The sequence below is a fragment of the Lacerta agilis genome, chromosome 17, assembly GCF_009819535.1.
Source record: "Lacerta agilis isolate rLacAgi1 chromosome 17, rLacAgi1.pri, whole genome shotgun sequence".
Lineage (NCBI taxonomy): Eukaryota > Metazoa > Chordata > Lepidosauria > Squamata > Lacertidae > Lacerta > Lacerta agilis.
In genome coordinates this window covers 12,594,219-13,100,598 of record NC_046328.1, presented here as the reverse complement: position 1 = coordinate 13,100,598, position 506,380 = coordinate 12,594,219, and the positions used below count along the sequence as shown (strand labels likewise).

At 45.1% G+C, this 506,380-nt stretch overlaps 9 protein-coding genes across 24 annotated transcripts; 3 read left to right on the top strand and 6 right to left on the bottom strand.

Annotated features, from left to right (window-relative positions):
* The first annotated feature begins 6,260 nt into the window (after nucleotides 1-6,260).
* LOC117039063 (thyroid adenoma-associated protein homolog) lies at nucleotides 6,261-51,275 on the top strand. The gene is made up of 31 exons (XM_033136103.1): nucleotides 6,261-6,385; nucleotides 7,456-7,630; nucleotides 9,058-9,147; nucleotides 10,655-10,682; nucleotides 11,102-11,250; nucleotides 14,185-14,307; nucleotides 15,573-15,744; nucleotides 16,674-16,816; nucleotides 18,550-18,625; nucleotides 19,543-19,679; nucleotides 20,849-21,046; nucleotides 22,096-22,804; nucleotides 24,362-24,514; nucleotides 25,401-25,510; nucleotides 26,048-26,208; nucleotides 27,165-27,331; nucleotides 28,274-28,459; nucleotides 31,398-31,546; nucleotides 32,213-32,350; nucleotides 33,888-33,992; nucleotides 34,744-34,944; nucleotides 35,872-36,022; nucleotides 38,553-38,802; nucleotides 40,744-40,983; nucleotides 42,228-42,453; nucleotides 43,281-43,487; nucleotides 44,841-45,082; nucleotides 46,218-46,394; nucleotides 47,388-47,666; nucleotides 49,418-49,623; nucleotides 50,238-51,275. The coding sequence occupies exons 1-31, from the start codon at nucleotides 6,261-6,263 to the stop codon at nucleotides 50,489-50,491; spliced, it is 5,727 nt and encodes a 1,908-aa protein (XP_032991994.1). The 3' UTR covers nucleotides 50,492-51,275.
* A 1,116-nt stretch (nucleotides 51,276-52,391) lies between these two features.
* LOC117039062 lies at nucleotides 52,392-60,636 on the top strand. The gene is made up of 4 exons (XM_033136102.1): nucleotides 52,392-52,508; nucleotides 53,922-54,051; nucleotides 57,286-58,224; nucleotides 60,431-60,636. The coding sequence occupies exons 1-4, from the start codon at nucleotides 52,392-52,394 to the stop codon at nucleotides 60,634-60,636; spliced, it is 1,392 nt and encodes a 463-aa protein (XP_032991993.1).
* Nucleotides 60,637-70,876: 10,240 nt separating this feature from the next.
* LOC117039172 (somatomedin-B and thrombospondin type-1 domain-containing protein-like) lies at nucleotides 70,877-99,160 on the bottom strand. Of its 2 annotated transcripts, none has more exons than XM_033136240.1 (5): nucleotides 98,398-99,160; nucleotides 87,951-88,136; nucleotides 85,843-85,933; nucleotides 74,102-74,260; nucleotides 70,877-71,214 (listed from the first exon to the last, which is right to left on the bottom strand). In XM_033136240.1, exons 1-5 carry the CDS (start codon nucleotides 98,627-98,629, stop codon nucleotides 71,109-71,111), a joined length of 774 nt encoding a protein of 257 aa, XP_032992131.1. In that variant the 5' UTR covers nucleotides 98,630-99,160; the 3' UTR covers nucleotides 70,877-71,108. The 2 variants fall into 2 exon arrangements, with proteins under 2 accessions (XP_032992131.1, XP_032992133.1); XM_033136242.1 differs by having other exon boundaries at nucleotides 87,951-88,133.
* A 7,765-nt stretch (nucleotides 99,161-106,925) lies between these two features.
* On the bottom strand, nucleotides 106,926-147,061 carry SLC25A1 (solute carrier family 25 member 1). Its single transcript, XM_033174698.1, has 9 exons — nucleotides 146,888-147,061; nucleotides 120,496-120,603; nucleotides 116,321-116,420; nucleotides 115,948-116,086; nucleotides 114,040-114,124; nucleotides 111,993-112,097; nucleotides 109,364-109,479; nucleotides 108,914-108,987; nucleotides 106,926-107,304 (listed from the first exon to the last, which is right to left on the bottom strand). The coding sequence occupies exons 1-9, from the start codon at nucleotides 146,988-146,990 to the stop codon at nucleotides 107,190-107,192; spliced, it is 945 nt and encodes a 314-aa protein (XP_033030589.1). The 5' UTR covers nucleotides 146,991-147,061; the 3' UTR covers nucleotides 106,926-107,189.
* A 5,203-nt stretch (nucleotides 147,062-152,264) lies between these two features.
* On the bottom strand, nucleotides 152,265-206,908 carry LOC117061943 (clathrin heavy chain 1-like). Of its 8 annotated transcripts, XM_033174945.1 has the most exons (35): nucleotides 206,585-206,698; nucleotides 193,917-194,124; nucleotides 193,302-193,304; nucleotides 187,501-187,769; nucleotides 187,054-187,215; nucleotides 186,150-186,263; nucleotides 185,046-185,219; nucleotides 183,959-184,156; nucleotides 182,342-182,542; nucleotides 181,355-181,507; nucleotides 179,879-180,001; nucleotides 179,095-179,232; nucleotides 178,709-178,873; nucleotides 178,039-178,219; nucleotides 176,498-176,661; nucleotides 174,995-175,120; nucleotides 174,568-174,710; nucleotides 172,411-172,645; nucleotides 170,393-170,515; nucleotides 169,729-169,874; nucleotides 167,416-167,599; nucleotides 166,118-166,310; nucleotides 165,513-165,670; nucleotides 165,223-165,387; nucleotides 164,292-164,399; nucleotides 163,226-163,393; nucleotides 162,311-162,460; nucleotides 161,510-161,641; nucleotides 160,976-161,086; nucleotides 160,277-160,447; nucleotides 159,552-159,773; nucleotides 158,393-158,413; nucleotides 155,027-155,102; nucleotides 154,157-154,189; nucleotides 152,836-152,935 (listed from the first exon to the last, which is right to left on the bottom strand). In XM_033174945.1, exons 1-34 carry the CDS (start codon nucleotides 206,624-206,626, stop codon nucleotides 154,164-154,166), a joined length of 4,953 nt encoding a protein of 1,650 aa, XP_033030836.1. In that variant the 5' UTR covers nucleotides 206,627-206,698; the 3' UTR covers nucleotides 152,836-152,935; nucleotides 154,157-154,163. The 8 variants fall into 8 exon arrangements, with proteins under 8 accessions (XP_033030838.1, XP_033030839.1, XP_033030834.1 ...); XM_033174947.1 differs by lacking the exon at nucleotides 154,157-154,189 and having other exon boundaries at nucleotides 152,265-152,935; nucleotides 206,585-206,908; XM_033174946.1 differs by lacking the exon at nucleotides 158,393-158,413.
* A 17,418-nt stretch (nucleotides 206,909-224,326) lies between these two features.
* On the bottom strand, nucleotides 224,327-239,160 carry SNAP29 (synaptosome associated protein 29). The gene is made up of 6 exons (XM_033174977.1): nucleotides 239,087-239,160; nucleotides 232,078-232,446; nucleotides 227,173-227,369; nucleotides 226,561-226,646; nucleotides 226,105-226,209; nucleotides 224,327-224,636 (listed from the first exon to the last, which is right to left on the bottom strand). Exons 2-6 carry the CDS (start codon nucleotides 232,300-232,302, stop codon nucleotides 224,479-224,481), a joined length of 771 nt encoding a protein of 256 aa, XP_033030868.1. The 5' UTR covers nucleotides 232,303-232,446; nucleotides 239,087-239,160; the 3' UTR covers nucleotides 224,327-224,478.
* A 1,647-nt stretch (nucleotides 239,161-240,807) lies between these two features.
* On the top strand, nucleotides 240,808-322,757 carry PI4KA (phosphatidylinositol 4-kinase alpha). The gene is given in 63 exon segments (XM_033174826.1): nucleotides 240,808-241,073; nucleotides 248,033-248,110; nucleotides 248,112-248,150; nucleotides 249,159-249,252; nucleotides 250,480-250,568; nucleotides 252,670-252,742; nucleotides 254,145-254,251; nucleotides 254,253-254,351; nucleotides 254,353-254,406; nucleotides 255,619-255,676; nucleotides 258,238-258,299; nucleotides 258,301-258,330; nucleotides 258,332-258,389; nucleotides 259,769-259,864; nucleotides 261,371-261,445; nucleotides 261,448-261,498; nucleotides 261,501-261,560; nucleotides 261,985-262,085; nucleotides 263,271-263,400; nucleotides 264,464-264,477; nucleotides 264,480-264,598; nucleotides 264,933-264,972; nucleotides 264,974-265,029; nucleotides 265,317-265,500; nucleotides 267,100-267,203; nucleotides 267,949-268,117; nucleotides 268,536-268,586; nucleotides 284,232-284,340; nucleotides 285,461-285,597; nucleotides 287,007-287,140; nucleotides 288,211-288,293; nucleotides 289,067-289,137; nucleotides 290,326-290,450; nucleotides 290,607-290,688; nucleotides 291,632-291,715; nucleotides 292,860-292,949; nucleotides 293,212-293,331; nucleotides 294,093-294,185; nucleotides 294,816-294,972; nucleotides 295,602-295,729; nucleotides 297,489-297,647; nucleotides 299,030-299,181; nucleotides 300,508-300,615; nucleotides 301,346-301,473; nucleotides 301,564-301,683; nucleotides 303,256-303,335; nucleotides 303,849-304,042; nucleotides 304,502-304,592; nucleotides 306,317-306,484; nucleotides 307,482-307,535; nucleotides 308,350-308,470; nucleotides 309,204-309,333; nucleotides 311,503-311,573; nucleotides 312,082-312,154; nucleotides 312,372-312,442; nucleotides 313,825-313,934; nucleotides 315,119-315,223; nucleotides 315,649-315,774; nucleotides 317,275-317,395; nucleotides 318,498-318,657; nucleotides 319,033-319,122; nucleotides 320,968-321,051; nucleotides 322,031-322,757. Coding segments are annotated over 63 exon segments (6,240 nt in total). The 5' UTR covers nucleotides 240,808-240,905; the 3' UTR covers nucleotides 322,083-322,757.
* SERPIND1 (serpin family D member 1) lies at nucleotides 272,442-282,470 on the bottom strand. The gene is given in 9 exon segments (XM_033174825.1): nucleotides 272,442-274,074; nucleotides 275,795-275,939; nucleotides 276,710-276,983; nucleotides 278,625-278,768; nucleotides 278,771-279,077; nucleotides 279,079-279,228; nucleotides 279,230-279,273; nucleotides 279,276-279,508; nucleotides 282,396-282,470. Coding segments are annotated over 8 exon segments (1,329 nt in total). The 5' UTR covers nucleotides 279,349-279,508; nucleotides 282,396-282,470; the 3' UTR covers nucleotides 272,442-273,882.
* A 62,432-nt stretch (nucleotides 322,758-385,189) lies between the features above and the next one.
* Nucleotides 385,190-505,438, bottom strand: HIC2 (HIC ZBTB transcriptional repressor 2). Of its 8 annotated transcripts, none has more exons than XM_033135944.1 (4): nucleotides 505,235-505,437; nucleotides 422,329-422,377; nucleotides 398,480-398,627; nucleotides 385,190-387,539 (listed from the first exon to the last, which is right to left on the bottom strand). In XM_033135944.1, the coding sequence occupies exon 4, from the start codon at nucleotides 387,500-387,502 to the stop codon at nucleotides 385,781-385,783; it is 1,722 nt and encodes a 573-aa protein (XP_032991835.1). In that variant the 5' UTR covers nucleotides 387,503-387,539; nucleotides 398,480-398,627; nucleotides 422,329-422,377; nucleotides 505,235-505,437; the 3' UTR covers nucleotides 385,190-385,780. The 8 variants fall into 8 exon arrangements, with proteins under 8 accessions (XP_032991835.1, XP_032991837.1, XP_032991840.1 ...); XM_033135946.1 differs by having other exon boundaries at nucleotides 398,480-398,601; XM_033135949.1 differs by lacking the exon at nucleotides 505,235-505,437 and adding an exon at nucleotides 504,474-504,594.
* Nucleotides 505,439-506,380: the final 942 nt, after the last annotated feature.

The following is a 506,380-nucleotide window of genomic DNA, read 5'->3' as shown; positions in this document are numbered from 1 at the left end:
TGTAGATTTGAGGTGGTTATGAGGTCCATTGTGTCGGAATCCTCCCGTTCAAATCGGGGGGAGAGAAAAGCTGTTTCTCAGGCCCAGAAATGGCCCAGAAGGATTAAGTCCTTTTTTAAAAGAGAGAGAGAGAGAGAAGCAAATTATCCTTTTCTTTGGCCAAATGAAAGCTTTCCCATCAAAAGGGAACTGTCATATCGCACAATATGGAGCGGGATTGGAAGCGAGTGGCGGGACACAGGGAGAGTTTAGCTTGACGATAGAAAATCGGCACCAGCAGCCAAAACACTTTGCAAGCCAAGGTCTTTTCCCGAAAGCCAACTTATTTCCCCATCCCGAGAACTAGAAAAGTTGTCAAGTTGTGGGATGTTTTCCCAAAATGATACAGGTTGTCTTTTTAATACATAAATACCCAGGCAGTCCCGGACAGATTTGGACAGTCCTCACATCTAGCCGGGGCCGCCTGTGGTTTCGGGGACCGTATCAAAACATCACAACTTTTCCTGACATCCTAGGACTTTTTGCATCCTTCATAATCTGACGGTTCCCTCCCTGCGAGAAGTGAGGCTACAGGGAACCAGGCAGAGGGCCTTCTCGATAATGGTGCCTGCCCTGTGGAATGCCCTCCCATCAGATGTCAAGGAAATAAACAACTACCTGACTTTTAGAAGACATCTGAAGGCAGCCTTGTTTAGGGAAGTCTTTCATGTTTTATGTTTTATTGTGTTTTTAATATTCTATTGGGAGCCGCCCAGAGTGGCTGGGGAAACCCAGCCAGATGTGTGGGGTATAAATAATCATAGAATCATAGGGTTGGAAGAGACCACAAGGGCCATCCAGTCCAACCCCCTGCCAAGCAGGAAACACCATCAAAGCATTCCTGACAGATGGCTGTCAAGCCTCTGCTTTAAGACCTCCAAAGAAGGATACATCATCATCATCATCATCTTAACATTGTGAGAAATGTAGAGCTATGCTTATTCCTATAATTGCTTTTAAGATGTGTGGGTTTTTTTTTAAATTCCGTTTGTGGGTTTGTCCCACTGGGCTCCCACTGGAAGGAAGGATGGGATATATATTGGAAAAATTGAAATAATCTACAAATAGTGACATGTAGGCTGCCATGTGCATACATCTTCATGTCTTTTTAAATGTTTGCTGAGCTCTTTTTATCATGCCTTACCCAGAGACGTCTGTTGCAGGGGGAATAAATGCAAAACTGGGGGAGTGAACAATTCAACAATGGCAATTGTTGGAAACTACACCCCCCAGACAACAAACATTCCCTTTGAACTATTTTTGTGTCCTAAATGAATGAAATAATGAATGGGGGGGCAATTGTTGATAATCATGAGGGTAGCGTAGGGCTCTGAGCTGACAGATGGAGATCAGCAGACCACCGAAGCTGTTGGGTACGAGGACCAGGAGAACCTTCCGGACCACTAGGGTTTCTGTGACCAGACCCTCTTGGTCACCTTCCCTCAAGGAACCAAGCACCTCCCATGAAGTGAGGTAAGGTAGTCACCTCAGGTGGCAAATCTGGTCTCCTCCATGCCCACTGGCCACCTCCTCTACATCTGCCCACTGCTGCCACCACCATTCCTGCGTCTGGCTAGTGATGGGTAGCAATGGGTGTGTGTGAAGGAAGTGGCCTTCTGTGACAGGTGAAGTGGAGGAGGCCGTGATGAAGCCAGACACAAAGGAGAGAGGTGGCAGCAGGCACCACACGAGGAGAGAGATGGTGGCAGGGAAGAACTTGGGTTTTTGGGAGCTGTCCGTGGTCCTGAAACGTCTATCCAGTCTTGCCTGCCCATCCTTGCTGCTTTCTCTGTGGGACCAGAACAGGACCATGGGGATAAGGGGCAACAGATGAGATAGAGTTGCCTAAAGGCTACCAGAAAAGCTGGATATTAAACAATAAACCAGTGTGGAGGGACTATGGCTCTCCAGGTATTGCTGGACTACAACTCCCATAATCCCTGGCCATTGATCATCAAGGTCAGGCTGAAAGGAGTTGGAGTCCAACTGGTTTGCCATTTATCTCCTTGACATCTGATGGGAGGGCCTTAAAAGAGGATGGGGAAAATTCATGGAGGCGAAAGCTATGGATGGTTATTAGCCACCATGGCTATGCTCTGACTCCACGGTCTAACACAGTAATGCTTCTGGGGGGGGCAGTTCCTGGGAGCTACAAAAGGGAAGAGTGCTCTTGTGCTTGGGTCCTGCTTGTGGGTTTCCCACAGGCATCCGGCTGGCCACCGTGAAAACAGGATGCTGGACTAGATGGGCCATTGGCCTGATCTAGCAGGCTCTTCTGTACTTCTTCATTGGCCTTCAGAATATGCCTGCAAGAAACGCCATTCTGGAGAGGCCGCAATGAATTGAATAAATGGGGATGGAGAGGGAGAAAGGACACTTTGTTGAAAAGGAGCCTTATCACCCTACAAGTATGAAGCAGGATTGGGGTGGGGCAGCTGGCCCAGTTGGCAGTGGTAGTAGCAGTCATACAACCTAAAGCAGAATGATTCTCCCCTCTGCATGCCTGCTCATACGCACATCATCTGCAACAAAGATTTTCTCCCGCACGCACGCCCCCAATCACTAGTTTACCCTCCCCACCTCCCTAACCATACAGGGTCCTATACACTTAGCCTATTAGTCCTTCTGCTGATTGCTTTCTTTCATTCTCCCCATACCTTTCACTTTGGGCAAAATAGACTGGTAATGCTTCTTTTATCAAAGAATTATGGGATTTAAGACCCAGATTTCACAAAGAGGACTTTTGATAGCAGCCGGTAATCAAAACCCAATCGCCTGGCGCGTCTCTGCAACCCCTGGTCCCTGGAAAAGGGCAAACAAGTAAGAGGGGATTTATATTGATGTTGTGTTTATCGAGATAAGATCTCCCGGGTTATTCCATATTAGAAAAAAAAGAGAAAGAGAGGGGAAAATAAAACAAGAGGAGGGGGGGTAGAAGGAGAAATGCAGACAAGCCGGAGACAATGTAGAGATATGGATAAAGAGAATAGAAAAGAGGGGCCTTTATCGTTTTCGTATTGGGGAAAAGAGATTCTAAAACCATTATAAGGATTAGCAAACATAAAAAAAGTTAATCTGCTTTAGCTGTTCGTTTGTCAAAAGTGAATTCACAGGGTTGGAAAATCCTTCCTGTGATGAAGCTCGAGTTGCCTCTCTCCCCCCACCCCCCAAAACTCCATTCTTCAGCAACAGGGTCCTCTGAGCCTGAGGAAAAGAAAAAGACCTGTGTATGTGGGTTTTGTCCAGAGGAGTCAATTCAAAATAAAGCAGAGCTTTGACCCTTAAAGAATAATTTGAAGAGCATTCACCTAACCCAGGGTTGGGAGACATTTTCCAGCCTGAGGGCCACACTCCCTTTTAGATAACTTTTCAGGGACCACACAGAGTGGCTGCGGAAAGTCACTTAGATGGACAGGGTATTATTATTATTATTATTATTATTATTATTGAATATGATGTCCCTATTTCCCTCAGAGAAATGTTGGAGGGTACGGCATCCATGCATTGGAGAGGTGCATGAAGGAATCCTGACTTTTAGAGGACACCTGAAGGCAGCCCTGTTTAGGGAAGTTTTTAATGTTTGATGTTTTATCATGTTTTTAATATTCTGTTGGGAGCTGCCCAGAGTGGCTAGGGAAACCCAGCCAGATGGGCGGGGTATAAATAATAAAGCATTATTATTATTATTATTATTATTATTATTCTCCTCTTTGCAGAAGTATGACTACTGGGCCAAGCAAAAAAACCCCTTACATGTTCACCTTAAATGTTCACTTGCCTGCTTTGATCTGCTGAACTGGCACTATTGCAGGTGCTACAGGATGCTCACCCCACGCTTGAAGGAAAGAAATATTTCAGTATGTCACCTTTGACATTGGGCAGCCACCTTTGCCGTAACTCTTTTTCAGCACTCGCTTTAAAAAAATGGTCATGACTTCAGAGTGATGTAACCACCAACCCCCTCTGGGAATTGTAGCTCTGTGAGAGGAAGATGGGCCTCTTAACAACTCTCAGCACCCTGAACAAACTACGGTTCCCAGTATTCTTTGAGGGGAAGTCATGGCTGTTTAAAGTGGTAGCATCCTATATTTAATGAATGGTACTGATGCAAACTTGTATTCATAACAATAGCCAAATGGTGGGGAAAACTTAAGAGGACAATCTAATGAATGAATGGTATCAGCAAATAAATTACTTTAACAGAAAAAAATATCTCTGCAAATGAAAGACGGGAAAGCTTTAACAACAACTAAAAGGCCATTCCCTGACAGCATGATTCAGTTTTATCATTTATGTTGCACAGAAGGAACGTGATCCTCCTTCTACACATGGACTTCTGTGGCAGGATGTTATAGGATAACTCCTATTCATAAGAAAGCCTGTGAGGTGCAGTGGTTACACTGTCAGACGAGGACCTGGGAGACCAGGGTTCAAATCCCCACTTGGCCATGAAACTCACTGACTGGCCTTAGGCAAGTCACTGCCTCTTAGCCTAACCTGCCTCGCAGGGTTGTTGTGAGGATTAAACAAGGAGGGGGAGAACCATGGTGCGCTACCTCAATCTCCTTGGAGAAAGCATAATGAATAAAATAGTAAGACTTGACTATTTAAGCCAAAATATAATATTTTCACCCAATATATTGCACGCTTTGGGCTTTGTATGTACGCTCAAAAGAAATGACAGCGCTTACAAACCAACTACAATAATAATGGAAAGGTAAAAAGGTAAAGGTAAAGGTAAAGTCATGACTGGAGGAGACTCTTGAGAGTCCCATGGACTGCAAGAAGATCAAACCTATCCATTCTCAAGGAAATCGGCCCTGAGTGCTCACTAGAAGGACAGATCCTGAAGTTGAGGCTCCAGTACTTTGGCCACCTCATGAGAAGAGAAGACTCCCTGGAAAAGACCCTGATATTGGGAAAGATGGAGGGCACAAGGAGAAGGGGACAACAGAGGATGAGATGGTTGGACAGTGTTCTCGAAGCTACTAACATGAGTTTGGCCAAACTGCAGGAGGCAGTGAAGGATAGGCGTGCCTGGCGGGCTCTGGTCCATGGGGTCACGAAGAGTCGGACACAACTGAACGACTGAACAACAACAAAAGGACCCCTGGACAGTTAAGTCCAATCAAAGGCGACTATGGGGTGTGGTGCTCATCTTGCTTTTAGGCCGAGGGAGCTGGTGTTTGTCCACAAGTGGCCAGTGTGACTAAACAGCTTCTGGCGCAACAGAACACCGTGACGGAAAGCAGAGCACACGGAAACACCATTTACCTTCCCGTCACAGGAGTACCTATTTATCTACTTGCGTTGGCGTGCTTTTGAACTGCTAGGTTGGCAGGAGTTGGGACGGAGCCGACTTTCTGATCGGCAAGCCCAAGAGGCTCAGGCCACAGTGCCACCCGCGTCCCAGAATTCATGTATACAATCCCAGCCAGGCAAAACTCTGAAGTAAGGTGGGAAGCAGAGCTGGAGAGAGATGTGGCCTGCGGAGGGCAGGTGTGTTTGGGGAAAGTTCTAAGGGCCAGATATAAATAATTGGAGGGCCAAATGTTGCCCTCAGGCCTGAGCTTTCCTGCCCACAGTTCCACCCGTGCCCGTAATAAAGGAAAGGCTTAATTTGAAAATTGAGAAGGGTGGAAATTCTGCTTTGCATGCAGAAGGATCCCAGATCCGGTCTCCGGCCTCCCCAATACAGTGGTACCTCGGGTTACGAACTTAATTCGTTATGGAGGTCTGTTCTTAACCTGAAACTGTTTTTAACCTGAGGTACCACTTTAGCTAATGGGGCCTCCCATGCTGCCACGCCGCCGCCGCACAATTTCTGTTATCCTGAAGCAAAGTTATTAACCTGAGGTACTATTTCTGGGCTAGCGGAGTCTGTAACCTGAAGCGCCTGTAACCCGAGGTACCACTGTATATTATTCTCCACCTGAAACCCTGGGGAGCTGCTGCTGCTGCTGCCAGCCAGTGCAGGCAACACTGAGCTAGGTGGACCTTTCGTCCGACGGCAAGGCATCTTCCTACGGTAGGAATAGCGGCCAGGAGCAGAGATGCCGTGCGATCGCTAGATGGCGCTGGAGTGCCCCCGAAGTGGCTCCGCTCCGTGCTGCGCGCTCTATGGCAGAAGCCTCTTCCTCCCTGCTCCATGCTGGAGTTTTTGCGGACGTGCCAGGGGATTCCTGGGATCTGCCTTGGCTTTTCCCGGTCCTGCGAGGACCATGAGCGCAGAGCAGGAGATGGAGAGCTGCATCAAGCATTATAAGGCTCTGGGGCAGGAGGAAGGCGCCAGGAGCACCTGCCAGGTTTTGCTCTTGGTCCTGGAGAAACTCAAGCAGTTTGCAGGGTAAGGAAGGCATGGTTGGCTGAGGATGCACGTGGATTTTTGCAGAGTATTTGTTTGTGTGTGTGTGTGTGTGTGTGTGTGTGTGTGACGTTTAAGCTTTAAGTATAAGCTAAACAAGGGACGCTGGTGCCGCTGTGGGTTAAACCACAGAGCCTAGGGCTTGCTGATCAGAAGGTTGGCGGTTCGAATCCCTGCGACAGGGTGAGCTCCCGTTGCTCGGTTCCAGCTCCTGCCCACCTAGCAGTTCGAAAGCACATAAAAGTGCAAGTAGATAAATAGGTACCGCTCCAGTAGGAAGGTAAACAGCGTTTCGATGCACTGCTCTGGTTCGCCAGAAACGGCTTAGGCATGCTGGCCACATGACCCAGAAGCTGTACGCCGGCTCCCTCGGCCAGTAAAGCGAGATGAGCACCGCAACCCCAGAGCCGGACACGACTGGACATAATGGTCAGGGGTCCCTTTACCTTTACCTTTAGGCATAGTTGTATATACGTATCAGAGTGGTTAGCAGCAGTTGTATGCAAACCCATGCAATAAAAACCATATAAGAATTATAAAATCGGCAATGAAGTATTGTTTATCTATATGTATCAGAGCGGCTTGCAACGGTCTATACATAAAGCCATAGAATAAAAATTAAATTAAATTAAATTAAATTAAAGCAGAAGTTGGTTAACTGCTATGGAAAGATGTATTCTTTAGTTACCTGCAGTTTTCAGCAGGCGTCTGAGAGCAGAAGGTGCTCGTTGAATCAATTGGCAGGGAGTTCCACAGAACTGGGCTGACGACACTGGAAGTTCAGCTGGTGACTGTTCAATGAGCCTCGCCAAATCGGAGAACGACCAGTAACAATGATTATTATTATTGATTTGAACTTTTTAGTTGCTTGTTAAACGAAAAGGTCCCCAACCGACTTGCAACATATTTAAAAGCATATACACAGGTAGAAAACGTGTCATCATAAGAACACATCACACAAAACGCACTTGTGTAAAATGCATGCCATTTATAAAGCTTGCATACACACACACACACAGCTGCTAATCATGCTGGTCTTTGATATTTTTCAGAGGTTCTGTCAAGAGATGTAGAGAGAAAAACCTGGAGGAGGCTTTCCAGCAGTTGGTGCAAGCGAGCAAAGGACTGCAGGAACTGAGCTGTGAGGATTCTCGGCCTCTGCTCCGCTGTGTGCTCGCTTGCCAAATGGAGACGGCGGGCTCCAGCGCTTTCCATCGACTTGAGAAGGTGTGCTCATGCGCAGATTGAATTCGTTGGCAGCCCAACGCGTGGATGAATTGCGGAACTCCCTGCCGTGAGAAGTTGCGATGGAGTCCACGTTGAACAGCTTTAAAACGGAACACCAGAAGAGCCGGCTGGATCAGGCCAATGGCTTACCTAGTCCAGCATCCTGTTCTCAACAGTAGCCAAGCAGATGCCTGTGGGAAACCTGCAAGCAGGACCTGAGCACAAGAGCCCTCTCCCGTCCCGTGGTTTCCAGCAATTGGGATTATGATTATTATGATTATTTTAGTCTCTTTATCTTGCCCAGAGCCTAGTAGTCACTGATAGTCCTCTCCTCTGGGAATTTGCCCAGTACTTTTTAAAGCCATCCTTGTTGGTGTCTGTCGCTGCTTCCAGTGGGAGGGAGTTCCACATTTTAACTATATGCTGTGTGAAAATGTCGTTTCTTTTATCTGTCCTGAAACTTCCAGCATTCAGGTGCATTGGATGTCCCCCGAGTTCTAGTTTGAGAGGAGGAGAAATAACTTTTCTTCTGTACACTTTCTCCATGCCGAGCATAATTTTTATAAAGTTCTCTATCATGTCACCTCTTACTTGCGTTTTCTCGAAACTCTGAAAAGTTCCCCCCCAAAACTGAAAAGCCCACTTAATGAAAAGGAATTGTGGCGGTGGAACCATGGAGGAAATGGCCGAAAAGTGCTAATAGTCGCAGTGGCTATATGCTGTATGCTCCGGGAATAGTGGCAATAAGCCTCTGGATACCAGATGTTCAATAGTAGGAGATCCCTGTGGCACTGATGTTCCGCTTCTGGGCTTCCCATAGGCATTGGTTTGGCCACTTTGGGAAACGGGATCCTGGAATAGATCGACCAAGGGTAGCCAGTAAGGAGCTTGCCCAATGTTGGGCTCCCAACTCCCATCAGCCTCAGCCAGCACCATCAAGGATGATGGGCATTGTAGTCTCTTGCATTGACTACCCTTGAGATAGGCCTTTGATTTGATCTATCTTGTGCTCTTAGGTGGTTAGTCTCATCAAATATATAGGTCGTTTCTTGCTTTCAACCAGCCATTGGACAGCGGATCCAGCTGTGCCCCTTGCCCTGCTCTCTTAAAATGGCCAATGAAGCGTCTAGGAACCTAGCAACCCTAGTTGATGGAGCGGGGGAGAGAGGAAGAGATAATGACCCTTGACTTCAACGAAGCAGAAATGTCCAAGACATTCCCCTCCCAGAGCTACAATTCTTCTTCCCAGGGAACTCTGGGAATTGTAGTTCTGTGAAGGGAACAGGGTTTGCTTTTTTATAGCAACTCCGTGCACTCGGAACAAAATACAGCTCCCCTAATACTTCTCATGGCTGTTTAAAGTGGTATTGTAGTGGGTGTGAATGTGGCCATAGTATGTCCAGGATTGATTCCCTCTTCTCCCTTAGATTGTTGCAAAACTGTCGGAAGGGAACAACGAGTCCTTGGTCACCGAGGAGCTGAATAGATGCATGGCCAGCCTGGCTGAAGATGAGGAGGTGAGAGAAAATTTTGTTTCACCCTCTTGAAAATATCGCCTTCTTCAGGCATTGTTTACTTCATCATCATCATCATCATTTATTATTTATAATAAATGCCACTCTAGGCGGCTTCCAGCAGAATATTAAAAACACAATAAAACATCAAACTTTAAAAACTTCCCTAATCAGGGCTGCCTTCAGATGTCTTCTAAAAGTCAGATAGTTGTTTATTTCCTTGACAACTGGTGGGAACGCGTTCCACAGGGGGGGTGCCACTACCGAGAAGGCCCTCTGCCTGGTTTCCTGTAACCTCGATTCTCACAGTGAGGGAACCCGCAGATGACCCTCAGAGGAGGACCTCAGTGTCTGGGATGAATGATGGGGGTGGAGACGCTCCTTCAGGTATACTGGGCCGAGGCAGTTTAGGGCTTTAAAGGTCAGCACCAGAATTGTGCTTGGAAATGTACTGGGAGCCAATGCAGGTCTCTTATGTTATGTGTTATGTGGTCTCGGCGGCCACTCCCAGTCACCAGTTTAGCTGCCGCATTCTGGAATAGTTGTAGTTTCCAGGTCACCTTCAAAGGTAGCCCCACATGGAGCACATTGCAGTGGTCCAAGCAGGAGATAACTAGAGCATGCACATAATTCACTCAGTTAAGGTCACATGGAGAAAAAGCAGGTCTGTGACTCTCTGGTCGCTCTGGTCAGCTAAAGGGACTTGAGCCACCACATGCCATTCAGGAAAGAATGCCAACAAGGGAAGATCAGCCTATCTCCAACTACAGGCTCCCCCAGCCTGGTGCCCTCAAGATGTTGCAAGACTGCAGCATCCATCAGGCCCAGCTAGCATGACCAATGGTTCTCCCATTGCTTGTTTGGGCAGGGCCATTATTTCCCGAACAGGATGTCTGCTTTGCATGCAGTTGGTCCAAGTTTTGATCCCTGGCGATGACTCATAGTCAAGTAAGATTGTCTTCCATTAACACGGACTTAATGGAAGTGAGGACATAGGTTTCTGGGCAGGAGTTGATCATGGTGAGGGTTTGCCAAGAGTGCCTTCCTCTTAGCACGTTTCTCCCTTTCGTCCTGAGTTCAAGCGTCTTCAAAGCTCACAACACCTTTGGTAAAGGCTGTTCTCCAACTGGAGCGCTCGCAGGCCAGTGTTTCCCAGTTGTCGGGGTTTATACTACTTTGGGGGGGGGGATTTGCCTTAGAGAGTCTTTAGGCCTCTTTTCTTGACCTCCAGCATTACGCTTTCCATTGTTAAGTTCAGAATACTGTAGTTGCTTTGGAAGACGATAATAGGGCATCCAAATGACATGACCAGTCCAACAAAGCTGATGTTGAAGAATCGTTGCTTCAACACCGGTGATCTTTGCTTCTTCCAAGTACATTGCCATTAGTTTGCCTGTCTTCCCAAGTGATGTGCAAAATTTTTAGACTAAAGCTAGGTGGACCAGTGTTCTGACTTGGTGTAAGGCAGCTTCCTGTGTTTTTGTGTAACATGCTTGTTTCCTTCTTTCAGGCAATGCCTCCTGGATCGCTTCAGACAGGTTAGTTTCCAAACTCCACCCACCCTGTGCTCACTGCTGCTCTGTTTTTTTTTGTACCAGAGGGACACAGCCAACTAGCACATTTTGTCCCTGAAGTGCTTGATTTACATGTGCCGGAAGCAATTCAACCTTTATGCTGGGATGTGGTACAGTCCCCCGCTCAGACCTGAGGACTGTACCACATTGTCTTATGCACAGTTTAAATTGGATGAATGAACAGACCAATATAATTCAGTGCACAGTTATGCTTCCCAGCACCAAGATTCCCCAGCACAACTGGTCAGTGTCAGGCTTTGGGGGCTTGGCTTCCTCCCTTCTTGGCCGTAAATAAGCAGTACAAAGAGAAAGCAGTCTTACCAGTAACAGAAGTGTTTAATGAACGCAGCAAAAGAACAAAAGAATGGTTCCTTACTCCGCAGTGTGCATGTTTGTCGAGGGGAGTGTGTTGGGACGATGCTACTGGAGAAACAACCTGGTACCTCTCCTGAGATGCATCGCTGCCACGTTTGACATGATCCTGCAGGACCAGGTAGCCGGGAATGAGGAGTGGCGTTACATCACGGTGAAGGTGAGGAATGGAGCTTCTCCCCAGCGCTTTAAGCTGTCATCCTATATGTCAGGGTTTCCCAACCCCAGGGTTTCGCCAGCTGCTGTTGGACTACAAATCCCACCATCCCTGAACCCTAGTCCTGCTAGACAGGGATGATGGGAGTTGTAGTCCAACAGCTGGAGAACCAAGTTTGCATTTCTTAGTGCAGAAAGTATTGATCTGCTGAGTAGAGATCTTTCCTATCCTAATAAATTCAAGAGGGTTCTGGAAGCTTCCCTGTGTGAAAGAACAAGCAGAAAGTTTGTGACGTTTGGGTTATTCCTTCAGAGAAGCTGAGTACAGCTGGCTTAAACTGGTTCTGTTATCTCTTCTGTCAAGGTCATGCTGGCTATAAAAGTAAGGCCAGAAGGAGCCTGAGTTTCACTCTATCGCTCTCCCTTCTGGTGTGGTGTTCTGTACATAGTATGCTTAGTGTTGAGGTTTAGACTTATTATAAGTTATTGTAAGTTTAAGTTAAGTCTGCTGCATCTGGATTTCTTACGGACAGTGCCAATCCTGAATGTATTTGGATTTGTGACCATTATGCTCATTTGCCTTCAGTAGCAGTAAAGCTCTGCTGGATGAAATACAATTGCCTCTGGTCTACTTTTGGGGAATCCTGCAACGCGTTTAAGTTGTTACTCTGATAACTATACATTGGAATCTACTCTGGATCAATATTGAGTAGAATTCCATGACAGGGAAACTCTGCTATATGCGCTTAACACAGGAACTCAATGGGACTTCCTTCTGAGCAGATGGGTCTAGGATTCACCAGTTAATCCACCTCCGGTGCAATCTGGCACACATTTGCTGAAAAGGAAGCAGGAGTGAGGTCCATACGTTTACTCAAAAGGAAGTAGCCGTGGGTTCAGTGGAATATGGGTCTAGGAATGTAGGGAACTGCCTTATATCAGGCAAGATCATTGGTCCATTGGACTTGGTGTAATCTGCACCAAGACTGATGTACCTGTCTATACCTTGGGCCCCCAGGCATTGTTGGACAACAACTCTCATTATTCCCACCCAGCTTGGCCCAATGGACAGGGTAGCCCAACAACATCTGGGGATCCCCGGTTGAATAAACGCCAGTCTACACTCTCTGGCGGCTGCTCTCCATCTTTTCATACCCTCCCAGCCCAAGCTGGCGATTCTGGGGGTTGAACCCGGGATCTTCTGCATGCAAAGCAGGTGTTCTGCCACTGAGCCACGGCCACGGATCAGTTAGAGAATTATAGCCTTGATCAGCAGAGGTTTAGCAATCAGCCCCTCTTCCCAGGGAACTCTGGGAATTCCCACTCTCTGCGAGGTAACAGGGGCTTTCTAACAAACTCTCAGCACCCTGAACAAACTCCAGTTGTTTATATGCCCTTTATACTGTGCTGTCCGGAAGAATTTATTGTTACCACTAATTCGCAAATTGTCTGGGCACCCGGCAGATTTCCAGCTTACTTTCTTATTGCAAGATCAGTTTGTAACTTTACAAATGGTGAAATTTTTAACTTCCGTTTTGACATACAAGAGACGTAATGGGCTGCTGTTTAGGAGCTGAAATCTCCTTATAATATTTATCTAATTTTACATGCTTAATACGTCTTTTATTGTTACCAATTTTAAATCAAACAGTCAGTGCGTGTGTTTTTGCCTTGTATTTGCCTTTGTTTTTCTATGAGCTTAAAGCTGAAATAAAATCGATGGATTGATTAAAACTCCAGTTGCCAGGATCCTTTGCGGGAAGCCATGGCTGTTGAAAGTGGCATGACGCTGCTTTAAATGTATAGTGCATATGAGGCCTAATTCTGCTCGCTGTGCCATCTCCTGCGAATTCAGTGTGTTGGGCAACCAAAATGGTCAAAGGCCTGGAAACGATGCCTTATGAGGAACGGCTTAGGGAGCTGGGTATGTTTAGCCTGGAGAAGAGAAGGTTAAGGGGTGATATGATAGCCATGTTCAAATATATAAAAGGATGTCATATAGAGGAGGGTGAAAGGTTGTTTTCTGCTGCTCCAGAGAAGTGGACACGGGGCAATGGATTCAAACTACAAGAAAGAAGATTCCACCTAAACATTAGGAAGAACTTCCTGACAGTGAGAGCTGTTCGGCAGTGGAATTTGCTACCAAGGAGTGTGGTGGAGTCTCCTTCTTTGGAGGTCTTTAAGCAGAGGCTTGACAGCCATCTGTCAGGAATGCTTTGATGGTGTTTCCTGCTTGGCAAGGGGTTGGACTGGATGGCCCTTGTGGTCTCTTCCAACTCTTATGATTCTATGGTATGATGGGAAAAGGTACCACGGTTGGAATTCTTACAGCCGTGAGCACTCACCCAGGGCTTTGAAGCACCAGACCTCCCACCCTCCTCCATCGACGCAGTACATCCCCATCAGAGCATAAAGCGTTCCTATGACAGATGACAGCTCTAGCGGACTTGGGCAAGCAAACCAAGTGACACATGACAGGGGCAGGGGGGGGGAATTAAAACTCGGAGCATCTGATTCAACGGGCACAGGGGACTTTTTCCAGCCAGGTTCCCCTGCAAACCTGTCCTGCCACATTGCGAAGGAAGATCCAAGCAGGGCTTGCTGTCACTTTCAGCAGTGACAGCAATCCCTGCTTGCCAATGAATATTTAGGAGAGTGCTTTCAAGGCTCCCGATTCTGCCTTGGCAGTCACTTATGACGTCACGTGTTGGGTAGGTGGTTGAGGTTTTGATGGGGAAACAGCCTCCCATGCCACATTAGGGCCCGGGCCCACCCCTGCTAATAAGAAACCTAGCCTGTGATCCTATGCATCCCATTACCTGGGTTCCAAGCCCCACTGAGGGCAGCAGGGCTGACTTCAGAGTTCAGTATGGATTGGATTGAGCAGAAGCAAACGGGCCATCCTGATAACGCTTTGTGCTCTCTGTTCCCTCTCTAGGTGTGCCTGCAGCTTTTCAAGTGGATGCCGGAGGAGATTTTGCCCCATGTGTGGGAAGGAACCGAGAACAGCAAAACCCTTCAAAGGATTTTGAGCTCTCTGCTGCAAAGCATTGTGGGAAAGGTGCCTGTTTATGAACCGCTCTGGCTTTTAGTCTTGTGCGGTCTCCTTTTTTTAAAAAAAACCAAAACCAAAATAAAAAAGTTGTTTTTGCCTGCCTTTCACACGCAGGTCGTAGGGTGGGTTGAATACTGAATTTAAAAATTCAGTATTAAAAATAGTTAAACTGCAATCATGGGAACAGAGACCTCACTTGCAAACCTAGATCTCGGTTGTCAACAGGCCAGGGTAAAGAGGTACACCCACTTACTCTGTATTGAACACCCCCCTTGTCAATCAAGGTGTGCTTTACACACACGCTTCAATAGAACCGTGTCAAATGATTCATACAATAAAATACTTAAACACAAATCCAGGTACATAACATAAATCCCTGCATATTTTACATAAACTAAACCATTCAGTATTCCATTATTGCATCCATCAAAACTTATTTACACTGCTGAATTTATCTGACTGCTGCCAACGTTTTCAGTGGTTATTCTGTGAACCACCCAGAGACCCCTGGGTATAGGGCAGTATATAAATTCAACAAATAAAATAAACTAAAATCCCCCTCCCATATATTCAATAAATGTTTTCCAATCTTCTTTAAACATACGTTCTTCTTGTTCTCTTATTCTATATATTAGGTCCGCAAGCTGCACATATTCCGTCAGTTTAAGTTGCCATTCTTCTTTGGTTGGGGCCCCGCTCATTTTCCATTTTTTGGCTAACAAAACATGGGCCACAGTAGTAGTATATATAAGTAACCTTTTTTGACACCTGGGAATTTCCGTCTGAATTATCCCCAAATAAAAGGACTATGTTGTTGGTTTCTGGGAAAAGTGCTTTTAAACATTTTTTTTCAATTCATTATAAATTATTTCCCAATACTCTTGCCCTTTGGCAGGTCCACCACATATGAAAGAACCTCATTGCATCTCCAGCACTTACCTGATTCAGTCTCATACATCTTAGCAAGCCTATTTGGAGTTAAATACCATATGCAAATCATTTTCAAGTAGTTCTCTTTCATGGAATAACATGCTGTAAACTTCAGGTCGCTCTTCCAAAGTTTTTCCCAGAGATTAAAATCTATTATTATGTCCTATACCTATTGCCCAATGTGTCACAGAGGCTTTGACAAGCTTGCCCACCCCAGTCTAATAACAGATTGTACATTTTAGATCAAAAAGTTTTTCTTTATTTTGTATAAGATCTTCTTTCAAATTGTGAGCTTTGGTGCGAGAAACCAGTCTTGTTCACGGGGTTTACCTTCGCCATAGAAAAGCTGCAAGGACACTCGGCTGCTGGCTGCTACTGCTGTGAGCATGCTGGTCAACACAGCACCAGAGCCCCAGAGAGGAGCCATGGCTGTCCTGGATCTCTATCAACTTCTGGACCTCAGTGGTTGCTCTGTTGCGCAGAGACAAGATGCTAAAGCAGCCGGCCACCAAGGTGCGTTCAGACGCCGCTTTCCTTGCTGCACAAATCCCTCTGTGTTTCAACTTGTGCGCCTGCGAGCTTGTCTCGATCTGTGTGACTGCAAATGAAATCTCCCAAGTGTCCTCTGTCTGTAAATAAAAAGTGTTTAGCGCTCGTTTCTGCATTTGCTTCCAAAAAAGGAGAAATGTTTGCAATGAATGCAGAAAGGAACAGTAAACGTGCATCATATTCCACTAACTGTCAGTGACCGGACAGAGGAGGAGGAATGGTGGAGACCGCCTCCCCATCTTGACCCTTCCCGGGAGGGGGAAGAGGAAGACAGTATAGATTTATAACAGGGGTTTGAGGGAGGTCACAGCTCAGAGGCAGATGAGGGGGGAAGCTGGGAAATCATGGGAGAGTTGGAACAACACCCGGCTGACAAGTTGTCACTAGAAAGCATTCCAGACCCACCATCTCCCAGAACCTGGCGAGCCTTAAAAGTAGGAGAGCAAAGAGTGCAAAGACAGAGGGCACATAGCAGCACCCGTAAAGGAGATGAATGAGGAAGTGGGAGAGACGGGGTGGAGATTCACTCAGGACAACACCATTATCCAACAGCGTAATTGTTAATGGTGCGTTTCTGTTTAATTTGCTGCTGTTTGATTTTATTGTGTACTGTTTTATTCTAGTGGATTATTGAATATTTCTTTATTTGATAGAATTCGTTTATTTTAAAGTTATGCTTTTTTATTACGACATTTTTGTCGTGGGTCAGATTGTTCTGAGGTGCGTGGCCTTTTTCGGTTCCTTCAGCTTGTAAAACGCCTTGTGTATATAGAAAGGCGGTGTGCAAATTATCGTAAAAGTGAGACGAGATGGAAATGCCGCTCTGTGAACCTGAGCCGACGTGAGGACAGATTCCTTTGACTGACTCTGGAGTAATTTCTTTCCGTGACCAGGAGAATGCTGTTTTGGCGCGCTCCGTGTGCCCCGACCTCCTTGGAGCCCAGATGGACTGGAGAGGGTAGTACTCACCCGGGGCTTGTTAGCCTGTTGCAAGAAGGAAGTCCTGAGCTGCCGGCTGGATGATACCACACAAGAGGTAGGCTTAAGGAAAGAACTTCTGCTCTTCCATAAACCCAGAGGCAAAATTTGGTAAGCGTCAGGTGCCCAGGGCAAGGGTGGTCCGTCTTGGGAGCGTTAAGGCCAACAACCTCTGCAGTGGCAAGGAAGTGTCTAGGGCAGGGAGACCAGCGTTTGAATCCCCACTTGGCCATGAAGCTCACAGTGTGGTGGATTAGCCACTGCCTCTTTTTTATATAATAATTTTTATTAATTTTCAATTACCATCCAATAATGCCCTCATTGTGGCTCTGTGGTTTAGACTAGGGCTTGCCGATGAGAAGGTTGGCGGTTCGAATCCCCCCAACGGGATGAGCTCCCGTTGCTCGGTCCCTGCTCCTGCCAACCTAGCAGTTCGAAAGCACATCAAAGTGCAAGTAGATAAATAGGTACCGCTCCGGCGGGAAGGTAAACGGCGTTTCTGTGCGCTGCTCTGGTTTCGCCACATGACCCGGAAGCTGCCTGCAGACAAACACTGGCTCCCTCGGCCTACAGAGCGAAATGAGCGCCGCAACCCCAGAGTCCTCCACGACTCAACCTAATGGTCAGGGATACAAAATAAAATAAAAAATTCCTTCCAGTAGCACCTTAGAGACCAACTAAGTTTGTTCTTGGTATGAGCTTTCGTGTGCCAAGAACAAACTTAGTTGGTCTCTAAGGTGCTACTGGAAGGAATTTTTTTTATTTTATTTTGTTTTGACTATGGCAGACCAACAGGGCTGCCTACCTGTAACTGGTCAGGGATACCTTTACCTTTACCTCTAATACCCTCATTATAACAATACCAAATTATAATACAATTACTAATACCAATCATTCAGATACCGAATTGTATAATTTAGGTGGCCTCCTGAGTGCCAGAATTGATGGTTTGATTTCCCCCCCCCATTTTATTTCTGCGTTCCAAAACCTTATTAATTTCATTTGCATTCCGTGTAAAATAATGACCCCTTATACAGCAACTGCAATGTTAAAAACTTCTATTTGTGTTGACACGTTAAATGATTTCTAAAGCTACAAGTGAGGCACTCAAACTATATCCTTGTTCTTCCTGTGTGTGGCAGTTATTCTGTCCGTGGTGTTTCTTCCTGTCCTTGTAAAACGTTATGTCTATCTTTAGCTGGTTGTTGCTGTTCTCTTTGATGCCTTGGGCGGAGCAGATATCCCATTGCTGTTTCAGAAATTTCTCCATCCCTCCGTCCCGTGCTTCGTTGTTTTGCAACTTCAACAACAGCTGCCAAAATCGCTCTGTCCATAAAGAACCTCTTTTCACCATTTCCCCTCTCAGGCTGGGAAGAAGAGCGCTCTGTCGCTGCCTCTTAGCCTAGCCTACCTCTCAGGGTTGTTGTCAGGATGAAATACCAGAGAGGGAGAACTGTGTGGATGCCACTTTGCAGGAACGGTGTGGGGATGTAAATGTAATAATAATTAAGATAAATAAAAAAGACCATCTTGTTATTAAAATGCCCTGTGTTTTTTCTCATTTCGAGGCTTTTTTCTGTCTCCTTCCCTGAGAGAGATGCATGGTTTCTGTTGGCTTTTCGTAATACTGGTCCTGAAAAAATATACTGTGGTTGGTTCCTCCCTCCCCACACACCATTTCCCCCCCTATGGAATCGTAGGAGTGTGGAGCTGGGAAGGGTCCCATCTCATCCAACGTCCTGCATTGCAGGAATTGCAGCTAAATCACAGCCCTAATACCCTCTTCCGCAGGCTTGTCTGTTGCTGGATGTCCTGTTCCCAGCTCTTTTGGTACTGATCGAGGAGCCAGATTACTACTGCTTCCAAGGTAGGTGGTTTGCCCTGAAGTCATACATCCAGTTCAGGTGGTCGTGGCCAAAGGAGACCCAATTCTCAACCAGGAAAAAAGCACGAGTCTAATTATTATGATTGTTGTTATTATTATTATTATTATTATTATTATTATTATTATTATTATTATTATTAATACCCCACCCATCTGGCTGGGTTTCCCCAGCCACTCTGGGCGGCTCCCAAAAGAATATTAAAAACACGATAAAACACCAGACATTAAAAACTTCCCTAAACCGGCCTGTCTTCAGATGTCTTCTAAAAGTCAGATACAGTGGTACCTCGAGTTACAAACGCCTCAAACGCTTCAGGTTACAAACTCCGCTAACCTGGAAGAGTTACCTCGAGTTGAGAACTTTGCCCCAAGATGAGAACGGAAATCGTGTGCCGGCGGCGCTGCGGCAGCAAGAAGCCCCATTAGCAAAAGCACGCCTCTAGTTAAGAACAGTTTCAGGTTAAGAACGGACCTCCGGAACGAATTAAGTTCGTAACTAGAGGTACCACTGTAGTTGTTTATTTCCTTGACATCTGATGGGAGGGCGCCACCACTGAGAAGGCCCTCTGCCTGGTTCCCTGTAACCTCACTTCTCGCAGTGAGGGAACCGCCAGAAGGCCCTCGGAGCTGAACCTCAATGTACGGGCTGAACGATAGGGGTGGAGACCGCTCCTTCAGATATACTGGGCCGAGGCCATTGGAGAACCTGTGACCCGCCAGGGTTTTCTGGACTACAACTCCCATCCTCCACTGGCTATGCCAACTGTGGCTGATGGGAGCTGGAGTCGCAGCAACATCCAGATTGCCACAAGTTTCCCACTCCTGCTTTTAAAGCATTGTGAATGCAGAACGAGGGAGTGGTAGTCATTGGTGTGATTAGCTTGGACCTCCGTTTGCAGTGTTTTCTCTATGGCTTCGACGCGTCCGAGAAAGTCTGGAGGAGATCTGGGAAGGGAAGAGGAGCCGGGTGCTGGCAGACCAGTCTAGACTTCTCGAGAGACTGACCCAGTTCCTCTGGAACAATGCGGAGAGCCCGGTAATGGTACCTTTTTCATTTAACCTGGGCCTTCTTGTATCCTGTCAAAGCTGCACCTGCGGAGGAGGCTTAACGTTAGTTTTTAAGAAACCCAAACACCTATATTCCACAAAAAACAGTCTCGTGCAGCAGGAAGAGCTAAGCAGACCGAAAGTCAAGGGTGCAGCTACAACGTTTAATAAATTTTAACCACTTAGCTCAGAGGGTATTCAATGAGGGGCCCTCCAGATGTTGGGCTGCAGAAGGGTGGATTTGATTTAAATCAAATCTATTTAAATCGCGATTTAAATCACGAGTCAGTAAGACTTGATCTAAATCATTTTTTTACAAAATGACTCATTCTTGCTGGTATAATTTAATATTTACAACCAGATAAAGGTTTCATTTTTGGAATAATAAATTTTCAGAGTAGTTTTTACAGTTACATCAAAACTACTGATTTGGTTATACTATTAGAAATGCATAGACAGATAATTACAAAATTATTGTGAGGTTTAATAATTTAACTGTTTATATTTGGACAACTTTTCGTCCTTTATTGGAAGGAGAAAAATAATCATGTCCTTAATAACAATTTGAACAATTTATTTAACTAAAACAATAACATTACAGCATATGTATCTGTGTTCGTTAACTGATGTGGTTAAACAATTTTAAAAAAACCCCTCAGGCTGAGTTTTAGCACACATGAAAAACTTAAAACAAATCCTTATTTCCTGATGAATAGCCTTTGGACTATAATGTAACTTAAATAGAAAACTATAGAAAGATTTTTTTTCATCCAAAAGCATTTTATTTTTAAAATCCAATTTAAATTTTAAAAAATCTGATTTTAAAAAACTGATTTAAATTAAAAAAACTGATTTAAATTAAAAAAAAACATGATTTAAGTAAAAAAAAAGTTCAATTTTTATTTTTTTTTAATTTAAAAAATTGATTTTTTTATCCACACTGGACTGCAGCATGGGATAGCTCAGTCAATAGAGCACGAGGCTCTTAATCTCAGACTGTTAGAAAGTTGTGGGTTTGAGCCCCACGTTGGGCAGAAAGATTCCTACATTGCAGGGGGTTGGACTAGATGACCCTCGTGTTCCCTTCCAACCCTACGACTCTATGATTCGTACATAATAATGTTGCTTTCCCACCCCTCCTCTGCCCACACTGTTCAGGTGGAAGGGGTGTCTGATTTCATCCACAGCTCCTTCCAGCTCCTCCTGGAGATCTACAGCTTAGAGTGTGATCGCTTTGAGGACCTGGAGAGACCCCTCTATGGGCAGTTCCTCCAGAGGGTCATCCTTATGCCCTGGCAGGCCAGAGCCCGGTATTTTCCTCTCATTTCGGTTCTGCCCTACCTGGGTCCTGAAAAGGTAAGGGGGGTGTGTGAGTGTGGAGCTCAGCCCATAATACTCTGAAAACAAAAGGGTTAGGTAGCTAGAGATGGAAGTTGCCCTCTTTGCTAATTTCTTAAAAACAAAACCCATCAAAACATTTCTTTTTTTCACTTTTTTCCTACGTGCCATAATACGAGCCTATTGCACCTGTGTGTTTCTATCACCAGTGCTGTAACAGATTATACAGTCATACCTTGGTTTTCAAACGCCTTGGGAGTCAAACGTTTTGGCTCCTGAATGATAAAAAACCGGAAGTGGTTGTTCTGGTTTTCGAATGTTGTTTGGAACCCGAACGTCTGACACCACTTCCGCGGCTTCTGATTGGCTGCAGGACCTTCCTACAGCCAATCGGAAGCTAAGCCTTGGTTTCCGAACGTTTTGGAAGTTGAACGGACTTCCGGAACGGATTCCGTTTAACTTCTGAGGTACCCCTGTATTGTTACAACTGTGTTTGCCAAACTTGGGTCCTCCAGCTGTTTTTCGACCACAACTCCCATCACCCCTAGCTGGCAGGACCCATGGTCAGGAACGATGAGAATTGTAGTTCAGAAACGGCTGGAGACCCAAGTTTGGGAAACATTTGAGTTAAATCAATAACCACTTTCAGTGTTTACAGGTCCTATTGACTTTAGCAGTGGGGCGTAGCTCAGTGGTAGAACACCTGCTTTGCATGCAGAAGGCGCCAGCTTCAATCCTCAGCATCTCCAGGTAGACCTTGGAGAGACTCCTTGCCTGAAACCCTGGAGAGCTGCTGCCGGTCAGTGCAGTCAATACTAAGCCAGATGGACCAGGGATCTGACAGGATAAGGCAGCTTCTCCTGTTTCTCCTTAATCTAGCCCTTTCTTGTGAATCACGAGGACTAGAATCTTACTCTCTTTTTTGCCAGCGCTAAGCAAGGGCCTGGCTCAGTACAAGGCAGCTTCCTGCGTTTCGTGCGGTTTGGTGATCTTCTCTTGTGTTTGTGTAAAGACCCCTGGCATCCTGCCGCCTCCTGCATCTTCCTTTTCCCTTCCATTCTGCCCAGGTTCTGGATGCTTACAAAGATCTCCCGCAGCACCTCTTGAACTGCCTGTCGACCAACCACTTGTGCCCTGTCGCCTCCGATTTGTACAAAACGATCCTTCGTCTGCAGCGCAGAGTTTGGGCCGAGAGGCGGGAGCAGGTCCCAGAGGAAGAGTTGGCTCAGGAGTGGGGCCACTGCTGGCTTGTGGTCCTCTCCAGTGCCTTGACTTCTCCCTCCCCTTCCCTCCAGAGCAACGCCTCCAACTACCTCCTGGGCTGGACCTTGCGAGTTTTCCCCGCCTCTTACTCTTTGTTGGACGAGAGTTTTAGGAGCAGGGAGCCCTCTCAGCTGCGGGCCTGGGTCGCCTTGCTGAACGCCCAGAGGACGATCTCAGGGGCCTTCCCCTCCAACGCGGAGACCCTCGAAAGGCTCCCCTCCTGCCTCTTCTCCAAGGAGGAGAACGTCCGCTTGGCGGCGCTGAGTCTCCTCTGCTCCGCCCCCAGAACCAACCAGGCCTTGTCCGAGACGGAGGCCCAGCTCCTGAAAGAAGCTTTGCCGCTCAACTTGAACTGCGATTCCTCGTCCTTCCGGCAGCTCCTCCAAACCATGGTTAAGAAGGCCCTGGTCAGGCTGAGGGACAGCTCTCTTGCCCTGCTACGGAAGCAGGAATCAGACAAGAAGGAACGCTGTGGCGGGAAGGATCCGGAAACAGCTTTGGGGCAAGCTGTGGGTGAGTTGACCCGTTCTCCACACACCTGTTGTGAGAACAGGATGCCAGACCGAATGGGGCCCCTGCTCTTTTCACGTTTTTAAATACAGGCAACTCCCAACTCGCGTGCGATTGGTGCTGCGAAATAAGTAAATAATTCAGTTCCGTCCCAGAAGTGGCGGGATAAAGCTGGAAAGTCCCTGTGGCTTGTGAGGAGACCCTCCCTAGAGCCCAAAGAGTCCAGAAATTAAGGCTTAAAGGGCTTTAAAAACACAACCTAACACCCTATGGGCTCCAAAATGGTACATGGGAGTTCTTGCTGCTGTTGCTGCTGCTGCTGCGCTGCCCCGCTCCACAGCTGTTGGGCAGGAGGCTGAATTGCAGCTGGCCTGAATGCACTGTTTGTTGCTCTTTCTGGCAATCTGGAGGCAAAAGTACCGTAGAAAAGAAAAAGTGTATGGATCGTGTTATAAAGGTGGTCTTTGGCTAAGGGGCCGGGCAATTTCTAAAGCAGGCATAGGCAAACTTGGGCCTCTAGATGTTTTGGGACAATAACTCCCATCATCCCTGACCACTGGTTCTGTTAGCTAGGGATGATGGGAGTTGTAGTCTCAAAACATCTGGAGGATCGAGTTTGCCTGTGCCTGTTCTAAAGTTTTATAAATTTCTTGGAACGCCTTTGTTCTGAATCCTCAACTCCCTGCGAAGTGGGGGGGAACTCTGCTGAAACAGTAAAATAAAGATCTTGCTTGCTTTTCTTCTACTGGTTCCTGCTTCCATCCTTTCTTCTCTGATCCATCTTGGACTTAGGAGACTCAAGAGTCTCTTGGGGAGTTGGGCTACAAAAGCAAACCCCAAATGTTTCTACAAAAAGAGCAGGTAAAAAGTAGGGGTTCAGAGGGTGCTCCTCACTTGAAGCTCATTTCACTCATGTGGGGGGCTGGTATGTAACCCCATGTAAGTGAGGAGTTGTCTAAAATACCGGTAATTGCCACCCTCTTTTCTTAGGCTGCCCTCTGCCAGAGAAGGGACACCAATGTTTGTGATGTGGTGCTTTTGTCCTTCGCTTCCTTCTCCTGGTGACTTCTGAGCCCTCCTGTTTCCCTGCCTGTCAGGGACTGGGCAGAGGAGGAATGGTGGAGAGGAAGACAGTATAGATTTACAACAGGGGGTTGTTTGAGGTCACAGCTCAGAGGCAGATGAGGGGGAAAGCTGGGAAATCATGGGAGAGTTGGAACAACACCCGGCTGACACATTGCCACTAGAAAGCATTCCAGACCCACCATCTCCCAGAACCCGGCGAACCTTAAAAGTAGGAGAGCAAAGAGCTCAAAGGCAGAGGGCATGTAGCAGCACCGATAGAAGTGATGAATGAGGAAGTGAGAGAGATGGGGGTGGAGATTCACTCCCAATGCCATTATCCAAGAGGCTGGGTTCTATAGCCTTCCTTTGTAAAGAATGAAATAAAAAAGGACGATAGGAAACTTTCCCTTGTCTTTATACTTTCCTGGGCAACCAGCCGGGAGCCGCTGACAGCACCCTGACACCGCCTCATTAAAAATCTATTTCCCGCCGTAGATTTCATCGAGTGGCTGCTGCAGCTTTGCATCTCCTCCCTGACGTCGGGCTCCAACTTCCAGAGGAGGAAAACCGCCCTTCTTCTCCTGGCGGCCATCATGGAGACCTGCACGGACACCTGGAGCCCGGAGAGAAAGAAGGGCCAGCCTCCTCGTATGTTGATGGGGAGCCTATGGCCTTGTGGATGGTTTTTTTTGGACTCCAGTTCCCATCAGACCCAACCAGCAGGGCCAAATGGTCTGGGATGATGTGAACTGGAGTCCAACAACATTTGGAGGACCTCAGGTTCTTCCTCTCTATTTTATGCTCTCCTACCTGCCCTGCCCTGCCCTGCCCTGCCCTGGCATTCCATGGGACAGGGAAACAATGCCTGGCAGAAGTTTCAGGACCACGGTTAGCTCCAAGCGAGCAGGATACCAAACCGAGCCATTTCAAGCGTTTGCTCCCACTCCTCTGCCCCCTTTCTGGAGAACTTAGTTCCTTAAAGGTTTCTTTAGCCTGGAGATAGACACCCTTCCTAGTTATCTAATTTTATTTCATAAAAATTATTCAGGGTACTTCTTCATGCAGTACAATTAAACTATGGAATTTGCTCCCAAAGGAGGAAGTGATGGCTGCAAACTTGGATGCCTTGAAAAAAAGAATTGGGCAAATTCCTGGAATAGCTCATTCGGTAGAACGTGAGACTCCAAATCTCAGGATTGTGGGTTGGAGCCTCACGTTTGGAAAAAGATCCCTGCTTTGCAGGGGGCTGGACTAGATGACCCTTGTGGTCCCTTTCCAACTCTACAGTTCTATTCTATGATAATTCATGGAGGGGAAGGCTATCAGTGAGCATGATGGCTGTGTTTTACCTCCACTACCAGAAAGCAACCCCAAACAAGCTAGTCTTGCACCAGTTATTTAGCCCTTTTCAAATGGCTCCAACATGCAAAGATGGAAGTGGAAAATGCTTCGTTCCTGTTATAGTCCATGTGATTTCTCTACCCCCCCCCCACCTTACTTTCTCCACTCACACCCATACTGTACTACTCTGCAGGCAATATGGCAGCGCTACTGAGCTGGGCAAGAAGCAAGGGCTGCTGGGACTTTTTCTCGAGAAGCAATACATTGGCACTGCTGAGCTGCTTGCAGGACAGCACAAATGAGGTGCGTCATCCACCCATCCTCCCGTGACTCCTGGGCATGTCTGTCTGTGAATGGCAAGAATTTACAGGTGGGGGTGGGGGGGAGTCACCAGAGTAGCACTTGGAGGCACACTGGCACCACCAAGGTCTTGCCCCGAACACCCATACCGCTCACTGGCCCCTGAGGTGGTGAGAGCGGTACCTTCTTTCGCACAAAAAACACATAGAGCTGAAGGAGGAAGTTGGGAAAGTGACGCTCTGTCCTGCTTCCTCTTCCAACTGTATGTGCTTTTCAAGGCTCAGATTTAGTTCTGTTGGATCTCACTTCACTGATAAGTGGCCAGAGGGAGTGGTCTGTGGCACTTGCTAAAAACCCCAGATGTGCCCCCCCATCCTTAAAAAAAAAAAAAGGTATATGCTCAGCTTCAGAGTCTGGTGATTTTCCTTCGGCACAGTAGGAATTTTGGATGCAGCATCTTTCTTTGCACGTAGGCCAAGCAATGTTCTGAACATTGCCCATTGTCCTCGTTTGACTCGTCTCTCCCCTCTTCCACTGCAGATCCGTGAGCTGGCGTCTGAGCTGCTCGTCCGCTACTTCCCACCTGCTTTCCCAGAATCCATTGCTGTGGCTCTCTTCAAACGGGCGCAGGAAGCCATGTGCAGCCCCAGAGTCCCAGAGGCGGAATCAGGAGCAGTGCTGATGAAAACCACCCTCCAGAAGTAAAATATTTCTTCTTTGAACCCTTTTTGATGACCATCTCAGCCTTTTACAGAATTTAACCCTGTTTGGGGTTGGAAGTTTGGGAGAGCTATGAAGGAGTTTGGCTCAGGAGGGTGTGTTGGACTACGGTTGGGCGATGTATCAATAATATTGTCCCATACTGAAGTCCATATTGTGATACCGGTTTCGTAATTTTTGACCTGGCAATATATCTTGAATCATGGTGTGTGTGTGTGCGCGCGCGCATGTGTGTGCGCCGTTCAAAAATCACAATGTGGGGAAAACCGTGGAGCCAGCCGATTTCTGAAGCCCCTATTAACTCTGCCGACTCCGCTCTCCCCTGCCTCATGCAGGGGGGCAGCGAATCCCAAGAGCAGGCGCCGGCAAAAATCACGATGCAGGAAAAACCGTGAAGTCAGTCAATGCCTCTGCGTAGCTCCATCCTTATTCCAGACATTGTGATATATTGGTATATCACGGTGTTTAGCATGTAATGTTGAAAACCAGATACAGTACCACCCAGCCCTATTGTGGACTGAAGCCGGAGAGGCCTGGAAGTCTGTTTCCCAGCCTATGGCTGCCCTATCCCTGTTTGGGGTTATACTTTTGTTTGTTACTCTGCTTCTCCTTGTCCACAATACAGATGTACCTTGGAAGTCAAAATGGAATCCGTTCAGGAAGTCCATTCGACTTCCAAAACATTAGGGAACCAAGGCGCAGCTTCCGATTGGCTGTTAGGAAGATTCTGCAGCCAATCAGAAGCCCTGCCGGACCTTCAGCTTGCAAAAGAACATTCGAAAACTGGAACAATCACTTCCGGTTTTGGATCGTTCGGGAGCCAAAACATTCAGCTCCCAAGGCAGTTGAAAACTAAGGTACGACTGTACTTCAGTTTTTGAAGGAACAGCTGCTCCTTTTCCTCTTCTAACTACCTTCGCTGTTTTTCCTCCACCAGAACAGACAGTCTTGCGTTGAAACGAATGTTGCCGGGGGCAAAGGAAGATCCGCCTGGGCCATGTCTCTATCAGGCCTTCCTCAAGCATCTCCTTGGCGTGCTGCGGACACATTTGGCCAGGGCTGGTCACGACTTGTTACTGGCAGCCCACACCTCACCGATACATGGTCAGCGCCTTGGGGGTTGAGGGTTTGCTTGAAGCAGGGTAGGATTGCTTGGGAACAGAGAGAGGGAGGGAAGGAGGGGTTGCAACAGGGCCTTCTCTGTGGTGGTTCCCTGTTTATGGAATGATCTCACCAGCGAGCTGCGCTTGATCCCTCTCATTCCTTTAGAAGGGATTTCTTAAAACATTCCTTTTCACCCAGGCATTGGGTGGCTGAAACATACTCAGAGTAATTAATGGACCTAAGTTATCCACGTTCATTTCAATGAGTCTTATTTGAATAAGGCTCGTGTTGTTTCTGGCAACCCATTGTATTTGGCAATATTGGAATGAAAAGTTGTCCTAATATTTGGCTTGCTTTTAAAAATTAAAAAACCACATTATTTTCAATGCTTTTTATGCATTACTGTTACTACGAGTAATAACAATTTCCTCACGGGGCCGCGAAGATCACTGAATAACCTTGGGCTAGTCATCTCTCATAGGCTACTCATACCTCACAGGGCTGATGTGAAAATACTGTGGGGGGAAATTTGCGTACAAAAGAAAAAATCTTAAAGGGAAAGACCCTTATGGAGAACAGACCCCCTCGTGGAACTCATGAGGGGCATGGAATATTAACTGACATTTTTGGGGGACTCTTAGACCCCATTTGCACTACACATTCAAAGCAGTGTTGTACCACGTCCAACAGTCATGGCTTCTTGCAAAGGATCCTGGGAAGTGTGGCTTGTTCAGAGTGCTGAGAGTTCTTCGGAGACCCCTCTTCCCCTCACAGAACTACAGTTCCCAGAGTCCCCTGGGGAAGGAGACAGATCTGTTAAGCCACTCTTCCAAGGATTCTCTGGGGGGGGGGGGGGAGAAGCCATGACTGTTGAAAGTGGTATCATACTGCTTTAAATGTATATGCGGACGTTGCCTTAACCAGCATGCTTTGTCCCAGCAGGGGTGATTTCTGCTCTGAGGCAATGTCTGCTGGAGGTCCCAGAGGTGGCAACCTCAATGTTGAAGCCAGAGCAGGTGGAGAGCTGGCGGCTTTTCCTTAGCAGTTTGGTGAACACCGTGAGAGACGTCAGCAATTTGCTTTTGGGAGTTTTGCAGAGCAAGCGGCCCTCGAGTTTAGACCAGCAAGGTGAGACCAGGCCGGGATAGAAAGATGTGAAACAACTGCCAGCCCATTCAACTGTAAGCCTTTCTATGCAGGTCTTCCAAACAGTGTACAGTGGTCTTCATGCTCTCCCTCCATCTGGATGACCCATCCCTTTTTTTAATCCCGTTCCCTTCCCTTCCTTCCTTGGTGCCAGTGTGGTGTAGTGGTTAGAGTCTCAGACTAGGACCTAAATAAAACAATTGTCCAATAGCACCTTAGAGACCAACTAAGTTTGTTCTGGGTATAAACTTTCGTGTGCATGCACACTTCTTCAGATACACTGAAACAGAAGTCACCAGACCCTGGGAGGGTGGGGTAGGGTTTTTCTCAGAAGGGTAGTAGGAGTGGGTGATTGACTGAATGAATGGGTATGGTAAACCTGTTGAGGACTGTTAACGACTGCAATTAGGAAAAAGCAAGGGATAGTATGCAGATGACCAAAAAGCTTTAGCATATGTAATGAGACAAGAATCCAATATCTCTGTTCAGACCAGGTCTCTCCATAGTTTTCAGTTTAGTAATAAGTTGTAATTCAGCAACTTCTCTTTCAAGTCTATTTCTGAAATTCTTTTGTAATGTGACAGCTCCTTTGAGATCCTGTATTGAATGTCCTGGAAGATTGAAGTGTTCTCCTGCTGGCTTCTCTGTCTTGTGATTCCTGGTGTCAGATTTATGTCCATTTATCCTGTGGCGTAGGGTTTGGCCTGTTTGTCCAATATAGAGAGCTGAAGGGCACTGTTGGCATTTGATGGCATACACAATGTTAGAAGATGAGCAATTAAATAGGCCTGAGATGGTATGTGTGATGTTGTTGGGTCCAGTGATGGTATTGTCTGGGTGTATGTGGCAGCAAAGTTGGCATCTGGGTTTATTGCAGGCTCTGGTACCAGTAAGTGAGTAAGTAAGTTTTATTTACGGCCATTGGCCCAACACATAAAATACAATTCCAAAACATCCTATAATATTTAAAACCTTCGCCAGAGGCTGAAACCCTCTGCTCGTTACTAAATAAAAGCACAGACTGTCCGACTATCTATTTTCGCATTTTGGCTCCTTGATTAGCGGGGTTCTCCTGAGCATATCAGAGCCCTTTTTCCTTCTTTAGAGCTAAGACTCTGTTCAAGTATTTGGCAGCAGTGCGTGATCTAGATGGATCTTCGTCGTTCAGTAGAAATCTCAGTTTGGTTTCTTTGGCATCACCCGTGCATCCCACTAGATATGGAGCAAGTAACTTACTCCTGAGCAAGGAATAATGAGGACAGCTAAGGAGTATGTGGTGCAGCGATTCAGGTGATCCACAGTGACAATCACATAAAAGAGATATCTGACCATTAGAGATTCTACTTTCCATTACATTGGAAGGGAAGACGTTGAATCTTGCCTTTATAAAGGCATATCTGTGGGCTGCTACCGAAAGAGAATCCAAGTATTCAGGGAGTTTTTGCAAGGGTAATAAGCCAAGGTTTAAGGGAGAGCAAGTGCCATTACCCAGAGCCATCTTCTGCTGCAAATCTATCTCATCTAGTTTATAAATTACTGTTCTTTTGGCTGAAGCTAGGTCCTGCTCCAGTAGATTTGATGGGGAGAGTCCCATAGCCATAATTCTCAGTTGCAGTGTCTTAACCCATGGGCTTTGCAAATCATCCCTCCACATACACTGTATCAAATACAGATTTGAGAGATTATGCCAGAGCGATACCCAGTGACAGAGTATATGTTTCCAAAGGGCATTTTCAAGGGTTGTGGCTAGTACCAGTGTCCATGTTAAGTATGGTTGCTACCTACCTGAATCTAGACTAGAACCTGGGAGACTAGGGTTCAAATCCCCACTTGGCCATGAAGCTCACCTTTCAGCCTAACCTACTTCACAGGGTGGTTGTGGGGATTAAACAAAGAGAGGGGAGAACCACCTTGAGCTCAATGGAGAAAAAGGTATTATATCAAGGTAGTATATACATAAAATAATTCATCCGGTCTCACTCTTCACCATCCATTTCACTTAATCACTGCAGCTATTCACGACCTCAGACATCACCTCTATCATCCCTATTTTATCTACCATAAACCGCTCTTGAAATCTTCAAGTGGTCCGTTAATTGCATCGGGACTCCTATGAGTAGGAGTTAGTTGGTACAAATCCCATTCATGCACGAAGCTCATGGGTTGCGCTCTCTCTCCCAACCTAGCTCCTACCTCGCAGGGTTGTAGTGAAGATGAAACAGAAGAAGGAGAACCGTGTGTTCCGCTCGGAACTCTTTAGGGAGAGGCGAGATATAAAGATAATGGATGAATCAATTTAAAAGACAATACCAGATGGTGGCATAACCATGGCTAGAAAGAGCCTCGCCAGGGGAGTTGATTTGATAAGCAGCTCAGTTAAATCCCCTTCACGCACACACCCGGAACCATGGTCCCTATCTGGTTCAGCTCTCCTGCACCAATGGATGTGTTAAATTTTTAAAAGGAAGACTTGCTCACAAATTTATTGACAGCTGCACGAATTATTATTATAGCCAGGAAGTGGAAGGGGCAAGCAGAATATAAAATGGAAGAATGGTATAAAGAGGTGTGGGGTATAGCTATTAATTATAAATTAACATGTGCCATTAAGGTAAGACGGGGAATATGCAGGAGAAATGATTTTGAGGAGATATGGAGGGACCGTGTTTGTAGAATTTGTACTGTTAAAACTGAAAGGGGTCAAACCATCGCAAGAGGTGTTGAAATTTTGGGAGGCTGGGTAGTTACAATGGAATGGTCTTGGTGGTGGGGTGCACATTTTTATTCTTATTTATTTATGATTATTACTTTGTCAAATATAAATAAATAGGGTTTCTACTGTGTTTTAAACGTATAACTTGGCTGCTGTTTCTCCGCATTCTTAGCACAACTTCCTGATCCCCCCTTGGTTTGATTGCAGCCGCAGCTCCTTCATTTGCAGACATGGGGAATGCGATCAGTTTCCTTATCCATATGGGGAAGGATCCTGGGCTGCCTAATGAGGACGATTCAGTTCTGCTCTCGGAGGAACACAGTCTGATCCTGACCTGTTGCTGGGTCTCAGTGAAAGTGAGCGGTTTTGAGAGTGTTTCAGGTTTTTAAACATGGCAGGGGGTAGGGAGTTGGGTTAAATTTGTAGCTGAGGGTGGGCACCCCCAGCATCAGTTGACTGAGCTGGCTTGACAGCTGGAAATGTTCTGTTTCTCAGAGAACTGCCATTTGCAGGCTGGTCTCTGTGAGGGAAAGGGACATGGTCAGTTTGGCTGGGGTCGAAACCACAGAGAGAAACGAGCCCAGTACGTTGTGAAGTTAAGCAACAAGGAGCCAAGAGGCTCTCCCGATAACACTAAGGAGAGTAGCAAACTGACTCAGAAAAGTAATCTAAAGAAAGGGATTGATGAATAAGGCCTAAGGAAAAGGACTAGAGAGGAGCAAAACTGTAGCATAGTGGGGCTAATGGGAACTAGGCTTTGAAGGAACTTCACAACACTTTATTTAGATGAGGAGGGGGTGTTTCCTATAGGGGTGGGAGACAAGGAGTATTAGGGAGGCTGATCAGGACCATATAGGACCATAAAGCTTAAAACCGCCACCCAAATTGCAACGGTATCATGGCGCTCTCTGGTGGAATTAGACGCATTGGACCCATCCCCAACACAAGAGAAGAGAGGGCTACCTTATTCATCAGCTTCTCCCCTCCCAACCTCACAAATTCTGTTCTTTTTAACTACCAAGGAAATCGGGCTGCTTTTGGGAGGCCTAGCAGAGAAGATTCTGCCCCTAGCGCCCCCGACAGGCCGTCTCCTGCCGCTCCAGGTTGTAAAGATGGCCGCCGAGGCGTTCCAGGAAATCTTGCTGACGTGCCGCCATTGGGTAAGGCCATCTTCCTGCTGGTACAGCTGAAATCAAAACGGGCTCTCCAAAGCCTTGCATCGATTCGTGTTTTGTACGTTTACAAGTATCTTATAGCAGCAGCAGAGCACACAGCACCAGTTGCTGGTAGCTGCCATTTTTTTCACCACAGAATGCCTCAATTTGGTGTCATTCTGGGGTTTTTTTGGGGGGTGGAGATGTGGTTACTGCCAAAAATAGGGGCTGCCATGCTTTTTGTGCTGTCTGCCATTTTGCCCCTCAATATATAGGGTTGCCAGGTGTCCACTATTTGAGTGGACAGTCCACTTTTTCACATTATGTTCACTATTTTTTTCACAAAATAGTGGACATTTTTTTATTCAAAAGCTTTATGATGAAATGGTATTTTAATACGTGTTAAAATGTTTGTAAGGAAATATATAATTTAATTTAATTTAAACCCCCCCCCCCCGCTTGTCTGCTATTTTTTGGAAGCAGACCTGGCAACCCTATCAATATACTCCCTGGTCACATCCTTTATTAATACAAATGGCTTCCCCCATAGAATCCTGGGAACTTTGTTAAGGGTTCTGGGGGGGGACCGTAGCTCTGCGAGGGGCGAGCGACACATTTCCCACGAGTCTTTGGAGGAAGCTAATTGCGTTACATGTATGATGTATACTGTGGCCCTTAATTCACAAGGCTAGTTTGGGGCATTGGGGGGGGGGGAATTAAAATGGTGGTTGCTAAGAACTGCTGTTCATGCCTGCTCTGGCTTCTGCTGGAGGCAGCCGGCATTTCAGGTGGTCTGTTAGATCCTTGCACCAAAAAATAAATAAAAAATCACTTTAGTATTCCAAGAGTTCAATTGTAGCATACACATTGCTGCACGCCACCCTGATATTCCTGGGAGCTGTAGTTTGTTAAGGGTGCTGAGAGTTGTTAGGTGGTAGGCAAACTAAGGCCCGGGGGCTGGATTTGGCCCAATCACCTTCTCAATCCGGCCCGCAGATGGTCCGGGAATCAGCATGTTTTTACATGTGTAGAATGTGCCCTTTTATTTAAAATGCATCTCTGGGCAGAGGAATTTGTTCATTATTATTTTTTTCAAAATATAGTCTGGCCCCCCACAAAGTCTGAGGGACAGTGGACTCGCCCCCTGCTGAAAAAGTTTGCTGACCCCTGTGTTAGGAGATCCCTAACAGAGTCGCAATTCCCAGAGTTCCCTGTGAAAAAGGATGGATTGTTAAACCACTCTGGGAAGTATAGTTCTGATAGGGGAATAGCAGCCTCCTAACAACTCTCAGCACCCTTAACAAACTACAACTCCCAGGATTATTTGGAGGAAGCCGTGGCTGTTTAAAGTGGTATCATACTGCTTTAATACATGATGTAGATGTGGCCTTATCTTGTCCCCTCTCCTTCCCATCTTTTTATCGTCTCGCTTTCCACATGTCTCAAGTTTCTTTATCGGTATTGCATGGATTTTTAAGGTTGTCCTTTGGCAGCCTTCTGCTGAGCAGTAAGGGAGCTGACTCGTTTGTTGTCTTTTCTCTAGGGAGCGGTGGAAGGCTGCAGCCTGGGATTCACGAAATTCTGTGCCACTTTGCTAAGCCACCCGGACCCAGAGCTCCAAGATATACCAAGGAAAGCGCTGGAGAAGGTACCTTGGCAGTTAAACATCCCATCTAGGTTAAAACATAGGAAGCTACTTTATACTGAGTCAGACCACTGGCCGGGTCTCCCCAGCCACTCTGGGTGGCTCCCAACAGAATATGAAAAACACAAGAAAACATCAAACATTAAAAACTTCCCTAAACAGGGCTGCCTTCAGATATCTTCTAAAAGTCAGATAGTTGTTTATTTCCTTGACATCTGATGGCAGGGAGCCACCACCGAGAAGACCCTCTGCCAGGTTCCCTGTAACCTCATTTCTCACAGTGAGGGAACCGCCAGAAGGCCCTCGGAGCTGGACCTCAGTGTCTGGGCTGAACGATGGGGGTAGAGACGCTCCTTCAGGTATACAGGGCCAAGGCTGTTTAGGGCTTTAAAGGTCAGCACCAACACTTTGAATTGTGCTCAGAAACGTATGCTCCAGGGTTTCAGACAGAGAGCATGCTCGGTCCCAGCTCCTGCCAACCTAGCAGTTCGAAAGCACGTCAAAGTGCAAGTAGATAAATAGGTACCGCCCCGTCGGAAAGGTAAACGGCATCTCCATATGCTGCTCTGGTTCGCCAGAAGCGGCTTTGTCATGCTGGCCACATGACCCAGAAGCTGTACGCCGGCTCCCTCGGCCAATAAAGCGAGATGAGCGCCGGAACCCCAGAGTCGTCCGCGATTGGACCTAATGGTTGGGGTTCTTTTACCTTTAACCACTTCTCAGCTGAGTTGGGTGTGCTTCTTTCTCTCTCCAGGGTTTGGCTTTGTTAAGCAGCCCCAGGAACTGCTCCATCACCCGCAGGGCAGCCGGCTTCCCCTTGCTCTTCCTGTGCATCGTGGTTGGGGAAGACCCCTCCAAGACGCGTCCTCTCCTGGCGAACTGCATTCAGAGGCTGCTGGCTTTAGCCAGCGAGCCTCTCCCTGGAGATTGGGACCAGACGGTGGACTTGCCTCAGGTAATAGAGAACAAGTAATGGAAGGTCAAAAAAAAGGTGGGCAAGTTTTTGGCAGGGCAGAATCTGCTCATCGATTTCATCGCTAGCCAGGAAACTGGAAGGGTCAGTTCCAAGTAAATGGAAAATGTTTTGGCCTTTTTACAGCATCAGTCAAAGAGGGGTTAGATGAAGTAAGTAAGAAAAATTGAAATGCGGATCCCAGTAGTGGAGTAATTCATTTTGATTTATAGGTCACAAAGAACACCCTAAAAGAAAAATTAGTAATTTGAATACAGTGGTACCTCGGTTGTCGAATGTAATCTGTTCTGGAAGACCGTTCAACTTCCGAAACATCCGACAACCAAGGCGCAGTGGGCGGTCGGCAAAATCCATTGAGAAAATGGAGAAAGGCGCTTCGGAAGCCGTTCGACCTCCAAGGCGTGTTCAAAAACGGAAGCATTCACTTCCAGGTTTTCGGCGTTCGGAAACCGAAACGTTCAGCTTCCGAAGCATTCGACAACCGAGGTACCGCTGTACTATTTTGAACAGAAGATTTGTAAAATATATTGTGTTTTAAATAATCCGAGTCCTGGGGTGCCGTTCATGGATGGGAGGGAAGTAATTTGTGTCTCTCTCTATATTTATACCCTAATTGACGTTGCTTTCGGACTTGAACATTAAAAAACAAAATGAAGCGCAGGAGATCATACGCATAGATGCTGAGCGCATAATAAAACTCGCGCCGGTTTTGTTTTTAAGGCGAGGGAGCAGAACGCCTCACACCCCAAAAAATAATTTTAAAAATGTTGTGTTTCCACCCAATTCACTTAGGAAGGGTGTTAGTAGCTGCTGGTGTGGTGGAAAAGAGCAGCACTCTTAACATGGCACAACTGCAGCTTCCCTGTATGTTAAGCTGCGAAACAATCTCTCTTCCTTTTTCCTGTGTAGGTTTCGGCTCTCCACGTGCTGCAGACTCTGGTCCGTGGCTCCGGTCTTGGCACAGCCCTGAACCAGTACGTTACGCCCATGGTGGTGTTATTTCTCGAGGCGCTCCGCTCCCCCAGCTGGGCCATGAGAAACGCAGCCATCCAGCTCTTTGGTAGGCAGTTCCCTTCCCATTACCCCAGGGGTGGGAGCCTCTGTGCTGTAGTGGTTGCGCTGTTGGTCTCCCAAGGCCCACATCCCCACTCAGCTGTGAAGCTCGCTGGGAGAGCCAGTGTGGTGTAGTGGTTAAGAGTGGTAGGCTCATAATCTGGTGAACCGGGTTCGTGTCTCTGCTCCTCCACATGCAGCTGCTGGGTGACCTTGGGCTAGTCACACTTCTCTGAAGTCTCTCAGCCCCACTCACATCACAGAGTGTTTGTTGTGGGGGAGGAAGGGAAAGGAGAATGTTAGCCGCTTTGAGACTCCTTCGGGTAGTGAAAAGCGGGATATCAAATCCAAACTCTTCTTCCTCTTCTTTGGGCCAGCCCGTTGTCTCCCAGCCTGTTCTACTTCGCAGGGTTGTTGCTTGAATTAAATATGGAGGGGTGAGTGGGGAGCCACGTACGCCACCTCAAGCTCCTTGAAGGAAAGAGGGAGTGTAAATGCCATGAAAAAATTAAATGAAATACGCCAGGACCACATTTCTTCTGTACATACTCATAGCCAGGATAGGCAGACAGGTTGCAGGCTGTTCCATCAGGGCAAATGGGGCACTGCCCCACCAACCTGCCTTTAAAAAAAGGAATTTTTTTTTATTATTTATGCTTATTCAAAGATATGCAAAAATATATACCCATTGCAAAGTATTTCTTTTATAACATGCTGAGATAAAACAGCTACTTAGTCTAAAAGAGGACGAAGTCAGAAGACAAGGCAAGGAGAGGAGAAATCTAAAGGAAGTGAGAGAAAAGGAAAAGAAAGGAAGGCTAAAGAAGGAAAAAGGAGAAGAAAATAAAAAGAATTCCAGCTCTCTGTCCTATGACATTCATTCCTTAAGATCTAACCATTCTGTCTTCTATAAACCATTATTTTTCGCCATCTCCAAATTCGTATATTACAAGTTGGTTTTCTCCTTCATGCAAAAAGTAGGTAAGAACTTTCCAATCCTTAACAAATAATCAGTAATGATTTGCCTCTGATTAAACCTCAGCCAAGCCCAATAGTTTTATCAGCCTCTATAGTGGGTACAGCTCTGTCTTCCCATCTTTGTGCATATAGCAATCTCGCCTCTTTAATCATATATTGAAGTAATCTTCCATAATCCTCTTCCAGTTGTCTGCCCTAAAAAAAAAAAGCTTCAGCTGAACATTAACCTTTAAAATCTGCTGTATTAATGTATGTATTTGTATCCAATTTTTTTTAGTCATTTTACATGTTACCTGTCTTGATTCTTCCAAGCCCACCTAGCTTCTTACTTCTAACCAGTCCAGAGGGGTTGCCCTTCCTGGTTCCTTTGTCCTCTTTAGTCACAGAGTTGCCTCTGTAGAATTCAGCAGGGAGGAGGGTGAGAAGAAAAAACTAGAATTTGTTGGCTTCATTCTTTTCTTGGCCACCGACTGTTTGGGCTCCCTGTTTCCTACCTTACCAGTTCCACCCCACTGGAGATATATCTATTTAGGTACAGATAAAAGACAAGATTGAGGGACGTGGGTGGCGCTGTGGTCTAAACCACTGAGCCTAAGCCTTGCCGATCGGAAGGTCGGTGGTTCGAATCCCCACGACGGGGTGAGCTCCCGTTGCTCTGTCCCAGATCCTGCCAACCTAGCAGTTCGAAAGCACGTCAAAGTGCAAGTAGATAAATAGCTACCGCTTCGGCAGGAAGGTAAACGGCATTTTCGTCCATGCGCTGCTGCTGGCCACATGACCCGGAAGCTTTACACCAGCTCCCTTGGCCAATAAAGATAGAACATTTTTTATGTATGCCAGTACAGCTGCTAGGATTTTGATAGCTAAAAACTGGAAAACTGAAGAATTACCAATGGTGAAAGATTGGCAGATGAAGTTGATTGAATATATGGAACTCACAGAACTGACCGCGAAACTCCAAGACCAGAGGGAAGAAACGGTGCAAGAGGATTGGAAGAAATTTAAAGGCTATTTGAAACGATGTGAAAAGATAGACATTTGAAATTGAAATCAGAAGGACATTTAAGGCTTCAGTATTGTTAGAAGTTAGTTTAAAATAGAATATAAGAAGTAGTTAGCATTTTGTTATGTGGTTTTATTAGGAATATAATAGAGTTATATATGGATTAAGGTTATATTGTTAAGATTAGGTGAGAAAGAAGATTATATAATGTTATAAAGTTACTAAAGAAGATTAGAAATGAACGCAGAAGAGAGGATGTGAGGAAGTCCCAATACAATGTGATGAACATGAAAAAGATAATTAGATTTTTGTATTTTTGTAATTTTTGTATTTTTTTGTTGGTTGTTGTTTGTATTGTTTGTTTTTATTGGAAAATTTAATAAATTTCTTATAAAAAAATAAATAAAGCAAGATGAGCACCGCAACCCCAGAGTTGTCTGCGACTGGACCTAATGGTCAGGGGTCCCTTTACCTTTAAAAGACAAGATTCCTGGTGCCATCACTAGATATAACATGGCTCTGTGTTCTTTTCATCCTGCTGTTATTTTTTCCCCAGGTGCCCTGACTGTCCGTCTGCTCGGTCGGACGCGGAGCTGGGACGATGGCTGCGATCAGGACGGGGTGAGCCCTGAGGCCCTTTTCAGCCGCTACCCTCAGCTGAGCAGCATCCTGCTCAAGGAGTTGGCCGTGGCTGCAGAGGAGTCCACAGGGGCCCAGAGAGGGAGGTTTCGACTCTGCCCGTCCCTCTACGCCATCCTCACTTTTCTGGCAAAACTCCAGCCTGGTGGCACCGATACATGGAATAGGTAGGCAACTCAGGCAGAATCTCGCCCATGGTGGGAAGGAGGCACCAAAGGCAGTGCTGGATTTATGTATAAGCTGAACAAGCTATAGCTTAGGGCCCCACTCTCTTGGGGCCCCCCAAAAAAATTAAAGGGAAAAAACCACTGGATGTACATTTCCAAAATATAAGATAAAAAAACATGAAACAAAACCTACATACACAACAGTGTTTTGTGTTGTGTAGGCTCCTATGATGTAAGTAATGGGCCCCACCTGCTTGCCTGCTCCCTAAAATATCACTGGTTTGCTCATTTCTATATGGCTTTAGGTACCTATTGGGACCATAAATTACCATATAGCATATATTCAACACAAAAAAACAGCAATAATTTGTTGTTGACGAAGGACAGCTGGACATATAAAGCACCCCATTACCTCCAGTAGCTTAAGGTAAAGGTAAAGGTACCCCTGACCATTAGGTCCAGTCGCGGACAACTCTGAGGTTGCGGTGCTCATCTTGCTCTATAGGCCGAGGGAGCTGGCGTTTGTCCGCAGACAGCTTCTGGGTCATGTGGCCAGCATGACTAAGCCACTTCTGGCGAACCAGAGCAGCGCACAGAAACGTCATTTACCATCCCGCCGGAGCAGTACCTCTTAATCTACTTGCACTTTGACGTGCTTTTGAACTGTTAGGTGGGCAGGAGCTGGGAATGAACAACAGGAGCTCACCCCATTGTGGGGATTCAAACCGCCGACCTTCTGATCAGCAAGCCCTAGGCTCTGTGGTTTAAACCACAGCACCACCCGCGTCAGTAGCTTAGGGCCTCATCAAACCTAAATCTGGCCCTGACCAAAGGTCATCGGACAGTCACAGTCGGGTTTTGTGCAGGTATTTTTGCTTGCACACCAATGGATGGAGCTCAGCTCAGGGTTGTGGGTCAAGCCCCAAGTTAGGCAAAAAATAATAATATTCCTGCATTGGAGAGGGTTGGATTCAATCGCCCTCGTGGTATCAGATCAAATATTGTTATGAGCGGTGACTAGCGTTAAAGAAACAAAATACGAAATGTGTTATCCAGAGGTGTAAGTAGCCTAGAGTGAAATAAGATTGGCATGAACACTCGAAAAGTAAGGGTCACGTCACAAACTCTAGACCTGGTGAGTTTTGCTTGCTGCAGCAAAGAACTTGGCCATACTGAGGGTGATCTGAAAGACATAGTAGGACTCGCACACTGAAAGCTAGATAGATACACTTCAGGGGCAAGGAGCCTGAGGCCTGTAGTTTGTTAAGGGTGCTGAGAGTTGTAGCTCTGCAAGGGGCAAACTATAATTCCCAGTATTCTTTTTTGGGGGGTCGGAAATGTGCTTTCAATTTATGGCCAGTACATTAGAGGTATAAAGTACATGAGCCAGTGTGGTGTAGTGGTTAAGAGCGGTAGACTCATAATCTGGTGAACCGGGTTCGCGTCCCCGCTCCTCCACATGCAGCTGCTGGGTGACCTTGGGCTAGTCACACTTCTTTGAAGTCTCTCCGCTTCACTCACCTCACAGAGTGTTTGTTGTGGGGGAGGAAGGGAAAGGAGATTGTTAGCCACTTTGAGACTCCTTCGGGTAGTGATAAAGCGGGATATCAAATCCAAACTCCGCCTCTTCTTCTTCTTCTTCTTCTTCTTCTTCTTCTTCTTCTTCTTCTTCTTCTTCTTCTTCCTCCTCCTCCTCCTCCAAAAGAATCCTGGGAGCTGTTGTTTGTTAAGGGTGCTGAGAATTGCACCTCTGTGAGGGGCAAACTATACTTCCCAGTATTCTTTTGTGTTGGAGGTAGTGAGAAATGTGCTTTAAATGTATGGTCCTGTGTGTTTAAAGCACACGGGTTGCCCTGAAGAATCCTGGGAACTGTAGTTTGTTAAGGGCACCGGGAACCGAATTCTGAAAACTCTGCCTTTCGTCCGTTCCTTCTTCTGCAGTGATACCAACGCCTGCTTCCTGGAGCCCCTCGTCCGGCTTTCCGGAAACCCCATACATGCCGTGAGGGTGATGGCAGCCAAGGCCTTGGTCCCGTTAGTTCCTGCGACGGAATATGGAGGTGTCCTCTTCCGACTGGCCTCGGGTTTGCCGCTTCCGGGTGATGCACTTTTCCACAACGCGCTGCATGGCTGCCTGCTGCAGATCCAGGCCGTGCTGGCTCAGGCCCTGAATGCAAACTGGTAAGAGTGGCTCTCTGGTAGTGCCACCCCTAATACTTACCTCTTTTCAGAGGTAAGTCACGCCGGGTTCAAGGGAAGCTTACTCCTGGGTAAGCGTCTGTGGAATAGCAGTCTAATTCTGCGTACATAACCATACCTTTTGCAGGACAGGGCTTCCCCCAAGGAATCATAGGATGTGTGGTTTACTGCTCGCAGAGCTACAATTCCCGGCACCCATAACAAACTACAGTTCCCAGGATTATTTGGGGGGTAGTCATGTGCTTTAAATGTATGGTGCATACGTGCATTTTTTTTTCATTCGGACACCTTCTGTCTGTAGCTGGGTTTCAGGGTGGTGAGACCAGGGGCCAAATTTTGGGAGGTTGGATAGTTAGAATTGAATAGTCTCGGTGGTGGGGGCACATTTTTATTCTTATTTATTTATGATTATTACTTTGCCAAAATATAAGATATATAAGAAAGGGAAGCGGAAAAAACTTTAAAATAGAGGAATACATAAAAAAAAAACCAGTAACCTGCCAAAATTAAAAGATCACTTAACTATTTTAAATACCCAAATAACAGGCCAGGAAGTCTTAGATGCAATTAGCTGAACTAAAAATGGCAAGTCGCCAGGACCCGGGTGGATTAACAGCAAAATATTATAAAAAGTTTAGTGAACAATTAGTAAATCCGATGAAGGATGTGATGAATGAGATTTTAAAAACAGGTGAAATCCCAGGAACATGGAAAGAAGCTTATATAACAGTGGTCCCAAAACAGGACCCTGATTTGATGCAGATCAAAAATTACAGGCCTATTTCACTACTAAACAATGATTATAAATTATTTGCAAACATTTTAGCAAACAGACTGAAGAAGGTTTTAGGCGAATATATACATCAAGACCAGGCAGGATTCCTACCAGGTAGACAAATGAAAGATAATATAAGAATTTTTTTTAATATGATAGAATACCTGAAGGTAAAAAATGGCAGGGGGGGGGAAGCTGCAATGATGTTTATAGATGCTGAAAAAGCTTTTAATATAAAGGAAGGAAGGAAGGAATCAAGGAATCTCCTTCGCTAGATATCTTCCCTGTGACCAATGTTAGCCAGTCACGCGAGAACTACTAGAGAACTCTCCAGATTTCCGTTACCAGCCAGTCCAACCTATACGCATCACAACGCATGCAAGCATTTACAATTCCAGTGAATTAAATGACTGTGCTTAACACTAATATGGTGGTCTTAACTTCCTTTCAGCCTTCCCCCCAGCGTGCTGTCCTCCATCGCCAGCCAGTTGGAAGACCGTCTCTGGTTGCTCACCCCGACACAGCCATCTCCCCTCGTTCGCACAGCCTACCTCCAAGCCGTTTCCCTCCTGATTGGACGCTGTTCTCGAGATTTCGAGCAGCGAGTTCGAGAGGTGGTGAGCAGCGAGCTGGCCAACTCTGAGCCCGTAGTGAAGCCTGGTGCATCTCAGGTTCAGGTATATTTTACACCTGCCAAGGCGGTAGTCATTCAGGGCCGACAGAACTGACAAACAGAAGTGGAGTCCAGCTGGAAACGCTCCATAAAATTTGGCAGGATATAAGATGGTGGTTGACGACTTTTGGGGGTCAGCGTGGGCACATTTTGGTTTTTTTTTTTGCTGGGGGTGGGGCGCGGGGATGGGCTGGGGGCACCGGTCACAAAATGGCTGCCATGGGACCTAACATAAAATGGCTGCCATGGGGTGTGTGGCACAACACACGGCCGCATCCAAAAGAGCAGGAAAAAGAGACAGGGATGCATAATGGTGCATTGTGTGGATATTAGAGGGGTATATTTAATGGGATATTTTGCAAGCACCATAGGAGGGACATGCTTGTAGATGCAGGACTGGCATTCCCTATGCGAGGAATAAGGATGAAATTGAGATGCTTCATTGCAGCAGATGGTGGCAAATAAGACCAAAACAATCCGTAAGAAATTTAGGGTTGTCCCATTGTTTCTTGTACTTTTTGTTTGAATGCTGACGCCTACACAGTTGGGTTTTGATCCTCTATCCCTGCCTCCTGCTTTTATATTTTTACAGAAATATTTCCTCATAATTTCACCGTCCTTCCAAGGAGCTTTGGGGCAGCGTGCACGACACTCTCGCCCTCAATTTCACAACAACCCTGTGAGGTAGACCTAGGGCCAGTGCAGGGAGCTTCGCGTCTGAGTGGGGATGTGAACCAGGGTCCCTGCAGTCCTGGTCCAGCACCCTAACTGCTACACCGAACAGGGCTGCCTGAATATACCCAAACCCTGCTGTTCTTGGTTCTCTCCCAGATCGGCCTTGCCACATTCCGCCAGCACGGGGCCTGCTTCCTTTGTCACGAGGCCTCGAGATCAGGAGCTCCTGAGAGAATTGGCGAAGTTTGCTTGCTCCTGCAAAGGGGCGACGTCGATGTGCAAGTAGCCATTCTGACCTGGGTGATTGAAAAGGAGGAGGAAAACTGTCTGAATTCTAGGAAGGAGTTGCAAATAGTGTTACTGGTGAGCCTTGGCTTATTTTTTTATTTATTGGCTTTACGGTATATACTGCCCTTCATCACAAGATCTCAGGGCGGTTCACAGAATAAAATACAGGATAAAAACAAGTACCGTATTTTTCCGGCGTATAAGACGACTGGGCGTACAAGACGACCCCCAACTTTTCCAGTTAAAATACAGAGTTTGAGATATACTTGACCGCAGATTCTCCACCCAGCGTATAAGACGACCCCCGACTTTTGAGAAGATTTTCCTGGATTAAAAAGTAGTCTTATACGCCAGAATATACAGTAAATAAGTAAAACAAAACAGCAAAACAATAATCCACCCACCCCTTCCCACAGACACATTTAAAGGATGTAGGATATTAATCAGCCAAAGGCCTGGTTGAAGTTTTTGTCTGGTGCTGAAAAATATATAGTGAAGGTGCCAGACAAACTTCCCTGGGGATTGCATTCCAGACGGGGAGCCACTGCAGAAATGGCCCTGTTTTTGTGTTACCACCCTCTGGACCTCACGTGGAGGAGGCACACAAGGAAGGGACTCAGGTGATGAACGCAGAGTCAGGGAAGGTTTATATGGAGAGAGGCGGTCCTTTCAGGTATTGCAGCCCTGAGCCATTAAAGACTTAATGGTACTATTAGTAGTACTATTTATTATATTTACAGATCACTTTTTTTTTTACAGGTCTCATGCTCTACCAACTGAGCTGTTGTTGAACAAATTTGTTTTCTTAATTTTGGGGCTGCAGAGGCATGTGGGTTGGTTCTCTGTATTGGGGGGGGGGCTAACCTGTGGTCCTCCAGAGTTTGCCATGCTACAATTCCCATCGTCCCAAATGTTGGCCATGCTGGTTGGGGCTGATGGGAGTTGTAGTTCAGCAACATCTGGAAGGGCAAAGGTTCCTCCCCATCATGTCCTAGGTTATAAAACTTATTAGGTAAAGGTAAAGGACCGCTGGACGATTAAGTCCAGTCAAAGGCGACTATGGGCTTGCGGTGCTCATCTCGCTTTCAGGCCGAGGGAGCCAGCGTTTGTCCACAGACAGCTTTCCAGGTCATGTGGCCAGCAGGACCAAACCGCTTCTGGCGCAACAAAACACCATGACAGAAGCCAGAGCACACAGAAACGCCGTTTAACTTCCCGCCACAGCCATACCTATTTATCTACTTGCACTTTTTGGCGTGCTTTCAAACTGCTAGGTTGGCAGAAGCTGGGACAGAGCAACGGGAGCTCGCCCCGTCACGCGGATTCGAACCGCCGACCTTCCGATTGGCAAGCCCAAGAGGCTCAGTGGTTTAGACCACAGCGCCACCTGCTCCCAATGTGAAATATGTTTCCCTTCTGTTGAATTAGGAGAAACTTGGTCAGGTGCTGAAAGGAGGGACCAACAACGTGCTTCTGAAGTTATACCTAGAAGCCTGTGTGCATCTCTGTAGCAAGCTGAGCTTTCGGAGCCCGGCTTCTTCTCACGAGCTGTGCGGAGCTGTGCTCGCAGAGAGCAAGAGAGACCTGCTCTCCATGGTGGGGAACGATGACCTCAGCCCAGAGCTTCTGGGACATGTGCTGTGTCTTACAATTTTGCTCCTGACTCCAAGGTAAGTAGATTAATTGCCAGAGGAACTGTTCTTCTGAATACCTGCAAGTCGCAGGTGGGCAGACTGCTGTTGTGCTCATGTCCAGTTTACAGGCTTTCCGCAAACATCTGGTCAGCCACTTTGAGAACAGGATGCTGGACTAGATGGGCCGTTGGCTCGTTCTTGGTATATTTTGTGTCTTTGGTGGGGAACTTTGGCCTCCCAGATGATGCTACACTGCAGGAATGGCACGCGAAATGGATGGGAAATGCAGAAATGGCTAAATTAACTGATAGAATAAGAGATCAGGAAGAAAGAATATTTAAGGAAGATTTGTAGAATATCTGGAAAACTATTGTAAACAAAGACATTGGCAGGTTTAGAATAAATTCAGCAGTATATAGTTAAGATTGAAAAAGAAAGGAACGTGGATTGATTAAAATGTGCAGCAAAAAAAAAAGGATGACCAAAACAAACCATGGAAGGGGTGGAAGGTAAGTCCATATTAAACGTATGATAGGTGTTTTGGTGATCGTAAAAGTTTTTAAAATGAAAAAAAAAATTATATTTTCTTTTTATTTTTTAAAAGATGTCGCTACACTACAGCTTTCATCACCCCTAGACATCAGTCATGCTGACTAGGGCTGATGTGAGATTGAGTCCAGCAATGCCTGGAGTGTCACTGTTTCTCAGCACAAAAATATACAGGTTCTCCCTGTTCCCAGCACAAAAGTGTCCAAAGGCAAGGGTGGCATGGAACGAACTTGAGGGATGGTTTGCTTTCAGTTTTCCAAAAATAACATACCTTGGAAGTTGAACGGAATCCATTCTGGAAGTCCATCCAACTTCCAAAATGTTCGGAAACCAAAGTGCGGCTTCCGATTGGCTGCAGGAAGCTCCTGCAGCCAATCGGAAGCCCTGTCAGATGTTCGGCTTTCAAAAACAGCTCGCAAACCGGAACACTCGCTTCTGGGTTTCAATCGTTCGGGAGCCGATTTGTTCGGGAGCCAAGACATTTGCGATCCAAGGTACAGCTGTACTGGAAAAATGACCTCCTGACATCGTAAGGGCCACGTGCTAGAGACGGACGCTTGGAAGTTAATTAGTGTTGGCCTTCACTCTCACTTATTACAAATGCTCTTTCCTCCTTGGACAGTACTGAGGATTATCCTTTACTGGAACAGTGGTGTGCAATCATCGACCAGTGCAGCAACCCCCTGTCTTCAGAGGTACTCAGAATGGCTGTGGCAAAGTCGCTGAGAATGTGTGGAGCCGATGTGCTCTGGACAGCCGAAGAATCCTCCAGCTCGTCCCTTCGTGCCCTGGCTCTACGGTATGTAGCTATGGGGCCAGGGGGCCAGCATCCTTGGGAAGCTGCCGGAGCACTGCCGACACCTCTCTTGCCCTGCCTCTTTCAGCACCTGCGTTTATTCCCCAAGCAGCACCAAGGGGCTTGATCTACCTACCCATTTTGTTTCCCCCACAATGAAACTCTGACCTGGTGTTGCTGTCGGAAATCAGAAGCTATCTCAGGTTAGCTTTGTGTTCCTTGCAGAGGGCTGAGATCTTTTGAGACCTCGCCTTCCTGCCGCCCGCAAAATCGATTTTGTTTTGATTTGAATTTTGAATTTTATTTTTTTATTTTCACCCAGGAAAAACACACAAAAAGAAAATGCAAAGGGGAAAAAACTTGCAAACATCACATACAAAATCCACAATTGTTTTCCAACACATACCAAACATTATTGTTGCACCAAATATTATAAATTCCCTCGTAACCCCAACTCCCCCTCATCCGTGTGTGATCTCAATACAGTGGTACCTCGGGTTAAGAACTTAATTCGTTCTGGAGGTCCGTTCTTAACCTGAAACTGTTCTTAACCTGAGGTACCACTTTAGCTAATGGGGCCTCCCGCTCCGCTGGAGCACGATTTCTGTTCTCATCCTGAAGCAAAGTTCTTAACCCGAGGTACTACTTCTGGGTTAGCCCAGTCTGTAACCTGAAGCGTCTGTAACCCGAGGTGCCACTGTACTTTATTTCTTCTGTTTGTTGTGTTATTTCCCTTTAATTGTTAATCATCTTATTCTATTATTCTTTTCTTACTCATCCCTGCACATTTCACATATTATCTATTAATATTTCAATCCCGGAACATTGTTTTTTCACGTATTCCTTCACTCCTTCCCATTCTTTTAACTATTCCCCGATTTGAGTGGCCCCTAATAATTGCCGTCAATTTTGCCGTTTCTAAAAACTCAAGAGTTTGTTTTGCCATTCTAATAATCGATTTTGTTTTGATTTGAATTTCACTGCCTGATTTCACAGCCTGATTGGGGTGGCCGTCCGCCTGCTTCAGGACGAAGACCAGGAAGTGAGGCACGAGGCCTCCATTTTTGCCAGCCTTGTGGCGCAACGACGGCAAGTGTCCTCGGGGCTTCCCCCTCAAAGCGGCTGCATCTTGCTGCACAGCAACAAGAGCCTGGTTCTCCTATTGCAGTTCCTGCTGGAGAAGTTTGGGGATTGCCCAGAAGCCTTTTCATCTCTGGTGTGTCACCTTCCCTCCATGGACCTCGGAGTCGCCTTGACAGAGTTAGAAGCCAAAGGGTGAGGAACAGAAGGAGCCACGGAACTGGAAGGAGGGGGGGATAAGAGAAATTTGTTTCAAACAAGGAAGAAGCTGCTATATACTAAATTAGACCAATTGGTCCATTCAGTACAATATTGTCTACCCTGGTGGGCAGCAACTCTACAGGGTTTGGGGCAAGTGCTGGGACCACCACAACCCTTCTGGTGAAGGGCAGTTAATACCGTATTTTTCGCTCCATAAGACACACTTTTTTCCTCCTGAAAAGTAAGGGGAAATATCTGTGCGTCTTATGGAGCGAATGGTGGTCCCTGGAGCTGAATTGCCCAGGGGCCAAAAGAGGATCGTGCTTTTTATTTTACAAAGAGAAAAGGGAGTGTTGAAAGGACCCCGCTCAGCAGCTGATCAGCAAGAGATCGGGAGAGAGATAAGAGTCCCGGCTCCCTTTCAGCCCCGCCCTCCATTGTTGAATGTGCTGCAGAGGGAGGTTGTTTGTTTCCCCAGCGACATGTGACTGGCTGATTAGATTATCTGTCTGGAAGCTGTAGAAAAGGCAGAAATGTGAGTTGAACCCCATAAAAATGGGGCTTTTCCTCTTTGCTTTTCCCCCTTTGCAAAAGGAGCTTTGCTTTTCCCGCTTTGCAAAAAAAAAAGCTGCAAAATTTTTAGCTGATCCTCAAAAAAAAAACCAGGGTTTTTCCCTTTGCAAAAAAGCTGCAAAACTTTTAGCTGATCCTCAAAAAAACAGGGCTTTTAGAAGAGGAAAACCAGAAAAAATATTTTTTTTCTTGTTTCCTCCTCTAAAAACGAGGAGCACCCTATGGTCCGGTGCACCCTATGGAGTGAAAAATATGGTAATCTAACCACAAGGACTTCGGTATGTTATTGGACTACAGTTTTCATCACCCCTATACTGCTGAGACTGATGGGAGTTGGAGTCCAACGACATCTGGAGGGCACTGAGTTAGGGAAGGCTGCTCTGGAGTCTAACCCAGTGAATTTCTTTGTTATCTTGCTAGGGATTTGCTAAGGAAGGCCATATAGCTCAGTTGTAGAGCATCCGCTTTGCATGCCAAAGGTTTCAGGTTCGATCCCCGCACTCTCTAGGACAGGCATAGGCAAACTCCGGCCCTCCAGATGTTTTGAAACTACAATTCCCATCACCCCTAGCTAACAGGACCCCTAGCTAGTCAGGGATGGTGTGAATTGTAGTCTCAAAACATCTGGAGGGCCGGAGTTTGCCTATGTCTGCTCTAGGAAGAGCAGAAGATCTTAAATGAGAACTTCATTTAAGAAAAAACCTGATGAAAACAAAGAAAGTAATACAGTAATCTGGAACTGTGTGTGAAAAAGTAATGGAAATAATAATACAATGAGTCTAATTGGAAGTCAAATGTGTTTATTTCCCCCCCCCCCATTTAATTCTTTCTTTAAATCTTTCTCCCCCCCCCCTTCTTTTTCTCTCTACCTTCTTTTTTTTTGGTCCTTTTTCTTTTTGATCTGCTAAGAAAGAGATAAAGAGATAAAAGCTAAATATGAAAATTTGAGTAAGTTAAAGTGATGCTCTGTAATTTTTCAACTATTGTTAAAGATGGTCAATTGTAATGAACTGATGTAGTAGTTATTGTGGATTTTTTTGTTATTGTTGAATCTTAAATAAAGTATTCAAAGAACAAAAAAAAATAGGAAGAGCAGAGGAAAATCGTTGTTTAGCTCGCTAAATCAAATACAGTGCCTTGTAAGCACATTTCTCTCTCTCTCTTTCTTTCAGGGTCGTCAGTCTTTACAAAGAGGACGAGCCCAACGTTTACGCAGAACCAGTTATCCTTTCTCAAACGCTGCTGCCTTTTCTCCTCCAGCTGCTTGGCAGAGTGCCCACCTCCCTGAAGCTCTGGGTACCGATGCAGCACTGGCTAAAAGCCACTGGGCCTGGAGTCTTCTCCAGCCTCCATCGCTGCAGGCTGTGGTGGAGCCAAGGTGGGTTTGAAACCTGCAGGGCAGTTGTTACTATTATTATTGTTAATTCAATTTATGTACCGCCCTTCGGGACGCTTCACAGAATAAAATACAAGATAAAACACAAGTATGTAAATAATTAAAACAAAGACTACAAAATAGTAAACCCTCCCCTTGCCACAGTCACGTTTAAAAAGCCATAGGATATTAATCAACTGGGAACATTTCTGCCTGGCACCTAAAATATATATACCTGAATGAGCGTCTCCACCCCCATCGTTCAGCCCGGACACCGGGGTCCACCTCTGACGGCCTTCTGTTGGTTCCCTCACTGTGAGAAGTGAGGTTGCAGAGAACCTGGCAGAAGGCCTTCTCGGTGGTGGCTCCCTCCCATCATATGTCAAGGAAATAAACAACTATCTGACTTTTAGAAGATATCTGAAGGCAGTCCTGTTTAGGGGAGTTTTTAATGTTTGATGTTTTCTTGTGTTTTTCATATTCTGTTGGGAGCCACCCAGAGTGGCTGGGGAAACCCAGCCAGATGGGCAGGGTAATAATAATAATAATAATAATAATAATAATAATAATAATAAGGGCTGGCCTCTGCGTTCAAACGTGTCTCCTGCGTCTTTCAGCTGACATCGCTTCTCTGCACTTGAAGGCTCTGGGTTGTCCAAAAGTCCACGTTGCCATCGCAGCACTGCTGGTCAAGGCTGTCCTTGTTTCAAACATGCTGGAGGTCCTGGAAAAGACGAGTCAACCCAACGTCGAAGGAATTGACTTCACTGCCCAGAAGCTGAGATGTGTGGCTTTGTCTACTCAGAAGCTGCTGGCTCAACAGGGAATGACTCTTGCAATCAACTTAGAGACAGGGCAAGAGTCATTCTGATTTATTTCTTTAGTGACTCACCAAGGGCTTTAAAAAAAAAACCCACAAAGGAGAAAGAGGCTGCTATTTGGGAGATCACCATTGCACCCTCTTACCCAAAATAGAGGGACTTGCTGCCCCAAAATACAAATTTCCATTGATGCAGGCTGCTTCCAAATGGCCAGGACCAAATGGAATAGCTTTCCTTCCACCTAAAGATGTTTTGGAGGTTTCTCAAGATGAAAGGCTTGCATGTCAGACCTCAGCTATAAGATGCTATTGGGCAGGAGGTGGGAAGTCAAGCCAGGAAAGACCACGCAACAGACAGGAAGTCTCTATGGCTCTTCCTGTTGAGGCCAGTCAGTAGCCTTGGTGGGTGGAATCATGCCAGTGCCTAGCGATCCTCTGCTACAGGCAGGGAGAACTGTTGGTGCTCCAGATGTATTGATGAACTACAACTCCAGCCCCAGCAAGCATGACCAATGGCCAGGCATGATGGGAGTTGTAGTTCAGCAACATCTGGGGGGTGGGCAAAGGTTTCTCCTTCCCTGCCCTAAACAGTATTGACTTCCCCCTTCCCCCCAGGCAAACGTGCTTTCAGGGTAAGGAGGGCAGTCTGCAACTTAACAGCCTGCACTTCTGTGGGGTAGGTTTTTACTGTGAATCCAGCTCAGTATTTTTCTCAGCTGGCTGCATTTTCCTGCATCCATTTTCAAGGCTCGCTTCTTTGCTCTTGTTCTAAGGAGCTGAAGATCCCGCTAGAGGGCTGAGAAAAATAAACTTGTCAAGCGGAATATGAACAAAATGAGCTTGTACCAGATTTTCTCATTTTAATAGAGTGGGATTTTTAAAAGGAAGGAAAGAACGAACATGAATGCTGTTAATTCCTGTTAATTGATTCATGTGTGTGGGGTGGGGTTTCAGTCAGTTAAGAATGGAGACATGACATAGTCATCATGACTTATTGGCTCCCATTACGCTTCCAAGCACAATTCAAAGTGTTGGTGCTGATCTTTAAAGCCCTAAACGGCCTCGGCCCAGTATACCTGAAGGAGCGTCTCCACCTCCATCGTTCAGCCCGGACACTGAGGTCCAGCGCCAAGGGCCTTCTGGTGGTTCCCTCACTGCTAGAAGTGAGGTTACAGGGAACCAGGCAGAGGGCCTTTTTGGTAATGGCACCCTCACTGTGGAACGCCCTCCCATCAGATGTCAAGGAAATAAACAACTATCTTGACTTCTAGAAGACATCTGAAGGCAGCCCCGTTTAGGGATGTTTTTAATGTTTGATGTTTTATCATGTTTTTTAATATTCTGTTGGGAGCTGCCCATAGTGGCTGGGGAAACCCAGCCTGATGGGCAGGGTATAAATAAATTATTATTATTATTATTATTATTATTATTATTATTATTATTATTGAACTGTGAAAAATTCAGAAACATATGGAGTGTGTCTTGTGGAATGCTCTGCCAACGGAGATTCAGCAGGAGCCTTCTAAATGTCTGCTAGGAAAAAAAATTATTCCGTCAGGCTTCTGCAGGCAATTCGGAACACACCTTTCCATAACAGCTAGTTTTCTATTTTTATATGGTTTTTACTGGACGGGTGGCACTGCTTTACACTGGTTCCGGATGGTCGTTTCTAGAGGGCAATGCTTGGGGAGTGCTCATGGGCCCCATGGAGCCTTCAATGTGCAGTTCCTCAAGGATCAATTTTATCCCTCGTGCTGTTCAACATATACAGTGGACGCTCGGGTTGCGAACGTGATCCGTGCGGGAGGCAGGTTCACAACCCGCAGCGTCGTGTCTGCGCACGCACGGGTCACAATTCAACGCTTCTGCGCAAGCGCTGAAACCCGGAAGTAACCCATTCCGGTACTTCCAGTTTCGGCGCGGTGCGCAACCCAAAAACACACAACCTGAAATGGCCGTAACCCATGACTACATGAAATCGCAGAGTGGGGTCACCTGGCGTTTTGGAGCACCTTGTCAGCAATATGGTGATGACACACAGAGCTCTCCTTCTCCTTTACATCTGCAGGTAAGGCAGTGGAAGTGCTGGACCGGTGTCTTGCCTCGTTAATGGACTGGATTATTTAGCCAGCAAACTGAAGCTCAATCCAGATAAGACTGAAGCACTGCTAGTGGGTGGTTCCCTAGACCAGATGGATGGGAGGTTGCCTGCTCTTGTTTGGTCACGTAACTTGCAAGTACTCCTGGATCCTTTGCTGTCACTTGAGCATCAGGTAGCCTCAGTGGCCCAGAGAGCCTTCCATCAGTTTTGGCTGGTGACCCAGCTGCGCCCCCTATCTGGACAGGATTAGCCTGACTTCTGTCTGTCTATGCTTTGGTAACCTCTAGGTTAAATTACTGCAGTGCGTAATCATAATCATAATAGAACTGTAGAAGACGGAAGGGACCTCAAGAGGCATCTAGTCCAACCTCCAGTTAGTGCAGAATTAAGCAGCCAGGTTGCTCACTGGGGCAAGACGGTTTGACACCAATTGCAGCCCAACTGGACTGGCTACCAGTCAGTTTCCAGGACCCATTCAAAGTGCTCGTTTTGACCTATAAAGCCTTAACGTTGTGAACCACCGTGAGATCTTCGGATGAAGGGCGGTATACGAATTTAATAAAATAAATAAAACAGCTCAGGACCACCACTCCCCATATAAACTTACCCAGACCCTGTGATCAAAATCCAAGGCCCTTCTCCGTGTGCCTCCAAACAGCAGCAAAACAAGAACAGGGCCTTTTCTGCTGTGGCTCCCCGTTTGTGGAATGCTCTTCACTGGAAGGCTCACCTGGTGCCTTCATTACATATCTTTATGTGCCAAGCAAAAGCATTCCTCTTCTTCCAGGCTTCAGCTAACTAAACCATCTGTGGCCTTTTAAACTGGGTTGGGGGTAGGAGGAGGAGGTTTATTATTTTTTCCTACCACGGTACCTATTTTTGTGACTTTATATCATAAGCCACCCTGTGATCCTCTGACGAAGGGCAGCGTATTTAATAACAAGCTAACTCGTTTTACGTACCATATGGCTGTTGCAAACCACTCTTGATATTTTATGAACAGCAATATGCAAATATATATATATTTTTTAAAATAGCCTTTAAAAACAACAACAGACCAAACCTTGGAAGGAAGAACACACAGAGCCTACTTTCCCGGGTTGTTGGGATTAAATGGCTCCTTGGTGTAAATTAAAACAATAAATGCAAAATAAACAAGCAAACAAGATTCATTCCTTTTCAGTGGTTCCACTGTGGTCAGAGCTCAGTTGCGTGCGCCCGGATGGGTCTACTCGTGAGTAAATGCTAGGCTCTCTATTTTTTAAGGCTCCAGCGAAGTGGCTGAGGTCAGTTCCACGTCGGCCAGCAAGGCGGTGAAGATCCCGTGCCTTGAGCAGAGGAGGGTTAATCCGGACCCCTATTTGCCTGCCCCCTTTGCAGAAGGAGTCCCAAAGGCGGATCTTGGCTGCTGCGTCCGCACTGCGCTCCGATCGCGCACAGGCGAGTTCGCCTTGCGCGCTCCTGCGCTTGGAGCCGCCTCTCGCCTCCTCGCCCTTCTCGGACCAAAAAGGTGGGAGAGGAAATACCATCGAGCGAGAAAATCTAAGGGAAATACCGCGTGGCTTTCTCCGGAGCCATTTCCTCTCCCTCCTCCCTTTCCCCCCCTCTGTGTTGTTATTATTATTTGTATGGTTTGTTACTATCATTGCTTTGGCTATCAAAAACGACCGGAACGGGGCTCCCCCCTCCTGCATCCTCGCCGCTTTGCACATGCTTTGCACCAGCACTTTGCACATGCTCAGGGGGCTTTTAGCTCCAGAAGTTGCGTTTGGTAGGAAGTGGCCAGAAGGGAAGCGGGTGGGTTTTGTTTTGTTTTTTTATGTGCGTGTTTGGCTCTACACACAACACACAGACACGCAACGCCCCTTGTTCTTCTCTTCGGAGCGTGTGATGAGGACGAAGGAGACGTGAGAGCCCCGAAACCAAGCGGGCAGGGAGGCGGTAAGTTATAGCCTTTCCTTCCTTGCTATGTAATTCGGTAAAAATCGTTTTTAACGATTTCTTTTTTTTAAAGCTAGATCAGGGCGCTCTCGAGACATCAGTGTGACTAAATCACAGTTAGGCAAACCGCAGTGCTGGGAAGTGAGCAAAACAGCCAGCGGGGAGACCCACGCAACTGATCACACGTGTGAAACAGCTTGTGAAAAGTTACGGGTCCCAGAGAAGAAGGAATTGCTCAGAGCTGGTGCATCTGATTTGCACAACGCAAAAGGTCCCAGGTGGCACCAGCACTTCGCACATGCTCAGGGGCGCTTCCCTTTAGTTGCGGTTGGTAGGTTCAATCCAGGAGATACTGAGTCCCTGGAGAGCTGCTGCAGGTCATTGTGGGCAATACTGAGCTAGATGGGCCAATGGTCTGGCTTCAGTAGAAGGCAGCTTCCTATGTTCATAAAGGAGAGGCAGCGTGGTGCAGTGGTTAGTGTGTTGGACCAGGACCTGGGAGATCAGGGTTCATATCCTCCACTTGGGTGATCTTGGGGTACTTGCTATCTTGATGTATCTCATGGTGTTGTGGGGGTTTAAAGGAGGGGGATAACCATGTGCTCCAACTCCCCCCCCCCATTTTGCTTTTCGGGGAGTAGTTAACTTCATTGGGACTCCGGACAGAGTGAGGGCAAGATTGGAACAGATATTGTGTATATTATGAGGTGAAAGAAGCATTCGATGCTAACACTTCCTGTTTTGTCAGTTACTTACAAATACTGTACATCTAAAGCATGTGACACCCCCCCCCCCCCAAAAAAAATAAATTCTGGGAACTGTCGTTTAAGGGGATTTTTTTTTTAAAGGAGGGGTATTTTTAAAAAATCATTATTGAATGATTTCCCCCCCAAAAAATCCACAACATAAAATAACAGTAAAGAAAAGAACAACTTAGAACAGGTGAAGCAGCAAGTATCGTAAAATCATACGAAATAAAGTGGGGCATAGAATGGAAAATCAAGCAATATTGAGCATTACACTGAACTTAAGCTAAAGAATGATATAAGAATTAGAGACCCCAGGTGCATACAGTAGTACCTTGGGTTACAGACGCTTCAGGTTGCAGATTCCGCTAACCCAGAAATAGTACCTCAGGTTAAGAACTTTGCTTCAGGATGAGAACAGAAATCGCGCGGTGGCAGTGGGAGGCCCCATTAGCTAAAGCGGTACCTCAGGTTAAGTACAGTTACAGGTTAAGAACGGACCTCCAGAATGAATTAAGTTCTTAACCCGAGGTACCACTGTATTGTGATTTGAATGTTTTAATGTGTTGTTTTAATTGCATTTAACCTCTTAGATGGAATGATCTGATAAAAGGTTTTCTTTCTGTGCAAGAATCTTGTGGGCCTGCAGTTTACAACCCTTTGCTCTCGAGCCCATAAACAAGAGATTTTTATCTATCCCTGGGAATGCATAAACAGAGGGCTCAAAGAGGTTGTTCTTAAGTCTCTCGAGAGTTAGCAACTACAGTGTTAATCAGAAATCCCCGCAGCTTCCTGAGAGGTAGATGGAAGAAATGTCAAGACTGATCATGGGCTAAGTTGCCATGGTTACGTGGCACATCTGATACCTAAATTGGGCAAATGGCCTGAGCATTTCTGGTCACCTCAAGATGGGGAAGCTGAAAGATGAAATATGCCATACATGTTTATTAATCACATGACCTGTAACTGTTTTTTGTGTTTTTGGGGTTTTTTTGGCATGTAAAATTGATGCTTTATGTTGTGAGACTGTTTTGATGTTTTATGGCTCTTTGTGTGCTCTGCCTATACTATATAATCTGCCTTTGAATTCTACTTGGGGAAGACACTTGGCTTGAGGTTCTGTTAAAACACCCAGGTTAATTTGAATTCTGCCCTGTTGCAATTGGATAAAGTACTGGGTCCCTATCTGGATGCTGGGCCCACCTCTTTATTCCTTGGCTCCTAGGGATGCAGGTGGCGCTGTGGTCTAAACCACTGAGCCTCTTGGGCTTGCTGATCAGAAGGTCGGCGGTTCGAATCCCTGTCGCTCTGTCCCAGCTCCTGCCAACCTAGCAGTTCGAAAGCATGCCAGTGCAAGTAGATACCGTAAATAGGTGCCGCTGTGGCGAAAAGGTAAACGGCGTTTCCGTGTGCTCTGGTTTCTGTCACGGTGTTCCGTTGCACCAGAAGCGGTTTAGTCCTTCTGGCCACATGACCCGGAAAGCTGTCTGTGGGCAAACGCCGGCTCCCTTGGCCTGAAAGTGAGATGAGCGCCGCAACCCCACGAAGATCCATCTAGATCACGCACTGTTGCCAAATACTTAGTCTTAGCTCTAAAGAAGAAAAAAGGGCTCTGATACGGTCAGGAGAACCCCGCTAATCCAGGAGCCAAAATGTGAAAATAGATAGTCGGACAGTCTGTGCTTTTATTTAGTAACGAGCAGAGGGTTTCAGCCTCTGGCGAAGGTTTTAAATATTATAGGTTGTTTTGCAATTGTATTTTTTATGTGCTGGGCCAATGGCCGTAAATAAAACTTACTTACTTACTTACCCCATAGTCGCCTTAGACTGGACTTAACCATCCAGGGGTCCAAACAAAATAAAATATAAAATAATTCCTTCCAGTATCACCTTAGAGACCAACTAAGTATGAGCTTTTGTGTGCATGCACACTTCTTCAGATACACATCCAGGGGTCCTTCACCTTTTTACCTCTACCTCCTTGGCTCCTACCCACACACTCTCTGTGCAGGCTATTTTTCAATATACCAAAATTCTGCTTGTCTTTTGAACTGCAGGGGACAACATGGCAACGGCCAAGGCGAAGAGGATCAAGTTTTCTGATGAGGAGAAGTTCCTGATCCTGGAAGGATTTGCTCTCCGCAAGGACATCCTGATCCCGAAAAGCGGCCGCTACAGCAACACCGCTGCCCGCCAACGGGCCTGGGAGGAGATCGCCGCGGCCGTCAACTCTCTGAATCCTCTCATTCAGCGCACGCCGCAAGAGATCCTCAAGAAGTGGAAAAACATGGTGGTGGACGCCCGCAAAGGTCTAAGCGTAGAGAAGCACCCTCTGCTGCAGAAGCAGCCCCGGGAACGCCTCTTCCGCGATATCGTCGCTCTCCTCAATAAAACGGACACCGCGCTCCCCAGACGGTTGCTTTGCCGTCCTGGCTCGAGAGCTGAGTCTCCGGGCAGCCCCAGAGGAGACGCGTCGGCGACAATCCGCGCCGAGGTGCTCTCAGGCTCGCCTTGCCTGTCGTATCTCCGCAGCGACAGCCACTACCGGCAGCCGTGCCGGATTGAGGCTCCCGGAAACCCCAAAGCTAACGGGGGTTCACCGCAGGCAGATTTACCAAGGCAGGACTTTGCCAGCCTCTCGCAGTCCAGGGAGGGGCTTGAACGACGTGCAGAGGGGGCTCGAGAGAGAGAGGAAAAGACGTCGGCGGAGCCCTGCAAGGGGGTCTCGTTAAGCTACGTTCATCACTCAGACCAGCCGCACTGTGCACAAATCCCCAGGATGCTTTTGCCACGAAGGGGGGAATCCGGGCGGTCCAGCGTTTGTAGAATGCCAGAACCTAGTACCTGCCCGTCAGACCTCCCTTTGGCATGTAAGCTTGAGTGCCCTCTCAGCCCCGAGCTGGAATGTCCTTGTCTGGGAGCAGCCTGCATCCCCTTGATTCAAAGCAGTGGCATTGGGAGTTCCAAAGCCACCCCCTCCGCCCTCGATGATCACGGTGAGGATCTCTACCCAAATCAGGTTGAAACGCTTGTCTGTTTATTACAGGGTTCGGGAACCCTTTCCAGGCCAAGCCCACAGTCAGTCACGCCGGGTGCAGAAGTGGGCAAAGGAATGCATATAAAATTGACCTCTAGTTTCTGGAATGCATATAAAATTGACCTCTAGTTTCTGCACACACTCGCAAAGCCCTGTCAATCCTCTGCAGAATCATAGAACTGCAGAGTGGAAAGGGACCCCGACGGTCATCTAGTCCAACCCCCTGCAATGCAGGAAATATGCAGGTGGCCTGTATGGGGACCAAACCTGCAACCTTGACGTGATATGCGTGGATAGCGCAGTTGGTTGGAGCGTGGTGCAGATAATGCCAAGGTTGCAGGTTCGATCCCTGAATGGGACAGCTGCATAATTCCTGCATTGCAGGGAATTGGATCAGATAATCCTCAGGGTCGCTTCCATCTGAGCGAACTGCTAAATGCAAGAAGCATTATCAGTCCAGTGACACAGTCAAGCGGTTGTGGCCTGAAGCAGGGCCAGTGAGGGGGCGTGGCCTGTCAGTGGGGGTGTGGCCTGGGGAGAGGGGTGTGGCCTGGGAAGAATTCCAAAGGCCAGGCCAGGCTTCCTCAAACTCGGCCCTCCAGATGTTTCTGGCCTACAACTCCCATGATCCCTAGGTAGCAGGACCAGTGGTCAGGGATGATGGGAATTGTAGTCTCAAAACATCTGGAGGTCCGAGGTTGAGGAAGCCTGGGCCAGACAGATAAGGCTAGAGAGCCTGAGGTTTGACACACTATTTTAATGAATGCAGTTATAGTCCACCATTCCTTCAGAGAACCAAAGGTTCTCCCCATCCTCATTTTGTCCTCACAAACAGCCCTGCTTGTAGCTCCTGCTCCTGCCCCAATTGGGCCACAGAAGCTTCATTTTCTGAGGTAACTTGTTTGGCTTGTTTTAACTCTGTTGCCAAATCAACTCCCACCCCTCCTTCGTCTGTTTCCATCACCATCCCATACCGGGTACGGTCTATAGTCCATTCGTGGGAGTGCAGGCTCTTCAAGTTACTTATATTGTCAGCTTTAGGTTTAAAGTAGTATGAGATTTTAGACTGCTTTTCTCTTGTGGGGGGTTCAGCCGCTTGTGTAAGGGGGATTCCCAGATCTTTATAGGTTTTCCTTGTTAGCACCATCTCAGGACTAGCTTTAAATTGCTTTTCCCAGCTGAAAATATGTGACCTCGTTCAAAGCGAACTCCAAAGTTATAATTAATCTTGATCAGACCAGAAAAGGGGCAGAAGGTTTAAAATACCTCCCGGCGACTCCCGGGATCCTTACCTGGCTGGAGTATCTGACTTGGAGTTCCATGAGCTTACCCAGGGTCCATGTTTTCTTTTGGGAATGTTGCGGAAAATGGCGTGGGAAGCAGGTCTCCTGTGTGTCTCGACTGAGTGAGTAAGAGCTTTTCAAATATCACAAACAGCCCTGTGAGGTAGGTTCAGCTGAGAATTGATGACTGGCCCAAGGCCACTGAGGGTGCATTCACTGAGAGTGGGGAATATTGTGTTTGTATTCCTGATTATAATACTAGTGCTCCTGTCTCGTTTTCTAATTTATTTCCCCCCACGCTGCAGCATTTCTGTTCACCCGCGATTCCCCCGTCAAAACAGCAGGAAAGAGCTGCATTCCAGTGTGCTGCCCCAGTTCTCGCCACTTGACCCCCGTGATTTTCCAGGTGAAATAGGCTGCCCACAGATTCTTTCTGGAATCAAATAACCTGGAAACGAGTGATTGACATGCTATTTACTGTCAGGAGATTGAATACACTGCTGTGGGAATGCAGCCCTGGTGAACTTTGTGGCCAAGTGTTTAGTATGCGGTGTCAAATGAGGGAACTTTTTCTCAAACAGTTTAATGTACAGCGGGTTCTGTAGTTCTAAGGTTGCATATGCTGGAAGTATTGCTGGCTTGAGACTGTAAAACCCATGATGCAGTGCGATCATGACCGATAGGACACCTGCACTGGGAGTGGGAATACATGATCTGTAAGTAAAGCCAGCAATTATAAACAGAGTAAGTATGGGAGAACAGATGGGCTTAGTTGAAGTTTTGACTGTTTCGTCTAAGTTTCGCCTTGCTGGCGTTTCAGACAGTTTGCCCTGGTTCTCTGCTTTAACCTTCTTCTTTTGGGGGGCTTCTGTTTGCTTGCAGCTGAAGATTTGCATCCCAGCCAGAAGGGTTGCAGCACACTAACAAGAGGCCCATTCAGAGAGCTTTTGGAGAGGCAGAGCCAGCTGCAAACCGAGGTTCTAGAACTGCAGAAGGAGACCCTCCAGCTGCAGAAGGAAAAGATCGTGCTGGAGAAAGAGAAACTGTTGCTGGAAATCCTCAAGCTCCGCCGTGAGCTGGGCACATGAGAACAGTGTCTTAGAAGTTGTTCTCTTCTCTGAATTTGAGCTTTCCACCAGAGGGAGGGGAAAGACTCAGAGCCAGAATCAGTGTGGGTGGGTGTGAAATCGCCACCATCATCACCATCACTGCGCCCTTGAGCATGCACAGAGTGCCTTTCTCATCACCAAGCGCCCACAAATCACCGATTGGCTTCTGGGCTTAGGAACAGGGCTTTCAGAGGAGTCTGGCGACTCCAATCTCTTTGCCCTTTCCATATATCCCATTTTGCCCTCCAGATGTTGATGGAACACAACTCCCAACAGCAAGGGATGATGGGAGTTGAAGTCCAGCCACACCTAGACAACCACACATCTCCCGACCCTGCCGTTTGTCAAGGAGACACGCTACCGATTCAGAGCATCCTTCCTTCTCATTCTTTCCAAATGAGACGTTAAACGGTGAATTGTTGGAGTTGGCGAACACCAACGTTCTCCTTTCTTACAGGGCCGGGGAACCCCGAGGGCCTCATTCCCCATCTAGGAGGGCCAACCAAGGACTGCGTGTTTGTGGGCGGAGCCAGAGGCAAAAGTGGGCGGGCGCTTCCACCTTGAGCTGCATCCTCCCTCCTGGAGAGCCTTCCGAGGACCAAACGGCGGGGGTGGGCGGGGCCAGAGGCAAGTGGGCAGGGCAACAGATGCTGCTCTCACTTTGCATGGCAGGGACAGGAGACAGGGGAAGATCAGTAATAACTCACGTGGTATCAGTGAAGCGAACTATGTATTCAAAGAAACAAACGGCTCAGGAGGCCACACTTAGCAAGCACAGCAAATCTTCCCGGAAGGTCTTGCCCCAGTTGTGAGGACTGAAGGTTCCCCTGCCTTCCCACAGCTGCCTAAGCCCCCTCCTCTCCAGGGTTTCCCCCAAGCAGTCATAGACTGTGCTTGCGCATAAACAGCTCCCATGCTCTGCACGTTCCAATTGCGCTGTGTTCCGGTTACGCAAAAAGTCTTCTGCACACCCGTGCCCGGATCTCCACCCAGGCGAGCAAGAGCCATTATTGCAGTTCACGGACAAATTCCAGCCAGGATTTTTAAAAATGTATTCGCTAAAGGAGGGCGTGGAGCAACGTCAGCAAGAGGCATAGCCTGTGGGTGGGTTTGCGGCCCAGGGAGAGCCTCATGGGGCAGTTAGAAGGCCTGGAAAACACTGGGCCCGAGGTTCCCCACCTTTGCTTTGATGCTAGATAGTTCAATAGGCTTGTCCACCTGTTTAGGAACCTTAATCAGGGTTCCCCACTGTGTGGACAAGCCTATGCATGCTAAATGTGTGGGTGCTGGGGGGGGCACATGGTCCTGCTTCCCCCTTGTGGAACGTGTGAGAAGGGGGAGAGGATAGTCCCTGTTTTTGTTTTTTGTTTTTTGTTTTTTTAAATTTGGTTTTTCAGATTAAAACTTTACATTCACATACTGAATGTACAACATAAAAACAAGATTCCAAAGAATCTATAGGACTTCCTTCCTCCCCTTTGTGGATCCTCTTGTTAATCATTTCCTCCATCTTTTATGATAATCCAAATCTTTGACCTCTCCCTTGTGTCCAAAATTGTGTCCAGTATCAACTACAAGTGTTATTCCAATCCTAACTGTTTACAGTGGTCTTTAAGGTAAGTTATAAAAATTTTCCCCATTTATTATTAAAATGTTGGTCTTCCTGATTTCTGATTCTTCTGGTGATTTTAGCCATTTCAGCATAATCCATCAGCTTGATCTGCCATTCTTCTCTGGTAGGGACTTTATCTTCTTTCCATCTCTTGGCCAATAACATTCGTTTTGTTTTCAAATTAGTTTTTGCTAAATATTTTCTAGTGTAACAAACAAACAAACAAACAAAGTACATAGAGCATCTCCACCTTCCAATTCATAGAGTGTTTTCCAGAGTTTGTTGGCATTCAGTATGAGGAACTGTTGCCATGTATATTGACCTTATTTTAAAAGCTCTGGCTTGCCCTTAAAAATTCCTGATTGACGGTCCTAATAAATGAGAGGACAGACGCAAGGAATGTTTCGTTTTTCTTGAACTCCTCCTGCCCTTCTAACTATTATTTGCATTTATCAGCCGCTTTGTGCAACGAAAAGTCCGAAGGCCACTTGACAAGGTTTAAATCATTAAAAAAACAAGATCCATCCGTCCCACTAAAAGGCGAGCACCACCCTAGGCGGCAACACTAATTAACCAAAGGCCACAGATTATCCCCCCCCAAAAAGGCCTTGGCATGGGACCAAAAGACTGACAAGGACGGCACCTGGCGTGTCTCCCCGGGGAGAACATTCCAACGATGGGAGGCCACCACAGAAAAGGCCTGTTCTGGAGTGGCCGCTCTCCATCCCTTCTTTGGGGTGGAGCACAAGGAGAAGGGCCTCTGATGAACACCACAGGGTCCAGACAGATTCACGTGGAGAGAGGCAGCTTTTTCCTCTCTGCAATCACATGGACTAGAAACTTAGTTAATGGATACCAGGAGTTCAATAATAATAATAATATATTATTTATACCCCACACATCTGGCTGGGTTTTCCCAGCTACTCTGGGCAGCTCCCAACAGAATAATAATAATAATAATAATAATAATAATAATAATAATAATTACAGGTGGGTAGCCGTGTTAGTCTGCCATAGTCAAAACAAAATAAAAAATTCTTTCCAGTAGCACCTTAGAGACCAACTAAGTTTATTCTTGGTATGAGCTTTCAGATACACTGAAACATAATAATAATAATAATAAAAGCGATAAAACATCAGATATTAAAAACTTCCCTAAACAGGGCTGCCTTCAGATGTCTTCTAAAAGTCTGGTAGTTGTTTATTTCCTTGACATTTGATGGGAGGGCGTTCAACAGGGCGGGTGCCACTACCGAGAAGGCCCTCTGCCCGATTCCCTGTAACCTCACTTCTCGCAGTGAGGGAACAGCCAGAAAGCCCTCAGTGTCCGGGATGAACAATGTGGGTGGAGATGCTCCTTCAGGTATACTGGGCCAAGGCCGTTTAGGGCTTTAATGTAGTATGCATGGAGAAGACTATATAAAACGCATTCTGGGATCCAGTTTGTTAAGGGTACTGAGAGTTGTTCGGAGACTCCCTATTCCACTCTCAGAACTTCAATTCCCCTGTTCTCCTCAAAAAAGAGAATAGGGGAATTGTACTTCCTCAGGGAAGAGGGATTGAGCGTTGAACCAGCTCTGTCAGAGGAATAGGGGGTCTCTTAACAACTCTCAGCACCCTCAAGAAACTACAGTTCCCAGGATTCTTTGGGGAAAGGCATGACTGGTTAAAGTGGCATGATGTGGCTTTCAAAGCATAGTGAAGGTGGGGCCTAAATTGCAAATAAAAGTTTCAAAGTTTTAATATGCATGTGAGCCCAGCAGAGGGCGATAATATGCAAGCTGACAAAGTAGCTTCCTTTCCGGTGTGGTTGGTCTGTCTCTAGCCCAGGGGTCTGCAACCTTTAAGACAAAAAGAGCCACTTGGACCCGTTTCCGATGAAAAACAACAACAACTGGGAGCCGCAAAACCATTGCGACATTTAAAACAAATGTAACACTGCATTTTATTTTTTAAAATCCGATTTAAATTTTAAAAAATCTGATTTAAATAAAAAAAATCCATTATTTTATTTTTATTTTTTTAAAAAATCATTCATTTTTATCCACCCTGGGGACCACTACCAGGTCACAGCCTGATCCAAGGTGGGTTGCAACAGCATACAAATATTTGATTTGTTGTTGTTTTTTTAAAAAAATGAGTCCTCAACTGCACACTTGTGTTAAATGTTTGTCCCATGTCTAATTGAAGACTGCTGGCTTTTATAATAATCTTAGTGTCTTTTACCCTTAATATTCCAGACCAGAGGTTATGCTCACCTCTTCCAACCTCCTCTCTTGCTAAATAAAGCACAGAATTGCACCAGAGAAGCCTGTGATGTTTGTGCTGACTTGCATACAGGTGGCTGTAGTAGTTCATAGGGTTCAAACCTTTTTAGGGGAGTTCCCTGCCCCCTTAATGACAATGGCGATAGATTTTGCACATGAACACAGATCCAAGTTAGGACTCCTCTCTTCCACGCCAACAGGTGCTTTGTCAAGGCTCCCCTAACACACACTCAGGACAGAGGAAAAACTGCAACCTTTTGGGGCGTCCCGGCCTTGCTCCGGGGCGGAGAGAGACGTGCACCCGCGAGAGCGTGGTCTGAGGCTGCGAGCGGAACCAGGAGCGAAGGAGGCAGCGGCAGGGAAACAGGTGCCTCGACCATTTTTAAAAAGAGGGCTTCCCCCCTCACCCGCCACCCGCCGCCCCTGGCCCAGCCCACAGCTGCCTACCTCGTCGTCGCCTCGACGCAGCAGCCAGCAGCAGCTTCACGCCAGCAGCAGCAGCCACACCTCCGGAGGGAAACTGCTGCTGTCTGCTGCTGCGCCTGCGCTGGCAGAAACGAGGCACAACACATGAGCAGAGCAGCACAGCAGCAGCGCCCTTCGCCTCCGGAGGGCTGGCTGCCGGCCAGCTGGAGGGCGGCCGCTGCCGCTGGCCAGCTGGAGAAGTGGACGGGCGTATCCGCCCTGGAGCCGCGGCAAAGGTGTAAAAGAGCTGCATGCGGCTCCGGAGCCGCGGGTTGCTGACCCCTGGTCTAGCCCCACATTTCCTGCACTGCCTGGCAGCAGCTCTCTAGCTCCTGCACAACCCTACCAGAAAACAGCAGGGATTGAAATTGGGATCTTGTGAGCTGCAGCTCTTTCCCTGAATATAGCAAGAGGCCTTATATTACTCATTTATTTATAGGATTTCTTATCTAGCCTTCACCATATGGTCTCAGGGCAAGTTACAGCAACAGAATATCTGGACAAGGCTAAAACCTCTGGACACTTTTTAGATTATCGGTATTCCTTTATTACATATACAGCAGAAGAATCATTTCCAAGACAACCCACAAACTACTTGACAATCAGGGAACACCACTAATATTCTCCCTTCGTGTGAAGACTATTCTTATTTTCTTTCATGACTTGGACTTTTGTTATTTAACCCACACGTAACTGCTTATTCTACCTGCCTGCTTTATGCTTTCGTTTTTTACATTTTAATATTCACCTGTCCTTAACAGTGTGACTGTGACCCTACTCTGAGTAAACCTACTGAGATGAATGGGAATGTCTGACTTTTGTTTCATTCATTTCCATGGATCTGCTTTGAGCAAGACTATTAGGATAGGACCAACCCTCATCAGAACATCAATAACCTCCTTTCATTTGAATATATGCTATGCCATGTATACATGCGTGTGTACGAATGTGTGTGCATGTGTTCCAAATTTCCTGGTTAAAAGGTAAAGGACCCCTGGATGGTTAAGTCCAGTGAAAGGCGACTATGCACAGGGGTCAGCAAACTTTTGCAGCAGGAGGCTGCTCCCCTGTCCCTCAGAACTTGTGGGGGCTGGACTATATTTGGGGGGGGGGGCGGAAACAATGAACAAATTCCTATCCCACAAATAACCCAGAGATTCGTTTTAAATAAAAGCACACATTCTACTCATGTAAAAACACCAGGCAGGTCCCATAAATAATCCAGAGATGCATTTTAAATAAAGGGAGACATTCTACTCGTGTAAAAACATGCTGATTCCCGGACTGTCCACGGGCTGGATTTAGAAGGTGATTGGGCCAGATCCGGCCCTGGGCCTTAGTTTGCCTTCCTTTGGACTATGGGGTGCAGCGCTCATCTCGCTTTCAGGCCGAGGGAGCCAGCGTTTGCCCGCAGACAGCTTTCTGGGTCATGTGGTCAGCATGACTAAACCACTTCTGGTGCAACAGAACACTCTGACAAAAACCAGAGCGCACGGAAACACCCTTTACCTTCCCGCTGCAGTGGTGCTTATTTATCTACTTGCACTGGTGTGCTTTCAAACTGCCAGGTAGACAGAAACTGGGACAGAGCAACGGGAGCACACTCCGTTGCAGGGATTTGAACCGCAAACCTTCCGATTGGCAAGCCCAAGAGGATCAGTGGTTTAGACCACAGTGCCACGCACGTCCCTGTAAAAGTTCTTTGAATACTACCCTGAAGTCCATTTAGGGTTTTGCAGTTTGCTTGTATTTAGTGGGAAATAAATAATTTGCAATTCAAACCGCTGGTTTTGACCTATAAAGTCTTACATGGCTTAGGACCCTAATACCTCAAGGACCACTTATGAACTGACCCCGACCCTGAAATCATCACCTGAGGCCCTTCTTTGTGTACCCTCTCCACGGGTGGTCTGGAGAGTTACAACCTAAGAATGGGCCTTTTCTGTGGTGACTCCCCATTTGTGGAATGCCCTCCCCAGAGCGCCATAATTAGATATCTTTAGGTGCCAGGCAAAAACATTCCGTTTTAATCAGGCACAACCATTTTTTGAATGGGTGGGATGTTTTGATGCAGAACTGTCTTTCAGATTTGTCCCTGGCCCCCAATGCTGGTTTTAATGTGTGTTTCCTTCTCACTTAAAATATTTTAAGTCTCTTTGAGTCGCCATGGCAAAAAAGAAGAAGCAACTAATAAATTTAGTAAATCATAATAACGATAATCAATAGCTGGGATTTATTTTCATTTCTCTCTGCCCTTCTGTTGAATATCCCCCCCCCCTGCCCCAGTCCTTTCATTCTCTCATCCAATAACACCTCCTCTGAGTAAGGGGTTCATGTGACACCAAGCTTTCATTTTGCAAATCATGCTCCACCGTGACACTGCGGAGAGGCGGGGAGGGAATGTGCAGACAGCATGCCAAACATTTGCACACAGCCATCAGGGATTTGCCTTGCAAAGCACGGCTCCATTGTTCCCCCCCCCCCCCGTTGCCAATATGGCTGCAGCTATTCAGATGTGCCAAGCTGACTTTGGAGGTGTCAAATTAATTTGCAATATCGCCCTCGTCTTTTTAGTTGACACCAAAGGAAAAGCCCTGGACTCCTTGGGAAGGGAAATTAGGCTTTGCTCAGGAGAGAGAGACTTGTGCTTAACTTTGCTAGTGGCTCCTATGTTAGATAAATTTCTGCCTCCATTGTTTTGCCCCTATTTCTGCAAGTAGTTTCTGCTTTGCGGGGCAGTGGGGGATTTGGTTAGAAGTTTGAATTTAGTTTAACTTTAAAATATATATTTTAAAGGGACACCAGACATATATGTGTAGAAGAAAAAGACTCATTTCACACTTGGGGGTATTATGGTGAATCTACCATTTGCCCAAGGATTGCATCTATTCATTATTTTGTTCCAAGATAGTCACTGATCAAATAGGATTTGCAAGTTTCTGAAGAAATGCAAAAATGGAATGCGCCCCAAACGGAGGGAAATTATTAATCCTTAAATAGCTATCTTTGGCAATGTTTTCTTTCTTTCAATGTGTTTGGAAATTCAAGTACCGCCACAGGCTAGGTGAAAAACTTCACCATTGATTCTAGCCCTTATTCCATAACTAATTTTAGCTGCAACCCCATGCCCATTGACTGGGGAGCAGGGGGAATAAGAAGGCACCATTTCACCACACCCAGCGCTCTTGTTTTGCTGCAGTTCACTTTCTGCCAAAAAAAAAATGACGTTATTTGTCTCACTGTCCACTGTGGCAAAATTTGCGAAGTTAATTACGTAAATTTACATTGCTGTCACGTGATACTGCTCCAATCGTTTCAGTGCCGAGGAAACACAATGCAAATATGAGGCAAATCTCCGTTTTCATTGCTGCCTGAATTCTCAGACATCCCTTACCCGAAAGTAAGCCTTATTGAACTCGATGGGGTGTATTTTTCAATAGTATGTATGGGGTGTGCTGCTAGTGATTTGCAGCCATACCTCTTTAAGTCTGGTTAATTCTGATGGGTCTTGTTAAGTACAAACTACATTTGCTAGACTGTAAAACTAAGAGATAATAAAAATGATGAACTTTTAATGGAAAAGTGGAGGCCTTCTTTTGGACTTTCCGATGAAGCATTATAGCGATATGAAATCGTGAGCAAGATTCGAGATATGAACGGCAGGAGGCGGGGAATAAAAATACCGATAAGATGGTGTTAGGGGGTTTGGTAACAAGTCGGGTTTTTCCCAAACACATCCTCTTCATCAGGCTTAAAATTTCTGTCCAGGTGGATTTTTAAAATTTGGCAAAATGTCCGGTTTTTTAAAGCAGCGTTTTAAAACCTAGTAGCAAGTATAATGCAGCAATCAACAAAGGGAAGGGTGGGAAGTGAAAAAGAAAATTTAAGATACATGGTATATTGTCTTGTTAAAATCTTTGAAAACTTAAATTAAAAAACCAATTGAAAGGGGGAGGGGAGAGAAGTCCCCCAACATTCCCACATGTAAACTCTCCCCCTTTGTGTTTACGGTTCAAGAAATGAAGAAGCAGGCAGCTGCTGGTTGCTTCTTGTCTTAAATCAGGATAGGGCCAAGTGCGGCCCTTCAACACCTCTATACCTGGCCCCTGGGAACCTCCCCAGGCCACCTCCCTCACTGCTTTACACACCCTTTGGTGTTGTTGTTGTTGTTGTTGCTTTTGCCTAGGTGGACTGTGTACTTGAACTCTGATCATGCTGCTTGTTTGCCTAGATAGATGGAGGATAGAGAGGGGCATGTTACTCTCTCTCTCTCTCTCTCTCTCTCTCTCTCTCTCTCTCTCTGTGTGTGTGTGTGTGTGTGTGTGTGTGTGTGTGTGTGTAAACAAGCCTAATGTGGGATGTAACATAAGCAATCAAGTACAACACTTCCTGTTTGCCCAGAGTGGACAGGGGTGTTACTCCTGTAAGTTGTAATCCACTGGGAGCAGTCAAGTATAACATTCCTTGTAATGCTAGAGAAGACATGCAACAGAATGTCTGGTCCAGCCAGTTGAAAATTCCTGTTCCTCCCGGCTGGACCACCCTTCCTTTTGCATGTGATAGAAGGTGGGCGTGACCTTACCTGTCCAGGTAACAAAAGGACGAGTCATGCAGCACACCTCCCTCTTTTTCACTTCGTTTGACCAGCTTCTATCTAGGACTGCTCTGCTAGCAGAAGCCCAGGGATCATCTCCCCATATGGGGTAGATCCACATGCACATATTTGTAACTAAGTCTGCCTTCAGGGATAACAATGTGCTCTGACTGATGTAAGTAAACTTATTTTATTGACTTATGAATAATATTGTGGCGTCTTTATTCTTTTAAGAGGAATTTAAAGGAACGTACAATTCAAACTTACACAGACTGAAGCTTACACAAGCCTGCAACCAGCTATCTGCTGTGCATGTAAAAAGGGAAGTGTAAACTCTGCTAAGTAAAGGAACTTGCTAGTGCAAGTTAGGAAGGATATTAATAAACAATATATCCTCTCCTGCCACCCAAAACATTCCCACAATTCCAAGCCAGGAGGACTTCCTGTCACACCTGGTCTGGAACTTCCTCCCCCTGCGTGTGACCAGGTAGGTGGGCGTGACCCTCGAAGGCCCCATAAAAGGGGCTGGTCATGCAGCCTTCTTCTTCTTCTTCTTCTTCTTCTTCTTCTTCTTCTTCTTCTTCTTCATGTCATGCTCCCCGATACTGATGTATTTTTCTATCTGCTGGCTCTCAGCCAGCAGGACATGAACTCATTCCCATATGGCATGAACTCAAACCCTCTTCTGTAACTCCAAGCTAAAGCCTGCCTTCTGGGATCCAACTGTGAACTGAATGTGAGTAAACCTCTTATTACTTTTAAAAGAAGATTGTTGTGTCTTTATTCTTTTTAGGAGGGTTAAAAGGGGACTTGCTAGGAACAGAACCCAATCTGGACAAAGCCAGATTAGATTGCTTAAATCAGGGGTGCCCAAGCTTTTTTCAAAGAGGGCCAGATTAGATTGCTTAAGTAAAGAGATTCAAATGAATCTACCAACTTGCTTCCTGCTGTATATTGGGAATGCACTCTGCAGCTGACTCACAAGCATGAGTTAGGAAGGAGGCTATTAAATCAATATATCATCTCCTAGTATCCACAACATTCCCACAATGCGCAAATATAAAATTGACATTCATTGCTCTGCCCACTTTTGACTCTGGTTCCACCCATAATGGAGATTTGACCCCAGAAGGGAATATGTTTCTTGGGCTGGGGGGGGGGGGGAATTTTCCTGTCTTAAATAAAGTCTTCCATTTTAGCGGCAATTGTGGAGGTAGCATACCTTTTCAGAGGTATATAATGTATATGTATATATATGCAGTTCTTTTCTTTTCTTTTTTTAACAAAGAGAGATTGAATCAGACGTTCTTGTGCTTGGAAACAATACACGGTCAGGTGTCCAGAATAAAACAAGTGGAAACCATGAGTGTCGGTGCATAATGGCTGCCAAAATGTAGCTTGAGTATTGCCATTCAGCTCTCTTCTTTACCAAAAGAAAACACCCCAAAACAGCTGCGGCTGGTGTTTGGTCTTTCCTCTCTTTCTTAAGATTGCCATTCAGCCCGACATGACGTCATATGAAGATAAACGAGAGTTGAGGGCACACACATTTTTCCTGTAGAGACTCCTGCACCCAAGATCCTTGGCAGCCAGCGATGGACGCCGCAGTCCAGAATGTTCTAGAGAAAGACAGAAAATAGGATTGAGTCGGCGAGCTACAGTTTCCAGGTCCTTCTTTTATTTTTTTAAAAAATTGATTTGTTACAAAAAGCAATATAAATAAATAAAGCGCAGAGATAACAAAAATGAAAAAAAACCAACAACGAATAAAATAAATAAATGCAGTGGAACCTCTACTTACCACCATAATCCGTTCCGGCGACCCGTCCTTCAGGCGAAACGGGTCGCTGGTGGAAGCGCCGTTGTGCGCAGGCGCATTCGGCAGCAGCGCACTTCTGCGCATGTGCAAACGGGCAGAAGCCGCTTCTGCGTGTGCGCGGATCGCGCCAAACCCGGTATTTACTTCCGGGTTTGACGCGGTCGCAACTTGGATCGGGCCCAAGTAGAGGCGGTCGTAAGTAGAGGTTCTACTGTAAATCAAATCATAATGTTTCACAGCCTGGAAGGACAGAAGTTCAACACTACAGCACGGCTTCAAAGGGGTAATAAAGCAGTAACTCACACAAAAGACTCAGCTACATTAGTAAACAAAAAAACAAAAAACAACCAGCGATTTGAATGTGTTATAAACATGCAACAGCAGATGGCGCAGGAGAGCAAAAATATTATTTCTAAGCGATTTTCCATAGGGTTTTTTATTATCTTTTGCTATAACCATTTAATTTCTGACTTATTTGTAGCGGTTTTTTCCCCTTTTTACCCCAAAATTCCCTTTACAGAGAATAAATATTTATGAAAACCAAAGTATTTCTCCGCCTGCGAGTTCCATTGTTGAGAATAAAGACTTAAATATAGTCTTAAATGAGCCAGGCATTTGCATATACTGATAGCACTGACCGTGTGCCTCAATCCTTGTATAAGAAAGAAAACCCCTGCCCCATTCCCCTCAGAGATCTACAGCAGAAATTATAGTACATGCTTTGATAGATAGCCTGCATGTGAAGAGACGTTAAAAACTGTAAAAAGAGAGTGTGAAAGGATATTGTCAGGAGGAATCTGCATAATTGGAGTGTATTAACAATATTTGTGCAGGATAATAGCTATCTAAATGTGCAATCTGTTGTTAGATTAGGAAACAAAAGACGAGCTTTTTAAAACTTCCGTGACACACTGGGCAATATAGGACATAATATAGAGTTGAATCTCTGGGGGAGAACTTTGGAAGAGCGATTTGAAGTTCACAGCATGTTATTCATTGAAGGAGAACTACCAGAAAATGATTTCCAGATGGTATTTAACTCCGAGTAGACTTGCTAAAATGTATAAGTCCGAATCAGATAAGTGCTGTAAATCAGTGTTCACCCAACCTTGGGCCTCCAGCTGTTTTTGGACTACAGTTCCCATCATCCCTAGCTAGCAAGGCCAGTGGTCAGGGATAATGGGAGTTGTAGGCCAAAAACAGCTGGAGGCCCAAGGTTGGGGAACGCTGCTGTAGATGTAACGAGGTTGAGGGTATGTTTTGTCATATACGGAGGACTTGTAAAAGGGTAAAAGGTGCTTTCCTAAAAAAAACACAAAGAGTCCTTTCTGTGGGGGATAATTCAGACTGAAATTCCCAGGTGTCAAAAAAGGTTGTTTATGTATACTACTACTGTAGCCCATGTTTTGTTAGCCCCAAAATGGAAAACGAGTGAGGTCCCGACCAAAGAAGAATGGCAACTTAAACTGATGGAATACGTGCAACTTTCAGATTTACTGTATTTTTCGCTCCATAAGACACACTTTTTCCCTCCTAAAAAGTACAGTAAGAGGAAATGTCTGTGCGTCTTATGGAGCGAATGCATGGTCCCTGGAGCTGGATTGCCTAGGGGCCCAAAGCAGATTGTGCTCTTCTTCTTTTTTTTACAAAGAGAGAAGGGGGTGTTGAAAGGAAGCCGCTGAACAGCTGTTCCGCAAGTGATCAGAGAGAGATAGGGCTCCCTTTCCAGCCCCGCCCCCTTGCCCATTGTTGAATGCAGAGGGAGGCTGTTTGTTTCCCCAGCGACATGTGACTGGCTGATTAGATTATCTGTCTGGAAACTGTAGAAATGGCTGTAGGACTAGAAGCTGCAGAACTGTGAGTTGAACCCGATAAAAACGGGGCTTTTCCTCTTTGAAAATGAAGCTGCACCACATTCAGCTGATCCTCAAAAAATCAGGGCTTTTCCCTTTGCAAAAAAAGCCGCACCACTTTCAGCTGATCCTCAAAAAAACAGGGCTTTCCCCCTTTCCTCCTCTAAAAACTAGGTGTGTCTTATGTTCAGGTGCATCTTATGGAGCGGAAAAATACGGTAACATATAGAATAAGAGTACAAGAAGAATATGTGTTTAAAGAAGACTGGAAAATGTTTACTGAATATATGGGTGAAAACTGTGTTCATTTAAAAACGTTGTTAGCCTAAAGATAAATTCAACAGTGTACCGGTAAATAGGTTTTGATGGCTGCAACAATGGTTTACTGAATGGTTTAGTTTATGTAAAATATGCAGGGATGTTTGGTTTGCAAAATGAACCACGGAAAGAGAAGAAGGGAAGACACTAGTTAATAGGTTGTTTAAATGAATATTTTGAAATGCAAATTAGAAAATTTAATTTAAAAAATAATATTTGTGCAGGAAAAGACACAGCCACGAGCTAGCCTGGCAGAGAGTCGGCACACTGTTCTTGCTGGGTCAGGTATCCAGCTCTGACAATGCAGACAGGCTTTCCCTCTGAGAACATGACTTAATTTCTATGCACGTGTAAAACTAAGGCAAGGGAAAACCTCGGTATAAGCCTGTGTGATTTATAGGCCTGCAGAGTCCGCTTTTGTGGGTTCCGCCAATGGCCGCTGTTGCTCTGGACCAAGTAAAGCTGCCTCAATGATCACAGGGGGTCTGTTTATTGAAGGAATCTGCAACCACACACCTGGCCCCCTGCAGACCGTCCCCTTGGCACCGTTTCTTGCTGCCCACGGCATTCCCTTGGCACTCCACGCAGACACGACGCTCTCTCGCTAGCGGCCTGCTCCAGAAATGCAGGCGGCAAGCAGGGCTCACCTGCGTCAGGCGGAAGTAGATGCAGTAACTGGAAAGCACAGAGAAGGAGCAAGGAAAGGGTTAGATCTCCATGCTTGGTTAAATTGCCTTCAAACCATTCCATCCCTCTGCACCCCAGACATACACAAATGGAGGTCATCGTCTCTAGAGAAAGATGGATGCCACCAACAACAGGATTGCAGGGGGCGGGGGGAGAGATGCAATACAAGGTGGCAGCATTTGGGACTTTTTAGTTTAAAGAAAATGTGAGCAAGAGGTGGCATGATAGAAACATATTGTCAGCCTACAGGAAATCGGCTTCTTTCCCCCGTGGCAGTAGATAAGCAGAACAAAGGAAAAGGAGTCTTCTTACCAGTTACAAACTTTCATAATCACAGCGAGAGAACAAAGAACACATCTCCTAGAAATGGTGGTGCTCCCAATTAAGGATCACAAACCCCTTCAGTCCCTATTAATCTACGCGACTCCTACGTCTTGTAATCTGAGTTTGTACCCTCTGTGCTTTCTGTTCTGCCACTTTCTGAGCTCTCTGTGACTTTGGAGAAGGGGGGTGAATGCTGTCCAGAGACTGAGAAAGAAAGAGAGAAAGAAAGAAAGAAAGAAAGAAAGAAAGAAAGAAAGAAAGAAAGAAAGAAAGAAAGAAAGATGAATACACAATTTACACACCAAAGGTCAGTGCTAGCATAAAGGAGACAGGGTTGGCCAGATGTGTTTGTTCTTTTTCTCTGTTTATAATATGGTGGCTGCATCGAGCATGGATAACTTGCAGGGATGACCAAGGAATGCTACTTAGGTATTTCTCTTGGGATTCATAATCCAAAGCTTCTTATTTGCTTCTGCGACTTCCTGTTTATTCCTGGCTCCCAAACAGCATTCCCGGAGGCAAAACAGACCATCCTGTTCTGTGGTGGTCCAGGCCAGACTAAAGCTCTGTCAAAGGAACAGGGGCCTCCTAAAAAAACCTCTTAACAAACTACAGCTCCCATAATTCTTTGGGGGAGGCCATGACTGTTTAAAGTAGTATCAGAGAAGAAGAAGAAGAAGAGGAGGAGGAGGAGGAGGAGGAGGAGTTTGGATTTGATATCTCGCTACCCGAAGGAGTCTCAAAGTGGCTAACATTCTCCTTTCCCTTTGAAAGATACTCGGAGTCCAGTGTGACTTTCATGCTCTTTATTCAGCTCATAGTAGTGAGGAGTGTAGTTCCCCCAAAACGTTTGCTTTATATACACTATTTACACAATGGGCCCCACGTGATTGGCTAATTCCGGGATATTCCTGTATGCCAATCAGAGTGCGGATTCACTTCCACCTGGAGCTGGATTGGGTGGCTCCTGCAGACCAATCAGACTGCTGCAATCTCAATCCTATTGTTCTGGGACCAGTCAGACTGCTGCAATCTCAATCCTATTGTTCTGGGACCAGTCAGACTGCCGCAACCTCAATCCTATTGTTCTAGGACCAATCAGACTGCTGCAGTTTGGATCCTATTCAACTCAGTACATAACACCCTTCCTCCCCCAAAACAAACACTCTGTGAGGTGAGTGGGGCTGAGAGACTTCAAAGAAGGTCACCCAGCAGCTGCATGTGGAGGAGCAGAGACACAAACCCAGTTCACCAGATTACGAGTCTACTGCTCTTAACCATTACACCACACTGGCTTTAAAGGGCTTTAAAAGTATGGCGGAACCAGACCCGGAGAGCCCTTCAAACATAGAATGCTTTCAGATAGAGAACTGTTCTCTGTGAGGTAGGGCACACAGCCAATTTCACCTCTGCCTTCCCTGCGTGGGAGTAGATACACACATATCTCCATCGGATTGGGCTGCAAATTTATTAAGTAAATTTCTGTGCCCCCCACCAAATGAGGTGTGTTGGGTGGCTAATGGAGACAGGGCCTTTTTGGTGGTGGCCCCTGTTATGAAATGCCCTCTCAAAATAGTCCTGGCTCCATGCTATGGTTATATAGCTAAGGATTGTATTCCTTACAACGATAAGTATGCTGTTCCAACAGCACAAGGATATCTCCTTACACAATGGAGTATTTTCACACTTTCCTCCCCCTGAATTTGTTTCGCACCCAGCCTTCTGGCATAGCTTTGGAGATGGCACAGGACACCTGGGTGGGAGTCCTATTGTTGTTGTTGTTCAGTCGTTCAGTCGTGTCCGACTCTTCGTGACCCCATGGACCAGAGCATGCCAGGCACGCCTATCCTTCACTGCCTCTCGCAGTTTGGCCAAACTCATGTTAGTAGCTTCGAGAACACTGTCCAACCATCTCATCCTCTGTCGTCCCCTTCTCCTTGTGCCCTCCATCTTTCCCAACATCAGGGTCTTTTCTAGGGAGTCTTCTCTTCTCATGAGGTGGCCAAAGTACTGGAGCCTCAACTTCAGGATCTGCCCTTCTAGTGAGCACTCAGGGCTGATTTCTTTGAGAATGGATAGGTTTGATCTTCTTGCAGTCCATGGGACTCTCAAGAGTCTCCTCCAGCACCATAATTCAAAAGCATCAATTCTTTGGCGATCAGCCTTCTTTATGGTCCAGCTCTCACTTCCGTACATTACTACTGGGAAAACCATAGCTTTAACTATACGGACCTTTGTCGGCAAGGTGATGTCTTTGCTCTTTAAGATGCTGTCTAGGTTTGTCATTGATTTCCTTCCAAGAAGCAGGCGTCTTTTAATTTCGTGACTGCTGTCACCATCTGCAGTGATCATGGAACCTAAGAAAGTGAAATCTCTCACTGCCTCCATTTCTTCCCCTTCTATTTGCCAGGAGGTGATGGGACCAGTGGCCATGATCTTAGTTTTTTTGATGTTGAGCTTCAGACCATATTTAGCGCTCTCCTCTTTCACCCTCATTAAAAGGTTCTTTAATTCCTCCTCACTTTCTGCCATCAGGGTAGTATCATCAGCATATCTGAGGTTGTTGATATTTTTTCCGGCAATCTTAATTCCGGTTTGGGATTCATCCAGTCCAGCCTTTCGCATGATGAATTCTGCATATAAGTTAAATAAGCAGGGAGACAATATACAGCCTTGTCGTACTCCTTTCCCAATTTTGAACCAATCAGTTGTTCCATATCCAGTTCTTACTGTAGCTTCTTGTCCCACATAGAGATTTCTCAGAAGACAAATGAGGTGATCCGGCACTCCTATTTCTTTAAGAACTTGCCATAGTTTGCTGTGGTCGACACAGTCAAATGCTTTTGCGTAGTCAATGAAGCAGAAGTAGATGTTTTTCTGGAACTCTCTAGCTTTCTCCATAATCCAGCGCATGTTTGCAATTTGGTCTCTGGTTCCTCTGCCCCTTCGAAATCCAGCTTGCACTTCTGGGAGTTCTCGGTCCACATACTGCTTAAGCCTGCCTTGTAGAATTTTAAGCATAACCTTGCTAGCGTGTGAAATGAGTGCAATTGTGCGGTGGTTGGAGCATTCTTTGGCACTGCCCTTCTTTGGGATTGGGATGTAGACTGATCTTCTCCAATCCTCTGGCCACTGCTGAGTTTTCCAAATTTGCTGGCATATTGAGTGTAGCACCTTAACAGCATCATCTTTTAAAATTTTAAATAGTTCAGCTGGAATATCATCACTTCCACTGGCCTTGTTGTTAGCGAGGCTTTCTAAGGCCCATTTGACTTCACTCTCCAGGATGTCTGGCTCAAGGTCAGCAACCACATTACCTGGGGTGTATGAGACCTCCATATCTTTCTGGTATAATTCCTCTGTGTATTCTTGCCACCTCTTCTTGATGTCTTCTGCTTCTGTTAGGTCCTTTCCACTTTTGTCCTTAATTGTGGTAATCTTTGTACGAAATCTTCCTTTCATATCTCCAATTTTCTTGAACAAATCTCTGGTTTTTCCCATTCTGTTATTTTCCTCTATTTCTTTGCATTGCTCGTTTAGAAAGGCCCTCTTGTCTCTCCTTGCTATTCTTTGGAAATCTGCATTCAATTTCCTGTATCTTTCACGATCTCCCTCGCATTTTGCTTGCCTTCTCTCCCCCGCTATTTGTAAGGCCTCATTGGACAGCCACTTTGCTTTCTTGCATTTCTTTTTCATTGGGATGGTTTTCGTTGCTGTCTCCTGTATAATGTTACGAGCCTCCATCCACAGTTCTTCAGGCACTCTATCCACCAAATCTAAATCCTTAAACCTGTTCTTCACTTCAACTGTGTATTCATAAGGAATTTGATTTAGATTGTATCTTACTGGCCCAGTGGTTTTTCCTACTTTCTTCAGTTTAAGCTGGAATTTTGCTATAAGAAGCTGATGATCTGAGCCACAGTCAGCTCCAGGTCTTGTTTTTGCTGAGTGTATAGAGCTTCTCCATCTTTGGCTGCAGAGAATATAATCAATCTGATTTCGATGTTGCCCATCTGGTGATGTCCATGTGTAGAGTCGTCTCTTGTGTTGTTGGAAAAGAGTGTTTGTGATGACCAGCTTGTTCTCTTGACAGAACTCTATTAGCCTTTGCCCTGCTTCATTTTGAACTCCAAGGCCAAACTTGCCAGTTGTTCCTTTTATCTCTTGACTCCCTACTTTAGCATTCCAATCCCCTATAATGAGAAGAACATCCTTCTTTGGTGTCATTTCTATAAGGTGTTGTAAGTCTTCATAGAATTGATCAATTTCAGTTTCTTCAGCACTGGTAGTTGGTGCATAAACTTGGATTACTGTGATGTTAAAAGGTCTGCCTTGAATTCGTATCGAGATCATTCTATCATTTTTGAAATTGCATCCCAGTACAGCTTTCGCCACTCTTTTGTTGACTATGAGGGCCACTCCATTTCTTTTACGGGATTCCTGCCCACAGTAGTAGATATGATAGTCATCCGAACTGAATTCGCCAATTCCTGTCCATTTTAGTTCACTGATGCCTAGGATGTCAATGTTTATTCTTGCCATCTCATTTTTTACCACATCCAGCTTTCCAAGGTTCATGGTTCTTACATTCCAGGTTCCTATGCAATACTTTTCTTTACAGCATTGGACTTTCCTTTCGCTTCCAGGCATATCAGCAACTGTGCGTCCTTTCGGCTTTGGCCCAGCCGCTTCATCAGCTCTGGATCTACTTGTACTTGTCCTCCGCTCTTCCCCAGTAGCATGTTGGACGCCTTCCGACCTGAGGGGCTCATCTTCCAGCGTCATATCTTTTATATGCCTGTTGTCTTTGTCCATGGAGTTTTCTTGGCAGGGATACTGGAGTGGCTTGCCAGTTCCTACTCCAGGTGGATCACGTTTGGTCCAAACTCTCCACTATGACCTGTCCATCTTGACCTGTCCATAGCTTCCTGAGTAATTCAAGCCCCTTCGCCACGACAAGGCAGTGATCCATGAAGTGATCCATCCTTGCTCTGGCACAACTACTTAGTTGAATAATACCCCAGGAGAAGTCCTTTAAAAAAATAAATATTGCTGGCATTTAAAATTGTTCAGGTCTTTTGTAAAGTTTGCCACTGGTGGGTTTATCATCTGTTTATTGTGTTGGTTCGGTTTTTTCTTTCTTTTTTAAAAATATTTATACTTTTCAAGTTTATACGTTTCACTAATTTTACAATCATTTTGACGTTTCAAAGGTGTGTCAACCTGCAAGGGAGCAGATTGTGTACAAGTGTGTTTTTGTTGGGAGAGCACATTTTGGAAGAACTAAACTCAAAGGAGCAACAAGGAGAAATGATGGATCTGACCTAAATATTTATGTAAGATACAATAAAAAATAAAGGTGTGACTAGTTCTGCACACACAAATGAAAAAAAACCCAAAACTTGACTTCCTTCCTCTTCTTTCCACAGTTCCTTAAACTTGTTTTTAATACCTACTGCATATCCAAATGAACTTAAGGTAAAGGTAAAGGGACCCCTGACCATTAGGTCCAGTCTTGTCCAACTCTGGGGTTGCAGCGCTCATCTCGCATTAATGGCCAAGGGACCCGGTGTACAGCTTCCGGGTCACGTAGACAGCATGACTCAGCTGCTTCTGGCAAAACAGAGCAGCGCATGGAAACGCCATTTACCTTCCCGCCGGAGTGGTGCCTATTTATCTACTTGCACTTTGACATGCTTTCGAACTGCTAGGTGGGCAGCAGCTGGGACCAAGCAACGGGAGCTCACCCCGTCACAGGGATTCGAACCGTCGACCTTCTGATCAGTAAGCCCTAGGCTTTGTGGTTTAAAATGAACTTACTTTGCTCATTTATTCATCTTCTTTAGATATATACTCTTATGAAACTGCAGGTGGTTACAATAATCCTGCCAATGTTTTTTTTTTATCTGTTTACAATTCATCTGTAAATATTCAACAAACCATTTCTATTCTTTTAAAAAATGTTATCTTGATTTCTTATTCTTCTGGTAAGTCCCGCCAGTTCTGCATATTCCATAAGTTTCTGCATTCACGGTTTTTCGTTTCTTGTGTACGAAGGAGGCCTATTTTGCCAGATGTCACACAACAGCTCCGGGAGCAATGCACAGACATCGCAAAGCCCGCCTGCTGTATCTCAGCGACACCAAAGCTTCTCCCTGTCGGAGCCGTGGGCTTTGATTGCGTCTCCCTAATTAGGCCAGAATCTCTGGCTGGCACGACACTCTGGTGCAAGAATCCGGCGACCGGAGACAATCAGTGGAACATCAGAGGGGAAGGCGACATCATCCAGAAATTGCTTGGCTGCTTTCCTCTCTCTCTGCTCTGGTTCTGTTCCAAGGAAAAGAGAGCCGGGAAGAAGTCTAGTAGCTCTCCCAAGTAACTATGCAACAGAGGGGCCTCTCCCCTCAGTCCTCCAGGCCAGGATTAGATGCTGCTTGTGTGATTGATCCAGCAAACAGTATACTCTCCAACATTTCTCCAATAAAAAATAGGGACACCCTATTCTAATAAATAATAATAATAATAATAATAATAATAATAATAATAATATATTTATACTCTGCCAATCTGGCTGGGTTTTCCCAACCACTCTGGGCGGCTCCCAACAGAATATTAAAAACATGATAAAACATCAAACAATAAAAACTTCCCTAAACAGGGTTGCGTTCAGATGTCTTTTAAAAGTCAGATAGACATATTGATTTGTATGCTGTCGGTAGATTTTTGTCATTGTCTTGTTGGGCTGTGTGTGCGATGAATAATGTCTCAACAACTAAAATTGATCTGTAAAAATGTTTTATGGAAAAATACGAGAGACATTACACACACTTTGTAAACCAAGAAAATCTTTAATAAAAATAAAAATTAAAAAAGTCAGATAGTTGTTTATTTCTTTGACGTCTGATGGGAGGGTGTTCCACAGGGCAGGCGCCACTACCGAGAAGGCCCTCTGCCTGATTATAATTATAATTTTATAATTTATACCCTGCCATCTGACTGGATTGCCCCAGCCATTCTGGGTGGCTTCCAACACACACACACGCACACACACACACACACACACACGCACACATATATATAATAACATATTAAACATTGAAAGAAAACCTTCCATACACAAAGCTGCCTTCAGGTGTCTTCTGAAGGTTGCATAGTTACTTATCTCCTTGGCTTGAAGAAAAGAGGGACGTCCTAAGGAAAAGCGGGACATTCTGGGATCAAACCAGAAACTGGGTCAGCTTTTGCAAATCTGGAACTATTGCTGCAAAATAGGGACACTCGGAGGGTATGAAAGGCTGGTTCACTAGGACAAATGGGGCCCTGCCCTACCAATCTGTCTGGATCAGAGGTGCAGTGATCCAGGGTCAAGTGGGTGGGTGGGTGTCAAAGACCAGAATCCCAGAACCAACAAATCAGCATGGAAGGGGCGCTTTTTAGCCACTGAGAAGAGGTCTTCTCCCGCTTTGTGCTGATTGGAGCCAATCAGAGTAAAAGGGGATGAGTCAGCCACTGAGGATTGGCTCCCAGGGCCATTCTGGAGGAGGTGAATGTAGGGAACAGCAAGGATGAGTTGCTCTGTATCCTCCAAACGTAAGCATCGAGGAAAACTGAAAACCCAAAACTGCTTTACTTTAAAAAGAATCATTTCCCAACAACGCAAGCCTTGTTACGTATAATGGAACTTCAAGGAAAACACAACCTCCTCCTCCTCCTCCTCCTCCTCCTTCCTCCTCCTCCTCTTCCTCTTCTTCCTTCTCTTCTTCTTCTTCTTCTTCTTCTTCTTCTTCTTCTTCTTCTTCTTCCTCCTCCTCCTTTTCACTCCCATACCGCTTCATATTTTTAAGGGGGAGGGGAGAGAATCTCAAAGCAGTTTACAACACAAATGCATAAATGCACACATTTTTGCAAAACCATTTTCCTCGACGCAATGCGCTTTTGCACGTGGTTTTCACATATACCCAGGTATGTGCATTTTGGTACGCCTTAACGTAGCCTGGAGAACCACATTGCAAAATCCAGAGAAATGATAATATCGAAGGGCAGCTTACCTATCATTTTTAGAAAGTGTGGATTAGGGAGATGAACTGATTTGAATCCCTTCTCCATTTCTAACTGGGGGTGGGCACAATTTGATTGATCCGAAAGAGTCAAATGCTTTCTTTCTCACAACATTCCTGCCCCCCCCCCCGCGCCCCCCAGCTTTCCTGGCTTCCTTCTCTTTTTGCAGCAAGCTGGCCCTGAACTAAAAGGACCTCTATTTGAGGTTCAAGCCATGCAGGGAATTTTTTATCCCCTCCCCCCCCCCACCACCTCACTAGCAAAGCCAGCCAGCTATGCTGAACATGTGGCCTAGCACATGATGCAAACTGGAGCCAAACAATGGACTTTGGGGCTGGCTGCTCAGTTAACAAGGCTACCCTGAGCCCTCCGGCAACCCCTCCCCACAGAAACAAGATCTGGCTATGTTCCATGTTATGCACGGGAGACAGCGAAGAAGAATACTGTACGTGACCCAGCCACTCCACACTTTTTCTCCTTTTCTTGCTTTTACTTGGAAAGGCCTCTCCCAAATAATATCCTGCTAATGATGCTGCTTAAAATTCCATCCTCGCATTTACTAAAGCCGGTTACTGAACGAGGGGAGGAGGAGGGAGAGAAGGGGAGGAGAGCAACAAGCCGGAGATCTCAAGATGAAAGGAGGAGATGCTTTCACAAGAACGGAAGAGCTTAAACGCCTCAGGACCGCAATACCTCAAGGATCGCCTCTTCCCATATGAATCTACCCAGCCCCTGAGATCATCTTCTGAGGCCTTCTTTTGTGTGCCGCCTCCTCCTCGAGACGTGTGGAGGGCGGCAACACGAGAACGGAGCCTTCTCTGCAGTGGCTCCCCGCCTGTGAAATGCTCTCCCCAGGGAAGTACGGCTGGCGCCTTCATTATAACGGTACACCTTTAGGCAGAAGGCAAAAACATTCCTTTTTAACCAAGCCTTTGGTTGACCTGACTGACATCCTATACCCTTTTAAAATGTGGCTCTTTTTGGGGGGGGGGTGTTATTGGGTTATTGTTCTTATGTTGATTTTATATATTGTGATCTTTTCTGTGAACCACCCTGAGACCTCTGGGTGGTATCAGGGCCGGATTTAGGTTTGATGAGGCCCTAAGCTACTGAAGGTAATGGGGCCCTTTATATGTCCTTTGTCAACAACGAATTGTCGCTGTTTTTTGTGTTGAATATATGCTATATGGTAATTTATGGACCCGAAAGGTATCTAAGGCCATTTGCAGTCCATGCAGTCCATGCAGAATGTAGGCACCCTATATATAGAAATGAGCAAACCAGTGATATCTTAGGGAGCAGGCGGGGCCCATTACTTACATCATAGGAGCCTACACAACACAAAACACTGCTGCTGCATGTAGGTTTTATTTTATTTTATTTTATATTTTGGAAATGTACATCCAGTTTTTTCCCCTTTAAATTTTTTTGGGGCCCCCAAGAGAGTGGGGCCCTAAGCTATAGCTCGTTTAGCTTATACATAAATCTGGCATTGGGTGGCATATAAATCAATCAATCAAGCAATGGAGAGCCTGCTGGATCAGGCCAGTGGCCCATCTAATCCAGAATCCTGTTCTCACAGCGGCCAGCCTGACATTTGTGGGAAACCTGCAAGCAGGACTCGAACACAAGAGCGCTCTCTCTACCTGTGGTTTCCAGCAAATGGGATTCAGAAGCATTAAGTCAAGCCCTCCAACTGTGGAGGCAGAGGGTGGTCATCATGGCTAGCAGCCACTCATAGCCCTCTCTCTTCCGTGGATTTGTCGAATCCTCTTCCCAAGCCATCCAAGTTAGTGGCTATCCCTGCCCTCCGGCACGAGAAAGTTCCAGAGTTTAAACTATGCTCTGCGAGAAGAAGGACTTTGGTTTTTCACTCCGCTTTCAATTTGTGTGTCTCCTTTCTGTGCTGCGATACACAAGGCGGTTTGCAAGCTGAGGAAACAACAAAGACCGCACACCTTACAATGACCCGATCCAACACGAAAAACCTCAGCTTCAAACAGCTTATATCAAGTGAATCAATATTAGAAGGCAACGCAACACAATAAAATCAAAGATCAGCAAATAATAATTGAACAGAAATTTGCTCTTAACAATTACAATAAATAATTTCCAAACCATGATCAATAAAGATAACAGCAAAGTATTTTATCTGTCCCTGAATCTTCCAACATTCGGCTTTACTGGGTGTCTCCGAGTTCTAGAGTTATGAGGGAGGAAGGGAAATTTTATCCACCTTCTTCATCCCATGCCTAGCTTGTAAACTTCTATCATGTTCCCTTTTATTTGCCTTTCCTTTAAGCTAAGAAGCCCCAAACGCCACAACCTTTCATTGTAGTTGAGCTGCTCCATTCCCTTGATCGTTTTAAGTTCAATGCAGACCCACTCCTGTTCCGAGTGCCCTTCTCTATCTGCTAAGGAACCAAAACAGCTTGCCAATTTGTCCAGGGCAACGGACGAGACTCTGTTGGTCTAGCTAGCACGCAGATTAAAACGAGAGAAAAGGATAAAACGTTTTGGGTGGTTTAAGAGTCATTCCCTCTGTTGAGATGGATGAAAACACAGCTCTTAAAACAACCAGCTCTTTACTTCAGCTCTGAGTCCTGGACTGAACAACAGCTTAGCCACCTGGCTTATATAGTACTCAGTAACTTGCAACAGTAACAAACTCCCTCTAGCTACCCAATCCGTGAACGGCACTCTCAATCCTTCATTTGCATGTTGGGGACCTGAGTGAGAACTGCAGCCAGGGTGGCCAGAATGAGTACTGCAGTTAAACTTATTACATAACACCCTCTACCCAGGGGACTCTGAGAATCGTAGCTCTGGGAAGGGGATAAGGGGTCCTCTTAACCCGTCCCAGCACTCTTAACAAACTACAGCTTCCAGAATTTTTTAGAACTGAGATTTAAATGTCTGGTATGAATGTGGCCAAAAGCATATTGCAGAATACTGCAAGAAAGCCCACCAGCTGGAGGGGCCCTATAGCAATTAGGTTTAAATTTGCATTTATCCTTATAAATCAGCATGCCCACGTCCCATGCAAATCATTGTTTTCTCCTTTTTAGTGAAACAATTCCACCCTTTTTTTAAAAGAATGCGTAAGTGTCAGTCCTCTGCAGAACACAATGTACCGCGTTTTGCAGGGAGGCTAATACAGCTTGGTTTCTTGGCCAAGCCATGCCTACCTTGGCAGCTTCTCCCTCGTTAACATGTGAGGTCTTCTCCAGGGGTCCTTGAAATCCCTTTTAAAAGAATCGGGCAGGATCTTAGCCACCTCTGTCAAAAGAGCCATGGAAAGAAAAGGAGACATTATCTGATTAAAGACACTCATCGTGTCAGGCTAGCACAGAGCATAGCTGTCAAGTCTACCTTTTTTGCGGGAAACTCCCTTATTCCAAGCCGTTTCCCGCTGCTATCCCTTATTGTTGATATCCCTTAAATTTCCCTTATTTCCAGGAAGGAGAGTTGGAGTCTGGGGACTCCTTGGGTCCCTGCATTTCTCAGCCCTGCCTGCCTACCACACAGGACTGTTGTGGGGATTAAATGAGGACTAGGACCAGGGAGCTCCTTGGAGAAAAAAGGTGGAATATAAATACCTAATAACAAACAGACAGACAGACAGATATATAGAGAAGAAGAAGATAAAATAGGCGAATGTTTCTCGGCAACAAGTGCTCAGATTAAGCATTGCTGCCCCTAACTGGAGGCAGGGCAGAGCCAACCTGGCCAGAAGCCATCAGTGGTCCTCTCCTCCTGCATGAATTTGCCTAATCCTTTTCTAAACCATCCAAGTTGGTGGCCATCGCTGCTCCCTGTGGCAGGGAGTTCCAGAGGTTAACCATGTGCTGCGTGAATAAGTGCTTTCTTTTCTCCCGGTCCTGATTTCTCTTTCCTAGAGCTCTTTCCTAGTGTAAATTAATGTGTAGCCTGGGGGATTACCATAGACTGTCCCCGGGACTGGTGAGGGTGCTGATCCCTTATTTTCAAATCCGAAACTTGACAGCTATGGCACAGAGAATTTAAGAGGAAAGAACAAACTGAAAATTAATCGAAGGGGCACAATGTTGACAGCATAGCTAGAGCAAAGTTATTTCTTATTCTCATTAGGAGCACCATAAATTTACATACAGGCACTTAACTGCCTTTCAGTACTTCAGAATCTGCAAATTAATCAGCATTTACTTTATTTAAAACCAATCCATTCACATTTGAGCAAGTCAAATTATAACCATTCGTTGGGAAATTGTTTCTGATTACAACCATCTTTGAATCTCAAAGCATGCACCATTTGTGACTTAATGACACCATTTTGATGCTATAAAACACAGTGCTATGTAAATCTTCCAAAGAATTGTTCACAGCAAATGAATTTGGGGAAGGAGACATAGCTGTCAACTTTTCCTTTTTTTTAAAAGGGAAATTCCCTTATTCCGAATAGGATTCCTCGCAAGAAAAGGGGAAAGTTGACAGCTATGGAAGGAGAACAGGGCAGTGTAGACACAAATGTTGTCAGTGCATTTCTCACCCAAAGTTACTCAACAGGCCAGGTGATGAAACGACTGCACATCCTTGATTGGTTTTAACAAATGTTGCTTAGAACAAACCACAGTTCCCTGGGTTTGGACATACTGTGAAACCGTGGCTTGTTCCAAAGTCAGCTTGGGAGATTTTGCTCTCGCTCACAGAAGAGGAGGAGAAGGGATGAGGAGCGGGTTAGCTCAAGGCTCACTGCAGGCAGGGAAATTTTGCTGCCTGAAATGAATAACAGGGTGACGGTGATTCTCCTTGCGTGTACAGATAATGAGGCTGGCAACAGAAACTTAAGGCTGTTGCACAACAATCTTCCGTTTCCCCCTGCACCACCTTGAGCTCCTGGGAGAAAAGGGAGGAATATAAATTCCATAAATGAATAATAGGTAAATAATCGCTACATATAAAATTGATTTTATACAGTGGTACCTCAGTTTTTGAACGTAATCCATTCCGGAAGACCATTCTACTTCCAAAACGTTCGAAAACCGAGGCTCAAAGGGCGGTCTGCAAATTTAATTGAGAAAATTGAGAAATACTCAGTGGAAGCCGTTCGACTTCCGAGGCGTGTTCGAAAACGGAAGCATTTACTTCTAGGTATTCAGCGTTCGAATACCAAAACGTTTGACTTCCGAGACATTAGAAAACCGAGGTACCACTGTATATGCAATTGTTTTAATTGCATTTAGATATGTACCTGTTATATATACATGTGTTTTCATTATATAGTAAATGCATCTTGTCACTGCTATCAGCATCGTACCTTTTGCTGTATCGCAGGCCGAGTTCTCCCCAAGGCACCCCCGTCTCTGCTTTAGGTCTGGGCAGGGGGTTCCTCCATTTCGAGGTGGCACAGTGACCTGGCGAGTCCGGTCTTTGCTGCCCGTACCGCAAAGAGCATTGCATTCGCTCCAGGGACCCCAAGGGCCGACCACACAGTCAACAGCTGCTAGAGATGAGGGAAGAAGGGGGTGGAATAGGATAAACGGGGGGGGGGGGGGCGGGAGAGAGACGGTAAGGACAGTTGTGGCCATGGGAGATCCCAAAGTAAGAAGTGGGGAAAATAGGAGAAGTGTTGATAAACAGCAGAATGAATCAGGGTAGGAGCAGTACATGGATTGGGGAGGGGAGAGAAAGATGGGAAACAGATCAGTAGAGTCACCAAAGTTGGCACAGAACATTTCTCAGCTGTAACTAGAGGCAGGCAAATCTATCTCCATTTCTCAGTTCCTCATTTTTCTAGACTTCTATTCAGTTCTCTATCTGTCCTCAGCAATAATAATAATAATAATAATAATAATACTTACTTAAACTTCCTCAGCATTTTAGTGCAACTTTATCCTAACACATTTTTGCAAACAGTTTCCTCTAATACCCAATGGTTTTTATTTACAGCCATACCTTGGATCCCGAACGCCTTGCGTGTCAAATGTTTTGACTCCCGAATGCCGCAAACCCGGAAGTGAATGTTCCGGTTTGCGAACGTTCTTTGGATCCCAAATGTCTGACATGGATTCCGCGGCTTCCGATTGGCTGCAGCAGCTTCCTGCAGCCAATCGGAAGCCGTGCGTTGGTTTCCAAACGTTTTGGGAGTCTAAGGGACTTCCGGAACAGATTCCATTCGCCTTCTGGGGTACCACTGTATTTATTTGGTATGATACAGTCATGGACATAAGCACAGACATTTCCCTTCTACATATGCATTGTTGTACACTGTGTGGTTCGAAAACTGCAACTTGAAAGTTAGACACGTGTGACTTTCCAAGGGTAATTCAAAGGATAGTGGCATACCGGTTTGAGAAATGCGAATCGGGAAGCTTCGCGTTAAAATACAACCAACGTTGAATTTCTCCTAGATCTCTAGCTGCGACGAAGCCACAGAAAGCCCCACCTTTCCTCCCTTCCCACCCCCTGCTCAGCTCATGGCTCATGTCTGACTCGAATGGGCATCGCTCAAAGAGACAGCCCTTGGAATCCCGAGGATTTTGGCGAGGCCAAACAGACCCGGGTATCCCCGTCGAGCAATAAGCCCCCTGTCTCCACTGGCAAAACATGTTAGCTTGCCCTTCCTTCTGACTCACTGCATCCAGTTGTCTTCTTGAGGCCTCATCCCACGGCTGTCTAGCCTGCTTGCTTGGAAATCCCACGCCCCGCAGGGGAGGGTACCGTTGGCAGCCCAGCCCCCATACCAAGCCCCCAATCCGCTCGCAATCTCTTCCACTCCTTCCCCTCTCAAAAAAACATTCAATCGGGCAAAATGGAGATCTCATCTCGAGGCAAGAGACTTTCAGGACAGTTCACAACCCAGGAGAGGCTGCGTTTGATCCCTGTCATCCGAGAGGCTGACAAGAATGGAGCAGCATGCAGACAGATTCAGTGATGCAAGACACATCTTTGCAAAAGATCCCATCCTTGCTTATATTTTTGACTGGTTTACCAAGGACCATTGTGACTTCTTGGTCCCTCTATCATTTCCTTTGCTTTTTACCACCCTCTCATCTCTCTTTTTGCCTCTGAGAGAGATGCCTCCTTAAAATTTTAGTAGCGCGAGTTTGCTAAAATTGTCCTCTTTCGGGGTTGAAAGTGGGATGACGCTGCCTTAAACGTAAAGTGCAGATTGAGGGGGGACGGACTCCTAAAACTGGCACTCAGGCTGCAACCTACAACTTCATTACATATATGTTAAGTTCTTTATTTAGAGAAAGAAAATGTCAATCCATGTGTATGTGTGGTATCAATCACTTCTTTAGTGTTTTTTTCCTCCTTCCCCTCTTCTTCTCTTCCGAATGTCGCCGTCTGAGTTGATATTTTATCCGTTTCCACGCCGAGCGGCCCAATCTAAACATAAAACGCTATCCCCAAATTATGCTACTTCCGCCATCGGTCCTTAATCCCTCTTTCGTGAGAAATTCCAGATGTGTTGACATCTGCTTCTCCTTTGCCAGGCTGAGAATAGGTTGTCTATCCATCGTACGGAGGCCCCCATTGTCCTGAATTAAGCAGAGAGCGGCCAGTTAATTGTCAAAAACTGCCATATTGGGTCAGTTCAAAGGACACAAGGCCGTGGTTCTTAGGGGCTGAGGAGGATTAAGCTGCCCTCAGCCCCCTCATCAACCTTTGAGGCCACTGACACTAGAATGGTCCCTTCCTGAAGGCCATGTAATGAGATATACTTTCATTTCTTTTTTATAAGCACTTGAAAACTCCACAACCAAGGGAAGTGGTGGGTACGGATTTGTTTGGGACACAAGGGCTCGTAGATGGAAAAAGATGCCTTTGAAGGAGAACCACTGGAAAGGATTAGATCGTGATGACAGGGGTGAAGTGGTGAGAATGTACTACTATATGACCTGGGAGACACGGGTTCAATTCCTCACTGAGCCATGAAGCTCACAGGGTGACTTTGAGCCAGTCACGGTTTCTCAGCCCAACCTACCTCGCAGGGTTGCTGTGCGAGGATTAGATGGGGACGAGGAGAGCCGTTTATGCCGCCTTGAGTTCCTCGGAGGAACTGTGGGATTTATATGGAAGGATAAATAAATTAAGTAAACTATCGAGAGTTGGGCAGGGCGAAAGCAGAGATGCGTGCATTTGTCAGTTTTGGTTTCTCGGTTCTTCTGCCTTAAGTTACGTTACTCCACATTTCTGCATCAGTTTGCAGATTTCTTGTTTAAGAAGCTGTCACGAAAACTTGTCAACATCTTAGAGGGCACTTGCCCAATATTTTGAATGCGGCTTTAGAATGCAAAAAGACAGTAACTCACTAGTACAGCACCTCCTTTGCATGCAGAATGTCCCAGGTTCAAGTCCTGTCATTTCCAGGTAGGGCTTGGGAAAGGACCCGACCTGAAATCCCAGGCTGTCCCTGCCAGCCGGTGTAGTCAGTACTGAGCTAGATGGACCTGTAATTTGACTAAGACAGTTTCTTGTGTTCTCACTGTGTCCTATGTCCTAATTTCTCCTAACCCAAGCAATTCTACCTCAATGAAATGCATTTTTGGCATGCTATTTTCACACACAAATATATATGTATTTATTTTATTTGTTTATTGAATTTATATACCGCCTTATACCTGGGGGGATTTCAGGGTAGTTCACACACAAGACCACAACATATAAAATCAAACCAAAAACAATAACCCAATAACACACACACACACACACACACTGCAAAAAAGCCACATTCTAAAAGGGTGCTGGGTGTCAATAACATCTACCAAAGGCTGGTTAAAAAGGAACGTTTTTGCCTGGCACCTAAAGGTGTATAATGAAGGCGCCAGCGCCAGGCGAACGTCCCTGGGGAGAGCATTCCACAGGTGGGGAGCCACTGCAGAGAAGGCCCTGTTCTTGTGTTGCCACCCTCCGGACCTCTTGAGGAGGAGGCACATGAAGGAGGGCCTCAGAAGATGATCTCAGGGACCGGGTAGGTTCATATGGAAAGAGGTGGTCCTCAAAACCACAAAATGCACAATAAAAATAAAAACAACAACCCAATAGCCCCCCCCCCCAAAGCCACCTTTTAAAAGGGCATAGGAAGTAAATCGTATCAACCAAAGGCCTGGTTAAAAAGGAACATTTTTGTCTGGCACCTAAAGGTGTATAATGAAGCTCAAATACTTGAACATTTTTATGCACACTGGAGAACTGGCACCCCCAAATTTGGAGAAGTGCAAATTCCAAAGGATGACTGCATAATTTTGGATGGTATCTTTCTTCAGAAGGGCAAACTGAACTAAATTCTCCCCAATCCCTGCACCTTGAAGCCTTCTTGATGCCCTCAACTTAATGGCACTAGTAACTAACCACAGAGAAACTGAAATGGACAGATTTCCCCATCCCTAGTTAACAACGGAAACTTTCCCATGGCGAAGCCTCGAAACACGAAGGGTACCCATTCTTTCCCCCTCCCAGCCTCCAGACAATTCAGCCCCTCTCTTTTTCTCCCACAGCTCTGTTCAGTCATTCATTCATGTGTGGTTCATCTGACATCAGCACTTATTTGCTCTGGCCGAGAGAGAGACCCACAACTTCTCCCAAGAGTTTCACACGTGGTTTTCCTTTGCTGAGGAACAATCTGCAATGCCCCGTTCTCTGCATCCGATTCCGTTTAGCTAAATGATTTGGGGTGGGGGAAGACTCTATGTTCCCAACACAATGCCACCCCGCTTTGCAAAAAAGAAGTAAGCATTGAGAACATGAAACGTCTTTGCTGGCTTCCTAGTTTCCAGGAGATTAAAACAATACTCACCTTACCATATCAACAGCGGAGCTCAGCTTGGAAGCCTGCCAAAAATATTTTGTTTAGAGGGATAACTGAGGACACCATTTCGTAGTCCGATTCCAATAGTTCACAGGTGAAAACAGGGATGCACTTGGAACACTGATCAATTTTGTTCATAATTTAATGAGAAAGTACCCAATTCACACTTCTCAAATTATTATTATTATTATTATTATTACCCTTCATCCGAAGATCACAGGGCAGTTTACAATGTAAAAATGCAAACATACATACCATAATAGCAAACAAAAACAGTGGCCCCCCCCTACAGTATCACATGATTTCAGACTCCAGCTCTTCCCTTCCATTTCAAATATACAGACGGAAACACAGCTACCCTTTGAAATTCACCCTTCTCTGAATTTCGCAGTGCAGTTCTCCAACCAAAGAAAATGCATATGTTCAGGGGCAAATGTGGCTAAAAATGCATATTTTGGTGAAAATTACATACAGATGCATGTCATTTTCCCAATTATGGGAAATTGTTCATAAACACTTTGGGAAAAACTCCATTCAGATACGTAAATGTGAGAGCAAGTCGCACTAAAATGTTGATGAATGTATATGAGGACTTAAAAAAATGATTCACAGACCAATGCTGAATTTAAGATTGGAAGAATGAGGGCAGGCGCCACCACCGAGAAGACCCGCCAGTTCCTAATTATTGCCCACTCCTGAGGCCCAAATCTTCTATCCAATCAGAGTTCTTTCTTTCCTGTTCCATTTCCTCCTTATTTTCCCTGAAGAGGTGGTTATTATTATTATTATTATTATTATTATTATTATTATTATTATTATTATTATTATTTTAAGTGTGCCCTTTCTAGAGATGGGTGGATCTTTCATTTCTGGGCCACATTAAAAGCATTATGTAGCTTCTCCAAAGCATTCAGGGAGCTACAGTTCCCAGGAGTTGTTAGGAGGTCCCTATTCCCCTCACAGAGCTACAGTACTCAGAGTGGCTTAACGATCAATCCCTCTTCCTAGGGAACTCTGGGAATTGTAGCCCTAGAAGGGGAACAGGTGTTCTCCTAACAACTCCTAGCATCCGTAGCAAACTACGGCTCCCAGAATTCTTTGGGGGAAGCAATGACTGCTTAAAGGGGTATTCGGACGCTTGTTTGTATTTTGTGTTTTTATGCTGTGAACCGCTCCAAGATCTTCGGGTGAAGAGCAGCATACAATTTTAATAAATAAATCTTAAAAGTATACTGTGAGTGTGGCTACTCTCATTTTCTCAATATTCATCTCGGGGATGGAATCTGTGAGCACTTTTGGTACCCACAATGCCCCCCCCCACAAGTGGCTTTGACCCCGGGCATTGTGGGAAATGAAAACAGTGGCGCCTGCAGTTCCTTTCAGCGACCAGCAGCCCTGTTTAGGGAAGTTTTTAATGTTTGGTGTTTTATCGTGTTTTTGATATTCCGTTGGGAGCCGCTCAGTGTGGCTGGGGAAACCCAGCCAGATGGGCAGGGTATAAATATTATTATTATTATTATTATTATTATTATTATTATTATTATTATTATTATTATTATTATTATTATCTGGCTAGGGGGAGCATACCAGGGGTCCCATCAAACTGTCCTTTGCCAAGGGGTCCCTGGGTCATCGGTATGAGGAAAGGGAAGCAGCGGTCATCTCAGCCGCTCTCCCTCTGAGTTTGTCCATGCTCTCAGGAGTGAATCTGTTTCTAAACCAACAAGGTGCTGCTAGCGTGGTTTCTAGCTTCCTGACTCTTTTATTCACTGGCAGAGACCATTGCTTGGTAATCGAGCTGAGTTGTGACTGGACTAATCTCCCTGGAGATCAGGGGTGGCTTACTGATGGCGTTCCCTCTCCTCCCCCAAATCCCTCATTCCAACCGCGCTGTGTGAACATCAACAAGAGACGGATTTCTTTGCAACAGACACTCTCCAAAAGGCAGGGGCGGCGCAGAGACTTCCATAGGAGCCAACTCCCAGGAGCCAAGGTCCCTTCGGGTGCCTAATAAATATCTGAGGGGGTCATGCTTGAGGCTTTATGTTATTGTTGTCCTGGTTGCTATCATCATCATCATCATCATCATCATCATCATCATCATCATCATATCACTACTACTACCCTAATTTAAGGGACACAGGTGGTGTGCTGTGGTCAGTGGTTCGAATTCCTGTGACAAAGTGAGTGCCTGTTGCTCTGTCCCAGCTCCCGTTGCTCTGTCCCAGCTCCTGCCAACCTAGCAGTTCAAAAGCACGCCAGAGCAAGTAGATAAATAGGTACCACTGCAGCGGGAAGGTAAATGGTGTTTTCCGTGCACTCTGGTTTCTGTCACGGTGTCCTGTTGTGCCAGAAGCGGTTTAGTCCTGCTGGCCACATGACCCAGAAAGCTGTCTGTGGGCAAACTCCGGCTTCCTCAGCCTGAAAGTGAGATGGGCGCCACAACCCCACAGTCGCCTTTGACTGGACTTAACCGTCCAGGGGTCCTTCACCTTTTTCTGCCCTGATTATCTAGGGTGGGTTACAACCATTTAAAAATTCCAACAAAGATAGTGACAAGGCTAGGGTGGGTGCTGAAAACACGTGTCTCAGGTGTCAGGCCTTGGTAAAGAGGGGAAAGTGCCAGGCATGCCTCTGTGGGGAGGGAACGGCCACAAGGATGCTCTCTCATGGGCCACCCACCCCCAAGAAAACCCTGAGGGTGGTGAAATCACCAAGAAGGCCGCTTCTGACAAACCTGAACACCCAATAGGTTGTGAAGGAAGTAGTTTTTTGGGGGGAGAGTTCCTAAGTGAAGACCTAATGCAAACACCTTGGATTGGGCCCAGAAAAGAACGGGAAACCAAGGCAACTGTTTTAAAACAGGAATTAAATGTGTTCTCAAGTGTTGTGGGGATTAAATGGGGAGGCGTAGATCCATGGATAGAATCATAGAATTGGAATTCAAATGGTGTGCGTGTGCCACATCTTGCGATCGATTCTGCAGGGTGGGGGCCAACCTGACCCCCCCATATTTTATTCAAGTGGGCACCCCTGGAGACTTCCCTAAGAAGCTGCCTCAAGCCGTGTCAGACTCATGAGTCCGTCCAACTGTGTGTTGTCTCCACTGACTGGCAGCAGCTGCACAAGCTTTTGAGATACGAGCCTTAGCTGGAGATGGCGAGGATTGAACTCGGGACCTTCTGCATGGAAAGCGGATGATCTATCACTGAGCCACGATCCTTCCTCTAAAAATAAAGCAAGATTCTAGCCCTCGTGGTTCCAAAGCAAGCGCTGAATTTTAAAAGACCCAGGTATGAAATCCTGGAGAGGCACTGCCAATCAGTGTAGACCAGTGTTTTTCAACCTTTTTTGGGCAAAGGCACACATGTTTCATGAAAAAAATCACGAGGCACACCACCATTAGAAAATGTTAAAAAATTTAACTCTGTGCCTATATTGACTATAATATAAAGTAATTCTCTTGAATAGGAATCAAATAAACAAATTTTCCCACGGCACACCAGGCAACATCTCGCGGCACACTAGTGTGCCGTGGAACAGTGGTTGAAAAACACTGGTGTAGACAATACTGGCCGACTCAGCAGGTATTCAAAGGCATATTCCGTCTGACATGACCGGGTTAGTTGGTGTCGACCATTGTTATAATTTTATACTTGTAAAACCAAATAAAAAATATTCCAAAATATTGTAGGGCATCTCCACGCACGCGCACACACACAATCAGATCCTCTTCCTGCCGCATGTCGTAAGGCTGTGTGAGCTCCAAACTGGCCTCGCTGCCTTTCTGTTGACGGTAAACCTGGACTCTCCGCATCAATGTGGGAAGCCATGTGTGAGAACGGAGGTGCCAGCCCTATTCAGGACCATTCACAAGCTTGGCCGGAGGCTTCCGATTGGCCAGGGAAGGGGGCCGGTAAATGGGAGGGAGAGGATTTGGGTTTTAGGGTGAGTCGATTGCTGGGCTGAGAACGGTGCGCTACAAACCGACTGCATCTATTCCACAGTTCTGTGCTGAAAGCTTGGGACCACTGAATGCAATCAAGGTATACTTAGAGAGAAGACTTAATTGAAATTTATAGACTTCAGTTAAGCCCTGTTCATTAATTTCAGTGGGTCTACTGTGCAACTTAGGCCCCATCCACAGTACACATTTGAAGCTAGATCATACAACTTTAAACAATCATGGCTTCCCACCCCTACCCCCCAAGGACCTTGGGAACTGTAGTTTCTTTAAAATGCCGACTTGCTCGCAAATTTATTGACACCTGCATGAATTATTGTAGCCAGGAAGTGGAAGGGGCAAGCAGAATATAAAATGGAAGAATGGTATATGGCTATTAATGAAAAATTAACATGCGCCCTTAAGGTAAGGCGGGGAATATGCAGGAGAAATTATTCTGAGGAGATATGGAGGGTATTTGTGGAATTTATACTGTTAAAACAGAAAGGGGGTCAAACCATTGCAAGGGGTGTTGAAATTTTGGGAAGTTGGATAGTTATAATTGAATGGTCTTGGTGGTGGGGTGCACATTATTATTATTTGTTTATTATTATTACTTTGTCAAAATGAAATAAACAAACAAACAAAAAATGCTGAGTTAGGAGACCCCCTATTCCCCTCAGAGCTGCAATCCCCAGAGTAGTTTAACCATCAGTCCCTCTCCCCAGGGAACTTTGGGAATTGTAGTTCTGTGACAAGAATAGCAGTTTCTGAACAGCCCTTAACAAACGATAGCTCCCTGGATCCTTTGAGGGAAGCCACAACTGTTTGAAATGGTATGATATTGCTCTGAATGTGTTTAAGTATAGGTAGGGCCTTAACCAACATGTTTTGTCCCAGCAGGGGTGATTTTATCTTCTCTCAGGTCTTTGGCGAATTAAACAACCCATGGCTTTTTAATTTTTGGGAGGCGGGGTATTGTTTTTGTTTGTTACTATGGTACGTATTTTTGTGTTTTTATAAAGTAAACCACTCTGTGATCCTAAGATGAAGTTAAGAAATAATAACAATAACAATAATAATAAGATGTTGATGATGATGATGATGATGATGATGTCTAAGGTCAGCAGAGAATCCCAAATGTGATAGGGTTAGCTGACTTTGTTTTGAAGTAAATGAAGTCATCCATGTTACTGTCTGTAGAGGGACATCTCCACAGGCCATTAAGTTCAGATTCTAAAATTATCTAAGTGCTCCCAGCTATGAGTGATCTACCGTGATCCCAAGCTGTGAAGAGCTTTAAAAATATTATTTGTTTGCTTGTTTGTTTATTAAATGAGGCCCCCTCCTTTAATACGACGACCCAGCAAGGTAGGCTAGGCTGAGATGCAGCGACTGGCCTCCAAGGTGAGCTTCATGGCCAAGTAGGGATACAAACCCTGGTCTCCCAAGGTCCTAGAACTGACGCTGTGACCACTACACCACATGGCTACACGGGAACCAGGCAGGGGGTGGATGTATATGCTAATTTTGTTTTCTGTTTCTTATAAATTAAGTCCCCCATACCTGAGTGAGAATTCATCCCAATAAACCCATTTTTTCACGAGCCAGTTCCCACAACGAAATGCATTTTTATACATCTATTTTCTCTAAGAGATGCAGTTTAACACACGCTTTCCCCTAACATACATGTTTCTGGATACTGTATGTTGTTTGGTTGGGGAACCGCACTACAAAATTCAAGGAAATGCGAATTCGGACAGATCACTGTCATTTGTTTCAGGCTGCGTTTTGGGAGTGCGAATTTGGACATTTCGTATTAAAATTTGTCCTGAACTGAATGCCTCCCCCATCTCTAGCACCAGGACACGTTGGAGATTCCCCCTTCTGGAATCTGTTCTGCCTGAGAAGCATCCACAGCTTCCTGAAGGTCGAAGGGCGCATTGCACAGCCACCGAGAGACATCCCTCTGCTGTCATCCCTTCTCACCCAGAAGTGCCAACTCACCCGAGATCTGGCAGACGGAGTGATAATCCTCGCAGCAATCCCCGGTTTTCTCGCAGTAGGTGTCACAGTAACACGGCGTTCTCCTCGGAGAGAAATCGGAGCAATCGTTATTCCGGCCCGGGCAGCATTTGTGGGCCTCTCGGTCGCCGCATCCACCCTCGGCGAGGCCGTGCACCAGAAGCCACACGGAGAAGACTAGATAGTACCCCACACCGGTTCCCGGTTCCTTCATGACTGTAGCTTTGGCTTGCCTTCCCTACAAAACCGGCTGCTAGGAATCGCCGAGTGTGGATGACCTTTCGTCACCACAAGTCACACCGGACGGCCTTCAACAGCTCTCCAGACGTTTCGCCCGGTTTCTCCTTCTCTTTCGCACTCGCTCCCGCTCCAAAGCCAGGGCCTCCACAGAGGGAATGGGCTCCCCAGGCAAAAGGATTAAAGTGCCATGATCTCCCACGACGGAAGCGACTGGGTGGAAGCCTCAAACTTCTCATCTACCCGGCCGACGGAAGATGCCTCTTTAAAGAGACCGGCGGCATTGGCAAGCGGTCCTCAGTGACTGAGCATTGGCATGTGGGTCGCTGGAGAGATTTTTGCTGCTTGAAGAGAAGTCTCTTTTCCTTTCCCCTTTCATGGACGGGTGGGTGGCAGCAAAAGCTGTCACCGCTCAACTGGGCTTCGAACTGGTGGTGGCCTTTTATACAAGAAACAACATCGAACGGGTGTTGTTCCCAATGCACACAAGGGGATTGGCTGGACATTTACCACCCCTTCCAAAAAAAAAAAAAAGTTATTCCCCTCCTTTCAGTTCATGTGTAAAAGTTTCTCCTGGGTCATAAAGCCAGATTCTCTAAGAATCTGGAAATACTTTTTTTTAAAAAAAGGCAAAAGACCCTCATGGTGATTTATATATGCATATTCCAGGCAACCTGCTTATTGACTCTTCTTCTTTGCAGGGAGATTAGATGACATTGGGTAATTAATTAGCATTCTTTCCAATTTGTTTGCGGGGAGGTTACATGCTGTTGCGTTATTGTCTTCTCGATTATAATGGATGTATGTAGGGGGGTTTGCTTGTTTTCTTTGTTTTTTGGAAGTCACTGTGAGTTGCCGCGGCAAGAAAAAAAAGCGACTAGTAAATTGAAATAATAATAATGCTGCAACAAAGTTTGCATTATCTCACCCTTTTCAGATCCCCGTCACCTTCCATATCACAAAAGTCTTATCTTAACTCGAATTTCATTCCCTAGGAAGAGGGATTGATTGAATGGTAACTTGTACGTGTGTGTGTGTGTTTTAAAAAGTGTGTCCTCTCTACAGATGGGTAGATCTATCAATCAGTTTTGGGTCTCATTCACATGTGACCCCCCGAGCAAGACATCTGAAGGCAGGCCTGTTTCGGGAAGTTTTTATTTTTTGATGTTTGATCGTGATTTTCATACTCTGTTGGGAGCCGCCCAGAATGGGTTGGGCAACCCAGAGCGATGGGTGGCATACAGACAACAACAACATTGAAAGCATTATTATACCACTGTAAACTGTCATGGCTTCCCCCAAAGAATTCTGGGAGCTGTGGTTTAGCGAAGGTGCTGAGAGTTGTTAGGAGACCCGTTCCCCAACAGAGCTACAATTTGCAAAGTAGCTTAATGATTGACCCTTCTTCCCAGGGAACTCTGGAAATTGTAGCCCTGGGACTAGATGGAGGTCTCTTAGCAACTCTCATCACCCTCAATAAACCACAGCTCCCAGATTTGTTTGGAGGAAGCCATGACTTTTAAAGTGGTATTGTGTGAATGTGGCGGAGTTGTCCCTATTGAGTGTTTCAGTGGCTGGGAACATCAGAGGCTTCTGGTTCCTTGTTCTTTACCGTGCAAGTCTTGGTGTCCTCTCCTTGTTCGCTGAACCCATTGCGATATCGACTGTGGGTGACTGCCTGACCTTGCCCCCAGATCAAATTTAGGCCTAGACGGATTCTATGGGCTTGGTTGGACTGTACAGCCCTGCCCCCAATGGTGAGCATTTTGGTGAGAGCCTGTTTGGACTGAAGATACAGTGGTAACTTGGTTCCTGAATGGCTTAGTTGCCGAACAAATCAGCTCCCGAACCCGGAAGTAAGTGTTCCGGTTTGCGAACGTTTTTTGGAAGCCGAACGTGTTTTGACTGTCAGCATTGTTTCCGGGGTCAATCAGCCAATTGGCTTTTGAACATTTTGGAAGTCGAACGGACTTCCAAAACGGATTGAGTTCGGGAACCAAGGTACCACTGTACTCTGTGGAGCACAACACATTCCCACACCTCCCAGAAGCAAACAAAAGTCAAGAGCGCTCTTAAGAGGTGGTTCGCAACCTAGCAGAACCACCTTTGTCACCGGGGTCTGGTAGGGACCCCAAGATCTCCTGCAATGCTTTTGCAAAGTTTTTTGCAGATAAAGTCGCTCAGATTCAGAAGGAGGTAGACTCCACCGTGGGAGCAGGGCCGGGGCGGGAGAGTGTTAGAGCCCTGTCTAGTCATGTTTCATGGGATCAATTCCAATCTGTTACCTCCGAGGATGTGGACAGGCTGCTTGGACGAGTGAAACCGACCACCTGTCTCCTAGATCCTTGCCCATCCTGGCTTATAAAAGCTAGCCGGGAAGGGCTGGGCGATGGGCTCTGCGCGGTGATGAATGCTTCCCTCTGCGAGGGAATCTTTCCAGACCCACTGAAAGAGGCGGTCATTAAACCGCTTCTTAAAAAAACATCTCTAGACCCGGCCAATATGGCCAACTATCGCCCAGTCTCAAATCTACCATTCTTGGGCAAGGTGATTGAGCGGGTGGTTGCTGAACAACTCCAAGCACGCCTGGAAGATGCGGACCATTTGGATCCCTTCCAATCAGGATTCAGGCCTCATCATGGGACTGAAACTGCCTTGGTCGCGCTGGTAGATGATCTCCGGCGGGCTAGGGACAAAGGTGAGAGCTGTTTCCTGGTTCTGCTGGATCTCTCAGCGGCCTTTGACACCATCGACCATAACATCCTTCTGGACCGGCTAGAGGGGTTGGGAGCTGGGGGCACTGTTATACAGTGGTTCCGCTCTTTCCTCCTGGGCCGTGTTCAGAAAGTGGTGGTGGGGGATGAGTGTTCAGACCCCTGGGCTCTCACTTGTGGGGTGCCTCAGGGTTCTGTCCTCTCCCCCATGCTTTTTAATATCTATATGAAGCCGCTGGGAGAGATCATCAGGGGGTTTGGGTTGGGTGTTCATCAATATGCAGATGACACCCAGCTCTACCTCTCTTTTAAATCAGAACCAGTGAAGGCGGTGAAGGTCCTGTGTGAGTGCCTGGAGGCTGTTGGAGGATGGATGGCGGCTAACAGATTGAGGTTGAATCCTGACAAGACAGAAGTACTGTTTTTGGGGGACAGGAGGCGGGCGGGTGTGGGGGACTCCCTGGTCCTGAATGGGGTAACTGTGCCCCTGAAGGACCAGGTGCGCAGCCTGGGAGTCATTTTGGACTCACAGCTGTCCATGGAAGCGCAGGTTAATTCTGTGTCCAGGGCGGCTATCTACCAGCTCCATCTGGTACGCAGGCTGAGACCCTACCTGCCCGCAGACTATCTTGTCAGAGTGGTGCATACTCTGGTTATCTCCCGCTTGGACTACTGCAATGCGCTCTACGTGGGGCTACCTTTGAAGGTGACCCGGAAACTGCAATTAATCCAGAATGCAGCAGCTAGACCGGTGACTGGGAGTGGCCGCCGGGACCACATAACACCGGTCCTGAGAGATCTGCATTGGCTCCCAGTACGTTTCCGAGCACAATTCAAAGTGTTGGTGTTGACCTTTAAAGCCCTAAACGGCCTCGGTCCTGTATACCTGAAGGAGCGTCTCCACCCCCATCATTCAGCCCGGACACTGAGATCCAGCGCCGAGGGCCTTCTGGCGGTTCCCTCACTGCGAGAAGCAAAACTACAGGGAACCAGGCAGAGGGCCTTCTCGGTAGTGGCGCCCGCCCTGTGGAACGCCCTCCCGTCAGAAGTCAAGGGAATAAACAACTACCTGACATTCAGAAAACACCTAAAGGCAGCCCTGTTTAGGGAAGTTTTTAATTTGTGACTCTGTATTGTATTTTGGTATTTGTTGGAGGCCGCCCAGAGTGGCTGGGGAGACCCGGCCAGATGGGCGGGGTATAAATAATAATAATAATAATAATAATAATAATAATAATAATAATTATTATTATTATTATTATTATTATTATTATTATTATAAGAGCTGCCAAGAAACAGCAGTTAGGAGAGAGTGCTCTTGCACCTGTGTCCCACTTGTTGGCTTCTTCGAGGCACCTGGTTGGTCAAAGGCAAGAACAGGATGTTGGTGTCGATGGGCCTTTGGCCTGATCGCCGGAAAAGTTCTTCTGATCTTAATCATGATGTGTGTTAGGGCTGGGCAGTATATCATCCCAAACCAGTTTCAAGTCTATCTCATGATATTGGTTTCGTAATTTTTGACTTGGCAATGTATTGCAAATCATGGTGTGTGTGTGCACGTGCTATGCAAAAATCACAATGTGGGAAAAACCGTGAAGCCAGTCATTGCTCTACATAACTCCATCCTTATTTCAGACACTGTGATATGTCAGTAAGTACATCACAATGTTTAGCTGGGAGACATATCACAGATGTTTAGCTGGTGATACATCACAGAGTTGAAAACCAGCTCCATCCTTATTTCAGACATCGTGATATATCAGCATCTCATGATGTTTAGCTGGTGATATATCGCGATGCTGAAAACCAGATTATTGCCCAGTCTTAGTCACAGTGGCTTGGCTTTGCCCTTCACCGTTGGAGACAGGAATGCTTCTGAATACCAGAAGGAAGAGGGTTCTTGTGCTTGGGCCCTGCTTGCGGGTTTCCCATGGGCATCTGGGCCACCGTGATGCTGGGCTAGAAGGGTCATTGGCCTGATCCTGCAGCCTCTTACGTTTGTGTGCATGTGCAAAGATTGAGGAGCAGGCATTCATTGCCCGCTTGAGGAGCAGGAATTCCTCCTGCAAGGCAGGGAGAGGAAGCAGGTGCCGTGCCCTTCCAAGTGAACACACAAATTGCCAAGCGACTCACTAAAACAGGCAACTTTGGCTTTATTGGTCAGCGTCCTTGCCGCAGGGCTGAGAAGTTCCCAAACCATTCTGGTGTCAGGCTGCCGGTGCAGACAGTGAATTAAAATAAAAACAAAACAAATAAAACCATCCAATTCAGAAATCCTCGGTCTGTGTAAAAAAAACACCAAAAAAACCCCACGCACCCCACAAGCAACAAAATCCCCATCCCAATGCATCACCTGCCTTTGCTTGCCACACGGTCAGCACAAAAACATAGCCTGGACACCTGTTATCCAAGCCTGTAGGGCAGTTAAGAGTCTAGATGTTGGTTGGCTACAACTCCCTATCATCCCTGGCCATTGGCCATGCTTGCTGGGGTTGAGGTTCACCAATATCTGGAAGCCCAAAGGTTCTCCGTCCCTGCCATAGGAAGTGGAGCCGTCTACAACAGCACACCTCCATAAATGGTTGGGGTGCACATGTGTGGAAATGCGGGCAGGGAAACAGCCAGGATCCCCATTTCTGTGAGATTGAAATTATGCAGCAAATAAAGTCTACTGTAAGAAGGAGGAACCTGTAAGTTCTCCAGATGCTGCTGGAGTACAGCTGCCATCACCCGCAGTCAGGGATGATGGGAATTCTAGTACAGCAATCAGGGAAGTCTGCAGCCCCCCCCCACCTCTGATTTATCACTTGCAGCCAATATGCTCATAAAGGTATGTTTGGACAGATGAAGCTTAATTCTCATTCAAAGGGTTTCACGTGGTGGTGCAGCTCCAGCCCACAGCTTCCTCAGAGCAGGATTATCGTTTTATTAGTTTTGCAACTGGAAGGCACCTTAAAATATGTGGTGGTAGGGAAACAGACCTGCCTGTGATTTGTTCTCTAACCCTGAAGGTGCCCTCCAGCTGCCTTCAACTGAAGGTCCCATCAGACCCAGCCAGCAGTGCCAACGGTCAAGGATGATGGGAAATGTAGTCCAGCCCACACGGAGGGCAGCACACTGGCGGTCCCTGCACTAAACGCTTCCCCTGTCAACAGCTGGCTGCATTGAGTTAGCCCACAGTACATAGCTAGCAAAGACCGGAGCAAAAGGGGGGAGGGGAAGGCCCCCACGTTGTACTGAAAAAGGACGAGAGATGCACAAAATTTGGCACAGATCCGTAACGGGATTGTCGGCGAGTTTCCTTGGCACCTAGGGAAAGGTCCCTTCCTAGTACAGAAAAAAGCATAAGCGAGCGAGAGTAGTGTCCGCAAAGCCTACATGTATTCTCAAGCGAGCCATTGTGGTCTTCAAAAGGAGGGGAAAAAGGGAGGAAACTTCCAAGGAGAGAGGGAGGAGAAAAGACAATCTGAAAGGGAGCATTAGGCAGCAGAGGGGTGGTACTGCTCCCCTTGGCTCCTAACATCAGTGTCACTGCCGCTTACAGCGAGCGGGCGAGGCCACAGCGGTGCAAACACACCAGCAGAGCCAGTCTTGTGCTCCTGCAGACGCGCTTGCACCAACCTCACCCCTGCTTTGCCCACCCTTCTGGGTAAGCCTCAGCAGAGCCAGAGAAAGGGCAGGTAGGTCCCTCTGACCAGTACTCTGTTTAGGTGGGGAGTCCCTTTTCCACCTGGGACACGAGAAACTGGTTCTAGAAAGGGGCTATCACTTCTGTTTTTCATATCCCTCCCCCCCCCAAGTGAATTCTATGGAATGAGTTAATATTACAGGCTGGGTGTGTGCGTGGGAATTAATTCGACTCTCCCGACTCAGCAGAAACATTTATGGAGGTCAGGGGAGTGGGTCCCCCAACTTTGGTTCAAAAGAAGCTTTTATTAGCGCGAATAAGAAAAACACCAATCGCGACAGATCTTTGGGATGCGGACTTTAGCAGGGGGGGAAGCACAGAAGACATGAGCGTAGGGTGGGGAAGGGCGAATCATGACACCCCCACCCAGGGCTGGTGTTAGGAGTCAGCAGTGGCAGGCCACTGCCAAGGCACCCAGTACAGACTGCCCTTCCATCATCCACTGCCCCATTTCTATGGGGTGCCGGGAGAACCAGGCCCTCCTGGGGCTAGGGGTGGCCGACGCCCATTGGGACTGGAAGGGCAGAACGGCATGGAGCCCCAACAGTAGGCAGTGAATTCTAATCCGTCTGCTTGCGTCCTACAAGGATGACACAGAGAGTAAAGTTGACAGGCAGGGCTGCTACGGTTGCCTGGTTGCAAGAAGGCAGGCGGTGATGGGGTGGGGGCAAGCTGAGGTTGATGGGGGTAATTCCCCATTCACCAAAATGGACCAGCTTCCACTTCTGAGGCCATTGTACTTCGGAGCCTGTAGAGGTGGCAATTCTTCCTCCTCCTCCTCCTCTACGTCATCCAAGGAGAACCCAGATGCAGAACCAGAGGCCTTCAGCTGTTGCTGGGTTCCTAACACCCACCAGCCCCAGCTACGATGGTCCAACGGGCAGGGATGATGGGACTTGTTGTCCAGCAACACCTTTTCTAGGGACTCCCACATTTGGCAAAACCAAGAGCGAGCTGGCGAGAGAATACTATTGGAGCATGACTCATGGAATGTACTCAAGTATTTTTTTTGGGGGGGGGTGTGCATGTGTGTCATGACCTCCAAGCCTTTCTTCTCTGCTGGCAGCAACTTGGGGAAGGGGCATAGGAAGGACTGACAAACACCCAGATGTCTGATGTCCTTTCGCTACCTCTGCAAGCTTTCTGAGTTGGCACCGTCGGTCAACAATTTGCGAGATCTTCTTTGGCTGGTAAGCTGGAGCTCAATGAACTGGCAATTGCCTTCTGGTAAACAACCAGGGGCTTCTTCTTAGGTCATGTTTCAACACCAGCTTCTCAGAAAGACAGCAGAGGCACCCCAGAAGTCACTGGACTCCAAGTCCCATCAGCCAGAGCCACCATGTCCAATGGGCAGGGATGATGGGAGTTGGAGTACATCAATATTTGAAGGGCTGTACTGCCACAAGATCTGGAAGGCCATTCTTGCTCTAGATCAGAGTTTCCCAACCTTGGGTCTCTGGCTGGTTTTGGACTACAATTCCCATCATCCCTGACCACTAGTGCTGCTAGCTCGGGATGATGGGAGCTGCAGTCCAAAAAAACAGCTGGAGACACAAGTTTGGGAAACTCTGATCTAGACCAGCGATTGGGAACCTGTAAATTCATGTGTGTGTTTGTTTCTAAAAGGGAAAAAAAGCATCTTGAACTTTTATTCTAGTGGGTGTTGGGGTTGGTGCGGGGGACGGGGGTGTGGTGGGGTGGGGAAACGTTCCCTTTCTCTTTCTGATGGCCACCAGTCGAACTCGCCCCACCCCTCCACCCCGTTCCCCCAACTTTAGCAGCTGGAGATGTAGCATGAAACCACCCCGTCTCTGTTCCCCCATCCAATATGGTCACATTATCATATCATCAGTAATTAAAAAACAAGCAACAACCAGCAACACGGCCACAGTTCATTCGGATATAAATAAAACGTGTCATTGAGCTTGATATGAAGGCAGCAGGTCGGGGACGTGATCCGTATCCAGATCCCACCTGTGGAGCTGAAGGAGCCCTGGAATGCTGGCACTACTTGCCGGGTGGGCGGAGTTGTGGGTAGGGCCGCCCCCCTCGTCTGTGGTGGGTCGTGCCTTCCCCTCCCCTCCCCGCTGTTGCCTGGTGGGTGGGGAGGAGGTGGTGCCACCCTCCACGGGCACTCAGTCCGTTTTCCACACCTTGTTGAGTACCTTGACCACCTCATCGTAGATGATGAACACAATGGCCACGTCTAAGCAGACCCGGCCCAGGCGGGGGATCGTGCCCTTGTAAAACCTGCAGAGGAATGGACAGAGGGGAGGGGGTGAGAAAGGGGGCATTTCAGAGAATCCGAGCAAGCTTTGGGAAGAGTTGAGCCAAGCAAGAGACAGTCTGGTACAGCGGTTAGAGCCATCTGTCCGAGAAACAAGCAAGGAAGCTTGGGCCTCCCCTCCCTCAACCGCCACCAGAGAGCAGAGCCCTTCCTTCAGATGGCCTCAATGGGAGAGATTGGGTGGGGGGGAGAGAAGGGTTCACTCCAACAGCTCTGCTGTGGAAGACCAGCTTCATCAGGAACCCCCTAACCCTGGACTGTGTCAGCGGGCCATTACAAGAACAACTGACTTGATGATGATGATGATGATGATGATGATGATTTATACCCAGCCACCCTGGGCGGCTCCCAACAGAATATTAAAAACACGCTAAAACATCAATCATTAAAAACTTCCCTAAACAGGGCTGCCTTCAGATGTCATCTAAAAGTCAGGTAGTTGTTTATTTCCTTGATATGGGAGGGCATTCCACAGGGCGGGCGCCACCACCAAGAAGGCCCTGGTTCCCTGTAACTTGGCTTCTCGCAGCGAGGGAACCACCACAAGGCCCTCGGAGCTGGACCTCAGTGTCCAGGCAGAACGATGGGGGTGGACACGCTCCTTCAGGTATACTGGGCCGGGGCCTTTTTTTTAGGGCTTTAAAGCTCAGCACCAGTACTTTGAATTGTGCTTGGAAACGTACAGTGGAACCCCGGGTTACGCATGCAATCCATTCTGGGTCGCCGTGCGTAACCCAAACGCACATTAAAAAAGAAAAAAGAAAAACCAGAAGTCGCGCGATTTGAGTGCTTCTGCGCATCCGGAGGTCGTGCGAGCTCCAGAAAACACTTCGGGGGGGGCGGGAGTGCGTATCCCACACGTACGCAACACGGAGCGTAAGCAACATGAGGTATGACTGTACTGGGAGCCAATGTAGGTCTTTCAGGACCGGTGCTATGTGGTCTCGGCAGCCACTCCCAGTCACCAGTCTAGTTGCCACATTCTGGATTACTTGTAGTTTCCGGGTCACCTTCAAAGGTAGCCCCACGTAGAGCGCATGGCAGTAGTCCAAGCGGGAGATAACTAGAGCATGCACCACTCTGCCCCTCTTCCCTCCCTGCCTCTTTTTCCTTGTGTGCCATGTCTTTTAGATGGTATGCCTGTGGGCAAGGGACGGTCTTGTTTTACTTGAGTACAGGCAACTCCCCATTTACATGGGGGTTACGTCCTGAAGCGCTTACCGGACTCCCTCCAAACCTCCGTGATCAAGCTCCAACTCTCTACAGGCCTCAAAGGCTCCTGAGATTGCACTTGCAAAGCTCTTGTGGGATTGCTAGATGCAGTTTCTGTAACCATTCTTGCTGTTTACGTGCTTTTTTTGGGGGGGGGGGAGTTTCCGCCCTTTTAAAAGTGCCACTTCCAGGTTCACAGCGATCCACACAGTCACTTGAATGGGGAGTTTGCCTCTATAGGCAAGCCATAAATGGGGAGTTTGCCTCTATAGGCAAGCCACGCTGGGAGCCTTTTGGGCTGAGGAGTGGAGCACAAATGCTCTAAATAACTAGATAAATATAAAACCAAGAGATACTCACGCAAGAGGTCCTTCATATTTCATGATCTGATAGGCACAGTCCCAAGTGCTCTTGTACTTGTGAGACTGCAGGCCCTGTATAAGAAGATTGGCAGGGGGAGGGAGAGATCAGGTATATATAGGGATTAATTACCTGGTGGGGAACCTCTGCTTCCTGGGCTTAATCTGCCCCTCCATTTCCAGCAAACTCCACCCACATGGACCACCTGACGTCACCTGTCAATCCTTTAGATCCGCCCTGTCACAAACCTAGGGTTGGGCTTTCCCTTTCACATGCGCCATTCCCACTCACATTTATATAAAAGAGAGCAGGTAAAATGCATTTTTAACCCTCCCCCCTTTTGCCTCTGGCCCTGCCCACCATTCAAATATGGCTCAGTTGGAAGGTTGGCCCAGTTTGAATCTGACCTACAGGCTTCCCCTGAAGAGAGGTTTGGAGATTTGGGCATACCTGCATCCTGGTCTTCACGACATCCAGTGGCGTGTTGCCAAAGACACTGGCTGCACCGGCGATTGCCCCAAACAACCCAGTGACAAGCGGGTTGATGGCTTTATTTGGATTATCTCCTAGAAGGGGAAGGAGAAGGAAGATGAGGAGGAGGAGGAGGCATGTGAGGAAGCAGAGTAGAAAACAAAGGGGTCAGGAGCCAACTCACTCCGAAATGGAAATCTGGCTTGAATTTAAAAAGTGTATGTTGTTGTTTGCATTTATCTCCCACCTTTTTCTCCAAGGAGCTCAAGGTGGCTCTCCCAATCCTTATTAAATCCCCACAACAACCTGCGAGGTAGTTTAGGCTGAGAGTAAATGATGGGCCCAAGGTCACCCAGAGAGCTTTGTGGCCCATTCAGGATTTGAACCCTGGTCTCCCAAGGTCCTAGCCCGACACTCAAACCACTAACAACACCCTGCCTCTCAGGACGATGATAATGTTGAAAATACTAATAATAAATAATTAAACTTCATTAGCTGCAATATTGCACTTAAGCGCCTCAAAGCGACTTACACAGTAAAAATAAAACAATGACATTCAAACCAGCAACAAACTAAAAACTAAAACACTGATCTGAGAACCTTTTGCGAAGCAACAAGTCCCAGCCACCTTACTCAACAGGTAAGCACAACAAAGGCCACAGATATATCAACCTATTCCCCCAGTTAAAAATCGTATGCCTGGGTAAACAAGAATGTTTTCACCTGGCACCTAAAATGACACAACACTGGTGCCAGATGTTGTCCCCTGCAGAGCAGGGAGCCAACACTGAAAAGACCCCTTTCTTCTGCTGCCACCTTCGGCACTTCCTTCACAGAGAGCACATGAAGAAGGGCCTCTGATGATGGACTCAGTTTCTGATCTGACTCACATGGGGAGAGCCAATGTTTGAGGTATTGGGAGCCACAAAAGTCTTGATAGGTCAAAACCAGCACTGAATCTCGAAAACTAATTGGCAGCCTGTTATTGGCACCACACTCTAACCAACCGAGCTACTGTATTTATAGGAAACTCCAGTTTTGTTTGTTTGTTTGTTTGTTTAAAGGTAGAGAACACTCAATCGACTCAAGAGCAGAGGAGAAGCACTGAGTTTATCTGGATCTAAAGACCTGCTTTTTGTTAAATGTGGGGTGTCTTCCACCCCACCACCACCCCTGAGTTAAGGGAATCTATTTTATTTTTAGAACACCACTTTCCCCAAAGGTGGATTTTAAAATACATTAAAAAATGAACAGGTGGGCATAATTTGTTTGGGTCTTCTGCTTGCCACTCAGCTATGCAACACTGAACAGGAAGCTGGGTGAACAGTGCCCCTTAGTGGCTCAGCTGCAAAGAACAGTATGTTATTTACATGCTATTATTTTATAACGTGCGTGGTGCTGTGGGTTAAACCACAGAGCCTAGGGCTTGCTGATCAGAAGGTCGGCGGTTCAAATCCCCGCGATGGGGTGAGCTCCCGTTGCTCGGTCCCTGCTCCTGCCCACCTAGAAGTTCGAAAGCACATCAAAGTGCAAGTAGATAAATAGGTACCGCTCCAGTGGGAAGGTAAACAGCGTTTCCGTGTGCTGCTCTGGTTCGCTAGAAGCAGCTTAGTCATGCTGGCCACATGACCCGGAAGCTGTACGCCGGCTCCCTTGGATAGTAAAGCAAGATGAGTGCCGCAACCCTAGAGTCAGACATGACTGGTCAGGGGTTCCTTTACCTTTACCTTTATTTTATATATAAAGCCACCCACTAACACTGTTCTCTGTTCCGGCATGTTGTCTACCATCTCCAACATATTTGGTTTATGTTGTTACTGTTGTCGTACTGCTATTTTACTGTTATACATGTACATATGACCTAAAATGTTTAAACTCCTAAAAAAGAAAAAGACAAAACACTGTTCTCTAAGTGGCAAGCAGCATATAAAAACATCGAATCGAATGTTTCTGCCTTGCTGGGATGTGGTCCTTGAACCCTGCTCATGACTCTTGCTTGGAAGAAGAGAAGAGGAAGAAGAGTTTGGATTTGATATACCGCTTTATCACTACCCGAAGGAGTCTCAAAGTGGCTAAGATTCTCCTTTCCCTTCCTCCCCCACAACAAACACTCTGTGAGGTGAGTGGGGCTGAGACTTCAGAGAAGTGTGACTAACCCAAGGTCGTCCAGCAGCTGCATGTGGAGGAGCGGAGACGCGAACCCGGTTCACCAGATTATGAGTCTACCGCTCTTAACCACTACACCACACTTGATGGAGGGTCGAGAAGGGGGTGCGTAGAAACTAGCTACTATACAAAGGTGAACATTCACACTGGTTGTTCAGCCTGCTTACACCTCTGGCCCACTGCTGGCATATGGCCCCTGGAGAGCTGCACAGCAGGGAATGTGGCCCTCAGGCTGAAAAATATTATCCAGCCCTACTCCAGATACGTGGGACAGAAGCTGTTGACCAGCATCAGTGCATGCTGGGAAAAGAAAACCCAGGTCTCCGCTTGGATATTATTCTTTTTACCATAGCAAAAGCCTTCAGGTTATAAGATCTGGGACACTGTTCAGATTACCACCCAGAAACAGAAAGATGATATCCGAAAAGTGGGTTCCAAATACCTTTGTACCAATTCCTGAGAGCTGTCATGACGAAAAAGCGAATAGCCTGGTTGGATCCCTGTTTCAGGACAGTCGCTGTTAAACCCTGGTAAGTTCCCCTGAAGCCTGCAGCAAAAATAGAAAGAAAAAGAAGATCAAGAGGAAGAATAAGGCAGCAGGAAAACCACACTGGTAGTAATATTTATTTATAAAAAAATATTTATAAGCCACTGACTAGTCAAGAGAATACCAGAGAAGTTCACAACAACTGTATGTAAAAACCATATGAAAAATTAAAACCAGAAATCAGCCAACTATTGTGGAAAGAGATACAGTATTATTCTTAAATGCTTGCACAAGCCTGATGGAATAGAAAAGATTTCTGCAGGCATTTAAATGCTGAAACAGAAGCTGCCTGCTGTCTGTTGGCAAGAGAGTTCCCATAAGGCTGGGCTCACGACATGAAAGCCTCGGTTCCGTGTTCCTGTCAAATAAGCCTCGCCAACTTGGGGAACAATCAACAAGGCTCCAGCAGGTGATGTCACACAGTGACTTGAGCTGGGATATGAATTCAGGTGGCCGCCGAGGTACCCAGGGACCGAAGTTGTACAGGTCTTTGTAAAAGAATACAAGAACCTTGACCCTGGCTCGGCAGTGGATGGCCAGTCAGTTACAGATGCAATGACAGATGAAGTTGAATATATGGAACTCGCTGAACTGACTGCGAAACTCCGAGACCAGAGGGAGGAAGCGGTACAAGAAGATTGGAAGAAATTTAGAGACTATATGAAAAAATGTGAAAAGATACGAGATTTGAATTGGAAATCAGCGGAAATAACGGCAACAGCATAGATTATGTTTAGAAAAAGTAGGATATAATTGTTAGAATTGCTAAGGTATATAAGAATGATATAAGTTGTTAAAGTTAGAGATAGGATGATAGAAAAATAAGGTTTAGATTAATTGTGAATGAAGATTTAAAGTTGTTATAAAGTTACTAAAGTGAATTTGTAATGAACGCAGCATAGAAGATGGGAGGAAGTCCATTAAGTAAGAATTAAATGAGTATAAGGATGCTTAGGATTTATTTGTTGTGTTTTTGGTGTTTTAGTATTTTGTTGTAAAGCGTAGTTTTTTTTATTTTTTTTTAGATGTGTAGTGTTTGTATTTGTATTTTGTGTTTCATTTTTTGTCTTTTTCTCTTTTGTTATTCTTGAAATATAATAAATTTTCATTAAAAAAAAAGATCAGTGCACCTGACTGTTAGCCAGAAGGTGGGTGGTTTGAGGGCACCAAGCAGTGGTTATGGGCAGGGGCGGCAAGCCAAGCGGCACCCCTGGGGGCAGGGCGTCGCTCCGTGCGCATGACGTCATGACGCATGCGCACGGAGCGACGCCTCCGCCCGGGCCAGCTGGCCTGCCCCTCTCCTTTCCCCGCGGACTCTGCTCAGGGAGCGCAGCGGGTTTTTCTGCTGCTGCGCTCCCTGAGCGGAGCCGTCCCGGGGCACGGAGAGGGGTTGGGCCAGCGAGGGGGGTGACACCCCTCCTCGCTGGCCCACCCCTCTCCATTTTCCCCCACTTCAGGGAGCGCAGCGGTGAAAAAAGCCGCTGAAAGGGGGAAAGCCCCCTTTCAGAAGCTTTTTACGCCGCTGGCTGGAGGCGGGGATTGTGGGAGGCGGCCCCCCCCCGAGTGTCACCACCCCAGGGCGCTATCCGGGGCCCCCCGCCCCCCCTTGCTACGCCCCTGGTTATGGGCAAGATTCCTGCATTGCAGGGGGTTGGAAATGGAACACAGGTCCTAGTCTAGCACTCTAATCATTAAGTCACACTGGCTCTTAATTATTCCCCTTCATTTTATGGCCATTGGACCAGGAGTAGCAACAAGATCTGGAGGCTCAGAGGTTCCAATACAAGCAAAAGAGCACCCAAGAGACTCCAAACTGAGAGATGGGAAGCTTCACCTGCTTGCGATTTGAAGGGAGACAGCTCCTTTCTCATTCCCAATCATGCAAACCCCCAAAGCTCTCCTTGCCAAGGACGTCTCCCTGCTAACAAACGCCACGTCTCACCTTGTTGCCGAATGATCTCCCGCACCCCATGGAAGAAACCTCGGTATTTTGGCTGCGGAGAGCACTGATCGTGGATGAACTTCACCTGTGGAGGAACAGCCACCAGATCACTTACTGGCAAGTCAAGAGATATTTTTTTTAACTCACTCAGCCCCTTCTAGACTGGTTTGTTTTCGAAAGGGGCAGCTGCATTCTGTAGCCCATCACTCACACAACAATAGCACATAAGTGGTGGAAAAAAACTCCCTGAGAACTGTAGTTTGTTAATGGCGATGATGCTGTTTTTAATCTCCACAACTTTTCACACGCACTCTAAAGGCGGCAAGCTCCTGTTTCTCTTTCTGTGTGGCAATTTGAATCAGGAAGATGAGCTTCTTTCTCCCAAGCCCAGATAACAAAGATGGCCAGACCCCCAAAAGAGGAGGGAGATGGTTGGGAAATGTCCTTGCAATGTCTGCTGTTCACCACAAGGTGGGTTTTGATTTTAGGAGGTCCCTGATGTTCACCCTGATGTGCAGCTTCACAAAAGATTCACGCAAAAGATTCCCCCCCCCTTTGGGAGCTGTGCGGGAAACCGCCCCGTGAAAAAGCTGCTTGAGCATTTATTTTGCTGCAACTGCACGTCTTCAGAAGGTTGGCGTGCTGCCCTTTTCCAAACAGGTCATTCATTCGGCGTCTCTGCGTTTGTGTGCAGCAGCTTGAACAGTGTGCGAGGATGTGTGTGCAAGAGAGTGTGTATCTTAAATAGGGAAGGGGCGTAGCTCATTGGTGGAGCATCCGTCTTGCATGCAGAAGATCCCGGGATCAAGCCCCTGGCATCTCCAGCTGGGGCTAAGAAAGACCCCTGCCTGAAATCCTGGAGTGTCTTCAAAGCCCATGACACCTTTGGTAATGGCTGTTCTCCAATTGGAGCACTCGCAGGTCAGTGTGTCCCAGTTGTCGGTGTTTATACTACATTTTTTTAGATTTGCCTTGAGAGATTCTTTAGACCTCTTTTGTTGACCCACCAGGCACCACGCTTTCCATTTTTAAGTTTGGAATAGAGTAGTTGCTTTGGAACACAATAATTAGGCTTCCGCACAACATGACCAGTCCAACAAAGTTGATGTTGAAGAATCATTGCTTCGACACTGGTGATCTTTGCTTCTTCCAGTACACTGGCATTAGTTCACCAGCTCTAGCCAGTCAGCAGTTTGTATCCTACTGAAATTAATGGACACAATAAACTTAGGTCCATTCATTTCAATTGGTCTGCTATGAGCAGGACTTAAGTTTGATGCCACATGGTATCAACACCACTGAGATAGATCAACCAATGATCTCGTTTGGGAAAAGGGCAACTTCCTATAGGATTATTATTTCAGATATATATATATATACACACACACACACACACATACACATATAATACAGGTGAAACTCGGAAAATTAGAATATCGTGGAAAAGTCCATTTATGTAAGCAATTGTTTTCATTAGCTACTGGAGTTTAATATATGAGATAGACTCATGGCATGCAAAGCGAGATATGTCAAGCCTTTGCTTGTTATAATTGTGATGATTATGGCATACAGCTAATGAAAACCCCAAAGTTGAAATTGTTAATTTGGGGTTCTCATCAGCTGTACGCCATAATCATCACAATTATAACACATAAAGGGCTTGACATATCTCGCTTTGCATGCCATGAGTCTCTCATATATTAGTTTCACCTTTTAAGTTGAATTACTGAAAGAAAGGAACCTTTCCATGATATTCTAATTTTTCGAGTTTCACCTGTATATATGTGTGTGTGTGTGTGTGTGTAAATTGCTTTTGGGAGTAGTTCTTGAAAAGCTGGATACACATTTAATCAACCCCAAAACAAACAAACAAACACATTTTGTGTGCATCTTTGTGTTTTTGTTTACTTTTATGGTTTCCATAGGGCACACCACAAGCACCGCTTCAGCCACGCCAGCCCCCAAGCCAGCCAGGAGCCCTCGTTTGCTGTCCAACTTCCCTTCTGCGTCTCTCATGTGGTTGCTGAGGAATTCAAACATGCCAAACCTGGAAAGAGAAAGAAGGCAGCTCGTAAAAGCAGAGAACAGGCTGCTCTTGCCATTATTATATTATTTATTCAATTTATTCAGCGTTCGCTGCTTTAAGGAGTCTCTGAGCAACTTGACTAAATTCCAGTATACATTTTGCATTTTAAAAAGTGACTAAGAAGTCCAATACAACAACAACTACTACTACTACTACTACTACTGAATAATTGAATAAAAATCCGAAAGTGATTACCTCACAGCAGCTTTTGGTATGGAACCGTAAACCAGAGAGCTGAGGCCACGATAGAGCCCCTTGATCCCATGATCTCGGACGGTCACTTTCACACAGTCCGCTGAAAAAGGGGGAAAAGAGTAATGTGACTGGGGGGCGATTTATTGTTAATAATACTGCTTCTGCTTCAACAAGAACATGTGCCATCTCCCAGCCCACACCAGAAATATATATTACCAGGTGGAGTGAAATAAATCCAGTGAAACATAGGGTAATCCCTGCTTAACATATAAGCCTCATCCGCACAAGTTTTATAGCTTCTCCCAAAGAAACCTGGGAACTGTAGTTTGCCAAAAGCTGTTAGAAGACCCCATGTACTGCTCAGGGAACTACAACTCCCAGAATTCCCCGGGAAGAGGGGTTCACTCCTACACCACTCTGAGAATTGTAGGCCTGCGAGGGGAACGAGGGAGGGTCTCCTAAAAACGCTCAGCAGCAATAGCAAACTACATTCCCCGGGGATAATTTGGGGAAAGCCACGACTGTTTATGAAGTGGTATCGTAGCTCTTTAAATGGATAGTGCGGATGGGGCCATAATCCTATACCAGGGATGGGGGAACTTGCGGCCTTCTGAGTGTTGCAGGACTACACCTCCCATCATCCCTCAGTGTTAGCCGGCCTAGCTGAGGCTGATGGGAGCTGGAGTCCACCAGCATCTGGAGGACCACAGATTCCCTCTCGCTGTCCTATACAATACAACATGGAGTCCTGAAGAAAAATTGGCGTATGCCTAAATAAGCAGAACTGGAACTAACAAGCCTGAGAAGCTCACCAACCACGATTCCCTCAGCAGATGCCAGGCTAACATTATTATTTTTTAGGACGAAGGTTCTAGAAGGAACTGAGGCAGCTTAGCCACTGCTGAATTTCTCTTATTTTTTCAATAATGCTTTTCCTATTCTAAAAAAAGGCTGGCTTTCCTGGGTCTGAACTCTCCTGCTTCTTGGTCCATAAACTTCAGCAAACCATACAAATTACTGTTCCCATTTTAATTTCTTCTGACATTTTAAAACAAAGTTGTTGCTTTTTACCGGCAACAAATCCCCATCCACACACAGCCTTTAAATAAATCTTGTCCAAACGTAGCTATTTCTTTCAGTCTCCTTGGAAGGTTTTTGTCATCCCTAGACACTTATCATCGGCTACGTATTCTGTCTTTGCAATTAGATCAGGCTTTTCGCGAGGCTGAGATGAATAACAAGAATCAAACTGGGATATTTTTTTTGCTGGGCCATAATTAAGAAAGATTCTCATCTCATCTCACTTCTGAGGACTGCGTGTAATTCACCCTAAGCAAGTTAGACATTCTGTGCTAAGGAGGAGAGAAAAAAGAATTCTATTTCCTGAACCAATTCTTAAATCCACCTAGTCCATTTTAGTTATTTTTTGCATTTATACCCCACCTTTCCTCCAAGGAGTTCAAGGCGGCGTACACGGTTGGAGCGTGCTGCTGATAACGCCGAGGTTGCAGGTTCGATCCCCGCGTGGGACGACTGCATATTCCTGCATTGCAGGGGGTTGGACTAGATGACCCCCAGGGTCCCTTCCAACTTGAGATTCTACGATTCCCCTCTTCATTTGATCCCCACAACAGCCTTGTAAGGCAGGTTATTTATTTATTAAACTTCATCTGAAGGTCTCAGGGCAGTTCACAAGATAAAAATACAGGATAAAACCGCAAAACGGATAGTTAAAAAAACGAAACAAAACACTCACCCGCCGCCCCCCCCCCTTCCACAAACACATAGATGCCTTCTTGAGCTCCTTGGATGAAAGATGCGTTTTAAATGTATACAAAAAAAATAAAACAAAAATGAAAAGGGAGAGTGGGCAGAAAAGAGAGCATATATTTAATGCACTATGAAAGCACTTTAAACAGTCATGGCTTCCCCCAAAGGATTCTGGGAGCTGTGGTTTAAGGCTGCTGAGAGCTATTATTCCCCTCACAAATCCCGTAGCAGTTTAACAATCAATCCCTCTTCCCAGGGAACTCTGGGAAATGTAGTTCTGTAAGGGGAATAGGGAGGCCTCCCAACAACTCTCAGCACCTTTAGCATACTACAGCTCCCAGGATTCTCTGGAGGGAGCTGTGGCTGTTTAAAGTGGTACCTCAATGCTTTAGCTGTATGGTGTGGACATGGTAAAGGTAAAGAAGGCAAAGTCCAGTCCAAGGCGACTGTGGGGTTGTGGCGCTCATCTTGCTTTCAGGCTGAGGGAGCCAGCGTTTGTCCGCAGACAGCTTTCCGGGTTATGTGGCCAGCATGACTAAACCGCTTCTGGCGCAACGGACACTGTGATGGAAACCAGAGCGCATGGAAACACTATTTAGTTTCCCGCCGCAGCGGTACCTATTTATCTACTTGCACTGGCATGCTTTCAAACTGCTAGGTTGGCAGGAGCTGGGACAGAGCAATGGTAGTGGCGCCCACCCTGTGGAACGCCCGCCCATCAGATGTCAAGGAAATAAACAACTATCTGACTTTTAGAAGACATCTGAAGACAACCCTGTTTAGGGAAGTTTTTAATGTTTGATGCTTTATCGTGTTCTTAATATTCTGTTGGGAGCCACCCAGAGTGGCTGGGGAAACCCAGCCAGATGGGCGGGGTATAAATAAACAACAACAACAACAACAACCTCTGTTGCATGGATTCGAACCGCCGACCTTCCAATCAGTAAGCCTAAGAGACTCAGTGGTTTGGACCACAGCTAGGTAGTCTGACCTGACCTGATATAAACCAGCTTCTACTGCTTCGGCCCACTAGCTCTCTGCAGGGTGGTCAAGGTCGGCCCTGAGGAGAGTTTGCAAAGCAGGCCACACCAGGCCGAAAACGTAGCAGCCTCTCCTGTGATGACCTACAAAGGGGAGCCGAGTGTTTATCCTGCCAAATCAGAACTGCTCCGTATCCTTGGCTACCCCCGAGCCCTTGCTTTTAAACCGTGTGTTTTTTGGCTACGTCAAGGGGGACGGGGAGGGAAGATGGCACATTAAGAGCAGCGGTACACCAGAACGGCACAAAGCCCACTTCAACGACCCCTTTCTCCATGCATGAATTGAATGTGGGCACACAGCTCTGAAGCCTTCCCACGCAACTCTCCCGATCCTTGCCCCAGCTCAGGATGCAACCAGCCGCTGCTACCTGCAGAGTGACGCTGGTGCCAAGCCGCTAAGGGGGTTCTGCAGCACAGCGTGTCTCATCGGTTGCAAATCTAGTCACGCTCCAGCCGGGCTGGAACACCGCCAACCTCCTTAGCGAGTGAGCCGGGCAAACAGGCTAGGCGATGAGTCATCAAGCCACTGCCTGCGGCACACGAGGTCCCCCGTCGCTCCTTTCCTTCTTGCTATCATATGGTAGAACGGTCAAGAGCTCAAGGCTATATTAAGGGGTGGGTGTGGGTGGGAGGGGGACATCCGTCAGGCTCAACTCAGCAGCTACATTGCACGTCACCGGTGAATGCCGCAAGGGACAAAGTGGTCCTGAAGGGCTTTGTTTCCTTGGGCTGGATAAATAAGGGAGGGGGTGAAACCACCCCCCCCACCACCATGACATGTGGCACCACAGGGACTGTGGGTGCACTCAGACACCGGTTTCCCCCAATTATAATGCTGATATTTCCGTCCTGTTTTCACACTGAAGCACCTGTTGAGTGCTGTATCTCGGTGGTTGGGCATCTGCTTTGCACACATTTATTATTTATTATTATTTATTTTTCATGCATGTGAGAGAGAGCCAGGAAGCCACAGTTAGAACTGGGAAACTTTGGTCAACAGCTTCCAAACTAGTCAGGATTCATAAGCCAACTTTTAACCATCATTTCTTTGAAAGCCTTTGAACCATAGTTTCCCAGTTCACATGTGAACAGGAAACTGTGGTTAACTTTGGCTTCCGGGCTTGTGCCCCCACCCACTTGAAGGGCTGCATGAAGCTAGTATAACCCAATATTTAATTGTTTAAATAACCAAGTAAATAACCACACGTTCATCCACCTGCAAAATGTGACTCTTCCCCCATGGCACCTCTCAGAACAGCCTGGCGAGGGTCACGTTTTGGTTTGCTTGCAGGAATCGGTTTGGAGCGGACAACGGACAGTGAGAGATCTGGTGGATTTCAGTCCTACTGCCTGGTGAAGACTTACCAATTCCTTTGTAGCGGGGTGGGTTTGCTTTCTCGTCCAGCTGAAGCTGTGTTTTCACATACTCTGTGGGGAATGTAATGCAAATCTCAATGCCGCCAGCGATGCCACCTAGGGGTAAAAATAAAGCAAAGCAAAAATTTTAAAAAGCCCCCGTTTCCAAAAGAATCGCAATCAACACTCTTTTCTCCTTCTGCCTGCGTGAGCATACCTCTGTCATGGAAATTCTACTCAATAGTGATCCAGAGTAGATTCCAACGTATAGTTAGAAGAGTAAAAACTTAAACCCGTTACAGGATTCCCAAAAAATAGACCAGAGGCCATTGTATTTCATCCAGCAGAGCTTTACTGCTACTGAAGGCAAATGAGCATAATGGCCACAAATCCAATATTCAAGATGGCACAGTCCATAAGAAATCCAGTTGCTGCAAACTTAACTTAAACTTGCAATAACTTATAATAAGTCTAAACCTTAACACTAAGCATACTGTGTACAGAATACCACACCAGAAGGAAAGAGATAGAAAGTGAAACCCAGGTTCCTTCTAGCCTTATTATTATAGTCAGCGTGACCTTGACAGAAGAGATAACAGAACCAGTTTATGCCAGCTGAACTCAGCTTCTCTGAAGGAATAAGCCAACCATCATGAACCTTCTGCTTGTTTCTTTCACACAGAGAAGCTTCCGGAACACTCTTGAATTAATTAGAATAGGAAAGATCTCTACACATCAGATCAATACTTTCTGCACTAAAAAATGCAAACTGATGTCAACCCATAGAGAGTAAAATTTACAGGGTTGGAGTGAAAGTGAATTGCACTCAGTGTAGACCAACTGAAATGAATGGAAAAGGTTACATTTCATTCATTAATTTAAATGGGTTTACTCCGAGAACACAATTATCTTTTTTGTTGTTCTGTTTTGTTTTCTGCATGGGTGCTACCGGTATTTCTTGTTACTTCTTTTTTGTGTGTGTCTAACTCTATGCAGTTGCTATTTTGGACATTTTTCATTTCTCAGTAAAGAATATAAAGTAAATGGGTCTATTCTTGAGTAGATCTCAGTTGGATACAACCAATGGTGTCTTTTTTTTAAAAAATAAATTTTTATTTGATTTTCAAAAATATATACATATAACAAAATCAATTCCAAATCCAAATGTCAAGATTACTCTTAATCTCCTGTCTTCCCCCCCATCCCTTCCGTGGGTCCTATTGTTACTATTTTCCACTGCATATCAATACTACTGTACTCCAATTTTTAGTCTTTCTAAATCATCCATACATTCTGTTACATTAAAAGTGTGTTTAAAATCCTGCTAATGTTTTAACCTGCTTACAATGATCTTGTACAGAAATTATACACTTTCCCCATTCTTTTTTAAAGTTCTTGTCGTCTTGGCTCCTGAGCTCCCCAGTAACCAATGGTGTCAAAGTGCCACCGTTGTATGATAAAGAATTGGGAATTGCATCTGTGCCCAAGTTCGCAAATTATTGAGTGGGGATTTGAACCCAGCTTTGTTGCCAACCCCAGTGCAAAATTCTGACTGCTAGACCCCACTGGCAAGAAAACAGCTCTCCTCATAACTTTTAGCACAGTCATGTTCCAAAAATCAGGAGCATCCGGCAGCCTATGCATCTGAACAGCTTTGATGTGGTATATTTTTAATCTCCAGCTGGTTGGCCCACACACAGAGACCTTCCTGAAACCTGACCTCCCTCTCTGGCTATGAAAATCCGCCTTCACGTCCTGACCCTGTCAACTGGCCGAGTCATTCTTTCCCCTACTATCATTCACCAAGAGGAACGCACCCCCAAGCATGACTCGGCACGAGGCATGCCCAGTCAACGCTCAGGCCAGGAAATCAGGATCTACATCAGCATCAGCTGAGCAGGCTTCCAGGTCTCACGGATGACTACAAAGCTGTCGGCGGGTCCGCAAGGGGAAAATATTCCATGCATGCTGAAAAATCGTTTAAATGACCAATTGGCCCCCGGGACTGGCTTTCGGAATTGAAAGCACCACAGATTGTTCCCGCGCCAGACTTTGAGAGATGGCCCACACAACCGCTGAAAGATTTTTAACAGGGGAGGGTGGGTGGAAAAATTATAGAACTGCAGAGTTGGAAGGGATCATGCGGTCATCTAGTCCAACCCCCTGCAATGCAGGAATATTTTGCCCAATGTGGGTCTGGCGTAGGACACTTAGCTATTGGCTTCGCCTAAACTCAAATCACATACACACACACACCCAGTCTAATATCCCTTGTGCTGCAAGGTTGTCACAAGAGCGCCTGGACTAAAACAGTCTATTAAAAACCCCACTCTTAGTATTTACAATTAGCCAAATTGACCAGGAAAATTAGAGTGGTGTCAGATCAGGAGGTGTATGGAGAATGGAAAATATTTAAAACATACCTGAATTCATATTGTACAAATGAAAGAATACTTGCAGAATTAGAGTGATACTTGTAAGCAAAAAAAAAATGAATCAGATAATGCACAAGGGTACATAACACAGTAGATCTATATAATTTATAAATCTGTGTAAGAAAATTAGGATAGCATCATAGTATAGTGAGAACGACTGGAAGTCATTGATTTTAAACTGTTAGTTAAATGTAATGTATCATTAGTATTTGTCTCTTCTGTTTTGTGTATTTATTTCTCTTATTGTAATGTTTTTGGTTTTGTATGATTTATTATCTATGTTACTTATGCTATTAATGTTTGTCTGTAATATTAATAAAGATTCTTAAAAAAAAAAAACTCACTTGTGGCTTATCACTACCAACAGCTACTCACTCTGGGTTTTAGTAAAGCAAACAAGTCTACAGTGGTACCTCTGTTTACGTACTTAATTCATTCCGGAGGTCTGTTCTTAACCTGAAACAGTTCTTAACCTGAAGCACCACTTTAGCTAATGGGACCTCCCACTGCACCGCCAGAGCACAATTTCTGTTCTTATCCTGAAGCAAAGTTCTTAACCTGAGGTACTATTTCTGGGTTGGCGGAGTTTGTAACCTGAAGTGTATGTAACCGAAGGTACCACTGTAATTTGTCAGTGCCTAAATCGTATTGAGCGTCAGAACAACTTGGCCACAATAAGGAAATTTTGCCCATGGTATTTTGCACCTTCCCATTTCAACTCTCTGGCACCCTATCTGCACCACCTAACAATTCTAAAATATAGATGTGTTTTTACCCTCGCAAGATTGAATGTATTGCCCTCGGCTGTACTTGAGGGGCGATTCCAACAGATTCCACACGAAAAACGTTTATGGGTCTGTGGAGATGGCAGAACCGAATCGGTGGCGCATGCCCTTCTGGCTTGCACTCTTTATAAAGACTTGAGGAACAACATTTTCACCCCTCTTTTATTGTCCATTCCGGGTCACCCAGCCACTGCCACAGTCTCCTTTCTCTTGGCAGATCAAGATGAGCAGGTGACAGCAAAGGCTGCAAGGTTTTTAGCTGGGGCAATCAGAATAAGATCCACTATTTGACTATTGATTCAAAAACCTAAAATGTATTTTATATAATTGACTTTTAATTTCTATTCTTTGTATATTGTACTGTTCGTTTTATTGCTATGGCTGATGGCCGACGCAAATAAAGATTCATTCATTCCTCATTCCTTTGCCCAATGTGAGTCTCGAATCCAAGACCCTGAGAATCTGTGTCTCATGCTCTTCTAGCTGATCTATCCCAGAGATGGCCCGTTTACAGAAACGAGAATTTCAGGTGGCTTAGGGTGGCAGAAAGAGGCTCCCATCTGAATATTCAAAGCAGCATCATACCACTTCAAACAGCCACAGCATCCCTCCAAGAACCCTGGGAACCGTAGAGTTTTGTCCAGGGCGCTAAAAGTTGTTGGGAGATCACCCAGTCCCAATACAGACCTACAATTCACACAGAAATGGGATTTCTTGGGAAACCACACTGGGAATTTTAGCTCTGTGAGGGGGACAGGGGGCCGCTTGCCAAATTTCTGCACTCTGAACAAACTACATTTCCCAGAATCCTGGCGCAAGCATGGAAACGCCAGCGAGATCGCGTTTAATTTATTTACAATATCCGTACGCCGCTTAACGCGTGAAATCCCTAAGCTGTTTACACAAAACATAACACCATCATTTAAAAAATGGAAAAAAGGAGGTGGGGAGCCTGCTGTGCCCCAGGAAACTTTTTATTATTTATGAATCACCTAATTAAAAGAACTATTATTACGTTGATTTTTTAAAATATATTGATTCATTACTGAAAGAGATCTCTGAACGACACCCAAAAAATATCGCAGAACAAAGTCAAATTCAAAAAAGAAAAAGAAAGAATTGCAGGAGCACAGAACAGGAACGCTAACAATATTTTAATTTTTCAGAAGTCTTCAAACCGGGCAGCACTTTAAAAGGACGATGGCCCCCCGTGAATTAGACCACCTAGCTACCCTAACATTAAATCTCTGCTGAATGGAACGTGTGTTGTGTTGTTGTTTTTTAGAGCAACAAGATTTGAAGGCGCCTCTCACTAGAGAGATTTCTTCAGGGCAGGGACTGAATCAAGTCTATTTGTATGCTTGTTTCTGGCTGCTTATCCTGTTACCTGATAAACTAGTTCTGGGTGCACTCGGAATAAAACAGCACCCATTCCTCCTCCAGATTCTTCTCACGCCCCAGAAGACTAGGAGCTCTCTCTTCTCCTTGACCTGATCTAGCAAAAGATTATGCCTGCTTTCAAAAGGTTCTTCCATTCTTAAAAAGGCAACAGGGTTCCAAAGTGAGGCCTCTCTATTATTTTCGGGTTGGGGAAAACCCCCCTACATTGATCTAACTTGTTCCTCGCCGCAGAGGGAAATATAAAAGGCTGGCCTTTGGGAGTTTGCCAGCTCAGTTATTTCTCACACCATAGAAGCAAGTTTCTTCAAACCCTCCAATACAGTGTCAGAAACCCAGATATATAAAGCTTATCGCCAAATGGCACCTTAAACCTAGGTTACACTCGCCACAACGGAATAGTCTAACCACTCTTTTATTTAATTTTTTTGGAGTGAAATTATTATTCCTTTCATTTCTAGACTGCTTTATATTTTAAGGAGGGGGTGTCAAAAAGGTTTGCAACACATTAAAATACCGGTAACCAACGTAACAACCCAAAATAAAATGAATTCAAGGTTTGAGGAAAATATTTCAGATCCTGCTCTAAGTGACATTTTGCTTTCCACATATTTATTTGCCTACAGTGGTACCTCGGATTAAGAACTTAAATTCGTTCTGGAGGTCTGTTCTTAACCTGAAACTGTTCTTAACTTGAGGTACCCACTTTAGCTAATGGGGCCTCCCGCTGCCGCACGATTTCTGTTCTCATCCTAAGGCAAAGTTCTTAACCTGAGGTACTATTTCTGGGTTAGCGGAGTCTGTAACCTGAAGCTTCTGTAACCTGAGGTACCACTGTACTTAATTTATACAGCTGCCCCATAGCAGAAGTACTCTAGGAAGGCAGTGTGGCGTAGTGGTTACAGTTTCAGACAAGGACCTGGGAGCTGAGGGTTCAAATCCCCACTCGGTCATGAAGCTCACTGGGTGAACCTTGGAGTCAGTCACAACCTCCTAGCCTACCTCACAGGGTTGTTGTAGGGATTAACTGAGGAGGGGTGTGAGGAACCATGGGCTCCTTGCCGAAAATGGTGTGCTACACATGCAATAAATTAGCTTTTCTGCTTTAAAAAGCTAGAGAGGCCAGTCAGATGGAGATTTCAGTCACCAACCTGGCATCCAGATATCTCCACGTGGTTGCAATTGGACCCACATCTCTCTCTTTTAATCTTTCTTCTATTTCTCTTTATTTCTCTCCCCCCCCCCCTTTCTTTTTTCTTTCTTTCCCTTGGATCTATGTATTCATTTTATCTAGGTTAATGTTTTAGTCTGGACAACAAAAATATATTTGATAATAATCTTTGTATCTCTGATAAAATCTTAAAAAAAATTATTCCCCCCAAAAGAAAACATCCCTGGTTCAAGCCTGTCTGTTACTCTGGAGAGCTGCTGAGCTGGACTCCCTCTCATGTTCCCATTTAATTTGGTCCCTTTGTATACAACCATGAGGACTAGAATCTTTCTCTAGATCTTTTTTAAGGGGAAAGGCCACTCAACATTCTGCTCAGGCTTAAGCATTAGAATGCATGTGCCCCAGGCAGACCTAGCACTGCTTGGCTCAAACAATAGGTGGTTTTGACTTTAAGCTGCTAAATCTTTCCCTATTGTGTTGTTGTCTTCCAGGGCTGTTGTTCAGCAACTCTCGGCTCCCCCAAGAAAGAAACCGCTGAACCCTGCATTGCACAGAGTGAGCTAAACAAAAGGATCTTTCTTCGGGCCGACTCTTTGGGATGCAATACTCCAGGAAGCCCGAAACTCAACTATGACAACACAGCCCAGCCTTGAGTAAATGCTTCTTGCAACAGAGCTGTATCCCAGTTCAGTAAATCTTAGCTCTTCTGGCTACTATAAATCCCAGATTGATGAGTGCGGGTTGTCTGAAAATGTGGATCCCAGGACCACAGTTCACTGCGTCCTCGACTGGCTGTGTATGCACAACTGGAGAAGTGCTTATTTATTCATTTTTATTTTTGTAACCAAAGGAGAATGTTGGCACAAACTTTAGCTTAAAGGATTAAACGTCCTAGGAATATCACAATATACTGATATATCAAAATGCCTGAAATAAGCATGGAGCTATCTAGAGGCTTCACAGTTTTCCTCACATTGTGATTTTTGCATAGCGCGCACACGCACACGCAGGACTCAGCTGCATTAGCCAAAAAACGTTTTGAATGTGTTATAAACATGCAACACCAGATGGCGTTGTAGAGAACAAAACTTTTCTATGCAATTTTACATAGCGTTTTTTTTTCCTTTTTCATTCGTTATACAGTAACAATTTAATTTATGACTTATTTATAGCAGGGGGGTTTCCCCCATGTGTAGATCCACCCATCATGATTTGTGATCTATAGCCAGGTCAAAAACTATTAAACCAGTATCACTATATGGACTTCAAACTGGTTTCAGATGTTCCAGTTACAGGTAGGTAGCCGTGTTGGTCTGCCATAGTCAAAACAAAATAAAAAATAAAAAAATTCCTTCCAGTAGCACCTTAGAGACCAACTAAGTTTGTTCTTGGTATGAGCTTTCGTGTGCATGCACACGTCTTCAGATGCACTTCTTCATGCACACGAAAGCTCATACCAAGAACAAACTTAGTTGGTCTCTAAGGAGCTACTGGAAGGATTTTTTTATTTTTTATTTTGTTTTGGTTTCAGACGATATTATTGATATATTGCCCAGTTATTAGCATCTGCTTAAAATATTTTGTGCAGGGACGAAAGCAAAGATCACCTTGAGAATATTGTTGCCCCAGCCTGTATAACAAAGGTAAGGAACTTATAGCCCTCCAGATGCTATTGGTCTCTAACTACCATCTGCCCCAACCAGTATGGCCAACACTCAGGGCTGTGTTAGCAAAGTCAATTAAATAGCATAGATGGAGTCGAGAAAAAGAGGCATGGGGGGCATTTAGTCTTCTGGCCTCAGACTCCCCATCCCTGATCTATCAAGCTGGTGGGTGGGTGTTCTCCACAAACTGAACAAAAGCATTTTATTATTTGAGGAGAAAGGGAGAAATTTCATCTGTCTTACTTCAGGCCTTACACATAGCAGGAAGACAGTCAATCAAATATACAGAGGGAAAACTCCCTCAGAACGACACAATCATGTGCTGCCTCAGTGAATATCGTGCTGCTCAGGTTGGTTGCTAAGCAACGCTTCAACCAGTTCCCACCTTTGGGCTAGCTGACTTTAGCACTAACAGAATAAAAACTGAATGATCCCTGCTGCACTTCCAATGGGATGAGGGGACCTGGGGCTCCAGCACTATCTGAGGGGGGTGGCTCAGGTTCCCCATCCCTCCCACACAGGAAACTTTTAGATTGCTTCCTAGAAAGGGGAGAAAACCACCAGAACTGACAATTTATATTTATTTTAGAGATGAGCAGGTTTCCAACAATATTTATTTTTTGAATCTTATTTTTCTATCTTTATCTTTTAACCTTCCTTCCTTCCTTCCTTCCTCTCTGTCTATCCCCTTCCCTTCCTCCCTCTATTCCAGGGGTCAGCAACCTTTTTCAGCCGTGGGCCGGTCCACTGTCCCTCAGACCATGTGGTGGGCCAGACTATATTTTGAAGGGAAAAAATGAACAAATTCCTTTGCCCCACAAATAACCCAGGGACACATTTTAAATAAAAGCACACATTCTACTCATGTAAAAACACGCCGATTCCCAGACTGTCCGTGGGCCGGATTGAGAAGGCGATTGGGCCGCATCCAGCCCACGGGCCTTAGTTTGGGGACCCCTGCTCTATTCCTTTCTCTCTGCCACCCACCCCATTTTATGTTTTATTGTATCTAGATCAGTGGTTCCCAACCTTTTTTGGCCATGCCCCATTTAAGAATCTCTAAAATCCTGATGCTCCCCCCCCCCCCTTGTGACATATAATTATTATTATTCAAAAAGTGAACTCCAATTCACATGGGGGAAGCCTAAAAGGCCATTCACTGTTAATAACTCATTCTCGAATTGCCCCCCTTAAAAATCAAATTGCCCCCCTGTGGGGTCTGTGCCCCACGTTGGGAACCACGGATCTGGACCAAAGTCGTCGTTTGGGTAAAAAAAGGGAAAGATATTAAGTTTTGTAAAAAGGGAAAGATACTAAGTTTTGTATTTTTCTCCATAAAGCTTAATCAAATAAATGGTTAAAAACCACCAGGAGTGGTGGTGAAGGATGTAAATCTGACAAATAAAATAACGGCAAGGAGCAGAAATCTTGTGGACTTCAAAATAAGCAAGCTTCCCTGAAAATAGAGGAAAATCAAGGCGAGGGGAGAGTCAGGCCCCCAGGTCCTCCCAGCTGAAAACCGGCTTGTTCAAATCTTGGGTGTGTAAGCAGGGAGCTTTGGGTAGGTGAAAAGCCGTTCCTTCCTTCAAGCAAAGGATTATATACAGGGCTTGACACGATTCAGCTGGGCACCGTGCCCGCCAGTCGGAAGACTCTTAGCACAACCGCAGCACCTTGCCCCTCTCGCTCGGAGGAAAGGTTTCTTCTCGAGTGCCACGATTTGGCAATCGTTTTTTCCAGCTGGCAAAGCTGCCTTGTGAAGCTGGAAACAACCAGTGCCCGGGAAGCGATTCCCATGCAGAGACTTCAGCCCCCGTTTTCAAAGCCTGCCTCTGCAGTCATGAGAGCTAGCAGCATGGATTTATTTTATTATATATATATATATTTTAAAAAAGTGGTGGCCAAGAGCAACTCACAAGGAAAACGTCTCAGAGGACACCAGAATTTTCATGGAGAAGTCCATGAAATGGCGGAAATGACCGTGAAAATCAGAAATCAGGAAGAGGGGAACTATAATAAGGAATGGGGGGAAATTTTGCAATTTACTTAAGAGAACACTGTAATCAACTAAAAACTTTGGGCAGGATTTGAGTAACGCTTGCACTGTACTGAAAACTAAAGTAAAAAATGGATTATTTAAGAAAAATAGAGAAAATATAATTAAAAAATTCCTTCCAGTAGCACCTTAAGAGACCAACTAAGTTTGTTCTTGGTATGAGCTTTCGTGTGCATGGACACTTCTTCAGATGCACTTGAAAGCTCATACCAAGAACAAACTTAGTTGGTCTCTAAGGTGCTACTGGAAGGAATTTTTTATTTTGTTTTGTTTTGACTATGGCAGACCAACATGGCTACCTACCTGTAACTGAGAAAATATGTGATGCAGTTGAAAAAGACTGAAAATGGGAACAATGGAAGGGTGGAGGGGAATCTAAGGAGTCAGGGAATCCTAAATGCTGATGGTGATGTCTAATGTTTGAATTTAAATGTGTAGTGTAAAACTGAATAAAAAAGGCTGCACAAGAATTTTCATGGAGAAAACCACTTCCTTGCCTCCAACATTTCCTGCTAACTATCCACAAAAAAGCCCAAGTGGGGAGGTTTGGTCCACTAATGCAGCAGTAGGGGAATATTTTTTGCAGCTCAGGGGCCGCATCACTTCTCAGCAATCATCCGGGGGCCGAATGTTAAGTGATGGGAGACAAAAGTGATCGGAGCAATTACTGTTATTTTTTTTTTAAAAAAACTTTATAGTGTAGGATCATTTCTACACCATCACACTTCTGAAGGGACAAACAGAGCAAGATTTCAAAGGCCAGACCAGAGGTCTGGAGGGCCGCCTTTGAAACAGTAGGACAGTGTTTTTCAACCACTGTTCCGTGGCACACTAGTGTGCCGCGAGATGTTGCCTGGTGTGCCGTGGGAAAAATTTGTTTATTTGATTCCTATTCAAGAGAATTACTTTATATATAGTCAATATAGGCACAGAGTTAATTTTTTTAACATTTTCTAATGGTGGTGTGCCTCGTGATTTTTTTCATGAAACAAGTGTGCCTTTGCCCAAAAAAGGTTGAAAAACACTGCAGTAGGACATGTTCTGAAATGTGAATGGCAGGGGAGACAGACAGAGGGGGGACTGACCCCCTGGCCTTTCATGATGGTTTCACCTGAAATGACTATTGTGGTGTGTGTGTGTCATGATTTTGCTAAAAGCGGTGTGTGTGTGTGTGTGTGGTGGATCCAGAGGTTAGGTCTGGAATGAACCCGTGGTTTCAAAAACTCAGTTAAAAACAAAACAATGGCTAGAGTTTCTTTCCAAAAGACACCAATCTTAATGGGAAAGTTTAAATGAGAATTACTGTTTAAGGCTTTTAAAAAAGTCTCTCTCTCTCTCACACACACACACACACAGAGAGAGAGAGAGAGAGAGAGAGAGAGAGATTGCACACACAGGGGTCCAGAACCTACAATGCAAGCCGGTTTAAAATCCCTGCTTGTCAGCTGATCAGCAAGGGGCTAAATCCTGCTCAGTTTGGCTGCCAGCTCCTTCAGGAAGGAGTTTGCACAAAATCTCCCACTAGGTGGGAAACTCCATTTTAGCAAAGGGGTTTCGATGCAAACTGCTTCCTGAGATTAGAGCTATTTCCATGCAGGTTTCAATCCCTGGCCTCTGCAGGTAGGGCTGGGAGAGGGACCCCTGAAGAGCTGCTGCCGGTCAGTGCAGACAATACTAAGTGAGATGGGCCAATGGTCTGACACTGGACGAGGGAACTTTCTTATGCCCCGTGCTGAAATTGTTAAGTTGTGGGTGGACACAGCAGACGACACAGTGATTTCCAAACAGCTCTTGTTTATTCTCAGGCTGGAACAGAAGTGAGCTGAAGGGCTCAGCAACCTGCTTATATAGAACTCAGTTACAAAGCAACAGTAACAACTTTCTGTAGTTACCCAATCCCTGAACGTCACTTTTCAATTCCTCATTTGCATGTGCGGACCTGAGTGAAAACTGCAGCAGAATGAACTATATACACACACCCCTAGTGGCCTTGGGTGAGAACTTCAAAACATAACAGAAATGAAGGCGGGGGACAGGGACAGACCCTTCCTCTGAGCAGTGCGCTACTGCAAGATAATTTGAAGTCCTGGTCATTGAAAACACACCCACCTGTCGAATTTGGCCCAGGAGGCCAATCCTGAGAAGGATCCGGCCAGTGGAGCCAATAAGGTTGCGCACTCCTACATGAACCGACTACAGAAGACCCCTAAGAAATGCTGCCATCAGCCTGCATTAAAAAGCCAGCCCTTCAAAGCTTACCCCAAGGGTGCTCTTAGCTTTCCCCATTAGTGACTCCTGCAGAGAACCTTTGCCACTTGCCGAGAGACAAGTGGGGGGAAAAGAGGAGAGAGAGAGAGATATGCTGATTGGCAATTGCATAAAAGCTCTGTTGTAACCTCCAGCCACCCTCCCCGCAAGCACATACACACAACACAAAAGCCCTGCACTTAGCTTATAAAACTGCAAATAATAAAGTCATGCAAAGCACCAACTCTGGCTAGGACACGCTGAAGCACAAAAGGCGCCACAAACTGTGTTCCGAAAAACAGTAGAGAGATTTACCAAGACCCACAAAGCTTCCCACTGTGCATTCAACTCATCTTCTAGATTCTCTCACAATTGCTCAGGTCCTGTTTTCGGGCTTCCCATGGGCCTCTGGTTGGCTACTGTTGAGAACAGGATGCTGGACTAAATGGGCTTTTGGTCTGATCCAGCAGCTCTTCTTAATTTGTTTTGTTATATGCTGCTTTTGGGGGGGGGGAGAGGCAGGATGCAATTAAAAAAACAACACAAACACATATAGGGATTAGTAGAAGCGCTTGTGTGCCTTTCAATACTACCAAACCCATGGTGCAGCTGAGTGCGAGCAAAATATGAATGGAAAGGAACTAGAGTGCAATTAATTGTAGAGTATACGTATATCCCCCGAAAGCTGGGCTAATAGAATCAATGAAAACTCCAGGCAGGTTTCTCATGCAGTCTATGGTTGTGAACTAGCAAAGCAGAATTGTTAAAGATTTTTTTTAAAGGACTAATGCGTTCCTATTTGGTGGTGATGAACGGGGCTCCCCACCAGCGCCATTTTAGCCTGAATCCTTGCGTAGCACTACACACAATTTAAAACGTGGCTTACAAAATTCCTCTGTGTTCCTTGTAACCCACAGAATTAATACAAGCACACCCAATTTGCGTAGTTTATACCGTCACAAAGTCCAGCTTTCTTTTGTGCTAGATCTAGGTTAAGTTGGAGCAGGGTATGTTTGGCTTATTAATTATTATTATATTATTATTATTATTATTATTAGTTATTGGAGAAGACAAAAGCTCTGCTAACTTCTTCACCAGCTCTAGAAATAGGTCAGAAGAATACACAATGTGAATCTACCCAATTTGTTCTTCTTCAACAATATGCACACCGAAAACTCAAGTCATCCTTCAAAATCCACACTTCTCCAACCAAGTAATGTGTACACAGAAATGCACAGACGCTAGATAAGTGTGCATAAAATGTATATGCCAGTGAAAAGTATGTACACAAATGCACTGTATTAGGGGAAAACCACTTGCAAAAATGTGTTTATTACAGTAAAAGTGGCATGCAAACATTCTGAGAATTCCAAACTAAAACCCATTCCTACTTATTAAGGCTTTTGGTCTTACTAGGAGAAACTGAACTTGAAGGGACTTCCTGCAAAGTAAAAATGGAAGGGAAGGAGCTATAAGATTTCTGGGTGCCCTGCTCCAACTTCCATTGGTGCATGGAGGTCAAAATTGGCACCAACAAAGTGCAGGGTCCCAATGGTGGTGACACCCAGGAATTAATTAATTAATATTTTTTTAAATTTATGCCCCGCCCATCTGATTGGGTTTCCCCAGCCACTCTGGGCAGCTCTGAACAGAATATTAAAAACATGATAAAGCATCTAACATTAAAAACTTACCTAAACAGATTCTTGCAAGAGGCTGGCTAAAGGATGTCTCTGGTAGCCTTCAGATGGGGCAGCAAGACGTAACACACAGTACAGCGTTTGGGAGTTGGGGTGGGTATTTGCTAATAATAATAATAATAATAATAATAATAATTTATTATTTGTACCCCGCCCATCTGACTGGGTCTCCCCAGCCACTCTGGGCGGCTTCCACCAAACATTAAAATGTCTTTAATGTTTTATTTTTGTGTCCCTCAAAATTCCATGGGCACAGGTCTGCTGGTGGTGGCTGTTGTTGTCCAGAACATCTGGAGGGCACCAGGTTAGGAAGGCTGTGTTCAACCATGGCTGAGATTTTGCCCCCCATTCTCGTTTTTTTTTTTTTTGTCTCCTTTTAAGAGCCTGAAACTGCACAGCTGGCAACTCATCAGTGACAGGCATGAGGTCCTTTTCAAGACTCCAAGAGGAAAATTAAAAGGACTAACTGTGGGAGGCTGGCATCTGGAGCCATTTTTATGCCTGGAACAACAAACAAAACCCCCCAGTGCTAATACAAAGGTTCCACCCTGGGATTTCGCTGCAATTAAAACCCGACCCTTGACTAAAGTGGAACCATTTAGCCCTTAACCATTTCGTGCTATTAACAGGGATTTGCATTTGAGAGAAAGTGTTTCGAAAAGGCAACACTTTTTAAAAGTAAAATGATCCTGAGAACATCAGGCCAAAGCCAGGTTCTTTTTTTGGGGGGGGAGCAGGGGGGCTTTGCCAAAACTATTTTCTGGAGAGAGCTTGGTGGTTATATCATTGCACGCCACCCCAATCTCTGAACGGTGCGAGGTTCCTGGGCTTCCACGCCATTGGCCTCATCCAGCAGGCTCTTATATTCTTAAGACAGCATGATAGGATGGGAACAGGCTGTGGTACCCACTGGATTGCGTCCAGCCAGATCCACGGGGAGCCAAGCGAAATCTCTCTGCCAGTTTTGAAACAAGCAAAAGAACAACACAGAAAAAACACCACCCTGAACAGTTGTTGGTAGGGGAAAGGGCAATTCTGGTGTCAGTGATCTCAGGCGACATTTTTCACCGCCAATGAGATATAACCGGCCGTGACCTTCAGCACAGTTTCTCCTTTGGCTCCGAGCTAAAGATTAAGCACGCACAGTCCAAACGCCACTCATCTCCTGCCCCGGAGATTGCAGAAGAGGGGATTCAAGTCGAGGACTTTTGCCCCATTGCGAGAACCAAATCGATGGGTTCAAAGTCCTCATGGGAGGGAGAGAAACACACAGGACATGAAACGTTTCTGCAGTTCCACTAAGCATCACATATCAGGGGCTATTTGAGCCAGGTGGGGTGCCCATTCTGTTCAAAGAGGCAGTGTGGTGCAGCGGTTAAGAGTGCCAGATGAGGACCTAGGAAGAGCACACTTCAAATCCTAAGTAATTTGCTTTCTTAAAAACTACACAGAAGCAGGTTCAAAGGGAACCTGTCTCTTAATTCACCCAAGCATGCACCACTCTGAACTTCACTCTGCCGTTCAGACAACACACAAACACACCCAGTAAAGTACGTGGGCTAGAAATGAGATGCTAGCCACATGCCTCAACAATGACTGGGCCGCCGGCCGAGCCCTCATCAACTGCACATTTGATGTATGACCAGGTGACAACTGCAACAAAATGTTACAGCACAGCGTGCTTCCAGTCAGGAGACTCTATTCTTCTTTAAAAGCAACACCCAATATATTAAAAAACGGCACAACGCAAACTCAAAATAAAAGCCACATTTCTATTGCCAGGACTTGGCAAATGTCATCGTAACTCGTGGACTGTTTAATCCTAGCGCATAATGCACGGTCAAGGAAAGAACAATGCTGTCCAGGGTTGTAAAGACTGCGGAGAGAATAATTGGGTGCACTCTTCCCACCTTGGATCAAATCTATGCCTCCAGGTGCTGTAAGAAAGCTGCAGAGATAGTGCAGGATAGTGCAAACCCCAGAAATGATCTCTTTCAGCTTCTGCCTTCTGGAAGAAGGTACAGGGTTATAAAGACCAGGACTAGCCGCCTGAGAAACAGTTTCTATCCAAAAGCGATTTTGGTTTTAAACGCAGTGTAAGGCAGTCTCTAAGGCAGTATCTGTATCTGTGATGTGGGGCATCAGAGTTTTTAGGGGGCTAACCAGGTAGGGTATTAAAGTTTAGGGGCTTAATTTTGCATAGGCGGCATGGGGAATGAGTCGACAGGCATTTTCAGGATAGTAGGCTTGTTGGTTTTTGCATGTCTGATGTAGATTTTTCAATTTCGTTGTTCTGTATGGGACAATGACAATAAAGATTATCGTATCGTATCGGTTGATATGTGATGTTTCACAGATTATTTGCAGGATGTAAAGGGGGATAGGGCTCATGTGCTAAAATCCTGCTTGCAGACTTCCCCCGGGATTCTGGTTGGCCACTGTGAGAACAGGATCCTGGACTAGTTGGGCCACTCGGGGTCTTCGTGCTCTTAAATGGCCCAAACAGATACCAGGAGAGGGGAGGTCTGCCCTTAAGGATTGGGCATTTGACACAGTTCAACATTATTATTTTTTAAATCACAACCGGTTCTCTGCTCACCCTGTCGTTTTGTTTGTTCTGCAGATGATGGCTTTCCTTCCCCGGGGAGAAGCTTCTCGAACTGCCAACTCAGCAGATTGAGGGAAAGCCAGAAAAACAGAGGCAAAAACCAATGTCTAGGAGGAAAAAGCAGAACAACCGGGGGCAGATTTGAAGGGGACCGTAGGAAGCTGCCTTATTCCGAGTCAGGCCATTGGGTCATAGAACCATAAGAGTTGAAGGGACCTGAAAAACACTTGCAAACACTTACTTCTGGGTTTGCGGCTTTCGGGAGAAGATTTGTTCAGCAACTAAGCTGTTCGAGAACCAAGGTACGACTGTACCTGTAAAGAGAGGGCATGGCAACCATTCTAACCTTCCTAATCTCACTTGCCAGCATTGAAGAATCCACCACCCCACCCCCCAAAAAACCAGGCACTGGCACTGGCCCTGATCCTGTGACATCAAGGCACCAGCAACTGCTGGCAGGAAGCAAAGAGATAAGGACAACAGGGCCTCCTCTGTAGTGGCCCTGTTGGATCCAGCCAAGGCCATTCAGTTCTCACAGTGGCCAATAGGTAGTCCACAACCAGGACCTGAATGCCACAGAAACTCGCCCAACTTGTGTTTTCCAGAAACTGGTATTCAGAGGCATACAGAGGATATAGTATGCAGCCATCTTGGGCTAGAAGCCATTGATCACCTTCCCCTCCCATGAACCTCTTTTAAGGTTATTGGTGGTCATCACTACGAACTCCGTTTTGTTCCAGAACCATTTTTTAACTTTTGTGTTTGTTTTCTACAAGTAGTTTCATGCTGGCTATTTGATCCTCCTCTTCTGCGATTTTATCTCCGTTATTGCAGTTTTATTGCAGTGCCGTTTTATTGCAATTTCTTTTTATAAGTTCCATTTCGCAAGCTGGCTCCAAGCAGTTTGGCTGGAGAACGGCCAGCAGGAAAAACTAACCAGGTAACTTTAAAAGAATGGGGGAGGAAAAAGAGAGAGATTTGTCAAGTCACATACAGGCATGCACTTCAAAGCTGGCTGGCCTGTTGTTGTTTGTGGGCCTTTGGCCAAGCTGGGGCTTAAATTAAGCCTGCAATTCGCCCCTGAACCCATTTTCAATTCCAGGACTTGGTCCTCCATGAAGTCATGTAGCTGCTGGAAGTGAAACAGCAGGGATCATTCAGTGTGCAACTTAAGGGTTAATCATATTAATGCAAAAGTCAACTAGCAAGGGGAGGGGCAGCGGAGGTGTTGGTTAACAACCAGGAAGAGTGGCTTGATCCTCACTGAGCCAGTACCGCGCTCTGATTGGCTGCACAGTTCTGAGGTAGTTTACTTCTGTATGTTTGGTTGAATGCCTCCCTGCTATGCACAAGGCTTGATCTAAGAAAGACAAAAGCTTGTTGAAATTACATGGAGTAGTATATTTTTTGGGACATGCTTGCATTTGTTGGCTTTCTTGGTGAAGGGGGTTTAACGTAAGTGAATTGGAAAAATCTGCACATGAAGTTTCGATGACAGACAGGTTTAGATAAATGTTGTTGGTATTAAAACTCAATCAAGATTACATTTAAAAAAAGACTAAACCTCTCACTTCCTTTCCCCTCAAATTATACGCTGTTTTTGTTCGATTTGTTCAGTAGAATGCCAACAGGACTTTTCTCCCCAGACTGCATCTGGTTATTTAAACAAATCTGCTAACAATAATAAGAATGAGCACCTTTCCAACACTGCAGAAAACACACACACACACACACACACACACACACACACACACCAGCTCTATGGATCATGGATGCTTTAGCTGAGATCCCTGCATTGCAGGGGGTTGGACTAGATGACCCTTGGGATCCCTTCCAAGTCTACAATTCTAGTATTCCATGATTCACATCCAATGCTTCTCCCACTTTTCCCTCTGTCTACCTCCAGCATGTGGCCCCCAAAAGCTTGCCTAAAAGCAAACGAGGCCCCAAGCTGAAAACATTCCTCCCAGCCCTGCTATCGATCAAGACTTTGAAATAAAAAATGTAAGCGTGCAAGGTGGATATCCATCAAACACCTGGGAGAGTGGGGCAGAAGGAGGGGGATAACGCTCCAATCTAATCAGACGCCTTTGCTATAAATCAGATGGGAGAGTTCTTCATTTGCAGTGCCGAATCGGCTTCAAGCCCCTGCCAGCATCTCTCCTTTCCAGCAAGTCCTGGGGCCTGTCACTTAAGATGTTACAGTCCAATGATAAAAGAGCCTTTTATGCCCAGAACACAATGCAGCCAAGGCAAGAGTGGAAAGTACTGGAAAGCACGAAACGGCAGCCTTCTTCTGAGCACACAGTTACAGGTAGGTAGCCGTGTTGGTCTGCCATAGTCAAAACAAAATTAAAAAATTCCTTCCAGTAGCACCTTAGAGACCTTAGAGAAAAGCGATGACAAACCTAGACAGCATCTTAAAAAGCAAAGACATCACCTTGCCGACAAAGGTCCGTATAGTTAAAGCTATGGTTTTCCCAGTAGTAATGTATTGAAATGAGAGCTGGACCATCAAGAAGGCTGATCGCCGAAGAATTGATGCTTTTGAGTTATGGTGCTGGAGGAGACTCTTGAGAGTCCCATGGACTGCAAAAAGATCAAACTTATCCATCCTTAAAGAAATCAGCCCTGAGTGCTCACTAGAAGGACAGATCCTGAAGTTGAGGCTCCAGTACTTTGGTCACCTCATGAGAAGAGAAGACTCCCTAGAATAGACCCTGATGGAGGGCACAAGGAGAAGGGGACGGCAGAGGATGAGATGGTTGGACAGTGTTCTCGAAGCGACTGGCATGAGTTTGGCCAAACTGCGGGGAGGCAGTGGAGGATAGGGGTGCTTGGCATGCTCTGGTCCATGGGGTCACGAAGAGTCGGACACGACTGAAGGACTGAACAACAAAAATCAGATCATCTGGGTTCCTTCTTTCCCTTCCTCCTCACCACCAAAGGAAAGCAGAACCATACATTTGGCACCAGCTTGGCTGCAGGAATTGCTGTTTACTCCTTAGACTTTTCTTTTCCTGAAGATATCCTGCAAGGCAGCGTAACTTTAGGATCATAGCTTTCCTTCCCCTCGATGGGCTGCCTTCCGAGGTTGACGTGCCCCATCTGCCGTACTTTGTGTGTATTATATGATATTTTGGGGTGAGATTGTCTTATTTGGTGTTTTCCTTTTATTTCGATGTAATGTTTTCTGGCACTTTACAGCACAGGGCGGGTTTACAAATAAGTCACGCTAGTTGCTGGGGAACGCCAGCGGGAAACAGTGGTTGCTCTCAGGCCCTGTTTGTAGGGTCCCCATTTGCATTTGGTTGGCCGATATGAGATCTTGCACTGTTCTGTTCTTCTGAGGATTCAAGGCCTGGGGGGGTGGGCTTTAGCTAACAAGTCAAAATCCATAAAAAGCAGCCTTGAGCCTTGAGCCCTGTGCCTTGAGCTTTTTCGCATCCTACGTCTGAAATGCTAGGGAAAAAAACCTTTGTCATACTTGCTAATGCAATTTTCCCCCCTTCTTTAATAGCAAAGAGATTGTGCAAGCGAGAGACACATGAAGTACTGGCCAGTTCCTGTAAAGTGAGGGACAGGACAGGTTGCTTCACCCTCCCGGTGTTATCTCCTGCATTTGTTGACCCACCGTGTTTGCCAGTCCAGTTTTCTGAGCAAACTGTGTGCTCAGAACAATATAAAAAATAAAAAATAAATTCTTTCCAGTAGCACCTTAGAGACCAACTAAGTTTGTTATTGGTATGAGCTTTCGTGTGCACGCACACTTCTTCAGATACCACACACACGAAAGCTCATACCAAGAACAAACTTAGTTGGTCTCTAAGGTGCTATTGGAAGGAATTTTTTAATTTTTTAATTTTGTTTTGACTATGGCAGACCAACACGGCTCGTCGTCGTTCAGTCGTGTCCGACTCTTCGTGACCCCATGGACCAGAGCACGCCAGGCACGCCTATCCTTCACTGCCTCCTGCAGTTTGGCCAAACTCATGTTAGTAGCTTCGAGAACACTGTCCAACCATCTCATCCTCTGCCGTCCCCTTCTCCTTGTGCCCTCCATCTTTCCCAACATCAGGGTCTTTTCAAGGGAGTCTTCTCTTCTCATGAGGTGGCCAAAGTACTGGAGCCTCAACTTCAGGATCTGCCCTTCAAGTGAGCACTCAGGGCTGATTTCTTTAAGGATGGATAAGTTTGATCTTCTTGCAGTCCATGGGACTCTCAAGAGTCTCCTCCAGCACCATAATTCAAAAGCATCAAAAAAAGCATGATCTGATAACTTAAAGCAAAGCATTAATGGCTCACTAAAAATGATACATTGACTCAAGAGTTTACAAGCAAATCAGGTTTGGCATTAGGGGTGGATACATCTGTCAATTTCAGCTCCCTCTCCATTTTTTTTCACTCAGATTCAGTTCTCCTAATTTTTGCAGCAATTAGCAACTTAAAAAAAAAAAATCTCGTGCAAATTCACCAGCAAATCTTAGTGCAAATTTCTCCTAACGAAACACGCTTTTCATAGGCTGACTGTCGCAACGTACTGATTTTTGCAAGCCGTTTCCACCCCCCCCCCAAGATAAAGCAATTGTATATGTTAAGTTTCCCCAATACATGCGTTTTCGTGCACACTTTCCCCTAATATGTACACGCTATTTGGCTGGAGATTTGCACTGCAAAAATTCAGAGAAGTGTTCAGTTGACATGCAGGTTTGAGTTTTAGCCTCATTAAATTACAAATTCCCTCGCCCCCCCCCCCCCGGGCTGCCCGCAACACTGCAAGTAAATGGTTGATCCACCAGGCCTTTTCATAGGATTACTGTTATCGGCAGATGGATTGTCCCAAAGGGGGCTGTTGGATCACCAAAACCCATGGTCCTCTATAAAGAACAGCCATGGCTGCATGTTGGGGGAACTCAAGGATGCCCTGTTTGTGCAAGCAAAGGGAATGCCCAAGAGACTCCCATGTGTTTTGGGGATACACACATTCTGCTCACATCCCAGAATCCTCCGCAATATGCAAACAATCCTTGACAGATGGATCGGCATAAATAGCATTCCTTGGCAGCTGAAAAATCTGAATTCCACCGGACTAGTCTGTGTAAAAAAAAGAAAACCCCCAGCTTTTCAAGACAGCCTTTGTTCTTTTCACTGCCACAATCAAGCCTTTATTACACCCGTTTTGCCGGATTGTCTGCCTACCCACACAAAGCCCACACCTTAAAAGGGTCTCCCTTTCTCACCTCTATGAAACCCCCACTCTCCCTGCCCCCCCAAGTGCTCTCAAACCCTTCATCGCTCAAAACTATTCCAAAATTTTGCACGGTCACACAAAACAAGACTTGTAAACGTGCTCTCTCGTCGGAATCGCTCTTTTAGAGTGTTCTGGGCACGGAAACAAACACCCCTTTTCTCGTATTCAGAGCGCGCAACCTTTCAAACTGAAAAATGAAGGGTACATGCTGGTAACATCAGCTAGCTGTCAGGAAGAGGCGATCACAAACGCGAGGGAGGGTGATGGATCATTTCAAACCTGTGTGCGCTCACAGAATAAAACCACCAAAGGCCTCTCCAAAAAAGGGAACTGGTTTTAACTGCTACCTCCCCGGGACAGAGAAATTTAAGAGCCAAGCAAACACGTTGGTGGTGGCAAGGGAAGTCTTGACCCACTGGCAGGGTGTGCTAAAAAGATTGAGATTAAAAAAAAATAGTGGCAAACTAATGTGAATTCATTCCACCCCTCCCCCCGAAAAAAATATGAATGTGTTTAAAGAACGACAAGAAAAAAGCAACAAACATCTATTTATATCCTAAACAAAAGAATGCAATCAGTTGTCAAGTAGGCGGCACAGAGACCCATAAGGAAGACCAAGGTCAATGTGTTTGGATTTTGTGACAGTTTGTCTTCCTATATACATAAAAGATGTAGGATGTTGACACGCTCTGCAGCCACACCAACCGCACCGTGGGGAACAGTGTAGATCAGAGCTAGCCAACATGGCGCCACTTCATTAAGTTGCTGGACCCCAACACCCATCAGCCCCGGTCAGCATGCCCAATGGTCAGGGAGGACGGGAGTTTATTTATATTGAATATGTATGCTGCCCTCCATGTGTAGATTTCGGGGCAGTTCACAACATAAAAATACAAGATTTTTTTTTTAATGCAATGCACGTGATAAAAACAAGAACAGAAACCAACCAACCACACAACTTCCAGAAGGACATATATTCCCCACTCGTACTTTATGGGGAGGGTCTCAGCTCAGTTTTAGAGCGCGTCCTTTACATGCAGAGGTCTCAGATCTATCTCCAGCAGTGTTCGAAATTAGCCAGGTGCCAGGCGCGTTTTGCAACTGGCGCAGGTCCAATTGCGACGAAGTGGAGATTTCTGGCGGCCAGGTTGGCAACCACAGTTCAAAAACATCTGCCCTACTCCATAGTTAATACAATTTCCATTTCCACTGTGTGCGTTTCCCCCTTCTTGCATACTGGGACTAGGGAATTGTTGTCAAGCTACAGCCAAGCAATGTAGTTGGGATAATATAAGCGTAGAATTGTAATTAATTAATTATTATTATTACTTATACCCTGCCCATCTGGTGGGGTCTCACAACCACTCTGGGCAGCTTCCAACAGGATATTAAAAATACAGTAAAACATCAACATAACTTCCTTCAGATGTCTTCTAAAAGTCAGATAGTTGTTCATTTCCTTGACATCTGGTGGGAGGGCGTTCCACAGAGCAGGTGCCACCACTGAGAAGGCCCTCTGCCTGGTTCCCTGTAACCTCACTTCTCGCTGGAAGGGAACCGCCAAAAGGCCGTCGGAGCTGGACCTCAGTGTCCAGGCTGAATGATGAGGGTGGAGACGCTCCTTCAGGTAGCACTGGAAGGGATCTCGAGGGTCATCTAGCCCAACCCCGCTGGCCAATAGACATTGTGTTGTGGCGGCCGCAACCTAGATTCTAGCTGCCATTTGGCGCCCAGGTTATATACCTGAGTTTCTAACGCTGAATTCTCCAGGTAAGACAAGGAAAGACGCTTGCCGGAAACCCCGAAAAGCTGCTGCCAGTCAGTGCAGACAATACTATGCAAGATGACCACTGGTCTGACTTTGTACAAGTCTGTGCTCCTCTGATATTGGGGAAGAGCCACAGCTCAGTGACAGAGCATCTGCCCTGTCTCCAGATTCAACTCTGTCTGGTTCAATTCCCGGCATCTCCAACAAAGTTTGGGAATGTTTCCTGTCTGAATCCCAGGAAAGCTGCTGCCAACCAGTGTAGGCAGTACTGAGCAATATAGACTCATGGTCTGGTTCGATGCAAGACAGCCTCCCATGTTCTTGGCCGCTCTAGAGTTGGATAGGAAGCATTTTTAACAAGATAAAGGCATCCCCTGAATTAATTCCCGCCAGTCTAAGAGGACTGGCGGCTCCCCGCTGGCCAGGAGGCAGCTGATTACCTTTCTCTGGCAGATCAGCCTGTTTAATGCAATTAAGCGCTGGAACAATGCTAGCCATGCGCCCTTGCTTGCTTGCAGACATTTCGCAATTTTGCTTTGCAAGAAGGGGAGAGCCCAGCTGGTTCAAACAGCCGTGCCTACGGAGCTGGTGCAAGATTAATGCCGAAACACAAACCCCACAGCAGCCATCACTGGGGGAAACTCTGCTAAAATTAAGAGAAAAATATGCATTCTAATATTGGGAAGGAAGCTGGAGTGAGGGAATCTTCCCCACTCCTCCCCTCAATTTTTTTTTAAAAAGGGATCAAGAAAATGGAGTCATTCTATAGGCTTAGGCTGAGTGCACACCATACATTTAAAGCACCTAGAAAAAGCAGCACCTGGGAAACTGTAGTTTGTTAAGGGTGCTGGGAGTTATAGCTCTTTGGGAGTCAGCTACAGCTCCCAGAATTCTTGGAGTGTGTGTGCTTTAAAAGTATGATATGCATACAGCCTTAGATAGCTTTAATAGGGGATACAACAGTTTTATGGAGGGCAGAGATCTACCAACAGTCCAAAACATTCATATTAATATACGTGCTGCTAATTTTCTCTTCCTTTTTATTATGCTGCTGCTCTAATAAAAAAACTGTTTTGTTATGAAAAACTGCATTCCATCGCGCATTTCTTATTATAATAATTTGGTGTTTTATAACTGTTTTCATTTCATCTGCAAAAGAAGTTACACACAACTATTTAAAATATTAACAAATAATTACAAATGAACCATATGCTAAAAAGCAGATTAAAATACATGTCCACATTTTACATTTCTGGATGGACTTGCCTAAACAAACATTTAATAAAATAATAATAATAATAATAATAATAATAATAATAATAATAATAATTTTATTTATACCCTGCCCATCTGGCTGGGTTTCCCCAGCCACTCTGGGTGGCTTCCAGCAAAATATTAAAATACAATAATTCATCAAATATTAGAAGCTTCCCTAAACGGGGCTGCCTTCAGATGTCTTCTAAAAATCAGACAGGTGTTTATTTTTGCAGGGACCAAAAAGAAAAAAGTAGTGAAGGTGCCTGCCTAGTGTCAACATGCAGGGAGTTCCAAAGTCTATCTGTGCTGCCACTAAAATAATTGATTTCTCACAAGTGCAGGTGTTCTGTGTGGAACCAGTAACTGTGCCACTTTCTCAGATCGAAGCAGTTGAGTTGGGAATACATGGGAGAAGGCAATCTCTCAAGTAAACAGATCCCAAACTGTTAAGAGTTTTGTAGTCCATCGTAAGATGAGTGGGATCAGACCAATGGCCTATCTAGCCCTCGAAACATGGTGTTAGAAAAAAATAAAGAATAAACCAAAACAGAAATTTGTTTCAAAATGGGAGGTTTTTAAAGCTTATCTGAAATATAATTATAGTAGTTTAAATTCTGTTGCAGCATTTGAAGAATTTCAGTAATGGTTTCAAGTTAGACATGAGACTTAAGATATATTTAGAATTAGTTAAATTCTGATAAAAGTGTGTTTGGGCAACAAGTAATAAAATAAGCAACAAACGGGAGGCCGGATCTATAATCCTAAGATCCAATTTTCGCTTTATTATTTAGTTAAGAAATATTTTCATTGTTATTTTTATTGTTTTATTGTTATTTTTGCTCTCTTTCATTTTTTCATTTGTATCAATAAAAAAATTTAAAAAGAAAGAAAAGAAAGAAACATGGTATTAGAAATTATTATTTTTAAACAAAAACTTTTTTCTGTTAAGCACCTGTCTTTATCCTCAAGGACCAGCAACAGCAAATAGTCATTTTAACTACTACCGGTAATCAGGAAGAAGACACTTCAAAATCAGTGTTGTGGAGCAGAGACAGACAAGTCTTTGTAAGCAGCCAGATTTTTAGGTGTCAAAACAGAAGCACCATGCATTGCATTAAAAGTCCAGGGAACATTAGGTGCATTTCACTGGACATTCATCAGTTTTATTTGCACCTGCAAAAGTTTGGGGGCTGTCGCACATACTTCCTTTCCAACCAGCGCAATATCCTAGAACTTCCTGATGAAATCCTATAGCTTTTCATACCACAAATGTTCTAGGGGAAGAGGGGTCCCCTCTCTTGCTGTAGCCACTCCATACAATATGGTAGCCACAGGGAATTAACTAATAAAAGGCAGGAATTAAATCCGCCCTCGATGCGGTGTTATCTCATCTAGAACACTTTGCAGAACGCACCCACAACGGAACACCATTGCGGAAGGGCCCATTAACTGTTTCCCCAGAAGGGCGGCTACTCCCATAGCTCCTGAGGCAAGCAAACCCCAGGGACTAGGAACTTGAGCATTCAGCCAACTAGCCAACAACAGAGAGGCTTGCGGGGACGCAGCCCATTCCGATCGGCCAATCAGCTCTGAACAGCAGCCGAGAAGGGGCGGGGTCGCGAGTGGCTTGTTGTTTCATGTACTACCGGGAGGGGAGAGATAATAGACGCTGCACAAACACAGATACTACACACCCCTAGCAAAAGTGGCACCATCTGATCTGTGCATGACTCCTTCCACCAGCCCAGGCTTGCTCTTCCAAAAGAGAACTTGCCCCCATCAAGAAGCAGGGCGCCAAGCAACAGGAGCTCTTCACAAAATCTGCTTTGGAAGGGGGGAAGTTTTGAGTTGCAAACTTTTCCCAGAGGGCGGGGCGCAGTACGGGGGGGGGAAGGGAGAGAAGAGAAGTTCAAAGCAATTTTTTTGCTGCACGTTTAAAAAAACATTAAATGCAGCAAGCCTTGAGAGCCGATCCACTTTAGAGCAGACCTTCCCCCCCCCCTCAGCCCCGTCCAACAAAGTCACAATATATAAGGTTGCTGCTGCCGTCGGTTTGTTTACCTGCTAAGATCGCTTTGCCCGGATGGGTAAGTTTGGTCTTGCCCGCCGGAGCCGCTGCAGCCAGGCAGCGAGGTCTGGCGAAGGGCGTCGAGGATGGAGACATGATGGTTGCAGGATCCGCCCGACGGGACAGTTTTGCAAAAGCAGCGGCTCCCTCGCGGAACTGGGGGTGTGGGGGGTGTGGAGTTGATCCCGCCGCAGCAAAGGAAGCAAGAGCTGGAGGAAATGCCAGATCGCTGCAGCCGGATCCCCAGCCAGGGCTTCTTCTATATACTGCGGGGAGCCGAGCCCAGCCAGCCAGCCAACGCGGGCGCCGCCGCCCCCTTTTCCCGGGAGCGGAGGTGGGGCAGCCGCTCGCCACGCAGCCAGCGTCACGGGCTCGCCATTGGTTTCAAGGCTTGAAGGAGGGACGGGCGGAAAAGAAAAGGAGGTGGAGGCAGCTGCCAGGGGAAGGGCTGGCTTGCTTTTGCTTTCCCCCGAGCTGTGTTTCGCGAAGATCGTAGATTTGGAAGGGAACACCAGGGACCATCTAGCGCAACCCCGTGCAATGCAGGGATTTCCCACCGCAACGTGGAACTCGAACCCACGACTCTGGGATTAAGATTCTCACGCTGTGCTATCCAGTGAGTGCAAGCGATCCGCTTCTCGGGATTAGGTGGGGTGTGTGTCCGGTTTGCTGGGGTGTTTTGTTTAGTTTTTGCAAAGAGAAGCATGATGTTAGCGAAGGCAGCGTTGCAGAGTTCCTGCTTTGGAGCAGCTCCATGGGCCGGGCAGTTGCTTGGCATGCAGAAGGGCCCGGCTTCAGTCGGAGGCATCTCCAGGGACTCCATTGTTTGAAACCCTGGGGAGCTGCTGCCAGTCAGTGTAGACAACACTGAGCTAGGCAGAGCGGTAGGTCTGACTTAGGAACACAGGGAAGGGCTTTCTTGCGAAGTCTGCTGCTGCTGCTGCTAGAGCTTTAAGAACCTGCCTACTATTTAAGGTGGCGCTGCGATTTCTGCAGGGTGAGCAGAAACTACGGAGAAAGTTGCATTTGTTTTGGTTTTGTTTTTAAAAAAAATCATACTCGCTTTTGTTTATGAATTAAATTTAACACTTCTATTCTCCCACTGGTTGAGGCAATAACGCAGAATAAGCTAGGCACCTTCTTCGGGATGTTTCTCCTTAATGGGGTTTGCCAGTAAAACGTTCAATAACTTTGCATTGTCAATTTCCCAGAACGCTCCGTTAGCCTGAATGAAGTACAGAGTGTATTTTATTTTCTGTTGGGCTAATTAAATACCCGTTAATTCCACGCCACTTTCAGGTTTCCTACTTCTGCACTTAAGAAGAGATTCATTTTATAGGGAAGACCCACAACTCGGCGATAGTGATGGGCTTTCCTGGAATCTCTCATTAGGGTCAGAGGGTTAAAGGCTTTCCCCAAAACCTACCAAGATTGCAGAGAGTAAGGGCAGCTCAGGATAGGCAGGTTTGGACTACATCAGGGAGCCAAGATGCAATCAAACAGGATCTGGAAGGTGCAAGCTTCCATCTCTGGCGCCACCTACTGGTGGCCTCCTTGCCTTCCGCCCTACCAGTAATGGGCAACTGCCACCACAGCCCACTTCCTAAATACTGTAGTAGGGTCTGTTCAGCACCCCAGTGTTCGAGGAACACAATGAGGTTAAAGGGGCACTGAATGAATTTTGATTACAAGTGGCTATTAAATTTATGCTGGCTCACAGCATTTCAATTAAGGTATTGAGACGGGAAACTCACAATTAACAAAACAAACTCTAGAACCGTGGTGTGGTGTTGCAGCTCTCCTAACAAAAGGAAGCTTAATTATTTTATTTCAATTTATTAAAACTTGTGGGAATGACGGTATTTCTAAAACAAGCGTTTTCTTTTGTACGATGCACACATATGCAGAGGCAGGCACAGAGAGAGGTTAAATGGCTCACTGGCTATGGTGCTTGCTTTCTGCAGTTTCTAAAAAGCACCTGTAATTATTGTACTTCGTTTTAGTTCTGCTATAAAATCATGGCACTTTGGTTCCTAACACAGACACCAATTAAAATGCGGCCTTACAGTTTAGGGAAATTGAACTTCAGGTGTGCTGTGCCCATGCAAGGATAAACCCACCACTAATTCCCATCTTGGCAGATGCCAGGGACTTGGAGCATCATTGCAGCCCCTTCTATTAACCTCTCGACAGTGAATCCCTGCCTCCTTCCCATCAACCCTAATCCCTTTTATCTGCTGCTTTGGCAACTGCTGGCACAGTAAAGCGTTGCACAACCATCTCAAGTCCTATACAGTTGTACTTTGGAAGTCGAACAGAATCCGTTCTGGAAGTCTGTTTGACTTCCAAAACATTCGGAAACCAAAGTACAGCTTCTGATTGGCTGCAGGAAGCTCCTGCATTCAATCAATCAGAAGCCACGGAAACCCTGTTGGGACGTTCGGCTTCCAAAAAACACTCGCAAACCGGAACACTCACTTCCGGGTTTGTGGCATTCAGGAGCCAAAACGTCCAAGTTCCAAGGGGTTCAAGGATCCAAGGTACGATTGTAAAGGGCTGGAGAGACCCTGTTGCTGATGTCACTTCTGGGTGCCGTCTGGTTAGCATTGACCTGTGACGGGGCCTCTTCAGCCATAGTTCACCATTTTTGTATGGTCTTTCCTGGTGAGGTGGTCTTGGTCATCGTTGTCCCCACATAAGAGACAGGAGGAATTTAAAAACATTCAACGTTCATGTTTACCTGGACAACTGGTATCTGAAAGAAACTGTTCTCAGCCACCTTGAAATTATTATTTTGTGAATATATGAACATTTACAAATGTTTTTAGATATTAATGCTTTTGTTTCCTTTGATTGTATGGTTTTGCTGCTTTTTTGTTTGCCAGCCTAGGCTCCTTGGGGAGGAAAAGTCAGGACCAAAGTTTAGTGACAACCACTATGAAAATCCTACTGTGAGTGGCTATGTACGTATAAGTCTCTTAAAAATAAATAAATCAGTTTTTCACTGGGGGATTTGTGTTTGCGTGTGTGTGTCTCACTGTAACACTTGTTTTTACTTTTTAGTTCAATTGCTTTTTGCTTACTTATTGTAAGCTCCACAAAAATCATTGTGTTAAGGGCCAGCATACACATGTCATAAATCAAGTTTCATTAAAGACAAAGTAAAACCCACAACACCTTTGAACTTAGGAATCCTGTACACAGGACTATTGAATGCCTGCCTGCGGAAAATTATTCGCCATTTTATTCAGTTTAGCACGGTTTTAAAAAGGAAGAACGAACAGAGGCGGCATAGGAAAAGGGAATTCACATGTGGCTGGTGAGCCTTTTAACCATCCAGAAACTAAAAGCATTCAGTCGAGCTTAGTGTTACAAGCTTTCAAGGAGCTCTTGCTTATTATGGTAAAATAGGACCTTGCAAGAGACCAAGATACTTTCAAGGGCAGCAAATCCCAACTGTTTTTGTGCTGACCTAGACTCAGCCAGCGTCTTTGCCACCACATACAAGGGAATAATATTTGGTAAAGGTAAGGCTTGTCTTTGGACTCCAAACTCCATCAGAATTGACACCCCTGTGCTTCATGGTTCCCAAATACGAATCAATGGGAAGTTTGGTTTTAACCTTAGGTGCCATATTCTCTTTCGTGGGAGCAGGGAGAGCATTAAGAAAGCTACAGTGGGGAAACAAGCACACTGAACGGTAAACACATCACTGCAAATTGAAGGCAGTTGCTAGATTTGACAGTAGGGCTGGGCGATACCCGGTTTTCAACATCGTGACTTATATCAGCATATAACACAATATTTAGCTGCTGATATCAGAGTGTCTGGAATGTATCTTGGCTGCGTCACCCAGCCCTACTGAGGAAGCCCCCATACCGCTCAGGCTCACGTGAGCCAGAGGGGCTCCTTCTGCCCCCCAAGCTGAGCAAGCCCCCATACCATTCCAGCTTGTATGAGCTGAAGCGGTGGGGGGCTTCCGCAAAGGCACAAGCAGGCAGGACAACACAGCCTGCAAAGGGGCTCGCCGAGAACCTTCTCAGGCCGTCCATCTCCCTGCAGGCAATTTGAGCCGGAGCAAAGTATTGCCAGCTCAATTGTATGAAACTGATATTGCGATCTGACGCCATACTGGTTTCAGACAATTTAGAAAAATGCCGCCCAGCTCTGACACTCACCGGTTTACTAGCACAGCATTTGGGGCTTATGTCACTTTCCACGATTGCATAAAAGCTGTTGCACTTCCACATCTATGGGAGCCAAAGCTTAGCTGACTCCAGTTCTGACTTGGAAACAACCCCTCTGGTTTAGTTCTAGAATAAGGCCAAGGAAAAGAATTGTGTGCATTTACATGCTTGCTACAAGCACCCCCTTAGGCTGACACAGCACCTCCCCTCCAGCCCCCTTGTTTCAAACCACACAGTGGACACTGGTTTGATTTATGTTTATAATTGGACTTTCATAATATCCATGATTAGCACAAGAGTCATAAGCCATAAATTATACATTATCTAGTTTTAAGTACATAAAATGTTAATGATATATGTCTCTGAAGAGTGGCACAAAGTAGTACATCCCTGTTGGCATTCTCTATTGGGAAGAAGAAGAAGAAAAGCGAGAGTGCGTTTGGTGGGCAGACCATCTGACCTCACAGAATTCCTGCACAGAGCCAGAAGAGGGGTAGGGTGGATGGGAACTGGAACTGTTGCCGGCTCAGAAAAGCATCTCCAAATGCCCAGAGGGTTTTACAGCAGGAACTGGGAACTTGGGGTCCTCCAGATGCTGTGGACTCTCCAGCTCACCTCAGCCAGCATGGCAAGTGGTCAGGGATGATAGGCGGGGCAGCCCGGAAGGCTGCAGTTCCCCAGAGCCTGCTTTAGAGCTTCAGGCCAAATACAGCCAGCATAGCAGGAAGACTCGCTTTCAGGGTGAGACTTCAAGTCACGCAAGGAGGTGCACCCCTACTTCCCGGGGCTTCCAAACCCATTTCTTACCAACACGGTCCTCTCTGCCCCACACGTTTACAATACTTATGGCTGCCCAGGCAACACACTCTTTGACATTTGCTTGTCAGGAAAAAAAAGATAAGTCACATAGCCAAGTTATGCTGTTGAAAATGTGTACCATTTGATGCCAATGAGTATCATGCTATTACGTACTACAGGAAAAAAAAATATGGGGAGTGTCTGCTCTGAGATATGATCCAATTTATTCTCCAAGGAAGGTTTTGTTTTAAAAAAAGAAAAGAAAAAGAAAAACACAAAAAATTCCAGAAGGCATAGATGCTTTTTTTTTTTTTGCAACATTCTGTAAACTGTCACCTCTCCCCCCATCACCTCCAAATACACTTTTTATTTACTTTCCTTTTTTTGCACAGCGCTACAAACAAATGGGGAGAAGGTGTGTGTTACATAGAATTTTCATATATCCCACCAGTTGGAAGGTTCTGCTTCATCTGTTACAGTACTTTTTAACACGTTAACAGCTTGGTGCCAGAGGACGCCCCGGCATGCACGTGGCTAGAGAGAGGACTCTGGAAGGAGGGGGGGGGGGAAGCAGCATGAAAACGCCCAAAACCACCACCAGAACTCCTCCTAGCCCCCAGAAGTTATTGCTGGGTTGTTGGTTTTAGTTGGAGTGTTGCTTCCGCTTCAGAGAGAGCCTTGAAATGTCGCTAATGGAAAACAAGATAAAAAGGGGGGGCTGCCTTTTGAGGTTGAAATGTAACAGGACATAGCAATAAATAACACAGTGTCCTTTGGGTGTCTCTGAACCAAGGGGGTGGGGTGGGGGTGGGCTGAAAAGGGAATTCAAGCCAACGCAGGGAGTCATCTGTGCCTTCTTGGAGAAAAAGTAAAAAAAAAGGAAAGAAAAAAGGGACGGGAAGATGATGATCGGCGACGGTTAAAGGTCTCGCAGCGCGAGTTACATATTGAAGCCGTAAACTGGTGGCTGGGTGAATCCTGGCGCCGTGTAGCCATAGGGGAAGTTTGCCTGTGGAGGTACTGTGTTTGGGCCTGCTGTTAGCATCAGCTGCTGGCCTGGAAGAAAGACAAGAGGGGTCCGTTTAAGTCACTTGGAAGTTAAGGCCTTTTGCATACCCCAACCCACAGAATCCAGCAAATCCCAATTCAAAATGCAGGCGTGTGTTTGTCTGTCTGTTTTTTTAAAAAAAGATTGAAACAGAAAAAGCAAAAGGTACATTTCCAGCTCTAACATCACACGAAGCTGCCTTATACTATGTTAGACTATTTGCCCATCTTTATTTGTGTGTGTGTGTGTTTGTTTTATATACTGACCTTCACCAGCGGATCACAGGGTGGTTTACAGGATAAAAAAAGCACACGTAAATACTGTCTAATCTAACTAGAAGTAGCTCCAAGATCTCAGGTAAGGAGTCTTTCTCCAGAACTGACTCCTAAGCTGGCAAAGTCAAAAGGACTGAACCTGGGGTCTCTCCTGTGTGCTGCTGAGAGGCAGTGCGGTGCAATTGGTCGGATCCTGTAATATGATTGTGGAAGATGCAGGTTCGAATCCCCACCCCCTCAGCCATGAAACTAAGTGACCTGAGAAAACCACCGCCTCCGATTTACTTTACAAGGATCAGAATGGGAATGTAACTGGTGGGTTCTACTCAGAGGAGACCCAGTTAATGAACATGACTTATGTTAGGGCTGGTAATTTCAATAGGTCTATCTTGTCAAATGCCCCCCAATGATTCTACTGCTGAGCGAAGGCCCTTCCAGATGTAAAAGAAGGGCAGGCATGCAAAACAGTAGCAAGGGACAGTTCTCGAAATTCCACTGGAGCCGCATGTTTGAGCTCCCCGCCCCCTTTTCATGACTGGGAAACAGCCAAGACTTCCTGAGAAATCCTTGAATGAACAGCTCCCATATGATATAAAAATAGCTCGGGGTTTCTGTTTTTTTATAGTAAATGCCTCCCTGCTCCTTCCCTGCGATGAAGTAGTGACTGAGTCAGGATTTTGTTTCAGTTGTCTGGCACTTATTAGGTCCTGAAAAAGCTACATTAAGAGAATCTTTCAAAGTTCAAGCAAAAACCCCATATGATGTACATTTGTACAGCCAAGAGTTTTAAACACGTTGCTGTTAGATCTGTTAGTCGTATTTCCCCAGCCTATGCTTATTAATTCTGCCACAGACCAGACACACATTTGTTAAAACTCTACTAAAAAACTACGCATGCCTCATGCATTGGAAAACTGAACTCCCATTTAAAACCATTCCCAATAGAAAACTGACCTCGTCATCATGAACTTCCTTTAATGGAGGGACCTAGAATGCAATTGTCAATAAAGTCTACCTTTTGCCAAAATAAAGACTTTTTACACATTTCTGGAATAGAAGCACCATTTTCTCCCTTAATGGGATTTTGTTTTTCCAGAAGATTTAATCTCAAAGAGTCTTGCCACCCACAGAAAGGAAGGTTTTCCCCTACCATAGTTCAGACGTACCAACAACACCCTTGCCCATCTGGAGATACTGCACTTCTTGAAATGGCAAAACATTTTAACTAGAGAGGGTGTTTTCTACTGGAAAAAGGCCAAGAGCTGGATGTAGTGTAATATTCCATATCTACAGGACTTCTTTTGCACACCCGCACACTTTTCTACAACCATGCAATTTCTTCCAAGCTTTCAGGAGCAGGATCTGCCTAGTTCAGCCTCCACTCACGGATCATATAAATGAGAAATAGTTTTAAAACCATAGCTGTTCTGTCCCAACACTGGTTCATTATGTATGTGTGTGTCCAATAAACCTCTTTGAAAAGCATCCAGAATCTGTAATGGCTGGGGTCCTAGAGAGAATTCCTAGGAAGTAAGCCCTCTTCAAGTCCGTTTACTTCGGTAGTGCTGCATGGCTGCTTCCAGGACAGCTAGAGAAAACCTAACATAAACTAGATTTCTTCTGAAACACCGATATCTTGAATTATATTGTGATGATGACATGGCAGTCACTAGCTGCAACAGAATTTTAGTTAGATCCTATGGAGAAATCTCAAGTTGTTCTATTTCAGCATTAACACACGGGGGGTTGTTAAAGTACCAGTACTGGATTTCTGGAAACGCTTCTGTGGAGGGCCTCACAAAAAGAAAGCAAGTCTTCACCTACCAAATACTATTGGAGTGGGTTCAGTTACTTGTTCCTCTTCTTTCCTTAGGCTTTCAGAAGCATCAAGTTTATCCACCTAAGTTGTAAAGTGAAAGGAAACTCTCATGAAGGAACTTCTTAGCGCCTGAGTTCTGTGACAGATGCCCCCCTCCCAAGTGTTTCCATTCCAGCTTTCATTTAAAAATATTTATGTCTCAACGTGTCAGCGGATCTAGCACAAGTTACTGCTGGTGATCTACTTTCAGAACTAAGTCCAGTTTCAGCATTTGCTCAACTGCCAGAGACCAACTCTTTAACAGGATGGCCTGTGGCACAAGCAAAAATGCACGGTCAAGTTCACAGAACAATTAAGACGCAGGGAGCTTCGAACTAGATTCATCTTTCGAAACACCCGTTACCTGCAAGAGCCAGTTCCCACATTCCATCAAGTAACAGAACCCAGAGCTAACCCAATGAGCCCCTAACTTACTTCAATGGTCCCTTAGGACAAATTGGCAGAGCACTGAAAAAATAAAAAAATCTGGACAGCTGTAGGGAGGTGAAACGTGTTTCTCGTGCTGGGCATGAAGTTCACCAGGGGCAAGCTTAATCCTCGCACCAATGGTGTCCCTGAGTGCATGTTGTTACTTCCTCCCACCCATAAGTCAATGGCTATGGCATTCATTCCTGCTTTCCCCTAAAACGGGGGAAAGCAGGAATGCTTTACTGGGATGGGGGCAACAGTGTGCCACTAGCACTGGGTGACCTAGCCATCAGACACGGAGGGATAAAGATAAGAGAGATGTAGGCAGCACACTCAGTGCACTGTTAAGCTTCTCCTCTTCCCCAAACCAGCTTTTTCTTTTTGGAGGGGGCGGGGGAAGCAAAGAGCAGCATGGTCCCCTTCTCCACCTGCATTCTGAACAGAGTTCCCAGTTGATCGAGGGGAAACGTGATAGTGGTACCTCGGTTTAAGAACAGCCCTGTTTACGAACTATTCGGTTTACAAACTCCGCAAAACCGGTTTGCAAACTTTACTTTGGTGTAAGAACGGAAGCCGAATGGTGGAAGGGCACTGGCGACGGGAGGCCTCATTAGGGAAAGCACGCCTCGGTTTAAAAATGGACTTCCAGAACAGATTAAGTTTGTAAACCGAAGTACCACTGTACTTCAAAGGCTTCTTTGGTTGATGCAAACAGGAGCCAAGGCCAGACGTGACAATTAAGTCCTCACCCCAGGTAGATGAGGACCTGGACATCTCTTCTCATTGGAAGAAACTGTTCCTTACCTATAGAATCTGATGGGAATTTTACGGACAATGTGGTCTGGTTTTACTATCAACATACAGTTTCGGTGGCACAACCCCAAAGAAAGTAGTTTGTTTGATCCAATTCAGAGCTGCCAGGCCAATTAGTGGGGTTTCTGCAAATACACTGCAAGCAACATTAACAGCTGCCGTTACAATGAGGTTTCACTTTGCTTTGGATTGGAAGGCAAGCTCCTGGAAATTTAAAGTCATACCAGAAGAGTCTGTTTAGGTTCAAGCTGTCATGTCAGCATGTCTCCTTAACGTACCACTGTAATGTCACCATCATTGCTTAGGGCAGCTTAAATATTGAAGTTTACTCAAGAGGAAGCATTTCCAAAACTGGAAGAGGGTTTGCTTTTTGCTAAGCCAGACAGCTGAAGAGCAGTTGCATTCTCTTGGATGTGAGCATAAACTCCTCAGTCTAGTTCTGTCTTATCCAGGGGACCAGGCTGCCGTTACATTTTTCAAATACAATTCACTTCTGTAAGTGATTCCTATGTAAAAGGCAGGGTTGTGATACCAGTCAGTAGGTTCCTGCCACTGTGTGAAGGCCAGAATGTCTTGGGATTCTTGCCGTTTCATGTCTTGGTACATTTGAGCAGCAGTCCCTTTAATTTTATTGTACAGTGGTGCCCCGCTAGATGAAAATAATTCATTCTGCGAAAATTTTCGTCTAGCGGGTTTTTCGTCTTGCGGAGCGGCAATGGCAGCCGCGCTCCGCAAAACGGAAAAAAAGACGAAAATTTTTTGTCTTGCGAGGCAGCCCCATAGACTTTTTCGTCTAGCGGGGCGGCCTTCCGCTAGACAAATGCCTTCGTCTAGCGAGTTTTTCGTCTAGCGAGGCATTCGTCTAGCGGGGCACCACTGTATTGCAGAAGTTTTAATGGTGCACTTGGATTTCCCATTTTTGGATGGAGTTAACCCCCCCCCAAAGGATACTTTTCTCTGGACAGGAACCCCAGTACCATTGCTAACATAATCGGTCCCATTAAGAGGAGAAATCTAAGCTCTCTTGGTTGCTGTTACATTCCAACACTTTAAAAAAATTCAAGCCTTGCAAGTGTGGCATCTGCTCACCCACTCAACAATCAACGATGGGTCTGTCAACAGAATAGTAATACTTTCACAACAGAAGCTGCAGCACTCCTACTGGACGTTAAAGGCTACTGGCCCAGGAATCTGATCATAAGTTCTCCCCACACCCAAGAGGTAGTTCCCGTCAGATCTGAGATCCATCTTCCACCTACAGCCTCTTGCATATCCACCTTTGTTATCTCCTGGGGTATCGGTTTCTATCCCTACTTTTTTTTTAAGGGTGTTCAAAAGTTTGTTAATAGGAGGCATGTATTTTGGTACAGGGATGCACATCTTGCTGTTAGGTACACATGAGGGGAGTTAAAACAATTATTTACATTAAAAATGGGGAAATGTGTTCTCCAATTAATTACTACCTCCATGTACTAGATTAGTTCTTATTTTAAAACCAGTCTTTTCATGCATGCTCTTTCTGGAAGACTGAATTATTTAGTAGACACTTGCCACTTGTAAAATCCAACCAGAGTTCAGCTTGACAAAAACATGGTAGCGCTCATCAGATCTAAGACTTAGTTATATCCCAAGTGTAAAAAAGGGGATTATTATTATTATTAATATTATTAGAACTTCATTTTACACACTTCGGCCCCCCAAGACTAGCTTGTTAGGGCCTTGCTAGGCCACCATGGGAAGCCTCAACTACCTTGATATTGCATTAGACTTGGAAGTTTCAGATGCAAACTTTCTCAAATAATTGGAGGCACTGTAGGCAGATAAGCATCTTAAAGATGAAAATTTGGCTGCCGTGCTTAAAACAACTGAATTCTGACCTACTTTGCAGCTAGCGGGCACACAGTAAGCTAGGTCTGGTTGGATTTTCCCCAAGCTACTGTGGAAGAGATATTTACTATGGTATTAGTTAGACCAAAGCTAGATTATTCTGCTTTTCAGCAAAAGCTACAGTTAAGACTCCCAAATAGGCTTAAGATATGTTTTAGGGACACAAATTTAAAAAGCCAATGTAAAACCAGAGCAACGGTCACCTTATTAAACAGACCATCAACCTGCAAGAAAATTCAGAGGGGAACACTTAAAATCAATTAAGCCAGAAAATCAATTTCAAGAAAAAGCAAAGATCACACAAACATGGGCAGGGGATTCTGCAGGGAGAAATGGGAAAGGAGACCCACACAGGAAAGAAGCATACTCAGCATTTAAACCTATGGGAAACCAATATCTTACTTAACACAAAAGTGACAAGTTTATATACATGGAAAGCTTACTTAGCATTACAATACTTAATCAGCAATGCAGTTTCAGAGATGACCTATTAAAAAGGGTTGTCTTGCACAAATCCAAAACCTACACTGTACTTGTCATACATCAATAGGCTTGCACACTAAATTAATGAAAGTTATCAGTAACTACAATGGTTAAACCTGGGATGATGTGGGGAAGGGCAAAGGGATAACCAGATTTTTGCTGGCAGAAAAGTATTATTATTTTAATATCCAGGTGCTGACAAAAAGGCTGAGTATGTAAGTAGTCCCTTTGCCCTGAAATACATGCTTATCAGTTACAGACCTCCAAGATCCAGGCAGCTTTCAGCATCCCACCCTGGGGGCTTTTTTTTAAGGCAGTCAAAAAAATAAACAGGGAACAGCAGATCCATGCAGCTCACAGAGAGCAGCGTGTGAGCACATTCGTTTCCAAAACACAGTATTCCAAGTAGGGGAAAGCATCTAAAAGAAGGCGTTTTAGCCAAGTGAGCTAGTAAGAGTGAAGTAGTCCAAATGTTTAAAAGTGAAAAAGAATAGAGATCAACTTCTTCATGAAAGAAAACCAAAATCTTAAGGTTTAGCAGCAATGGGAGCACCCAGGAGAAGTTTTGCCTAGTTTGTCTGGCCATCTGTAGTGGGAGACTAAAAATAAAATAATAAAAAAGAGTAAATCTACTAACTAGGTGTTGGCAAGTTCCAGAAAACGTATGCCAAGAACTAGTCCTTTTTGTAGTTCCCTTCATTTTTTCAGGCTGGATCTCAGGATTCCTGCAAGTCTCCACCCCCACCATTCGCAATATGGCATTTAAAGCAATTCGGTAACTGAAACGTTTTGCCAGGTCTTTTTAAAGGCAAAATTTGAAGCATGTCACCCAGGACTTGAGATCAAAGCAACAAGCCTTTCTAGAGAAGCTACACTTACTTTGGTCAGGTACTCCCTCATCACCTGGATAAAATAAGGCATCGCAAAGTCCATAATGTTGTGCCTCCATGCCAGCTCAAGGACCACGTCCGGATGCAACAAGTCGTAACATGTGAAGAGAGAAGCTGCGAAACACTCTTTCTTGTCTTCTTCCAGAAACCACTGAAGCAGTTTCTCTGCCAGCTCAGCATCTTTGGATTCTGCGGCATACTGCATAGCATCCTACAGAACACCAACACCAAGAAGAAGAAGAAGAAGAAGAAGAAGAAGAAGAAGAAGAAGAAGAGTTTGGATTTGATATCCCGCTTTATCACTACCCAAAGGAGTCTCAAAGAGGCTAACATTCTCCTTTCCCTTCCTCCCCCACAACAAACACTCTGTGAGGTGAGTGGGGCTGAGAGACTTCAGAGAAGTGTGACTAGCCCAAGGTCACCCAGCAGCTGCATGTGGAGGAGCGGAGACACGAACCTGGTTCCCCAGATTACGAGTCCACCGCTCTTAACCACTACACCACACTGGCACCACATGAAACTTATTTAGAGCCATGAAGTAACTACATCAGACTTCTCATGCATGATGCTAGAGCACGATGCATAGGCGCAAAAACAGATGTAGGACTGCTTCATCTTCTGCAGGCTTTTGCGATAAAAAAATTGTTTAAAATTCCATCCCACGTGCTCCCAGTACAAACAAGGATGAACTAACAACGCTAAACAAAAACAGACCTTATATAAGCGATCTTTCTTGCAGAGCTCCACACTCTGCTTCCATCTGTTATTGCCTTTGTACAGGTAAGCAGCAATGCGCCTGAACTCAATCAACTCATGTTTCTCTAGACGCTGAGCCAGTGTAATGTTATCGAAGTTGTCGTAGGCATCAATGGATGCTCGCAAGCCCTATTTGAAGGCGGAGAAAGTTATAGTCAGGCACATGGAGGAGCAAATTAAATTGCTACAAGCGATGCTAAGCCTACAGTGCTGTATCACGGAGGTGGCTGCAAGTTTCGGGCTACAGATTTACATCAGAAAATACTCTGCACGTACTTAAAACCACTGGCCTCCGATCTGTTTAGTGCAGTGATGGGGAACGTTTTTCAGCCAAGGAGCCTTCTGGGCAAATGGGTGTGTGTGTGTGTGTGTGTGTGTGTGTGTCAATTTATTTATTTAATTTATATACCGCCCTTCATTCTGAAGATCTCAGGGCAGATCATGAGTTTAAAAAATACAGGGTAAAAGCACAAAATAGTTACAACAAAAATTAATAATAACCACACCTCCCACAAACACATTTAAAAGGCCATTGAATATTAATTAATCAACCAAAGGTTAAGCATTTTAAAGTAATGAATTATGTGGTCATTTTGCATGCATACTATAATTATGCTTCTATAGAAAAATGCCAAATCACTGTTCCCAGAAACTCACCTGGTAGTCTTCCTCCTCCGTCAGAAGATTGTTCAGCGCTTCATTGACTCCTTTATTATTATGATTCTGGACCGAGCGCAAGTAAGGTTTCACTAGAGGCAGCTGATTAACCTAGGGGCAATGCAATTGTTTAGGCAAAGAGCTGTTCTTGCTGAAGGGCCTCCTACAAAGTACATCTCTAAGGTATTAGGGCCCACCCAATTAAGTCACATTAAACCCCTAGAAACTAGTCATCTCCCAAAACAAAACCTTATTGGAACAAATGGTATATCCACAATTTTAAAAAGTCATTTTATACAAATTTATGTGTGCAACAAGAGGATTTAGAAACAGGGGGGAAAGTTAGTCTAAGGAAACCCAGCCAGATGGGTGGGGTATAAAAAATAATTAATTTTTAATTTATTATTATTATTAGGTCTTGGCATGATAAGAGATGAAACCCCTTTTGCCTTGAATGTACAATTCGAAATGGAAAGGTCTTCAAGAGAAGTATGTAATTTAGCTCATTTTAAATCTGTGCCTCCTCTAACTCACCTTGGAGAAAAAGCTGACCGTCCTTGTGTGATCCAGCCTTGGAGATAATACCAGGAGGAGATCATTGATCAGCAGTGGTTTATAATCCAAGTAAAACTGCAGTGCTTTGTAATATAGCTCCACATTGGCCACCTAGAGAACAAATTCAAACTGTGAGGTAATTGGCTGCCCCTGAGAGTGATTTAACGAACAGCATTTAGTTAACTATGACCCTCTTATTTGGTGCTCAAGAGTCTTTAACAGCTCTGCACAGCAGTATAAAAAGTTAGAGCAAATAAATAAATAAATCTGCAAGCTTTATCATGCTGCCATCCTTAGAAAATGGAATCAATAGTTGCTAACTTAAGTGTACCTAAGAAGTGATGCATGCCTGATGCTGGATAAAAGAGTTAATAGTTTTCAAAACCACATGAAACTGCTGGGAGAGCTTGCCTGGAGCTTTGAGGTTTGGTGCCACCAGTATGCAGATGATACCCAACTCTCTCTCTCTCTTCTTTCCATCTAAATCTGAGGAAGCTGTTTTGGTGCTAAAACAGTGTCTGGTGTCAATAATGGACTGGATGAGGGCGCATAAGCTCCTGTTTCTCAGAGAAGCAACTTTAGAAAATCAGAATGTATTATTAAGAAGCTGAATGATGTATGGTGTTTCTGCCACAGGAAGATTTGGCCATGTCTTAAGGTCCCTTGGCCACCTGCTGGGTTTTCAAGACACGCTAACAGATCTGAATACCTGAACTGGTGTGAAACTCAACATGCTTTGGGAGGTCAAACTGAGGAATTGTTACCATTATAGCTGCTTACCTTTGCAATTATGTCCTTGAACTGCCCTTCCTTCCATGCATCGGTAGGGTGGTTCATCATTGTAATTATTGCGTTGTCATATTCTTCGTATTTGTCATAGAGGAAAACCAGCTCTCCCCAAAGATGGGCCTGTTCTGCTGCCCGAAGCACCTTGTGGTGAGAGGAAAGGTAAGGTACAAATCAGGCAGTAGACAAAGCAATGTTTTAAGTAGAGCCTGCTGAAAAGACAAGAGTTCAGGCCACTCGCTCTGTTTAATTCGGGGTCCGATTAAAGTATGTGATCTTTGACAATACAAGCCTTAAATAGCCGGAGGCCAGGATATCTGAAGAACTACTTCTATCCACATGAACTTGCCCAGTATTTCACCACTGGGCAGTGGCGGAGCTTCATGCTCTGGCACCGGGGGGGGGGGCAGAGAGCAGGCGGGGTGGGGCTGGCACGCATCCTGGGGGGCGGAGCACGCTGCCTGCAGGGGTGTGGCGCCCAGCGCAGGCAGCCACAATGGCACCCCACCAGGATTGCACTGCTGGGGGCAGTGCACTCCACCCACACTTCTCTTCCTCCGCCAGTGCCGCTGGGTGCCACATTTTGCATTGTCCTGCTTGTGGAAATCGGAAGGTGGGCAACTAAGCAGGTCAGGATCTTTTCTCCATTTCCCCCAGGAACTGCCCACTCCTCTCGCCCGCCATACCTGGCCCCCTCACTCCCAGCTTTCCACAGTAAAAACTTTCTTCTAGAATGTCTTTGGATATTAGCCCTGACTTTTTTTTCCCTGTGTCCACTACTGTTCTTATTTTATTTAAATTGACATGTATTTTTGTTGCTAGGAAAGCAGAGTAAGTGGCATTTTTACAACAACTTTTAAATAATTTGTGTTATATGATTGACTCAATTGCAGGTATATTGTCAAATACCTTGGGAATGTTGACTCTGGACCAAAACAATTCCAGGTGCTCTCTCATCTTCTGTGGTTTGTATTTAGAGTACAAGATGGCAAGTTCAGTGAACATCCCCATGTGGGCACGCTCGAGGCCCAGAGCAGCTTCTAAGAGGGCAATCAGCTCTTCAAAGTATCCGCGATCCTAGGATTAAAGACCACAGCATGTTTAAGAAGTGTATACCTCACTTGTAAAGAAAAACGAAAAAAGCCTTGCAATTTTAAAACCAGTGATAATGCTTGAAGAAGGAATGTATTAAGAAGATTGCAGAAGGGACTGTTTAACTTGGATATAGGATGTTCTAAACACCTTTAGGCAACAGTCAAAGTTAGTAGTACAGTAGCACCTTGGTTTTCGAGTGTCTTGGAAGCCAAACGTTTTGGTTTTCGAACGCCAAAAACCCAGCAGGAAATGCTTCCATTTTTGAATGCACCTCGGAAGTAGAATGGCTTCCACTGCGTCCCCCGCCCCCCCCCCCCCCGCCAATTTTCTCCATTGAAATTGCAGGTCACTTCTGCAAGACCCTTTGCGCCTTGGTTTTCAAACGTTTTGGATGCCGCACTGTCTTCCGGAACGGATTACGTTCGAAAACCGAGGTATCATTGTAGTTCATTAAGTGAAGGATAAGGTATGTGGGCCATTTAATATGAAGCAGCAGTTGGGAACTAGAAGGCCCAACATTTTGAGTATGACACACTGACGACACACGTTGGTGCATCTGCACAGCCATTTGAAGTGGTTCTCTAGCCTCCTTATGAATGTGCAGAATATTCTACTGAAGCAAAGAAAACTCGTGGCATAGCATTAATTCCTCCAGCTACAGTTTTCTAAAGATGTACACCTGGCTTTAGCCCTGTACATATTGGGTATCAATTAACATTAAATTAAGCCACAAATACTATGCATCTTTTAGCTTGCGTTAGCTGTCTTAAGCTCGTTGGAGGAAAGGTGGGGCATCGGGTTTTAAATACTATAATAGCACTGCTGCAAACAAGCAGCCAAGGGCATTTTACACTTTTAAAACAGTTAAAAGGAATCCCACCTGATAATAGCTGATCAGCTCTTCAAGCTCATCAGCATGGATTACTATGTGTAAGCCACAAATCTGCGCAAGCCGGAACTCCTTTCCATCCACACACGCAAAGCACACCTGCAAGTGGGAAACAAAAAATGCTGTTAGCAAACTGCATTACAAGTCAACTTGCCCAAATACCTTATATCCAAATACCTTATATCAGGATTTGAGCCAGTCCCCCACATGGACGCTTATCTGAAATATTTTCCACAAAGTAGGTATGCAGGTTGTGTTGACCCTAATGTGGACTGTTGCAGAAGCTTTGCTAACACCATCTTGGTAGTCAAGATAACCCCACAATTAATTGGTCGTGGTTGTAGCAATGAGCTCATATATGTTTATTCACTTGCTTTAATATAAGCTAATTGGCTCGCTTGGATGTTATCCTTATCCTTGGGCTCGGGGGTGCTGGGCTCTGAGCCCAGAAAGGGGAACTTGGGTATTTGCCACCTATGCCCTCATCTGGGCAGGTGAAGTGTGGGGAGGTCCTAGACAAAGCGGCGTATGCTGCTTTGTGTATAAAGAATGTATGCACGTTTGCTTGGGCAGGGAGAAGCCATCTCCTTGCTGCAGTGTCCGCCCTGCATCTGCAAAGGCTTGGAGAACTGGCAGACAGCTTTGCTGTAAGTCCATACCTTCTTTAATAAAGCACTAGAACAGGCCATTCTGATGTTCTTAGCATCCTTCTTTCGTAACCCTGCACCCAACCACTACCACAAGCCCTCCCCTTTGGTCCTGCGGTTCAGAACAGAAGATGCAATTGATTCTCTTAAAAAGGTATTGCCTTTTGCACTAGGGTGGTTGTTTTTTGTTTGTTTTTAAACAGCAGCCATTAGTTTGTGGCGAGATCTTTAACTGCTAGTCTTAATACCTTCCCTCGCAGCACAAAACGAGTTACCTCCTTCCATGTCCTGGTGCTGTTGGCTTTGCGGCCACTATCAACAGCTGCCTGGTACTCCCCAAGATGAACCAGAGTGGATGCCAGGCGAGCGAAGTTAGACACATTGTTGTAGAGAAGTTTGGCCGCATCGTACATGCCCTCCTCATAGCAGCGATCGCCAACCTAAAGATGAAGAGTTTGTGACAGTGAAGGAATGCTGGGGCACAAGAGCTGGAGCTGGTGTATTTCAAAATCCATGTCGGAAGTTAGCTTAGCTGGAAGTGCTAGCATTTAAGTAGAAAACGTACCTGCTGTATGTGAGCATTGTTTGGGCCGCTGACAAACTCTTCTAGCTCCGAGAGCCTATTAGTTTTTGCCAAGGCAAATATAAGTTCAGTCTCGACGTAAGATTCCCTTGCCTTTTTCCTAGCCATTTGTAAAAATTTAACCAGATCCTCCCAGTTATCTTAACAAGCAGGCGAGGGAAAAGAAGAGGATAAAGATAAATTAATTCCCTTGATTTTTATTTTATTTATTTATTTATTTTGTTCCCTATACTTGCAAAGAAGCAACAATATGCTCCACCTGTCAGCAGTACGAAGATACTTTATGTATACTGTACTGAAAGACTGATCCTAAACAGGATGGATATTTTAGTAATTCATTTATCTGAAGTACCTTTTAGCAGTGTTTTTAAACAAATTTAACATATTTCCATTTATTACCATGAAACCCTTTCAGAATTAGAGGTACATACTGAAGAGATCTGGCTCAGATGTTTTTCAACATAGCATGAGGATGTTTTATATAACCCAGCCTTGTCAAATGATGGTCTTCCCAAAGGATTCCCGCTAATCGAGCAAGGATGAAAATTACCACATCCTGCTAAGTGAAAAGAACCATTTGAGCTTACCATTTCTGTTGGCTGCCTGGACAACTTCCATGTAGGCAGAAGGATCGTCAGCCTTTATGTAAGAATCTATGGCTTCCTTCACCAAGTCCTTTTGGAGCTGTGCTCTGGCCAGCTGGCTCCAAACTGCTGGTTCATTACATCTCTCGGCAAATTCATAAGCACGATCCAAGTTGCCAATGTGTTCTATCAACACCTAGGAGGTTACCAAAATTAAAGTCTCAATAAATGTCCAGTGGGCACCACAGTTGTTTTTTTTTGGGGGGGGGAGGGAGAAAGAAAAAGGAAAAAGAATGATTCAAGTCTAGAAAAAGGTACAAAGTCCAAACAACCTTAGAACATCACTAGAATCTTTTGTTTATTTAGATGGTTTATACATTGTCCTTTACACTGATGAAAATCACCCTGTGGCTTGTGTAAACACAAAAAAAGCATAAAGTAACATAATCCTTTAAAAACACACAACAAATCACTGAATTTGACAATTTATACACGAAGCAGTGTTCATATAGCGTGGGTTCAGATTTGAGATACAGTGGTACCTCTAGTTACAAACACCTCTGGATATGAATGCTTTGGGCTACGCACGTGGCAAACTTGGAATTAACAGAAAGGTTTCCGCTGGCCGCGCAGAAGTGGGCTACTGTCGTGCGCATGCGCAGAACAGGCGCCTCTGGATGCGAATGTTTCAGGCTAAGAACGGACCCCCGGAACAAATTAAATTTGTATCCAGAAGTACTACTGTATAAAGCAGTGTTCCATAGACTGTTGCATTATATGGGCAGAACTGCTCCCCATTCATCCATATAGGAATGCATATATTTGTACATATCTAGTGGATTTACTGAGCAAATAGAAAGCTTGCCATCTTGAGGAAGAAAAAAAGAGTTCAGCGGCTCACGTAGGTGAAGACAGTTTCTGGCAAAGCCTCAGACATCACTGAACAGGTTTATATAAATCTACCCAATACACCCAAGGAAACAGCCACTGACACTCATCCTTGAAGTTAGACTCCCTTCTTGCTCTTCAAGTATAGAAACCAGGCATAGGCAAACTTGGCCCTCCAGCTGTTTTGGGACTACAATTCCCATCATCCCTGACCACTGGTCCTGTTAGCTATGGATGATGGGAGTTGTAGTCCCAAAACATCTGGAGGGCCTAGTTTGCCTATGCCTGATATAAACATTCAAGTGTGCTACATTTTGCTGACGTTTCATGCATAAGCATTACAATATTTAATTTTCTAGGTCAAGGGAGGTATCTGCAAGACACACTAGCTGTCGATCTGTACCAAGCCTCACCTGAATTGCAGAAGTATTCACATCAAATTTCCGAAAGATGGCAAAAGCTTCTTCATACAGCTCATTGCTAATGGCAATATTTGCAATATCTGGGGCATCATAGTTGTCTAGGCGGTTTATATACTCCATCACGCGTGTTCGGTCTGCTTTAATGGCCGTCAGTATTAGGAGATTCTGAAGATTCCTTTAAGGGCAAAGAATGAAATAGTCAAGAAATAGATTCAACTAGCAGGCTTCCCTGCAGTTTTTGTGTAAGAGTATTTTAGGATTTTATGCAGGAATAAAAGACAACTACGTGTGGGCAACAGTAACCAGTTTTAAAAGTGAGCATTAATTCACTTGAAACCAAAACTAGCTTCTAGCAGCTGAAGTCAATGCAACTTCACAATGTAATACAAAAATGAGCAGCGTTGTGTCCTGTCACACTATATAACTGGGGTGGCTAGCCATTTTCAGCACAAGAGTCACATTGGTACATTTCTCCTTGTACAGGGAGGCCAAGTGTGAAAGCAAGTGTGGCAGAGGGCCAAAAGCTCAGTAAGAATTCATTAATATTTAATTTAACAAATCCATTAATATTTTATTGGCTCTTTGTCTCTTTAATAAGTAATTCGTTTATTTATTGTATTTATTGTAAGGAGCACTCTTGATTCATCTGTGCTACCTTCCCAAGCCTACAGAGGATAGACTCTCCTAAATTTAAAATTCATAGCAAACTCATGTTTTGAAAAGCTGCCATGTACTCAGTTTCACATGCTGATTCACAAAACAATTGATACTCAGTAAAAATTTGCTGAGCAACTGAAACAAGATGCTTGTTTCAGGATGCCCTGTATACCTGAAGGAGTGTCTCCACCCCCATCGTTCTGCCCAGACACTGAGATCCAGCTCCAAGGGCCTTCTGGCGGTTCCCTCACTGCGAGAAGGGAGGTTACAGGGAACCAGGCAGAGGGCCTTCACTGTAGTGGCGCCCGCCCTGTGGAACGCCCTCCCACCAGATGTCAAGGAAATACACAACCATCAGACTGTTAGACGACATCTGAAGGCAGCCCTGAATAGGGATGGATGTTAAGGATAAGATGTTTTACGCTGTCTGATGTTTTAATCTGCTGAAAGCCACCCAGTGTGGCTGGGGCTAACCAGTCAGATGAGCAGCTAATAATAAACAAGCAAACAAGCAAACAAACAAACAAACATTATTTATTGCTATTATATTCACAGTCCAAACATCTCTGCAACGAACTATGCACCACTGTTGCCCCTATCCACAAGGAGACTGTTAGCAGTTTCACTCCTCCGATGCTGCAGATGAGATTGTTGTAAATCACATGCCTGTCTGGGAAAACTCTGGGAAAGGAAGAAGTCTTATCTCTTCCGCTGCGGGTACTTTTACACTGTACTTTCGCTTTTATTTCTTTTTGTTTGCTCTCTCAGAGCTGGAGAGAACAGACGCCATTATGCCTTTGTCTGTACATAATTGTGTAAATAAATACAGTGGACGCTCGGGTTGCAAACGTGATCCGTGTGGGAGGCACGTTTGCAACCCACAGCGCCGCGTCTGAGCACGCACAGGTCAGGATTCGGCGCTTCTACGCAAAGCACAATTTAGCGTTTCTGCGCATACACAAGCGCCAAAACCCAGAAGTAACCCGTTCCATTACTTCCAGGTTCGGTGCAGTGCGCAACCCAAAAACACGCAACCTGAAGCGGCCGTAACCCGAGGTATGACTGTAGTAGATTAGATCTATGATGTCTCACTCTTCCTGCTGTGTTTTGCCAGAAGATTAGTGTGCATATACCAGCTGGTATATGTCGCTGAGCGCACTGGAGAAGAGGGGAAATGCCTTTTCCAGAGCTGCGTATACCAGAGGACGCTCAGAATTTCAGGGGTTTGCAGGCACCCCCAGGGTGTTTTTCCAGGTATTCTTCCTGACCCCAATGGAAAAAGTCTTTGGGGTCTCCCATTTCAGGGCCCCTGAAATAACAGCCCCCAACACAGCTGACTTCCCTTGCAGTTCCAAATGATCATGCCAACCATGAAACAGCTTGAAGCAAAGGGCAAGGAGGATGGGGCACTGGCCCAGAGAAAGAAAGAAAGAAAAGGATTGTGCTGCCACAGCTAAATATTGGGAAGGGTCCCATCTGAAACTGCTGCGGGGGGCGGACAATTAGGCTTGCAGTGGCTGGTCTACCACTTCTGCTATATATAGTATATCCATTTTAGAGCAAACCTTACACTACGAAGCCTAGCACATAACATTCATTTCCATGCATATTTAGTGTAGTGGGGAGGGAGGGCCTTCCCTTTCCTACCTGTGCTCACTGAAGACAGAGTTATCCAAAACAATCTTTTCCAGTAGCTCAATGAGCTCATTGGGCAAGTCAGCTGTCATGAAAGCTTTGACAGTCACAGAAACCTCCTCTGGATCCTGCGTTTCTGATAATGCGGTTTGGACAACCTGAATGTTTTAAAAAAACAAAACAAATGTCTGCTAGTGCCATGAAGAGAGTATACTAGTAGCCTAGTTTTAGGAAGCCAGTTAGGAAAGGAGAGCAGGAGTGCATTTAACTTTCAAGGAACAAAGTTCAGTTTATGAAGGAAATAGATGGGTCTGGAAGAAGTATAAGCATCAAACTATTCGGCTTGCTTGGCATGTATATCTAACACAGAATCATGAGCAGCCTTCCCCACCAGAAAATAAAGAGTTCGGCACGGAAGGGTCTTTGGAGAGAAAAAAATCATAGGCAGAGAAACAAGGGGAAAACAAATGATACTCTTATAGAGCAAACAGGCGGGCAGGCAGGCAAAGAGCATCAGAGGGGAAAGGCTGATCTCATTTAGAGGAGAACTATGGGAAATGAGGGACGACGTTAAGATCTTTGGCAACTGCTACCCTTTTCAGAGCACAATGCTGAAGAACAGTCACCAACCACTAGATTCTACCTATTTTGTACAAATTCAGTCTACTTGCTATACCTGATCAATGAGCGGCCTCCTGAATGGATTGTTTTCCTCCAGAACGTTTACCCACAGTTCTGGATCTTTCCTGCGCACCAGATAGCGAGCTTCGCTCTTGAACAAGGAGTTCTCATTGCAGACCTGAAAGAAACAAAGGAAAAGGACAATAAATGCATTGAGTATATATTTGGACTAAAAGCAGCTATTTACAGGCAGCTATTTCCAGATTCACTAGAAGCCGTAATTAGGCTGTAATTCCATTTAATCTGCAACGCTTCCAATTCTGTGGCACCTTGCTTTTAGAAGCTGTCCTTTTCAGAAAACTCATGGACACACAGCCTTTACTGGGAAGAGATTCACCAAGCACAGATCCAGAGGCTCAAGAGATCTGATTGCAGGACAGAACAAGGAAGCAGCGGGATGAAGTGCAAATGTTGAGTGTCCTTTCAGTAACACACTCCATCTTGTTCAACTGAATAAACCATCTTGAAGAAGCTGCGTTAAGTTGAATGCCAACAAATGTTACTGTAAAAGCATCCACAGAATGTCAGTTTAGTAGTCAGTACAAAAGTTAGATTTTATTTTGAGACAGTGTCCCATTAGCTAATCAGCTATGAGCCATAACTTTATCTCAAATGGCTCATCATATTCCATTTTATCACTAAAAGCTTATTTTGAACTATATTTATTTGGGTAATAGGGAGAGTGCCTTATAATGTGTCCATGGTATGAGCTCCAGTAGATGTCAGTCTTTACCCCTCTCACTGTAACACAACTAGTATCGAGACCAGCTCGATGCTTGAAGTGCACATACCTTTGTAAATCTGTGCACGCTTGCTAATATATGTTAAACCTGCAGAGCTTTCCAAACTGTATGTTGCAACATTAGTGTACCGGCTGCAGTGTGTAGGTGTGTCATGTGAACGCTCCTCCCGGGGCTGGAAAGGGGTTAGTTTTTAACCTCCAGTTTGCTAGTAAAACTGAATTGCTGTGTCGCGAAATGATGCGTGTGTAAAAAGTGTGTTGCCAACATGAAAAGTCTGGAAAACTCTGTGTTAAAGGGTCAGTTCATCAGAGAAACACAATGTGTATTTGTAACCCAGTCTTGTAGTGAGGAAGTTGTCTGTACCTTTTATGCACCACCATTTGCATTCACCACAGTGGTTTATAAATTCGGAGAAAGGATTCTCTAATGCTACACTGAACTACCTGCCAAGGAACCTCTGCATATCTGCAAGGGAGCAACTGTCCACTGCGGAAGATGGTGGGTACCACTCAAGGACAAGCATACTGTTCATATAAGGCAGTTTCCCAACCTGGTGCCCTCCAGATGTTTGGAGTACAACTCCCATCAGCCCCAATACAGCTACATTGGTTGGGCCTGCAGAGCACTGGGTTGGAGAAAGCTAACAAGGCTTATATTAGCATCTCACCATTCAAACTGAGTGCATTCCTTAGAATGCACCCAATGTTTCCTTGCTGCCATAGGGAAGTTGTCCTTTGGACCTCCAGATATTCCTGAACTACAACTCCTATCACCCCATGTCATTTGCTGTGCTTGCTGTGGCTGATGGGTGTTGTATTTTAGCAACACCTGGAGAACAAAATGTTCTGCACACCTGCCATATGGAAAGGCTAGCAGCAGTGAGCAAACAAGTCTTCCAGGAAATTTGTTTTAAAACTGACTGGGGAAGGGAAGATATCTGAACTAACAGGTGGCTCATCTACTATTCCTGATCTTTTCATTGAGGAATAATGAGGTCACCCAAAATATACAGTTTGAAAGCCACCAGCTAAGAGAAGCTGCTTTGCATACACAATCATGGCTTGTGCACCAGAAGATGTCAACCACAACCCCTTTGAACGTTCTTAACTATGAGAAAATAAGAATTAGATTTGACAGATTTCTTAACCACTCTTCATTACAATTGCTATTCCAAATGCATGATACAATCAAATCCACTTACATGATACATGACACAATTGGAGGAGCACAATACAGATAGGTAAGTTACAGCAAGACAACACTAAAGTACCTTTATGAGTTCAAGGTCACACTGCCCCCTCTCATAAGCAACACACGCCAAGTGTGGGTCCCTCTTTTCACAGTATTTGCCTACAACACGGCTGTCGTAAAAGGGGTTCTCCCGCAGAAAGCGTTCTGGGTTGTTGTTGCTGTCAATATAGATTTTAGCCAGCGCATTGTGTGTTGCTGGTTCTTCGCAGCCTTCATGAATTCGAGACTCCAGCCAAGGCAGCAGCAACTTAAGCCTTAAATAAGAATGCAACTAATTAATTTTCTACGCTATCCTCCAACTTTTCCCCAACAGAATCAGCTTCCATCTCTCTCTCTCCCCACCCCCTTCAGCACTTATCATAAAGAGGGTGGAGGACCCCTGCTAAGGAGCTAGCCAAATAATACAAAATGTAAGCATTCTGCAGTGAGAGGAAGAGGATTTTATACCAGCTAATGGTGGAACTTTATTCTATGAGGGAACATTTCTTCCAACTCCTAAGTAAAGCTGCTCAAGTTTGGCTTCTACTGAGTTTTTGCCTTGCGCATCACCTAAAATTAAAATTTCCACCTTTGCTAATATAAAGGACTGCCTACTTTCTTTAATGCCTGTTCTCCATCTACCAAGGAACCCTTGCCTAAGGATGGAGACAAACAGCCACATCTTCCATTTCCGGAGATGGCAAAATCAGTCATTGTTAAATGTTATTTTTCCCAGCGAGCCTTGGCAAAACCCAATACTTGCATAGCACCTGAAAAGCCTCACTTGAATGTCTACTATTTCTTCCCCTATTCCATCTTGGGACTGGGACCCAATGGCTTCACCACCAGCCATTTTTCTTCCACCCTCACTGCTGTTTACCATTGAGCAGGGTGTGGTGCATTGGTTTGGCAGAAGAGAATGGCAAGTGTGGTTCAAGGGCAAGCAAAGAAAATTTTTAACATTTCAGTATATTATAATATAGTGTAGTGTCAAGAGGAGTGCCGCAACCCCAGAGTCATCTGCGACCTATCACTCAGGGGTCAGTATCAAGAACTGAAAAGGGAAAGGTTTTTTTCTGTTGATGAGGAGATGAGAGTTTGTTTGTCTCAAATTAAACCTAATATTGTAGTAAGGTTAAAGCTTACTGGGAAATGATATGTAATGATTTGAAAAATATGTTTAAAATAATGTTTGTAAAAAACCAATTATAGGGACAGAACTACCCAAACTGTAAAGAAATTTATTCATGTATGCGACTACAGTGGCAAAAATGTTATTTGCCCAAAAACTGAAAGTAGTACTCCCAGTGAAAGAAGAATGGATACAAAAACTTATGGAATATACAGAAATGGCAAAACTTACTGGAAAAATGAGAAATCAAGACAACAAACTTTTTATAAAAGAATGGAAATTGTTTATTGAATATTTACAAATAAACTGTAAACAGATAAGAACATTAGCAGGACTATTGTAATAACCTGAAGTTATGTAAGAATATATATATTTGAAGTAGATATATGAGTAAGTTAATTTGGAATATGCAGAAAATATAAAAAATAAATTTAAGAAACCATAGAAAGAGGGGGAAGGAATTCGAGTTTTGAAATGTTAAAATGATTGTAAAATTATTGAAATGTATTAAACTGAAAATCATTTAAAAAAATTAAAATTAAACCTAATATAATGAAATTTCCCAGAAAAAGCACCTCTCATTGAGTTTGTACACATACTTAAGGTTCATAGGAAAAGAAGCTTGTTTGTATTTTGGGAATGATTCGTGTTCTTATGTAGCTGCATGGTTTTATATTTTCCAGATGTCCCATGATCATATCATAAAGTAGTTGCATTCTGTGTTACAAATCAAGTGCTGCCAGGAGTGGTTTCTTTTTGTTTTCCAATGTATTTCTTATCAATTTAAAAACTGGTATGGCGGCAGCAAATTTTTATTCTGAACGTGTGGCCCAAAGAAGAGACTTTGACAGCTACTGATGTAAACTGATGAAGACCTAGGAAGCTTCTACCCTATTCTGCAGTATTTTGGTTGGTCTAATAAGCATACTGACCTAAAGTGGTTTTTGAAGCATTTTGATAAGTGGTTTTTTTACAAGCACATAGCTTTGCAGTTGGAATCTAAGGAGTTTTAGGAATAAAGGAATTCTGAACTGGAACTAAAATGAGTTTGTCTGCTTGTCTTACCTATTTCTTTTTTCCACTTCAGCTACCAGTTCATCTGTTGAGAACTGGCCTCTCACCACCATGATCAAGTTCTTGATAACATCTTCAGAACAATCCACATCTAGAAGCCCTCCAACCACGGCTGGAATACGACTTGGGTTTACCTAGAAAAAGGCATTATCTTTAGTTTCAGGTCTCGCCAAAAAATGTCCAAACTATTGTTATACAGACACATTGGTAAACTGCAGATTTCAACCAATTCAAAAACATCATTAAATAAAAGGCCATTTGTAGCTATGCTTAACATTTCATATTGAGTATCCTCTGATTACTTCCCCATCACATTTTCTGCTGAATGCCTAAGGTGAGTAAGGATTTGCTGTCACTGAAATCAAAAGCATGTTCTTAAAAGTTATGAATCAAATTACCGCATGTGTAGATACATTACCTTTTGAACGTAGATCTCAATGTATTTCTGCAAGTTGTTACGGTACAGATAGAGAACCAGGTCATGGACGAAGTCAAATCTGTCACAGACGATTATGAGGGGAAGCTGGTCTGTGAGCTTAGCTTCCTGTACAAACGGAGAGGAGCAAATGCAGCAATTATGAGAAAGAGAGCAACAATATGCATTATGAGAAAGAGAGCAACAATAATGTACAAGCAAGAACAAAAGTCCAAGAAAGAAAAACTTGAATGGAAACCTGGTTAATTACAAAAGAACCCAGCTCAATACTGTGGAACAAGGACTACTTATGTGACACAGGCAAACAACATGGCTGCGCTTCTCCTTCCGGAAATTACACGGTTCCTCTGCAATAGATTACCAAGGGCCGCTATGTGCATTTATCGTCAATGGAATGGAAAGGTGTAGCCCTCTTCAGTGCAGAAGGACATTTTTATCAGAGTTCAGTAAGCAACACCCATTGTGCATAGGCTCTCTTTTTTTATCTGCACCCCTAAGCGCTCTCTTCATTCTGTCTCCGAACTCTGCCCATCTGAACTCTGGGATGCATGTCCCCTTTTCTCTGTTCTATCACAGGTTTAAAGCCTTGTCTCTACTAACATCCCACACTACATTCTAGAGCAGTCTTCCTATATCAGAGGTCTCTCTGCTCTCTGGTCATATTTGCTCCTCAACTCATGAAAGGAGAGTGGGGAGCTTTCCACAAGAGCACTTCAGACAAAATTTCCCTCTTGTCCAACATCTGGTTTTCCCACAGCAACAAACAACCTGCCTGTGAGGAACTCACAACCAAGAAGGTCGGTAGCCCTCTCCTGCTAGCGTTCTCTCAGCACACTGTATTCAGTACTGGAGGCAAGATATACTGTATTTACTCGAGTCTAATGCACCATGGAATCTCATGCGCACCTCAATTTTAAGAACATTGAAACAAGAAAAAGTACTTGCTGGAGAATGCAAATGCGAATCCAATGCACACCTTAATTTTCTCAATGTAATTTGGCAAAAAAAAAAGGTGAGCATTAGATTCGAGTAAATACGGTAGTCATCAGGGTTTAGTAGCCGTATCCTCAACAAACTTGCCCAATCCCCTTTCAAAGCCATCTTGTGGAAGGGAATTCCAAAGGGTAACTATGCTCTGTGTGAAGTAGTACTTTTCTTTGTTTGTCTGAAATGAATTCTCCCCAATATTCAATTTAATCAGGTGATCTCAGCTTATATTATGAGAGATCACCGATGTGGTATTAAAGTAGCAAACCCAAGAGGGCAGTAAAAACAGAATTAAGGACTGAATCATCACCATCACCATTATTATTAATATTATCATCCCACCCTTCCCCCCAAAGGAGACCAGGGCGGCAAACAAACATAGAAAGTTAACACAATTTAAAATAAAACAAACATATTGAATAATAAGGGCGACACAGGAAAAAGTCTAAACAGACATTTAAAATACCACCACTCAGTTTGGTACTGTGGGTGTTTTACCTTCAGAAAGTTCTTCACCCGTTCTGGATTATAACAATTGCTTTCTCGGCAGATTCTTTCTACCTCTTTGATTTGGCCAGTCTTGCAAGCTGCCTGGATATACTTAAAGTGGACATCTGGGTCTTGACTGAAGTTCACAATAGAGCCCAGGAAATAAAACAACCCTAGAGAGACAGGTTTTAAGTGGTTGGGGGGTGTCCACATTGGGGTGGAGGGGAAGAGAGAAAAGAAAGGCACCTCTACAAGCATCAAATATAAACAGCTTCAACAAGGCATGGTTCAAAAAAACCCACAGCGTTTGAAGACAAAGGACCAGTCGCCCAACAAATTATGATCCAATAGCCAGTAATGAAAATGGCCTTAATCCATGCTATAAAATTAGGAAGCGTTTTCAGCATTGCATTCCTAACTCAGAGGTATAAACAATTCATTTGATTAAATTCTTTTAGCAACTTCCAGAAATAAGTATTGTTTTTCTTTATTTCCTCCCCTCATTCTAGCATCTTTAATAGTACTCCTTCCATGATTGGTTAAGTTTCCATTTCTTACAAATCCTGAGAAAAATCAATTAATTACACTAGTCAAGTCAGGAATAACTGTTTGCAGCCAATGACCATTACAATATAAACATAAAATAAATGTCCAAAATATAGGGAGATAATCAGTCCAATAAGACAGGACTAAACCCTGTAAATACAGGATTTAAAATATTTATTTAGTTCAAGACTACCCTTAACATTCCACACTATTATGATTTTAAAATGCCTCTTTTATCTTTTTTGCAGCAATGCAAATTAAGCTACCCTATAGCTGATGAACTCATCAGCCAGCAGGCATCTTATCTTAAAACTATCTGTTTGGCCTTCTAGGAAAGTCTGAAAGGAAAGAATGAACTTAGCCCTTGGTGAATTATATAAAATACAGTATAAGATACAGTGCACAACATATTCAATTTGGCCTGCTCTAAATACATTAAAATGTTACTTTACTGACCTATTAGAAAACCTATTAGCTAAATATTCAGTAGGCATGTTTGGGAATCTAAGTTGTTCAAAAGATACGCTAGCCATTATTTCAGGCAAATATTTTAAGAATTAGAAACTACCTTTTAAGACAGGACTTGTAAGTTCCTTGCTGCTTGCAAACTGCTTACTAGAGCCCCATCCCTTTTAATATTAGAACTACCAATGTAGACATGACTTTAGGCTGCACTGTAATAGTTGCAGTGAAAATCCGCTGGGAAAGAAAAATATTACTTTTACAACCTCTAAACTATACAAATTTACTTACATGCGTGCCTATTACGCACGATGTATTCTACTTCTTGCCCTGCCTTCAACCACAGTCATGGTTTTAGCTTTGACAATATTGCTACCCTCTCACAGGGGCCAGAAACATGTAAAAAATGCATTCCTGCATTCTGTTTATTTTTCAGTGCTTGTATAAAAACAGCCTCCCGCCTCCATTAGCTGAACATTCTGCAGTCTTCGGCAAAACACGTTTAAGGGAAGCGAGCACTATTCTCTGCTTCCGAGGCTTACCTTCGTAACTTTTAAAGGATTCAAACAGCTCCACAAGAGACTGCGTGCCCAGCTGCTCGTGGTATTTAGACGCCACTTGCACACAGAGCTGTAGGTTTTGGCGGATGTTGGCGGACAGCATAGCACGTAGGCACTCAACAGAATCTTCAACTGATAAAGAGCCAAAGAAGTTCACAAGCCACTAAGGAAAGAAGCAGCAAATAAATCAGCAGGTTCACACCATGACATGAATGGCTACCGTATCGTGAGTTTCAATTATCTACCAATCTAAGGGAAGCACAAAGGTGTATTAAAGCACTGAGGTCCATTATCATGTTTTGGTTGTTTCAGGAGAGCCAAGGGGAGAAGCCTTCTTTTGCTCCCTTCGTTTTATCCTCACAACCACCCTGCAGAGTACATTAGTGTGCAGCCCCAAGTCATCAGCAAGCTTTATAGCCAACTAAGGATTTGAACCTGGGTCTCCCCAGTCCTGAGCCAGCACACTAAGCATTATACCACACTGGCTTGTCTAGAAGCAGAAGATCACTGGAAGCAAAAGGGGGTGGTCTGAACGGTCTGTAAGAAGGGAAGCAACCAACTAACCAAAGAACACAAAGGAGAACAGTGCAGAAGGGAGCATGAACCCTAACTGGTTAAGTGTGCATTTATGTTTGGCTGCACATTATCTTACCTCCGGGTTCAAAAGATGGGTATGAACAACAGCTCGCTTGATGTCGTAAAGATCAGTGTAGTGTTCCAATGCTCTCTGTAACAAGCCTGCCTTTTCACAAAGTTGGGCAATGTGGGCACGGTCATAATGTGTGAACATCTGGTTTCCCAGGATAGCATCTGCAACCTAGGGATTAGCAACAGTGCAAGTCAATTTATAAAAAAGAGGGAATAGTGGATTTAGTGCTCTTAAAACACTTGTAGGTGATCTACTACATGAAGCATATGGGTAGAATGTTATACAGAGCTGTGCTTGGCAAAATAACAACTGCTTCCCTCAAGAAGGATTTAGAAAGGGAGCCTTCAAAAAACACTACCACAAAACCCATCCAACCCAGGAGAGTTTACCTGTGGAGCATGAATGAGGTTCATCTCAAGCAGACGAGTCTGGAGGTGGCCTTCGGCAGGACGGTTATTTTTCAAGGCATCCAACAAAAAGGAGGTACACTGCTGAATCAAACTGTTCTCCATGAATACATCAACAATCTACAGCATAGGAATCAAACAGATGGGGCCATCAGACTCGTAAACCATTGCCTAAGTGTGCTACAAAACTTATTTTATTTTATGCATGCAAATATATTGTACCAGTTAGTTGTAGGTCTAAAAAATAAACAAATCTTTAATTCACCAAATACAGACTTTAATCTCCCAATGTTTCCAAACCCCAACATAAGAATATAGCTGAATTCAATGTTTCCCCCAAAAACATTATTTGTTCCATTTCATGTCCAGGTGCCCATCACATATCAAGTATGTTTAATCTTGCTTCTCTTCTGAAAAACTGTAGTTTTCAGTATCAGTTTTACCCAGTTCTTTATGGCTGTAGTTCTTGCCAAAAAGGAGTTGGTCGAAACAGAATCTCTTACATGTAAATTTGAGTTGTCACTGCCTATAGCTACTAAGGTATAATTCCTTACACTTTTGATAATTCCTTACACTGCTTTGAAACCTATAGCTAACAACTTTTGCAATCAGGTAAACTGATTAGTTTTCCAGAATTGCCAAGACCATGACAAAAACTGTAGACATTTAAACAAGATGGGTATTCATTTAGCTGTATTAGGACTCGAGGGCCATTTTATTCCAGCTTTTATCTTCTAGAATTGCAACAGACCGAGCTAGTGCTTACCTGATTGATGTTGGCTAGTGGCTCTTCATCCTGTACCAACATCTGAGCAAACTGAAGACCCTGATCTGGGCTGACCCTCATCACACTCCTCAGTAAGAAAATCCAATCTGGAGTATAACCAACCTAAAAGGTCAAATTTCAAGGTGTTAAGTAAGTTTTGCTTTAACTCAAGATATTTCTGCATTTTGCTAATATATTCCAAAAGCAAGTAGGCCTCAGCAAATTACACATAGCTAAACCCAACCTAACATCTCAAGTCAGGTATTTACTTGCTTCATATGACATTAGGGCAAGAAATTGATCGGCCCATTATTCAACGTACAGATTCGACTGTTACAGTGGGGTTGCTGTACAACTGATGTACAACTGATATAAGATACAGCTTCTCATTTGTTGGGAGGGGACCAGTCCAAAGGGACTGTTTTTGTCGGTTCAACTTCACAATGACTTCAGTAGCTGCTAAGCTCTTTCCAAATTCCAAATTCCATTCAATACCTAGCTTTTATCCTCTATACCCTTTGGGATCTGGAATCACCCACTTTTATTTGTCCAAAGTATTAGTATCGCCTTTCAGGTACCCCAAATTCAAGGGTATCAGGCACATTACAGCCAGGGAAAAATACCTTCATTTGTGAAAACTCATCTGTGGAATGCACTCCCCAGGGAGGCTCACCCAATACAGAAGAAGAAGAAGAAGAAGAAGAGGAGGAGGAGGAGGAGGAGTTTGGATTTGATATCCCACTTTATCACTACCCTAAGGAGTCTCAAAGCGGCTAACAATCTCCTTTCCCTTCCTCCCCCACAACAAACACTCTGTGAGGTGAGTGAGACTGAGAGACTTCAAAGAGAAGTGTGACTAGCCCAAGGTCACCCAGCAGCTGCATGTGGAGGAGCGGAGACGCGAACCCGGTTCACCAGATTACGAGTCCACCGCTCTTAACCACTACACCACACTTTTATGCTTTTACAACACTGGGCTTCCAAGTCTTTTGATCACTTTTAAATCCTACAGATTGTATTATTTTAATATTAACTGAAACCCACCCTGGGAGTTCTGAAACAGAAAGGTGGAGTTTCTTAACATTTTAAATAAGTGAACTTGCCAGAGATTAGCAAGACAACCATGTTAATGTGCGCAGCCCATCCTAGTTCAGTCCTTTAAATTGAAAGACATCCAAAAGCCTATAGAATTTAGGGTGCAAGTTTCATTCACCTGCAGGAAACACCCTGAGGTACTGAAGCTGATTTTTGTCCACAGAATAGTCTACTGAATGCTCCAAAGACCACATGACTTAAGCAATTGAAACTTTACCAAGTGAGGCCGTTGCATATCACACTTCAGATATCCCGGAATGTTCCGAGGCTTTTTCTTATCTCGGTAAAGATAAAATTTAACTGTGCGTTCAGAAAGCTTCTGGCTTGCAAAGGTAAGCATTACACAATCACATACTTTTCGGGGGGGGGGGAGATAGTTACCTTTTTGGCATAAAGAACTATTTTCTGGAATTGACCAGTTTCTGCAAAACACTGAATTACTTTGTTTGGTACATTCGCACGGAGATAAACGCTGAGGGCAAGGGTTGGGTCAGCAGCCTTTACTAAGTCTCCTAGCTCCTCAGAGCATTCCAGCTGAAACAGAAACAACATTTCAGAATCAACACAGATCCAAGTGTTAAGCTGCAATTTGTTTGCTGGCATCAGACGTAAGACTGCAATAGAACCAGCATTTCAAAGTTATTAACACCACACCCAGCTCAGCAAATGCTGCCACCCACCCCTGCTTATGGCAAGCAAATGTAGTTGCTACTGTCTGAAGATATAGGTTATGCCTGTCTGGATCTCAGTGATTTACCTCACTGTTTAGGGAGAAAACTCTGTGGGAATTATAGAAATGCAGCCCAAAACTCGTATTTCAAATTAGTATTTTAGTGATGTCTTTGTTTACAGCAACACAACAGAGCGAACTAAAATAATACTGGGAAGGGTCAGATGAGTGAGTCAGTGCTGATAGTTTTGCTCATTTTCAATTTAAATGGATATCATAAAATAAATTGGCAAGTATCAAATTTTTGCAATCTACAGAACGTACCTAGCTCATGTATGGTCCATTGGTGGATTTCTTGGGACTATGTTTATTTTCCCAGTACTAAAAAATGGTGTATTTGGTGACCAACAGGGCATGCCTAATCCATTTTCACTGCTCTAGGGTAAGTGTCTACACAACAGGGAGATTTCCCATCAATGATATTTTGCCTGTAGTTAGAGCAAAAAGCCTGCAGACCTCTCAGTTGGATGTAGGTGGGTAATCAACAAAATGCACTGTTGTCACTAACAAGGCTTTTTACTACTTGGCTAAGCGTGCCTAAATAGGAATGCTAGTTAATTTCAGCATAGGCAACAGAACCACGACTGTTTCAAGCAGACCACAGCGTAGTAGATTTTTGAAGAGGTCCCCTGCTTTACCTTGTCTTCTTTTAGCCATTTTTCTAAAAGCTGCTTGCGGCCTTGCTGAAGAACAGGACGGCAGAGTTCCAGAGACTCAAATTTATTGAGCTGGCCTTGATCGAGGAGGATACCGAAGTACTGGAGCAAGGGAGAGGCCTGCCCAGGCTGAGCTGGTACACTCTGGAACTTTCGGATGGTATCACTTGTGCGCAAGATTCCCTGAACATTGAAACATGATTCTATTAAAAAGTCTCCCTTAAGGGAAAATCCAAGGCAACGAGTGCTTGCTCAGCTTGCCAGCTGAGAATTCCCAAGACCAGGGTAGATTTGATTTAAACCAAATCAATTTAAATCACTAGTCAGTAAGATTTGATTTAAATCATTTAATTTTTTTTACAGAAAGACTCATTCTTGCTGGTATAATCTTAATATTTACAAACAGATGTAGGTTTCATTTTTGGAATGATACATTTTCAAAGTAGTTTTTTACCGTTATATCAAAAATTACTGATTTGGTTATAATATTAGAAATACATACGACAGATAATTATGAAATTACTGTGAGGTTTAATAAGTTAAATGTTTATATTTGGAGACCTTTTCTGCTGTACATTATTGGAAGGGGGAAAATAATAATTTCCTTAATAACAATTTAAACAATTCATTTAACTAAAGCAATACCTGCACAGGTATCCATGTTTGTTACTGATGCGGTTAAACAATTTTTTTAATTAAAAAAAACTTAGACTGAGTTTTAGCACACATGAAAAACTTAAAACAAACCTTTATTTCCTGATGAATAGCCTTTGGACTATAACGTAACTTAAATAGAAAACTATCTTCAGAAATATTTTTCCTCCAAAAGCATTTTATTTTAAAAATCTGATTTAAATTTTAAAAAATGTGATTTAAATCAAAAACATTTGGGGGGGGGGTTAATAAAAAATATCATTGATCTTTATCTACCCTGCCCAAGACCAATGTAAAAATCCTGCTAGATCTAGGTCTGTCATCACATTTACCACAAGTGAAGAATCGAGGCAATAGCCTTCTCCTAACTCTTGCTCCTCCTACTCCGATCACATGAGCAATTGGTAGTCAGGAGAAAACCTGCATCAGAACAAGAGGGCTCCATAACATTATTTCTTTCATTTATGAATCACTTCCCATAAAGTATCCTGAAGTTATTGATGGACTTATTATTATTATTGTATTTATTTATATCCTGCCTTCCCCCCACCCCTGACAGTGACTCCATGATTACCTGATCCCCATTTAGGGCTGCAATGCTAAGCAAGAATCCAGTGGGGCAACCAGTTCATAGCTCTGGTCAGTAACACCCACCGTGGATTTTACCGTGTATGAATGATAATAAGTATAAGGTAAACTGCTGGACCTTACTTACGTCATGTGCATTCATTTCAATGGGTCTACTCTGAATACAACTTACGTTTTTAATGCCGCCCTATCTTTATAATATAATCGTCGATGTCTCCCTCAAGGAAGACAGAACCATTGCTCTCGTACAACTTGGGATTGCCTGTTGCTTCAAACAAAGGTTAAAGGCTACGAAATTTGTTCGGAGTGCACCCCCAAACCCCTTGGCCAAAAAATAATTTTAAAAAAGATGCTTACCTTTGGTGCAGATGCTGCCACTTTAGCTGCTTCTGCATAATTTCCCTGTGCAAAAAGTGTATTAAATTTCCTGGCAAAGAGTTCTTCGGCCCCAGCTAAGTTACTCCTGATCGCCATGCGCAGACCCAAATCAGGGTTCTGGAGAACATTGGTGGCGTAATTTACAATGTTATCTTCCTCCACACAAACAGAGAGTACCTATAAGAGAAAGAGTCAGTGAGCGTACAGTAAAGTCTAAAAAAGGACAAGGCACACTCTACAGCAGGCTTCCTCAACCTCGGCCCTCCAGATATTTTGAGACTACAATTCCAATCATCCCTGACCACTGGTCCTGCTAGCTAGGGATCATGGGAGTTGTAGTTCAAAAACATCTGGAGGGCTGAGGTTGAGGAAGCCTGCTCTACTGTATAAAAGGAGCATTACCGATCTGGAGGAAAAGTGGCAAACATTCAAAAATTTCAATTTATAATATTATAAATAAGACTAGGTACCACCAGGCCAACTGCTACCAGTTAGGTACAAGATACAATACTGTTCACCACTGAAGTTCTACTTTAAGATTCTCCTTTCTTTCTTTCTTTCTTTCTTTCTTTCAAAGCCTTCCTTACTGACTGCTCAGTTGTCATTTCAACAGCTTTACTGCTTACATTAGAACTTCTACTGGAGAAATCTATTCCATCAGTCCTCTTATCTGTGCTTGATGCAGTGTTCTGTTCAGTGATCATAAAGGAACTACCACGTTAATCTCAGAGTTATCTGATTTGTTAACAGTAAGAGAGGTTAGCATACGTGTGCATGCACCGACACCTCCAATGCAGGCTGTAATCCGGATCATTAGAGAATGCATGCTTGGGAACTTGAGGTCTTACTTCAGGACATTACATGGCATCTCTTTCACCGTTTTGAACCAATGAGCTGAAATCCCTAAGCATCAGTGCAGAGCCCAGCAAAGTGGTGACTTAAGGAAAGCCGCCACCTGGATCTGATAAAGCAGTCAGGATTCAGAGCCTAAATGAGAGCATTACAGTAAGCAGACACTGAAGTGATGGCTAATCTACAGCTGAGAAGTTTCATGCATCATTCTTACCTGTCCTTTTTTATTTACACCAATAATTCCTGAGGTAGGTTCATGAGGTGCAGTTACAAAGATAGTGTCTGCACTAATACGGTTCATGTAGATGCACACTCCAGATTCCAAGTCATACATATGAATATATCCATATTTTGTGATCAGATAGATAACACCATGCTTTGTTCCAATCTACCAAATGTACAAGAAAGAGACAAGGTTAAACAGGACAGTTCAGAAGTTACTTCACTAGTTAACTCAAGCTTCTTCCTAGCACAGCAGCAAAAACTCAACTTATTGCACAAGTGGATTATTTCATACTTATTAACAGCTACTGCTATCTTTAGACTGGGGAGCTGAGCATTTATGCCAATACAAGTCAATCTCTAGTTCAGTTGAAATTGAAGCACTTAAGACCTTGGGCAAGCCACTATGGCTGCAAGAAGCTCAGAGCCAGCTTTCAATTCAAAGAATTGTGCAACTCTAAGGGCTTGTGTATATTCAGCAATTTTGAACAGCAGGCCTCCACCCCTCCTCCACCATCCTGTCATAAACAGATTAGGCTAAGCAGCCTTTAAGTTTAAGACTGGCTTCCCCTATAGGACAACAGCATCCAATCCAGCCTAGTTATATGCTTGTTTGGATCCTGGTCTAGCAGTGCTATAAACTCAAATTGCATTAAACATTGGCCTCGCTCAATTCTGTGTCATTTAAACCAACTGCACACACTGATATGGTAATTTGGAGAGTTATATTCAATTGTGTCTGGATACAGTTGCAGCTGACAGCTGCCTAAGAGTTACTAACTCGCATTGCCATCAGAGTGGGAGTAAACAGCATCCTTGCACCTGTTCATCATGCCTGGATACAGCTCCATTCAAGAGCCCCTGCTATGTATAGGACACTGAATGATCTTGAATACACACACACAACTAATCTTTTGCAAGGCACCTTGGGAGGGCTTCACCCTGAAAGGCAGCATGTAAGCGTTTGGAACAAAGTCCATATTTTTCTGACACAATAGTTGTTTATGGGCTAAAAAGGGCGTGCAATACTACCACTGCACTTGATATGCTTTGGCCATACCACCGGAAGTCTTAAACACACTCCTCAATTCATTACCTGCATTGCCACTGGGAAATCCGTTTGAGCCTCTGGAGGGAAAAAGACATCAACAGCTTTCTTGACAAAGGGTTGGTTTCCAGCAGCAGGTTGACCCACTTCAATTATATGCAGCTGGAGAAACACCACAGGGTTATAAATCAATTGTTTAGTTGAAAGGAGAAAAGCTCACTCAAATCAGGTGTTCCTCAGAATGGAAAACTGCTAAAAATGTTTAAATGTTCTATAGCAGGGATGTCCGACATGTTGATCATGATCTACCAGTCGATCGCGGGGTGTCCCTGGTCAATCCTTGTCCTGGGACCCTAACTGATCGCCCTCCAAAAAAAAAGCTCTTCCTCCTCCCAAAAAAGCTCCACAACTCTGGCTCATCCTCTCCCCAAAAAACACAACAACTCTGGTCAATCCAATGGGTAGATCATTGCCAGTTTTTTAAAGTGGGAGTAGATTGCAGTCTCTTGGAAGTTGGACGTGCCTGTTCTATAGTATTAGCTCTACGTCCCAAATTAAGGTTTGTTTACTGGCACTTTGAGAATACAATTCAAAATGGTGTATTTTGGTGAGACACCTTAAAGCAGAAAAACGTGTTGCACACCAGAAGTTTTGGACTACAACTCCCATCAGCCTCAGCCAGCACTGCCAATGGCCAAGAATGATAAGAGTCCAGCAACTACCGGATGGCACCACATTGACTACTCATGCCTTAAAGAGAGGTGCAGTATCAGCATCAAGTGTTCCATCCTAAATCCTGAAGCGCAGCTAATATCTCTTGATTTTTCACAAGGTCTTGCACAGACTACACTGGTGCAAGCTCTTATTACAGAGGGGTTGAGGAACTTCATTTAAATGGTTTAAAAGCAGCTGTAAGCAACAAGGACAATGATCAAGTATAAAAGGCTTTTACCTTGCCTCCTGCAGGGCTTCGCACAGCAAAACAGAAGAGAGTGGAGGGCTTGGCATTGCCTTCTATTTTGAATTCTGCAAAGGCTGCTGCATGTCCCTCTATAGGCTGGGAAACTTTTCGATCCACTGAGTACAGCTGCATGGCACCAACCACACGATTTTGCTAATGGAGCAAGCATCACATTCGTTGAACGTACAGCAAGCACTTAAGAGCCTGAAGTGTCAATATTCTTAATCCATTCAGAGCCTCTTATCCTGCACCTCCCATCAAGAGATTCAACAGAATAGCTGAATCACTAATTCAACAGAACAGATGCATCCCCATGTCACAGCTTAAAAGTTCACTGTATGTTCAATAGTTCTACATTCCAGCTCTAATCTCCAAATTTCTAGTCCACATGCTTCAATGCATGCTTTTGTACCCTCTGCACTCCATAGCTTTCCTTACCTGGGCAGAGATTCCTATCAGGAGCAGCCACTTCTGATTTTCATCGGTTCTGTAATTGATGATTTGGCAGCCTGCAAGACTGGCGTGCCTGTCAAACATCTTTTGGGGCAGAGAGTCTCCTTCCATACTCCAGTGATAAACTGCAGTCTCTGTCACTAAGGCAACGGTATTCACAGAAATCCATTTCCAGAAGATCACTTCCTCTGCCATCGTGTGTGCTTTCATTTTGCTTTTCATCTCAATGTTAAAGATCTGCAGTGTTTTCCCCGCTGGCATACAAGACAGAAAGACAAAAAGAATCATAGCCCTCCAAAAATGTTAAGCAACAGCTATCCCTACTCCAACACAATCTTTATGTAGAAAGACGTTTGGAAATATCACTAAAGCTACCAAGTCAAAGGCCTCAGCTACACATGCAGCAGAATGAGGTGCTTAAGAAACTGGGCAGCACAACTTCAAACAGCAGTTGAGAGGAAACCATATTTTTGTAAGCTCTCCTACCTGTAGCTGAAGTAGCACAGTTCATTTTACCACTTTGTAGTACCGGATGTGTGGATCCAGCATAATTTAGAACGTTGCAAGTAGAGGATGAAGGATCACTGATACCAAACTGACAATAACGAAGTAGAAATTTACCCAATCCCATATATTTCAGTGCCCGCAAGAGGCAGTGATGACTACCAACTTGGATAGCTTTAAAAGAGGATTAGACAGATCCACATAAAATGACAATAACAATGGCTACTAGCCACAGGGGCTATTTTACCTCCACTGTTGGAGGCAGCATGCCTCTGAATACTAGTTGCTGGAAACTGCAGGAGGGAAAAGTGCTGTTGCGCTCAGGCCCTGCTTTCGGACATCACATAGGCATCATGTTGGCCACTGTGAGAACAGAATGCTGGACTAGATGGGCCACTGGCCTGATGCAGCAGGCTCTTATGTTCAGTCTGGCCATAAGTTTATCAAGTGCTTATTTTTTTTAGCACTAAGCCTTGTGCTAACTTGTTTAGAATTCAAGGAAAGTGTAGGATCCCCATGTAGAACGTAAAACATATCTGGTAATATCTGCACACTTCACTTCCAGTCTTTCAAGACAAAGCCCCGTTAGGAAAGTTGGGTGAGAGAGAAGGTAGGTAGGAATACTGAAGTTTATGGCATAGTGGCAAATGAGGAAGCCAGGAGATAAACTCTTCAAACATTCACTTTCAACATTTTGCCTCAAAATCCCAAGTTTCCTTGGGGCAAAATCCCCCCCCTTCAAAAGTAAAGGTAGATTTCAAAATGGGGTGTTTAGAGTGCAGCATACTTAAAGAAATCAGCCCTGAGTGCTCACTGGAAGGGCAGATCCTGAAGTTGAGGCTCCAGTACTTTAGCCACCTCATGAGAAGAGAAGACTCCCTGGAAAAGACCCTGATGTTGGGAAAGATGGAGGGCACAAGGAGAAGGGGACGACAGAGGATGAGATGGTTGGACAGTGTTCTCGAAGCAACTGGCATGAGTTTGGCCAAACTGCGGGAGGCAGTGGAGGATAGGGGTGCCTGGCATGCTCTGGTCCATGGGGTCACGAAGAGTTGGACACGACTGAACAACTGAACAACAACAACAACAACAACAACAACAAATACTTAAAGACATTTTTTGATACTGGTCAGAACAGGATCCTTATTCTTAGGATGCCAACTGTCCTACTTTTCAACCCATTGTCATCATTCAGTAACACACCAGTGTGAATCTAAGTGGCTCAACACCATAAACAATGCTGTTATGTGCAATTTTCTGTTACTTGAGAAGGGTAGCATTGTGTCATCTGTAAGACATTAGAAACCCAGCAGGTAAGGCAACCAAAAAAGGAAATATGACATTTCTTCAAAAGGAGGACAAGAACTCACTGGGTTTCCTAAAGATGCAACCTGTGACTTGGCATCCAAGGAAGCAGAAGTCAATATTTAGTAGACAGGATTTTGAGAAGCAGACATTAAGCAACGCTATTCCCATCAGATGAAGGTCTGCTTGGTGGAGGGGGGTGGTAATTGCTTAATATCTTTTTTCTCAGAAGCATAACCTAAAAGTTATTTGAAAACTGGCTTGTTCTACAGTTAACTGTGATCAGTTTACTGCTGTCGTAAGCTAAAAAAACTCCAGAAGCTTTTGAGTCTTGCGTTACTGACAAATGTACAATGTCACTGAAAGTTACTAACCAGATCCCTGATCTCTCAGTTTTTTTTAATCAACTTTCAGGGTGCACAGTGTTATTGGTGGGTGTCAAGCAGTATGACACTATTGACACTAGATCCAATCAGCGTCCAGTAGTCCAAGCAGAGAATTCTCATTTGGAGATCTCCTCAGATATTACCGGTACCTGGAAGCATCTGTGTCAAGAGTAAGGAGATTTGCGTGTATCACACAAACACACAATTCCTTCCCCAAGTTGCCATTTCTTTGCAGATCTAGAATGTTATTGAGATCAGCAAAGAGTAACGATTCCCATACAGAACCAAGACTGATTGGTAGCTACTACTTTCCTCCAGAGGCTAAAGGGACTCAATGCAGGGGAGTAAGAGGAGGAAAAGAGAGAGGAGACAGAAGGGAAAGGCAAATAAATAGGCAACAGTAGGTGAGGCACCATTTCTTTCTGGTGGCAAAAGACAAAGAGAGCTATCCTTGCATGCCATGGTGCATGTGAAGCAGCGCAGCTGGACGCCTTCACCTGCCCTAGCTGCAACAAAACATGTCTCTTCTGCATCGGTCTCTACAGCTACAACAGGTGCTGAAACCTTCCAACAGCTTAATCCCACCCCCAGAGGCGCACTCCTCCATTGTCCCCTGAGACAGATGGATGCCAACATATACTTGGGCCATTGCCCGAAGTAATTCATGGCTGCTGAGCAGGACTGCTGCACATGGGCTAAAAGGGATCCAGGAGGACACAGCTTTTTATAAATCTTCCTAAGGGAATGCAGCTGTTTGCAGATCCTTAAGATCAGTGCCTGGAGTGCAAGGTGCCAAGCTCCCCTTATTCTCCAAGAGTCTCCTCAGCTACAATTTACAAGGTGGGCCTGATTGGCAAACATTAGTAGTAGTCAGGGTAGGGGTTTGTGCATTTCCTTAGGAACCCCATGATATTTCCTCCTACAACTTACCTCAGGCATGCCAAAGAGTCACCGCACACAATCAAAATCTTGTTTTTTCACCTCTGCGTATAGTGTCCTTGAAAGGCTTGAATCTCATTGCATTCCTCAGCTTTTACTTTTTATTTCAACTGCATGCAGGGTAACCTGTTGAACCTTGACTGGGGGGGTTGAGCTTTTTTTTCTAAGCTGGGGGAGTTTTCTTGGCCTAAACTAATTTTATGCCTAATTTTAGACATCTTTCCTCACAGGGTTCTTTGACACATATGTTTGAACTACTGTGCCAACTCCCAACTTTATGAATGCAGCCCTGCTATTAAAGCAATATAGTGAAGATGACTACTGCTGTCAGATTTAAATACAAAAAAAAGTACAGTGGTACCTCGGGTTACATATGCTTCAGGTTACATATGCTTCAGGTTACATACTCCGCTAACCCAGAAATAATGCTTCAGGTTAAGAACTTTGCTTCTAGATAAGAACAGAAACTGTGCTCTGGCAGCGCAGCAGCAGCGGGAGGTCCCATTAGCTAAAGTGGTGTTTCAGGTTAAGAACAGTTTCAGGTTAAGAACGGAGCTCCGGAACGAATTAAGTATGTAACCAGAGGTACCACTGTACTGTAAAGCACTTGCTCTCCAGCAGTGTGTTCATGAAATGCAACTGAAACACGTACAATTTTTTTACCAAATTTCAAGGGATGGCAGTTCTGGTCTCTTGCAGCAAAAACAAAGTCTTGGGGAACCTTAAAGGCTAGATTATGGCTTAGCCTTCGGTGGGCAAGAGCCCAAGTCAGATGCATAAAAAGTTGCCCGCAGTTGTGGAGTTTATTTACACATACAGGTACGGAAGGGGGGGGTGTAGACAGCAAGGCAAAAGGGGCCACGAGACAGATGCAAGCAGATTCTATCCTCCCACTTGGTGACAATGGTGGCTTTTTCAACTACAATTTCTTTGCACAAAACCGTTATGGAGAGAGCATGCCAAGAGCAGGAAGAGCCCTAACAAGCACACTCATGTTTGAGTAGGCTGCTAGGACTGGAATGCTCCAACAGAATTTAGGGGAAGAGCAACATGCAACAATTTCACCCCCACTCTCAAGTAAAGTTTCTTCCAGCAGAACTGATCATATGTCATCATCCCACTACAGAAGCTTGCCCACGATGGATTCTCACCTCAAAAAAATAGTAAGTATAAAGCAGCAAGTTGTTTTTTTTTATAATAATATGAAGAACCATTTAATTACATTGCTTATCTTCATTAAAAGCCAGACATCTACTCAGGTGACAAATTTGGGAGAAGGGGGAGAGGCTTTATGAACACTTTACATCTCTGCAAGAGTAGAGTATGAAATTGCCTTTTTGCATTCCCATGCTTTGTGTATGGAAATGCCCTATGAAAAGTACTACATCCCACCATTCTGTTCCAACATAGATTATTAGAAGTGCTCTCACGGTACATTACAAACACAGGATACATCCATACAAGGACAATAATGCTTTGATCACTGTAGGAACGCCACATGCAATCCAGAAATGCAATTTGTATGCACGCACCATACTCTTATCACAGTTCTGAGAAGCATTACATTTCTGAGGGACTGGTAATGTACGTTCACTGTTCACACAAGGAACTTGAGCTTCAGGAAAGACATAATGCCCAGTTAGTTCACCAGCACCACACTCCCACCTGCAGGGAACATTTAAGTGCTTTTCTAAAGCAACATTTCCTCAGCATTTTAATACAAGTCGGTCTACGTTTCTGTTGGGATGCTAAGTTTCTGGGCAAGCTATAACCCTGCTACTGCTCCTCCTAAATAACTGTGTGCTGAAGAGGTGCTGTCATGGCCACTCATTTGAACACTTTTATTTCTGAACACTCTTTTAAAGAAGAAAGTGGGAAGTGATGTGGTAATGCTGCAAGAGCTCTTGATGGAGGTTGAGGGAGGAGATGAGACACTAAGTTATGTTCAGTTTCTTGCATCTGTGGGGTTAGCACACGTGGTATAGCAACAAAATAGTGTATTAGGTAGTTATGTCAAGGACTATCACAAAATATTAGCTCTTCTGGCCAAGAGCTTGATTCACAGGGGGCCAAGACAATTAGAATTAAAGCACTGTGTGTGTACTGAATCTTATGTCAAAGTTAACACTGGGGTTATTAATCCCATGTTGTTCATTCACAGCCCTCTGCTACCAACAGGGTGTTTTGGTGAGCTTGGGCATTCTAAGTGGCAGCTGCCTACATACTTCCGAGTTGTTCACAGATTTTCAATGCAAGCCAATTTTTGAGGTAGCATCGTGGACCCCTGCGAGCATTGCCATGGACTTTTAAGACCAAGTACCACATTTAAAATAAAAGAAGTGACTAGCACACAAGACACCATGCCAGCAAAGGTCTCTCATAAAAGTATTGCGACTTGATTTTGTCAGTTAACTGTACTGTGGTTAAGACTGGGTTTGACCATCTACTGGTACAGTTACTCCCATCAAGTCACAAGTGGTTCCAGAGGATAAATAGTTTTGTTTGCCCAAACTCAAAATTTTAGCATCTAGATTACAATTATCTCTACAAGTGACATGCCAAATTGCCTCCTGCAGAATTTAGTACTTTTTATGAGATGAGACCATTCCAATACTATTAAACATGAAGTGTGTCAGTACACAGTTAACTCACCATCTGTTTTAAGACAAGAATGCAGGAAAGAAAGTACACAGTCAGTGAAAGTGAAACCATTTTATATATTAGACACCAATGAGTTTCTGCTTGGGTATGGATATTTTTACATGGTGATTAGGCAGCACCTGGAAGATTACATAGCTCCTAGGACTAGCTGCAACAGAAGCTTGACTTTTTCAGTTTTAGGACTTTAAGCCAAACATGCGGCACAAGCTTTATTTAGTAGAAGCTTCCCTTCCCTGCTGCCCCACAATACTGCCCTGCAAAAGCAGTACTTGGCTGGAAAAGATACTCAGAGGTATAGAAATTGGTGGTGCCTATAGATTTTCCCAGCCTTGAAAAAAACAATTCAAAGCTTACTGTACAATACCAATGTCATCTTAAAATTAATCTAATAATTTGCTTTGACAAGTCCTACATTAAGCAAACTTTCCAAACCACTTCATTCCTAGTAAAACTCAATCCCATTATTTACAGCATTCCCTGACTGATACAATGATTACCAAATTGCAACCAAATCTTAACATACTGCACACTGGTTCAAAGCAGAACCAAAACATGTGCTGCTGCACAACAACCCTCCCAAGATAATGCAAAGAAAATAAAACTCACCTTTCAGAGCAATTACTTTAGAAGCTGGATTCATGATGGCACTTTCTGCAGAGATTGGGCGTCTGATAGGAGTGGTTGGATCGCTCATGTCTATGATCACAACCTGTGCTTGCTCACCAACTTTTTCTCGAATACATATGAATTTATCAGATTCCATTGTTAAAGTACTGAATCCAATGTTTGCTGGATTAATTCCAAGATTTTGGAGCTGTTAAAAAAAAAGAAGTATTGGTAAAAACCTTGCATGACCACAGACAAAGACTGCTTGGCAGGGAAATCTGCACATGTGGCAAAATGCCACCATGCCATCACTGCTATTCCTAGAATAGACACTTCTCTCTGGGGAAAGTGGTATTAGGAGCAGCTGACTACACAGGTTTTACATATATCTTTGTGATCAGAAGGCAACTCACTGTGAACATGGAGTTGGGTGTTTCTTCGTAGTGTGGCTCACTTAAACCTTCAAGAACTACTCTATTACATTAGGTGTGGGGGCAAATAAGCTATTTGTGAATACGGATCAGGTATATCTATGCAAAGATTTGCAATGTTCATGGGACTGCTTCACTATGCATCATGTTCATAACCCAGTCCTTTGACTATTTACATTTTTAACAACCAGTTGTAGGTGGGATGCATAGCCTGCACCCAGTGAAATAAATAGTAGTCGGATTCTCAAACCTTTACTGGCATATGTACAAGATTCCAGTAGGGTTCAATACAGAAAAACCACTCACCCCAAAAAACCAACCAACCATCCAACCAACCAACCAACCAACAAACAGCCTTCATCTAACACTTAAGTCAGTGTTGTACAGCATTCATGAATCCTCATTGCGTGTTACAGAAACCTGGCTACTATCTCCATCTTATCCCCATCCTGAGTAAACATAATGAAGGCTACATTACATGTGAAATAGTAGTCAACAATCTCTTCAAACCAAGAACTAGATCCAATCAATTCCTACAAGAACAAAGAAGTGTCTTGTGGCACCTTCAATACTTAACAAAAGCATTAGGTCATAAATATTTGTGGGCTGGCGCCTATTTCATCAAATGCATGAAGGACCTGGTTGTGGGCTTCCCATAAGCAACTGGTAGGTCACTGTGAGAACAGGTTGGAGGGCTAGATGGGTTTTTGGTGTGATCCAGCAGAGCTCTTCTTGTGCTCTTCTCTGGTGAAGTGGATGCGAGACCATGAAAGATTATGACAATTCATTTGTTAAATCTTTAACATGTTGTTTATTTAAGGTACCACAATATTCTGTTTTTGCTTCAACACAGCCTCAACACACCCACCTCTCTGGAAATAGATTCCTAGTTACCAGAGCAGTTTGTTAATATATGTTGACTCAGAGCCACTGGCATCTCTGGCATGGAAACCCTCCGTTATACACTATATCACATGGTACCAATTCCCCCAATATTGAAGCAGGGTTCAACATTTCGAGTTTCGCTTGATCTAGTTGCTTTATTCCAGATTTCATAGCAACTTGCACATCTCAAACACACGACCTTCTCATTCTTGCTGAAGGAATGTTTTTGCAGGGTTACGTTCCAAAGCTATTGTGCTAATCTTCCCCATATTTATTATTCCAGCGTTTATTAGCTGGATTGTTTGCCATAAATGGCAACATGCTTAGTGTATAGCAAGTCTATACACTGAAGCAAGTTTATCCGCACCAACAGGAAGTAGAACGTTGTGGCCCGTGTGCAGCTGTGTTCAGCCTCATTTTAAATCCACTCAGTGAATGGGACAGGGAAAGTTCCTTGCTTTAAGTTTTCCGTCAGCAACCCTGTAGGCTTGTCCTAGAAAGAAAGGAACCTGCTTGTACAGAGTCAAACCATTGGTCCATCTAGCTCAGTACTACCAACATTGAGCACCAGCAGCTCTCCGGGGCTTCAGGCAGGGAGTCTTCCCCAGCCCTACCTGAAGATGCCAGTGATTGAACCTGGGACATTCTGCATGCAAAGGAGATGCTCAACCACTAAGCTATGATCCTTCCCCCAATAAAGACAACAATTTTCAAGCATTTTGCTGTGGGGAACCAGCCAGCAACATTGTACGTCTGTCAGTAGCACAAAACTCAAAAGCTTCTACTGAAGATTGTCTACTTAAGATATTTAGCTTTAGACAGCAGTAAACTGATCACAGTTAACTGTGAACCAGGAACCATCAAGACACAGAAGTCCAACAAAAAGCAACAGAAGGACCCACTAAGCCCTTGAATATGATTATTTCTTTCTAAAATTATCTAGCAAAACATGCATTAAAAATGAGAGGAACTAATAGCTGAAAGGTATGCAGGTTGGAGGATCTTAGAGGTGCTGTATTAATCAATTTTTAAAAGTTTCTCCAACATCCCGCTGAGAGGGTATGATAAGGAAGGACTGGGCTTGCAAGTTCTTACATTTAGCTTGTCATATTCACATTAGATTTTTTTATAGCATAGATGTTCAATTACATTCCTTGGTACAATTGTCCCAGAAAAAATTTACGAAGAGCCATCAGTTTGTTAGGGTTGGAGGTTCATTCAATCAATTTTGTCTGTTTTATCTTTGTCTTTTGCTGCAATCTGGGATATACATCTTACCCGTAGACCTCTTAATTGCTGAATTTAATTTTTAATTTTCCAATTTTCCATATTATATTGTCAGTATTCTAATGTTTAATACAGCTATTGTGAGCCTGGGGGTGGGGGGAGATGCCTCTCTGTTGGAGGGGCGGTTTAAAAAAATGGAGTATCTAGGCTCATTTTAATCTGGGTTTGGCGCCTTGATCACCCCAATTCATGAAGTGTTCTGGGAGACAGATGGGAGGAATGCAACCATTGTTGATTCTCCTGGATCTCTTTGTGACGTTTGAAACCACTGACCACTGTATCCTCCTGAGGCAGCTCTGTGGGTTGAGAGACTTGACCCTCTCTGTAGGACTGCAACCAAAGAGTAGCATTGTGAAACTACTGCTCAACTCCATGGTGTTTATGCTGTGGAATCCAGTGTTACCTCTTGTCCCCCATGCTGTTTAGTATCTGTACAAAGCCACCAGGTGAAGTCATTCAGGGATTTGAAGTATAAGTTCATCAATATGTTGCGAACACCCAACATGATCTTAAAATCAGGAGAAGCTGCACAGGTGCTAGATGAGAGCCAGTGAACTGAAGCTGAATCCTGACAAGACTTGGGACCCAAATACATGAAGGAGTGTCTCTTCCCATACCTGCTAACTTAAGCATTGATATCTGATGAGTTGTCCCTTCCATTGCTTAGTGACACAGGAGAAGGCCTTCTCTGTAGTGGCACCTGCTTGTGAAACTACGGTACCTACTGTTTGAAATGCAGCTGCCTCCCTCTTTGCCAATCCTCCAGCATGAGTTAAAGATGCATTTCTGTTTTACCCAGGCATCTGAGTTACATCTAAAGCCTCACTTTTATTTTATGGCTGCTGCTCAATTTAGTGTCCTGTTTGCAATGTTCATGTTTTAAGGTTGCATCATTTTTATATCCTGTATACACTGCCCATGGAGTCTATGGAATGAAAGGTGGCCTAAAAACAGTATCAAAAATACTGTGCTCTCAATTGTATTTGTCTGCTTTCTGTCAGCAGCTTTGAGCGCAGTGTATATACAGCACATAAGCAAACTGATTACTGATGAGAGGGACAGACATATTTCCAAGTTTTATCATGGAACACCAAATAAGCAAGAAGAGGTTACCCCTTGCCATATTTGTTTGCCATCCAGTTATGGCAATGTTCCATTCTTACATCAACAGTCAGTTTTTACTGCACTTACATACTGTTCTCAGGAGACATGACTGGAAACGGTTTGTAATAGGCATAAAAATAGCAGCTAATAGAAATGTTGTATTACCCCTTCTATAATTCAAAGTGTGCTTCCTTCTGCATACCATCTACCCCCCCCAAAAAAGAGAAGTAATTCCAGAACTAAAAATTTGATCGCACCTTTGTATGAAATAAGGGCTGCTATCAAAACAGTCCCTTCTGGTTTATCTGGTACAGCTTTCACAAAATTTTCAGGTCCTGCCCACAAATACATCAGTGTACTTGTTGTACCACCTTTAGATCTGCAGAGATTATTCAATCTCATATAGTCCTGCAGAGATCATTCAATCTTGTATAGCCCTAATTGGGCTGACTAGAGGTGACAATTCCCATGCAGAGAAAATCAGATCATGCAGAGTCTGTGTTCCACATTCACAAACATGAAGAGTCTTAGATTCTTCAGTAGCAATGGCAGAAGCATGGGAAGGTATCAATTATATAAGCTATTTTCAGAAAGGTGGAAATCTGAAGACCCTAAGGAGGCCTTTAATCTGGCTCAATGTTCTGGGCAGGTCACTTTATATCCACCCCAGGTGTTCCTATTAAATGAAGTTTTCTGTAGTCGGACCAGCTCTGTAACTCTACCAATATTCTACTAGCTGACAAAGATAGATGAAAGGCCAAGTAATCCCCAGGGGAAACTGCAAAGAGAGCAATTACTGCAATAGTTATTTTTTTCACAGACCTGTAAATATTTGGACACTTCTCCATTATACACACTTTTCTTTTTCCAATTCAGTCATGAACCTTTTTGCCCAAGGTATTCCACAGTGATGTACAGTGTTCCACAACTGAAGTAACTGAAAAATGTACAGAGCTTCTAAAACCTGTCTTAAAGCTGCAACATCCAGTTTCATTTTTTCTACTACAGCTTCTTTATTTTCTCCACCCCTGTTTTGTGTAACACCTTGCACAATGAATAGTGAAAAGCTTGCCACTATTCTGTGACATATTGCCTGGTCCCAGTGAAGAAATTACCCAACCTTTTAGAGCATATCTAGTTATTACAGCCTGAACAGCCTTTCCCCTGTAATTGCCTGAGGTGGTAGTGGTGGAACAACTAAACTCTCAAAATGGCCTGTCAAGCCATAGCTGTCAACTTTTCCCTTTTTTAAGGGAAATTCCCTTATTCTGAATAGGATTCCTCGCAAGAAAAGGGGAAAGTTGACAGCTATGTGTCAAGCTGCCCCCAAACAAAGGTCATTCCCTCTGAAGGGCTTGCAAGGCTTCAAGTTTACTAAAAGACAAAGCTGATTCTGATCAGTCATTGTGCTGGGGGATGGAATGAACAACTATTCTTCAAGCCTCTATGCCTGCAACCCGAGCCAGACATATCTAGTCATCTCCCACACATCCCTCTTCAGTTTCTGATTCAACGATTAACAAGAACTTCAGCACATGTAACGCAAAATCACAGGTAGCCCAAACCATACTTTGCAAGCACATTTTAGCCATGGTTAGCAGATCAGGATGGAATTCTCCCATACACACCAAGTCACACAGTCTTGAAGACCAAAGTGTCTTGAAGGCTAAATAAGACCATCCCCTTGACTATTGTGTAGCAGAGAAGTGGTCTTCACAACCAACTCTGTACTCTTGCAGAGCCTTTGAAGTGAAGGAGTGAGCATCTTCAGGAGAAGCACTGCACTAATATTTTCTGAGTAAATGTGAAGAGGCCTGAAGCAGCTTAGGGAAGGAAGAACACAGAATCAAAGTCTCCTTGAGATTATGTTTTAGATACACTGCAGTAAAGTGAGCCCTCCAGATACAACAGGAGATATACAACTGGGGGGGACTGCGGGTGGGAGAGAAGAGGCCACATAACATTTACAGCAGTACACAAGGGGCTACTTTAGTCAAGGTGTTGGCTGCTTTGTTTTATTTAATTGCATTTAATGTTCATATGTAGGAAAAAGAATACCCCCCACCCCAATACAGAAGAGATTCTATACACAGATTTTATCCCTTCCTATATTATTCACGTACCCAATTTCCAGTGGGAATTATGTGCAATTATGATAGGTAGCCAGCAAACACTCCTACAATATAGGAATGCAAATAAAAATGTACTTTGGGATCACACTGGCTGTCTCCATGTGCAGCTTCAAGGAATTAACTGAACTATTGTGTGCATGCAGCCTGAGTGTTGCTGCTTTACACTTCTCGTCTTGAGTAGGGATACATACCATAAGCACGAAGTTAAAACCCCGATTTGTTATGCCTAAACAAACCACAATCAGGAAGCAATGGTTTCTTGGTCACCTCCCAAATATGGCTTGTCTGGGCAAAACAAACCACAAGCATGGGTTCAGATGTAACGTTAAGCCAGCCATTTGTGGTTTTCTTCCCCATTTGTGTAAGGTTGGAGCAAAGCAGGCCACTTAGGCTGTATTCACAAGATAGTTCAGTAAGCCATGGTTAATGGCTTAGCTGTTACCAGTGTTTGAAACTCCCAATGTTCTAGGCACATCCTAGGCGCAATGTTCTTGGTCTCCACCCCCATCATTCTGTCCAGACACTGGGGACCAGCACCAAGGGCCTCCTGGCAGTTCCCTTACTGTGAGAAGCGAAGTTACAGGGAACCAGGCAGAGGGCCTTCTTGATAGTGGCACTTGCCCTGTGGAACGCCCCCCCCCACCAGATGTCAAAGGAAAAAACAACTAGCAGACTTTTAGAAGACATCTGAAGGCAGCCCTGTTTAAGGAAGCTTTTAATATCTGAAGGACTACTGTATTTTAATCTTTTGTTGGAAGCTGTCCAGAGTGGCTGGGGAAACCCAGCCAGATGGGTGGGGTATAAATATTTGTATTCATATTTTCATATTCATATTCATATTTTGCAACAGGGAATTTCATTAGCGCAAGCAGTTTCTGAGCTCTGGGAGCAGTACTGCACCTAAGATTTTAGATTAAAACTGCAGAGTAGAAGAAAAGGGGGACCTTTTTCTGCCTCCCCACTTACAGCTACTCTCTGAAGACTGGAGAAGAGACTTAGAGAATATTAGGGGCTGGGCAGGGGAAGGACTAGACCATGTGAAAAATGAACATAATATTTTAGCTGCATAGTATTTCAGCTTTTTATTTTTGTTATTTTTTTTAAAGCACGCCTAGACATTCCATTGTTGCACCCATAACCTATGTTTAAAGTGCCATTTAGCTCTAAGCTTTCATATCTCAGTTTCTAACATTGGCTGTAACTGACTAACAAAGCCCATGCAAGTAAGTGGTTTGCTACTACACAACCATTAGTGAGAAAATATTGACAGAAAACTTGTAAATGAAAACTATTTCCTGGACTTCAACTAGCTATTTGTTCCTGCACAGCTGGATGGAACTGATGAAGAGAATCAATGAAGTCAGTTTTGAAGCCTTGGTGCTGCTCCTTGAACTTTCAGCACGACTGCATTCTCCTTAGGAAATTATTCTGTCAGTGAGGGGTTCTATTCAGATAATGATTTTCCATCTACTCATCTAGAAGAATGTGTAGGTGTGTTCATGGCATTTTTGTCATAAGATGCTGGCAGACTTGAAATGCTTCAAGTGCTTTGCACCAAGGTTCTTGCTTTAAGACCATAACCTTGCATGTTGTCTTAGGAATGTTTTAGACAACTCATCTCACAGGTAGGCTACCTGATCTAAACATCAGAAATTCAAGGAATGCTAGTAGATGCTGGCATGCAGTTGTTACTTATGCCAGGCTTTCACAAAAGTAATAATTAAACATCAGAAACTATTTTAATCAGAAGAACAGGATATTCTTCCACATTTCCATTTCATTTTCGAAGAGGTTTAGCTCCTCCAAGACTCTCCAAAAATCAACACAACTGAACTAAAGTACCATGGCGTTCATAGCTTTCTCCGTGCCTATGCTACATCCTTTGAATGAATTGGAACTTGATTTTAGTCACTGAAGAGCAGCATAGTCATTACAGGTGACACCCCACTTACGCGGAGGTTACAATCAGGGGCCCCATGCACATAAGCAAAATGTGTGAAAGTGGGGGAACACCCTGGAGGGTCCTTGTGGCTCACAAGGTGGTCCTCTTCGGGCTCTGGGGATGGTCTCCTCGCAAGCTAGAGGCACAGCAGGGCTTTGTTGAGGTTATTCAGCCTTCCCACCTAGCAGCTGACATATAGGGTAGTGCAGCAGCAGCAGGCACTTTCCCACGCATCAGCTGTTAGGCAGGTAGGCCGAGCAGCCAAAACGAAGCCCCTCTCTCTTCTCTGTCCTCTTCAGGCTCTGGGGAGGGTCTCCTTGAGAGCCTTGTGTTCCCACACATGTGTGCAGTCACATTCAAATAGATTGTGCACAAGTGGGGAGTTGCCTGTACTTTGATTTCCCTCTTACACCATGATCTAGAAACAAAAATGCAAATACTTCTAGGACAGAATTCCAACTCAATGAACTCCACATACACTTCAAAAATGTTTCTTCAGGCAAAAGTTGTGGGTCGGCTGCTCAACAACGCACAGCTTTGGGGTAATATTAATCTGAAGAAGATTGGATCCATTCAAAATCAGTAACTGAGCACCATATGGTATGTCATCCTTTCTGTTAAGAGACAAAGCTAATCTACTGAAGTTGGCATCTTTAGTAAATAGTAGGACTATTACTGGATTATGTTATCCAAAACAAATGGGCAGCCACAAAGCAGCCAGAATATCAAAGGTAGCCAGGAAAACAAACATATATAGTTTGGGGCCTGATAAGGCAGTGTATCATGGATTTAGGTTTATGAGTTATTGGCAGAGATTAATATATAAAGACTATTTCCTTTCAACCTAAAGCTGAGTATCAAGAGTTTTCTTCTACCATACAGAACCAAACTTACCTATGCAAAGTGTGCAAGAGTGATTTTCCTGGCAATATTGCATAAGACAAACTATTTGCTTACATTAGGACAGTTCAAAGTGACACCCCTATAATAGTACAGTCTATATATTTGCCCTGGACAGGAAAAGTCACTGAGTGTGGGAAAGAGGCTCGATTGGGAGAGGGCTTACTGGACTTTTTGCTGACAAACCAGATCATATTTAACTTGTCTATCATTCTATCTGCTGTTTTGTTTATTAAATGGGCAAAATCCCATATGATCGCCAGCAAGATTTCAATAGCGAAGAGAGATGAAGAATGTCAGATAGTAGGGGACTGTCAACTCTGTTATTAAAGTGTTGAGTTAAAAAGTAAATGAGTAGGGATTTTTTTGTAGCTAATGTTATAGTAAAATACCGGTATATTGGATATTGCAATGGCTTATGATTACATATGAAAATCCTGTATGCAATATGGATTTTTAAAATCCTAATAGCATCTTTTTATATTATGATTGGCAATGGCATCTCTAAGCCAGAGATGGGCAGCCTGTGACCTTCCAGGACTCACAGTTCCCATCAGCCCCTAGCCAGCTTGGCCAGTGGTCAGGGATGATGGGAGTTTTAGTCCAAGAAATTCTGGAGGGCAACATGTTCCTCATACCTGGGCTAAGCAATAAGGATCTATGGAATTATAACTCAAGAAAGTAGGCAAAAAACCCCACAGATTGATATAAGGCCCTCTACATATTGCACCAAGTTGTCCAAAACAACAACAACCTTGAGGTATTCTGGAGTCTATTTTAAGAGTGTTTGTAACCGTATTATCTTCCAATTAAAATACAGTTTAAAAATGTAATTTTTATCTCATTTTCTGTTGAAACACAAGTAAAAGGTTAAATACCAAGCCTACATGATAATAAATTGGTCTGCTCCCCCCACAAAAAAACTTTGAGGATCTGAAAGTCTCCCAGGAAGTTGTGTAGGACAACAGAATACCCAGAGTACCCATTCAGAAGACTGATTAAGTTATTTACCCCACAAAGAAAGATACTGAGAGATGAACACACCATACACACCAATCTGTCAGTACTCCCCCTTCTAAAACTATACCTGCAGCTTGTGTCTGGTTAATATACAGAAATCCAGCATTTCCAGTCTGAACCTTTTCCGTTTATATATGGAATGCCAGCGTAACACTGTCTTGTTACAGCAGTGACCAACCAGTATTTAGTGCAGTCACTCATGTTCAAAAATGAAGTACTGTACAACTTTTCCTTTATTGCACTTATGGCAGTGATGTTTCCATCACTCACTGACCAAGCTGGTGTTATGGCTTGTGCAAGTTCAGCTAAGTTAAAACATTGCACAGGTCCCAGCTAGTACAATGTAGTGGTTGAGTCAGGTTAGGACTGGGGAGACCCAAATACATAGCTGTCAACTTTTCCTTTTTTTAAGGGAAATTCCCTTATTCTGAATAGGATTCCTCGCAAAGGTAAAAGTTGACAAGCTATGCCCAAATATAAATCCCTACTCAGCCATGTACTTCACTGGGTGACCGTGTGGCAGCCACCATCTCTCAGTCTAACCACCTCACAGGCTTGCTGTGATAATAAAATGGAGAGGGGGAAGGGGCTATGTACCATCTGGAACTCTTTGGAGGAACAGAGCGACATAACTGAAATAAATACAGTGGTACCTTGCAAGACGAATGCCTCGCACAACGAAAAACTCGCTAGACTAAAGGCATTCGCTAACGAAAGGGTGACTCGCAAGACGAATTTTTCTATGGTCATGCTTCACAAGACGAAAATTTCAATGCATTCCTATGGGAATTAAATTCCTATGCATTCCTATGCATTCCTATGGTCGTGCTTCGCAAGACGAATTTTTCGCAATACGAAACGACTCGCAGAACGAATTAATTTCGTCTTGCGAGTCACCACTGTATTGGGAAGTTGAAGGAGCAGAAAGCCCAGGGGCTAATGAAACCGAAGAAATTATGCAGAATGTGAAATCAACTGAAAAGGGAATCTGGAAGGTGATTAGCTGAAGAACAGTGGTTGAATTAAATCAGAAGAATTTTTTAAAGAAAGTTTGAAGATAGCCATAGAATCAAAGTGATTTGCAGTGTTAAGGAATCTACTGGAAAGTCAAACTGAATAGAAATGTGATACTTCTGTGCAACTAATACTTCCTGTGAATCCAAATCTGAGCCTTAACTCATGTGGAGTACAAATGTTGGGAGAATTTTAAGGATGCAATCCTAGGCATGTCTCATTGAACACAGTGGAACTTACTTCCAAGTCAACATGCACCTGATTCATGTCTCATTGAACACAGTGTCTCATTGAACACAGTGGAACTTACTTCCAAGTCAACATGCCCTTATTCATTAAGCTTACTCCCCCACACCCCAATTTCATTTTTACTGTATTTTGTTGGTGTTACTCAGCTATATGGAGAAATGTCTATAGGACCAAGTGTATAATACAACTACATATTGTGTGCCTGGGAACTATGAAGCACTTAGCTCATACCACTCACTAGGGGAAACCTAAGATGTGTAAACAACACTAAAAGAGAAATGCGAAATTCAACACACAGTACTAAACACTAACAAAAGGCATGGTGTCACCAGGCAGTTCACATTTTGAAATGGATGCCTCTATCCTAAGAGGGGAAGGGAGGGGTAAAGGAGGGAGCATTTGCCAAGTCCACTTCCTGTTCTCTCATTCATTTAGAGAATTCCTTTAATTCCTGCCATAAACTGTCTTTTCTTAAGCAAACACTTCCCCCTACACTTGATTCAGAGCAATCTCTCTCTCCTCTCCCCACCCCAAATAGCAGTTCTTTCACAGAACTATCTGCAGTCTTTGCCTCACTATGAGAGACTGGGATCAATTCCCTTAAAGCAGCCCATCCTCCAAGTGAGTAGCGTTGTGTTCTTGTTTTTAAAGTAGCATCATGAATGCTTCTAGAAGAGACAGAAGTAGAAGGGAAATGATTTTCAGAGCTTTGCCGTTCTTGGGAACAAGATGAAATCTATTTGCTCAATCCTTCCCCATCTTGCAGATCCATTTGCAGGGCTCAGAGGTTCCCAATCACAAGCCGTGTCCACCACCCCACAACCGATGGATCGGCCAAAAGAAAGAAAAAACAGAAATGCAGGGACGCAGATGCGGCCCCTTTTCCATGCTCTAATGTGAACATGTCCTTCTCTGCACTCCCTTCCCCACAAATATTCCTTATGGTGTAGTAATGCAGACAAGCAGCTCGGAGCCTCCCTCTCCATACACACCAAAAAAAGAGAGGGGGAGGAGGAGGAGAGCCAGTCATTCAGGCAGCCAGTGACTCTGCACAAATACCCGCAAAAGGCTGCCATCAAAAACTAGGAAACCACAGCAAGCCAGAATCAGGTGCAACAAGGGCAAAATAATTGAAATGAAGAGCACAACTCTGATTTTCCAATATGCATGTGAGTGTGTATATATATGTGTGTGTCTCATAATATATATAGTAAATGTATGTTCCCCACCACCATTCCCCTAGCGCCAAATTAAAAAGCCAGGGCAGGCTTTGCGCCATCCTGCCTGAAGGAATGAATAAAGGGTTATAAAAAGGAAACAATAAAAGGTTATCAAACAATAAAGGGTTGTAAAAACGAAAGACAGCTCCCCACCCCAACCCCACCAACCCAGAGATGCCTGCCTGCCTGCCCCACAATTCATTCTCTCTGGCCCTCTTCCCCACCCCATCCCACCCCCCTAGAGGGGAACCCCTCGCCCTTTTCCAAGGAGTCTTCCCGCCCCTCAACCCCATTCAAACCCCTCCCCCAGGTGGTGGTGGGGGGGAAGCCCAAGGCCACACTAGGCCGCAAGCCACCCACCCACCCTTTCCCCTCCATTCCCCATCCCCGAAGCCGCCCCTCAAGGCTGAAATGAGGTGGGGGGGGGAGGAAAAAGGAAGATGGGGGGGGGGGAATCCCTTTCCCTTCCCAAATAGTTGCTCACCTGAAAGTGCTCCTGGAATCTTATGGGGAGTATCTGAGCCATTGTGGGGGGTGGGTGGGGGGAAAACAGCCCTCTCAGAGAGGAAGAAAGGGGGGGGACTCCCAAAAATAAAGAGAGAGAGAGACGCGCAGGAAGGCTCCTGAGGTTTAAATTAAAAAAAGGAAAGGAAAGGGGAGGGGATGTGGGAGGGGGCACGCTGTGGGTCCGGCGGCAGAGAAGGGAGCCGCTGCCTGCGTCCCCCACACACACACATACACACGCGCGCGCGCAAGGGGAGGTGGGGGTTTGGCTGCTCCGCGAAGGCAGGCGGGCAGGCGAGGGCGCGGACTGCGCAGGCGCGCCGCTCACCGCCCCCCCCTCCTCTTCCCTCACCCCCGTTCCGAACGCCGCTGCTCCATCACCCCCGGATCCCTTTTCTGTCTCAGGCTCCCCGGACCCTATCACCCCGTTCGGAAAATCCCTCCGCCCCTCAGGCCAACAAAAATAAAATCGAAAATAGATATCTGTCTAAAAGGAGCGAAGGCGGCGCAACGGCAGGGGTCTCTCCGAAGTGCAAATAGTCCCCTCTATGAACCGCGTTTTCTTTTATTTCGTTCTTCAAGTTCCCACCCACCCCTCAAAAAATAAAAACAAAACGCGCACGCTGCTCATTTTCTTCTCAAGGGGGAGGTCGGTCGGGAAAAGGGGGGTTTGGGGGTGCTGAGTTTGAAGAGGGGGGCACTTGTTTCTGAGGTGAGCTATAGATATATCCTTCCGCCCAAGGCGAGAAGGGTCTGGTCCCTTTCCTGCAGCCGCTTAGGATGGCTTCGATCAGCCCACAATTGTGCTCAACCTGCACCCCATTTCCAGGCTATTCCCCTCAGTATGGAAGGAGACTCGTCCTTTGAGGAGGCAGAAATAGCTTTATCGAAGTTGTTATCAAATCACACAACCCTTCTGTTTTCGTTGCGTCTCTCCTAATGCAGAGATGAAAGCGCTTCGGGGCAGAGACCTTCTTACTTCGCTCCTTATTTGTTGTAAAGCGCTATGTTGCATATGCACAACCACCCCAAGGCACCGTTGACTATGGGATCGTGTCTCTTGATGATACCCACGAGATTTATTTCTGAGCTGTTTTTAAGGCATGGTTAGGATTGTGCTGTGACGTTGGAAGGAAAATATATTTTCTTGCTGGAGAAGGGGAGATGCTATTGTGACGTTCCAAACAGTGGTGTGGGGGTAAAAGTTGGGGTTCAGGAGCCCCAACAGCCCCAGGGAGAGTCCAATAATTGCAGACAGCTCTGCCGATCCATTATTCACCCCCAAATGCACACGCCAAAGAATAGCACATGGCATTAAACTCAGTTTATGAAGATCAGAATAAGTGCCATTCCTAAATGTATAGTTTGGGTTTTTTAAATATAATTTTTATTAAATTTTCTGTTTTACTATTTAAAATACTCATTTTACATCCTTAAGGTATCAATGACTTCCCTTCTTCTCTTTCCATGGTTTATTTCACATATCATAAATCCCTGCATATTTTACAGAAACGATACCATTCAGCATTCCATTATTGCATCCATCAAAACTTATTTACACTGTTGAATTTATCTTAATGCTGCCAGTGTTTTCAGCTGTACACAATTATTTCCCACACATTCAACAAATGTTTTCCAATCTTCTCTAAACATATGTTCTTGTTCTCTTATTCTAAGTCTGCAAGTTGTGCATATTGTGTCAACTTAAGTTGCCATTCTTCTTTGGTTGGGACCTCGTTCGTTTTCCATTTTTGGGCTAACAAAACACAGCCCGCAGACTGTGGCATACATAAATCACCTTTTTTGACACCTGGGAATTTCAGTCTGAATTATCCCCAACAGAAAGGACTCTGGTTTTGGGGGGAAAGTTTTTTGGGAAATGTTTTTTAAACATTTTTTTTCAATTCATTTTGGATCATTTCCCAACACCCTTTTACCACTTTACAAGTCCACAACTTATGAAAGAACGTTCCCTCCCTTGAATGTATTGTCCGTGCTGAACTCAGTGGTGCTGACAGTCCTGAGTGCATCCTTTGGGCTTGTGAGACACACCTGAGCTTTGACAAAAGACTTTAAGCCGCTTAAAACTCTAATTAGCCGGTAACTAGACATGCAAACTCAATTGCAAAGACACAATAGCACTTGAACTGCTAGCATGAAGTAAGGACCACATCAAAGAAAAGGAAATAAGTTTCTAGCCTCTGGTTCATTGTCTCCTTTCTCTTGCTTAGCTCCCTATGCTAGCCTCATTATTACCTCACTTTCTTATTTTTATTCCACTTTCACACTCATTGAGAATCTACAGGACTGTAGCTTGTTATGGGTGCATGTGCATTGTAAGGAATAGAACCCTTAACAAACTGCAGTTCCCAGGAAACTTTGCGGGAACCCATGACTGTTAAAATTGTATAGGAGTTCTTTAAATGACAAATGACATCATCACTCCTGCTCTGAACAAAAATGAAGTCACGGAATTCTGTGTGTTCCTCTCAGCTATTATTATTATCACCATTATTTTATGATTATCATCTCCATTTTATTAACTGCCTTCTTATCCGCCATCTAAAGGTGACTTCTATATTAGATAGTTCAAAACAGGTTAAAACAACAAACAAATTTAAAACAAGATTAAAACCCTCACTTATGGTAAATACTCATTTATGCTGCTGGGAAAGCCTGTCGGAACAAAAATGTCTTCAATTGTTTCCGGAGATTGCAGATAGTGGGCGCTTGTCGTATCTTGACAGGAATGCTGCTCCAAATAATAAGACTGCGGTGTAAGCAATCCCATAAATGCTTATGTGGGAGTAAGACCCATATAATTCAGTGGGACTAACATCTGAGTAGACGTGTCTACAAGCCTACAGCTGCAATCCTGTTGCATACTTAAGTGAGGCAGTAAGTTCCCATTGCCCTCGGCTGTTCAAATTTAAAGGCGAACTTGTTTAAACGTTCCCAAGCAACACGCAAACAAAACCGCGCTTCTCTGAATTTTGCAAGGCATTTTTCAAGCCAAGTAATGTGTACAAAAGTGCTTACACTCAGGAAACATATGCCTAAAATTGCATCTATAATGGGAAAAATAGCGTACAAAGATTGTGTTAAGTTACGGGAAATTGCTTTGCCAAAAAATGTGTATATTAGGCAAAATTGCGGACAAGTGTGTGTATTAAGAGAAATTTGCACTGAAAGGCTGGTGGATTTTCAGGTGGACTTTAAATATGTATATATCTCTCAAACTGATGTGGGAATGTGGAGAAGTGAATATAAGATTGGAAAAATGGTAAATTGATAAAATCTGAAACCGACAGATTCACTGATCCTTGTGACAGACTTACAGTGGCAGAGTCTTTGGCCAACGGGTGCCTAATTCATCAGATAAACCTGATCTTCAAGTGATCTGGGGGGGTCATTCATTCAGCCCTGGCTCATGCTTTTGGGGTGCTATTTGGATAGGCCAGCAGTAGGAATGTCCCCCATCCTTCATTGTTGCACCAGCTCTTCACTGCTGTCAATCTTTCACTTGCCGTCTTCCTAATCCATAGGCTACTGCCCCTTCCTCTTAATCCTCAAAGCCCCTTAAACGTCATCCACACCATACTTTTAATGGACTCTTACACCACTTTCACCGCCATGGCTCTCCCAAAAGATATTGGGAACTGTAGTTCATTAAGTCTGCTGACCTCACGGACCTATGGTTCCCTTCCCAACACCCTTAGCAAACTACAGTTCCCAGTAATCTCAGTGACGTTTGAAAAGGTATAAAGAGGCCTTTAACTCCACCAAAAACTTATGCCACAATAAAAAATAAATTGGACAGGGCAGTGATTTTTGGGGGGTGGGGACGCAGGGGTACGCATACCCCTAAACACTTTGTGAATCTTTGTACTTTTGTCCATTTACTGTATTTACTTTTCCGGATTTGAACTATAAAATGGTTATTTTCTTGAGTCAAAATAAGAGTACCCCTAAATATTTTTAAGAAAAAAAGCACTGGGACTGGGGGAGGGACCCTCGGGGTGAAAAAAGTTCCCCACACCTGGGCTGTAGGCTCAGGTGCCAGGTAAACAGTAAATTTGCTGCTTTCCTCCGCTTCATTGTGATTTATTTAACAAAAGTTAGCTAACCAAATTGATTTGCTGCTTGATTGTAAACAGAACAAACCTGACGGAAGCCGCTTTTCATGTTATGCAGGCATCATTCCCTCGTGAGGCTGCTGCAAGGAGACCGTGCCAAACGTGGAAGATGTTCCCCAAACCACCAGCTTCCCTAGCTTTCCAACGGGCCTTTGATGAAAAAAGTGGTGGTTTGCCTCGGAAGGCGATGGGAGTGTGCCAGTGGCATCTTGTCGCGCCGCAGAATGGTTGGAAGTACATCAGCTGCCAAGGCTCAGCAGGCCTTGCTGCGTACAACCACAACTGTGTTTGTGATCCAGCGAGTGGGCAAAACCACAAGACTTCTTAAAGTAACAACTGCAAAGAAACCAGCCCTCTGCCCTTTATAGACCTTGAGTGGGCAAGAGTGGCAGAGCTGGCACTAGTACTGCTGGGATCCCAGCCTCCTCCTCCTCCTCTTCTTCCTTCTTCTTCTTCTTCTTCTTCTTCTTCTTCTTCTTCTTCTTCTTCTTCTTCCTTCTCTGGCGATCACTCATAGCCAAGTAAGATTGTCTTCCATAAACACGGTTTTAACAATGAGTCCGTAAGTGATTGACTGTGGAGGCCAATTCTGGATCCACACATCCTGCCACAGTGGGGACATAGGTTTTCGGGTGGTAGTCGATCATGGTGTGGATTTGCCAAGCGTGCCTTCCTCTTAGCACGTTTCTCCCTTGCGTCCTGAGTTCGAGTGTCTTCAAAGCCCATGACACCTTTGGTAAAGGCTGTTCTCCAATTGGAGTGTTTCCCAATTGTTGGTGCTTACTACATTTTTTAAAATAGATTTGCCTTGAGAGAGTCTTTAAACCTCTTTTGTTGGCCACCAGCATTACGCTTTCCATTTTTAAGCTCGGAATAGGGTAGTTGCTTTGGAAGACGAGAATCAGGCATCTGCACAACATGACCAGTCCAATGAAGTTGAAGTTGGAGAATCATTGCTTCAACACTGGTGATCTCTGCAGCATCCTGGCAGGGACCACCGTTGATACCGGCCCAAGGCTTTTAATTCCTTCACCTGCATTGCTCCAACCAATGCTCTGAGCAGCACTGGGAAGCTGAATCTCTCAGCTATTCCTTGTGAGATCGCCTTACTCCATATATGCCCACTGGACCACTTTGATCTGTGGAACTTGGCATTGTTACATTTGTTCTGCGTTTGTAAGAAAATGATATTTCAGTGTGGCGGCACTTTGGAACTCCCCGCCTAATGACATCATGGAGGAGCCTTTGCAATACTCTTAAAAATAATAAATAAATAAATAATTTATTGGGTTTTACACCTTTTTTAACATTGTCACTACAAACAATATAATCACAAAATAATTTCCCAGTTACCCCCTCCCTCACGACACCCCTCAACTCCCCCTCCTGGTTTCTTACACATTTGCTTCTCCTGCTTGTTGTCTTATCTCTTATTTTGTTAATTGTAAGTCTTTTAGTCAAACCCTGCTAGTGAGTTAATTTCCTTACGTTGTTTCTGTAGATATAACATAAAAGGTTCCCAGTCTATTTTGAAGTCTCTATTGTCCTTGTCGTTAAGTCTTTTTGTTAACTTTGCCATTTCAGCATATTCCACCAGTTTTTCTTGCCGTTGTTCTTTTGTTGGTATTTAATCACTTTTCCATCTGGGCTAGCTTTCTTCTTATCTTTTGTCAAGTCTTCATCTGAAACGCCTAAAAAAAGAAGAAGCTTCTGGTCTCCTAACAAAGGTTATCTTAAACATTCATTTCATTTCATTATAAATCATTTCCCAACAGTTTTTGATTAAAATAAAAATAAAATAAAAATTATTACGGTCAATGACCAGCACACACACACCAAAATACAGAATTGATCAGAAATACAACTTAAACATACAAATCAATATGGCTAACCTGATCCAAAACACCCACCCACCCCACTCACACAGGAAACTAAAGATCACCACAGCCAACCAAAAATGAACAATCGCACCCTACGCCAATCCTGACCTCTCTCACTGCCAAAGAAACACAAGCGAACAACAGAGAATCAACGCTGACACCAAACCCTACATATATTAAGGAAAATAGAAACATTGTCACCCCACCTCACCCATCCCCTCCAACCCACCCACCTCTTTCCCCCCTTCTCTCCCTAATGTCTCAATAACCAAAACCGATTTGTAAAAATGTTACATGGAAAAAATACGAGAGAGACATTGCACACACTTATGTAATTCAATAAAATATTCAATTAAAAATGAAAAACAACTTAAAATATACTCCAAAAATCTAGCCTGACAAGTTGTCAGTTTTTGATTATTTTACAATTCCTCCACATATTTAAAAATGTACCTTCCATTTCTTTACATTTCCAACACTTATTAGAGCTTGTTCTATACATTTTTGCCATTTTCGCAGGTGTAATATATCATTGATACATCATTTTCATATAATGCGCTTTTAACAATATACAATCAGTAAATTTTAAATTAACTTTCTAAAGTCTTTTTCCATTCTTCCATTTGTATATTATGTCCTATATCTTGTGCCCATTTAATGATTACCGATTACAGCCTTTGCAATACTCTTGTTGGTTCCTGCTAAAAAAACATTTTTTGTTTTGGGAAGCCTATCCAGACGTGCAGGATGTTGACATGCCTGGTTTTCAGGTTTTTGTTGATTCTAATTCTTTTTGATTATTTTAAGTAGTTGCTTTAAACGGTTGTTTCGTTCTTTCTGTACACCAATTCGAGGTTTTATTACAATCAAGAGGTATGTGAATTTTGTGAAATGAACAATCTTAAATTTCCCCAAAGGCAAAGGTTATTTTTTATCATATGTGGTGTTCTTGTAGTAAGGTTAAAGCTTACTGGGAAATGATATACAATGAATTGAAAAGGATGTTCAAAATAACTTTTGTAACAAAAAGAAGAAGCAGCTTTTATTTTGGGAATTATAGTGACAGAACTACCTATATAAACTTGTTCATGTATGCAACTACAGTGCCAAGAGTGTTACTTGCCCCAAAATGGAAAGAAGCAGAAGTCCCAGTAAAGGAAGAACGGAGACAAAACTTATGGAATATGCAGAAATGGCGAAACTTACCAGAAGAATAAGAAATCAAGATAACAAACGTTTTTATATAAAAGAATGGAAATGGTTTATTGAATATTGACAGATAAACTGCAAACAGACAAAGATATTAGCAGGATTATTATAATAACCTGCAGTTTCATAAGAATTTACAGTACATTTTAAAGTAGATAATTAAACGAGCAAATTAAATGAATTTGAATATGCATAAGACATTAAAAAATAAATGTAAGGAACGGCAGAAAGAGGGGGAAGGAAGTTAAACTTTGAAATGTGAACTTGATTGTGAAATTAATGAAATGTATAAATTTGAAAAAAGTATAAATAAAAACTTTAAAAAATAAGAGTTTTTTGTTTTAGATTTTGTATATTGCGTATTTTACTGTTAAGATGCATTGAGACCTGCATAGTGAAAAGCAGTTTAAAAAGAAAGAAAGAAATTTCTTTCTATAAGAGGCACCAACTTGAATAGCTTTAAAAGGGGATTAGACCATGGGTAGGCAAACTAAGACCCAGGGGCTGCATCTGGCCCAATCACCTTCTAAATCCGGTCCGAGAATAAGCGTGCTTTTACATGAGTAGAATGTGTCCATTGATTTAAAATGTAGCTCTGGGTTATTTGTAGGGCTTGCCTGGTGTTTTTACATGAGTAGAATGTGTGCTTTTATTTAAAATGCATCTCTGGGTTATTTGTGGGGCATAGGAATTCGTTTATCCCCCCCCCAAATATAGTCCAGCCCCCCACAAGGTCTGAGGGACAGTGGGCCGGCCCCCTGCTGAAAAGGTTTGCTGACCCCTAAAAGTAAAGGGACCACTGACCGTTAGGTCCAGTCGCAGACGACTGTGGGGTTGCGATGCTCATCTTGCTTTACTGGCCGAGCGAGCCGGCGCACAGCTTCCGGGTCATGTGGCCAGCATGACTAAGCCGTTTCTCGCTAACCAGAGCAGCACATGGAAATGCCATTTACCTTCCCGCCGGAGCGGTACCTATTTATCTACTTGCACTTTGACGTGCTTTCGAACTGCTAGGTTGGCAGGAGCAGGAACCGATCAACGGGAGCTCACCCTGTTGCGGGGATTCGAACCGCCGACCTTCTGATTGGCAATCCCTAGGCTCTGTGGTTTAGACCACAGCGCCACCCATGTCCCTATATTAGACAAATTAATCTAGGACGAGGCTATCAGCAACTACTAGTGCCAAGATGACTATGTTTTATGTCAACTGTTGGGGGCAGCATTTTTCCAAATACCAGTTGATGCAAGGCATAGGAGGGCAGAATGCTGTCGCTACCCATATCCTGCTTGCTGGTTTCCCACTGTGAGAATAGGATGCTGGCCTAGATGGGCCACGGGCCTGATCCTGCAGGCTCCCCTTTTGTTCATAGAGAACTCCCTGCATCGGATGTGCAAAGGAAATCAGGAACTTCAGTCGGCGCAAGTTCTCAGAACGTACAGCTTTGCTTGTTTCTCAGTTTGCACACACATGCACAGAAACCCATCTGTTTTATCCCCAATACATTTATTTAAGGCATCGACGCGATACACACAGGAGACGCAAAGGAAGCAACTTATTTGTCTGCCTAACTTTTCTGCCTTACCGCTAGTTTCTACCGTGTCACAACTTTAATTGCCTCGTAGGCACCAGCTCTCCACATCATGTGGAGTATCGTTTTGGCAGGGAGGAAAAGTTAATGGGCAGATAGGAAAAAAGGAAAGAGATAACACACACACATGATATAAGCCAGGGGTAGGCAACCTAAGGCCCGTCGGCCAGATGCAGCCCAATCGCCTTCTCAATCCGGCCCATGGACGGTCTGGGAATCAGTGTGTTTTTACATGAGTAGAATGTGTCCTTTTATTTAAAATGCATCTCTGGGTTATTTGTGGTGCATAGGAATTCATTCATTCATTCTTTTTTCTTTTCAAAATATAGTCCGGCCCAGCACAGGGTCTGGGGAGCAGTGGACGGGCCCATGGCTGAAAAAGTTTGCTGACCCCTGATATAAACAAAGAACAAAACCGGGTGCCTGAATGCTTTTAATTGGAGGGCGGGGCTGCCACATTTGAATGGGAGCCAAGCCGAATGCTTATCTGTGCTGTACCCCTGCCATTTTCACTTATGGGGTGTTAGGGGAGGGGTAGTAACTCTGGTGGGGGACATGTCATGCTCCTTCTGGGGTAATATGTCCACCTTTGGTCCCCTCCCTGCACTCAGTTCTAGGAGCCTAGAAACTGTCAGGGTGTGATAGAGACCCACTAAAATGGCCCGCTAAACCAGCTGAGGATAGCTGATGGGTATCAAACCCTCGGTGAGTCATGGACTCCCCCTGCATGTGAAGACAGGCTCTGGTGGATTGAGTGGATGAGACCAGTAGTGGGTCCAACAGTCAAGATGGTGTTTTCTACACATGATGTACAGGTCTAAACCACGGAACCTCTTTGGTTTGCCAAATGGAAGGTCGGCGGTTCGAATCCCCACAACAAGGTGAGCTCCTGTTGCTCTGTCCCAGCTCCTACCAACCTAGCAGTTCGAAAGCACGTCAGTGCAAGTAGATAAAAAGGTGCCGCTGTACCTATTTTGTACCCGATTGGAAGCCCGGCGGTTCGAATCGCCGCGACGAGTTGAGCTCTTGTTGCTCTGTCCCAGTTCCTGCCAACCTAGCAGTTCAAAAGCACGCCAGTGCAAGTAGATAAATAGGTACCTCTGCGGTGGGAAGGTAAACGGCATTTCCATGTGCTGCTCTGGCTTCCGTCACGGTGTCCCGTTGCACCAGAAGCGGTTTAGTCCTGCTGGCCATATGGCCTGGAAAGCTGTCTGTGGACCAATGCCAGCTCCCTCGGCCTGAAGTGAGATGAGTGCCGCAATCCCACAGTCGCCTTTGACTGGACTTAACCGTCCAGGGGTCCTTTACCCTTTTTTATTATTAAACGGGGAAGCAATGGGCAAATGGGGCTTGTCAGCCTGGGAAAGTAGCCCATCTAGGAGATGGAAAGCTGCGATCCTAAACCTCTGCTGCCCTGGAGGACATCTTCAGGAGAAGAAAAAGCTAAGGAATAAACCCACAAATCTGGCGCTAAGATGGTTAGATGGCATCTTATAGAATCATAAGAGTTGGAAGAGACCACAAGGGCCATCCAGACCAACCCCCTGCCAAGCAGGAAACACCATCAATCTTGTATGTCTCCTTCCAGCAACTTCTGCAGCCAAGCTGGTGTCATAATGTCTTCCTCTGCTTTCATCTGGACCACATCAGCGAGGCCGAGGGGGTGTGTGTGTCTTGTTGTCTGGGTAGCCCAGGACCTTCATATATACCACCCAGACTTGTGCCCCAGGGAGGTCACTTGGGTGCTGCTAGCAGGTTTGGCTTCCCCCCTGGAGGTGCGCTCTGTTGTCTCTAGAGACAGACAGATGCCACCAATACCCAGGGCCACAGTTCTCTTTGATTTCATAGATCTATGAAGCAGGGCACTATGCGTTAAGCAGTTTGTTCCATTGGAGTGACCTGGAGGGAGATTCTGTTGGCTAGGAAATGAGGACCTATTGCAACGTTGTTCTGCAGGTCCCACTTGTGCGTTAAACAGAACCTGTTCAGCCTTTATAGCATCAAGAGACTTGATGTTATTGATGAAGAATGGGCTGCTTCCCTGTTAATACCAACATTTTGTAACTGACAAGATGATGATGATGATGATAATAAATTTTTATTTATACCCCGCCCTTCCCAGCCAAAAACCGGGCTCAGGGCAGCTAACACTAATTAAAATCACAGCAAAAACATAAAAACAATCAATTTAAAATACAGATTAAAATACAAATTCAAAATTAAAACTGCAGTCTCATTTTCAAATAGCCCACCAATAAAAGAATGAAGCATAAGTATCAAACGGAAACCAACCCAAAGGCCAGGTGGAACAGCTCCGTCTTGCAGGCCCTGCGGAAAGATGCCAAATCCCGCAGGGCCCTGGACTCTTGTGACAGACTGTTCCACCAAGTCGGGGCCAATACTGAGAAAGCCCTGGCCCTAGTTGAGGCCAACCTAGATCTTTGTTGCTCGGGCCCTCCAAAAGATTATTATTTGAGGACCTTAAGGTCCTACATGGGACATACCAGGAGAGGCGGTCCCTTAGGTACGAGGGTCCTAAGCTGCATAGGGCTTTAAAGGTCAAAACCAGCACCTTAAACCTGACCCTGTACTCCACCGGGAGCCAGTGCAGCTGTCTTCCATCCTTCCAGCCTTGTCAAGAAACAGGAGACAACTGATTAACAAGTATCTTTTATTGAGCCTCAGACTATTTAAAAAAAAAAAGCACACTTAATGCAGCTTAGCACTGCAACGCTACATTTCCGTCCAAACTATCCACTAAAAATGAAAGCACTCGTTAGTATAAAAGTTGAACAAAGTACGAGTTTAGCTTACAATGAAGTTAAATTGGAGACGTGGATATAATTTTAGTTTCACGGATTTGTGCTGCTAAATTGCAAAGATAAAAAACACCGAGAAGAGTTAGTTGGCTGTACAGCCTCCTGCAGAATTCCTTTTTGCAATAGATTGAAAGAACACACCAACATTTTTTGACGGAGAGTTCAAGGCAAACTGTGTTCTTAAAAGGAAGTCAGTGGGTGATTAAGTGAACTGGTCAGATATTCAGTCCATGAATCACATTTTCCAAGGAACGGATCATATGATTTCAAGAAAACTATGAAGTCTAAAATGCAGCACCTTGGGTGCCTCAGAAGGGATTGTCTGCAATTCTTGAGTTACTCAATTCTGGAGAATTCAAAGCTACAACCAAGATGGCTCTTATGAACTGGTTAACTGCAGCCTTTGGGCACCAAAGAATAAGGAAGGAATTGGTAATGCAACTATACTGCATCACTTCCGAAAGTTTTGGTGCAACACTTTCACATTAAAATCACTAATTTTCCTAAAGCCTTGTTCCCTCCAAGTATTGGAAGAGGGCTTGTCAATTTAGGAAGACCAATGTCTGGAAGTTCTAAAATGCCATTTTCCCCAACAATGAAAAAACGCCAAGGAATGTCGCAAAAGCATCCAGCAGACACACACACTGAAATTTAGGAAGACACCTACTATGCGATTCATAGTGCTGGGTCTGTGGGTGGGATCACAAACTATAAACACAAGCCACCAAGCAGTGCAAAATCTAGTCCTTTCAATAACAACTTCTGAGCAAGGTCAGTTGAAACGGGAGAATGCACAACAGCTGAGCTGGGAAGACTCCTCTGTATAATCTGCTCCAGCAAATGCAATCCACGCTGTGAAGAAACCTCTCTGCTGGGCAAAGGGTGGGGGAGAAGAGAAGACCAAAACAATGCTATAAAACGAGGAGTTCTCACCGACTGTCTGGGCCATGGCACCTTGGACTGGGGGAAGGAGGGGGCTTATGGCTTGACTTTTCTGTACAAAATAGTACCTGCTTGAAAAAAGCTAGCAATTCCAGGGAGAAGGCGCTAGGATAGACACAGTGCCAGATTTAGGGTGGTACCGGCAGTTCCCTTGCACATGGCACCAAGCAGAGGAGTGGAAAATTGAGAAGATCCATAATTGAGAAGATCCATTTGGGGGAGCCTAATTTTGGCCTTGCGCTGGGTGCCATATTACAAAAAGTCTGCCCCTGCTAGAGAGCTTCTTCACAAATCTAGCTTTCTATGTATTATTATTATTATTATTATTATTATTATTAGACGGAGGATCTATCTTGTGAAAACTAGGCCAGAGACCCATTTACTCCATACATGTCTACTAGGACAATTTTCTTCCTTCGGGTTGCAAAATTATACAGTTCCTCGAGTTTTCTGAACCAGACAGGGCCATGTTTACTTTTATCCACAAACATATCACTAATGAGCATCTTTTAAATAAGATCAACTCTATTATCGGTAGCGACTAATAGTTTAATGTGATTACTGTGTCCCAGACAGAGATATTAAGCAGCTATTTTAAAAGATGAATTAAAAAAAACATAGACATAAATAGGAACGAAAAACCCAAACAGAATTCAGATGTTTTCTAGGAGGGGCAAAAAGTCAGAGCCTTCATCACTTTCCTTCAGTGAAAACAGCTATTTTTGCTAGTTATGGAATTGCATCATTATTACAAAACAGCCTTATTTCTTCCGCCCTGTTAACTTGTTTGCCTTCGTCAACAGCAGATGGTGCAATTACGTAGTCTACCAAAAGGAGGAAAATTTGTGTAAGCCCAAGCATAGCCTCTCTCTCTCTCCCCATAGGACACTCCTAACAGTGAAAGCATCTCTAGACATAGCCCATAGAGTAGAAAACTCCACGTTAGCAGGACCCAAAGAGCAAGCTCATTTCACAAAGTCAGGATAGGAAAAGAGTGGAACCCTATAACGAAAACCGTTGTCAGAAAAACGTAGAAAGTGGAGCAGAGGGCAAGGGATTTCCATTCAGAACCGATGCTCTAAATGGAAATTTACACCTAGCATTACGATGAAGAAAATATCTGCGTAAATTTCTCAGCCTAATTAACAAACAGAAGTAAATTTAGCATAAGGGGAAGCGGTCCCCCTTTCCTTCCTTTGCAGCAGTTTGCCCCTCCTCACACCAATACAGTGGAACCTCGGTTTTCAAGCGTCTTGGAAGCCGAACGTTTCAAACACCAAAAACCCGGAATTGCTTCCGTTTTCGAACGCGCCTTGGAAGTCAATGCAATTCTGGGCTGCATCAATAGGGGTATAGCATCTAGATCAAGGGAAGTAATAGTGCCACTGTATTCCGCTCTGGTCAGACCTCACCTGGAATACTGTGTCCAGTTCTGGGCACCACAGTTCAAGAAGGATACTGACAAGCTGGAACATGTCCAGAGGAGGGCAACCAAAATGGTCAAAGGCCTGGAAACGATGCCTTAGGAGGAACGGCTTAGGGAGCTGGGTATGTTTAGCCTGGAGAAGAGAAGGTTAAGGGGTGATATGATAGCCATGTTCAAATATATAAAAAGATGTCATATAGAGGAGGGAGAAAGGTTGTTTTCTGCTGCTCCAGAGAAGCGGACACGGAGCAATGGATTCAAACAACAAGAAAGAAGATTCCACCTAAACATTAGGAAGAACTTCCTGACAGTAAGAGCTGTTCGACAGTGGAATTTGCTGCCAAGGAGTGTGGTGGAGTCTCCTTCTTTGGAGGTCTTTAAGCGGAGGCTTGACAGCCATCTGTCAGGTGTGCTTTGATGGTGTTTCCTGCTTGGCAGGGGGTTGGACTGGATGGCTCTTGTGGTCTCTTCCAACTCTATGACTCTAAGTCGAACGGCTTCTGAGGTGCGTTTCTCCATTTTCTCAATGGAATTTGCCGACCGTCCATTGAGCCTCGGTTGTTGAACGTTTTGGAAGTCGAACGGTCTTCCGGAATGGATGTTTGACAACCGAGGTTCCACTGTATTGCAACATTCATGAAATCTAAAGCTGTGACTATTGCCAATCCTTTCCAATAAAAGATCCTGCTCTTTACTTTTTAGGAAATTCTCAGTGCTAAGTTTAGGCACCGTCCCCAGCTCTGCTCAGCAAAAATGCTCCTTTGCTTGAATACGACACGAGTAACAAGTATCCTAGCTGCTCCTAAAGTCAAACTGCAGGTGGATCCTTTACACCTTTTTCCTCCCCGCAACGTGCCTAGAAATCTGAACTCATGAATGTCTACTTACCAACAAGCATTTGGCATAATAAAATATAATAACTGAAATTGCGACCATGAAGTGGGTGCTTCTCCTGGGTTGTTAAGAGCCGATGGTACGCAGTTACCCTGCACAAAATCCTCAGCATTAAAGTTGAGGGATAAAGGATAAGTGTAATAGATCATCGTTAAAAGAAAGCAACCTCGTTTGTCCTTCCCAAGTTCAGTTCTTTGATGTATTTCTGAAGATCGTGGCAACGACGACAGAAGCTGCTCAGATTTAACCTTGACTAGGCGTAAAGTAAATTAAGAGGGAAACTACTGTAACAAGCATGACAGCACTGATGTGTTGATACCATAGAACTGAGACTTCTGCCAAGTTTCCAAGGCATTGGTTAAAGCCAAAGTCAGCGTAAAGGCATACTTCCTGTCATTGAAACTCAAAGGTCACCAGCTGGAACCCAATAACCAGTGCTATGTGACAGCAGCAATTATATTAATTATTGCAGTTACCGGCATTTCCTTGTTTCTGTTACAAGTCACCAAAGGGACTCAAGGGGTGGTGTTTCCCAGTAAGCACAGCTTTAAGCTTATTTTACTATCAGGTAGACAAAGAGGTGATCCTGTGGATTATGATTATATTATTAAAGGAAAGCAGTTTACCTTTATCCTGTACAGATAATAGAAGCTATGTTGCAGGATTTATAGACAGCAGTTGGGCAGGTAAGTTAAAGGATGCCTGGACGGTTAAGTCCAGTCAAATGCGACTATGGGGTTGTGGTGCTTATCTCCCTTTAAGGCCGAGGGAGCCAGCGTTTGTCTGCAGACAGCTTTCCGAGTCTTGTGGCCAGCAGGACCGAACCGCTTCTGGTGCAACGAGACACCGTGATGGAAACCAGAGCACACAGAAATGCCGTTTACCTTCCCGCTGCAGTGCTACCTATTTATCTACTTGTGCTGGCGTGCTTTCGAACTGCTAGTTTGGCAGGAGCTGGGACAGATAAATGGGAGCTCATCCTGTCGTGGGGATTCGGCAAGTGCAAGAGGCACGGTGGTTTAGACCACAGCGCCACTCATGTCCCTAGTTGGGCAGTATGGTGCCTATTTTAGCAATGGGACCCTTGTAGGACAGGAATGGGGAACCCTTTTGGTTCTACAGGGATGGGTCTTGCGAGCCTAATCTGACACATATGTGGCTGACAACCTGCCAATCACCCGTCAAGACACAATGATGTCAGCTGCAAGATGCTTTGAAGTTGGAAGGTGCTGCTAAAACAAAATTGTTTTTTGCAAGAGATTCCACACAACCACCTTCCTGAATCGGGAAGGGGTTTACATGGAATCATGGCAAACAGAGCAAGATTTAAGTCCCACTCATCAGAAACTCATCAAAACCAGAGTGGCTGGGGAAACTCAGCCGGATGGGCGGGGTACAAATAATAATAATGAATAATAAGAGTTAAATCCTGCCGCTTTGGCTGTGCACATCTGTACCCTGCTGGGAACAGGAACATGCAACCAACACAGGATTTAACCCTGCCTTCCTGCCCCATCAGCTGTCGTCATGAGAAAAATGGCATAGCAGGGCTAACTGGACACAAACACACGGCAGGCCAAGATCTTTGCAGTCTGGAGCCCCCCCACCCACCCATTGTAAGCCTAGATAGAAAGATCTCAAACTAATACCACAAGCAGGTACAAAGCAGATGGCTGCAGGTTTTGGTTAGGACTCATGAGTTCCTTTAGACATGACCAGAGCAATAAGGGGAAGTCTGCATGCCAGACGGCACACTGGTTTTGCAGCAGCACTCTGTTGCAAAAGCATTTTTGTTTTGGGAAAGCAAAGGTCCAAAACCACACAGGGCATGTGGTTTTGTACCTGCAGTGTAGAATTACAAGCTTTGACATATCCAATATGCAGTCCTGGCAAAGTGCATTCTTATTCACACTGGCACCACTTAAGTATTTCAATGTTATTAGAGAGGGGAAATCGCTGGAACCACTGATTTATTAATATTGTTGCACTGTTTCTAGGGCACGGCGTCCGATTTTCATAGGCCGCTCCTGAAGCTTATCGGTGTGCCCCAGCTTTGAAATGCAAGATGAATTCATTTAGTGCTGCTCTGCTACTCACATAAGAGTGATTTCCAAGAATGTAATGAACGAACAATGCCTGTTGTGAAACAAGGCAATGCACACACTCTCACTATACTGAACACTCACTACAATTAAGGCCAAAGAGCACTTAATAGATGGCATATACTGTGTCTGGAATTGAGGCATATACAGTGGAACCTCGGTTTCGAGCGCCCCAGAAGCTGAACGATTCAGAACCCAAATGCCGGAAACCATTTGTAGAGTTATCATTGTAAGTAGGATAGTAGTAAGAATTTTTTTTTTTGTTTGATAGTTGTAAGCAATGGTTGATTTAAGAAGTATAATGTTAAGTTATAAATAAGAAAGCCATGTGAAGGGGTTGAGGGAAGTCATGGCTTGTTAGCCAAGGATGAATGTAAGAAAGTTTTTGTTTGAATGTAGTATTAATCGTAGTTTAATGTAAAAATAATAAAAATTATATTTAAAAAAAAAACAAATGCCGGAAACCTGGAAGTAATTGCTTCCATTTTTGAACATGCCTCGGAAGTCAAACGGCTTCCACGGCGTGTTTATCCATTTTTTTCAATGGATTTTGCCCACTGATCCCCGGTTTTCGAATGTTTCAGAAGTCGAGCGGTCTTCCGGAATGGATTGCGTTCGAAAACCAAGGTTCCACTGTACCCCAAAATCAGAAGCTTAAAGAGGCAATGGTTAAAAGTACCCTTGGGCATGCATACGTAAAAGAAGGTGGTTTAAAATCTCTCATATTGCACTTCAGGTTATTCGTCTTTAATCACAAGGCAAATCAGTCACATAAACCCATTTTTCGTATGCTGGTTGTTTCCCAGATAGCAAGATGATCTCCAGCTGTATAAAAGGAATCAAGTTCTTGTGTGTAGGCGAGAGACTTGGATCTCCCTTAAAGCTCCTTGATCTTTTTGTCCGTGCTTTTAATATTGATGTCCAGAGTCCCCACCTTTGTGGTGAGGCGATCCAGAATTTCATCCTGCTCGTCAATTTCAGACTGTAGGCCAAGAGCGAGGTTTTTCAGGCGGCCCAGCCCAGAGGACATTTCATCTGCAAATCGACGGAGACAATGGAGCAGGGTTAAGAGCAAGGATACAAGGCAGGAAATATGTTTGGGAAGTCAATTCATAATAAAGTAGCTGCTCCGAGAATATTCTGAGCGAAGGAGCCAATAGTTAAAGAGGATGGTTGTTCTTTTTCTGTGGCTTCGGAATAATAATAATAATAATAATAATAATAATAATAATAATAATAATAATAATAATTTATTGTTTATACCCCGCCCATCTGGCTGGGTTTACCATTCAGGGTGGGCTCTTGCAATTGTTAGCCTTTACAGTGTCACAGGACTATTTTTTTGTACAAATTAATGCAGCTACCTCTGTAAATAATAAATCATGATTATGGTTATTTATACCGCACCCACCTGGATAGGTTTCCCCAGGCACTCTGGGCGGTTCCCAACAGAATTAAAAGCACAATAGGACATCAAACATTAAAAACTTCCCTAAACAGGGCTGCCTTCAGATGTCTTCTAAAAGTCAGATAGTTGTTTATTTCCTTGACATCTCATAGGAGGGCACCACTACCAAGAAGGCCCTCTGCCTGATTCCCTGCAACCTCACTTCTTGCAGGGAGGGAACCGCCAGAAGGCCCTCGGAGCTGGATCTCAGTGTCCGGGCAAAACGATGGGTGTGGAGATGCTCCTTCAGGTATACTGGGCCGAGGCTGTTTAGGGCTTTAAAGGTCAGCACCAACACTTTGAATTGTGCTCAGAAACGTTAAGGTAAAGAGAGCACTGCTGCCTTCAAACATGTTCCTATTTCTGATCCTCTACCAGCTCACGACCACTGTCTTTTTGAGCAGCAGTTAGTAGTTAACCACATCCACTTAATTTTTGGCAGTCAAAAGTGCAACTTGCAGAATCTAATGAGAGCAGCTGCTATTGTGCATCCCTTAATTTTTGTACAGCAAGGGAGAGGAAGCTTTGCTCCCCTGCCCCCCCAATGTTGCTGAACTACAACTTCCAATTCCCCTGGCCATTGGCCATGCTTGCTGGGGATGATGGAAGTTGAAGTTCAGAAACAACTGGAGGGCCAAAAGCTCTTCTACTCCCGTTGTGCAGGGAACAGAGCTCTTGTTGACAATTTTGCAGGAGGAAGCATTGCGCAGCAAAGCAACCTGTCTGTCTGCTGTCACCCTGCCATATCCTTTCACTACTCCAGTTCCTTCTATACCCCCTGATTAATCAACAGAGGATGACTAATAACTGTCCTACATTCTTGTTTTTCAAGTTGTTTGAGGACTTCTTATGTAGCAAGCCACTAACTGAATTATTATTAATAAATATTAATGTTAATCATTTCCCCATCACCTCCTATTTCCATGAAATGAGAATTGAAAACAGGAACACATGCTTCTCTCTGCTTGGGAGAAAGGCCCAAAGGAATCAAAGAGACTCAATTTCAGGTAAGGAGCTGGGATTAAGTGTTACAAAGTTCAGGCTGTCACTACTCACCTAAGTTGTTATCGACTTTCTGATGGTAAGCTCGGAGGTGTTGATTCCTTGGGTAACTATCAGGTGGGAACGAAGACTCTGAACTGGTTCCAGTGGAACTATGCTCTGGAAAGGAGAAAAGGTGAGCTTTTAGACATTCACCAAGCACCAGTTGATGGCTCCAGTTCTTTTATTTTTTTAAAAGAGAACTATTTTAATGTAGCATGTGTGCCTTATGGCAAGTATGGCTTTATACTGAATTACTGGAACACATAATTATTAATTTAAGGTGGTTTGTAATTGGGAATGAACAATGCAATCCTTTTCTTACTTGCAGACCTGCCAAATCACTATTCCTGCTTTTGCAGCCTAGTTAAGATGCAAATTTGGCTTCTATCAAGAACTGCCATACCAAAAAACCCTGAATGTCCAACTCCTCCAGGCCTGGCATGGCCCTTTAAACAAGTTTAAACAAACCTGAATTATCCAACTTTCGTAGGTTTGGATGACTCTCCTGGTACTTTGACTCCTGTTCTTTGCTAATGGATATGGCTTCTTTCAATCTGGAGATAGAGAAAAGATAGGTACCATTTCCAGTGTCCAAATAGGCACTGCATTAAGGGCAATGGCTTAAAAAATATTATTTCCCTTTCTGCAGTGTTTCCACACCCACACACATTTGCTGTTGTTCCCTCACCTCCCTGGCTCCTGATCAGTTCAGAATTAGTCTACAGGGTAGGGGGAAAACCCTTTTCAAAAGAAACATGGGGATGCACTGATCTTAAAAAGTCCAAGGATGGAACTACCAGGAAAGCAAAATGTCCAAAAGGCCTTGCTTCAAATACTACATTTTGATGCCTTTTGCATCTTTCCTGACTTTGCTGAGAATGGTCCAAAGGTAAACGTAAGTACCACGTTCTGATGTGATTGCAATGTGATTTGAATCTTTCCTAGCCCCACTGAAGAATGCTGGGATGAAACTGAAGTCCAAACCTCCACCTGCAACCTGGGCTTCCACCCCTGCTCTCTGACTCCCAGGTGCCACGTTTTATACCTTTCCTAGCTGGGAAGAGAATTTGGGCTGCTTACTTGTTGCTCGCTTGGTATTCGGCAGCCCCGTTCTGCTCAATCTTGATCTCCTGTGGCTTGGCTTTGAAGTAATTCACAAAGCCACCAAACACACTCTTAATGCTGTTGATGTGTCTCTGACTTGTTTTCAGATCTTGATCCATCTTATCCACCATTCGTTCGCTGCGCTTCAGTACCTCGCCTTGCCGTGTGAGCTCCTACGGAAAACAAAGAGTTTTTAGCGGGGCTGAAGGAAAGCACCGCGAAATGTTTTAACTTCGCAAAGAACCGGGTTTCGAGAATTGCACTCCCTGGCTGTATTGCCACTCAAGAAGAACATGAGAAGAATATGCTGGATCAGGCCAATGGCTCATCCAGCCCAGCATCCTGTTCTCACAGTGGTCAACCAGCTGCCTGCAGGAAGCTCTCAAGTAGGACCCGAGCGCAAGAGCACTCTCACTTCTTTAGGTTTCCAGCAACTGGGATTCAGAAGCATCACTTCTTCTGACCATGGAAGCACAGCATAGCCAAAATGGCTAGTAGCCAATGATAGCCTTTGGCTCTATGAGTTTGCCTAATCCTTTTCTATTCCCCCCCCCCCGCAATTTTTTAAATTAATTTTTAACAATACATAAACAAACAATACAAACAATAAAAAACATTACAACAAAATACAAAAAGAAAAATAATAAAAAACACTTATTTAAGTCTATCCTTCTTTTATATCATTGTAATTTGACTTCCCCACGTCCTCTCCATCTGCGTTCCTTAAAAATCATCTTTGGTAATTTCTTCACATTTTATATTCTCATGTTAATACAACTATCACCTTGTCTTATCAAATAACCTTAACATTACTTCATCTATTTTTACACCTTATCAAACTTCTATATCTGCTGCCTATCTAATCTTCCTGCTTATTTTTTAAATACTAATCTTAACATAGTTCTTTAGATATACTTTAAATTTCTTCCAATCTTTCTCCACTGCGTCGTCCCTCTGGTTTCGGAGTTTCCCAGTCAGTTCAGCAAGCTCCATATAGTCCATCATTTTCATCTGCCATTCTTCTATCGTTGGTATTTCTTTTGTCTTCCAGTTTTTTGCTAATAAAATTCTTGCTGCTGTTGTAGCATACATAAAGACTGTTCTATCTTCTCTTGGGATTTCATGGTTGTCTAATCCTTTTCTAAAGCCATCCAAGTTGGTGGCTATCACTGCCTCTTGTGGCAGTGAGTTCCACAGTTTAACTATGTGCTGTGCGAATAAGTGCCTTCTTTTGTCTCATGCTAATCCACAATTTAGCACAAGCTGGAACGAACCCAAGCAAAGCCTTGGGTTCCCCCTTTTCCCTCCAGTATAGCTGGAATGAGTTCTTCGCCAGTAGTTCCCCTTACCCAGAAATCTGGATCGTCATGTTCTGAAAACCAGAGACCGTTGACTTAAAACAAACTCCGATCAGTTTCAGAACAAAGTCGCTTCAAGTCATGGGTTTGGCTTGTTTAACTAACCAGAGTTTGTTTTGGACCGTAGTCTGTGGCTAGAAAGAAATGACAAGGCAAGACTCTGGGAAAGAGGGATTAAATGCTTGCGATGTCCCTCCTTCTGAGTATACAGGAGTTGATGACGATCAGGAAAGTGATCCCAAGGGTTTGCTTGGGGTTCTTTCAGATCATGCATGTGCACTAAACAAAGATTTAGTACGATGTGGAAAAGAAGCCCTTTGGTTCACTAGATTTCTTTAGCAAGTTGCTGCGTAATGCTGATGTGATGGTGATGAGAAATACTAAGCAGTAATCCTTTCTATCTCCATGGTATTTTCTTGAATTCTATTTCTTCTATAACATTTATGCAGTAAGATTTGCTGAAGGCACGAGGAAGCTAAGATGTGAAGACTCTGCTGATGCCTAATTAAACCTCACCTGCCTACAGAAGGGCACCTGCTCATTTCATGATCTGCTCCTTTTAGCTTTTTTTTAATTAAAAAACAACAACCAAACCACTACCTGGAATATTTGCCGGTCCAAATTCCTACGGTACCTACAAGTGAAGAACAAAAGACTGCAGTCTCTCTGCCCAATTTCCCTCTAGTCTGATCACAAGACTCTTTCAGATAAGGTCTGATAATTTTCCCAGGGAGCAGGAAAGGCTCCTTTTGGCTTCAGCTTCAGCCTCCAGAAAACACTGCAGTTCAGTTAAAATGTAGCTTCTCTATAGACTAGGAAAAACAACAACTTGGATAGATTTCAACCTTGATTATTATTATTACAGTCATACCTTGGGTTACGGCCGCTTCAGGTTGCGCGTTTTCGGGTTGCACACCGAACCGAACCTGGAAGCAGGGTGCATTTGATTTAAATCAAACTGATTTAAATCACGATTTAAATCACTAGTCAGTAAGGCTCAGGGCCGATTTAAATAAAACCCCCTGATTTAAATCAGATTTTTTTAATATATTTAAATCAGCCCTGAGCCTTACTGACTAGTGATTTAAATCATTTTGATTTAAATCAAATCCACCCTGCCTGGAAGTACTGGAACGGGTTACTTCCGGGTTTGGCGCTCGCACATGCGCAGAAGCTCTAAATCACGCTTTGCGCATAAGCGCCAAATCGCAACCCATGCATGCGCAGAAGCTGTGCTGCGGGTTGCGAATGCTGCAGGTTGCGAACATGCCTCCCGCATGGATCATGTTCGCAACCTGAGCTTCCACTGTACTTAAAAAATATTTTTATGAGCTTGTTTCAATTTTCATTTCCTAGTTTTATAACACAATCTGGGACACAATTGTCATATGATCTGAAGGAGATGAACCAAGTATACAATTTCATTTGCACCACACTTGAAGAAATCAACACCCACGGTTGGAGAGGACAGAACTAGCACTCATTCCTAGTGCTTTCAGAAGTTCAAAACACTTCACATGCAGCATCTTCTTATAATATTCCTAACAACAATGCAAGCCAGGCCTCTACTGTCCCCATATTGCAGATGGGGGGGCTGAAGCCAGCAATGGCTTGCCTCAGTCCACCTGGAAAGATTGGAACCAGGGATGCTCCAATTCAGGGTACTCAGTCTCTTGGACTTTGGTTTAAATATGTATATGAATGGAATAATTTGAACCCAGAGTTAAGCACTTGTATGGCTGGAGAGCCAAGGCCCCACAATAAGCTTATTAGGATAAAAGGCAGCACAAGATTGCCCCAATCATACCAAGAAAAATTGAAGAACAGCTAATAACTGCTAGTCCAGGGGTCCCCAAACTAAGGCCCGGTGGCCGGATGCGGCCCAATCGCCTTCTAAATGCGGCCCGCGGACAGTCCGGGAATCAGCGTGTTTTTACTTGAGTAGAATGTGTCCTTTTATTTAAAATGCACCTCTGGGTTATTTGTGGGGCATAGGAATTCGTTCATATTTTTTTTTTCCAAAATATAGTCCGGCCCCCTCACAAGGTCTGAGGGACAGTGGACCAGCCCCCTGCTGAAAAAGTTTGCTGACCCCTGTGCTAATCTTTTGATTTACAGTGGTACCTTGGTTCAAGAACAGTCCGGTTTAAGAACGATTTAGTTTACAAACTCAGCAAAACAGGAAATAGTGTCTTGGTTTGAGAATTTTACCTGTCTACGAACGGAATCTGAACAGTGGAAGGGCACCAGCGGTGGGAGGCCTCATCAGAGAAAGCGCGCCTCGGTTTAAGAACGGACTTCCAGAACGGAGTATGTTCATAAACCGAGGCACCACTGTATTATTATTTTTTTTAAAAAAAAACAGCCTCACTTCTAGAAAGACAATCCAGGAGGCCTTATATTTGTGGTTCTGCCTACCAAAGATGCCTAGCAGTGATTCAAGTCTTGGCTTCATAATTAAAGGAAATGATTAATAGGAAAGACTATGTAGTCAGGTGTGTGCAGGAAGTGGCTGAAGTTGGCCTGCTCTCCTTTCTAGCCACTGGCTTAGAAATCAAGCACATTTACAAATGATAGGTGCAATGTACATCTTCAGCAAGTCTCAGATATATATATATCTCAAGAAACAAGACATCGTGATCTGAGACAAAAAGTCCATCTCCTTGAGAGAGATGTCCTTTTACACCTGCTCAATTCCACTTGCCCATCACAATCATTTCCCAACAAAATTTATTGCATGAATGTACTGTCACGTCTTCAATGAAACCAAGATATAAAGGCATATGGTGCACAGAACCAACGACTTGAGATGTTGTAACTGGCACGAGCTGGTCCCTTATACTTTGAAAGAATGTTGGAAATAAACGTGTGGACAGACTCTGAAAGTCTGCCATTTCTGAAAGGGCATTTGAGTATGTACTCAAAATCATCATGCGGCTTTTATCCCTAATGAAGCATCCAGGTTTTTTTTTTGTCAGTTCTCAGACTCTGATCCTAAACACTTGCACGTAAACTGCACTGAAATCAATCCACTCACTTCTAAGTAACACATAAAGGCAAAGGTACCCCTGACCGTTAGGTCCAGTCGAGGACGACTCTGGGGTTGCAGCACTCATCTCGCTTTATTGGCCGAGGGAGCCGGCATTTGTCTGCAAACAGCTTCCAGGTCATGTGGCTAGCATGAGTAAGCCGCTTCTGGCAAACCAGAGCAGCGCATGGAAATGCTGTTAACCTTCCCGCCGGAGTGGTACCTATTTATCTACTTGCACTTTGGTGTGCTTTCGAACTGCTAGGTGGGCAGGAGCTGGGACCGAACAACGGGAGCTCACCCTGTCACAGGGATTCGAACCACTGACCTTCTTATCGGCAAGCCCTAGGCTCTGTGGTTTAGACCACAGTGCCACCCACGTCCCTAAGTAACTCATAAGTTGACATTGTTATAGGAAAAATATTGAAGAAAGTACTTTTATCAAATATACTCCCCATAAACTACGGCAAGGTCTATCTCAAGATTCTTGTTTACCTCTGATGCAGCTACGCCAATATGCTCAGACTCATAAACGAGGGACAGGGCGCGGTTGCTGCTGTCCACAGTGGCCTGGGACCGCCTCAGGACTTCTTGCTGCAGGTACCTCTGTCTCTCCGCCCCTTCCCTAGGGGGCTCATTACTTTCATTCCACTTGACTGGCTTTAAGTCCTCGTCCTCATCTTCGTCAAAAGGATTGTAGCTTTTTGAGTAAGCCGACATAATTGCAGCTCGGAGTTCAGTTCTTTTCTATGCGTGAATGTAGACAAAAGGCAGACTAGAACGAAACCAGACCGATGTTTTCAGACCCAGATCGATGCCTTCATGTCAGAGATCGCCAGCAACGACGGGATGGAAAGCCGGATTCTGTGAAAAGAAGTGAGTTGTAGGTAAATTTAAACACAGATTGAAATGATTTGACAGAACACATAAGAAGAAGAAGAAGAAGAAGAAGAAGAGGAGTTTGGATTTGATATCCCGCTTTATCACTACCCGAAGGAGTCTCAAAGCGGCTCACATTCTCCTTTCCCTTCCTCCCCCACAACAAACACTCTGTGAGGTGAGTGAGGCTGAGAGACTTCAAAGAAGTGTGACTAGCCCAAGGTCACCCAGCAGCTGCATGTGGAGGAGCGGAGACGTGAACCCGGTTCACCAGATTACTAGACTACCGCTCTTAACCACTACACCATATAGGAACATATGAGAGCTCCTCCCCCAGCTCAAAGCTATTGAAATACAGTTTTGCTCCACTTTTCTCCAAATTCTGACAGGTCATGCAGTTCGGATTAGTGTGCCAGAGGCTTGTTAGATGAAAGGGCAAGTCAATTATCAAGTCAGGAAATAGCAAACTGCTCCAGATGACCCAAAATGGATGGAACCAAGCCACATTCTTGCCTTCCTCCGTACCATGTGGCTCAACTCATTTGCTTCAAACATCTCAAACTGCCTGCTTTGCCAGTGTGTTTTCATAGCTAGAGTACCTGCCTTTTGACAGTAGTGTTTTCTCAACATGCATTGTATGTTTAGATCCGGGCCATTCCATTGTCACGGGTGGGACACTTGGACCATGTTTTTTGGTATTCACACATGTGTAAGAATGTAAATACACAATCAGAAAAGTGATACTGAAACTTCAAGTTGAAATTCTCATGAAAAAAAATCCAATTCTTTCTTTTTTTTGGAATATTGCACTTTAATATGTTTAGTTAATGAAACTAAGTAAAATAAGTATATTTTAAAAAACATTTTTTTTCTTATCAGGCTCATTTTTCATGGAATGGCCCATCCATGGAAGCAGGAACTAGTATGTGGATGTGGGAGAAGCTCAGATCTTATCAGCTTTCGATTTATACCAGTCCCATGGTATACATTTGCCTCATCTTTCCATTTAAACCACTTCCGATGCTACAAAGAGGTCACCTTTCAAACTCGATGCATCCTTGCTTTAAGCTGGTTGAAAAACAGAGGAGGTTGCGGTAATCATGGATCAAACTATCCTCAAGCAGACACTAATAGAGAATTCAGCTGTGCTGCAAGTTCTGCCACTAAGACAAATGGCTTCCCATTTTGGCCATACTGTCAACATACCCCTTTTGCAAACCCTAGAAACTTTACTGGAGGTTGTTTTTTTTTTGGTGTAGGGTCCTTATCAGCACAGTTAAGTTTAAAATGTAAGAGCACTTCCTGGCCTAATCTCAGAGCTTGATTAACCGTTCCTTGTCTCAGGACAACCTGAGTCACTGCATTGTGCAAGCCCCTCCTGACCAGATCAAATAGCATTTTGAAGGCCTATATTGCTCACATCTCTCAATCAATCAATTTATTTATTGCATTAGCCACATGGCCATAGCACATAGTGAAAGACCAGGCAGTGGCCTGGCACAATTATACAAAAAATACAACAGATACAGTTAAAACATTGGAAGTAAAATCGTGCTGGAAAATACAAATAAAATAAAGAGCAATAGCAGGGCATGACGACAGAGTCCATTTCAGGAAGGTACATAGGACTAAGGCTAAGGGAAGTTAGCCAAAAAGGTGGTCCCGAGTTTCAGGGCCTGCAATATGTAGATGGCCACTCCATGTGAGATCAAGGGGTTGGCATCCGCCATTCCGCCAGGAAGTATTTCACATCTCTCAACAAGACTGGTCACTGCAGCCTTAAGGGAGGCACTCTGAAGTCTGCCCCAACATGGCCACCCGAAGCACAGCCTTAGCAATGTTTTACTTACTACAGGTATGTGGGATTTCCTACAGGTATGTGGATATTAGGTCAGTGGTTCTCGAAGGGTGTGTCAGGAGAGGATGGCAAGTGTGGTGGGGAAATTCAAGGACATTTAAACATATCAGTTGTTAGGACAGTCGTACCTTGGTTTTCGAACTGCTTAGTTCTTGAATGTTTTGGCTCCTGAACGCCGCAAACCCGGAAGAGAGTGTTCTGGTTTGCAAACTATTTTTGGAAGCTGAACGTCCCACGGGGCTTCCGCGGCTTCCTGCAGCCAATCAGAAGCTGTGCTTTGGTTTCTGAACATTTGGAAGTAGAACGGACACCCGGAACAGATTCCGTTCGACTTCTAAGGTACGACTGTATATACCTGTATATATTTGTTTCCAGAATATGGGTATCTTTTCAAAATGAGAGCAAGAGCATCAAGTGATACGGAGGACAACCCTAGTTGCGATCCAGAATTGCCATTTGAACAGTGCTGGAGAAGACTAATTGAAAACTATATTTTGGATATCCAATGACTTCGCTTCTCTCCTTCCATGGTTCATTTTACGTATCATACATTCCTGCACATTTTACTATATTATAACTATTCAAATCAGTTTTCCACTTTTGCATTTGTCAAAAAAAATTTACTCTCGAAGTTATCTTAGTGCTGCCAGCGTTTTCAGCTGTATATAATTTTCCATATATTCAACAAATGTTTTCCACACTTCTTTAAATATATGTTCTTCTTGCTCTCTTATCTTATGTGTTAAATCTGCAAGTGCTGCATTTTCTGTCAACTTAAGTTGCCAATCCTCTTACTTGGGACCTTGCTGACTTTCCATTTTGGGGCTAACACAACACGGGTCGCAGTTGTTGCATACATAAACAATCTTTTCTGACACCTAGGAATTTCTGTCTGGGTTCAAGATGAACAGGCGACAGCAAAGGTTGCAAGGTTTTTTAGCTGGGGCAATCAGAATAAGACCCACTATTTGACTATTGATTCAAAACCCTAAAATGTATTTTTTATAATTGAATTTTTGTTTCTATTCTTTGTATATCGTATTGTTGTTTTATTGCTATGGCCGATAGCTGACGCAAAGAAAGATTCATTCATTCATTCTGTCTGTCTGGGTTATTCCCAAAATATTTTTTTCAATTTATTATAAATCATTTCCCAATATACTTTTACTTTTTTACATGTCCACCACATGTGAAAAAAAAGTTTCCCTCTGCTTCTTTACACTTCCAATACATTTTATACTTTCTGGATGTTTCATGATCATATTATGTCAGGCTCCCCCCCCCCCCTTTTGGCTGTGCATCAGCAGAACAAAGCAATTAAGAGTCTCTTAGCAGTTTAAGAGTGTTTAATGATCAGAGCAAAAGAACGCAGCCCTTCTTGGAACGAAGGTGCTCTCAATTAAGCTTCCCTCTTACTTCCCCCTGAGTCATCTGCGTCACTTGGAATCAGTTATCTCTCTCTCTTCCTGTTCTGCTTCTCCTGGTTGTTCCCCACTCAGCTCTGCCCAGCTGTTGTTTTCCGAACTATGTCCTTCTGCAAACCAATTCTCTAAATCTATACTGCTCCACTGTTTCAGGGCAGCTTCAGGATCCTGGTCGGAAGCAGGAAGAGGGGGAGCTTCCCACCATTCCTCATCAGAGATGTAATCCTCAGCCTGGTCTCTGACATATTATAAAGTAGCTGTGTTCCAAGTTATATATAAATCAAGCACTACTAGTTGTTTCCTTTTGTTATGGCAACATATTTCTTATTAATAAAATTTTTGGTGATCAATTTTTTATTCTGAAAGTTGTGTCCCAGAGAAGTTTCAGAACCATTGTTAGGTCCTTGCTAAAGACTTCTCTGTTAATAGCCTTTTCCTGCCCTGTGATCCAGGTGGAACTGTGGGTTTAAACCACAGAGCCTAGGGCTTGCCGATCAGAAGGTCGGCGGTTCGAATCCCCGCACCGGGGCGAGCTTCCCGTTGCTCGGTCCCAGCTCCTGCCAACCCAGCAGTTCGAAAGCACGTCAAAGTGCAAGTAGATAAATAGGTACCGCTCCAGCGGGAAGGTAAACAGCATTTCCGTGCTCTGCTCTGGTTCGCCAGAAGCGGTTTAGTCATGCTGGCCACATGACCCAGAAACTGTCTGCAAACAAACGGCGGCTCCCTCGGCCTATAGAGCGAGATGAGCGTGCAACCCCAGAGTCATCCACGACTGGACCCTAACTGTCAGGGGTACCTTTACCTTTAAAGACTTCTCTGTTTAACAGCCTTTCCTGCCCTGTGATCCAGGCAACGTGCTTGTATTGCTGAAGCAGGCTTACCCAAATATACTAGCTTTAGGATCTGATCACATGATACAGGGCACTAGGACAAGAACATCACACAAGCTAAGAAGAGGCTGACTGAGTAATAATAAACTAAGACACCAAGGATGTTACAGGATGATCCTTATCACATGCACTTGGAAGCAAGCCCACACAGAGCAATGAGACTCATGCTATTGTCAATTGGTAGTTGCCAAATTCTTTGGGACTTACTTTGCAGGAAGTGCAAGTAACAATGCAGATGCTCCTGGGCCCAGCTCCAAGTGCTAGTTTTGACACTTTTTGGCATTTCACACAGCTTAGAATCAAGGTAGTAAATGATCAACTAGCTCCATATGTACCTGCTCAAATCTTAAGACAGTCTTCTGAAGCCCTCTACAAGGTGCCCCCACCAGGTGAAGTGTGGCAGGATACAGAGAAAGGGCCTTTTTAGTAGTGGCAATCCCAGCTATGAAATGCTCCCCTCCAAGAGGCCCACTTGGTGCCCACCTTGACATCATTCCAGGACCAGACACAGGCATTTAAAATCTGTTTCAGTGTTTAATTTCATTTTTATCACGGCTACTATTATTATGCTATTTTTTATGTTTGATTAACTTATTTTAGCCATTTTAAATTAGCATTAATTTTTGTTAAAATCTACCCTGAGAACATAGCCAATGGGATGGCACCTTACCAACATTTTAATAAACAAATTAAAAATAAATACTACCCACAGACCTATGTCAGGTGTTGGGCTAGCTAGCAGCAGCCCTAACTTTGTGTTTAAAAATAAAATACAAATAAGCCACTTTGAGGACTATTTTGGATCAAACAGCAGGACAGAAATAAAACCAGTACGCCAATGGAATTACTATCATGAACCTAATTACTCATCACCACTAGTTTATTACCATCAACAAAAACACACACCATACAATGCAACATAATCTTAGTACTGAGCAAAATACAAAGCAAAGTATAACTGGAGGGCAAAGGGATAGAGGTTTTTTTTTAAAAAGCGATCTGATGAAAGAATATCCCCACCTGTTTCGAAAAGGGAACCTGTGGCCCTCCAGATGTTGCTCAGCAACAGTTCACATCATCCCTGGCCCTTGGCCACGTCGGCCAAGACAGATGGGTGCTGGAACTGAAAAGCATCCAAAGAGCACCAGCTTGCCAATCCATGGTATAGAACAGGGTGTCCTGAACTTGGGTCTCCAGCTGTTTTGTTTTTTTGACTACATACCAATACCAGATTGCTTTAAAAAACTCTCTATCCCTTTGCCCTCTAGTTATACTTTGTATTTTGCTCAGTACTTAAGATTATGTTGAACTGCATGGTGTGCATGTTTTCGTTGATGGCAATAAACCTGTGGTGATGAGTAATTAGGTGTGTGACGAGTAATTCCATTTGCGTACTATTTTACTCCTGTCCTGCTGTTTGATCCAAATAGTCCTCAAAGTGGTGCACATATACACACAAACATATATATCATCTATCTGTCTCATATATACATCTATCTATGTATCTATCATATGTGTATCTGTATCTGTATATGTGTATGTATGTGTGTGTGTGTGTGTATATATATATATATATATATATAAACATATAAACAGTATATCATATTTCAGGGTCAGCAAACATTTTCAGCAGGGGGCCAGTCCACTGTCCCTCGGACCTTGTGGGGTGCCAGACTATATTTGGAAAAAAAGAACGAATTGCTATGCCCTACAAACAACCCAGAGATGCATTTTAAATAAAAGGACACATTCTGCTCATGTAAAACACGCTGATTCCCGGACCGTCCACAGGCCGGATTAAGAAGGCGATTGGGCCAGATCCGGCCCCTGTGCCTTAGTTTGCCTACCCATGATATAAACCTCAACATGAGGCTGCTGCTAGCCCAACCCCTGGCATAGCTCTGTGGTAGTATTTTTTTTAAATTTATTTATAAATGTTGGTACGGCACCTATCCCATAGCTAAGTCCTCAGGGTAGCTTTTAAACAAAAACAAATGCAAATTTAAAGTAAGTTAATCAAACATTTTTTAAAAATAGCACCCCGATGCCCTGGTGCTGTGGTGCAGTGGCCCCTGACCTAAAACTGGGTAGGACCCAGCTGTCAAATCAGCAACAAAGCTCACTGGGTGATGTTGGATCGATGTGTTCTCTCTGCACCTCCAAAGGTGGGCTCTTAAAAGCCCCCAGGAAGCTCAGCCAAGGAGCCACCTTAACTCTCAGCCCAACCTACCCCGCAAGGCTGTTGGGAGGACAAAGAGACTCAGATCCATCCACCCCTCGCAGGGTTGTTGTTCTGAGGATAAGAAAACACGGGGAGGGGTGTGAGCACCATGAATATTTCCTTTTGCTGGGGGGGGGGTATAAACCTGGTAAATAAGATGTAAATAAATCACTCTAAGGAGGAAAAAAGAGAAAAAACTGCTTTCTTGCTAGCCCCCCCCCCATTCACTCACCCACCAGCAGCGTCCCCCGCTCTCCGCCTTCTTGCTTCCTGTCACGAGCCAGTCAGCTTCCTCTCCTTCTTTTCCTCTGGCTGGTCAAGCGGGCCAAACCACTTCTCCAGCTAAGACGGGGGGGTGGGGGGTGGAGAGAGAGAAAATGGGAGGGGCAGAGAGAAAGGGAGGAAACAAAAACAAGATGGACGCGGTCGGACTGAACCAACTACCGCTTGAGAGAGGGGGGGTCTGAAAGAAAATAATAATAAAAAAAATAGTAATTTCAAACCTTTTCGATCCTCGGAAGAACAGCTCACGGTGGGCGGAAGCAGACATTGGATTTGGTGAAAGGAGAAAAAGTGGTGAACAGGCTTTGGGCACATACACACAAAGTCTAGTCTGAGTTAGTTCGTTGAGTCTCCGTTTTTTTTTTTTTTTTAAAAGGTTGGGATTCCAGGAATGAAGCCGCTGCGGGCGCCGCCATGTTTGTCACGTGCTGTAGAAACATAGCGCCGTGCCTTTAGACTTGAATAAGTGGATCGGCACTTGATCCGTTTAATCTCCGTTCTTTTCGATCGGAAGGTGTTGGGATTCAGACTTGGTCATACTTTACAGTAGGCTCACTGAAATCAAAGTATTTAAGTATGTATTTTGATTTTAGGGGGTATGCTCAAATCTGATTTAGAACTCACTGACCAATTGAATTAAATGCTGCAGCTGAGTAGATATGGTTAGAATCGGGCCTGTAAAGTACAGGCAACTCTTGACATATTTTCTTACGACTTGGGTTACAACAATCCACGTTTTGGGCAGCCAACGAACGTTTATCGCGTAATAAATTTGTTGCATCTTTGCTGGGTCTGCTTATGGCCATGGTAAAGTTTTGCTGTAAGGTATTTTCTCTCTCCCTTTTTTTTACAATTATGCTGCTGCCTTTGGCTCTTAATTTCTTTGTAAGTCGCTTGAGGACTCCTTTGAGATGAGCGACTCATCATAAGTCAAATAAATAATAACGTTATACAGTAATTAGAGCAACGACTGAAGGTGCCTAACCACTTTCTGCAACAGATCGCTCTCCTAATGCGAAGTACTGAGCAGCTTCCTCAGTTTCTGAGTCCCAGATATACAGCTCCCATCGCCTTAACCATTGGGCTAAACTGGCTGGGTGAGGTCCTTGAACAGGCACATTTTGGTTAAAGAAACACAACCCTGCTCAGATTATATTTATTTGTTATTTATTTCATAAAATTACACACCGCTTGGTTGTAAAAAACAACAACCACCTCAGCGGTTTACAAAAAGGTAAAACCATAAGATCACGGGGGAGGGAATGTAAGATACCTTAAAACATACCATGCTAAAAAGGATTAAAATTCACACCAGCATTTCTAAACATAAAACACTCCAAAAGTCGCTCGCTTTCCCATTTATTACAATATTTCTTTTATCTTTTAACCACCAGTTCAGCTTCGTGTGCCGCTCTACCCTCTCCGCCCCTCACGTCTCTCTATGTGCAAGGTTGTACATTACTGTACCTCGAGAGCAGCACACGTAGCGCCTCCCATTCCCCGCCCCCAGAAGCTGCTGAACTACAACCCCCGTCAGCCCCGGCCAGCACAGCCCTCGCCAAAGAAGAAGAAAGGCAGCAAACGATGCGGGAGCTGTAGTTCAGCGGGGGCTGGTTCGTGGTGGCCGGAGCCGTTCTCGCGAGAAGGTCCGACGCGAAGCCGGGCTGCCGGCTGCCGCTGGAGAAGAAGGGAAGGGATGAGGGGAGGGGCCGACAGGCGCGGCGAGAGGCCGCGAGTGACACTCTTGCTGTGAGGAGGTTCCTCGCAAGATGTCGGCTCTGGCCGTGGCGACGGCGGCGGCTGCCACCGCGGCGGCCGTTGACCGCGGCGCGCTCGGAGAAGCCAGCAGCCCGGGCTCCTCTAGGGGCTTCTACTTCAACACGGTGCTGTCTCTCGCCCGCTCGCTGGCCGTGCAGAGACCCGCTCCGCTTGAGAAGGTGAAGGAAGGCGGCGCTGCCCAAGGCGACTGCCTGCTGCTTCTGCTCCTGCTCCCAGTTACCTCAGGGGTGGGGTGGGGGGTCTCGCTTACGTCACCGCGTACGGCGTAGGTGCGGGGGTGGGTCTGCGCTTCGCTCCTTGGACGACTTGCTTATGTTATTTCGTTTCAATCCGTGAAATTTGATTTGCAAAACAACCATGCACAACAGAAAATGCAACACCTTTAATCATCATCATCATCGTCACAGTGCTTTAAAAAAAATATGTTTAGGGCTACTCTCATTTTGACTCAAGAAATCACCATTTTATAATTTTAATTCTGGAAAAGTAAATACAGTAAATGGACAAAAGTACAAAGATTCACAAATGTTTAGGGGTATGCCTACCCCTGCGTCCCCTCAGAAAAAAGGCACTGATAAAAATAATAATTTCAAGACGTGCCTAAAGAATTGCCTCAAGTTTCCTAGATCCCTGATCTGGGTAGGCTTAAGCCTTCAGGATCTTTCCTGGCCGAAAAGAGGGCAGTTGAAGAAAAAGGTGCCTGCTTCGGATTAAGTTGATGGATTATTATGCCGAAATGGCAAAATAAAGGACCGGAATAATCAGAAATCCGGAAGACCAAGGTTTTAATAAGGCATGGAGGGAAATTTATAATTATCTTGAAAAAATCATTGCAACAGTTAAAATTGTTATTAGGATTGAATAACACTGTAGTTCAATGGTGAATTTTGGATAAAAGATTTGGATTATTATAGAAGATGTGAGAGGAAATGACTACAATGGGGAACCCACAAGGGGAGGAGGGAAGTCCAGGAGATGCTGTTAGAATTTTTATGACTGTATGTTGGATATGTGATTCTAAAACTTTAATTCAAAAAACCAAATCAGTATATTAAAAATAAGAAAAGGTTCCTGCTTGGTCCTCATAGGCGGGGGAGTTCCAAAGGGCCTTGCATAAATGGCCGGCTGCAGGGTTGACAACTTGAACGAAATTTTGGGGCTCTCAGGTAAAGCCCTTGCCTCACATAATGGATCAATGGCAATGCCCATCAACTTTGGAAGAGGGTAGGGTTTGGCTCCTACAGCCAGCCGGGTTTTTACAGATGTGGGAGAAGGTATTATGTGCACCTGTGGTGTGGGCCGGCTTACGAGGCAAGGTGAGGTGACTGCCTCAGGCGGCAGGATCCGTAGGGCAGCAGATCCTGTATGGTTTATTGCTCTTCATGTAGGTCTTCACTCGCCGCTTTTTCCCTGGAGGGGAGTGGGGCCACCGTTTTGTGATTTGCCTCAGGTGCCGAAATAGTGGTGCCGGTTCTGCCTCCAATTGAGGCAGATCTCTCTCTCTCTTTAAATATGCTTTTCAGGTTTATACATTTCACTAATTTTACAATTATTTCAAAACTTGACTTCCCCCTCTTTCTGCAGTTCTTTAAATTTATTTTAATATCTTCTGCATATCCAAATTAACTTAAGTTGCTCATGTGTTCATCTACTTTAGATATATGCTCTTATAAAACTGCAGTTTATTACAATAATAAGGCAGGTTGATCACGTAGGTAAATTGGTCCCAGTTTGTTAAGCTTGTGCACTGGTTTTCTTTGGCAAGTACAACTCGATGTCTCAGGGGTGGTGATGATGGAAGAGGATGACTTCTTCACCATCTACCACAAGGATTGCCTGGTCTAGGAAAGTTGTTATTCCTTTACCATTTAGCATTTTCCACTAGGATTCCCTGGACAGGATTATTATTCTCATTTGAAACATAATTTCAAAATCATAACCCCTAGAAACTGCCACTCCTTGTTGGTGAATGGGGATGGAGATAAAAACAGTGATAATTATGAAATGGCAATAGATGATAATAGCAAGATACACTTATTGTGATAATTTACAACCAGTGTTTAACACCACAATGATTGCCTGATGTAAGGGTTATTATTTTTAATATTATATTTAATGTAAGAATAATCCTGAGATGTGGTAATCCTTTGGCAATGGTGATGGTGAAATGTAAGAGTGATAATCCTGAAAATAATAATTATAATAAGTTTGCTATTACTATGTCTTCACTATTTGTCACTGTGATTGTGTTCCTTGTAGCAAATGTTTATGATGAAATATGGTAGTGATAATAACCTTGAAGTAATAATGTGCCTATTCAATCACCACTAAGATTGCTGGGTCTCAGGATTCTTATTCTTATTCTTGATTTTATATATATATAAAATAACCCTGAGACTTAGTGATCCTATTGGTAATAGTGATGGTGAAATTTAATAGTAGCAATCCTGAAATCTGGTGGTTCTTGTGGTGATGGTGAAATCGTAACAATATTACAAATACTAATCTCGAGGCCTGACAATTCCTGTAGTTAATGATGATGGGGGAAATTATAATATTGAATTTTTATTGTGACTGTTCAGGTTAGAGTTTGCTTCATGTTGCGGATTTTGGGTTGTGAATGCGGCAAACCCGGAAGTGTTACTTCTGGGTTTTGCTGCATGTGCAGAAGCGATCTGCGCGCTGCGCACATGCGCAGAAGCGCTCTATTGCGCACGTGCAGTAGCAACACTCTACTTACGGACTATTCAGGGTGCGAACGGCACCCCGAAATGGATCGCGTTCGTAAGTAGAGGTACCACTGTACTTTTCTTTTACGTCAATTGCTCTGGAATTTTTACTGCAGAGTAGTGTAGAAGTAAAAGTACAATAATACGCAAATCCCCAAGACCTTGTGGTAAACGATGATAGTAAAATAAATGTCTGGAGGTCCAGAGAATCTTGAAAGACCTGAAAAGACCTGGAAACCCTACTGCTGTGTGAAGGCATCCTTGCAAAGCAGGACATTGGCTCTTAACTGATGGATTTGGATTAGGGTTGCAGGTTTCAGGGTGCAGTATGACATTTGAGGGATGAGCCACCTCTCATTACCACAATTAGACTTGGGATTTTTGTTACTGACAGCCTGGAATTGGCTTGTCCTAGCAGGCTCAGCTGCTGGATCCTATCCGTGTCACAGGGCACTATTCCAAGCTCTTCAAGGGCCAGCAAGCTTTGGCCCTGATTTACCAAATACCACTAGACCACCCGCCCCTGCTGCACAAGAGGCGTAGAATTGTTCAGTTGGAGGGGACCCTGAGAGTCATCTAGTCCAACCCCCTGCAATGCAGGAATCTTAACCTTGATCATATATGACAGATGGCCATCCAATCTCTGCTTAAATACCTACAGGGAAGGAGAGTCCACTACTACTGTTGAACAGCTCTTGTCAAAAAGTTCTTCCCAATGTTTACTCGGAATCTCCTTTTTTGTAACTTAAATCCATTTGTTTGGGTCCTACCCTTCAGAGAAGGAGAAAACAAGCTTGCTTCATCCTCCATGGGACAACCCTTTGGACAGGCTAAGCAGTGGTTTCAACTAGAGAAGGTCTTTTAGATAGTACCTCTGAACTGTAATAGCCATTCAACACAGAAACAGTTCAAGAACTTGCATAAAACCATGCTTAAGGAAACATAACTATTGGTGTTTGAATTTACAAGGCAGCATGAGAAACCTGATTTGACATGGGTTTGCACTTCATGGTTTGTGCTAATTGTTTTGCTATGGTGTTTGAATTGATAAACTATAGCTATGACCATCACTGCCTCCGGACATGGCAGCTCCTAGAGACTGAAGTGATGAGCAGAAGGAGAATAAAAGCAGACAGCTCAAAACTACGGTGTGCCTAGATGTTTGGAAATCATGTTTTATATTCTCACTGGTTGTTGGTGCAAACCATGTTTTTAGTGGGTTGCCTGAAATGAGCGTGTATGAGAATAAAAGTAGTGGAGTCTTGATAAAGCTGTATCAGCAAAACAAAGGCACATAAAACCAAAAGTTGTCATTTTTTGAACTGTTCTGTAGGGTAATTGAATGGTCTATCTTTTTATTACAGCTTTTTAGTAGTTTTGCATAGCTTGGCAAATTAATGATATATGAAAGTGAAAGGACTTTATTATAAGATTTTCTTTACAAAATATGAAATTTATGGGAAGTTGTTTAAAATATGTTTGTTATGAGGATCACTGAATTGGTTGAACTCCCAACATCAAAATGTTTTTTCTCTTCTATGTTTAGTGCAGGGCAACATCAAAAGGGGTAGTGGTTTAGCATGAAGTTAGATATGCAGCATATATAATAGGCATGTCTGACCAGTCAGGTACGAGCTGATTTTCCTTGTTTGTTTGTTTTAGTGTTAAACAAACAAACAATCAAAACCTGAACAATTTGACATTGTTCAGATTTCTGTAACTTGTTATGTGCAGAACTATTAGGTAAGGGCAGGCTTACTGGAATCAGATCATGGGTCCTTTTTGGGTGTGTGTGTGCTCTAAACACTAGAATATCATTAAGGATGTATGATGAATCGGCATATAACGTTTGCGGAAGGCTCTTTTTCTAATCAGTTTAATATGAGAATTTAGAAAGAAGTACCTTCAGTTGCAAAACCCTGGCGAGACTAATTTTAGTTTGGGAGAGTACTAATCAAGGAAGACACTTAGTACTCTTATGTAACAGTACTGAAACCACGATTCCTTTTAGAACTTGCAATATAATCCATTTGCCTACTTACCATTACAACAAGTGGATTATATTGCAATGTTGTAGATCGGGGTGGAGAACCTGTGGCTCTTCAGGTATGGATGGAATAGATAGAACTGCATCATCCCCAATGTGCTGGTTGGAGGAGAATTGGAATCCAATATCACCAGGGCCACAGGTGTGGTCCCCCCCACAACCCCTCTTGTAGCTGAAGTTAACATATGCAGTGCATGCCTATGTATGTTCACTCAGAAGTAAGCCCTGCTGAATTCAGTGGCTCTTGTTTCCAAGTAGATTAAATCAGATTGCAGTTTATGGCAGTCCTGCTTATGTCCCATTGAAATGATTGCGACAAGTTAGTCATGACAAGCTTAAATCCCATTGAAATCAATGGGACTAACTTTGGCTGCAATCCTGTTCCCTCTCACCTGTGAATAAGCTCCTTTGAATTCAGTGGGACTTCTGAGTAACATGCATAAAATTGCGCTGTAACTTAGTCTGGATCCAATATGCTGGGTTCTGTGCAGCTTTCTTCCATTTTTATTTATTCATTTATTTATTGGCATTTATATCCCACTTTTTCTCTCTCAAGGTGGTTCTATGGTTCTCCTGCTCCTCATTTAATCTTCACAACACCCTGTGAGGACAGGTAGGCTAGGCTGAGAGGCCTAAGGTTCACAACCGAGTGGGGGTTTTGAACCCTGGCCTCCCAGGTCCGTGTCCAACACTCATTACTATGCCACACTGGCTCTCGGGGGAAATTAGGGCTGCAATCCTCTACACATATCATACCTGGTAGTAAGCTACTGTAGGCCAGTAAGGCTGAAAGCAATGTGGTTTATTTCCAATAAACATGCAGTAGGATTGTGTTGCTAGTCGCTTGATTTTTTTTAACTAATCACATTTTATGCTCTTTTTAAATGCTACTAGGCTTTTGAGAATACTTGCTTTAATTCACTATGCAACGCCAATCACACACAGAATTTGTTTCGAACACTGGGTGAGAACGAACACAAGATTTTAATGCTTAAATATGGCAGGTTTATCTGCTGTTAAATTGTGAAGATTTAATCTATAGGCACACCTTATTGGGAAACATTGTGTGCTTTAGCAATAGCCATGAGCATGTAGAATGTGTTGGCTCAGCAATACTAGTATCACTGCATGGTCAAGAACAATTTCTCCCTACAAAAACCGAGCCATGGCTGAACCATGTAATTCTTACACACACAAGTACCTTATGGATCCTAAAAAGCTACTAATAGAATAAGACTGCATTTTCTGGGAGTAAGCATCAGTGAAACATAGTGGATTTACTTCTGAGTAGGCATGCCTAGGATTGCATTGTTTGTTTGTTTAGAGGTAGGCGCTTCTGTTCCAAGTCCCATTGCATGAACAAAACCCCCTTCTGGGTGTTTTTTTGGAGGGGGGTCTGAAAGCTGTTCAGTATTGCAGACTAAAATAACATAAGTAAATGTTGCTGTAGAAAGCTAAAGTGGAGGAAAGGAAAGAGATGGATGCAACTGCCTGGAGACAAATTATTTCCACCTTGTTGTTTGTTTCCCCCGTGTACTTGCATTTCTCTTCGCCAGACCTTCCTTAACGCCATTCTCCTCCCATCTGTCTTTCTGGTACCCATCTGTTTAATCATTTGATTGTTTGATGCTATCCAGCTGCATGTGAAACTGCCCATGTTTGGTACCCTGCTTTATTGAGTTGGGGGTCTCTTTGTTGGTGATGTCCAGGCTCTGAACTCCTTCCTTTTGGGAGGCTCATTTGCACACACACAACACAACACAACACACACACCACACACACACACACACACACCCTGCTGGTTCATCATTAGCCACCAAGGCAAGTCCGTGTTGTTCCAGCCTATGTTGACCTTGTGCTCGATACTGCTACCTCTTCTGCTGGTACCTAATGCTTCTGCTTAGTTATTACTTAAAGATAAATTAAAACCACCTTTCAGGGCACATGCCTTCACAAGGAGAAGTGCAAGACTCCAAAATGCATTAATATGCAGTTGCCAAACCTGCACATGCACTCAAATCCTAAGACTCATCTCCATCAGCAGGAGTATTTGGGTATGGTTGCTTCCACCCGCAACTTTTAAATGGAGCCATGGCTTAAAAGGACATCGTTTTGTTCCTGTGGGTATATAGGGAATGGGTGGTGAGATGATTGTGCTGCTGATATTTTCATAGGGATTGCTGAGCTTTAGCATGGCGGTATGGAAGGGGCTTAGAGCTGTAGATGAAATGTTCAGGTCTTTTTTAATCCTAACGTGTAATGTTTTTGCTGGCATATGTTTGGGAAAAGTATGCCTTTTAAACAATAGATATTTTCACACACCCTGTTTTGCTTCTTATAGGTACAGAAACTACTCTGCATGTGCCCAGTTGACATCCACGGGATCTTTCAGCTGGATGAACGTCGCAGAGATGCTGTTGATTGCTTTGGGAATTTTTCTGATCGAGTCTGACTTGCAGGGTACAATATGCTTCTTACCCTAAAATATGTTGTTTACATTGAGGGATTTATATAACCTCCCATTACAACAGCTTCCAAAAAGTTGTAAAATCCTCATAAAACTAAATAAACAAACAAAAGACCCTGTAATATAAAAGGAGTAGCATAAAAGCAATACTGAGGTTTTAAAAGCCTGGTAAAACAAAACTGTGTTTTCTTGGTGCTGAAATCACATCTAGGTAGCTGTCTGGTGGGCCTCCTTGGGAAGTCTTTCCACAGTCAGGGTGCCACCACCAAGTAAGTGCTTTTTCTTTGTAGCTGTTCACTGCATCTCAGTTGGTGGGGTACCCAAAGAAGGGCCTCCATTAAAGCTCCTAGTGGATATAGGATAGACTGGAATATTTTAATTTGATCTGTAGCATCAGATTTAGTTAGTGATTTGGCTTTGAAAGGATATTAAAGCTGTGTGGCAATAAATATAATCCCTTTCCTCTGCATGCAATATCTAGTTTCACAATCTTCTTGCCTTTGCCTTCAAAACTTTCCATGGCCTCGTCTCTTTGTATATCCTGTTGCATCCTTTCCTGTGGATTCGGCTCCACACATACTGTTGTCTGAAGATGTCCCACTCCAGAAATCACTTCACGCAATTCCGCTTGGTGCCTGGTACTAACTATCTCTTTGATATGCCTCCTTGCACCCCACGCGCTTTATTTCTGTGAAGTCCCTCCTCAAGTTGCCTTTTTCTGGGAGACCTTTGTATCATCCCCCCTAATCCCCATGTCTTATCATAACAAGGCAAAGTCCATGTAATTGAAATAATCACATCTTCCCCTGTCTACCCCCCCTCGGCATTACTGTATTCCTTTGCTGTTTGCCTGAGTCTATTTTATATTGTTGCCCCCCCCCCCACTTGGGGCAGGAACTGTCATACCTGATTTTGTAAACGCACCATGTACATAGATGGCACTGTGTTAATTCAGTAAATTAATTCAGGTGGTTCTAAAATTTCCTATTTCCATTCTCAGCATAAAGATACTCTTGTTCCTTATCTTCTCCGGCTGTTAAGGGGCCTTTCCAAAGTCCAATGGATAGAAGAAAGCAATTCACGCAAAACCAGAGGTGAAGTTTTACATTCTTGTTGTCAGAATGTGGTTCTTGGTGCCCCTTTTTTTGTAAGTAAACAACTAAGTTTTGTAAGTGCAATCCTATGCATACCTGCTCAGAAATAAATCCATTTGCGTTCAATTAGACTTACTCCCAGGCAGGTGTTATTTTGGTAAAAAAGATGAGGTACTGGTACTCATATTTTGATAAAAGTGCTGTGGGTGCCAGCGTGAAATACTTTAGTTGTCTGGGCAGCAAAGAAAAGCAGTGATGTTTCTCTGTACTGGTGAACACTGTCCCAAACAAGAAAGCTGTGCTCCAAGGTAGGTGTGCAAATAAGTGGTGGGGAATCTTTTTCAGCCCAAGCAAGATACTGTGGTTTGTTAAACCACTTTCCCCCTCATGACATCCAACTGGAAAACTTGCACTGTTAACTAATCAGGAGCCAATGCTGCTTTGATATTCGGGTTTAAAAGCCACGCTTAAATCATGGTTTCCTATGGGAATCTGTAGGGGACGCAGGGTGGCGCTGTGGGTTAAACCACAGAGCCTAAGACTTGCCGATCAGAAGGTCGGCGGTTCGAATCCCCGCGACAGGGTGAGCTCCCGTTGCTCGGTCCCTGCTCCTGCCAACCTAGCAGTTCAAAAGCACGTCAAAGTGCAAGTAGATAAATAGGTACCACTTCCGGTGGGAAGGTAAACGGCATTTCCATGCGCTGCTCTGGTTTCGCCAGAAGCGGCTTAGTCATGCTGGCCACATGACCCGGAAGCTGTACGCCGGCTCCCTCGGCCAATAAAGGAAGATGAGCGCCGCAAACCCCAGAGTCGTCTGCGACTGGACCTAACGTCCAGTGGTCCCTTTACTTTTAGGGGTCAGCAAACCTTTTCAGGCAGGGGGCCAGCCCACTGTCCCTCAGACCTTGTGGGGGGGCGGAAGCTGTATGCTGCTCCCTCGGCCAGTAAAGCGAGATGAGCACCGCAACCCCAGAGTTGTCCGCGACTGGACCTAACGGTCAGGGGTCCCTTTACCTTACCTATGGGAATCTGTAGTTTAATAATCACAGTATCTTTTTCCAAAGCTGTGCTATCAAGGGGATGAATGAGGATTGGGCACAAGACTAACTCTCAGTCCAATAAACCATGGTTTGTCTGAACTCAATCTTAAAAAATTGTGACTTGTGGTGGATTGCAGTTGTTGCTGTGTGCTAGTCCTAATCTTGATGTGTCTTTATCATACTTGTAGCATGCTTCCGATTCCAGAAAACTTCAGTTTCTGTTTGGTGACTTTGTTGTCAGATGTGGCTTACAGGGATTCTGTTCTGAGAGAACAGGTAAAATTCACTGAAAAAAATGGGGCATGCATGTTTTGGGTAGTAAAATAAACATTTCCTGTATTAATCATAGTTCCATAACTTGTGTATCAACAGCTTTTAAAAAAACAAACAAACCCCGAACAACCCTGAAAATATTTTATTGACTGAGGCAGCTCAAGTAATGACATTTGAATAGATATATAAATTATTAAATAATAATCTATGAAACCAGGAATTGTCTTCCTTCTTTTTTCTCTGTCCCCACCCCCAGCCAGGGAATTAATGTACAAATCCTTCTAAATGTTCTCATTCTTCAGTGTATTAATTACACTAAAAGCTTTAACGGAGCAAGTCATAGGAGGGCTTCTAAATGTGGACAGTTTACCAAACTTTCTCCCTTTTGCTAGCTATTCCTTATAAGTCAGCACTTTTTTTAGCAGTCTGTTTAGGGAAGTTTTTAATGACTGATGTTTAATGTATTTTTTAATCTTTTGTCGGAAGCTGCCCAGGGTTGCTGGAGAAAACCCAGCCAAGGTGGGTGGGGTATAAATAATAAATTATTATATTATACAGTCGTACCTCGTGTTGCGTTCACTATGGGTTGTGAACGGCACGGGTTACGAATGCGCCGAACCTGAAGTAACGGAATAGGTTGCTTCTGGGTTTTGGCATGCAAAGACGTGTCAAATGACGTCATGCGCAGACACTCCAAAGTGGCGCTGTGGGTTGCGGACTGCTCAGGATGCGAACGGGGCTCCAGAACAGATCCCGTTCGCATCTGGAGGGACCCTGTATTGTATTGTATTGTATGTCTAAAGGTAAAGGGCCCCCTGACCATCAGGTCCAGACGTGTCCGACTCTGGAGTTGCGGTGCTCGCTCTATAGGCGAGGGAGCCGGCGTTTGTCTGCAGATAGCTTCCGGGTCATGTGGCCAGCATGACAAAGCCGCTTCTGGTGAACCCAAAGCGTCGCAACGGAAACGCTGTTTACCTTCCCACTGGAGCGGTCCCTATTTATCTACTTGTACTTTGACATGCTTTCGAACTGCTAGGTGGGCAGGAGCTGGGACTGAGCAACCGGAGCTCACCCCGTGGCAGGGATTCGAACCGCCGACCTTCTGATCAGCAAGCCCTAGACCCTGTGGTTTAACCCACAGCGCCACGATGCTGATCATTGCAAAGTTCTCAGACCATTACGGGACAGGTTTTGGGTGACTTTACATACATTGATTTCATTGACACGAATGACAAATAAGATCTAGTAGAATCTAGAATCCTATCATAGTAGAGTCATAAGATCTACGTTTTGTCGTTTGTCCCCTTGTATATCAAGCAGTGATTGATTTCCCATATATGCTAAGGGTGTGAATTATCATATTTGAGGAAGTGTCCCTGATAAGAGCCCCTTTCAGAAGTGTTCCTTCACATGTTCTTTTTTTTTTACCTTAATTGCATCGATACAGAAGAAAAAAAACATTGAAATAGAAACATTGACTAAAGAAAAATAAAATTTAAAAATTACAGATTGAGTTCTTCCTTAAATAAAACCTCAAATATATACAAATAATACAATCCTATATACCTAGATTAAAAATAATACAAAAACCAACATAATAACATCCGATTCAATATTCACATGTTCACTGAGCGTGGAGAAGGAGGGCATGCCCAGTGTTCCTTCTTCCGATGTAATGACCCTGATCCTTTGAAATGGGGCCTTCATGCATGCAGCTATTCATGTGTAGGCTTCCCATTCAGACCTGTTGCCATATATGCAGAGGTTAAGAGTGGGGCTGCTAGGTGTGGTAACATTGGTGGGTTGGGCCGGCGGGTACAACCCTGTTTCCTCTCCACACATTTGGTTAACATGTAAAGAGCACCAATGAAATTGGATCTAAAGGAAATTGCTTTGTAAATGGTTATTTCCTATAATTCTGTTGTCTGGGGATAATCTGCAAACTTAATTTAAATATTAATACCCCCCCCCAAAAAAAAAACCTGGCAGAAATTATAGAGTACAATGCTAAAATTCCCACTCCTTTTAGGTGCCATACTCTTGCACTGCAGATTGAAATTCATCCCATCTGTAGATTTTTAAAATGCCTGTTTTGATTATTTAGATTTTAGAGGCAATTTTGCAAGTGATGCAGGTCCTCCTGGGAATGTGCCAGTCCCCAGAAATCCAGGATAAAGGTATTGAAAAGTTCCAGTAGGTGCTGCTGTTTTTATTATTACAAATGTAAATTCAATTGTGCAGTCTCACTTTCTCTCTAGTTACCTTCATGCTGTATGTTATACTTCACGGTGGTCTGATTTCCCCTGAAACCTGCTTCCTTGAGGTTCCTCAGAATGTTTCTGAATAACCTTGTGGTCCTTGCAAATTGAGAGTCTGGTTCATTACAGCACCCTCTTATTGGCTTCTTCCATTTTCTGTGTCCAGATTCCTCCCTTTTCCATCTCTTGGATTCACCACTGTTCACAATTAATACAGAAATTACTCCTCCTCGTTCCCTCGGCACCATGCTCCTTTATTCACCTCATCAGACTTCCCTTTGGCTCTTAGGAACTGAGGTTGACATATTTCTTGGACTATATCACCACTGACCCTGGCCATGCTGATTGGAGCAGATAAAGCTGAACTCCAGCACCTGACTGGAGAAGGCTGATACATAGGCTCAGTTTAGATGTAACTGGAAACCATGGCTTTCCATTATGTAAATGAGCAGGGCTGAACCTTGGATTTACCCCCATTCTCTGTCCTTTTTCGTGGAAATGGGAAAAAGATCAGAAGCATTTTCTCTTTGTAGTTCCCTGGAAAAATGTTCCTGTGGCTTGCTCAAAGTCTACTTAGTGCAGGCATAGGCAAACTCGGCCCTCCAGAAAGTTTTGGGACTACAATTCCCATCATCCCTGACCACTGGTCTGTTAGCTAAGGGTCATGGGAGTTGTAGTCCCCAAACATCTGGAGGGCCGAGTTTGCCTATGCCTGACTTGGTGAAATCAATTCAGGTTCTGAAAGTGAACCAGACAGAGGGCCTTCTCAGTAGTGGCGCCCTCCCTGTGGAACGGCATCTCTTCAGATGGCAAGGAGATAATTACACAACTTTTAGAAGACACCTGAAGGCAGTCCTGTATCGGGGTTTTTTTAACACTTGATGTATTACGTTTTCAAATATTCTGTAAGCTGCCCAGGGTGGCTGGAGAAACCCAGCCAGATGGGCGGGGTATAAATAATAAAGTTGTTGTGATGATGATGATGATGATGAAACCCCAGTTTGATTCTGATTTTGTTCTCAGTAAGTAGAATGTAAACAAGCCACAGTACCCTAAGTTCAGATTGTAACAAAGAACTGTGGTTGCTTGAAGGCGGAAGCAGATGCTTCTGATTTCCTTGCAGCTTCAAAAGAAGGAGATAAATGGTGGGATTTGAGTCTCCCTGCAACACATTTGCAAAGCAGGAAAAAGAATGGTTTCCATGATGTCTGAACTGGGACATAGTGATGGTAATGCTGTTTAAAACCAACGTTGCCTTTTCCAAACTGGAATAAGCAAACTCTTAGAAGCCCAAGATAAATGAACTACTTTTGTTTTCCAGAATATTTATGCAAATACGCTGTGCCATGCTTGCTTGGAATTTCACGAGCGTTTGGGCGCTACAGCAACTCGGAAGAGTCTCTCCTGTCAAAGCTTTTCCCTAAAGTTTACTCCGCATTCCCTCAGAGACCCACATGAGTTGGATGGTATTCGTAGACGCTCTTTTAATGACTTCCGGTCGATACTTCCACATTCTCTACTGACAGTCCTGCCAAGAAGGATCTCTAAAGAGAAAGACCAGCAGCGTATGCAGCATCACACAGGTTAGTTCAGTTGCTTTGGAATAAAATTAACCTATCACCTCTTTCTGATCCATGGATTAGTTTTTAGTATACAGGATATCACTGAATTTAGTTTTTCTTATTTTGAGGAGTGTGATATGAGACATGGGCCTGTGTATTAGAGAGGGCCCATAACTCATGGAAAGAGCACATGTTTTGCATGCAGAATGTCCCAGGCTCAATTCCTGCTATCTCCAGTTGGGAAAAGATCAGCATGGCAGGAGATGGGAAAGTCTCCCAGCCAGGAGAACCACTGCTGGTCAGAGTTGACAATATTGGGCTAGATCAGGCATAGCCAAACTTGGCCCTCCAGATGTTTTGGGACTACAATTCCCATCATCCCTGACCACTGGTCCTGTTAGCTAGGGATCATGTGAGTTGTAGTCCCAAACACCTGGAGGACAGAGTTTGCCTATGCCTGGGCTAGATGGACAGCTTCCATTATTAGCATTTTTTCTAGAAACAGATGTTTTCATGATCTCAGAAAACTCATTGTAAATTCCGCCTAGCCTCTCTGTGTTTAAAGAGCTGAGGAAATTAAAGCAGATTTTTTTTACATCTGGAAGTTTCTAAAGGGATGAAACACTTACTATATATCCTGATCAGGTGGTTTGGCCACAGATTCTAATTACCATTGGGTAGTACAGTTGTACCTTGGTTCTCGAACGCCTTGGTACTGGTACGCTTTGGCTCCTGTACACCGAAAACCTGGAAGTAAGTGTTCCGGTTTTTGAATGTTCTTTGGAAGCTGAACGTCCTCCGCAGCTTCCAATTGAGTACAGGAAGCTCCTGCCTGCCAATTGGGAAGCCGCGTCTTGTTTTCAAACGGTTCTGGGTGTTGAATGGACTCCCGGAATGGATTAAGTTTGACAACCAAAGTACCACTGTGTCTCAGAGCTAATGTTCAGCATGGAAGTTATATAGACTCTTATAGAGCTGTCTGCAGGGTGAGGAGTGTGGGCTTATCTTTATGGGTTGTTGGGGTTTTTTTTCCAAAGAGGGATTGGAATCATTGGTTTATATGCAGGCCTGAGATGCTTAGATTTGCTGGACATTTTCAAAATCCTATCAGCTTCAAGGAAATTGGGCTATGGCTACTCTTCTTGAAATTTCAATCATAGTACATGTGGGGTTTTTTTGTATATTGAAAAGTGACCTCCATGATCGCATTTATGTCCATTGCTAACATTTCAGGTCAGTCCCGAACGTGGGATTCCTCCTCCCAGTTCCCCCGGGAGGCACTACTGGTGCAGTACTTTGAAAGGATGTTTTTTGCTTGTTGGCGTAAATTATTTTGAAACAGGGGCATAATAAGAGCTATTGACCTAGACCAGTTTATGGTATCCTGCAATGAACATTCTAGGGGTGATTAGAGGAAGGGAAATGAGTTTCTTTGTTATCCATTTAAAACAGTTATACCTCACTTTCCCGCCATACGAGGTTAATAAAACAATGCAAGCAAACCAAATATTAAATAACACAGCCTAAAAACAAGCAAACATTGCTAAGAGCAGATCCAATGTCAATTGCTCTTAAAGGCCTGAGATAGCAAGTCAGACTTTGCTTGGTGTCCTGGAAGGTAAGGGCAGTGACAAGCCATTATCCTTGGGAAGGGAACTTAACTATCAAGGTTTCACCTTAGCTCAAGTCTTCCACTCTATGATTCTAAGTAGTCATCTTTGAAGGTGGAGAGGCCCAGTTCAGAGCTTCTTGGCTGATGGGCAGGATGGTATGGGGTGGCAGTGTTAGAAGAAAACCCCACAAGATGCCTGCACCCAGTTGTGCAGCTTCCTGGTCCAGTGGAGGGCATACATTTGAGGTGTCTGAAACAGCTTGCCCCTCTCTGTATTCAGGAGGAAGCCAGTGCCTATATATTTAGCTAAGGTGCTCATCATTATTTTTAGACTAATCCTATACACATCTATTGGGAGTCCATAGCTGTCAACCCTCCCTGCTGTTTCCCAATGGTATAATAAGGGAATTCCCACAAAAAAAGGGAAAGGTTGACAGCTATGGAGTAAGCACCTATGAATTCAGTGGGAGTTACTTCCAAGTAAGCATGCATAGATTTGGATTGCACAGCAGCAGTCCAAAGTTTATTACCTCTAAGGAAGTTTCCTTGAAATCATCGGGACCTCTAAGTACGAAAAGATAGTGGTTGGACTGTGAGCTGCTTTTTCTCAACATTCCTAGGTTTTAAGGGTAGGCTATAACCTTCTGTTGCTTCCCAAGTGCTTAGCTGCAAAGAGCTTTGTTGTACTAGCTAACCGTAATTTAGAAGATTAACCAGACTAATCTTAAAACAAAACAGATTGTGTTCAGCTTTGCTAAATGCCTAATGAGAAAGGAGGGATCTTGAATTTCCTTTTACAGTTGCAAAATAAAGTTTTATTGCGAGTGCAGTTTCTCATGCCATGGTGAAAAAACCATACCTGATACCCTTTTTTCTGTGCAGCTATTAAAGATAAATGAACTCTGTGCTCTTTGCATCTATTTACTCCCCCTTTGTTGTCTCTCTGCATCTCTCTTTTCACTTCAAAAGAAACCCCAAGCAAACATACAGTAGAATGGCAATTAGCCTCTTTAGGTTGGAATGCAACCCACTGTGGTGTGTGTCCCCCCCCCCCAAGCTCTCCCACTGAAGCCAGGGCTGGCTCCAGAGAGTGGCAAAGTTGGGCATTTTCCCAAAGCCTAAAAACTAACAGAGGGCCCAACTACCCTTACAGTGCTTCCACTTCCATTTTGCATGGAGTTTCCAAGATGATCATCTGATGCAGAGAAACCACAATTAATGTGTCTCACCTTTTCAGGTTAGCACCTGTCAGCACACACACAGAGGGCTGCTGTGTCGGTGCTCCCCCCCCCCCCAAATTCTGGATTAGAATTGACTAGAAGGGTAAAAGTAAAGGACCCCTGGATGGTTAAGTCCGCTCAAAGGCGACTATGGGGTTGTGGCGCTCATCTTGCTTTCAGGTCAAGGGAGCAGGCGTTTGTCCACAGACAGCTTTCTGGGTCATGTGGCCAGCAGGACTAAATCGCTTCTGGTGCAACGGAACACTGTGACGGAAAACCAGAGTGCACAGAAACACCGTTTACCTTCCTGTTTCAGCGGTCCCTATTTATCTATTTGCGCTGGTGTGCTTTCGAACTGCTAGGTTGGCAGGAGCTGGGACAGAGCAACGGGAGCTCACCCCGTTGCGGGGATTCGAACCGCTGACCTTTGATCAGCCAAGCCCAAGAGGCTCAGTGGTTTAGATCACAGCGCCACCTGCTCCCAATTGACTAGAAACTATGCACTGGCTGAAGGCCAGTAAGTTAGTTTGTTAATACCCCATTACAGCTAGAGATCATGCAGATACTGTCTAGGATGTTCGTCATCTCATCGTCTTTTTCCTTTGTATTCTGAATTTGGTTTTGGAATGTGTATAATATATAGCATGTATATAGCATGCATGTGTATATATATGTGTGTGTGTGTATATATATATGTATATATATAGCATGTATATAGCATGCATATATGTATATATGAAATTACTTATTTTTTATTGTTGATGGTTTTGATTCAACCTCTTTGAGGTATTTTATAGAAAATTATTCATAAATGGAAAATAAGTTTCCCCCCTTAATGAAGATGCTGCGAATCAATGGAGCTGGCATAGCCCTGTTGACTCTTTAGCCTCAAGTGTGATTTGTTTTCTGTGTTCTTTGATTAATGGGCTACAGATGGCATAGGAAAAGCAGTAATAAAATAATAAATTCAATGTTTTCTGCCTCTTCCTTCTCCCCCACCTTTTTTTTTTAAATAAACAGGGTCCTACCTACCTGATGGGAGTGCGTTAGATCCCGATTATTACTTCTCTACAATCAGTTCCCAGCTTCTCCGTCTCGCCTCTCTTTAACGGCAATTAGCAACAAGGAGTTTAACATTCCACTGGAAAATGCTCCGACAGCTGCTGAACATGGTATGCCACGAGGCACTTAGGCCAGCCTTCAGTAGCCTGGTGCCCTCCAAGATGTATTGGACTACAGGTCTATCAGCTGTGCTGGCTGCGGCTGATGGGAGCTGTAGTTCAAAACATCTGGAGGGTGCCAGGTTGGCAGAGGCTGGTCTAAAAAATAGCAATGTTGCTAGCATGCCTGTTAGAGCCAGAATGCGCCAGGGCCTAATTTGTGGGTTGAACAAAGAAACACTTTTAATAACACTATAGAATGTCTAGCTTTTGTTTTTGTGCATGTAGGTAAAGCAGATTGTTGGGGATTCGGTCCTCCGAAACTTGGATGCTGTTGTCTCTGAGCTTTTTGAGTATGTTAACTTCTTCACCACATTATTATTTTAAAAGAACTTAGTTTGCTGCTTACTATTGTGAATTGGACGGGCTTGGCTCTTAGAGTTTAATCGAAAAGTTAATACCTACAGAGGATTTTCCACACATATTATTAACAAACATATGGGGAGGAAACCCCTAAAAATTTGGGGTTATCTATAGCATTAACAATGTAATGTTTGAACTCTATAGATTAGTTTTATGCCCCATTTAATTCATATATATATATATATATATATATATATATAGTAAAATCTGTTCAGAAAGCAATACCTCAACTTACGAATTTAATCCGTTCCGAATGCACATTCATAGGTAGAAAAATTCGTAAGTCGAAAAAAGCGATTTCCCCATAGGAATGCATTGGAAATGAAAAATTCGGAAAAAATTCGTATGTCAAGTAAACCACATCTAAAATTCGTAAGTCAAGTAAACCCCATCTAAAACCGCCAATGGATGTCCTTTGGATGTCGAAAAATTCGTAGGCATGCGGGTACTTTTTTCATTTGTAAGTCGAAAATTCGTATGTTGAGTAATTCGTAAGTCGCTGGTACCACTGTATATGTGCTGGTCATTCATAGGCATACTTGTGCTTCAATGGTATAACTGTTGTAAATTATTTATAGTATCAGCCAGTGCTTTTTTATGGGGGTACACAGGGGTACGCATACCCCTAATACATTTATGTGAACCTTTGTAACCTTTGCCCTTTACTGTATTTATTTCCCCCGATTTGATTTTCTCGAGTCAAAATGAGAGTACCCCTAAACATTTTTAAAGAAAAAAAGCACTGGTATCAGCCATATATGTGGTGCTTTATAAAGAATGAGGGAGCAGGTCTTTGCCCCAAGCGGCTCACAGTCTAAAGCACAAGGAAGATTATAGGAGGTGGGGAGAGGAAACTCAATTATTCTCCAGAGAGTAATCCTGGAAGAAAGCTTTTGGTGTTCCGTATTGCTCTCCAGTTGCTTTTTCAAATTGGTGTACATAACTACAACTCTCTTTCCGTTTTATAGGAAATCCCCATGCAGATTTGTTCTACAAAATGTTCAGTGACCCACTTTATGTTGCCCAGTTCAAGATGCTGAGAGACACGTTGTACTATATGAAAGGTGATATTTGAATTGATAAGCTTTTACCCTTGGTGACAAAAGAGAATTCCAAGTACTGTATATGAGCTTCATGCTTGGCATTGTGGACTGGCTTAAATGTAACTAGCTGTGTGAACGAGCTGGACTCACACAGTTTCCCTTTTCTTCTTGTGCAACTGCGAGGAGGAGGTCAGAAAAACCTGTGGTTCAACTTTTAAACAAACTTCAGTTTCCTATTATACCTAAACTTAGGAAACTGGGGGTTGTTTAAACCAGGGTGGATATGGCCCTCCAGATTTGCTGAACTCCAGCTTCTGTCATCCTTGACCATCAGCTAAGCCATCTGGGACTGTTGTTAGTTGAAGACCAACAATATCTGGTGGGACACATGCTCCCCACCCTTAGTTTCAAATGAGGAACTAAGCCATGAGCTCAGGTTCAGACTACATGTTGAGCCAAACCATGGCTTAGCACAGCAGAGCAGAACAAGCAGAGGAGGCGGAGTTTGTGATGTATAGTTTGACTTAGCATGAAGTGTGAACCAGGCCCCTGCCAAGCCAAGCATCTCCAGTGCTCCAGATATTTAAAATTAACTTACTATCATTCAAAATATATTACTGTAAGCTAAAAACAACTTCGCTGCTTTATATAAAAATCTCTGGTGCTTCATGGTAGTCCTTCAAAATGTGTACATGCTTATTTGTCTTTATGTATCCGTATGTTTTAAAGACATTTAAATAAGACACTTTTCCACAAAGCCTTTCCTTTAGTTCATATTCTCTGTGCTATTTCTTGTCATGTAACTTCAGTCCTCATCACTTGAGTACTAATCTCTGTCCCAGGGAAAGGGAACTTGTGGCCTTCCAGATTTGTTACACATCCCAGCATGGCCAGGTGATAATATGAGTTGTAGTCCACAATTTTAGGAGGACTACAGGTTTGCCACCCGGGGTCTATTAATTCTTCAGTTTTTCCCTTCCTGTTTTCTAGGCTGCAAAACCCTTGAGAATTGCGGCTCTATAGCATGCAAATGTCTTTAGGGTGCATGATGGTGCAGAAAGGGATTAAGGAATAGTTTAAGTCAGGGGTGAGTAAACTTATCAGCATGGGGCCGGTCCACTGTCCCTCAGACCTTGTGGGGGGCAGGACTATATTTTTTTTTTGGGGGGGGGGAAATGAACAAATTCCTATGCCCCACAAATAACCCAAGATGCATTTTAAAATAAAAGCACACATTCTACTAATGTAAAAAACACGCTGATTTCTGGACCGTCCACAGCCAGATTTAGAAGGCAATTGGCCCGGATCCGGCCCCCGGGCCTTACTTTGCCTACCCATGGTTTAAGTCCTCAGGAATAGACTAGGTAGCGGCCTATGAATTGACTGGTGCCATTACACTTTGAAATAAGTTTGTTTCAGAAAAGTGCTGTCGTGCTTCACCAGCCTTTAGCTTTTGTTCCTCCTTTCAGTTTAGAGGTGACCACTGTAAGAATCTAAGCTCCCCCTCCCCTCTCTTTACCTTCTCAGATCTCCCAACCTCTTTTGTGAAGGAAATTCATGATTTTGTGCTGGAACAGTTCAACAGCAGCCAGGCGGAGCTCCAGAACTCCTTCACGACGTAGACAGATTACACAATGATCTGAACCCTCTGAAGCTGCGTGCCAAGCTAACGCTGCTTGTGTGGATCTCATGGTGTGGGCTGTGAAGGATGAGCAAGGTGTCTTGATGCATATTTTTTTTAAAAAAAAATATTTTAAAAGTTCCTGGCAAAATAGCTTGCGCTATTTTTGGTAGGCTGCATTTAAGCAAAAAACAAAATAAAAAAACCCCAACCCTGTATGACATTTTGTAAAGAGCTTTAATCTAAGTTTTGGGGTGGAGCGGCGTTACTGCCTGGTGGGAAATTTCCACAAAATTCATTATCTAGCACTTCCCCCAGTTTGCCTGAAAGCCTCCTTGGGTGTCTTTGAAACACACAATTCAATTGGCCTTCCTCCCAAGAGAAAGCTAGTAATTAATTAATTAATCATTCATTCTTCGATGTGGACTTCATAAAAATTGTAGCTGCCAAAAGAAAAGGAAAAAACTATTCTTAGATGGCCAAGCATGTTTTTATATCCTTTTGTTCTTTTGCAAATAAGGGGCAGAAAACCTGTGCATTAAACTGTCGGAGAAACTGCAGTCCAAGACTTCCAGCAAAGTAATCATTGCTCACTTGCCTCTTCTGATTTGCTGCTTACAGGTATGCTAGTAATTTTGAAATGATTATGTAAGTATGGTGTAAGTTCTATTTCCACTACCAGGATTGGGAACTTGCGGCCCTCCCACATGTTACTGAGACTACAGTTCCCATCACTCACAGCCCACATGCCCAATGGTCAGGATGATGGGAGTTGTTGTCCAACAGCACCTGGAGGGCCCTCGGTTCCCCATCCCTGGTATAGACACTGGACTGGTTCAGACACAATAGCCAAACTCCTTCCAGATAAATTATTCAGTGGTGGTACAGTGCTGAGATTCTTCTGTATACAATGATGTAACTTTATAGTTCCCCTGCGTTGCAGTGATCCTCACTTTTAAGGTCAGGGAACAGATGTGTAGAATTTTGCACACATTTGTCAGTGTCACACGGTTGCACGCCAACTTCTGCTGTGCAATACTAGACACCACTTAGAAATGTTAACGATTAAGCAGCATTTGATGAAGCCGTGAGCTGTCAGGCATAATTCAAGGTGTTAGTACTAGCATATGAAACCCAAAATGGCTTGGGACTCAAGTACCTAAAAGAGTGCCTTCCCCAATACAGTGGTAACTTGGTTCTTGAACATAATCCATTCCGGGAGTCCGTTCAGCTCCTGAAACCATTCGAAAACCAAGGCACGGCTTCTGATGGGCTGCAGGAGCTTCCTGCACTCAAGCAGAAACTGCATTGGATGTTTGGCTTCCGAAAAACGTTTGCAAACTGGAATACTTCTGGGTTTGCGGCGTTCGGGAGCCAAGCCGTTCAAGTACCGAGATATCACTGTATCTTAGATGCTCCTATCAGAATTTGATGCCTTGGGTGTGCCACCACTGCAGGCTGCCTGCTTAGTGCCAACCAGTGACAGGGCCTTCTTGGTAGTGATGCCCTGTTTGTGGAGTGCCCTCCTTGGCAAGGTGCATCTGTCTTGCCCCATTATTGACTTTTAGAATGATTTTTTTTTTTAAAAAAAAACCTGTTTACCCAGGCATTTGTTGAGTGAAAAATATTATTCCTGGCAACCCTGAAATCACTAGCTGAGGGGACCGTTCTTAGGATTCTAAAATTACTACTGTTGTTGATGTGCTTGCCAAATTGGGCTCCTCTGAGAGGAAGGGTGGGGTATAAAGTGAATGAATAACTCTAAATTGAACGAATAACTAAATAATGCAAATATCTTTCTCTTAGGGTCTAGGCCGCTTGTGTGAGCGTTTTCCTGTGGTGGTTCACTCTGTCACTCCATCCTTGAGAGACTTTCTCGTGATCCCTTCTCCAGTCCTGGTGAAACTTTACAAGTACCACAACCAATATAATACTGGTATTGTGTTTTTTTTATTATTATCGCGGTATGGCCTCTTCTGTAATAAGCTGATCTAATTCGTTGTGTCTGCCTGCCTCTCTTTTTACTGTGACGTGTCTTGGTAGTGCTAGTTGAAGTTACATTGATGAATATCCTAACTGCATTTTTATCCTACCTTTCATTCATGGAACTGGCGACATATATGGCGTTCCCATTTGTCCTCGCAACAACTATGTTGTTAATCTGAGAGGTGGTGGCTGGCCCACTTCATGACTGAACTGGGATTTTTGAACCTGAGTGCCTTCAGTTCTCCTTCAAAACCCTCAATCCCAAGGGTTGCCAACCTTTTTGAGCCCGTGGGAACATTTGGAATGCTGAGAGAGTTTTCTGGGCACTGCCACCGTTTGTGTCCTCCCCAGCCCCAGAAAAAGATTTTTATTTTTAACACAGAGGCTTTTCTGTAAGGTCTGGATAAAAGTTGGATCCAGGAGAATTAGCACAACTGCTTAAATTTGCAAGGGGTCTGCAAAAAACCAACAACAACCCCCCCCCCCCACAATGAAGTTACATCTTAATAAAGTAAAAATCACAGGTCCAGTGCTTGCCAGCACCACAGACATTGAGCCAAGGCATGGACCTTGGTTAATTTTACATTGGCTGGTCGTTTTGTCATTTTCCTATCTCTGAAAACATCTGTGGGCGCAAAGGCACTTTGATTTGATAGTGGCTTGTGGGAATCCCTTCTTTTTTAAAAAAACAAAAAACAAAACCCTGAGGGTTCATAGCTCTGTTCTGATGTTTTTGTGCCACAGCAGTGCTGGAAAGCATCTGATTTGTGATTTTTACTGTTCCGCCAACTGATCGAGTAGATGGTGTTTGAGGGAGGGAAACCCCCCCCCCCGCCAAGATGCTCAGTTGTTTTCAAGTAGGGGGGGAAACGGTTTGGGAACTGCTGGCTTAGGGAACCTTTTCAATTCATAGCTACCTTTCACACAGCATACTTGGAAGTGCCGTTCTACAGACACACCAAAGCTACATCAAAGCATTTATCGTATCCTTTTGTTGTTGGCTGTTGTTCTAGTAGGAGGCAATGACATATCAAGATCAGCATAACAAATGAGCATGCCGAGTCCACTGTAAGTGTAATGTCTGGCAAGAAGAGTCAGACCTCCATGTATGAACAACTGCGGGATATTGCGATCGATAACATCTGCAGGTATGAACTGGGCTTTAGACATAGATTTGTCTTCCAGGCATGCTCAGAAAGAAGATTCTGTTGTGAAGAGTGGCTGGGGAAACCCAGCCAGATGCCGGGGTAGAAATAATAATGATGATAACAATATATTATTATTATTATTATTATTATTATTATTATTATTATTATTATTATTATTATTATTATTATTTAATGTGAAGTATAGATTTTGAGAGCATTATTTGGGCCTGCTAATTTGCGGGAAGGGGGGCAGACTTTGGCATTGAATGGGGTCCACTTTTCTGTTTTATTACACCCCAAATACATTCTGGCTTGTGTCCACCGCTTCTTGCAGGTGTTTGAAAGCTGGGCTGACAATAGACTCGGTAATTGTTTGAAGCCTTCTTAGCTAGTTTGTCAAACCGTCTATACATCTCTCAGGAGAGTGACAAGTAAGTTGTTTGTGTGCAATTTGGACACAGTACTCCTTCCCCTACTATTGCCTTAAAAGGTGCAGAAATTTCTTACACGTGCGCCTGTGTCTTTGTAAAGCCTGATGAACTGAATCTGGCACATCTTACAATCTTCTGCAGGAGATCTGCAACTTGTGCACGTCAGGCATAATAACTTCATTGTTAGGCATTTATATTTTCTCCCTTAATTTGCCTCTTTAGATCACCAGTAGACATGCATTTCTTACAGTGATGCAAACACTTTTTTGGGGGGGGGTCTGTTTTAGGGAGGCCCATCTAATTCCAGACCACACAATCCGTGCATTGGGGCACATTGCAGTAGCCCTGAGGGACACGCCAAAGGTGATGGAGCCGATTCTTCAGATCCTGCAGCAGAAGTTCTGCCAGCCGCCTTCTCCTCTCGATGTGCTCATCATTGACCAGCTGGGATGCTTAGTTATCACTGGAAATGTAAGAAGATCGAACTGGCTGGGAGCTGTCACACAGCAGCTGATGTATGGGTTGCTTCTGGGTAGCCTGTTGGTTGAGCATTCATCCTGATTTAGTTGCAAGGAGACTAGATGACGTTGGCTATTTAAGGAGCATTCGTTCACATTTGTGGGGAGATTAGATGATGTTGCATCAAAGCCAGCGTTATCCACCCTCTCCAGTGCATCTTTTTTGGGGGGAAGCGAGTTGCTGTTCAGGAGCACCAGATCCACTATAATTGCACAACCTGAATTTGATAGTGGGTGATTAAATCACACCCCAAAATTGCAAAAGTGTGACAGAGCCTGTAGTCTGTTGCCCTGGGGGTGCAATGTCCTTGTGACTGAAAGCTCACAAAACCCTGTTTTATAAAATGCTGCAGCTGCATTTATTTTCTGTGCTTTGTCTGGGTAGCTAGCTCCTTTCTGAACATGATCTCTCTTCTCACCCACCAGAGATATTGTAAAAGGGAATCACATCCAACTAACTCCTAGTCAGTGGTAGACCAGTTGAAATTAACAGACCTAAGATAGTTAGGTTCATTAATTATCAATGGGTCTTTTGGCTTAGGACTATGTTTTTATGTAGCTTTTGATTTTATGCCCCATTTTGTATTTATCTTTTGTAAACCACTTGTGAGTTTTCTTACAATCAAGAGGTGCATAAATTTTATTAAATAAATAAATAAATGTAAACTATGTTTTACTTACTTGCTTACTGTAGGCCACCCAGATAACATTTTATGTTATGGGCAGCATACAAATGCCAAAAAGAATAAAAATATAAAAATTAAAATTGGAGTTGTAAGCTGTCTCCCTACCCTGTTTTGGTAGGTGCGGTGTGGCAGCAGGTGATGGAACCTGGGTATCGGTGCTTGGGGTAGGCTACAGAAGGGACCGATAACAGGGAAGGAGAAAGAGCTAGGTGATCAAAGGAAAAGCCTGTGTTGTTTTGTAATCCTTGCAGAGAATTAGTGGGTATTAGTGGTGCTTATTCCTTCCCCTACACACCAGTTTCCCCTTGCAATCTCCCTACCCCTGCAACAGTTTTAAGTGTTTCAGTCCCACAGCTAAGCTGCAGAAGTGGAAGTGAGCCTGGCTTTGGGGGGCAAGGGGGCAGAGCAGCATTTGCAGGGAGAAGCGGTAAACACGCGAGCTTTCCCTGCAAGTATGTTCACCTTTTATTCCCACTGTCTTGGCGGACACAGGGTTGAGATCTCATGTTTGCTAATGTGATGTCTAGTTCTGCCCAAAGTCTTTGGAATGCAGGCTGTTCAGGACACTGCCGCAGCAGGAGACTTCCTCCAATGGGAGTCCTTTGTATCTAGGAGCAGACCTGATGGCCTGTATCCCCCAAGTCCCTCCTCTCTGTGAAGACCAATGATGTATTAAAGAGGTCATATTCTGGTCCACAACCTTGTGCTTCCTCTGAGTGCTCTTTGTGTGTGTTTTGATACAGCGTTCAAAATTAATTAGTTGTGCCAAAGTTCATTGCCTTTCTAGTTTGTGAAGGTTTGGGGTTGTTGTTGTTGTTGAAGGTTTCTGTACTTGGTGCTAATTTTATCTTTTTATTTTCATTCAGCAATATATTTACCAGGAGGTATGGAATCTGTTTCAGCAGATCAGTGTTAAAGCTAGCTCAATTGTATACTCTGCAACAAAAGACTACAAGGATCATGGATATAGGTAATCTTTATTATGCTTGCTGGCTCATTGGAATTTTTTTTTTAAAGAAAGCATTATTGTCTCATTAAAGTCTGTGGATTCCTCCCAACGGCATTGGTGTTTAATTTTCCTATCTAGCAGCTGACACGTCTATTAGTCCTACTCAGAGGAGACCACTGAGATTAATGGATGTGACTGAGATTGATTAGTTTTAACAGTTCCACACCAAGTATAACTTAGTCAGATGCAACTTTTATGTGGTAAGGCAGGTTTATCCAATATGGTGCCCTCCAGATGTTGTTGGACTAGAACTCCCATTAGCCTCAGCCAGCATGGTCCATAGCCAGGGGTCATGGGAGTTGTAGTCCAGGAGCATCTGGAGGGCGTCATGTTGGCTAACCCTGCGGCAAGGCATCAGATTCCACCTGATCTGTGAATACACAGTAATCTTATGGCTCATTCTTACAACATTCTTGTTTGTTTATTATTATTATTATTTACTTATTAATCCAAATTTATTATAGCCTGTCCTTCCTCCCAAAGGACCAAGGGCAGCAAACACAAAAAGTTAAAACAGTACAATTGAAAATAACATCTAAAACATTAGAACATCTAGCTCAGTATTGGCTGCACCGACTGGCAGCAGCACGCCCTGCGCATTCATTGAGCCCTGGCATTTCTGCTGTAGATGAAAATGGGAACTATTTAATCAAAGGGCCGGTTCTCTCACTGATTCTGTCTTTTTCCGTCACCCCCTTCCTGCCAGGCACTGTTCCTTAGCTGTTATTAATGCCCTCGCAAACATAGCTGCAAACATCCAAGATGAACACCTTGTGGACGAATTGCTGATGAACTTGCTGGAACTGTTCGTACAACTCGGGCTTGAAGGGAAGAGAGCCAGTGAGAGGGCAAGTGAAAAAGGCCCAGCGCTGAAGGTAGGACGTGAAATGAAGCTTCTTGCAGCTCTTCAGAATAGGAGCTATTAACACTAAACGCAGTCAGAATCGGCTATACTGGGCTGACTTGGTGTAGGCTGTTTTGTATGCTCTTAAGTGGGACAGAGCTGTCTCATTAACCATAGGCATGCAATTTTACTGGCTCAAGCCATTTTGTTTGCTTTAGAAGCTAAAGCAGCTTAAACAGATCTTACTACCAGTAACTAATTTCATTACAAGGGGAAATGAGATCTGATTGAGCAGCCAGTGGCTTCCTTGAATGCCCATGTGCCAGCCTCTACTCACGGCCTTGCAGTTGCTTTTCTATCATTGTTAAGGGAATTTCTAATCCCCCCCCTGCAGCTTTTCTGACATCTCTTCCCCCTCTTCCCCTCTTTCTTTCCCCCCCCTTCCTTAGGCATCTAGCAGTGCAGGGAACCTGGGAGTTCTGATTCCTGTTATTGCTGTGGTGAGTGTTTTTACCCAGGTCATTTACTTTTTGAAGTAGGGCACTGTGCTTGGAAGCTGGATATTTTGGGAAAATCTGAATGGAGAAACATGTAAAATAATGATTGACTCTCCTTCCTCTACCCCTTGCTAAAAGTACAAGACAGGGGTCATCTGTTTAAGAACATGATTTCATTGAAACTTGTGAAACTGTTTAGTAAAGTTATCTCTTGTGAACTGAAAAAATATAAAGTTGTGTGTGTGTGTGTGTGTGTGTGTGTGCTGACTTACCGATATCTGTGTTATCAGTAGGTGGTTTTTTTTTAAATTGTCACTGTTAATAATATAATTGTACCCATCCATACTTTCTGCATTTCATTTCCTTCTAAAGTCATTGTTTACCATTCTTCCCCCACCACCCTCTGTGTTTGTGTGTATATACAGTCTTACTTTGGTTTTCAAACAGCTTAGTTCTCAAACGTTTTGGCTCCTGAATGTCGCAAACCTGGAAGTGAGTGTTCCGGTTTGCAAACTTTCTTTGGAGCCCAAATGTCTGACGTGGCTTCTGCGGCTTCCAATTGGCTGCAGCAGCTTCCTGCAGCCAATCGGAAGCCACGCCTTGGTTTCCAAATGTTTTGGAAGTTGAACGGACCTCCAGAACGGATTCCGTTTGACTTCCGAGGTACGACTGTATGTGTGTGTGTATCTGATGTAGTAGATTGTAGTCTACAAAAGCTTATGCTATAATGGGTCTGTTAGTTAGTCTTTAAGACAGGTGGGGAACCTGTGGGTCTCTAGATCTTGCTGGTATACATCTCCCATCATTCCTGACCACTGACCTTGCTGACTAGAGCTGATGGGAATTGGACCCAATTTGTTGTTGTTTAGTCGTGTCCGACTCTTCGTGACCCCATAGACCAGAGCACGCCAGGCACTCCTGTCTTCCACTGCCTCCTGCAGTTTGGTAAGACTCATGTTGGTAGCTTCGAGAACACTGTCCAACCATATCATCCTCAGTTGTCCCCTTCTCCTTGTGCCCTCCATCTTTCCCAACATCAGGATATTTTCCAGGGAGTCTTCTCTTCTCATGAGGTGGCCAAAGTATTGGAGCCTCAGCTTCAGGATCTGTCCTTCCAGTGAGCACTCAGGGCTGATTTCTTTAAGGGTGGATAGGTTTCTCCAGAGTCTCCTCCAGCACCATAATTCAAAAGCATCAATTCTTTGGCAATCAGCCTTCTTTATGGTCCAGCTTTCACTTCCATACATCACTACTGGGAAAACCATAGCTTTAACTATACAGACCTTTGTTGGCAAGGTGATGCCTCTGCTTTTTTAAGACGCTGTCTAGGTTTGCAATTGCTTTTCTTCTAAGAAGCAGGCGTCTTTTAGCTGTCACCATCTGCAGTGATCATCGAGCCCAAGAAAGTAAAATCTCTCACTGCCTCCATTTCTCCCCCCAGGAGGTGATGGGACCAGTGGCCAACATCTTAGTTTTTTTATGTTGAGCTTCAGACCATATTTTGAGTTCTCCTCTTTCACCCTCATTAAAAGGGTTTCTTAATTCCTCCTCACTTTCTGCCATCAATTGGACCCAACTTAAGTTGCCACAAAACCTAGTTGGTTGAGAACCATTCCCTCTATTTCCGAAGTTGAGACCGTGAGTGTTACTGCCTATGTTGCCAAAAGGGAGCCACCCATTTGATTTGATTTCATATTTGTATTCCACTTTTCCAACAGCAATGTTGAGCTCAAAATGGCTCACAATAATAGCAATAGCATTAAGATGGGTAAACGTTCTTATCGATATGATCACATAGCATTCACAAGAGAGGAGGTATCAGCAGCCTTGGGGAGTACAGAAAAAAACACAACACCTTTAGGAGAAAAAAAATCTCTGGGGGAGAATATTTCAAAAAGCAGCCCAGTGAAGAGTGAGCATTCTCATTGGCTGTGGAATGCTTCCTGGTTCTTTGGGAGAAAATTGGGACAGGTGTGTGGAATGGGGTGGTTGGTATTCTGTGTGCTGAGACAAATACTGGATGCATGCCTTTTTTATAGAAAGGAAGAGGCATGCAGTTGTGTAAAAAATAAAAGCCCGACGTAGCTCTGTATTTGTTCCTGCACGAGAAAGAGAGAACTTTTTCTATCTACAAGCCAAGACCAATTCCTCCTCAGGAAAAAAGAGGTTGTTTACACTAAAGACTTCAAAATACATACTTCAAGGCCATTATGGTGTTTGATCTGAGACCCCCTAATCTGCATTTTTTCAACCATTAAGCTCTCTGTAAATACTGTTATGAGCCCTAACAGAAGTTAATGGTTACATTGAGGGCCTGTAAACCAAATATTTAGTTTTCTTGCACAATTTGTGGTGATAAAGAGTTCCCAGCTCCTATTGCAAGTGCTTTTCTGCTTAGCCTTTTTTAAAAAAAGGTTGCTAGCTAGGAATTGATCTGTTTGCGGAAAGGGGGCGGGGAGTGCTCTTCAAAATGGCCACTTGACACGCAGCATCGTATATACCTGGCATGGGGAACCTGTGGCCCTCCAGATGTTGCTGAACCACAACTCACTTCCTTCTTGGCCGTAACATCTGGAGGACCACAGCTTCCCCGTTCTTGATACAGTACATGCTAAAACCCAGCTCAGGCACTGAGGTATGATTGTTGTAGGGCCAGCGAGAAATAAGACAGGATGTTATCCACATTCTTGGGAGGAATGCTAGATTTTCAGAAGGGGGACGGGACCAAAAGCAGCTCAGTGATGACAGAATGGCCGCAAAATCCAGTGTGTCTGGAGCAGTGGGTGAACCATAGGAGACTGGAATAGAGTGCCCTAAAAGATGGCATGGCTTGTGGCCTGGAACACAGAATTCAAGCGCTCTGTGCTGCGCCATTTTGTTGCAGGTCTTCTTGCTTTTCCGACAGGGAGATGATTTATGCAAAAGGGTATGGGGAAGCATGTAGTCTTCTTCTGAAGAACGTATGAACTCATCTCTTGATGCAGGAATGTGTTTGGGAGCTGATTAGCACATGCAACAAAATAGAAACTTCTTTACACAGATCTTTGTGTACAGTTGGTACACATTCTCCTAAAATGAGTAAAGTCGTACCTCGGAAGTCGAGCGGAATCCGTTTCAGAAATCCATTCGACTTCCAACACGTTCGGAAACCAAAGCACGGCTTCCAATTGGCTGCAGGAAGCTACTACAGCCAATCAGAAGCCACGGAAGCCACGTTGGACATTTGCAAACTGGAACACTCACTTCTGGGTTTGCGGCGTCCGGGAGCCAAAACGTGAGTCACAAGGTGTTCAGTTTCTGAGGTTCGACTGTACTTGCTTATAAGGCTTCCAGCCCTGTTTCCAGGATGGGTTTCCTCCACCCATCCTCTTTCTTGCTGGTGCCTCCCCAAATTGCTTCTCCAAACCGAGCCCTTTAGAATGTGGTATTAGTGGCTGCAGCTGGAAGTTAGAATCAGTGAAAACGGGGGATCTCCCCTTGAGCCTAGGGCTCTTTTGGACTCAAATCAGAGTTTGTAACCATCCAGAACTTCTATATAAATTCTGCCTTTGGGGGAAGAATTATTCTATGTGGTACTTTGGGTAGCTGCAATAGTGTTGAAAATTTTCAGGCATATTGAAAAGAAGGCAAGAAAAGCAAACAATAACTTGCACAAACACACACACACACACACTCACACACACAGCTTGTAGAGCAACTAAGCCTCAGTGGTTTCAGAGGGACAGATTAAAGCACATGTTTAACTTGAAATGTGTGGGGCAATGTGCTTACATTTAAATGGCTGGTGCTTGAATTTTCTTACACAAAAGTCACCTTACACTGGCAGCAAAGAAAATAAAACTGCATGCAGCATCCAAATTCAGTATTTCACCACAACCTTTTATTAAATATGAAACAACTTTATAATTATGTTGATACTCTCGGAGATAATGGAAACTTTTTTTATATATCAAGCATTCTCATAACTCCAGGGTGCACCTCTTTAAAAAATAATATAGGAACAATCTCTGCATGTGCAACATGATTGCTTGTACTTTAGTTAGGACCTCTCTGGGTTGCATAAATGTCAGTACAACAACTATGCTGTCCAAAGTGCAGATTTGTTCTTGCTTCAGACAGGTAGCGTAGTTACAGAGTGAAAGTAAGTGTTTGTGTTCTTGCAAAACGATACTGTCCGCCATATATGGATTCCTCAAATAATGCAGCTGAGTTCGTGGCTTGCAGAAGGCCCCTTGTTAAATCCCTGCCATAGCCACTTCAAAAGCATTTTGAGCAACAGTTCCTTCTCTGTTTGAGAACTTAGGGGAGGCATGGGAAACCTTTGGCCCTCCAAAAGCTGCTGAACTACAACTCCCATCAGCCTGTAAGCATGGTCAATTGCCAGGGTTTATGGGAGTTGTAGTTCAGCAAGACAGACAGACAGGTTCCCCATGGTTGCCTTAGGGAAGACAATACTAGTTAAGAGTAGGTAATTCTAGGCTAGATGAACCAACTGGGTTTAAGGCAGCTTGCTGTATTAAACTGGGTGCAACTATTTTACATTATTTTCTTCCATTATTGCTACATTTAATTTTGTAATATTTTGTTCAGGGTTACCACCTATCAATCTTGGCTCTCAACATCCATAAGTGTAAGACTTTTTCTTCTCTTTTACGCTGTTAGACTTTCCTGATGGTATATGGACAGCTTCCACTCTCTGCATTTTCATCAGTCAAGCTGATGAGGAATCATGTTTTCCCCTAGTTCTTTGCGTATTCTCTCTCCTCACCCACAAAGAATTCACGTAGCATCCTTCTGTTTCACCAAGTTTTAAATGAAACCCAGTTCAATATTCCTGATGAGGATTTTGTATTGCTCTTGTCAAACATTAATGGTTCTTTTATAATTAAATTTTAAAATCTCTTTGGCCAACTGGGAAGAACACAGACAGCATCAATTTTTAGTAACCGAAAAGCTGCTGCTGTTAATAATCTGACTTTTTGAATCCCAGTGGAGCCAATTTTTATTCACCCTTCAGGCGGCATGAAAATGTTCTCCAAGATGCAAAGAGAATGCCTCTGACCTCAAGGTAGCTTTGGATGAAATAGAACAGGGCGTTTTTAGTACTTTGCAGCAATATTTTCCCTTACAAATTGTAATTAAATAATATATCGCTGTGGTTTTGATTTGGTAGCCTTGCATTTTTCACGCAATAGCGCTTACGACTAACACAGACACTTAATTGGCATATAAAAATGGTTCTATTTAAGACGCATTAAGGTTGCCTAGATGTACCTATCTTGAAAGCTCGTCTCTGCTTTTACAACTTGTTTGGGTTGGCGACTCGGCCCATGAAAAGCAAGCAGTTGGTGCGGTGCTCATAGATGAGAAAGATAAAAGGACGGTCAACAATGAAGCGAATTTGAGCTGAAAGGGGCATGAAGGCTACTGTGGTCACTGATGCCGCCTCGGTGCCTTCTTCATTCACTGTAATCGTCCCCTGGTGATTGAACTGTAAAAAAGAAGAAGGGGATAATTATGGAGCGCAAGCATTCAGTAGAAGACCAAACACCTTGTATTGGATACCTTAACTGTACAAAGGCCTGGCCAAGCCACAACCATCTCTATACCCTTTAGCTCAGTCATTGCTGTGGCTTCCATTTCTTCTGTTTTGGGGATGTTATTTAGTTGTCCCCTTTCTTAACCAACACCTGCAGGGTTCTAAAAACTTAGCCGGAGGTAGCTTGGCCTACTGCAAAACAATGGGTCATAATCCAATCAATCATTGGCACCATCATCTCTAGAAACTGATGAATTGGAATGGTTGCAGATGGGTGGGGGGCCAGGGCTCCTGAGATGGCCACCCACAGTCAGATAGCCAAGAGCCCTGCAAGTTGCCTTAAACAAGGTCTAATTTGAACTTATGCCTTTAATAGAACAGAGAATGTCTGATCCTCCAGATTTTGGATTCCTATCAGTCCTGGCCATCCTGGCTGATGGTCAGGGATGCAGGGAGTGATAGTCGAACAGCATCTGGAGGGCTGCAGCTTTGTTAAATCAGATTTCTTGCCTGTTATCCAATATTCTCTGCTGACAGGTCTTTCCAGGATCTCTTTTCCATCACCTGTTTGCTAGACTCACCTGCTTCCTAAATATCTAGGCATGAGTTGCATCTCATGCACTTTCCTGTCTTCTGCCTCAGCTTATTGGTACCACATTTCTGATGAAGGGGTGCTCTGGAATCTTGTTAGATGGGTAAAAGTGGATTTCCTTTGTGTTAGGGAGACTCTGGGCTGCTGGGTGCCAAAGATGTGAATATGAGGGGAAGCACTCAGCTGATATCTGAGTCTATCTTCTGCCGGGTACTTAAGGGGCAACTATTCATGTGTCTGAGACTTAAGGAGTCTCAAAGCGGCTAACAGTCTCCTTTCCCTTCCTCCCCCACAACAAATACTCTGTGAGGTGAGTGAGGCTGAGAGACTTCAGAGAAGTGTGACTAGGCCAAGGTCACCCAGCAGCTGCATGTGGAGGAGTGGGGAAGCGAACCCGGTTCACCAGATTACGAGTCCACTGCTCTTAACTATATGTTTTAGAAGGTTTGTTTGTTTGTTGGCTATGCACTTGGTCAATGCCTTCATTTAAGACACAGGGAACACCTGCAACAAAAACAGTCATTAATACTTTATCTACTCTGTGTTGCATCCAGCTAACCTTTGCTCTGAATAGACCCACTCAAATGAATGGGCCCAAGTTAGCCATGCCCATTCATTTCAATAGGTCTACCCTGAGCGTGACTAATGCTGGATACAACCACAAATATTTTGGAAAGCTGTTTGCTCGCTTTACATTTGAACACCTCTTAAGATGCCCTAACCACATTTTGCATGATGGTTTCTGAGATGAAGGAGCAGGTTTTCATCCATGTTTGGGTGTAGTTGGATGCCATTTTGAATCAAAATGGCAGACTGAACCTTTCAGAACTGCACTTTTTTCTGGTATCTTAAGAATTCCCAAGCAACACTGGGCCCAAGTTTGCATAAAAGGGAAGATGCAAGTGAGAGGAGCCAAACAATTTCTCTTTACCTGCATAAATAACTTTTCCTCTAGGCTCACTCTGAAGCAATAGAGTGAAGAGAGGGGTGCTGACAGGGAGGATGGTTTTGCTCCTTTATTTTGTCTGTTATGCAATGCCATCCTTGAGAGGAAGATCAGGTTGTGCCAAAGCTAGTTACCTTCTCAATGTTGATTCTCTCTTCTGATATCCCAGAATAGTTGCCATTATGGGTGAACAGCTCATTTACTCCCAGTTGTTTCAGATACTCAATCAAGTCATAGCTCTTCTCCAGCTTAAATTTAGGTAGCATTATTTCTCTCGTTCTAGGGAGAACAAAACAATGTCACAGGCTTTAATTGACCCAAGCCAAGGGTGCAGAACAGTTCTTAATCCATGTTACGCAGTTTTGGAGCCTCTTTTCATACAGAGTTTTAATTATACTGTAGCACGCCTGCCTTGCACAGTGTGACTAGTTCTTTGGTATACATTAGTCTCCTCTTTTAGTAACATCCCCTTTGGATCTGTAGCATCGAGTCTGTTGGCTAGATGGATAAGGACAGAAGGGTGTTTTTGAACTCCTGGGCAGGACCGGTCTTCCTAATTCCTGCTCTTTCCCCCACCCCATTTGTGATCATATTCCACTTGAGTTGAGTTGTGCTACGTCAGGCTTCCTCGACCTCAGCCCTCCAGATGTTTTGAGACTACAATTCCCATCATCCCTGACCACTGGTCCTGCTAGCTAAGGATCATGGGAGTTGTAGGCCAAAAACATCTGGAGGGCCGAGGTTGAGGAAGCCTGTGCTAAGTTATTCGGCTAAGCTAGACTCAGAGTAGATCCACCTGTTGTATCCAGTGTTCAGCTTACTCAGAGTAGACCCACTGAAATTAAAATACCTAGTTAGCCATGTCCTTTATTTTCAATGGGCCTACTCTGCGTAAGTTGAACATTGGATACAACCCAGTTACAGCAGTTTGGCTGTGACAGCATTGGACGGTTTGATGCAGTGATGTGCATCAAATATCACATAGGCTATTCATATCATGCAGCGAAAGGTCATCAGGAAAGAAACAAAACCCCAAGTAAAGGAATTACCTGTTAGTCATGCTCTCCTGCCACTTCTCTACCAGCTGGGGAGTCAGTTGCTTCTCTAGTGTCCTCATGCTCGACGACTTATACGGCAGTACAATCAACATGCTGATGTTGCCCACGTATGGTAACTGGAGCACCCCGCAATCTAGCTCGTGATCTACAGTCGCCAGGAAATTGGCCTTCGTCTGCATCATGGAAACTTTCACAGACTCTTTCTCGTTCAAGCGGAATGTTTGTTTGCGTGTCATTTCCACGGGAAACTTATTTTCCCAGGTTCCTGTCAACACAAAAGAAAACTTATTACATAAAATGTAGCTTGGGAAGGAAAAGAGTTACGATTTGGTATAATTTCAGGTATTTCTGAATAGAAAATATAAGCCAACAGCAGTATTTCTTACAGCTTGGCACTTCCAAGTAAGGCCGCTATGCATTTTGAGAGGTGGCACACTTTTTCTAATTAACATGATTAAATGAAGACTTCCAACACATGGGGGCAATTCAAGCAGGGGTTATTATGTCCTGCCTTCAGGCTCAAGACCGTACAAGTTTCTGGAGAGAGCGACAACTGTAAACCATAGTTTGTTTTTACTGTGATGTGTGAACAAGGCCTAAATGCCCATCCTGTCCAGCATTCTGATCACCGCTGTGGCCAAATGCCTCTAGGAATCCCACAAACAAGACCTGAAGGCCTCGTTCACACATCACAGTAAGCCAAACTATGGCTAACCAGGACTGCACTGCTTCATCCCTGGTCCTTCAGCACAGCATGGCATGATAGGCTTGGCTTAGAACGTTGTCCAAACCCTGAATTGTACCTAAGGTCTCTCTACTCCTTAACCATGATCTGTAGCTAAGGATTGATCTTAACCACGATCTAGGTTTAGATGACACACTGAGTCAAACTGACCCTTGACAAAGGAAAGGGGTGTGGACTCCTTCCTGGGAGCTGGCATGTTTGCCTGTTTGGCTCACAAGATCTGATCTAGCAGGGCTTTTAAGATATAGTTCTGACAAATCGACATGTTTATTACCTCCTCCCTTTTTGAAAGAACAGCCATCTCCTTTGCTGTAAGCACTTGGTATCAAATGTATTCTGGAGGATACCACTCATAGTTGCTCATGATCGATGAATGCAGCTGAATGAGTAAACGCACACACTGCTGGCTATATCAAAGGTGGAGTCGTAAGCAGCTAATAACACTAACTGTGTTAAAACAAAATAGAAATTCTTTCCAGTAGCACCTTAGAGACCAACTGAGTTTGTTCTTGGTATGAGCTTTCGTGTGCTACTGGAAAGAATTTTCTATTTTGTTTCGACTATGGCAGACCAACACGGCTACCCACCTGTAACTGGAACTAACTGTGTTAGTTTGCTGTAGCAAAAGCAGCTAAGTATATTTTGGCACCTTGAAGAAGAAGAAAACTATTGTGGCATAAGCTTTCGTGGACTAGAGTAGTCTGCTTCATCAGATATATGAAGTGTAATCCTCAGTACATATACATGTGCGGACGATGGGGGGGATATTAAAAGTTGGAATTAAATGGCAATGAAATACAAAAAGTAATGTACTGGTATGTGGCGTTCATTTAGCGCTTGGAATGTGTGCCAGTATCACAGCAGCGAAACAGCAGCTGTATTTGGTGCTTTAAACCCTATGTAACCTTTGATTGTTTATGTCCTTAATATGTTTTAAGAGGTGATTTCTGTGAAGCTGGCTGAAATGCTGCATTTAATATCAACAGTTGCCTGTTTTAAAAACAAGAGGATTGCAGTTGCTAAAACCAAGGCTGACACCGATCACTTGCCTAGTCACCCCTTTTTCTTTTTAATGTAGTTGCTAGGATTCTGTTTGGTAATCTCTTAGTTTATGCATTTGTACTTGGGTGAAATTGCCATCGCTTCGTTTTGTTTCTTTACCTTTAAAGTACAAGCAGTTGAGGACCATCATGATGGTGGTTGGGGGTACGTTCACCAGAGCTTCCTTTATCAATCCCTTGGTGAGCTTCAGGATACGTTGGTTGGCTTTCGAGATGAAGGTTGGATCTGAGAAGTCGGCCAATGAGCCTCAGCAAAATAGTGCCTCTTCATGCTGTTTTTGAATTCACTGAGGACAGGGAATTGTTTCTGAATATAAAGGTCATTGACTGACCTGAGCGTGTAGCCAAAATTCCTCCTGAAGAGCCGGTGAGTGAGTTTGTGGAAGAGGTTGTGAATGGTCATAATGTCATATTTGGAGCTGGCATTGACAAACTCGGTGAAGCCAAGGGAATCCAACACTTCCTCCTGCGTCTGACCTTTCAGTCCCAATGAAATCATAGCCATGGCTGTGGAAATTCCAACTGGAGCCAAAAGGATGTTCTCTGAGGAGTTGGCTTTTGTCCTTCAGACTCCGGTAAAGGTTGAAGGCAAAGTTTGCATTGAGGATATTGAGGCGCTGGATTCTGGTTTTCCCTTGGAAAAGCTTAAGAATATTCCCTTGTTTGAACTCAGAGGTGATATCTGGATCAATTATGTCAACGTCCGTCGTAATCTTCTCTGAACAAAGTTTCAAAGTCAAGATAGTCTTCTCTTCCTCGCCTTCAGTACTCAAGTCATTGGTCACCGTATTCTCCTGGTGAAACTCGGGCGAGAGATTGGCCATGCTAAGAGTCCCATTGTTGTGGAGCCCACGAGGATTGCAGACTGAACGCCGAGTTGTTCAAAATGCTCTTGCAAACCTTTGATTCCACACAATGCAAGTGTTTACTGTGAGGGAGAGGAAAGCTGAATGCAACAGCAGCTTCATCTTCACAGCTGAGACACTGGAAGGTTCAAAACATCACAGTTAGACACTCTGAACTAGAAAGCTTTTAGGAAGCTTGCTTGGAACGGTTTCTGTTTGCGAAGGCTGCGATTGGATTGCACAATGGGAGGAACCTAGGAACCTAGAAAGGTGGCTTATGCCAGACCAGACTGTTTGTCCATCAAGCACAGTCTTAGGGAAGAGGGAAGAAAATTCTATTCAGTTTGTATTTACCTGTAAAGGCAAACCCAGCAAATCCCCGCTTTTCAAAACAATATGCAAACCAAAAAACAGACATCCTTCAAAATTCACACTCCTTTATATTTTGCACTGCAATTCTCCTACCAAGTAATGAGTTCACAGTTGCATATACTAGGGTAAAGTGTGAAATTGTATACGAGATGCATTCTGTGAGGAAATTGCTTGCAAAAATATGTGTGTGAGCCAAAACCGCACACAAAAACGTGTTTATTAGGAGAAAATTGCACTAAATGGTGATGAAATTTCATTAGGAAAAACAAACTCATGAATTGTTTTGAAAATATGAAGGACTGAATTTATTATTGTAAAAATGAGAAACTTGGAGAACAGAAGTTGACATGTTTATCCATCCCTAAGCCCAGTTTTCTGTGTCCTCCGACCTGCAGTATTTCTTTGGCAGAGGTATTTCTCATCATGAGATTGATGGGATATGCTGGGGTCAGGAGCCTAGATTTTGATGGGGGTGGGTGGGGGAGAATCTGCCAGTATAGCCAACCCTGCTGGCTCAATGAGAGCTAAGGGAACAATGGGTGCTAGTTGGGCCAAATTGTATATATTGAACTAATGAGCCAATGACTTGACTGCAGGCATCCAGTTCATTTGAAATAGAGCTAGGATATCAACTCGGGTGGGGACAATGAAGGGGAATGTCAAACACCTTGCGAGGCTGTGGATTAAATGTCACTAGTGCAAACTGTAATTCAGCTTAAAAAAATAATACTGCAGAAATCTCTGAACTTTTCCAAAAGATATTTCCTTTATAACAAAAGGTGGACCTTCCAAGTTACAGGCTTTAATCATTAGAAAGGTTGCAAAGACCCTTCTATCAGAAGTGACCCATATTTATTGCCTTGGGCCAAAGTTCCTATAAAGGACTGGCAGGTGGCCCATTGTAGTCAGTATTTTAGGAGATTGCACAGTACCCATAATCCCTTGTGTGCATCTGACTTGAGGCAGGAACGTACATTGGCCGTTCACAACACACACAAAAATCAGCTGGAAGAAGCGCACACCTTCCCAAGCAACTATGCATTGAGAACTGGAGTTCTGTAACAGAACCTACAGAGTACAGTTGTAAAGTTTTCCATTTAATGCAGGCATAACTATTTCATCCTAGCAGCCTTGTGCCTGAGATTGCTTGGGAATGCTAAGAAACCCAAACATCAGGGCAGTTTTGAAAGGTTCAGTCTGCCATCTGGATTCAAAATGTTCTAGCCAAACATAGATGAAAAGCTGCCCCTTGGATCTCAGGAGCTGTCGTGCAAAACTTTGTTATGATATCTTAAGAGATGTCCAAATTCAGAGTGAGCAAACAACTTTCTGTAATACAGTGGTACCTCGGGTTAAGAACTTAATTCATTATGGAGGTCTGTTCTTAACCTGAAACTGTTCTTAACCTGAGGTACCACTTAGCTAATGGGGCCTCCCGCTCCGCCGGAGCACGATTTCTGTTCTCATCCTGAAGCAAAGTTCTTAACCCCGAGGTACTATTTCTGAGTTAGCGGAGTCTGTAACCTGAGGTACCACTGTACATATGCTTGTAGCCAGTGGTAGTCACACTCAGGGTAGACCTATTGAAATGAATGGATGTGGCTAACTTGGGTCCATTGATTTCAGTGGGTCTACTTTGAGGAAAGGTTATCTGGATACATCACGAAGTAGATAAAGTATTCAATGACCAATTTTGTTGAAAGTGTTCACTGTGTTTAAATAACGGGATTTATAATAGTAAGTGTAATGAAGTTTAAATGAATTAGATCTGCTTTGGATGCATATGCCGTATTTGCTCGAATGTAATGCGCACCTTTTTTGGCCAAATTAGGGTGCACATTAGATTTGATGGTGCGTTTACATTCGCCAGCAAATATCTTTTTGGTTTCAAGAAATTTGTATATGCATGCAAAACTCTCTCCTCCTACATGTTTGTACACATATATACACACAGAGAGAAACAAACAATGGTATTGGGAATGTAACTGAATGTTACAATCTGCTAGCGGTTTCTTGGGCTGCAAATACCTCTCACTACCTTACCTGTTTTTTTTTGGGGGGGTGGCATTTCAGGTGGTGTGGGATGTCACTGGGAGGGGAGCTGGTTAAGCCTTTGCATTTGTGCAGAACCAGTCATTATTTTCTCTGGATCAAGACCACTTCATTTGTTGAGGATTATTCCTCCCCGCTTTAACAATAAATCCAAAGCAAAGCCCAGCCTCTAACAACCAGCTATTGCATGAATGAATTTCAGAATACTTTTAAGACCCAGAAAAACAAATATTCTGATATCCTCTCACTGCAGACCCGTTCAACCCCTGTACTAGAGAAGGGCAACAGCTTTATAGCACAATCCTATGCATGTTTACTCAGAAGTAAGTCCCATTGTGTCCACTGAAGCTTACTTCTCAGTAAGTGTGTTTAGGATTGCTGTCTTAGTCTTTCTGTCGTTTTGCTCCAGCTGTAAAATTTTGAATGCTTGCTTGATCCTCTGTTGCAGTAGAGTTGCCATTAATAAAGTTGCAGGTGTTTTCTGGTCTTTTCAAGCTATGCCTCTTTTGGGGGTTCATGCATTGTTCTGCCCCGCTCCTTTAGTCCAGAAATAACTTTTTTTTAGAGTTAATTAATCTCCAAAAGGGAGAAATACTTCTTACCTCCTCTGTCGCCAAACAGTACGATCTGAAGAGCAACTCAAATAAAGAGGACAAAAATGTTTGACTGTGAACTTTGGTGTATGGGTATGCGCTAAAGTAAATAGGCTGTAAATCAATCACTTCTAAGTTTATCTTGTCAGCTAAAATCCCTCTAGTTCATTTGCCGCCTCTGCTGATTGATCTTCTGCTCTTTCGAATGCTCACATTTTATTTTAGTTCTACAAGCAAGGGCAAAAAAAACCTCCAGATCTTTGCCTTGCCATACATTATGACACATTGTGGGGTCTTTGACAGCTCTTAATGATTAGCAGGCTAAACCATTGTAATCCATGGGTTCTGCTGGAGTCACAGGCCATTTCATTTTCTTTGGCTGTAATGAGTCATTGTCAATGGTTCCATTATGAGTCCCACCAGAGATGATTCATGAGACCAGGAACCAGCATCATGTTCAGCATAGCTTTTCAATGGCATTTCCACATTCACGTCGCCCCAGAATGCACGTTATCCCCATGACGATGGATCATTTTACATTGATCTCTTTCATGGCAAGTTGAATAAATGAAAATTAGAGGTGACATGCAATCACCATTTCTTTTCTTACTCAGGGGAAAGGTTGAATCGGGGGAGTGCAGTTTTGAGAAGAAGAAAAAAACTGCTGGAGGGATTAAGGTTAACAGTCTCTCTCTCGCTCTCTCTCTCTCTCTCTCCCCCCCCCCCCACTTTACTTCTGCTCAAATTTTGAGCCACACAAGGTTTCTTTTGAGTTTTAAAAACACATGGAATAATTGTGGGATAGAACCTAAAACTGGTAGGCATTTTGATTGATGCCTAACATAGTTGAGCTGTCTTTGATTGCACCTTCATAACTTATGAGCTACATTTTTAATTCCGTAATCACCCATAACATTTCAGAATTGATAGTGTTCAAACATGGGGAATGCAAGCCTTGGACTCTGAGTGATGTCATGTTGAAATAGTTAACTGTTGCCTGCTTTCTCTGTAGCATCTATATTTAATCTGTTTTGGGAACATAGGAAGCTGCCTTATATTGAGTCAGACCATTGGTGCATCAACTCAGTATTGTCTACACTGATTGGCTGGGTATCTCCAGGATTTCAAGCAGGGCTGTCTCCCAGCCCTATCTTGAGATGCCAGGCAGAAATTGAACATCATCACCATATTTATATTATATTTATATTATATTTATATTATATTTATATTATATTTATATTATATTTATATTATATTTATATTATATTATATTATATTATGTACCATCTGTTTGGGTTGCCCCAGCCACTGGGTGGAATGGGACCCTCTGCAGGCAAAGCAGATGCTCTGCAGATCAGCTACAACCCTTCCCCAATAACATGGGTGTGTCTCGAAATGTATGTGCTTCCGGCACTTGAGAGTCCTTGTTATAATTAATCTTGTACTTATGGGAAACATTTAGTTTTGTTCTCTCAAAAACTCTGTGTTGAACTCCAGCTCAGCTCAACAGGACCCCGCCCCCCAATCCGGGATATTGGGAGTTTTATCCCCCACTACATCTGACGGCTCAGTGGCGCCCCATCTTTTCTGTGGAGTAACTGCTTCCTTCCTGTTGCTATTGTTGTTACTATTGTTAACTTGAGTCACGGCAGAGATAGGACTCTTAATCCAGTGGACCACAATAGTTGATGGACGAATGTTGATTAGTATGATCTGCATTTTATTACGTTGACGTTTAGGTGAGAAATCCAAGATCAGAAGTACCAGAATATCTACATGCATATCGTTGCATTTATGTTATCAGATAGGTGGTTAGCGTATTTTTCCTTCTATTTATTCCGCTAGCTTACAAGACGCTTGCCACCCATCAAGGAAGCTAAGCCCAGGTTACAGAAGCTCTTCCGCGACTTCTGGCTGTATTCGGTGCTGATGGGATTTGCTGTGGAAGGCTCAGGTACTCCAGAGATTCCTTTTTATTTGGACAACTGCTTCTCAACAGAGAGGCAGGAAAATATGCCAAATAGCTGCCTGTTGCCACATTTAAAAGTTTTCATTTGCCAGTGACTTCACTGCTGAAGAATTATGCTAATTATTTGCAGCAGCAGCAAGAAATATCCCGGCAGTACTGTCCTGTTGTGGTTGTGACAAGAAACCCACAAATGGGGATAGACTGAGCAGTCTAATTCTATACCATTTCAGTTTCACTGGCGCTCAGTTTTAAGTCCATTGGGTTCTGTCCTGCATGCAAACCAAGCTTTAATCTTTTTGAAAGGGTTTCTAATAACAAAATTTAAAAAGCCTAGTGTTACTCAAACTAATTTTTGTTTCTTTTACCTTTAATAAAAGTTCTTGGCACAATGACAGCATGCTGGTTGGACACGGTTCTGGTCATATTGCCCAGAGATGATAAGGACGATAATGATAATAATTTATTTATACCCCACCCATTTAGTCGGCTCTCAACAGAATATTATTATTAATAATAAAAGTGATAAAATATCAAACATTAAAAAATTCCCTAAACAGGGCTGCCTTCAGATGTCTTCTAAAAGTCAGATAGTTGTTTATTTCATTGACATCTGATGGGAGGGTGTTCCACAGGGCAGGCACCGCTACCAAGTAGACCAGGCATAGGCAAACTCTGCCCTCCAGATGTTTTGAGACTACAATTTCCATCATCCCTGACCACTGGTCCTGTTAGCTGGGGATGATGGGAGTTGTAGTCCCAAAACATCTGGAGGGCAGAGTTTGCCTATGCCTGGAGAAGGCCCTCTGCTGGTTCCCTGTAACCTCACTTCTCACAGTGAGGGAACAGCCAGAAGGCCCTCGGCGCTGGACTTCAGTGTCTGGGCTGAAGGATGGGGGTGGAGACGCTCCTTCAGGTATACTGGTCCAAGGCCGTTTAGGGCTTTAAAGGTCAGCACGAACACTTTGAATTGCGCTCGGAAATGTACTAGGAGCCAATGTAGGTCTTTCAGGACCGGTGTTATATGATCTCGGCAGCCACTCCCAGTCACCCGTCTAGCTGCTGCATTCTGGACCAGGTATAATGTTCTTTTGTCTCCAAATTTTAGGTCTTTGGCCAGAAGAGTGGTATGAGGGTGTTTGTGAGATAGCAACCAAGTCGCCACTACTGACGTTTCCTAGCAAAGAGCCTCTCCGCTCTGTTCTTCAGTACAACTCAGCTATGAAAAACGACACAGTCACTTCCGTAAGTCCTGCCCCCTTCTTTTCAGACCCTCATTAATGCACAGAGTGAATGGGGTGCCGAAATCATCTTAAAGAGAACAAAGGTGTTTTTTTTAAGGAGCAGCTTCACTGAAATCCCAAGCAGAACTAAACATTATACAATTACAGGTAGGTAGCTGTGTTGGTCTGCCATAGTCAAAACACAAAAGCTCATACCCAGAACAAACTTAGTTGGTCTCTAAGGTGCTACTGGAAGGATTTTTTTATTATTAAACATTATACAGACTAGCAATGCAATGAGGGGTGTGGATCTTTTGCAGGGCAGAATTGGCAAGAGGAGGAAGGGGTGCTTAACCTTTCTCTCCCAGGACTCCTGCCAATGCTTCCAGTCTTAAAAACACCCAAAGGGGAGGGCATGTGGGAGAGAATCAGTAGGCAGCCAGAGAGGCCAAAGCACTGCCTGCTGCTTCTCCCCACAAAGGCACTGCTGTGTGGCCTTAGTATTACAAGGCAGTGATGGGTTTGGGAACCTGCAGATTGTCAGTACTTTGACCGGAGGGATTTAATCAAACCCTGGAAATGTAGTTTGCACAGTTATAGTGGAATAAAGCACCTGTTCCCCTGGCACAACAAATCCACTTAAAAATAAACAGAATTTGCAGGTAGAAATGTGACAGGGAAATGCACTGAAGAGTGTGGAGTAAATGACTGATTGCAAACAAAACGGAATGGATGCCCAGTAAAGACTTAGATATTGTATAACCTCCGCCTAAGCAAACCAGGGTGAATGTTTGATAAAGAGGGGGTCTGGAGGGGTCCTATGTAAACCTCATAACATGTAGTTCTGCCCCAGGAGTATAGGTTGAGAGAGAGAAAGAGAAAAAGAAAAAGACAGTCCTTGTTTTTCCTTGTTTTGATACTTACGTGTCAAGACTTTTGAAGTTGTAGCAGACACCAACTTGGCTTTGTATCTTCCCGGCCTTTCAGAAGTTATTTGCATCGATCCAGTTTCCTGATTCCCTCCCCGTATCATAAGCTGTAGTAATCCTCTGCTTGCTTGCGAGTGGAGCACTTAGTTGGCGACTGCTTATGCTCTTACGATGGAAGAAAAACAAAAGCCGACACCCCGTGGGAATCTTTCTTTTTTTTGGCAGGCTTCATCCTGACTTGTGATGAATCGCATCGAGCCACATCAGCATTCTTGCATCTTGATACTTCTAAGCCAAACACATAGTGTTTGTCTTCTCTCAGGATGTGTTGTGAAACGCTTTGAGCACCTTTCTGTATCCTGCAAAATGATTTTTTTATACTTCCATTGTTTTAATTCCCTTTGTATAAAGTACACAAGTAATGACTGTTCAGAGGAGTTCTACAGGTTAAGTAACTCAAGTTTGGGGTAGCTGATGGTTGTTTTTCTTGTTTTGCTCTTAGGCTGAACTGAATGAGTTACGGAGCACCATCATCAATCTTTTGGATCCTCCTCCAGACGTATCTGCTCTGATCAATAAGCTGGACTTTGCCATGTCTACCTACCTGCTCTCTGTGTACCGTCTAGAATGCATGAGGTAGCTTTTTAAGCCCTGCTTGTGATTTTGTAGTGCCCTGTTCGCTTGTCATGCTAAACGTGGTCTGGGAGACGAGATCCCAGTCATCATGCTTCTGCCCTGGACTGAGTTAAGCCATGGTTTGGCTTACTGTGCCATCTGAAGCTGGGCTTGTAGTTTATTTCTCTTGGACAAACCACGGATTGTAAACCATAGGGCAGACCTTGGTTTACAGCTCATGGTTTGTCTGGGAAAGCTAAACCATAAGCAAGGGTTTCGACAACACACTAAGGCAATCTATGGCTTAGGTCAGTGTGGCACTTCAGCAAAATGACTGGGGAGGAATGAAGTGGCCGCCATCCCCCTCTCAGGGAGCCTAGAAGCTTGCAGTTTTGTGCTACGTCTTGGTTTGGCTTTGCATCATGTCCAAACCAATTTCTGGCGTTTTATGCACTTTGACTTTGTGCTATTTCCCCACTAATTCTTTAATCCTTTTTCCAAACTGGGCAACTTAATGCAAATGGTTCAGCTGCGTCTCTTGTTTTTCCATTAAACAATTACAGCTGTGTTGCAGGCAGGTTTAGCCTTCCTAATCCAGCTATGAGCCTTAGTAAAAAAGTTTCCAATAATGGTAAGCAAAACAGGAATTCTTTTTATTTATTTTTTGACCCTGCCGTGTAGCTGTAATGGAGGCTGGTGGTTTTGCAGAGGTTGTGGCTTGGTAGGGAAAGGATAAGCCTCCCTGTGTACTACTTTCTCTGTTAACAGTTCTCTCCCCCTCCCATCCCTGTGGCTATAATTAATTAAAGAAAAACATTAAGCTGCGCAATAAGCATGACATGAAATTTGACCCTAAGCTGGTGGCTATTGTCACATCTTATGCCAGTGGATGACATTATGAGTGCAAAATGGAAGGCGACTCCTGCAAGAGTTTTAGTTTTTAGCAGTTACATTTTAAAACAGGGTTTCTTTCAGTTGGAATTCCACACCATGTAAGGAAAAGACAGCTGTTTTCTGTGAATGGGCCCTTTTAAAAGCCTCCTTCACCTGTATTTCTATGTCAAATGCATTTCTCATAATCTCTCTCCTAGGGTATTGCGTTCAACAGACCCAGATCGCTTCCAAGTGATGTTTTGTTATTTTGAGGATAAAGCTATTCAGAAAGACAAATCGGGTGAGACTGTATATAGATTGTGTTTTACCTAAGGTAGACAGATTTGTGTCTGGCTGTAACAGAATAAAACAAACTTTTACCAGCTTTCATTCCATATAATTTAGCATAATGGTTGGGTTACCTTTTTGGTGGCTTCCTTCCCACAAGGGGGTAGGTGGATAATTTTTGTCAGGACTCTGGTAGAAGTTTAAGCCCATCCCCACACGCACAAAAATTGTGCAATTTCCCTTATGGTGGCTAGTTAAATAAATAAAAAAATAGCAGGCACATCTTGTGCGTTTGTTTATGATACTCATTTACATCCTGTCTCTTCAGGATGCAAATCTATCCAAAGCAACTTCAAATATTTCAGATTGCACCAGTAAAATCACAATGAACAACATCATGACAAATCATCAAGATCCTTGGGCAGGGTGCGGTAGACCAGCTTGTGGGGAGAAGAGATTGTCCAGCTGCAACAAAAACAGGCCCCCAGTGTTGTCTTCACCTTCCTGCCTGTCTCCTGGAATCTTTAGCATCAGGCAGTTGGTGGGAAATGGTTTTCATGCAATTAAAGTCACCTTTAATGGAGACCTGAAGGATTTAAAGGACTGGTGGAGGTTAGGCAGTAGTCATCCATTAAGTCCGGGGGAAATGATTTTTAGGATGGAGGTGTGAGTGATGCAAAACCCCCTCCTTTAGCTCTTCTGAGAAGGAAATCTGTCCCAGAGTTTCAGGAGAAAATGGGTAAAAAAAAAAGCATAGCCAACATTTCTTTTCCTTCCTCCTTTCAGGTATGATGCAGTGTGTCATAGCCGTAGCAGATAAGGTGTTTGAAGCCTTCCTCTGCATGATGGCTGACAAAGTAAGTTAACCAAGGCAACGACAAAACGCCTCCTTAGGTCAACCCAAATCTAGAGTGGATTTGCAAATGTGGTGCCGAACAGGATGGGGAACCTGTGACCCTCCTGATGTTGCTGGAGTACAGTTATTGTCATCCCTCACCATGGCCTCTGCCAACTTAGGCTGATGGGAGGTGGAGTCTGACAACATCTGGACAGACACCAGTTCTCCATCCTTGACTTGGGGCTGCATCCAATTTCTCTGTCCGCTACGAAAGGACCTTTGTGCTAATGGATGGGTGAGTTTCAGCTGTGCACAACAGAGGAACCGCAACGCAACAGCGGCGCTGGCAGAAACTCCTTGTGCAACAGATTTTGCAATCTATCGTGCAACAAAGCTACTACGCTAATGCGTTCCCTTGCACAGTGTTTCAGTGGCACAAAACGTTTCACTGGCATAACAAGTCTACCTCAAATTGACTTTAATAAGCGCTACATTGGATACAACCCTGATGCACTTCCACGTTAAATCCTTAGGCTAGCAGATTGGCTCCTCTGCTGTTGCACCGACACATTGAAAAACTGTTGCATAGAAATGGCAGGTGGATTCAGAAATAGAGGAGAAAAATCTGAGGGTCAGTTCAGATTCAACACAGTTCAGATTCAACAAACCATAGTCTGCTGCTAGCCTAGAAGTTAGGCAGAGAATTGCAGCATAGTGAGGAAGGAGGAGGAAGAAGCGCATGAGCATGACACTAACCCATGAAATCGTTAGCTAATAACATGGCCTTGTATTTCCTTAACTTTATGTGGAACTGAAAAGCAGTGTGGTTCTGTTGGAGAGAGATCTATTGATCGCATGAATTCAGGGCTCATTCTTCTTAACATTGCAAAGCAATAGCAAATGCTGTAGGTAACGGCAGAACCTTTCTGAGGAGCAAACCTGGCAACGGTTTTTATTGAGTACTGATCAAAATAGGACATTAGTGTTGAGCAAGCTGGCTGCTGTCTTCTTGTTACTCTCTACCCCGCTCATTAACGGTGCTAGATAAGAGATAAATCATAATGCAAAGCTAAGTCCTTTTTTCCTATAACAGTCTTAGACATTTTTATCCACATATTAGTGTACATAGTATTGCAACCTTAAGCAGTGATTTGGCAACTGTTTTAAAGGAACAACAAAAAGCCTCACGTTCCTCTTACACGTTTAGGCTAAAACGAAAGAAAACGAAGAAGAGCTGGAAAGACACGCTCAGTTTTTGCTGGTGAATTTCAATCATATTCATAAGAGGATCAGACGGGTTGCCGATAAGTACTTATCTGGCCTTGTAGACAAGTGAGTGTGTTTTTAAATATGCTGTCCTTATTTTGATGTTCACGCATTAGCAACTCTCCATTGGTTTTTGTAATTTCCTCCCTTCATTCCCACCCTCTGCTTTGTCTAACAACTAGACTGATGGAAGACTTTTGTACATGTGTTTTTTGTTTCAAGGTTCCCTCACTTACTTTGGAGTGGAACAGTGCTGAAGACCATGTTAGATATCCTCCAGACCCTCTCCCTGTCATTGAGCGCAGTAAGTATTTTCATATTAACCATACTATTATTTATTTATTTATTTATTTATTTATCATTCGATTGTGAAACTCCTTTGTAGAGTTCTTGCACTGTATATGTTGCTCTGCCCACATTTGCTTCTGCAGAAAGTTGACCAGAAGCAATTGCGTCCCTTGGGCTGAAACATGGTTCCTTATCCTTGAAATAACTGGCCAGCCCCTCTTGGTTTCCTCCAGGATATTCTATTTCACTTCTCCCTTCGTTTCCTATTCCTTCCCACAAAAGACGCTCATCATTGTCCAGTAACTGAGGATGCCCAGCCTTTATTGGGTTGTTGAGAACTCCTAGGGCTCCCCCCCCCTTGAAAACCATTTTGAATTTCTGCAGACGTGCATGCTGATACTTCCCTCTAGAGCAGGCACCCCCAACCTCCGGCCCTCCAGATGTTTTGGCCTACAACTCCCATGATCCCTAGCTAACAGGACCGGTGGTCAGGGATGATGGGAATTGTAGTCCAAAACATCTGGAGGGCCGAAGGTTGGGGATGCCTGCTCTAGAGTAAATCTTACACAAATCCAGAGTGGAGTCCCTAAGATGGTTGGGTGGCACCTTGTACAACTCCTGCAGCCAAGTTGGTGCCAAATGTATTGCTTTGCTTTCCTCTGGACCCTACCAGTGAGGTGTGGGTCTTGTCATCTGGGCAGCCCGGGATCTCCATACACACTGCCCAGGCTTGCGCCTCGGGGAAGTCACTTCAATGCTGCTAACGCAGCTAAAACATCATGGGAGGCAGTAGTTGCAAATTCCCAGTCTCTGCAGCCACAGCAGGCACTGTGATTCTGCAGCAGTTTGACTCTCCCCCTGGAGGCGCACTCCATTGTCTTTTGAGACAGACAGATGTCAACACACATCTGTTAGAAACGTGATCTGATTCTTGTTAAAGGGTTTGTTTTCCTTTTCAGGACATTCACAAGGACCAACCCTACTATGACATTCCAGACGCCCCGTACAGAATTACTGTTCCCGATACATACGAAGCTAGAGAGGTAAGACACTCCAGGATGTTGAAAGATGAGTTGAAGTTTCTGGATTTGCATCTTCTTGCTCCTGCACGTGGTTAATGCTTGAAGGCGACTAATTACTTATGTCTGGCCTCATATATTTTTTCCTTCCAGATAATTTGGAACATTTCTGTTTCCTTGCACTGCAGCAGCATTGAACTGCAAAGGCCTCTCTGTGAAAGACAAGACTAGCATTTTGTCTGCCTTTGCCAGGCTGGAGTAGATGGGCTTACCTAGTTGCATATGGGTGGAGGAGCAAGAGCCCATCTTCCTCCCTGCTTGCCCAGTGTGCCCACCCCATCTCCTTTGTCCTAGATGTCCACATGTGGGGATTGGTACATAGGAAGCTGATTTGGTCCTTTTAGCTTAATGTTGTCTTCGCTGCCTGACATTGACTCTCTGGGGAGGCTGGGGGATGAACCTTGGACCTTCTGCATGCCAATCAGAAGCTTTAACACCAAGCTATTATTGATGAAAGGCAGCTAAGAAATCTAAGAAAGAAAGAAAAGAAACCAAATTCTGCTCAGGCTCGTTTGAAGTTAACGGGCCTAAGCTGGCCGTGTCTATTAATTTTAGAGGTTCTACTCTCTGAGTTGGACCAGCAACCCAAATAAAACTAAATACAGTTATTAAATAATAATGTGGGGGGGATTGAACACCACAATCAATGTTCTAGATAAAGTGCAGGAATCGAATGCACAATTTGAAACCATGCCAGAGCCTGCTTAGCTTTTCAAATGTGCTAGCAGTTTTACTGACACATGTTGGATATTTTGCATGTATGCCCGACCCAGCTTAATATTTGCTTTATAGTTGTACCTTGGAAGTCGAATTGAATCCATTCCGGAAGTCCATTTGACTTCCACAATGTTCGGAAACCAATGTGTGGCTTCTGATTGGCTGCTGGAAGCTCCTGCAACCAATCAGAAGCCACAGAAGGCCTGTCGGATGTTTGGCTTCCAAAAATAGTTTGCAAACCTGAACACTCATTTCCAGGTTTGTGGCATTCAGGAGCCAAAACGTTCGAGAACTAAGCTGTTCGAAAACCAAGGTATGACTGTATTTTGCTTTTATTATTCAGCATAAGAATTAATTTTACCAGCTGACTGTTTTGTGTCTCTTCTTTTAGAGTATAGTAAAGGATTTTGCCGCACGCTGTGGAATGATCCTCCAAGAAGCCATGAAATGGGCCCCTACAGTCACCAAATCTCACTTGCAGGTAACTTCTGCAAGCTGTAGCTAAATATTGGTTTATATTTATTTTATTTTTAAAGATGGAGGTATACTATCTAAAACAAGGCAGTCCCTCTCTTCTCCCACAGGAGGGAATGCCATTTTCGGTATATTGTATTAGACATTGTTTTAAAGTAGTATCAGTATCAAACTTTATTTTGGTCACAGAACAGCGTAAGATACAACATATGGACCTTGTTTTAAATTTTCTGCTTGCACTCAGACTATTCTCTCCGCTCTTCTTTCAGGAATATTTAAACAAGCATCAGAACTGGGTCTCTGGCCTGTCCCAGCACACAGGGCTGGCTATGGCCACGGAGAGCATCCTCCACTTCGCAGGCTACAACAGGCAGAACACAACTCTGGGGGTGAGTGAGGACAATCACCTCTTTGGTTAACTGGCCAGAGTTTGCTGTGTTTTTTTTTCTTGATTTATTGGCTATTTTATACAAGTGGAGCACAGTGCTCTCTGGGGAGTTAACAGTTTTCATTGACACGTAGGTAGCCGTGTTGGTCTGCCATAGTCAAAACAAAATAAAAAATAAAAAAATCCTTCCAGTAGCACCTTAGAGACCAACTAAGTTTGTTCTTGGTATGAGCTTTCATGTGCATGCACACTTCTTCATTGAGGAGGGGTACGCTCTGAATTCACATAACACGTTTTCCAGCGCCATACAACTCAGTTGCATCGCAGTGCCTGAGCTTGCTTTATTCCTCCTGCATCCCGGTCCCTTTCCCCCATTTGTGTCCTGTTTCTTAGATTGTAAGCCTGCAGGCAGGGACTGTCTTACAACTGGGGTCGGCAAGCCGCTGCAGGAGTCATTTCCTGGCTGAAGGGTGGGATTAAAACACCAAGAACACCACCACCTAATTCAGTTAGCAGATTCACGGCCACAAGATGTGGTGATGGGTACAGGCTTAGTTAATTTTAAAGGCGAAGGGGCTGGACAGATCCGTGGAGGTCTGTGAGTGGCTATTATAGATGCAGTGTCGGTGTAGAACCTCCATGTTCAGGCATAGCATACCACTGAATACCGTTTGCTGGACAGCAGCAGAAGGGGGCGGGGTGTGTGTGTACACACACACACACACAACTTACATAGTAATCGTATGGTTTTTTTTTTTGTAGGCAACCCAGTTAACTGAAAGGCCTGCCTGTGTAAAGAAAGACTATTCCAACTTCATGGCTTCACTTAACTTGCGAAATCGCTATGCTGGAGAAGTAAGTACAGCAGTCTAAGCTCTGTGGCATTAAAACAGGGGTCATTATTTTTCCCCCTCTTGCTTTGCTTCTCTTCACTAAAGTGAGTGAGATTTGCTCATTTACAGTAAACTATTGTGGCATGAAACGTTATTTTGAACGTTACACGTTTTAGTATCTACAACCATTTTATGTAGAAGTGACAATAAACCGAGTAACATTTGTTGCATCCATCATATTCTTCCTGAGCTCCTAGTACTTTTTAAAGCTTTTGGTTGACCAGGGATTCTTTCGTGGATCATTACATGCAAACAATGTTTAAACTTTGCCATTCAAAAGGGATGTATGAGAATATTCGGGAATGTTTTATTTTAATAATTTTCACCCAGCTCTTCTTTACCTGAAAATAAACTCAAAAGTGGTTTGCAGAATAAGATTGATTAAAACACCATGAAATAAAGATAACTCACAAAATGCAGAATCGACATTTTGCGAAGGCTATAATAGTAATGTTGCCGTGCTTTGACAGGGCTGAAAAGCTCTTCTTAGCCGTGGAGTAATTGGAAAACATTCATGTGACCACAAAGATAAACACTAGACATTTAAAGGTTTTTGCAAGCCCTGTTAACCGAGGGAGAATTCTCTTAACAGGTCGCTGGGATGATTAATTACTGTCACGCCACAGGCCGCACCTCAGATCTCAGTAAACTAATGATCAAGCAGCTCAACGAGGCCCTGGAACCAGGCCAGCCTGAACACTATACTCAAGTCATGTTTAAGATGACAGCCATGTTGATAAGTAGCAGAGGTAAGGACAACAGTTCAATTTTCCTTGCTCTGCCATGTGTACGTGCATATATACATGCTTTAGAGGGAGAAGCCACAGAAAAGGATGCTGAAAGAAGAATTTCAAACTGGTTCTTTTATTTCTCTATAAAAGAGAATTCTGTCCACTGGTTGATGGACAAATAATTATTCAGCTTTGTACAGCTGTAAGGATGATGGTTAGTTAGTTTGTTTAATCGATCAATCAATCAATCAGTCTCTTGCCCATGCTTCACCATACGGTCCCAGGGCACGTTACAGCTATTTATTTAAATATTTGTAGACCACACTTTTCAAGGGGGTGGGGAATGCATACAACACACAAAATTACAGCAGCATCACTAAAAGCATCAGTGCCTACCCTTAGATCGTAGGGTTGCAGGATTAAATAGCTACAGATGCCTATATTTGAGCAAAATGTTTGTGTGATAAATGCAAAATGTTGCTTATTTGTTTTGAAACTTATACACCACTCCTTTCATTTTTTCCCTGTAGTCCCATTAATTTAAGTGGGTCTACATTAAATATGACTAAGTCTGGACCCAACCCATTTAAAATACACTCTCTCTCTCTCTCTCTCTCTCTCTCTATGCATAAATGTTTCCATTTCAGACACTGACCCTCAGCTCTTGCATCACCTGTGTTGGGGCCCGCTGCGAATGTTCAGCGAGCATGGCATGGAAACGGCCATCGCTTGTTGGGAATGGCTGCTTGCTGCCAAGAATGGAATAGAAGTGCCGGTAGGGAAAACAACATCACTCGCAGCACAATCTGAGATGTGTTTACACAGAAGTTAATGTGTTCAGGGGTGCTTACTGTCCCCAGTAACTCTATTTATGGTTGCAGTCTTAAGAGTCATTCTCCAGAAGGAATCTGGAGTAAAAATTTGACAGTAAGAATAGACCCGTGTTTAAAATCACCTGTGCTAGAAATTATTTCTTCTCTGTCTGTTGGGTGGAAGAGGCTCTCCAGGGCTGGTTACCTCCTTCCTCTTGTTCTGTAGGTGAGGTTTATGAAATAACTTGGAAGTATCTTGCTAGAAGGATGTCCCTTTCTAGTTCCAGACCTGCTGCTTTCTCTCCGTTGACTTTGCAAGACTGGAATAATCCTCTCCCAGCTTCCCCTGTTATTTAGCCAGGCTGGAAAGGAGTCATATCCACCTCATTTGCCCTTCTATTTGGTGTTTCTAATTGCATAATGCAAAATAATAATAAATAACTATCCAGCTATTAAAGCGTAGTGCATTTGTTTTTGCTGCAAATATAGCAGAAAGGAAAGCAAAAGAAACAACATACGCTCACATTAACCGTAAGAGTAACCCACCAATCGTAATTTAAACACATACATTGATGTAGGTCGTCCATAGATATCTGACAGCATCTCACTTACAGTAAACTCCACTCAGTCTCTCCTGATTGGCTGATGGTCTCACTAACTCTCACTGGTTGCTGGGACACCAGGAGGCAGACCCAGGGCCTGTCCATCAGAGGGAACACCAATAATAACAGCACTACTGACTTCTCCCATTTGTTGTTGTTGTTGTTGTTGTTGTTGTTGTTGTTCAGTCGTTCAGTCGTTCAGTCGTGTCCAACTCTTCATGACCCCATGGACCAGAGCATGCCAGGCATGCCTATCTTTCACTGCCTCCCACAGTTTGGCCAAACTTCTCCCATAGTCACAGCTCATTCTCCATAGCTTGAGAGGCAAAGAGAGACATGGAGATCACGGCCTCAACTTCCACTGCCATCTCTGCAATAGTAGTGACACTTTTAGGCCAGTAGGAACTGGATAACCATGCGGGTGGTGCTGTGGTCTAAAACACTGAGCCTCTTGGGCTTGCCGATCGGAGGGTTGGCGGTTCGAATCCCCGCGACGGAGTGAGCTCCTGTTGCTTTGTCCCAGCTTCTGCCAATCTAGAAAGCACGCCAGTGCAAGTAGATAAATAGGTACCACTGTGGCAGGAAGGTAAACGGCGTTTCCATGCACTCTGGCTTCCATCACCGTGCTCCATTGCACCAGAAGTGGTTTAGTCATGGTGGCCACATGACCTGGAAAGCTGTCTGTGGACAAACGCCAGCTCCCTTGGCCTGAAAACGAGATGAGCACTGCAGTCCCATAGTCGCCTTTGACTGGACTTAACTGTCCAGGGGTCCTTTTTTACATGTAACTACTGTACTTGGCATATCACTTCAACACATTGGGTAGTGGTAGTTTGTAAAGATTGTGCCATGCGATAGCAAGAGCAGATAACTTGGCCCAATTTTCTTTGAAAGTGGCCTTATGTTGCTTTTGGAATACATGTGTGTTTAAGGGAAATATTCTAAAAATATCACATGAACTAGGTGTACACATGCATGCATTTCTGTGTACTAAGTAGCATACAGAACCAAAACATACGTCTAAAATTTCACTGTATACCCCACCATTTAGAATAGAATTAAGATCAGCAAGCAGGAAATGAAGCAAACGTTTGTGTTCCTCTTCCCTCCTGCCTCCCAGTTCATGCGAGAAATGTCAGGGGCCTGGCAAATGACCGTGGAGCAGAAGTTTGGCCTGTTCTCTGCCGAGCGGAAAGAAGCAGATCCCTTAGCTGCTTCGGAAGAGAGCCAACCCGAACCATGTCCACCAGAGGTCACGCCACATTACATCTGGATAGAAGTAAGTACTCCTCTCCTGCAGTCGCTAGATCCTTACAGCAGAGATGGAGCAATGTCCTGTGCTGGTGGATTAGGGCTCACGGGAGAGTCAGGAGGGTACAGATCCAGCAAGCATTCTGGAATGGAAGGAGAAGATATCCAAGGTTTTGTCAGGGCTAGGATGCCTGACAAGGGTGGCTAGTAGCAGATCTTTCAGGACCCTGGACAGAGCCCTTGGATCAGACAGTTTGCACTGGTAAGAGCTTCCAATACCCTTTCAAGGCTTCCTTGTCTGGAGCCTTATAGGGGCAGCCTTTGGGCACAAAGCCTAGCATTGAGGGGCTAATGCTGATCACATGGCCTAGGTTGGCAGGACTCTAAAAGAGTCACCGACAGTGGATACTAGATGGAGAAAATACATTCTATCAAGGCAGCTTTGTGTTTTCCTCGCATTACATCATTAAAGGACATTGATTTGATATCCACAAACCTAAGGAGTGATTCTTTAAGTAGCAAACTCTTCTGATGAAATGCTAGAGCCAGCATGGTGTAGTGGTTAAGAGCGGTGTACTCGTAATCTGGTGAACCGGGTTTGCGTCCCCGCTCCTCCACATGCAGCTGCTGGGTGACCTTGGCCTAGTCACACTTTTCTGAAGTCTCTCAGCCTCACTCACCTCACAGAGTGTTTTGTTGTGGGGGAGGAAGGAAAAGGAGATTATTAGCCGCTTTGAGCCTCCTTAGGGCAGTGATAAAGCGGGATATCAAATCCAAACTCCTCCTCTTCTTCTTCTAGACAGCAAAAGTTGTTCTGTTTTCCCATTGGCAATGCAAGGCTGTCAGGTTGGGCTATGACACCACCTGGTGGTTGAAGGCAGGATGAACATTTTGGGAAGTAGACAGCTCCCAGAACCACTGTCGAATAGCTCTTGCTGTCAGAAAGTTCTTCCTGATGTTTATATGTCACCTTCTCACGAAACGTCAGGGCAGTGTAAAGCAACATTAAAAAAAACCCAAAGCCACTAAAATGACTATCTACTCAGAAAAAAATTAAGCAAATTGCATAGGCTTGTTGGCATAAAGTCTTCAAGAGACGCCTGAAAATCGAAAGCCTGCTGAATCTCTCTGCTGGAACGGTGTTCTGCAGCATGGTGGCAGTAAATGCCTGATTTGTAGTTGAGGCCGTTCCTGTCTCTGTAACACAGGTAACAATTAAGATGGCTCCTTCATATGATCTTGGGTGATCGGGCTGGGATATGAGGGCTTTCATGTTCTCCCCTTTTGAGATCCTTTAAAGTGTAAGCATGTCTTGTGGGAAGTGAGTTCTGTAAATTTAAAAGCGAGCTTGCGGTCCATGTTTTAATTCTGTTGAAGAGATACATATAAACATTTCTCTTATTGACACAGTTCCTGGTGCAGAGGTTTGAAATCGCAAAGTACTGTAGCTCTGACCAGGTGGAAATCTTCTCCAGTCTACTCCAGCGATCCCTTTCTCTGAACATTGGGGGATCAAAAGGCAGTATGAATCGGCACGTGGCAGCGATTGGGCCACGTTTCAAGTAAGCGGGCGCCCCCCCCTTTTTTTAAAGAAAAAAAAGAAATGGGAAAATGCAACATGGGAAAGGCTTTGAAACTTGGATGTATCCTATCCTAGTCCTGACCAGTCTAGCCTCTGGCTGTGTTACAAGGGTAGCCAATATGGTGTCCTCCAGATATTGTGGACTTCACCACCCATCATCCCTGACTGTTGGCCACACTGGCTGGGGCCACTGGGACTTGGTGTCCTCAACATCTGGGGACATCGTGTTGGTTAGCCTTGCTCCATTGCACCCAACTATGTGCAAAATAAAATGAGCCTAGGACAGATCTCTAGTTGGGAGATGGATAAAAAGGTGTTCACTGGCTCTCTGTTAATAAATTAGCCAAATCCATTGATATGGAGCCATCTTGAAGATGATGGTTCAGCCTAACTCATTGTTTGCACCTCTATTCACATGACCAAAAGCAAAACCAGACTTTATTTCCCGTTCACCAAAGCCAACCACAAATGAACAATCACACCCTACGCCAACCCCAACCTCTCTCACCGCCAAAGGAGCACAAGCGAACAACAGAGAACCTACACAAACAACGCTGACACCAAACCCTACTCATATTAAGTAAAATAAACACATCGTCACCCCACCCCACCCATCTCCCCATCCCACTCACCTCTCTCCCCCTTTTCTTCCTAATGTCTCAACAACAAAAACTGATTTGTAAAAATGTTATATGGAAAAATACGAGAGAGACATTGGACTACCTTTGTAAATCAAGAAAATCTCAGGGAGAGTTAATCCCCCTTTCATCTCTTCTGAGCCGTCCTGCCTTTGCACCTCCAAAATCTGGAACTAACCAGCTTTTCTTCAGCACTGGATTTTGACTGCTCTCAATAGAACACCATGCTGCTGAAGGGTACAGCGGGATCACATTGCAGGGGTGCCTTCATTTTTATTTTCACTTTAAAAAAGAAAGAGCTTGCACTTGCAGCCTTGGTGCAATAAAACAGGGGTAGGGAATCCCTGCGGCCTTCCAGATGTGTTTGGACTCCAGCTCCAGCCGCCCCAGGTGTGATGGGAGTTGTAGTCCGGCAACATCTGAAGGGCCAAAGGTTTCCCACCCCTGCAATCAGGCACCCTCCATAAAACGTGGCAAGCACTGTGTGTGTTTGCCCCCGTTCAGAGCACGTGTTAACAGGCTCCTGAGCCCCAATGAGTAATACATGCTTGTGCACCAGCCTGCAGAGGATTATTATTATGTTTAATTGAAATTGGAAACCTGCTAGGGAAGAGTATTCACATGCCTTTTCATGTATTTATGTATTCATTACTTTCGGCATTGTTTAGGCTGCTGACTCTGGGATTGTCCCTGCTTCACGCTGACGTGGTTCCAAATGCAACGATTCGCAATGTCTTGAGAGAGAAGATATATTCAACTGCTTTTGATTATTTCAGGTACATATTGCTGTGTTTTTGCTCCTTACTTAACATGTGAGAAAGGTAAAGTGGACAATCCAAGCGCTCCCCTTAATTCCTCCCCTACCCCAACATACCAGCACAGCAATAAGATATTGCAACTCTCTATGTTTTAGGTAGCTGCCCTGGAAATGAAAAAGAGCTAAGAGTTAAGAAAGGGTGGCAGCTTTGAACTGTGCTCCTAATAGCCTGGTTTTGTGAATGAGTCTTGGGCTCATCTGCTCCCTCTTTTTCTCTGGATGATCAGTCTTTTACTTCAGTTTTAAGTGCAGTATTAAAAAGAGAGAGTCAACTTTAAGCTATGATTTATGATCCTAGCTTGTTTCCCTAAACCAGGTATGGTTAAGCTGTGGCCCTTTAGATGCTGTTGTACTACAACTCCCATAATCCCCAGCCAGAGATGATGGGATTTGTAGTCCAGTGATTTCTGGAGAGCCGCAGGTTACCCATCCCTGCCCTAGGTCATAGTTAAGTTTAGCCGCAGCTTAAGGTTTGGACAGAACGATAGACTGCAGTTGATTGAAAATGGAAGTGAAAGCTTTTCCTTGCTTCTGTACCAAAGGAGGAGAGGGGATGCAGGTGTGTGTACACGAGCTCAAGGTTCATTCTTGTAAACATTAAAGCATAGTTTAGCATTTCATCTCAACCAGGCCATTGTCTCTTACCCAAAGTACCTGCACTCTTCTAATTTATGCTTTGTGTGTTTAAGCTCTGCTCCAAAGTGTCCAACCCAAGGGGAAAAGAGGCTGCGCGAGGATATCATCATCCTAATCAAGTTTTGGACTGCCATGTTCTCTGACAAGAAATATTTGACAGCCAGCCAGCTTGTTCCCCCCGGTGGGTCTCAGATAAGAAACTATAAAACAGTTTTCCTTTCCCTTTTTCACTTGTCTGGTTCGGTGACGGGACGCTTCCTTTTCTTTTCAGATAATCAAGATACACGGAGCAACCTGGACATCACTGTTGGGTCTCGGCAGCAAGCCACCCAGGGATGGATAAATACATACCCTTTGTCCAGTGGCATGTCAACTATCTCCAAAAAATCAGGTCTGTCTCACGTGACACTTCTTTATCCTGAGCATTGCTAAACCCTTCCTAATTTATGTTTTATACTCCCATCCCCACGAGGAGAACCATTCCCGCTCATTTGATTCTCTGCAAAAACCCTTAGATGTATGTTAGGTCTAGACATAATGACAATGACCAGTGTCAGGATGCTGCAAGCGGCTCCCGGCTGGTTGCCCAGGAAAGTATAAAGACTGTCTTACTGTCCTTTATTATTCCAATCTTTACAGAGAAAGGCTATAGAACCCAGCCTCTTGGATAATGGCATTGTCCCGAGTGAATCTCCACCCCCGTCTCTCCCACTTCCTCATTCGTCACTTCTATGGTTGCTGCTACGTGCCCTCTCTCTTTGAGCTCTTTGCTCTCCTACTTTTAAGGCTCACCGGGTTCTGGGAGATGGAGGGTCCGGGATGCTTTCTAAAGACACCGTGTCAGTCACCTGCCACTCCGGTTCTGCCTCCTCCTCCTTTCCCATTATTTCCCAACTTTTTCCCTCTTCTGCCTCTGAGCTGTGACCTCCCTCAAACCCCTGTTATAAATCTATACTGTCTTCCTCTTACTCCTCCCTAGAAGAGTCAGGATGGGGAGGCGGTCTCCACCATTCCTTCTCTGCCCAGTCCCTGACACCCAGTGAGTTTTCATGGCTGAGTGAGCATTGAAGCAGGATCTCCAGTCCTGCTATTACACTAAATTGCCTTAGTATTACATGTTTTGGCCAACATCAGGTCTGCCAGTTTAAGGTTGTTTTTAGCTGCGATGCAGAAAATGGTACCTGAGGCCTTTTATATAAGAAGCCTGTGTTCTGTGTTTTTAATTTTTATATATATATATATATATATATATATATATATATATATATATATATATATATCCCAATATCTAGGATTGTTGTTGTAGCAAGAACTTGCACAACATTGACCTCGGCCAGAATCAAAAGTAAGGTTTCAGTTCCCACCATTTCCTGGTCTGTGCATCTCTAAATGCAGAGAATGCATTATCATTGTTATTAATAAGATTTCTTCTCTGTGCTTCACTATGTAGTCCCAGGGCAAGTTATAACACTTTGAAAGTGCCATATTAGAATCAGTTAAAACAAATTTGCAGTCAGGAGAATAGGTGGGGTCCTACAAAATACACATCTAAGGAGTCAGTGGCCAGAGTAAAGAGTTGTTTCATCAGCATATTATGCGTATTTCAAGGACTTCTACAATTCTATAGTCAAAGCTGTGTGTGTCCCACCCCCCATGCATAGTAGTTCCACAATGCTGCACTTATGTGATAGGAAGCTGCTTTATACCATGTCAAACCCTTGGGCCATGTCGCTCAGTGTTGTCTACGGTGATTGGCAGTAGCTCTCTAGGATTTCAGGCAGGAGTCTGCAATAGTCCGCTGCCTCATGAACGATGCTAAAATAGCACAGCGCTGAAAACCATTGTCCACTTTGGTCACTGCTAAGCAGCGGTTTTGTACGGAATTGGTCCGCCATCAGAAACCCTTGCAAAGCAGGAAGATATGGAAAAGAGACTTGAGAAAGCTCACTGTGTTCTTTTTAAGGAATGTCCAAGAAGACCAATCGAGGTACCCAGCTTCACAAGTACTACATGAAAAGGAGAACGTTGCTGTTGTCACTGCTGGTAAGCTGCTTTTACGTCTTCAGTAGAGTGGATTTGGCTTATACACTTTTGTTAGGCACCAGTGTTGAGTTAAGGTAGTGAAGGAAAACGCAGGAAGCTGTTCTGTTCCAGGCGAGACTGTTTGTCCATCTAGTCCATGGGTAGGCAATATGGTAAAGTCCAGATGTTGCTGGGCCACCACTCCCATCATCCCTCCCCCAGTGCTGGCTGGGGGTGTTGGGAGTTGTAGTCCAACAGCATATGGAGAACACCACCTTGGCTATCCCTTATCTAGTCTCCTCCGTCTGACAGCAGCTTTCTCTATAAGGGGTCTTTCCCATCCCCTTGCAACACGATTCTTTGAATTGGAGACGTCATGAATTGGAGCTGGAATCTTCTGCATGCAAAGCAGCTGTCCTGCCACAGAGCTGTGGTCCATCGACGCAATGCATGCATACTATATGTGCAACGTGTCATCTCTGATCTGACAGAGCTTTGTTTTCTCTCCTTTATTTATTTATTTTCCCTCCGAAGGCTACTGAGATTGAACGCCTCATTACGTGGTACAATCCTCTCTCATCCCCGGAGCTGGAGCTGGATCAGACCGGGGAGAACAGCGTTGCGAACTGGAGGTCAAAGTACGTCAGCCTGAGTGAGAAGCAGTGGAAAGATAACGTGAATCTGGCATGGAGCATTTCGCCTTACCTGGCCGTCCAGCTTCCCACCAGGTGAGAGTCCCTGTTTAAGGAGGAGATGAGACTTCATTCCACTGCTGCTTTCAGGGCAGTGACCTTGCTACTCCGACCTTTTGAAGTTGCCGTGAGCCTTGTGAAATATCTGGGCCCATCAGATTTTGTCATCATGTGAAACGGACCTCTTGATAATATGCTGTCTGCAATATGCCCTCCTTCAGATTGATGTGATCAGTTGGCCATGAGACTTATCTTTGGGTTATCCCGATCCCAAGCACACCAATACCTCAAACCTAACCTAGGTTGACCATCTCAATGAGAACTACTAGTCCTCTACTTGGCCAGTCCAGCCTTTGTTCTAAAGGCCGACTCCTTTGGGCCAAAGCTGCAGTACCAAATGATGTTTCTACCACCTCCTGATGACGAGTAGGGAGAAGGGACCGCGTTGTGTTCATTGTGTCCCAGTAATCCGTTCAAACTGCTTGTCGCTCCTAGGTTTAAAAACACAGAAGCCATCGGAATGGAAGTGACCCGTCTCGTCCGCTTGGACCCAGGAGCAGTTAGCGATGTGCCAGAAGCAATAAAGGCAAGTGCCTGTGCTTTTTCTAGCTGTGCCTGTAACCTAATGGGGATTGCTTACAAACACCACGAGAAACACGTTTGCTGCTCTGAAAGATGCTGCTTCTAAGCCTTAGGCCCAAAGTGATCAGGCATCATTTTCCTGGATGCTGTGGCATCATCTAGCCTCCCTTAACCTGGATGCCTCTGGATGTTTTGGACTGCAGGGCCAGCATCTGCTTATCTTAATCAAGCTTGCTGCATCATGACCCTTCAGGCTATGCCAGGGGTCCTCAGCCTTTGGGGGCCTTTGGGGGAATGCAAATAGCTGTCAACTTTTCCCTTTTCTTGCGAGGAATCATATTCGGAATAAGGGAATTTCCCTTAAAAAAGGGGGGGGGGAATTGACAGCTATTGGAATGCACAGTGATCAAAATCCCTGAGACGGAGCAAATTCTGTCCCTTGTGAAAAAATAATAATAAGGGGTAAGGGTTCATCAACAAAGATCTGGTTATGCCTAGAATGATACCGCATGGAGAAATGTTCCCTGATACCAAGATGAGGGAATTAATGGAAAGCAGTTACTGCAACGTAAATAAAATAAATGACCTGTTGTGACCTTGATGGAAGCGCAAAATAGACAAGCCCTTTTGTGCTTTAGCTCGTCTTGGTTTGTTTGTTTGTTGTTTTTTTATTTTCTCCCTCTTTTTCTTCTTCCCCTTTTCTTTTTGGGATATATTTCTTTGGATATATTTTTATGTTGTTCTTTTTTCCTTTTTGAAATTTTATATTCTTTAGTATTCATTGTAAAATATTTCCTTTTGTAATTTGAATTGTTTATGTTTATATGTATGTTTATGTCTAATTGTATTTGTTTAAAGCAAAATAAAATTGGGGGGAAATAATAATAATAATAATAATAATAATAATAATAATAATAATAATATTCCAGCCCCTCTTTCCATGTGAGCAGGGCAGACACAGGAGCAACAGGCATGGCTGTCCTTTCGCAGCTTGTTTGGTCCCAAGAATTTCTTTCATTTTTTCAAAATCGCAAAGGTGGAGCATACTGGTTTTTGTAACTATGAGGCTTAAACTTGTGGATGGTGAGAACGGGCCTTTTCTGCAGCAGTTCCTTGTTTGTAGAATGCTCTCCCCAGGGAAGCTCGCCTGGTGCCTTCGCTACATATCTTTAGGCACCAGGTGAAAACATTCCTGTTCTCCCAGGCCTTGGACTGATTAAACAATCTGTTGGGGGGGGGGTAGTTTTGTTACGCATTTTTCTTTGTTATGTATTTTTGTGCTTTTACAGTGCTACCTCGGGTTACGAACTTAATTTGTTCCGGAGGTCCGTTCTTAACCTGAAACCATTCTTAACCTGAGGCACGCTTTCGCTAATGGGGCCTCCTGCTGCCGCCGTGCCGCTGGCGCGCAATTTCCATTCTCATCCTGGGGCAAAGTTCGCAACCCGAGGTACTACTTCCGGGTTAGCGGAATTTGTAACCCAAAGCGTTTGTAACCCGAGGTACCACTGTATACTGTTAACCGCCCCTGTGTTCCTCAGATGAAGGGCAGTACAGTATATAAATTTAACAAACAAGCGAACAAATGGTGCTTAAACGATTAGCAGAAAGGTACAGCAATCTTGCTTCTTTCCAGTGGGCCTTTTCCCATTTTGGCCACTTGAGCGACTCACTCCCGTCTTGGCTTTTTGCATCATTATTCTCTCCCTGCCCCCTTTCTGCTTTCAGTACCTCGTCACGTGGCACACGATAGATGCAGACGCTCCTGAGCTGAGCCACATCCTTTGCTGGACGCCGACAGACCCTCCAACGGGCCTTTCTTATTTTTCCAGCATGTATCCTCCTCATCCTTTGACAGCTCAGTATGGAGTTAAAGTCCTTCGTTCTTTCCCTCCGGTAAGAAGCCCGGTCTTTTTTTTACAGGACGCTCTTAGAACTCATTTGTGCCAAAATTAGGGGTTTTGGTTTGTTGTCTCTGTGTGCTAGGGGACTGCCCTGATCATGTTAGCGCAAACCGGAACAATATTTTCGTTTGAAATGTTACATGGCGGCACTTGACAGCATCAGGTTGAGGAAAATTAGTACCACATCTCTATATTTGTTTTAAAGGGAGCATTTCTTCAAGGTGGGGGGGCCAACGGGTAGTTGTCAGTAATATTCCAAGCACTGTCATGACAGTAAGGGAGCAATCTGTTCCTGAAGCCAGGATTAGGTTAAATGCAGGGGCGGAGCAATGGGGGGGGGGCGGTCTGCCCCGACTACCGCCCTGGGGAGGGTGACACTCTGGGGGCAGGCCCCACCCCCGCGATCGAGCGTGGCAACTTTTAAAAGGCTGCAACGCGTGAACAGCAGCACAGCATCTGTGCTGCTGTTCACACGCTGCAGCCTTAAAGGTTGCCGCACCTGACGGAAGGGGTGCCGGTCGATCGCGCCTGCCATCTTGGGTGGACATGCGCAGTCCACCCAAGATGGCAGGCGCGATCGGCCGGCACCCCTTTCGACTGGCGCTGCGCCATGCCGCGTTTTGAGGCTGCAGCGGGTGAACAGCAGCGCTGCTGTTCGCCCGCTGCAGCCTTAAAACGCGGCGCGGCCCGGTGCCGGTCAGAAGCAGTGCCGGCTGATCGCGCCCGCCATCTTGGGTGGACTGCGCATGTCCACACATGCGCAGTCCACCCAGGAGGCTGCGCATGCGTCATGACGTCACAGCGCGCGCGGAGGGGTGCCTTTCAAGTTTGCCGCCCCGGGCGGCAGATTGGCTCCCCCCGCCCCTGGTTAAATGTGTTTGCTCTTTCAAGAGAAATTTATTTTCCTTCCCTAACTTGAGAAGAAGCAAATCCTAACTGCTTTTCTCTTTCTTCCTTTTTTCTCTTCTTTCGCTGCTCACACCTGCAAGGATGCCATTTTATTTTACATTCCACAGATTGTGCAGGCACTTCGATATGACAAGGTAAGGCTGCCCAAGTACTGAACAAGCCAGGAATCTTTTTATTTGTTTCAAGGAATGTGCAGGCCACCTTTCAGGACAAAAACCCCCTCCCAAGGCAGCTTGCAAACCCTGGTTTAAAGCAATATAAAAGTACAGAAAAACAATCCGATTCCGGATTTAAAAACGGCAGCAGTCTCAAAACCCAGCATGCAACATCTCAGTAGAAGTCAGAATGAAACAAATATATCTAAGGCCTGTTTAAAAATTGACATGGATAGGACCACAGGGGCCCCTTCTGGAAGAGAGTTCCAGAGATGCGGAAGGAGTTGTTTAATGCGTATCCTGCTTAATGTCGAAACAGACTTCTAAGTGGTTTACAAGTATACAACTCAATTGCACAATCATTAGAATAAAAATAGCCATAATTTGAAATGTGCAACAAAGCAATCCTCATTAAAACACAGTAAGCGTACTCATAGAATCATAGACCCAACAGCATCTGGAAGGATCTGAGTTGCGGGAGGCCAGAATAGGATCTTAACAGGCGGATGGATTCATGTGTGAGTGGGTGGACTGTTACTGTCGGCATCTGTCTGTCTCGGGAGACGGTGGAGGAGTGTGCCTTTGGGGGCGAAGTCAAACAGTTGGAAGCTTGTGGCTGCAAAGACCGATATGGGAGAAATATGTTTTGTTGCAGCTGGGGAAGGTGAAGCACCTGGTTGGGCTTCTGCAGATGCACCACAGTGGTCCATTAGTCCCCGTTCACATTTCAGTCCCAAAATGCTACCTCTTGGGGGAAATCATCTGGGTAATGGGACTCTTTGCATTTTCTCAGATGGGCTACGTGAGGGAGTACATCCTGTGGGCAGCCGCTAAATCCCAGCTGCTGGCTCACCAGTTCATTTGGAATATGAAAACCAACATCTTCTTGGACGAAGAGGGGCATCAGAAAGACCGTAAGTGCTTTATACCTTGGGCTGTTTCCCGACATCAGGGATGGGGGCCCTTTGACCTCCACATGATGATGGGACTACAACTCCCATCATTCCATCATCAGCCAAGCTGATGGGAGCTGGAGTCCAATCATATACAAAGAGCCACAGCTTCCTTCTTATCTCTGCTTTCCAAATTCCTTGGGTTATGAAGTTTGTGCTGCCACCATTTTAGGCCCTCCACCAAAGTTTCCATTACCCAAATGTCAATTTTTCAAAAAACAAAACAAAAACCTCTTGCTGATGAGCTTATGGGTTCATCCAGTCTGGCTGAGGGCATTTGTGGCTATGATCCAATCAAGCAGTTTTCAGCGAGGAGAAGAAGAAGAAGAGTTTGGATTTGATATCCCTCTTTATCACTACCTGAAGGAGTCTCAAAGCGGCTAACATTCTCCTTTCCCTCCTTCCCCCACAACAAACACTCTGTGAGGTGAGTGAGGCTGAGAGACTTCAGAGAAGTATGACTAGCCCAAGGTCACCCAGCAGCTGCATGTGGAGGAGCGGAGACACGAACCCGGTTCCCCAGATTATGAGTCTACCGCTCTTAACCACTGCACCACACTGGCTCTCTACACCACACTGGCGAGGACATGCATTTCTACCCAAGGGCCCACCCCGCCCAATTAAGTAGGATTTTGGTGTTCTGAACTTTCGCCCGGCTCATTCCCAATGTTCCTTTGCTTGACTCTTCACGCAGCTGACATCGGGGAACTGCTGGAGCAGCTGGTTGTGGAAATAACGGGCTCATTATCTGGGCCAGCAAAGGAGTTTTATCAACGTGAATTTGATTTCTTCAATAAAATCACCAATGTTTCAGCCATCATCAAGTAAGTAATAGACGCTCAGAAGATTGCGCTGACAGTTAGAGGTCATGATTGCTCCGCCTGAGGCCTGGATCTCCTCCACCCCCTCAACCTTTGGGGGGGCAGTCTCCCCAAAAGATATGGGGGCGGCAAACAGCTTGGCCCCCATGAGTTGGCGCCCCTGATTTTGGATAAAAAATTATTTTTTTATATGTTGCTGTCCCCCCCCCCCCCGGTTGGTATCTTATGAGCGAGAGGTATATAAACTTATACAAATAAATAAATTAAAATGATTTTTCCTCTCTGCTTAATATTTAACTGGTAAAAACCTGCTTACAGCTATATAATGTGTTTTTGTTTGAATGTGTGAATATTATAACGTATTTAGGTTTATGTTTCTAAGTACATTGCAAGTCGCTTTTAAGACCTCTGTGTCACAAGCGACTAACAAGTCTCATCAATAATAATCATCATCACAGCAATAAAACTGCTAGCATATTTGCAGAGCTATGCAGGGTCCGGTTTTGCTTCAAATTGGATGGGGGGGCTGTGTGTTGATATTCCTGCTTTTTTCCTGCATTACTGGGGGTTGGGCTTGATGACCCTTGGGGTCCCTTCCAACTCTATGATTCTATGATCACTGTCATGCTGTGTTATAAAATTTATTCTGCTGAAGACTTTGCATTTGTAGTAATGTGTGAAAAACGGAAATTGGCATAATCGAAATACAGACAGCTATGAGCTAGTTATACAGATTGCATTGTCAGGTCTGTAATCTGTATAGTAAATAAATGTATCTATATTTGCATTTAAGATTTGCCTGCCCAGTATGTTTAAACTTGGGCTATTGATTCTCTTTGCATGATGTTTTTGTGGTTTAGCTGTTTGACCAAAAGCTCTTTTATCTTAATTCCCCAAACGGTGACTTGGCCAAGAATAACCTTTTAACTTGATTGCATGGCAGAAAGTCTACTGAACCTTGAGAGCTGACTCTTTTGAAGCACAAAAATACCTGCTGTTTACTTCTGGCTCTGGGTGGAAACCCCAGACTCTTTTATCAAGGATCTGCGCTCATTGGCCAATGACATAAAAAAATAAAAAATAAAAATTGTCCAGTAGCACCTTAGAGACCAACTAAGTTTGTTCCGGGTATAAGCTTTCGTGTGCATGCACACTTCTTCAGATAACAATAACTTATTCAGGTATCTGAAGAAGTGTGCATGCACACGAAAGCTTATACCTGGAACAAACTTAGTTGGTCTCTAAAGTGGCGCTGTGGGTTAAACCACAGAGTCTAGGGCTTGCTGATCAGAAGGTCGGCAGTTCAAATCCCTGCCATGGGGTGAGCTCCCGTTGCTCGGTCCCAGCTCCTTGCCCACCTAGCAGTTTGAAAGCACATCAAAGTGCAAGTAAATAAATAGGGACCGCTCCAGTGGGAAGGTAAACGGCGTTTCCGTGCGCTGCTCTGGTTTTGCCAGAAGCGGCTTTGTCATGCTGGCCACATGACCCGGAAGCTGTCTGTGGACAAACGCCGGCTTCCTTGGCCTCTAGAGCGAGATAAGTGCCACAACCCCAGAGTCGGACATGACTGGACCTTATGGTCAGGGGTCCCTTTACCTTTACCTTTAAAGTGCTACTGGACAATTTTTTAATTTATTTCGACTGTGTCAGACAAACACGGCTACCTACCTGAATCTGGGCAATGACATGTTTTGCAAAAGTAAAACTCTTTCTGTAGACCCAAACTTATCTTCAGGTGACAAAAAAATTATTGGTCCAGTTTAAGTCTGTTTGGTGTGTGGTAAAACTGCACCATCACCCTCATTGTTGTCTGAATTCCTGGATCTTTTAGATTTTCCTGTCTTGTTGGTATCCAGCTATTCCTCTCTTAGAGTAATACCACCTCAATAAGCATCTGCTCATCCTCCCTAGAGAAAGCTTGAAGAGTGGCTTCCAGCCAGTGGCCAATAGCCTCAAGACGAAAGTCCTTGTGCTGTCTCCTGGAGCCAAGCTGTAAGCTTTTAATACCCCTGAGCTTGGATACAGCAGACAAAACACACTCACAGGATCGGCCGGTTCCAACCTCACCTTTTCTGCTGTCAGACCCTCCCAGTGCTTGTGCGGCAGATTTCCTCATTCAGGTTCAAACACAATCTTCTTCTTCTTTTTCTTCTCTTCCTCCCCCCTCCATAGGCCTTACCCTAAAGGTGAGGAAAGGAAAAAGGCTTGTTTGAGTGCTTTGTCCGAGGTGAAAGTGCAACCCGGTAAGGAGATGAACAATTATTATAAAATTTCTTTTCTTTTCTTTTGGCATCGATGCACAGGAACCATTTTGTTTTTATTGATCTTGTATGAGCTGCCCATGGAGCTTTTTCAGACGAAATAAATAAACAGTAGCTGAAATACGCAAACACACCCCTCTCACATTACTCCATCTTTATCCCACATGTCAGTCAACCAAGCAGCATTTCTCAATGCTTGCTAGCTGTTAGTGAGAAAGAGTAGCTAACCATTTTTCCAAGTAATTATACCACTGGCAAACAAATTGCCGTGTGTGTGTGTCCATGGGAATTAAATTTCCTTCTGCGGAAGAGCTTGGGTTTCTTCCAAAGGCTGCAGGCTATGATCTGAATGTGATAGCCACATTGATTCAGACACTAATTCCCGGACCAATGTGCAAAGCGATGAGAGGAATGCCTCATTGAGTTCATTATCGCACCAACATGGCAGCGTCAAGTTGCTTTACTGAGGAATACTCTTTCTCTTGGACAGGTTGTTATCTGCCCAGCAACCCTGAAGCGATTGTCTTGGACATCGACTACAAGTCAGGAACTCCTATGCAAAGGTATGGTGGCCTTGTTTTCTTCCTCAGCTCAGTTTGCCTCCAGTAATAAAGACTTGGATTCTCTTCCTCTTCTAAACCGGGGGGGGGGGGTGTCTGTGGACTACAGCTCCCATCACCCCTTGCAGCCAACATGGCCAAGGGGCTGTAGTCCAGCCACATCTGGCCCATTTCCTTTCTGTATTATTATTCACTTTTCCTACTCTTAATGTCCTTCCAGTGCTGCCAAAGCACCTTACTTGGCCAAGTTTAAGGTGAAGCGGTGCGGAGTCAGCGAACTTGAAAAAGAAGGTCAGTACAGTAGCTTCCCAGTATATATGATGTTTGTCCCCATTTGCATTAGAGTTTCCTGCAGTGATTTCCCCCCGCTTCCTGTATTTTAGCTGAAACATAACAATCCTTGGCTTCCCCTTGAAGAGGAATATTATTTACGTGGATGTATTCCATGTGCTTTTCATATGAGATTATTGTTTTTGAGTGCTTGTGAGTTATAAGGTAGTGGTTGTTATAGTCCAGGGGTCAGCAAATTTTTTCAGCAGGGGGCCTGTCCACTGACCCTCAGACCTTGTGGGGGGGCCGGACTATATTTTGAAAAAATATATAAACGAATTCCTATGCCCCACAAATAACCCAGAGATGTGTTTTAAATAAAAGGACACATTCTACTCATGTAAAAACACGCTGATTCCTGGACCATCCGTGGGCTGGATTTAGAAGGCGATTGGGCCGCATCCGGCCCCTGGGCCTTAGTTTGGGGACCCCTGTTATAGTTAGTAAGACCAAGCTTTTCCATCAAGCCTTTGACACAGTCCCCTAGACCCTACAACCTTACTGTGTGTCTAGTCCTAACTAGATGCAGAGGAAATAATTGCATATCCTTCCCCTGTTTACTCCAGCCTCCCCATTTCTGTTGTGTGAAACTTTCTATTTCTTTATTCTACTCATTTGGTTCCTGTCCGACCTTTCGATCCAGAAAGATCCCCAAGGTAGCTTGCTGGGATTGCTTTTACCTCCTGTAGAACATGGCATAGCTCTGTAGTTGCCTCTCCTCTGTTTCAGTAGTGGCTGATGCCCTTTGTGGCTGGTTGGGTGAAAGACAGGGGAGGCTACGTATGTTTAGCCTGGAAAAGAGGAGACTGAGGTGATATGATAGCCATCTTCAAATATTTTAAGGTCTGTCACATGGAGGAGGGAGCATGCTTGATTCTTCTGCTCTGGAGGGTAGGACTTGAACCAGTGGCTTCCAAGTTGCAGGAAATGAGATTCTGACTAAACACATGAAAAAAACTTTCTGACTAAGAGCTGTTCAGCAGTGGAACAGACTCCCCCGAGAGGCGGTGGACTCTCCTTCCTTGGAGTTTTTTAAACAGAGGTTTGGAGGCTATCTGTCATGGATGCTTTAAGCTGAGATTCCTGCATAGCTGGGGTTTGGACTAGATGACCCCAGGGGTACCTTCCAACTCTTAAGATTCGACGATTAAAGCTACAGTTCTGGCAATTATTCTTGGAGGCCGGGTTCCTTTCAGGAGGATCTCTTTAGTATTACTGCTAAAGGGGAAGCGTTTCAGTTATTTAGCCATCTCCTGCTCTCGGCAAGCTTGCATGGAGTGCCAGCATTTCTTCTCCCCAGTGAAACTGCATTTGGTTTTACTCGGATTTCACACTCTTTCTAGGTCTGCGCTGTCGTTCGGACTCCATAGACGAAAGTGGAGAAGATGGGGTAGAGAGCAAGAAGATTTGCTGGCAGGCAGCCATCTTCAAAGTGGGCGATGACTGCAGACAGGTAAGGAGGCTGCAAGCCCTGTCTCAGCAACGACCAGTTGAACTGTGGCAGTAATAAGCGCACATTTTTTTAATATATATTTTTTTTGCTTTCTCCCGAGAGCGGGGGGAAAACAGGCCTGCTGCCCCACTGCATACATAGGCTGTTACTCTGAGTAACTCTTACTCAGTTGGATAACAACTTCAGAATTTATTGCAAGCAGTGATATCTGAGCCATTTATTCATTTTTATCAGTAAGATTTTTCTCCGTATCTTTTTCAAAAAGAGTTTTCAAGGTGGCTCACTGTGCAATGACATGGAGATCAGGCGACACATGAAGGAATCAGGTGACACATACAGGAAGGAAGCACGAGGGCTGCCGTGGTAGAGCTGGGAACGCCCCCTGTCTGAAAGCCCCCTCCCCCAAATGGCAGCCAGCCAATATAGATCAGGGTGGTCCCAATGCAAGGCCTGAGGGCCACATGCGGCCCTCAATGCCCTTTTCGGCAACTGTTGGCAACATTTGACACCTGGAGCCCTTGTGCTTCCCTCCCAAAGCTGGGCAAGGAGGTGCTGGGACTTGGGTCTGGAAGGTCCCACCTCCTTCCCAAAGCTCTCAGCTTTGGGAAGGAGGTGGGTGGGCTCTAGGATCCTGCCAGAGCCTCATGCCTGCTTTCCCAAATCTTGGTGCCTCGCTTAGGTGGCTATGGGAAAGCGGCACAAGGCCTGGGTGTGGGTGGGTGTGTCAAATTTTGACCTCGTCCCCCCCCCCCCCAGTGTAACAAGACAATGCATAGCCCGCGGGTTCCATGTCGAAGTGCTCATGTGGCCCACTTGTTATGAAAAGTTGGGCTGCCCTGATATAGGCACTGCTGAGCTAGATGGACCAGTTGTTTTACTGTGTATCAGACAGCTTCCTATGCCTTCTGCAAGTGAGCCAACTTAAAGCTTGCAGCAAAGAAAGATGGAGAAAAAGCCCAGGGTGCCATCCTCTCTCGTGGCATAAGTAAGGCATGTTCCAGCTCTAAGGCTATGCTTTGAAGCACCCTGTTGAGATTAAGTGGACGTGCTCCAGCCATTGGGCTTACACAATTCCCTGCCTCCTTCGGCCAAATCGGTTTGAAATCCAGTTGCTTGCCTCTGTTTGCCTCTGCCGAATCTGATTTATTTTCTTCCGACCGTGTCTTCCATGCATTGCTAAACAGGACATGCTGGCGTTGCAAATCATTGACCTCTTCAAGAACATATTTCAGCTGGTGGGTCTTGACCTGTATGTGTTTCCGTACAGAGTGGTGGCCACAGCCCCAGGGGTGAGTATTTGCTTACTGACCCTTCAGACGGAAAGACGGGATTTAGTGCCTCTGGGAAGGGGCAACTCACCACTCCTTTTCAAAATCCCATATATCTCTAACAATGTGAGTGACAAGACTTAACGTTCCAAACCTCCTTTTCCTCTTGCAGCCTCCAAGCCGTCCTCTATATGGCGCTGCACAACTATAACTCCCATCAGTCCCAGCAAGCATGGATGATGGGAGTTGTAGTTCGGCGTCAGCTGGAGGGCCAAGGGTTCTGCCTGCCTATTCTGAAATGTGTTCCTGGCCTTTTATTGTATTGCATTTCTATATGATGTGCGGCACTTAGCACATACTAGCGACGTCCTTTTTTAAAAAGGAGCCTTGCTGCATGGGAAGGTCCATGAGTTGTGGTCATTAATCTCCCTGCTTTCTTCTCCTAGTGTGGCGTCATCGAATGCATTCCTGATTGTACGTCCCGTGACCAGCTGGGCAGGCAGACAGACTTTGGGATGTATGACTACTTTACAAGGCAGTATGGAGATGAATCAACCCTGGCTTTCCAAAAGGTATTCTACCAGATGCTGAGCCAGACTTGGTTGTGGTAGTGATTCAATAACACCCCTCCACCTTCCTCCCACCCATCCGCCCCCAGCCTGCAATCAGACCTGCACCAGCAGTCCGTACTCTCAGGAGGTTTAGGAAGAGATTTGCTCTCCCTGACATTTGCATTTTGCTGCTGTCAGCCTCCTCTAGAGTCAGGATATGGGAGCCGGCTGTAGGTAATCTGCCCTTCCTCTCTGAACTATATTTAAGCCAGGCTCTTTGGAGTACAGCAAGACCAGTACCAGAAACTTTATTTAATTCTCGTTTTTGCTTCTCGGTGGTGGTGCCTGCCCTGTGGAAAGCCCTCCCAGCAGAGGTCAAGGCAATAAGCAACTATTTTACTTTTTAAAAGACAACGGAAGGTGGCCCTGTTTAGGGAAGTTTTTAATGTTTGATGCTGTATTGTATTTTAATATTTGGTTGAAAGCCGCCCAGAGTGGCTGGGAAAACCCAGCCAGATGGACGGGGTATGTGGGTATGTGTGTGTGTGTGTGTGTGTGTGTGTGTGTGTATATATATATAAATAAAATTATTATTATTATTATTATTATTATTATTATTATTATTATTATTATTATTATGTACTTAAGCCTAGATTTGGTGAGGGGTTTTCTCTTGTAATAATGAATTTATTCCATGTTTGCTAAATTGTTGGTTTTTGTCACTTTGAATTTACTGGCATGTTCTGTATTTGGTGTGTTTGCATTTCCAATATTCTGTTTTTATGTTTTGGATGTTTGCCATAAGCTGCTTTGGGAAAGCGGCTTATAAGTAAAACCAATCAACCACCCAATATAATAATAATATTAATGGCCAGAGATGCAGTTCAGCAGCATCCCAAGGGCTACACGTGCCATTTTTTAGAGGTTGAAAATTAAAGGCAACCCCCCCCCCGCAAGTTCTGCAAAAGTCAACTTACAGGTGAAACTCGAAAAATTAGAATATCGTGGAAAAGACCATTTATGGAAGCAATTGTTTTCATTAGCTACTGGAGTTTAATATATGAGATAGACTCATGACATGCAAAGCGAGATATGTCAAGCCTTTGCTTGTTATAATTGTGATGATTATGGCACACAGCTGATGAAAACCCCAAAGTTGAAATTGTTAATTTGGGATTCTCATCAGCCGCACGCCATAATCATCACAGTTATAACAAATAAAGGCTTGACATATCTCGCTTTGCATGTCTTGAGTCTATCTCATATATTAGTTTCACCTTTTAAGTTGAATTACAGAAAGAAATGAACCGTTCCACGATATTCTAATTTTTTGAGTTTCACCTGTAATCATCCATGTAAAATGCTTTGCTGCAAGACTCTGACAAAATTATTGGTTTCGGAGATGCTGGCTTCTACTGCACTCTTCCTATTATCTCTGCAGTTTCTCAGTGATGATCTGAAACTTACATTTCTTTTTCTTTGATTTATCTAACACTCCCGACATTTGACTCATCCTTCCAGGCTCGTTACAACTTCATCCGCAGCATGGCTGCCTACAGCCTCCTGTTGTTCCTGTTGCAGATTAAAGACAGGCACAATGGCAACATCATGCTGGACAAACACGGGCACATCATTCATATTGGTTAGTTCACTCCTTGGTTTTGTTCGGTTGTTTTTTTGACATTGAGAATTTTATTCTGTTCTGGACAATATGAATGCATGTAAATACGTTCTTACGCAAAGAGAAAATTGGCATGTCCAGTTAGAGAAACAGCAGTAAGGAACGTTGAAATACACTGAAATTAAACACCGAACCAGTTATGTATATTCTGTGCAGTGTGTTTCAAAACATTATAAACTGTTAGCTTCCTTCTGTTACCAACCTTAGGTAAGCTACCGTGTCTTAGTTTTCATTGTTTAAATCTAATATCATTATTTAGTTTAGCCATTGTTGTAAATTCCCACAATGTTTCTACCCATTATAGTTGGAATATCAAAAAACCTCATGGTTTATTGGTTAGACTCTAGGGCTGAGGAGACCTGGGTTCAAATTGTCTCTCATCTGCGAAACTCAGAAGGGGGCCTTGAGTTGGTTGCCATATCTCATCTCTCGACCCTTCACAGGGGTGTTGTGAGGATTGAAAGGCAGGGGAGGAATCTGTATGCTGCCCAGCGCTCCTTCAAGGAAGGGATATAAATGTAATAAATAGATAAATCCAATTGGTAGAAGAGGTGCTCATCTGTTTATGAATGCACTTTGGCATCCAATAAGGGATATAAAATTTCATTGGCCCTTGTCTAAGGATGCTTGGGCCACACTTTCAGAGGCAAAGAGTTCTCTCCTAGCAGAGACTTAGAGTGCCTATATTCAACACAAAACTGATGAGTGCAGGTGATGTTTAACCCTTTCCCTGACAGCTACTTTCCCACTGGAAATCATGCGCCCTGATGAGGCTCAGGGTGTGTATTGTAAACACACACACACACACCGAAATTTTAGAGAGAGGAGCAGCACTTGGCGAGGTTAAGATTTTGAGTGGGGAAAGTATCTTGCGCGGAGAGGGCAAAGGGCTCCTTTGCTTCCCTGACGTTCCATTTCCAGTCCTAGACAGCCTCCAGCGGCTGCACTGCCGTTTGGACCCAGGGGCATTTAGTACTTTTGAACGAGGGAGCAGAATGGGCCTGTTTGATCCTTGTGTTTTGTTTTGTTTTGTTTGCTTCCCCTCCCCCCTCCCCTGGCACAGACTTTGGTTTCATGTTTGAGAGTTCTCCCGGCGGAAACCTGGGTTGGGAGCCAGACATCAAGCTGACCGACGAGATGGTTATGATAATGGGAGGGAAGATGGAGGCCACGCCTTTCAAGTGGTTCATGGAGATGTGCGTCAGGGGGTACCTGGCAGTCAGGTGAGGAGGCTTCCACCCTGGAGTCCATCTCGAGCCCGTACGCCGAAGGCCAGCTCATCTTTCCCGAGGCCCATTCCTGCAACTGCTTTGGGGGGGGGGGGAGGTCGGCACCACAGCTGCCAATCCTAGAGGAACGGGGGCAGCCTTTGTCACAGTGATTTCGTTATGGCTGATAGATTGCAGGTGGCAACCCAGCCTCATCGGCAAACGGGAGATGATTACACTGTGTAGATTTCATTACAGTAATAAGGTGTGGTCCACCCCCAGACTGAGTCCCTCTGGTTTTATTTTCTTTCTTCAGATACAGGAGAGGCTCTAATAATTCCCTCTCCTCTCTCTGTCCATGTCCATGTCTTCCCCCCGCCCCTTGCGCAGGCCTTACATGGATGCCGTGGTCTCTCTGGTGACGTTGATGCTGGACACAGGACTCCCCTGTTTCCGAGGGCAGACAATCAAACTGTTAAAGTAAGTCGTGCCTCTTTCCTAATCGCGGGGCTGCCCTCTGGAAGCACGTGACGCAGCAGCCTTGCTTAAAGTTAAGCAGGCCTGGGCCCAGTTTGTGCCTGAATTGGAGTCTGCCTTGAGTTCCACGCGTAGCTTTTTCTTAATGGGCACAGCCAGAATCAGAGTGGGCAGCTATGGGGCGGGTCTGGGGGCAGATTGCTGTTCAAAAAACAACATTTGGGCAATTCGAAAAATAAGGCTTGTGCAAAAGTTGCATTTTGTTCGTTAAGGCACAAAGTGACTGATAACAATGTGAAAAGGAAATTGTGTGGTCCGGGCTCCCCTAGATTTATTTATTTGAAGCGTTTGTGCCCCACTCTTCAGCCAAACAAGCCCCCAGAGTGGCTTGCATGCAGCCAGTTAAAACAAGTCTCTGCCCACATGCTTTCCGTCTAAAAGACACGGTGCACAAGGGGAAGGGGACAGGGAGGGAAGTGGGGGGGAAGCGAAGCCGGGAACCATTCTTAAGTAGTAGCTTTTAAAATGACCAACTGGCACAGAAACACTTCAGGGCTGGAGGTATCTTACGGAGCTGGTATTTCAGCAAAGCTAATGGGGTGAGCCCCATTTCTCTCCCTGTGGCAGCCTGATGGAATGGCTGCTCCTGGGTGACAGAAGCATCCAGTTGGCCTGATGGAGCTGGAACGAGAATCCCAGGCCTTGAACAAGCATTCTTGTGTCTCCTTCCTCTGCCTAAGGCACTCCTCAGAATACTGTCAAGTTCGCAGCTCTGAGGATTTCCTCCCACGCTTAACGCAGGCTTCCAAATGTCCTGTGGTGAGAGAGCCAGTGTGGTGTAGTGGTTAAGAGCAGTAGACTCGTAATCTGGGGAACCGGGTTCGCGTCTCTGCTCCTCCACATGCAGCTGCTGGGTGACCTTGGGCTAGTCACACTTCTCTGAAGTCTCTCAGCCCCACTCACCTCACAGAGTGTTTGTTGTGGGGGAGGAAGGGAAAGGAGAATGTGAGCCGCTTTGAGACTCCTTCGGGTAGTGAAAAGCGGGATATCAAATCCAAACTCTTCTTCTTCTTCCTCTGAGCAAGGAAGCATCCGTGAGGAAAGGGCACAGGTGTGAAAGAGCAGCACACACCTGGCGTGCAGATTAGAATCGCACCCCTCTGAGCAGTTCTAAATTTTCCTTTTAAAAAAGCAGCCCTGGTTCCATAAAGTGCAGTGATATTGTATAATACTTTTATTAATTTTCACAAAAACCTTGCATTAAAGAAAGAAGCATAAAACAAAACGTTTAAAACAACTATATACATTGTCAGTATCGAATCCACATTATGGGATTACTTGAATCCCTGAAGTGCAGTGAATTACCAGTAACTGAATGACCGAAGCGTGGCACGGCATTCAAGAGCGTAGGCATCGGATTGTTCCCATATCTGGAAGTGAAACAACACGGGACTTTAGAATAAATGGGATTTAGATCCAGCTGCCGGTCATCCGCCAGACTTCCACAGAGCAGCCTGTGTCTCACTTCGTTGTCAGAATCAGAGGCTGTTACTAAGAGATGAGACATTTTTGTCCTCGTAAGAACACATTCAAGCTGGTGGCCACCACTTCCTCCTAGGGGAGCGAGTTCCATAGTTTGTGCTGCTTGAAGAAGTCCCCCCCCCAATCTCTCCTGAATCTTCCATCATTAAGCTTCATTGGATGTCCACAAGTTCTGGCGCCGTGCGAGAGGGAGAAATAATTTTCTTCCTCCATGCCCATGCATGACTATGTCGCCTCTCACGAGCCTTTTCTCCAAACTGCAAGGTCCCAAACTCTTGAGATCTCCTCTGCTTCCTCCTCGAACAGGAACAGGTTCAGCCCCAACATGACAGAGCGAGAAGCGGCCAACTTCATCATCAAGATAATCCAGAGCTGCTTCCTCAGCAACAGGTAGGCCTTTACGCATCTGCTGGCTTATTTCCTGGTTGTTCTCTAGCGAAGGAACCTGTCTCAGCCCAAGGGCCACATTTCCTTCGGGGCAGCCTTCCAGGGGCCGCATCCCAGTCGTGGGCTGGAGCCAGAGGCAAAACCAGGGGGAACGATGAATGAGAATTGTACCTTTGGCACAGTAGGCTCCGTCCAGGCAAGCGGTATTACCACCCTGGCATTGCTTCTTCTGTAACGGACCCTTAGCAGTGAAAACAGTGGAAGTTTCAGTGTGCCCGGCTCTGAAACCCTAAAAGAAGCTTTATATGTACTGCCAGGTGTGGTCATTTGCCACCCAAACTGGCTCCACACCGTCTAGAGCTGGATCTCCACGCTATTTTCCATTGGCGAAAGATCACTGCTCTACAGCACCCTCTGGTGTCACATTTTTATAACACCTTTTTCACGTTACAGTGGTACCTTGGTTCTCAAACTTAATCCATTCCGGAAGTCCGTTCCAAAACCAAAGCGTTCCAAAACCAAGGCGCGCTTTCCCATAGAAAGCAATGCAAAACGGATTAAGCCGTTCCAGACTTTTAAAAACAACCCCTAAAACAGCAATTTAACATGAATTTTACTATCTAACAAGACCATTGATCCATAAAATGAAAGCAATAAACAATGTAGTGCAGTCACACAATCAATCAATCAATCAGTAGCTGGACTGGGTTCCACACAGTCACAAAAACTAAAAAAGAGCCACAAAAATGCAAAATAAATAGCAAAACCAGACAGACATCAGCGTGGCACTCAAAACGGAGCACGTTCGGCTTCTGAAAAGAGTTTGCAAACCAGAACATTTACTTCCAGGTTTGCAGTGTTTGGGTTCCAAGTTGTTTGAGTACCAAGGCGTTTGAGAACCAAGTTACCACTCTATAACTCACTGGTATAGATTAGTCCTAGGTGGCCAGTTCTGAATCGCCTTCTGTTACCTTTTTTCCAGGAGTAAGACCTACGATATGATCCAGTACTACCAGAACGACATTCCTTACTGAACCCAGACGGGGTTCTCCTGGGGTGCCACGACCCCGTCTCCGTTGTTCCAGCCTAGAAACGTGATTTCTTGGAAGTCACTGCGTACTGCCTCCGGTCAATCCTCTCTGCGTGCGTGTGCATGTGAATGTGGGTGTGCTCGTTTTACAGGACCCTTGTAACAATCAGCACCTCTCAAATAGTTCCTCTTATCTTCGCCAGGGTGTCCGTGTCCCTAGATTACACAGCAGCTGGCTGCAGTCGCGGATTTAAAAAAACACCTTCGCAGCTATGAATGAGTGTAAAACACAGCAAGGAAACGATAAACCTGAGGAGTGTGGCGATTGCCAGGGGGTTTTGTTTTGGCTTTTGGAAGCAAGTTCCATTAAAACGCCCACTCTGTAGGATCCGGCAGCAGTCAAATGCTCTAGAGTTGCTGCTCAGTGCGGCGAAGAAGCATTAAGTTGCTCTGGTGAATGCTGTAGAAATTGTAATGATAATCGTCTGTAGGTGGTGATAGCCCTGCATCTGTGTGAATATTGTACTTTGCACTGTAAATGGTTCCTGCTCCACGGTCAGTATTTCGTACCTACATGAAGAATGTATTTCCCCTTCCCCCCCTTTTGTGTGGTTTTAAGGAGAGAAACTCTATCCAAGATATATTTAATCTAAAAAATGGAATTAAAAAAAAGGCCTTAGGATACCTTACGTCTCTGCTCCAGCGTTTGTTTGTTTTTTAAATATAATAAAAACAACCAGCTTTAGAGATCATGAGGATTAGGCAAATTCATGAAGAACAAAGCTACCGGCATCTATTAGCCACTATGGTTGCCTCTGCCGTCTCACCGGCTGCTGAGAATCGCAGGTGAGCAGAGTGCTGTTGTGCTTATGTCCTGCTTGCAGGCTATGGCCAGAGGTCAGGAATGATAGGAGAGCAACATCTGGAGGTGGAGGCATCACGGTGGGCGTGGCCAGAGGCAAAAGTGGGTGGAGCAACAGGTGCAAATTTTGCTTTTGGACAGTAGCTCAGTTTCAACACACACTTGAACACTCCTCTCCAGCCTCCATTTGGAGGAGCAAGAGGCCTTAGCAGAGCCGAAGGGTTCTGTATTTCTGGGCGAGGTGCAGCTTGGAATCTCTTACCACTTTTTCAAAATATCCCATCCCTTCCCTGCTGTCATCGGGAATCCCGCATTCTTTCAGACACAGGGTGTTTTTCCACACCGGCGTTGCCCAGCTGCTTGGTTTGCTTCTGCACAAAAGAAGCCACCCCCCGCCGCCTCCCCAGAGCAGCAGAAGCAAAATTTATAGCTTTGCATTTGCTGGGTTACTTGATCAGCACTATTCAAGTGCTAATTTTATTCTGCGCGGTGCAGATCAGAAAGCTCTGGGAAGAAGTTGGCGTAGTAACTCGCCAGCGTGATGCAGTCGTTTGGAGACAACATCGATTGCTCCCTCCCACACACCTCCTTACAAGCCCCAGAGATGTAGCAAACAGTTGAGTTTTTCCTCTTCCCCTGCTTTTTTGGGGGGGCACCGGAAGTTGTTACGTGGGGAAATTGGATTTTTAGGAGGCGGTGGGCTTTGTAAACAGAACTGTGTGCGCCACCTTGAGCCCCTTGGGGGAAAAAGCTGGAGTGTAAATGCAAATGAAAAAGATAAATACAGTGGTACCTCGGGCATAGCTGTCAACCTTCCCTTTTTTGCAGTGGGAAACGGCGCTGGAATAAGGGAATTTCCCGCAAAAAAGGGAAAGTTGACAGCTATGACCTCGGGTTACATACACTTCAGGTTACATATGCTTCAGGTTACAGACTCCACTAACCCAGAAATAACGCTTCAGGATAAGAACAGAAATCGTGCTCTGGCGGCGCAGCGGCAGCTGGAGGTCCCATTAGCTAAAGTGGTGCTTCAGGTTAAGAACAGTTTCAGGTTAAGAACGGACCTCCGGAACGAATTAAGTACTTAACCAGAGGTACCACTGTAACAGCAAAATAAAGTGAGGTTTGCCCCACACACCTCATCCAGTCCTCCCCTGCCCTTACCTAAACACAGTTTCTTAGTCTCAGGGTTGACCTCAGCAGGGAGGAGGATGGGGCAAGATTCAAATTAGTTGGCTGTGCCTCTGGTTGGTTCTGCTTCTGCCTACTGTTTGGACCCCTTGCCTTCCACCTCACTGGTATGAGTATAGCAGTTAAGAGTGCTGGACTAGGATCTAGTAGTCCAGGATTCGAATTCTCACTCGCCCAGTTCACTAGGGGACCCTGTGCTAGTCGCTGCCTTTCAGACCGACTCTACCTCACAGGGTTGTTGTGCGGATAAAAAGCAGATGGGGAGGAACACGCCAATCCCCTTGAGCTCCTAGGAGGAAAACGTGGTATATAACATAAGGAATAAATAGAACAAATGGGCACGAGCCACCACTGACCCGGCAATCCTCAACATATGTCCTACCACTGAGCTATGGTCTCACTGCGGCGTTCTCTTAAAAATAAGTTCCTCTCAGTAGCTTGTGCCACTGACTTCTGTGCTGATGACTCCACTCCTTGCAACGGAACTAACTGGCTTTAGAGAGACGCTTAATTTATCTTGTCATCCATCCCTGCTGCCATCCGTCTGTGTCAAGAGACAATGGAGTGCACCTCTGGGGGCGAAGTCACACTGTTGCATTTGCAGCACCAAAGTGCCCACTCCGAGATTCAAACCTGGGTAGTGTGCCTGGAGATCCTGAGCTGCCCAGACGACGACGCTCCCTTCTTGGCCTCGCTGATGTGGACCAAAGGAAATACGTTTGGCACCGGCTTGGCTGCAGGAGTTGCTGGAAGGAGGCATACAAGCCGCCATCCAACCATCTTAGGGACTCCAGTCCGCAGTATTTACTCCTTAGCATTATCTTCTCCCGCAAGGCAGCGGAGGCTTAGGATCAGACTTTTCCTTCTCCTAGGCAGGCTACCTTCCCAGGTTGACGAGCCCCATCTGCCCCTCACTTCCATCTACAGCAGCAGATGCAGAAACCGCCTTCTTGACCCTTGGACCCAAAAACGGTCCTGTCGGCTAGATCTTCTGGTGCCTGTCTTCGCATGCAAGGGGAAAGTGTCACAATCACTTCGATTTTCACGAGAGTTGTACAGAGCTGCCACCAGGAGGCACTCTGCAACAAATCCGAGGGCGAATCCAATTGAATCAAACGCTGACTTTTTGCCGTGCTGGATTCCCTGGCTGGGTAATAATGTACCTTTCGGTTTGGTCCAGGCAGCAGAGAAGCGTCTTGTATTGGGTGTTTTAGGGTTACACCTTTGGAAGCTTCCCTCTATTTTGCCCATGAGATTTGCCCATCCAAAACAATACGAGAATGGAAACGAGTTATGCTTGGAAACTCGCACTTCTCCAAATTCCGCAGTGCGGTTCTCCAGCCAAGTGAAAGGGGGTGGCTCATTTGGTAGAACATGAGATTCTTAATCTCAGGGTTGTGGGTTCGAGTCCCATGGTGGGCGAAAGATTCCTGCCTTGCAGGGAGCTGGGCTAGATGACCCTTGGCCAGAGTGGCTGGGGCAACTCAGATAATAAAAAAATCATAATTTATTATTTATACCCTGCCCATCTGGCTGGGTTTCCTCAGCCACTCTCTGGGTGGCTCCCAACAGAAACTGAATCTGTGGCGCATGCCCTTCTGGCCTGCATTCTTTATAAAGACTTGAGGAATGAGATTATCACCCCTCTTTAATTGTCCATTCTGGGTCGCCCAGCCACTGCCACAGTATTCTCCTTTCTCTTGGCAGATCAAGATGAGCAGGTGACAGCAAAGGTTGCAAGGATTTTAGCTGGGGCAATCAGAATAAGATCCACTATTTGACTTCAAAACCCTAAAATGTATTTTATATAATTGGCTTTTAAATTTTTATTCTTGTATATCTTGTTGTTTTATTGCTATGGCCGATGCAAATGAAGATTCATTCATTCCCCCCTGGGCGGCTCCCAACAGGATATTAAGAACACGATAAAACATCAAACATTCAAAACTTCCCTAAACAGGGTTGCCTTCAGATGTCTTCTAAAAGTCTGGTAGTTGTTTATTCCCTTGACTTCTGGTGGGAGGGCATTCCACAGGGCGGGCGCCACTACCGAGAAGGCCTTCTGCCTGGTTCCCTTTAACTTCACTTCTTGCAGTGAGGGAACCACCAGAAGGCCCTCGGAGCTGGAGCTCAGTGTCCGGGCAGAACGATGGGGGGTGGAGATGCTCCTTCAGGTATACTGGACCGAGGCCGTTTAGTGCTTTAAAGGTCAGCACCAACACTTTGAATTGTGCTTGGAAATGTACTGGGATGAGTGGAGCACAAATAGTAAAATTGTTCCAGTTACAGGTAGTAAAATTGTTGTTGTTGGATAGAACGTCCCTATTTTCATTGGAGAATGTTGGAGGGAGGGTGTGAAAGTTCTTCACACAGCACATTGTTAAACCGCGAAGGTAGAACATCTCTGTCTTGGTCTGTTGCCACTGATAGCCACCCACAGCCTCTGAATTTCTCTAATCCTCTTTTAAAGACATCCCAGTCGGTGGCCATCACTGCCTCTCGTAGGAACCACTTCCATAGTTTAAACATGTGCTGCATGGAGAAACCAGCCCCTCTGACGCGTCCCCCGAAGCCAGGAGGGTGTCTGAGTCTCATTTTGGATCTTTGTGCCTCTGGCCCAGCTGCATTCTCACCGCCAACCCAGCCTTCAAGAAAACCATGACGTTCGATTGATGAAAGAATGAGAGACAAGGATGGGAGGCTTGCCAGGGATAATCTGGCAATGCAATCAGAGAGCTCTGAAAAGGGGGGGGAGCATTGGAGGGGGGAGCATTTGTGCGGCTTTTCTGCCCCAGGTTGGAGAAATAGATGAAGTTGGGCTGCAGAATCTTGCACAGCCCAAATCAAAGTATGTTTAAATTAAAAAATAAAAAGAGCTGTGTGCTGGCTGCACCTTGCAGGTCCCAGATCCAGTCGCTGACAGCTCAAAGGACCAGACAGCAGGTAACAGGCAAGCCAAACACCTGTTTGAACCTCTGCAGAGCTGCTGCCAGTCAGAGCTGTCACTACTGGGCTACCTAGATGAATAAGGTGTGCCTACACCATACATTTAAAGCACAATTGAAAGTACCCCAAAGAACCATGGGAACCGTAGTTTCCTCCCATGAAACTACAAATACCAGCACCGTTGAACTACAGTTCCCAGGATTCTATGGAGGGAGGGATGGGTTTTTAATCACACACACCAATCAGTTCTGGGGGTTTCCTTAAAAATTGGGGGTTTTTCCTTAAATTCAATCTGACATACCCCTTCATGGATCACTGCCTTGCCGTGGCGAAGGGGCTTGAATTACTCAGGGAAGCTATGGACAGGTCAAGATGGACAGGTCATAGTGGAGAGTTTGGACCAAACGTGATCCACCTGGAGGAGGAACTGGCAAGCCACTCCAGTATCCCTGCCAAGAAAACTCCACAAAGGTCCGTATAGTTAAAGCTATGCTTTTCCCAGTAGTAATGTACGGAAGTGAGAGCTGGACCATAAAGAAGACTGATCGCCGAAGAATTGATGCTTTTGAATTATGGTGCTGGAGGAGACTCTTGAGAGTCCCATGGACTGCAAGAAGATCAAACCTATCCATTCTTAAATGATGGGAAAGATGGCGGGCACAAGGAGAAGGGGACGGCAGAGGATGAGATGGTTGGACAGTGTTCTCGAAGCTACTAACATGAGTTTGGCCAAACTGCGAGAGGCAGTGAAGGATAGGCGTGCCTGGCGTGCTCTGGTCCATGGGGTCACGAAGAGTCGGAAACGACTGAACAACAAATCTGACATAGCAGAAGGCAGCTTCCTAGGCCACCACTAGGGGGCAGCATCAGCCTGTCCCCGTTGACCCACGAGATGCTCTGTGAGAAGACTCTGCAAAGTTCCTTTGCCCATTCGAGGTTTTTGTCTTGCTCTCTCTCTCTCCCCCCCCCCTTTAATTACAGAAGGGAAGCTAGATATGGGAACCTCTGGTTGAACCTGGGCCTGCTTTTCCATTATTGCAGACATATGTTTGAGCATGCACGCATGGGCCAAGCCTGAGGTGACAGGGGGAGATTTATGGGTTGGGGCTGGAGCTGCGGAGAGGTTTAAGTTTGAAACTAGACAAATCTTGGCTCGGGTTCCGCTTGGGGAATCTGAGCGAGCTGGAAACAGACTCGCAGGCTTTGAGGGTCTCCCCCCCCCATCTCCCCAGCGCTTGGTTCCCAAAAGGTGTGAGTGCGTGACCCTGCGTGCGAGACCGCCCAGCCCTGCACACCACCAGCAGGTTGTATGACTAAAGTGAAAATAGCACAGCCCTCCTTTGAAAGCAGCAAAGCTTCTGTTCTGTTGGAGATAGAAGAGAAGAGAATCCGCCGTGGGTGTCTACTCGGGATTGTGTGTGTGTCCACTATTATTTTCTGTGTTGTTTTGAATGGGTTTTCCAAAGCTATTTCAGTTGTATTTTGTACATCACCTTGAGAGGCGAGTACAGAAGGCAATGAATACATAAATAATTTCTCCTTCTCCTTCTCCTTCTCCTTCTCCTTCTCCTTCTCCTTCTCCTTCTCCTTCTCCTTCTCCTTCTCCTTCTCCTCCTCCGGCGATCCCTCGTAGCCGAGTAAGATTAACCCATCCAAGTTGGCGCCTGTCACTCTATCAAGTGGGAGTGAGTTCCACAGTTTAACTGTGTGCTGTGTGAAGAAGCAACTTCTCTCTCCTGTCCTGAATCTTCCAAAATTAAGCTTCACTAGCTGTCCCTTATCAAAGGAGGAGATAGAAACCTCTCTTTATCCACTTTTCCTGTGCCATGCAGAATTTTATATACCGGTACTTCTATTATGTCCTCTCCTTGCCGTTAAACTCGCTTCCTCCATAAATATCCTCGGGTGTTGTAGCCTTGCCTGATACGGGGAGTTTCTTCTCTCTCTCTCTCTCTCCCCACCCCTCACTTTCGTTGCCTTAAAAAGAGCAGCAGGGAAAGGTCCTTCTCAGTCTCGGGACTAGTGGGTGGGTTTTAAACTTGCCTGTTTAAAAAATGTGCCGCTTAATTGGGGTGCCTTGGGAGATGCCATAAGGAATACACGAGGCCAATTCAGCGCTCAGACAATGTATCTCATGCTCATTAACTCCATTAGCACCACTGGTGGCAAAACAAGAACCAAGTAAATAAATAGATGAGAAAATCCTGGAAACCTTCCAAAAGAGCACATGAAGAATCAAAGGCGGGCAGGATGAGAGAGCGAGCTGCCTTTTAACATCCTAGGAGTGTCTCCAGGCTTCCCACATTTTGCAGGAGAGAGGCAAGGGCCTACCAGAGCTATTTAGCCAGTTGTGGAGTACTAGGACACTGAGAAATCTCTATGTGGGACAAGAAGCTACAGTTAGAACTGGATATGGAATAACTGATTGGTTCAAAATTGGGAAAGGAGTACGACAAGGCTGTATATTGTCTCCCTGCTTATTTAACTTATATGCAGAATTCATCATGCGAAAGGCTGGACTGGATGAATCCCAAGCCGGAATTAAGATTGCCGGAAGAAATAACAACAACCTCAGATATGCTGATGACACAACCTTGGTGGCAGGAAGTGAGGAGGAATTAAAGAACCTTTTAATGAGGGTGAAAGAGGAGAGCGCAAAATATGGTCTGAAGCTCAACATCAAAAAAACTAAGATCATGGCCACTGGTCCCATCACCTCCTGGCAAATAGAAGGGGAAGAAATGGAGGCAGTGAGAGATTTTACTTTCTTGGGTTCCATGATCACTGCAGATGGTGACAGCAGTCACGAAATTAGAAGACGCCTGCTTCTTGGGAGAAAAGCAATGACAAACCTAGACAGCATCTTAAAAAGCAGAGACATCACCTTGCCGACAAAGGTCCGTATAGTTAAAGCTATGGTTTTCCCTGTAGTGATGTATGGAAGTGAGAGCTGGACCATAAAGAAGGCTGATTGCCAAAGAATTGATGCTTTTGAATTATGGTGCTGGAGGAGACTCTTGAGAGTCCCATGGACTGCAAGAAGATCAAACCTATCCATTCTTAAGGAGTACTCACTGGAAGGGCAGATCCTGAAGTTGAGGCTCCAGTATTTTGGCCACCTCATGAGAAGAGAAGACTCCCTGGAAAAGACCCTGATGTTGGGAAAGATGGAGGGCACAAGGAGAAGGGGACAACAGAGGACGAGATGGTTGGACAGTGTTCTCGAAGCTACCAACATGAGTCTGACCAAACTGCGGGTGGCAGTGGAAGACAGGAGTGCCTGGCGTGCTCTGGTCCATGGGTTCACGAGGAGTCGGACACGACTAAATGACTAAACAACAACAGGACACTGAGAGACCAGGGTTTGAATCCCCTCTCAGCCACAAAGCCCATTGGATGACTTTGGGCCAATCACTGCCTTCACTCAGCCTAACCTCCTTCGCAGGGTTGTTGTAAAGATAAAATGAAGAGGGAGAGAAGTGCGTATGCCAGCTTGAGCTCTGGAAAAATGGCTGGATAGAAATGCAATAATAACATAAATAACAAATGTACTAATGCAGATTAAAGGACTTTATTGACCTGGCGAGACAAATGCACATTTTTTTTTACTTTTAAATGGATTTTTGTGGTTTGGGAAGGGATGGGGAAAGGCGCTGAAAAGTGAGTGAAGAAGGGGAAGATGTTTAAACCCTCTGCAAGCAAGTCAGTGATATGACAATTAGTCATGGAATCTTAGAGCCGGAAGGGACCCGAGGGTCATCTAGTCCAACCCCCTGCAATGCAGGAATCTCAGCTAAAGCGTCCATGCAGCGCATGGAACAAAGGCTCGATAAAGAGCAGACTATGGCCCACATGCACACCGTACATTTAAAGCATGTTCAACACACGCCAAAAGGACATGGCTTCCCCAGAGATTCTTGGGAACTGCAGCTCTGCGAGGGAGAAACTACAGTTCTCAGGATTTGGCGATTTGGGAGCTATGCGCTTTAGATGTGCACTGAACTCCCTTCAAAGCCAACCTTTATTGTTATGGTCAATGGCCAGTGTTAAGAAAGCACGATAAGAAGCACACACAGGAAATTATCCAGGTGCATCTAATAAAGGAGAATAAAAAGAGATGGAAGAAGCATGGAACGCAGGGAAATGCATGCTGGGTGTGCCGTAAAGGTCCGGCATGCAGGAGGCTATTGTCTAAACACTGCGTAAGCTCTGTGCAAGCAAATCGAGACAGATGCTAATTCCATGGGTCACACGGAGCGGATCTAGCTGCATCGCATCCCAGTGTGAAAGAGATAATAGCATCTCCCAACAGCAAGGACCAGGCGGATCTCTGAACAGCCTCAGATTGGGGGTGGGGTGGGGGGAGCTGCGTTCCTCAAGCAATGCCATTTGCCATGTGTTGTTTGGCTGGTCTTTGCCATGGGGACAGTGAGCACAGCCCTCCCAGAAGGCCCTGCCTGGAAGCATTTTATTTGGCAGAGAGGCAGAAGTGGGGGGTGGGGGTGGGGAGGCAGCAATTAATTAAGCCTCCGTTCTTTCCTACCTCTCTGCATTTCTCTCTCTGGCAGGGTCTCTGGTGGCTTCCCGCTTCCTCGCCCCTCTTCTGCAGCTCCTCTCCAATTCGGCGGGGGTGGTAAATAATTCAGCAAGCTCTCAGCCCTGCGAACTGCAGGAGGCGGGAAGTGGAAATGGAAATGGAAGGAGGGGAGCCCGGGAGGGAAGAAATCGGTGGGTCTTCTGCGAGGAAGGGAGCTTCAGCTGGTCCAGACTGCCAACTGGGGCCGGTTACAAGGAGGCTGTCACTCTCCCGTTGAAACAGCTACTGGTCCATTTCCAGGCACACTCCCAAGCCCTATATGGCTTGGACCCAGGATACCTGAAGGATCTTAGCTCCCTTTACAAACCTACCCAGGTGTTAAGATCCTCATGTGAGAGCCTTCTCTAGGTCCCATCAGCATCAGCAACATGGCTGGTGGTGACACGAGAGAGGGCCTTTTCTGTGTCAGCTCCTACATTGTGGGGTTTCCTCCTGAGAGAGGTTAGACTGCTTTCCTCTTTATTGTCCTTCTGCCACCTTTGGAAAAATAAGGTGCAGGTGGTGCTGGCAGATGCTGGAAGAAGCAGGCACTTCCCTTCCTCCTGGGTGTCATGATGTGGAGTCAGAGGCTGCAGAAGCATTGGTTAAGGAGACAGAGCAGTTTCAGGTCTCTGAGCTGGCTGGTGGAGATCAGGAGACCACTGCTGTCAGACAGGAGCCCCCAGAAGAACCTCCCGCACCACCTAGGCTTGTAGGGTCACAGCCAGGTTTCTCACAGGGACCGTCCCCTGAGGAAACCAAAGGACCTCCCTGGTCAAGCAGTGTGGGGCACATACCAAGCTGCAGACTGTGGGAAAGGGGCGGGCTGCCCCTCTTCATGCCCAAGGGCTGGCCCTGTAAGGCTGGCCCTTTACAAGAGGCGGAGCCTAGAACAGGTCATCTGGAGGCAAAGACTTAAAAGGCCTTTGCCTGCTCTCAACCTCTGTTGGGGCAAGTCTTTCACTTGGAGCTCTCCATGGTTCTGTAACGCCTGATTTGCCTTGCCCATGTGATGCAGCATCAGACCAGAACATGCCCCTAAGCTAGCCTGCTCACTAAGCTATGGTATAGTGGAGGAGGTCATCGAATCACCATTGGTAAAGTAAGAGTCTTCTTCTTCTGCAGATACATATATCTTTTTCTTCTTTGGAGATCACTCGTAGCCAAGTAAGACTGTCTTCCATGAACACGGTTTTAACAGTGAATCCATAAGTGACTGTGGAGGCCAATTCTGGATCCACACGTCCTTCCACAGTGGGGACAGAGGTCTCCAGGTGGGAGTTGATCACGGTGAGGGTTTGCCAAGCGTGCCTTCCTCTTAGCAAGTTTCTCCCTTTCGAGGTCAAGTGTCTTCAAAGCCCATGACACCTTAGTTCAACACGGCTGATGGGACAGGGACCCACCACAGCACCTGAGACTAATTTAGGAGGCACTGGGCAAGCTGCATGTCCTCCAGCCAAGATGCTGCCACACCCTGCCCCACAGCAAATGTTGCCTGAAGCTGCTACCCCACTCTGCTTAACGGTAGGGCCAGCCCTTTGTTTCCTCCGGGAGTGGCGAACTGGATCAGTGACTATTTTTAAAATTGCAGTTATATATGTATTAGTATAAATTAGCATGTGCAAATATAATGCAAATCTCTGTATTTCTTTCGGCCTGTATTTATGTGGGGGTGGGTGTATAAATCTGCTTCTCGCGCAGCTTCGCCTCCCCTTAATTCCCCTTATCCACAAAGCCTCAATAATCCCCGTCTATTTACAACCTCACCTCATTGATTCTTCACGTGTCAATGACTGCAGCCATCTCCAGGCCCCTTTGAGCCCACGTGCGAGGGAATAAAGCCTTAATTTAAAACTACATCGAAAGTGCAACTGCTATCTTCTCCATCAGGTCTTCACGGTCCTCTTCTTCGTTAGTCAGCATGCGGTGTGTGTGTGTGTGTGTAAAAAAACATGTCCTTTTGGTGCCTGCTGAAGACATTTCCTCCTCCAACAACCCTTTTCTGTTAGACAGATCTTCTCCCCTATCTCTATCTGTATTGGAATTGTTTCTACAGGTGAAACTCGAAAAATTAGAATATCGTGGAAAAGTCCATTTACGTAAGCAATTGTTTTCATTAGCTACTGGAGTTTAATATATGAGATAGACTCATGACATGCAAAGCGAGATATGTCAAGCCTTTATTTGTTTTAATTGTGATGATTATGGCGCACAGCTGATGAAAACCCCAAAGTTGAAATTGTTAATTTGGGGTTCTCATCAGCTGTACGCCATAATCATCACAATTAAAACAAATAAAGGCTTGACATATCTCGCTTTGCATGTCATGAGTCTATCTCATATATTAGTTTCACCTTTTAAGTTGAATTACTGAAAGAAATGAACCTTTCCACGATATTCTAATTTTTTGAGTTTCACCTGTAGAGATGTGTTAATTGATTTAGAAGACATCTGAAGGCAGCCCTGCATAGGGAAGTTTTCAATGTTTGGTGTTTTATCGTGTTTTTATATTTGCTGGAAGCTGCCCAGAGTGGCTGGGGCAACCCAGTCAGATGGGCGGTGTACAAATAATAATAATAATAATAATAATAATAATAATAATAATAATAATAATAAGTGCTCTTTTTTCTAAAAAAATTGTTTAGGGGTACTCTCATTTTGACTCAAGAAAATCAGCATTTTATAATTCAAATTGGGAAAAATAAATACAGTGGTGCCCCGCTAGACGAATGCCTTGCTAGACGAAAAACTCGCTAGACGAACGGCATTCGCTAGCGGAAGGCTGCCCCGCAAGACGAAAAAGTCTATGGGGCTGCCTCGCAAGACGAAAAAAAAAATTGGCGCGAAAACCTCCGCGCTGCATTGCCGCTACGCTAGACGAAAAATTCGCTCTACGAAGACACTTGTAGAACGAATTATTTTCGTCTAGCGGGGCACCACTGTAAAGTAAATGGACAAATGTACAAAGATTCACAAAATGTTTAGGGGTATGTGTACCCCTGCATCCCCCCAGAAAAAAGCACTGATAATAATTAATAATAATAATAATAATAATAATAATAATAATAATAATAATAATGGTTCATTTTGTATACTTGCCACCTTTTGGACTGCTTTGGGAGGAAGGATGTCGTATAAACTCAATCACCGTATTTTTCCGTGTATAAGACGCTCCCCCCCCCAGTTTTGTGGACTCCAATTTAAGAAAATGGGGGGGGGGGAGATGACCCATAGTTTTTGAGCTGCTTTGGAGGGGGGGTTGTCGAAAACTGCTCACCTACCTGACCAATGCTGACAATAGCACACGCCGGTGAAGCCACCAACTGACTGACTGATTGCCGCCAGCAACCGCCATTCTCCTGCTCACGGCAACAACCAATCGCCAGTCCACCCGCGGCACTATCCGCATGATGCTTAAATAAATAAAAAAAACTAGTCTTATACATGAAAAAATATGGTAATTAACTAACAACAACAAAAGCTCAGGTTTTTCTTTTTACACATCTGATAAAACAGAGCTGTATTTTTATAAGCACGGGGGGATCATTCTCCTACAGAGAATAATTTTCCTTTTTGACTCATCTGCTCATTTTTCAACGAGTGTTACTGGGGGAGCTATGGGATTCTGTGTTCATGCCTTGTTGGCTTATGCAAAACCAATCAACTCTGCAACATTAATAATAATTTTTGATATATATTTTAAAAGTCACCCGTGTTTTCTTAGCCACGGTAAGGGGCAAACCTGAAGATTTGAATTGTTTTCTGTTTTTAAACTGCCCGTCGTTATCCCCAGTGGTGTATATGCGTGTGTTTGTGTGTTTATTCTGCCATTGGAAGCAATTACAGGCAAAACTCGGGACCCCTGGCAGCAGTTCCACAGCTTTGGAAACAAGGCGGCTCCTGGATGCTGACAATGCTGCCTCGGCCGGCACCTTCCCTGCTGAATTGACATGTTCCATTCCTCCTCTGATTGGCAGCCCGCTGCAACTCTCTGGGGAAGGCCGTTTCCTTTCTCCCGTGGCTATTGTCAAGAAAATGAATAAATATCTCGCCTTCCTCTCCATCCGCCTCCCCCTTCTACACTTCCCTGCCTGCTGTCGGGTCTTCAAATTATCTCTGAGCTTGGATTCATTTGGCATGCTTTTCCCTCCCTCACTTCCGCCTCCCCAGCCGAGCAGCGTCTTTCGTGGTGGCAGCACTTGGCAAAACCCAGACTTGCAGGAATCACAGGACTGTAGAGTTCAGAGGTAACCCAAAGTTCATCGAGTCCAACCCCCTACAATGCAGGAATCTCGGCTAAAGATTCCCCGACGCATGGCAGACTCTCCAAGTGTCCCTATTTTCCAGGGACGTCCCTCATTTAGAGAAGCCGTCCCGGTTTCTGATTTGATCCCAGAATGTCCCACTTTTCCTTAGGACGTCCCTATTTTCACTGGAGAAATGTTGCAGGCTATGGAGTTATCCAACCCCCGAGCCATCTGAAGGCAACCGTGTATAGGGAAGGTTTTAAAAATATATATTTAATGTTTTATTATGTTTTTATATATGTTGGAAGCTGCCCAGAGTGGCTGGTGCAACCCAGTCAGATGTGTGAGGTATAAATAGTAAAATTACCCTAACCCTATTTTAATTGGAGAAATGTTGGAGGGTATGACATGGTTCTCCCTGTTTCTTATTTAATCTCCACAAGCCCTTAGACTAGCTCCGCTTTTTTGAGGTTAGAAACTATTTTAAAGCATGTATCAGAATCCCTCATAACAATTTTGGAATACGTGACCCCAAACTCACGGAAACGTAAAATGCAATCTGCTGGCATGAGGTCGGGGCTCTCTGCCTCCTTCCTTGTGACACAGGGTTTTGAGAGAGCTAAAGAATTAAGGATGTGGGTTGCGCTGTGGTCTAAACCACAGAGCCTAGGGCTTGCCGATCACAAGGTCGGTGGTTTGAATCCCCGCGACGGGGTGAGCTCCCGTTGCTCGGTCCCTGCTCCTGCCAACCTAGCAGTTCGAAAGCACGTCTAAGTGCAAGTAGATAAATAGGTACCTCTCCGGCAGGAAGGTAAACGGCGTTTCCGTGCGCTGCTCTGGTTTCGCCAGAAGTGGCTTTGTCATGCTGGCCACATGACCCGGAAGCTGTCTGTGGACAAACGCTGGCTCCCTCGGCCTATAGTGCGAGGTGAGCGCCGCAACCCCAGAGTCGGACACGACTGGACCTGATGGTCAAGGGTCCCTTTACCTTTACCTTTAAAGAATTAATACTCCAAAAGCTTAATTAAAGACACCGAGATGCAGTCACAAACTGCTGATATCAAGACCTGCCAATTGAATAAATTGTATGCTTTTTCATTTCATTGTTGTTGTTTTTTAAATGTTGAATGTTTTTAATGTTGAATGTTTTTATATATGTTGGAAGCTGCCCAGAGTGGCTGGGGCAACCCAGTAAGATGTGTGGGGTATAAATAGGGAAATTATCATTATGGAATGGGGCGTCCCTATTTTCATCAGAGAAATGTTGGAACGTATGTCATGGCTATGCAACCTCTGTTTAAATGCCTGCACCACTTTCAAAAAAAAAAAATCTTCCCAGTGTTTAAGCAGAATCTCCTTCAAATGAGATTGATTTGCATGATTAGGGCACAATCTTGACAGCTTTTGAAACTGCCCCCGACTATTCACACACACTTCAATCTAGCAATACCTTTTCTCATATATATTTTTTAATGGCATATACCTGCACAAATACGTTTGAACTTCTTACGGCTTCACAAGTGTGGGAAAACCCCTTTTGGGGAAAGAAATGGCACAGTTTATATTTATCACTTCAAGGTTCATTGCAACATGTTGTCTGGCATTTATGCCCCCCACCCCGCCCATCACTTTCCCTTAAAGAAAAAGGGGAAAAAAGAAACACACATGAATTGCAAATAATCAAACATATTCATGCTCTAAGCAAAACCAGCCAGATTAATGGCATTTTGCCAGGACTGGCTTGGGTGTGAAATTTCTTGGCCGTTTGCATTCATTGAAGAAAAAAGCCTCTTTTCTCGGCGTGAGATTCCTTTGCCACCCAGGAAAATAGGAAGAAAAGGGCTATGCAGTCATTTATGGAGACAGTAATTAACTTTCTGGTCCCACACCTAAAGGTCTAATCCGAGATTTCTTTTGCAACTGCTACACTGAAACCCACCCCACCCCATTTTTCTGGGTGCTGTATTCATCTTAAAACTCTTCGCTGGTACTGTGGTAACCTTCACAGGTTTTCCTCTCCTCTCATCACCATCCAGAGGCACTACTACCTGTTTTGGGCCCCCACTAGGTGGCCATTTAAGTTTCCCACAAACTTATGATGTAGTGTCTCCTCGGAGCATTATGGGAAATGTAAATGGCCAATTTGTAGACCCAATTTGAGTTGCACTGCTTTTGCGTTGTATATGCTTCAACAATTCCAAAGTTTGAGAGTCAGGACGGCAGATGTTGCAAAGGTGGAATGTTGTGGTAAGTTGGCTGTTTGGCTGTGGCTAACATCACCCCCCCTTTTTTTTAACAGAAGTCAAGACCCTAGAGCAGGCTTCCTCAAACTCGGCCCTCCAGATGTTTTTGGCCTACAACTCCCATCATCCCTAGCTAGCAGGACCAGTCAGGGATGATAGGAATTGTAGACTCAAAACATCTGGAGGGCCGAGTTTGGGGAAGCCTGCCCTAGAGAAACAGACCCTCCAGGTGTCGTTATTTTTCAGGAACAGTCCTGGATTTACAGAAGCCGTCCTGGTTTCTGATTTGATCCCGAAATGTCCTGCTTTTCCTTAGGACGTCCCTATATTCATTGGAGAAATGTTGGAGGGTATGGAGCTATGCGACCCCCGAGCCAAGGAGATAAGTAACTATACAACCTTTAGAAGACATCTGAAGGCAGCCCTGTATACGTTTTTAAATGTTTAATGTTTCATTATCTATATATATAAAAATGTAAATGGTGGATGTTTGTGACCGATCGATCTTCTCCATAAACGCTTGACCGATTCCGTTGAAATTTGGACACAACGTTCCATGGCCATATGGGAGTGTTTGTACATGCTTACATTGTGCAGATGGCACACCTTTCACAGGTAAAAACGTGATTTTGTGCAAAAAATATAGCGCCCTCCAGTGGACGTCAAATATCACACATCTTATTTTACCTCCACACCCCACCCACCTGAAACATAGGTCGCCGTACTCGTGCAACAAAAGCAACACAACGTGCAATTACAAAACAAACTCAGGAACAGCGTTCATCACGAAATGAACAACAAAGACAAAGAATGACTCAAATGCGTACCGAGGAAACACTAGATCAACGTGAAACCACACGTCAGGATGCACGCTTACAAACACAAGAAACGCGTTTCCAACTTTCACACAATAAGCCACAGCTAGTGCTTTTATATAAGTTGGAAGCTGCCAGAGTGGCTGGAGAAGCCCACTTGGATGGTAGGGGTATTGTTGTAGCTGCTATTATTATTATTATTATTATTATTATTATTATTATTGAATAGGATGTCCCTATTTCCATTGGATAAACGTGGGAGGGCATGGAGGAATAGCAAGGAGTTCACAAAAGTACTTAAGTAGATGCCCAAACTGCGAACCTACTGAATATTTGTGGCGATGTGTCGTGGAACGACCCCATTGAAGAAGTTAACGGTGGTTACCTGGATCTCATTAATGGTTGTGAAGGCTTGAGCTTCAAGCTTCAGGACCCCCAAAGTGTAGGTCTACTGAGTTATTTGCAGGTCACTCTCCTTCCCAGGCTGAGAGGAAAAAAAATGGTGAAAGCAAGGTTATTTATTGGGACAGAGTGATTTTTGCAGCTGCCGTTGAAGTTGCAAAACAATGAAGCACGGGGCAGAGCAATGGAGAACCTCTGAAACAACAGTGGGATATTAGCTCCGCCCAAGGCATGATGGAGAACAGCAACAACCAGGAAAAGGTAGACATAATATTTTACAAGGACAGGAAGAAACATCGTAGAGAGAATAATTGCCACACACAGGAAGAACAAGGATATAGTATAGTTTGAATGCTTCACCTGTAGCCTTATAAATCGTTTAATGTGTCAATACAGGTGGAAGTCGTTAATACTGCAGTTGTTGTACAAGGGATTGTTATTTTGACTGGAGTGTAATTGAAATTAATAGGATTTTGGAATGCAGAAAGAAAGTAAATCATCAAACCATCAATTCTAGCACGCGGGGCACCTACAATTACATAATTTGGCATCTGAATGACTGGTATTAGTAACTGTATTATAATTTGGCATTGTTATGATGAGGCTACTACTGGATTCTTGTAATTTAAAACCAATAAAAGGTATTATAAAAGCAAAAACAAAATGTAGGTCTACCACTGCACCAGGTAAACACACAGCCAGGAGCTCACCAAGAGAGCTCAACATGGCAGAAGACGTGGACCTGGAAGCAGTTGGGATGAGGGAAAAACTAGAATTAGTTGGCAAGGCCTGTTGTTGGCTCTGCCTACTGTTTGGCCTCCCTGTTTTCCTCCTCATGTGCCCCGATGGGCACCATCCATCACTGGATACAAGAAGGGGTCTATAGGCAGGACTCTCCCTACTTGGGATTCCCAGCAACTGATATCCAGAAAGGTTACTTCCTCTGACCACGGAGGCAGAAGTCTGACCTCTTGTCTGTCCTGAGTCCTCCAACATTCAGCCCCAAGGGCACCTGGAGCAGCCCAATTTCCGTGTCAATTGCCTTTTGAAGAAGAAGAAGAGTTTGGATTTGATATCCCACTTTATCACTACCTGAAGGAGTCTCAAAGCGGCTAACATTCTCCTTTCCCTCCTTCCCCCACAACAAACACTCTGTGAGGTGAGTGAGGCTGAGAGACTTCAAAGAAGTGTGACTAGCCCAAGGTCACCCAGCAGCTGCATGTGGAGGAGAGGAGACGCAAACCCGGTTCACCAGATTACGAGACTACCGCTCTTAACCACTACACCACACTGAGTCTGACCAATAACCTACCCAGGCCTGTCCAGTTTGCCCAGCATGGCAAGCGCCTTCCCAGACCCATTTTGCATTTCACATCACCTGGGAAGTGACAGACTGCTAGCTCAGCCTTATAAAATAAAATAAGGCAGACTTTTGACATTCTGAGCCTGAGCAATGGACAGCAGGAACGAAGCAAGCATGAAAACACTGAAATCTCCTTCCCCCGCTCTTTTTTTTAAAAAAAAAAACCCTGAAGAATAAAGAGTTTGTTTTCATTTTTTCGCAGCTATGGCCTTCTCACGGGGAAGCGGGAGGGCGGAGCGCTCCTTTAACTAAATGATGAGAACAAAACAAATTGCGAGGAAGAGGCCAAAACGCCCTTGAGCACGAAACTTCCATGCCCTCATTTGGTTTAATTGCATGTCTGTGCGTTCTTCCTCCACAAAAACCCTCAATTTGGGGGCAGGGTCTGTGTGAGGCTGTGGAAAGAGCAGGCTTCTGTTGGCGGGTGGGCTAGGCCATGATTTTACGACCCCTTTTTATAATAATAAAATTAATGACTGATAAGGTTGATGGTGGGGCAAGGGCCCACCCAGATCCTATCGTCCTGAAGTGTAAAGTCTGGGTATAAAAGATTCCTGTTTTTCTCTGGATCCCACCTCATTTTTCTTTTTGTCCTTTAACTTTATGATGATCCCAGCTGGATCAAATCAAAAGCCCACTCAGTTCAGTATCCTGCTTCCCACAGATGACCAGATGACCAAGGGCAATCTAGGCTCCCTCCACACCATTATATGTCCACATTTGTGTGGGTTCTGGGAGTGTGGGGCATTTTTTTCTCTCTCTCTCCCTCACCCTCTAGCCATGAGAGTAGTACTTTCCCCCCTTCTTCTTTCTTTTCTTCCTTTCTTTTTTAAAAATTTTATTTTGACAAAGTAATAATCATAAACAGATAAGAATAAAAATGTGCACCCCACCACTGAGACCATTCCATTGTAACTACCCAACCTCCCAAAATTTCAACACCTCTGGCGATGGTTTGACCCCTTTCCGTTTTAACAGTACAAATTCTACGAACACCCACCATATCGCCTCAAAATCATTTCTCCTGCATATTCCCCACCTCACCTTAATGGCAAATGTAATAGCTATATCCCACACCTCTTTATACCATTCTTCCATTTTATATTCTGCTTGCCCCTTCCACTTCCTGGCTATAATAATTCATGCAGCCGTCAATAAATTTGTGAGCAAGTCCTTCATAGCCTATGAACCTTCCACCCCATTGTAAATTGATAATAATGCTACCTCTGGATTTCGGTCCAGCTTTAACCCAGTGATTTCTGTTATTTCCTTAAACACCCTTTGCAAAAAAAAATGTACATATTTACACCCCCACCACATGTGAACCTAATTCCCTGTTTCCTGGCATTCCCTCCAACATAACACCAAATATTTATGGGAGTAGTTCTACATGTTTGGTTTATATGTGATTTTCGTGTATATGCAGAACCCTTGGAACCGGACCCCGCGTAAGATGCGATTGGTACTGGATGCCTATAGACCTACGATGACTAAAAATGGATAGGTCTTCGGGCGAGGATAAGGACTGGAATCCTTCTCCCCTATAGATTGACTTCACCCTCCATTCCAGCTCTGCTTCGAGATCATACGTCTTCAACCAGGTATGTTGGAGCAAAGCTTGGCTGCCATGTTGGATTCCAGCTTGGATTCTGAGTGGACCAAAGGAGCAAGACAAGCTTATCTGAAACCACAACATGTCCGCCTGACAAAATGCTTGTTTTATCCATTTCCGTGATAAATGTGGCAGGATGTGGCTGCAATGTGGCATTTAAAAAATAATATCTCTGGCCAACTGCATGCTCATGCCATTCTCCCGCCTCATTGCAGGACTAGTTTTCATTTAGGAGTAATGCTGAGGTAACCTTATTTTAATTATTTAATCTGTGTAGCACCCTTCATCAGAAGATTGCAGGGCCGTTCACAACATAAAAATACAAAACGAGAATGCAAAACAAAAGGGGAAAACAAAACATACCGATAACGGCGCCCCCTGCAGACACATTTAAAAGGTCATAGAATGTTAATAATAATAATAATAATAATAATACCTTTATTGTCATTGTACAACCTGTGTACAATGGAATTAAATGAGCCTCCCCCCTCCCAACACTAACCCAGGGGGCAGCAAACTTACCGCACCTTGGGCTGTTGTCTCCAGCGCCGATTGTGCGGTGGGCCGGAGGGCGGGGAAGTGCGCGCCGATACACGTGTGCACACACTATTTCCGGCGCACATCCAGGTTGGAGGAGCATCGGAAATAGCTTGTGCAAAAACAAAACAAAAAGAGCCACAAAAACAAAAACGCAAAATAAATAGCAAAAACAGACAGACCCCAGCGTAACACTCAAAATGGAAGTGTGGCACTCAAATCAGAAGCGTAACACTCAAAACGGAGCACGTTCAGCTTCCAAAAAAAGTCCGCAAACTGGAACACTTACTTCTGGGTTTGCAGTGTTTGGGTTCCAAGTTGTTTGAGTACCAAGGCATTTGAGAACCAAGGTATCAGTGTAGATTCTACACATCCCTATACCCCATTACTGCCAAGCAAAAACTAGCACTGGGGGGAGGGGTGTGGCTTGGGGAGAGTTCCAGGGGCCTGATAGAGTGGCCTGGAGGGCCACATCTGGCTTCCAGGGCCTGAGGCTCCCCATCCCTGAAGTTCAAGGAAGCTGGATCCCACCTTCTCCAAAGAGAAGCTCCCTTTCCTACCATAAAAATGCCATTTCTTTGACCCTACGCGGCAAGTAGTTTTCTGTTTCGTCTCTAATGATGACACTGTGGATTAGACGCCTTCAAGCTACAGAGCCCCAGGGGCACACCTCGCCCGAGGTTTTACTTAATTACTGGCAAACTCTGTCATTTAGCAACCGGAGCCGGCCAAGCGGCGCACAGAGCCAATGCGTCTAATTCGATTCCGTGGCCGATTGCTCTCAGGAGCTGCCTTCAATGAATCGGCATTTGATATCTTATCTGGGAGATCAGAAAAAGAGAGAGGGGGAAAGGAGAGATAAGGAGGAGGAGCTCCTTTTGGAACCCACGAGCAGGATATCTTCAAAGGGCGTAGCTTTGTGAGTGATCCCAAGGCCATCCCTTCCAGTTAAAATCCTTCAGGATGTCAGTGTAAGAAACAGAATTTGCCAGCATTTGAATGTGTGTCCTGAGCTTTAGTTCCCACACAGTGGATCCGTACGACATCACTTGATTCCATTACGACTTGGGGAGAGAGATCTCTCTGCAGCTCTCGGCCTTTCTTCATTCAGAGGTAACTCTGGGTGGGGCTCGCTCCCAAGGAATTGTGCAGAATCTTGCAGCTCTCATTTTTTATCTCTTCACCGCCTAGTTCATAGTCCTTCCTTCCTGATCTCCAGCACAACCTTCAGAAGACCTTGCTGGATCAGTCCAGCATCCTGTTCTCACCGTGGCCAACCTGGTGCCTGTAAGGGAACCAGGGAACAGAACATGAGTACCAGAGCACTCTGCCTTCCTGTGGTTTTCAATAAATGCTGATTGGAGGCATTGCTGCCTCCAACTGCCTCCAGTGTGGTGTAGTGGTTAAGAGCAGTAGACTCATAATCTGGTGAACCGGGTTTGCTTCCCCGCTCCTCCACATGCAGCTGCTGGGTGACCTTGGGCTAATCACACTTCTCTGAAGTCTCTCAGCCCCATTCACCTCACAGAGTGTTTGTTGTGGGGGAGGAAGGGAAAGGAGAATGTTAGCCGCTTTGAGACTCCTTCGGGTAGTGAAAAGCAGGATATCAAATCCAAACTCTTCTTCTTCTTCTTCAACTGTGGAGAGGCAGAGATGATGGTAGCCACTGACAGCTGTCTCCTCCATGACTGTGTCCAATTCTCTTTTAAAGCCATGCTAGTTGGTTGTGACAACTGCCTCCGGGGAGGGAGGGGAGTTTCATAGTTTGGCTATGCTCTGCTTACTTTTATTTGCCCCAATCTTCTCTCCCTGCAGAGAGGTTTAAACAGAAAACCTTTGTTGCAGTTCTAACAATGTCTTCTCACCTGTGAGTCCTACTGAATTCAGCAGGGCTTGCCGATCGGAAGGTTGGTGGTTCAAATCCCTGCGATGGGGTGAGCTCCCGTTGCTCTGTCCCAGCTCCTGCCAACTTAGCAGTTCGAAAGCACGCCAGCACAAGTAGATAAATAGGTACCACTGCGGCGGGAAGGTAAACATCGTTTCTGTGCGCCCTGGCTTCCGTCACGGTGTCCCGTTGCACCGGAAAGCTGTTTGCGGACAAACATCAGCTCCCTTGGCCTGAAAGCGAGATGAGCGTTGCAACCCCATAGTGGCCTTTGACTGGACTTAACCGTCCAGGGGTCCTTGACCTTACCTTTACCTTACTCCCAAGTAAGTGCAGTCTGGAGTCAGGACTGCAACCACTGCCTTAATCCTGGGCCCAATTTCAATTCAGGAGAGGACACCAGTTCTGCAAATATAAGGAAATGCTACTTGTTACTCCAGGAAGGGAGAGCTCCTTTGGTTTGGCTGATGCCTCTTCACTCTAGGGCAGGGACAAACCCCCTTCCCCAGAGCCCCACACCACCCATTTGCAGGAGAGCTGGTTTCACCCCAATTCACTCACCTATTCCACTGACTTCATTCCTTCCCTCTCTTGGCTCCCCATCCCTATTGAACGAGATTTCCTTCCTGCATACAACACCTTGGCTCATAGGAGGGCTGGGGCAAGTGCAGACTTTTCCCCCCTATGGCAAAATCCCTAGATACCAATACTGTACCTGAATATTTCCTAACTGAAGCTCATCGCGATTGCATTCCAAAGGGGCAGGAGGTGCCGCCACACTAACGGCCCTGATCCTAGTGGACAAACCCTCCAAGTGTCCCTATTTTTCCAGGGACAGTCCCAGATTTACAGAAGCCATTCTGGGTTCTGATTTGATCCCGGAATGTCCCGCTTTTCTTTAGGATGTCCCTGTTTTCATTGGAGAAATGTTGGACGGTATGGAGTTGTGCAACCCCCCCCCCGAGCCAAGGAGATAAGACAACGCTTAGAAGACATTTGAAGGCAGCCCTGTATAGGGAAGGTTTTTTTCTAATGTTTTCTTATGTTTTTATCTATGTGGCTGGGACAACCCAGTAAGATGGATGGGGTATAAATAATTAAAAAAAATATTATTATGGAATAGGACATCCCTATTTTCATCTGAGAAATGTTGGAGGGTATACTGAGAGTATGTACTCCCTCTTGGCAGCTAGAGCATATCTGCTTACGATCTACCTTAATTCCTTTGTTCGTTAAATACAGTATAGCGCAAATGGCCCTCTTTGCATCTAATACTGCGAAGTACAAAAAAAGCCACTTTGCTACCCACTCCCCTGCCACTAATAAACCAAAATTTGACAAGAGCTAGTTTTGGTTGGTTTTCACAGGCGTCGCGAGACATGCAAAGATCCCCTCTGCTTACCTAACCGGTTCTAACCGCAACAAGATTACAGCCATCGCAATTTGATTACGATGTAAGTGGGGAAATTATTATGGATTTAAGTTATTGTAGTATAGCTTTTATGATTCTTGGTGCGCTATTACTCTGATAGTGCTAGAATTGTCTGCGGAATGGAAGTTGCTGGATAAAATTTGTAGTAATATTCTCTTTTTCCTTGAGAAAATTTCCTTGCACTACAATTTAGGAAGACTTTAAGACTCTGAGGGCCTTAAATGAGAATCTCTCTCTCTCTCTCTCTCTCGGTTCCCCATTCCCCAACTTATTCCAGTTTATTTTTTACAGCGTCTTCCTCCTTTAAACCTTTCAATTTCTTTTATTAGTCACTGGTTAGAACCAGTGAAGGCGGCTCCATTAGGACAAATGGGGCACTGCCCCACCAACCTCAATCTGCCCTGGTCAGCCTTCACCTGCCTGCATCCTTACCAGGGGTGTCTTACCCATAGAGGCTAGTGGTGCGAAGTGCCAGGGCGCCAAGTTCTGGAGGGTGCCAGGGAAGAGGCGGAGGCTAGACGCAGCACCTCCCAGCATCAACTTGCCTCCCTCGCCCACCTCCACCATGCCGTGCCGAAGCAGTGCTGCACCCGGAGCCTCTGCCTGCCGTGGCCACCATGGCCCGAAGCGGACATCTGAGCCGGGAGGTGCCACAGGCAGCCTCCGCCTCTTTCCTGCCAGAGGAGCCACCCTCCAGCTGCTGCCCGCCTCCAGCAGCACCGTCCTCCCTAAAAAAACCTTGGGAAATTGGGGGGGGTGGCACCGGAGGGAGCTTTGCAGCATGGCGCTGAATATGCTTAAGATGGCCCTGATCCTTACTTGCAACCAGTCCAACGTGGTGGTGGTGGGACTGACAGTCAGCTTCCTCCTCCTTAGCCTTTGTAGAACTCAGAAGGGAGGAGGATGGAGCTGCTGGGCTCTGGTTCCACCTAGTGCTGACCTCCTGCATTACACCTCCCACTCCCAATGGAGCCCAGCCATACAGTTTATTATTATTATTATTATTATTATTATTATTATTATTATTATTATTATCAATAATTTTACAATCATTTTAACATTTCAAAACTCGACTTCCTTCCCCCTCTTTCTGCAGTTCCTTAAATCTATTTTTAATATTTTCTGCATATCCAAATTAACTTATTAATTTATTCGTCTACTTTAAATATATACTCTTATAAAACTGCAGGTTATTACAATACAATACAATACAATACAATACAATACAATACAATACAATACAATACAATACAATACAAATCTTAATCTTCAGCCATTTGGAACTCAAAACTAACTTTGGCTGAGCTTAAAACCGCAGCAAGGTTGTCCTTTTTCTCATTTTGGATCCAAGATGGTTTGGAGAAAACACACGTCCAAATGCAGCATTTCATAAGAAACGGCGGGACAGATAAAGGACAGGTTCAGATGGGAGCTAATGCCATGCGTACATCACTTCCCCAACTAGTGGTGGAGAGCACTGGATTCAGAGTACATGGGCATGTGTACACAGCCTTTATTTTAACCAGAGACTATAAACTTTGTTTGTCAACACTCTCATCCACTAAGGCTAGTTGTTTTGCCCAGGGGTGTGGTTCTGTTATAGATTTAGAGGCAATAAGCACACTTAGGAGTGAGGACCAAATGTTTGATCAATGCACAGCATGCATACGGCTGAATGTTTTTTACACATGTCTAATCAAGGCCTTAAGCAGACACAACCGTCTATATCAGCACATCTCATGCGCCTTCTGCTACTGGAAAACTCTTAGACTTTTGTCCTTGTTGTTGTTCAGTCGTTCAGTCGTGTCCGACTCTTCGTGACCCCATGGACCAGAGCACGCCAGGCACGCCTATCCTTCACTGCCTCTCGCAGTTTGGCCAAACTCATGCCAGTCGCTTCGAGAACACTGTCCAACCATCTCATCCTCTGTCGTCCCCTTCTCCTTGTGCCCTCCATCTTTCCCAACATCAGGGTCTTTTCCAGGGAGTCTTCTCTTCTCATGAGAAGGACGAAGGGGCTTGAATAACTCAGGGAAGCTATGAGCTATGCCATGCAGGGCCACCCAAGATGGACAGGTCATAGCGGAGAGTTTAGACTAAATGTGATCCACCTGGAGAAGGAACTGGCAAGCCACTCCAGTATTCCTGCCAAGAAAACTCCATGGACAAAGACAACAGACTTTTGTCCTACTACTCCTTTATTATAAAATAATGCTGGCCACACGGAAACAGTGTTAACTCCTTCAATGATAGGTTACAAAGCAAGTTAAGCTCAGACTTCTTCATGCAGATTATTCTGGGGCATCAAAGGAGCAATTGCAAGCATCGTTCTAACTCCATATGATACCAATGCTATTTCACAACGAGATACTTACTAGGTACCTATCCCAAGCATCCTGATTTTCACGAAACAGATCGTATTCCTTGGCAATTGCCCCTAGTAATTCTTTGTCCCTATTTTTGAGTATCGAATGGTGCCTTACCACAAAGTCCATTGAGCTCAGTACTGCCCACACTGACTCGCAGCAGCTCGCCTGGGTTTCAGACAGGGCTCTCTCTCCCAGTCTTACCTGGCGATGCATCGAACCTGGGACCTTCTGCAGGCAAAGCAGGGGCTCTACCACTGAGCGACAGCCCTTCCATTTAGGAATAATCACCTTTGCTCTGGAGTGAGTGTGCTTGGTTGAAATTTTTTTGGTGTGAGTTCCAAAAGGCCAAACCAGCTGAGATGCCAGCCACACAGTGAATCTGTCAGTTTCCACATCAGTCTGTGACTGTTATTTTTTCCTCTCAAAAGGAAGTCCGCCTGGAAACCCACCAGCTTTTTAGTGGACATTTCTATATTTTACCAGTGCCCCACACCTGCGGATCCAGCTTTCTCCATGCCACACCTTCTAATTCAGCCGCAGCCCCCCCCCCGAGACGTTACGTAATGGCCTCCACCAAATCCTGTCTGCCAAAACCCAGAAATGATGACAAAAGGTTTCTCCCCCCCCGACCCCACCCTCCACTCCCAGCTTTGTTTTCTTAAAAGAAACCTCTTTTTTGTTTTTTTGTTTTGAGATGGGGATGACAGACCGGCGTTTCCACTTGGCTGAAGCTGAAGAGTTTCAGGTTTGCTTCAGAGATTGCTTCACTGTTGTTTTCTAAATGAACCTCCTGAGGGCTGAGCTAGAAGCACCATCGGTGTCAGAAGTGAAAACACAGCTTGCTGGCGGGTCGCTCTGGAACTCAGGCAGCAGATCTTGGCCTCGCTTTTAGGTGTGATTCAGTCCATGCTTTCTCATGGCAACTTCCCCAAACAATGTGGTCTCATTTAAAAAAAAAATTAAAAAAAAATTTGGTATAGGAAAAATACACATCTGGGCCATTTCCAGCTCCCCTGAGAGAAGACATCTGGAGCAGCCTCTCAGACCCCTCTTTTCTCATTGACATGCATCTTCAATCTGCAAATAATCTAGGAGCTTCGTTGCTTTTTGGAGAACGAGATGGGCTGGCTGTAAGCGAACCTCACTGGATGGAAATTCTTCTTTATCGCATTTATTTCTCACCTTTTTCTTCAATGTGCAATTATTATTATTATTATTATTATTATTATTATTATTATTATTATTATTATTATTATTATTTTATTTGTACCCCACCTATCTGACTGGGTTGCCCCAGCCACTCAGGGCAGCTTCCAACATGTATAAAAACGTAATAAAATATCACACATCAAAAGGCTTACTTATATAGGGCTGCCTTCAGGTGTCTTCTAAAGGTGATATAGTTACTCATCTCCTTGACGTCTGATGGGAGGGTGTTCCACAGGGTTCTCCCCCTCCTCATTCAATCCCCACAACAACCCTGTGAGGTGGGTTAGACTGAGAGGCAGCGACTGGCCCAAGGTCGCCCATTGAGCTTCATGGCTGATAGGAGAACCACAACCTTTTGCTCCTTGAAGAAAAAGGTGGGATAGAAAATGCAATAAAAACAACAGCAACACCAACAGGACACCAAAATAGGCTGCAAATTGCAGCCCAAAATCCTATATACACGCTTAGGTAAAAGTAAAGGGACCCCTGAACATTAGGTCCAGTCGTGTCTGACTCTGGGGTTGTGGCGCTCATCTCGCTTTATTGGCCGAGGGAGCTGACTTACAGCTTCCGGGTCATGTGGCCAGCATGACAAAGCCGCTTCTGGCGAACCAGAGCTGCAGACGGAAACGCCGTTTACCTTCCCGCCAGAGTGGTACCTATTTATCTACTTGCACTTTGACGTGCTTTCGAACTGCTAGGTGAGCAGGAGCTGGGACCGAGCAACGGGAGCTCACCCCGTCGCGGGGATTTGAACCGCCGACCTTCTGATCAGCAAGCCCTAGGTTCTGTGGTTTAACCCACAGCGCCACCCACATCCCGTTTACCTAGGAACAAGTCCTGTTTAACTAAACAGGACTTACTTCTGAGTAGACATGGATAGGAGCGCAATTGTACTTCCTAAAGGGCCACTGAGTGGATATTTTCTTTCTGTACCTTTGTTGGCTTGGTCAGATGCAAAGCTGAGCACATGGAGATGCCGGGCGTTTGCACACCTTCCTGAAAACCACTCTCTCTCCCTCTGCAGCCCCTCCATCCTTTTCAGTGGACTTGCGTTTCGACTTCGGGTTTGGCATGAAACTTGGATGGATGTGAAGGTTTTCCTGGCTCCACTCTTTGATTCCTGAACTGCCCACAGCCCTGGTTGGCTGCCCAGACAGAGTCTGGTACGTGAGGCAGCGGGGGAAAGCGCCTGAACTCTTGAGACAAAAGCTACGAACAAGCAACCGGCGCTGGGGTCAAGAAACACCCAAGGCACAACCTCAGTCTATCCTCAGCCAGCTCTCACCTGCTGCCTTTCTTAGTTGCCCACCAGTCGAGAGGGTAGCCCTGGCTGTCTGAATATGTCCTCCCTAGTCTGTTTCACCCTTGCGGAATTCAGCAGGGAAGGGACAGTTCTGCCTGTCATTGTCTCTAGCGCCACCTACTGTTGGGCTCCCTGCTTTCTGCCCCACCAGACTCAATTGGCACCAGACTCTACTGGCTAGCATTCCAAGGGCATAGCATTCCAAGGGTACACGTTACCTGTAGACCTGCTTGCAACCCAGCTTAGGCAGGTATTCCAGAAGGAAACAGACAGAGAAGCTCTTCAAGGAAGGAGCAACACCCCATTCACTTAAACCAGTGCTGTTGCCACTATCCATCGGCTTGCCTCTTCTTCTGGGCCAAATCCATGCCACCTACCAGAGAGTGGTTTGCGTCTGTATGTGGGTTCCAGAGATTTCTGCTTCTTCCTCTTACAGCACTCGTAGAATCATAGCGTTGGAAGGGACCACAGGATATTCTAAGCCCAGTGCCCTGCAGTGCAGGAATCTTTTGCCCAATATGGGGCTCCAACCCACTCGTTGCTCAATAATGTCGCTTCAATAATGCAGATGGAGTCCAGAGAGAGGGAATGGAACAAAAAGAGCGTATGATTTGAGGTGTAAGGAACAGAGAAGTTACAAAAGGGGTCTTGTTGCCCATTCTGCCACACTCCTATGAAATCAGGCTTTCCAAGGTTTCAGGCAGGGGACAATTCCAAGCTTAACCTAGAGATGCTAGGGACTGAACCTGAGACCTTTCACATGCAAAACAGATGCTCTGCTACTGAGCAATGGCTTCTCCTCTAAAAGTAGAAGTAAGATTCTAGTCCTCGTGGTGTTTTTTTTTAAAAAAAACAAAAACAAAGGGCTGAATTAAATAGAAACATAGGAGGATGCCTTATACTAATCAGAACATTGGGCCAATTAGCTCAGTGTTGTTAGCACTGGTTGGCAGCTGCTCTCCAGCTTTCCAAACCAGGGGTCTTTTCTGGTCCTGTCTGGAGATGCTGGAGGATTGAACCTGGGACCTTCTGCATGCCAAGCAGAAGCTCTACCACTGAGCCACAGCTCATCCCCTACGCATAGGGTGTAGCCCACCTTAAACATTTCCTGTGCCAGGCCAAAGTTGCTGAGCTGGGGCTCTCTCTTCCCCCCTCGCGGGGCTGCCGATGCCCTCCTGATGACTCAGTCCCATTCTTTCGCAGCTTTTAACCCGCTGCAGGTCAAGAGTTTAACAAAGTGACGGTGGCAGGGCTCCAAGTCACCAGGGCTGCCTTCTGCAGCCAACATCTGGATTCCATTTGTGACCAATAAAAAATGAATGCACAGACTCTGCCAAAGCAGCGATCGTTTTGGCATCGCGAGCCGGGATCTTTGCAAGAAACGTCTTTCTGGAGCTGCTTTCATGTCTTGTAATAAAAACAGTGCTAAGCCCAGCCAACAGCCAGGCTGGGTGAATAATGCGGTATTTGCAAACTCTTGGGAGATGAATGATATGGACTGAGTAGTGATGGTTCCCCCCGGCTTAAAGGCCAGTGCCTGTATCAGTGCCCTGTCTCTCAGTTAATTTGGCCTTTCCCCTCTCCAGCACTCTTGGAGCTCCAGAATAGATCGGTGATCTTTCTGCATAGGGGTGAGCTTCTACCACCGCCCAGAAAACAGTAGGCTCGGGGTTCATTAGGAATAAACTGAGGCAATTGCACTTACACTGGGCTAAAGATGATTCAGTGCAGTACAAAGTGCAGGGGAATCCAAAGGAAGGAAGGAAGGAAGGAAGGAAGGAAGGAAGGAAGGAAGGAAGGAAGGAAGGAAGGAAAACTTGAAAGATTGGTGACCACCCTCAGGGTTCTGATCTGCACTTCCAAAAACGATACACAAACTGAAATATTGCAGCTACCCTTCGTAATTCACACTTCCCTCAGTTCTGAGACACAATTCTCCAACCAAATAATGCATATAAAATTTGTGCCCATTGGGGGAAATTGCACATGAGGGTGCATCTGTTGGGAGGAACAACATGCAAAAAGCATGTATTATATTAGGGGAAACAGCTTGGGAAATGTGTGCCTTAGGGGGAACCTGGACTGAAATGCTAGTGAATTTGCACGAGGAATTAAAAAATTAAAAAGCATGAATGAATTGATGAGGAAGTGTGGAGAACAGAGTGTAAAAATGAGGAAAGGGAGAAAGGGAGAAACTGTAATGGACACCCCCTATAATCACTACGTTTTGTGGGATGCAGAGGTTACAGCCCAGCATGAGGGCTGGAGATACTTGTCATAAATGGTTCAGGTCCTGAAGATCTCTCTCTTTTCCTTTCTCTCTCACACAAGCAATCTCTGGGGAGATTTTCCTCCCAATTATAGCTCATTCGGGAAAGACAAAAGAAATTACGCAGCACATTAGCTCCCACAGGAAGCAGCGATGGCTGAAAACTTAGATGGCATTAAAAGAGGGGTGGGCAATTTGTTTCCTGCTTGGCAGGGGGTTGGACTGGATGGCCCTTGTGGTCTCTTCCAACTCTATGATTCTATGATTTCATGGAGGCTACTAGCCATGAAGGCTTTGCTCTGCCTCCACAGCAATGCTTCCGAATACCAGTTGCTGGAAACCCCAGCAGAAGGGACAGAGCTCTGGGGCACAAATTCCTCTTGCAGGTTTTCCACAGGCATTTGGTTGGCCACTGTGAGAAAAGGAAGATGGACTGGATGGGCTATTGGCCTGACCCAGCTGGGCTCTTTTATCCTTATTTTGTTGCAGGATTAAGAACAGGGAAAGGTAGTTACTTTCCTTGTCTTATTCTTTTTTGGTGATCACTCATAACTGAGTAAGATTGTCTTCCATGAACACAGTCTTAACAGGTAGGTAGCCATATTGGTCTGTCGTAGTCAAAACAAAATAAAAAAATTCCTTCCAGTAGCACCTTGTTGTTGTTCAGTCGTTCAGTCATGTCCGACTCTTTGTGACCCCATGGACCAGAGCACGCCAGGCACCCCTATCCTCCACTGCCTCCCACAGTTTGGCCAAACTCATGCCAGTCGCTTCGAGAACACTGTCCATCCATCTCATCCTCTGTCGTCCCCTTCTCCTTGTGCCCTCCATCTTTCCCAACATCAGGGTCTTTTCCAGGGAGTCTTCTCTTCTCATGAGGTGGCCAAAGTATTGGAGCCTCAACTTCAGGATCTGCCCTTCCAGTGAGCACTCAGGCCTGATTTCTTTAAGGATGGATAAGTTTGATCTTCTTGCAGTCCATGGGACTCTCATGAGTCTCCTCCAGCACCATAATTCAAAAGCATCAATTCTTTGGCGATCAGTCTTCTTTATGGTCCAGCTCTCACTTCCATACATTACTACTGGGAAAACCATAGCTATAACTATACGGAACTTTGTCGGCAAGGTGGTGTCTCTGCTTTTTAAGACGCTGTCTAGGTTTGTCAGTAGCACCTTAGAGGCCAACTAAGTTTGTTATTGGTATGAGCTTTCGTGTGTGTGGTATCTGAAGAAGTGTGCATGCACATGAAAGCTCATACCAATAACAAACTTAGTTGGTCTCTAAGGTGCTACTGGAAGGAATTTTTTTATTTTGTTTCGACAGTCTTAACAATGAGTGACTGTGGAGGCCAATTCTGGATCCACACGTCCTTCCACAGTGGGGACATAGGTTTCCGGGCGGGAGTCGGTCACGGTGAACGTTTACCAAGTGTGCCTTCCTCTTAGCACGTTTCTCCCTTTCATCCTGAGTTCGAGCGTCTTCAAAGCCCTTGACACCTTTGGTAAAGGCTGTTCTCCAACTGGAGCGCTCGCAGGCCAGTGTTTCCCAGTTGTCCGTGTTTATACTATATTTTCTAAAATTTACCTTGAGGGAGTCTTTAAACCTCTTTTGTTGAACACCAGCGTAACGCTTTCCACTTTATAGTTCGGAATAGAGTAGTTGCTTTGGAAGATGAGAATCAGGCTTCCGCACAACATGACCAGTCCAACAAAGTTTATGTTGAAGAATCATTGCTTTGACACTGGTGATCTTTGCTTCTTCCAGTACACTGGCATTGGTTTGCCTGTCTTCCCAAGGGATGTGTAATTTTTTTTGGAGACATCGTTGATGGAATCTTTCTACTTTCCTTATAGAAAGAATTGTGTTGTGTTGTGTTGTGTTATGTGGGATTCAATTCAGTTCACATTTAAAGGTGGATGAACTTATTCTGCAAATTCCAAAACAATACACGAACTGAAACACAGCTATCCTTTAAAACATTCACTTTCCTGCTTTTTAAAAATGAAGTTCTCCAGCCCAAGTAATGTGTACAAAAATGCATATGCCCAGGTGTGCAAGGAAATGCATCTGTCTGTGAAGATAATATACAGCAATGCATTATATAAAGGGAAATTGCTTACATAAAGGTGTGCATTAGGCAAAATTGAGCATAAGCACCTGTATGTTAGGAGAAATCTGCCCTAAAATGATGATGAATTTTCAGGAGATTTTTTTAAATTGCAAACCGCTGTGGAAGCATGGAGAACAGAGCTTACAAGCAGAAACTAAGAGAAAGTGAAATTGGCAGATTCGCCCACCTGGAAGTAAGGTCCATTGCACTCAATGGGACACACTTCCAAATATACCTGCATATTACTGCACTGATATCAACTAGGGTTCCAGCCCTGGTTTCCATCCATTCATTGCATCCCATTTTTACTTAAGCATGAAGATCTCTAAAATTCTCTTCCAGCAACGGATCCACGCCCTTTAGTTGGCTGGGGTCAGAACGAAGAAGATCTGTAACTAAATTGTTGCCTTCTGCTTAGCAGGGCCTGGAAGACGGCAGATAATGTGTTGTTGCTCAACAGAGAGACAGATGCAAGACACATTTGTCTTGTATTTCTGGCACCAGGCAGAGTGTGAAATATTTGAGATTCAAATTGTTGGCTTCCTCGCCATTTGTGTATTGGGAGTGCGGGGGGGGGGGGGGGGAAGAGAGAAGCCAGATGTTGTGATAAATGCCACACCTGGGACCAATTAGAAATAACATAAAATAAAATGGATGGAATGAGAAACTGGAAACAGGCAAGAGAGCAGTTGTATTTCCATGCTGTAAGATCAACCCATTGCTCCACCTTTCCACAGCTCGGGGATGGAGAGCCTCAGGCTGGGGATCAAAATTTGGCCCTCAAGACCCCTCCAACTGGCCCTCGGTACTCTATCCAAGCTACACCCTTCACCATTCCTGCTTCTTGCCCTCCTTGAGTGTTCCTCTCTGGCTGGAATGTGTCCTTCAACTCTGACCATGCCTCTTGCTTGTCTGGACGGAGGAGAGTGTAGAAGGTGTGGGATGTGAAACACGGGAGCAGTCAAGTACAACATCCCTAGCTGGGATAGACTTCCTCTCCATGTGACTGGAGGTGGGTGTGGCCTCACCTGTGCAGGTTAAACAAAAGCAAAGAGGCCAGACGCCATCTCTCTCTTTTGACTCCGTTCTCAAGGAAGCAACATCTGCTTAGCTAAAGATGCTCTCTTGGCCTGCCAAGAGAGGACAAAAGGAGCTATCTCCCCTATGGAATAGTCTCCAGCAAGCATGTAACTTTTACTAAGCTAAAGTCTGCCTTCTGGGATCCTGTTGTGAACAGATGTGTGAGTAAACTCTTTTTAATACTTTAATAGAAGACTGTGTTGTGTCTTATCTTTTAAGGGGGAATAAGGGGGAAATACAGTGGTACCTCGGGTTACATACACTTCAGGTTACATACGCTTCGGGTTACATACTCCGCTAACCCAGAAATAACGCTTCAGGTTAAGAACTTTGTTTCGGGATAAGAACAGAAATCGTGCTCTGGCGGCGCAGCGGCAGCAGGAGGCACCATTAGCTAAAGTGGTGCTTCAAGGTTAAGAACAGTTTCAGGTTAAGAACAGACCTCCGGAACGAATTAAGTACGTAACCAGATGTACCACTGTACCAGGACAGTATTATTATAGAGGTTTTAGCAAACCTGAGCAAGCATCCGCTGTGTGTTTAAAAGCGGAATATAAACTCTGCTGATATTGTTGAACTTGTTAACACAAGTTGGAATAGGATATCTTAAACAATATATCCTCTCCTGCATCCCTGAACATTCCCACAGAAGGGACCGTATAACAGGATGTCATTGGCGCAATTGCTGTGTTGTGTTCAGCCTCGCAGTCACTGCTGGACAGACAAGCCACGCAGCCTAGAGGGGAGCCTGAGTCCTCCACTTCCTCCTACCCGGTTGACTGATATACCTGCCTACCTACATTTGTGGTCAATCCCCTCCACAAGGGAAGGGCAATTCCTATGAGTTCAGAACATATAAGCTGCCTTATACCAGGTCAGGCTAGTTATCCATCTAGCCCCAGTATCCCCCCCCCCGAAAGCTCTTCCAGATGACCTTTTTATTGAGTGCTAGCGGAAAGTTCCTGGAGCTGCCCGGGAATCTACAGAAACCAAAGCTATATCGTGATTTTTAAACAGATAGTGTAATTTGTGAGTTTGGACCCATTTGGCCAAATACCCGGTGAAGTCATGTCAAAATGATGTTTCGGCCTGCCATCTTGATTCAAAATGTTGCCCGGTGTTAAACGTCAATGACGACAGGGCCCCACCCCACCCCCCAATCCGAAGATCTTATGCTGAGTTTGGCAACAACATCTCAAGAGGTGAGGGCAAACGGACAAACCATTTCCTGAAATATATAGTAGATTCATCCTGATTTATTTGCACAAAGCTGAAATGAAAATTAGTTTATAGCCAGACTTTCTTGGGCAGCGGTTCGGATTAATTTCCTGAGGAGTTTATCTACCACTGAACATTTGTCCTGACTCACTAGTGTGTGTGTGTCTGTTCTATGTCTTCCTGTTCATCGTTTGTTTGCTCCACACCTTTCAATGCACTCCCCAAACACTTTCCTAACATTCTGTTTCTTTTCTTCTTCTTTTTAAAGTGGAATTTAGGACAGTGGAGCCCTTTAATTCACTTTTATCACCTAAATCTCCTGGGATGTGCCTGCGAAATGTGGAGGCACCCTGACTGGCAAATGCTCTTCAGGGCCTCAGGTAGAGAGGCCTCTCACCTGACCATTTTTTAGATGGAGATACCTGGGACTTTCTATATGTAAAGCCTGTGCTCTACCAGTGAAAGCATACCCTCCAGCATTCCTCAGATGAAAACAAGGACATTTTGTACTCTCCACCCAACTGACGCACCTCAACCCCTAATCATTTGGGGGGGGGCCTGCCACCTCAGAGCATTTCCTATCAGAATAAAGGCAGGTGTTACTACCAGTGCACCAATGGGACACAGCACACACGGCCTCCCTGTCCTGAGAAAACCCCTTCCCTTAATACTGATTTTATTTTATTTTAATTTTTTTTGAATTTTTACAAAAAGAAAAGCACATGCCCTCAGAACCAGAATGTGACAAGAGGCTGGGCCTCAGCGCTGGCAGCCTCTATTCTAGGCTTCCTCAGCCCTCCAGATGTTTTTGGCTTACAACTCCCATGATCCCTAGCTAGCAGGACCAGTGGGTCAGGGATGATGGGGATTGTAGTCTCAAAACATCTGGAGGGCCGAGGTTGAGGAAGCCTGCTGTATTCCTTCTGGCCCACTTTTCAGCAGTTGCTATGAGCTCCCCAAGGGAGGCAGCCGGCAGCGGCAGCCACAGATAGGCAACAAAATGCTCCCTAGCAATGTGGCCACCATTGTCGTCACTCCAAGCTTGGCACTGGTAGCACCAGTGGGGGGAACAGGGACATTCCAGGATCAAACCACAAGCTGGGATGCCTTTCATAATTCTGGGATCGTCCCTGGAAAATCGGGACATTTCGAGGGTATGAGATATTTCTTCCTCTTGGCACAAGTGTGGACCTTGAGGTGGGTGGGTGGGGGGAATGGCACGACACTTCTCTTTCTGGAGTGAAATTAACTCTGCCCATGCTCAGAAGTGCACAAGCCCAGGATGCTCAGTTAAAAAAAAAAGTGGGAAGGAAACAGTGCTGGATTTATGTATAAGCTAAACAAGCTATAGCTTAGGGCCCCACTCTCTTGGGGGCCCACCAAAAAATTAAAGGAAAAAAACACAGGATGTAATTTCCAAAATATAAGATTAAAAAATACAATAAAACCTACCTACAGCAACAGTGTTTGGTGTTGTGTAGGGTCCTTTGATGTAAGTAATGGGCCCCGTCTGCTAGCCTGCTCCCTAAAAAATCACTGGTTTTCTCATTTCTGTATATAGGGTGACTACATTCTGCATGTGCAAATGGCTTTAGATACCTATTAGGTCCATAAATTACCATATAGCATATATTCAACACAAAAAACAGCGACCATTTGTTGTTGACGAAGGACAGCTGGACATATAAAGGGCCTCATTACCTTCAGTAGCTTAGGGCCTCATCAAACCTAAATCCGGCCTTGGCAGGGACAATGAATAGCAATCCTATCTTTCCTGCTGCCTGCTGGCTGAAATGCCCAGCTCTGCATGGACTACTAAGGGTTAAGAAGCTTGAGACAGGTGGGGAAAGGTTTCGGAGAAAACCCTACACCCACCCCTCCCCAAAATGCTATTTGGTCTCCTTGGCTCAGCGCAGATTTCCCACCCCACCCTGCTGAGAGCTGTGGTGGGGGTACCTAACCAAGGTGTGTATACCTGGGAAAGGTTGTGTGAACAGGTGTGAAGCCTGCAGCAGGAAGAGGCCCCCGGGACCTGGGCAGGGGTGTGTGTGTGGAGCGGCAGTGCCAAGCGCTCGCTTTTTCTCTCACGCAAGCACAACTCTGTGATCTGCAACTGCCATCCCTCCCTCTCGACTTGACAAGGGAACAAGAGTGGGAAAAGGCCCTCTGGTATTAACGCTTCCCAAGCCCTGATATATTAAAAAAAGAAAAAGGGAAAGAAAGAAGAAACCCTCCTTGCCAATTGCTGAGAGATGAGCTGAGAGAGACGGGTTCTTGCTCTTCTGCAAGCAGTTAAAAAAAAAAAAAAAACCAAAAGCCTTTTCTTCCTTACTAGCAGTAAGAGCCTGCCCTCCCAAATGGATTTTGTTAGTGCCGAAGTAGCAATGCTCAGGATCCAGCAGAAAAAGTCTATTCCACCCAAGTATTGTTTGCAATGAAAGGTGAACCTGCCTCATTCACACCTTCCGAAACATTAAGAGGAAGGAAACACAGCCAACCGGAAAAATCCAAACATTCTTTGAATTTAGGCAATACATCATGCCAGTTAAGTAATGTGTCCAAAAGTGCATATTCTAGGGTAAAGGTAAAGGTAAAGGGACCCCTGACCATTAGGTCCAGTTGCGGACAACTCTGGGGTTGCGGCGCTCATCTTGCTTTACTGGCCGAGGGAGCCGGCGTACAGCTTCCGGGTCATGTGGCCAGCATGACTAAGCCGCTTCTGGTGAACCAGAGCAGCGCACGGAAATGCCGTTTACCTTCCCACCAAAGCGGTACCAATTTATCTACTTGCACTGTGTGCTTTCGAACTGGTAGGTAGGCAGGAGCAGGGACTGACCAACAGGAGCTCACCCTGTCACGGGGATTCGAACCACTGACCTTCTGATCAGCAAGCCCTAGGCTCAGTGGTTTAACCCACAGTGCCACACGAGCCCCATATTCCATATTCCAGGGTAGAGTGTGCAAAAATATGCATATATTAGTAAAACTAACACAAAGTGCAATATTACTCTGCAAAGATGTGTATTTTAGGCGAAATACAAGACAAATAAGTATATATTAGGACTCTTCCCCCACCCCCAAAAATGTAATTTGCAGAGAACTAAACTTAAGAGTTGGAAAAACGAGAAACCAAAGAGAAATTGAAATTAACAGATTTGCCCAGTTCAGTCCCTCACCTGGTTTTCTACCCTGCCTGAAACAGCCAATAAGCATTCTGTGGTCATTGAGCATGCTCAATCCTCATTGGACTGGTTTGGGGCTTCTCTCTCCCCATTCCACACACACCTCCAGCTGCTCAAACTTTGTACTTCTGCAAAGCTTGGGGTCTCTTCGATGTCTCCCAATACGTATGCATGGATGTGGTTGTTTTGGCTGCCCATGATTCTTCCAGAACACCTATTTCTTGAGCATCATTCATCCTGATCTGCTTACACAAACGGCACCCAGAAGTTACAAACCTCTCTAGTCTTTATTTTGGTCCGATTTATTTGATTACTCCCTTCATGCACCCTGATTCTATTGTGTGCCGTTTATACATCTTCCCATTAATTAAGCCGTTGATGCCCTATGCTGTCTTTGACATCTCCAGTCAAAGGACCTCAAGCAGTCGGTTTTGGGGAGAGTCTCCCCTCTAAACCATTTCATGGATGATCAATGCCAGGGACTGGTATAAAGAGAAGAGACTTGCTGGACCAGACCAAGGGACCTTCCAGATGCTAGGAGCATAGGAAGCTGCCTTCTAAAGAGGTGGAACATTGCTCCACCTAGCTCGGTATTGTCTACACGGACTGGCAGCAACTCCCCAAGGTTCCAAGAACTGAGTCTTTGCGTAGCTCAGGCATAGGCAACCTTCAGCCCTCCAGATGTTTTGGACTACAATTCCCATCATCCCTGACCACTGGTCCTGTTAGCTAGGGATCATGGGAGTTGTAGGCCAAAACATCAGGAGGGCCGAAGGTTGCCTATGCCTGGCCTAGCTCTAATGCCAGGACTTGAACCTGGGACTTCCTGAATGCAGATAAGATGCCCTACCACTGAGCTACATCCTTTTCCCATGCTGTTAAGCTCCAACTCCCATCAGCACCAGTAAGCGTGGATAATAGTCAGGGATGATGGGAGTTGTAGTCCAAGAACTTCTGCAGGGCCACTCTGGTTCCCCATCTCTGGGTTGCCATGTTGGCCCTCAGATCCTGGCAACCTTCCCCCACCCAACAAGGAATAACTAATTGCCTCCTTAAAGGTTTACAACCAGCTTTTCTTCTGTTCTGGTTTCTTTTGACTCTTCTACATTTCTCCTTCTCCTTCTTTTCTTTTTAATTAACGTCAGTCGTGCCCCAACACATCATCTTGGCTGAGCCGGAGCCTTTGCCTTGCCAGATTTTTGCATTCCTGAAATACACAGCCCGCCAGCACTGCAGCGATCCAACTTTGAGGCAGAGACACCGCAGAAACTGGGCAGCTCTCCCGGAACCCTAGAGACTTCCAGGAAACTGTTGTCAAAGAGGGTCTGCTCTGGCTTCTCTCTCGTCTGCTCTGCAATCTGCCTGAGTTGCAGAAATGCCCGGTGCATTTAAAATAATAGTAATAATAATAAAGCATTTGCCATGAGATTTGATAGCTGGCATAAAATGTCCCCTGCAGTATTTTGCAAGCAAGACCTTGTCTTCAATCAGCACCAGGGCCAAAATTGACAGCTAAAGATGCCTTAAAAGTGCTGATTTTCAAAAGTGAAGAGCATCAGCTGGGGGAGTAGGGGTGTGTGTGTGTGCAGAGAAATTCAGTTTGGATTTTAATGTGAGCTACATAATTCACAATTTTTGAAATGATATGCAAACCGAAACGTAGGTTTGCTTCCAAATTTACCCTTCGTCGAATTTTGCGACGAAGTTCTCCAAACAATCAAGTGTGCATATTTGAGGAAGGAATGAATCAAAATGCACTATGTTCATGAAAATAAGCACGTGAAAATGCTATTATGGGATGGGATGTCACTTTGCAAAAACGGGTCTCTCGGGCAAAATCAAATGCAAAATATATAAAATGCCGACAAATTTTCACAAGGGCTTTTGTATACGTTTTCATACACATTGCCCGGCTGGAGAACTGCATTACAAAAAAAAAGGGTGAAGGAGGACTCTGGTGCGGTTCATGTGTGGCTTCAGAAAGTGTGGATTAGGCAAGTTTGCCTTTAAACGCAAACAGAATTAAATGCCCACCCACCATCTCTACTAAAGACATGAAGCCCCTCTGTCAGCCATTTTTATTTCGTTTGACTCCCTCAATCTGTCAATCGCAGGCAAGGGGGTAGGCCTATATGGAACCAGTGGGTGCAGATCTGGGCACAGCCATTCCTTTTTTTTTTAATAAGAATTTATTAGGATTTTCAAACAGAAAAGAAAGAAAAAGAAAAAAAACAAGAAAAAAGAAAGAAAAATAAACATACAATACAAACAATACAAAAAACATCTTAAAACAAACAATAACTCGACAAAACATATAATTATACATTTTCAAATCCTTATTTTCATATTCATCTTAGGTGGACCTCCCCAAAGCCCCCCCCCCCTTTCTGATTTTCATTATAAAACGACTTTGGCAATTTCTATTTCATTTATTTTTTTTTCCATCTTAAAAATAAAAGAATTACTCACCCCCTATCTTCAGTGGGCACAGCCATTCCAATTGGTCGGCTAGGTAAAGATAACTCCATGAGATAATCTGTACCAGGGATGGGGAACTGGTGGCCCTCCAGATTCTGTTGCACTACGATTCCCATCATCCTTCCCTATTGGCCTTGCTTTCTGGGAGATGGATCTCTTACTGGACCAGGTTCAAGGTTCTTGTATTAATTTACAAGGTCCTTCACAACAGGTCCAGCATGCCTTAAGGACCATCCATTGCATCCTGGTCCAATCACTGACATCTCCAGGGGGAATCTCTGTTGGTGGTCCTCCACGGCTCAGAAGCACTATTAGAAGCAGTGCATTCAATAGAGTGGTTCAAAGTCTGTCAGCCTCCCTCCAGACTGAGATCAAGCCAACTGAACTTCAGGTGCCTGAGTTAAGACTTCTTAGGAAATTATAGGGACAGAACTACCTAAACTGTATAGAAACTTATTCATGTATGCTACTACAGCGGCAAAAATGTTACTCGCCCCTAAATGGAAAGAAGCAGAAGTCCCAAAGGAAAAATGGATACAAAAACTTACGGAATATGCAGAAATGGCAAAACTTACCAGAAGATAAGATAAATCAAGATAACAATTTTTTAAATAAAAGAATGGAAATGATTTACTGAATATTTACAGATAAATTGCAAACAGATAAGAACATTTGTTGTAATTACCTGCAGTTTTATAGCAGTACATATTTAAAGCAGATGAAGAAATGAGCAAATTAAGTTAATTTGGCTATGCAGAAGATGTTAAAAATAAATTTAAGGAACCACAGAAAGAAGGGGAAGGAAGTCAGGTTTTGAAATGTTAAAATGATTGTAAAATTAGTGAAATGCATAAACCTGAAAAGCATAAATAAAAAATAAAATAAAAAAGACTTTCTGGTCCAGTTGCTCAGTTTTCAGGTACATTTTTATCGTCCAATTTTCTTTGGGTTTTTTTTTGGGGGGTGAGTATAGAAATGCAAATAATTAAGCTGTATAGACATGCCATAAATATATGCATGAATAATGGAGAGAGACCTGCAGTTGCCACAGTGAACCAGCACGTCATCTTTCCTTCTTCCCTCCCTAGAAATAGGTCCATCTGGGAGAGCAGTAAAGCCAGAAAAACGAGTGGAAAGGCGGGGTAAGCAAGCCTTTCAGTTTGACAGCAAAAGAAAAAAAAGAAGAGGAGAGAATTCACCTCGGGGCTGGAGGCTTGGCAAAGAAATGATGTGCTCAGGTGCAGATTGAAAAGAATAGTCAGTTCCACCTGAGAGACATGATGGGATTGCACAGCTGCAAAGATCTGGTGACCCACAAATGTCTCCTTGTGGCCACGCTCCACAGACACTTCTCCCTCCCCTCAAGAGCGAGGCAGGGATGTTTTCTTCCCCCTTGCCCAATGAATTGCACACCTGCTTGTGCAACGGACAATTTTGTCCACACAGCTGCCTTTTAAAGGCTTTCCTTGCAGGGGAGTTGTGCCAAAAGGTTTTGCTTTATTGTGGCAAAATTCTGCATCTCAGCATGCATTACTAGGAAACAGATGACTAAAAGATATAAGAAGAGTCTGCTGGATCAGGCCCACTGTTGGTCAACCAGATGCCTGTTTGGAAGCACTCTGATAATTGCGGGAGGGTGGGGGCTGGAATGGAGTTTCCTGGGAAAGGGCAGAGCTGGTTAGAATCCCTGAACAGAAGCAGTCTACACTACAACATTTGCTTGCAGGCCCAGCTGGTTTGAGCACTGTTTGCTAAAACGGCTTCCTCCAGCCCAGTCCAATGGGTATTTCTAAACGCATTGAAATGAAAAAAACCCAAACAAAACACAGGTGTGCAAATGAGCAATGCTTGCATTTATTTCCCTCCGGGTTAGGTGAGATCCCTCCGGAGGGTGCATTAGGAAACGTCTCTCCTTCCATCAAAGCATGAAACAAGAATTAAGTAATCTGCCATGTTTCCACCCTCGCTGGTTTTCCGGAGGCGAGGGAGCCCGCGTTTCATCCAGCATAATGCTCCAGGAGGAAGCATCCTGTTTTTGCTACCCCTTCACGGCCTCCCAAAAGCCACATCCACTCCTGTGAAGAAATGAGCCTTGGGTCTTGCTCAAACGTTCAAAAACTCTTCTCTGTCAATGGAGAGGTTTAGCAACAATGCCCGACTTCCTTCGAGGGAAGGGAAGAGGCGAGGTTGCATCCACACCATATATTTGAAGAGCAATTCACTCTCCAAAGAATCATGAGAACTGTAGCCGCAGTTCCCAGAGCCCTTAGCAAACGACAGCTCCCATGATCCTTTGCGAGGGGATGGAGAAGACATGTGCTTTAAAAGCACATCGAAAGTCTCTTGAATGTATCGTGTGGACGTAGCATCTTCCTTCATCATTTTTCAAGGCAAAGAAATTGCAGAGAAGTCAGACCTGGTGCCAGGTTTGAGGGAAAGATTGATGAATTTCTCAGTTTCCTGGAGACAGTATGGCAATACTGGTCAGCCTTCCCCAACCTAGTGCCCTCCAGCTGCTTTGGAATACGACTCCCATCAGGCCCAGCCTGTACAGCCAACAGCCAGGGATGCTGGGAGTTGTAGTCCAGCATCAGCTGAAGTCACAAGTTCTCAGTTCCTAGTTTAGAAGGCCCAAAGGCATAAACATGGAGGCAAGTAGGTTGTGGTGAACAATTGTGGTTAGGTAATTTTAAACTCTGGACTAGCGGGTGGGGGAAGAAATTTAATTCTGTTTGTGTTTGATGGCGAATTTACCACATTGGCACCATCCGGGGGGGGGGGATACACAAACCAGAATGTATCCATCCTTTGGAAATTGTCCTCCGAATTTTTCAGTGCAGTTCCCCAGCCAAGTAATGGGTACAAAAATGCATCTAATAAGGTAAAATATGCAGATACATCCAGCGGCCGTTACAAGTGGCGGAGTTTGGGGGCCATGGGTGTGTGTTCAGATTACAATCTGTATTACTTCATTTACCATGTTTTGAAGTAAGCTATCCCTACTGTCTTATCTCGATGGCACCACTGACTTGCGGTGTGTCTAGTAAGCAGACATCTCCTTTTACTATGCACCTCATTGCTCAAGAACATTTCTTCACCACTTCCCTAGATCACAAAGGCTTGAAGGAATGGCTAGCCACACCAAAGTATGCACAGAAGCAATACTAGGACTCCCACAAAAGGCTGATCCAGCTTTGGAAATCACCTTGTTTTACAAAATGGGTGTGTGGATAGTGTCATTCTAGGGTATAGTCACTAGGTGGCCCTATACTTTGTTGTAGCTAGGTGGAGTGCACAGCATCTGTTTCGATCTTATTGGAGACAAACAATAAAACTATTCAAAAAGTAAACAGCAGTTGTGTTGTCCATTAAGAAAAGAATAGGCAAATTCCACATTGTTGTTGTTGTTGTTCAGTCGTTCAGTCGTGTCCGACTCTTCGTGACCCCATGGACCAGAGCACGCCAGGCACGCCTATCCTTCACAGCCTCTCATAGTTTGGCCAAACTCATGTTAGTAGCTTCGAGAACACTGTCCAATCATCTCATCCTCTGTCGTCCCCTTCTCCTTGTGCCCTCCATCTTTCCCAACATCAGGGTCTTTTCTAGGGAATCTTCTCTTCTCATGAGGTGGCCAAAGTCTTGGAGCCTCCATTAAGGATCTGTCCTTCTAGTGAGCACTCAGGGCTGATAGGTTTGATCTTCTTGCAGTCCATGGGACTCTCAAGAGTCTCCTCCAATTCCACATTAAGCTAACCAAAATGTCACAAAATAGTGTGTGAGCTTTAAACCTATCCAGAACATAGTAAACAAAGGAGCTGGATTCCAGGGGGCTGGGGGGTTTAGGGGTGCAATGTCTGATAATGAAGCTATGGAGTCTGCATGTAGGCACAGTACCAAGATAGGGAATAGGGGATATGGGAAGGGAGTAATAGGTATTGAAATTCACTTGCAAAAGTGTGCAGATGAGTCAAAACTGCATGCAAAAAAATGTGTTTATTTGGGGGGGGGGGAAGCCACACTAAAATACTGACAAACATTCTTGAGTATTTTAAGAATATAATTGATTGGAGAACTCAACTTAATATTAGAAAATTGAGAAACTGAATTCAGAAAAGTCTTGTGGAGCAGGCCAATGGCCCATCTCATTCAGCACCTTATTGTCACAGGGGCCAACCAGATGACTGTGGGAAGCCAGCAAGCGGGATTTAACCCCAGATTTGTGTGGTTTCCAGCAACTAGGATCCATAAGCATTGCTGTGTCCAACTGTGCACCATGGTTAGTAAGCCTTTGACAGCCCTCTCCTCCATGAATTTGTCATGGCCATCTCTGCCTCCTGTGGGAGTGAGTTCTCTGGTTTAACTACGCTCTGTGTGAATAAGTCCTTTATTTTATCTCTCCTGAATCTTCCAACACCCAGCTTCCATTGGCAGACTCACACACATACCCCTACACAGCCTAGACCCAGCTTGGCCACCTCCCGGGAGGAAGCAATCCAGATGGGCGAGGCCTTTGCAGATAGCACAAGTGCTTACTTCTGCCTTGAGCTCTTGTCCTCCTCACAGAGTTCTACAGCTTGGGAAAGGCTGGAGGAAGAGGGGAAGGAGAGAGAAAACACACACCATTTGCTCCACTCAAGATGGGATGCTGTCGAATGATAGCTTGGAGGGGAAACAGCAGGAAGAAGGTGGATGCCTGCATCATGCCGTCGGGCCTTCCAGCTTCCTAACAGAGCGTTGCTCTGCACCGGAGTTTTTGTGACCTCTGGCTCACCTGGGCCTTTGCGGATAGAGGCAGCCCCTTGGCATCATCGCCTCCAGGAACCTAAAGTTATTTCTCAGCTACTTCCCCGTGGCATAGACTGCCCCCGCCGCACCCCGCCAATCTCCCCACCCCACCCCCCAACATCCTGGATGAGATTTTCTCATAAAGCAGGACCCAAGAGGCACAAAACAGAGGGCGAGAGGGGTTTTTTTAAAAAAGAAAAGAAAAGAAAAAGATGCATGTTTCCTGAACATAGATGGAAAACAGCTGTACAGAGGAGAAAAGGGGGAAAGGGGAGGGGGAGGAGGAAGACTGTTTTGCCAGGCAAAAAACAGTGGAAAATACAGATCAAGTTTGTGTTGTGCAATTCCTCTGTGTTGGCCTCTGGCTGCGGGGGTGGAGAAGGGGAGCAGCTGCCTCTGGCCACCAGCCACTGCCAGTCAAACAAAACAATTGGATTCGGCACAGAGCCTCCAGTGACCACAAACGTCTCGGGAAATGGTTCCTAATTTCCAAAACAAGAGGCGATGGTGATGAGAGCAAGAAATGTGTGCATACCTGGGAAAGCGCTCTCTGATCTGAAAGCCTCTTCCTCTGCTCACCGACCTAACCCTCGCCCATGGCCAACTCGAGATGCGGTGAGGGAATGCAACCTCCTTGCTGTGCTTTAAATTATCTATCATGATGTGTGTTAGAGCGGAGCGATGTATGGTCTTCAGCACTGGGATATACCCACAACTAAACATCATGATATATCAATATATCACGATGTCTGAAATAAGGGTGTAACTCTGTAGAAGTGAAGTGGGTAATGCCCCGGAAACTGCTACTACTACTTAGGGGTCTAAAACTGATACGATTTTACTTACCTATAACATATTGCTACAAATGTTATTTTATAGTCCAGAGCAACAGGGGCAGAAGGAATAATGAGAGGAGCAATAACTAGCTTCATGGTTTCTCCCATATAACAATTTTTTTACACACACACATACATCGTGATTCGCGATATATTGCCATGTTCAAAGTGCTGGTTTTGACCTATAAACCCTTAAACGGCTCAAGACCACAATACTTCAAGGGCCACCTCTTTCCATATGAACCTACCCGGACCCTGAGATCAGCCTCTGAGGCCCTTCTTCATGTGCCACCACCTCAAGAGGTCCAGAGGGTGCCAACTTGAGAACAGGCCTTCTCTGCAGTGGCTCCCTGTCTGCGTAATGCTCTCCCCAGGGAAGTTCGCCTGGCGCCTTCATTATACACCTTTAAGTGCCAGGCAAAAACATTCCTTTTTAACCAGGCCTTTGGTTGACCTGATGGACATCTTATGCCCTTTAAAATGTGCCTCCTTTTTGGGGGTGATGTTATTGGGTTGTTGTTTTTATTTTGATTATATGTATTGTGGTGTTTTATGCTGATCTTGTTCTGTGAACCACCCTGAGACCTCCGGGTATAGGGCGGTATATAAATTCAAATGATGATGATGATGATGTTGAATATTATGGAACCTTTATCATGATGTGGACTTCAAACTGGTTTTTGATGATGTATCAATACATTGCCCAGCCCTAATGTGTGCGTGTGCGCTATGCAAAAATCACAGTGTGGGGAAAACCATGAAGCCAGCCAATGCTTCTCTCGATTCCTGCAGCCCTTGTTAACTCCACCAGCTCAGCTCTCCCCAGCCTCATGAAGAGGGGCAGCAAATCACAAAAGCAGGTGCCGGCAAAAATCACGATGCGGGGGAAATCATGAAGCCAGCCAATGCCTCTGCAGAGCTCCATCCTTATTCCAAGCATTGTGATATATCACAATGTTGAAAACCAAATACAGTTGTACCAGGTACAGGTGCTGACCTTTAAAGCCCTGAACGGTCTCGGTCCAGTATACCTGAAGGAGCGTCTCCCCCCCCCCCCCGGTATCGTTCTGCCCGGACACTGAGGTCCAGCTCCGAGGGCCTTCTGGCGGTTCCCTCACTGCGAGAAGCCAAGTTACAGGGAACCCGGCAGAGGGCCTTCTCGGTAGTGGCACCCACCCTGTGGAATGCCCTCCCACCAGATGTCAAAGAGAACAACAACTACCAGACTTTTAGAAGACATCTCAAGGCAGCCCTGTTTAGGGAAGCTTTTAATGTTTGATGGATTACTGTATTTTAATATTTTGTTGGAAGCCGCCCAGAGTGGCTGGGGAAACCCAGGCAGATGGGCGGGAAATAAATAAATAAATAAATAAATATCATACCTCGGCTCCCAAACGCCTTGGGAGTTGAATGTTTCAGCTCCGGAACGATCGAAAACTGGAAGTGAGTGTTCCGGTTTTTGAGCGTTCTTTTGGAAGCAGAACGTCCAATGGGGCTTCCAATTGGCTGCAGGAGCTTCCTGCAGCCAATCAGAACCTGTATTTTGGAAGTTGAATGTTTTGGAAGTTGAACGGATTTTTGGAACGAATTCTGATCAACTTCCGAGGTCCGACTGTATTGCCCAGCCTTGAAAACCTGAGGAGCTGCTGCTGCTTTGTGTAGACAATTCTGAGGCAGATGGGCCAATCGCCTGACTCTATAAGGAAGCTTGCACCCACACGATGAGTTGCAGAAGTGTAGCTTGGAGCAGTGGAGTATTCTCAGGCTCTGGGTTGGCAGAGCTCTCTTTGGCAGATCCCTGAAACACTCCTAGACAGGAAGCGCGAGAAAAGGCTTTCTGTTTGGGATGGGACCTCACCATAAAACAGCACCCTTCTGGGCTCTGACACATTCCTTGCCTCTGTCCCACTGGCACAACTCTTAGCTCCCTTCTGACACTCATTTAAACCACCAGCTCAGCCAAATTCCATATTATCTCCCTTTGGATGTTCCCTGCCACGCCCAAGACCCATCATAGGGGCCTGTTGCTCTTCCTGCCCCCCTCGTGCAGATTCGCACAGTGGAATGTCGATAAGGCTCCATCTGTGGCTTTAATCCCCAAAGAGGAGCCAGTTCCAAAAAGCGTCTTTGAAGACATTGTGTGCCACTCGCGAGCCAACCGTGACTTCATGTCGATGCCGGGAACTGGCGGGTGGGCAAGTGGGATGGAGAACCGTATACCAAAGAGGGCTGTAAAATGTGGATTGTAAAAAGATGTGACTGTGAGGAGGAGGAGAAGTCACTGGACGTTGCTCAACAGGAAAGGAAAAATACCAGCAAGGCCAAGCCCAGGAGCCTTGGGGGAAGAGAGATTTATCTGATATGGGCTGGTGGAGGGGAGGGGGTCCATCAAAGGATGGAGGGCAAGAATGCCACACTTTATACGCACACAGGCTAGACACATTGAAACTAAACAGGTCTAGGAAGAAAGCAAGCCCCGGTGTGCTATAGATCACAGAAAAGGGCTGGGGCTGGGGAAGTGGGGGGGGGGGGAAAGGTTGAGATGAAATGGCAAGGGTAGTAAATAGGCTCTCTTTAAAACAGCTGACATTCCAATGCCAAGTGACTGGCGCACTTTAGCCCTTTGTGAGATGCTTACACAGTAAAAGACAATGAAAAAAGAAAAGAAAAACCACGAACAGAGGGGTAGGGAGAAGAAGGTTCTGCAAATGACAGCACCATTCTAACCTCTAGAAAATGGGGGCGGGAATTGCCGTGTTTTGTGGCCTTTGAGGCTGGAACCACATACCAGGGCGCAGAGAGCTTTTGAAGAAGCCTCCAGACTGTCCGTATTTTGCAAGAGTGATCCACACACATGCTGAGAAGTCTAGGTCTGCAGAATACCAGATAGGAAAGGGATGGGGGGGGGGGAAATGCACTGAAAATTGCAGAATGTGTGAGTGATTATCGCGAAGGCATATAAACACCCCGCAAGTAAACCAAGCGGAATGCTCATTCTCACATAACCTCCCCACAAACAATTTCGAATGAGTGCTCAATAGGGACCAGGTACAACCTAACCTCTGCAAAACATTTGCGCAAGATAAATAGGAGGTCTGGAGGTGCCTGTAGTAAGGATTCCCCCCCCCCCAACTAGGTCAGTTAAACCTCAAGTAATAAAGGACCCAGTGCATCTTAGGGAACCTACCCATTCCTATTGATCTTCAGCATATTTATTTCTGATTTTCATAAGAATTCAATTTTCAAGAACATAAGAAGAGCCTGCTGCCCATCTAGTCCAGTATCCTGTTCTCACAGCAGCCAACCAGATGTCTGTGGGAAGCATGTAAGCAGGATCTGGGCACCAGAGCACTCTCCCCTTGCAGTAGCATAGTGTGTGTGTGTGTGGGGGGGGCACAGGGGCGATTGTCCTGGGCACAAAATTCTTAAGAGGCACAGAATTTCAACGCCTGGTGCTGCCTCAATACAGCTGCGCACTTCCGTTGCCAGACTCTGTTGAAAACGGCTTTTCCATGCGAACCAGGAAGTGACAAATGGAATGACTCTTCTTTTCATATTTCTGCAGCTGCAATCGCTTGGGTGATGCAGACGCCATTAGGCAATTGAATGCACATGCGTACTCCATCTGTTTCCCTCCCTCTCATCCCCACTGCATGCAGCCCCCATTTAAGCAATGCCACAGTGAAGGCAAAAGATGCAGGTAAATGCACAGGAAGGACAAAGGGTGGTTGTGCGAGTGCATCGCTGTTTGTGAGGGTGGCTGTGATGCCTATTAGGCAGAGCAGCCCTGCCTGTGAGGCAGTTTCTCGGGGTGTGTGTGTGTGGAGAGACGGCCCCTGGCAGCTCCTATTAGCACCTTCCGTGGGGCAAGAACAGAACCCGTTTCAAAGGTTGGGGGTGCAATACCTGCCTTGCCACGGTTGCTGTCAACCTATGCTATGCCACTGTTCCCTGCTGGGGTTTCCAGCAACTGGCATTCACGAGCATTGCGGCCTCTGACCATGGATGCAGAGTGCAGCCATCAAGGCTAGCAGCACACAATGGAAGGTTTGCGGCCTTATTTTTGTGATGGTTATCATTTGTGTGAGAAGAGTGCCTTGCCTGCAGGGAAGCTCTGAGGTCTAGAAAGGCGGGGGGAAGGGGCAAGCCATGGGTGACCTCAAATCCCATTCATAATCAGAACAGTCCCACCAAAAGCAACGATCCTGAGTAGATGAAGTCCATAGTTTTCTATGGGTCTACTCATAGCAGGATTCAATCAATACAGCACCCTAGGTATCCCAATGGAACAGTCAGGTAATTTTAGACAGGGTGTGTGTTAGCGGATTTCTGTTTTTAACCTTTGTTTTCATTGTGTGGTTTTGTGTACAATAGTTGTATAAGAACTTAAGGCCAGTGGCCTATCTTGTCCAGCATCCTGTTCTCACAATGGCCAACCAGATGCCTGTGGGAATCTGTTCAGCTTCAGGGAGCTGAACAAAAGAGCCATCTTCTTTCCCCTGTGGATTCCAGCAACTGGTACTTGGAAGCTGTTTCTGGCCATAAACCACTCTGGTATCTTTTATGAATAGCAGTATATGACTATTATTATAAATCTAAATCTAAATCAATCAATCAATCGAATAAATGCAAATACACCTACAGAGGGGGAACCAGGGTGCCTGGCTTCAGCCAAACACCTTCCTTCTCCCTTCCCCAACAGCTTTCCATCCCTCTCCCACTCTGCCCCATTCCTCACTGTCCTTTTCTTTAACCTTGTTGGGTGAAGCACATCCCCAAGGACATATAAAGTTGATTTTCTAAACCAGGGCTGCTGACTTTGCAACCTGCCAGGAAAAAGGGGGGGGCCACCGGCAGTGAAACAGACTAAATTCAAAGCTCCTCCAGTCGGTCACTTTAAAATATAGTCAGCCTTGCGGATGCTTTGGGGGGAGCAGATGGGGGGAGGGGGAGGAAGGGAAGCGGATGAATTTAAAGAGGTAGGGGGGTGCATGGCAGCATGTCAAGGATTGTTACACACAGCTGGGCTGGAAGTGAAGCGGGGAAGGGGGGGGGAGTGCATCTAACCAGCATTACAACACAGGAAACCATCTCTAAATATTAGGCTTGGATCTTATGCCCTTTTAGGGAATGTAAGTGGGGAATATATGACAGGAGTTGCTCTGGTTTGGAAAGCAGCAAACCCAGTGGAGATAGTTGGTGTGGGGGGGGGCATTACCCCTGGAAACAATGAAGCAAAGTGTGGTTAGATGCTCAGTGGGCCCAGGAACCCACACAGCAGAATGGGCAGGAGGGCTCTGACAAGCTCCAAGGCTTACCTGTCACATTTTAAAGGAAGAGTCCTCCCCGCCACTGTAAGACCATTAAGTGGGATCATCCAAGTGTCCCTGTTTTCCAGGGATAGTCTCAGATTTAAAGAAGGTGTCCTGGTTTCTGATTTGATCTCTGAATGTCCCGCTTTTCCTTAGGACGTCCCTGTTTTCATGAGAAAACGTGGGAGGGTATGGTTAGCATGTCCCTATTTTAATCGGAGAAATGTTGGCGGGTATGAACGGTGGTAAGCAAAGCTTCGGGAACAATTTATTGATTTGGAGTGTTTCTACCCCACCTACAAACTGAAGTTCTTGAGGCAGCTGGCGATGTCTTTTAAATACAGTACTAGGGGAAATGGGGAAAAGGTATATCTGTTTTCCCTCCCCAGCTCTTTGATGATCCAGACCGGGGTTGGATCACCATGGGCCTGCCTTGACCTGATTTGGGCCCTAAATCAGGGATGTTGCACAGACCTAGGGTCCAATGGTGATGGGGAGACAATGCAGGAAAGACTTGTTGCCTCCATCTTCCCCTGTAATCAGTGTCACATTTAATACCCTCCCCTTCCCCTCTTAATGTCTCCTTCAGTGAAAAGCAATTCAGAGTTGCCTTGACCTGCTCAGTATACAACCTGGGATAGAACTACACACATTGGAAGAAACCACTATAAGTAAGTCAGAAATTGGATTGTTGTAACAAAGGGGGGGGGACCCCCTATGGAAAATCACGCACAAAAATCTTCTGCTCTCTGGCGCCATCTAGTCCTGCATGCTTATAACACATTCAATTTGTTGCTTTTTGACTAATGTAGCAGAGTCCCTGGATCGTTCCAATTAAGTTCGGGATCTGGGCTTTGTCCAGACAGGATGATCAACATATTAAATAATCCTACAATGTTCCCTCTTAGCTGCCTCCCCCCCCAAAAAGTTTTGAATCACTTTGGCCTTCCACTTCAGCATTTGAATTGTGGTATCTCTTCTCTGCATTTGGGGGGTGGGGGTATCTGGATTTGGAATATATTCCAGAATGTGGCTTCCCGTCAGCTTTTTCATCGGAAGGAAAAGTCTATAAACACTTTTCTAAGTGTTCACATTAGCATTCACTGAGTGTAGAATCTGCGTACCTGTGTACATAGATGTGTTGTACATTTGGGGCTACTTTCACGTAACATTCAACGAGTGCAGAGTGTGCGTACACAATACTTGACGTGTACAAAGTGTGTGTTCTTTCACACAAGACCATCTCCTTCCCTACAGACCCTTCTCAGGTGTAAGATTAGCAGATGGGCGTCTCTTGGTAGTTTCTCCACCCTGAGAAGTTGTGGGTGGTCCAATTTGATGGCATTCTCTGTGGCAGCCCCTAAGTTGTGGAATTCCCTTCTGACAGAAGTACATCTTGCACCATTATTGTTTTTGCTGTACGCTGAGGAAACACTTCACCCAAGTCTGTGACACACACAAACACACACAATTTAGAAAACCCCCGATTCTTGTGACTGTAATTGGCTTTCAACTGTTTTTTAATGTTGCATTTTACATTGTTGAGACCCACCCGGTGACTTCATGCTAGAATTAACAGAACTAATAACAAAATAAATAACAATATAAATGCAAGCATGCAGAGACCAAAAGAGGAATGAGATTATAATTTTCAATCAACCTTTTAATGAAAAGTTCATAAAATAACAGTTTCTCATCACTGTACATTAAGACTGCAAATTTCTGAATGCTGAGATCATATTATAATTTGTTTTATTTTTATTTTCCCCAATATGACACTTGAGTTGGAGCCACAGCACCCTGCAACTCTGACCTGAATTCAAGCTCTTGAAGGAAATCAACAGAACATTGCAAGAGGAACATCAGCCGTGCCGAGGGAAACATCTGGGATTTTTGGTCTGGCAGAGTTAAGGCTTAAACAAGGCAGGGGAGGGGGACGCACCACTGCTTTTCCCAGTTGAACTTTAAATAATAATAATAATCATAATAAACCCACTAAAGCATGGCTCTTCCTCTCCCCCTCCCCAAGGGAAGGGAAAAATCTGAATAATCCAAAGCTTGGTTTATTAATTTACGACCATTATCTTGCAACTGATAAAAGTTGTGTGTGTATCCAGAATGCAAGACATATATTCCCGTTTGCCGGTAAGAGCAAAACCTATGAACTGCCTTGTTGTGACTTTTCCCACCATGCCTTGCGCTAACCTAAGCACCCTACATTATCGTGTTTGTGATGTAAGACTTGGCAGTCGGTGCACCCAAACCACATGTTCAACACAGGTAGCAGTGAGAGGATGGGGCGGGGCAGACAGAATGAGTGGGATGCCTTAAAAAAAGAAGTTCCCATCCTCCAAATCCTTTCCGAGAGCTCTGAAAGACAGTTAAGAGAAAAGAAAAGTATTGCAACATCCACTGGAGGTATGAGTGAGGTAGAAAAACGGGGAAATTATTCCCCATTAACACATGAAGCTCGGAAAGGAAGTCCGGAACAGCACGGAAATCTCACTCCGGATCCTAGGAGCGTCTCCCATTGAAAGGAAAATAATTCGTTTGGAAAGCATTTCAGTAATTGTGCGTGAGAAGCCAGCCCCCACCCACTCACCCCAACTGAACGCTTACGAGTACATGGGAGTGAAGGCCAGCAGGAGGGACTGAAGGAATGGGACAAAAACTCAGTGTTGCATTGAGCGAGAGGTTTAGCCTATTAGTAGTTAGGCAGCATTCCCCAACTGGGTGCCCTCCCAAGTGCTTGGGCCTGCAGATGGGAGTTGGTAGTCCAAAATACCTGGAAGGCACCAGGTTGGAAAAGCAGCTTATTCAATGAGTCAGTGGCTGTAAGGTTTTTGTGGTCTTCATTTTAACGTTACTGCGTATTAAATATATCCAGTTGAAAGGCTTTTATTGCCTAGATGCCTGTGTAATGTCCGCCTGTAGGGGTGGAAAACAGCACCCATGGCAGTGAAATGTAGAGGGCCCAATTTCTAGGGGGTTTGCAATCTTACTGCCTCAAGACCCCGCAAAAAGGTTTGCTTTTTAAGACTCACCAGGTACACATCTGGAACCCTGCACAGGATGGAGGGAAATTTGGAGTAGGAAAAAAGCAGGCAGGCAAAGACTAGACAGCCCTTGTACATTTCTAATGCTGGGCACCCATCAGGATGAAACATAGCACACTTGTATGCCCCAAGTTGGCCCTCCAGAAGTGCCTTCCCTGCCCTTTTAGATAAGGGGCATCCTGCTAGTGGGTGGTATCCAATGCCCTTGTTCTGGCGCTACTTTAGACACACGCCATGTTATCTGTGCACCACGTCTGATGTCTCCTTAGGTCTTTAGACCTAGCAGCACTTGACTGAAAAGGTCCAGCTTGGCTCTTAAACTGGCTCTTTCCCCAATTTCACTGAGACCCTGCTTGTCCTACTTAGAACGGCAGGGCTCAGAGGTGATCTGTGGTCATTTCTCAGGCTCAGCATCCTTGCACTGCATAATGCTTTTGCCCTGTGGAAGGAATGACAACTCTCGTCTTGACTGCACGATGCAAGCAGAAAAAGACTGGTTGCAACTGGAATTTGTTGGGACATGGCAGGAGACTCCCCAGTGCCTGAGCTTTAACACAATATCTGTGGTCCCTTTTGGCGAAAGGTTGGGCAGGTGCTGTGAAATGATGTGAACAGTCCCAGATAACAAGAAATGTTTGAGCATGTGGTAGTATGGGAACACTGCGGCCGCATCACGTCAAAAACTTTCACAAGTATGGTGCATAATCCATTCCCCCCCCTTTGTTAACCTATTCCCCCCACCCCTTTGCTAACCTCGTCTCTATGCCAAAATATTTGACCATTATTGCTTGCACTGTAAAGACTGAGGAAAAGGGAAAGACATTGGAATGGGCTGGGACATTTTCCTATCCAAGCATCAGCATGGAACATGGCTCACACTCTTTTTCTTTCTTGCCATGACAATCAAACCCTAACCATGTACCCACACCACTGCTCCACTTCAGATCATAGGTTTTGTCATCTATCACCAAATGCCCCAGGTGTTTCCTTTTCAGGCCTGACGTTCCTGCGTTTTAGAACAGAAGTGACATGGTAAAAAATAAAAATACTGCTAACCCAGACTTTGACCTGCACTGTTCAAAATCAGTGCTTGACATCCTTGCTCACACACGCACGTGTATACATCTGCACACGCACACACACAAACATATGAGAGAGAAAAAAAGAGGACAGGAAATCGTATAAGAATGACATTGTAACTGGAAATATTTAAATACAGCAAAACAAATCCGTCTTCTATGCAAAAAAGCTACAAAAGTCCAGTCTTTGTATTGTCTTCACAGGCTATGGTTTATGGCTATGCTGAGAGTCTCTGAGATTCTTTTTTGTTTTTTTAAGTTTTAAAACTTTTTAATACATTTTTTATTTTGTTTTTACTCTTTGAAATCCTGTAGCGAAGACCCTGCGGACACATCTTTTCATCTTTTGCAAATGCTCTGAGTTTCTTTTTTTCCTTGCAAAACTGTGCATACAGAATTTTGAGAAATAAATACATTCATTACTGCACATACATATTGATACAAAAAACAACACTGTCAAATAGTGTTTGCACCATCTTTGTTAGATATTCAAGACCAGGCAAAATTAATTTGTTTGTTTTCCATCAGGCTTCTCCTGCCTCTTCTCACCCCAAAGTAGGTTTTTTTCCCCTCTCTCCCAAAAAAATAATAATGAGGTGGCTTTGGCGTTAAGTGGAAAAACAGCACTAAATTAAATAAAAAATGCCAAGTGGAGAAGTGTGTATAATTTTGGAAGGTGGGAGCTTCATAATTATAAATGTTCTTCGGTGATCATTCTCATTTTTATCTAAGATGCAAAACTAAGCATGCCTTTTTTAAAACATGGAAATACTTTTGTATGTCTTGCATTGCCTTTTTCTTTCGTCCTTCAGAAAAAACAAGAATATACAAAGAGCACTTCCACTCGTGAGCAGTACAACTTGGGATATAGCCTACCCAGGTCACAGTCTGGCCAAGCCACCAGCGAAGGAACGGAAACACAAGGCCTGTAAACAGGACAAGAAACTGCTTCTCATCTATGTTGTGGCCCAGAGGCCCATGGCATTTAACACACCCCGCTGAAATAGAAAGTGGTGTGCTTCCTCTATAGTGCCCACCAGACTGTGAACTGGGTCAGGCAGACTTGCTGATTTGGGGACTTGCATGTCAACTTCCCATCCCTGCCCAAGCCTCATTGGAGTGAATTAATCCAAATCGTCAAAAAAGGGGGGGGGGAAGCAGAAAGTGGTAGGAATCTAAGCAATTTTGGCATATGCGCCCATGCATCTGAACCCAGGGAGGGCACATACCAGATAGACTACCTCTCAAAGGTTGCCCAAGGCTGGTCTTTTGATTACTGAGCCCTTTTAATACCTGTGGACATTTCGGTATAGGACCAGCTAAGGCCTTTCCTCCTTTCTGAGGCTAATGCCCTAAGATAAAGCTACTTGTCAGAAGCTCTTTGGTGTCTTCTGAAAACACTGTGGCTCTTCAGAGTAGCCCACGGCTGTAATAAAGATATACATATACCTATATATATAAATATTATATTTGGCAATTTCCCATTAGCAGGGGCTAAAAAGAACAGCAGCCCAGCTTCTCGGCTAACGTTAGGCGTCTGTTTGCCCTCCTCTAAAAGGCAGCGTCTCCTGGTTTTCTCCACCATCTGCTGCTCCCACCATTTCCACTCAGATATGTGATTGCTGGAGGACATATCCATCCACATGCTTTATCTCCCTCTTTCCCTTTCTTACAAAACCCTTCAAATCCAACACCATATGTATTAACCACCAATGGATGCCATTACTTCCTATGCAATGCAGCTTTAACAGATGAAAGCCCACCTCTATGAAATTCTCTGCTTCCTGGACGTGAGCCTGTCTGTCCCTGAACTGCTTTGAATGGAAATCTCTTTCCTGTTTTCAGCGTATCAACTAGTGAGGCCTATTTGACTCTTTCCCCCTCCGACACCTGATGCATCCGAAAAATGTGGTGGAATGCAGATTACTTCCTAAAGAGAGTTGGTGAGAAATACGTATATATTTAACTAAATGCCCACCCCCCATTAAACAAAATTGTGTTAAGCAATTTGACAGCTAAACCAATGGAAAAAGCAAAGATTAATTTTGACTGGCCCCTAGATCTGTTGAGGTCTGTAACTGTAGAAGTTTATGTAAACAATGAGATAAATATATTAATTTTTTTTTCTGAGCCAAGCGAGGTTCCATACTCATTTCAAAATGTGCTTTGGTTTAAAAAATAGTTTTGTGGATTTGGGTATGAGCTATCTTTTATTTTATTTTTTAATACAACTTCTTCTACTTTATTCTTTATTTTCCTCTCCTGTTATTCCGAAAACATTCTGGATCTAAACTGACTAAAGCATATCATCAAGCTGCCAGGCCCCTGCACTTCAAAAGAAAGAAAGAAAATCCTCAGGAGGCTCGTTCTGTATCTCCAAAAAACAAAACAAAAACAAAACAGAACCAAAAAAATGTAATTCCCTCCCCACCCCACCCAACAAACTCTTAAAATCTTAAATATGAAACTAGTGTTTTGCTTTTTCATTAAAATACAGAAAATGCTTGATACAATACTATGTCGTACAAATGCAGTTGAGTGCTCAGACCCTCTAAATGAGCCCTGAACAGTCCCTGAAGTTTTGAGTATTATTCGGTTATTTTTTTCATTATTATTGTCACAATTTGGAAAGAAGTCATCATTCGGTATTATATGGAACACAACTCTATACAACTACTTTTGAAAAAAGGGGGGATGAAGGGGGGGAGAAAAAGGAGGACCCCCCCATTTTTGTACAATACTCACGCTGTACACAGACTTTTTGTCATGTTAAGTGCTGAGGGGAAGAAATAAAAAATAAAATAAAAAGGAGGCTCCTTTAATAATAATTAATGAACAAGAGGGGGGACACACACCCAACAACAAATGGGTCCTGAAACTTCCAAGATTCCAAAATTTCAAACCATTAGCAAAACGAAACCCAAATCAAGCCTAACACCTCTACCCTCACCCACCCCCAACAACTACTGGATGAATTTTTTTTTTTTTTTGAGGGATCATAGGATAGTTTGCTCTCCACAACTCTTGAGCTCCTCTTTGGATAACTACAGGAGGACATTTAATAACCAAACAGCAACTTGCTATGTATACAACCAGACAAAAGATGCAATTCCCTGCAGCACCTGCCTCCCAGAAAGAATACTTTTAAGCGCACATCTTGGCCACTGGAAAGGAAAAAAAGGAGTGGTAAAAAATGTCACAAAGTGGGAATGAGTGCTACAAAGGACTTGGTTAAGGAGCCGTTCGAAATTCACTTGCTCCTTTGGCTCAGCAAAAAAGTCTCGACTGTTGCGCCTCGGACGGGTCCTGACCACCAGGGTGATGCCTTGGTGCTATTTTTAATCGTGGTCATTGCCAGTTGAAAGGAAAGTGCGCTGGGTGGGGAAGAGGAAAACCTTTGCACAAACTGTGGCGTGGAATGGAGAGAAAGAGTTAGGCATTCTGCTTTCTTTCTTTTCTTTTTTTGGAGGGTGAGGTAGGAATAAAGCAGAGTGAATCTCAACTCTTGGCTTCAGATACCAGATTACTGGCTCAGGACTTGGTTCCAAAGGCATCTCAAGAGTAGAAAGTGTGGGGAAAGGGGTCTGGATAACGTGAGAAGGAAGGTAACGGAGGAAGACCCGAGCCCTGTCGGTTTGCACTGTTCAAAAATAAAATATTTTTAAAAAATCAACACCTGTGCCCTTTGGCTCCTGGGCGGTGGGAACAACCCCGCCGATCGAGGCATTATGTCCCTCAAAGTATGAATTCACAGGTGCTGATTTAGAGTTTTTTCTCGCTTTGGCAAGGCATGTGCACCAAATCCACCAAGGATGTCTCTATGTGAACATCTATGGTGGCTGTGCAGTACAGATCTCATATAATCTAACACCTGCAACACAACTGGGTCTGGTCTATTACATAGGGAGACTGCAATCCATTAACCTCTAGTGGGTCTTTATTATGGAGCTCCACAGTCAGACCTTCCTTTTAATTTCATGTATGTGTGTGAGCAGCTTGGATCACACAAAGGGATGTTAAGAGAGTGGGAAAGCTTCTCCCCGCTCTGAACTCCCATGTTTCCTACAGGGTTGAAGGTGAAGATTTACAGGCTACGTTATTTTATTTTTTTCATTGCCTCCCACAAAGCAGACTGCAAATTGAATCCAGACTTAGTCCTACTGAGGTCAGTAGGCCAATATGACTTAAGTCTGTAACCAACCCCAATGGTAGTGTTTTGTTTTTTAATAGAAAAAAAGGAAAAGAAATCCATCTTATGATTTTTTGGGGGTGGGTGGTCTTAGAACTAATCATTCCACACCAGTGCTCTGTTAGCATCTCACAAAACCTACATGAAAATCAAAATGGCGACACTAGAACAAGGGGTGTGTGGAATTAGAAAGCAGCCTGACATCGTGCGAGGCAGTGTTATACAGAATGGGGAAGGAACCTTTTCTTGTAACGTGACAAGACAAAATATAGTTGCGTTTAATCTGTGGCCCTCCAAATATTTCCAGACTGCACCTCCCATCACCCAATATTATTGACCTTGATGGCTGGGAGTTGAGAGTTTAGGGATATTTGGACGCATTTCCTGCATGGAGGTCTGAACTCCAGTCATTCAAAGTGACCCAAAACACTTTATACGGTCTATTTCATAAGAGGGAAAAAAGTTTTTTGGTGGGTGGGGGGAGAAGGGAGAAAAATAATAATGAAAGCTTATCTTTGTTTTTTATTTGAATATGCTCAACTTTTTTACTTTTTTGGTCTAAACTTAAAAAGACACAATATTTTTTTCCTTTTCTGAAGAAAAAAAGACATAGGGCTTTGGTGAACCCTACCAATAATAATAATATTAATAATAATAATAATTATAATAATAATAATAATAAAGAGAACAATGGTTTTGAGCAAGAAAGTTAAAGCGGAAAAAAATGTAAACCTTACTCAATTTTAGACAGGATGATTCTAAAGGGACTGCAATTTTTGTTTTTACCACCGCACTCCCCCCACACACACTGGGGGGCAGTGGTCGTGGGGGGAAAGCTATCGCTTTTCACAAAAAGTCACGCCAACAAAGTCAAGGGGCCACAAAATGGCGGGTGATATACTCTATGTCAGCTCCTCCTAAAACCTATAGCAGCTGTTGGCTGTGAAGTCTTCTACAGAGGCTGTCGGAAACGTTTGCACTTCCGACCTTTCTGACTCGTGCGTGGCGTGCGTTTTAAGGTTTCCTTGATGACGACCATCGCCGCCATCATGAAAAGAGCAGGGGGAAAATACCACACACCCCACAATCTCCCTCACCACCACCCCCTCAACGAAAAGGGAGGATATGAAACACTTTGGTTGGGCTTCCCACACACTCTTATTGCACTCTGGATCCTAGGAAAACGTCGCCTGCTACAACGGCGTTCCCTTATCCTGTCAGATGGTCACTTTTTTGTCTAATCCAGATGGGTTAAGGAAAGCAATGGAGAGTAGACATTCTTTTCCCCACCCCCCACAAGAAAACAGAATCCAGGTGCAATAAAACAAAGCTGGAAAGAGCCCAGAAGCTCTTAAAGAAAAAAAAGTTTCCTCATGGACAGAAAAATCAGTAATTTTGGTGAAAAGCCAGCGCCCCCCTACAGCACTATTCACTCGGGCTTCTGGCTTGCAATCTACCTATTGTCTTTGGCCAAGGTTTTCTTCAAAATGCTCATTTTTAATGGACTTCTTGAGGGTAGGATGAGGTGGCAAAAAATCCCTTAAAAGTTTTAATTTAGTTTCTACTTTGTACACTTACTTACAAGGGGTGGGGTGGGGTGGGGGGAGGAGGAGGGGCAGGGGGACAAAACGCCACACCTAATATTTCACTAACCATCTTATTGTTCTCATGAATTCAAGAGGTAGCAAAGGGAACGGGCCGAACCCGTTCTTTAGTGAGGGAGAAAAAAGCTAAACACACACACGCACACACACACAAAATAAAGATGTACCTAAAGGAACTTGTAGCAATTCCAGCCTATTATCAAACCCACTCCCTGCGCCCGCTCTTATGTTAAGAGTTACCTCAAAACCTTCCAGTTCCGACAATTACATAAACGTTTTAACAATTTTCTTTTTTTTCTTAATAAAACAAGTACCTCTAAGCAAAGAATATTCATACGAACTATTGGTTTTTTGGGGGTGGGGGGAGAAACATAAAAGACGACCCCTGCTCAGCTGAAGTAAATTCCCCAGGGCCCCCTCGACTCCCATTCAGTCATGGATAAGGTTGAAGTAAATTTAAGTAAGGTATAGGACGAAAACATGGAGGTGAAGAGGTACATGTTTGGTGTGCAACGGCGAAGTAGGCCGAACTCCATCGCTGAAAAATAATGGTGGGGTGGGGAAAAGAAAAATGTGCCACCTTTCATAGACTGAAAGCATGCAAAAACTATTGAGGATTCATTAAGACCCTCCCCCATGTGAGAGGCAGCCAACTGACTGGGCCACCAACAAAATTTTCCTCAACTGAGGCCAATAAAAGAAATACTGAGGCGTTTTCTGAGAAAAGAAAAATTAATGATAATAATAACAACAAAACGAATTAGATTCTGTGGCAAGAAATGCTCCCACTGGTAGCTTTTAGGTGCAACAACCAATGTCAATGGTTAGGAGAGCAGGGGGTGGGTGGAAATTAAGGCCCATGGCTAGGAAAAACAGCCACAGGAACCGGAAAGGTCTGTGCGCAACATCCATCTGCATTGGGGGTGGGGGGGAGAATAATACTTGGGTCAAGTTTTAGAAACGGAAATCCAAAGTGCTAAGAAAGGAAAGTGAGGGATGTGAAGCAGCTTACGGCCTGTCTTCCTCCCCACCCCAATCGCAAGGATCGGCCCCTTTGGGCTGCCATTTCCAATTAGCATCAATTGGGAAGGAATTTCTTCCACCTCACCCCCTCTTTTCTCTCCACACCTGGGCTTATAGTTAAGCTAGATGTCCCCACAACCTTAAGCAGAGTAGTGGCATTTCTTGACCTAAAAGGCAAAGAAAAAAAGAAAAGAAAAAAAGAGGGGTGGGTGGGTGGCATGGGGGAGAAAAACGCAAATGGGGAGACAGCAGCTTCTTTGTGGGCTGGCTTTTCTTTGTATATTTGGAGTTTGGGGGGGACACAATGGGGAAGAGAAAGAAATAAAGCTCTGCTTGTTTGAGGCCCCCCCATGACTGAACAGGGACGGGAAACGACCCTTATTTCTTTCTTTCTTTCTTTTTCTTTTTTTTTTAAAGCAGCAAGTCTAGGGAAAGGTATATGTTTATGGCGGGTGGGCTCAGAGCTCATTGCAGAGTCTTTGGCTTTATGTAGGAGAGGTATGCATTCGCAGGTGGCTGATGAGATTGCGCTGCTGGGTGAACTTCCCACCACACAGCTGACATTCGTAGGGCTTTTCCCCTGAGTGGACGCGCATATGCTCTGTCAGTCGGTACTGCCGGGTAAAGCGCATCCCGCACTCCTCGCAAGCAAAGGGCTTGAGGCCCAAGTGGCTGCGCATGTGACGCGTCATGGTGCCCCGCTGCGTGAACATCTTGCCGCAGATATTGCATGGGAAAGGCCGCGTCAGCCAGTGAGTCTTCTCGTGCTGCCGGAGAGTGGCCGGGTCTTTGTAGCTCTTCTCGCACACAGAGCACTTGAAGGGCCGGGACTCCGTGGTGTAGGGCTGGTTGGGGTTGGACAGATCCTCCGCTTCCTCCTCTTTGTCGTCGTACGTCCCTTCCTCCTTGATGTACAGGTCTTCCTCGGTGTGTTTCTCCACGTGGGCGTTCAGCTGCTCGGAACTGGGGAAGCCCTTCCCGCAAGGGATGCAGACGTAAAGGTTGTCCCCAAAGGCCACCGGCTCATAGCCTTCCTGCCGGTAGACGTAGTTGGCGCTAGTGTGCCCGCCACTCTCGCTCTCGCTCTGCCCGCTGTCATCGCTGTTCTCCTTCCCGTTCTCAACATCCTCTTTGCAGGTGAATGGCAGCTCCGACCCATAGGCGCCCAGGCCGAGGCTCCTCTCCGCCGACTTGCACAAGGGGCCCATCAGGATACCGTTGGGCAGTCCCTCGCCCTCCTCGCCACCTTTGCCGCCCTCCTTCCTATCAAAGGTGATGTCTTTCTTGAGCCACTCCTTCTTGCGCGACGAATGGCGCAGGCTTTTCCTCTGGCTGCCTTCCGGGAGGGACTGGCGGTCTTCGCTCAAGTCCATTTCCATCGGTTCGCAATTGTCGGGGAGGTTGGGCGCGGCTCCGGCGGCGGACTCGTCAAACGATGAGGCACTGTTGGCTGCAGGGGCTGAGGCAGGTCGGGGGGAGCCACGCTGGCTTTCGCCGTGCGGCGTGTCGTCCTGGGATGGTGCCGGGGGAAGTGAGGGGCTTTTCTTGGACAGGTCGAGGCCCAGCTCCTGGTCCCCACTGCTCCCGTTTGCACTGCTGCTGCTCCCGTCTCCGCCGTTCTTGCCGATCCCCCTACTCAAGGCATGCGAGTTCTCTTGGTTGGAGCTGCTGATGAAGACCTCGTCGTCCGAGATCTTCCCCTTTGGCATCTCCTTCAAGTGAGAGCCCTTCAGCCCCTCGGCTGACCCTGAATAACGAGTGATGACTGAAGCAGTGGAAAGTCTCTGACTCCGAGGGGGTCTCCCGACGCTGGGGGCACCGCCGGCCCTGCCAGCGAAGGACCTCCCATTGCGTTTCAGCTTCTTCCTGCAGAGGGCAGCTAGGTCAGGTAGCTGGAGGTAGCTTGCGGCCGTGAGGAGAGCATTGAAGTTCTGTTCACCAGGCTGGTCGGTCATTAAGAGCTTCCCAGTATAAATAAAGTCCAAGATTTGCCGGAACACTGTGGGGTTGACCATGTCGGTATCTAGGTTGATCAGGTTGTCGTGCAGGACGAGGGATTTGAAGTACATGCTGCTGGCTGCGAGGATATTCTTGTGGGCACGGAAGAGGGCATTTTCAACGACAATGATCACATCACAGAGGAAACCTTTGGCTCGTTGCTGGTTTAGTTGCAGCAGCAGTTGTTTGGCATGATTTGGCAGTTCCATCTCCACCTTCTCTTCCTTTCCCCGTTTACTTTATTACCTGCAAAAAAGAGAGAAGCAAACAGAACGAAACAGTGAGCCCACTGGCCACTTGTACCAGCATCTCTTCCATCAGGGAACCTGTGGCCCTCCAGATGTTGCTGGATTACAACTGCTATCATCCCTGCCCACAGTGGCTAGTAGGGATTATAGAAACATCTGTAGAGCCACACGTTTCCCATCCCTGTGCTGCATGCATTTCAAACACTGCCCAGATTTTATTTATCTTTTTTAAACACACAATTAGGTGCTTTTAGGGTCCCAGTATAGAACACCGCATGTCTTGAGGGTCTCCCATCCCTTTAGGTAGTTCTCTTGCTAGTGTATTTATTTCATTTCTACCCTTCCTCTCCTGCAAGGAGCTCAAAAGGGCATACATTGCCCAGAGCCAGAGCATGGTGGTGCCTTCACCTGGTGTTATATCGCAGGTGGGGCTTGCCTGAGCCCAAGTCTCTCTTCTAATGCACAGACCTACGGTCTTCTGCATATCTAGGGGACTCAGAATGTATAAACTGCAACTATTTCAGAAAGGTTCAAAACACATTTATCAGCGTTTACTACCTGAAGAGACAGTGATGCCAGGTGGAAGCAAAGCAGTGGGCAGCCATTTTGCATCCATATGAATGAATCTAAGTGAGTGCATGCTAGCATCAAGATGCAGTTGGTCCACAGCTCAGAGATTTATTCTTAACAGACATAACAACATCCCCTGCGTAAGACCAAACACTGACAGTGATTTACTAGAGACAGTTACCAGAACATAGCGGGAAACTGGCCTGCTTATAAATGCTGAGGCTAATGAACGCTAACAAACAAATACGACCCTAATGAACCAGTTTAATTCTGAACCGTCTTTGGGGCCCTGACGGGGCTGGAAAGGCAGCATCATAAAATGTAATCAAAACCAAACCATCCAAGACTGAAACCAACCCAAGTCTTGGAGAGCCAGAATGAAGGTGCAGCAGAGAGGGGGAACGGCATTTTGCAAGACCTTTATGATGGGTTGTAAAAGGTGCTTCCCAGCCCACTGAAGCAAAGCAGGATGAAACCTCTTGTGAAACATACACAGTACTTCTATATCTTCAAGTCTGCCAGCCCCCTCCCCAAGGAACACCGCCAGGACTGCAGTATGGCAGAGTCCTGATATTAAAAATTGAAAAGATCTGCATTGATACCTAGTCAAAACCTGGGGGTTGCATATCAGAACAGCACTCTGCAATGAACCAAAGTGAATTGTCATTACATGAACAGCATGGAAGGGCTGTAGGAGCTGGACTTCCTATCACGTATGTCTTAGAAAAATACCTGGGTATCATTACCAAGAGTGCTGTAGAACTACAGACCCTTTGTTCTTCCTTTACTTGCTGGAAGAAAAGGTGGGGCAGACCACCCACCCCACTTCCAGGTGAGGTGCAGAGAGAAACACATGAAAGGGAGAATATTAACGGGGATCACCCTCCCACGAAGGATGCTCAAGGAATTTCTCATGGGGATGAATGCAACATTTGTGGCAGGGAAGGCAGAACAGAGGTGTGCATTTTTTGCTGAAAGAGAAAAATGAAATGAATCAGCCCTATTTGTTTCAGTCTGTGTGGTGAAGTGGGATGGGGGGCACCCAGAAATCCCCCACCCCGCAATGCCTCAACTGTGGAATTTTCCCCCTGAAGAGGCCCATCTGGCATATATGCCAGTACGTTTTAGGCACCAGCATTTTAAAATAATGTACCGGTACGCTTTTTAATTGTAACATTAATTATTTGCTTGTTTTTCTCTCTCCCGTCTCCCTTTTTCCTGTTGTCATGTGGCTGGCGGTGGGGCCTATGCAGCTTTTTATTGCTCTATAAGCTGAAGAGGAGGGCAGAAATGCTTTAAAACAAGCCTTTTGTTGGTTGTTCTTAAAAACATTTGATGCTGCCATAATTGCTTAGTTCTGTTGATTTATTCTGCAACTGTACTTTTACTGGCATTTTGTGAAGGAAGGGCCTACTCTGTGGTGGCTCCACATTTATGGAACTGCCTTTTAACACCTATTTGTCCAGGCCTTGGGGGAAGGGCAAGATACACTGTGATTTGTTCCTGTTGACTGCATTTTTGTTTTAACCCTGCTGCACTTTTCTCTGGCTGTTGCTGATGATCATTTAGGAATGTTTTGCTTTGCTTTTGTATAATTATTGTGATTTCAAAACATTTGGTTGCACTTTGCCTCAAGACTGCTTGGGTGGGGAGAAGCCCATAAATATGTGTGATGAATTAACATGTGAAATACACTTCTGTAAAATTTTAGAAATTGAAGGGCAAAATAGAACAGAGTAAAAAAAAAAAGATTTGCCACAGAACTCCAAAGGCTCTGGGGCCTGGTTCACACAACACAGTACACCAAACTACTGGAACAGCACAAACACGTGAACTCCTAAAGAGGAGTCTGCGGATATTTTCTTCCTTCATGGTCCTGTTTTTCCATTGCCAAGCTAAGCCAAGCCAAAGTTTGACTTATTCTGTCATCCAGACTGGGATTTGTGGTTAACGTTCTCTCCTAACTAGCCACAAACTGTATCCACGGGGAGAGAGGGAAGGAGAGAACACAATGGCAAGTTATAATCAGCTGGATAGCTCAGTTGGTACGAGACTCTTACTCTCAGGGTTGTGAGTTCAAGCCCCGTGTTGGGCAAGTTATTCCTGTATTGCAGGGGGTTGGACTAGATGACCCTTGTGGTCCTTTCCCGAGTCTAAGACACCACTCAGCTCCATGCTGTGCAGCAGTAAAAAAGAAAAAAGGCACAGGTAAGAAGAAACCAACAGCAAGCTCCTTTCCAGGAGCCCATGTCTTTGTGCTGTCACAGTAAGGCAGGCATATAGAACCTTCAGCCCTCCAGCTGCTGATGAACTACAACTCCCATCATCCTTAGCTATTGGCCATGTTTGCTGGGGCTGATGGGAGCTGTAGTTCAGCCACAACTGGAAGGCCAAAGGTTCCTCACTCCTGCAGTCAGTCAGTTTGGCCTACCATGTTGTCCAAAGCAGGCTCTAAAAAGCACCTGAGTGCTGGAAGGATGGCAGTGAATGAGCAATGCAGCTCTCCTGAGGAAGGGAGTTCCACAGTTAGGTCCCCACTGCCGCAAAGGCCTTAACCGGAGGAGTTGCCTGCTGTACCTCAGATGGCACATGGGGTGAGGCCTCCAAGGAAGACCTTAACAAGTGGGCTGGTGCTTGCTCCATACAGAGTTAGTTTGCAACAACCCTTCAACTGAGGGCTAAGATGTTTAAAAGAGAGAGAGGGGGGTGCAAAAAAATATGTAAAGGCAATGCAAGAGGATCAACCTGCGGTCGGAGTATGCAGGTTATAAACAGCGCTGTTCAATCAGATAGGTTGGAAACAGGGAGCTATTATATACAGCCAGGCTGCCCACTGCATTACTGGTCCTACAGGAATTGCTGCATTCGCATTAGACACACGCCAAAGCATTGGCCGCTGGCCAAAATTTCAATGCACAATTAAAGGATGAAAAGAAGCAGATAGAGGTCTTAGCAAAAGCTGCCCAGCCCCCAAAGGAAATGCCATTGCCAAATGGAAAAAAGGATGACAAAGCCAGATCTTTATTTTTATTTTAAAACCAGAATTATACTTCCATCAGCCAGCAGGAGAGCAAACCTGCAAATTCAGGGCCTCCAAAGCACGTAACACAGAAACGCTGCTGGAAGAGGATGGGCCTGGACGGGAGTACCACCTAGGAACTCCATGCAAGCACTTCTTAAGCTCCAAAATGGAAGGAGGGCTGGTTGCACATTTCACCAAGCAAACCAACAATGCAGAGGAAGCATAACCATGACTCTTAAGGCTACATCCGCACCATCTATTTAAAGCACTACTGTGCCACTTTAAGTAGTCATGGCTTCTCCCAAAGACTCCCGGGAACTGTAGTTCATGAAGGGTGCTGAGAGTTGTTGTTAAGACACCATCATTCCCCTTCACAAAGAAAGATGGCACAATGGATCAGTGCATCTGGCTGTTAACTGTAAAGTTGGCAGTTAGAGAGTCCACCCAGTGATGGCTGTAGACAGAGTTCCTGCATTGCAGGGGGTTGGACCAGATGACCCTTGGGATCCCTTCCAAGTCTACAATTCTATGAAAGATGAGCATTCTGTTTAATGGTACAGTTACCAGAGTAACCTGGGAAGAGGAACTGATTGTTAAAGCACTCTGGGAATTGTACCTCTTGGAGGAGAATAGGGGTCATGTGTGCTGACATTTATTTATTTTTTCATTTTTCTTCCTATTACAGTGGTACCTCTGGTTGCGAATGGGATCCATTCCGGAGTCCCATTCGCAACATGAACAGCATGTTTCCTGAAGCGCCGCGTCTGTGCATATGCGTGATGCGATTCGGCGCTTCTGCGCATGCGCGAACCGCTGAACCCAGAAGTAACCCATTCCAGTACTTTCGGGTTCGGCACGTTCATAACCCGTGATGAATACAGCACGCAGCGTTCATATCCAGAGGTATGACTGTATATTTGCAATTTAAAAAACCAGTAAGAAAAGAAGAAGTGGAGATGCAGAATACCATGCATACTCCTGGCCATATTCCTTCAATTTAAACCCAAGTTGTATTCATCTGAAGAGTTCCCCCAACCCCTGTCCTTTCCTTTTTCCAGTCCCAAACTCCTTAAAAGGTTGGGGGGAAAATACCTAATGTCTAATAAACCATAGAAAACAATGCCCCAAAGGTCAGCATGTTTCCACACCTGCTACTTACATTCAAAGCACTGGGTATTTTCCCAATATATGCACGTTTTTGGGGTTTGGGGGGAAATATGGGCTCTGCATGTCCCATCAGGTGCCAGAGATATACGCTTCGGACGTTTTCTTGGGCAGGGTGGGAGTTTAAGTCTAGGCATTGCGTCAAGAGGCGCTTGAGTGAAGCAAGCTGACATAGGGCAGTGGAGCAGAGCTGCCAGTTTCACTTAGGAAAGCCTGACTGTGGGTGGGAGAAATGGATACAGATGCTGAGAAACTCCATCCCAAGCTGGCTCCGCTCAAGATAAATATCTTAACATGCAAAGAGAGAAAGCTACATCAACAACCCGAGAGGAGAGGCGATTAAGCTCCACGCAAACAGGAAGCGAGGGGAAAGAGTGGCACGTTGCTTACAGAAACCTTCACAATCCCACGTTCAGCCTCCGGTTTAGATGGGTCAGCCAGAGGTAAGGGATGGGCAAATCTGTTAAACTTCAGTGTCTCATTTTTCCAGTCCAAAATTCAGTTTTCCACATTCCCACACCAGTTTAAGAGGTTTTTCTTTTTTTCTTTTTAAAAAAATCAATCAGAGGTGAAGACATACCTCCTTACCTTGGCTTTTGACACTTGAGGTATATATTATTAGGACCCACCTTATTTTTGTAATTGCGAGCTGTTTAAAACTTTTTAATAGTGTGTTTTGAAGTTGTAACCTGCCCTGGGGTCTTAAGGTGAAGGGCAGATAATTGATAATAATTTTGCCCTTTTTATACATTTTCATACCAGTGCCTACTTAAGAGCCACTAATAAATGCAGGGTTGTCTCCAATTAAGTTCTACAAAAATAAAACCAACTGAATGAACCTAAATTCCACACTCACCTTTGCTTTCAGCTTTGTAGGCACAGGTTTGGGCTTTCCAGGTTCATATCCTAATGGTTTCCCCCCCCCCCCCAACCTGGTGCGTTTCCTGGGAAAGCCCCTGTTTTACTGCTGAATCGGAGCAAACAGCAATCTGCGGGAAATGCTGTCTGCTCCGATTTATTGCTAAAATGCGAGTTTTCCCAGGCGGAAAGCACTGGGACAATAACAAAGGACAAACAAACAAAACACACTTGAACACAGGCCTCGGAAGCCCAGACCTGTGCCTAGAAATGTGGCACAAAAGGAAGAGAGGATAACACCTTAATCATGTCCATTAACATCCATGGGCCTAATTCTGAGAAGAGCAGCTCAGAGACTACAATTTACAATGCCACTGAGCATTAGTTACTGGGGGGCAGTGGCAGATACGGTGGGCTATTTTCCTTAGGCCCTGCTTGGGGCTTCCCAGAGGGTTCTGCTTGCCCACCATGGGGAAGATGGGCTTTTCTTCTGATCCCGCAAGACGACACTGCGTAATCTTGGCACTCTTCAAAAGGTTCCTGGTGCCTCCTCTCCCAGGGCCCTGATCTGACAGCAAAGGCGAAGTAATTAACTGAACAGAGAAGCCAGCAGAAGCATCCATAGGCTTGCTGCTGACGTTGCTATAGCAAAGAGTTTCTTCTGCAAGCGCAGGCAAAATGCTGGACCTCAAGGCAGAGTCGGAGAATGCTCGTCTATTAAGATTACAGCAGAGCAGATAGAAGCCAGAGTTCGCGTAAAGTTAGAGACTGTGGGTTGGGAGGGGGTGCACATCAAGCCAGGTGTTTTCAGTGCTGGGGCTGCACTCCAAAATGCACTCTCTTCTTTTCAGAAAGTTATCTCATGCTTCTTTATCACAGCACACAACCCTACTGCTGTACAACAAATCATGCAACACTCATAAAATCACCACCCACGCACTTGCATGTTCTCAAAAACAATCCCTCTCTCTAATGCAAACTCAGGTGGTGAGTGCCAAAATAGGGCCACAGAGAAGGGGGGGCTATTGGGATGAGGCGACTTCCAAGGTTTGAAGAAGTGCAAGAAAATAAAACAACCCCCAAAATTCAATCCAACGAGGAGTGGACATGCTGAGTGTCAGAATAGAAAGTCAAAACTAGGAAAGATGGAATGGATTCTCTTGGGAGAGCTCCAAGACGGGTTGGCTGCAACTCCCAACAACCATTCCTGCTAGGTGAGGACACGCTGCAAAATTTTGTTGCAGAACACATCTGACTATCCCTTTGCAAACATTTCACAGAGCTAAAATTTCAGTGTTAGTTTACATTGGGGATGGGGAAACTTTGGCCAGAAGTGGGGAAGGTGCAATAGCTCTGTGTCAGTGTCTGCTTTGCATGCAGAAGGTCCTCAGCATCTGCATGTAGGGCTGGGAGAATGCCCTGCCTGAAACCCTGGAGAGTGGCTGTCAATCCCTGTAGACAACACTGAGCCAGATGGACTCAGATCTAACTTGGAATAAGGCAGAGAAGAGTGACCAAGTCGACCAAGAGTGAAATCAAACCTTATGAGGAATGGTTGAGGAAGATGGGTATGTTTAACTTGGGAGAAGGGAGGGGATATGACAGCCATCTTCAAATATCTGAAGAGGTGCCACGTGGAAAATGGAGCAAGCTTGTTTTATGCTGCTCCGGAGGGAAGGACCTGAACCAATGGATTCAAATGACAAGAAAGGCGATTCTGCCTAAACATCAGGAACAACTTTCTGAAAGTAAGAGCTCTTCGACATTGGAACGGACTACTTGTGAAGGCGATGGACTCTCCTTCATTGGAGGTTTTCAGACAGAAGTTGGATGGCCACCTGTCAGAGATTTTTTAGCTGTGATTCCTGCATCACAGGAGGTTGTGGTTCCTGACCTTTAGGGTCCCTTTCCAAAGCTACAATTCCATGATTCTGCATTCCAGACACAAAATTTGTCCCTCAATCCTTGCACAGCAAAAGACCAAACAGCAAAGCCATAGCAATGCCACGCAGCATGCCCAGGGTGAGTGTAGCCTGACAGCAACCCTCATTTTCAGAAGCAGGGGAAGGCTGAAGTGGCCGCCTGCCATGCAATTTGCTGACTAAAGAAAAAAACACTGTGCCCACTATTTCCCTGCCAAATTGTTTTGGCTCTGCTCCCCATTCCCTGCATCCTCTTCTCCCTCCTGGAAAAGGAGAGTCACGTTGCGCTTACAGTGGTGCCCAGAACATTACAAAGATCAAGGCAGGAATATGTGCCCAGAAGAAGGGGGGCGGAAATAGAAAGGGATTCTGGTGCTTTGGTGCCTGCAATGTTAAGCGGCATGCCTGTGCCCAGCAATTGAAGCAAACCCTCCAAAACATGTCTGTTGTGCAGTCCCGTAGGGGAAAGGGCTGCAGCTCAGCAGCAGAACATCTGCTGTACATGCAGAAGGTGCCACGCTCAATCCTCAATGGCATCAGCTGGACATGCCAGAAACCCTGGAGAGCCTCTGCTGGTCAATTACAGACTATTCTGAAATGGATGGACCAGTGATCTGACTTGGTATAAGGCAGTCCTAGATGAAGATAAGAAGAGCCTGCTGGATCAGGCCAATGGGCCTTCTAGTCCAGCATCCTGTTCTCACAGTGGCCACCAGATGCCTGTGGGAAACCTCCAAGCAGGATCCAAGCACTCTCCCTTTCTGTGGTCTCCAGCCACTGGGATTCAGAAGCACAACTGCCTCCAACCATGGAGGCAGAGAATAACCATCATGTTATTGGCTAGTGTCCATCAATAGCCCTCTCCTCCTCAAGTCAGTGGGTCCACCTAGCCTGGTATCCTGTTCTCACCCTGGCCAACCAGATGCCCCCCCCCCCCCGGAAGCCTGAAAGTAGGACATGAGCACAGCAACGCTCTCCCCACTTGTGATTCCCAGAAAATGGCATTCAGAGGCATAATGTGTAAATCTTAAGAGCTGAAGTATGCATTATGTCAGGCATATTTTAAAACAACAACAACAGCCAAGCATGCTTTTTCTCTTTTTTTCTGAAAAAGCAGCTCTGTAAAGCCTTGGATGAGGGCTATGGAGTGCAGGGAGGGCATTTTGCTTCTTAGCTCTTTTGTTCCTGCACCATTTCCTCGTCAACAATCCTCCATCCTTCTCCAAGCTGCTATTCCTGCCGCTGCCACCACCACCACCACTCCCCAGTTGCTGCCAACAGGACCTTCAGGGTGGGCAGTCTCAGCGGGAAGAGATAACGTTCTCTGTGCATTATGAATCCAACCCAGACTAGGGCATCTATACCAGTCTCCTTTTCTGCCAAAACAATTTTGGGAAAGATAGCGGCCTGTGTGCTTTTAAAAATGCATACTTAAAATTGACATGCAGTTTGGCCCTCTTGAATGATTAGGTCAGCTATCATTGTCAAACAGCCAGGAGGTCAACAGCTCCTTTCTTCTCATGGAAGAAATTGCAACAGATTCTCCTCCAGTGAGGACCCTTTTTATTTGTGCTAAAAATGCAATGGGATTAAGACACATGCTGGCCCAGTTTGCACATTGCAAAGCATAGTTAATGGTTTACCATAAACATGCTGATCTGGGCTGCTTTATTCAGAGTAGACCCATTGAAAATAATGAACATGACTAAGGCCCACATCCAGATTTAAGACCTTTAGAGCCCCTATGCACTGACAGGATTATAATGCCCCCTCAAGTAATTTGAAATAAAAACAATACTAAACCATAAAATTGTGTAGTGGAAGTCTAAAAATAGTTCTGATTTTCCCCATGAAGACTATTTTGATGCTTCTTTTTGAAATAACAAATGCCAAATCCTTAAATATATATATTAAAAAACCTTTCTTTCATGCCTGCGCTTTGCTGGTGCCCTGAGCACTTGCTTAATCTTGCTCATTGGGTAATCCAGCGCCGCTAAGGGCCTTTTTCATACCACTTTGAACAGTCATGGCTTCCATTCCGGGAGCTGTAGTTTACTACGGGTGCCGAGTTGCTAGGAGATCCCTATTCCCCTCACAAAAGCTACAATTCTCAGTGTGGTTTAACAATCCCCTTCAATGGGAACTGTGAATTGTAGCTCTGTGAGGGAAATAGGGGTCTCCTAGCAACTCTCAGCATGTTTAACAAACTACAGATCCCAGAAGTCTTTGGGGTGGGGTGGGGAAGTCAAGACTATTTAAAGTGGCATCACAGCGCTTTCAATGTATGGTGTGAAGGTGGCCTAAGTTAGGCCCACTATTTTCAAATGGGTCTCTTCTGAGTAAAACGTGGTTGAATACCATTTGTGGTTGCTTTTTGGGGACGGTGGAAGAAGCACCAGTTGTGGATGGCATATGGAAGGACTGTGAGCTCAGTTCATACCCCCAGAACAAGTTCCTGAGCTAAGTAGGCACTGTGGAACTTAACATGTAAACACACACCTGAGCCTGTTTTGCACCATGAGTAAAAACAAAGTAGATCCTGGAAGCTTGACATCCGATCACCCTCTGCTCTGCAACAGAGGTGGGGAACCTTAGGCTTGGGGGGCCAAATGCAGGTCTCCAGGTCTCTCAACATGGCCCTTGGAACCCTCTCCAGGCCACACCCTTCACTGGCTCTGCTTAACAGCTCCCTTGAGCTTTTGTGGGGTTGTTCTTGGCCTGGCTGGAGTGGAACTGTGTCATTTTTTGCTTGTCTGGATGTGGGATAGAGAGGGTTGTGTGAGAGGGTGCAGAACAGTGTTTCTCAAACTTGGGATCCCCGGCTGCTGTTGGACTACAACTCCCATCATCCCTGACCACTGGTCCTGCTAGCTAGGGATGATGGGTGTTGTAGTCCAACAATAGCTGGAGACCCAAGTTTGAGAAACACTGGTGTAGAAAACTATCCTACTGCACAGGTGCCCACTTCTGTCCCTGGCAATGTGGCCCTTGGAAGGCTGCTCAGAAGGGAACGCGCCCCTCTCAGGCTGGAAAAAAATGGTTTCCCCATCCCACCCTGAACAGAAGAACAGCAAGCCAATGACACATGGAAGCGCTATGCAAATGGAACAAAAGGAGCATCTAAATGGAAGGAGGCCCCATGACACAAGGGGAGCTCAGGGAGGGCAGACAGAAGCTCAACAAAGCCTTGAGACCTTCGCTCAGGTGAAGCAAGGGCATGCCAATGGGAAAGAGAGGAAGAAGCAGGGCTAATTGGTGCAAAAGCTGCGTCTAAGAAGCAGGGTGTGGGGTGGAGGGAGAGAGGGAGGAAGGAAGGAAGAAGGAAGGCGGCCCCCTTGCTGCGTGAGTCGAGCCCCCGAGCATTTAAGAATAGCAGGTGAACCCTGCTTTGTTGCCGCTTACCATGCCAGGTACATTGGGCTAAAAGGCACCTCCTTCCAATGGTGCCCGTCGTGCCAGGTCCCTCCCAGGATGTTCCATTGAAATCACAACAGGCCATCAATAGAACGTAGCTGGTAGAGATGCTGAAGGAAGAACCAGCGGGGGGTCACTGTTAAATGCAATTAAAAAATTGCAATCAAAATCGAAACGTCCATTAAAAAAAAAAAAAGACAAGAGGAGAGAAGAGGAGAGAGAGAGAGAGAGAGAGAGAGAGAGAGAAATAAAAGAAGACTGTCTAAGAAACCAGTCCAATATTGCTATAAAATCAGCAAAATAACCCATCTTGAGTCTCAGGGAAGGAAAAAGACCTGGGAGGTGGAGCGAGGGGCAATTATCCACCTTACCAAACCTATTTCAATGTGCAGCATATTCTCCAAGGGGTGCATTTTGAGGGGATTATAGGAATGTGCTGCTGCGGGAGAAGCTGCAGGCATGTGCTACCCTGACGTGTCACCGAAGGGGCTGTGGAACTTGCTTTGTATGCACAAATCAGGGTTTCGTGCCGTTGACATTACGGTTCTCTCATACACTAAACAAGGCCTTGGATTGGCCACCATCCCCAAAAATCTTCTGCTTCAACTCCTCTGCCTCTCCCCTCTCACCTACCCCAATACCAATTTATCTCCCCTTAGCCCTAATTCTGCAGAATTCTGCAGACTCTTCAGGATTTTTCAGTTATAAGAGCAACATTCACCATTTCAAGAGTTTCTTGCAAACACTTGTCATTTCTTGAGTTAACAAGGACTGAACTTAGGTCCAGAAAACTTTACCAGCCTGGTGCCCCTTCCAGATGTTTGGGACCACAGCTGGCCATGATATTTAAAACACCTGAAGGATTTTGCAAAAGCTGCTCTATATGTTATTTTTAAATGAACCAAAGTGTGAGCTTCTCTCACACATTTTAAACTTCTTCTGCTTAGAGATTTTGTACCAAATAGTAATTCTGGGAGCAAGAGTCTCTTAAGGGTGCTGAAAATTGTCAGGAGACCCCTATTCCCAACATACAGCTGCAATTTCCGGAGTTCCCGGCGAAGAGGGATTGATTACTAAAAGAACTCTTGAAAATATATCTCTGTGATGGGAGGAATGGTATTCTAGCAACTCTCAGCAATCCTTAACAGACTACATCTCCCAGCATTCTTTGGGAGAAGCCATGACTGTTTAAAGTGATACTGCTTTAAATGCATGGTGTCCCTTTGGAATTTTGCTAACCAAGACAAAGGATTTCCCATCACTTGTATCGAAGCTAACCTGACTGGCTCGGCCACACTTACCGGTACCTTTTGCCCCACGTTTTCTAGGCATGCGACCATGCTTTAAAACTCTGTCTGAGGGGTCCCCTCCCCCACTTTCCTCAGGAAAACCTGCTCTTTAACACTGAATTGGGACTAGGCCTTGGTGATATCTAGTTTTCAACTTCGTTATATACCACCAGCTAAACATCACAATATACTGATATATCACAATGTCTGAAATAAGGATGGAGCTACGTAGAGGCATTTGCTGGCTTCACGGTTTTTCCCACATTGCGATTTTTTGCACAGCACACATACACACACACACACACACACACACACACGATTAGTGATATATCGCCAGGTCGAAAATTATGAAACCGATATCACAATATGGACTTCAAACCGGTTTTGGACGATACATCGAAACAAATGGCAATTCGGGTTTTCTTCGGATTGCTATTGGCTCTGATTCAGCAGTAAAGAGCAGTTTTCTCAGGGAGAGTGTAGATTATACACATCCCGTTTATCCATCTACTTTATCTTTCACAAAGTTATTTATTTCTTTGCTATGCATTTGGACACCTCTTAAGATTTCATAAATTTGGCACAATGTTTCCTGAGAACAAGTCTATGTTTGGATGCAACCGGATGTCATTTTGAAAAAAGATGGTGAACCGAACCTTTCAGAACTGCACTGATTTTAACCACTGGTTTCAAAGCTGATCGAGGTGTGGTTTTTTGTTTGTTTGTTTTGTTTGGCTTCTTAGAATTCTCAAGCAACCCCGGGGACAAAGCTGCTAGTAATAGCTAGTGTGAATTATTAAATCCCAAGAAACAATACTCCCCCCCCCCACTTTTATGGCTCTCTGTCCCACCTTCCAAAAATCTCATTAGCAACTGAAGACAGCACTAGAGAGAGGTTATAATGAACACCTTTGCAGATAGCAAGGCACTGGATTAAGTGGGTGAAAAGCAGTACTAATGTAAACGTGCCACAAGGCTCTCCAGACTTGGGTAACTTGCTAGACTCATAAAACCTGTACAGAGTCAACGGACGGTGTTTTTATTGGACTGTTTGTGCAACCATCACCCACTCGCCAAAACCAAACACCAGCAACGTGCTCTCAGTAGGTCAGAGATTAAGAGAAATCCTGCTTGGAGACCTTCCTTCCCTTCCCAAAGAGAGTCTGGCAAACAGGTCTGAGAGAGAGCCCCGAAAGCTGAAAGACCATCAGTTAAAAATAGGTACCAGATTTCGGACAGAAGACATATACTGGCTCAGGGTGAGGATGTGTGCATTGCATATTTTCCCACTAAGTTAAGCCATGCTTTGTTTTCAGTCTGCAGGCCACAACAGCATCATGTTTAACATATGGGTATATATGCGTGAATGGGCAGCATTTGCTGGAAGTATTCAGATATTATGGGGAAAGGGCTGTAGCTCAGTGGTAAAGGCAGCTGCTTTACACACAGAATTCTGTTCCCAGGTTCAATCCCCAGCATCTCCAGATACGGCTCGGAGAGACCCATGTTTGAAACCATGGAACGGTCTGATTCAGTATAAGCCAGCTTCCTAGAACATCTCTCTGCCACTGGAAGGATTTGGATTTTCAAAAACAGCTGCATATTAAAAATGATGAGGTTAGTGCCAGGATTCCTAATTACGCTTCTTAAAATTCTGGAGGAAGCACAAGTATGATTAGCGTGAATACTCCTAAGGACAGTGTGTGTCTTCCTGGTAAGAGGGAATGGATTAGAAAAGCGCCTCTGTTTAATGGCAATTAAATGCTTCTGTTTTGCAACCCAAGGAGAATCTAATCAGTAAATGAGATTTCCACCATGATGCCTCTCTCCTTGAAATCCATTCTTGGTTTTCCAGCCTTTTCTGAGTTTTTTTTTTTTAAAAAAAAACTGCAGTCCCAAAAGTGCAAGCCAACCTTTCTTCATCTGTCCCCTTGCTGCGAAAGTTGAACTACTTATGAAGCAGCCTGAAAATGATCTAGTAGAGATTCCTGCATTGCAGAGGCTTGGCCTAGAAGACCCTCGGGGTCCCTTCCAACTCTACGATTCTATGAAAGCAAAACTACATTTCCTTGCAGCTACAAGAAGGACTTGAGCATCTCTGACAACATAAACTCCTCCTCGTCCTCCTCTCTATCTGGTACCTTCAGCATAAGAACATAAGATGAGCGCTGCTGGATCAGGCAAATGGCCCATCTAAATCCAGCATCCTGTTCTCACAGTGACCAACCAGGTGCTTCTGGGAAGCCCACAAAGCAGGATATGAGCACAGCAACACTCTTGCCCCTGCTGTTTCCAGCAACTGGCATTCAGAAGCACTCCTGTCTCCGACAGAGGAGGTAGGACAAACCCACTGGTGAGCAACTATTGATGGGCTTATCCTCAATGAGGTTGTCTAACCCTCTTGGTTAATTGGGAAAGGAGTACGACAAGGCTGTATATTGTCTCCCTGCTTATTTAACTTATATGCAGAATTCATCGTGCAAAAGGCTGGACTGGATGAATCCCAAGCCAGAATTAAGATTGCCGGAAGAAATATAAACAACCTCAGATATGCTGGTGACACAACCTTGATGGCAGAAAGTGAGGAGGAATTAAAGAACCTCTTAACGAGGGTGAAAGAGAAGAGCGCAAAATACGGTCCAAGCTCAACATCAAAAAAACTAAGATCATGGCCACTGGTCCCATCACCTCCTGGCAAATAGAAGGGGAAGAAATGGAGGCAGTGAGAGATGTTACTTTCTTGGGCTCCATGATCACTGCAGGTGGTGACAGCAGTCACGAAATTAGAAGACACCTGCTTCTTGGGAGAAAAGTGATGACAAACCTAGACAGCACCTTAAAAAGCAGAGACATCACCTTGCCGACAAAGGTCTGTATAGTTAAAGCTATGGTTTTCCCAGTAGTGATGTACGGAAGTGAGAGCTGGACCATAAAGAAGGCTGATTGCCGAAGAATTGATGCTTTTGAATTATGGTGCTGGAAGAGACTCTTGAGAGTCCCATGGACTGCAAGAAGATCAAACCTATCCATTCTGAAGGAAATCAGCCCTGAGTGCTCACTGGAAGGACAGATCCTGAAGTTGAGGCTCCAGTACTTTGGCCACCTCATGAGAAGAGAAGACTCCCTGGAAAAGACCCTGATGTTGGGAAAGATTGAGGGCACAAGGAGAAGGGGATGACAGAGGACGAGATGGTTGGACAGTGTTCTTGAAGCTACCAATATGAGTCTGACCAAACTGTGGAGGCGGTAGAAGACAGGAGTGCCTGGTGTGCTCTGGTGCAAGGGGTCATGAAGAGTCGGACACGACTAAACAACAACCCTCTTGGTAAAGCAATCCAAGCTGATGTCTCTTTTGGTTGCAGATTCCGTACTGTGCACGAGTAAATAAATACTTTCTTTATACACTGTGAATCCTCCAATGTTCAGCTTCATTGGATGACCATGAGTTCTCATGTACTGAGAGGAGGATAAAAAATGTTTGTGTCCATGCCTTGCATAATTTTACACATTTCTATCACATCGCCTCTTGACCCACCTGTAAAGCAGATGCTCTGCCAGAGAGCCATGGCCCTTCTGCTTCTCAGTAGTATGGCCCATAATACTTGCATTTATGTATCTAGGCCCACAATGTTAAAGGCAATGCAAAGGCTTTTTTCTAGACCTGCCCTTGGCACTTCTCCCTCTGCTCCTTACTCGCCCTTTAGTTTAGAGAAAAGGGGAGGAAGAGAGGACACGGTAGAGGGCACAATATCAGGCAAGGTGTGAAGAAAGCCAATGGAGAGAACCTTTCCTCCCTCTCTCATAACACCTGAACTTGGGAACATCCAATGTGGCAGAATGCTGGAAGATTCAGGACCAGAGTAGAGCAGTGCAATTCATTCCCACAAGATGCCTTGACTGCCACCAACTTGGATGGCTGTAAAAGATTGCAGAGATTCATGGAGAGTAAGGCTATCAGCAGCTGCTAGCCAAAATGGCTATGTTCTCTGTGCACCAGTTGCTCGGAATTGCGAGTGTGAAGAGGTGTGGTTGCATTTCAGACAAACCATAAGCATTTGGTTAGGCACCGTGAGAAGAGGGAGTTGAACTGGATAGGACTTTTCTTAAGTTCCACTGTTTGTTAGCAATAAAACTCAGCTGTGGTCCGGCTAACTGCGTATCTCAAACCGCTGCCCCACTGCGTGCCCTGCAGTGCTTCCAACCATGGTCGTGCAACAGCTCCTCAACAACTTAGCAGCTTCAGCAGGAGCTCCTATTCCACCACCATCCCGACTTTACTGCTAATGATGTCTGCCCTTGGGGAAACTGCCTAATGAGAGGGAACTCACTCTGCTCAAAGCACAAAAGGGACCTGGACAGTTTTCGCCACAGTTGCTCCCAGCAAGCACCAAACCACACACCCCATTGTAAATTGTAAGGCTGGCACTATGTCATCCTAAGGGACGGCAAAATACACACGTCCGTGTGCCTATCTGTAATCCCACCAGCACCCAGAAACCATTCCCCACATTTAGGCAACAATAAACTGTGGTTTGCTATTACACCTGACCCTGGTTGTCTGTGGGATTCGCCACACACCAAAACACAATTAACCACTGCGGCACCAAGGAGAGTAGGGCCTCACTCTCACCTTTGTACTGAATCCCCTGCTATTGGCTTGTAGTTGGGGGGGGGGGGTCTGAAAAGTGGAGTATGCTCCATGTGCACAGTGATTTAAGAACCCTTTAGGCTCTCTTCTTCAGGGGCACACACCTGTGGGCACCTTACGGCACCTGGAGAGGGCCAAGACCATTTGAGCCAAACACTCTCCCTCAGGTTTGGCCCTCTCCAGGTGCCGTAAACTACAACTCTCAGCAGCCCCAGCAAGCATGGTCAGGGGTAGTATTTCAGTAACATCTGGAGGGCCAAAGGGTTCCCCATATCTGGCCTACCTCCAAGGTCGGTCAAATGAGATGGGAAACTGACATAGGAATTTCAATAAGTGAAAAAGCAGGAGAACCAATATGACAAAATCAACATTTAAAAACCATTTTGGCTCGTTTCCAGGGAATTTCCCTTAAAATTACATTTTGGTGATACTGCACCCCCACAAAGACAAACCCTTTAAGGCTTAAGCTCACCATTATGTTGGAAAGAGGTTCCTATATTCAAGTTTGGTGGGAGTGTACCGTGGTGCACGCCTTTTGGGGAAAAGTTTTTCATCTGACCTCCAAAACCACCAATCAATCTATCCCTCCTAATTCGGCACTTGCCTTATCATCATTAGATTTGACCCCAAATTCTACCCTTAAATCTATAAAGAATTAATTCCCTTCCTGTTCACAGCAGCTAGACGAGTTATTGCCCAACAACAGAAGGAAACTTCTAAAATACCAATAGAGACTTAGGGTTAATAACATCTGGAGCATTGCTATATCAGAATGCCTCACGTAACACCAGCGACTAATCAAAGGCATCTCCAAAAAAGATATATTTGACAGGATCTGGTCTTCCTTTTTCTCTTTGTTGACAAGCCAGCAAACCACCAAAAAGCAAACAAGGAGAAAGGGGAAGGGGTAGATGTGGTCTTTGTAGTGCCAGGACAATAAAGATTTATGTACTTGCGGAAACATTCTCGAACACACAAACGCATATATGAAAACAAGAAATATAAATGTAATTTTATAATGTCATGTATCCATATACAAAAGTCAACTGTGGTTTAAAGAACGTTATGTACACAAAACAAAATAAAAAAATTCTTTCCAGTAGCACTTTAGAGACCAACTATCTGAAGAAGTGGGCATGCACACGAAAGCTCAATCCAAGAACAAACTTAGTTGGTCTCTAAGGTGCTACTGGAAGGAATTTGTTTATTTATTTTATTTTTTATTTTGTTTTGACTAAGGCAGACCAACACGGCTACCTACCTGTAACTGGAATTATGTACACAGTAGGTGTCCATGGTTATTATTATAATTTAAGCAGAATGTCAAATTGTATGAGTGAAGATAAAATGTAAGTTGAAGATCGTCTTGGAATCTTATGTTCCAATAATTAACCTCATTTTGCAATCAATCTGTTTGGTGCACAGCCTTCAATCTATCTGTTATAATACAAAGGCTTTGTCAATAGTGCTATAACCCCATGGATTTTCATTGCACTGAAAGATGGCAAATGGCGTATCTGATTTCTTGTTTCTTGCTATGACTGGTCTGGTTGCAGACCAGCCTATTGCAAATTCCAAATCTTTGCTGTTTACTATGCCTGTCAGGTATTTCACACACACACACACACACACACACACACACGAGTGCCTTGAGCTGCTTGGTAGTTAGAAACCAAGTAAAATTGTGTTTCTTAAACAGGTAGCATAATTTGTAAATTTGGACACATCATGCCAAAAATTGGGTGAAGTCCAATTGTCACGTTTCGGTCTTCCATCTTGATTCAATGAAGAGCACTGTTCCCACCTCAGGGACTCTCGCACCAGGTTTGGCAACGATATTTCGTAAGGTGTTTGAATATACAGATAACCAACGGCGAGATTGACAGAGAAACCACTTTCCAAAATATATGGTAGACATCACCCTTCATCATTATGAATTCAAGGACCATTTTCAACCATTAAAACACCAATTAAATTTGGATAAAATTGGGAGGAGTTCAGCAGGTGTAGATTTTGTTAAGCGCAACCCCAAAACTTCCTCACCCTCCCAATTCGAACTCTGGTGACTTGGAACATCAAAGACGCAAGTTTCATCAAAAGCCATGTTCTCTTTTAAGTCATTTTCTGGATCTATTTTTACACGCGTTTTCGAAACCCAAGTAGAGAAATGGAATATCCAAAGAGGAACTTCAGGTTCTCTCTTCAAGACCTTGAAAAACAACAACACACCACAGTATTCAAAACACCTGGTGGGACTTATTTCAACATTCACACCATTGCTCAACTTAAAAACAAAAAAGTCTGAGCACTGCATTTCAGGAAGGGGTGGTAGCAGTTTCTGGTTAGTAAAAAGAAATAAAAACTACCTTGAAGGACACAATCTTTTTTTTAAAAAAGGTATGTCATGGCATTTTGCAAACTCTTATCTTAAAACATGTTGGGATGCTTCCCTATTTAATTCTCCCACTAAGACCCAAACACAAACTAAAAAGTAAGAAAACTGGCTGCTTCAAAATGGCTCCAGAACAGAATCCGTTCCAGAAGTCCGCCCGACTTCCAAAACGTTCGGAAACCAAGGCATGGCTTCCGATTGGCTGCAGGAAGCTCCTGCAGCCAATCGGAAGCCGCGGAAGTCATGTCGGACGTTCAGGTTCGCAAGAACGTTTGCAAACTGGAATAACCACTTCCGGTTTCCAATCGTTCGGGAGCCTAAATGTTCGACTCCCAAGGTGTTTGACAAACCACGGTACAACTGTAATGGATAAAAATATTTGGCTTCAGATCTTTGCCAAATGGGCACAGGTTGGGGGGAGCAGCCAGAAGCACAGCCTTCTCCTTCCCGGAGGTTGCTAGCCCTAGGAAGGGATGAGCCAGAAGGCTTGCCCTGCACCAGGAAGGCTGCCATGTTCTGGTCCAATGCTGAAATCCGTGAGGCAAGGAACAGGGATGGGCTGGTGGCGGTTGGATCATGGAGAGCTCCGAGCGAGCAACTTCCTCTGACAAAGGGTGGCAGTCTCTTGTCTTCATATGGGCTCCAGCCAGTGCTGGATTTACGTATAAGCTAAACAAGCTATAGCTTAGGGCCCCACTCTCTTGGGGGGCCCCCAAAAAAATTTAAAGGGGAAAAAAACTTGATGTATATTTTCAAAATATAAGATAAAAAAACCTACATACAGCAACAGTGTTTTGTGTCCTATGACGTAAGTAATGGGCCACGCCTGCTAGCCTGCTCCCTAAAATATCACTGGTTTGCTCATTTCAATATACAGTGGTACCTTGGTTCTCAAACTTAATCCGTTCCAAAAGTCTGTTCCAAAACCAAAGCATTCCAAAACCAAGGAGCGCTTTCCCATAGAAAGTAATGCAAAACGGATTAATCCGACCCAGACTTTTGAAAACAACCCCTAAAACAGCAATTTAATTTAACTATTAATATAATTCTTCTTAATTGTATTTCAGTTCAGCAATTACTTTGATAAAGTACATATTTTGTTATGTGCAAATGGCTTTAGATACCTATTGCGTCCATAAATTACCATATAGCATATATTCAACACAAAAGCCAGCGACAAAGGACAGCTGGAAATATAAAGGGCCCCATTACCTTCAGTAGCTTAGGGAATGGGTAGGCAAACTAAGGCCCGGGGGCTGGATCTGGCCCAATTGCCTTCTAAATCCGGCCCGCGGATGGACCGGGAATCAGCGTGTTTTTACATGAGTAGAATGTGTGATTTTATTTAAAATGCATTTCTGGGTTATTTGTGGGGCATAGGAATTCGTTCATTCCCCCCCACCCCCCCAAAAAATATATAGTCCAGCTCCCCACAAGGTGTGAGGGACAGTGGACTGGCCTCCTGCTGAAAATGTTTGCTGACCCCTGGGCTTAGGGTGTCATCAAACCTAAATCCTGCCTAGCTTCAGCCCATTGTGGAGAACTTCAGAGCCTTGGAGAGCCAAACCAACTGGCCTGGACCTCTTTCCCCGCAATGCCTTGAGTTCCTAAGCAGAAGTGGCTCTTGAGGGTCTGGATTGCAGGCCCTGATGGGCGGGGAGGTTTCTCTGAGTGGTCCTGGTCCAACAAGCCCGGACACAACGGTCTCTCTTATCTTTCGCATCCTGCTCCGAGCCCTGAACCCTCGACCGGCTGCCCCTGAAGCCTCCGGTTCGGGCCGTGTCCCGGTCACTGCTAAATTCAGGGGGTCATGACAAGGGATAATGAGAGAATTCAGTTCTTTCACAGGCCAAAAGATGTAAATGCATACTTGGTATTCAAAGATCAGAGCACAAAAGCAAGAAAGAAAACAACTGTTCGAATAAACTCTCATTTTCCATCGCAAGGAGGGAAGAGCTATTACTGAAATAAAGGTGGTTTTTTTAGATAAGAGGTCGCAGATTCTGATAGAAAGCCCCAGCCCCAATTGGGATGGTATCAGATCCAGCTATTTAATTAACCTCTCTTAAAAACAGGAGCGTATTTTGCTACAGGAAGCAGAGGAAAGCAAATAAGGAGAGGGAAATAAAAGAACTCAAGGGAGACCTTTCACTATCCCACAAAGTTTTCCCTGCTCTGATATGTATTATTCACTGATTCCATCCTGCCGCTTTGTTTAAACAAAGTGCAATCTCAGAAAACCCGGCTTAAAAAGGCTTAGCAAACATTGTGCCCCCCCCTCAAAAAAAGAAGTAGTTATAATTACACTGAAATAATTAGAATATTCACAAAAACCTCTCACTGAATACAACTCAGCATGTGGCACTGGAGGATTAAGTATTCACAAAGTTTTCAATCTTGCGCAGAGATATCAAAGCCCCTTCACTACGAAATCGCTAAATGTTTCTTACAGGACTTATGCAACAGGAGGCAGTGTATGGATCTGAATACACAGACAACCTCTTTGGAAAAGCATTTTGGAGCAAGTGAGTTTCTTCTGCAGCAACTGCCGTGGCCATGAAAATGGAGGGCTTGCGGTGGAAGCCGGCCACCGGCATCTACCACCATCATTCAAAAACCCTATTGAAGGCTCCTAGAACCTGTTTCCGTAAAGTCAACATATGCAAGCTTCTAGTCCTCATGGTGGCAGCAGACTTTTTTTTTAAAAGCACAAACTCAGAAATACTTTTAAGAAGTGAGAAAATAGAGCTCCCCCCCCCCCAAGCACAACTGAATCCTTTTTTTCAACTTGTCAAGAGTTTGTAAATTCAGAAATTAAGAAGTTCCAGAGGTTGGCACACCCCTTAAGAGAGGGCAACCCTTCAGAATAAGGTTCTTAGAGAAAGCACCAAATCATGTGTAACGCACAATACAATCATCCAGTCTTTTTTTTTTAAAAAAAAAAATCTAAGCAATTGCAGGAATATGAAGAATCGGCTCAGGGCAGGAGCCTTATGGGAGGGCTGTTTTAAGGTAACTGTTTTGGGTTTGTTCTCCCCGCACCAAGTCCCAATGCAATTAGTGAATTGGAAGAGGGATCATTTTGATAGAGACAATAACACAGGAGGAAAGGATTAAAAACACCCACCACCCTAATCCCCACCCCACAGCTGTTTTTAAGCTTAATACACACACACAACACACACACACACACCCTTCATGGATCTTATAGGTCATGTATTATCTGACTCCAAGTGAACATTTTCATCAATTAGAGCCTGGCATCTGCCGCAAAGAGGATATGCAAGTTCGTTACCCACATCTAAGATAAAAGGCTACGTAAATGAGCCTTGTTAACCATGGTTTAGGGAAGGGATAGCCAAAGTGGTGCCTTCTGAGCATTGTGCACTGCGACTCCCATCGGCCCAAGAAATCTGAGGTCAATGGGCAGGGATGATGTGAACTGGTAGGTCCAACAGCATCTGGGGAGCCCCAGGTTGACTACCCCTGGTTTATGGAAACAGGCCAGCTTCAGAATATCATGGTTTTCTCATCTCGCTAAACCAGGGTGAGAAACCTGTGGCCCTCCAGATGCAATTCATGTGGTCCTTGGGAAGCATCTCTGGACCCAGAAGATGGGATGTCTTGGTGCAGACGCAAGACTGTAAGTCTTAAGGAGGCTTGTGACCCCAATACCTCACAGTCTGCCCATATAAGCTGCCCCCAGACCTTGCAAGCAACACCTGAGGCCTTTCTTTGTGTGTCCCTTCCTCCAGGGGTCTGGAGGGTGGCAACACAAGAAGGGTCCTTTCGCGTGGCGACTCCCCACTTGTGGAATGCTTTCCCGTACGGAGGCTCGCTTCGCACCATCATCACATAGCACTAGGTACGAGGCAAAAACATTTCTTTTTCATTGGGTTTTTGGCTTTTGAGCGGCTGGGACGTTTTAGCCCTGTCCATTAAAAATAGGAATGCGTTTTAGATTTTTCTATGTTTTTTCCCCCCTATGCTAGTTTTAATGTATGTGTTCACTTCTTTTGAGTTAACCTTGGTTTTAAAAATAAACGACTGATAAATTTAACAAACAAACTAGGGTTTAGTGTTACATCTGGTGTGGTGGACCACACTAGATTGCAACTCCCATCATCCCTAACAAGGGGCCATGATGCCTGGGGAAGATGAGAGTAGAAGACCACTGGGTCCACAGGATCTCCTCCAAAATGCAGCTAAGACTGACCTCACTTTCAGGTTCAGAACCTGACAACAAAGCACAAGATAATAATAATAATAATAATAATAATAATAATAATAATAATAATAATAATAAACAGAAGCAAAAGCTTCCAATCGCCTCTTCGCAAACACATCAGAGGGGAGCTCCAAAGCCCGCAGCACTACAAGTCCTAAGCCCCAGCCAACATGGCCAACTTCTGCTTCCAGCAATCCTACAGTCCCCAGAACTGTAGCTCTGTGAAGGAAATAGGCGTCTCCTAATAGCTCTCTGATCACTGAAGAATTGATGCTGTTGAATTATGGTGCTGGAGGAGACTCTTGAGAGTCCCATGGACTGCAAGAAGATCAAACTTATCCATCCTTAAAGAAATCAGCCCTGAGTGCTCACTGGAAGGGCAGATCCTGAAGTTGAGGCTCCAGTACTTTGGCCACCTCATCAGAAGAGAAGACTCCCTGGAAAAGACCCTGATGTTGGGAAAGATGGAGGGCACAAGGAGAAGGGGACGACAGAGGATGAGATGGTTGGACAGTGTTCTTGAAGCGAATGGCATGTGTTTGGCCAAACTGTGGGAGGCAGTGGAGGATAGTGGTGCCTGGCATGCTCTGGTCCATGGGGTCACGAAGAGTCGGACACGACTGAACGACTGAACAACAACAACAAATGGCTCTCAGCACCCTTATCAAGCTACAGTTCCCAGGATTCTTTGGGAAGGGGGAGCCATAACTGTTTAAAAGTCGCATGATACCACTTCAAATGTAGAACGCAGATGGGAGCCCTGGAAATCTTCTAAACGCACATTCGCACTCGGCCATAAAATTGAGTCATTTTCTGAGCAATAAATAAACCCTGCATAAGTCAGGGAATACAGTTGCACAAACAATATGAAGGGGCACGATTGTGAGGTTTTGTAGGTCACTAGTTTTATATAGCTTTGGGAGCAAGGGAAATCTGCCTTGAGGGCCTTAGCTGCATATTTCTACATATATCCAGTTGGGCCCTGTTGTTACTGAATCCCTGTTTCTACTACTACTTGGTTTACAAACTTAATCTGTTCCAGAAGTCTGTTCTTAAAACAAAGCATTCGTAAACCAAGGCGTGCTTTCCCAGCGGGGGACTCAATTCACAAATGGAACACACTCAACATTTTCTGCTTCCAAGGCAAAGTTCACAAACCAAAACACCTACTTCCGGGTTTGCAGCGTTCTTAATCCAAGTCGTTCATAAACTAAGCTGTTCTGAAACCAAGGTACCACTGTTTTTTTAATTTATTTATTGAATTTATATACCTGCCCTATACCCGGAGGTCTCAGGGGGGTTCACAGAAAAGATCAACATAAAAACCACAATACATATAATCAAAATAAAAACAACAACCCAATGACACCCCAAAAAGAGCCACATTTTTAAAAGGGCACAGGACCGTTCCACTGATTTTTATCTCCCATTTCCCCAACGCTTGTTGTCTTTCTGCTGCATTTTTTGCACGTTGCTTAGCTATCTTGAAATATTAAGCAGTTTAAAAGCATTTCTAGAGAAAATAAATATTCAGCCCTGCACGGCAGCATTCTGCAACCTCGACAGATACTGTCGTACTACAACTCCCATCATCCCTGACCAAAGGAAATAGCCGGCTATGGATGATGGGAGTTGTAGTCCAACGCTATCTGGGGGCTCAAGATGGATGAGTGCCGCTGTAACAGAGTGACTTCAAATGGCATCAAGGGCAAGATTTGAGGCTGGAGCAGCTACAGAATTTTGTCAAAAGGGGACTGCCCCTGCCCCCAGTCGTGCCACATTCAGGGTTGCTGCTGGCAGGCAAAACTGGTTTGGCCGCTGTGACAAAGTAGGAACAAGATTACAGATGGCATTTAAGTTTCTATGAAGGTATTTAGGAGTTGACTTTGGGGGGCTTTTCAGTCCCGTGATCACAGTAAACACACCGGTTAAGCTGAATACATCAAAACTGATTAGTTAGCCCATTGTAGGCTTACAAAAATAAAAAATAAAAACCCAACAGCTCTAGACTCTCAAGAATGTGCCAAAAGATGACAACGCTATTAAAGCAAATAGAAACTGCGACTGATCTCCATTACGTCTGGGTAGGGTAGGGCAGGGCAGGAGTGCAGGCAAAGCACAATAAAAATGAAAGGGTTGTAAGAATATAAAGAAGGTTGTAATTGCACGAGGAGTGGCATGCTATAAATGAAATAGGAATAGGAATAATTTATTATTGGCCACGTACATTTTCCAACATACTTGGAATTTGTTTCGGCTACATTGCAATGTAAACATACAGACACTGTTCCTCTCACAATACAAAGAAGCAAAGAAACCCCACCCATATTTTACCTCCCCTTCAGCTATACAACTGATGGCACAAGGGGAAAAACTATTCTTGTGCATGGCCGATTTTGTATATGAAGTCCTGTAGCGACGTCCAGATGGAAGTAAATCAAGCAGATCATAATGACCGGGATGTAAAGGATCTGCTACAATTCTCTCTGCTCTCTTCCTAACTCGGGTAGCATAAATTGTCTCTATTGAAGGCAAGCTAACACCAATTAGTTAATGTTAACGCTTACAAGAAAAAAAGGAGTATGCGATATACTTGGTGTGATAGTACTTTGTTGTATATTATAGGATGTTACTATCAAGTTCTGGGTAGGATTGGTGTATACATGTCTGTATATACAGAGGACCCCTGGACGGTTAAGTCCTGTCAAAGGCGACTATGGGGTCGCGGCGCTCATCTCGCTTTCAGGCCAAAGAGAGCTGGCGTTTGTCCACAGACAGCTTTTCTGGGTCATGACTAAACTGCTTCTGGTGCAACAGGACACCGTGACGGAAGCCAGAGAGCACCAAAATGCCATTTACCTTTCCGCCACAGTGGTACCCATTTATCCACTTGCATTGGCATGCTTTAGAACTGCTAGCTTGGCAGGAGCTGGGACAGAGCAATGGGAGCTCACCCCACTGCAGGGATTCGAAACAGGTCGGCAAGCCCAAGAGGCTTGGTGGTTTAGACCACAGCGCCACCTGTGTCTCTGAATATATCGAATCACAGAATATATGCAGAATCATAGAGCTCGAAGGTACCACGAGGTCCAACCACTTGCAAGGCAGGAACCACAGCTAAATAATCCCTGGCAGGTGCCATTCAACCAAAAACCTCCAATGAAGGAAATAAATGTGTGTGTGTGTGTGTGTGTGTGTGTGTGTGCATATGCGCGCGTGTATATACACAGAAGCACATGCATTTATTTATCAAATTTCTCCCCAACTTTCCCATAATGATCCAGAGCACATCACAACAATTTAGCATACAGTTATAAAATAAGCAAAACAGCAGCAACCATAAAAATGGTTATCACCACAGCAGGTGTGCAGCAAAGCACTTCCTGGAGCTGAAGTCATAGCCGCCCGCTGTCTTAGTTTTCCACTAAAAAGTAACGTCAGAACAGCATACTGGATCAGGCCAATGGTCCATTTAGCCCAGCATCCCGTTCTCACAGTGGCAACCAGATGTGCTTGGGAAGCCTGAAAGCAGGACCTAAATACTTCTCTGGTCCTGTGGTTTCCAGTAAATGGGATTCAGAAGCATCCAGTCCTGTTCCTTCAGGGGCCAACCAGATGCTTAGGGGGCCCCTGAAAGCAGAACCCGAACGCAATTGCACTGTCCCCACTTCCAGTTCCCATCAACTGGCCTTCAGAGGCATACTGCCTCCAGCAGTGAAAGCAGAACGTCATAATCTCAACCTGTTTTAACACCAGGGATGATCTATGGCTACAGGAGAGAGACACCAAATTATTTCCTGACCGCCCCACGCCCTGCTGGGAATTGCAGTTTGGAGTTGACTTGAAGGAAGGAAGCAGTTCTGCGTCGGGTCAAATAATCCCTGGCCAAAGGATTTCATAGAATCATAGAATAGAATCATAGAATCATAGAGTTGGAAGAGACCTCAAGGGCCATCCAGTCCAACCCCCTGCCAAGCAGGAAACACCATCAAAGCACTCCTGACAGATGGCTGTTAAGCCTCTGCTTAAAGACCTCCAAAGGAGGAGACTCCACCACACTCCTTGGTAGCAAATTCCACTGCCGAACAGCTCTTACTGTCAGGAAGTTCTTCCTAATGTTTAGGTGGAATCTTCTTTCTTGTGGTTTGAATCCATTGCTCTGTGTCCGCTTCTCTGGAGCAGCAGAAAACAACCTTTCACCCTCCTCTATATGACATCCTTTTATATGACATCCTTTTATATATTTGAACATGGCTATCATATCACCCCTTAACCTTCTCTTCTCCAGGCTAAACATACCCAGCTCCCTAAGCCGTTCCTCATAAGGCATTGTTTCCAGGCCTTTGACCATTTTGGTTGCCCTCTTCTGGACACGTTCCAGCTTGTCAGTATCCTTCTTGAACTGTGGTGCCCAGAACTGAGAATTGCTGGTGTCGAAAGTCACGGCACGTATAAATCAGAGGTGCCCAACTTTTCCACTGAGGAACCAGAGCTGGGCTATAATCACTCAGGGGGGGGGGGGATGGCCAATAAAGTGGTTTGGTAGCTACCAGTCAACCCTCACCTCCAAAATTCCCCAGCCCAGCTTCTTCACCTGGCAAATGGGAAATCCTTGGGGGGGGGGGAGCGCTTTTTGGTCAGCCCTACGAGAAGCACAAAAGAAGGGCAGGAGAAACACAAGGCACGTGAGGGGCAAAAGGGAGCAACTCCTTTACACTCCCCCCCATCAAATTCCTTGGTTCCCAAGGCACCCAACAGCCATAACCCAACAGGTGCTGCCCCTGGAAATATACCGAGAGGCACAATTGCATCCTGTGGACTCCGTAGGAAGGATTAGGTTAGGACCCTGGCACACCAGCTGTAGCTCACCCCACAGGGGTATCTGATAACTGCCCTCAAAAGGGAAGTTATTTTCAAAAGCGTACACTGGCCTGCGGCTTTAGAAATGTTTTAGGCAGAGAACATTTGTGCTGCAGCAGTCACTCTCTTTCTCTCTCACACACAAACACACTCGTGAAGAAGCAAATGCTTGGACCTGACATGCTGTCTCCGTGGGAGCCAACTGTGGGGTGTGATAAGAAAAGAAAGGATTTAATGCAGAAAGCTATCTAAGGCCATTCCTTGCAATGAACCAGCTTGGTTTAATAAAGTTCCCTGAATTAGTTTTTTTAAATATCTGAACTACCCCCCCCCCCTTGGAAGCAGTTCCCGTAACTGCTGGGTGAACTAGATTTGAATTAAGTTCATTTCCAGTTCATCTTCCAACTTCTTACATTTTTAAACTCTTTGGGTCTTGAAGCTTAACCATCTTAATTGCAGGGGGATCAAAACCATTCACAATCCCCTGTGTTTGTGTGTTCTGATGTCTTCTTTAGGTGTATTTTATACTTCAGCACAGCACGCATGTAACATTTGGGAAAGTGCTGGAAAAAGGATCGCTGAGCGTCATTTGGACAAACGTGAACTGAACGTAAACCAAGCGCGTCTGTTGAACTGGAATCGGATCCTTTTGGGACATACTGAACTGGAATGAGGTTCTTTTTAAAAATGAACTTTCTAAGCCCTGCCAAAGAAAGACAAAACAAGAGTTCTCTACAAGAGTTCACTACGACAAAAAGGAGAGTGGGGGCTGCATTCACACAACCGTTTATTCCGCTCCCCCCAACATTTCCTTAATGGTTAATTTCCACATTACATTTGAGCTCTCACACGACGTAGAAGCCACTTCTGGAAAACTAATGAAACATAGCCCGTGTTTGATGCTCAATGTTATTTGATTCCGGGGGGGGGGGGAATCTGTTCCCCCTCACCTCAACCCAGAAAATTGTGAAAGTAACTGACAAACTTTGGGGTGGTACAGTTTTTTCCTGCGGTTTTCAATTGCGGGGGGGGGGGGGGGGAAAATCATGTATGGAAAGAGGGGATGAGAAGTAACATCGTCCAATGACTTTTGTTGTTGTGTTACGCCACGTGCGAGAAATTTAGAGTGACATGCCAGTATAGCAGTCAAAAAGCCCTTTCCCATCACAACAACAGAAACCGCAGTGTGTAGGGATCATTAGAAAAAGAAACAGAAGCCCTAGAATCACGAAAAAAAGCCTAGTGCAATATTCCCCACCTCTGAAGGCACCCAAAAAAGAAATGGAAACCTTGGGAGTTGTGTAGCAGATTTCCCTATCATTCCGTGTCGAAGAAGAAGAAGAAGAAGAAGAAGAAGAAGAAGAGGAGGAGGAGGAGGAGGAGGAGTTTGTATTTGATATCCCGCTTTTTCACTACCCTAAGGTGTCTCAAAGCGGCTAACAATCTCCTTTCCCTTCCTCCCCCACAACAAACACTCTGTGAGGTGAGTGGGGCTGAGAGACTTCAGAGAAGTGTGACTAGTCCAAGGTCACCCTGCAGCTGCATGTGGAGGAGCGGGGAAGCGAACCCGGTTCACCAGATTACGAGTCCACCACTTTTAACCACTACACCACACTGGCGCTGCTTTGGTCCGTGGTGCCCATTTCCAGATGGAAATGCTGATTGCAATGGATGACCCATGGGATGCATTGCGTGAAGCCTCCAAGAGAGAAGTGGGGCTGGGGGCTGGAGCTGGAAAGCAGGACACGAACTTCACGAAGCCAAGGGTCTGGCTCCACACAGGGCCTCTTTGGAAGAGATTGCAGGGTGTGATGTGAGAAGGAAACCTCAGCATCTACAGCGCCGATGCCAAAATGAATATTTTCGAAAGGAAGAGGAGCGACGCTAGCACGGCACCAAACGGAGGAATGTTATGGATAAACAGAAAAGGGTTCGGAAACGCTGGACGCTAAGAGGCGTTTATGCCGTCCGGAGCTCTGTTTCGGGAACAGGTGCTCAACGGGAAACAAGTGATAAAAAAGCAGTAGGTAAATGTTCGCGTTTTCTGTCACTGAAGGTTTGCCAAGTCTACTCATGGCTCATTATAATGGCTTTATTGCAGAGATGAGGAAAAGGAAGCCCTCCAGAAGATAATGGACACCAGTTCCCTTCAGTTCCAGCTAACATAGAATCATAGAAATGTAGAGCTGGAAGAGACTGAGAAGGTCACCTAAGCCAAACTCCTGCAATGCAGGGATCCTGCCCACAGTCGTCCCAGGGTGGGTAGACATTTATTGAGGTAACTTACATGGTCCTGCCATGAATGCAATTTAAGAATGCCAAGGCTGGGAACCCTTTTTTGCAGCCAGAAGACCACATTTTCTCATGGGCAAAATTTGAGGGTGCGGAGCAGAGTTGGCAAGGGGCGTGGTCTGAGGGAGGGAGGAGCCTACGGAGAGCCCGAAGGGTCAAGCAGGAACGCCATACTTGGCCCCCAGCCCTGCGACACCCTGCCACCCTTTTTCTAGAGTCACACACCATTGTGCTTCTTACTGGGGTCTAAAACTGAACTGGTTCCCCATTCTCTGTTCCAAATACAGTCGCGCCTTGGAAGTCGAACAGAATCCGTTCCGGAAGCCCCGTTCGACTTCCAAAACGTCCGGAAACCAAAGCGTGGCTTCTGATTGCCTGCAGGAAGCTGCTACAGCCAATCGGAAGCCCCGTCGGACGTTAGGCTTTCAAAAAAAAAAGTTCGGAAACTGGAACACTCACTTCCTGTTTGCGATGGTTTGGGAGCTGAAACGTTTGCCAAATAAGCCGTTCCACGATCCAAGGTACGACTGTACGAAGAACATAGGGGTTTGACGGCCGTGTTGCCGGGTGATAAGAGTGGTACCCGCTGAGAATCAAAATTGTCTCCAATCTCTCCCGGAAGGCCAAAGCTGGAAGTCACCCTAGCCATTTTCTGGCCACTCTGGCGCAGATCAAATGGAAGATGCTGTGAGCGGGTCTTTGCTTTGCATTCACCTCAAGTCACTAACAGCAGCTGTCAAAACTGAAATGCAGAAGTCCTTTGGGGGCAGGAGCTCCTAACCTTTGCGAGACGGCCATCGTAATTTCCCTCCCCTTTACTCAGAGTCATCCGCTAATGAAGTCTGTCATATTAAGAGCTCAAGAGGAGGGAAACCGCCCAAACAGACAACGCAGCCATCTCGCAAGCCTGCCAGGAAGTTTCCTTGGAACCTGACTTCCCCCTTCAACAATAGTTTATGGTTCCAAGGAATACTGCACATATGCGTGTACAAACACACACACACACACACCCCAGAGAGCATGGGGGAGGGGGGGAGAGCAGAGCCACATGGAATTTTTCCCGTTTTGTGTAAGTAATCACAATCAAGAGAGAAGACGCAGTCCCATCTTGCATTTCCTTCCCTCAGCCAAAAGGGTCAGGAAGAGGTTATGGGAAAATATGAAACATGTGTCTCTTGGATAGAAAGATCTAACACATGCTCCCTTGCAGGAAATGTACAGGAAAGAACCCAAGAGGACGGGTGCGCGCTCGCCAAAATATTCCCATAGAAACAAACGCTAAATAACATCTTGGGTTATGGATTTCGCATGTGTGTTCATCACCTGAACTGCTGGCCCCGGAATCAACTCCAAGGTTCTCTCTCCCCATCACCGCCCCACCTTCTTAAATATTTTTCTTCTCCAATGTTCTCACTGGCTGTAAATGCTTTCCGATTAAAACAGTAACACAGAAAGGCTGATAACCTTCTATTCCCCCCCTCTCTCTTTGGGGCGTCTGCTAAAAAGATTTCTGTTCAGACAAGCCTACCCAGATATCTAGGACACTGTTTCGTGTTTTAATCCATTTATAGCTTGTTGTTGATTTCAACTTTTAAAAACGTTTTCAATCAGTGGTTCCCAAAGTTTTCAGGCCACTCCCCCGCTTGGTTCCAGAAACCCATCCTTGGTGCCCCCTGTCCTATCCTATATATATAAAAAAACACATTACTCAGAAGAGAGGTTTGCATGGCCCACAAAGGAAGATTCGGAACAGTAACAATGGCGCATATGTTCAAAACTCAATTGAAATTATTGAGTTTAATGAATTCAACAAAGCTAATGAACTTGAGTTGGGTTCCATGATCACTGTAGATGGTGACAGCAGTCACGAAATTAAAAGATGCCTGCTTCTTGGGAGAAAAGCAATGAAACCTAGACAGCAACTTAAAAAGCAGAGACATCACCTTGCCGACAAAGGTCCGTATAGCTAAAGCTATGGTTTTCCCAGTAGTGATGTATGGAAGTGAGAGCTGGACCATAAAGAAGGCTGATCGCCAAAGAATTGATGCTTTTGAATTATGGTGCTGGAGGAGACTCTTGAGCATGGGTAGGCAAACTAAGGCCCGAGGGCCAGATCCGGCCCAATCACCTTTAAATCTGGCCCGCAGATGGTCCAGGAATCAGTGTGTTTTTACATGAGTAGAATGTGTGCTTTTATTTAAAACCCATCTCTGGGTTATTTGTGGGGCATAGAAATTCGTTCTTTTTTCCCTTCCAAAATATAGTCCCCCCCCCAAAGGTCTGAGGGACAGTGGACTGGTCCCCTGCTGAAAAAGTTTGCTGACCCCTGCTCTTGAGAGTCCCATGGACTGCAAGAAGATCAAACCTATCAATTCTGAAGGAAATCAGCCCTGAGTGCTCACTGGAAGGACAGATCCTGAAGTTGAGGCTCCAATACTTTGGCCACCTCATGAGAAGAGAAGACTCCTCGGAAAAGACCCTGATGTTGGGAAAGATGGAGGGCACAAGGAGAAGGGGACGACAGAGGACGATGTGGTTGGACGGTGTTCTCGAAGCTACCAACATGAGTCTGACAAAACTGCGGGAGGGAGTGGAATGCTCTGGTCCATGGGGTCACGAAGAGTCGGACACGACTAAATGACTAAACAACAACAACAACGAACTTGATACTAGTTTTTTCAAAATCTGACAGCCATATCTGTAACTCCACCCCGTTTGGAAGCAGTACCACTCACCAGCGAGCGGTACAACCCACTTTGGGAACCACTGCTTTAAATTATGGCTGTTGATTGTTGATTTTATTGTTTTATCTTTTTGTAAAACATACTTGGGGAGTTGCTTTTTTTTTTTACAACCAACTGGTGCATAACTCTCATGAAATAAATAAATAAGTTTGTGTGTGTGTGCGTGTGTTGTAGGGTGTGCCACTTAATTAAAAGAAATATTCAGCTGATTAATCACGTAGGTGCACTAAGCTGGTGAAACCTGCATGTGGATAAACCAATTGTTTGAAAGGGGCAGATGACACTCTCTCTATATAGATCAGGGGTGGGGAATCTGAAGCGCCCCAGCCCAATGTTGTAGGCTCTACAACTGCCCCATGTCCAGTTATCAGGGCATGATGCGAGTTGTAGTTCAGCAATATTGGTGTGTGTGTGTGTGTGTGTGTGTGTGTCTCACACGTCCCTTCTATCCCTGGATCATGCACTTCTTTAAGTAACAACCCAGCATTATACATCACTGAAAGCAGCCCTGTTTAGGAAAGCTTTTAACATTTAATAGATTATTGTATTTTAACATCCTGTTGGAAGCCGCCCAGAGTGGCTGGGGAAATCCAGCCAGATGGACGGGGTATAAATAAATTATTTATTATTATTATTATTTATTATTATTATTATTATTATTATTATTATTATTAGGGACTCCCACAGCAAAGGCCCTCATCTATACATTTCTGCAGATTCTAATGGGCGCCTAATGCAGAACCGCAACACCTTCCCTTTGGGAGAAACCCCCCTGGAACAACCACCAGACTCCCCCCCCTCACCTGGTGCACAGGCCTGTACTGAAAAGCGATGATGCAACCCCTCTTCTTCTCTAACTACCCTGGATCTGAGAAGTACAAGAAGCTACGGATGGACAAATCTGTCAGTTTTGGGTTCTCCCAGTTTCTCAACTTACTGCTCTTAAATTCAGCCCGCCATAATTTCTGCATCAGCTGTGAGATTTAGCGCTCACATTTTGGTGTAGACTTTTACCCCAAACGCACACCTCCTGGAATCACTCTTACCCATTCATGCGTTCTCAGGCACATTTCCCCCCTAATATATGCATTTTATGGTTAAGAGAACCGCCCTGCAAAATGTGGAGAGCTTCGGCTCTAGAATGAGTCAAAGGAGGTGCGTTTAAGCTCTGTGTGTTGTTTCAGGAAGAGCAAATCAGGTAGATTCGCTTTGAAATGAGAAACAAACCACATTTCTCCTCCATCCCTGGTTGGAATGGACAACGAGATTTAACTGATCGGTGTAACTCTTGGATACAGCAAAGCACTTCCATTTCTGGACAGCATAAGAAGCTAAGAGAGTTTTAAGTATATAGTTGTGTTTGTGTGTTGTTGTTTTTTCTTACCTCAGCTACCAACAGGGGGAGTTCGCCCTGGGGCAACAGGCAACATTACCTGTAGGAAAGAGAGAGAAAGCGGTCAATGGTCAATTGGTTTTGCTCAGGGTTAAATAGCATGAATAAGCAAACCCTTATCACTTCCTCTCCATCATTTACTCCTCTACCCTGTTCTGCTAAAATAGGGGTGGGGAGAGTCTTGGGAATTCAGGGCCACACATGGCCTTTAGTTTAATTTCATGCAGGTGAAGCGGGGGGTGGGTGGGTGGCGCGAATCCTGAAAGGAATTTTTTTTAGGGGGTGCTGAAAAAGAAATGGGGGAAAGACAGAAACAGAGAGGGGGGTTGAAAGAGAGAAAAGGGTGGAGAGACAGGGGGTTGCAAGGAAAAAGGGTGGGGTACCATCTCCTCATTCTTGGTTCTAGCTCTCTACAGTATAGAGGTACCTTGTTTCTCAAACTAAATCCATTCCAGAAGTCCGTTCCAAAACCAAAGCATTCCAAAACCAAGGCACGCTTTACCATAGAAAGTAATGCAAAATGAATTAATGTGTTCCAGGCTTTTAAAAACAACCCCTAAAACAGCAATTTAGCATGAATTTTACTATCCAACGAGACCATGGATCCATAAAATGAAAGCGATAAATAATGAACTGCAGTCACACAGTCAATCAATCAATCAGCTGAACTGGGGTTCCACAGAGTCACAAAAACAAAACAAAAAGAGCCGCAAGAACAGAATCACAAAATAAATAGCAAAAACAGACAGACCTCAGCCTAACACTCAAAACGGAGCACGTTTGGCTTCCGAAAAACGTTCGCAAACCAGAACACTTACTTCTGGGTTTGCAGTGTTTGGGTTCCAAGTTGTTTGAGTACCAAGGCCTTTGAGAACCAAGGGGCCACTGTATTGGCTTCTGTTGACTGACAGCATGAGCGCCCCGCCAACAGATTATCCCTGGGGCAATGCAACCAACATAAAAAGAGATTCCCTCCCTCTATCCCACGGGTAGGCAAACTAAGGCCTGGGGGCAGGATTCGGCCCCATCGCCTTCTAAATCTGTCCCTCGGATGGTCCGGGAATCAGCGTGCTTTTTACATGAGTAGAATGTGTCCTTTTATTTAAAATGCACCTCTGGGTTATTTGTGGGGCATAGGAATTCGTTTATATATATTTTTTTCGAAATATAGTCTGCCCCCCCCACAAGGTCTGAGGGACAGTGGACCAGCCCCCTGCTGAAAAAGTTTGCTGACCCCTCTGCTCTATCCTAAAAGAAATGCCTATTGAGAAAACCAGCCCCCTTTTTGCCTTCCACAGGGGCGACCCAGACAACGGGAGAGCAGTTTGCAGAGGGATATGGATAGAAGCGTACACACAGGACAGTCACTAAATCACAGTCCATCCCTCGCCCGCCAATTTGCTCAACACAGCGCGGCAATACATTTCCCCCCTTCCCCAACCTCTGATAAAGAGATCTGACTCGGGGCTTGCTGTGGCTGTTTCGTTTGCTAGCTTTGTTGGGTGATGGTGGTCATCCCCATCTAACCACAGTTCTAGAATAACAGGTTCGCAATATGCCTCGCCTGGTGTTCTTATTTCTTTTTTTAAAAAGATGCGTCAGGTAGGCTGGAAAGTTTTGCTCCTGAATGCTTTTAGACCCAACCCAATGCCAATTAAGGCCCAGAGATTTTGATTATCTTTAAGCACCTAAACACCTTTGACAAACAGCGGGGTTGTCTGCTAAGCAAGCATGTTGAAATTCGATTTCTCCAACCCCTGCCCTCGTGCAAACCATTTCAGGCATCAAATGCAACTCTTCCCCGACACACAAACCCCAACAACAACCGCCGAGTTTCAGGACCACGCCATGCATTCTATATTGCAAGCTGGAACAGATATTCCAAGTGTGGATGGTGAATGGGTCAGGCATCGTGCGAACGACATTCATTAAAGCCACTGCTTTCAAATACAGATATGCAGGCACGATAACCAGGTTAAGGCTTAGGGCCTTGCCGGTGTGCGTTCCGCAGATGACGGCCGTGATTTACACAAAGGTTTGGCACAAAACCTAACCACATTTCTTTCCTGACCGTCCTCGGGGGAGTTTGGAGTGGCATAACTAATAGGGGTTATATCCTTGCTATGCTACCGCTGGCAAGCTAAAGACCATTTCCCCCCCAACAGGCTTTCGGGAACTGATTGTTTTCAAGGAAATGGCTTTTAATAGTGCTGTGGTGTTTTTACTATCTGTATATTAACATACAGTGGTACCTTGGTTCTCAAACGCCTTGGTTACTCAAACAACTTGGAACCCAAATACTGCAAACCCGGAAGTAAGTGTTCCGGTTTTTGAACATTTTTCGGAAGCTGAACATGCTCCGTTTTGAGTGCCACACTGCCTTTTTGAGTGTTACGCTGAGGTCTGTCTGTTTTTGCTATTTATTTTGTGTTTTTGCGGCTCTCTTGTTTTTGTGACTGTGTGGAACCCAGTTCAGCTACTGATTGATTGTGTGACTGTAGTACACTGTATACGTTCTCTTATTGTTTAAATTCTATTACAGTTTAATTACTTTTTTTACTATTATCTTTTATCTGTTTTCTGCTTTTCCCCCCTCATGTACTAATTTTTGTAAGCTGCCTCGAGTCCCCGACTGGGGGAAAGGTGGGATATTGTTGTTGTTGTTGTTGTTGTTGTTGTTGTTGTTGTTGTTGTTGTTGTTGTTATTACTATTAATCCCTCAAAAGACATTTGAACCATTTAAGTACACAACAACAACAACAGCCAGAATCCTGTACGTGCAGAAATGGAATGAACGAGAAGTACCAACTAAGGAGGAACGGCTTCGGAAGTTAATGGACTATGTGGAAATGGCGAAATTGACAGCAAAAGTAAGAGGTAAAAGAGACGAATTGTTTATGGAAGAGTGGAGACCCTTTCCGGACTATTTGAAGAACTGTTAAATGAAAAGATGGGCAGGGTACAAATTATGAGCAGCAGAATGTAAGCGGCGATAAGTGAAATAAAGGATAATTGTATTAGATTTAAGCATGCTGTATAAAGCAGTAGGTATAAAGAGGGAATAAAAACACCATGGAAGTGAGGGTGGGAAATAAAAATATCAAGAAAAATATATATTGAAAAGCATATACAGTCGTACCACGGACCCCGAACGCCCTGGAACGCGGACGTTTTGGCTCCCGAACACCGCAAACCCGGAAGTGATTGTTCTGGTTTGAGAACTATTTTTGGAACCCGAACGTCCCATGGGGCTTCCGAGGCTTCTGATTGGCTGCAGGAGCTTCCTGCAGCCAATCAGAAGCTGCGATTTGGTTTTCGAATGTTTTGGAAGTCGAACGGACTTCCGGAATGGATTCCATTTGACTTCCAAGGTATGACTGTATTGTGCAAATAAAATAAAAAAGTAATACAAACAAACAAATAAAAAAACAAAAAATATAAAAATATACTAGCAATGATGTGGAAGGAAGATTCAGCTGCGAGGCTGCCGTGAGTTTAACAGTCCAAGCTGCACTGCACTGTGAAACCTCAAGAGGACTGTGGCCAGTTATCAACAAGAAATAAGCATGTCGACGCCATTTCAATCAATCAAATCATCATAGCCAATAGACCAAAATTAAAAAGCACACAGCATCCAGGAATCTAAGAGGGTAACAGATTGCAGGGTACAACATATGAACTATCACATTCAACTGCAATAACCGTGAGTGGGTTAGCACTGTAGGGGGCTGCACGACCCTTTAGGTCCCTTTCGGCTGTTCAATATTACAATTGGTCCCTGAAGATAGTCCTTTCAGTTTCAGGTGGTGAGTTGTTCTCTTGCTCTCACTGCTACCGGTAGAAATTTACCATGGACAATGATGAGTTTTTTATCTTCCTTTAGATGTTCAACATAAAACTGAACTGACTGTTCTGGTAGTTCGGTCAGCAAAGCGTGCGCCGCATGCTGCGGAACTCCCAATGCCAACATTTCAGAACAGAAGGACGTGATCCATAGAACAGGAAAAGCAAAAATCTACATCCAGCAATGGTAGAATTCGAATTCTGAACTTTTCCAAATGTCATTACTGAAATCCAACTGGGAGATACTTCAGAATTAATAACAAACACCTCTCAAAATTCATGCAAAAGACTAGAGAGATTCAACCAAAAACCATGATTCACTAGCAATTTTCCAATTTCTAATTCAACAACTAAACTCTGCCATTATGAAAAAGGAAACTAAGTTGCCTTCTTTTCTATCCCTTCCACAGCGAAACTGTAACACAGGTCAAGGCAGACAGTCCACCAATTTTAATATGAAACACATTTAGGTATACAGATCAGTGGAATATGAACATCTAAATATATTTTGCCAAACCAATGCATATTTTAGATGGAAAAACATTTCCCACTCACATCCCTTTCACCTCTAATTAATCTCTGGTCACGGTTATATACTGAAAAGCCATGGACAACTCTGGGGTTGTGGCGCTCAACTCGGTCTATAGGCCGAGGGAGCCGGCATACAGCCAGCGTGACTAAGCTGCTTCTGGAGAACCAGAGCGGCGTATGGAGACGCCGTTTACCTTCCCGCCGGAGTGGTACCTATTTATCTACTTGCACTTGATGTGCTTTCGAACTGCTAAGTTGGCAGGAGCTCACCCCCTCGCAGGGATTCGAACCGCCAACCTTCTGATCGGCAAGCCCTAGGCTCTGTGGTTTAGACCACAGCGCCACCCGCGTTCTAGAAAAAGAGGTGGCGAATTCACCATAAATGGTGTCCACCTGAGAGGTGCCGCAACTATGTTCCCGTGAGTTCCGGCTGGAAAAAAAGCCCTGACCAGATATGAAATCGTTTCTATATAAGATTGGGTTGTTGTTTTTTAACACCATTACAAAAATAAAATAATACAAGTAAGTTTTTTAGTTGTTAAATCGCCTTGAAAGGTTTCACAGGAAACGATTCACAAATGAATGGGTACCTGGGATAGCTCAGTCGGTAAAGCACGACTCTTCAATCTTAGCGTCGTGGGTTCGAGTCACGCACTGGGCAAAAGATTCCTGCATTGCAGGGAGCTGGACTAGATGACCCTTGTGGCCCTTTCCAACTCCAAAATTTTACTATGATTCCATGAAAGAAAAGAACATGTTTCACAATGCTTCTCTCCCCCTCCCCCCCCCCCGATCACCCGCTGCACACAAACTCACATGTGAACCCACCCCATTATCTGGGACTGCGCAGAGACCAAGAGAAAGATAATCCCACAAGAACAAAATAAAGCCAAGAATGTAAGACAGTAAGAAAAAGAAAAATGCAGCAGATATACACAGCAGTTGCAGTAATATCAAAGGAAATGAGCAAGTATCAGCCGAAACTGAGTTAGTACAGTCCGAACTTGCATCCCCAAAGCCTTGCGAGTCGAACGTTTTGGCTCCCGAACCCCACAAAGCCAGAAGTGACTGTTCCGGTTTGCGAACGTTCTTTTGAACCCGAACGTCCGACATGACTTCCGCGGCTTCCGATTGGCTGCAGGAGCTTCCCGCAGCCAATCAGAAGCTGCGCTTTGGTTTCTGAACGTTTTGGAAGCCGAACGGACTTCCTTTCGACTTCAGAGGTACCACTGTACAACACAAGCCCCGGTCTGATTTAGTGTGCGTTTTAGTTAGGGACAAAAGCTGCCTTATACAGAGTCAGACCCAAAGGACATCTGCAGGTATAGGGTGGTTGACACACTTAATTAATACAAAATAAAATTTAAAAATCCTTCCAGTAGCACCTTAAAGACCAACTTAGTTTGTTCTTGGTATGAGCTTTCGTGTGCATGCACACTTCTTCAGAAGTGGTATCTGAAGAAGTGTGCATGCACACGAAAGCTCATACCAAGAACAAACTTAGTTGGTCTCCAAGGTGCTACTGGAAGGAATTTTTTATTTTATTTTGTTTTGACTATGGCAGACCAACACGGCTACCTACCTGTAACTGGAACATTTAATTAATCACAGGCATAGGCAAACTCGGCCCTCCAGATGTTTTGGGACTACAACTCCCATCATCCTTAGCTAACAGGACCAGTGGTCAGGGATGATGGGAATTGTAGTCTCAAAACAACAGGGGGGGGGCAAGTTTGCCTATGCCTGATTAACGACAACAGCAGCCCAATACTGCCTGTCTTGACTGGCAGAATGGCTCTCCGTGGTTTCAGGGAGGAGCTTTTCCCACTCCTGCCTGGGGGGGTGCTGTTAGGGGCTGTACGCAGAGCATGCAAAGTGGTGCTCCCACCACTGAGCGACACAGCCCTTCCCCTCCACTCAAGACCACAAGACATTTCGCAGGACAGAAAAAAAGGGGCAGAGAGCAAAAGCAGACATCCTGTTGCGTTCAACCCTCATCACCTGTTGCAAAATGCCAATTCAGATCAAGAACCAGAGAGGTAGAGGTAGAGGTAGAGGTAGAGAAAGAGAAAGAGAAAGGGGGGTGGGTTAAGTGTGTGTAAAGAGAGAAAGAGGAAATAAATAAATAAAAATTCCAAGATTGAGGACCCAGGATGGGGTGAGAGCAGGGCAGGAAGAACCCGAGTGAGCGTCTAAGATCACAGTGTACAATTTCTTGGCTTGTCTCCAGCAGCTGGAAAGCATTCTATGGACTCAGGCCAAAATGTTAAGTTATTATATTCAAAAGACCATCTGAATCCTCCCGCCCACCCCCCACCCCAGCTCAAGTGAGGCCGGCTTGCGGCTCTCATTTATGCTGTATATCAACTGAATATCAAACCACATTTTCCGCCTGCTGAATAATAAAAGCTTGGTAGTTTAGGCCTCCCATATGGTCTATTGTTAACATTATTTCCAAACACCCGGGCTGCTGCTCTTGTTTCTGAGGGATCCCACTCAGCATTCCAGGAGTGTTGCTTAAATTTCTTTTTTTAAGGGCGCAAACACACACAGAAACCGGCATTACGAAAACCTAGGCAAAGAGTTAAAAGCAGAAACCGAAACCAACTGAATTACACACCCCAACACTGACGGTCTTTTGGGTGCTCATTGAAGTCTTCCTCTCTCTACAAACCCTTCGAGATACGATACCCCAGATGGAACTGAATGCGATTTGACACACGCAACTGCTGTCATTTTAAAAATGGTTTTATGTGCAACTGCTTTAAAAACGAGATTTATATACGCAATTGTTTCAACTGCTTTTTTACACGTGCACGTAATTGCTTTTACTGCACAGCGAGTTTCTTTTGCGGTGCCTAATGAGAAGGGATTAATAAATGAAAAACAGGTAGATCTGTATCTACCGTGTTTCTCCTAAAATAAGACACCGTCTTATTTTTTTTTCCGCTCAACAAAACACAGTATGGCTTATTTTCAGGGGATGTCTCATTTTAACCATGTCGCATTGGTACGCTGCATAGCCACGCTTCTCCAGGCTGTTTTAATGGGAGGTACCACGTCACTATGGCTTATTTTCAGGGTATGGCTTATTTTTGGGGAACGGCTTATATTTCGCAAATGCATAGAAATCCTGCTATGGCTTATTTTATGGCTATGTCTTATTTTAGGAGAAACAGGGTATGTAACCGTTATAGTGTTTGTTTGCGTGTGTTAAAATCTACACGCAATTGATATTTTTACAGTATTTGCAAAAGCTTCAAGATGTCCCACGGGGAGCCATTAATAGATGAAATAAATAGAGATTGAAATAAATAATCAGAGGTTGGTATCTAATCTTTTAGAGCTTCCCACCTTCTCTCTGCTCTGCTTTGGGTTTTCTGAAGCCCATTGTAACATGCAAACTGTTTTCTGCAGGAGGCAGGCAGAGGCAGCTGGCAACACCATCCTTCGCCTCCCTAATCGGGAGGTGAGCCACGCCATAAACCAACCTAACAAAAGGAGACCACACAGAATCAAGCAGCTCACAAAGAGGAGCCCAGGCTGATTATGCCGCTATTATGGGGCGGGGGAGAGAGAGAGGAGAGAGAGAGAGAGAAGGCCTGTGAATTTAAACCAGGAATTCAAACCGCACCCGTACAGAAACATCACCTTGCTTAGCCGGAGCAAGGAGGATCCCTTCATAAAAATCGGGGGGGGGGGGGAGCCAGGGTCTTTGCATCCATATGCAAAGCATGCAAATGTCAAATTATTTGCAGCAATCAGATACGAAAGCCCTGTGTCAGTTATTTGCAATGTGCGCAGCCCACTTGAGGATCACAAAAACATTATAGCCGAAATCAGAAAGAACTCAAGGCAAACTTGGGGAGGAAAAAAAACAACAGAGGTCTACGAAACTTTCCCGAACCTAATTCAGTGCCTGTGCGTGTAAAATAGGCATTTTAAACCCATTCATTCCGTATTTTAAATCTCCTAGCAGAGCTATAATTATAAGGGTTTATCCTGCTGTCAAATTTGCTTGCATTTTTTTTTAAACGGTTGTTTTGATTTGATCTATTTTTGGAGTTTGTTTTGAGCTCTACGTACTTATTGTACTGCTTGCTTCCTTGGGAAGGTATCTGCTCTGAAAGCCAGCCTAATAATACATCAATGAATGGATGAATGGATGAATGGATGAATGACAGCTCAGTTGGCTAGAGCACAGTGATGATCATGTCAAGGTTGCAAGTTCGATCCCCGTATGGAACAGCTGCATATTCCTCCACTGCAGGGGGTTGGACCAGATGATCCTCAGGGTCCCTTCCAATTCTCCAGTTCCATGAATGAGTAACTATTGATACCATGCACATACACTAGGAGCAAAAGCAAATTTACAGGATCACTGGGGTGCAGACACCTGTCTAACTGGGGAAGGAGCAGGGACTGTGTGGTACAGCAGGTGCTTTGCTTGCAGAAGGTCCCTGCAAATCCCTGATGACACATCCAGTTTAATGGTTCAGGTAGTTAGTAGGCGATGGAAAGGACTTCCTCTCTCCATGAGCCACCGGAGGACGGCTGCCAACCAGAGCTGACAACACTGGGCTCTATGGCCTAGCCTTTTCAGACAAAGGGGGAAACAGCTGATGAAAACAGGATTCTTGATCCCGAGAAGACAACACAGTAAAGTGCAACGCCGAAAGTTGACTTTACACATCGGTTAACGCAAGAAGTCAGGCCATTGGGTCCATTTAGCTCAGTACCCTCTGCACTGACTGGCAGCAGCTCACCAGGGGTCTCCCTGCGTGGAGATGCCGGGTATTGAACACGGGACCTTCTGCATGGAAAGGAGGCGCTCAGCCACTGAGCTATGGCCTTTCCAACTTCAACTGGCACCTCTAACAGTGGAAAACTGAAGTGCCCCATTCAACCTCTGCCTGGCCGCTAAGTTTCCAGCCCATGGGTAGGCAAACTAAGGCCCGGGGCCGGATGTGGCCCAATCGCCTTCTAAATCCGGCCCACGGGCGGTCCGGGAATCAGCGTGTTTTTTACATGAGTAGAATGTGTCCTTTTATTTAAAATGAATCTCTGGGTTATTTGTGGGGCCTGCCTGGTGTTTTTACATGAGTAGAATGTGTGCTTTTATTTAAAATGCATCTCTGGGTTATTTGTGGGGCATAGGAATTCATTCATTATTATTTTTCTGCAAAATATACTCCGGCTCCCCACAAGGTCTGAGGGACAGCGGACCGGCACCCTGCTGAAAAAGTTTGCTGACCCCTGTAAATCCAGCCTGTAAAGATTTTAGCAGGAAAAGGAGTTAAGTATCCCAGCCACCCTCTACCAGCCCCTGCTATGAGTTAAAAAGCAGGCAAGTACAAGGGTGTTTGGGGTTTTTTTTTTAAGTTCTTAAAATTTGGGTGCGTAATTTACAAGACAAGCCCTCCTCTTCCAACACGCCTTCTGAGTGGAGAACGCTTTCCGTATTGACTTTGCTACTGGATCTGAAATTGATTGTGGTCGTACCTTTATTATAAGGGAGGGGGAACAATTGGAGGATAAAGCTATACAGTCATACCTTGGAATCCGTTCGACTTCCAAAACGTTCAAAAACCAAAGCGCAGCTTTGATTGGCTGCAGGAAGCTCCCGCAGCCAATCGGAAGCCGCAGAAGCCCCGTCGGATGTCTGGCTTCCAAAAATAATTTGCGAAGCAAAACAGTCACGTCTGGGTTTGCGGCATTCGGGAGCCAAAACGCTTGGAAACCAAGCTGTTCGAAAACCAGGGTACGACTGTGTTTTATATCTAAGCATTGTTGTCTTAACTGCTGTATACTGCAGCTTCCAACCCCCCCCCCCCCCGATTTTGCTTTTACATTGTTTTCGTATGTGCAATTGTTTTCACTGTTTTCATGAAGACCTCCAATGAGGGAGAGAGAGACAACCACCTCCCAAGGCAGCCTGCTCTGCAGTCAAAAAAAAAAAACCTTGTGTCCTCAGAAAGCTATTCCTAATATTTTGTCGGAATCTTGTTAGCATTGGGTTTGGAGCAGCAGAAAGCAAAAATGTTCTCCATCTTCCATATGACAGCCCTCCGAACGTCTGAATGTGAATATCATTATTAGCACCTCTCATTCTTCTCTTCTTTGGATTGTACTGAAAATAACTTTTAAAGATACGCCCTAGGAACTTGTTTGCAAATGAAAGGAGAATAAGCACCCCATGCGCACCAAATTACCAAGGTTCATTCCAGGCCACCAACAACCTCTGAAGAACTTTTAGTATCATCATTCTCACTTCTGCTCCAAGGAGCTCACATCTCTCCCTCCCTCTCCTCCATTATATCCTCTCACCACCCGTGTAGACTACCCTGAGATTTATTGACTGACCCAACCCAAACCAGCAGCAGTGTTAGAAATTAGCCAGGCGCCAGGAGCATTTTGCAACTGGCGCGGGTCCAACTGTGACCACGTGGATGCCAACTGTGACCAACTTCTCTGGGTGCCAGGTTGGCAACTGACCTCTCCATCTGACTGGCCCTTCCGGCTTTCTTAAGCAGAAGAGCTTATTCACTGCACCAGCCTTTTTTCTCCAGGGAGTACATGGTTCACACCCTACAACGACCCTGTGAGGTAGGTTAAGAAGCAGTGACTGACTCCAAGCTCATTCGGTGAACTTCAGCCCAGAGTTGAGCTTCAGTGAGCTTCTGATGGTTCCCTCACTGCGAGAAGTGAGGCTACAGGGAACCAGGCAGAGGGCTTTCTCGGTGGTGGTGCCCGCCCTGTGGAACGCCGTCCCACCAGATGTCAAGGACTTTTAGATATCTGATTTTTAGAAGACATCTGAAGGCAACCCTGTTAAGGGAAGTTCTGCCCAGAGTGGCTGGGGAAACACAGGCAGAAGGTTGGTTGGGGTGTGTGTGTGTGTGTGTGTGTGTGTGTGTGTGTATTATTGATTGGTTGGGGATTTGAACCCTGATCTCCCAGATCCTAGTCTGACACTCTAATCCCCAGCTTTCCAAACTTTTATTTGTTATTTATTGAATTTATATACCGCTCTATAGCAAACTTTTCATGTCGGTGACACACTTCTCTTTAGACACGCATCATTTCACAATACACTAATTCAGCTTTACTAGCAGATCAGAGGTTAAACAAACCCCTTTGCAGCCCAGGGAGCGCTCGTGTGACACACTAATGTGCTGTGACAAAGTTTGAAAAGCTCTGCTCTAACCACTACACCACCCTGTCTTCCTGAAATCCTTCTGCTATGGGGCAGCTCTATAAATTACATTAAGTCAATAAATAAGGCAGAAGCAAAATGCCCCTTAGAGAAGGATCTGGCATATTTCCCTTGAGTCTTGCTTTTGCTTCATTCTAGATTGTTTTATTTGATGTTTTAATGTGTTGTAAAACCACTTTGGGATTTTTTTTCTTTAAAAAATCAAAGTGGTGTAGAAATGAAATGAATAAGAATGAAGCCCATCTTTTTTAAACAAATGGCGCCTAGGCATTCTGTTGTGGCAACCGCAACCTAGGTTTAAGGTGCCATATATAAGCTTACAAAGGGACGTGGGTGGTGTTGTGGTCTAAACCACCAAGCCTCTTGGGCTTGCCGATTGGAAGGTTGGCGGTTCGAATCTCCGCGACGGAGTGAGCTCCCATTGCTCTGTCCCAGCTCCTGCCAACCTAGCAGTTTGAAAGCACGCGAGTGCAAGTAGATAAATAGGTACCACTGCGGTGGGAAGGCGTTTCCGTGCACTGCTCTGACTTCCATCACGGTTTCCCGTTGCACCAGAAGCGGTTTAGTCCTGCTGGCCACATGACCCGGAAAGCTGTCTGTGGACAAACGCCGGCTCCCTTGGCCTGAAAGCGAGATGAGTGCCGCAACCCCATAGTCGCCTTTGACTGGACTTAACCAGTACGTTTTCGAGCACAATTCAAAATGTTGGTGCTGACCTTTAAAGCCCTAAACGGCCTCGGTCCTGTATACCTGAAGGAGTGTCTCCACCCCTATCATTCAGCCCGGACACTGAGATCCAGCGCTGAGGGCCTTCTGTCGGTTCCCTCACTGCGAGAAGCAAAGCTACAGGGAACCAGGCAGAGGGCCTTCACGGTAATGGCGCCCGCCCTGTGGAACGCCCTCCCATCAGAGGTCAAGGGAATAAACAACTACCTGACATTCAGGAAATACCTGAAGGCAGCCCTGTTTAGGGAAGTTTTTAAACTGTGATATTTTAAATGTATTTTAATATTTGATGGAAGCCGCCCAGAGTGGCTGGGGAGACCCAGCCAGATGGGCGGGGTACAAATAATAAATTATTATTATTATTATTATTAACCGTCCAGGGATCCTTTACCTTTTATATAAGCTTATACATCTCAGTTTCTAACACTGCCCAGCAGGATGCATGGCTGTGTAGGGATTCAAACACTCCCCCCACCCCCAGGTCTACTAAATATTGGATTCCAGCAATCTAACCACTTCCCCATGCTGGCTCTTCTCACTACTAGGAGATGCAAGGATCTCCAGTTCATAAAACCCTAGGCCTACATATGAATCTGAAGGTGGAAGGGGCAGGTTCAAAAGCATGCTTTTAGACACCGGGGCCTCCAAACCCACTTTTGAGACAACACAGCCCATCCCGAGCGACAGACAAAGGAGGCACAATGCGCCTAGTGTTGGATGCTAAGCCTTCCGAAGCTGACTGAATGCCACTTAAAAAGACCTCACCTAAAATTCCTGAAAAAGCATAACCGCCTCACACCCCATCTCCCCGGGGATCCTCGCGTATTCTGGACACTGTGTCTGCTCAAAACGTTTATTAGAAGGGAAGTTTCCGCCAGGTTCGAATCACAGGCCGGTTCACCCGAACGCTGCCACCCACCCAGTAATTATTGACAAGGAAATTTGTTGGTGTTTTGTGTAGAGGCAGAAACACTGGAGGAACCTGCTTTGGGGGGTGGGGGGTAACGCAGGCCCATCTTCTCCACATACTGATCTCTTTAATCAGCGACCTAGCCCCCTGGCCCTGCCCCACACCCCCTGAGGAGGGCCCGACGGGTTGGGGTAAAAGCGCCAGGTTTGGTATATAAATAGAAAATCTCAGGAAACACTGAAACCAGAGACGCAGTGTGTAATTGTCAACAACAAAGATGATAGACAGGCATGCAGAGTACAGCCGTATCTTGGAAGTAGAACAAAATCCGTTCTGGAAGTCTGCCCGACTTCAGATTTCCTGCAGCCAATCGGAAGCGCCGTCGGGACGTTCGGGTTCCAAAAATAGTTCGCAAACCGGAACCCTCACTTATGGGTTTGTGGCGTTCGGGAGCCCAAACGTCCGAGAACTGAGCTGTTCGAAAACCAAGGTACGACTGTATCATGTAAAAATAAATAAATACTAGCATCGCCACCTGCACAAACGATACAGAGTGCCATGGAAGATGAGGTAAACAATAAAGAACAATTGCATCACGCAAAGCGCAGGCATGTAACATTTCTACTCAAGAGTAGACCCACTGCAATTAATGCACCTAAGCTAGTCGTGCCTTGACTTCACTGGGTGAACTTGGGAGTAGGATTCGCCTTGGTTACAAGCCCCCTAAGGATCCAAGACTGGTGAGATGGAGAAACTGCAACCTTCCAGGTGTGGCTGAATTTCCTTCTGCCGTATGAAGAGCCCGGCTGGCAGTGTTTGAAATTCCCTGTGTTTCACTACTGGCGCGGGTCCAATTGCAAACTTTGTGGCGATTTCTGGGCACCGGGTTGGCAGCTGACATCTCCACTGAGCCAGATTAAAACCTGTGCCTTAGTCCGTAGTTAATTCCGTTCCCATTTCCACTGTGTGTGTGTTTCCCCTTCTTGCGCCCTGGGAATTGTTGTGAGCGCAAGCTACAGTCAAGCAATGTAGCTGAGAACATGGAATCGTAACATCGGAAGGGACCCTTGAGGGTCATCTAGCCCAACCCTCTGGCGAATATAGACATTCCGTTGTGGTGACCCAAGTCCAGGTCTAAGGTGCAATTTGGCACCTAGCTTATACCTGTATATGTGAGTTGCTAACCCTAAAGGTAAAGGTAAAGGACCCCAGACAGTTAAGTCCAGTTGCAAACAACTCTGGAATTGCGGCGTGCGTCTTGCTTTTGTCCGCAGACAGTTTTTCCGGGTCGTTTGGCCAGCAAGACTAAGCCACTTCTGGCGAAACCAGAGCAGCGCACGGAAACGCCATTTACCTTCCCGCTGCAGCAGTACCTATTTATCTACTTGCACTGGTGTGCTTTCGAACTGCTAGGTTGGCAGGAGCTGGGACCGAACAACGGGCGCTCATCTCGTCATGGGGATTCGAACAGACGACCTTCCAATCGGCAAGCCCTAGGCTCAGTGGTTTAGACCACAGCGCCACCCGTGTCCCTGCCTGCCTGCAATTCCCAGTGGGTTTGGGTTCAGTCTTAATGCAGAACATAGCAAACAGGACTAGTAGCCATTCATTGCCCTCTCCTTCCAAGGATCTGCCTACAATTCTTTTGATTCTATGGAGAAACTTCCATCATGTCACCTCTCGCTCGCCTTTTCTCAGAACTAAATAGTCCCAGGCGCTGAAACCTTTCCTCGTACACAAGTCGTTCCATAGACTGATAGAAGTATAGAATATTGTTCAGTCAGAAAGGAGCACCAAGAGTTAACTAGTCCAAGCCCCTGCTTGCAACGCAGGCAGTGTCTGAAACTCCCATTGTTCCAGGCGCATTTTGCGACAGGGAATTGCATGAACGCTGAATTAAGTTTCTGAGCTCTGGGCGCAGTACTGCGCCTAAGATTCCAGATTGAAACTGAAGAGTGGAAGGAAAGGAGGGCCTTTTTCTGCCTCCCCACTTCCAGCTACTCTCTGAAGACTGAAGAAGAGACCCTCTTAAGAATTATTAGGGGGGTGGGCAGGGGAAGGTCTAAACCAGGGGTCAGCAACCTTTTTCAGCCGCGGGTCGGTCCACCGTCCCTCAGACCATGTGGTGGGCCGGACTATATTTTGAAGGAAAAAAGAACAAATTCCTATGCCCCACAACTAACCCAGAGATGCATTTTAAATAAAAGCACACATTCTACTCATGTAAAAACACCAGGCAGGCCCCACAAATAACCCAGAGATTCATTTTAAATAAAAGGACACATTCTACTCATGTAAAAAACACGCTGATTCCCGGACCGTCCGCGGGCCGGATTGAGAAGGCGATTGGGCCGCACCCAGCCCACGGGCCTTAGGTTGCCTACCCCTGGTCTAAACCGTGTGAAAAACGAACATAGTATTTTAGCCCTGGAGTTCATTCATTTTCAGCTCTGTATTCTTGTTATTAAAAAAGTGTGCCTAGGCATTCCGTTGTTGCGCCCTTAACCTAGGTTTAAGGTGCCATTTAGCTCCTAGCTTTCATACCTCAGTTTCTAACACTGAATGCAGGAATCACAGCTAATGGATCCAGTGTGCTGTAGTGGATAAGAGTGGTAGACTCGTAATCTGGTGAACCGGGTTCGCTTCCCCGCTCCTCCACATGCAGCTGCTGGGTGACCTTGGGCTAGTCACACTTCTCTGAAGTCTCTCAACCCCACTCACCTCACAGAGTGTTTGTTGTGGGGGAAGGAGGGAAAGGAGACTGTTAGCCGCTTTGAGACTCCTTCAGGTAGTGAAAAGCGGGATATCAAATCCAAACTCTTCTTCTTGGCACATGGCCATCCAACCTCTGCTTAAAAACCTCCAATGGAGGAGAACCCACCTCTCTTGAGAGTCTACCTCACTGTCAAAACAGCTCTTACCACCTTGCTAAATTGCAGTTCCACATTACACTCTTGGTACATGAGGTTTCAGAGACTGGAAACTGTCGTAAACCTCCCTTCTTAAACCTCACCACCTTTTGACTGCTTTATAGGTTTAAAAAGAACAGTAACTAGGGAAAGGTTTACCCTCCACCACCAGCCTGCCCTCGCAACATAAAAAAATCCCTGAAATCTAGCAATCAAAAGCTAAGGAAGAAAAGCTCTGCAGAAAGGGGATTATCTTGCTCCAAGGCATGCAACTAAGGCGTGTTCAAAAAGTTTCAGTAGCCCAGGAGAATTTTTTTAAAAAATAAAATAAAATAAAAAAACAAGGCATTTTCTCACCAAGGAAGCAACTTTGCGCTGCTCAATTACAACATGCAAAAAAATAGGTATGAGTATGTCAGATGTAGGCGATCGTACAAGGGGGGTGGTGGAAAAAGCACTTGCCCCCTCTTAAATTATATTCCTGCAGTGTGCAGACAAACAGATGGGCAACAAAAGTGGGTTCTGCAGGCCCTTATGGTGGCTAAGACACTTTTACTGCAAGAATAGGAGAGCAAACATCTTACTGCCCAGTAGGATGAGGATCTCACTTATTTGCCAGCGTTTGAAATGAACGGATTATAGTCGTCAATTTCATTTAGATTGTCTCTAAAAACATATATTGAATTTGCCGTAAGCTCACAATCACCATCTAGTGTCATGTTTGTATAACACTGATGCCGAAATCCAGCATCACCTGAGCTCGGCGAGTGCGGCTTTCTCCCGACTGAAGTGCAGAGTGTTTGAGGACCGGGATAGTCACAGGGAAACCAAAATGCTTGTTTACAAAGCTATTGTACTACCAACTTTACTGTATGCTTGTGAAACATGGACCACTTATAATAAACGCCATCTCCAACTCCTCAAAAGATTCCATCAATGTTGTCTCCGAAAATTTTTACACATCACTTGGGAAGTCAGGCAACTAATGCCAGTGTACTGGAAGAAGCAAAGATCACCACTGTCAAAGCAATGACTCTTCAACATCAACTTTGTTGGACTGGTCATGTTGTGCAGATACCTGATTATCATCTTCCAAAGCAACTACTCTATTCCGAACTTAACAATGGAAAGCGTAATGCTGGTGGCCAACGAAAGCGGTCTAAAGACTCTCTCAAAGCAATTCTAAAAAATGTAAGATAAACACCGACAACTGGGAAGCACTAGCCTGCGAGCGCTCCGATTGGAGAACAGCTTTTACCAAAGGTGTCATGGGCTTTGAAGACTCAAGACGAAAGGGAGAAATGTGCTAAGAGGAAGGCACACCTGGCAAATCCACACCATGACCAACTCCTGCCCAGAAACCAATGTCCCAACGGTGATAGGATGTGTGGATCCAGAACTGGCCTCCACAGTCACTTACAGACTTGCTGTTAAGACCATGTTCATGGAAGACAATCTTACTCGGCTATGAGGGATCGCAAAGAATGCACTTAAAAACATACTTGGAACCTTTTATTTGCAACTGTATAGCCGAGTCCAGTGTCATCCATCGCAATGGCTGTACATAAGTAGATAGGCTGATGAGAACAGTTCTGAGAGCAGTCTGTTCTTGGGACAGGGGCGAAACTAGGCTCTATTTCACCAGGGGTCAAAGACACGGTCTGGGAACCCACCCACCCACGTCTGCATACACACAAACACAACCCGGAAGCCTCAATGGCACCCCTCTGGGGCAAAAGAACCAGCTAGCCCCCCCCCCGTGGTTTGCCCTATGTAATGGACTCGCTGGGCACAGAGGGATGATGGGAGGCACCAGCTGGGGAACCCCTAAGGGAAGATGGCTCTGAGTCAAGGGTTTGGGTGGTGGGATGACGATGAGCGGTCAGAGGGAGAAGGAGGTGACAGAAGCTGAAGAGGTTAACAGTGTTTAGTGGGCAGGGAGAGTCTGTGGCAGAGAGAAGTCCAGAATCAGAGGCAGAAGGAGAGGAGGGAGGCGAAGAGGCAGAGAGGAGTATGGCTGGTGAAGAAGTGAGGGTGTCTCCCCCTCCTGCTGCGCCAAGCTCCCCACCCCGCTGGTCTCCCAGGACTAGAAGAGGTGTGAAGAGGGAGGAGCAGAGGCAGGCATGTCGGCATAGCCTCAGATTGCTTGGGAAGGACCTGGAAGAGGAGGAGACTTAAGTCAGCTGTGGGAAGGTGGGGACCTTCAGTTTCCACAACTGCCTCATGGGAGGCGAGACCTACCAAGAAGCGTTGCTGAGCTCATTAGGCCTGGCAGCCCTGAGTAGGCCTTGTTTCTTATTCACTTATTCCAAGTGATTTATTGCTGGCTGGCTCCCTGACACCCAAATGGACACCAGATGCCACAAGATTCCTTGTTGTCATAGCCACGGCAGGGGTGTGCGATCCAATTTTCTCAGCTTTCCCAAGTTTACTGGAGTGCTTGGCATCCCGCCAGAGTTTAAGACAGTAGGTGTGTATCAAGGATGGCTGCCAATATCACTATTGCATTGAAGGTGAGCTCAGACAAGGCGCAAAACCACTTGCCGGGCGTTACGTAAACCAGCCCTATCCCTGCGCAAACGCCCCTCCTGATCAGTGACATGCAGGTTACCGACAAACTGCCTTGTGGTCAGTACATCTGAGCTCAGTGAGACAAGGGGCTGGGTGGGAAGGCAACCCAGGAGGAAACAGATAAGAGGCAGATTGAACCAACACATGTGGGGAAGGAGAAGAGAGAGGTTTCCCTCCCTCTCTCATAATCCTAGAACTCAGGGGCGTTCCAGTAAAACTGCCTATATATATATATATATGTGTGTGTGTGTGTGTGTGTGTGTGTGTGTGTGTGTGTGTTATTTATGAACTACAGTCGTACCTAGAGATGTAAAATTTCCGGAAATTTTGAAGCTCGGAAAAAAACGGAAAATTTTCAAGAAAATTGGGAAAAAATGCTACATTAGCACTTCTTTTTTCTTTTCCAGATTGAAAGTCATTCTATTACTTTAGAAACCTAAAATATAACTATGGACAATTTTAATGGGCATAAATTTATCACAGCTAGCATATTAAAAATATTGTGTATCCAAACCATTACTACAAACAGAATTTACTTTAAAATAATATTTATTTGTATTTGTAACAAATGGAGCAACAGTCTCCTGAACTGTTTACTAGTTTATGTGGAACAAAAAAAAAACTCCACAAAACAATTTAAAAAAAACCCAGAAGTAACAATTATATTTCCTCTCCACATTATTTTAAAAAAATTCTCATAAAAAGAACTGAAGAAGGAAGTGGGACTAAGTTTTAATGAATGGGCATGAAATTTAATCAGAATCATTTTCTGAGCTGTAATTAAGTATATACTTTCAGGCCCTTTTTGTTGCTCTATATTTTCTTCCAGTGCTTTGAGGCCTAGTGAAGAGGAACAGGACCAATGCATACCACACGCATACAAAAACAAAACTGAAACCTTTTACTTTTTCTGGTGACAACAGCACCAGAAATGTATCCTGTTCTTGCATTGGAGAGTTCAGTTTGTAACCTAGGACTTGCTTGTCCTCACAGAAATTAGAATAATCTGATACCATACATATTTTTTTAGAAATGATTTATAAATATTTGAACCCCTTATCTTAAAATGTTTTATTCATCATGTTAAAATAAAACATTCCATAATCTATTTTTTCATTTTTTCAATTTTTCCAATTTTCCAGGGAAAAACAAAAAAGAATTCAGGGAAAAAACGGGGGGGGGGGCACACGTTTTTTTTGAATTTTTCTGGGTTTTTTCCAGGCCTTCACATCTCTAGACGTACCTTGGATCCCCAACGCCTTGTGAGTCGAACGTTTTGGCTCCTGAACGTCGCAAAACCCGGAAGCAATTGTTCTGTTTTGCGAACGTTCTTTGGAACCCAAACGTCCGACGCGGCTGCCGGACGTTTTGGAAGTCGAACGGACTTCCGGAACGGATTCTGTTCAACTTCCATGGTACGAGTGTATTGTCATTTATGCGTCCTTGGTTTTTATCACTATGATTAAGAACAGCCTGCTGCATCGTGCCAACGGCCAAGCAGGTGCACGTGGGAAAAACCTGCAGGCGGGATCTGAGCACAAGAGCCCATTCCCCTCTTCGGGTTTCCAGCAACTAGCATCCAGAAGCTGTCTCCAACTCTAAAAGCAGAGCACAGATGATGTGACCAATAGCCATCAATAGCCCTCTCCTCCATGCAATTGTCTTTTTAAAGCCATCGAGGTTGGTGGCCATCACAGCCTCCAGTGGCAGTGAGTTCCACAGTTTAACTATGTACTGCCCAAACTCCTTTCTTTTATTCGCCTTGAGTCTTCCAACACTCAGTTTCGTTGGATGTACACGACTTCTAGAGCAGTGTTTTTCAACCACTGTTCCGCGGCACACTAGTGTGCCGCGAGATGTTGCCTGGTGTGCCGTGGGGAAAATTGTGTTTATTTGATTCCTATTCAAGAGAATTACTTTATATATAGTCAATATAGGCACAGAGTTAAATTTTTTAACATTTTCTAATGGTGGTGTGCCTCGTGATTTTTTTCATAAAACAAGTGTGCCCTTGCCCAAAAAAGGTTTGAAAAACACTGTTCTAGAGTCACGAGATGAGGAGAAAAACGAAGTATTAGTGTTACACAGTGGTTTTTGAGTGAGGAACTAGCACCCGCTGAGTCCACGCTTTCCCCTGAAGCTCACTGGGTGACCTGGGGGCCAGTCACTGCCTCTCAGCCTAAACTACCTCACAGGGTTGTCGTGGGGATTCAATGAGGAGGAAGGACCATGTACCCAACCTAAAGCTCCTTGGTGGAAAAGTTGGGATATAAATAAAACCAACAGAACAGAACACAACAGAACAGTCATACTTTCAGGTTTGGGCGCTCGCGCATGCGCTGGAACACTAAATCGTGTTTTGCGCATGCGCAGAAGCACCGGAATGCGTCGCGCAGGTTGCGAACGCGCCTCCCGCACGATCGCGTCCACTGTAATTGATTTGCAAAAAATGTGTATATTAGGGGAAATTGCATTTTTTAAAATGTATTTTTAGGAGAAACCTATACTCAAATGTGGATCAATCTTGAGGAGGGAGGACTGTTTTTTAAAAAAAATAATAATAATTGCACACCAGTGCAGAAATGTAGAGAACCGAACTTAAGATTTGGGGGGGGGGATGAGAAAGCAACAGATCTGCCCATCCCTAGTGACTGGGGGGAGGTGCGGAAGACACACCCCCAACCCCCAAATCCAGGTGGTAGACGCTGTCTGTGCTCAGACCACCTCGCAGAAGGCAGGCAGGAGTCCACATTTTTGCCTGATTGCATAGCTGTCTCTGCTGCCCATCTAATCTACTTAGAAAACTGGTTCTGAAGGATATGGCTCAGACATACTATAGCCCCGTTTTGGGGTGGGGGAGAAGGGAGGGGGGGGGTTAAAGGAAAGACAGTCTCTGCAGCTGCAAGAGATAAAAGGCAGAGAAGCAATTTCTCAACGGTTGCAACACCTCATTGCTCTCTTTTCCCCACAACCCTCCCCCCCCCGCCCTTCTTAAGGGTGGGTACCAGGCAGATTCTCCAGAGTCAGCAAGAAGGGCATGGCAAGGAGTGGGAGTCTCTTTCCCCATCAGGGGGGGGGGAACCCCACACCTCCAAGCAGGGGCAGGACACAAAAGCAACAGACAGAAAACCAGAGTTTGCAGGGAGGGGCAATCGAAGGAAGGTTCAGGAGGAAACAGAAATTCCACTGCGAGGTCATTTTGGCATTGTCATTGCATTTAAGACACCTGGGCTTTTTTTTCCTTTTCTTTGCAGGGGCAGGAGAGGAGAGAGAGAAAAAAACAGAGTCCTAGATTTTAATCTCCAGACACTGGTGTGGCTCGCATGTTTCAACGTATGCTCCTTTTAACAAGGGGGTTGGTCGGCTCGTTTTGCAATGGCACCCCTTTTGCCAGTTTCAACAACCCTTTCTCTTTGAGTGGCTCAATGCACACACACACCACCCAACCATCTCCACTCTCATCCAAAACCTCGTAACTTTTCAGACACAGCACAACTGCATGTCGCTCAGTTCCAGGAGTTCTGCATACACGCAAAAAAATTGTGTACAGTGGTACCCTGCTTGCCGAACGGCTTGGTTCTCGGACAAATCGGCTCCAGAACGCCACAAACCTGGAAGTAAAGTGTTCCGGTTCGCGAACGTATTTTGGAAGCCAAACGTCCGGTGCCGCTTCTGATCGAGTGGCAGGAAGCTTCTGCAACCAATCGGAAGCCGTGCCTTGGTTTTCGAACAGTTCCGGGAGTCGGATTAATCAATGGATTAAGTTCGACAACCAAGGTACCACTGTATATCCAATGCTTGGAAATGCCCCTTGACTAGAAGGGGAAGGAGAGAGAGATCGATGAAGCCATAGCATTCGCAGAGCTGGTAAGCTGAGCAGGTCTTCCCCAGGAAAAGTGTGGCAGGCAGCTTAAAAGATCTTTTCATGTTGGGTAACCTAAGCAGACACAGGTGATGCTGTGGGTTAAACCACGGAGCCTAGGCCTTGCTGATCAGATGGGCAGGGGTTCGAATCCCCGCGACGGGGTGAGCTCCCGTTGCTCTGTCCCAGCTCCTGCCCACCTAGCAGTTCGAAAGCACGTCAAAGTGCAAGTAGATAAATAGGTACCACTCCAGCGGGAAGGTAAATGGCGTTTCCATGCGCTGCTCTGGTTCACCAGAAGTGGTTTAGTCATGCTGGCCACATGTACGCCGGCTCCCTCGGCCAGTAACGCAAGATGAGCGCCGCAACCCCAAAGTCGGACACAACTGGACCTAATGGTCCCTTTACCTTTAACCCAAGCGTGAATAAAGCTTTTAAGTTTCGGTCGTGAATAACTTCTGAATAGGGTAATCTGGAAGTTATTTTCAGCACAATAAAAAGAAAAGGCTAAGAGATGTTAATTTTAGCCCTCTTCAAATATCTGAAGGGCTGCACCACATGGAAGACGGAGCGCATTTTTGTTTTCTGCTGATCTGGAATTGAGGACCACCCAAACCAATGCATTCAAATTACAAACATATTCAGATTCTGACGAAACGTCAGAAATAATTTACCGAGGGGAAACAAAATAGAAAATTCTTTCCAGTAGCACCTTAGAGACCAACTGAGTTTGTTCTTGGTATGAGCTTTCGTGTGCATGCACACTTCTTCAGATACACTGAAACAGAAGTCACCAGATCCTTAAATATAGTGAGGGAGTGGGGAGGGGTATTACTCAGAAGGGTGGTGGGAATGGGTGATCAGCTGATAGGTGTGGAAAACCTGTTGACGGGGCTGCAATTAGTCTTGCAGGAAAGGCAAGGGGAGAAGCTGTTCCAACAGCAAAATGGACTACCTTGGAAGGTGATGAGCTTTCCTCGTTGCAGGTATTTAAACAGAGGTTAGAATGGTCAACTGTCAGGGAGTCTTTAGCTGCAATTCCTGCACTGCAATAGATTGGACTAGGCAGCACCCCTCCAGCTCGACAATTGTACGATCCTATGATTCTCTCTGCCTTGCTTGCTGGGCAAAGCTCTTTTAAGTATAACAGCTCTGGAAGCCTAGGGAAATTTGTGCAAGACCTCACAAGAGTACCCCAGAACTGAGGTGCTGAGTGGGCCTTGCCCCCAGCCCCCACCAGGCCAAAGAGCTTAAAAATTATTTCTGGGCAAGGAAACCCCAAGTAGACCTGGAGCCAGTACAGCTTTTTAGCTCTCCAACTTTGCACAATTTCAACCAACCTCCCTTCAGTTGCGCAAGGTTGAGATCACGCAAGTAAAACGTTAGTTAAGATGCAAGAGTGCTGTACCGCTCAATCACTTATCGTCTGCAAGGAGCGCAGAAGGAACTCAAATACAACGCAAACATTTTAAAGGACCAGTTCATACTTTTAAGCATCAAGAATTCAGTCTAAATGCCTGCTGGGCTGGAGAAATGCAAGAATTAAATAAAACCTCTGGAAAACTATCAACAGAACTGTACGGAACAACCTTACATTTACAGAGCAAAATATCCTCTTGAATTATATACCCGGCACATGGAACCTTACATAAGGACAATACGAGGGGACTTTCCGTGCCCTTGCCACAGCAAAATGGCAAAATGATGAATCGGAAAAATAAAATGTGTCTCCCTTCTACGATTGAAGACTTACACAAACTCGCAGCAGATCAACAACTTGCATATAAACGCAGATTTGCCTTGGACAAATTCAATGATATTTGGAATCCGTTCTTACAAATACTGTAATAGCTCAAGACTGGTGAAGTACAATAGCAACTTTGTAAAATATACAGTTTTGGGTTTCCCTCCCTCCCTTTATTTTTCCCGTCTACACGGATGCTGTTTCTCTCTCTCTCTCTCTCTCTCTCTTATTTACATTCCCACCATGTTTAGTGCACATATGATTGTGTTTTTTGAATTTTCAATAAAGGGTTTAAAACAAAAAAACAAAAGAGCACACTAAAGTCATCCCAAAGAAACACAAGCCCATGGTGCAGTTCTCGTGTCCTCTGAGAGCCTTCACTTCCTTGACATGCAAGGCATTTTATGCTTCAGGTCACTTCAGATACAGTGGTGCCTCGCAAAACAAAATTAATTCGTTCCGCGAGTGCTGTCGTATAGCGGAAATTTCGTCTTGCGAAGCACAGTCAGAGGAAGCGCGGTTTGACGGGGAAAAAACGCAAAACGTTTTCGTTTTGTGAGTCACGGCCATAGGGAAATTCGTCTTGCGAGTCATCCTATCGTTAGCAAATGCCTTTTCATCTAGCGAGTTTTTCGTTCTAGCGAGGGCATTCGTCTTGCGAGATACCACAGTACACCATCGTCTGAGCTTTCCCCCTCCCAAAGGCACACCATGGTTTCTAGGCTCCCTGCCATGTCAGGTTCATCAGGCTTACATCCTTCATGATGAGGCAACAGTCTCTAAAGGCTGAGCTGTTACTTGTAAGACTTAAACATAATGCACACAAAAAAGGTCTCGTTCTATTACATAAAACATATGGCAAACCATCGTTTCCGATTCTGGGTAGCTGACTGCAAACCATGGTTTGTCGATTCAGATATCAGGCCAAAACCATGGCAAAGCTCCCTTAACTATAAGTCTCGTGTTGGGGCTGAATGAAGCTTTCCTTTCTCTGAAGATCAAACTGAAAACCGCTCTATTTGGAAAGGAGGTGCTGCTAAGCTTCGTGTGTAGGTTTGAGCCGTTTCCAGACGTAAACGACAATGCCGGCGTTACATTATATCCGCCACACTCGCTGCACAGAACAAGCGGGGGAAAGTTGCCCTCGGCCCACGCAGCGTTCAAAATTATAGCAGCCCCCTCACTGCAACTGGGAAAGTGCAGAAATGGTGAGGTTGGAGCTACACTCCAGGAAGAAAGGTTACAATATTCAGACTTAGAAAGAGACGAGTCATTGGGTACATGACAGAGGTATATAAGATTATTCACGCTGCGGAGGAAGGGAAACCTTTTTCTACCTCTTGTATGATGCTAGATCTCAGGGTCATACAATGCTGAGTGGGCTGGTGATTCAGGACAGAGAAAAGGAAGCATTATTTCAGCAAGACGCAGCGATGACCGCCATCTGTGCTATATGTTTAAAGCAGTCGTGGCTGCGCTCAAAGACTCCTAGGGGCTGTAGTTTGCTAAGGGCACTGAATGCTGTTAGGAGAACCTTATCCCTTTGCAGATGTTCCCTGGAAAGTGGGACGTGACTGTTAAACCCAGGCAACGAGGTCTCCACACTCTTAACAAACTACAGTACAGGGGAAGCCATGTCTGTTTAAAGTGGGAATGAGACTGCTTTAATGCAGAAGTGCAAACGGGGGGGGGGGGGTCAAACAGCATTAAAAGGGGTCGGACAAATGAGGAGGGTCTGATCCAGCATGGTCCCTTCGGTCCTTGCGAGCATCACACAGAACTCTTTTTGTCATCCTCAAATAAAAAGAGAACACAAATACAAGAGACAAGTATCGCAAGCCTAAACTGGAGTCAAAACCTTTTACCAGTGACTCCCAGCAGGTAGTAGGAGGGTTAATTAGATAACAAACCAGCCACTGTTGCTGGAGGGGTAATGAGCACATCCACCCCAACGAAGTAAATCTTCTAGGTTTAACATCAGCCAGGGCATTAAAACAGTAACTTATTTCGACTCTGGAGGTTCGTTCCCGTGCAAAAGTGTTCTTCCAGCATTCTGAACTCTAGCAGTTCTAATAAAAAAAGTTCATTACCCCCACTTGCTCCAGGTAGTTTCGCATTTGTTTTTTGCATGACAGACAAAACATTAAAACAAACCAATTTTCAGTGTTCCACAAAGATCACAAGGAGCGCAAGGGGGGGGGGTGGAGATACATAAAGGATCCCTGTGTCCTCATACTTTGGAAAGAAGATATCTATAAACGCCCAAACATACAGGCTCGATTACAACAGCAGACTTGCAATGTTAACAACGATCTTCTTTAAAACATGGGAGTCGGTGACACGATAACTAAATAAGGAAAATCCCCAATATCAAGATGAAGTTTGGGAAAACAAAAATCTCCAAGAAAAACAGTGAACATAATATGGTCTAGGTTCTTCTGGTGTTAAATTAATTAAAGCAACGAAGGGGGATATCCTAAATATCTTCTGTTTATGCCACCTCTTGACTACCCCGTAAATGCTGTTAGTTTGTCTACACAAGCATAACCTTCCAAATGCTCTCATACCAGCTTTGCATAGTTAACTTCTCCCTAGGAATGTGACTGCCACCTGGGCTGCTATCAGGAAACGGTTTATTAATGGCTTAAGCAAATACAGTTATTTGCTCCTCAAAATAACAAAAGTGTGGCCAGGCCTGGGTCTTTAACCACTGCAATAGGATTTTATAAATCCGTAGTGTTGCATTTGCTAAGGACCAAGAAATCTCCTCGCAAAGACGTCTTTAACAACCTTTTGAGTCGTCTTTTAGAATAAAAAATAGAGATCGTGTTACTTTTAAGAAGTGAAGGGGAAAAGTCAGGAAAAAGGTATCCTCACAACACCTAGGGCTAACAACTCTCCTTTCTCCAGAGAAACTTTTGCTAAGAAAGAAAGAAAACAAACAAACAGGGTGTCCAATTAAGAGACATTTCAGCTGATCAGTCCTATCCGTTTTAGTCAATAGCTAGATCAATAAAGTCTGCATGAGGCTAAAACCTCAAGGTGTTTGTAAGCAAAAGGCATGTGCTGTCTATAAGCGAGCATGCATGTGTCATAATGGCAGCATATTAGGGAACATTCAGAGGTGGGGAATTTGGCATTAGTTTTCCTGATTATAACATCCCCTTTTCTAGCGTCCCATTCACCTGTTGTGTTCTGGAACTGTGTTTTTCTTTTATCAGTACACTGCCATGTCATACTAAATTTCATTCTCATCTGTGAGCGTGGTGTGGCAAAACAACTCATCGGACAAGGTTACTACTCCCACCCCCTTCCCCCACCAACTCGATTCCTCCCCTAAAATGGAAGGAAAGAACGGAATGCCTTAAAATTGCCCAGGACTCCATCATAGTACAGTCATACCTCTGGTTACGAATGCGCCAAACCCGGAAGCACAGGAATGGGTTACTTCTGGGTTTGGCGGGTCGCACATGCGCAGAAGCACCAGATTACGACCTGCGCATGCACAGAAGCGCCGCTACGGGTTGCGTTCTGCTCAGGATGCGAACGGGGCTCCAGAACGGATCCCATTCGCATCCAGAGGTACCACTGTACTTCCACAAATTCCAGGGGGGCTGCAAACAGATTATTTCTGGAACCAATTAGTGGGGGAAATAAGTGCTAAGCTATACTCTGCTACATTTCCAGGATGTGACTTTCGTGACAGGAGAAGGCTCACGTACAACACGGAAATTAACAGGGAAATGTCGGGGAACAGAATAAACTGCTGTGTGAATGAGGGCTTAAGAAACAACAGCCCCGGTTACAAGAGAGGAAAGGGAGAGCGGCTTTTTAAAAGGGGGGGGGCTTAACCCCTGTACTTTTCCAAAGTACTTGCATTAATAGCATAGCTGTCAACTTTCCCCCTTTTTAAAGGGAAATTCCCTTATTCCGAATAGGATTCCTCGCAAAGAAAAAGGGAAAAGTTGACGTGCATAATTGGGAAGCGTTTTTGTTTTTTGTTTTTGTTGAATAGTAGCAACTTTAAGTGAATTAATGCAGCAAACAAAATAAGAGGCAGGGGCGGAAAATTGAGCTGCAACAACATCAAGGAAACATAATGCAATAATCAGAACACCCAAAAACCTGAACAAGTGTGCATGCACACAAAAGCTCATACCAAGAACAAACTTAGTTGGTCTCTAAGGTGCTACTGGATGGATTTTATTTTATTTTATTTTATTTTATTTATCAAAAAACCAATAATGCAAAACTAGAAGACGCAGCAAGGCGATTTGGAGCTCAGTGTAAAGCCATACTGAAAAAAGGCCGATTGTGAGGTCTTGCACAACAAACCCACTGACTCCAAAGATCCAACTTTTCCCGACAAGTGTGGGAGGGAAATGCCCTGAAAAGAGTGGGGTTTGACACTTGCTTTGACATCGTCTAACCTCCCCGCGAACCAAATCGGTATGATTGTGCATTAAATAGCCAACACTGCCTACCAGTCAGGACAAGCGCTCAAAAAACAAGGTCACAGAGAAAAGCCATCCGTTATTTGGTTGCCATTCTTAGCAGTGTTCGGAATTCCCAGGCGCGTTTTTGATGTGTTTTTAGACACTTTTGAGGGACCCAGGTGGCACTGTGGGTTAAACCACAGAGCCTAGGGCTTGCTGATCAGAAGGTCAGCGGTTCGAATCCCTGCGATGGGGTGAGCTCCGTTGCTTGGTCCCAGCTCCTGCCCAACTAGCAGTTCGAAAGCACGTCAAAAGTGCAAGTAGATAAACAGGTACCGCTCCGGCGGGAAGGTAAACGGCCTTTCCGTGCGCTGCTCTGGTTCCCCAGAAACGGCTTTGTCATGCGGCCACATGACCCGGAAGCTGTACGCCGGCTCCCTTGGCCAGTAACACGAGATGAGCGCCACAACCCCAGAGTCGTCCGCGACTGGACCTAATGGTCAGGGGTCCCTTTACCTTAGACCACTTTTGAGATTTTTCTCTTTAAAACATAAAGCAGTATAGAAATAAAATTACCCATTATCACTTGGTGTCACTTGGCCATAATGATATCTGAGTTTCTAACACTGATTCAGCTATCCGTACTAACAGTTACTTGAGCAAGGATTTTTGCAACCCTCCTTCGTCAGCCACAAATATTGAGGTTATGACGGGCTTTCGAGCCAGTTCATTTACAGAGGGAGGGTGACACTTAATGTGGCGCCATGCCCAATGTCACGCGGGAAGAAACTAGCAAAACTGGACAGAGAAGCCAGACGTCAGCCTCACCCACCCTGCCGCTCAAAGCTCCACATCAGGGCTTCAAAACACCCAGTCTTTTTCTTGATGTGCATTGTTCTGTTGAACTGTCGGCCTTATTGGGATCATGCAAATATTAACAACTTTAGGGGAGGTGAAGTAAAGCGCGTGCACACACACACACACACACACGCCATTGAACTGCTAAGATACAACTGGCAATTTTAAAATGTGAATACCATTGGAAAATGCCAATTTATGCACTCCCGTGTAGGCAGTAAGCTGGTCCACTGTCCCTCAGACCTTGTGGGGGGCCAGACTATATTTTTTTGGGGGGGGGGGGGAATGAATGAATTTCTATACCCCACAAATAACCCAGAGATGCATTTCAAATAAAAGGAAACATTCTACTCATGTAAAAACACCAGGCAGGCCCCACAAATAACCCAGAGATGCATTTTAAATAAAAGGACACATTCTAACTCATGTAGAAACACCAGGCAGGCCCCACAAATAACCCAAAGATGCACTTTTCGATAGAAGGACACATTCTACTCATGTAAAAACATGCTGATTCCCGGACCGTCTGCGGGCCGGATTTAGAAGGCGATTGGGCCGAATCCGGCCCCCGGGCCTTAGTTTGCCTACCCATGCCTTAAGGGAAACAGCCAACACCTTAGTGAGTAGGAACCACCGCACTGAACTATTAGGCTATATTCACTCCATACATTGAAAGACAGATGGTTGCATCCGTCCATCTCGGAAAACAATGGAGGAAGGCACCTTTGGGGGGTGAAAAACTGTGGAAAGGTTGCAGTGCCTGCTGTGGCTGTAGAGACATGTTTCGTTGCACTGGGGCAGTTTAAGGCACCCAGTTGTGCTGCTGCAGATGCACCGTGCCGTTTTTTCTCTCTGTGTGCTTCTCAGCAGTCATTCCTTCTCCTCTAGTCGCTGCTGTGGATACACAACCTGACTGATTTGTCTCCAGGCACTGCGGTCATCTGCAAGGGATTCCCACAGAGAGGGGTGGATGTTGCCAACCTTCATGTCCTGTTTGCAGACATCTTTGCAATGCGCAGTTGCCAATGGGCCTGGTGCCTGAAGCTAGCTCCCCGTAATGCACGTCCTTGGGGATCCTGCCATTTTCCGTTCTGTGGGCATGACCAAGTCAGTGTAGACGTTGCCGAGACAGGAGTGAAAACATGCTGGGAACATGGGCTTGGGAGAGCACACCTTTCTTTGAAACTCTGTCTTGCCATGTGGTATCCAAGAGGCATGGCTTCCCCCAAGAATTCTGGGAGCTGTTGTTGGTTAAAGGTTCCCAGAGATCCAGGGAGACTGATTATTAAACCACTCTGGGAAATGGGGCTCTAGGAGGAGAACAGGTGGTCCTCTAACATCTCTAAGCACCCCTAACGAACTACAGCTCCCAGAACTCTTTAGGGGAAGGCATGACCATCTAAGCTGGTATCGTAATGCTTTGAATGTATGGTGTGAATGGGGCCTGAGGTTGCAATCTTGTACCCACCAGGGTTTGGGAACCCTTTTCAGCATTCCCTTGGGGGGGGAACCCTTTTCAGCATTCCCTTGGGGGGGGGCACACCCCAGTGCTGGGCAGGGCCAGAGGCAAAAGGAGGTGGAGTGTACATTTTGCATTTGAAAAGCAAGCTAGTTTCTACACAACTCTCCCTATTCCGCCATCCAAGCAAGCAGAAGAGAAAAGACATTATTGGTGTTAAATGATACATTTCAGCCACACACAAAAAACACTCAAGGAACGTGCAAGTTAAAAAAAGGAAAAAAGATAAATGACCCCTGGATGGTTAAGTCCAGTCAAAGGCAACTATGGAGTTGTGGTGCTCATCTCGCTTTCAGGCCGAGGGAGCTGATGTTGTGTCTGCAGACAGCTTTCCGGGTCATGTGGCCAGCAGGACAAAACCGCTTCTGGCGCAACGGGACACTGTGATGGAAACCAGAGCGCATGGAAACGCTGTTTAGCTTCCCGCCGCAGTGGTGCTTATTTATCTACTTGCACTGGCGTGCTTTCAAACTGCTAGGTTGGCAGGAGCTGGGACAGAGCAACAGGAGCTCACCCCGTCGCGGGGATTCGAACCGCCGACCTTCTGATCGGCAAGCCGAAGAGGCTTGGTGGTTTAGACCACAGCGCCACCCATATCCCTGCAAAGCTGAGCTGGTGAGGAATGTGGCTGCCGAGTGGGTGTGGAGATGGGAGAATTCTGAGGGCCAGAGAGAAACCACAAGGTTTTACTAAAACAAGCCCTTCGGACATAAAATACAAGCATAAATCAGTATACAACAAGGGACAAAGATCCAGCACAAATCAGTCGCTCTTGTCCAAAGGAACAAATACGTCTTACCCCATCACTAGGTGTAAGGCAGTGGTGATAATTCCAGGGAGAGATAATTTGAAATCCAGGGTGCCATAACAAAGAAGGCCCTGAAACCCCGGAGAGCCACTTCCAGTTAGTATACTGGAGCTCCCGGTGTAATGATCAAAGCTGAAATACATTAACATAGGCAAGTCAAAGGCCTTTTCCCATCGTGACCCCAGAAGGGACAAAAGCAACCGCACTGTGGCCATATGGTGGCAAAATACAGGTAAAGGAGATGACTGCCCTATGATCAAAAGGAAAAAAGCTGGTGGAGAATCACCTCTGCCTGAAATCTGTTTTCCCCCCTGATCTTGCATCAACGTGGCAAGCAGCTGGCGTGACCCAACCTAGGGCTTGTTACGCTACAGCAGATCAAAGGAGGATCTGATCGCCAGATAAATTTTGCAACGAACAGCTCACATACTAGAACGGGGGTAGCCGATGGGGTGTGCCCTCCAGGTGTTGCCAGACCACAACTTCCGCCATCCCTGACCACTGGGCAAGGCTGGCTGGGGCTGGTAGGAGCTGGAGTCTAGCAACATCGAGAGGGCTCCAACCTTGGCTGTCGATGTCCTAGATGGCTCAATGACTGCTGCCATAAAATTCAAGGAGGAACGTAAGCCAACTGCAGTGCAGTCCTAACCTTGCCTACTCAGATTTAAGTCCTATTGAATTCCATGGGGCTTAGTCCCAAGTAAGTGGAGTTAGGATTGCAGTTGTAATCAATTAAATCTACATATTGGGGGGGGGGGAGCAAACGTTCCAGAAAATAAAAGGAATCTACTCCCGGCTTTTAGGTTACACAATCATTAATCTCTGGTGATATCACCTTAATAGAGGAATTTCCCCTTCTCTCACACACGGGAAATAATGCCTCTTGAGAGTCGCATGGACTGCAAGAAGATCAAGCTTATCCATCCTTAAAGAAATCAGCCCTGAGTGCTCACTGGAAGGACAGATCCTGAAGCTGAGGCTCCAATACTTTGGCCACCTCATCAGAAGAGAAGACTCCGTGGAAAAGACCCTGATGTTGGGAAAGATGGAGGGCACAAGGAGAAGGGGACGACAGAGGACGAGATGGTTGGACAGTGTTCTCAAAGCTACCAACATGAGTCTGACCAAACTGCAGGAGGCAGTGCAAGACAGGAGTGCCTGGCGTGCTCTGGTCCAGGGGGTCACGAAGACTCGGACACGACTAAACAACAACAAGATAGTAATAGAATCACAGAATCGTAAAGTTGGAAGGGGCCTCCAGGGTCGTCAAGCCCAACCGCCCTGCAATGCAGGAATCTCAACTAGAAACATACATGACAGATGGCCATCCAACCTCTGCTGAAATACCTTCAAGGAAGGCGAGTCCACCACCTCTTGTGGGAGTCCGGTCCACTGTTGGACAGCGCTTACTGTCAGAAACCTTTTTCCTTATGTTTAGTTGGAATCTCCAGTCTTGCAACTTGAAGCCATTGGTTCAGGTCCAACCCTCCAGAGCAGGAGAAAACAAGCTTGCTCCTCCATGTGACAGCTCTTTAGACAGCTGAAGATGGCTATCATATCTCCTCTCAGTCTCCTATTTACCAGGCTGCTATCGACAGGGATTTCTTTCTTTCTTTTTTTTAAGGACTTGCGGGTTTTTTTTATAAAAAAATATTTTTTTAAAAAAAAACCTTAATTTTTTTATTTTTTAGTAAATTTGCTGATTCATTCTGGGGCACCATTTTTGTTTATCACTGTTGTTTTTTCCAGGCCAGCCACCCTCTAAGTGCTACCCCCTCCAGACGTTTGAAGACTATAACTCACATCAGCTGCACCAGGGATGATGGGAGTTGTAGTCCGGCGACATTTGGAGGGCAACCAGGTCGAACGAAGGCTGAACAAAGCCAACTGATCAATTAGCTGGACAATACAGCTCTTAACTCCAATGTTATGCCCATTTCAGGAGCAAGAGTGAAAACAGGGTTTGTTTTCAATGCATCCCATTACCGGTGACCCACTGCAACCCAGGCAGGGTTTTCCAAACTCGGGTCTCCAGCTGTTTGGGGACTACAGTTCCCATCATCCCTGACCACTGGTGTCGCTAGCCCTAAACCCTCCAAAAAAAAATCTTGAAAACTGGCTTATTACAATCAAGCAGCTCTACAATTCCATGATTCTAAGTCGAACTTTCTCAGTGAGCATACAGACAGGTCCCTTGTTTCTCATGGAATGAAGGGACCTACGGAAGACTTGCGTACAAAGAGATCAACACGCCTTTCCTTTTCAGCACAAAAACCCAAAGGAACCCCTTGAACCTTGAGCTGTTTACCCTGCGAAAAGGTCCACTAACGCCTACTGCAGAACGCCAGGTTTCTTCTGAAACTTACCTGGGACATTCATCCTCAGACCAGGAAGCCCACCAACTTAATCCACAGATGTGTGGAGCATTAAGGCTTTGGCGGGGGACCAGTGTGTAAGAAAATCCGAAAGGGGAGAGAGGACCAAGGCGGCTGGTCAGGAGGACGGGGTAGGGGGGTGGGGATTTGCTTCCGGAGCAAATTCCACAAGGTGTCCTTTTATCGCGGACCAACGCCCCATATTCTGAGAATTTCATCTGGTGTCTCTTTGCCACTGAAAGGCAACCCAGTGCGCCCACAGGGCAACTCCTCAAGGTCGCTGACAGAGGGCGAGGCCATAAATACCAGGGGGAACAAAAACATAACAAAACCCCTCCAAAATGACTAGGCACGGCTTCCTACAACCCCTCTGGCCATTGTCAGGCAGCTGACCACTTATCCATCTCAATCTCTCTGCCAACTATTGCAACATACCACAACCCCTAGCCCTGCCCTGCCCTGTTTTCCATTGCGGGCGGAGGGGGGGCACACAAAACAGGCATGTTCCTCCATTAAGAGGATATTTAAATCTTAATCCAGAGAGCACTGGGATAGGTTGTTTTATTATTTATTTACAGCAAGCAGATAGGAAGTTTTTTGGGGGGGTGGGGGTGGAGGAAGTTAGATTCCCAGGACCAAACAGCAGATGGTTAAGTTGCCTGGAGGGCAAGTTGTGGGGGAGGGGGGGGGCAAATTGCTCGATCAGATAGTGCGGGTGTAATGTCCACCTCAGTGTTTTGTGACTCAGGGCAGGTCTCATGGCCTCTTGATTGAATTTCCACAACAACAGCAGAAAGGTTTGGGGGGGGGGGGGCGGAGAGCCTACTAAGACAAGGATCAAAGTTTTCAGCCCGTTGTGAAATCTGGGTGTTTGAAAAGCAAACAAGTCCACAACTGTGCCAGAGAGCCATGTCTTTTCCTTTATCTCTCACCCACCTTCCTCTGCCTTGCGAAATGACTATTTTTTTTGGGGGGGGGAGGCGGGAAGAGCAGAGAGATAGTAGGCAAAGTCTGGCTTATTGGCAAGTGGGTCATCCGCTCTTGCTTCAGAGATTAGAGGTGGCATTTCAGGAAAGATTTGCATAACAGCCTCTCAGTTGGAAAGAAAAACTTTTGCCAAGAGGTTTTGGGGTTTTTCTCTCGCTTGCTTTCCGCAACAGCGGGCAAAATACAGAAATGGATCCTGGGAATGTTTCTGGAACGCGGATATAAAATTTACAGCATGTTATTGTTTAAGAGAAAATTGTATGAAAATGTTATATAGATGGTACCTAACACCTAGCAGATCAGCAAAAATGTATAAATCCAAACTGCTGGAAACCATTTTTCATATGTGGTGAAAAAAGGAACCTTTTTCATATGTGGTGGTCTTGTAATATAAGGTTAAAGCTGACTGGGAAATGATATATAATGAACTGGAAAAGATGTTTAAGGTAACATTTTTTAAAAAAAAAATCCCACAAGCTTTTCTTTTGGGGAATTATGGGATCAGAACTACCTGAACAGTATAGAAATTTAATTTATGTACGCAACTACAGCTCCAAGAATGTTAATTGCCCCAAAATAGAAGGAATAAGAGGTCCCGATGAGAGAAGAATGGATACAGAGGTAGATACAGAGGTTAATGGACGACGCAGAAATGCTGGAAACTTGCCGGGAGAATAAGAAATCAAGATAACACTTTTTTATAGAAAGGAATGGAAATGGTTTATTGAGTATTTACAAACAAACTGTAAACAGATTAAGACATGTAAAAACCTAAAGTTTCAAAATGTATACGGGATAAATATGAGGAAAGATATATATAAAAAAGAGTATGCTGAGATAATTTGGAGTATGCAGGAAGATGAAAAGCAATGTAAAGAACCAGAGAAAGAGGGAGAAAGAAGGGAAAGAGGGGGAAGGGAGTCAAGAGTTTGAAACGTTAAAATTATGATTGAATAATTGTTTTATATGAATGAAAATTATAAATATAAATTTATAGTTTATAAATTATAAAAAAATTAAAAGAGAGAATGAACATCTTCTTTGGATGGCTTTAAAAGAGGGCTGCACAAAGTCGTGGAGGATTGATGCTATCGGTAAATGTAAAGGGAAAAGACCCCTGGGCGGTTTAAGTCCAGTCAAAGACGACTATGGGGTTGTGGCGCTCATCTCGCTTTCAGGCCGAGAGAGCCGGCGTTTGTCCACAGACAGCTTTCTGGGTCATGTGGCCAACATGGCTAAACCGCAACGGAACACCATGGCAAGAAACCAGAGCACACAGAAACACTGTTTACCTTCCTGCCGCAGTGGTACCTATTTATCTACTGCACTGGCGTGATTTCGAGCTGCTAGGTTGGCAGGAGCTGGGACAGAGCAACATTCTGGGCTGGGAGCCCTACCACTTAATCCCACCTGCGTGAAGCTGGTTACCAGTATGTAAAAGTAAAGGGAAAACACACTGAACAGAAGATAAATTGCTTTGTTAACGGCTCTTATTTTATTAGCAGTAGTCGTGGCAAGCACCAACGTGCAAGGCTGTTTTCAGAGTACAACGGTGATGGGTCCCTGCCCCAAGGATATGCAATGTAACCATTGAAATGGGGGAGGGGGGCAGAGCAAGGAAAGGAAGAAGGTGGGGAAGTCTGCTCCTTTTTTCGCTAGATGCACCTCAGCTTAGTTAGGAATAACGGAAGGCTGCCAGGCTGCCTGAAAACATTAACAGAAAGGAGAAAGATATGGTGGCTCTTCCTCGCTTTGAAAAAGAAAAGTCAAGTCTGCATGAAAAAAAGAGACTCAAGGCTTACACATCTTGCCCCGGTTTCAATCGCAAAGCTTGCACTTTCGGAAGCAATGCGTAGCTCATGGTTTTCATTTCAAATATGAAAGCAAAACAAAAAGTCGGGAGGCATCAGACCTGTCATTTGTGCTTCGTGTTTGGAAACCCCCAAAAGGGAAAGGAACTCAAAACTTCCTCCCATTGAAGTTTGCTAGCTCTTCCTCGAGGTTTTAGTGCAGCTGTGGGGAACCCCTGGCACTCCAGGTGCCGCTAAACTACAATTCCCATCGCCCCTGGCCAGCAGCCATGCTTCCTGGGGCTGATGGGGGCTGCAGCATCTGGAGGGCCAAAGGCTCCCCCACAGCCGGTTTAGTGAAACTCATACATTTATGGCTTGCTTGTGTAATATATATATATGTTTGTTTCTGGGCAATGCTGCAGCTGCTGAAACTGATTGATGTAGTATGCAGAATATAAGGGGGAAATGGCAACTGTGAGATGTTAACTGCAGGGCCTGAGGACCTCAGGTCCAGCCTATCTGCAGTATCAGGTTAAGTTATCTGTCCATGGAGTCCAGACATGTCTGCTTTGAGAGGAGCTCCAGGATCTGTGTCAGGTAAAGGACCTGCCCATTGCCTGAGGGAAGAGTGAATTAAACTGTGGAATTCACCACCACAAGAGGATTAGATAATCCATGGAGGAGATCTATGGCTACTAGCCATGTTGGTTGTATCCTACCCTCCGGGACGCGGGTGGCGCTGTGCCTCTTGGGCCTGCCGATCAGAAGGTTGGCAGTTCGAATCCCCGCGACGGAGTGAGCTCCCGTTGCTCGGTCCCTGCTCCTGCCAACCTAGCAGTTCGAAAGCACGCCAGCGCAAGTAGATAACTAAGTACCACTGCGGCGGGAAGGTAAACAGCCTTTCCGTGCACTCTGGATTCCATCATGGTGTCCTGTTGCACCAGAAGTGGTTTAGTCCTGCTGGTCACATGACCCGGAAAGCTGTCTGTGGACAAATGCCGGCTGCCTTGGCATGACAGTGAGAGGAGCACCGCAACCCCATAGTTGCCTTTCACTGGACCTAACCATACAGGGGTCCTTTAGCTTTACCTTTTTTATCCTGCCCTCCACTGCAACAGAGAGTAGGCCTTGGGGTGCCAGTTGCTGGGAACTACAGAAAGAGTGAGTTGCTGTTGCACTCAGCTCCTGCGTTGGGGCTTTCCCCACAGGCATCTGGTAGGCCACTGTGAGAACAGGATGCTGGAATAGATGGGCCAATGGCCTGATCCAGCTGACTCCTCTTCTAGGGAATGGGGGTTGGAAGTCTAGCTCCATGGGGAAGGGAGCAAGTGCCCGCGATCCTCATCTCCTTCTTGACCAATGTGGCAGGAGCAGGAAGTATACCCAACTTCCCACCCAAAACACTGCAGTCGTTCCAAAGGCCATTCGGCGCAGGATCAAGACCCGTTGATGAGGCTGTGGGAAACACAAAGCAGCAGGGAGGGGCTCTACCACTGAGCTACATGGTCCCTGGCCACCGCCACCACATCACAGAAAAGCCAAAAACCACACCTTAGACTGGTCTTCTTACAAGGGACTTCAAAAACCACACCTTAGGGGACTTAGTGACTTCAAAGGCTAGCTACATGCAAGCTGTTCTTCACAGGAGATCAGCATGGTGCTCGCATGCCCATCATGTTGGCAATCTAGGCTTCTATTTAAAAACAACAACAACAACAATCAAAGAAACAACAACAACAAAAAATCCCCCCACCTAAAAAGTCACCCCTGGACGTCCCCACAAAAAAAAAGATGACAGGAAAGAGAAGCTGGTAGTTGCATTCACAGCAAACTGAATTTTAAAGCCTTCTAGTATTCCCCCAACATAAACCCTGCACACTCAATTTATTATTATTATTACTCAATTATTAATACCCTGCCTTTTCAGTTACCGAGACACAAGGTGGCTAATAGAAATGAGAACCGCTAAACCTAGAAAAAACAGTAATTAAAAACAACTGAACAAGTAAAACTACATATACATATATAAAATCTGTTAAAACCATACACAAATTACAATAAGAACAGCACGGCACCAGCCCTTTCAATAAAAGAAGTCCATTCCCAAAAGCCTGTTGGAACAAGATGGTCTTCCCCTGCTGGTGAAGGGACAACCAAGGAGGGAGCCAGTCTAGCTTCTCTAGGAACGGACTCCCAAAGTCTGGGAGCAACCACCAAGAAGGCCCTTGTCGTGTCCCCACCAAACATGCCTGTGAGGGGACCAAGAGAAGGAAAATATCAAAATCCAGAAAGGTCTGTATGAGGGAATATGCTTTCAGGTGCATGGTTTAGGTCCAAGCTATCTCTGACGCCAGGTGAAAATTATTTACAGAGAGCCCCAAATCAACGCCCCTTAATTCCAAAGAGAACCAGCCACTGCCCTGAGGAACGAATCATGTAAAACCAACTGCAGAAGAACGGAATGGATGCAGGGGGTAAAAAGGAAATAATCGGCTTATCTATTTTAGTTACACACATGGAGGACTCGGATATAACAGGACTAGCCAATGGGGTGTGGCCTGCAGGTGTTGACGGACTACACTCCCATCATCCCTCACAAGCGGCCATATTGGCTGAGGCTGATGGGAGTTAACGAGTCCAGCTTTATGGGCTGGTCTCCATGGGAGCACTTTGGCCGGAATAGAAACTAATAGTCATGGCACTCCACTGTCTCTGGTCTTTGATGTCAAATTACTTCCTAGTAGATAGGGCAAAACTGAAGGCAGAGGAACCCAGGTTAAACCCGTTCCTTCAATAATTACGGAATGGAAAAACACCTCATTGGTTCTTGCAGAAATCGGAACAGGATCAAATGTCATTAAGCCAGTGATATCTTCAGGCGCACATGTGCCTGAGTCCCACAGGCTCAACAGACAGACTTAGGGGGCTGGGGAGACCCAGGTTCAAATTCCAGCCATAAAGCTCATAGGGGGACCTGAGCCAGTAGCTCTGTCTCTCTTAGCCCAAATTATCCTGAGGGTAAAATGGGGGTAAGAGGATTCGGAAAGACTACTGAACTGAAGAGTGATGTAACAAGAAATGCGACTCTCTGTTTTTCCTTGACTTTAAGGGCAGCGGATTCAATATTGACTTGGAGTGGGGGTTGGGGGGGGGAAGATGATCAAGAATGCAAGTCTTCAAGGAGAGGTTTCTTCATCAAGAGCCTCCCATGCGAGCAGATCAAACCGGTGACACAACCCTCTTCCCCTCCCAGGTTCGGCCCAGAATTGCTATGGAAGGGAAGGGGGCTGTAGTCCAGTTGTTGAGTACCCCCAAGTCCCACGGCACAAGAACAGCACCTGCTGGATCAAGCCAATTGCCCATCTAGTCCAGCGTCCTGCCCTCAAAGTGGCCAACCAGATGCCTTTGGGAAGCCCACAAGCAGGATCTGAGCACACAAGAGCCCTCTCTCCTCCTGTGTTTCCAAGACATTCAGAGGCATTACTTGCCTTGCAACCAGAGCTTAGCCAAGGGAGCCAACAGCCTTCTCCTTCAGAAGTCCAGGTAGGACATGTCACCCCGTCTGTTGTAAAAGCATTATGGGAAATGATATACATGAATTGAAACAAATGTTTAAGGGACTTATGTAAAACAACAACAGCAACAACACAGAGGCTTTTTTTGTTAGGAATTATAGCTACAAAACTACCAAAAGGAAAGATATAAAGACTGCTTATATATGCAACGGCAGCAGCAAGGATGCTCTTAGCCAGGGGTCCCCAAACTAAGGCCCAGGGGCCGGATCTGGCCTAATCGCCTTCTCAATCCGGCCCGCGGACGGTCTGGGAATCAGCATGTTTTTACATGAGTAGAATGTGTCCTTTTATCAAAAAACACTTCTCTGGGTTATTTGTGGGCATAGGAATTCATTCATATTTCCCCCTAAAAAATATAGTCTGGCCCCCCACAAGGTCTGAGGGACAGTGGACCGGCCCCCTGCTGAAGAAGTTTGCTGACCCTGGTCTTAGCCCAGAGATGGAAAGAAGAAAAAGTACCGACCAAAGAAGAGTAGCAGACCAAGCTGATGGAATATGCTGAAATGTCAAGACTGATGAGAGAAATCAAAACCAGGAAGACCAAGAATTTGTGAAAGACTGGATTAACTTTTTAGCATATCTGGGAGACACCACTGTAAACAGTCGAAATCATTGGCAGGCATACAACGACACTTGTAAAATAACATGAACTTTGGATATGATGGATATGTATAATAGATAGATTAAAGTAAAAGATGCAGGAATAAATTTTAGAAATGGAACCCATGGAGGGAAGTCTGAAGGTTCGAGAGAACCTTTTTCTTTTTCTGTTCTCCCTCCCCTTTTGTATGTATACCTTTTATGTAAAACCAATAAAACAAACAATAACAACAACAGAATGTCACCCCATCTGAAACATTGGAGAGCTGCTGGCCGGCGTTGAGGACTGGAATAGGGAGCCTTCTCCCTCCAGGTGCTTCTGAACTACAACTCCCAGCAAACATGGCCAATGGCCCAAGGTTGATGGGAGATCCAGTTCTGCAACATTTGGAGAACCAAAGATTCCCTGCCCCAACCCTGAGCCAGGCAGACCAACAGTTTCTGTACATAAAGCCCCCTTACTTGAGTTCCCAAAGCCAACTGTCTCAGAAAAGCACGGGTTAGCACAAAATGCTTTTAGGAGGAGATTAGTAGGGCAGTTTATAAAAATTTAAGCATGTTTGGAGACAGAATCAGAGTACAAAGTCGAGAGAATCCCAACGACACAGCAGTTCCGTCCACCCAAGGGTCACAGAAAGTTTTAAAACCTGGACAACTCATCTTTGCCAAGCGTTGAGGCAGGTACAATGAAAATCCCTCTGGCTGAAATTTAGTTATTTAAGGAGAGAGACCGGAGGACCATTCTTTCCCGGGCTCAGTGGTGATTTGACGTCCTGCCGCATCTCTTGCTCCCGGTACAAAAAAAAACAAAAAAAGCTAAAATATAAGCTGAAACAACACACCAGCTGCTGTCACGCTTCAAAAATGTTAGGATTTTAAACTTAATTCCACCAGGGTCTAAGAGGGACGTGTGTGTGCACACATTCCTGTCAATCAGCCCCCAGGGGCAAGGAAGAAAGAGAGAGAGAGAGAAGGTGGGTGGGTAGGTTTCAGAAATGGCATCAAACTTTGGGCCACTTTTGAGAGTCGTTGCAGTAGCCCAACACAGAAGGGCTCCTCTGTGTCAAAATCAGCAAGAGATAACCTGCAGACGTACCGGTAATCACGTGCAGATGTATGTTATCCTGCCACATAATACTGCACTGGGAAACTGGAAGGTCCACGGTGGACTTTGAGATTAAGGGGTCCCAAGCTGTGGTCCCTTGGAGCACCTGCAGTCTACAAGCTTGAATGAAGCTGAATGGGTATCTGCAATAAATATTCCCACTTATTTTAAATTGTATTTTATGCCTTATTTTGAGTTTGCATTTTATGCATTACAATTGGGATTCTACGGGATGAAAAACTACCACACTATTACACACACACACACACACACACACACACACACCATACAGCATCAGCACAGCACAACAACAACAATAATAATAATAATTTTATTTATACCCCACCCATCTGACTAGGTTTCCCCAGCCACACTGGGCGGCTCCCAACAGATTAATAATAATAATAATAATAATAATAATAATAATAATAATAATGTGACAAAAACATCAACATTAAAAGCTGCCTTCAGATTTATTCTAGAAGTCAGATAGTTGTTTATTTCCTTGACATCTGATGGGAGGGCGTTCCACAGGGCAGGCACCACCACCGAGAAGGCCCTCTGCCTGGTTCCCTGTAACTTGGCTTCTCGCAGCGAGGGAACCGCCAGAAGGCTCTCGGAGCTGGACCTCAGTGTCCGGGCTGCACGATGAGGGTGGAAACGCTCCTTCAGGGATAATGGGCCGAGGCCATTTAGGGCTTTAAAGGTCAGCACCAACACTTTGAATTGTGCTCAGAAACATACTGGTAGCCAATATAGGTCTTTCAGGACTGGTGTTATATGGTCTTGGCGGCCACTCCCAGTCACCAGTCTAACTGCCGCATTCTGGATTAGTTGTAGTTTACGGGTCACCTTCAAAGGTAGCCCCACGTAGAGCGCATGGCAGTAGTTGCAATTGTTGCAGCACATTACAATTGTTGCAAGAGGTGGGGAAAATAATTAAGTGGTCTGGCGATAACTTCAACATTCTTCAAGCCAGTCCATGCGGGGGAAAGATTTGGACTGGGAGCTGAAACCCAACAAACAACTGGAGGCACCCTGCTCTGAAACAAGACATCAGTGGCTTAAAAGCCAAGCCTACAGACAAATAAATAGGAGCTGGTGGAAGGTGGTAAAGCTCCATGCAAACCTGGGAAAAATACTACAGTAGAAGGATAAGTGCCGCAGCCGCTTCGGGTAAGAGGGAAACGCTTTGCTGGACTGAATGTGGGAAGATGTCTTAAGCCAAGACCAGCTACCGATCCATCTATTACCCTCACTCTCTCTGGCAGTAGCTCCTTGGGATTTATAGCATTAGGCATATTGGCTGATGGGCAGCAGATTCAATACAGACAAAAATTGCTAATTTTCCGCACAATTTGAGTTTTAATTTATGGAACCAATTGCCCCTGGTGGTCTGTGGTCATGTCCCCAAACTTCCCCCCTTGTCCCAACAACAGACCACTTGGAAATTACTGATGGCCATGAAGAATCACTTGATCACTTTCTGGCCTCTTGTAGCAACTGCAATCTGTTGCACTAGATGCTGTATGATTTCTAATTGTATTCTTATTGCTTTTTTATTCTAATATAATGCATTTTATTGTGATACAGTTCGCATCCCACAGAATGCAATTTGTAATAAAATACAGTGGAAGAAATAGAAGCAGCGATAACAAGAAGAACAATTAAAAACCAATGCAAGTGTTACATGCAGGCGTGTCACAGACCACCTGGATGAAGCTCATGGTTCACGTTTTGGCAACTATTGCTTTTGAAGGGGATTAGAATAATTAGTGAAGTGGAGATCCATCATTAGCCACAATAGCAAAATGGAACCTCCAGCTTAAGAAGCAGTCCACCTGTAAATATACAAGTGGCTGCAGGGCAACAGCAGGAAAGGCCTTCCTGTCCTGTGATAGGGCTTCCTAGGGGCATGTGACTGGCTGCTACAAGAACCAGGATGTTGGGAGTGCAATGGACCTTGGTTTTCATCCAGTAGGGCTCTACATATGTTACAACTGGAAGCCAAAGTCCCTGCCATCTCTGCTAGGCGAAACTCCTTTTAACTGGACACAACGTCTGAGATTCAATCACGGACACCCTTCATACAAAACATGTGGTCTGCTACTGAGATATGGTCCCCTACCCAGTTCTTGGTGATCAGTAATTTTATTCTCGTGTTTTTCTTCTCTTTGCTCCTCAATCTTTTTGCCCTACAACCACCAACCTGCACTGCAGGAATAAGCCAACAGTAAGCCAGGGGATCCTGAAGTTGAGGCTCCAGTACTTTGGCAACCTCATGAGAAGAGAAGACTCCCTAGAAAAGACCCTGATGTTGGGAAAGATGGAGGGCACAAGGAGAAGGGGACAACAGAGGATGAGATGGTTGGACCGACATGAGTCTGACCAAACTGCGGGAGGCAGAGAAAGATAGGTGTGCCTGGCGTGCTCTGGTCCATGGGGTCACGAAGAGTCGGACACGACTGAACAACAACAACAACAACAAAGCCAGAGGACATGGGTGGCGCTGTGGTCTAAACCACAGAGCCTTGGGCTAGCCGATCAGAAGTTCGGCGCTTCGAATCCACGTGACGGGGTGAGCTCCTGTTGCTCGGTCCCTTCCCCTGCCCACCTAGCACTTCGAAAGCACGTCAAAATGCAAGTAGATAATAGGTACCCCTGCGGCGGGAAGGTAAACGGTATTTCCGTGCGCTGTTTCTGGTTCGCCAGAAGCGGCTTAGTCATGCTGGCCACATGACCCGGAAACTGTACGGTGGCTCCCTCGGCCAGTAAAGCGAGATGAGCGCTGCAACCCCAGTCGTCCACGACTGGACCTAATGGTCAGGGGTCCCTTTACCTTTACCTTTAAGCCAGGGTGTGGTGCAACGGTCAGTGTGTCGGATATGTACCAATCCCGGCTCAGTCCTGAAGCTCACTGGGTGCCCTTGGGCTAGTTAGAAATAAAATGAACTGAACTGGCTGTCACAAGATGTGGTGGTGGCTGCCAACTGGAAAAGGAGATTAGGCAAATTCACAGAGGATGAGGCTTCCAACAGTAACTACCCACAATGGCTATGTTCTACCTCCTCTGTCAGAGGCAGCGTGCCTCTGAATGCCAATTTCTGGGAGTCACAAGTGGGAAGAGCACCGATGCACCCGGGTCCAGCTTGTCGACTTCCCCACTGGGGTATCTGGTTGGCCACTTTAAGAACTGGACACTGGTCAAGGCTTTGGTCTCATCTGGCTGATCTTTGGTTATATTCTCGCACTATGCTCCTGGTCCCACAGTGCATATATTCAAATCCTTGTTAGAACCATTTCTTTGCTTAATGGGAACAGATACTCGGGAGGGGAAATTCCATAGAAGTGTTCCTTGATTTTGGACTCCTGGGTGTGTAAACTAAGTGACTTTTAATGGAGTAGGCATTACTAACTGGTGGGGGTGGGTGGGTTCCATGTAGCTCCAGATGAAAAAGAGAAAAGAAACTGGATGGGCTAGAAGTTAGAAGAAAGAAGAAAGAAAGAAAGAAAGAAAGAAAGAAAGAAAAAGAAAGAAAGAAAGAAAGACTCTCCCCTGAAACCAGGAATGACTAAAGCAGAGGCATTCTGCTGAAGGAGAAGCAGCAGCCAAGATTACAGGCTTATCAGTCAAGATAAACAAGGGATGGGTTTCCAAAAATCTGTGCCCTGTCCACTTATCTGGGATCCTGTTTCTGAGACCAGGAGAAAATGCAAGATCTGTTTAAAGATAGGGACACTTTCCAGGACAAGCTGCCAAAAGATTCTGTCTGAAACAAGAAGCTGAGGTTTGGATCAGGCAGAGGAAGGGGGTATTGGTTTACTTTGCTTCAGAATACTACCTGAGCACTGCGGTAGGTATGAAGCGCGGGTCTCTTCCCCCTGTGCCTCACCTGGGCTGCCGTGTGTCTAGCATCCAAAGTCTGAACACTGCATTGTTATGAGGTCCATCCGTCTTCTCATCTAGGAAACAGCAGCTCCTCAATCGGCCTTTCTGTTCCTTTACTGTTTTGTAAGTCAAAGGAAACTGCCTTATAGCAAAGTCAGACAATTAATCCATCTAGCCTGCACAACAGAAAAGGAACCTGTAACCAGACGAAGAGCCACATTCCCTTGTGGGCACAGGTAGAGGCGAGTCAAACACTGAGGATGTGCTCCTAGGGTCACCCTGGAGAAGCCACGCAGGAAGAACACCTGAGGAGAAGGAGGAGGATATTCTGTATGCTCCAAAGCATTTTAGGAACACTTGACAACACAAGGGGCTTCCGTTTCAAGAGAATGGTTCTGTTACACACACTGGAACTTCATGAAAACGAAAGTGTCTCCGAAAAAGGATATTGGAGCACCCCAAATCATTTGCCAGTCTACATGCGAAGAAGACAGAAGAGCTAGCTGACAGGCAATACATGGGAGATCTGCGTGTATTGGCTTTGGTTCTCATATAAGGCCCCTGCAATTCCAAATTAGCCACTACCCTACTGCCTTGTGGGAGATGTAGTCCAACAATATATGAAGGGCAATAGCCCCTCACTGCAGTAAAATATGTGGCAATCTGGGCATGTACAAATGTCCCATTGACATTTAAGAAGTGGGAGGACTGAGAATTCCTAATGCAGCTGTTCCACTACAGAAATGAAACCAGGCAATCCTGAGCACTGAATTCCAGGGTGAAATTTGGATAGGGGGGGGGGATTTCTGAAAGTATCCTTATCCTAATTAAAGGCCTTGTCTAACTTCTCAAACTAAGCTTCTTGCAAGATTGGCCACCCACGAACTCGAGTCTCAGGCTTTCCCATCAGCACCTTTGACAAATGTTGATGATTTTGCACGAGGCGGCTATTGGGTGCAGGATCCGACGTCCTGACAACCTCAGCACTTAATTTGCTATCACTTAAGGCTACAATAATGCACTTGAAAGCACCTGGGCAATGCATGGCGAAATCACCAAAGCCGGTGGGGGCAGCCGAGGCTCCAACGCAGCACTGCAGAGCGCTTCACTTTGCCTCTCCTCGTGACCAGCAGATATGTCGATTTGCTGAATTTGCATGCTTGGATTCAGCTGAACAGCTGAGGTGGGAACAAGGCTGCAAAATTACAGCGATTGCTGGTTTGGCATGGCGGCTGTCCGTTTGAGGGCTCTCCAATCCATTAAAAAAGTACTGCTAATTAAGTGGCAAATATATACACACATATAAAGATAAAGGGACCCCTGACCATTAGGTCCAGTCGCAGACGACTCCTGGGGTTGCGGCGCTCATCTTGCTTTATTGGCCGAGGGAGCCGGCGTACAGCTTCATGTGGCCAGCACAACTGAGCCGCTTCTGGCGGAAACCAGAGCAGCGCACGAAAACGCTGTTACCTTCCCGCCGGAGCAGTACCTATTTATCTACTGCACTCTGACGTGCTTTTGAACTGCTAGGTTGGCAGGAGATATACACACATTTAATTAAGCCTATGTCACTGCGCTGGGTTCAAGTTTCTTGTATCCACAATGCCCTTAACAACAGGGGTCCAGGATAATCTTAAGGGCCATGAGGATGCCAATTTACTGCTCACTATAAAGATAAAGGTACCCCTGACCATTAGGTCCAGTCGCGGACAACTCTGGGGTTGCGGTGCTCATCTTGCTTTACTGGCCAAGGGAGCCAGCGTTTGTCCGCAGACAGCTTCCAGGTCATGTGGCCAGCATGACTAAGCCACTTTCTGGCGAACCAGAGCAGCGCAGGAAACGCCGTTTACCTTCCCGCCAGAGTGGTACCTATTTATTCTACTTGCACTTTGGCGTGCTTTCGAACTGCTAGGTTGGCAGGAGCTGGGACCTAGCAACGGGAGCTCACCCCGTCGTGGGGATTCAAACCGCCAACCTTCTGATCGGCAAGCCCTAGGCTCTGTGGTTTAGACCATAGCACCACCCGCATCCCACTATAGCCACAGCTAAGAAAAAAAAAACCCTTTTCACCTAAGTAGCAAAGCAATGCATGACAATAACATAAACCATATTAAAACTGCAGTGTAAAATAAAGGAGGTGGGGTGGAGAGACACTGGATCTTGCCAGATCCTTATCTTCCCCATGTCCCAGGTTTGGTTTGATCGGCAGGTGGACCTGCCCACTTATCAATCACCTGACATGCCGAAGATGTCAAGATCATATGCACTTGAAAAGGCTGCAAACAGGGCATGAGAAAGCACAAACCAGCTGGTGGTCTGTGCTTGCAAAGTTCTGTGAACAGGACTTTGAAGGTGCTGCAAATTGTCTTTGGGCCTTATCTGCCCCACATCTGGTATCATGTATAACGTTAAGTGCTCGATAAAAAGGACACATAAGTGGGATAAGCTCAGCTGGTAGAGCATTAGACTCTGAATCTCAGGGCCATGGGTTTGAGCCCCACTTTGGGTGAAAGATTCCTGCCTTGTAGGGGGTTGGACTAGATGATCCTTGTGGTCTCTTCCAACTCTAGAATTCTGTTGTCTAGAGGTAAAGGTACCTCTGACCGTAGGTCCAGTCGCGGACGACTCTGGGGTTGCGGCGCTCATCTCGCTTTACTGGCCGAGGGAGCCGGAGTTTGTCCGCAGACAGCTTCCGGATCATGTGGCCAGCATGACTAAGCCGCTTCTGGCGAACCACAGCAGCGCACGGAAACGCCGTTTACCTTCCCGCCGGAGCGGGTACCTATTTATCTACTTGCACTGTGTGCTTTTGAACTGCTAGGTTGGCAGGAGCAGGAAACTGAGCAACGGGAGCTCACCCCGTTGTGGGGATTCGAACCGCCGACCTTCCGATCAGCAAGCCCTAGGCTCTGTGGTTTAACCCACAGCGCCACCCGCGTCCCTAATTCTGTTGTCTAGAGAGGACCAAAGTCAGCCAACTGCTTAAAAGGTAAATGGGCAACTAAAGAAAACATCATCGACTACAGCATCAGTTTTCATCAGTTTCATAATCGCATAACCGAGGTGTGGGGAACACCTGGCCCTCCAGAAATTGCTGAACTACAACTCCTATCGACCCTGGCCACTGGCCATGCTTGCTGGGGATAAAGGGAGTTGCAGGTCAGCAACATCTGGAGGGGCAAAGGTTCCCCCCACACCTGGTACAAACAGACAAGAGAGAGCATCAGACTCATATTCAGAACAAAAAAAATCCAAATTGTAGTGCTAAAGGTCTTGCTTCTTTTTGGCATCCAAACAAAGATCAGGGCACTATCTCCACCCATAACTTTGAGGCTAGAAATCTTGCTCCTCTGCATGTGTGATGCAATTTTCCTTAGCGCTCCAAGAACCAGCAAGGACCCCCCCCTTTTTTTGAGAGAGAGAAAGAAAGCTTCTCCCACCCACACCATTGGCCTGACGCACCTCATCTATTCATCTTTTAAAAACTTAGGTGAATCAAGAGACATTGTTTCATGTGTCGAGGTACAGCAAGAAATACAGGATCCTGGGCAGCTGAGCCACTGAGATTTTTCCTGCCTTGCACAAACAGATGGTTGCAAAAAAGAAAAAGAAAGAAAGAAAAACCTCCACACTGCTGTTTTCCTTGTAATGCTTTGCAATCACTCTTCACGAGGAGATCTACACGAAACCCTCTTCTGTTGTGGGGACCACTAACAGGCTATGAAATATAGAGAGACGTGCTGAATCCATCTACATTCCAGTCCTAAACAGTTCTGCGCGTTTTATACCCATAATTCCATTCCGTTCCTGTATTCTATTGGCAATTATTTTTAACCCTCTCAAAATGCATGTGCTGATTTGTATTTAAATATGCATTCCTCACGACGCCCGCTTAAAGCGCATGCAGCCGAACCGATCTTACGCCGGAGAGTTTCGGTTCCAAGGGGAACGTGCGCCGCGGAGATTGTGATTGCCAAAATCACGTCACCCCTTGGAGAAGTCTTGTGGGCAAGCCAGTATTCCTTCTATAAGGGGAGAAGAGAGAGAGAAGGAATCCCTACCAGTCTCAGAGACAGCAGTGCCCACACCCCGTTTTGCGTCCTGTCCCCTTGGGGTCACCCAGCGTGAAAAGAGATTTAAGCTCTCTGCCTTGCTCTTGGGTAAGGTTCACTTGCCATACCGGCTCTAGGAGTGTTAGGAATGTGCTTGTGGGACTCTTGCTTCCTTGCAGGTTTTTAAGCAGAGGTTGGATGGCCATCTGCCATGGATGCAGTTGAGATTCCCTGTATTGCAGGGGGTTGGACTAGATGACCCCACGGGGTCCCTCCAACTCCACAATTCTCCGATTCTATTCCCACATTATAGTTGAAATAACAGAAGTTAAACGTGGGTAATAAGTGGGCGTACTATATTTTGAGTCATTTAAAACTGCCAAGCGCTTGGTTGCAACCGTCAGAAAGCTGTGGACAGCTAAGATACAGTCTGTAAGTTCCAAGAGGTGCAGATCGGGTCATTTTGTACAAGGTTGTTGGGGTGTTTTTTTTTTTGCAAATAACAGATTCCTCAGATGTTTCCGATGGTGCCAAAATCCAAATGCTGGCAGATGTTCTGCGGGATCAGTACTGAAGGATTAGCGACTTTTAAAAGTTCACACGTCTTTTATGGCAAGCTACAGCAAGAAAACCAATGGGATTTTTGGATTAAAAAAATAAGAAGAAGATGCAGAACTTAAGTTGCAGACTAATGCTCCACTCACAGGAAGAAATCCAAGAGGGATAAGCAGGCACTAGCAGATCTAAAGGGGAGTCAGTTATCACAGGCCCTTGGTCTCTCTCTCGCTGCGTCTGGCCAACCCAAATCAAAACGGAATATTCTGCATGAAACTAAAACTGCAGCACATGTGACCAAGGTCATGTTTCCTATAAAGGAACATCACCAACCATAACACAATGAAAAATTTCTCAAAACTGGAGGGTGTAGGAGACAGAAGAACATGCACACAGAGAACATGCTCAGTCGTCCAAACACAATTTCGCATGAAATTCCGAACAGAGATTCTTTCAGAGAGAGCCAGATATTGGCATCAGCCCAAATCTCTGGTGCCCTCTTCACTGACAGAAAAAGAAAGAGCATTTTAAATCAGAGAGATGGGGGGGGGGCTTTTTTCTTTTCCTGAAGCCAAATGAATGCAAGTCATGAGTGCCGACAGCACCAAAATCTGCTGACTATATAATTCCAACTCCTGGTCTAAGATACTTAAGGAAGAATGAAGAGCTGCAAACATTGGATTAAACCAGAACTTCTACGGAGAAATGCAGTGAAGAGCCAATGCCCCATTAACCTCGTCTCCTGAACCCGCCCCACCTGCCTGCCGTCTTACCTACGGCCAATCAGAGGATGACAAGCCTTGGGTTGGCTCTGGCCCCACCCACCAATGGGCTGCTCACCATCCACCCTACCTGTTCCAATGGGAATCAGCTACAAGCTGTCCAGGGTTTATACTGGGTCTTCCACAGGTGGATTGGGTAAGTTCCACAAACTGGTCATATACTGGGAGAAGGTGAAGCGGCACCATTTTTATTTTCTTTGCTTGTTTTTTATTTAGAAAAGTGGTAGGTTCACACATCAGAAAGGGGCAATCAAAATGATGAAGGGGTGGGAGAAACTCCCCTAAATGAAGGATGGTTGCAGCATTTGGGAGTCTTTTAGTTTAGAGGAAGGCAAGTTAAAAGGTGACATGACAGGTGTTTATAAAATTATTCATGGCATGGAGAAAGGGATAAGAGTCAGGGAAAGGGGCAAGAATTAAATACATATAACAACAACAACAACATTTCCCTCCCACCCCTGCCTTAGAACAACCTAGAGCCTTCTAGATGTTTCAGACTTGCAGCTCCCGCCAGTCGCAACCATATGCAACTATTTAAAACAAAACAAATAAAAATAAAGAAACTCCTTCCAGTAGCACCTTAGAAACCAACTAAGTTTGTTCTTGGTATGAGCTTTCGTGTGCATGCACACTTCTTCAGATACACTGAAACAGAAGTCACCAGACCTTATATATAGTAAGAGAGGGGGAGGGTAATACTCAGAAGGGTGGTGGGAAAGGGTGATTGGCTGATAGGTGTGGAAACCTGTTGACGACTGTTACCGACTGCAATTGGTCTTACAGGAAAAGGCAAGGGGTGAGATAGCTAAAGATAGCTTGTCATGTATAATGAGATAAGAATCCAATGTCTTTGTTCACACCAGGTATCTCCATGGTTTTAAGTTTGGTAATTAGCTGCAATTCAGCAACTTCTCTTTCCAGTCTATTTTTGAAATTCCTTTGTAGCAAGACAGCTACTTTGAGATCTTGTATAGAATGTCCTGGGAGACTGAAGTGTTCTCCTACTGGTTTCTCTGTCTTGTGATTCCTTATATCAGATTTATGTCCATTTATCCTTTGGCTGGACCATAAAGAAGACTGATTGCCGAAGAATTGATGCTTTTGAATTATGGTGCTGGAGGAGACTCTTGAGAGTCCCATGGGACTGCAAGAAGATCAAACTTATCCATCCTTAAAGAAATCAGCCCTGAGTGCTCACTGGAAGGGCAGATCCTGAAGTTGAGGCTCCAGTACTTTGGCCACTCATCAGAAGAGAAGACTCCCTGGAAAAGACCCTGATGTTGGGAAAGATGGAGGGCACAAGGAGAAGGGGACAACAGAGGACGATATGGCTGGACAGTGTTCTCGAAGCAACTGGCATGGGTTTGGACAGTGTTTCGAAGTGACTGGCATGGGTTTGGCCAACTGCGGGAGGCAGTGGAGGATAGGGGTGCCTGGCGTGCTCTGGTCCATGGGGTCACGAAGAGTCAGACACGACTGAACGACTGAACAACAGCAATCCTTTGGCGTAGGGTTTGCCCTGTTTGTCCAATATAGAGCGCTGAAGGGCACTGTTGGCAATTGACATCTCATTTATTTTGTTTTGACTATGGCAGACCAACACGGCTACCTACCTGTAACTGGAACTATTTAAAACAAGGTCGCCTAGGAGGGAAAAGTTCTTCAGCCTTGGCTCAAGGACTGCACTGCCCTAAAGAGCGCCAGGGAAACTTTAAACACGCACAAAGTAGCTCACCCCTTTATCGTCTTTGTTTCACAAAAGCGACCCACCGTAATGAAACTATATGGACCACTGCATCATAAAAACACACAGGCAAGGGGCAGAAGAGGGGTTGTTATATCAGAATTTCTCAAGCTTGGGTCTCCAGCTGTTGTTGCACTACAACTCCCATCGTCCCTAGCTAGCAGGACCAGTGGTCAGGGATGACGGGAGTTGTAGTGAAGCAACAGCTGGAGGTGCGATTTTGAGAAACACCCGAGTTAAATGAACCTGAAGCTACACAGTGAAAAAGGAAGTCCAAACTAACCCAACCACCAAGAAAATCTTTATACATTAAGTAACGATATCTGCAGTTATGAGGAGAGATTTGGCAGACACACACGCCGGAGGAGTCTCCATGTCTGATTTGGAGAATCTGTTAGGGGGGAGCTGTTTACTGAGTAAGCACAACAGTTTGGGCCAGGCCGGGGTCGTTTATTTCCTGCAAACCATGGAAACCATTAAGATGTAAGAGATCCCCCCAAAGTTAGTGCCTTAAAAGCTGTGCATTTGCACTGGTGGGAATGGGGGGGGGCTGTGGGTTGACTTGGCCGGTGTTTAAGCCAAAACTGCTGATCTTGAAAGGGGGGGAGGCGGGGGATTGGTTAAAAAAAAGCAAGAAATCAATTATATACACACAAACAAAAATCAATTGATCAGTGGGACACTTCTGAGGCCGTATTCGGAGGATTGAACTTAAAGAGTACTAAATGAACATGAAAGCAACCCTGACTATACACACACTCATCCGTAGGAATCTGATAGACAATATTGAAATGTGTATGTCTGTGTTTGTACACACATACAGTACACACAGATATATCTCATATCTCTGAAGTAACTAGGGCACAAGGAACTTGGGATTCCCCCCCCCAAAAAAAAGTAAAGAATGTCAGCACAACAACTGAGTTCGGACATATTACCCAATTATGTGGACTGCAGGATTTTTACAATATATTTTAATTTTATTTATTGGACGTATGCATCAAAAACATCATCTTTTTAGTACCCATGCTTTGGAACTGACCATACTCTTTTGGTGCTTGCTAAAAAAAACACCCTTGTTTAAGCCAGCCTACCCGGAAACATAGATTGATGATATATGTTTCAGCTTATTGTTGATTTTAATGATTTTTAAAGGTTTAAATAGTTTTTAACTATTTTAGTTTTTACTGATAATTTCATTGTTTTATTCTTTTTGTAAACCGCTTTGAGGCTTTTGCAATCGAGCAGTCTATACATTTCATAAAATAATAATATATTTTTGTATTTTTTTCAAAGGGGCTCCTCCTTGCAAACAGTAAACAGGCATACTGAATCAGCAGCTATGGAATAAATACACACCCTTCCCTCCACTTTCTCTCCAGCTCTTCTGCGCCAAATTTTAAATTGCAAGACCCATGCAGCTTCATATACACCACTGGTTCTCAAAGGGGCAGTGAGATTACTTAGGGGCACTATGACGTAAGGGGGGCAGAAGATGTAAATGACTACCAGACTTTGAAAAACCTGGTCTCACTGGATGAAATTCATCAATTTGTTGAGTAAATAAATGAAGTAAGAATAGCCTAGAACTCAGATGTGCTGGCATTCAGAAATGCACTCCTTCTCTCATTTGCCAATCTGAAATTGGTTCAGTCCAGGAATGGCTATACCATGAGTAAGCAAACTAAGGCCCAGGGGCCGGATCCGGCCCAATTGCCTTCTAAATCCGGTCCAGGAATCAGCATGTTTTTACGTGAGTAGATTGTGTCTTTTATTTAAAATGCATCTCTGGGTTATTTGTGGGGCATAGGAATTTGTTCATTTCCCCCCAAAAAATATAGTCCGCCCCCCCCCAAAGTCTGAGGGACAGCGGACCGGCCGCCTGCTGAAAAGTTTGCTGGCCCCTGGGCTACACCATGCACAATTTCATTCTCTACACCCTCGAAATAAATTTTTAAAAAAAAAATTGCCCAGTGTCACCTTCTTCAGATACGAAAGTGTGCATGCACACGAAAGCTTATACCCAGAACAAGCTTAGTTGGTCTCCAAGGTGCTACTGGACAATTTTTTAATTTATTTCGACTGCATCAGACCAACATGGCTACCTACCTACACCCTGTAACAGGAATGCCCTTTCCTCAGGACCCTTCAGGCTTCTTACCTGGAATTATACAAATGAATGGTTGGACGACTTCCAGTCGGCCATTATGTCCGACCTTTTTGTCCTGGAGCTGATTCATGCTCTACGCAACGCATCCCAGACAGACACATGTCTAACCTTGTCTTGAAGGCATCCAAGGAATGAGATTCCACAACCCGCCATAAGCAGCCTGGAGACTTTGATCCATATTTGACTTAAATTCACATCGCTGTGTTTCTAAAAAACCACTGCTCCTCCCCCCACTCTTAAGAAAAAAGGATTGGGGGGGGAGGAATCTCCTCCTAGCTCTGGAAACCGATTTCCCCGTTTAATTCCCCTCCCCCAAACCGGCCCCCAATATGGACAAACCCAGTGCCTTGATCCATTATGTGATCTCAACATTACTGAAAGGAATTTCATCTTTATTTTCCTTATTATATATCACCTTCCCTCCCAAAAGCCCAGGACGGCACACAACACAAGCAATAAAAACAAACAAGACATATATTAAAAATAAAAATAAAATGTAAAATCAATTCCAATACCGATGCAGTTCTTTGCAAAATTCCAATAGGAACGGGCCTAATCTGTAGCTTCCACACTTATGTGCAGCTCAACTTCAGTTATCCACAGGCTCAATAACCTACATTTGGAAGCAGGCCAAGTAAAGATTTTTTTTATATTTATTTAGACACAGGCCTTTTGGCCCATAAGCCAACTTGCAAATATGTTGAAGTTAAGTTTCAAACTGGTTTCGTTTTCAGACTTTACCTGCCTTGTTCTTAATCTTGAATTTTAATTTCCCTTTTACTGCGTTTTACTGTATTTGCAATTATTGATGCAACGGCACCTTGGGCACCATTTGAGAATGAAATAGTCCTGAGGGAGAAAAATCTGTTTTAAAATAAATATTTAAATATGATTTTTTTCAAGTGAAGTTTAAAAACAAAAAACCACAGCTTAATGAGGAAAAGAGATGGAACAGGCTCAAAGGTGCTCCATCTCTTCCACAGTCATAGTAATCCATAATCAGCCAATACAGGGATTAAGGCTAGTAAACACATATTCCTCCTCTCTTATGCCTTCCTCAGTTTCCCTTCTGCCAGTTTTGGTGGCCTCCTTGAGACAGGAGCACCGTTCCGGTTGCGTACACCATAATGTCCCCTCCCCTGCACTATTTAGATATATATGTGTGTGTGTGTGTATATATATGTTCCCATTGCGTGCACGGCGGTTACCAACTTGCTCTGTAAACGCTGGACCAAATAGCATCAAATTAGGACACAGCATTCCATGACCATCAGGGAATAACATGATAATTAAATTTCAAAAAAAAAACCACACCTGACATACCTAAAATAAAGAATAAATGCAAAAAAAAATTGGCACCCCTATTACACGTCACCAGCAAAAGCACTGAAGACTCCACACCATCCAATAGAAAGCGGATCGCCCGGCAGCGTCACAGAACCTGCGTGGACAAAAAAACCTCCGTCGCTGGGCTGGAGGGGCGGGAAGGTGGGGGGCTGGGCTGAGGGGCAGGATAGGCCCAATGGGTGGGAGGCAGAGCCGCTTCCCCTTCTCCTCCCTACACACCTCCCCTACAGCGGAGGGAGAGAGCGGTCAGTCTGTGTGCTGGGTGCAGGGGCGGGAAGGGGACGGAGCCGGTGGGGGGGCGGGCTGAGGGGGCGCTTCCTTATCCTCCCCACCCACCTCCCCCTGCAGAGTCCAGGCTGAGCTTCCCTCTCCGCCTCCCCTATGGAGCTCTGCCCGTTCCCACACAGGGAGGCTGAGGCCGCCGCTTCTCATGCAGGAGGAGCTGAGGACGGGGAGCCAACAGAACCCCTTCCATTACACAAATCAGCGCAGCAGGGCGCGGCGGGTCAGCGTGTGTGTGTGTGTGTGTGTGTGTGTATGGGGTGGGGGGATATTTTTGTTAAGGGTGCTGGGAATTGTAGCACTTGAGGGGTGAAGTATGCTCCCAGAATTCATTGGTGAAGTCACATGCATTAAATGTGCTCCCAATGTTTCTTTATAAGGTCAAAACAAAATAAAAGAAAAAATTCCTTCCAGTAGCACCTTAGACCAACTAGGTTTGTTCTTGGTATGAGCTTTCGTGTGCATGCACACTTCTTTATAAGGTGTCATTGACATAGATGGCAGAAGAAGTTGGAGAAGCTCATTTGACAAGAAAATGAGCTTTTATAGTGTCGTCGGCCCAGTCCTGTGGAACACCCTGCCACTACAGATTCAGCAGGCTGTTCTGCCAGGCCTATGTAAGCAATTATTTCACGGCACTTAGTTCAACCGCTTGACTGTAAAAGAAACAAGCAAATCCCAAGCGTTTCAAAAAAAAGACAAGGGGGTTGGACTAGATGACCCTGGTTCCCTTCCAACTCTTAAGATTCTATGATTCTATGGTAACATTGTCAATAAAAAAATTAACAATAAAATGTTCAAAGAGTTCAAACAGTAGACTAAAAAACAGATTACAACTCGCATTAATGTATTTAACAAGGAATCTTCCCACATTTGTAAACAGACGTCTGATTTTAACTTCTAATATGGTTTTTTAATTACTGTATATGATTTTATGTACTTTTGTTGTAAACAGCTTTGATTTTTTTATGAAACAGCAGCATATAAATATTTTTAATGAATAATAAACGTAAATCAAAAAAACAACACTAGCATGATACACACGATTAATTTAAAAGCTATGCGGTGTTTGGTTTACACCAGTTTGTTTGATCAGGTATACTCAGCCTCCCTGAGAAGTTCTGCTTTTCCCAAACAGCGGACGGAAGAGTTTTGGCTGCGCCGAGAACTTCCACCCCAGCCGTTCGTTCATGCCACTCTACGCTTTTGTTTTCCCCACTCTTTCATCAACACAAATCCCTTATTTTGCACAGCTAGCCAAGAAATCTCTCGGTTGCACTTGTTCTTAGAAAGCAAACAAGCATTGCTAAGCTGGAACTGAGAGGAGGAGGAGGGCTTGTTTTCAAGTACTGCTGAGCCAGCAAAGAGGCAGGTGGAAAATGGCTATTCCTGGGCCCATTCATGCCTCAGCTTCATGCGGACTGTGAACCCCCTTGTGCCTCCTTAAATTCCCCCTTGTCCCTACGGTCTTCTCCAACTCCTGCTCTGCCACCCTTTCTCTTCCAAAGGTTCCTTATGCTTTTAAAACCCAAACAAGGGGAGCTACATCAAGTGCATAGGCCCCTTTCCCTGGCATAAAGTATTAAAGCATCGACCGAGGGGTGGGACTCGATGACTACAATCTCTCCCCCAAATCTATACAGTGGTGCCTTGGTTCCCAAACACCAAAAACCCAGAAGTTAAGTGTTCCGGTTTTCAAACTTTTTTTCGGAAGCCGAACATCCGATGTGGCTGTCGGCTATTGTTTCCGGGGCGCTGCACCAATCAGAAGCTGCGCCTTGGTTTTCAAACATTTCGGAAGTCAGACAGACTTCTGGAACGGATTAGGTTTGGCGCTTTTGTTTTTGCTATTTATTTTGTTAATTTGTTTTTGTGGCTGTGTGGAACCCAGCCGTGTACCTATAGCGTGGGTGGCGCTCTGTAGTAGAAACCACAGAGCCTAGGGCTTGCCAATCAGAAGGTTGGTGGTTCGAATCCCCGTGACAGGGTGAGCTCCCATTGCTCGGTCCCTGCTCTGGTCGCCAGAAGCGGCTTACTCATGCTGGCCACATGACCCGGAAGCTGTACGCCGGCTCCCTCGGCCAATAAAGCGAGATGAGCGCTGAAACCCCAGAGTCGTCCGCAACTGGACCTAATGGTCAGTGGTCCCTTTACCTTTACCATAAGATGGGGCCTACAATTTTATAATATATATATATATTTTTAATGCTGCATCTTACATTTCTGTGACCTGCCCTGGAGCCTTCTGCTGAAGGGCAGGTAATAAATCTTCTAACATCATCACAGAATTTCTGCTGGATGCAAGCCATGGGGGACCACTAACAGTGGACTGTTCTGAAGACCTCAGTGAATGGGCAGGGATAGAAGGAATCGGGCCATTCTTGAAGTAGCCTTCAGCCAAGTCCTTCAGGTAGACTTGCATATGACTACAAAAGCCTTGAGCCTGCTGAACCTCTCCTCCCATCATCCCTGATGGGCGACCAGCCTTCCTGAGGCTGGTATGTGTTATAGTCCAAACCTTGGCAGAACACCAGGTTGAGAAAGGCTAATCTATTCTGACTGGCAGTAGATCATCAGGGTCTCATATATACTTCCTGCTACTTGGCATCCTTTTAACTCAGGCTTCCTCAACCTCGGCCCTCCAGATGTTTTGAGACTACAATTCCCATCATCCCTGGCCAGTGGTCCTGCTAGCTAGGGATCATGGGAGTTGCAGGCCAAAAAAACATCTGGAGGGCCGAGTTTGAGGAAGCCTGTTTTAACTAGAAATGCCAAGGATCAAGCCTGGGACCTTCCACATTTCAACATGTGGCCTCCCTGCTATGAAGCCTCTTGAGGTGCTCAGAAAAGGAAAGGAACCACAGCTTTGGTTTGAGGCCATGCGGTCCAAAGGAAAGCAGAGAAATACGTTTGGCAACAGCTTGGCTGCAAGAGGCATAGAAGGCACTATCCATCAGTCTTAGGGACTCTGCTCCAGATTTGTGTAGGATTTCCTTAGCCTTTTCTTCTCCCAAAGATATCCTGCAAGCAGCGTTAAAAATTCGCCAGGAGCATTTTGCAACCGGTGCATCAAATTGCGACCCCATGGAGATCTCTGGATGCCTGGTTGGCGACGGTCCCTTAGAGAAGGCAAAAATGTCCCTTAGAGAAGGACCTGAAATGTTTTGCCTGAAGCTTGAATTAGTTTTATTCCGAAATTGGTTTACAATGGTGCCTTGGTTCTCAAACTTAATCCATTGTGGGCGTCGGATCGACTCCTGGAACCGTTCGAAAACCAAGGCGCGGCTTCTGACTGGCTGCAGGAGCTTCCTGCACTCAGTCAGAAGCCGGGGAAGTCATGTCGGACATTCAGCTTCCAAAAAACATTTCCAAATTGGAATGAAGAAGAATTTCCATTGGGGGGGGAATGGAACCTAAACATTCCATTGTGGCAGCCCAGGTTTAAGATGCCATTTGGCAAGAAGAAGATGAAGAAGAAGAAGAAGAAGAAGAAGAGGAGGAGGAGTTTGGATTTGATATCCTGCTTTATCAGTACCCAAAGGAGTCTCAAAGCAGCTAACATTCTCCTTTCCCTTCCTCCCCCACAACAAACACTCTGTGAGGTGAGTGAGGCTGAGAGACTTCAGAGAAGTGTGACTAGCCCAAGGTCACCCTACAGCTGCATGTGGAAGAGCGGAGACGTGAACCCGGTTCACCAGATTACAAGTCTACCACTCTTAACCACTACACCACACTGGCTCCGAATTTTTTATATCTGAGTTTCTAACACTGCCTGCAAGGCAGCCGAGGTTTAGGGTCAGGGTTTTTCTTCTCCTTGAACCTTCCCAGGTTCATGAGACCCATCTGCCCCTCACTTCCCTCTACAGTACGTGCAGAAACCCCCTTCTTGACCATTGGAGCCACTATTGGTCTCGTCCACTCAATCCACCATCGGCTACCCTCACCAGGTTTAGCCTGCCAGTCAAAGCCATTCCCGGGGTGTGGCCACTGTCACATGTTTACAGCTTGTAGGAGCCACAGGTGAGATCTGAGTGCAGGGTGGGGACCAAAGGTGGGCAAACTGCCCCAGAAGGAGAACCAAGGGAACTGCTCCACCCACACACCCCACTGAAATCAATGGACAAGACGAACTGAGGTCTGTCAATTTCAATAGGTGTACTTCAAATAAAACTTAGTTGGATACAACCCCAAATCAGCAAGCAGCAGCCTGAATATATAAGCCAAAATGGTGACCTCTAAATGTTGCTAAAGCCAACTCGCATCAGCTCTAGCAAGCATGGCCAGGGGTCAGAGATTCTGGAATTTGCAGTCCAAACAATATCTGGTGGGCACCATGTTGATTACTCCGAAACTGAACCAAGACTGGCTCAACAAGCTCCCAGAAAGGAAACATGAAACACTTAAGGGAGCGAATAAATGAGGGAGCAGGTCTCATAGTTTTTGCCTGCCTTCTCTCAGCCTCTTTCCTCATGCATAACCTATGGTGGGGTGCACTATTCAGCCACAATTGTGCATGCAGGTTGAGCAAAAGGAACCATCCCTCTCCCCGGTTGCATTAATTGATCAGTCACCATGGCCTCCGGAAGCCACGTCATTAACTTCCGCGGGCCAATGTTTACATCTCTGCACACGAAAAACAGGGGTGGCAGGATGGACAACTGCCTGCAGGTGTTTACAAAGCACGTTGATGTTTTATTTCGACAGCTTCCTAAGACTTCCAGTGGTGTTTACGTTCTCAAGGGAACCTACCTAGCCAATATAACTGAGGTTGCAAACACGGCACCCACATCATATGCGTCTCCACAGAGGAACTTCCTCTGGACCAGGTTAAAGGTGGCCGTCTAATAATAATAATAATAATAATTTATTTATACCCCGTCCATCTGGCTGGGTTTCCCCAGCCACTCTGGGTGGCTTTCAACCCAATATTAAAAACAATACAGCATCAAACATTAAAAATTTCCCTAAACAGGGCCGCCATCAGTTGTCTTTTAAAAGTAAAATAATTGCTTATTGCCTTGACATCTGCAGGGAGGGCGTTCCACAGGGCAGGCGCCACTACCGAGAAGGCCCTCTGCCTGTTTCCCTATAACCTCACTTCTCGCAGCGAGGGAACTGCCAACATCTCTCTGCCCCTCGAGACTCAGCCCTGGCTATGGACTTGGCTTAGTCATTTATTTAGTAAAACAAATAAACCCAGCATTTATTATCACACCTCTCCCAACTGCTTAAAAGTACTCTAAGTATTATTTAATACAGTCATACCTCTGGATACGAACGCTGCGTGTTGCGTTCATCATGGGTTACGAACGCGCCGAACCCGGAAGTACCGGAACAGGTTATTTCCGGGTTCGGCGGTTCGCGCATGTGCAGAAGCACCGAATCGCGTCATGCACATGCGCAGACGCGGCGCTTCAGGTTGCGCGCTGCTCATGTTGCGAACGGGGCTCCGGAACGGATCCCCTTCACAACCAGAGGTATGACTATATAATTTTTGCCCGAAGAGTTGACAGTATAACCTGACTCTTCAGGACCAGCCCAAATAGTACGTGGCAGCCAATTGCATGAAAAACCTACCAAGCTCTTGCCGAATCTGCTTACGGGTCATGAACAAGCACCGCAATCTACATGTTTCAAACAGGGTGGATTTGATTTAAATCAAACTGATTTAAATCACGATTTAACTCACTAGTCCAGGCATAGGGAACCTTCGGCTCTCCAGATGTTTTGGACTACAATTCCCATCATCCCTGACCACTGGTCCTGTTAGCTAGGGATCATGGGAGTTGTAGGCCAAAACATCTGGAGAGCCGAAGGTTCCCTATGCCTGCACTAGTCAGTAAGGCTTGATTTAAATCACAGTTTTCTACATAAAGACTAATTCTTGCTGGTGTAACTTTAATATGCAAGTAGATGAAGATTTTTAGAATAACAACTTATCATATTAGTTTTTTTTATCCCCAGTTCAATAGGTTAATCATTCATATTTGGACAACTTTTCTGTTGTACTTAGGAAGGAGAAAAATAATCATTACCTTAATAATAACAATTTAAATAGATTTATTAGATCCATTCCACTCCAAACAACCAGAAAAATATTGTTTCTATTCTATTGACTGAACTTCTTGAAACTTAACACTGAAGGGGTTGATTCTGTATTCATAGGTTTGTAGAACAATAGGATTAAGGTCTTTTTCTCAACTCTGTTCATGTTATAACATTTTTGCTGTGAAGAAGAGGCATGTGATCTCTGCTGAGTCGAATTCAGTTTTGAGAACTGCAAGAGTAAACCAAGCATCTGTGATAATATCTTGTAAGGCAGAGAAACTGCCCAATAATCATACAAAAACCTCTGGAAGAGCATAAATGACATTGTGAATGGATTAATGGAATTTACCCAAAAAATTAAACATATACAGCCTTATTCTACATAATTAAAAAACTAATTATTTCATGATTGAATAACCTTTGGATGGTAATATATTTTCCCCAAAAAGCATTTTATTTTAAAAAATCTGATTTAAATAAAAAAAAATCCCATTTAAATAAAAAAAATCTGATTTAAATAAAAAAAATCCGATTTAAATAAAAAAAATTGATTATTATTTTTTTAAAAAAAATCATTGATTTTTATCCACCCTGGTTTCAAATCTTCCACACCAAACCACCTGCTTTCACCCCAAAATGCCATTCTCATTCTCTCTGTTTTAGCTCTGCAACCTTGAAGCAGTGTTCTTCAACCTTGGATACCCAGATGTGGACGGACTACAGCTCCCATCATCCTCGACCACTGAGGCTAAGCTGGCTGTGGATGATGGGGATTGTAGTGGTCCATCCACATCTGAGGACCCAAGACTGAAGAAACACAGCCTTTAAAACAACAAACGTCACGAGACAGGGAGACTTTGAGCTTAACACACACCCATGAAAAACATATGGGAATTTAAAGACCAAGAACTCATAATATGGAAAAGAAAAAAAAAACCAGACCCCCAAAGGAGACTTTCCACATGAAGCCAGTTCTTGAGATCAAGCAAAGGGACGGAAAGGCATGGACCTTGCAGTGGGTTTTGCTAAAAGAATCAATTACACAAGGCATAATTTAACCTGTGCAAACTCACGGAGAAGGATGTTATTACGATGGATGCTGGCCATTTTTAGAAGATCAGATAATTACATGGAGAGTTTCAAGGGTCCACCACTGGCCCGTGAGAGCCGTCGTACTAGAAGCTTAAGTTTTAAACTCCTTCAATCACGAACCTCAGTGGGTGGCTTGTACAAACAGCTGTCATCTCCACAACAGTGCCTGTGCAGAAGAGAGTCTAAGCAGGGTGTGCAACAAACCCCAAGTGTCTGAAACAGGGTGGGGAGGAAGAAGTGATTTATCACAAATGCAGCCACCCAACCTCTTTCTCTGGCCCATGAAAATTTCCCCACCCTCATCAGCCCTGCATTGCACCTTCCCTGAGTCTTTTTGCCTGGCTAGAATATATGCCATGGAACTCAAGAAAGGTAGGTGGATGCTGTCTCCATCCTGGAAGAATTGGATTTTTTTTAGTCCACACTGTGAAGAAGAAGAAGAAGAAGAAGAAGAAGAAGAAGAAGAAGAAGAAGAAGAAGAAGAAGAAGGAGTTTGGATTTGATATCCCGCTTTTCACTACCCGAAGGAGTCTCAAAGCGGCTCACATTCTCCTTTCCCTTCCTCCCCCACAACAAACACTCTGTGAGGTGAGTGGGGCTGAGAGACTTCAGAGAAGTGCGACTAGCCCAAGGTCACCCAGCAGCTGCATGTGGAGGAGCGGAGACGCGAACCCGGTTCACCAGATTTCAAGTCTACTGCTTTTAACCACTACACCACACTGGCTCTGTGCCAGGGGAACCAAGAACACGTGAGTTTTGGAATAGGAACACAGGAAGCTGCCTCATACAGAGTCCATGCATTGGTCCATCTAGCTCAGTACAGCGTTCGACATTTGCCAGGAGCGTTTTGTAACTGGCTATCAACCACTTGCGACCAAGTGAAGATGCCCGTCTCCACCATCTGGAGGTGCATGCCTGGGGATCATTGGATCTGGGCTGTTTTCACAAATTAATTGTTGTAGCTTGTATTCTTCACTTACTGCTCCTCACTGCTCTGCTCACAGTTGTGAAGAATATTCCTACGTTATGAATGGGCTGCGTCATCATTACGAAGCAAAGTTAGGAATAGACGAAAATATATGTGGACTGTCCCTGGATCAAGGGACTTTTCTTCAAGTTCTCAAAGCTCAAGGCTGTCATCTGAACGAGAATCAATCACACTCAGTCCCTCATTTGGAAAATAAGACTTTAGAGCTCTCTTGCCCCAAAATGGCAGCTAGATATCCCATTTTGGCGACTGTAACTTTGGTTTAAGGAGCCATTTGGCCCCTAATTTATATATCTGAGTTTCTAACACTGATGAGACCCAAGCAAAACGAAGAGTAACGGGGGGGACGGGACTCTGGGCAGGTGTACTTTGCATTATCTAAAGCTTCTGAAGCAGTCTTCAAGGGCAGACCCTCGTGGAACACATGGCAGTAGTCCAAACGGGAGATTGCCGGAGTGTAAGTGACAAGACAATGCTTGTGCAGGAGAAGATCCACTGCCAGTGAACCATCTTGCCCTCTAGGAGAACTGCATGCTGCAATCTTGCTCCTTTAGGATGACGCACAGCCCCATACAGAACCGGTTTAAACGCAATAATTAAGCCAGAGGGTTAAATCCTCAGGGGCACAACCTCATCCCCTTTGACAAACATACCCATGCACTTCCAAGCACCTCCACAGCTCAGAAAAGCTTGTGGCAGGCATGAGGGCTTTTTCCCCCTGAGAGTTCCCTGGAACCAGTTGGCAGAAACAGCAGACCACAATTTGCTGCCAATGCGATTTTGACCTAGAGCGAACGGAAGTTCCTTTTCCAAGAATTTCTGAAGCTGTTGAGTCACATTGGATGTTGGCAACAGACCATGTAACCCAACCGGGAGGAGGTTTGGGGGGAGAACATAAACAAGGAACAAATAGGACACACCCCACAAAGGTTCAAAAAGGGGACAGATGCCAGAGGCGGCCATTTCCAGGAAAACTGGGAAGCATACATTAGTCTCTTTCCCAAAAGATCCAGCCGGAGGGCAATGGAGTTTTAACGATGGGAAGTCATCATTGCAATGCAAAAAAAGTCAAGAGGAAGGCAGCTCAATCTTATTTCCAGGGAATGTTCATTCACAGGTCTGTTTCATCTCGTAGCCACATCAATCCTCCTTTTTAAAAATCTGAACAAAAACTCCTATTTATTTGGTTTTTATTTAATGGATTTATACCCTTTCAGCAAAACATGGCTTTAAATGCCTGGGTGTCTTTCAAAGAATGGGTTTCCAAAACAGATTTTTATCCTAAAATATGTGTGAGGGGAGGGGTTAAGCCGAGAACATACATCAACACATAATTTGGAGAAGCATGATGTCAGGAGCAGTGGTCCCCAAACATCCCACCACCACCACGGACCACCTGAACATTAGGAAGGACTTTGCAGACCACTTTTCTGCTTGTTGTAAGGTGCTGTGCTAGATCCTGTGGGATTTTGAATTGCATTTTTACCGATGTGCTGCAGGCCACCTGAATGAAATTTGTGGACCACTGGCGATCCACCAACCACAGTTGGGGAACCCCCAGTCTAGAGCTGTTCTCTTCAACCTTGGATACCCAGATTTCGACAGACTACAACTCCCATCATCCTTGACCACTGGGGCTAAGTTGGCTGTGCATGATGGAAATTGTAGTCCACCCACATTTGAGGACTCAAGGCTGAAGAACGCAGCAGTTTGACTTCACCCCCAGAGGAGCACTCCGTTGTCTTGAAGCAGACGGATGTCAACGGCTTCAGTTGCACACATACACACACACCAGGATGACACAAATGGGGTATTTTCTGTTCTACAATAAGTGATTTGCAAATCTGCCTTAAGTCTCTAGTAACCCATATTCCCTCTGTCCCCAGAACCATTCTGGACATGCTCCCGCCTGCCCTGCCCAGGTGGTATCCCAGAATGCACTGCTCAGTTTATCAAAATGGCAGCCAACCTCCTTGTTGCTTTTTTCCAGTTCCATAAACCCAATGGTCCACTCAACACCCTTTCCTTGCACTCATAGCAACATAGGAAACTGCCTTATACAGAGTTGGCCCATTTGACTCAGTACTGCCTATACTGACTGGCAGCATTCCGCCAAAATTTCAGCCAGGAGTATCTCCTGGCCCCACGTGGAAATGCCAGAGATTGAACCTAGGACCTTCTACTACTCTGGGCTCTTTGGGAAGGAAGGGAGAGGTATAAATTCAATATAATAATAACAAAAAATAATTCTACATGCAAAGCGGATGCTCTACAATCAAGTCACGGCCCTTCCCACGCTCCCCACGTAAAATTCATTCACAAAACCACATATGAGGGGATAAGCCTGTTTCTGGACTGCACCACTTCCAGCTCCAGGGAGATTTTTTTTTGGGGGGGGAGAGAATGCCACCTGACAAAATGTGCTCCATACAATAATAAATGTCAAATATTTTCAGAGAGATGCACTGGGCCACAAGGTCAGTCATTTAACATACTAGTTTCCTATATACACAGAGGGGGTGTGTTTCGTTTTGTATTTTAAACAGAGCTTTCAGCCACCACGCCATCAAAGTGGCGCAGCCCAGACGCGCATTTGTGTCTGCCTTTTTTGCTAGAACTAAGCGGGGGCTCTTTGCATTTACACGCTGGGGGGCTCCCAGGCACACGAAGATTTGGTGCCAGTGCACTTCAAGGCTCCAAAATATCAATGCCACCCTTTCTGACTTGCACACAACCGACATGATAAGAAGGATTCTATGGAGCAATCCTCACTTGTCAGTAAAGGCCCTTCTGTGCTGGGGTCCCAGTTTTATGCAGGGACACACACACACACACACACACACACACACACACATCTCACAATTGCATAAAACGAGAGGCACAAGCCTAGGCCGAGATCGCACAAGACCTGCTCGCATCAAACAACTCACCCTTCCTTCCCTATCTGCTTCATACATTCAGGCCACTGGTCCAACCAGCTCAGTACTGTCTGCTCTGACTGGCAGCCGTTCTCCAAGATTTTCATAGAGGGAACATTTCCTGGAGATTGAACCTGGGTCCTTCTGCCTGGAAGGCAGATGCACTAGGAGAGAATCCTGCCAGTTTCACTTACGGAAAATTCTATTCCGGCAGCTTCAAAGACAAATCTCCTTGCAATTTTTGCCTGCTGCTGGCTTCTTGCCAGCCCCTATGGGCACCAGCCGCCCCTGGCATGTTCCTTTCATAATCACTACCCCCCCCCCTGCCGCCACCTTTGGTGTTCAATGAAACTGGAAAGTCCATCAATTCCTAGTCAGCTTTGTTTTGTTTTAAATTGCGATACAACCTTGTCCACCCTTGTTGGCGTGTGTGCGTGCTCTTTGGAAGAAGTGGGGGGAAACAAATACCCTAGATCAGACATCCCCAAACTTGGCCCTCCAGATGTTTGGGAACTACAATTCCCATCACCCGTGACCACTGGTTTTGTTAGCTAGGGATGATGGGAGTTGTAGTCCAAAAACATCTGGAGGGCCGAGTCTGGGAGTGCCTGCACTAGATGAAATTTGACGTGACTTTCGCTGAAATGGACAAAGACTGTCCCCCGAAATTGAGAAGGAGCGTCTCTACCCCCCATCGTTCAGCCCGGACACTGAGGTCCAGCTCCGAGGGCCTTCTGTTGGTTCCCTCACCAGGCCTGCCTTAAGCAAATGCGGCCCTGGGGTGCAAAGATTCACCCGGCGCCCCCACCCCACCCTGGGTACCCAGTCCCAGGCACGCAGGTGGTCAGAGCCGGCTGGCCGCCTCAGCATCTCGCTGGCTCGGTTGCCCCCGAACTCGCAGTGCAGAGCCTCCCGCAGCAGAAGAGCCCGCATTGGCACTCCGACTGACAGGACTCAACTCTCGGACCCCAGGCTCTCAGCCTGGCACCCCTGAGAGGCCGGTGCCCGGGTGCCCCGCACCGCTAGCACCCATGGGTAACACAGCCCTGTCTCTCACTGAGAGAAGTGAGATTACAGGGAACCAGACAGAGGGCCTTCTCGGTAGTGGCGCCCTCCCTGTGGAACGCCCTGCCATCAGATGTCAAAGAAATAAACAACAACCTGACTTTTAGAAGACATCTGAAGGCAGCCCTGTTTAGGGAAGTTTTTAATGTTCGATGTTTTATCGCGTTTTAATATTGTGTTGGGAGCTGCCCAAAGTGGCTGGGAAAACCCAGCCAGATGGGCAGGGTATAAATAATAATAAAAATTATTATTATTTCCATGCTGTTTTTCATGGGACGTGGACGGGGTGGAAGGTGATGGCTCAGTGATAAGAGCCGGCGAAGGAAGCGGTGGTTACCCTAAGGTTAGGGAAGTGGAGGAAGAATTGGGCAAGACTGAGCCATGCCTATTAACAGTGATCAGAAAGGCGGAGTACGTGCCATGCACTTAAAAGTGGCTTCCTTCAAAGGTGCCTGGGAAGTTAAGTTTACACCTCCCAGAGCTGAAACGGCCAACATCTCCCAGAATTCTTTGGGAGAAGTCATGTGCCTTACCTGTATGGTGTGTACAAAGAGAAATGCGTCAATACATTTTTTTATTTTTATTTTTTCAATATAATATTTATTAAAGGTTTTTCCAATTAAATCCAAATACATGATTAAATTTTTCTAACTCCCCTTTCTCTCACTAAGAGGAGCATACTAAAACAAACCCCCCTCTCACTGGGGTGATCAATAATTATTTCCCAATTTAACCACTTACTTTACACATATCATTTTTACTTTTGCGGACTTCCCCGATTCCCCTCCCCCCCCCCCGTTGAATCCCAAATTAACCCTGATTCACAGTTATTGCCAATTAATCCCCATAATACTTTTTCTCTTTCTTACATTTTCCTTAAATCTTTTACTAAATATTTTCCCATCTTACAAATCTAATTTATCCACTTAAGCTATCCTCTGCATTCACTGTATTTCTAAACCTCCACTGCCTTCCCAAATTCCATTGCGACAACCCAACTGAAATTAACTTAAATTTTGGAGCGAGCACTATTTGCATAGCACTGTGCCACACTTCTCTCAACCTAGGAATTGCAACTGCTCATCTCCCCACATGAGCAGCACAATGACACCGCTGGGCACAGGGGTTGCCTGCCTTTGAGAGGTTCATGGACTATTTGTTTCGACAAAACCTGTAGAAAAAGCTTCCTTATGGGGAAGATAACCCACTGGCAGCACTCTCAAGCCTAGGTACAGCCAACCACTCAAGTCTATCAAGTCTTGAGACACTGCAGCAATCCAAAAGCCCCTTTGAGCCCACCCAGGGAGTTGCAGTAGACCAAGAGTCAGAGAAAACTGTTTCAGTAGGGTGCCGGTCCACTGTCCCTCAGACCATGTGGGGGGACCGGACTATATTTTGAGGGGGGGAGAACGAATTCCTATGCCCCACAAATAACCCAGAGGTGCATTTTAAATAAAAGCACACATTCTACTCATGTAAAAACACCAGGCAGGCCCCACAAATAACCCAGAGATGCATTTTAAATAAAAGCACACATTCTACTCATGTAAAAACATGCTGATTCCTGTACTGTCCGTGGGCCGGATTGAGAAGGCAATGGGGCCAGATAGGCCCCCAGGCCTTAGTTTGCCTACCCTTGCACTAGACGACCCTTGGGGTCCCTTCCAGCTCTATGATTCTATTATATGAATGCATATATATGTGTGTGTGCGTCTCTGTGAGCTACAATTTCCAGAGTGGTGTAAAAAAAAAAAATCAACCCCCCCTTCCCAGGGAACTCTAGGAATTGTAGTTCTGTGCACGGAATACAGGCTACCTAACAACTCTCAGCCCCCTAAACAAACTACAATTCCCAGGATTCCTTGGGGGAAAGCCACGGCTGTTTAAAGCGATAGGATTCCAATTTAAACATCGTGCAGGTGGGGGCTTCGATTTCAGAAGGGTAGTTTTCTTGCTGCTGCTGTTAATGAAAGGGAGTCAGAAATGCTTGCTGGATCTACTGCAAACCAGCCAGTGATCAACCAGTAGATCCAGACCTACAAGAACCAGCCCCAGGTGTTTCGCTGCCTGAAGCCAGCGGCAAGATTATAACCCCACCCCACTGAAACCTAGCAATTGAAACTTATTTTCAGCAACAGCAAAGGTTTTTTATTTTTTAAAGTATTTTTTATTAAAGGTTTTCTTGATTTAGCAAAGTTTTTTTTTATAAAAAAAAAGCCGAATGATTTCTCCCTTTTGGAACTGCACCTTCGGCACTATTGTTTTTCATTGCTCCAGGCTGGATTACTGCAATGCCCTCTACGTGGGGCTGCCCTTGAAGGCAATTCAGCTGGCCCAAAATGCAGATTACTGACTTGGGTTCCCTTCAGGTGTCATATAACCCTTGTTTGGAAGCAGCTGCACTGGTTGCTATCGTTCATTCCCAGGCCCAATTCAAGGTGCTCACATTTACCGCGACCCACCAATGACTCAGGTGCCAAATACCTGTAAGACCGCCTCCTTCCCTACAGACCCTCTCGGGGACTGACATTGGTGGAGGGTACCATCTTGGTTGTTCCATCACCCTCAGAGGCTGGGGAGGATTGGCTTGGGGGGGGGGGCTCCTCTGTGGTGACCCCTAAATAATGGAACCCCCTCCCCACACCAGAGGTGCACCTGAAACCTTCATCAAAGAGCTGTCATTGAATGCTGAAGACACACCTCATTACACTTGAGTTGTGCATTTTTTTAAGGACCAACCTTATTTCTGTAATTAAGTTGTTCTTAAACGGATTTTAATATCGTGCTTTAATTGTTGCAACCCACCCTGGTACTTAATTGTAATGTTATTGTTATATTGCTTTATTCAGGCATTCTCAGGCTGTGGTTCCTTTCTACCAGCTTTTAAATGGAACTCTGGGCATCTTTTTGTATGTTTTACTTAGCTATAAGTAAAGGTAAAGGTAAAGGGACCCCTGACCATTAGGTCCGCTCACGAACGACTTTAGGGTTGCGGTGCTCATCTCGCTTTATTGGCTGAGGAAGCTGGCATACAACTTCCGGGTCATGTGGCCAGCATGACTAAGCCGCTTCTGGCGAAGCCAGAGCACCGCACAGAAACGCCGTTTACCTTCCCACCAGAGCGGTACCTATTTATCTACTTGCACTTTGATGTGCTTTCAAACTGCTAGGTGGGCAGGAGCAGGGACCGAGCAACGGGAGCTCACCCCGTCGCGGAGATTCGAACCGCCGACCTTCCAATCGGCAAAGCCCTAGGCCTCTGTGGTTTAGACCACAACGCCACCCGCGCTATAGGTACACAGCTGCGTTGGCTTGCTCTTTCCTTTTCTTTTTTGTAACTAAGCCTGGTTAGTTACGGTGGTGAAAAAGCAGTATACACAATCGATTTAAAATAAATGAAGGGAGGCATTAACGTCTCCTCTGCACCTAAGGGAAGCTTGGGGAATGCAGGAAAGATGGCATGGCACACACAGAGCCTGCCGCCTGAGGCATGTATCTCATTCTGCCCAACAGTAGCACCGGTGCAGAGATCAATGCGCCGCTTCCATGAGAAGTGGTGACGGCCACCAACTTGGACGGCTTCAGTGCTAGAAATGCTCCAGGTGCCAGGTGTGTTTGGCAACTGGTGTGTCCCCAATTATGCCCCCGTGGAGATCTCTGGGTGCCAGGTTGGCAACTGACATCTCCATCCGACTGGCCCCTCCAGCTTTCTTAAGCAGGTAAGCAGAAGAGTTTATTTACTGCGTTAAAATCCCACCTTTTTCTCCAAGAAGTACATGGTTCACACACCACTCCGCAGTTAATCCCTACAACGACCCTGCGAGGTAGGCTAAGGGGCTGTGACTGACTCCAAGATCACACAGTGAGAGCTTCATGGCCGAGTGGGGATTTGAACCCTGATCCCCTGGTCCGAGTCCGACACTAACCACTACATCAAACTGCCTTCCTAGAGTTCTTCTTCTATGGGGCAGCTATATTAATTAAGTAGGTAAATAGATATGAGGAAAGCAAACTGTCACTGAGAGAAGGATCTGAAATATTCTCCTTGAAGAAGCTTGGTTTTATTCTTGATCATTTCATGTGTTATAGACTGCTTTGATATTTCTTCTTTAAAATATAAAGTGGTAAAGAAATGAACTGAACAACAACAAAAATAAATTTCATTGTAAAAATAAATAAATGGCGCCTAGACGTGCCGTTGTGGTGACCACAACCTAGGTTTAAGGTTCCATTTGGCGATTAGCTGGATAGCTCAGCTGGTTAGAGCGCAATGCTGATAACGCAGAGGTTGCAGGTTCGATCCCCATATGAGACGACTGCTTATTCCTGCATTGCAGAGGGTTAGACCAGATGATCCTCAGGGTCCCTTCCACCTCTACAATTCTATGATCTGGGAGTTTCTAACACTAACAAGGAGGATTAGCCAAATTCACATAATGCTGCTAGCTGCAACAGCTATGTCCTAAAGCAGGCAACCCCAAACTCGGCCCTCCAGCCGTTTTGGGACTACAACTCCCATCATCCCTAGCTAACAGGTCCAGTGGTCAGGGGTGGTGGGAATTGTAGTACCAAAACAGCTGGAGGGCCGAGTTTGGGGACACCTGTCCTAAAGCCACGGCTGGAGGCAGTATGCCTCTGAATCCCAGCGGCTGGGAACCATAAGGGATGAGAACACCGTTGTACTCAGGGCCTGCTTGCAGGATTCCCTATATATCTAGCTGGAATAGATATATACTGCACCAAGGTAGAGCAGACCTGTGTTTACTCCACCCACTTTTGCCTATGGCCCCACCCACCGCTGGCCTTTGGCCTCCCCCCCTTTATGGGCAAGCAGTAATTACGGCCTTATCTGGCACAACTCAGGAGCACAAACACACAGAGAGACATTCTTTTGCTAATAAAAGATAATCCTATAACAGGCTCTCTCTCTCCCACCCCCAGCCCCTTCCTACAATGGTCTCAAAAAGGGGGCACAGGGCTCAAGCAGCTGGGGTGGGGCTTTTGCAGGAAAACAACCATGCAGGCAGATGGTCAAGGGAGAGTTGCAACACCAACAGAAATGCAGGAAGGAGGAGTGTGAAGAGCGCCCATCTGCCACAAGGTGAAACAGAGAGGAATGTAGGAGAGGCAGAACTCGTGTTTTTATGTTGGAGAGCCGGGCTGAGGGTGCCATATGGGCAAGGAGGAGGAATGCAAGTCCCGGGCAGCTCTCCCCGAAAGGAAGTTTCGAGTGGGCAGTTGCTAAGGGCCAGGGGAGTCGAAAGGGGACCCACAGGCTTCTCGGAAGGTCAAAGCTTCAACCCCCCAGCATCTCCACCCTGTGACACCCTGGCCACCATCCAACGTCAGTGCTCCAATCAAATTCACCCGGCATGGCCAACAGTTTGGGAATTGTTCCAAACACATTGGGAGGGCTCTTTATCCCCTAGGAATGATAGCTGAATAATCCCTGACGATGGCTACAGGGCTGTCTTAAGCATATATGGCCCTGGGGTGCAAAGATCCACCCGACGCCCCCCACCCCAGGTTGCCCAGTCCCAGGCACACGGGGGAGGGAGCCAGCTGGCTGCCTCAGTGTCTCACTGGCTCGGTCACCCTGGAACTCGTGGCGCAGAGCCACCCGCGGCCGAAGAGCCTGCCGCGGCACTCGGACCGACGGGCAGGCTCTTCCCCGGACTCAACTCTCGGGCCCCGGACTATCGGCCTGGCGCCCCTGAGAGCCTGGCGCCCCGCACCCCTAGTGCCTACGGGTAAGACGGCCCTGGATAGCTACCCAACCTCTGTTTCACAAGCTCCAATGAAGGAACGTCTGCCACCTTTCAAGGGAGTCAATCCATTCCACTGCCAAACAGCTCCTACCGCCACAAAGTTCTTCCTAACGTTTAGTCAGAACTCCCTCTCTTGCAATTTGAATCCATTGGTTCGGGTCCTACCATCCTGAGCAGGAGAAAACAAGCTTGTTCTTGTCTTCCGTGTGACAGTCCTTCTGATATCTGAAGATGGCTATCGTATCCCTTGCCTGGTCTTCCTCTTCCCCCCCCCCCAGGCTTAAACATACCCAATTCCCTCAACCATTCCTCATAAGGCTTGGTTTCCAGACACTCAGCCATCTTGGTTGCCCTCCTCTGCACACGACGTTCCAGCATGCTAATACCCATGTGAAACGGTGGTGTCCGCAAATGGCCACAGTAGTAACTCCAGGTGTGCTAAGTTTGTGGTCTACTTCACTCCGTCTAAAAACACGGACAGCAGTTATACTGGCCTCACTTCACAAAGCGTCCTGTTACGATGACCATGGACAAAATGTGCTCCGAATACTTCACAAGGGCTTAAAAAAAAAAAAATATGCTATGCTTTTTCTAAATGCAAGTTTTGGGGAAGCAGAGATCTATTAAGTTAAAATGGGAGATGGGGTGCAAATTCGTAAGTTCAGCACTTCTTCTCTGGTCTTTTTTCTCAATTTCTCATTCTTCCCAAGATCAAGAGACTGTTCTCGTGTACTGTACAGCGTCAAGCAGGACAAGTGAAGAAAAGCTGAACATTTCCACCACCCCAAGGGGAAAAAAATCCTGGGCATCAGAATCAAACTTTTTTTTTTAAACCTCAAATGATAGGACATCCAAGAATTCTTTCCAGGACCACCTTTGAGGTGCATCGTTTAAAATATCTCCCCTTCGTGCAATTAAGTGAAAACCTCTTCCTTCCTCCCCCCCCACCCAACAGGGCAAAACAAAACAAAACAAACCAGAACACCTGAAACAAACACCCCCCCAACAAGTTGAGTTCCTAACTCAAGACCTCCCCAATGCAAATATCATCCAAGCCCTCCCCCTCAGGTCAAGAAAATAGGAGGCAATAGGGCAGGCCTGAGAGCAGTCATCTCAATAATGCAAAGCGGGGGGGGGGGGGGAGAGAGAGAGAGAGAGAGAATGGATCCTCCTCCCTCCCTGCCCCCCCTCCACCCAGGGCGGCTCCTGCTTCTCCAAACAGCTGACTGCAAGTGCACGGCTGGGCGCTGTTTATTAACAAAATGAGAAATCTGATATATGGAAAGAAAACACTGTGTGAGGATTAATCCCGGATTGCAGTTTGTAGCCAACTATGGGCCTCTGTCCAAACGCGGGCGGAAAAGCACGAATGCTTAGTCCACCTGTCACCGCAGGTACAGCTACCAAGGCCTGTGGGGGGGCGGGATTTCTCTCTTGCTGCAATTCCCCTAAAACACCGCTTTTAAAAATAATAATAAATTAACTGACAGCACTTTTTAAGAGCTGAGTCTTCCCGGCCTCTGCTCACGTTCCTTCTCCTTCCGCTTTCTAACAGAGCCCAGCAGCGGGGAAAGAGGCAGGCGTCCGTGTCGCCTTCCAGGGGGTGTGATCTAATACACTGGTTAATTCCGACAAGTTTTAATGCACCAAGATGCCCGTTGCCCATCGTAAGCAACATCGAAAAGCACCCGGAAGATGCCACGTCGGTTATAATGTTCGATGAAGGAGGCGGCTCTCGCAGTTAAGTTAAGTTAACTCTTGGAAGTTGTAAGCACAGAGAAGGGAGAAGAAATGGGGGGGGGGAGAGAGGGGAGCATGGAGGTATAATTAATGGTGCCCATTTCGAGACTTTCTTTACCATAGTAACTGCTGTACAATGACATGAAATATCTGCGTTATAGGGTAAATTGTGGAATAGCAGCCGTATCAGCTCACGGAACGAATAGTGGGCCTTCAACCCACAGGGACAAAAGTGGACCAGGCCTGAGGTCCATCTAGCCCAGCATCCTCTTCTCAAGAGTGACCAATGGGAAGCCAGCAAGCAGGACCCGGCTGCAGCATCCCTCTCGCTCACCTGATATTCCCAACAAACATTATTCCGATGCACAAAGCACAACAGAACCTTGGTCCTCTGTGAATCTGTCTAATCCCAGTTTTAAAGGCGTCCCGATTGGCGGCCATTGCTGCCTCTCGCCGCAGCGAATTCCAGCGGTTTAAACTACGGCCCAAGTGGAGGAGAGGCTCTCTTTTGTTTGCCTGGAAAGCTCCCATCAGCCGCAGCATGCAAGGCCAATGGTGGGGCATGATGGGAGTTGTAGTCTGGCAACATCTGGAGAGACATCGGTGTCCCACTCCATCCCTATGCTCAGGACGCTCAGGAAAGCTAACTAATAAACCGCGCAGGCAATCTGCTACCATTTTAGAATGCTGGTATCGGAAGAAGACCATGGGGGGGTCTAGGTCCAGTTAGGGCAGGATTTGGCCGCAGAAACTGCCACACAGGTATAGACAGCAGCAGCTTCCGATCAGTCTGCAGAGTCTCCTACGTCGAAGTTGTGAAGGCACAATATCCTGTATTCTTTCGAAGCTTTTTTGGGCCTGTGGGCACATTTGCAGAACAGGGGGGATGTTGTGCAGAAAGCTCCACCAGATTGCAAAACTGCATGTGCTATGTGTTAGAACTGCTCACATGCTAAGCTGCCCCCAAGAAGGCAGGCACTGGGCCAAATGCCACTACTGTATCTGTAAAAAAAATCTGGCTCCTGCATGGGTTGACTCAATCCATGCCTTCCTATTACAACACTCTGGGCTCTATCAAAGCACCAAAAGGCAATCCTTAAACCTCTCTTTGAACAACCTTAGTGGTACCGACTGCCACCTTTCTTCTCCTTTAGCCGAGTCGAGCCCTGGAAAGGGTTTTCCATACGATTTACAATTTAAAAATTCCCCAGTTTTATAGCCAGGCTTGGATTTCTCCGTAAGCAATTCAACAGCTGAGCCCTGTTAATTTTTAGGCGGCATGTCCAGCGATGCTGAAATGCAAGACCCCCCCTCCCCCCAAGCCCTTCCCCCACTTCTTCAGACCCCATTGAGCTTAAGACTGTCACAGCCTGCATAATGGCTGAAACACAAATGCAATGCGTTTCCGCCTCTTCCCCCCCTTAAAAAAAAACAAAAAACTTTCCAAGACAACATCTGCTGTGGAGTTGTTGAAACCCAGTCGCCCAAAGGAGGCGAGGGGTCTTTAAGCTGCAAGGAAACCAGAAGCGCCTAGCCTTAAGAAAGTAGGATATTCCTGATTAACACAACAAGCAAATTAAAGGGGTGCAAGTCAGCCTCGACTGCAGAAAAAGAAACGCACATGGGGTTTGCCTTACGGGGGGGGGGGGAATGAAAAAAATAAAAGATTCTCTTCTGAAACGGCAAACCCCTCTAAAAAGAGATGTCCCATTAACATGCCACGGCTTTCAAAGGAGCCATCTGCCGATGCAAAAATCGGGATTTCATTTTGCAACAGTGAAAAGAAAAAATAAAGACCATCCATAGGATCGAATGTCTTATTTTTTTTCTTCCCCCATGCCAGTGATCAGAACTATGCATAGCTGTCAACTTTTCCCTTTTTTTAAGGGAAATACCCTTATTCCGAATAGGATTCCTCGCAAGAAAAGGGAAAAGTTGACAGCTATGGAACAATGCTATTTGTGCGCTGCCACCCCTCCCCTCTCTTAAGAACACTGGTAATAGGCCATTTCTGTTTTTCAGAGAGTTTGCCACAAGCTCCCTCAAATTGCCTCACCTTGCTGGCATTTTTGTTTGTCTTCCTCAAAAAAAAACCAAAAAAAAACAGCAGCATTATAGGAAATTTTTTGGAAGTGCAGCAGCCAGGGTTAGGTGTAAATCCGTTTCAGCTTTCCAGCCCCCACCCCCACCCATCTAAAACCCTGGCCAAACAATTCCAGAGCACCCATCCACCACCCAGGTCTGAGGCTTTCTTATCACACAGCTGCTTCTGCTAAACTATCCAGGGCTGACAGACAGGACAGGACAGCTTTTATCACGTGATAACTTAAAAGCTTCAGGCATCTATATAACACACTTTTCATGTATCTATAACAGGTTTTCCAGCCCAAGTCATTCAGCAAAGCAGCAGCAGCCTACACAAATTAAGAACTTGATGTTGTTTCATTTTCCTAGGTGCTACAGTATTCTCTACGGGGAGTTCCTTTTTAAAAAGAGAGAGAGAGAGAGAGAACTAAAAAATTATTTGGATGTTTACGTCTTGGGAAGTTCGAAAAAGGCATGCAAGACCCAGATCTCAGCACAGAGAAGTTGCTGCTTCTGGGTTTGTTTGGGTTTGTTTTTTTTAAGAAGTAGGTGCATGAACACCTGAAAAGGTGAGCTACCTATCACATAGGAAGAATGACTTGCATCCCCCTTAAGGACTGTCAAGATTAAAAACTCGCCCTCTTTTTTTTTTTGACACCCTGTCACTGTTCCCAAACGGCTTGACAGCACAACTTCAAACATGGAAGGCACATGTATTATGTTGCACCAGGGGTGAGGATGCCATTTCTGGTGCATGTGCGCGGAATGAATTTGGATCCCAATGGAACGAGACATTTATGCCCTGGAGAGAACATATGAACAAATGTAAAGGGGTTTATTCTCAAATTTATTTTGGATCCCCAGTTGGTGAGATGACATGACAGAAGCAGGTGGTGGCACTGCTGGGATTTCTTTAAAAGAAAACAGAAACTCCCAACTTCTGCACCCACTTAATACCATCTGTAGATCCCAGTGAAATCAACTTGATTTAGGTTTAGGTATCTTTTAAAAAACTTTTTTTTTTTTTAAGGAGAACCACCATGTATTCTGCTTTGGAACTCAGAAGTTTCTTTAAAAAAAAAAAGGAATTCAACCTAAGCACTGTCGCAATTCAAGGCTGGGTAGAAAGCATCAAAGTAGCAACCAACAGTTATGGGAATAAGTCAATTTCCCCTCATGTCACCGACCGCATGTGGAATTGCAACAGCACAATCCTAAAGAGCCAATTATGACGCCTGATGAAAAGATGAAGTTTGGCTCTGGGGGGGAAACAACCCAAACCTTTTGTTCGAAATAAGCCGTTTCCTTTCCTCCACCACCACTCATTATTCAACGCAAATAAACTCCCCCACTCTAATAAAATAGTGTTTTATGTTCCGTCAAACAAACAAACAAACAAGAAATACTTCACCGTCAAAACAAGAGTTCTGTGTTTCCAAAGTAAGGTCTCCAGATTTTTTTTTTTCAATGAATCCAGGGACACTTTTCAACTTCCAATGGGTTTTGCATGGGGACTGATCTGTAAATCCGGGGTCTGTCCCTGGGAAACGGGGACTTCTGGTAACCTTATTCCAAAGGGCTTACCCCACCACCTTAACTTCCCCCCCCCCACTCCCCAATCCACCCACATGCCTTCAAAACAACATCACCTTTTGCCACGCATCTCTCAGTGTACAAATTTTTAAGGCTGAATTCGCTATGCAAAAAATGCACCCTTCCTTCAAATGTCCGAACACAATTCACAGAGTGGCCTAAGTGACAGCCAGTCCCAGGAAACATTTTTATTTCCTTTAAGGGGGGGGGTTATAAGAATTTTAAATAGTTGTGTGTGGTTTTTTCCCCAAAAATCTTAAGGGCAAAGTTAAAAACACCTCCCCAGCCAATGACACAACAGTCATCCTGAGTAAAATGACTAAAAGAGAAGGAACCAGGTGGCATCTCTGATAAAGGGAAAAAACTGTTGGAGGGGGGGTGGGAACTGAGGAGCAGGCACCCTCTTCTGCCCTCCCTGGTGCACCCATGTCAACCTGGGAGAAATTAAAAACAGGAGGTCTCCGAGCCTCTTCCCTTCCCTTCTACCAGAAGTTCACATTTAAAAGGGGTCCCTAAACCAAGATTCTCAGCAAGATCCAAATGGGCGACTTTCATTTGCAAATACCAGCCATCCAGTTAGAGGAGAGAGCCTTTTTCCATGCAGAGAGAAACACACATTTCATTCATCGATAGCATCAAAAGTGACTAAAACTGCACCCAGAGAGAGAGAGAGAAATGCCATTTCTCCACCAACAGCAAACTCGGTGAAAGCTTTCTGGTTGGAAATTCACAAACTTCGGGTTTCCCTTTTGCCTTTTGAAATACACATCATACATATATACTGTACTGAAGTCCTTACTTAAGACTACTGTAGTATTCCTCAATTGTTTCTTTTTCCCGGGGTGGGGGAAGAAGAGAGGCTATTCAGTTCGGGGAGGGGAAAGGGCAAGCCTGACTCCAGGGCAGCATGAAAGTAACGCATTGCTGAAACGTGTGCGTCTTTCAGAGAGAGTATTCTTAAAGCAGCACATTTCAAAAAAAAAAAAAAAAGGAGAAGGAAAATCTATAAATTCCAGAAAGGGATTCGAGGCTGCAAGGCTGGCAGCGGCGGCGCTGCTGCGGGAACCCCAAGAGTCCGCCCGGGGAAGGCAACCCTCCGGTTTCTAGTCCCTTTGAATTTCGCAGCAGCAGCAACAAAAGCCCCCAGATCTTAACAACGCCCCACAGCGCCTGTGTCTCTTCGCTCTCAATGGAGATGGAGGGGAAAGGGAAGGGGGGGGGAAGGCGCAAGCGATGTGGCAAAAGTTCAAACGCAGCTTGAAAGAGGGGCTCGGCCCGAGGAGGAAGAAAGGGAGGTCGTGGGGATGGGGTCACCTTTCCGTCGCCATCGATGGGGGCTCCGCGGATCGCTTCGGCGAGGAGACCGGAGGGGGGGAGAAAGGGTCCAGCCCGAGCCACGGCCATGCCACGCCGGGTCTCTCTCCAGCGCCCCCCTCCGCAAGCCTTTCCCCGAGCCTGCCGGTACGGCCCCCCCTCCAAACCAACCAACGTCCCCCCCACCCCGGTTGCAGGAGGAAAGGCTCGCTCCTGCCACAAACGCAAGCCTATGCAAAATGCAACGCCCCCCTGGCGCTCGCTTTTTCCATGTGCGCCCCCCCCCACCCTCGCACGCACACCCCTCTCTCAAAATAATTGCTTAGCTGCACCCACCTCCAAGAGTTGGAATCAATGAGGGGGGGAGGGGAGAGCCGTCCATCAGGGGCCCCCCACCCCTTCGCCCAGGGCTTGTCCAACGCGGAGGCAGCGGCGGCAGCTGCAGCAGCTTGGCTAATGCCCCCTCCCCTCCCTCCCTCCCCTCCCTCTCTCTTCTACCCCGCCCCCTCCTCCTCCTCCTCCCCCTCCCCCCGGGAGGCATGGGCTCAGCCATAGGGCAGAGCAATGCAAAACACCCCACACACACAAAGAGGGAAGGAAGAGGAGAGGGATCCAGCCAAAGTTTGCAAAGCGAGCGGCCACGACGAGTTGCGAGGGCTCTCGTTTCCAATAGCACAATTTGCAAAAATTAAAACGGTGGGGGGGAAATAATGCAAAAGAAAGGAGGCAGCTAATATTCTATATAGATATATATATATGTGTACGCATTGCACTCGCAATAGGGGGTTCTGTTGTTGGGCTGCACGCCGGCGGTGCAATTGAGGAGCAGCTGCAAAATGCCATCTAGGCTCCTCCGACGCGCACAGCGGGCTGCGCGGAGTCCGCTCGCCCTTCCTTTGTGTGGGCTCCCCGCGCGGACTTCGGGGGGGCGGGCTTTGCATGCAGCGCAGCGCCAGGCAAACACGGGCAACGGCGGTGGCTGCCGTCGCGGTCCGGCCAGCGCCGCACACGTGTGCGCGCATCCGCACGGGCATGCATACACACCCCCTGCCGGGAGCGCGGCGGAGCCCGGAGTCCCCGCTCGGGCGGCCGCTTACCTTTTCGCCGGCATGCTTGGGGCCAGGGGATTTTCCCGGGAGGGTCCCCCGTCGCAGCCACCTCTTCCACCCCCTTCTCCGCCGCCGCCTCCTCGCTCCTCGCCTGTCCTCCCGGCTTATAGCAGCCCGTTTCTTATCTCACAGCCTTCCTCTCAGCGCCATCTTGTAAGCTGGTGACGTTGGGAGCCGCTCACCCCTGACCCACATTTGAATATAAGCCAAAATGGGCAAGGGAGGAGGGGGGGAGGGGGGGAGAGAGAAGGGGAAGGGGTGTGCGCGGAGGGGAAACGTGGAATAGGGAGAAGGAAGGAGCAAGAGCTGCTAAAGGAGGAGAAAGAAACGAGCCTTTCCCCGGCTCTTCCCCTTCTGCAACTTCGGGGGGTCAGCGTTTGCATTTATTGTTTATTGCTATCATTATTGTTTTTGGGGGGCGATGCGTCTTGCAAAAGCTGGAAGGGGCTGCGCGGGCAGGAGGAGGAGGTCGCCTCTCACCTTTTGAACGCGCGCAGAAACACGCGTGCACACCCTCGCCGCCCGCTTCCTACCACACCCCCTTTGCCAATTGCGCGCCGGCATCTGGAGAGCGGAGCGGAGTGCGCGGCTGGCCAAGCGGGCGCGCTTGTGTTCCCCGCGCGCGGAGGGAAAGGGGGGTTCCTCGGTCATTCAGTCATTAATTCATTCATTCCTTTTTAATTCGAACTCTCCCCTCGCCCCCACTTCCCATATTTTCTGCCTGTGGTAGGTGGAATGCGAAAGGAAGGCGCGCCATCGTTGCGCGAGCGAACCTTTTGGATCGTGCAAGTTTTCCTTTGGGGAGGGTGGGTGTCTTGGAAGCACCCACACTCGTGTATAAGGGGTGGGGGAAGTCCGATTGTGGGCTGCCCGCTGTGTTTTTGGAGCTTCATAGGTGTTTATGCATCTTGGCAGATGTTGCGGATTTGGGATATATTTGCACACCCGTGTAAATGTGCACGCGCAACGATTGGTTTTTGAAGCGCGCAAGTTCTGGAGGACAGAGAGGGCACGGTCCTGAAAGCACTTAAGGGCAGCGACGCTCCTGTGGATTATGGGGGCTGGGGGGGGGTGAGCTTCGTTTAAAGTTGTTCCGAGATAAGGTCCTCTTTTTCTCTCTGTTTCCCGAGAGTG

Bases quoted from the DNA above. Each gene is read 5' to 3' on its own strand.
- LOC117039172 (XM_033136240.1), bottom strand. From the start codon at position 98,629: ATGAAGGAACCGGGAACCGGTGTGGGGTACTATCTAGTCTTCTCCGTG. The intron at 88,137-98,397 runs GTGAGTTGGCAC...CCTCATCTCTAG, and splicing joins CTCCGTCTGCCAGATCTCGG to CAGCTGTTGACTGTGTGGTC. The intron at 85,934-87,950 runs GTACGATGCTGA...CTCTTTTGACAG, and splicing joins GGCCTGCGATACAGCAAAAG to AGGTGGCTAAGATCCTGCCC.
- SLC25A1 (XM_033174698.1), bottom strand. From the start codon at position 146,990: ATGTCTCCATCCTCGACGCCCTTCGCCAGACCTCGCTGCCTGGCTGCA. The intron at 114,125-115,947 runs GTAAACAAAAAC...GTTCCTCCACAG, and splicing joins GCCCTATGGAAACCATAAAA to GTGAAGTTCATCCACGATCA. The intron at 109,480-111,992 runs GTATTTGGAACC...TTCCCCTTCTAG, and splicing joins TCTCAGGAATTGGTACAAAG to GAGATAATCCAAATAAAGCC.
- LOC117039062 (XM_033136102.1), top strand. From the start codon at position 52,392: ATGGCCGTAACCCATGACTACATGAAATCGCAGAGTGGGGTCACCTGG. The intron at 52,509-53,921 runs GTAAGGCAGTGG...CCCCCTTTGCAG, and splicing joins CTTCTCCTTTACATCTGCAG to AAGGAGTCCCAAAGGCGGAT. The intron at 54,052-57,285 runs GTGGGAGAGGAA...TTTGAACTGCAG, and splicing joins GCCCTTCTCGGACCAAAAAG to GGGACAACATGGCAACGGCC.
- SNAP29 (XM_033174977.1), bottom strand. From the start codon at position 232,302: ATGTCGGCTTACTCAAAAAGCTACAATCCTTTTGACGAAGATGAGGAC. The intron at 226,210-226,560 runs GTTTGTTTAAAC...TCTCCTTTCCAG, and splicing joins ACGAAAGTTGGATAATTCAG to AGCATAGTTCCACTGGAACC. The intron at 224,637-226,104 runs GTGAGTAGTGAC...GTCGATTTGCAG, and splicing joins GAAAGTCGATAACAACTTAG to ATGAAATGTCCTCTGGGCTG.
- LOC117039063 (XM_033136103.1), top strand. From the start codon at position 6,261: ATGAGCGCAGAGCAGGAGATGGAGAGCTGCATCAAGCATTATAAGGCT. The intron at 15,745-16,673 runs GTGCGTTCAGAC...TTCCGTGACCAG, and splicing joins TAAAGCAGCCGGCCACCAAG to GAGAATGCTGTTTTGGCGCG. The intron at 45,083-46,217 runs GTAAGTAGATTA...CTCCTTGGACAG, and splicing joins ATTTTGCTCCTGACTCCAAG to TACTGAGGATTATCCTTTAC.
- HIC2 (XM_033135947.1), bottom strand. From the start codon at position 387,502: ATGGAACTGCCAAATCATGCCAAACAACTGCTGCTGCAACTAAACCAG.
- LOC117061943 (XM_033174947.1), bottom strand. From the start codon at position 206,626: ATGGCTCAGATACTCCCCATAAGATTCCAGGAGCACTTTCAG. The intron at 181,508-182,341 runs GTAAAGCAGGGG...TTTCTGTTTCAG, and splicing joins AATGGCTAAAAGAAGACAAG to CTGGAATGCTCTGAGGAGCT. The intron at 178,220-178,708 runs GTAAGATAATGT...TTCTTTCCTTAG, and splicing joins CCCATCTTTTGAACCCGGAG to TGGCTTGTGAACTTCTTTGG.